Source organism: Homo sapiens, chromosome 2 (genome assembly GCF_000001405.40).
Source record: "Homo sapiens chromosome 2, GRCh38.p14 Primary Assembly".
In the NCBI taxonomy this organism is placed as follows: domain Eukaryota; kingdom Metazoa; phylum Chordata; class Mammalia; order Primates; family Hominidae; genus Homo; species Homo sapiens.
In genome coordinates, this window is record NC_000002.12 from 233,474,713 (window position 1) to 234,050,196 (window position 575,484).

The 575,484-nt window shown below is 42.1% G+C and overlaps 14 protein-coding genes, 8 pseudogenes and 1 further gene across 93 annotated transcripts, besides 16 other annotated features; 17 read left to right on the forward strand and 6 right to left on the reverse strand.

Annotated features, from left to right (window-relative positions):
• Positions 1 to 813: 813 nt before the first annotated feature.
• USP40 (ubiquitin specific peptidase 40) lies at positions 814 to 92,070 on the reverse strand. 29 transcript variants are annotated; one of them, NR_168052.1, is made up of 34 exons: positions 91,972 to 92,070; positions 90,644 to 90,861; positions 88,024 to 88,091; positions 85,099 to 85,212; positions 82,143 to 82,307; positions 79,668 to 79,814; positions 76,664 to 76,807; positions 74,389 to 74,517; positions 67,556 to 67,651; positions 65,950 to 66,057; positions 58,767 to 59,067; positions 54,719 to 54,800; positions 52,695 to 52,866; positions 50,766 to 50,850; positions 49,780 to 49,850; positions 48,458 to 48,777; positions 46,279 to 46,402; positions 44,902 to 44,959; positions 37,857 to 37,910; positions 36,997 to 37,085; positions 35,337 to 35,423; positions 32,074 to 32,171; positions 25,167 to 25,203; positions 23,836 to 23,900; positions 22,046 to 22,120; positions 18,713 to 18,839; positions 16,455 to 16,549; positions 16,320 to 16,359; positions 14,653 to 14,771; positions 13,527 to 13,592; positions 11,055 to 11,265; positions 10,819 to 10,914; positions 6,491 to 6,585; positions 814 to 2,791 (listed from the first exon to the last, which is right to left on the reverse strand). NR_168052.1 is itself a non-coding variant. In NM_001382296.1 (33 exons), the coding sequence occupies exons 2-33, from the start codon at positions 90,840 to 90,842 to the stop codon at positions 2,680 to 2,682; spliced, it is 3,771 nt and encodes a 1,256-aa protein (NP_001369225.1). In that variant the 5' UTR covers positions 90,843 to 90,861; positions 91,972 to 92,070; the 3' UTR covers positions 814 to 2,679. The 29 variants fall into 29 exon arrangements, 21 of the variants coding, with proteins under 21 accessions (NP_001369225.1, NP_001369224.1, NP_060688.2 ...); NR_168053.1 differs by lacking the exon at positions 50,766 to 50,850 and adding an exon at positions 67,739 to 67,832; NR_168049.1 differs by lacking the exon at positions 32,074 to 32,171 and adding an exon at positions 79,432 to 79,499.
• PPFIA1P1 (PPFIA1 pseudogene 1) lies at positions 70,770 to 72,230 on the forward strand (annotated as a pseudogene).
• Positions 108,336 to 108,926: an enhancer, noted in NCBI's record as "H3K27ac-H3K4me1 hESC enhancer chr2:234491694-234492284 (GRCh37/hg19 assembly coordinates)". NCBI's record gives its function as "activates a minimal SCP1, AML or CMV promoter by ChIP-STARR-seq in naive H9 embryonic stem cells {active_cell/tissue: H9 hESC(naive)}" and the evidence as "EXISTENCE:reporter gene assay evidence [ECO:0000049][PMID:30033119]".
• Positions 110,727 to 111,579, forward strand: UGT1A12P (UDP glucuronosyltransferase family 1 member A12, pseudogene; annotated as a pseudogene).
• On the forward strand, positions 110,727 to 298,587 carry UGT1A (UDP glucuronosyltransferase family 1 member A complex locus).
• Positions 118,551 to 118,600: an enhancer, noted in NCBI's record as "active region_17350". NCBI's record gives its function as "activates an Ori minimal core promoter by ATAC-STARR-seq in GM12878 lymphoblastoid cells {active_cell/tissue: GM12878}" and the evidence as "EXISTENCE:reporter gene assay evidence [ECO:0000049][PMID:35858748]".
• Positions 128,841 to 129,682, forward strand: UGT1A11P (UDP glucuronosyltransferase family 1 member A11, pseudogene; annotated as a pseudogene).
• UGT1A8 (UDP glucuronosyltransferase family 1 member A8) lies at positions 142,921 to 298,588 on the forward strand. Its single transcript, NM_019076.5, has 5 exons — positions 142,921 to 143,850; positions 292,322 to 292,453; positions 293,137 to 293,224; positions 293,508 to 293,727; positions 297,550 to 298,588. Exons 1-5 carry the CDS (start codon positions 142,996 to 142,998, stop codon positions 297,845 to 297,847), a joined length of 1,593 nt encoding a protein of 530 aa, NP_061949.3. The 5' UTR covers positions 142,921 to 142,995; the 3' UTR covers positions 297,848 to 298,588.
• On the forward strand, positions 161,736 to 298,588 carry UGT1A10 (UDP glucuronosyltransferase family 1 member A10). Its single transcript, NM_019075.4, has 5 exons — positions 161,736 to 162,665; positions 292,322 to 292,453; positions 293,137 to 293,224; positions 293,508 to 293,727; positions 297,550 to 298,588. Exons 1-5 carry the CDS (start codon positions 161,811 to 161,813, stop codon positions 297,845 to 297,847), a joined length of 1,593 nt encoding a protein of 530 aa, NP_061948.1. The 5' UTR covers positions 161,736 to 161,810; the 3' UTR covers positions 297,848 to 298,588.
• UGT1A13P (UDP glucuronosyltransferase family 1 member A13, pseudogene) lies at positions 173,217 to 174,314 on the forward strand (annotated as a pseudogene).
• UGT1A9 (UDP glucuronosyltransferase family 1 member A9) lies at positions 197,186 to 298,588 on the forward strand. The gene is made up of 5 exons (NM_021027.3): positions 197,186 to 198,077; positions 292,322 to 292,453; positions 293,137 to 293,224; positions 293,508 to 293,727; positions 297,550 to 298,588. The coding sequence occupies exons 1-5, from the start codon at positions 197,223 to 197,225 to the stop codon at positions 297,845 to 297,847; spliced, it is 1,593 nt and encodes a 530-aa protein (NP_066307.1). The 5' UTR covers positions 197,186 to 197,222; the 3' UTR covers positions 297,848 to 298,588.
• Positions 207,189 to 298,588, forward strand: UGT1A7 (UDP glucuronosyltransferase family 1 member A7). Its single transcript, NM_019077.3, has 5 exons — positions 207,189 to 208,080; positions 292,322 to 292,453; positions 293,137 to 293,224; positions 293,508 to 293,727; positions 297,550 to 298,588. Exons 1-5 carry the CDS (start codon positions 207,226 to 207,228, stop codon positions 297,845 to 297,847), a joined length of 1,593 nt encoding a protein of 530 aa, NP_061950.2. The 5' UTR covers positions 207,189 to 207,225; the 3' UTR covers positions 297,848 to 298,588.
• Positions 216,316 to 216,923: an enhancer, noted in NCBI's record as "NANOG-H3K4me1 hESC enhancer chr2:234599674-234600281 (GRCh37/hg19 assembly coordinates)". NCBI's record gives its function as "activates a minimal SCP1, AML or CMV promoter by ChIP-STARR-seq in naive H9 embryonic stem cells {active_cell/tissue: H9 hESC(naive)}" and the evidence as "EXISTENCE:reporter gene assay evidence [ECO:0000049][PMID:30033119]".
• Positions 216,924 to 217,530: an enhancer, noted in NCBI's record as "NANOG-H3K4me1 hESC enhancer chr2:234600282-234600888 (GRCh37/hg19 assembly coordinates)". NCBI's record gives its function as "activates a minimal SCP1, AML or CMV promoter by ChIP-STARR-seq in primed H9 embryonic stem cells {active_cell/tissue: H9 hESC(primed)}" and the evidence as "EXISTENCE:reporter gene assay evidence [ECO:0000049][PMID:30033119]".
• On the forward strand, positions 216,990 to 298,588 carry UGT1A6 (UDP glucuronosyltransferase family 1 member A6). 2 transcript variants are annotated; one of them, NM_205862.3, is made up of 6 exons: positions 216,990 to 217,108; positions 219,087 to 219,153; positions 292,322 to 292,453; positions 293,137 to 293,224; positions 293,508 to 293,727; positions 297,550 to 298,588. In NM_205862.3, the coding sequence occupies exons 2-6, from the start codon at positions 219,094 to 219,096 to the stop codon at positions 297,845 to 297,847; spliced, it is 798 nt and encodes a 265-aa protein (NP_995584.1). In that variant the 5' UTR covers positions 216,990 to 217,108; positions 219,087 to 219,093; the 3' UTR covers positions 297,848 to 298,588. The 2 variants fall into 2 exon arrangements, with proteins under 2 accessions (NP_995584.1, NP_001063.2); NM_001072.4 differs by lacking the exon at positions 216,990 to 217,108 and having other exon boundaries at positions 218,178 to 219,153.
• Positions 237,898 to 238,398: an enhancer, noted in NCBI's record as "H3K4me1 hESC enhancer chr2:234621256-234621756 (GRCh37/hg19 assembly coordinates)". NCBI's record gives its function as "activates a minimal SCP1, AML or CMV promoter by ChIP-STARR-seq in primed H9 embryonic stem cells {active_cell/tissue: H9 hESC(primed)}" and the evidence as "EXISTENCE:reporter gene assay evidence [ECO:0000049][PMID:30033119]".
• UGT1A5 (UDP glucuronosyltransferase family 1 member A5) lies at positions 238,195 to 298,588 on the forward strand. The gene is made up of 5 exons (NM_019078.2): positions 238,195 to 239,146; positions 292,322 to 292,453; positions 293,137 to 293,224; positions 293,508 to 293,727; positions 297,550 to 298,588. Exons 1-5 carry the CDS (start codon positions 238,280 to 238,282, stop codon positions 297,845 to 297,847), a joined length of 1,605 nt encoding a protein of 534 aa, NP_061951.1. The 5' UTR covers positions 238,195 to 238,279; the 3' UTR covers positions 297,848 to 298,588.
• Positions 238,399 to 238,899: an enhancer, noted in NCBI's record as "H3K4me1 hESC enhancer chr2:234621757-234622257 (GRCh37/hg19 assembly coordinates)". NCBI's record gives its function as "activates a minimal SCP1, AML or CMV promoter by ChIP-STARR-seq in primed H9 embryonic stem cells {active_cell/tissue: H9 hESC(primed)}" and the evidence as "EXISTENCE:reporter gene assay evidence [ECO:0000049][PMID:30033119]".
• Positions 244,024 to 298,588, forward strand: UGT1A4 (UDP glucuronosyltransferase family 1 member A4). The gene is made up of 5 exons (NM_007120.3): positions 244,024 to 244,975; positions 292,322 to 292,453; positions 293,137 to 293,224; positions 293,508 to 293,727; positions 297,550 to 298,588. The coding sequence occupies exons 1-5, from the start codon at positions 244,109 to 244,111 to the stop codon at positions 297,845 to 297,847; spliced, it is 1,605 nt and encodes a 534-aa protein (NP_009051.1). The 5' UTR covers positions 244,024 to 244,108; the 3' UTR covers positions 297,848 to 298,588.
• Positions 246,780 to 247,398, reverse strand: RPL17P11 (ribosomal protein L17 pseudogene 11; annotated as a pseudogene).
• Positions 254,330 to 298,588, forward strand: UGT1A3 (UDP glucuronosyltransferase family 1 member A3). Its single transcript, NM_019093.4, has 5 exons — positions 254,330 to 255,281; positions 292,322 to 292,453; positions 293,137 to 293,224; positions 293,508 to 293,727; positions 297,550 to 298,588. Exons 1-5 carry the CDS (start codon positions 254,415 to 254,417, stop codon positions 297,845 to 297,847), a joined length of 1,605 nt encoding a protein of 534 aa, NP_061966.1. The 5' UTR covers positions 254,330 to 254,414; the 3' UTR covers positions 297,848 to 298,588.
• DNAJB3 (DnaJ heat shock protein family (Hsp40) member B3) lies at positions 268,038 to 269,286 on the reverse strand (annotated as a pseudogene). The gene has a single exon (NR_172931.1). The product of NR_172931.1 is annotated as a DnaJ heat shock protein family (Hsp40) member B3 (transcript).
• On the forward strand, positions 272,427 to 273,828 carry UGT1A2P (UDP glucuronosyltransferase family 1 member A2, pseudogene; annotated as a pseudogene).
• On the reverse strand, positions 279,604 to 280,633 carry LOC100286922 (DnaJ heat shock protein family (Hsp40) member B3 pseudogene; annotated as a pseudogene). Of its 3 annotated transcripts, none has more exons than NR_037696.1 (2): positions 280,432 to 280,633; positions 279,604 to 280,079 (listed from the first exon to the last, which is right to left on the reverse strand). The product of NR_037696.1 is annotated as a DnaJ heat shock protein family (Hsp40) member B3 pseudogene, transcript variant 3 (transcript). The 3 variants fall into 3 exon arrangements; NR_037695.1 differs by having other exon boundaries at positions 280,295 to 280,633; NR_037694.1 differs by having other exon boundaries at positions 279,604 to 280,633.
• Positions 284,995 to 285,169: a silencer, noted in NCBI's record as "fragment chr2:234668353-234668527 (GRCh37/hg19 assembly coordinates)". NCBI's record gives its function as "represses an EF-1alpha promoter that drives an FKBP-Casp9 reporter gene in an ReSE screen in phorbol 12-myristate 13-acetate-treated (for megakaryocytic differentiation) K562 erythroleukemia cells {active_cell/tissue: K562(+PMA)}" and the evidence as "EXISTENCE:reporter gene assay evidence [ECO:0000049][PMID:32094911]".
• UGT1A1 (UDP glucuronosyltransferase family 1 member A1) lies at positions 285,558 to 298,588 on the forward strand. The gene is made up of 5 exons (NM_000463.3): positions 285,558 to 286,439; positions 292,322 to 292,453; positions 293,137 to 293,224; positions 293,508 to 293,727; positions 297,550 to 298,588. The coding sequence occupies exons 1-5, from the start codon at positions 285,576 to 285,578 to the stop codon at positions 297,845 to 297,847; spliced, it is 1,602 nt and encodes a 533-aa protein (NP_000454.1). The 5' UTR covers positions 285,558 to 285,575; the 3' UTR covers positions 297,848 to 298,588.
• Positions 301,012 to 358,706, forward strand: MROH2A (maestro heat like repeat family member 2A). 15 transcript variants are annotated; one of them, XM_024452842.2, is made up of 42 exons: positions 301,012 to 301,045; positions 304,633 to 304,740; positions 304,959 to 305,140; positions 314,785 to 314,916; positions 315,140 to 315,302; positions 318,084 to 318,182; positions 318,961 to 319,112; positions 319,651 to 319,794; positions 320,941 to 321,033; positions 321,255 to 321,333; positions 321,488 to 321,601; positions 324,062 to 324,138; positions 325,068 to 325,187; positions 325,493 to 325,603; positions 327,456 to 327,603; positions 328,736 to 328,776; positions 329,339 to 329,480; positions 329,783 to 329,835; positions 330,292 to 330,399; positions 332,711 to 332,830; positions 333,021 to 333,143; positions 334,414 to 334,611; positions 336,082 to 336,204; positions 337,168 to 337,247; positions 338,958 to 339,066; positions 339,870 to 339,965; positions 342,069 to 342,173; positions 343,290 to 343,413; positions 343,940 to 344,058; positions 344,605 to 344,757; positions 345,190 to 345,344; positions 347,412 to 347,571; positions 347,651 to 347,844; positions 348,169 to 348,306; positions 348,844 to 348,958; positions 353,918 to 354,067; positions 354,178 to 354,360; positions 354,908 to 355,063; positions 356,697 to 356,828; positions 357,465 to 357,567; positions 357,867 to 357,932; positions 358,426 to 358,706. In XM_024452842.2, the coding sequence occupies exons 2-42, from the start codon at positions 304,647 to 304,649 to the stop codon at positions 358,545 to 358,547; spliced, it is 5,076 nt and encodes a 1,691-aa protein (XP_024308610.1). In that variant the 5' UTR covers positions 301,012 to 301,045; positions 304,633 to 304,646; the 3' UTR covers positions 358,548 to 358,706. The 15 variants fall into 15 exon arrangements, with proteins under 15 accessions (XP_024308610.1, NP_001354436.1, XP_011509378.1 ...); NM_001367507.1 differs by having other exon boundaries at positions 334,414 to 334,566; XM_011511076.3 differs by lacking the exon at positions 301,012 to 301,045 and adding an exon at positions 303,505 to 303,769.
• Positions 348,119 to 348,619: an enhancer, noted in NCBI's record as "H3K4me1 hESC enhancer chr2:234731477-234731977 (GRCh37/hg19 assembly coordinates)". NCBI's record gives its function as "activates a minimal SCP1, AML or CMV promoter by ChIP-STARR-seq in primed H9 embryonic stem cells {active_cell/tissue: H9 hESC(primed)}" and the evidence as "EXISTENCE:reporter gene assay evidence [ECO:0000049][PMID:30033119]".
• Positions 361,990 to 379,823, reverse strand: HJURP (Holliday junction recognition protein). Of its 5 annotated transcripts, NM_018410.5 has the most exons (9): positions 379,672 to 379,823; positions 379,132 to 379,198; positions 377,853 to 377,908; positions 375,051 to 375,147; positions 372,685 to 372,749; positions 371,016 to 371,108; positions 369,493 to 369,571; positions 365,897 to 367,493; positions 361,990 to 362,940 (listed from the first exon to the last, which is right to left on the reverse strand). In NM_018410.5, the coding sequence occupies exons 1-9, from the start codon at positions 379,786 to 379,788 to the stop codon at positions 362,865 to 362,867; spliced, it is 2,247 nt and encodes a 748-aa protein (NP_060880.3). In that variant the 5' UTR covers positions 379,789 to 379,823; the 3' UTR covers positions 361,990 to 362,864. The 5 variants fall into 5 exon arrangements, with proteins under 5 accessions (NP_060880.3, NP_001269891.1, NP_001269892.1 ...); NM_001282962.2 differs by lacking the exons at positions 372,685 to 372,749; positions 375,051 to 375,147; NM_001282963.2 differs by lacking the exons at positions 371,016 to 371,108; positions 372,685 to 372,749; positions 375,051 to 375,147.
• Positions 375,680 to 376,180: an enhancer, noted in NCBI's record as "H3K4me1 hESC enhancer chr2:234759038-234759538 (GRCh37/hg19 assembly coordinates)". NCBI's record gives its function as "activates a minimal SCP1, AML or CMV promoter by ChIP-STARR-seq in naive H9 embryonic stem cells {active_cell/tissue: H9 hESC(naive)}" and the evidence as "EXISTENCE:reporter gene assay evidence [ECO:0000049][PMID:30033119]".
• Positions 379,705 to 380,697: an enhancer, noted in NCBI's record as "H3K27ac hESC enhancer chr2:234763063-234764055 (GRCh37/hg19 assembly coordinates)". NCBI's record gives its function as "activates a minimal SCP1, AML or CMV promoter by ChIP-STARR-seq in primed H9 embryonic stem cells {active_cell/tissue: H9 hESC(primed)}" and the evidence as "EXISTENCE:reporter gene assay evidence [ECO:0000049][PMID:30033119]".
• Positions 379,765 to 380,024: a silencer, noted in NCBI's record as "silent region_12472". NCBI's record gives its function as "represses an Ori minimal core promoter by ATAC-STARR-seq in GM12878 lymphoblastoid cells {active_cell/tissue: GM12878}" and the evidence as "EXISTENCE:reporter gene assay evidence [ECO:0000049][PMID:35858748]".
• On the reverse strand, positions 389,951 to 393,674 carry MSL3B (MSL complex subunit 3B). Its single transcript, NM_001425333.1, has 2 exons — positions 393,615 to 393,674; positions 389,951 to 392,638 (listed from the first exon to the last, which is right to left on the reverse strand). The coding sequence occupies exon 2, from the start codon at positions 392,481 to 392,483 to the stop codon at positions 391,413 to 391,415; it is 1,071 nt and encodes a 356-aa protein (NP_001412262.1). The 5' UTR covers positions 392,484 to 392,638; positions 393,615 to 393,674; the 3' UTR covers positions 389,951 to 391,412.
• Positions 393,675 to 442,660: 48,986 nt separating this feature from the next.
• TRPM8 (transient receptor potential cation channel subfamily M member 8) lies at positions 442,661 to 544,810 on the forward strand. 29 transcript variants are annotated; one of them, NM_024080.5, is made up of 26 exons: positions 442,661 to 442,720; positions 451,821 to 451,942; positions 455,956 to 456,029; positions 462,641 to 462,797; positions 464,286 to 464,463; positions 467,864 to 468,036; positions 471,144 to 471,318; positions 472,376 to 472,443; positions 475,237 to 475,434; positions 479,205 to 479,307; positions 480,420 to 480,538; positions 486,064 to 486,354; positions 488,570 to 488,665; positions 489,916 to 490,045; positions 491,898 to 492,043; positions 494,983 to 495,095; positions 495,498 to 495,714; positions 505,476 to 505,567; positions 507,062 to 507,203; positions 508,341 to 508,512; positions 510,976 to 511,153; positions 521,614 to 521,804; positions 532,141 to 532,240; positions 533,358 to 533,391; positions 539,850 to 539,942; positions 542,587 to 544,810. In NM_024080.5, the coding sequence occupies exons 2-25, from the start codon at positions 451,826 to 451,828 to the stop codon at positions 539,898 to 539,900; spliced, it is 3,315 nt and encodes a 1,104-aa protein (NP_076985.4). In that variant the 5' UTR covers positions 442,661 to 442,720; positions 451,821 to 451,825; the 3' UTR covers positions 539,901 to 539,942; positions 542,587 to 544,810. The 29 variants fall into 29 exon arrangements, with proteins under 29 accessions (NP_076985.4, XP_011510112.1, NP_001384537.1 ...); NM_001397611.1 differs by lacking the exons at positions 442,661 to 442,720; positions 451,821 to 451,942 and adding exons at positions 454,971 to 455,038; positions 461,461 to 461,570; XM_011511810.3 differs by lacking the exon at positions 539,850 to 539,942.
• Positions 499,637 to 500,836: an enhancer, noted in NCBI's record as "CDK7 strongly-dependent group 2 enhancer chr2:234882993-234884192 (GRCh37/hg19 assembly coordinates)". NCBI's record gives its function as "activates an origin of replication core promoter dependent on BRD2, BRD4, P300/CBP, MED14 and CDK7 cofactors, with strong dependence on CDK7, by STARR-seq in HCT116 cells {active_cell/tissue: HCT116}" and the evidence as "EXISTENCE:reporter gene assay evidence [ECO:0000049][PMID:35650434]".
• Positions 499,873 to 500,167: an enhancer, noted in NCBI's record as "tiled region #14260; K562 Activating non-DNase unmatched - State 10:DNaseD". NCBI's record gives its function as "activates a minimal TATA promoter and a strong SV40 promoter by Sharpr-MPRA in K562 cells {active_cell/tissue: K562}" and the evidence as "EXISTENCE:reporter gene assay evidence [ECO:0000049][PMID:27701403]".
• Positions 501,993 to 502,287: a silencer, noted in NCBI's record as "tiled region #7512; HepG2 Repressive non-DNase unmatched - State 8:EnhW". NCBI's record gives its function as "represses a minimal TATA promoter and a strong SV40 promoter by Sharpr-MPRA in HepG2 cells {active_cell/tissue: HepG2}" and the evidence as "EXISTENCE:reporter gene assay evidence [ECO:0000049][PMID:27701403]".
• Positions 515,815 to 515,864: an enhancer, noted in NCBI's record as "active region_17351". NCBI's record gives its function as "activates an Ori minimal core promoter by ATAC-STARR-seq in GM12878 lymphoblastoid cells {active_cell/tissue: GM12878}" and the evidence as "EXISTENCE:reporter gene assay evidence [ECO:0000049][PMID:35858748]".
• Positions 536,764 to 537,042: a silencer, noted in NCBI's record as "fragment chr2:234920120-234920398 (GRCh37/hg19 assembly coordinates)". NCBI's record gives its function as "represses an EF-1alpha promoter that drives an FKBP-Casp9 reporter gene in an ReSE screen in phorbol 12-myristate 13-acetate-treated (for megakaryocytic differentiation) K562 erythroleukemia cells {active_cell/tissue: K562(+PMA)}" and the evidence as "EXISTENCE:reporter gene assay evidence [ECO:0000049][PMID:32094911]".

Sequence of the window (575,484 nt, forward strand, 5' to 3'; positions counted from 1 at the left end):
ATGGATTTTATTGAACCCTGGTATGGCCATGCTTTGGGTGGGTGCGTTATCCAGAACAGAACAGAATGATGGACCTGTAGGGTGAAGGGGCTGTTGTAAGTTGGTCCCTCACTGTTAAGTCTGTTCTGCAGGTTAAACTCACATCGATGGCGCCAAAATGATTTGCAAGGGAATTCTTGCCCCTCCCTTTTTTGGCTAGAAAAAGTCACTGTTGAATAAGTATGTTTTCTGTGACGACACCACCATTACGTATTTCCATAGAAGGAAAATAAAACCAGATTGATTACATCCAGTTTCTTCCAGTGCATTTTTCCCATGAGTCTGAACTTTTTAAAACCAAAGCAAACTTGTTATTTCTAAAGCAGCACTGCTGCAGTATTTCTAAATATAAACTGTTTATTTAGCATCTGAAGCAGGCTTGGGAAAAAGGGCCACAAACGTTCCTTATTTTATTTATGTATTTTTTTTGAGACGGAGTCTCGCTCTGTCACCCAGGCTGGAGTGCAGTGGCACGATCTTGGCGCACTGCAACCTCTGCTTCCTGGGTTCAGACGATTCTCCTGCCTCAGCCTCCCGAGTGGCTGGGACTACAGGCGCCCGCCACCATGCCCAGATAATTTTTTGTACTTTTAGGAGAGACAGGGTTTCACCATGTCAGCCAGGCTGGTTTTACACTCCTGACCTCAAATGATCCACCCGCCTTGGCCTCCCAAAGTGCTGGGATTACAGGCGTGAGCCACCGCGCCCGGCCAAAAGTTCCTCTCTTAAGCAAGCTGGGCACGAAGTAGCCGGCAACCAAAAGCAGCTAAGGGCTACAACTTTAAAAAATGGTTTATTTTTTTCTTTAACAAAATCGTACAGCTTTCTCAATCCCCAAATTAAAAAAACAGAAAACAGGAAGAAAGGGAAGAAGGCAAAGGCCACACGCACAGGCCGGCCCGGCCGCACGCGCCTGCTGGACGGCACTTCAGGGCACAACCCACACGCGTCTTTGGACTTGCAGACATTCCGCGAGGCTTCTGGCCTCTCGAAGGCAAAGCTTTTCAGCGATTTCATTAATATTTCATTACGCTGAGATGAGATGAAGGCAGATGCTACAGAAATATGTCAGTTAAAGCCACAGAAACAGAACAGCTTAAGAAGGGCTGGGCGCCCAGCTCGTCACGACACTTACAGCTCTGGCGTCATCAGAAGCCTCTATCATCTCCCTCTGCAAAGACGCAGTCTACACCCAGTGCGAGTCTCCTGAGCGGGGTTAGTGTTTGGGAGTGGGAGGCAGCTGCTAGTCAGAGTTGGGTCCTTAGGGCGCAGTGCTTCACGGAAACGCACAGACGTCTATGGCAGACGCTCTCAGACACGTGTGCAGAAGCGACGTGGCTTCTGTCTGGTAGGGGTTTGGACTGTTGGGAGGAGTATGAGGGACAAAGCAGGCCGCTGGCTCAGCATCAGCTTGTTGGAAAAGGGTCACAGGCAGGGGAGCGCCTGACTCCAGCGGTGTCCTTTCTGCCCTCACACTTCAGTGCTGCTTCCCATCAGTGACGGGGCTGACGAGAAACCGTGAGGCCCAGGTGACAAGCAGGCTCAGGACATGCGACACCGTCTTCGGGATGCTGCTTTCCGCTAAGCTGCTGTCTGGGAAAGTCAACCGTCTATGTCCCAAATCAATCAACTCAGTGACACAGGTACTATTATTTCTCACAAATGCCAATTAAATCCTTTAAGTTGAATAGAAATCTGGGTTGGATTAAGTGGGAAAACCCTTCCTTAGTTTACATTTTCTTTTTCTCAGGTGTTTTCATTGAGGCTACTCAGGAAACCGGTCAGGCTGCCCAGGACACCTGGAACCTGGGCTATGCCAGGCCTGTCTGCCACAGCCCTGCCTGCCCCGCTTCCACACAGGAAGAGAGGCTGAGGCGCTGTGGACGGCAGCAGCTGCAGTCCTCGGGATCCAAGGACCTTCTGATCACAGAGCACCCAGGATAAGCTGGACCCTTGGCCTGCGGGCTGACGTGCAGCGGCTGCCCTTGCTTAGCAGAGCGACTCACCCTCGGAGGCCACCCTGTGTGGCTCCTCCTCGTGGAAAGAGCTCGCACTTTTCAGCATCGCAGTTTTAACTCAGACCAAAGGGCAGACGTGGAGCATGCGGGGCCGGAACGAGTGGGGGAAATGAAGTCCTGAAAGCAGACCCCACTTCTGCCCGCTTCTGCTCAGCACCAGCGCGGTGGCGCAGTGGCCTGAGACACTGTGAGAAGCCGGTCAGGGCGAACGAGAGTCATCTGAACACGGAGGAAAGTGGCTGGCCTGACCCCACACACCTCCCACAGCGGAGCAACGGCATGCCGCTGCCTCCATACCTGCGGTTCACGCACACGTTGTGCATTTTCTGGTTAAAAGAAAAAAAAAGGCAGCTGGGGCCGGGTGCTGTGTGAGAGAGCCCAGCACCTACTGGCAGCTGGGTGGGCGACATCCAGAGCTGCACCAGCCCCCGTGGCTGCCACGTGTTGCAGAGCTAAGTGACTACATGCACTGGCCAGGCCTCAGAGGAGCCGTCCCTGTGCTCAAAGGAAGCAGAGGATTTGGGATTGGAGGCGCCAGGCAGCCAGTCCCCATGCCCAGGAAACCCACGTTTGTGGCATCAGCCGGAGAGTTCATCGGGAGTAGAGCCGTGCAGCGGCGCGGTTATCTGAAGCTCCCCACGTGGATGGAGAGAGAAGTTTCCGGGGCTCGGGGCCGGGCAGGCGTCTCTGCACTGGAGAGGATGTAGCTGCTCTGCTCATGGAGGGCTTCTTGGCTGCAGAGACACAGACACTGTCATTGACTCATGGATGCAGTGGGTGTCAGGGTGAGGGGTTCACGAAGACCCCAAAATACACTCCAATTTTATAGGCCACAAGGACGTGCATTTGCAATTGCACAGACAGATCTCAGCCACCTGCCAGAGGGCCCCATTTTGCCCTGCCACCAGCCCTGTGCCAGGCCAGCTGCCTTCCCCTGCTTTGCACTGGCAGCACGGCATGGTTCAGGCTCTGGGGCTTTCTCAATCTGCTCAGTGAAAATGCCTCACAGCTGAGAAACCTTCCTTTCCGTACTTTTTAAACGGAAGAATAACATCCGGAGTGCACACACACCGCTGCACGACTCGTCACAATCACGCACACCTGTGTGACATGATGCAGAGGCTGCCTCTGCCCCTTCAGTCTTGCCCGGAGAGACAGGCCACTTGGCATCCCACTCAAGAGACTGGCTTTCGCTGTGACCCCCCCGGCCCATGGCACCGTGCGGCAGGTGCTCTGCGGCCGGGTGCTTTGGCCCAGCCTGATGTGTGTGGCCCACCCACGCTGCACAGTCCCCGACAGAAAGCCTCCGCGGCCCACCCGCCATCCCACTGCTGAGCAGCCTTTCCTTCAATACGGCCAGAATCTGGCCATGGTGAATGAAGCTGCCTTGTAATTTTGGGGATATCCTGGTAGGCACGCGTCCATGTTTTTGAGGAGTAGAAGGCTGGGTACCGGGAAGTGCCCAGCAGATGCAGCAGGAGGTACTGTCCTGAGTTCCAAAGTGTCTGTGCCAATTCCACACCCACACACAGGGGATGAGAGCCCCAGTGACTCTGCGTCCTCAACACACGAGTCTTTCCCACTTTAGTGTTGCCAATAGGCATGTGGCACTGTCTCGGAGTAGCTTGAATTTACACCTCTTTTATCATGAGTGAATGGCTGAGCATATTTTTATATGCTGGCAAGCGATTTGCAGTTCCTTTTCTATGAACTGTTCATACCCTTTACCTACATTTTTATTGGATTGGTTGTCTTTTTCTTATTTGCAGATAATGTTTACAGCCATACCCTCTGACCTAGCAATTCCATTGCAGAAATCTGTCCTACAGATATATCCACATCTGTACTGCAAAATGGTGAATATACAAGGTTATTCACTGTGATGGTGACAGATTGGCGACAGCCTGGAAGTGTGTGAGGTGGGCATAAGTCACCTAAGCTGTGGTCTACCCATGCATCAGGACACCACGCTCCCACCATGAGACGGGGCAGCTGAGTACACACTGGTACATGAAAACAGCAAGGTTACCAAGAAAGTTCTGGTCAAAAGAGAAAGGAAAGCTTCTCTGCCCCTATACACAGGTCTCTGAAAGGACATGCAGGTGACGGTCACGCTGGCCCATCTAGGAGAGGCTGTGTACCTGGGGAGGGAGGTGCAGAGATTTCTCAGTGAACCTCTTTGGTGGCTTTTGAAAGCACGTGACACTATTAACTCCAAAAAAAAATGAAAAACAATATAGTAAGTGGTTACATCACGGTGTTCAGAAGACACCAGTGGTCTACTGTTGTGCAAACAGCACGTGTGAGGCTTAAGATGAGGTTTTCAGTGACAGCACCATGAATTTTTAAAATGTGCTATCTCAAACAGCACAGATGACAATGGAGCTCCCAGGGCCTGGGGAACTATTGGATGTCTCCAAATAACAGCCCTGGTGACAACTAAGGCTTTGACAGAGAGGATGCTTGGAGAAGTCTGATGAAGTCAGTGGCATCACATTTAAATGTGGAAACAGAGCCAGGCGCGGTGGCTCACGCCTGTAATCCCAGTACTTTGGGAGGCCAAGGCGGGCTGATCACAAGGTCAAGAGATTGAGACCATCCTGGCCAACATGGTGAAACCTCGTCTCTACTAAAAATACAAAAATTAGCTGGGCATAGTGGTGCACGCCTGTAGTACCAGCTACTTGGGAGACTGAGGCAGGAGAATCGCTTGAACCCGGGAGGCGGAGGTTGAAGTGGGTTGAGATCGTGCCACTGCACTCCAGCCTGGCGACAAGGTGGGACTCCGTCGCAAAAAAAAAAAAAAATTTGGAAAACAGTATTTTAGTGTCTATGTATTAGACACGTATAGAATTTTACGTGTGTGTGTGTGTGTGTGTGTGTGTGTGTGTCTGACCTTTAAACAGGAAAACCCCCGAAGCAGCCAGCGCTGCAGCCCCTCTCCCATATCCCAGGTCTCTGAGGGCACCAGGACCTGAGGGCTGCAGAGCTGCGAATGGGGGTGAGGCCAGGCACAGGTCCTTTGCTATCCTGGGGCTCCCGGGGCCCTTAGGGAGTCAGCAAAGGCCACGGGACAGTGCTGTCCGGAAAGCAGCCCAGACCCCGGAGAGCAGAGAGGAAGGGGCCCTGGCCCAGGGGCCGTGCTGCTTGCGGAGCTCACACAGTCCCTACCCACCTCCATCTTCACTCAGGGAGTCTCCTCGCTCGGCTCCCTGATTCTACTTCTACCTCCTAGAATCCACTCACCACAAAGCAGCCAGTGATCATGTCAACGCGTCCCCCTTCACACCCTCCAGCAGCCTCTAACCACGCTCGAACCCCCACTTCTGCCATGGTCACGAGGTCACGCTCACCTGCCCTGCCACCTCCACCTGGGACCTCTCTTCCCCAGACGCCCCCAGTGGCAGAGGGCATGCAGTCCCTGGCACACGGGCAGCCAAGATACTGAGGGGCAGAAGAAGGGGATTAGGGTGAGCGGGGCCAGATCAGGCTCCTACAGTCATTTGGGCAGGGAAAGATGAAATCCACCAGGGCAGAAGCAGTCAGAATAGGACAAAAGGCAGATTTAGGAGAGACCCAGAGTCCGTGAGTCGGGGAGTGGGGGAGGATGAGGACGCCTGGGGGCCTCTGGTGAGGCCTGCATGGAGCTGATGCCACGGGCAGGTCCTGGGACTTGTGGTGGTGGTGAGCTGAGCAGTGCGAACTGAGCCTCACGCCCCAGTTCCGGGTGTGTGGCCTGGAGGCCTGAAGACAGCCGGCTGGGCACAGAGCCTGTGGCTTGGCCTGACTGCAAGCAGCACCTGCTTCCTCCAGTGGCAGTAAGTGCAGAGCCAGACAACGGCAGGCGGCGCCAGAGCTGGGAGGAGGGAGAGAGGCAAGGAGTCCTGAGCAGAGGTAGAAGATGGCCTGTGGCAGCGGAGTCCTGGCGGCCAGGGGTCAGGCAGTGTCCTGGAGGAAGTGGGGTAGCAGCCCTGAAGCCACAGCAGCGTCCCCTGGAGTGGCCAGGCTCTCGGGAACCTTGGAGAGAGCGGGAGAAGGACAGGGAGCCCGCAGCAGGGCTGAGGTGGCAGCAAGACGGGGTGGTTCTGGAGACCTGAGGGTGTGGGAACCTGAAGGGAAAGCCAAGAGCCAGGCAGAGGGTGAGGCTGCGGGTGAGGAGGAAGGAGGGGGACCGGGGGGCCATGGATCTGCGGGCTCCTCATCGTGCCTCTGCAGTTCACGTGGACTTCACCTGTTCCACAGAAAGCTCCAGGAGGAGGCACTCAAGGAGAGGAAAGAACGCAGGGGGCGGAGAAGGACCCGCCACACTGGTGTGCTTTGTGTGCACTCTGAATCAACAAGAGTTTCCGGTCCCTCTCAGTTTCCAAGCAGGAATAAGAGAGAGTCAGAGAGGGCTCTGTCAGCTGCACATCTGTGCAGACCCCAGCAATTACCTTTTCCTTCTCCCCAGGGCCCGTTGTTTCTGCTTTTCTTTTCCAGTGTCATCTCTGATTGTACTGAAATCATCATCGTCGTCAATCAGGAGATTCTACATTTCAAAAGAAGTAATGAGCAGTGTTTTCTGACATCTTTTTAGCCTACATTTAAAAGAGGCATGTCTAAAAAACTACCTATATTGACAAAAGAACAGATTCAAATTTACATAAACTAGGTGAATAACTGATTAAAAAAAATCCTCTTGCTCGATGAAAACAAACTCGGGGGTGGCAAGAAGAGCTCCACAAGGGAAATTAATTTCCAGCCATCTGACCTTTCCCTTCAGCTCCAGAAGCTTCCACTGCGAGTGGCCAAACAGGGGGACTTTAAAGGGCTACCAGGCAACATGAAGACAGAGATCATCCACATCAGCACACGGATCTCTCATCGCCGCGCCAGAAGCACAGCTGTTTACTTTATAGACACCGTCAGTCTGTTCTCGCCTCTGTATTTCTATAGCCAGCCCCAGCTTCTGAGAGGCATGAACTTGGCTTTACTTCCTTGGCATCTCCTGCAAGCCTTAACTGCAGGGTTTCACAAACACAGGCTGCTCCCTGCATTCCCGTGACTGGGCAAGCCTCCTCCCTTTCCCAGGACTCGCAGGTTGTTTTCCACACGCATGTTATTTCCGTAAATGCTGTCCACAGGGAGGACGCCTCAGGGGCGCACCCAGGAAGGGAAGTGCGTGTCAGGAAAGACACAGCGCAGGGTCTGCGGGGTTCGTGCTGGGGGTTGCCCAGGTCGCTGGCTGCATTCTCAGGTGTGGAGGTGGGGAGCTGGCTCTGGCTAGACATCACAGTTAAACTCTTCAATGACTGAGAGATTAACCAGGCTCTGCAGGAGGGTCTGGCTACTTCTCAGTGCCCCGCCTCTGCTAGGAACATGTCGTGTCAAGTATTATAATCTCTATTCTAATACACTCATATGATAAGCCAATATTATAATTTCTGTTCCAGTAAATTGCACATGACACAAGTTTTAAAAATTGTGGGGAGGCTGAGGCTGGGGAATGGGAGACTGAGGCAGAAGAGTCACTTGAACTCGGGAGGTGGAGGTTCCAGTGAGTCAAGATTGCGCCACTGTACTCCAGCCTGGGTGACAGAGTGAGACTCTGTCTCAAAAAAAAAAAAAAATCTGTCAATTTCTTTCCACTTCATTCTATTACCTGTAATGCTTCAGTGAGCATATCCATGTGTCTCCACACACCTATGGGCGAGTTATTCTAGGGAATACAGCTAGGAGTGGGACTCCTTGGTTGTATCGACGGGCATCTGTGTACTAAACTAACACCAAACTGCTCTCCAGAGTAGCTGTACCAACTTGTGTTCCCACTGGAGTTTTTTTTTTTTGTTTTTTTTTTTTTGACACACGGTCTGACTCTGCCACCCTGGCTGGAGTGCAGTGGCATGATCTCAGCTCACTACAACCTCCACCTCCTGGGGTCAAGTGATCCTCCTGCCTTAGCCACCCAAGAAGCTGGGTTTTGCCATGTTGCCCTGGCTGGTCTCAAACTCCCGAGTGCAAGTGATCTGCCTGCCTTGGCCTCCCAGAGCGTTGGGATTACAGGCGTGAGCCACTGCGCCTGGCCATGTGTGTGGGAGTTCCCACGGTCTCACTAGCAAGGGCAGCTTCCTGCTGGATTCTGCAGCTCCCTGCAATTGGCAAGCTGATTCTCTTTTCATGTGTTTCCTGGCCATTCTCTTCTCCTCTGTGAACTGCCAGTGATAACCTTGGCCCACTTCTCTATTGGGTTATTTTTTGATAACAGATTTGCAGAAGATCTGCTGTCTATGCTGGAGAATAACCCTCTGCTGTGTTACTGCGTATGTCGCTCCCCTGTTTGTGACTTCCCTTTTCACTGTTTTTTATGATTTCCTTTGACGAACAAAAGTTCTCACTTCTAATGTAATGAAATTTACTGATTCTTTCATGGTTTGCACTTTCTGTTTAAGAAATCCTTCTTGCCAGGCATGGTGGCTCACGCCTGTAATCCCAGCTCTTTGGGAGGCTGAGGCAGGTGAACTGCCTGAACTCTCCTGTTCAAGACCAGCCTGGGCAACACGGCATAACCCCGTCTCTACCAAAAATACAAAAAATTAGCCGGGCATAATGGCACGTGCCTGTGGTCCCAGCTACTTGGGAGGCTAACGTGGGAGGATCGCTTGAGCCCGTGAGGCAGAGGTTACAGTGAGTGGAAATCATGCTGCTGCACTCCAACCTGGGTGACGGAGTGAGACCCCATCTCAAAAAATAAAAAAAAGAAATCCTTAACTTGAAGTCAAAGATTTTCTTATGTCTTCTAAAGATTGAAAATGAGTGGTTTTCACATTTAAGTCTTCAACTGGATTGCCTGTTGACTATGGTGTGAGCAGAGGTAAGTACAGGTTTTATGGGGCCTGACGCTGACTCAAGTCAAGCATACCTAATCCAGAAATCCGAAACTCAATGGAGCATTTCAGATTTCAAATTTTTGGATTAGGGAGGCTCGACCGTTAAGTATAATGCAAATATTCCAAAACCCGAAAAAACCTGAAATCTGAGACAGTTCTGGTCCCAAGCATCTTGAATCATAGATACTCAACTTGTATAAAATTAATTTTAGGGTTATGAAAATTAATGAATATGATTTTCCTACATAGATAACTAATTTTCCAGCACCATTCATTGAATAACCCATTTTTTAATGTTGCCTCAAGTATCTGTCACATTTCCTCACGTGTGTGATTCTGTTTCTGGGCTTTCCACCCTGTCCATGAGCCTGTTTGTCTACCCGTGCCTCCATGCTGCACTGTCGCCACAGCTGTGATCAGTCAACACTTGGTGAGGCAAGGACCCTGTCCTTTTTCTTCTCGCAGTGAGCCAAGATCGTACCACTGCACTCCAGCCTGGGCAACAGAGCGAGATACTGTCTCAACAACAACAACAAAAGAAAATCTTAGCTCTTTGGCCCTTTGCTCTAGTGTACGAATTTATGCTATTAATTTTATTTAATCTAATCTATATGGATTTTCATTGGAATTTCACTGAATTTACAGACTTGGGAAGAACTGATACCTTTACTATTGTGAGGTTTGCCTTCCAAGAACATGACGTGGCTCTAACAGAAGCTTTCTTTAACACTGCTAAGTATGTTTTTGTATATTCTCCAGAAGGTTTTATACTGATCTTGGACCCTTTCGAACTCCTCTATCAGATCTAATCATTTATCTGTGTAGTCTTTTGAATCTCCTTTTTTTTTTTTTCTTTTTTTTTGGAGACAGGATCTCTGTTGCCTGGGCTGCAGTGCAGTGGCACGATCTTGGCTCACTGCAACATCCACCTCCCTAGCTCATCCCTAGCGATCCTCCTACCTCAGCCTCCTGAGTAGCTGGGACTACAGGTGTGTGCTACCACACCCGGCTAATTTTTGTATTTTTTTGTAGAGACCAGGTTTCACTATGTTGTCCAGGCTGGTCTCGAACTCCTGGGCTCAAGTGATCCACCCATCTCAGCCTCCCAAAGTGTTGGCATTACAGGCATGAGCCACCGTGCCCAGCCTTGAATCTCCTTTGTAAGAACGGTTTTATATTTTCCTTTTCAAATTTCTTTTACTGCTCTTTCAATTTTTATTTACTTTTCTTTTGGCAGTGAGGGAGGGAATTCATTGCCCGTGTTGTTTAGTACAGTGTTAAACAGAAGGGGCGGTTAGGGGAATCCTTACTTTGGGTCCCACTTTAATGAAAATGGAAGCTTTTGAAGCTGGCACAGTGTTGCTGCTAGAGGTTTTGGGTATATGTGCATCAGGTTAAGGCGTTTCCTTCTATTCCTAGTTTGCTCTAAGTTCTTTTTTAAAGTCATGAACACTGGGTTTTTAATAATAAGTTTTATTTTATGCTTTTTCTGCATCTCTTGAGTCTGGCAGGATTATTTCTTACATAATCTATTCTTCACGCTGCCCTCCTCACATTCCTTGGATAACCTACTGTGACGTCATGTCACACAGTAGTGTTTTTAAAAACATACTTGCTGGGCTGAACTTGCTAGTATTTTACTTAGAATTTTCCATGTATGGTCAGAAGTGAAACTGGTCTGTATTTTATTTTAGTGTCCTTGGCAGTTTGGATACTGAGGTTTCAGTGGCCTTGTAAAGTCAGTTGTCCAGTTTTCCCTCTTTTTTATCCATTCTCTGAAACAATTTGTATAAAATGGGATAATCTGTGTCTTGAAGATTCAATAAAACGTCTCTATAAAATCATGTGACCCTCGTGTCTTCTCAAAGTGGTAAATTTGCTGTTAAACAACTTACCTTAACACCAATAGTATCTCCGTCTTTCAAGTAATACGGTGCCCCTTGCAAATAATCTTGTTTTTTTTTCTTTTTCCTCTTGGTTATTTGTTGGTTCTATGGGAAAATCAAACATCTTAAATAAGCAAAACTCAACCTCAAGTTCTCACTAACTTCTCTATCACTGTGAAAAATTGCATAACCTCATTGCTATGCCGGTAAGCCCCAATTTCTCTGAGACAGCCCCACAACTTTACCCAGCTAGATATCGGAAGCCACTCGAACTTTTCGGGAAAGTATTTGGCAATTTCAATCTTCTCCACGGGAAGACGATAGAAATCGGCAACTCTCTGCCTCAGGGAGCCGGCAGTCCCACCCTGGGCCGCGTTCCACACCAGGTCCAGGGCAGGGGCATAGGTCCTCTCACCAGGGATGCGCACCTGTGTCCTCAGCAGCACGTCCTGGGGGCTGTACCAGAAAACCGTCAAGCGCCAGATCCAAACAAACAAACAAAACCACGTGGTAACTTGAGGCATAATGGGCAAAGCTTCTCCTCCAGCTTTTCTGGTTTTTATAAGGAGAGATTTTTCCCTAAATGCTGGATGCTAGTGGCAAACTCTTATTCCGCATTTCAATTTCCTTTAATCTTGGAATGAAGAGCGGAAGTGAAGATCCCATTCTCGGTACACAGCAGAGCCCCCCCAGACGTGGTAGGGAACTTCCTCAGTGCGGGAGAAAAGGAAAGAGGTGGCGGCCTGAGCAGGTACGATGTGGCAGAGAGGGACAGGGTGAGAGAGGCCTGGCTTGATAGCCCGGCAGCTGGCAGGAGGAGAGCGGGCTCGAGGTAGGCAGTTATGCCCTTGACTCTGGGGGCTGTAAATGTGAGCTGCCATGAGGTAGCCAGGGAGAAGAACCTGAGGGTTGGAATTGGGAAGAGAGACACAGGGCGGGTGAGACACAAGGCTGCAGCTGTGGGAGATGGGAAACCTTAGCAGGAGGAGCAGAAAGAACAACACTCAGCAAGGCAGGAGGAACAGGGACGTGCAGAGGTCAGCACAGGCCATGGAGGAAAAGCTATAGATAAGAACTGGAAGGCAGCAAGGGGAAATGAAGACTGGTTCTTAGGATGCTGAGACAATGAATGATTTTTAGATGTACTTCTATTAAGTGTTTTTACCATCAAAAGAGGTCACGCAATGAGAAATGAAATGACTGGAAGAAAGAGAGTTCACGGGAAGATGTGGGCCCATGGAATCAGGGGAGTGCAGAGTGCAAGAGCAGAGGCTGCACAGCCCCATGTCCCCATGGGGGAGGGGGCTGCTGGCCAGGGAGTGAGGCCAAGGCCTGGAGCCCAGCACAGTGCGGCCAGAGGACAGAAAGGGCATCGGCACAGATGCTGAAGTTGCCAAGGAGGGGACAGAGGCTGCTGGAGAGAAACAGGAGGGACTAGAGGCCTCCTTGAGAGCAGGAGTGCCCTGGAAGTTGGTCAAGGACAGAAAAGCCCATGGAAGGGGCCTGAGGAGGCACACAGCTGCTCTTCAAAAGGGCAAAAGGCACTGTGCCTATCAAAACCTGACACAGCTTACAACCATTGTGACAAAGGGTCAAAATCATAAAGAGCTCACACAAATTCCAAGAGAGCTTTTCCTTTAGACTTCATTACAGAAGCAGTCAAAATACACGAAATAACTCAATCATGCACTCACAAAATACAGTTTGCAAAAATGCCTGAACTTATTAGTCATCAAAGCACTGGAGAATATGAGAACAAGATAATCATCTTTCATTTATCAATTTAGGAAATACCTAGACGATGAAATAGTCAATGCTGGTTTGTGGGTGAGGTAAAATAAATACTCATATTCTGGAACAACTTGCCTGAAGAAATATTTAACTATTTTAAGAGGTTTAAAATGTCCACACCATTTGATCCTGGAATTCCCCTCCAGGAAACTATTTCTGGTTGTACAACTTGTATTAAGAATGTGTTTTTATAAAAACACTAAAATTAAATACATGTTAGACATGGTTGAAAGATAACTTTCTCATATAACAAGCAGACCACAAGAAGGATACTCATATCATAATAGGTAGAGCAAATCTTAATAGTTCATGATATTTACAAAAGGACTTGTAAAATATTTTCCTACAGCGAAAAAAGAACAAGATGGTTTGATTGTAGACAATTTTGGGTGTATCTTTATTTAATAAATAATTATTGACTATGACATGGGCACAATTACTATTCTAGGTATTAAGGATATAGCAATGAATAAACCAAGTACTTATATTCTAGTAGTGGGAGACAGATACTAACAAATAAATCAGTAAGTACAGATATGTCAGGTGATACTAGGATGAAGAAAGTAGAATAAGGGGGCAGAGCGACGGGAGCAATGATGAATCCGTTGGATGGCAGACTGTCCGAACACACTGACAACAGCTGCGGGTGGGCCTCTTGCTGACACTTCAGGGCCATCATGGGGTCAATATGCACCTGGTGATTACTGAAAAATTAATTCTCCCTTACTGTTTTTATGGGAGAATAAGTCCCAAGTTTTAGATGCCCAGACATACAAACATATTTCTAGCACACACTCTGTTTCAAGTTGCTAGGCTACTTAGAAGCAGTGAAAAAAATGCTACACTATGAAGTTGTTAAAGCTTCAAAAGGCAAACGAGGTTAAGATACGTGTGTGTCACTTCAGATGCACAGGAGAATTTCTTACCCCAAGTTTTCGCCTTTCTGAAGGGGCTCTAAGCAGATCTCAATTCTCCGTCCTAGTTTATATTCCCTGATAATAAGTGAAACAAGATAATATTGAGTGACATAACATTTAATTTTCTTGAATTTTTTTTCCCCCAATTTTAAGCTTTTTTCTTAAGCAAAGAATTGTTTTCTGAGTACTTATAAGAACACCCAAACTTTTGGAAAAGGGGAAAAAATGAGAATCCTTGCTGCGGTGATTATTTAGATACTTGAGTCATTTCTTACTAAACATGTAGGTCTGGCTCTGGGAAGATGGCCAAACTGCCAAAGAAATTTCCCTCTGTTCAGCCGGGGTTAAGATTCTCATGCCAGTCACTTTGGGGTGGTAATCAGAACCGATTAAAAGCAGCCTTGGCCAGGCACAGTGGCTCACGCCAGTAACCCAGCACTTTGGGAGGCCAAGGTGGAAGGATTGCTTGAGGCTAGGAGTTCGCGACCAGACTGGGCAACATAGGGAGACCTCGTCAAAACAAAAAATTAGCCTGGTGTCGTGGCACATGCCTGAGGTCCCAGCTACACAGGAGGCTGAGGTGGGAGGATCACTTGAGCCCAGGAGGTTGAGGCTGTAGTTGAGCCATGATCACGCCACTGCACTCCAGCCTGGGCGACAGAGCCAGACCCTGTCTATTAAGAAAAGAAAGAAAAGGAAAGAAAGGAAAGAAAGAAAAGAAAGAAACGAGAAAGAAAGAAACAAAAAGCCTCAAGGCTGCTTTTTGCAAAGGAAATGACCCAAACCTGCTCTTTAAGTTCAAAGTTTCAGGAGGAGGATCAGCTGAATCCAACATTTCTGAGTGAGAAACAGCCACTCCTACTTTCCATCTCACTCCAAATGCTTTTAAGTTATATAATGTCACAGTCACTGGAGCACAGAAAAAATATACAACACTACATTTATACTTAACATGGAAAACTGAAGGCCTGCTGGAGTTTATGATGAAAAGTGTCACCCAAGTCACAAGCGTGGCATGACCAGGAATGGGCTTTGTTGTCACTCAGCTCAGAAGACTGATTCCTCCTCCATCCCTCACACCAGCCAGTGCGTCAGCAGCAGAGAGGGACAGTGTTGCGTCCAGCAAGGAACCTACCTGAGTGGCTGCCGGTCAGTTCGTAAAAGCCTGCCTGGGCGCTTCCTCTCCACCGTCCAGGCTCTGAGGTGGGCTGGGGACGGGACACCGAACTCCAGGAAAGGAGGCAAGGTCATGGCCTAGAAAAAGAAACAGACATTTCTCCAACGGTTTTAAAAAGCACTCTTCAAAACATACTGTTTTAGAAAAAAAAAATGAAGCACTACACAGTGGCATCTCAAGGAAAGAGTATCTCAAGTAATGATAACATCATTTTAAAAGTCACAGGAATCTCTCTCTCTCTTAAATAACACTAACCCTGAGCGGTCTTCATATTCCTCTGCACTGAAATCACCTTGAGAAAGAAGTGAGTTCCCTCTCTCTAAATCTGAGTCAAAAGCTTCTTTTTAATCATCATGTTTAAAAAATGAAACTTTGGAATTAACTTCCATGGGAGTAGAATTCACCAGGGCAGAGCCCGCTCTAACAGTACAACAAGGGACACAACAGCAGCCTTCTTCCGTGCCCGCGCAATCCTCCACCAGTGTCTGCTCTGCCGATGAATCAGCTTTTGATTCTGAAGTATTTCAAAATCTTTGGCTGCAATCAGTAGGCCCAAACTGCTTGTTCTAATTCTGAAGGGATCACTTTAAGCCCCTACTGATATACTTAGGTTGGAGCCTCTAAAATTACCAATATTCATCCATTTTTTGACCTAAAAACAGCAATTTTATATCTTTCAACTTAATATGAGAAAAAAAAAGTATTTTCCCATTTGTTCTCATGAGAATAAGGCTGTCTGCTTTTTCTTTTCTCCTTTTTTTTTTTTTTTTTTTTTGAGACGGAGTCTCACTCTGTCACCCAGCCTGAAGTGCAGTGGCGCAATCTCAGCTCATTGCAACCTCCCTGTCCTGGGTTCAAGTGATTCTCCTGCCTCAGCCTCCGAGTAGCTGGGATTACAGGTGCCTGCCACCGTGCCAGGTGAATTTTTTTTTTTTTTGTACTTTTAGCAGAGACAGGGTTTTACCATGTTGGCCAGGTTGGTCCCAAACTCCTGACCTCAAGTGATCCGCCTGCCTCAGACTCCTAAAGTGCTGGGATTATAGGCATGAGCCACCACACCCAGCCAACATATGCTTTTTCTTGAGGAAGGGTATTTCATATACTGAGGGCGCACAAAAGCCAAACATCAACAACCACTAGTCATATATAGGCCCCACATTTTCTCCTCTAAGAGAAGAAAGGAATGCTCATTTCAGTCCAACAGTAGGCGGATGCTGCTTCAACACTGCATTGTGCTTAATCCAGCCCTTCCATTTGGATAAAACCCTCCTTCTCTGTGAACGTTAATGCATAAGAAACAACACAATACCTAGAATATCTAGTTTAGCATCCTAACATAAAAGCTGGAGTTCTAACCTCCTGGAAAACTGGTAACACAGCTTTTCATAACAACATTTAACATATGGGTCACAATGGTACACAAACAATGTAAATAAAGGGATAAAGTGAATGCTTTACAAATGTTCCAAGAAACCATGTTTCCCTAAAAAAATAAAAATGAACAAAAGCCGCAAGTCACTGAGGATAGATTGAAACAAAAGCACAGCATGCCTGTCAGAGGAGGGACCAGTGAGGCCACGAGGAGCCGTCTGCACCATGGGCGTGTATTGCCTGCGGGTACTTACCACTGAACATGGCATATGACAAATGCCATATCAGAACAGACTGTAATTGAGGGAAAAGGAGATAGAAGAATATATTAATATCTCACTGGAAGAAGCCACATTACCACTAAGTTATGGTGCAGGAAGAAGTCTGACCTGAGACTTCAGCTCCGCCAGCGTGGCATCTTCTGAGATCTCTATGTCTCCCAAGTAGAGGAGAGAAACTTGCGCAGGCTCGTTCCCAGAAGCACCTTCCAAAGGACAGAGCGGGATGTTTACAAGGAACTTGAAACTTATTTTGTGTTTCTGAAATACATTGCCATGTTTTGATATTGTAAATAGGTTATTAAAATTCCACTCAAGAGCCTCTGCATCCAAGTCTTATGAGGAGGCCCTGTCTGGCAGGTAAGCAGGCAGGGACATGTTGTCGGCAGACTCCCAAGAGGTCTGTGACACTTATGCCCCTACCTTGAATGTACTTTTCCACATTCTCTCCTTCCTCAAAGAGGACTTTTTGGGTAGGATATGCTGGCTGCATTCTGTATGTTAGCTTCCTGTTTCCTCATCATAACACTCATCCCAACCTGTTCCTCGTGTGTGTGTGTGTGTGTGTGTGTGTGTGTGTCTGTCTGTCTGTGTGCAGGCGTTTAATCTGCCTCCTCAAAACAACAGAATTTTCAAGAGGAGGCAGGCCATCTATCTTGTCTCCCCAGTTCCTGGTACAATGGGTGCCACATAGTAAATGCCCAATAAATGTTTATTTATAAGGAAATCTTGACAATAAGAAGGCCTTTCCAAGTTTGTTTAAAAAAAGGGAAAAACACAATGCTTTCTCATCAAAAACAATATAAAAGCTGGCAACTAAATTTAGACTGTCTTCACTTATTTTTGCCTTAACTGTCTTTACTGCTGAGCATGCCACTAATGCATAGCAAGAAATTACAGAGAGATTAGAAGTCAACTAAGTGCATGAGAAGTTCCTCTTGTGTCTTAAGGAAATTACAGGCTGACACTACCGGAAAGATAATTTTAGGAAATTCTAAAGAATGAAATATATAATCACCTGCTACATAATGATTTGGTCAAAGACCACACATGTGATGTGATCCTATAAGATTATAATACTGTATTTTCACTGTACCTTTTTCTGTTTAGATACACAAACACCTGCCACTGTGTTATGATTCGCCTTCAGTATTCAATACAGTAAGCTGCTGTACAGGTCTGTAGCCTATGAGCAAGAGGCTACACCACATAGCCTAGGTGTGTAGGAGGCTCTACCATCTAGGTTTGTGTAAATCACTCTACCGTGTTCACATAATGATGAAATCATCTGACGATGCATTTCTCAAAACATATTCATGTTGTTAAGTGACACATGAGTGCATTTCCCATGTGTTGTGTACAGATGTATTACCAAAAAAAGAACCTTTTATTTACTTTTCACGTAGAAACATACTGATTAAACATGCTTTTACAATCTATATCCAATTCTATATGTAACTAGAATTCTATCACCAAGGCATTTTTAGCATTAGTTAACATGAACTACTGTAACCCAACTAAAAAGTAACTTTATGCCAATTTTATAGCTCATTCAACATTACTCTCTCTATATAATCCTAACTTCAAAGAATAAGGAGATAAGAATTTGACTCATTTATATTAATTTTATTACTGAGGCTGAAAAGATTAAAAAGAAATATAAGTAATATACTTCAAGGCACTAGAAAAACTAAATAAGTAAAGCCTGATAAAAAGAAAAACATAGCTAAAGAGTTGGGCCTATTAAAAATATACTCGCTCCATTTCTTTATAATGAAGTGGAACTCCTCTTTGTACAAGGGCAACAGAACTCACTGATAGTGACTTCTGCCCATCGTGATGTGTGCGGCTGAGTGCTGAGTAAGACAACATGCTTGTACTTGTCTATGTTCCTTCTCAGAAGTCAGTGAGATGATATCAAATGCCCTAGAAGCAGTTCCTGAGGGTTTTGAGGCAGAAAGATTGGAAGACATGTAGGATGTGGACTCCTGGTCTCTGCCCCTGTGGGCTAAAATGACATCATTAGAATTGGATGAAGTCTCAATATTCTGGTACGTGGTGATAAATGGGGCCCCTGTTGCCCTGAGGATCTTGAGAGATGATACATAAAAGTCTTTGGAAAGTGTAATATATTGATATAATAATAAACAACAAGATATATAGTGCTTTACAGAGGTTACAGAGCACGTACAGAAATGGCACAGTGTTATTATTATGTGATGTCTGGAATGACTTATGAAATTAATAGGTCTTGATTTTCAAGATCTTACGTTTTAAAAATAAATATATCAATTGACTCTCAGAGCACAGGCAGTCAATTTACTTCTCTTTATGATGCACTGGCTGCTGAAATCCCATTCTGTTCTCACCTTGGCTGGAAGTGGCTCTCCAAACTCTGCCCCAAGACGAAGTACAGTTGGTCTGGTCCTGATGACTCTCCCAGTGTCCTGAGGGACCCTGAAGCTGGTACCACCAGATGGGCACCTTCAGGAAACCCTGAAGAATGGAGCATGTTTAACTGCTGTGATTACAAAGATTAAGTGAAACTCTACTTTTACTTCCATAGAAAGAAACACCTTGATGACCTAAGATGTTCTTGAACTTATCATTTTTCCTTTTAGATTTATTAACTGTCATAAATTATACTTGTTTTTACAATCAAAAATTTAAAATCATAAAAATCAGACTTTGGGGTGACTGGACTAAATATCCCTTGCTTAAAGGTATCTTAGTAGATAATATAAATGAGAAGCATAAACAAGAACAATGCATTTGCTTGAACACACTATACCAGCGTTTCCAGGCGCTGTCCAAGCACTGCTGGCCCAGGATACCAGTCCCAGCAGTGCAGTTTATCACACAGATGCAAGAGCCCATTGATCTAATGGGTTTCTGATACAAACTAAAGGAAATAAACCCATTGTCTTATACATACCCTGTAATTTCAGTTTTACTTATTTAGCTAGTTCTTCCCACCTCATTTTTTGTTAGTGAAGAATTTTAACAGGTTTATTAAGAGATAAAAGGTGCTATTGTTGCAGCACTTAATTTCCAACAATAGAAGATGAGAATAAAAATTAACCACCTAAAACATTTTAAATAGATAGTTCAAGAAATGTGCATTAGAATATTTTTCTGTTTATCAGATTAGTGAAGATTAACAAATATTTGACCTTCATTCGATTAAATAAATGTAAATCAGAACAACAAAATTCCATTTTTTTTTTTCACCTAGCAGACTGTCAAAAACCAGAAAATTATGTTGGTGAAAATATGGGTAAACTTGAACATTTGTAAGTTGGTAGCAGGAATATAAACTGCTGAGAAGTTTCTGTAGAATAATTTGCCTGTACCTGTCATATTTTAAAATGTGCAAGTCCTTTGACCCAGCCATTCCACGTTTAGGAATTTACATTCTGATATACTAGTGCATGCATAGAAAGCCACATATGCAAGAATATTCTTACAAATTGTTTATGGGACCAAAAACCATGAACCAACTTCAAGGACCCTCTTTAAAAGATTTTTGGCTGGGCTTGGTGGCTCACAGCTGTAATCCCAGTACTTTGGGGAGGCTGAGGTGGGAGGATCGATTAAGCCCAGGAGTTCAAGATCAGTGTGGGCAACAAAGCAAGACAAAAATAAAAAAATGTTTAAAAATTAGCCAGGCACAGTGTGCCTGTAGTCCCAGCCCAGGAGATCGAGCTTGCAGTGAGCTATGATCATGCCACTGTACTTCAGCCCGGGTGACAAGAGTCAGATCCTTTCTAAAAAAAAAAAAAAAAAACCAAAAAAAAAACTGTGCAATTTCAGTTCTAGGAATTTATCCTGTAGATATACTCATATACAAGCAAAATGGCATATATATATATATATATATATATATATATATATATATATTTATATATATATATATATATATATACACACACATAAAAAATAAATAAATAAATAAATATATAAAATAAATATATTTTTTACATTGTTACTTGTATCAACAAAAGACTGGAAATGACCTAAATATTCTTCAAAAAGAGACTGGTTAAATAAATTATAGTCCTCCAAACAATGGAGTATTATGAAGCTACTAAATTGAATGAGATAGCTTCACAGCATACACTAGGAGATAAAATATTAATGAAAAAAATCTAGGTACAGAATAGGTTGCCTAGCAAATAATCTTTTGTGCAAATAAAAAGGAATAAATCTGTGTATGTGTGGATATATATGCTATGTATATACACATTGAACTATGTATTTAAAATATTTTACATGGTTAGTCTTCACATTGTCATTGTCTATTGTTTGAAATTAAGTGTTGTAACAGTAACATCTTTTATCTCTCTTCTTGTTTTTTTTTTTACTTTTTAAATTTTTATTGAAAAGAGACAGGGTTTCACCATGTTGCCAAGGCTGGTCTTGAATTCCTGAGCTCAAGCGATTTGCCTGCATTGGCCTCCTAAAGTACTGGAATTACAGGCATCAGGCACCGTGCCTAGCCTACCTTTTATCTCTTAATAAACCTATTAAAATTCTTCAGTAACAAAAAATGAGGTGGGAAAAGCTAGCACACTTCAGTGTGTGCAAGTGTGTGTGTATATTAAAAAGCAAAGGCCTTTGGAAGGATGCAGAGAAAAGCAGCTGCCTGTCGGGGAGAGGACACTGGGTGGCTGGACCCAGAGACAGTAGGGACACTTGCTTTTCCTGGCCCAGCTTTTCATAACACCTGGAATTTTGTATTATGAGTATTGCCTATTCAAAAATTAACTTTAAAGATCATTGTACAAAATATAATAGAATTCTACAAAGTTACGAAAATGAATAAGGTAGGTGTGTATGTGCTGATATGAGGAGCTCCGCAAGATACAGTAAGTGAATAAAAGCAAACAAAACAAGTGTAAAACAATGTAGCGAATACATTAAAAAGGATATGCACATATTTGCCTTCAGCAAACAAATATGTGTAATGTTTTTCTTAGAAGGATACAGGAGGAAAAATCAGCTAACTGTGGCTCTCTCTGCAGAGAAAAGGTGTAGGAGTGATTTCTGCTTTTCATTTCAAGCTTTCTGTACTGTCTGACTTTTCTAATCATAAGCAAACAGTTATCTGAGTCTTGGAGTTTGGGGCCATTTGTTTCTCTTTTGGGTTCACTTTTACGTGCATCCTCAGTTTAAAAGAAACGATACTGGTTTTAGAAAGTAGTGCTATGCGATGCTTACGAAAGGGCAGTGAAATGAGCCCTCTCATATGCTACTGCATAGAACATCAAGGCTTTCAAGAGGTCACACCTTTGGACTTAGGAATTCCACATTTAGAACTATTTTCTGAAGGACTTATTTCAGTACTATTTATAAAAACAAAATGTTAAAAACACGGTAAGTTTCCAACAATGAGGATATAGATCAATTAAATTAGTAAAACATTACCTTGGATATGATGATTATTTTTGGATTTTATGAGAAGGTTAAAATGTCAAATATAAAAAGTAGGAAATAAAAATGTTACATATAATTGATTTTAATTTTGTGTGAGAATATTTACAAGTTAGGAAACATATCTGATTGATAGCATTTGGGGAAAGTTCTCCCTTCTCTTTATGACTGTCTGAATTTCCCCATTTTCCCTAAATGAGGCTGTATCATCTCTGTAATCAGATAACAATTATTACTTAAGAGTTGTCTATTCAGAAGTAAAATCTTACCAGAGGAGGAAGTTGTCCTTCAATTAAAAGCAAAGTATCTCCAGAACATATCAGAAGTTCTTTCAGTGTTGCATCCTGGGAAGACAAAAATGCTTTTTTGTCACTTATGACTTCTGAAAGGAGCAGATCATTGATCTTTTTAAAACCCCATGCCTCTATTATCTTTTCAAAAATTAAATGAATAATAAAGCAGATATGGAAGACACAGGAAATAAGCTAAGACTATAAAATCAGTACAGCATTATTTGTTAAATTGTGGGGCATAAGCTGTAAGTCTGACAGAAGAACTGAGGCAAGGGAGTTAGATGAGATGAGAAATGAGAAACTGATTTACAGAAGATGAAATTTTAATTAATCCTAAAAAGATGGGTTGGATTTGGAAAGCTAGAGAAAATAACAGAAGGAATTTCTCACGAAAAAAAGGACAAGGGCTAAGTTAAGGTTGATAGTAAATATGGCTTGTTTTGGTAAAGCGCTAAAGCCACACTGATTCGAGTGGAAAGTACCAGGAGGTCACACCGGACTGGAAGGGCAGGCACTAACCACAGGACATGGAATAGAAATAAAGGAGCCACACAAGATTTCTGAGGAGATTTTCCAGATCAATCTGGCTGCAATATGCATGACATTGAAGCAGGGAACGCCTGGGCCCAGGAAAGCCATAATAATTTAGGTGAGAGGCATACGAAGGCTTGGACCTGGAGCCAAGCATGGGAATGGTCAGGGAAGGGGTGGAAAAGCTGACAGTTTGGAGGCTGAGAGGAAACATGAAGAATGAAAGATAAGGAGGATATTTTACTCTTGAAGATTAGGATGGGAAAGATACCTGGCAAGGCTGGAACGAGAAGCCAGTTCCAAGGGTAATGAGTTGGCTTCTGGCTGAATTCTTTGATGCCAATTTGGGAATTAATAGAGAAGAAAATGCTGAAGCTATTTGGGTAAATATATTCTTCTGACATCCAAATTTTATGTCCTAAAGATGCTTTGAGGTCCACTTCTTACTCCAGGCAGTCAAACTCCTGCCCAGGCCCCAAGAGGGGCCTCTTGCTATTGACTTACTGACTGCTAAACAGCAAAGAGCATTCCAGGGCAAGGCCCCAGCATACCTCCCTAAATCAACCTTCTGCTGGCATTCAGTGCCCCTTCTTAAAGAACAGGAAGTAGGCAGGTGAAGACTGGGGAAAGGGCGGCTGACCACAGCTCCCTCAGACTCCCCACAGAGCTTTATTTTGGGTCTTCTTCTAAGGCTACGCATTTGAACTGGGAAATATCATGCTATTTGGACCAACAAGATGACCAACTAGATTCCAACTCTCCTGTGATAAAATTATTCCTAAGGCTACCCTAACAGTTTGGCTGGATCGAGAGTTTGGACCAAAGCCTAACTTAGGAATGGTTAGTAAGAAATTCTGCCACCATTACCTTACAGAGAAACTCTGAGATCAAAACATTCAGGGGCCAAAACTTCAGAGTGTATCTATAAAATTCCTTCATGAGCTCAAATGTCATTTGTTCTGTGAAGTTCTCTGCCTTCTCATGAACTGCTCCTCCTAGAGGCATACTCTCATGGCAAGGGGGTTTACCACAGATGTCAGAAATGTTCCCACTGCACTGTGACTTCCCCTTTATCAAAAAACTATAGTAAGAAAAAAGTAAAATAGACCCATTCATAGATATTTGTATCCTATAGAAAGTAATTAAAGCTTTCTCATGAGTGGAATGGGTACCTTGTACGAAAATATGACATAAATGTAATCATACGAAAGTACAATGTATAGAAATCATCTTACTTCTTCACATAAAGGCTCTCCAGCTTCATAGCACCAATCCATTTTTCGTAAATGCCAGGCATCTCCTATAAAGGAGTCAAAATTGGGATAAAAAAAATTCAAAGTTAGGTGAGACGTTGCGTGTAACTTCTAGAAGAATGTCTTGCACCCAGAGCACCTTAACTTCCTTTCCAGATAATAAAGCTATGGGCCTCCATGTTAATGAAGTCTGAGAACAGCAAAGTGTGCTACTGAAATCAGAATGAGGTCTCATCAAGCTCACTGACATGATCTCACCTGGAAAGTTGCTTCAGTTATCTTAGATTTATTTTTTTCATTCATTTTACATTCCGTCATCTATACCACAAAAATACTGACATGAAACAGAATGCACTGAAATTTGGAATCAATAAAATTGAAAGGAATCAGTGGAAGACCTGCGTGGCTCCAGGTGGTATACATCTTAGCGTTCTTTTTATTTTAAGTTCTGGGGTACATGTGCAGGATGTGCAGGCCTGTTACACAGGTAAACGTGTGCCATGGTGGTTTGCTGCACCTATCAACTCATCACCTAGGTATTAAGCCCAGAATGTATTAGCAATTTTTCCTGATGCTCTCCCTCCCCCACTCCCACCCCCCCATACACCAACAGGCCCCAATGTGTGTTATTCCCCTCCCTGTGTCCATGTGTTCTCATTGTTTGGCTCCCACTTATAAGTAAGAACATGTGGTGTCTAGTTTTCTGTTCCTGCATTAGTTTGCTGAGGATAATGACTTCCAGCTCCATCCATGACCCTGCAAAGGACATGATCTCATTCCTTTCTATGGCTGCACAGTATTCCATGGTATATATGTACCATATTTTCTTTATCCAGTCTATTACTGATGGGCATTTGGGTTGATTCCATGTCTTTGCTATTGTGAACAGTGCTGCAATGAACATACATGTGCATGTATCTTTATAATAGAATACTTTATATTCCTTTGGGTATATACCCAGTAATGGGATTGCTGGATCAATGGCATTTCTGGTTCTAGGTCTTTGAGGAGTTGCCACACTGTCTTCCACAATGGTTGACCTAATTTACATTCCCACCAACACTGTAAAACATTCCTACTTTGTACCTTTGCTGGATCCTATCTAAATTCTCTACTCAGAGCTATACCATTAGTTTTCTTTCAGCATGCCAACAAGAACCAGGAGAATTCATTATGTACATATGGAAGTGTAAACTACTTTTTATTTCTCCACACCCTATAAATTTTTTTTTCCTACAACCCTGGAGAAAAAAAAAGTCAAAAAAATTTTTATTAGGCTTTTAAGTAATATGTCATCATGGTAAGTAACTTACCTTGTAGGCCAGATTTCTTCAGCATTAACTTTAAACACTGTAAAGAAAAACAATGTCCAATGTTAGTTTTCTGTTTCTGAGTTACAGTTCTAGGACAAACACCCTTTTTGGACCCTAGGCCTATTTAAGTCTGACTATATTTAATGATTCTTGAATAGGCAAGGATAGACATAGTTAAGAAGATAATACACGAGTCAGCTTTCCTTTCTAAAGGCTAGATGGGGCCAATTCAGGAAGAGGAAAAAGCAGTTTCTGGTGTTTGCAAGCAGGACTTAGTTCAAAGTTTCATCCACCAACTCCCAGGTTTGAACCATGACTTTCTTCCTGTAAGGATTAACTGTGTGTCTTTGGCCAGATATGATTAATCAAGTTAATTTCATAGACATTAAACTCTGAATCCTATAAAAGGCGAGATTGATAGCATTTGGGGAAAGTTCTCCCTTCTCTCTTCTCTTTATGACTGTCTGAATTTCCCCGTTTTCCCTAAATATAAAAACTCACAAGAATTGTGCAAGCTGTGATGTCATGGCATAATGCAAAAATGAGACAATATTAACAAAAGTTTAAATAAAACAAAAATAGTAATTAAAACAATTTCTTGAGGGAAAAACATTGCTAATTAAATCTTGGACAAGCGAGCAAATACAATTTGATTTCTATTACACTAGAGCAAAAGAGAGCAAAAATAAGGAAGTCACTGCTGTACTGTTTGTAATAAAAGAAAAATGGCAAAAAAAACCCCACCAAAATACACATTAATGGGAGATTTTTTAAAAAGTAGGAAATGTCTTAAAGCAGTTCAAAGAAAAAAACAGATTCATATATATTGGTCTTAAAAGATCTTTAAAATATTTTAAGTGAAACAAAGTTCTAGTATAATACATGCAAAGTGATCCCATTTATAATTTAAAAGAAATCACAGAAGCAAAGCACACTCTTCATTTCTATATGTATGTATATAGACACATGCTGGTATAGGCACAGCAAAGGTCTGGAGGGACACATACTCTGCTGATGTGGATAAGATGATGTTATCTGATTGCAACAGTGACTTCTAGAGAAAGGACTAGAATAGAGTGGTAACCAAGGGGGATTGTTAATCCCCTAGAAGTTTAAAAAGTGAGAAGAAATCCATGATTACTTGTATGACAAAAAATAAGGCTTTAAAATATAATTATAGATTGTTTAGAAAATGATGATAAAAACACAGTATACTAAAATATGGTGGATGAATGAAAGCAAGCTTATATTCTAAGAAAACTTAAAGCCTTAAACATTGTATTTAAGAAAAACAATCAAACAATTGAGCAATCAACTTAATTGTGTTTTAGGAAGGGGAAATAGAGAGCATAAAAGCCTTATTTCAGAAACAGCAAGAAGGCCAGTGTGGCTGAAGCACAGTGAGTAAGAGGGGGAAATGGTTGGAGGTTTGAAAATATAACAAAAATGATACCAGAGAACCAGATCACATAGGCCCTTGTGCAGACATTCAAGACTTCACCTCTTACTCTGGGTAAAATGGGAAACCACAGGAGGGTTGTGAGTATAGGAGTGACTAATCTCTCTTACATTTTAAAGGATCACTCAACTTTTTATAAGAACAGACCCTGGGAAGTGCAAGGCTATAAGGAAGGAGATCAGTTAGGAAGCTGATGGATGAAATTCATTTCAGATGAAAAAGATGACAGGTTTGACAGGGTGGTAGTAATGAACAGAATGAGATGTGGTCAGATCCTAGATGCATTTTGATGGTAGAACCAAAAGATGTCCTTGTGAAACTGAATGTGAAGTAAGAAAGAGAAGAATCAAGGATGACTTCAAGGCTTTCAGCCTAAGCAAGTAAAAAATGGAGTTGCCATTAACTGAAAAAGAGAAAAATATGAGCGGGTTATGTTTCAGGGAGAATAAGAAGAGCTTTACTGTGAATATGTTCTAGGTTTGGATGATTGTTAGACAACCAAGTGGCAGCTGGATGTTCTGGGCCGAGGTCCAATCTAAGAACTGGGCAGCAGAATGCTCAAAGATAGAGAAGAGGAGGAGACAGCAAACTGAGAAGGGTAGGCCAGTGGGATATAAGGAAAACCTGGAGTTGTGGTCTTCTGGAGCCCAGTGACAAAAGTGTTTCAAAGAATAGAGTCATCAGGTACATCGAATGTTGGTGATAGAGCAAGTAACATGAAGAGTAAAAACTGCTCACTGGACATAGTAATGTGGAGGCCACTAATGACCCTGACATAAGCTGTTTCAGTGACATAGCAAGGAACAAGTCTGCCTGCAAGGGGTTCAACGGAGTACAGAAAGGAAGATACATCACTTTTGAAAAGTTTTGTGGTTTCTTTCCTTGAAATTAAAAAATGTAAAGTTAAAAAGGCCAGTAAAAAACTGGGAAAATACCTGCAGAAAATAGTAAAATGATCCTCAAATACCCATCACCCAGTCCCAATTACAGGTTGAGTATCCCTTATTTGAAATACTTAGGACTGGAAGTGTTGGATTTAAAAAAAATTTTTGGAATATCTGCATTATACTTACCAGCTAAGTAACCTCAATCCAAAAATCTAAATATGAAATGCTCCAATGAATATTTTCTTTGAGTGTCATGTCAAAGGGTCAAAAAGTGCTCAAAAAGTTTTGGATTTTGCAATCTGGCAGTGGCCCTGCCTCCCCAGAGAGAGCGCTGCACAGCTGCCTGACCCACACATGTTTGCACCCAGCCCAATAGCAAGTGTGGCAGTATCCCCCTCCCCAGAGAGACCAACACACAGCTATGCTCAGGTTGTGCTTGGTAGCAGCACAAACCAGCATCCTTTCCTCCACCAAACCATGTCACCTCTGTCACAAACACCCGTAACCTAGGAAATTGAGGCAACTGCACACATCATTAATGAGGATTACAGCTGAAGAACTGGCATAGGGATCATGCTACTGAGCCCACCAAGAACCAAAGCCAACAACACATCATTTCCAACAGACACCCTAGAATCCATCTATAGGAAAAAGCTCCTCCCTACAATAGCTACTCCATAAAATTGGAAAAAGTAAGTGTTCAAGTAAATGTGAAGATATCAACATAAGAAGACAAGAAATATGAAGGGCCAAGGAAAGATGATATTCTGAAAGGAACACAGTAAGTCTCCAGTAACAAACCCCGAAGAAAAGTATATTTATGAAATGCCTGAAGAGAAATTCAAAACAATGATCTTAAGGAAACTCATAAACAAGAGAATACAGACAATCCAAAATTCAACAAAATCAGAAAAATTCATTCATAATCTGAATCAGAAATTCATCAGAGAAAGAATTTCTGAACTTGAAGACAGGTCTTTTGAAATAACCCAGTCAGAAGAATAAAAAGAATTAACAATTTAAAAAGAATGAAGAAAGCCTACAGGACCAACAAGACACCATTAAATGAACAAGTTTTCTCATTGTAGAAGTGCCAGGGGGAGAATAAATGACAAAAGACACAGCGTATCTATTTAATTAAATAATAGGTGAAAAATTCCCAAGTCCAGGAGAGATATGGACATCCAGATCCAGAAAGCTCACAGGTTCCCCAATTAGATTCAACACAAAAAGATCCTCTTTGGGCACTTTATAATAAGACTCTCAAAAGTTAAAGACAAAAAGAGAATTCTGAAAGCTACAAGATAAAAGCATTAAGTCACATATAAGGAAATCCCCAGTAGACTATCAGTGGATTTCTTAGCAGAAACCTTGCAGGCCAGAAGAAAATGGGGGTAATATAGGAAAGAAAAAAACACTGTCAGCCAAGAATATCATATCCAGCAAAGCTATCCTTCAGAAATAAAGGCGAGATATAAATCTCAGATAAGCAAAAAGCTAAAGGAATTTATCACCACTAGACCAATCTTACAAGAAAATACTTAAGGGAGCACTACAACTGGAAACAAAAGGATGATAATTACTATCATGAAAACACATGAAAGTATAAAACTCACAAGTATAGGTAAATTCATAATCATACTTGGAATACCCCAGTGTCGCAATGGTGCTATATAAATTTATCAATCCTCTTCCATGAAGGTTTAAAGTCAAAATAGCCAAAAACAACAACAGTTACTATTAGTGGCTAAGGACACAATAAAGATGTAAATTAAGGCAACAAAAATATAAATTGTAGAGGGAAGGGAAAAAATTCTAGACTATTTTTATATGACCAAAGGTGAGTTGGATACAGCTTAAAATAGTCTATTATAAGTACAAGACTCTCTATCTTAGTGCAACAGTAACCACAAAGAAAGACATGACAGAAAATACACAAATAAGAAAAAGAAACAAAGCTTAGCACCATAGACAACCATCAAACCACAGAAGTAAACAACCAGAAAGGAAGAAAAAGATCTACAAAACAACCAGAAAACGATTAACAAAATGGCAGGAGTAAGTTCTTACTTATCAATAATAACCTTGATTAAATTCTTCAATTAAAAGATATAAAAGTGACTGAATGGGTTAAAAAAAAGAAGACCCAACTATATGTTGCCTAAAAAAGACTCACCTCACTGTTAAAGACAAACATAGACTGAAAGTGAAGGGATGGAAAAAGATAGTCCATGCAAATAGAAACCAAAAGTGAGCAAGAGTAGCCACATTTATGTCAGGTAAAATAGACTTTAACTCAAAAACTGTAAAAGGTCATTATAATTGATAATGGTCATTGTAGAAGAAGGTCATTATATAATAACTTGTTATATAATCACTATATATCATTATTATGTCATTTATAATGATATAAAGGGATTCAATGAGAGGATATAACAATTGTAAATATATATGCAAACACCACCAGAACACCCAAATATATAAAGCTAATATTATTAGACCTCTAGGGGAACAAGACTGCAATACAATAATAGTAGGGACTTCAACACCTCACTTTCAATAATGGAAAGATCATCGAGACAGAAAATCAACAAAGAAACATTAAACTTAAACTTCACCATAGACCAAACGGAGCTAACAGATATTTATAGAACAGTCCATCAACAACTGCAGGATACACATTCTTGTCAACTGCACAGAGAATATTATCCATGATAGAGCATACATTAGACCACAAAACAAGTCTTAATACATTTAACAAGACAGAGATCATATCAAGTATTTTTTCTAACCACGATAAAACTAGAAATCAAAAAGAAAAACTTTGAAAACCTTACAAATACATGGAAATTAAACACGCTTCCAAAGAACCAATAAGTCAATGAAGAAAGTAAGAGGGAAATTTTAAAATGCCTTGAGACTAAAATAGAAACATATTATACCAAAACCCATGGGATACAGCAAAAACAGTTCTAAGAGGGAAGTTCACAGCAATAGATGCCTAGATCAAAAATGAAGAAAGATTTCTACTAAACAACCTAACCATGAACCTCAAGGAACTAGAAACATAAGGACAAACTAAACCCAAAAGAAGCAGAAGGGAATAATAAAGCTCAGAGCAGAAATAAACAAAATAGGAACTAACAAAACAATTCAAAAGAGAAACAAAATTAAAAACTGGTTCTTTTAATAGATAAAATTGGCAAACCTTTAGCTAGACTAAGAAAAAAAGAGTGAAGACTCAAATAAAGTCAGAGATGAAAATCAGACATTACAATTGATACCACAGACATACAAAGGATCATAAGAGACTATTATGAACAACTACTTGCCAATAAATTTAAAAACATAGAAGAAATGGATAAATTCCTGGACATATACAATATACTAAGATTAAATGATGAAGAAATAGAAAATCTGAACAGGCCAACAAGTGAGAAAATGCTTTCAGTAATAAAGTCTTTCATCAAAGAAAAGCTGAGGACCTAATGGCTTCACTGCTGAATTCTACCAAACATTTAAAGAATATCAATTCTCCTCAAACTACTCCAGAAAATTGAAAAGTTGTGAATATTTCCAAACTCATTTTATGAGGCCAGCATTATCCTGATTCCAAGACCAGATGTAGATTCAACAACAAAAAAAGAAAACTATAGGCCAATATCCCTGATGAACATAGATGAAAAACTGTCAACAAGGTATTAGCAAACTGAATTTAACAAGCACGTTAAAAAGACCATTCATAATTATCAAGTGGTATTCATCCCAAGGATGAAAAAATTCATAAGGAACCACAAAAAAACCCAAATAGTCAAAGCAATTGTGAGCAAAAAGAACAGAGCTGGAGGCACCATACTGCCTTACTTCAAAATATACTACAAAGCAAAAGTAACCAAAACAGCAGGGTACTGGCAAAAAGTCTGACACATAGGCCAAAGCACCAGAATAAAGAGCCCAGAAATAAATTCACAAACTTAACAGCCAACTAATTTTTGATAGATGTGCCAAGAACACACATTGGGAAAATGATAGTCTCTTCAACAAATGGTTCTGGGAAAATTGGATCTCCACATGCAGAATAATGAGACTAGATTCCCTAACTCTCACTAAATACAAAAATCAACTCAAAATGGTTTAAATGCTTAAATGTAAAACCCAAAACAATGAAACTACTAAAGGAAAACATAGGGGGAACACTATGACACTGGATTAGGCAAGAATTTTTAAAATAAGCTTTGGTTGCCTCAAAAGCACAGGCAACAAAAGAACATAGACAAATGGGATTATAGCAAACTAAAAAGCTTTTGTACAGCAAAAGAAACAACAGAGTAAAGAGACAACCTACAGAATGGGAGAAAATGTTTGCAAAGTATAAATCTAACAAAGGGAGCTGGGCGGGGTTGCTCACGCCTGTAATACCAGCACTTTGGGAGGCCGAGATGGGCAGATCACTTGAGTTCAGTAGTTCAAGACCAGCCTGGGCAACATGGTGAGACACTGCCTCTACCGAAAATACAAAAAAAAAAAAAAAAAAAAAATAGCTGGGCATAGTAGCATATACCTGCGATCCCAGCTACTTCGGAGGCTGAGATGGAAGGATCACTTGAGCCCTGGGGGTGGAGGTTGCAGTGAGCTGAGATCACCCCACTGCATGCCAGCCTGGGTGACAGAGAAAGACTGTCTTAAAAAAAAAATCTAACAAAGAGTTAATATCCGGAATATATTATATAAGGAACTTAAACAATTCAACAGCAAAAAAAAAGTACCTGATATAAAAATTGGCAAAAGACTTTAGTAAACATTTCTCAAAAGACATACAAATGGCCAACAGGTACGCACACAAAAAATGCTCAACATCACAAATCATAAAGGAAATGTAAATCAAAACCACAATGAAGTACCATCTCACTCCAGTTAGAATGGCTACTATTAAAAAAACAAGAGAAAACATGTATTTACAAGAATGTGGTGAAAAGGGAACATTTATGCACTGTCGGTGAGACTGTAAATTAGTACGGCCATTATAGAAAACAGTACAGATGTTCCTCACAAAAATAAACATAGAACTATCATGTGATTCACCAATCCCATTACTGGGTATGTGTCCAAAGGGTATGAAATCAGTGTGTCAAAGAGATATCTGCACTCCCATGTTTAATGGAGCATTATTTACAATCGCCAAGATATCAAATCAACCTAAGCATCCAACAGTGGATGAATAGGTAAGGAAAATGTGGTATATATACACAACAGGGTACTATTCAGCCATAAAAAAGAATAAAATCCTGTTATTTGTGACAACATGGATGAACCTGGAAGACATCATGTTAAGTGAACGAAGCCAGGCACAGAAAGGCTGATCGGTAATATGACCTCACTCATATGTGGAATCTTAAAAAAAAAAAAAAAGAGTTGACATCGTAGAAGCAGAGAGTAAAACAGCAGTTACTAGTGACTGAGGGGGAGATGTAAGGGGAGGATGGGAGAGGGTGGTCAACAGGTACAAAGTTACAATCTAATAGAAGGAATAAGCTCTAGTGTTCTATTGTACAGTAGGGTGATGATAGTTAACAGTAAGGATTGTATATTAAAAAATAGTTAGAAAAGCTCTTGAATGTTCTCACCACCAAGAAATGCTAAGTGCATGAGGTAATGAGTATGCTAAATACCCTGATTTAATCATTATACAACACATATATGTACCAGAATATTAAAATGTACCCCATAAATACGTGTCAATTTAATTTTTTTTAAATAGTTTCAGATTTTGGAGCATTTTGGATTTTGGATTTTGGGATCAGGGATGCTCAACTCATATTGCCATGGCCAGTTTTATGTGTCAATAACCCACTTTCCCTGCCCTTGCCCAGAATTTTTTGAAGCAAATGCCAGATATATAATTTCATCTGTAAATATTTATTATGCATCTCTAAAAGATATTTTTAAAAACCTAAAATGATTATGACAGCTAAAAAATTAAGAATTTCTTAATACCAGCAAATATCCAACTAATGTTCACATTTCTCTACTTTCTCTTAAATTATTACTTAAGTTCCTTTGGCTTGAGTTAGGGTCCAAAGAAGTCCATACATTGCAACTGGTTGCTATGTCTTTTAAGCCTCTTTTGACCTATAGGTTGTCCTTGTCCCCTGCAATTTATCTTTTGTAGAAGAGTTTTCTGATCTACATTTGGCTAATTGCAGACCTGTGATGAATTTAACCTGTTCCTCTGCCTCCTGTATTTCCTATAAATTGGTAATTAGACCTAGAGGCTTATTCAGATTCAGGTCCAGTTGTTTGGTTTTTTGCAATAAGGGCATGGGTATTGTTCTGAATTTCTATGTTGTCTGAGTGTTGCTCTTTTTTGGGGCTAGCAATCTTTGAGGATCCTTGCCTAGGTTCATTAATTTATTAGGAGTTGAAAAAATGTAAAATTCTAAAATGCCTTCATTTATTAGTTGGAATATGTTTATAAATAAAACTTATCATTATCTGCTTAGCTACCCTGGGATATAGTTTGCAAGGGAAAAACAGGAAAAAAAATGCTTTATTTTTTACCTTTATGATTGCCTAGCATCCATTATAGGTAACTGCACATTTTTGTATAGGATCATTATGAACTCACAGATTTACAGATTTTATGTACTTGTTTCAATTAATTTTTATTATTTTTCTCAGTCAAGTTCAAATTGTCTCATCTTTGACTAGTGGGCTCCTCAATCTCTTTGATGATTCCAATGGTCTTGGATAGCGGCTTCACTGCTTTCTGTGATGGTAAGATGTTTCAGGCTCATCTTATTTCCTGACCTAGATATATAACCAGCCATTATTCTAAGATGCCCTGGTTCCTGTTTGTAGAAAATGGTATTTGGCAGCCATAATCTGGGTGCCAGGGGTACTCTGCTGCTACCAGGTTGGTCACTCTTTCCAACCTGTATCAGGGGACAGAGCTGGAAAAAAAATTTTTTAAGAAAAAATATATGAAGCTCATTCAGATTTTTCTATTTCAAATTCAGGAGAACAGGTTTTTTTAAACCACACTGATTTTATTTGTCTCTCTGTTTTCCAATACTAAAGGTCTCAGTTCTCAATAACAGCAATATAATTATTTACTTTATCACATACACACATATATACAAACATTCATACCACTGTGTGTGTATATAAATACTAGAAAAAATATGCCAAAATGTTAATATTGGTAGGATAAAGAATAATGATAGGTTTTCATTTTTTTCTTTTAATCAATTTCTGCACATTCAACATTTCTATAATAAAAAACTATTATTGATAGAAAGAAAAAAATTGTAATCTTATTTAAAATTTCCAGTTGAGGCCGAGTGGAATGGCTCATGCCTGTAATCCCAGCACTTTGGGAGGCCGAGGCGGGTGGATCACTCGAGGTCAGGAGTTTGAGACCAGCCTGGCTAACATGGAGAAACCCCATCTCTACTAAAAATACAAAAATTAGCTGGGTGTGGTAGTAGGTAACTGTAATCCCAGCTACTCAGGAGGCTGAGGCAGGAGAATCACTTGAACCCGGGAGGCAGAGGTTGCAGTGAGCTGAGATCATGCCACTGCACTCCAGCCTGGGTGACAGAGTTGAGACTCTCTAAAAAAAAAAAAAAAAAAAAAAAAATCCAGTTGGTTCACCAATTTTCAAGCTCCCAAAATAATTCCTCTAGTGAGTACATATAATTCTCTGAAGTACACCATATCAGGCCTAGTTTAGGACCTCCAAATCTTAACACAGGATACCACTGTTCCTCACAGCAAACATACAAACACACACAGCCTCTGAAAACAAAAGGTAAAATTACTTACATCTCTCACAGATATTGTTTCTTCTACTACGATTTCCATTTCTGTCCCAGGTTGAACGTCACTCCCCATTGCAAAAAACAGGAACAACTAATAACAAGACAGATGTGTAAATGCAATTTAATCTGAATTTAAAAATCCAATAAATGTATTATTTACTTTCAAAAATGTAAAGCCAAGGGCCCATGAAACTTTAACAAAAAATCTCAATTTATATGAAAATACGACTATGATTAATGTTACAATTTAAGCAATAATTATGCCTACCCAGAAGTATAAATTGCTTCATCATCAATGTTTTTTACTCCTAATAAATGTCTCCCACATACACTACTTCTTTTTCTTTCTTTTTTTTTTTTTTTTTTTTTTTTTTTGAGATGGAGTTTTGCTCTTGTTGCCCAGGCTGGAGTGCAGTGGAGCGATCTTGGCTCACTGCAACCTCTGCTTCCCAAGTTCAAGCGATTCTCCTACCTCAGCCTCCCATGTAGCTGGGATTCCAGGTGCATGCCACTACGCCTGGCTAATTTTTTGTATTTTTAGTAGAGGCAGGGTTTCACCATGTTGGCCAGGCTGGTGTTGAACTCCTGACTTCAGGTGATCCACCCGCCTCAGCCTCCCAAAGGGTTGGGATTACAGATGTGAGCCACCGCGCCCGGCCAACATACACTATTTCTTCTACTATGATCTCCATCTCTGTCTCGATCACTCCCAAAAGGAATTTGTAATTACTACACACAGTTAGCATTAGTATGTTTTTTCTGAGTCACTTGGTTATGATTTTATTTTCTGCCAAGGGTTTCAAATATTACAATTCTCAAGACTCCAAAGGAAAAATACAAATCTGATCTCTTATTCAGTTCCTCATAGCCCTGCTTTTCCTTTCTAACTCAACCTCACTTGTCATGTTTTCCCTCCTATCAGCTTGTCATGCACTACTATTTGCTACGGTTCAGGGGAAAGCAAGTTAAGGGGGAAGTGGTTGGGAAAGTAATGAAGTGAATTTGGGAACCATGGGCAACCTGATTTGAGTCCAGATTACCCTGCTACAGGGTATTCACAATAAGAATATCCTTATGATTTCTGCACTGTAATAAGCTGATTAGCTGGGTATGGCTTCTGGCAAAGGTCAAACCTGATGGTGTTTTATACTGAAAATGGACACTGTTAAAGACAAGGGGAAAGGGAGGCTGCTCTGAGACTATTAGTGCAGAGAGTAATTAAGTCTAAAATTAATAAACTGTGTTTCATTCAACCTAAAATGCTACTGAGTGTTAGACTTACTATTTTCTGTACCAGTGCCAGCTATAACTGCAGAACGTCCCTGACTGTAAGATGCAACCTAATCTCACAGATGTAAAAATGTGAGAAAAAGAAGGTGTATCTTAGAACTTAGGAAATATAGTGGTTGAAAGTGGTGGCCACTCAGCATCAAAGATTCCTTTTAACCACAAAATCTTCACAGAAAAAGAAACATAAATATGCTTTGGCATAATATTTTATATTTAAACATCTAGAACTATAAGGATATATTCCTAAAATAAAATGTATGATTTAAGAAAAAACTTTTAGAGAAAAACAATATTACTGGAGTAGCTAAGGTACTAGTTATAATTCTGGTTATGGAAGGGTTGATTTTGTTTTGAAACAGGTGACCTTATTTTACCTGAGACGAACTTGGTGCTTTTCCAAGACACAGTCCCAATGAACTTCCCATCTTCAATTCTGCTTCCTTCAAAGTATAGCTGTCCGGCACTTAAAAAAATTTTGATAATATGATGAAGGTTATTAATTCCTAGCTCTCTAAGAAAAATAAATGCTGAAATCAGTATTTCTTTGAAAATCAAGAATATCAAGAAAGAAGAAAAATGAGTTGCACTTCAGACAAAAGGATTACATGCACTAAGATTAGGTTTGATTTTCAATTTCCATACTCTTAAGATATTGTCTTCCTGTTTTCTATGTAACAATGCTAAATGGAAGCTATGAAAGTCTAGTTTCCTACTTAATAAAAATGACTTGTTCAAAGAGCTGTTGTTTATATAGATTAAAAGCCAGATAATCCAAATCAATCCATAAATGAAGAAGTAGCTTCTTCCAAGTTTAAAGTTGAGATTGTTATTACCATCAATAATTAGGCTCATCCATGACTAAATTAAATCTAATGGTAAGAGGTGATACAGAGATGAGAACTGAAGATTTTATTTCATAATTGGTATCGCAATAAAATTCACAAAAAAATGGAAAAATTTTGAAAATAAAGCTGGAAAAAATATAACTAGATCAAACCCGTGAGTAAAATGAGAATCGGATAATCAGAAAGAATGGTGTTTCATTTAGAAAACAGAAGTGTTTGTTTCTGGTTAAGGATTTCTGCAATATAAAGGTAAGATACCTGGAAGAAAATATGTCCTATAAATCAGTTTCCAAAAGGTAATTTTTAAATATTAGGTATTGGAGGCCACTATTTATCAAGAAAGACAGACGAGTATAAGCCACCTTTTGAAAGTTATCAAAAAGATTTACCTGGACAAAGAAGCTTCCCATTTCTATCAATAGGTCTCAAACAGCTGTTGTCAGCTATATATAAAAGGAATATTATTTTTCTTAGAGAGCTAGGAATTAATAACCTTCATCCTATTATCAAAATAAAAGGAAGCTGGTTACAGCATCAAACACAGAAAACAAAAGAGAGATGCTCTATTGTGTTAATTAGCAGAAAACTACAGAAAGCTAAAAACAAAAACAAACCAAAAACCCCCCAACAACCAAAGAAAAAACCCCCAAAATAAGTACAGGCAGTCTTTGTTTTGTGCAGTAGTGCAAGACTAAAAGTACCTGGTCAAACTGTGCAAAACAATATTAATAATCAATGGAAAAATTACAATCGTTCCATGACACTTAAAAATTTTTGTTGAAACATTTAAAACCCTCTTCGTTATTAATATTATACATGTATTGGGAAAGGAAAAAACAGTAAAACCAATATTTATACTATAATTTAAAATACTAGAATCTTTGAGAATTAAAATGTTTTCTGTCTTTGTAAATTACATATAAAGAGTCGTTTAAGCAGGGCTTGGTTTCTTCTCATTGCATAGCTTATAATATAGAGTGACATTTTTCCTGTCCTGTGGCAAACTGTCATACTCCTTTCTAAGTTTGGATCAGCTTCCAATATCTAGAGTCTCTTGAGTGACTGCAGGGTCAACATTCCCAGAGGTAGCTGCTGCTTCTATAACTCCATATACTTTTGTTTCTTTGTGTACTTTCTTCTCTGTTGGTCAATTCCCTCTTTTGATTATGTATTCTTGTAAAATGTCATGGTGGGTTTAGCACTACAACACAACTACATGCTTTGCTGTCTGTGTAATGAAGTGTACATGCAGTGACAAACCACCAGACTTGAAAGAAATGAAGTCAATGGTTACTGCTTGTGGTGCACATGTGTTATTTATGTGATGAATTGTGCCCTGAAGAGCTGGCAGTCAAGTGTGTACTTTATTCAGTTACAGTTAATATACCATATACCATGGTTGCTGAAATTTTAACCATCTTGCTGGGGGATTGATGTTATATAACTAAATGGTAGTAATGAAATTCGTGCATGTCAGAGCAGTACAAGCAGACTGCCTATATTTAAAATATGTTGGGTGATTTTATGCTTATTAAATCGGCCAGCATGTGCTATGTTTGAGGATACAGATTCTTGCTTTGGAAGAATATATTTCCTCAAGATCCCCTGGTGCTTGGAAGGGGCATACCAAGTTTTCAGTTCAAACAGAATTCTTAAAAAGTAGGACATAAATTGGAGGGGTGGGGGAAGGTTGAGTGTTCTGTATAGACAACAATAGTCTGAGCCTTAGAAGTTCTAACTTTATTAGACCACAGCAGAATCCCTTTCTGAGATTCCTGAGTTCAATATCTTGTATTACAGTAATATGAGGCTAGCATACAATTCTCACATAAATCTCTTGTCGACGGAAACAATTTACTTAAAGAGTTCCCCAACTTAAAAAGTGCTTTTAAAATACTGTCTCTTTAAAATCTGTTGGTTTTCACTGAACAGGTACTTACTGTGTATTGGCTACGTGCCAGGCACTGTGCTAGAAACTGGAAATACAGTGGTAAGCAAAGCAGTGTAAACTCAGTCCTCACAGAACCTTGTCTAATGGGGGAGGTGGATATTAAAAACACAAATAAAAGGGCAGCTACAGTGATAAATGCTATGAAGGAAAAGTACAGGGTGTTAGGAGAGTACATCAGCAAGATTAACTGGGACTGTGTGGTCAGGGATGAAAGGAGAAGGAACATCTCATATAAGACCAAATAAACAGCTGAAGTTAAAAGCAAAGGGAAGAGACTTGAAAGAGAGACTGAGCACTAAGAAGTCTTGGGGGTTAAAGAGAGCTTGTGCACTGAGAAACGCAGAAAAGTCAGCATGGGAAGTGAGTTGTGAGTACGCAGAAAAGCAGATCACAAGGTTACAGTTAAGCAGGGGTCAAATTATTCAGGTTCTTGTAGGCTAGGTTAAGGAATTAACCTAAGTGCAATGGAAAGCACTAAAGGGCTTTGTGCGGAGGAGTGACAGGATCTAATTCACACGTATTGACGATGATCAAATGGTTTGGAGAGGGGCAAGAGTGGAAGAAGGGAGACAAGTTTCATGGGATGACAGCAAACTATGCATTTAATAAACCAATGACTTTTAATGGACTTTACTGAGTTATAATTTTCTTATAATAAAATACATCTGGTTTAAATGTACAGTTAATAGTTTGATAAGTACCTAAACATCTGGTAACCACCAGCAAACTGAGGTATAGTTTGCATCATCCCCCCTAAAACTCCCTGTCAATTTGCAGCCAATCCCTCTTCCTCCCTCCCAATCCTGATCTGCCTTCTGTAACTACAGCTTAGATTTTATTTGTCTAAAGTGTCCTATGTATGGAACCACACAATGTGTACTCTTTTGCATCTACTTTCTTTCTCTTGGCATAATGACTTTGAGATGCATTCATGTGTTGTATGTGGTGGAACTAGCAGTGCCTTGCTCTTCAGTGACGAACAGTATCCATTGCTTAAATACACCATCATTTGTTCATCCATTCGCCTGCTCATGGGCTTTAGGATTGCTTCCAGTTTGGGGTTAGGAACATTTATGTCTTTATAAGGATATATGTTTTAACTCTTATTCAGTAAATACCTAGACGTAGAATTGGTAAGTGGATGTTTAAATTTATAAGAAATAAGCTAACTTTTCCAAAGTGGCTTACCCATTTTACCTTCCCATCAGCAATATATGGGAGTTCCAGTTGCTCCACATCCTTGCTAACACTTGGTTGACTTAACATTTTAAGTTTTATTTACTCCACTGGGTGCACAGTAGGGTGTCATTTGGTTTTAATTTGATTGCTAATGATTCTGAGCATTTTTTCCTGTACTTACTGGTCATTCATAGGTACGTCTTCTTTTGTAAAGTGTCTGTTCAAGATTCTAAACCTGGGTTAGGTTACAAGGGTTTTTTTTTTTCTTTAATATTCTGAATGTAAGTTGATTGTCAAATATGTGTTTCATAAATATTTTCTCCCAGTTTGTGGCTTGCCTTTTCAAATGCTTTTTGAAGAGTAGAAGTTTAAAATTTTAATGTAAATTAATTAGGCTTTTCTTCCATGGTTTGTGCTTTTTGAGTCCTATCTTTAATACAAAAACCTTTCCTTATGATAAAGTAACAAAGATTTCCTCATATGTTTTCTCCCAGAAATTTTGTAGTTTTAGGTTTTAACTTTTAGTTGTATGATCCATTTAATTTTTGCATCAGGCGAAGTAAAGCTTGAGGTTCATTTCTGCACATACAAATATCTAAATGGCCCAGCACTATTTGTTGAAAAAATGCTATCTCTCTGCATGAAAATACCTTGGCACCTTTGTTGAAAGTCAATGACTACGCACCTATTTCTAGATTCTCTGAGTTCCACTGTAAATATTTTAGGCTTCACGGGCCACATGTGATCTCTGTTGCACATGCTTCTTGTTTAAACAGCCCTTTACTAGTGCGAAAACCATTCTTTGCCCACTGGCTGAAAAAAAACAGGTTGTAGGCCATAGTTTGCTGACCTCCTCTCTATATGTCTACCTGTATGCCAATATACACTGTCTAGAGTAAGCCTTGAAATCAGATAGTGTAACTCTTCCAACTTTGTTCTCTTGTTTTCAAAAGTGTTATGGCCACTTTAAATTATTTGTATTTCCATGAAAATTGTAGAGTCAGCTTGTCAATTTCTTTAAAAAATGTTAAGATTCTGTGTAAGAATATATTAAATCTACACATCAAATGGGGAAGAATTATCCTCTTAAGAATACTGTATCATCTGGCCAGGTGCAGTGGCTCACACCTGTAATCCCAGCACTTTGGAAGGCCTAGGCGGGCGGATCACGAGGTCAGCAGATCAAGACCATCCTGGCTAACACGGTGAAACCCTGTCTCCACTAAAAATTAGCCGGGCCTGGTGGCGGGCACCTGTAGTCCCAGCTACTCGAGAGGCTGAGGCAGGAGAATGGCGTGAACCCGGGAAGCAAAGGTTGCAGTGGGCCAAGATCGCACCACTGCACTCTAGCCTGGGTGACAGAGCGAGACTCCATCTCAAAAAAAAAAAAAAAGAAAAATTAGCTGGACGTGGTGGCAGGTGCCTGTAACCCAGATATTCGGGAGGCTGAGGCAAGAGAATCGCTTGAACCCAGGAGACAGAGGTTGTAGTGAGCCAAGATTGCTGCCCTGTACTCCAGCCTTGGGGACAGAGCAAGACTCCGTCTCGAATTGAAAAAAAAAAAAAAAGAATATTGTGTTGTCTGATTTGTGAATGTTGTATATTGCTTTATTTATTCAGGTCTTCTTAAATATCTCACAGCAGTATTTTCTAGTTTTTAGTGTACAGGTCTTGCACATATTTTGTTCATTTATGTCTAAGTATCCCATAATATTTTATGCTATTATAAATGTTTTCTTAATTTTGATGTCGATTTTGTTGTTGTTGTTGCTGGTAGGTAAAAAGGCAATGAATTTCTGTATATGATTTTGAGTTCTTGCTAAATTTACATGCATTAAGATACTAATTCACATTCAGTAGAATGGCCATGTTGGTGTGGATATGGTGATTAGGGAACACTTCAACACTGCTGGTGGGAACATAAACTAGTACAGCCACTATGGAAAACAGTGTGGAGATTCCTTAAAGAACTAAAAGTAGAACTACCATTTGATCCAGCAATCCCACTACTGGGTATCTACCCAGAAGAAAAGAAGTCATTATACAAAAAAGATACTTGCACATGCATGGTTTTTTGTTTTTTTTTTTTTTTTGAGACGGAGTCTCGCTCTGTCACCCAGGCTGGAGAGCAGTGGCGCGATCTCGGCTCACTACAAGCTCTGCCTCCCGGGTTCACGCCATTCTCCAGCCTCAGCCTCCCCAGTAGCTGGAACTACAGGCGCACACCACCACGCCTGGCTAATTTTTGTTGTATTTTTCAGTAGAGACAGGGTTTCACCATGTTAGCCAGGATGGTCTTGATCTCCTGACCTTGTGGTCTCCCCGCCTCGGCCTCCCAAAGTGCTGGGATTACAGGCGTGAGCCACTGTGCCCGGCCTGCACATGCATGTTTATAGCAGCACAGTTTGCAATTGCAAAATCATGGAACCAACCCAAATGCCCATCAATCAATGAGTGGATAAAGAAACTGTGGTGTGTGTGTGTGTGTGTGTGTGTGTGTGTGTGTGTGTGTGTGTATGATGGAATACCACTCAGCCATAAAAAGGAATGAATTAATGGCATTTGCCGTGACCTAGATGAGATTGGAAACTATTATTATAAGTGAAGTAACTCAGGAATGGAAAACCAAACACCGTATGTTCTCACTGATACGTGGGAGCTAAGCTATGAGGACACAAAGGCACAAGAATGATATAGTGGACTTTGGGGACTTGGGGGGAAGGGTGGGAGGGGGATGAGGGATAAAAGACTACAAATAGGGTGTAGTGTATACTGCTCGTGTGATAGGTGCACCAAAATCTCACAAAGCACCACTAAAGAATTTACTCATGTAACCAAACACCACCTGTACCCCAATAACCTATGGAAAAAATAACAATAAAAAATGTGCTCAAAATATGTTTTTTTTTTTAAAAGTCAAAACCAAACCAGTAACAGATTCTAAAAAAAAAAAAAAAAAAAAAAAAAAAAAAGATGGCTGGGCTCAGTGTCTCATGCCTGTAATCCCAGCACTTTGGGAGGCCGAGGTGGGCAGATTACCTGAGGTCAGGAGTTTGAGACCAGCCTGGCCAACATGGTGAAACCCTGTCTCTACTAAAAACACAAAAATTAGCTGGGCGTGGTGGCACACGCCTGTAATCCCAGCTACTTGGGAGGCTGAGGCAGAAAAATTGCTTGAGCCTGGGAGACGGAGGTTGCAGTGAGCGGAGATCGTGTCACTGCACTCCAGCCTGGCTGACAGAGTGAGACTCTGTCTCAAAAAAAAAAAAAAAAAAAAGATAATCACAATTAATCACAGATTGACAAGGACATGTAGAAACTGCAACCCTGACACACTGCTAGTGGGAGTATAAATGGTTCAGTCACTTTGGATAATAGTGCGAGAGTTTCTTATAAAGTTAAACATAAATTTGCAAATGACCCAGCAATTCCAATCCGGTACATGTACCCAAGAGAAATGAAAACATATCTCCTCACCAAGACTTATGTGTAAAAGTTCATAGTGGCATTATTCATAAAAGCACAAAAGTAGAGACAATCCAAATGTCTATCAATTCATGTTTGTCCAGGATAAACAAAATGTGATACTATCCATATAATGGAATACTAGACTAGTCAGCAATGCAAAGGAACAAGCTATTGATACGTACTAAATCATGGACTAACCTCAAAAATGATATGCTATGTGAAAGAAGCCAGACACAAAAGACTATATGTTTTATGATTCCAATTACATTAAACATTAAGAAAATAAAGTCTATAGAGACAGAAAGCAGATTAGTGGTTGCCAGGGGCTTGGAATACAGATGGGTACAGGGATATTTTTGGAGTAATGGAAGTATTCTAAAACTGGATTGTGGTGATGGTTATAGAACTCTACACATTTACTGATGATTACTGAATTAAACACTTAAACTGAGTGAATTTTATGGTATGTAGATTATATCTTAATAAGGCTGTCACAGAAAGCCTAATGGTAAGTGAATAGTGAGTTTGCAGAATATACATTCAGTATAGTACAACATGAATACATGGACTAGATACACACCCACATCAGATATACTCATTGTATCTGGGGAAGGAGAGAAAGAATAGGTCTGAGGAGGAGAACACAGGGGACTTTAACTTCATTTATAATGTTTCAAACAAAAACAAACATATGACAAAATGTTAATATTTGTCCATTTTGGGTGGTAGGTATGTGAGTTCTCCCTAAACTGTTTTTTGTATTCTCCTATATTTTCTTCAATTCAAGACCAAAATTAAGCTAAACTAAGAACCGAAAAGAAAATGTAAATGATTACCTAGTTCCTTCATTAATTTTAATTCCTTTATGGCTTTAATTCGAATATCAAACACCATCTAAAACAGAGAAATAAAATAATGACTAAGTTGTAAAAAATGGGAGGAGATGAAAATGAGGATTGTCACTGTGTGCATAAACAAATTATTTGAGATATTAATTACCTGACATTTAGTAGTTTTTGCCCACTGGAAATTTTTCCATCCCTGAAATCCTTTTATAAGATCAAAAGCAAAAACTTAGGACTTCATAGTTAAGTTTTTACCAAATTGATGTTAATTGGAACAGAAAGGACACCTACAGAAAACTACAGAAACTGTAGAAAACTACAGAAACTAAAGAAACTAGCTGAAAGGCAATAAGCTGACAAACCAGTAACTTTTCTCATGAAAGCAAACAAAATAAACTGCAGGCAATCACATTTCTCTATGTCAGGAATGATGAATGTGGGGCCAGTAAGCATAAATAAAAATGTATACTATCAGCCCGAGTGCACTATTTAAAATTTCTGTTTAAATGACTTTATTTTAGATTCTTTCCCTTTTTCAGTTTAACCTAATTTCCTCTAGGATACAAAATCTTGTAAATTTAGGAGTAAAACCGATGTCAGACAATCTGTCCTCCCACAGCACCCCACATTGTGAAAAGAAGAAACAGAGTGAGTCATAAAGGACTTCACCAAAGTCTCTCACTTAGGGTCAAGGTACTAGATCTTCTGAACTTTAGTGTATTCATCATACAGTGTAAATATTAACACACTTTAAGAAATTATAATATTTATATAAAAGAAAACAACATTCTAGTAAGTTTCAACTTGTTATAGAAAAAAAACCCATAATGAATTGAGACTACATAAATATAAAAAGGTATTTCCTGAGATGGTGTTTAACGAAACTAGTCTTCAAATGGAGAACTGAAAGAGTTCCTTTTAAGAACACCTGGCTTTACAGAAAAACAGAGTATAATGTAAAACAATTTAAGATAAATTTAAAAAACAGAAGTCCACAACACAAAACCAAAACATATGTATACTTGGCTTAAAAAAAATACAGAAAAGACCCTTGAAAACAGCATTTTCAAGGAAGCCAAAGAATTTCATTTTGTGGGAGCCAGAGAATTCCATGAACTAACTAAATGAGTAACTCCCACATTCTAATTCTAGGCTTTGGAGGAAATTTTAAAAGGCACGTATTTTCTTGAAATATGCTAAGGGCTAACATAGGTAAACAAGCAATAATCAAATGTTAAATAAAAAGCTGACTTCCTAAGAGCTGAAGTCTATTGAGACAACTGTTCTGAAAGATTAAGGTATTGTTTTCTAAATAAAATTCTGTTAACTGAAAATCTATCAGCCAACCTTTAATTATATTCTACTCACTGTGTTAACAGTTGCTGATATTTTAACTTGCTTCTCTTCAGATTCTAACTGGCATAAATTTTTAACGTGGAGCCAGTCAATCTCATTCATACTAGTGACCCATTTCTCTTCCTTGGTCAACAAGCTGTAGGTAAAAAGAAAAGATCAGAAATTAATACCTTTCCTTAGGCATCACTTCCAAAACTCTGCATGTGTCACTTAATGTGACTAATTAGAGGTGACCAAGTTCTACTGAGTCGTCTCTATGATAAGTGGGCTACCTTTGCAGGGTAATGTTAGGCAGTAGTCTATAGAGTCTATATTCATGACTCCAAATATTCTTTGATTTACCTACATAATTTGTTGCCACATTTTTCACAGAGAACTTCTGTAAGTAAACAGTTGCTGGCTTCTGCCTGCACCCTGCAAATCACTAGGGGAGCTTTAAAAGAGCACCTATGCCAGGAGCCTACCCCACTGGATCTAGATTTCATTTAACAACAGGGCAGCCATGTGCAGTCTGTAGACTGACACTGCACAAAAGGGCCACATCTAAGGAGTGTCACACATGGCATATATATTGTATACTGCATTTCTACATAGAGTTTTGTTTTATAATTGCAGCCGGCAGTAGAGTATCTTGTTCTAACATTTTCCCACAGATAGTAGTAAAGGGTCCTGAAGAGGTGCCTTCTTTCTAATTCACACAGAAGCATTAATGGGCTTGCCGAAGTCCTCTTTGGGAATGTACATTAGAGCTCTGAAACATCATTCTACTCTTTATTGCAGTTATTCCATTCTGAGCTCCTACCTTAAGCTAGCAATCCCAAATAAAACAAAGTATGAAGCACAAGATGCTCCATGAAGACTACTTTAAAATAGTGAAAAACTGTATGATAATTATGACAATGACCGTAATATATTAACTAAAACATTTAGCACTTACTGTGTGTACTTTGTAAGCACTCAACTCTTTCAATCCTCTCAAGTCTATGAAGTTGGCACTAGTTATTATCCCTATTTGACAGACAAGAAGACTGAGCAGAGAAAGACGAAATACCTTGCCCAAGGTCCCACTACAGCCTACTGACTTGCCTAGGAGCACAGTTAGGCAAACTATAATGTCACATAGATTACTATGTAGCCATTCAAGGCAGTTTATAAAGAGTCTACAAATCTCAAGGTTGGGCAGGGGTAATGGAAAGCAGGATACAACTACTTATCTACAAAATAATCATTATTAGGTTTAAAAAGAAAGGCACCCAAATGCTAACAGTGATTAACACTGCATGCTGAGAAGACGGATACTGTTTTGGGTCCCTTCTGTCTTCACTTTTGTATTTCCCCAGTCCCAATAAATGCATACTGCCTTTTATAAAGGAAATACAGTTCTTATAAACAAGGTAGGGAATGTCTGCAAAACCCCTGTCCAAAAGAGTAATAGTGGTAAGTGTACTACGAAAGAAACGGTCCACAAGTGCTCTGCTTCTCTGCATCAAAGCCACTATAAATAATGATACAGACATCCTGCAATCTAAGTAAATCTGTAGCACTGAGAAAACAGGGAGCTTGAAGTCTTCAATATATGGAAATATTGCAGTTACAGTGTATGACACATTGACTACAGCAATGTACTGTCACAGACATAGATGACAAAGAGATGCAGCTTTAAATGTGACCACAGGATTCATGGGGGTAATTCGCCACGTAACTGCTCTATTTGGGCAACTGGGTTCTCAAGAGTCACAGAACGGATTATAAGGAAACAATGAGTTGTCTTATGGGTCTCCTGAAACAAAATATCCAGAAACAATTTAGCCATAATGTTAATACCTTCTTCAGGAAAATTTTCAGTTTTCTCTGTGAGAATTTCCTTCGGTTTTATAACTGGCACTAATCAGAATTCACTTGATAACTTTTGCATTACAGCCAACTAATTGATACTCTATACAGTCTAGAAAATCAGGGATACTTATATTATTTTCTCACCACATTTACCAAAAAGTCCCTTTACAAAAAATCATGTTTTTCTCTAAGTTACATAACCTAAAACATTCCTGTATGCAATATTTAGAACATAATGTCTAGAAATAAAGAAACATTCAACTCTTGTCACTAAAATAAAGCTTTAGAGTTCTGCTGGGTGGTACTGTAATTAAAATGACTTTTAGAAATCCTTTTTCTCTTGTTAGCGAGTTACCTGTTATCATCATGAGAATCCTGAATTAAAATTGAGCTTCCATTTCTGAGCCCTTGCTCCCTGAACGTCTTCCTCATGTCTTCCTTGGGGATGGCCGTCCAACCCTCCCCACCTGGACATCCAGCACTGTTGATGAAGATGACACCTGCTGGGATTGCTAAGGCTGTGAGGACAGTGCCCACTTCTGCATTAGCTGGAAAGACATGTGGAGATTCTATCACCTGACAACACTTTTCTCCATCACTGCTTGTGTCTAGATGAAGAACATTTAAAAGTAGAGGTTCGCAGTCAATACCAGTTTGAATGTGGACTCCACCAACCTGCAATCATACCAAGACAACCATTAGTACAGCTGATATTTGCCAACACCGTCAACATAACATGGTAAAAGATTACTCTTAGAGAACAACCCTCATTTTTTCCAAGTAAAATAAAATTTTCACAAATGTCTGTTAAGCATCAGAGGAACAACTTCAGATTTTTCTTTTGAAACTTTCTTATCTTTTATTTTTTTAGGAGAAATCTATGATAGACTGGAGATAGACATTTATGAGTTATCATGGGTGGTGATGAAGCCAGATTGGCCAAGGTCAGTTCACAGAGTGGCTGAAGTGCTCCTGGCCGCCTTCTAGAGATAGAAAATTCACTCTCTACCTCCAAACCACCCCCACTCCCCAACTCAGTATAGATTCTCACTCTTCTAAATTCCCACAGGCACTATGCACAGACCCCCTACTCCAGCACGTATGGTGCAGTTCTTCACACGACGAGGGCCTAAAAGGACACAGATCAACTGACTGGCCTTTGATCTAGCATCTGACGCACAACCTGGTATAACGGAGGCGCTCAAGAAATGTCTCCTTGGCGTACAACTAGCACTGATTGTCCCTAACATTTATCAAGCATTTCAGTAGTTTTCTAATATCTAATTGCCCTCACATAGGCTGAATAAAATTTCATTACAATGACTTTTTTTTTGAGATGGAGTCTTGCCCTGTCACCCAGGCTGGAGTGCAGTGGTGTAATCTCAGCTCACAGCAACCTCCACTTTCCGGGTTCAAGCGATTCGCCTGCCTCAGCCTCCCAAGTCACTGGGATTACAGGCATACGCTACCATGCCTAGCTAATTTTTGTATTTTTAATAGAGATGGGGCTTCACTATGATGGCCAGGCTGGTCTTGAATTCCTGACCTCAGGTGATCTGCCTGCCTCGCCCTCCCAAAGTGCTGGGATTACAGGCATGAGCCACCATGCCCGGCCATTACGATGACTTTTAAAACATCCAAAATTATCACGAATATTTCTTCAGTAATTTTTTTTACCTCCACCCCATTCCACACAAAGATGTCTTCCCCATCAGCAATTTCAGTTTCACACAGTGTCAGTTCATCCCCTAGAAAGAGATCACCAGTGAGACCATTCATCATGACCATCAGAAACAACTGAGCTAAAGAAAGAGCTGAGACAAATATTTGTTTGAAAAAGTATTTTCACTAAGGAAAATTTAAAAAGTAGTAATTATTTTTATTCTATTGACATTATTTCATTGTAATTTTTCTTTAAAACGTTGTGACAAAAGCTTGTGAGCATGGTGGCAGGACAAGAGAGATAATCCAAAGGTCAAGTGTACTTGAGGCACATGACATTGGAAACAGGAGTTAGGCTTAAGCATGGAATGGTCCCAACTCCACCGATATGTCCATAACACAAGCTGTATTGTGTGCTTCAAGTCTCTCAGCTTCAGTTTTCTCATTTATGAAATGGAGATAAAAGAATTTTATGAAAATCAAGTGAGATAATTAACATAAAACACCTATTACAGATTTTGGCCCAAATTAGATGTTACTGCCGCTACTGTTAATTCTCATTGTTTTCCTGCTATTTAAAGGAAGTAAATGCTTTCAAACTCTCAAAGTATTTCTTGTTTTACTACAAAATCTGAAGCTGAGAACTGGGCAGAAAATCAAGTCACATAAATATGATTCAGATGGTTTGAAACTATGTTGTTCAACAATATGTGTCAATATAAAAAATTCTAAAGCTTTTCAAGAAATTTTAGTAGAGGTAGCCTTAATTTCAGAAAAAATAAAATGTTTCCATGTTAGAAGAATTTCACACATTATATAAACTGGATACATTAAAACGTGGATATTTTATTTCTTTTGGAAAACTTACAGTGTGAAGATAATCTACTTAGTTAAGAAAGTAGTAGGTGGGGAAGGACTGACAAAGAGTAGAAAATCGCAGGTGAGCCGGACAAAAATGTAGATATATAGAGTGAGTTGCTATGTTTTCATATTTATCTTACCGCCAAGTGACTGGTAAATGTGAAGTCCTGCTGGTACAAGCTTTGCAACACTAAGAACCATGTCTCCTTCCCAAAATTCTAACAGCTGAAGAATATTAATGAAGGAAAAGAGAATGTTGAAAAGTGACATATACATATCACCTTTCCAGGTTACTGTGCCAACTCACATATGAAGATGACACAGAGAGCAAGCAAATGAATACTCTCACCCCCACCCAACACCGAAAACTTGAAAAGAAGGCATCACTTGTTAAATTAGTCAAAGCCAAAGACGGCTAATCTCCTCCATTCCTGAGTGAAGAATTCTGGCCTACACAAAGGGCACAACAACCATCTAAACAATTCTGCTTAATATATATGAAGAGCACTTTTCTCAGAAAGCAAGTTGATGAGCATGTCAGCCTAGGAATTTTTACTCAAAAGAGCAAGACTAATTTGCAGAATTAGCAATGTTGAGGGAAATGTAGCCCTGACTCTAGCACACACTCATCTTCTAGCTGCTTGAAAGGAATGTCTCCCATTGCAAATTTATAAAGGTGCATTACCAGTTTACTTAATAGATTACCATGGCTTTGCTCTTTAAGTTTCTAGATCTGAGAGTCTGAGCACTGTGGCAAGGTCACCAAAATAATATCACCATAAAAGTCATTCCTATCTAGTCATTCTCTACAATACCATAAGGTATTTTCTTAAAAAGAAACTTCTTATTTACAAGTGATTAGTTTGCTGTGAATTAAGTTTTCTAGCCTCTTGTCAGTGGCTTCCTTCTAAGAGAATAGTTAGTAGGCATATACACTTAAAACACCAAAACACACAGACTGGAGTGTACCTCACACTTACAAAGTGAATAAGATCCTTTCCATTTAAAATATCCCCCTAGACTAGGTTCAGATTCCCACATCTGCCTGTATCAACAGTGCCAGAATTGGCTCAGAAATAAATTTCTAATGAAAAAGTTCAGAAATATTAGACAACTTTAGAAATCCTGACACTGATCTAGTATTTAAAAAACTTCAAATCAACTAAGGTTAAAAGGGAAATTGCTTTGCTTTTCTTAGCAGAAGAAAATTGAAAGAAAGCTAATAGTTTTGGTAATAGGATTTTTCAGAAAATTCATTTAACTAATTTCTGGGAAAAAACACAAAAAAGCTAACATTTTCTATCTCCCTTTTCCTTGATCAGAAAGTAGTGTGGAGCAGGAGGGTGATTAGGAGAAAAAAACCCTAGATGAAGAGTAGGGAGAAGAGGGACAGAGTCCCAGCTCCATCAACTAGATTTAGGACCACAGGCAAGACATTGAGTCTCTTTAAATCACACTGCCTCAACTTCAAAATGGGGCTAATGTGTCTTCATGAGATTAAAGAACCAAATCACATGATTTATATGAAAGCAGTGTAAGTAAAATAAAGAACACTGCTGTTGCTATCATCATTAAAACATACCTAGAAAAATGACTTGGAGACTACAGCACTGTTTTTACTCTAGACTAGCAGATACTTTCCTTCACTTAAGAATATTATTAATAAATACTGTTCTATACTACAGGGTATAAAGTTAGTTGCGTTTATTTGTTCAGCAGTTCTCAGTTTTACACAACATGCTCATCTTTATCTTTTCACTCTCTTTGAAAGGCAATTTGCTTTCATTTATTTTCTAAAAAAGAGACAACTTTATACTCTTTCTTCCCCTCAAATAAAATGTACCAGGCCTGATTGTCTACCTGAAAAGCTGCTGGTAGGAGCTGTGGAGAAAAGCCTCTCTAAAAGACTTAGGAGAGAAGATTTGGGTCAACCCTCTATGAAGTGGCAGATGTCAGATCTTCCTAAGCAGCTTTGAAAAATAAAGTTGTATCCTAAACAGAATGAAATGGAGAGTCTAGCTGGAGATGGTGCTCGATGTCTGAATTAAGAGGAAGTAAGGCGATATTACCTGAAATATTGACTGCCGGAGATCTCCTAAAGTTTTTCTTTTATCAAAGGTCAAATCCCACACGCTTTCTGTTTGAGAGACTACTGGGTGCAGAGCCCCATTGAAGAAATGATACTGAGGGCCCAGGTGAAGATGCAATTCAAAAGTATTGTTTGCAGAATCACATTCTGCCCTTTAAAGAGGCACAAAAATACATAAATACTGTGTTTTTATAACAGACACTGTGTTTTATCTCAAACCAAAGATATCTGGCTTACAATAAAGTTCTCCATCCCACCAAAGTAACAATTTTTCTTCTATGTGCCACAATTAGTCACTTTAATTTTTCAGTCAATAGCAAAAATTCAGTTCTGTCACCATGAATTCCAAGAGAAAACTGTTTTAACATAGGCTGCAATGTTAACTCCATTTCTCTGAACAAAGGCTGACACTTGAAATCTTCTAATTCTGAGATTATATTATAGTTATGAACAAAATGCTAGAGACCTGCTTACATCATTATGTTAAGTAGCAGATTTACTTCCATGTCATCTATCATCCTTATTTCCACTAGATTTTGCACATTCTCCCATGATTTTTTTTTTTTTTTTGAGACAGAGTCTCACTCTGTCGCCAAGGCTGGAGTGCAGTGCTGCGATCTTGGCTCACTACAACCTCTACCTCCTAGGTTCAAGCGATTCTTCTGCCTCAGCCTCCTGAGTAGCTGGGATTACATGTGTGTGCCACCATGCCTGGCTAATTTTTGTATTTTTGGTAGAGATGGGGTTTCACCATGTTGACCAGGCTGGTCTTGAACTCCTGATCTCAGGTGATCCATTTGCCTCAGCCTCCTAAATTGCTGGGATTACAGACGTGAGCCACTGCGACCGGCCCCATGAAATATTTGAAGCCAGTAGCATGAACCTCCCGAGACCACATTATCCAGGCTAAAAGTCCTTGGCAGCAGCCTGGTGTTGGCTGCTCTTCTCTGAATCCACTTGGCTGACTCGAAGCCAGTGCGAAACACAGGTAGGGTCTGACCAATGTGGAGCTGGAATGAGGCTTATCACGCAACTCACGTACTTCAGGACACTTCAATGAACATGGTCAGAGAGCACAACCACACGAAAGACCTTAGTGCGGGTTGATGACAGCCCCTCAGGCTCTGCCTTTTATTTTTTTATTTTTATTTTTTTAAAATAACAACTGCTAGTCCAGACCACTTATGCAGGTTATTTTTTAGACTTAAGATATTTCGCTCTGTTAAGTTTTAATCTTTTTGGTATCTTGGTTTTTGTTGTTTCTTTGCTCGTGTCATTCACTGTACTTTTTTCCCCCAGCTCCAAGCCAATGATAAAAATGTCAAATACACCCTGTCACATAATCAGGCAGTTTGGTCCACAAGGAGATCACGGTAACATCCATTTTCCTAACCCAATACCCTATTGACCCTAACAGAGCACAAATAAAGAAGCAGTTCAGAGTCAAAGGTGAGGCCCCAAAAGAGAATGCTGAGATCATAAAGTTCTCACAAACCATCTCTTTAAGTAAGAATCCATCATAGGCTTTCCCCCAAGATCAGCATTGCATTCAATAGGTTATAGCATCCATATTTCCCTCCTTTTGAAAATCTGCCCACCACTGATCCTCTCTCACTACATGCCAGTTCGCTACAACTACTTACCTATGAGGGGTGATTTTCATGGCAGGCTCTCTTTGGACCCAAGGAAATAATCTGGCCAGGCCAGGATACAATTCATTCAGCCCAACTATGTGCTCACTGATTTCTCTACTCTTGTTAGGCTTCGATCCCTACTTAGCAATGGCTGTTTTATATGTCACCATTTAATTCACTCTCACACATAAGGGATAATTTCAGAGTTAAAGTTACCCTCACTATAAAAATTCAGCAGCCAAACAGACACTTGCATTAACAAGTTGACTATTTTTTTTCTTTTTAATTTTCATTACTGAATGCTTAAGGCCTAAATCAGATCTTTATTCTCCGGAATACTAGTCAAACTCTAAAAGCAATTTAAAATTACCTTTTGGTTTGCAGTTCAATGTTAGCTGCATCCATTTCATTCAGTAAATGACATGGAACCCCATATCTTGGATTAGCTCGAGCTGTGAACAAAATTTTTCATTAACTTGTGTTGGCTAAATGAAATCTGGTTGCTGGAAGAGGTAGCATGAAGACTAGGAAGGACTGTCCTAGGAGCTAGGAAAGCTGCTACTAATTAGCTGTGTGAATACGAATTTTCTCAGGATCTCAGTTTTCCCATCTGAAAAATGAAAAAGTTAGAACAAATGAAAAGTAAACATTTCTTTAAGACAAGCTAGAAGAATTCCATTTTTTCAACTCTTTTAAGTATACTTTTTAAAAAGAACACCCAGATTTTCATCTTTTTTTTTTCTTTTTCTTTTTCTTTTTTTTTTTGAGACGGAGTCTCACTTTGTCGCCCAGGCTGGAGTGCAGTGGCGCAATCTTAGCTCACTCTGCCTCCCAGGTTCAAGCAATTCTCGTGCCTCAGCCTCTGAGTAGCTGGGATTACAGGCTCCTGCCACCACGCCTGGCTAATTTTTGTATTTTTAGCAGAGACAGGGTTTCGCCATGTTGCCCAGGCTGGTTTTGAACTCCTGGCCTCAAGTGATCTGCCCGCCTCAGCCTCCCAAAGTGCTGAGATTAAAGGCATAAGCCACCACGCCTGGCCTCAGATTTTCATCTTGATTACAAATACAATAAATGACTACTGTAAAAATTCTGGAATTTTTTTAAGTGTAAAAGAAATAGATACTGCTCATAATTTCACTCCCAAGACACACACACACACACACACACACAGGCACACACACAAACACACACAATTTTAAAAACTGGGATAATATTCAACAAATCTATTTTCATTTCATACACTGTATTTTCCAAAGTCTTAAATAAATGATTACATAGTAGTCCATTCTATAAGGAGCATAATTAACCTAACCAATCTTTTTCTGTTAGACATTAAGGTGATTTCCAATTAATCACTATTTTAAAATAGTAGGAACAATAAACATCTTTGAGCATCAACATTCATATACAGCTCTGATTACTTTAAGACAAACTTGTGAAAGTAGAATTACTGGTTTAAACGGTATGACAGTTTCAAGGCTTTTAAATACACATACTCAAACTGATTGTATTCCATACCTACCAGCTCTGGAGGAAATGTCACCTGTTGAAACCCAAGAGTCACAGAAATAGTATCTGATTTGGTGGGGCATCTCACTAATGTTCATCTCATTGCCATTCTTCTTCTTCTTTTTGATTACAGGTTAAATTGAAAATTTTTTGAAACACAGGAATCTTCTTTTTGTAAATTGCTTATTTATATCATTTCCCCAATTTACTACTGAGCACAATGAAATATATGTAAGCGCACTCTACAGATAGGGGAAATTAATTTGTCATATATTTTACTGTTTTCCATTAGCTTGTCATTTGCCTTTTAATTCTGTTTTAAGGGTTATATCACTTTGCCCTAGTTTTTTCTTTCTTTGCTTTTATGCTTAGAAAGGTTTTCTTTACCTTAAGATCAAATATTTATATTTTACACATTTTACGATTCCTTTTTTACATAAATATTAAAGGAACTATAATTTCATTTAAGTGATTTGTATAACAAAGAAAAATGGCTTAGTTATTTCCCTAGCAAATAACCAACTTCCCAGTTGTATTTATTGAGTAATTCACTCCCTTCCTTCCCCAAAATATCTGAAGAGCTACCTTACCACGGATTAAAACACAAATATGCTTAGATCAACTCCTGGGTTTACTGCTCTTTTTCAATGATCTGTCTACCTTTTTGCATTACCACTACACTGTCTTCATTGCTATAACTTTATAAATATGTTTTTACTGATACAGCAAATTCTCCCTCAGTCTTCTCTTCTTCAGTTTTTATTACTTTATTTCTCCAGGTGAATTTTAGAATCATTTTATAAATTCTATCCCTTCATTCCCAAAAAAGTACACCTAGATTTTTTGTTGGATCTTTGTTCAATTCCTAAGCTAACAAGAAAACTGTCATTTACATATTCCAATTACGTACACACTAAAATTCAATTCTGTGAAAAAGACTAATACTCCATTTGAAGATATTCTTTTTCTGATAGTATATATTTCTATAACTGTGAATTCTGATACACAATATTTTTACCAGAACCATTTCCATATCTTTTTTTCCTCCCAGAAAAATACAAAGCCTTTTTCATTAACAGCATAGTTATGTAACTGTTTTAGATCTGGAAAGTTAATTTCCTTTGATTCACATGCAAATTAGTAACTGCTTTATTCTTATTCTTCATAAAAATGATGGTTATTCTCATTCTCTAAGAACAATATTCTCATCTCTAATAATAGATATGTCTCAATCTATAAAGCTTTTCTCACTGGGGTTTTTAACTTTTGAGCGGACTTTGAGAAGTGATCGAAAAATCTTACTAGGCCTCATGCCTGTAATCCCAGTGAGGCAGGAGAATAGGGTCTGGAGACAGGGAACCTAAGGCTGTTTCACACCGACTTCCTAGAACTAAATTGAAAGGAACACCCTAACTTTCCATTCCTAAGTAACACAAGGACCAGAGGCTACTTCCTTTGACCTTTTCTGCGCACACATAGGAAATTGGCTGACCCCAACGAATCAGACAGTGGGTGGAGTCTTCGTTTGCAACTCTGTAACCATTTCAGCCTCTGAATGGTTGCTGTTGGCAACAAATAAGACTGAGCAACAAATCAGACTGATTGCTGGTAGGGTCTTCGTTTGCATCTTTGCAACTTCACTCCAGCCTCTGAATGGGTGTTGCCTGCAGCCAATCAGACTGATTGCCAGCTATGTCTTCGTTTGCAAATAAGTGTAACGTTGTAACTTCAACCTAGCCTCTGATTGGTTGCTTTCTGCAACCAATCAGATGTTTGCACATGATAGTGACCTTTGTAACTTCACTTCAGCCTCTGGTTGGCTGCTTTCTGCAACCAATCAGACTGATGGCGGGCTCCCAATTCATTTACATGAGGTGAGCATGAAGTGGCCAATGGGAAACTTCTAGGGGATATTTGGACCGGAGAAGATTCTGTATCTGGGCCCTTGAGCTGCTGCTCAGGCTGCTTCCACACTGTGGAGTGTACTTTTGTTTTCCATACATCTCTGCTTTTGGTCTTTTGTTGCTTCATTCTTTGCTTTGCTGGGCGTTTTGTCTAATTCTTTGTTCGAAATGCCAAGAACCTGGACAACTTGCACTCATGACCCTCTACCGATGACACCAGCATTTTGGGAGGCTGAGGTGTGAGCATCATCTGAGGCCAGGAGTTCAAGACCAACCTGGGCAATACAGCGAGACCCTGTCTCTAAAAAAATGAAAAAATTAGCCAGGTGTGGCAGCATGTACTTGTAGGCCTAGCTACTAAGGGAAGAGAATCACTTGAGCCCAGGAATTAGAGGCTGCAGTGAACAATCATGCCACTGCACTCCAGCCTGGACGAGAGAGTGAGGCTGCATCTCTAAAAATAAATAAATGAATAAATAAACAAAAAGTCTTATTGAGAAACAGGAAAATAAAGGAGAAGATATGAAAAGATATAAATAAAGGATAAATAATAGAAATAAAAGATATAAATAAGCAGAAAATAAAGGAGAAGATATAAAAGAATCAGGAAAATAAAGGAGAAGATATAAAAATAAGACCAGGGCCACTTAAAATTCAAAGGCAACATATGGCTGAATGACAGAGCCAAGTCTGAGCATATGGCAATCGCACTCAAGTTTGCCAACACAAGAAGGTTTTATGCTATCCAAGGAAATCCAATTTTGAAAATGTAATGATGATCTTACATTATTACAGGGTAGAAAATTAAAGAGAAGTATATAATCTTTATAAAATGACAAATTGTTAGATTTCATTTGGCATAATATAGTTCTTGTTAGCTTTAAAATATTTAAAAATGTTCCAAGAGTAAACCTTTTTTTAAAAGAATAAAAATTCAAACAGCATTCCATGTTTATCTTCTAAAGCCATTAACTGAAACAAATAGGAACATTTTTCTTTCCATACCTTCAGGGGGTCTCTGCAACTGGGATTTCCGATAAAACAACATGTAGGCACTTTCTTTACCCTGAAATTGCTGTTCAATATCCTTTTCCCTGATTGGCTGGACTTTAGAATCATTTATATCAAACCAGTGGGGACAGGAGATGCTATTGTTTAAACCTGGGGATTCTGGAGGAAGCATCTTGAAAATTTGCTGGTCATTCCTTTGGAAATCAGACTCAGCCTGGAGAGAACTATTCTTCAAGAGACGAACTGTACTTTCATCTGAACTGAGTAGAAATATCTGAGAATGGAGCTGTAAGAACTACACAGAAACAAAAAAAAAAATGCTAAGTTAATTATTTAAACAAAAATTAGATGTGATTAAAAAATGTTTTCTTCCTTTCTGTGATTAGATCATTTAACTTCATCTTTATTTCTGACCTGGCCAGCTACGGGGGAAAATCCATCTAGGTATCATAAAACATTTAATAAAACCACAGTGCTCTGTTAAATAGTCTGATAGTGACATCCAGGGAGGAGGTCGCTATGCCACAATCTAAAAAGCATTTTGATTACACCTCACTAGTGCTGTTTAAAAAAGTATTTAACTGGAACAGATTAGGTAGAACAAACACTTTTGAAATATTTAAAAGCAATCTAAACAAGGCACAAAACAAAGGCAATCACACAGTGTACCACCATAAAAGATAATTTGAAAACCCAGACAGACTCTGTTGGGATAAGGTAGTAATTATCAACCTAAATTATCTTTTAACCTGGACTAAAGTGAATGTTGTCTGTTCTAAAAGCTGGCAGACAAGCTCAGAAAATCAAAGCATAGTAAGGGTTAAGTCACAATCCCAAAGTTCTTGCTAAAGGATTAAGAAGAAAAAAATTTCTTTCTCCATTGCCTGTCTCTACCTCCCCATCCACTACGCCCCTATCCTCTCACTCTTTAACCTCTGTCTGGCCTTGAGTCTCTTTCTTTTCTCTCAGCCTAATTTACTTTATATAGAAAATTACTTGGGAGTTAAATTTGACACTTGGGTACTTCATCAATCACCCTGGAAAGGTGATTTGCTAATTTTTCTCTTGGAAAGAAAGTAATTTGTGGTAATGTCAACTCTCTGAGAATCAAAAGTATTATTTTATCAACAAACAGAAGAGTGTAGGGCATAACCCAAAGACAACATTGTTAACATTGTGTATGAGAACAGAGGGTAAAACAGCCTTGCAGCTAGTTTGTTTAAGGTACAAAAAAGTATCAACAACTTGAAAGCTTTGAGTAATGAACTTTCTTTTCATTTTTTGTTCTTTGGGTTTTTAAGTAATGAACTTTCTATATAGCCACGTTTTTCTTTGTTTGATAGTTGAGAATTAACTCTTTTAAGCCTCAAACATCAGTGCAGTCTAGTCCCATTAATGACAAAGAAATTTTCTTAGACTAATCTTCCTAATAAAAATGATAAACTCTAGGCAAAAAAGGAAAACAACTGTTGGGAAAGGAACCCAAAGTAGGCATAAAGTGAAGATATAATACTTCAAAGAAGGGAAGCAAACCAGGTGAGTTCTGCACTCACCTACCTACTACCCAGTTTGTAGCAGTGCATGATGGAACAGATTTCAAGAAAAGGCAAGAGTCTTACTGGGATGAGGGGACAGAATCTGAGAATACCAGAGAGGCGAGATCCCACGAAGGAGCCCCAATTCTGTAACAAATCCCCCTAAATCCTTGGCTAACTCCTAAATGGTAGAATGGACAGCTCAAAGAGCCCAGCAGAGAGTATCAGTTAGGAGGTTCAATATCTGAGCAGGGCTGCCTGATGCCAAGAAGAAAGAACAAGGAGTTCAAGTCCTACCAAATTAGAAAGAGATAGCAAACTTTTTCTTAAAGAGCCAGATGGTAAATATTTTAGAAGCAAAACTGAGAACATTACTTAGTACTCACTTCACCTTTTAAAAAGTAACCATTTAAAAATGTAAGGCATGTTCTTAGCTCAAGACTATAAGAACAGGCAGCAGGCCACATTTTGCCCACAGGCCATAGTTAGCTGAGCCCTACTGTAAGAGGAAGGACCATGACCCAGGGCTAAGCTATTCCCTGGAACTAAAGCCAAAATTGTAACAGACCCACCCTAAAGCCCAAAATTTAACTTCCACAGAATCTAAAAGACTCAAAGGTAATTTGAGGGCTTGTTAGAATGCAATGCAAAGCTCTTCAGAGAAAAATAACATAATCTAGACTCTCCACAACACATCATCCACAATATGAGATTATATGGAGCAGGGGGGCAAGACATGGGGAGATGATGGTCAAAGGATACAAAGCCTCAATTCAATGGTAGGAATAAGTTGTTTTTCTTAAAAAATCTATTGCACAGTATGGTAAATACAGAAAATAATAACATACTGTACATTTCAAAATTGCTGAGAATAAACTTCACCACAAAAAATAAGTATTTGAGATGATGGATATGTTCATTAGATTTTTCTGTATTGTATTTGCAAATTAAAACATCAATCTGTACCCTTATAAATATATACAACTAAAATTTATCAATTTGTAATTAAAAAATAAAAATTTATATTGAAAAGATTATATGACATGCAAAGAAACAGGACAATGTTATTCATAATCAACAGATGGAATGGTCAATTCAAAAGAGAATAAAAGAGTCAACAGAATCAAATTCAGAATTAATCTAGCTACTATAATAGCAAACAGCTATTATAAATATGTTAAAGAATTTAAAGGAAAAGATGAATAGAATGGGTAAAGAGAAGGGGAATTTCAGCAAAGAAATGTACACTTTAAATAAGAGCTAAGTGGAAAGACTACAACTAAAAAGTATAATATCTGAAACGTATAGCTCATTTGTTGGTCTTAACAGAAGAGTGGCTCAGTGGAAGAAAAAATTAGCAAAGCTGAGGACAGATCTCTGGAAATTGTCCAAATTGAAGTAGGAAAAGAAAAAAATTAAAGAACAAAACACCAGTCTGGCCAACATGGCAAAACCCTCATCTCTACAAAAAAATACAAAGAATTAGCTGGGTATGGTGAAACATGCCAGTAATCTCAGCTACTCGGGAGGCTGAGGCTGGAGGACTGCTTGAGCCTGGGAGGCAGAGATTGCAGTGAGCTGAGATTGTGCCACTTCACTTCAGCCTGGGCAACAGAGTGAGATCCTGTCTCAAACAAAACAAAACAAAAGCCCCCAGAACATCCAAGACCTGAGAGGACATATCAAATGGTCGAATACATACAGTTGGTCCTCAGTATCTGCAGTTTCCAAATCCACAGATTCAACCAACCATGAATCAAAAACATTAAAATAAATAAACAACAGTATAATAGTGAAAAATAATAAAAACTTAAAAATACAGTACAACTATTTACATAGCATTTATATTGTATTAGGTTTTTTTGTTTCCTTTTTTTTCTTTTGGAGACAGGGTCTCATCCTGTTGCCCAGTCTGCAGTGCAGTGCATGATCATAGCTCACTGCAGCCTCAGACTCTTGGGCTTAAGCAATCCTCCACCCCAGCTTCCCAAATAGCTGGGATTACATGTGCGCACCACCGCATCCAGCTAATTTTTAAATTTTTTGTACAGATGGGGTCTTGCTATGTTGCCAGGACTGGTCTTAAACTCCTGGGCTCAAGCAATCCTCTTGCCTAGACCTCCCTTTTGCTGGGATTACAGGTGTGAGCCACCACGTCCAGGCTATGTTAGGTATTATACGTAATCTAGTGATAGTTTAAAGAATAGAGGAGGATGTGACTAGGCCATATGCAAATACTATGCCATTTCATGAAAGAGACTTGAGCATCTGCAGATGTGGGTGTCATCTGGGGATTCTAGAACCAATCCCCCATAGATATGGAAGGATATAGTTAGACTCCCAGAAAAAGAAAGAGAGATGAGGCAGAAAAAGAAATTGAAGAAATAATGGCCAAAATTTTTCCAAAATTTTAAAAAAGACTTTGGACCACAGATATTAAAAATACTTAGCAATAGAATGTAAATAAACACAAGGAACACAATACCTAAATACATTATTGTCAAACTGCTGAAAACCAAAGATAAAAAGAAAATCTTAAAAGTAGACCAAGAAAAAGAAACATTACATTCAAGAGAATGAAATAAAAAATGACAGTTGGCTTCTCATCCAACATACTGGAAGCCAGAACACAATGGGCCTCTTTAAAACACTGAGAAAAACACAAAAATGATTAACTTATAATTCTGTATCTATCAAAAATATCACTAAAAAATGGAGGTAAAATAAATATTTTCAGACAAAATCTGAAAGCATTTTTCACCTGCAATTCTGAACTTCAAGAAATGCTAAAGGAAACTCTCTAGGTTGAAGGGAAATGATATTAAATGCAAACCTGGATAAATAACGAGCAGTAAACTCCAGAAAAGATAAATACGAAACACTATTCTTTCCTTAATTTCTTTAAAAGTCACTAAAGTGTTTAAGCAGAAGTAGTAACATATAGTGTAATTTACATTACATGTAATGGTAAAATATAAGAAGGCAATAGTAGGAAAAATGGGAATGGGAAAATGAAATTATACTATTGTAAGCATCTTACAGTATACATAAAGTGGTATACTATTAATTTGTAATTTATCATGTTAATTTATATATAGTGTAATCGCTAGATGAAATTAAATAGATTAAAAAGCCAACAAAAGAGCTAAAAATGGGACACTAAAAATTTATTAATCCAAAAGAAGGCAGGAAAGGAAAAAGAAAATAAAGAATAGAGGAGAAATAGAAAACAAATAGCAAGATGAGAGATTCAAACACAGCCATATCAATTATATTAATGTAAATAACTAAACATTCTAATAAAAAGGAAGAGACTGTCAAACTCTCTGTCATTTGACAGAAAACAGAAGAGCAGAGAAAATCAACACAGGCAAAGTCGTTTTCTTGAAAAGTTTAATAAACTTGATAAACCCCAGCAATGAAAAAGAAAGCTAAAAAAAGACAAATTATCAATATCAGAAATGAAAAAGGAATCATAAGTTCATATTCTACAGTCACTAAACGGATAATAAGGTGAGATTTTAAACAACTTTATGCCAACAAATTTGACACCTCAGATAAATGAACAAATTCCTTAAAAACCATAATTTTCCAAAATAAACAAGATCCAACTTCATACTGAGACACACATGTATAAGAAAGCTTATATGGCTACATTAATACCAGACAAGGTAGATTTCAAGGCAAGGGATATTAGCAGAGATAAAGACAAGCATTTCTGGTGTGGTGGCTCATGCCTATAATCCCAGCACTTTGGGAGGCCAAGGTGGGAGGATCTCTTGAGCCCAGAAGTTCAAGACCAGCCTGGGCAACATACGGAGACACCATCTCTACAAAATGAAAAATAAAAAAAAGAACACATAGCCAGGTGTGGCCAGGTGTGCCTGTGGTCGCAACTACTCAGGAGGTTGAGCTAGGAGGATCACGTGGGCCCAGGAGGTCAAGGCTGCAGTGGGCTGTGACTGTGCTCCTACGCTTCAGTCTGAGTGACAGAGCAAAACTCTGTCTCAAAAAAAAGGCAAGCATTTCACGCCAGGAGGCAATAACAATCCTAAATGTGTATGTACCTAATAATATAGCTTCCAGAAGATACATGAAGCAAAAACTGTCAAAACTTTTTTTTAAAAAAATGAGACAAATCCACAATTATAGTTGGGAGATTTAAAAATTCCTCAGTAATTAATAGAAAAGGCAAAAAAAAAAATAAGAAGAATAGAGAAGAAACAAAGAACACAATCAATTTGACCTAGTTGTCACTTGTGAAATGCTACATCCAATAACTGCAGAAAACAACCTCTTTAGTGAACACAGAACATTGAGCAGGATAGACAACACTCTGAACCGTAAAACAAGTCCTAAGAAATTCAAAAGAACTGAACTCATATAGAGTATGTTCTCAAAGTACAATGAAATTAATTAGAAATCAATTTACTGACATAACAAAAAGATAACTAGAAACCCCCTAAATATTTGGAAATTGACCAACACACCTCCAAAGAACTCAAGAGCCAAAGAAAAAATAAGAGAAATTAGAAAATATTTCAAACTGAATGAAAATGAAAGCTTGTTGAATATAACTGACTATATTCAACAATATAACTATAATCAACAATATAATTTGTTGAATATAACTAGTGCTTGGAAGAAAATTTATAGCTTTAAAAGTATTAGAAGGTTTAAAAAAAAAACTGAGTTACCAACCCAAGTAGCTAGAAAAAGATGATCAAATTAAGTCCCAAGAAGTAGAAGAAAATACTTTAAAATAAGAACAGATATCAGTGAAATAGAAAATAGAAAAGCAATAGAGAAAATCAATAGCATTGCATCAAATTATATCTAAGGCAAAAGCTGGTTTCTTGAAAAGGAAAAAATTAACTTGATGGCCAGGCAGATCACTTGAGTCCAGGAGTTTGAGACCAGCCTGGGTGACATGGCAAAACCCTGTCTCTACAAAAATTAGCTAGGTGCAGTGTCACATGCCTGTAGTCCCAGCTACTCAGGAGGCTGAGGCAGGAGAATCACTGGAGCCTGGGAGGTGGAGGTTGCAGTGAGCTGAGGTCGTGCCGCTGCACTCCAGCCTGGGCGACAGAGTGGACCTCAACTCAAAAAAAAAAAAAAAACAAAAAACAAACCAAAAAAAAACTTGATAACCCCCAAGCAACACTGATGAAAAAAGGTGAGAAAATAAAAATTATTAATATCAGAAATGAAAATGGAACATAGCTTCAGGTTCTACAGACACTAAAAGGATAATGAGATATTTTGAACAAGTTTATGCCAATAAATTTGATACCATAGATAAAAAGGCAAATTCCCTTACTAGAATTTTGTGTAAAAAATCAAGTGAAATCTGGGTGAATACCTGAAGACATTTCTCTAAGTAAAATGATAAGCTTTAGGGGATGAACTCTGACATTTTTTAGGAGTCACTCCCCACTATTTTTGCTTACTTCTTGTTTCTATGATAAATAACTCAGTAAGTAATACTTAATAAGTAACTTAGTAGGATTCTAGCCATTATACAAATACGGTGATTTTATTTTCACCTATTTTAAATATCCTTCTGCAAAGGAATTCATGTTGTTGCGATCATAATGAAATTTCTTGGGACTAGGACTTCCCAAAACGATGCCATGTATTACCTTCCGCAGTGGTCCATGCTGTTTTCTGTACTTCTTGTTCCAAGATATTCCTATCTTTTTCAAAAGTTTCTGGCCCAGCTGATCAACAGGAATTAGATTATTCTCCTCCTTATGAGAGAAACACAGTCACTCAAGAAAATCTGATGAGAAATAATTGCATACTTAACAAATTCAAAGAGACCAACAGGATTATACCTAATTAAATATGCCTAGAACAGCAAACACGTAAGTTGATTCCATCATAATTATTTTATTATAAAAAGTTTTTTAAAAACTGGTTAAGCCTCAGTTGAGAAAACTTGGATTTTTGCCATTTTCCATGTGCCATCTTCCATTTGAAGAGCAATATCAAAAGTAGCTCAAGGTTTCGTAAATTCCCAACATTAAAAAGGAATTTTCCATTTAAATGTGTAAATTACTGATATTAAACAAGAATTTTGGAAGAGATACGTAAGTACAAAAACAAAGATGATTAATGTCTTATCTAAATGTTTTGAAGTATAAACAAGTTCTAAAAGGGGGTGAGATGTAGCGGTGACAGACTGAATTGTATCTCCCCAAAATTCATATGTTGAATTCCTAACCTACAATATTTCAGAATGTGACCACATTTGGAGATTAGACCTTTAAAGAGGTGATTAAGGTAAAACGAGGCTGTTTTCCATTTTAGAGTAGGCCCTAAGTAAATCTGATTGGCATTATCATAAGAAGACGAAGTTTGGACAAAGTGACACCAGGGAAGCACACACACAGAAGAAACACCATGTGAGGACACAGGAAGAAGACGGCCATCTGCAAGCCAAGGAGAGAGGCCTCAGAAGAAACCAAAACTGCCAACACCTTAATCTTGGACTTCCAGCCTTCAAAACTGTCAGAAAATACATTTCTATCATCTAAGCCATGCAGTCTGTGGCATTTTGTCATGGCAGCCCTAGTAAATTCATACAATAGTCATAGATCAATATAATTAAAGTACTCGACCCAGGTCCCTAGCAGGAATTATAACAAATCATTTATTAAGGATGAATGAATAAATGAAAGAAGACCTCACATCTTTAAAACAGCATATTAAACAAACTTTAAAAGTCATCTACTTGAGATATTATCAGTGAGTGCTAGGAATGAAAAAGGGGACACACTTTCAGGTCACATAGACATTAAAAGGATAATATGGAAATGCAATAAATTGCAAAACAGCATTTAGTAAAGCTCAATTTGGTTTAAAATGACAATAATAGCCAAAAAAGTCATAACCCAATTCCAATATACATATATAAACATAAAGAAAACAGAATGCAAAGAATATATATCAAAGTGTTAACAATAACTGTCAGTATCTGGCCTACTTATACTTTTTATCTTTTGTATATATTTTCTGTTTTTTTCTTGAATTTTCTACCATGAATATGTATTTCATTCATAACCAGAAAATCCCCACAAACATCATTAAAATATAGATACAGAGAATGTCCTTAAGGAAAGACTATGAATGGTAATAATATCACACCTAGCAATTAAACCGCATACATTCTTACATATATACACACATGCACACATACACACAATACATACCATACATACAAATACATACACACACATACTATACCTCTAATAAGATTGCTTTTAGAATCATCAGTGGATGATCAATCTCTTCTTCACTCTGGAGATCTTTCAGATTCACATCTGGTTTACTTTTTTCCTCCTAGGAAGGAAAACAGTATGAGTTTCTATCACTAACCCCTTAAAAAGTAACAAAATAGGAATGTTGGCCAGGCACAGTAGCTCACACCTGTAATCCCAGCAATTTGGGAGGCCGAGGCAGAGGGACTGCTTGAGCCAGGAGTTCAAGACCAGCCTGGGCAACATAGAGAGACCAGCACACTCTACAAAAAGATAAAAAAAATTAGCCAGGAGGTTGAGGCGGGAGGACTGCTTGAGCCCAGGAGGTCAAGGCTGCAGTAGGCCGTGATTGCGCCACTGCACTCCAGCATGGATGACACAGAGCAAGACGTTGTCAAAAAAAAAAAAGGTTTCAAGATGATGAAATGGTGGTAAAAACATCACAATAATCTGCATATGCTTGGAATGAGGCAGACCTGGCTTTGAATTCCAGCTCCTGGTTGAGCAATCCTGGACAATTTACTTCATCTCTCTGGCTTTAGTTGTAAATTGGGAATACGAAACAAGTAAACCTTCTAGCACAATACACACAGTGGGTTCCAATATTTTCCAGCTTAGCACTACTTTAGCTACATTTTACATAATTTGATATGTTGAGTTTTCATTAAAATTCAGTTCAAAGTATTTTCTGGTCTTCATCCCGTATGGTCTCATTCACTTGTGTTGACCTAAGGAAATTCTACTCATCTTTGCAGGCCAGGCTCAGATTAAATACTCCTTTCTATTTCCTGACCATCCAAGTTTTCACCCCATTTTATGAAGGTATTGGGGAACATGTCAAAATTCCCCGGTAAGTTATTTTCATTGCCTTTTATTTCCATACATGCCATCTTGCAGAAGTATTTTAAATGGACTTAAAACCAGAAATACAGATAGTCCTAAACAATGCAAGCCAAAAATAAATAATCAATAAGTGATGGAAAAATATGGCAGGCCAGATACAACCATCCTGCTACAAAATTACTAAAAATGCTAGATAAAGTAAAACCAAAACAAATAAAAACATCTTAAACACACCATGAGCTTGCAAGAACATCAGGGAAAACTCTTCTGAGGTCAAAAAAGTGAAATGGGAATGTGGGGAAGAAATCCAAAGATGAGGCCTCCAGATGTGCAACTGCTATGGCCAGAGTAGTTAGGTTCCCCCAAAATTCATACGTTGAAACCTAACCGCCAATGCAATAGTATTAAGAGGTGGGGTCTTCAGGAGATAATTAGGTCACAAAAGATGAGCCCTCATGAATGGGAGTAGTGCCTTTATAAAAAAGGCCTGAAGGAGTTTTGTGTGTCCTTTCTGCCATGTGAGGACACAGCAAGAAAGAGTCATCTATGAAGCAGAGCAAGTCCTCACAGACACAAAATCTGCTGGTGCCTTAATCTTGACTTCCCAGCCTCCAGAACTGTGAGCAATAAATTTCTGTTGTTTACAAATTACCCAGCCTAAGTGTTGTGATAGAGCAGCCTGAACCTGAATGGACTAAGACACCGATCTTGCTGACACTGAACTTCCATTTTGATGCCCATACAGGGCAGAGTTGGGGAGAGAAAGCCTAGGCCTACCCAAAGGAGGGAGTCGAGGGACTGGTCTTTCAAACAACAATCAATTCTCCAATTCTCTGACATCAACTAGGTGTCACACAATTGTATTCAATTCTGACACTATCAGGTGACAGCACAGACTCCATAAGTTGAGGACTCAGTCCCGTAAGACTGTTCCCTACTTCAAACACCAACTACATACGGAGTCCCTAGGGTACTCACACTTCTGCCTGGCTGATTACAAATTCTAGGGTTCCCATCACCCCAACTCAGGTTCATAATTTTCTGGAACAACAGTTAAGAACTCAGGAACTTATACTACACTTTATTACAAAGGATATAAATGAATAGCCAGATGGAGACAGACATAGGGCAAGGTCCAGAAGGGCCCAGAGTTCAGGAAACTCTGTTTCCGTGGAGTCGCGGTGGCCACCCTCCCAGCATGAAAATGTGTTCACCAACCCAGAAATGCCCCAAACCTAATTTTTCAAGAGGTTTCACTGAAGTTTCATTACAGAGGCATGACCGATTAAATAAATCACTCGTCACTGGTGACTGAACTCAATTTCCTGTCTCTCTCCCCTCCCCAAGGTCAGGGAAGCAGGGCTGAAAGTTTCAACCCTCTAATAATGGGACTGGCTTCTCTGGCAACCAGCCTCCATCCTGAGGCATCTAAGAGTGACTTCATTAACATCAACTCAGGTTTGGTGGAAAGGGGCCCATTATGAATAACAAAAGACACTCCTATCACTCAGGAAGTTCCAAGGAGCTCTGTGCTAGGAATGGGAACTGGAAAGGATGACCAAATATATACTTCTTAATATATCACAATGACAAAATCCGGCAAAAAGTTGGAATCCCTAAATGGCTATACCTTCAATATAACCACGACCTAGAAAAAAAATCCACCTTACAATAAAGGACAATGAGGAACTGGCTTGCCTTGACCTTGATACTGGATGAAGGGGGAAAAATGTCCTTTAATAATCACAAGTAGGTCCTCATGTGGGTTTGTGTCCCAAATTCATACTAGCTGTATTGCTCTAAAACCATCAATTTGATGTTGTTAAGGGCTGGTAGCGATCTCAGGCTTGTGTTAGAGACAAACACAAATCTTTCTTGGAAGAAGGCACTTTTAACTCAGTCCTCAAATTACTCCCGTAAATCAAGTTCTTAAAAAGCAAACAAACAAGCAAAGCAAGAAGCCTACAGTCCACAATACTAAAATCACAAGGAAATACAATCAGCAACATCAGAAGATATCCAAGTCAGACCTACAAAGTCTTCAGATGCTGCAATTATCAGAAAGAAAATAATAAAATAAGTATGTTTAAGGTGCTTGAAGAAATTTATGACAACGGGATAAGAGATTTAAAAATGACAGGAGGGAAGAGGCAAACCGGCAATGTAGAGATGATGCTTGAGCCTATGAGCCCAACATATGACAAGTTGATCCAGATGACATATAGGCTGGGCCCAGTCCTCCTCCACTCTGCCAGTGTCTGACCCTGGCCATGTTGGGACAGGCTGGTCCAGTCATAGAGCTGCCAATTGGGTGCTGTCATGGAGCCTTCTTTGCCCCACTTCCTCAAATGTGCAAGATGATGTTCCAAATGATGCCAACCATCTGTGAAGCCAAAGTCCCCCCAGGAAGCTGGTGGCATGGATCAGGCTCCTCTTTATAGCCAGATCTACATTCACATTTTGCAGTTAGTGGCCTCCATGCTAGAAGAAAGGGATCATCTTCCAGGCACACTAAGAGAGACTAAAATGTTGGCTTTAACCCAGAGAAAATTACACGAGATTGGTCCTGAAAACTACTCCTTACAGGCAGTACCTACTAAAGAACTCCATGTATGCAGGGCACAGCTCCTTCAAAGGGAAGAAGTAATTGCTGAACTGTAAGTGGAAAGAACACTACCTGGCTACGATTAGAATATTTGGGACCCTTTGTCTGTGGGCACAGGGGATCTGTCAGGATAATGGTAGTAAAGAGACAAGCACAGTGTCCACCAGATATATCTACTGCAGGTGAAATTCTTAAAGCACAAAATCATTATCTGAACACCATGAAGTTCTGGATGAAAAGCTAGTGATTCTTAAACAACAGAACAATAAGAAAAAAAAATAACAAATGGGATGCTTGATAGCCATTAACAAGAAAACATACCAAGCACAATATTCTATTGTTCTCTAAGTCCTGAGGAAGACCTTGCTAAGGTGTTAGAGCTTCAAAAATGGACAGGCAGTGCAGAGACTGAAGCCACATGAAGGAATGCCTGCCTGCCCTTTGAGTCATGTCACAGAACTGGGAAGAGATCCTGATGCTGCTAGAAAGAAGCTGATCAATTCTGAAGAAATGAGCACAAAACTCCAAAAGAGATGTCCAGGAAACCACAACCCAAAAGAAATTCAAGGAAGAGAGAAATCACTACTCTCAAAACATGCTGCCTCACCAGAGTGTGAAACTGCCTTTGTACATGACCTCAGTGATAAACCTGAAGATGAAATTGCAAACAGATATTTTATGCATCAAAAAACTGAGGATAAATATTGCCAGCTAGAAAAATACCTCAAATCTTCAAACTGGCTGAGCAAAAACTGTAGCAGGCATCAAGGAATGTAGGGGCATACTCCCTGAGGTGGAACCTGGGCTGGCACAGAGGCTGGGAGCACTTCCTAAGACTGAAGAGAGACACGGCAATATTGAAAAAGGTCACAAAAGGTGGAGGCACAACTGGAAGAAAAGAGCCACGAACTGCAATGGGAATGGGCAAGGCAAAAAAAATGAACACCATAATAAACACTTACCAGACATGGACAAGCTTCGATCAGAATCTAATGAAAGGCTTCATCTTAAAGAGAGAGCAAAATAAAGCCTATTTGATAAGATAAGGGGAGTTTAAGGCGGAGTGAGAAGGCCACTTTCTTAAGGATTCTCTACTGTGGGAAACTAAAAATACAAGAAGGTAGTTTGAGGGAAGGTATAACAACACGATAAGGATTGGCTCAAATTAAACATGGTAACAGTAAGGGCCGAAACACAGTAGATGAGGATAACAAGTGTTTAACTTCCTCTAATTGGGAAGGTGCCCGGCAAGCTGGTATCTTGGCAAATGTGACACAAGCATTTGAGAGCAATGCTTGTACAGCTTTCCCAAGCCAGAATGGGAGTTCCATTCACTGCAGTAAGCAAAAGAAATGGAAGGCAAAGGATTTGGACAGGTAAAACAAAACTGTCTTTTTCCATAGATGACTTCAACATGAGTGTTTAGCAAGATTATTGGTTGTTAGTGTATAAATTGTTTAATATTTTATATATTTTGGTATATAAAATCAACATACTAAAGAAAGTTACATTTCAATACATCAGCCACAAACACTCCAGAAAACACAAAATTTAGGCATAGATCATCTCCCTGGTAAACATGTTCCTGGTAGAACACAGTTTGACTTTTTTCATATCCAAACTTTACAGAACATGTATCTCTCAATACGTTCCAAATACAACTGATAGAATGTCAGAAATACAGACGAACACTTTGAAAAGCTGGCTGAGTGTCATCAAAGGGACTGTGCATCTTGGATACTGCTGGCACCACGAGATGCCGTATTACAAGTAAATGTGGAGCAAGTATTCGTCAACAACAGCATTAACTTTCTGATAACAGGAAGCTATGCTTTAAGCATTTTACATCCTAACATTACGGTTTGTGACTTACTTATAGACGTTTTACTGTGTCTGGGGTTGATGTGTAATAGATTATAATTTCTTGGGAACTAGACACCGGTTAGCACTTTCCCTCAGAACATCTGCAAATTCTTTTTTTGAGAAATATTATAAAACTTTTTAATAAGACATTAAAGGGACTTTAGAAAATGAAAATGTATATCTTGTGCACATATGAAGACAGGAAATCCCACTGAGTATGTGTGTGTATATGTGTATGTGCACACACATGTGTATCTGTGAGATTACTGACAAGGTGATTCTAGAAATGTACACAGAAGCATAAAAAATGAAGACAGGTCCCACACTCCTGAAGAATGACAGCATGTAGGGAGACTTGTCCTACCAGAGATCAAGACTTATTACAAAGCTATGGAAATTGACAATGTGGTATTTGCCCAGGAATAGAAAAAAATGAACAATGGAATAGAATAGAGAGCTGAAAAACAGACTCACACAAAAATGAAGAGTAGACATAACAGAACTGGCATAGTACATTGGTAGAGAAAAATTGATTACTCAATAAATAGAAATAGGTAATTTTTTCAAGTGGAAAAAAATCCTTCTTACACCTCTCATAGGAAACCATTCTAGGAAGATCAAAGTTTTAAATGTAATTCAATCAGTGGTTATTGAGCACTGTTTCAAAGAGCAACCATGAAAGACATGACTATGCATAATAAACAGGACAAAATTCACCCTGGTTTTAAATCCTATTGTGAAAGCTACAGACACGGGATTTATTGTTTTTATCACATGTTCACCTGCCATCTGCAGGATACAAAATTAATATTGTGTGTTATCTAAATCAATGCTCATTTTATTTTTCAGAAAAAATTCAATAATTGTCAGCTATAGGAATTGTGCTGTCTCTTTATGATAATGGAGTAACTGTATAGCTAAGGAATGGTTCCAGATTACAGGAGAGTTAGCTAACTAAATACCATGCTTGACACTGGATTTGACACTAGAGTGGGGGAAAAATTGCCATGAAGGATGTGAACTGGAAAACTGGTGGAATCTGAACATAACTATTAGACAACAGTATTATATCAATGTTAGAAGTTCCTTATTTTAATCAATGCTCACGTAAGATAACATCCTTGGTTTTAGAAGATAAACACTCAAGTATTCAGTGGTAAAGGGACCTGGTGTCTTCAACTTAATTTCAAACGGTTCGCACTAATAATGATAACGTTAATAATGTGTGTCTGTGTATGCACATGCACAAATGTGGCAAAATGTTAACAATTAGAGAATCTAGGTAAAGGGTATACAGGAGGTGTTTTTACTATTCTGGTAATTTTTCTGTATGTGTGAAATTATTTAGAAATAAAAATTTAAAACTTGTATCTGTATTAACTTTCAGTGCCTATCAAAGTTTTCTATAGAGTGGATATATAATAAATGGTAAACAAAATTTCCTCAACAAAATAATAGGAATAGAAAAGAAATTGCAAAGATATTTCTAAACGAATTTCTATACGTACTTGAAACTGCCAGTTTCCCAAATGATCAACATCTTTAATATATACATGGTAATGGCCTCCGTAGCAGCCACCTTTGTGTATAATAACTGAGAAGAGGTCATATATATATTCTAAGTCATCCAATTCACTCTAAAAGAAAAAAGAACAAAAATATTGATATAGTTTTCATAAAATGCTGATAATAATCAAAAGAAAAAATAATTTCAACTACTGAAATTAATAAGAAACTTCACTGTTTGTTATTTAAGAGTAAAGATGAATTCAAGTAATTGGCTTTAAATTTAAAATTTTTAAATTAATTGATCTAATGGCCAGTCACACTACACCAATCAAATTCTGCCTCTTAGTTGACCATGAACACAAGTACCTGAAAAATACGTTACTTTTATGTACTTTGGCTAAGATCATGTAAGCCAATAAAACAATGAAATATGTTACCCTATCAGTGAGTCTGTTGTAGAAATTTTTAGCAAGAGAAACCCATCTTCGTACAATACCTATTTACGCTGCTTTATAGATGCACTCTTCTTTTAAAATGCATCCCCTTTTTTTATTGATATATATCTAGTTGAAATTGTCCTCTATTTCAACTAGGTTGTCATGTGCCTCAAAGTCAAAGCCAGATCAACTATCACCCCTCCTGACACTACAGTCCTCTGTATAGAATAGGAACTTACTAATTATGACTATCAACTGTTTTTGTTTAGAGGCAGTTTAGTGGAAGAGGTTCTTTCTTGTTTTATTAATTCTATGATCAACATTTTCTATAATTAATATGCTCCATAATCATGAGTGATCAAACAGATGTACTCCCACACTAGCAATTAGAAACAAAATAAAATAAAAAGCTAATTTAGATTAAGAGATACTTTAAAGATGTTTATTTAAATTTCTGATGCAGAAGAAAAAAGAAGCCTTTTTCACATCTGAGGGCTCTAAAACTACATGATATAAGCTCTCTTCTGGCTTTGACGTCTAAACTCAAGTCAGTGCTCATCTGTGATGTTCAGATGTACATATGGTGGCCGCTTGATGGGTGTCAGTTATTTTAATAATTTATTTGCTTAAAATATTAAACTTTTTAAGTGGGCAGCATTTTAAAATGTCTAGTACAGGCAAAAGACAAGGTGTACACAAAGATGCCAAGTGACTTTTTTCCATTAATACAGAAATCCAAAAGTAAAATGAATGTGGACTTCCTATATAAGTGCTCAATTTCTTCAATTATTTCAGTTTTGTTACATCAAAGTATGTTAAAAATCATGTGACAAACTATCTTTTATAAAACAAGAAACAATTATATTAACTAACTCTGGGAAAATTATTTATTTGGTTACGTCAATAATAGCCTCAGGGGCAACAGAATATTAGAACCTTTGAGTGGTAATTCAAACAACAAAAAAAAAAACCCCAAAAAGCTCAGCAATTTGGCTTGAAGTAAAGGAAGGCCCATTTGTGAAGATCCCGAATTTAAGAATGTTTAGAAAAAGATTACTTTTTTTACACAGAAACTCAATAGCTAGCTAATAAATGTTCTATTCTGAATAAACATATAAGAATGATTTGTGATAAGAAATAATTACTCTTTTCACCCAGACCTTGGTATGTACAGCAATGTTATAAAAAACATTTTTAAATGGCTTACAAAGTAGGTTGATTTTGTAATTAATTTGTTTTCAAAACCTTTTCTTTCCCTATGTCTTAAGGATTACAGATTCTAGACTAGTGAATTTCCATTTGCCTCTTGACTTTCTAGATGCATAAATTCATCATTACATGTAAAATAAACTAAATCCAAATTAGTGGTACCAATTAATGGTGAGTTTTCTAAATGCAGGGTAAACTTCTAATTTTGTTCTTAAATTTTCATTCCAAATATTTTAAAGAAGGGTTTAATAAAAAGAACTGGGAATAAATCTATACTTTGGAAATTCAAAATGACTCTAAATAAATCAGTGGTTCTCAAACAGGGTCAATCTTGCCCACGCTGTCCTCGCAGGAGACATATTTGGCTTTGTCTGAAGACAGTTTTGGTTGTCACAACTGAGAGAGGGGGAGTGAGGCTGCTACTGTCATCCAGTAGGTAGAGGGCAGGGATGCTGCTAAACACCCTAATGCATGAGACAGTCTCCCACAACAAAGAATAGTTTAACTGAAAATGTCAATGGTGCCAAGGTTTAGAGATTCTCACAATAAACCAACTGAAAATCGGGTCAATAATAGATTCAATCTTGAGAGGGGAAAAGAAAGAATTTAAAAATAAAATAGTTCAAACCTGTTCACAAAAGGGCTTGAGATTAATCCGGAGAGGGAATGTATAACAGCTAGTTTCCTTGTAGCGTTCGCATTTCACAAAATCAAAATTAAATCTTAGTAATGAAACAGTAAGAAAAGGAGGCAGCTTACGTAATTTGGCCGACTGTTAAAAGAAAAATTTACAAAGCTTTTTAAAAACAGGGTTATATAAAAGGATACATAATGTTTCTTAAGGTCTGAAAAAACAACCTATGACACAGTTCTAAGAGAAATATTACATAAACTCATTACCATGGATTCAACATAACTCGATGTCAACTCATCTATTTTATGGGTCTAAAGGTGGAGCCACTCATTTGTGCTTACAATTAATAATTTACAACCCGGTTTTATCTTTAATGTTGATATCCTGAAATACTATTTGATGAGTGGTGCCTATTTCCTGCCCAATTTCTGGCCTTTCACCTTCATCCTTGGTGTCTCCACTTTACCTGGCAGGTCTACAGTTCTTTTTAATCAGTGAAGAACTGGAGCTCTTAACCTGGGACCTAGGAACCTGTTTTAAAGGATCTGAAATGATACAAAAATTATACATGCATATGTATTTTTCTGAGGAGAAGATTCATAGCTTTCATGAGACTTGCAAAAGGCCTCTAACTTCCCCAAGGGCTAAGATCTATTGATTGGGATTAAGCTGCTTTTTAAGAGTATCAGCTGTGCCCAACCTCTTGGATTATTGGTCTGTGAGGAGAAAAAAAATCCTCCTTGATATATAAAATTACCCATAATCATATATATCTAACAGTGCTAAAAATATATTTTAAAAAACAGTTTCACAAATCTAGTGGGTAAAAAAAAAAGTTGAATGAAAAAAAAAAAACAAAAAACCCCAGCAATATAACAACATGGTAGATTTTCAAACAAGCTCTAAAAATGCATCTAAAAAAACTGAGTAATTCAACTATAATGTGGCTGAGAAAAGACTGCTTAGGACAAGAAAATCTGCATTTATTTAGCAGTACAGCCAAACATAAACTTAGAATGCAACAAATCCAATGCATAGAATAGAATATAAATTTAGAAGTATCAAGACCAAAAAACTTCCACTGAAAAAGAATTAAAGAAATGTGATAAAAGGTATATTTAAAAACTGCATTTGTTTAGCAAAAGGTTCTTATTTTGTAATGTGAACATGAAGTCTAACCAAAAGCTGAATGTGTAGGTATCTTTCCAACACTGTTCCAAACTCTGAAGTTTATACACCAAAGTGAAATACAAAATAAATAAGCAAATGATAAACCTCTCTCTTTGGGTTTGATGAAGGGGCAAAAACTGGATGGAAATACATGTGAAACAGTATAAAATTCAATCTTCCCGTGAAAGCTACAGGCACAGGGTTTAAGGTTTTATTATAGTTTTATCTATAATCTCCAGGATACAAAATCAGTATTGTGTATTATCTAAATCAATGCTCATTTTATTTGCTGGAAAAATTCAATAATTGTCAGCTATAGGAATAGTGCTATCATAATGAAGTGACCGCATAAATATGTCTCTTGTGGTAGCTGTTTAAGACAATGTTCAGTAACCCACTGAGTGAACTGAGCTCAAGGTGATGATGTTTATGAAAAGCTCATCACATCACCCACAGCAGTGGGAACGTCACCACTGCAGATAATAACGACAGCAGCAGGGTTGATGCCATAGAAGCTGAGAAGGAAGGGACAGAGAAGGTTAGAGACAGCACATCCAGGCCACAGGAAATGGTATTAATATACATACATAGACATAGATACATTTATCTATAATAATCATTTTTATATTAATGTTAATGAATTACTAGTATTTAGCAATTAACTAGCATTGGTAATGCTTTTGGTGGAAATTAAGTGTGTGAAAAATACATTAAAGAACAATTCCATAGTGAGAAATCACAGAGAATTGTGAAAAGGAAATATAAATGAATGGCTGCTAGAAGATAAAATGGGAAAAAAACCCACAAAACATTTTTTAAAAATCTGTCCTCCAAAAAGAGTTATTCAGATGTCCATCTCCCTTAGAACAAATAGATATCCTGGACCCAAAGGGCTTGGACAGTAAAGCACAGAGACAGACCTCACATCAGTACTGGGATAAAACACCAATATGTGGCAGAGGGATTTTCAGAAATGCCAAAGTGCTGATATAATAAATCCCTGCCATATCAGAAAGGAGCTGGAATGTGCAAAACTTAAGATGCATGAAAATAACACCAGGGAGGTGTTCCACTAAGCTAAACAGTAGTTGCCTCTCATTTCTCCTCTTATCAAAGTATCTCTTCTTTCCTGGAATGGAAAATAACTATGAATTATACTACAGGAATGGCTACTGATATATGAATGTGATGAATAAATTTGAGAAATGTCAGAATTCTGTTTATTGGTTTGTTTTACTTTTCCCTCTTAGCTCTCACATGGCAAAAGATATCAGTTGCTTCAGTCCTGACTTTCTTTTGTCTTATATTTTGCTTGACTGTACAGAAAGAAAATCAGAAGTATTCTGTTAAATTCCTTAATTAGCAAGTTAAATACTCCCACCTGGGGGAGGAGGTAAGGCTATATTGGATTTGCCAGAGTGAGGAAGAACATATGTCAAGATTATAAAATAACTGTATATTAAGAAAATGAAGACAGCCATCTACTTTCATAGTAGTAAAGAAAGCAAAGCTCAACAAGCTTCTCAGTGACAGAAATAAAAATATATACAACTTTTTTCACAGCAGTAATTGCAAAAAGGAGGGATACTTACGAAACACTGAGGTACAATAAAGTTTTCCCCGGAGAAAAGGAAGTTGGGTGAACTGTTGGGTTGAAAGCCTTAAAAATTCATTATTGTAAAAAATTAAAATACAGAAAATGATGTAAATATCTTTTCAATCCTTAGTGTCAACAGCTTCAAGTATATCCTCGAGACTTTTTCATACAAGTTGACTTGTACTAACTACAAAGTGGGGACCCTGGGAAAAAGCAGTTATCTGTCTTTACCTTTGCTGCTTTAACCAGCCTGTCACAAGTTCCACAGTGGTACAAGTTGTCACAATCAAAAACTTCCTCTTCTACATACATGTTCCAGAGAGCATCTTCCAAACCGGATACATTTTTGACTGCTACTGTTAGATCTAAGAAGTCTTCCTGAAATAGACATGAATATAATATTGAAAAACAATTTCAGAGGTTTACAAACACATCATCAACTCACATATATATTGGGAATAATCAGATATATGTTTTCTAAAACATTACAAATAAAGATGTAGATCTCCTGATTAGATGTTGTGAAGTTCATAACACTAAATTATCCTTCTTTTGAAATTGAACTATAATTTAGCTTAAAATCTATCAGAAAAATATAAGAAAAGTTTATGAATTTACCAAAGATACAATAAAATCTGTTTTATGAGGAAATATAAACCACAATAAGACACGTATCTGAATTCAGAAGTGCATATATACAAGGTATACAGTACTGTTTTAGACTAGACTATAAGAGCAAGGGCAGGGTTGAATTTTCTAATGTAAACTCCATTTCTTTATTTTCTTTTGCTAGGGTTGCCTTAAGATATACTAAAGAAGTTATAAGAAAAAAAAATTATATGGCCAGCCTGGCCAATATGGTGAAACCCTATCTCTACTAAAAATACAAAAAAAATTAGCTGGGTGTGGTGGTGCATGCCTGTAGTCCCAGCTACTGGGGAGGCTGAGGCAGGAGAATTGCTTGAACCTGGGAGGCGGAGGTCGCAGTGAGCCGAGATTGCGCCACTGCACTCCAGCCTGGGCAACAGAGTGAGACTCCATCTCAAAAAAAAGAATTACGTTAAGCTAGGATAAGAAGGTCTTCCTATGAAAATCCAAGAGAATAGTCTGTAAAAAGAGGGTTTATGAAATCTGCTATAACTACATTTGAATCACAATATTTCTAGTAATAAGCACTTACAATTTGGCAAATTTAATTTATATTTATAGTTCTGTATGTGTGTGCAACAGCTTTATTTTAAGAGATTTTGGGGAATGAAAATAGGGCACTTGTTAACTCATGGTGAAGATTTCAAGTACCAAAAGTAACATTTATACAGTATATGGTTTATAATATATACGTGAAAAGTTAATGTCTTTAATTTATAATGGCCTTACATATGTTGTTTTGAAAATACTCTGATTTACTACATCATAGCTAAGTCAAGCATGTAGTAATTCAAAGACACACGCAACATCTTAATTATTTCCAAACTTAAAAAATCACTCTTTTTTTTTTTTTTTTTTGAGACGGAGCCTTGCTCTGCCACCAGGCTGGAGCACAGTGGCGCAATCTCAGGTCACTGCAACCTCCACCTCCCGGGTTCAAGCGATTCTCCTGCCTCAGCATCCTGAAAATCACATATTTTTATATACACATCTATTTTCAAGAAAGCAATTAACACCTTTGAAAATGCTAATTTTGGGCCAGGCGCGGTGGCTCATGCCTGTAATCCCAGCACTTTGGGAGGCCAAGGTGGGCAGATCATGAGGTCAGGAGATCGAGACCATCCTGGCTAACATGGTGAAACCCCGTCTCTACTAAAAAAATACAAAAAATTAGCCAGGCATGGTGGCGGGCACCTGTAGTCCCAGCTACTCGGGAGGCTAAGGCAGGAGAATGGCGTGAACCCGGGAGGTGGAACTTGCAGTGAGCTGAGATCGTGCCACTGCACTCCAGCCTGGGCGACAAAGCAAGACTCCATCTCAAAAAAAAAAAAAAAGAAAATGGTAATTTTGTCCTGATACAAATACACAAACTTCCTTGGCATAAATAACAAAAGCAGCCTTTTATTAAAGGATCAGTGATGAATTCAGTGATAATTGACTATATAAGATTTGTAGGGCAAACAGGATTACATTTACATGAGCAAATTTCCAATTTCTAATTTCCAATTAGATTAAATGGGCAATATGTGTCATTACAAAGAACTGAAGGTTATACTAATTAACATAGGATTACAATAGCTTTATATATAATATATAAACATAAGCACACATATATAAATGAACTTTCTGAAGAATATTAATAAACTAAATCCCATATTTAATTACAAATGTTTGTCAAATTAAACACTCCTTGGTCCTCAGTATTATCTATTTTTATTACCTCCCTAATTAACTTTCTTTACAATATTCCAACCATGATGACACTGGCTTCTCACATGAGGCCACAGTCTTCTATTTGTAAATATCCCCCAAATCTATTTTCCAAATATTAGGGTACTGAATAAAAGATTAAGTTTCAAGATATTTGCTTCTTTCAATCTACATGGAGAAATCTGGATTATAGGCTCATGATTTAGGTGTAGTTAGAAGAAAAAAAAACTCAATAAATTACTTTTAGTAATAAACACTTTAATCCTTGTGTGGTATATATCATACATTTAATTACATGGATTATAATTTACAACATAACTTATTACTAAAATACTCTGGCATATTTACCTGCCTCTCGCTAACGTTCTTACATTCTTTACAAACAATCTGGTTAACAATGGTTCCATGGTACAGACGATAGATGAGGTCATGACCGGAGGTCCCAACTAAAGAAGTTTCCAAAGCGCTGAAGAGGATTCGATTCAGTTCCTGCACATCATGTTGCCTCATTTCCTACAAAACAGGTAACTTTTAGATGTAATTCCGGGCTTCAGATTTTTTAAAACATTAAAAAAACAAACATTAGTCAATAAAAACTCAAGATTTATCAAGCAATCTGAAGATCAGATATAAGAATGACTCAGCAAAACAAGCTGAGCTGGTTAAGAGATTACCACCTATTTTTATTTATACTAAAAAATGAAAATATGAACAGGCTGGGTTCAGTGTGTACATGTAACTCAATTCCTTTGACACCCAGAATGTGCATTTATTCTTGTGGGAAACCACACACATGGCCATGCCACAGAAAGCAGAGAGGGATATACCAGGCACAGACCAGTGTCTAAGAGCTGGCAGTGTCTGCACAGGAACACCTCACTGAGATCAGAGCACATGTGAATAGTCCGAATTATCAACAATAGAAAAGAACTAGAATGTACTGCTTTGAAGTAAAAACAACTAAAACAAGACTAACACAGTGTTACTGAGAAAAAAATCCTGATGGAACTTGCTTTAATCCATTATGAGTCACGCAGTTGTGTGTGAACTTGTGCTTAAGAAAAATTTATAACCAAACCAAGGGGCACACCAAGACTGAGAAGTGGAGAAGAGGAGGAAGAGCAGCTGGGGGGAGGGCCAGGAGAGTGAGGCCCCAGGAAGCAGGAGGAGCTGAGGCTTTAAGGAGGGTGGTGAGTGCTGCTGAGAGCTCCTTCTGCTGAGAACAGAGAAGTGTCTTCTGGACTTGGCACAGGGATGTCACTGTTGACTTCAACCAAAAAAGTAGAAAGGAAGGAGAGGAACAAATGGAGAGTTCAGAAGCAGAGGCAATAAGGGAAGACAATTTCAAAAATAAGTTTCAACCAAGAGCAATAGCTCATGCCTAAAATCTCAGCTACCTGGGAGGCCGAGGCAGCAGGATGCCTTGAACCCAGGGCTGCAGTGAGCTATGATCATGCCATTGCACTCCAGGCTGGTGACAGTGAGACCTCATCTCAAAAAAAAAAAAAAAAAAAAAAAAGTTTTGTGTGAAGAGCAGCAGATAAAGTGGATGAAAGCTGGAGGACTTCTATCTTGCCTTTTAAAATACAAGACCCTCAAGGATGTAATTTATCTAATATCACTGGCTATGATGGGATAGAAAACTTGTGGAAGTTTTCAAGCTCTGTTCCTAAACAATCCTACACTTCGCAAAGGTACCACAGAGACCTTCTCCTACCACTGCAGGTCCAGTCCTAGAGGGTTTTCTGCAAGATCTTATTTAGACAAAAAACAAAAAAAATTTTCACAGCATTAAGAAGAAACCAGCAACTTAGTGAAGCTCATTATCAAAAACAAAGAAAAATCTATCAACCAATGACTAGATTAAAAAAAAAAAACAAAAAACATGTGGCATATCCATCTAATAGAATCTCATTTGGCAATAAAATGGAATGAAGTATCGACACATACTACAACATGAATGAACCCTGAGAACAGTACTTTAAGTGAAAGAAGACTGTTACGAGACCACCTATTGGATCACTCCATTTCTATGAAATGTCCAGAATAGGCAAATTCATAGAGACAGAAAGGAGGTCAGTGGTTGCCAGCGGCTGAGTTGAGGGGGATGGAAAGTTACTGCTAACGGGTATGGAGTTTCTTTTTGGGGTGGTAAAAATTTTCTAAAATTGATTGTAGTGATGGTTGAACAACTCTGTGAATATGCTAGAAAGCACCACTGAACTGTACCACTTAAAAGAGTGAATTCTGTGGCATGTAAATTACATCTCAATACAGTGTTTTTTTTGTTTGTTTGTTTTTGTTGTTAATCGGATTAACGCCAAATACCAGCCCTACACCAGAAATTTAACATACTTGTTTAGGGAATGTATTATACCCCATTTTGCTTGAAAGTCCATGCCTTACCTCCTTAATCACATAGTTAGTATCACCTAGTTAAGAAGTGTTCCTGGTTAGAAGACTACCCTTCAGAGTTTACCATTAAAGGCAATATAACAGTATTCCTATCGTTTGCTCTTTAACTTCTGTGACAGTTGCCTATACCTGTCTTTGCAGGATTACATCCATCTATTCCATATAAAAATGGTAGACTGGGATTTGTTTGGATTTGTATAGCTATAACAGCTCATCAATATGTGCAACAAGCACCTTTACTCATTGCTGACAAGTGTGTAGTGTTCGTATACAGTAGAATGCCTTTTAGAACTCAAACAGGAAAGTGAGAGAAAGCCCACATACAACAAGATTCATAAAGAAAATGGAGAAGGTCAGGAGAAAGTCAGGACAGGAATAAAAAGACCTGCCAAGAACCATTTCACTTTTTTGACTGAAGCAAACCTTCAAATCAGAACATGTGGATTCAAACACAAAGCACATAACAAACAAAGAATTTTTAAAAATTTACTTACAATGTAATTGATCCATTATTGTTGGTCAAAGACTAAAAAACTGATCAACAGTTTCCTATATAAATGGTAGGTAATCTCCATGTAATCGGTGTTGTATCTCAACTAGACTACATAAAGACTCTTAGGGTAGAAATTGTAAAAATCAGCTCTTGTACTTCTCCCCGTTTTTCCAATCTTCTCCCCAGCCCCAAATCACAGCCATTCATAAAATCCTGTATACAGCAAGTGTCTAAAAATATATATTTCTGGCTTGTAATTTTTTAATGTGAGAAGGAAACATTCAAACAATATGTTGAGACCCTAAGACAAAATTAAAGGAAGTTAGATAACATTAAACCAGCCTTATTCTTTCCTCTATTGCTGGTAACTCTTCCTTAAAGAGCTGATCCTCGTACCTCATTACTGGTCCACCCAAAGCTGTCAGTGAGGTCTGCTGTGGATGCAGCTTCCTGGTCTAAGAGCAGAAGCTGAGCAAACAAGCGCTGTAACTGTAAAGGGATGATTCGAACCTGAATGAGAAACAAACACATTTCTAAATGAATTCTTTAAGTGTTGACTAAGGCTTTTGAAAACAACTGCATACTAGCTTTTTTATATCTCCCAGTTCATTCAGGAGAAAGTTTATAAATATCCTATTATAAGGGAAAAACTAATTATGATTCAGTTCTTCTGTGAAAATTATAATGCAATCTAAAAAATAATAGTTATTTGGAGTTTTCTACCTTGATATGGTTCAGACAAACATTAAAACTCAAATAGGCCTTAATAAACCACTCAACTGATTACAGATTGACAGTAGTTTGAATCTCTTCTAATAGTCCATTATTTCTCTAAAATACCTCTGATACACACAATTTCCCCTCTGTAGAAATTTTCCAGGCACAATACTGTATCTCGCTCTGGAGTTCTCAGCACACCCTGCCTCACTTTCTCCTGGCTCCAAGTGAGTTCCTGCCTTACTTGATGTGGTGAGGGCTGGGGCAGACTGAGCAATGTTGCTCAGAGTCTGGTCTGTAGGCTAGACTTTAAGTATTTAAAGGAGAATAAGCATTTAGAAATTGTAATGGCAATTTGACATTCCCATGGCATTTTTATTATATACTAGAAAAGTGCTAATCTGCAACAGATTGGGAATAAAAAGAAATACACAAAAACAGGTCCTTTGCCACACAGGTAGCCTGAGAAGTACTGGGCTAGATCATGAAAGACTCCTAAGAAGTACAAATTTGAGCCTGAACATGGTAAGAAACTTTTGAGTTATGTTTAAGCAGGGAGGAACATGATTAGATATGCACTTTAAATATCACCACAATAACAAACAAAATAATTAACTCATTACTCAATTTATTTCCAGAGTACCAAATTGAAAGAATACTAGCCTCTATTTTTTTTTGTGTGGGGTGGAGAGGTCGGTATTGTTGCAAAAAAAGTGCTTTAAATAGACTTCTGGGGGAAGCTAATGTGGATGTTCTGCAAATATTTCCTTCACCAGAAGAAAGAATAAGCATAGTAAAGAGTGTTACATGTTTATAAAGCAGTAGCAGTATTGTACTTGGAAAACTGATTCTTTCTCGGAAGGCAAATTCCATTACCCATAGGGTATAGGCCAAGTCACTTTCTGGAAATAAAGAGCATATTTGATAATTAATAAAATTATTGCTTTGTGAACAAGCCACTTAATTCCTTCTTTAAAAAAAATTTTCTGAATACGCTAAAACACCCCAGTAAATCATAGATGTAATACCTTTGCATCGGGTTTATCCTTATCTTCAAACAAACCAAGCTCTTCTGGGCCAAGAGAAAATAAAGTTCATATGGAACCAAAAAAGAGCCCGCATCGCCAAGTCAATCCTAAGCCAAAAGAACAAAGCTGGAGGCATCACACTACCTGACTTCAAACTATACTACAAGGGTACAGTAACCAAAACAGCATGGTACTGGTACCAAAACAGAGATATAGATCAATGCAACAGAACAGAGCCCTCACAAATAATGCCACATATCTACAACTATCTGATCTTTGACAAACCTGAGAAAAACAAGCAATGGGGAAAGGATTCCCTATTTAATAAATGGTGCTGGGAAAACTGGCTAGCCATATGTAGAAAGCTGAAACTGGATCCCTTCCTTACACCTTATACAAAAATCAATTCAAGATGGATTAAAGACTTAAACGTTAGACCTAAAACCATAAAAACCCTAGAAGAAAACCTAGGCATTACCATTCAGGACATACGCATGGGTAAGGACTTCATGTCTAAAACACCAAAAGCAATGGCAACCAAAGACAAAATTGACAAATGGGATCTAATTAAACTAAAGAGCTTCTGCACAGCAAAAGAAACTACCATCAGAGTGAACAGGCAACCTACAAAATGGGAGAAAATTTTCGCAACCTACTCATCTGACAAAAGGGCTAATATCCAGAATCTACAATGAACTCAAACAAATTTACAAGAAAAAAACAAACAACCCCATCAAAAAGTGGGCGAAGGACATGAACAGACACTTCTCAAAAGAAGACATTTATGCAGCCAAAAAACACATGAAAAAATGCTCATCATCACTGGCCATCAGAGAAATGCAAATCAAAACCACAATGAGATACCACCTCACACCAGTTAGAATGGCAATCATTAAAAAGTCAGGAAACAACAGGTGCTGGAGAGGATGTGGAGAAATAGGAACACTTTTACACTGTTGGTGGGACTGTAGTTCAACCATTGTGGAAGTCAGTGTGGCGATTCCTCAGGGATCTAGAACTAGAAATACCATTTGACCCAGCCATCCCATTACTGGGTATATACCCAAAGGACTATAAATCATGCTGCTATAAAGACACATGCACACGTATGTTTATTGTGGCATTATTCACAATAGCAAAGACTTGGAACCAACCCAAATGTCCAACAATGATAGACTGGATTAAGAAACTGTGGCACATATACACCATGGAATACTATGCAGCCATAAAAAATGATGAGTTCATGTCCTTTGTAGGGACATGGATGAAATTGGAAATCATCATTCTCAGTAAACTATCGCAAGAACAAAAAACCAAACACCACATATTCTCACTCGTAGGTGGGAATTGAACAATGAGAACACATGGACACAGGAAGGGGAACATCACACTCTGGGGACTGTTGTGGGTTGGGGGGAGGGGGGAGGGATAGCATTGGGAGGTATACCTAATGCTAGATGATGAGTTAGTGGGTGCAGCGCACCAGCATGGCACATGTATACATATGTAACTAACCTGCACATTGTGCACATGTACCCTAAAACTTAAAGTATAATAATAATAATAATAAAAATACCTTTGCATCGGGTTTATCCTTATCTTCAAACAAACCAAGCTCTTCTGGGCCAAGAGAAAATAGAGCTTCTAAAGAAAAAGGTAGAATCAGAGATGCAAATGACATCATTTCATTTTAAAAAATTGTTTTAGAAAGCCAAGACCACCTTTAAGTAAAATCAAGTAGATTCAGAAATATGATTGTGGCAATATTTATACCTTACTCTATACACTTTACTTTCTTGTAACATTTTTAACCAGTGACTCTAAGAAAATAGTGTCATGCTAAGGCTTCAGCATTTCCTAATTCTAGGAAAGGAAAATAATCTTTATGCATAAAACTAAAAACAGTAACATCAGAAATCTTTCATGGCTTCCCACTGTCTATGGCATCAGGTCCCAAAAGCCCAAGAATCTCAGGAAATACAGTAGTGTTGCAGTTTTCCTGCCACATGTAAGGCTAACAAACATCCTTTCGTGGGAAGGATCCTCTTTTACTCTGAGATGCCCTTTTTTTTGGTGTGAAAATGTCTTTTCCGTGTTGAAGGTAATAACAGATGGCAGTGGTCTTATCTGGAAAAAGAAGTTGGCAACCCCATGCGAGTCTCCAGAATTTCTTTATCACCCAACATCTAGGTGATGTGCCACCCAATGGGGCATACCTGAATCTTTTGAGAAGTCTGTATCCGAGCCTAGGTAGGAACTCTTACTGGGAAACTCTGATATACTCTAGGGATACAAGGAATGGGATAAATGTGTCTCCCTATTGAAAAACTATTGCTACCCTAGTGCTTACTGTTAATGAATGTTATATTCTTTCTAAGTGCTGGGACTCGGCAAAAATGAACTACAAATCTACAAGTTAAAGCATAAAACCATACAAAAACTTTTATAATAATCTCCCAGTACTCTCAGCTACATTGTAATGGAGTACAATGGAACCCAATGTAGCCCTATTATTTAAAATACTATTCCAAAATTTCCCCCGCCAGTTCTCTGACAGTCCTTATTCTTTCCAAATTATACCTCCCTGTCAGTCACCATCAGGATTCAGGCTAAGCTATACAAGCAGTGCACATTGTGCACTAAGATGTCAAATCATATGCTTGGCCAGCAATCCCCTCTGCTGGAGAGGAAGTTGGCCTGGGACTCTCAGTACTACTCTTGCCTAATGGTACGCTCCATGACCCGCCCTACACTTCACCATCTTCCTCAGTCCCTTTGAGGCTACGTTTCTACTTCGAGTTGTCCTTTAACTTCAACTATATTAAAACCTGGAAAAGTGTTATCCCTATTAGAAATGTACTTATTAGTGCTGGCAATTTTTACTGGTGGAATTACTGATTGCATCAGGGAGATATTTTTATGGAGGGGATCGAGTCAAGGCTAAGAGGTACCACTTAAATCCCACATGCAATCCAACCCATTAAATTGCTCCTAGGAAGGTAACAGCGGTAAATATTTACTAAATCTCTGGAGGCAGCAAGTCTTTCTAAGCTTAGAAGCAACAGAAGAACCACAAAGATTTGATAAATGTGGTGGCAGTAGGGAAGAGGAACATGGCAAACCAGATAGGATGAGTCAGGCTGTCTGTCCTCCTAATATGGAGACACTGTGGAGAGCTGAGCTACAAAGCCATGTAGTGCTGGGGACCCCAGTCAGGGCCAGGTGAAGGCAAAGTAATGTTCACACTGAGCTCACGGGAACACAGCTCCTAGGACCCTTGTGGAGGAAGCTGGTTTGCAGAGATGGGGTATGGGAGAAATATATAGAGAGAAACAGGGGCAAGAAATCAAGGGTCCAGTAAGGTCAGGCTGGCTTCCTGCAGTTGATTTCTGAGATCCCCTATATTCTTACAATAACCCCCCTTTTAAATTTAGCTAATTTGGGTGGTGGGTCTGTTTCTTGCACACAATCCCTTACCTAAAATCTCTGGGTCTTTGGAATTCAGAATTTCCAGAGTTTATAAAGATAATATGAAAAAAGTGTTTTTTATATATATATAAAATGTTACATTCCCAGCAGGGTCTGGGCCAGCTTCCATTAATCAAGCAGATTAATATTCCTGTAATGAATGTATGAACATTCACCCACATGAGATAACTAAAAACTGTAAATAGCCTCACACCAGGTCTGGTTCTGAAGCCAAACAAGCTCAGGTGAGATCAGATGAGGGTGTGAGCTTTCCAGATTTCAGAAATGCGTATGAACAACTGTGCACCCATATAAATAATATGACACCCTTCCCCACTCCAAAAGGTAGATATAATTGGTTGGATAACTCTGGCTTAAGTGTTTGTTATTCTAGAGAAATCTTAAAACTCAAACAGTGTAACAATAATGAAGACTGATACTTATGACAATTGTCTTTACGTTGTACTTTAAATTACAGGAATTAAAAAAGAAATATATTGCTTTATTTTTTTACTAAACATTATTGTCATCACCCAGGATATATTTAAGATTAAGCTTCACATTTCTCTGCAGAGGGAATTACCAATTTATATCTTATATGTGCAACAATAAACACATACTGTAGAATATATCTTTAAGATAATTGGTCTATTTGTGATTTTGCATAATTAATTACATGTAAAGAAGATGGTACATATTGCTAGTTAAATGTACGTAACATAGCATACCTCTGAATTCAGGTGTGAAATGAAGAGTCTGAAGAAGGGAATTGAGGTAACAGGTTCCACCCTGATTTCTGATTCCGCTTAAATTGGTGAATTCTCTAGGAGCAGGTGGCTCCAAAGCTTTAGTCTTTAATTTCTTCCCTTTTCCATACTGATTATTAGACACAGTGGAATACTCCTCTTCAAACAGGTCCCCAAACATTGTGAAACTAAATACTACCCTTAAAAAAAGTGACATATAAATGCTTTTATTTTTAAAATAAATTTTCCCCAAATCCCCCTACCTTACACTTGGGAGTCGATTCTGTTGTTTCTTAGAACACAGGACTACTGTTTCTATGTACAGTAGTTGGGTTTTGGAGGCAGCAAGATCTAGATTTTTTTCATCCCTATCAGGACCCTAACTACCTGTGTGACCCTGGATATGTTAATCTGTTTTCTTATGTGTAAAATAGGATACCATCTGTCTCTTCGGGTCATTTAAACTATCCAATGACATAACGAAAGAAGGGCAGTTAGTGTACAGGGTTTGGCCCACAATAAGTAACAGCTGTTTTTAAAAAGGCACGTTCACATCACTAATTTTTTTAAAAAAGAAAACCTGTTGCCACAACTAATCCACTGCTGGGACGGCAAAGCCAACCCTAAATTCTGAGAATCAACTCTCTAAAATCTCTGCTTGTCACACCCTTCAGTACTATATACCAGATTATGACATTTAAATTAAACAGATCAAGTTAACTTTTTTTAGAGCACTTTAGTACAGTCCCGAAGCTGTTGGGCCGGAAGTCAGTTCACTGGGGAGGGAGGGGGGAAGGGGAGCGGAGGGCGGGGAAGACTGCCACTAAAATTATCAAGCCTAAAGGCCTTCCAGTATGTATCCACTAATCCCATCGTTAGCCCTGGGGGCCTAGGTGACTTCCCCAAGGTTTCACATCGAGTGTGGCGGAGGGTCACTTGGAGATGAGAAACGTAAAGCGCCTAGCATAGGTACCAAATGACAGGAAGCGCTGAAATGCAATTATTTTTCTTTTCCTCAGAAGAAAACTAAAAAAACACAACTCGAGAGTCTAGCCTCGAGCTCGTTGTCTGCATTCCTGAATTCCCAACTCCTACGGCCGGCCGAGGCCCTCCAAGCCACCACAGGCCCAGGGGCGCAAAAAGGCAGAGGTCCCCGTGGCCCGAAACCACTGCCCCGACTCCAGGAGAGCGCCGCGTCCTCAGGCAGGCCTGGGCAGCCTCTCGCCTCGCCCTCCTCAGACTGGGCCACCAACACTGTCCCTACGCTTCCCACGTCCCTCCCAGGATCCCCGGGCGCCAGCCGCACTTACTGCCTAAAGCCCAGACCCCCGCCCTGGCCAAAACGCGAAGCGAACGAACCCGCCCCAACTGGGCGCCGCCATGTTGGCGAGGGCGGGTCTCCAGAAAGTGATTTATGGATCGTGGACTATGCTTCCCAGGATGCCCCGCTGGAGCGCCGGCCCCTCGCACGGGGCCTTATGGGAAATGTAACTCTTCTGCTCCAAGAGTTTGGGAACTGGAGCGGGAGCGGGAGCGGGCAAGGTGAGCTCGCTTACAAGTCCGCTGGTGAGTTCGCGGGTCCACTCGGCCAGCGGACCACTCATTCGTTCACATTTATAAGATTATAGCTATATGATCTTATATAAGATTATAGCTATATGATCTTATATAAGATTATAGCTATATGATCTTATATAAGATTATAGCTATATGATCCTTATATAAGATTATAGCTATATGATCTTATATAAGATTATAGCTATATGATCTTATATAAGATTATAGCTATATGATCTTATATAAGATTATAGCTATATGATCTTATATAAGATTATAGCTATATGATCTTATATAAGATTATAGCTATATGATCTTATATAAGAGTATAGCTATATGATCTTATATAAGAGTATAGCTATATGATCTTATATAAGAGTATAGCTATATTATAGCTATATAACCTTATATAAGATTATAGCTATATAACCTTATATAAGATTATAGCTATATAACCTTATATAAGATTATAGCTATATAACCTTATATAAGATTATAGCTATATAACCTTATATAAGATTATAGCTATATAACCTTATATAAGATTATAGCTATATAACCTTATATAAGATTATAGCTATATAACCTTATATAAGATTATAGCTATATAACCTTATATAAGATTATAGCTATATAACCTTATATAAGATTATAGCTATATAACCTTATATAAGATTATAGCTATATAACCTTATATAAGATTATAGCTATATAACCTTATATAAGATTATAGCTATATAACCTTATATAAGATTATAGCTATATAACCTTATATAAGATTATAGTTATATAACCTTATATAAGATTATAGTTATATAACCTTATATAAGATTATAGTTATATAACCTTATATAAGATTAGTTATATAACCTTATATAAGATTATAGTTATATAACCTTATATAAGATTATAGTTATATAACCTTATATAAGATTATAGTTATATAACCTTATATAAGATTATAGTTATATAACCTTATATAAGATTATAGTTATATAACCTTATATAAGATTATAGTTATATAACCTTATATAAGATTATAGTTATATAACCTTATATAAGATTATAGTTATATAACCTTATATAAGATTATAGTTATATAACCTTATATAAGATTATAGTTATATAACCTTATATAAGATTATAGTTATATAACCTTATATAAGATTATAGTTATATAACCTTATATAAGATTATAGTTATATAACCTTATATAAGATTATAGTTATATAACCTTATATAAGATTATAGTTATATAACCTTATATAAGATTATAGTTATATAACCTTATATAAGATTATAGTTATATAACCTTATATAAGATTATAGTTATATAACCTTATATAAGATTATAGTTATATAACCTTATATAAGATTATAGTTATATAACCTTATATAAGATTATAGTTATATAACCTTATATAAGATTATAGTTATATAACCTTATATAAGATTATAGTTATATAACCTTATATAAGATTATAGTTATATAACCTTATATAAGATTATAGTTATATAACCTTATATAAGATTATAGTTATATAACCTTATATAAGATTATAGTTATATAATCTTATAAATATGAATGAATGAGTGGTCACATTTATAAAGATATAAGATTATATTTATATAATCTTATATCTTTGTCTTTCGTCTGTGAATCAAACTAATGGCATGTCAAAGTATTGTCTGGACAATCCTTTCATTCCATAGCTTCCTCTCCTCCTATCAGATCCCCATGAAATCTCACCTGCATTAGGATGATAGCCTTTTCAGTGGACTCCCGTTTTACACACCCCTTCCTGCACGTCACTATAAGATGCACTATCCATCTAAGGTGCACTTTGAGCTCAAACCTCTCTGCTAAAGAAGCTTCCACGATTTCTCAACATCCACTGTGGAAATTCTTTATTTTGATTCTTAGTTCGCTGATGGTCCCAACATTCTTTTCATACTGTATTTCTCACTACACACCTATTTACCAAAGTGCTTTCAAATGTGCCATCTATAAAGCTGCTAATCCCTGAGCCTTTAAGGGAAAAGATAAACACCAGCTGCAAGTCTTTTTGTTTTATGATAAAAAGCCCTGTACAACGAAAACACTTTTTCTGGTTTGGTTCCATGAAAACCAATGCTCTGTCCCTGAAGTCAGGAAGTACCTTGCCAGTAAGGGACTTCCTTTTAAATTGCTTTTGATATTGGACAATGTCCCTGGCCACCCAGAACCCCATAGATTCTGCAATGAGAGCACCAAAGTGGCCTCCTTGCCCCTAAACACAACATGTCTAATTCAGCCCTTAGATCAAGGGGTCATAAGGAACTTTAAGGCTCATTACGTACGGTTTTCTATGGAAAGGGGTGTCAACACTATGGAAGAGAATCTCAACAGGGAGAATATCGTGAAAGTCCAGAAGGATTACACCATTGAAGAAGCCCATGTTGTTACAGAAAAAGCTGTGAAAGCCATCAAGCCCCAAACAATACATTAGTGCTGAAGAAAACTGCGTCCAGATTCCAGATGTTGTGTGTGAGTTCACAGGATTTACAACAGCCTATCAAGGAAGTCATGGAAGAGATTGTGGATATGGCACCAAAAAAAAAAAAAAGAGGCATAAAGTGTTTGAAGATCTAGATCTTGGGGAAATTCAAGAGTTAATAGATACCACATCTGAGGAATTAACAGAAGATGACTTGATGGAGATGAGTGCTTTTGAATCAGTACCAGAGAATGAGGAAGAAGATATAGAAGAAGCACTGTCAGAAAATGAATTGACATTAGACAATCTTGCAGAAGGGTTCTGATTATTTAAGACTGCTTTTGACTTCTTTTACAACTTGGACCCTTCTATGATACGGGCATTGAAACTAAAGCAAATAGTAGAAGAAGGATTAGTACTGTATGCAAGCATTTTTATTTATTTATTTATTTTTATTTTATTTTTTTGAGACAGAGTCTTGCACTGTCACCTGGGCTGGAGTGCAGTGGTGCGATCTTGGCTTACTGCAACCTCTGCCTCCCAGGTTCAAGTGATTCTCCTGCCTCAGCCTCCTAAGTAGCTGGGATTACAGGTGCCCGCCACCACGCCCAGCTAATTTTTTGTAGTTTTAGTAGAGATGGGGTTTCACTGTGTTGACCAGGCTGGTCTCAAACACCTGACCTCATGATCCACCCACCTCAGCTTCCCAAAGTGCGGAGATTACAGGCGTGAGCCACTGCGCACAGCTCAGGCATTTTTAAAGAATTGAAAAAGCAAAACTATCAGACAGTAATTATGATGTATTTCCATAAAGTCAAACTGAGTGTGCCTGTCTCTCCTGCTTCCCCTTCCACCTCCTCCACCAATTCCCCCTCTGCCACTCCTGAAACAGCAAGACCAACTTCCCCCTACCCCCACCCCTCCTCAACAGCCCACTCAATGGGAGACAGTGAGCATGGAGACCTTTATGGTGATACACTTTCACTTAATGAATAGTAAAGATCTTTTCTTTTTCTTTTTTTCTTTCTTTTTTTTTTTTTTTGAGATGGAGTTTCACTCTTGTTGCCCAGGCTGGAGTGCAATGGCGTGATCTCGGCTCAGTGCAACCTCTGCCTCCCAGGTTCAAGCAGTTCTCCTGGCTCAGCCTCCCGAGTAGCTGGGATTACAGGCATGCAACACCACGCCCGGCTAATTTTTTGTATTTTTAGTAGAGACGGGGTTTCACCATGTTAAGGCTAGTCTCGAACTCCTGACCTCAGGTGATCTGCCCGCCTTGGCCTCCCAAAGTGCTGGGATTACAGGCCTGAGCCACCGCGCCTGGCAGTAAAGATCTTTTCTCTTCCTTATGAATTTTAACATTTTCTTTTCTCTAGCAGACTTTATTGTAAGAAAAATACAGCATATAATACATATATTACACAAAATATTTATTAATTGACTTTATGTTATTGGCAAGGCTTCCAGCAAACAGTAGGCTACTGTAGTTATGTTTTAGGGTAGTCAAAAGTTCTATGCTCATTTTTGACTGCACGAAGTTGGTGCCCCTAATCCTCGCTTTATTCAAGGGTCAGCTGTAGCAGCAATGAACAATTGAAAATTGGAATGAAAATACCACTCAAAATAGCATAAAAATATGAAATACTTAGGGCTAAATCTGACAAAAGATGTGAAAGACTGTACACTAAAAACTACAAAACTTTAATGAGTGACCTAAATACACAGTCATGTTCATGAATTGAAAAACTCAAAATTTTTAAGATGTCAGTTCTCCCAGTTCATCTATAAATTCAATACAATCCCAACCAAATCCCAGCAGGCTTTTTTTTTGTGCAAATTGGCAAACTGATTCTAAAATTCTTATGGAAATGTAACGGACCTACAATAGCAAAAACAACAATGGAAAACAAGAAAAAAAAGAGAGTGAACACTGACTCATTTCAAGACCTCCTACAAAGGATAGTAATCAAATATTTCATAAATATGTCAATGAAACAGAATAGAAAGTCCAGAAATACACAGTTGTATGAATAACCAAGTTTTTACAAAGGTGCAAAGGCAATTCAGTGGAGAGAAGAATAGTCTTTTCAGCAATTGGATATCCCATACCCAAGAAAGCAAGAAAAGACATTACATCTGTAGTCTTCTTTCCAAAAACCATAACCCCAGTCTATGATGAAAACATTAGACAAACTCAAACCGAGGAACGTTCTACAGAAAAAGTGACCAGAACTTCTCAAAACTGTCAAAGTCATCAAAAACAAGGAAAGTCTAAGAAACTGTCACAGGCTAGAGGAGGTGAAGGAGACATATGATTAAATGATTAAATGTCATGTGGTATCCTGGATGGGATCTCAGAAATGGAAAAAGACATTAGGTAAACATTAATGACATCTGAAGAAAACATAGACTTTAGTTCATCATAATGTATCAAATGTTGGTTAATGAGTTGTGATAAATATGCTACAGTAACATAACATTTAACGATAGGGGAAACCCGTACAGGATATTTGGGGATTTTCTGTGCTATTTGTTGCAAACTTGCTGTAAATCTAAATTTATTCCAAAGTAAAAAGTTGAATGGAAAAAAAATCCACAGACTGGGAAAAAATATTTGCAGTGCATGCATGTGGTAAAGAAGAAATATCCAAAATGTATAAAGAACCTTTAAAATTCAATGAAGAGAAATGAAAATAAACCAATTTTTTTTTAAAAATGTGCAAAGATTTGAACAGACATTTACCAAATAAGGTATACAGATGGGAAGCAGGCACATGTAAAGACATTCAACACCAGTAGTGATTAGAGAAATCAAATTAAAACCACAATTTACACACCCATTAGAATGGCTGAGAGGAAAAAGACTGACAATATCAAATTATACAGTTTAGATATTTGTCCCTTCCAAATCTCATGATGAAATTTAATCCCCAGTGTTGGAGGTCAGGCTTAGTGGGAGGTGTTTGGGTCATGGGGGTGAATCCTGCATTAATGTCTTGGTGCCTTCCTCTCGGTAATGGGTGAGTTCTCCCTCTATTACTTTCAGTAAGAGCTGATTGTTTAAAAGAGCCTGGCACCTCCCTTCTTTTTCTCTTGCTTCTCTCTCACCATGTGATCGGCACCTTCTGCCATGAGTGGAAGTAGCCCGAGTCTCTCACCAGATGCAGGTGCTAGCGCCATGTGTCTTATTCAGCCTCCAGGACCATGAGTCAAGGAACATGTTTTCTTTGTAGATTACCTAGCCTCAGATATTCCTTTATAGCAATACAAACAAACTAAGACACCAGGTGCTGGTGAGTGTGAAGAGATCCTGGTGGTGGGAGGGGACATGGGTCCAGCCACTTTGGAATATTATTTGGCAGATTCTTTAAAAGGTAAACATACACCAACCAGGCACAGTGGCTTATGCCTGTAATCCCAGCACTTTGGGAGGCCGAGGCAAGTGGATCATGAGGTCAAGAGATCGAGACCATCCTGGCCAACACGGTGAAACCCCATCTCTACTAAAAATACAAAAATTAGCTGGGTGTGGTGGCACATGCCTGTAGTCCCAGCTATTCGGGAGGCTGAGGCAGGAGAATCATTTCAACCCAGGAGGCAGAGGTTGCAGTGAGCCAAGATTCGTGCCACTGCACTCCAGCCTGGCGACAGAGCGAGACTCCATCTCAAAAAAAAAAAAAAAAAAAAAAAAGGTAAACATACACCTACCATAGAACACAGCTATTCCATTGCTAGGTATTTAGTCATGAGAAAAGAAAGCATACTTGCTATATTATTTGTATTTTTACATTTTCTGTATGTTGTAATGTTTCTGCGTCTTAAAGTCACTTTCTTACTGGGGATGCAGTGTCCCTCTGCAGGTCAGTTAATTCTTAGAGACAGCAAAGGGCCCACCCTTGTAGCTCAGAGCCCACTGAAATTATTCAAACTAGCCTGTCCTAAACTGTTTCTCCTGCCCTATCTGTGTTTCCTGCAGAAACTGCAATAGAGCTGTGGTCTAGACTCTACCCTTGCCCCTCTCCCTTCTGCCCCTTGTATTTCGAGTCAAGAATTGTACAAGGTGTTACTTTGCCACAGACCCTGCTTCCAGTCTATAGCAGTCAGGGTTTAGTGAGAGAAGCAGAGCCGCTATGCATATACATGGTGAGGGATTGGCCACAGGCATGGTGGGAGCTGGCTGGACGATCGCTGCAAATGGCCTTGGTGTCTGATGCTGGAGCTTAAGGACCCCAGGGTGGGTCTTCAGGAAGGGTAGACGGATGTAAAGTGGGGACAGCGAGGAGAATCCAGGACCCACAGAAGGGACTGGAACTTGGACAGTTCTCAATGCCTCCTACCTTGAAAATGTGGATGGCCTTCAGAAGAAGCTGGCACCCTTCCTCACAGAGCTAATCACATACCTGTCTCAGGTATGGGAGAAGCTGACAGAGGAGCATGAGAAAGGTGGAGCAGCTGTAGGTTCAGCTGCTGCCTTGTGCCTATGAGGGTCATGAAGCAGAGAGGTGACATGAGACAGGTGACCACATTTATGAGCTCCAAAAGGGCCTGTCCTGAACTTCCGCATTCAAAACAAAACAGAACAAGAATAGGCTGGGCATAGTGGCTCATGGGAGGCTGAGGCAGGAGGATCAATGGAGACCAGGAGTTACAGACCAGCATGGACATCATGGTGAGACCCCCTATCTACAAAAAAATTTAAAAATCAGCTGTACACGGTGTCATGTACCTGTAGTCCCAGCTACTTGCGAGGCTGAAGTGGGAGGATTGCTTGAGTTCAGAAGCCAAGGCTGCAGTGAGTTGTGATTGTGCTACTGCACTCTAGCCTGGGTGACAGAGTGAGACCCTGTCTTAAAAAAAAAAAAAAAAGAGAAAAGAAAAAGAAAAGCAAAAATGTAGAATGGATGTTGAATTTGATCAAACACTTTTCCTACGCCTACTGAGATGACTACATGGTTTTCTTTTCTGGTTTATTTATTTAGTGTCTTACATTGAATAATTTTTTGTTATATTTATGTATGTATGTATGTTTTTGAGACAGGGTCTTGCTCTGTCACCCAGGCTGGAGTACAGTGGGGCAATCATGGCTCACTGCAGTCTAGACCTCATGGGCTCAATCAATCCTCCCACCTCAGCTTCCCTAGTAGCTGGAATTACAGGCACACATCATCACACCCGGCTAATTTTTGTATTTTTTTGTAGAGATGGGGTTTCACCACATTCCCCAGGCTAGTCTTGAACTCCTGGACTCAAGCTATCCAAACACCTTGGCCTCCCAAAGTGTTGGGATTACAGGTGTGAGCCACCATGCCTGACCAATTATTACAAAAATTCTTTATCTTATCATTAATTGTGGTGAAATACACATAGCATAAAATTTATCATGTTAACCATTTTAAGTGCACAGTGCAGTATTGAGGACATTCGCATTGCTGTGCAACCGATATCACCATTTATCTCTAGAACTCTTTTCATCTTCCTAGACTGAAGCTTGGGGTCTATGAAACAATAATTCCTCATTCTCCCTCCTCCCAGCCCTTGGCAACTACCATTCCTCTCTTTGCTTCTGTGAATTTGACTATTTTAGGTGCCTTATACAAGTAGAATGATTAAACCAGTTGTCGTCTTGTGACTGGCTTATTTAACTTAGCACAAAGTTCCCAAGGTTTATCTATGTTGTAGGATGTGTCAGAATTTCCTTCTCTAAGACTGAATTTTATTCCATTGTTACCAGATTTTGCTTATGCACTCATATGGAGATGGGCACTTGGGTTGCATTCACCTCTTGGCTGTTGTGAGTTAAGCTGCTGTGAACATGACTGTACAACCTTGATTAATTTTCTAAAGTTAAAACCAGCTTTACATCCCAGGGATAACTCTCATTTGCTTGTGGTTTATGATTTTTTATGTATTACATATTTTAAAATATTATTTGTATTAGTCCATTTTCATGCTGCTTATAAAGACCTACCAGAGACTGGGCAATTTACAAAAGAAAGAAATTTAATGGACTTAACAGTTCCACATGGCTGGGAAGGCCTTACAATCATGGCAGAAGGCAAGGAGGAGCAAGTAACATGTTATGTGGATGGCAGCAGGAAAAGAAAGAGAGCTTGTTCAGGGAAACTCCTGTTTTAAAACCATCAGAACTTGTGAGACTTATTCACTATCAAGACAACAGCATGAGAAAGACCCACCCCCATGATTCAATTACCTCCCACCAGGATCCTCCCACAACATGTGGGAATTGTGGGAGTTATAATTCAAGATGAGATTTGGGCAGGGACACAGCCAAACCATATGATTCCACCCTGACCCCTCCCAAATCTCATGTCCTCACATTTCAAAACCAAGCATGCCCTAACAACAGTCCCGCAAAGTCTCATCATTAACTCAAAAGTCCACAGTTCAAAGTCTCATCTGAGACAAGGCAAGTCCCTTCCACCTATGGGCCTGTAAAGTCAAAAGCAAGTTAGTTACTTCGTAGGTACAGTGAGGGTACAGGCATTGGGCAAATACAGCCATTTCAACTTGGAGAAATTGGCCAAAATAATGGGACTACATTAAGTCCAAAATCCAGTGGGGCAGTCAAATCTTAAAACTCCAAAATGATCTCCTTTGACTCCATGTCTCACATCCAGGTCTTGCTGTTGCAACAGGTGGGTTCCCATGGTCTTAGGCAGCTCTGCCCCTGTGGCTTTGCAGGGTACAACCTCCCTCCTGGCTGCTTTTACAGACTGGCATTGAGTGTCTGTGGCTTTTCCAGGTGCACGGTGCAAACTACTAGTGGACTTAACATTCTGGGGTGGAGGGATGGTGGCCCTCTTCTCACAGTTTCATTAGGCAGTCCCCCAGTCGTTACTTTTTGTGGGGGCTTCAAACCCACATTTCCCTTCTGCACTGTCCTAGCAGAGGTTCTCTGTGAGGGTCCTGCCCCTGCAGCAAACTTCTTCCTGGACATCCAGGCATATCCATACAGCCTCTAAAATCTAGGGGGAGGTTCCCAAACCTCAATTCTTGACTTCTGTGCACCCACAGTCTCAACCCCACATGGAAGCTGCCAAGGCTTGGCACTTGCGCCTTCTGAAGCCATGGTGTGAGCTGTACTTTGGCTCCTTTTGGACACGGCTGGAGCAGTTGGGATGCAAGGCACCAAGTCCCTAGGCTGCACACAGCAGGGGGCCCTGGGCCTGGCACACAAAACCATTGTTTCCTCCTAGGCCTCCAGCCTGTGGTGGGGAGGGACTGCCATGAAGACCTCTGACATGCCCTGGAGACATTTTCCCCATGGTTTTGGGGATTAACATTTGGCTCCTCATTACTTATGGAAATTTTTGCAGCTGGCTTGGATTTCTCCTCAGAAAATGGGATTTTCTTTTCTATCACATAGTCAGACTGCAAATTTTCCAAGCTTTTATGCTCTGTTTCCCTTTTAAAACTGAATGCCTTTAGCAGTGCCTAAGTCACCTCTTGAATGCTTTGCTGCTTAGAAATTTCTCACACCAGATACGCTAAATCATCTCTCTAAGGTTCAAGTTCCACAAATCCCTAGGTCAGGGCAAAATGATGCCAGTCTCTTTGCTAAAGCATAACAAGAATCACATTTCCTCCAGTTCCCAACAAGTTCCTCATCTCCATCTGAAACTACCTCAGCCTGGACTTTTTTGTCCATATTGCTATCAGCATTTTGGGCAAAGCTATTCAACAAATCTCTAGGGAGTTCCAAACTTTCCCACATTTTCCTGTCTTCTTCTGAGCCCTCCAAACTGTGCCAACCTCTGCCTGTTACCCAGTTCTAAAGTTGCTTCCACGTTTTTAGGTATCTTTTCAGTAGCAATCCACTCTACTGGTACAAATTGACTGTATTAGTCTGTTTTCATGCTGCTGATAAAGACATGCCTGAGACTGGAGAATTTACAAAAGAAAGGAGTTTAATTGACTTAGAGTTCCACATGGCTGGGGAGGCCTCACAATCATGGCAGAAGGCAAGGAGGAGCAAGTCACATCTTAATGGATGGCAGCAGGCAAAGAAAGAGAGCTTGTGCAGGAAAACTTTTATTTTTAAAACCACCAGATCTCGTGAGACTTACTCACCGTCATGAGAACAGCATGGGAAAGACCCGTCCCCATGATTCAACTACTTCCCTCCAGGTTCCTCCCACGCCACGTGGGAATTGTGGGAGTTCCAATTCAAGATGAGCTTTGGGTGGGGACACAGCCAAACCATATCATTATTGAATTTGATTTGCTAAAATATTGTTTTACATTTTTGTATCTAAGGTCATGAGGGTCTGTAGTTTTTCTATATTGTCACATCTTTATCTTGTTTTGGTATTGTGGTAATGTTGGTCTCACAGAATGAATCAGGATATTTCGCATGCCTCTGTTTTTTTTTTTTTCCATCTGAATTATATTTTATTTTATTTTTTTATTTTATTTTTTATTATTGTTATTATACTTTAAGTTTTAGGGTACATGTGCACATTGTGCAGGTTAGTTACATATGTATACATGTGCCATGCTGGTGCGCTGCACCCACCAACTCGTCATCTAGCATTAGGTATACCTCCCAATGCTATCCCTCCCCCCTCCCCCCACCCCACAACTGTCCCCAGAGTGTGATGTTCCCCTTCCTGTGTCCATGTATTCTCATTGTTCAATTCCCACCTACAAGTGAGAATATGCGGTGTTTGGTTTTTTGTTCTTGCAATAGTTTACTGAGAATGATGATTTCCAATTTCATCCATGTCCCTACAAAGGACATGAACTCATCATTTTTTATGGCTGCATAGTATTCCATGGTGTATATGTGCCACATTTTCTTAATCCAGTCTATCATTGTTGGACATTTGGGTTGGTTCCAAGTCTTTGCTATTGTGAATAATGCCACAATAAACATACGTGTGCATGTGTCTTTATAGCAGCATGATTTATAGTCCTTTGGGTATATACCCAGTAATGGGATGGTTGGGTCAAATGGTATTTCTAGTTCTAGATCCCTGAGGAATCGCCACACTGACTTCCACAATGGTTGAACTACAGTCCCACCAACAGTGTAAAAGTGTTCCTATTTCTCCACATCCTCTCCAGCACCTGTTGTTTCCTGACTTTTTAATGATTGCCATTCTAACTGGTGTGAGGTGGTATCTCATTGTGGTTTTGATTTGCATTTCTCTGATGGCCAGTGATGATGAGCATTTTTTCATGTGTTTTTTGGCTGCATAAATGTCTTCTTTTGAGAAGTGTCTGTTCATGTCCTTCGCCCACTTTTTGATGGGGTTGTTTGTTTTTTTCTTGTAAATTTGTTTGAGTTCATTGTAGATTCTGGATATTAGCCCTTTTGTCAGATGAGTAGGTTGCGAAAATTTTCTCCCATTTTGTAGGTTGCCTGTTCACTCTGATGGTAGTTTCTTTTGCTGTGCAGAAGCTCTTTAGTTTAATTAGATCCCATTTGTCAATTTTGTCTTTGGTTGCCATTGCTTTTGGTGTTTTAGACATGAAGTCCTTACCCATGCCTATGTCCTGAATGGTAATGCCTAGGTTTTCTTCTAGGGTTTTTATGGTTTTAGGTCTAACGTTTAAGTCTTTAATCCATCTTGAATTGATTTTTGTATAAGGTGTAAGGAAGGGATCCAGTTTCAGCTTTCTACATATGGCTAGCCAGTTTTCCCAGCACCATTTATTAAATAGGGAATCCTTTCCCCATTGCTTGTTTTTCTCAGGTATGTCAAAGATCAGATAGTTGTAGATATGTGGCATTATTTGTGAGGGCTCTGTTCTGTTGCATTGATCTATATCTCTGTTTTGGTACCAGTACCATGCTGTTTTGGTTACTGTAGCCTTGTAGTATAGTTTGAAGTCAGGTAGTGTGATGCCTCCAGCTTTGTTCTTTTGGCTTAGGATTGACTTGGCGATGCGGGCTCTTTTTTGGTTCCATATGAACTTTAAAGTAGTTTTTTCCAGTTCTGTGAAGAAAGGCATTGGTAGCTTGATGGGGATGGCATTGAATCTGTAAATTACCTTGGGCAGTATGGCCATTTTCACGATATTGATTCTTCCTACCCATGAGCATGGAATGTTCTTCCATTTGTTTGTATCCTCTTTTATTTCATTGAGCAGTGGTTTGTAGTTCTCCTTGAAGAGGTCCTTCACATCCCTTGTAAGTTGGATTCCTAGGTATTTTATTCTCTTTGAAGCAATTGTGAATGGGAGTTCACTCATGATTTGGCTCTCTGTTTGTCTGTTGTTGGTGTATAAGAATGCTTGTGATTTTTGTACATTGATTTTGTATCCTGAGACTTTTCTGAAGTTGCTTATCAGCTTAAGGAGATTTTGGGCTGAGATGATGGGGTTTTCTAGATATACAATCATGTCATCTGCAAACAGGGACAATTTGACTTCCTCTTTTCCTAATTGAATACCCTTTATTTCCTTCTCCTGCCTAATTGCCCTGGCCAGAACTTCCAACACTATGTTGAATAGGAGTGGTGAGAGAGGGCATCCATGTCTTGTGCCAGTTTTCAAAGGGAATGCTTCCAGTTTTTGCCCATTCAGTATGATATTGGCTGTGGGTTTGTCATAGATAGCTCTTATTATTTTGAAATACGTCCCATCAATACCTAATTTATTGAGAGTTTTTAGCATGAAGGGTTGTTGAAATTTGTCAAAGGCTTTTTCTGCATCTATTGAGATAATCATGTGGTTTTTGTCTTTGGCTCTGTTTATATGCTGGATTACATTTATTGATTTGTGTATATTGAACCAGCCTTGCATCCCAGGGATGAAGCCCACTTGATCATGGTGGATAAGCTTTTTGATGTGCTGCTGGATTCGTTTTGCCAGTATTTTATTGAGGATTTTTGCATCAATGTTCATCAAGGATATTGGTCTAAAATTCTCTTTTTTTGTTGTGTCTCTGCCTGTCTTTGGTATCAGAATGATGCTGGCCTCATAAAATGAGTTAGGGAGGATTCCCTCTTTTTCTATTGATTGGAACAGTTTCAGAAGGAATGGTACCAGTTCCTCCTTGTACCTCTGGTAGAATTTGGCTGTGAATCCATCTGGTCCTGGACTCTTTTTGGTTGGTAAGCTATTGATTATTGCCACAATTTCAGATCCTGTTATTGGTCTATTCAGAGATTCAATTTCTTCCTGGTTTAGTCTTGGGAGAGTGTATGTGTCGAGGAATTTATCCATTTCTTCTAGATTTTCTAGTTTATTTGCGTAGAGGTGTTTGTAGTATTCTCTGATGGTAGCTTGTATTTCTGTGGGATCGGTGGTGATATCCCCTTTATCATTTTTTATTGCATCTATTTGATTCTTCTCTCTTTTTTTCTTTATTAGTCTTGCTAGCGGCCTATCAATTTTGTTGATCCTTTCAAAAAACCAGCTCCTGGATTCATTAATTTTTTGAAGGGTTTTTTGTGTCTCTATTTCCTTCAGTTCTGCTCTGATTTTAGTTATTTCTTGCCTTCTGCTAGCTTTTGAATGTGTTTGCTCTTGTTTTCTAGTTCTTTTAATTGTGATGTTAGGGTGTCAAGTTTGGATCTTTCCTGCTTTCTCTTGTGGGCATTTAGTGCTATAAATTTCCCTCTACACACTGCTTTGAGTGCATCCCAGAGATTCTGGTATGTTGTGTCTTTGTTCTCTTTGGTTTCAAAGAACATCTTTATTTCTGCCTTCATTTCGTTATGTACCCAGTAGTCATTCAGGAGCAGGTTGTTCAGTTTCCATGTAGTTGAGCGGTTTTGAGTGAGATTCTTAATCCTGAGTTCTAGTTTGATTGCACTGTGGTCTGAGAGATAGTTTGTTATAATTTCTGTTCTTTTACATTTGCTGAGGAGAGCTTTACTTCCAATTATGTGGTCAATTTTGGAATAGGTGTGGTGTGGTGCTGAAAAAAATGTATATTCTGTTGATTTGGGGTGGAGAGTTCTGTAGATGTCTATTAGGTCTGCTTGGTGCAGAGCTGAGTTCAATTCCTGGGTATCCTTGTTGACTTTCAGTCTCATTGATCTGTCTAATGTTGACAGTGGGGTGTTAAAGTCTCCCATTATTAATGTATGGGAGTCTAAGTCTCTTTGTAGGTCACTCAGGACTAGCTTTATGAATCTTGGTGTTCCTGTATTGGGTGCATATATATTTAGGATAGTTAGCTCTTCTTGTTGAATTGATCCCTTTACCATAATGTAATGGCCTTCTTTGTCTCTTTTGATCTTTGTTGGTTTAAAGTCTGTTTTATCAGAGACTAGGATTGCAACCCCTGCCTTTTTTTGTTTTCCATTTGCTTGGTAGATCTTCCTCCATCCTTTTATTTTGAGCCTATGTGTGTCTCTGCATGTGAGATGGGTTTCCTGAATACAGCACACTGATGGGTCTTGACTCTTTATCCAATTTGCCAGTCTGTGTCTTTTAATTGGGGCATTTAGTCCATTTACATGTAAAGTTAATATTGTTATGTGTGAATTTGATCCTGTCATTATGATGTTAGCTGGTTATTTTGCTCGTTAGTTGATGCAGTTTCTTCCTAGTCTTGATGGTCTTTACATTTTGGCATGATTTTGCAGCGGGTGGTACCGGTTGTTCCTTTCCATGTTTAGCACTTCCTTCAGGAGCTCTTTTAGGGCATGCCTGGTGGTGACAAAATCTCTCAGCATTTGCTTGTCTGTAAAGTATTTTATTTCTCCTTCACTTATGAAGCTTAGTTTGGCTGGATATGAAATTCTGGGTTGAAAATTCTTTTCTTTAAGAATGTTGAATATTGGCCCCCACTGTCTTCTGGCTTGTAGGGTTTCTGCCGAGAGATCCGCTGTTAGTCTGATGGGCTTCCCTTTGAGGGTAACCCGACCTTTCTGTCTGGCTGCCCTTAACATTTTTTCCTTCATTTCAACTTTGGTGAATCTGACAATTATGTGTCTTGGAGTTGCTCTTCTCGAGGAGTATCTTTGTGGCGTTCTCTGTATTTCCTGAATCTGAATGTTGGCCTGCCTTGCTAGATTGGGGAAGTTCTCCTGGATAATAGCCTGCAGACTGTTTTCCAACTTGGTTCCATTCTCCCCATCACTTTCAGGTAAACCAATCAGACGTAGATTTGGTCTTTTCACGTAGTCCCATATTTATTGGAGGCTTTGCTCATTTCTTTTTATTCTTTTTTCTCTAAACTTCCCTTCTCGCTTCATTTCATTCATTTCATCTTCCATTGCTGATACCCTTTCTTTCAGTTGATTGCATCGGCTCCTGAGGCTTCTGCATTCTTCACGTAGTTCTCGAGCCTTGGTTTTCAGCTCCATCAGCTCCTTTAAGCACTTCTCTGGATTGGTTATTCTAGTTATACATTCTTCTAAATTTTTTTCAAAGTTTTCAACTTCTTTGCCTTTGGTTTGAATGTCCTCCCGTAGCTTGGAGTAATTTGATCATCTGAAGCCTTCTTCTCTCAGCTTGTCAAAGTCATTCTCCCTCCAGCTTTGTTCCGTTGCTGGTGAGGAACTGCGTTCCTTTGGAGGAGGAGAGGTGCTCTGCTTTTTAGAATTTCCAGTTTTTCTATTCTGTTTTTTCCCCATCTTTGTGGTTTTATCTACTTTTGGTCTTTGATGATGGTGATGTACAGATGGGTTTTTGGTGTGAATGTCCTTTCTGTTTTTTAGTTTTCTTTCTAACAGACAGGACCCTCAGCTGCAGCTCTGTTGGAATACCCTGCTCTGTGAGGTGTCAGTGTGCCCCTGCTGGGGGGTGCCTCCCAGTTAGGCTGCTCGGGGGTCAGGGGTCAGGGACCCACTTGAGGAGGCAGTCTGTCCGTTCTCAGATCTCCAGCTGAGTGCTGGGAGAACCACTGCTCTCTTCAAAGCTGTCAGACAAGGACATTTAAGTCTGCAGAGGTCACTGCTGTCTTTTTGTTTGTCTGTGCCCTGCCCCCAGAGGTGGAGCCTACAGAGGCAGGCAGGCCTCCTTGAGCTGTGGTGGGCTCCACCCAGTTCAAGCTTCCCGGCTGCTTTGTTTACCTAATCAAGCCTGGGTAATGGCGGGCGCCCCTCCCCCAGCCTCGTTGCCGCCTTGCAGTTTGATCTCAGACTGCTGTGCTAGCAATCAGCGAGACTCCATGGGCGTAGGACCCTCCGAGCCAGGTGCGGGATGTAATCTCGTCGTGCGCCGTTTTTTAAGCCCGTCGGAAAAGCGCAGTATTAGGGTTGGAGTGACCCGATTTTCCAGGTGCCGTCCGTCACCCCTTTCTTTGACTCGGAAAGGGAACTCCCTGACCCCTTGTGCTTCCCGACTGAGGCAATGCCTCGCCCTGCTTCGGCTCGCGCACGGTGCGCGCACCCACTGACCTGCGCCCACTGTCTGGCATTCGCTAGTGAGATGAACCGGGTACCTCAGATGGAAATGCAGAAATCACCTGTCTTCTGCGTCGTTGCTCACGCTGGGAGCTGTAGACCTGAGCTGTTCCTATTCGGCCATCTTGGCTCCTCCCTCTGTTTTCTGGACTAGATTGTGAGAAACTGGTATTATTTCTTCCTTCAGTGTTTGGTAGAATTTATCAGTGAAGTCATCTGAACTTTACCTTTTTGTTTCTGGGAGCATTTGAATTCAAAATTCAATTTGAATTTAAAAGGTACAGATTATGTCATTTGTGTTATTAATTTCTTCTTGTGTAAAGTCTGACAGCTTGTGTCTTTTAAGAAATTTGTCCATTTCATATAAGCTGTAGATTTTATTGGCATGAATTTGTCCATATTCTCTTATCATTTTAATACCTGTAGAATCTATGGTGATACTACCTCTCCCATTCCCGGTATTGGTAATTTATATCTTCTGTCTTTTTTTTCCAATCAGCCTGGCTAGACATTGGTCAGGTTAATTGATCTGCCCCAAAAGTGAGCTTTGGTGTCATTGGTTTTCTCCATTGTTTTTCTATTTCCTATTTCATTGATTTCTACACTGAAGTTAGCCTCCAGGGAAGGTAGATCACTCACTGTCATGTTTGTTTTTCAAGGACAGTCATCTACCAGTGCGCCAGTCACCAAGGGACAGGTGACTAAACAATGTCTAGTACCCATTAATGTGTCCTGGAGGGAGCCATCTTGTGCTCCTACAAGAATTATGCCCTGAGGTTGGCTGCTGATTCCCTCACTAAATGTTCCTCAGGGTGTTACCTCACACACACTGCTGGGCTAATCCATGGAAATCTCCATGATGTAATTCAGCCCAATGCAACAAGAATTCCGTGAACTTCCTCTATGCCAAGTATAGCATGGGTGCTGTGGAAGGAGGATGAAAATAGGAAGAAGACATAACCTCTGTCTTCAAGGGGTGCTCAGGATACTGGGGGTGACCAATACATATTCCTGAAACAAGGCACCAGACCGATGGGGTGAGCCCACAGCAGAGGCCTACAGCTCTGTTTAGAATGAGGAAGCAGAGCAGGCTGAGAGAGGCAGCTCAGCAGAGTGCTTAGGCAAGCATAGGGCCACGACTCCCCACTGCAGGCAACATATCTGAGGAAAGCCATTTACAATAGGTGATGGTCACATTCCATCAAATCTCTGGAAGGGTTCATGGAGGTGGGGTTTTCAATCTTATTTCAGCCTTTCAAAGGCCTCTCAGGGTTTGGAAATGGAAGCAACAATGTCTGTGCATTGCAGAGACACAGGTGAGCCCCCATTTCCTGCCAGTTAGGAAGTCAGTGCTGAGGGCCTTACTGTATGTCCTTGGCACATGAGATGCCAGTTCCTTTCTGGGCAGAGAGCTTTTGGTTGTCTGAGGATAACATTGAAACTTTGCTTTGAAATGCATTTCAAAAATATGAACTTTATTCAAATTTACTTTCCTTTTTTCATTCTGAATTCTTAAGGTCCAAAAGCATTGCTGAATAATTCTGCTTCTAAACCCCCATTGCAGCACAGGGCATGAACTGTCCCCAGGGCAAAGAACATAAGGTAGTCTTGTGTGGAAAACATACAAGTAGGTATCTCAGCAAATGCTACCTACTGTATCACAGTAGCTTAGAATCACAGCTGCTCACTCTGGGCTGAAGTTCTCTGATGGCTTCTGCAGGGTGGACTGGCCTCCTTCCCCCTATATGTGTGTCTACGGCTGACCTGTGGCTTTGCCGAGGCTGGGAAGCTGCTGGTAGTGCCCATGGATGGGAGCCACTGGTTCACCATGTGGTCGGTGGTGGAGAAACTCATTCTCAGGGGGCATGAGGTGGTTGTAGTCAGGCCAGAGGTGAGTTGGCAACTGGGAAGATCACTGAATTGCACAGTGAAGACTTATTCAACCTTATACACCCTGGAGGATCTGGACCAGGAGTTCATGGCTTTTGCCAATGCTCAATGGGAAGCAGAAGTACGAAGCTTATTTTCTCTATTAATGAGTTCATCCAAATGTTTAGAATTTAATTTTTCACATTGCAGGAGTTTGTTTAATGACTGAAAATTAGTAGAATACTTAAAGGAGAGTTCTTTTGATGCGGTGTTTCTGGATCCTTTAGCTATGTGTGGCTTAATTGTTGCCAAATATTTCTCCCTCCCCTCTGTGGTCTTCACCAGAGGAATACTTTGTCATTATCTTGAAGAAGGTGCACAGAGCCCTGCTTCTCTTTCCTACAGCCCTAGATATGTCTCAGGATTTTCACATGCCATGACTTTTAAGGAGAGAGTATGGAACCACATCTTCTTCTTAAAGGAGCATTTATTTTGCCCATATTTTTTCAAAAATGCCTTAAAAGTAGCCTCTGAAGTTCTCCAAGCACCTGTCATGGCATATGATCTCTACAGCCACACATCAATTTGGTTGTTGTGAATGGACTTTGTTTTGGAGTATCCCAAACCTGTGATGCCCAATATGATCTTCATTGGTGGTATCAACTGCAATCAGGGAAAGCCAGTGCCTATGGTAAGTCGTTGCTCCTTTAGCACATTAAAAGTATTCTGGATTTGAATATTTAAAAAGATTTCTTACTGAACTGGGATTTGACATTTGTGTTTATTGCATCTAAAATTTCTTTTCTATGTAAAAAATTATTTTGTGCCTTCCACATGCTTGTTAGTTAGCAACTTTTATATAATGGCCTCATTAATATGTATGTCTATACAGTTGGTTGGTTAATTGTTCATAATTTCCACTGCATTTTTTTTTTTTTTTTTTTTTTAGAAACACGGTTTTGCTATGGTGCCCTGGCTAGACTCAAACTCCTGGGCTCAAGTGATCCCCCTATGTAAGCCTTCCAAGCAATTATGACCTTTTTAGTATTTTTGGAAAAATACTTAAAACCACAATAAGAAATGAAACTTTCATTTTAGCTAATCCTGTAATACCTGCTACAGTAAAATGCTCTTTGCAGTTTTGTATGCATGTGTTTCCATTTATTGAAATTACTTTATATATAAGCATATATGTAAATGTTTACACTTATTTTATTAAAATCAAATCTATCAGGCTGGACATGTTGTCTTTGCCATGATTTTTTACTTGCCAGTAAATCAGAGACAACTTTACAGATTTGATATGTTCTTTTAATAATTGATAAAAGTCTTTACTTTGGATGCAACATAGTTGCAAGCTTTCCCAGATGTTTTTCTGCTAAAGATTTGGCTAACTTCTTCAAAACAACAATAATAAACAGATGTTGTCTTTCTTTGACCCTGAAGAAAGTATAAAGCAAAATGCCTTTAGCCACCCAAAACAGTGTTACCATGACGTTTGGTCTCGTCCAGTCTGCTTTTGATTTGACTGGATCGCTTTCGTTTCTTGGTAGCCATTGCTTTGATTGTGCTTTGTCTTCAGGGTCTTACTGGTAAAGCTATGTTTCATCTCCTGTTACAATTCTTTGAAGAGATGCTTCAAGGTCTGGATCCCACTTGTTTATAATTTCCATTGAAGGGTCTGTTCTTGTCTGCAGATGATCTGGCTGTAACGGTTTTGGCACCCAACAAGTGGAAAATTTGTTCAACTGAAATTTTTGTCAGAATTGTTTAAACTGATCTGATTGAAATTTCTGTTGTGTTGGCTATTGTTTCTGCTGTTAATTGTCAGTCCTCTTCAGTTAGAGTATGAGCAAGATTAATTGTTTCCTTGTGAATTGATGTATGGATGGTCTGCTGGTGTGGGCTTCATCTTCACCATCATCTTGTCCCTTCTTAAAAGGAATTGCCCATTTGTAAACTGCTAATTTTTTGGAGCATTTTCCCCATTAACTTTCTGTAAAGCATCAGTGATTTCACCGTTCTTCCCTCATGTCTCAGCATAAATTTTAGGCTATTGCTTCAATTGTAGCAGAATTCATGTTGTTTTGATGGGGACTTCTTTCCAACTGATGTCTTATCCTTCTTAGTGCCTCAAACTAGATCCTACTCAGACATGTTTTAACAAGTTAGCATAAGTTTGTTTTGGTGCAAAGAAATTTGAAATCCATGCTTAAGTTTTTCATAATATGCATTTTCATTAATCGTGTGATGATCCCTCATCTATTACTTTTATAGGGATGGGCCACGCATTTTTGTTCATTGTTCTGGCTTCTTACAAGGTTCAGTAGACTTTGTAACACAGTTGTGTCTCTCACAGATTGGCAGATGTTTGGTAAAGGATTGACTTTTCAGCCAACTCATGGGAAAGTGAAATAATGTAAAAAACAGGAAGAATACAGTTTTAGGCCTTTCAAGTGAGGCATGGCTTTCAGCTCTTGGCAAGAACAGGCAAGGAGATGCAAGTTTTAGGACTCTAAGAGGCTAGGCTTTTCAAAGTGCTTCTCTCCCCTTCACCCTCCTTCAGTTACAGCACCAAGCACCACCGAGGTGTTACCTGCAGCCTCACTCTCTACCTGGTTGTGGGATCCTGCCACTTCCTTAACCCACACTGAGTTCCTTGTGGTTCACAGGGTCACACAGAGGGCTGTAGAGATACAAAAGATATATGTGATTTTATATCACCTATCATATGAAGATATATTTATAAAATAGGAAACATATTAACCACTTATCATTTTATATATTTATGGTTTTATGTGTCAAAAATATATTGTTTCATGTATGTATTAAAGGATAAGTATGTATAAGAGGTTTTATAGATGTGTAAAATTATATATTTATACGTATCTTTACAAATTTAAGAATAAAGGAAGGAAAATTCTCAAAGAGGAATTCAGATATCAAGCAGTGCCCTTTGACCAAGAGCCTTGGTTACAACATACCTACAAAAGTGAACTATCATTGAAAGACCTATGGACACTGGATTTCTCTTTCCTTATTTAGAAGGGCAGTCTGTGTCTTGGAAAAGCATACAGTTTGTTGTATCTTGCTGGACAACAGGAGTCATAGTCTGAAGTGTCTGATGAGAAGGAAGCATCACTTGATGCAGTGTGCATCTGTGCCCATGTATGTGCACGTGTGTTTGTGTGTGTGCATGCACACATGTGTCTGCATGCAGTGTCTCAGATCCTACATAGGGGTTTTTCCTGAAGGTCTCCAGTAGCAAAAACTCATTGAGTCTATCCAGGGGAATTACATCCAATGCCGTAATTAAATACTTTAATGAAGATGGCAGATCATCATTCAAGAGAACATCAGGATAATTTTAATTGAAAAAAAGAAAAAAGGAATCACTCCCAGGGTTTTTTAGTTTTTGGTGAGTTCCAGCAGAATTGATGACTAGGTCCAGTAGGAAGGAATTCAGGATTACTCTGTACCATCCAGGGTGAGTGTAGCTCTGAAGAACTGCGGGTGGGAAGTGACTTCACAGCAAGAAAAGATCTGGGCTTCCCCCATTGCTCTAAGATCTGGTTCCATTGTGAGATTCAAATTAAGAGTAAGCTGTTAATGGGCAAGCCCAAGGTCTCCCACCAAGATTATTCAATTCAACTTCTTTTTTTTTTTTAATCAAACATATGGCAAGGAGAGACTATAGTGTGATGAACACCTATATATCCATCTTTGTGTTACATAATTTTCAATATTTTATTATACTGATTCATGTATCTGCTCTTTTGTTTCTTTTTTAAAAAAACTTCTGGCTATAATTTTTTAATGGAAATGCTGTACATATCATTCTATCCCCAAATACTTCACTAAATATGAAAAATAAGGAAATTCTGTTACATAGCCACAATATCATTATCATTCCTCACAGAATCAATACCTCTTTAATATTGTCTCACTCATAATCTATAATGAAATTTCCCCTAATTGTCTCAAAAATGTCTTTTACATGCAGATCAGTAGAATGGAGTTGAGAATCCAGAAATAAACCCATACATCCTTGGCCAATTGATTTTTACTGTGGTGCCAAGACTGTTCAAATGGGAAAGAATAATCTCTTCAACAGAGGTCACTGCAACAGCTGCATATCCACATGCAAAATAATGAAGTTGCACCCTTATATGCAAAAACTAACTTGAAATGGATCAAATAGCTAAATAGAAAAGCTAGAAGTGTAAAAGTTTAGAAGGAAACATTTGGGCAAGTATTAATGACCTGGATTTCTGGGATGTGACACCAAAAGTATCAGAAACACCAACAAAAACAACACAGACATATTTGACATCAAAATAAAAAACTTTCGTGCATCAAGGGACACTATCACGAGAGTGAAAAGACAACTCACATGGCTTCCCTCGCTAAGATGTGCAAACAAACGTATACATGCTTGACATGGAGGCTCCTGGGAGGCGATCACAATCCTCAATGACCTGAAGTCCCAAAATCTTGAATGTTAAGATCCTGAAAGATCAATGTCCCACAAATATAATTCCAGAAAAAATAACTTTAAAAATTCTTTAAAAGATATCTGTTTACATTTTAAATGGGGATTTATTTGAAAAATATATAAAAACAGGACAGAACACTTCATAGGCCACTTTACACCCTAAAATATATAATAATAATACATATTTTTGCAAGCTTAAACCCTCAGGTGTACTAATGACTGTCACATAGGTGTATCACTTGTGAGCAGATGAATCATATTCATAGAATAACAGGTCAAAAAAAGAAAAGTATAAACATATATCATTGTGGTTGGTAATTGTGTGCACTCAGCTTTACAGCTCTGATCATCTGACATACCTTGAAAAATGAACAGAGACTTTTCATGAGGTCAGTCAAAAACCTCTATGGGTCACCACCACATACACAGTTGCTCAAAGTGCCCAAGTCTTGAGAGCCTCACCCTCACACGTAGCTGGGATTACAGGCATCCACCACCACACCTGGCAAATTTTTATAGTTTTAGTAGAATGGGGTTTAGCCATGTTGGCCAGCTTGGCCTTGAACTCCTGACCTCAGGTGATCCGCCCACCTCGGCCTCACAAAGTACTGTGATTACAGGCATGAGCCACCACGGCCGCCTGAGAAATTTTATCTTTCACAAATACAGATATACAAAAGGGACATCTCTTCATTTATTGAGGACGTTACAACGTTTTTACATACATGCCTAATGCTTACACACGGTTAACCCTTTGATAACGCACTTTCATGGAGTCAAATTTGTGACCATAAAATGAATTCGAATTCTCTAAAAGTCTCCACACACTTTCTGCCTTTGGTATTGGAAATGATGTGCAGATGAAATACATATAGCATAGCAAATTGCAAAAAGAATGCTGACAATGTAATCCTGTGAAAAAACCTAAAAAGAAGAAAAAGTAAAAGGAAAAAACTCCAAATTAACCTATGCTGTGATTGTGATTTTTGGGATTTTAGCTGTTAGAGAGTTTAGATTTTAGGGAGTTAGACCTTTGGGATTTGGATCCTTAGGGAATTGATATTTTGGAATTCAACATTCAGAATTATGGGTTTTGGGATTATGTCTTTCAGGATTATGATCCAAACCCTATAGCATCTTGTTTGTTAGCATAACGTGTACAAATTTTAGATACATCTCTGCACCCCAGCAGAGCATCACGAAATTGAGTAGTTTACAGCACAGCTTCTTAACCTATCTGTGACTAAGGAATAACACAAAAAGTTTTCTGCAATTCATTATAGATCCATGTTTTTCTGTAACATATAAAAAAAAAATGCTACAAAGTGAAATGAAATCAGACTATAAAATGCAAAACAACAGAGGATTGCTTGGCTGACAGCAACACCAATTGCTACAGGAATTTCTAAGTATTTCCTGCAGGGTCTGCACCCGTGCTGAGATGGGCGGGTAACACAATGAGCTGGAAACCATACCTTGAGCAGCACTGTTTTAGACCCAATCCAATGGTGCTATGTGAGTAGTGTTTAATCAGAAATAAGGCTGGGTGCAGTGGCTCACGCCTGTGAGCCTGAGGTCAGGAGTTTGAGATCAGCCTGGCCAACATGGTGAAACCCCGTCTCTAATAAAAATACAAAAATTTGCCAGGTGTGGTGGCAGTCACCTGTAATCCCAGCTACTCAGGAGGCTGAGGCAGGAGAATCACTTGCATCTGGGAGGCGGAGGTTGCAGTGAGCCGAGATCTCACCACTGCACTCCAGCCTGGGTGAGAGAGCGAGACTCTGACTCAATAAATAAATAAATAAATAAATAAAAATAAAAACTAAACAGAATACTTTCTGTTTTGTTAAGGTGCTAAATACATTGTCACAAACACTGAATAATTAGTGATCACCAGGGCAAAGTCTATCATCAGCTACCAGTTTTCCTTATAACCTTGTGTTTTGGGAACCTAGCAACCCTTCTGCCCACTAAAGTGATAACTCATGCAGGTTTGCCCAGAATATTCCCAGTTTAACACTGGAAGTCTCATGTCCCGGGAGACTCCTCGTTCCCCAAGGAGCAGGGACAGCAGGTCACTGTCACTGGAGCACTGGAAGCTGGCCACATCACTAGGAGATTCAGAAGGGGCACGACTTAAGGAGGCTCATGCTTCTCTTATCTTCTGCTTTCTGCTGTCATTTCCAATGGGTGACAAGTTCCTTCCACGCAGAAGCCAGGCCAGGAGATAAAGTCATCTTGTCCTAGAAAAACTGTTAAGAAAGAAGGGAAACTGTCTAGTGTGTTTCGCCAAAAGAGTTTCACAGACTCTTCTCTTATTGGGGATATGGGGGTGGATGATCACTGTCCTGGTCTCCCTGAAGCAAGGACACCTCTCTGGCCTCAGGGTGCCTGTCAGGCAAGTCTCTCCTGTCCCTGGAGGTTCACAGAGCCCCATCCCTGCAAGAGCAATGCTAAGTGGGGTTGGCTTTGAGCCCCAGCCATTCTCTTAACAATTCTTTTAGTTAAGTATCAGTTCCCTCATCCCCCCACTCCAGCATTTTTTGCCTCTTGCTATGATCAGTTTTCTCACTTTCACTTTTACACCTCTGATCACTGAAAAATTACAGAATTATAAGTTTGGAAAAGGAGTCTATATTTCTTGGAAAAGGTTACAACCTTCAAGGTGGCCATCTAGCTGGCTGGGAAGCATGACCTCTGGCAAATACCAGAGACAGGCCCTTGAAAGGAGAAGGGATGGGGTAGGAGCTTTATGCTGAACAAACTGGGTAAACATACATATTCACCAGGTTACAGAAGGAGCTATGAATATTTATGAAGGCCATCCTGACTCATGCGTATTGAACACACATGCATGTTACATATGACCCATGTTCACCCTGGGGTGGAGACATCATATTTAAATGGATTACAATTAGGCCCTATACATCAAAAGGTCTTTTCAGGGCACAAAGGCACTCAAATTCACAGTCTCTGTAAATTGGCCAGAACCAGTCTGTGATCACCAGTCACTGGTCTTCTTACCAGGAGAAAGTTACTGAAATCAGCCTCTTGTCCAACGAAAGCTGTATTTGTGGCTTATGGAACAAGGGATGGGCATCAGTTAGCATCTGGTGGAGCTGCACTTGTTTAACATTGTTTTTCTCTAGACCTGTGCTTATTTAGCTGCTAGAGAAAAAGAAAAACTCTGTGGCAGTCAGAACATAGTTGATTCTTTAAGTGTAGGCGCCCATGACTCAACTCTTGCTTGGCGTGGCTTGAGGTCTTGTGTGTAGTTTGGTATCTGATGGCCACAAAAAGTCCATTGTATCCGTCTCATCTCTATTTTAACATTAAAGCGGGTCAGTTGTGTTTATACCACAAAAGGGAGGGAGTGTGATGAGGCGTGTCCAGGCTTCTGTTCTGTCGTGGCTGTGACTCAGTTTTGGTTTCTCTGGGGTCTTTCTGGCCAGGAGGGGTCCATTCACTTGTTGTGGGAGACGGGCGGCACTTAGTATTTTCTTTTCCGTTTACACCTTCCTGGGCATCTGCATTAAGATGTGCAGATACACCAGCATGACACATGTATACATATGTAACTAACCTGCACATTGTGCACATGTACCCTAAAACTTGAAGTATAATAATTAAAAAAAGATGTGCAGATAAACACGCATATGCTTCATGTGGCAGCTCCCTTGGTTAAACATTTTTTTTTTCCTTTCCTATGAGACTTCCTGAACAAGTGAGCCCAGGTGGAACCTCTGCCTGTGTTAGGACCTAACCTTTCTGTGGCTTTCTGGAATCCCTGGTGTCAGAGGTCAAGTGTGGATTACTGCTGCTTCCCCTCACCATCTTCTCCTTTCCTTCAGTCTGTCCTGACAATGTGATACCCCACAGGATACACTGCCTCTTTGGCCCACTCAAGGGGGCATTTTGGTGATGCCCTGTGGCCTGCAGGCCCCCACCAGCTATCACGGTCCCCATCATCTTGCCTTCCCTGGCTCACAGGCTTTATTTTATGCCACTCTTCATCCCTCCTCTGTGCAGCTCCCGTTTTCCTTTTCTCTCCTTCTTCCTTTTCTCTATTTCCTTCCCCACCAATTTCTTTCCCTCTGTCACTTCCTCAGCGTGATCCCTGTTCCAGAGGTATAGGATGATATGGTTTGGCTGTTTCCCCACTCAAATCTCCTCTTGACTTCTAGCTCCCATAATTCCCACGTGTTGTAGGAGGGACCCAGTGGGAGATAATTGAATCATGGGGGCAGTTTTCCCCATACTGTTCTCATGGTAGTGAATTCATCTCATGAGATCTGAGAGTTTTATAAGGGATTTCCCCTTTCCCTTGGCTCTCATTCTCTCTCCTGCCTGCTGCCACGTAGACATGCCTTTCGCCTTCAGCCTTGATTGTGAGGCCTCCCCACCCAAGTGGAACTGTGAGTCCATTAAACCTCTTTTCAAAAATGTAATTTATCCGGTCTTGTATCTCTTTATCAGCAGTGTGAAAACAGACTAATACAGTAAATTGATCCCAGTAGAGTGGTGTGCTGCTCTAAAGATACCTGAAAATGTGGAAGCAACTTTGGAACTGGATAACAGGCAGAGGTTGGAAGGGTTTGGAGGGCTCAGAAGGAAACAGGAAAATGTGGGAAAGTTGGGAACTTTCTAGAGACTTGTTGAATGGCTTTGACCAAAATGCTGATAATGATATGGACAATGGGATGAGAAACTTGTTGTGAATTGGAGCAAAGGTGACTCTTGTTATGTTTTAGCAAAAAGATTGGCAGCATTTTGCCCCTGCCCCAGAGATTGGTGGGACTTTGAAATTGAGGGAGATGACTTAAGGTATCTGGCAGAAGAAATGTCCTTTTTTTTCTTTTTTTTTAAGATGGAGTGTCGCTGTGTCGCCCAGGCTGGAGTGCAGTGGTGCAATCTTGGCTCACTGTAACCTCCGCCTCCCAGGTTCAAGCAATTCTCCTGCCTCAGCCTCCTGAATAGCTGGGATTACAGGTGCACACCACCATGCCCAGCTAATTTTTGTATTTTTAGTAGAGATGGGTTTCACCATGTTGGTCAAGCTGGTCTCAAACTCCTGACCTCGTGATCTGCCTGCCTTGGCCTCCCAAAGTGCTGGGATTACAGGCATCAGCCACTGTGCCCGGCCAGCAGGAGAAATTTTTAAGCAGCAAGATATTCAAGAGGTGACTTGGGTACAGTTAAAGGCATTCAGTTTTAAAAGGGAAACAGACATAAAGGTTCAGAAAGTTTGTAGTCAAGCAGGCTGCAGAAATTTGCATAAGTAATAAGGAGCCAAATGTTAATCCCTAATACAATGGGGAAAATGTCTCTAGGGCACATCAGAGGTCTTCATGTCAGCCGCTCCCACCATAAGCCTAGATGCTCAGGAGGAAAAAATGGTTTCCTGGGCTGGGCCCAGGACACCCCTGGTGTGTGTAGCCTAGGGACTTAGTGCCCTGTGTCCCAGCCACTGGTGCATCTCAGTCCCTGGCTTCAGAGGGTGCAAGTCCCTGGCAGCTTCCACGTGGTGTTGAGCCTGCGGGTGCACAGAGGTTTGGTAAACTCTGCCTAGATTTCAGAGGATGTATGGAAACACCTGAAAGTCCAGGCAGAAGTTTGCTGCAGGGGCGGCCCCTCATGGAGAACCTCTGCTAGGGCAGTGCAGAAGCAAAATGTGGAGTTGAAGTCCCCACACAGAGTCCCCACTGGGGCAGTGCTTAGTGGAGCTGTGAGAAGAGGGCCACCATCTTGCAGACTCCAAAATTGGAGATCCAATGACTGCTTCCACCTGGAAAAGCTGTAGACACTTAACACCAGCTTGTGAAAGCAGCCGGGAGGGAGGCTGTACTCTGCAAAGCCACAGGGGCGGAGCTGCCCAAGACCATGGAAACCCACCTCTTGCATCAACATGACCTGGATGTGAGACATGGAGTCAAAGGAGATCATTATGGAGCTTTAAGGTTTAACGACTGCCCTATTGGATTTCTGACTTGCATGGGGCCTGTGGCCCCTTTGTTTTGGCCAATTTCTCCCATTTGGAATGGGAGCATTTACCCAATGCCTATACTCTCCTTGTATCCAGGAAATAACTAACTTGCTTTTGAGTTTACAGGCTCATAGGCAAAAGGGACTTGCCTTGTCTGGAATGAGACTTTGAACTGTGGCCTTTTGAGTTAGTGCTGAAATGAGTTAAGATTTAGGGGACTGTTGGGAAGGCATGATTTGTTTTCACATATGAGGACATGAGATTTGGGAGGAGCCAGAGGTGGAATGATATGGTTTGGCTGTGTCCCCACCCAAATCTCATCTTTAATTTGAGCTCCCTAATTCTCGTGTGTTGTGGGAGGGACCCAGTGGGAGATAATTTAATCAAGGGGGTGGTTTTCCCCATACTGTTCTCCTCGTAGTGAATAAGTCTCACGGGATCTGATTTTATAAGGGGTTTCCCCTTTCACTTGGCTCTCATTTTCTCTCTTGCCTGCCACCACATAAGATATGCCTTTTGCCTTCTGCCAGGATTGTGAGGCCTCCCCAGCCATGTGGAGCTGTGAGTATCTAAGCAGCAAAGTATTCAAGAGGTGACTTGGTGCTGTTAAAGGCATTCCGTTTTAAAAGGGAAGCAGACATAAAGGTTCAGAAAGTTTGCAGTCAAACAGGCTGCAGAATTTGCATAAGTAATAAGGAGCCAAATGTTAATCCCTAATACAATGGGGAAAATGTCTCCAGGGCACATCAGAGGTCTTCATGGGAGCCCCTCCCACCACTGGCTTAGAAGCTTAGGAGGAAAAAATGGTTTCCTGGGCTGGGCCCAGGACACATTAAATCTCTTTTTAAAAAATAATTTACCCGGCCTCAAGTATGTCTTTATTAGCAGTGTGAAAACGAACTAATACAGGAGTCATCAAGAAAGGTCAGCTTCTTCATCAAGGTTGGAGGCAGTGAAAACAACCCGAGTTCCAGTCCCTTCTGTGGGACCTAGCTTCTCCTCGCTGTCCCCACTTTACATCCATCTGCCCTGCCTGAAGACCCACCCTGGGGTCCTTAAGTTCCAGCATCAGACACCAAGGCAGTTTGCAGAGATCATCCAGTCAGCTACCACCATGCATCTGGCCAATCCCTCACCATGGGTATGCACAGCAGCTCTGCTTCTCTCACTGAACCCTGACTGCTATAGGTCGGAAGTAAGGGCTGTGGCACCGTGGCACCTTGTACACTTTTTGACTTGAAATGCAAGAGGCAGAAGGGACAGGAGCAAGAGGAGAGCCTAGACCATGGCCTATTACAGTTTTTGTGGGAAAGACAGGCAGGGCAGGAGAAAGAGTTTAGGACTGGCTGGTTTGGATAATCTCAGTGGGCTCTGAGCTATAAGGCTGGGCCCTTTGCTCTCTCTAATAATTGGCTGGCTTGGAAAGGGACTCCATTCTCAGCCAGAAAGGGATTTTAAGATGTGGAAACATCATAATATACAGAAAATTAACAAATACATGCAATACAGGAAGTATGCTCTTTTTTTTTCTCATGGATAAATACCTAGCAATAGAATAGCTGTGCTTTATGATAGGTATATGTTTACCTTTTTAAGAAACTGCCAAACAATATTCTCAAGTAGCTGTGCCATCCCACCACCAGGATATGAACGGACCAGCTCTTCCTGCTCACAAGCACCTGGTGTTTTAGTCTGTTTGTGTTACTATGAATGAATACCTGAGACTGGCTAATGTATAAAGAAGAGATGTTCAGCCTTCAGTTCTGCAGGCTGTACAAGAAGCATGGAACCAACATCTGCATAAGACAATAGAGTTAGCCTATCCCTTCCTGGCTTAAATCCTGGTGCCCACTTCTCTTCCTTACTAATAAATGTCCTTTGTGGCATTTTTTTTTCTAGATAGGGCACTTTTGCATGAATTAAAAACCAGTTTGGGCAGATATTCTTTCTCCTCGAAGCTTTTCCTCATGAATTCTGGGAACTCATCTGCTGCATATGGCTTCTGTTATCTTGACATTTTTAAAGCCAAACCTCTTCCTAAAACTAGCAAACCATTCTTTGCTGCCATTAAATTCTCCAGCTTCATATCCTTCACCTTTATTTAGCTTTGTGTTGTTATATAATGACTTTGTTTTTCTCAGGTCATAGTAGAGAATGTAGGTATGCCTTTCTTGTAACAAGCCTGTGCCCACATAAAAGCTGCATTTTTATAATAAAATTTTATTTAGATAAGCATGATACAGAATTAATCTTTGACAACTTATCTATGGATATAATGACTCTAGTTTCAGTCTTTTTCTTCTGAAATATGTGAGCTTTCCCCAACAATCTGGACTGTTTTCCTACCTTAATATTCTACTTTTGCTCTTGGATTTGTTGATAGGGTCCAGAGGACTTCCCATGGGGCTGTAAAGAACTTATTCCTCCGTGTGGACTGTGCACACCGTGGTGCTGTCATTACTGTTACCACCAAGAGACTCCTTAAACACTTAGGATATATGAGAGTCTTCACTTGGTTAAAAAAATCTGCCAGTTTCTCAGAAAGACCTTTCTCACTATTAATCTTTAACCCATGGATGGAATCCTAGATATTTTTATCCATTAACTCTTTGAATATCCTTGTTTCTACCTTGGCAGTGGAGTCTACTGAGATTGAAAAGCTGCATTTTTAATATGAGATAAAAAGGTATTTTGGAAAAAGTGCAAGGTTTGAAGCCTGCTGGCCTCACTGCAGTGATGGCTTAGTGAGTTTTCTTTTCTTTTTTTAACAATGGTCCTTATCTGGTTTCATTTTTTTTTTTTTAAATGATGGCCAACCACAGCTGCAGTCCTCAACCTATGGTACATGTCAAGCAATTCAACTTTCATTATAATATCATGAATTTCTTTGCTTCATGGGAGCACTTGAGGCATCACTAGTGACACTTTGTATGGGCACCATGGTATTATTTAGGGTTTCTGATATGCAGCAAACATGACAAACAATGCATGAGAACTGTGAGATCAGTGTTTACTATGATACACAATTTACTGGAGGGATGAACTGCACACATGGAGATGATCAGCCTCACGTGGCGTTCTGAGTGGATACTTACAACACTTGAACTCCCTGCAATAGCAACAGGGGGTGGCTATGAAATTATCGCAATAGTACAGTAGGCACAGTTAACTCTATGCACTTATGACTTAATGCTGCAACCTTACTTTTTTTACTTTTCTGTTGACTACAAATGGTGTCATGTATAGTCTGTGTTTGTGTGTATAAGTTTTGATAAATTTTAACTATTTAAAATAGATTTGTGTCCATATTATGGTAGTAAATGATAAAATAAACTAGTTACTGTATATATTTTATGCATTCCTGACACACTAAACTTTTTCTTAATTTTTTCACTATTGTAGGCTATGTGGTTTATCTGCAAGTCTTTTCAATTTGTTGCAAATCTCCATAACATTTTCTAATATATTTATTGCAACAAATCTGCCTATAAATGGACCAACACCATTGAAACTCTTGATGTTCATGAATAACTGTTTATAGAAATGAAATTAACTTTTACTTGTTGTATCCTGCAGCAACGCTAAACTTACTTATCTATTCTTGGAGGTTGTTGTAGTTTGTTGGAAATTCCACATAGATGATCACGTTGTCTGTGAATGAGATCTTTTTACTTTTTCTTTCAAATCTGGATATTTTAAATTTCTTTTTCTTGTTTGACTGCATTGAATAAAACAATGTTGAATAGAAGTAGTAACTAGCCCCCCATCCTTGGCATGTGTCTGATCTGAGGAGTGGAGCTTTCAGTCTTTCACCATTAAGGATGATGTTAGCTGTGGGTTTTTCTAAGATGCCCCTGAATAGTTTTGGAAACTTTCCCTCTTTTTCCTTCTTTTGCTGATAAATTTTTTTGTCAGATATGGATTTTGAACTTTGTCAAACACTTTTTCTGTACCTATTGAGATCATTACATGGTTATACTTTTTTAGTTTGTTTATATGGTATGTTACTTTGATTTATTTTTAAAGATTATTTATCATTCATTATGTTGAAATACGCATAGCGTACACTTATCATGTTCACCACTTTAGGTGCACAGTTCAATATTGAGTACATTCACATTGCTCTGCAACCAACACCACCATTCATCTGCAGAACTCTCTTCATCTTCCCAAACTGAAGCTTGGGACCCATTAAACAATAATTGCCCATTCCCCTCTCCTCCAAGCCCTTAGTGTAACCACCCAAGGGGTTCTCCTTGTCTGCTGCCTAGACAGAACTGATTTATCAAGACAGGGGAATTGCAACAGAGAAAGAGTAATTCATGTGGAGCTGGCTGTGCAGTAGATTGGAGTTTTATTATTACTCAAATCGATCTCCCTGAGCAATTCAGGGAGCAGAGTTTTTAAGGACTACTTGGTGGGTTGGGAGAAGCCAGTAAGCCAGGAGTGCTGATCGGTCAGGGATGAAATCTTAGGGAGTTGAATCTGTCTTCTTGTGCTGAGTCAGTTCCTGGGTGGTGGCCACAGATCAGATGAGCCAGTTTATCTATGTGGATGCTGCCAGCTGATCCATCAAGTGCTGGGTCTGCAAAATATCTCAAGCACTGATCTTAGGAGCAGTTTAGGGAGGGTCAGAATCTTGTAGCCTCCAGCTGCATCAATCCTAAACCATGATATCTAATCCTGTGGCTGATGTTAGTCCTACAAATGCAGTCTAGTCCCCAGGCAAGAAGGAGGTCTGCTTTGGGAAAGGGCTGTTACTGTCTTTGTTTTATAAAACTATAAACTAAGTTTCTCCCAAAGGTAGTTCAGCCTATGCCCAGGAATAACAAGCACAACTTGAAGGTTAGAGGCAAGATGGAGTCACTTAAGTTAGATCTCTTTCACTGTCTCAGTCATAATTTTGCAAATGTGGTTTCATTGGCAACCACCATTCCTCTTTTTGATTCTATCAATTTGTCTATTTTGGATACCTCATACAAGTAGAATGATATGGCAGTTGTCATTTAGTGACTGGCTTACTTTACTTAGCACAAAGTTCTCAAGGTTTATTCACGGTGTAGCACGTGTCAGAATTTCCTCCCTCTTTAAGGCTGAATTTTACTCCTTTGTTACCACATTTTGCTTATGCATTCATCTGCAGATGGGCACTTGGGGTGAGTTCACCTCTTGGCTGTTGTGAGTTACGCAGCTATGAACATGGTGGTACAACCTTGATTAATTTTCTAAAGTTAAGACCAGCCTTGCATCCCAGGGATAAACCCCGTGTGCTTGTAGTTTATGATCTTTTTATGTATTATATACTTAAAATATTATTGAATTTGATTTGCTAAAATATTGTTTTAAATTTTTGTTTCTAAGTTCATGAGGGTCTGTAGTTTTTCTATCTTATAGTGTCTTTATCTGGTTTTGATATTTTGGTAATGCTAGTCTTTTAAAATGAATTAGGAAATTCCATAGGCTTTTGGTTTCTGGACTAGACTGTGAGGATTTGGTATTATTTCTTCCTTTATTGTTTAGTAGAATACATTAGGGAAGTCATCTGAACTTCACTTTTTTGGTGGGAAAGTTTAAATTTCAAATTCAAATTCAATTTAAAAGATATTAGTTACTTCTATTTGGGTTATTTATTTCTTCTAGTGAGAAGATTGGGAGCTTGTGCCTTTAAAGAAATATGTTCATTTCATCTGTGTTTTAGACTTTATTGGCATAAACTTGTTCATGATATTCTGTTATCATTTTAATATTTGTAGAATATATGGTGATACCACCTCTCTCATTACTGATATTGATAATTTATTTCTTCTTTCTTTTTTTCTGATCAGTCTGCTAGATAGAGCTTTATCAAGATAATTGATCTTCTCAAAAAGCCAGCTTTGGTTTCTTTAATTTTGTCTATTGATTTTCTGTTTTCTATTTCATTGATTTCTGCTCTGAAGTAAGCCTCCAGGGAAGATAAATTACTCACTGTCATTTTTATTTTTCAAGGGCAGCCATCTGCAAGTGCCTCAGTTACCAAGTTAAAAGGTGACTGAGCAAATGTCTAGTATCAGTTAGGGTGTCCTGGAAGGAGACATTTTGTTCTCCTACAAGAACTATGCCCTGAGGTTTGCTGCAGAATCCCTCACTAAATGTTCTTCAGAGTGTAACCTGACATGCACTGCTGAGCTCACCCATGAAGGTGTTGAGAAAACCTGCAAGATGTGATTCAGCCCAATGCAACAAGTATTCCCATGGATTTCCTCTGTGCAAGGCATAGCATGGGTGCAGTGGAAGGAGGATGAAAACACAAGACATAACCTCAACATGAAGTACTACTCAGGAAACTGGGGCAGACCAATACATATATTCCCGAGGGAGGCACAAGGCCAGTGGAATAAGCCCACAGCAGAGGCCTACAGCTCTGTTCAGAATGTGGAAGCAGAGCAGGCAGAGAGAGGCAGCTCAGCAGAGTACTTGGGAAAGCATAGGGCCAGTGACTCCTCACTGCAGGCAACATATCTGAAGAAAGCCATTTACAATAGGTGACAATCACATTCTATAAAAATCCATGGAAGGGTCCATGGAAGCAGGGTTGTCAATCTCATTATAGCATTTCAGAAGCTAGGAATGGAAGATTAAAAGCAGCAATGCCTATGCATTGCAGAGATGCAGGTGAGTCACAATTTCCTGTCAGGTAGGAGGTCAATGCTAAGGACCTTACTGTCTTTCCTTGGGCCATGAAATGCCAATTCCTTTCTGGGCAGAGGGCATTTGGTTGTCTCAAGCTAAAATCCACATTTTGCTTTGCATCTGGGCAATTTACAAAAGAAGGAGGTTTATTGGACTTACAGTTCCACATGGCTGGGGAGGCCTCACAATCATGGTGGAAGGGAAGAAGGAGCAAGTCACATCTTACATGGACGGCACCACCCAAAGAGAGCTGTGTAGGGAAACTCCCCTCATAATACCATCAGATCTCATGAGATTTATTTGCTATCAGGAGAACAGCACGGGAAAGACCTGGCCCCATGATTCAATTACCTCCACCAGGTCCCTTTCACAATATGTGGGAATTCAAGGTGAGATTTGGGTGGGGACACAGCCAAACCATATCAGGGACAAATTCCAAAAACATTAGCTTTATTCAAATTTACTTTCCTTTTTACCTTTCTGAGTCGTCAAGTTCTAAAAGCACTGCTTAATTTTGTTTCTAAACTCACATTGCAGCACAGGGCATGATCTGCCCTCAAGACAAAGACCATAAGCTACTCTTTCCTGGAAAATGTACAAGTTGGTATCTCAGCAAATGCTACTCATGTTTCTTATCCTTATGAGTAAATCATTGGCAGTATGTGTGATTTTTTTTGGGGGGTCAACAGGAAAATAAACGGCCTCTTTTTGGGGGCAGGTTTTGCCTGTATTTCTCCTGCCTACAAATATTATAGGAGCTTAGAATTCCAGCTGCTGGCTCACTCTTGGCTGAAGTTCTCTGATGGCTCCTGCTGGGTGGAACGGCCCCCTTCACCTATGTGTGTGTCTGCTGCTGACCTGTGGCTTTGCCCAGGCAGGGAAGCTGCTGGTAGTGCCCATGGATGGGAGCCACTGGTTCACCATGAGGTCAGTGGTGGAGAAACTCATTCTCAGGGGCATGAGGTGGTCGTAGTCAGGCCAGAGGTGACTTGGCAACTGGGAAGATCACTGAACTGCACAGTGAAGACTTACTCAACCTCATACATTCTGGAGGATCTGGACCGAAGTTCATGGTTTTCGCTGATTCTCACTGGAAATCACAAGTACAAAGTCTATATCCTCTAGTGACATGTTCATCCAGTGGTATTTTGGACTTATTTTATTCAAATTGTAGAAGTTTGTTTAAGGACAAAAAATTAGTAGGATACTCAAACGAGAGTTCTTTTGATGCAGTATTTCTGGATCCTTTTAATGCCTGTGGCTTTATTGTTGCCAAATATTTCTCCCTCCCCTCTGTGGTCTTCGCTAGGGGAATATTTTGCCACTATCTTGAAGAAGGTGCACAGTGCCCTGCTCCTCTTTCCTATGTCCCCAGAGGTCTCTTAGGGTTCTCAGATGCCATGACTTTCAAGGAGAGAGTGCGGAACCACATCCTGCACTTTAAGGAACATTTATTTGGCCCCATTTTTTCAAAAATGCCCTAGAAATAGTCTCTGAAATTCTCCAAACACCTGTCACCGTATATGATCTTTACAGCCACACATCAATTTGGTTGTTGTGAACTGACTTTGTTTTGGACTATCCCAAAGCTGTGATGCCCAACACAGTCTTCATCAGTGGTACCAGCTGCCATCAGGGAAAGCCATTGCCTAAGGTAAGTCATCTCTCCTTTAGTGTAGTAAGAATAATCTGGCTTTGCATCATAAAAAAAGATTTTGCATTGTGTTAGGCCATTCTTGAATTGCTATAGAAAATACCTGAGACTGGATAATTTATAAAGAAAATGGGTTCAATTGGCTTATGATTTTGCAGGCTGTACTAGCATGGTGCCAGTATGTGCTTGTACAGCCTGCAGAACCATGAGCCAAGTAAACCTTCTGGGGGAGGGCTCAGGGAGCTTTTACTTGTGGTAGAAGGCAAAGTAGAAGCAGACATGTCACATAGCAAAAGCAAGAGCAAGAGAGAGTGAGAAGATGTGCCACGTACTTAAACAACCAAATCTTGTGAGTACTCACTATTACAAGGGCAGCATCAACTCATGAGAGATCTGCCCTCGTGACCCAAACACCTCCTACCAGGCCGCACCTCCAACACTGGGAACTACATTTCAACATGAGATTTGGACGGGACAAATATCCAAACTGTATCATTTCTCCCCTGCCTACTCCCCCAAATCTTATGTTCCTCTCATATTGCAAACTACAATAATGCCTTTCCAATAGTCCCCCAAAATCTAACTCATTACATCACTTGCTCAAAATTCCAAAGTCCAAAGTCTCATCAGAGACAAGGCAAGTCTCTTCCACCTATCAGCCTGTAATAAAAAACAGTTATTTACTTCCAAGTTACAATGGAGGTACAGGCATTGGGTGCTCCCATTCCAAAAGGGAGAAATCAGCCAAAAGAAAGGGGCTACAGGCCCCATGTGAGTTTGAAACCCAGCACGGCAGTCATTAAATCTTAAAGCTCCAAAATAATCTCCTTTGATTCCATGTCTCACATCCAGGACACACTGGTGCAAGGGGTGGGCTCCCATAGCCTTGGACAACTATGACCCTGTGGCTTTGCAGGATTCAGGCCTCATAGCTGCTCTCACAGATTGTTGAGTGCCTGCAGCTTTTCCAGGAGCAAGGTGCAAGCTGCCAGAAGGTATACCATTCTGGGGTCTGGAGGATGGTGGTCCTCTTTCTCATAGCTCCACTAAGTGATACCTTATTGTGGATTCTGTGTGGGGGTTCCAACCCCACATTTCCACTCTGCCCTAGTAGGGATTTGTTGTGAGGGCTCCACTCCTGTAGCAGGCTTTTTGCCTGCGCACCCAGGCTTTCCCATGCATCCTCTGAAATCTAGGTGGAGGGTGCCAAGCCTCCTTCACTCTTGCATTCTGCTCACCCACAGGCTTAACACCACATGGAAGCCATCAAGGCTTATGACTTGCACCATCTGAGGCAGCAGCCCAAGCTGTATCTGGGGCCCTTTGAGCTGAGGCTAGAGCTAGAGTGGCTGGGATGTGGGGAGCAGTGTCCTGAGGCTGCACAGGGTAGCAGGGCCCTGGGCCTGGCCCACAAAATCATTCAGTCCTCATAGACCTCAAGGCTTGTGATGGGAGGGGCTGCCTTGGAGATCTCTGATATGCTTTTGAGGCCTTAGCATTTGGCTCCTTTTTAGTTATGCACATCTCTCTAACAAGTGGTGGCTCCATGTCCTGCCTGAATTGCTCTCCTGAAAAAGCTTTTTCTTTCTCTGCCACATGACGAAGCTGCACATTTTCCAAACTTTTATGCACTGCTTCCCCTTTAAATATAATTTCCAACTTGAAGTCCTTTCTTTGTTCCTGCATCTAAGTGTAGGTTGTTACAAGAAGCCAGGCCACATCTTGAATGCTTTGCTGCTTAGAAATTTCTTCTGCCGGATACCCTAGGTCATCACTCTCAAGTTCAAACTTCCATAGGTCCCTAAGGCATGAACACAGTATAGCCAAGTTCTTTGTTAAGGCATAACAAGGGTGACCTTTACTCCAGTTTCCAATAACTTTCTCATTTTCACATGAGACCTCATCAACCTGGTGCTCATAGCCCATATTTTTATCAGCGTTTTGGTTACAATCATTTAACCAGTCTCTAAGAAGGTGCAAACTTTCCCTTCATCTTCCTGTCTTCTTCTGAGTCCTGTAAACTCTTCAAACCTCTGCCTGTTACCAAGTTCCAAAGTCACTTCCATATTTTCAGTATCTTTATAGCAATGTCCCACTCTCAGTACCAATTTTCTATTGGTACTATTTTCTGTTGGTACCAATTTTCTATTCTTCATTGTGTAGCCATGAAGAAATGCTTGAGACTGGGTAACTGGTAAATAAAAGAGGTTTAATTGATGCAAGATTTTGCAGGCTGCACAAGCACGGTGCTGGCATCTGTTCATATTGTGGGGAAGCCTCAGGGAGCACTTACTCATGGCAGAAGGTGAGGCAGGAGCACATCACATGACAAAAGCAGGAGAAAGAGAGAGTCGATGGGGGTGGTCTGCACACTTAAACAACCATATCTTGTGAATACTCACCGACTACTGCAAGGACAGCACCAAGCTGTGAGGGATCCACCGCTATGATCCAAACACCTCCCATCAGGCCCCACCTCCAACATTGTGTATTATATTTCAACATGAGATTTGGGTGGGGACAAATATCCAAACTATAACACTTACTGAACTGTGAGTTAACATTTTCATTTGTCACATTTGGAATTTTTTTCCAGTTATGTGAATCAGTTTGTGCCATTTCATGGACCTCTCAGCAATTTTTTATTTGTAGGTCATATCCAGTTGCACTTAAACATACTCTTTTTGGGAAAATACCAAAAACCACAGTGAGAAATGAAACTTCCCTTTATTGCTAATTCTATAGAAAATGCTCTTAGTAGTTTTGTGTGCATCATTTTCATTTTCTGAAATTATTTTATGTATATGCAGATATCTAATGTATATTCTCACACCTATTTTGTTAAAATAAATTCTAGTAGCAGGCTGAACATATTGTTCTTTACTTTGCATTTTTAATTTGCCAATAAATTATAGACATCTTTAGAGGCTGATGCAGACTGATTTGACAAGTTCTTTTAGTAATTGCATAAAAGTCTTTACTTTGGATTTAATGTAGTTTTTTCAACCAATTAATGTTGAGATAGATTTAGGCATTTTCCAAATTTGTCTTTGTGCACATTACTGTGTAAACACTCTTTAATACTTTCTTTACATTACTATATTTCCATATTCGTAGCCTCTGATGAATTCTTCATCATGTGGATCCCCAGCAGCTTTACTTCTCTCATTGAACCCTGACTGCTATAGAATGGAAGTAGTGGCTGTGGCAAAGTAGTACCTTGTACACTTTTTGACTTGAAATACAGGAGGCAGAAGCAATAGGAATGAGGGTAGAGGCTAGACCATAGCTCTACTGGAGTTTCTGCAGGAAAGGCAAGATAGGGCAGGAGAAACAGTTTAGCATTGGTTGGTTTGAATAATTTCAGTGGGCTCTGAGCTCTAAGGGCAGGCCTTTTGCTATCTGTAATAATTGGCTGACCCAGGGAGGTGCACTGCATCCCTACCAGATAGGGATTTTTAAGATGTGAAAATATCATAATATACAGAAAATTAAACAATACACACAATACAGGAAGTATTTTATTCTTATGGATAAATACCCAACAGTGGAATAGCTGTGACTTATGGTAGGTGTATGGTTACCTTTTTGAGAATTTGCCAGACAACATTTACAAGCGGCCAGACCAAGGTGCCCTCCCACCACAAGCATATGAGAGGTCCAGCTGTTCACACTCACCAACACTGGATGTCTTAGTCCGTTTGCATTGCGATAAAGGAATACCTGAGGTTGGTTAATTTAGGAAGAATACATGTTTATTTGGCTTGTGGTTCATTCAGGGTACAAGAAGTATGACACCAGCACCCACATCTGGCGAGAGACTCAGGCTGCTGCCACTCATGGCAGAAGGTGAGGGTGGAGGGTGCTGATCACATGGCTAGAGAGAAGCAAGAGAAAAAGGAGGCAGGTGCCAGGCTCTTTTTAATAATCAGGTCTTGCTGAAATGAATAGATGGGAAGTTCACTCCTTACTGGGAGGGGGCACTAGGTCATTCATCAGGGATCCACCCAAACACCTCCCACTAAGCCCCACTTTCAACATTAGAGATCAAATTTCAACACTTGATTTGGGAGGGACAGATAACTCAGCTATATCATCTGATATGGTCAGTCTTTTTCATTGCAACTATTTTAATGGGATATGGATTAAACCTCAGTTTTAGTTTGATTTCCCTAATCATTAATTATGTTGAACATCCTTACATGTGCCTGTTTGCCGTCTGTGTACCTTCTTTGGTTACTGTCTTTTGAAATCTTTGCTCATGAAAAAACATAGATGTCTTTTTAAAAATAGACTTTTTATTTTACAATAAATTTAGATTTAAAGCAACGGTGCAAAAAACAGCACTGAGAATTCCCATATATCCTTTGCCAGTTTCCCCTATTGATAAATCTTGGATTACTATGCACATTTATCACAACTCATTAACCAACACTGACATATTATGATGAACTAAGGTCTATGTTTTCTTCAGATGTCATTAATTTTCACCTAATGTCCTTGTTCTTTTCTGGGATCCCATCCAGGATACCACATGACATTTGCTCATCACATTTGTTTGATCTCCTCTAGCCTGTGACAGTTTTTCAGACTTTCCTTGGTTTTTTTTTTTTTTTTTTTTTTTTTGAGATGGAGTCTTGCTCTGTCGCCCAGGCTGGAGTGCAGTGGCGCAGTCTCGGCTCACTGCAAGTTCCGCCTCCTGGCTTCATGCCATTCTCTGGCCCAGCCTCCCGAGTAGCTGGGACTACAGGCGCCCGCCACTGCGCCCGGCTAATTTTTTTTGTATTTTTAGTAGAGACGGGGTTTCACCATGGTCTCGATCTCCTGACCTTGTGATCCGCCGGCCTCGGCCTCCCAAAGTGCTGGGATTACAGGCGTGAGCAACCGCTTCCAGCCTTCCTTAGTTTTGATAGCAGTTTGTTTACTGGCACTGCTTCTTCTATGGCTTCTTTAGTACCTGGTACAGATTCAAAAGCACCAATCTCCTTCAAGTCATCTTCTGCTGATTCCTCTGGTGTGGTGTCTATTCGTTCTTGAATTTTTCACAGATCCATATCTTGAAAGACCATATCCCCCAACTTTTGTTGCTGAATTAGAGATGTTGGGTTTGCAGGCAGGTAGACCACTTTGAAACCTTCAGTGTTGAACTCGTGGGTTCTGGGCGGCTAGGGGCATTGTCCAAAATCAAAAGAACTTTCAAAGACAGTCTCTTACTGGCAAGACAAAGCAATGTAGAACCAATCCAGAAGAAGTGTTCTTGTCGAGGCTTTCTTGTACAACAAAAAAGCTGGTAGTGGGTATTGATCTTTTCCCTTCAAGGTGTGGAGGCTAGCAGGTTTATAGATGCGGGCAGTCCTATTTGTAAATCCAATGGCATTTACACAAAGCAGTAGAGTTAGTTTATCCCTTCTTGCCCTGAATCCTTGTGTTTGCCTCTCTTCCTTAGATTAGGGTTACGGTTAGTAGCCTGCAGAAACAATCTTGAATAGAAGCGGTAACAGCCCCTCAGTCCTTGGCATGATCTGAGGAGTGAGCATTCAGTCTTTCACTATTAAAGATGATGTTAGCTGTGGGTTCCTCCAAGATGCCCTTCATTAGTTTAAGATACTTCCCTTTTTTTCCCCTAGTTTGTTGAGAATTTTTTTTTTATCAGAAATGGATTTTGGATTTTTGTCAAACACTTTTTCCATACCTATTGAGGTAATTATATGCTTATACATTTTTAGTTTATTTATATGGTATGTTACTTTAAATGATTTATAAAAATTATTTATTTTATCATTAATTGTGGTGAAATACACATAGCATAAGATATATCATCTTCACCACTTTAGGTGCACAGTTCAGTATTGAGTACATTCACGTTGCTGTGCAACCAACACCACCATTCATCTCCAGAACTCTCTTCATCTTCCCAAACTGAAACTTTGGACCCCTTAAAAAATAATTCTCTGCTCCCCCCACCTCTCAGCCCTTGTCAACAAGCATTCAACTCTTTTATTCTATGAATTTGACTATTTTAGATACCTCATATAAGTAGAATCATAAAGCATTTGTCGTTTTGTGACTAGCTTAGTTCACTCTGCACAATGTCCTTAAAGTTCATTCATGTTAGCATATGTCAGAATTTTCTTCCTTTCTAAGGCTAATAATATTGCATTCCGTATATATACACCACATTTTTGCTTGGGTTGTTTCCACTTACAGGCTGGGCTCTTGTGAGTTATGTTGCTATGAACATAGTGGTACCATGTCAAACCAGCCTTGCATTCCTAGGATAAACCCCATTTGGTTATGGTGTATAATTTTTTTTATGTAGTAACTATTTTAAAATATTACAGAATTTGACTTAATAATATTTTGTTTAAAATTTTTGAATCTAAGGCCATGAAGGTCTGTAATTTTTTTATCTCATAATATCTTTGTCTGGTTTTGGTACTGTGATAATGCTGGTCCCATAAAATGTATTAGGAAATCCCCTAGGCTTCAGTTTTTGGGACTAGTTTGTGAATAATTGGTATTATTTGTTCCTTCAATGTTTGCTGGATTCATTAGTGATGTCATCTGAGCTTCACTTTGTTTCGTGTGGGAAGGTTTGAATTACAAATACAAATTCAATTCGACAGATACAGGTTAGTTCTATTGGGGTTATGTATTTATTCTTGTGAATAGTCTAGCAGTTTGTCTCTTTAACAAAATGTGCCCATTTCATCTAAGTTGTAGATTTTTTGGGCATAAATTTGTTCATGATATTCTCTTAGCATTTTAATATCTGTAGAATCTATGGTGATACCACCTCTCTCATTCCTGATATTGATAATTTATTTCTTCTCTCTTTTTTTTTTCAGATCAAGGTGGCTAGAGCTTTACCAAATTAATTGATCTCAACAAACCAGCTTTGGTTTCATTAATTTTCTCAACAAACCAGCTTTGGTTTAATTAATTTTGCCATTTTTTAAACGCATTTTCCATTTCATTGATTTCTATTCTGAAGTAAGCCTCCAGGGAAGGTAGATCACTGACCGTCATGTTTATTTTTCAAGGACAGTCATCTGCAAGTGCCCCAGTCACCAAAAGAAAAGATGACTAAGCAAATGTCTAGTACCAGTTAGGGTGTCCTGAAAGGAGCCATCTTGTACTCCTACAAGGATTATACCCCGAGGTTGTTTGTGGAATCTCTCACTAAATGTTCTTTAAGGTGTTGCCTGACACACACTGCTTAGCTCGTCCATGAAGGTATCAAGAAAACCTGCAGAATATAATTCTGTCCAGTGCAACAAATATTACGGTTGATTTTCTTTGTGCAAGGCTGTATTTGTCTGTTTGGATTGCTGTAAAGGATACCTGAGGCTGGGTAATTTATAAAGAAAAAAGGTTTAATTGGCTCACAGTTTTGCAGCCTTTATACGAAACACAGTGCTAGCATCTGCTTCTGGTGAGGCCTCAGGAAGCTTACAATCATGACAGAAGGTGATGGGGAGCTGGTGTGTCACATGGCAAGAGCAGGAGCAAGAGAGAGACAGGAGAGATGGCACATACTTTCTTTTTAATTTTAATTTTTATTTCTGGGGTACATGTGGAAGATGTTCAGGTTTGTTACATAGGTAAACATATGCCCTGGTGCCACATGCATTTTTTTTTTCCTGCTCTTACACTTTTCTTTCTTTTTAAATGCTTTAAGTTCTGGGATATATGTGCAGAACATTGTTACACAGGTATACACGTGCCATGGTGGTTTGCTACACCCATCAACCTGACATCTACATTAGGTGTTTCTCCTAAGCTATCCCTCCCCTAGACCCCCCCACCCCCCGACAGGCCCTGGTGTGCGATGTTCCCCTCCCTGTGTCCATGCGTTCTCATTGTTCAACTCCAACTTATGTGTGAGAGCATGCGGTGTTTGGTTTTGTGTTCCTGTGTTAGTTTGCTGAGAATTATGGTTTCCAGCTTCATCCATGTTTCTGCAAAGGACATGAACTCATCCTTTTTTATGGCTGCATAGTATTCCATGTTGTATATGTGCCACATTTTCTTTATCCAGTCTATCATTGATGGGCATTTGAGTTGGTTCCACATCCTTGCTGTTGCGAATAGTGTTGCAATAAACACACGTGTGCATGCGTCTTTATAGTAGAATAATTTATAAGCCCTTTGGTATATACCCAGTAATGGGATTGCTGTGTCAAATGATATTTCTGGTTCTAGATCCTTGAGGAATCGCCACACTGTGTTCCACAATGGTTGAACTAATTTACACTCCTACCAACAGTGTAAAAGTGTTCCTATTTCTCCACATCCTCTCCAGCATCTGTTCTTTCCTGAGTTTTAATGATCGCCATTCTAACTGGCATGAGATGGTATCTCATTGTGGATTTGATTTGCATTTCTCTAATGACCAGTGATGATGAGCTGTTTTTGATATGTTTGCTGGTCATATAAATGTCTTCTTTTGTGAAGTGTCTGTTCATATCCTTTGCGCACTTTTTGATGGGGTTGTTTTTTTCTTGTAAATTGGTTTAAGTTCCTTTTAGATTCTGGATATTAGCCCTTTGTCAGATGGATAGGTTGCAAAACTTTTCTCCAATTCTTTAAGTTGCCTGTTCCATCTGATGATAGTTTCTTTTGCTGTGCAGAAGCTCTTTGGTTTAATTAGATCCCATTTGTCAATTTTGGCTTTTGGTTGCCATTGCTTTTGGTGTTTTAGTTATGAAGTCTTTGCCCATGCCTATGTCCTGAATGGTTATTGCCTAGGTTTTCTTCTAGGGTTTTCATGGTTTTAGGTCTTATGTTTAAGGCTTTAATCCATCTTGAGTTAATTTTTGTATAAGGTGTAAGGAAGGGGTCCAGATTCAGTTTTCTACAAATGGCTAGCCAGTTTTCCCAACACCATTTATTAAATAGGGAATCGTTTCCCCATTTCTTGTTTTTGTCAGGTTTGTCAAAGGTCAGATGGTTGTAGATGTGTGGCATAATTTCTGAGGCCTCTGTTCTGTTCCATTGGTCTATATATCTGTTTGGGTACAAGTACCATGCTGTTTTGGTTACTGTAGTCTTGTAGTATAGTTTGAAGTCAAGTAGCGTGATGCCTCCAGCTTTGTTCTTTTTGCTTAGGATTGTCTTGGCTATACTGGCTCTTTTTTAGTTCCATATGAACTTTAAAGTAGTTTTTTTCCAATTCTGTGAAGAAATTCAATGGTAGCTTGATGGGGATAGCATTGAATGTATAAATTACCTTGGACAGTATGACCATTTTCACGATATTGATTCTTCCTATCCATGAGCGTGGAATGTTTTTCCATTTGTTTGTGTCCTCCCTTATTTACTTGAGCAGTGGTTTGTAGTTTTCCTTGAAGAGGTCCTTCCCATCCCTTGTAAGTTGTATTCCTAGGTATTTTATTCTCTTTGTAGCAATTGTGAATGGGAGTTTACTCATGATTTGGCTCTGTTTTTCTGTTATTGGTGTATAGGAATGCCTGTGATTTTTGCACATTGATTTTTGTATCTTGAGACTTTTCTGAAGTTGCTTATCAGCTTAAGGAGATTTTGGGCTGAGATGATGGGGTTTTCTAAATATACAATCATGTCATCTGCAAACAGAGACAATTTGACTTCCTCTCTTCCTATTTGAATCCCTATATTGCTTTCTCTTGCCTGATTACCTTGGCCAGAACTTCCAATACTATGTTGAATAGGAGTGGTGAGAGAGGGCATCCTTATCTTGTGCCAGTTTTCAAAGGGAATGCTTCCAGCTTTTGCCCATTCAGTATGATATTGGCTGTGTGTTTGTCATAAAATACTCCTATTATTTTGAGATATGTTCAATCAATACCTGGTTTATTGAGAGGTTTTAGCATGAAGGGCTGTTGAATTTTGTTGAAGGTCTTTTCTGCATCTATGAGGATAATCATGTGTTTTTTGTCATTGGTTCTGTTTATGTAATGGATTACGTTTATTGATTTGCATATGTTGGACTAGCCTTGCATTCCAGAGATGAAGCCAACTTCATCATGGTGGATAAGCTTGTTGATGTGTTGCTGGATTTGGTTTGGCAGTATTTTATTGAGGATTTTCACCATTGATGTTCATCAGGGATAGTGGTCTGAACTTTTTTGTTGTTGTTGTTGTGTCTCTGCCAGGTTTTGGTATCAAGATGATGCTGGCCTCATAAAATGAGTTATGGAGGAGTCTCTGTTTTTCTATTGTTGGGAATAGTTTCAGAAGGAATGGAACCAGCTCCTTTTTGTACCTCTGGTAGAATTAGGCTGTGAATCCATCTGGTCCTGGGCTTTTTTTGGTTGGTAGGCTATTAATTACTGCCTCAATTTCAGAACCTGTTATTGGTTTAGTCAGGGATTCGACTTCTTCCTGGTTTAGCCTTGGGAGGGTGTATGAGTCCGGGAATTTATCCATTTCTCCAAGATTTTTTAGTTTATTTGCATAGAGGTGTTTATAGTATTCTCTGATGGTAGTTTGTATTTCTCTCGGATCAGTGGTGATCTCCCTTTTATCATTTTTTATTGTGTCTATTTGATTCTTCTCTCTTTTCTTCTGTATTAGTCTGGCTAGTGGTCTATCTATTTTGTTAATCTTTTCAAAAAACCAGCTCCTGGATTCATTGATTTTTTGAAAATATTTTGTGTCTCTATCTTCTTCAGTTCTGCTCTGATCTTAGTTTTTTCTTGTCTTCTGCTAGCTTTTGAATTTGTTTGCTCTTGCTTCTCTAGTTCTTTTAATTGTGATGTTAGGGTTTTGATTTTAGATCTTTCCTGCTTTCTCCTGTGGGCATTTAGTGCTATAAATTTCCCTCTAAACACTGCTTTAGCCATGTCCCAGAGATTCTGGTACGTTGTGTCTTTGTTCTCATTGGTTTCAAAGAGCTTATTTATTTCTGCCTTAATTTCATTATTTACCCAGTAGTTATTCAGGAGCAAGTTGCTCAGTTTCCATGCAGTTGTGTGGTTATGAGTGAGTTTCTTAATCCTGAGTTCTAATTTGATTGCTCTGTGGTCTGAGAGACTGTTTTACTTCCAATTATGTGGTCAATTTTAGAATAAGTGCAGTGTGGTGATGAGAAGAATGTATATTCTGTTGATTTGGGGTGGAGAATTCTGTAGATGTCTAGTAGGTCTGCTTGATCCAGAGCTGAGTTCAGGTCCTCAATATCCTTGCTACTTTTCTGTCTCATTGATCTATCTAATATTGACAGTGGGGTGTTAAAGTCTTCCACTGTTATTGTATGGGAGTCTAAGTCTCTTTGTAGGTCTGTAAGAACTTGCTTTATGAATCTGGGTGCTCCTGTATTGGGTGCATATGTACTTAGGATGGGTAGCACTTCTTGTTGCATTGATCTCTTTACCATTATGTAATGCCCTTCTTTGTCTTTTTTGATCTTTGTTCATTTAAAGTCTATTTTATCAGAGACTAGGATTGCAACCCCTGCTTTTTTTTTCTTTCCATTTGCTTGGTAAATATTCCTCCCTCCCTTTATTTTGAGCCTATGTGTGTCTTGCACGTGAGATGGGTCTCCTGAGTGCAGCACACCGATGGGTCTTGACTGTTTATCCAATTTGCCAGTCTGTGTCTTTTAATTGGGGCATTTAGCCCATTTACATTTAGGGTTAATATTGTTATGTGTGAATTTGATCCTGTCATTATGATGCTAGCTGGTTATATTGCCCACTAGTTGATGCAGTTTCTTTATAGTGTCAATTGTCCTTACAACTGGGTATGTTTTTGCAGTGGCTGGTACTCATTTTTCCTTTCCATATTTAGTGCTTCCTTCAGGAGCTCTTGTTTAAGGCAGGCCTGGTGGTGACAAAATCTCTCAGCATTTGCTGGTCTGTAAAGGATTTTATTTCTCCTTCACTTATGAAGCTTAGTTTGGCTGGATATGAAATTCTGGGTTGAAAATTCTTTTCTTTAAGAATGTTGAATATTGGCCCCCACTGTCTTCTGGCTTGTGGGGTTTCTGCAGAGATATCTGCTTTTAGTCTGATGGGTTACCTTTGTGGGTAACCAGACCTTTCTCTCTGGTTGCCCTTAACATTTTTTCCTTCATTTTAACCTTAATGAATCTGATGATTCTGTGTCTTGGGGTTGCTTTTCTCGAGGAGTGTCTTTGTGGTGTTCTCTGTTTTTCCTGAATTTGAATGTTGGCCTGTCTTGCTAGCCTGGAGAAGTTCTCCTGGATAATATCCTAAAGAGTGTTTTTGGTACATACGTTTAAACAACCAGATCTCCTGAGAAATCACTCACTATTGGGAGGACAGTGCCAAGCCATTCATGAGGGAACCATGCCCATGATCCAAACATCTCCCACCATGCTTCACCTTCAACTCTGGGGATTATATTTGACCATGATATATGGAGGGGACAAACATACAAATTATATCAAAGGCATAGCATGGCTACTGTGAAAGGAGGGTAAAAACACAAAGATGACATCACCACTGACCTCAGGGAGTGCCCAGTAGACTGAGGGAGACAAGTACATATTTTCCTGAAGGAGGGCACTGGATTGATGGCATGTTTAGAATGTGGAAGTAGAGCGGCCACAGAAAGGCAGCCCGGCAGAGTGCTCGCACAAAGACTGGGCTAGAGACTCCCCACTGCATGTGATGTATCTGAGGAAAGTCATTAAAATAGGTGATGGTCACTTTCCATCAAGTCCCTGGTATGGTCCATGGAGGCAGGGTTGTCAATGTCATTTCGGCATTTCAGAGGCCTCTCAGGGTTTGGATATGGCAGAAGACAACCAGCAATGATTATGCATTGCAGAGATGCAGGTGAGCCCCAATTTCTTGCCAGCTGGGAAGTCGGTGCTAAGGGGCCTTGCTGTCTTTCCTTGGAACATAGGATACCAATTTCTTTCTGGACAGAGAGTATTTGGTTGGCTAAAGTTAAAATCTAAATTTTGCTTTGGGATGAATTCCAAAAATATTAGCTTTATTCAAATTTACTTTCACTTTATCTTTCTGAATCTTCAAGGTCCTAAAGCATTGCTTAGTAATTTTGTTTCTAAACTCACGTTACAGCACTGGGCATGATCTGTCCAAGGCAGAGACTATAAGCTACTCTTATAGTACTCTTATGAGATACATACAAGTAGGTATCTCAAAAAATGATACTCATGTATTCCTGTTCTTATGAGTAAATCATTGGCAGTGAGTGTGATTTTTTTTTTTTTTATGACAGGATAAATACACGCCCTCTATTGGGGTCAGGTTTTGTGCCTGTAGTTCTTCCGCCTACTGTATCATAGCAGCTTAGAATCCCAGCTGCTGGCTCGGGCTGCAGTTCTCTCATGGCTCGCACAGGGTGGACCAGCCCCATTCCCCTATGTGTTTCTCTGCTGCTGACCTGTGGCTTTGCTGAGGCAGGGAAGCTGCTGGTAGTGCCCATGGATGGGAGTCACTGGTTCACCATGCAGTCGGTGGTGGAGAAACTTATCCTCAGGGGGCATGAGGTGGTTGTAGTCATGCCAGAGGTGAGTTGGCAACTGGGAAAATCACTGAATTGCACAGTGAAGACTTACTCAACCTCATACACTCTGGAGGATCTGGACCGGGAATTCATGGATTTCGCCGATGCTCAATGGAAAGCACAAGTACGAAGTTTGTTTTCTCTATTTCTGAGTTCATCCAATGGTTTTTTTAACTTATTTTTTTCGCATTGCAGGAGTTTGTTTAATGACCGAAAATTAGTAGAATACTTAAAGGAGAGTTCTTTTGATGCGGTGTTTCTTGATCCTTTTGATGCCTGTGGCTTAATTGTTGCCAAATATTTCTCCCTCCCCTCTGTGGTCTTCGCCAGGGGAATAGCTTGCCACTATCTTGAAGAAGGTGCACAGTGCCCTGCTCCTCTTTCCTATGTCCCCAGAATTCTCTTAGGGTTCTCAGATGCCATGACTTTCAAGGAGAGAGTACGGAACCACATCATGCACTTGGAGGAACATTTATTTTGCCAGTATTTTTCCAAAAATGCCCTAGAAATAGCCTCTGAAATTCTCCAAACACCTGTCACAGCATATGATCTCTACAGCCACACATCAATTTGGTTGTTGCGAACAGACTTTGTTTTGGACTATCCCAAACCCGTGATGCCCAATATGATCTTCATTGGTGGTATCAACTGCCATCAGGGAAAGCCATTGCCTATGGTAAGTCACCTCTCCTTTAGCACATTAGGAATAATCTGGCTTTGGAAATTAAAAAAAGATTCCTTACTGAATTGTGATTTGACATTTTCATTTGTTGCATTTCAAATTTCTTTCCAGTTTAACAGATTATTTTGTGCCAATTTATGTACTCATCAGTTATCAAATTTTATAAAACTGCCCTTCTTGAAGGTGTGTGTATATAATTTAAAAATTGTAGATCGTATTCAGCTTACATTTTTGAGTACCATGTTTAGAAAAGTACCAAAAACCACAGTAAGAAATTGAACTTTCCTTTTTTGCTAATTCTATGTGACCCCCTAGAGCAAATGCTCTTAGCAGTTTTGCATACATTCTTTTCATTAAAAAAAGTATTTTAGGTGTATATATTTAATTTAAAAATTATAGATCATATTTAGCCCACGTTTTTGAGTACCGTGTTTAGAAAAGTACCAAAAACCACAGCAAGAAATGAAACTCCCCTTTTTCCTAAGTTTTCTGACCCCTAGAGGAAATGCTCTTATCAGTTTTGTGTATATTCTTTTCAGTATAAAAAAAGTTTCATTTATATGCAATATCTAATGTAAATTCTCATACCTATTTTGTTAAAATAAACTTTTATGCTGTGCTGGACATATTCTTCTTTACCTTGCATTTTTTATTTGCCAATAAATTGTAGATTCCTTTATACACCAATACAGACAGATTTGACAAGTTCTTTTCATAATTGCATAAAAGTCTTTACTTTGGATGCTATGTAGTTTTTTAAACCAATTAATATTGATATATGTTTAGGCATTTTCCATTTTTGCTTTTATGAATAAGGCTGTGTAAACATTCTTTAATAATTTCCTTGTGTGAATATATTTCTATATTCTTGCTTTTATCTTAGTAGACTAGAGTCCTACATGTAGGGTTAGAGGGTTTTCCTGAATTGAGAAGATTGGCATCTTTTTGCTATTATATCTTCCTGTTCAGGAATATGTGTGTCTCACTATTTATTCAGGTCTTGTTTTATATACATAAATAAAAATTTTCACTATATAAGCATTTATGTTTGTTATTAACATTTATTCCTTGGCATTTTATGATTTTTGAAACTATTTTTTTACAGGGTAATTTTTCCATTTCTACAATTAACTGACTATTGGTAATTAAAGTTTTGGTTTTTGCGTATGTATCTTGTATCCAGCCACATTACTAACTTTTCTTATTATTTTGTAGTATGCATTAGATGTACAATATGCAATACCATCTGCAAGTAATTCCCTTCTCTGATATTTATACTGCTTCTTTTGCTTTGCTGGAGCATATACTTCCAAAACATTATTGAGTAATATTGTTAGAGTAGCCAGTTTAAATAGGGATTTGGTAGCTTGTGACTGAAAAATCCTTGAAAAATACCAGAATAAGATTCTTGGCAAACGCATAGTTGCTAAATCCAGATGAAACACCTGGTGTCTCATCTCATTATATTATTTTATTAGGGATGGAGTATACATTTTTGTCTATTGTTCTGGCTTCTTATAAGGTTCAGTAGACTTTGTAACAGTCATATCTGTCATTGGCAGATGGTTGGTGAAAGAGTGACCGTTCAGCCATCTCACAGGAAAGTGAAATAATGCTCTTTCTAAAAAGCAGGAAGACTACAGTTGTAGGCCTTTCAAAATTAGGCATGACTTTCAGCTCACGGCAAGATCAGGTGAAGAGATGCAAGTTGCAGGACTCTAAGAGGTTGGACGTATCAAAGCACTTTTCTCCTCATTATCCTCCATTAATTACAGTACCAAGCACCACCCATGTGTTGCCTGCACCCTACACCCTTTGGCCGAGTGTGAGGCTCTGCCACTTCCTGAACCCACACTGAGTTTATTGTGGCCCAAGGGGTCACCCAGAGGCCTTTAGAGATATAAAAAAGTATATATGATTTTATATCACCTACGATAGGGAGATATCCATAAAAAAAGGAAACATTAAACTCTACATGGTTTCAGTTATTTTGATTATAAATCTTTTATGAGATATGAAATAAATGTGTTTCTATATCTATTAAAGAATATATATGTATGAAAGTTTTTATACTTGCAGAAGGTTATGTGTATTAATGTATATATTTATGATTATATGCATAAAGCCAGCAGAATTCTCACAGAGGAATTCAGATCTGAAAGAGGGCTTTCTGTCAAAGAGCCTTGGATATGGCCCAACCACAAAAGTAAAAGTCAACTGTCATCGAAAGAAGGATGGACACTGCGTATTGCTCCTTCCTTGTTTCAGATGCCAGGATATGTCTGGGAAAAGCATGCAGTTGGTTACATCTTGCTGGGAAACAAGATTCAGAGTGTGAGTCTCATCTGCCTGATGAGAAGGAAGCATTACTTAGTGATAGAGTATGTGTTTGCACATGTATGTGTTTGTGTATGTGCAGGTGTGTTTGCGTGCAGTGTCCCAGACCCTGCACAGGGGATTTCTTGAAGATCTCCTGTAACAAAATCTCCTTGAGTCTATCCAGGAGAATTACATCCAGGGATGTAATTAAATACTTTAACAAAGATGGCAGATGGCCCCATCTCCAACGTCAGGGATCAAATTTCAACGTGAGATTTGGAGGGGATAAACTTTTAAACTTTATCTTTTGGTATGGTCATTGTTTTACATTTCAGTATTCCAATGTGTGTGTGTTGATTAAAGATGTGTAAATAATTCAGCAGAACAGCGAAATAGTTTTAATGAGAAAAAGAGGAAGTCACTCCTAGTCTCTTTGAATTTTTGGTGAGTTCCAACAGAATTGATGACTGGTTTTAGGTGAAAAGAATTCGGGCTTCGTCTATACCATCCATGGTAGGTTCAGCTCTGCAGACCTGGGGATGGAATATGGTTACAGAGCAAGAAAAGATCTGTGCTTCCCCCATTCCTCTAAGTTTCTGGCTCCAGTTTAAGATCCAAATTCAAAGTTAGCTTTTGGTGGACAAGACTAAGGCCTCCCACTAAAATTGTTTACTTCAAGTATTTATTTTCAAAGTTTTCCAACCTATACAAAGGAGAGACTTAGTGTCATGACCACCCATATATCAATCTTAGGTTAAATAATTTTCACTATTTTGCTGAACTGATTCATCTATCCCTTTTTTCTGTCTTTTTAAAGAAAACTTTTAAAGAGAAATTTGTGTCAATCTTTTTTTAAATTATACTTTAAGTTCTAGGGTACATGTGCACAACGTAAAGGTTTGTTACATAGGTACACATGTGTCATGTTGGTTTGCTGCACCCATCAACTGATCATTTACATTAGGTATTTCTCCTAATGCTATCCCTTCCTCAGCCCCCCACCCCATGACAGGCCCCAGTGTGCGATGTTCCCCTCCCTGTATCCATGAGTTCTCATTGTTCAACTCCTACTTACGAGTGAGAATATGCACTGTTTGATTTTCTGTCCTTGTGATAGTTTGCTGAGAACGATAGTTTCCAACTTCATCTATGTCCCTGCAAAGGACATGAACTCATCCTTTTTTATGGCTGCATAGTATTCCATGGTGTATATGTGCCACATTTTCTTAATCCAGTCTATCATTGATGAACATTTCGGTTGGTTCCAAGTCTTTGCTGTTGTGAATAGTGCTGCAATAAACATACGTGTGCATGTGTCTTTATAGTACCATGATTTATAATTCTTTGGGTATATACCCAGTAATGGGATCACTGGGTCAAATGGTATTTCTAGTTCTAGATCCTTGAGGAATTGCCACACTGTCTTCCACAATGGTTGAACTAATTTACACTCCCACCAACAGGGTAAAAGCGTTCCTATTTCTCCACATCCTCTCCAGCATCTGTTCTTTCCTGAGTTTTTAATGATCGCCATTCTAATTGGCATGAGATGATATCTCATTGTGGTTTTGATTTGCATTTCTGTGATGACCAGTGATGATGAGCATTTTTTCATATGTCTGTTGGCTGCATAAATGTCTTCTTTTGAGAAGTGCCTGTTCATATCCTTTGCCCACTTTTGATGGGGTTGTTTTATTCTTGTAAATTTTTTTGAGTTCTTTGTAGATTCTGGATATGAGCCCTTTGTCAGGTGGATAGATTGCAAAAATGTTCTCCCATTTCATAGGTTGCCTTTTCACTCTGATGATAGTTTCTTTTGCTGTGCAGAAGCTCTTTGGTTTAATTAGATCCCATTTGTCAATTTTGGCTTTTGTTGCCATTGCTTTTGGTGTTTTAGTCATGAAGTCTTTGCCCATGCCTATGTCCTGAATGGTATTGCCTAGGTTTTCTTCTAGGGTTTTTATGGTTTTAGGTCTTACATTTAAATCTTTAATCCATCTTGAGTTAATTTTTCTATAAGGTGTAAGAAGGGATCCAGTTTCAGCTTTCTACATATGGCTAGCCAGTTTTCCCAGCACCATTTATTAAATAAGGAATATTTTCCCCATTTCTTGTTTTTGTCAGGTTTGTCAAAGATCAGAAGGTTGTAGATATGTGGTGTTATTCCTGAGACCTCTGTTCTGTTCCATTGGTCTATATATCTGTCTGGGTACCAATACGATGCTGTTTTGGTTACTGTAGCCTTGTGATTTAGTTTGAAGTCAGGTAGCATGATGCCTCCAGCTTTGTTCTTTTTGCTTAGGATTGTCTTGGCTATATGGGCTCTTTTTTAGTTCCATATGAAATTTAAAGTAGTTTTTTCCAATTCTGTGAAGAAAGTCAATGGTGGCTTGATGGGGATAGCATTGAATCTATAAATTACCTTGGGCAGTATGGCCATTTTTGTGATATTGATTCTTCCTATCCATGAGCATGGAATGTTCTTCCATTTCTTTGTGTCCTCTTTTATTTTGTTGAACAGTGGTTTGTAGTTCTCCTTGAAGAGGTCTTCGCATCCTTTGTAAGTTGGATTCCTAGGTGTTTTATTCTCTTTGTAGTAATTGTGAATGCCATCTAGTCATTTTAAAAAGAAATTCTTGGCATGTCATTCCATCACCGAATACTTAATTAAATATAAAAAATAAGAAACATTTGTTACATAGCCACAATATCATTATCATATCTATGACAGTAAAAATTTTTTAATATTATCTCATTTCCAGTTCATAATTAAATTTCCCCCATTTTCTTGAACAACATCTTTCCATGTAGATCAATGGAATAGAATGGAGAATTCAGAAATAAACCCATACGTTCTTGGCCAATTGACAAGATGTCAAATTTTGATAAGGGTGTCAAGATCATTCAAATGGGAAAGAATAGTCTCTTCAACAGAAGACCCACCCTGGGGTCCTTAATCTCCAGCATCAGACTCCAAGACCATTTGCAGAGATCATCCAGACAGCTCCCATCATGCCTCTGATGAATCCTTCACCATGTGCATCCACAGGGGTCCTGCAAATATTTTCTCACAGTCCGTTGAGTGACTTTTCTTACAAATACTTTATTTTAGAATAAATAGAGGTTTATAGCAAGGTTGCAACAAATAGTTCAGAGAATTCTTATCTACCCTGTACCCGGTTTCCCCCATTGTTAAATGTTATGTTTCTATGGCACATCCATCACAACTCATTCACCAATATGACACATTATGATGAGCTAAAGTCTGTTTCCTTCAGATTTCATTGATTTTTACTTAATATCCCTGTTCTTTTATGGGATCCCATTGATACCACCTGAAATGTAGTCATCATGTCTCCTTAGTCTCCTCCAGCCTGTGACAGTTTCTCAGACTTTCCTTGTTTTTGGTGACTTGGGCAGTTTTGAGCAGTCCTGGTCAGGTGTCCTGTAGAATGTTCCTCTAGAATGTCAGTGTGTGTTTGCCTGACATTTTTATCATGGTTAAACTGGGGTTATAGGTTTTTAGTAGGAAGATGCGGAGGTCTTTTCTTGTTTTCTTGCATGTGAATATTCAACTGTAGAAAAGAGTGGCCTTTCCTCCAATGCACTTCTTGTACCTTTGTAAAAACTTGGCTGTTCATACATCTGTGCATGTATTTCTAGACTTTGTATTCTGCTCCATTGAAATATTTGTGAAATATTTGATTACTATAGCTGTGTAATAATCTTGAAATGAGGTAGTGTTACCTATTTTTTTCAAATTGTTTTTGCTATTGTAGGTCTGCTACATTACCACATGGATTTTAGAATAAGTTTGTTAGTTTGATTTTGATTGGGATTGTATTGAATTTATAGATCAACTGGGGAGAAACAACATCTTAGCAATTTTGAATTTTCCAATTCATTAACATATCTATGTTAAGTGCCTCATCAGTGTTCTGTAGTTTTCAGTGTACAGTCTTTCATAATTTTTGTCAGATATATTCCTAAGTATTTCATGTTTTTGATGCTATTTAAGTGATATTTTTATTCCAATTTTTAATTGTTCATTGCTAGTATAGTTGACCCCTGAACAATGTGGGAATGAAGGGGACCAACCCGTGTGAAGTAGAAAATCCACACAGATCTTTTGATTCTCGAAAAACATAACTACTAACAACCATTTACCAAAAGCCTTACCAATAGTATAAACAGTCAATTAACACATATTTTGGATGTTATTAGTATTATATCCTGTATTATTACAATAAAGCAAACTAGAGAAAGGAAAATGTTATTTAAAAACATAACATATGAAAAAATGCCCAACATCACTAATCATCAGAGAAATGAAAGTCAAAACCACAATGAGATATCATCTCACACCAGTTAGAATGGCTGTTATTAAAAAGTCAAGAAACAATAGATGCTTGTGAAGCTGCTGAGAAAAAGGACCACTTGTACACTGTTGGTGGTGGGAACGCAAATTAGATCATCCCCTGTGGGAAGTAGTTTGGAGATTTGACAAAGAAGTTAAAACAGAACTGTCATTCGACCCAGCAATCTCATTACATTACTGGATATATATATTAAAAAAATCATTTTACCAAGAAACACATGCACTGGTATGTTCATTGCAGCTCTATTCAGAATAGAAAAGGCATGAAATCAACCTAGGTGCCTGTCAATAGTGGATTGGATGAAGAAAATGTGGTACATATACACCATGGAATATGCAGTCATAAAAAAAGAATGAAATCATGTCCTTTGTAACAACATGGATGCAGCTGGAGGTCATTATCCTAAGGGAATATATACAGGCACAGAACACCAAATACCATGTGTTCTCACTTAGAAGTGGGAGCTAAATAGTGGGTACTCATGGGCATAAAGATGGCAACAATAGACACTATGGACTACTAAAGGGGAGAGGAAGGGATGCAGGAGTTGAAAAACTATTGGGTAATATGCTCAGTACTTGGGTGATGGGAGCAATCATGCCCCAAACATCAGCATCACACAATATACTCAGGTAACCTGCACATGTACTCCTGAATCTAAAATAAAAGTTGAGTATGTATAAGAGGAAGTCATTCATCATAAAGGTCTCCATCCTCATCATCTTCCATTGAGTGGGCTGTGGAGGAGGAGGAGTAGATGTTGGTCTTACTGTCTTAGGGTGGCAGAAGCAGAAGAGGTAGAGGAGGTGGAAGTGGAGGCAGGAGAGGCAGGTGCACTTGGTGTAAATTTATGGAAATACATCATAATTACTGTCTGTTTTTTTCTCTTTGATGTATTTAAAAATGCTTTTATACAGTACTAATCCTTCTTCCCCATTTGCTTTAGTTTCAGTGCCCATAAGGGTTCATGTTGTAATAGAAGTCAATAGCAGTCTTAAATAACTGGAAGCCTTTCCATGAGGCTTGTATTGTGTAAGGCCATTTTTTTTTTCTGGCACTGCTTCTTCTACATCTTCTTTCTCATCAAGTAGTGATTGGAAAGCACTAATCTCTATCAGGTCATCTATTAATTCCTCGAGTGTGGTGTCTATTGACTCTTGAATTTCTCCAAGATTCATATTTTGAAACACTTTATCCCCCACCTTATGTTGCTGTATCCATAATCCCTTTCATGACTTCCTTGATTGGCTCTGTCTTAAATCCTGTGAAGTCATTCGCAACATCTGGTCACAGTTTTCTCCAGAAGAAATGAATTGTTTGGGGCTTGGTGGCTTTCACAGCTCTGTCTATAACAACAATGGCATCTTCAATGGTGTAATCCTTCTGGACTTTCATGACATTCTCTATCCAGATTCTCTTTCCTAGTATTGACAATCTTTTCCATAGAAAACTGTGTGTAATGAGTTCTAAAGTTCCTTATGACCCCTGATTGAGAGACTGAATTAGAGATGTTGGGTTTGGAAGCAGGTAGACCACTTTGACACCTTCAGTGTTGAACTCATGGATTCTGGGTGGCTAGCATTGTCCAATATCAAAAGAATTTTAAAAGACAGTCCCTTACTGGCAATGCATTTTCTGCCTTCAGGGACAAAGCGTTGATGGAACCAATCCAGAAAAAGTGTTCTTGTTGTCTAGGCCTTCTTGTTGTACAACCAAAAAACTGTCAGTGGGTGTTGATCTTGTCCCCTCAAGGCTTAAGGTTTGGCAGTTCTACACATGAGGTCAGTCCTGAGTGTAAACTTGACTGCATTTACACAAAACAGTAGAGTTAGCCTATCCCTTCCTGCCTTGCATTCTGGTGCTTGGTTTACTTCCTTGCTAATAAATGTCTTTTGTGTCATCTTGTTTTTGTTTTTGTTTTTTTCCAGAATAGGGCACTGTCATCTGTATTAAAACCCTGTTCAGGCAGATATGCTTTCCCCTCAATAATTATCTTCATGGCATCTGGGAACTCATTTGTCTCCTTTTGCTTGGCAGAGGCTGCTTCTCCTGTTATCTTGACAATTTTAAAGCTGAACCCCTTTCTAAAACTAGCAAACCATCCTTTGCTGCCATTAAATTTTCCAGTTTTAGATTCTTCACCTCTCTTTTGCTTTAAGTTGTCATATAATGACTTTGCATTTTCTCAAATCACATTGGCATCTATAAATACGCCTTTCTTATAGCAATGCTACACCCACGTTAAAGCTGCATTTTCAATATGAGACAAAAACGTATTTCAGAAAAAAATGCAAGGTTTGGCTCCTGCTGGCATAGCTGCAGCAATGTCTTCATGAATCTCCCTTCCTTCCTTCCTTTCTTCCTTCCTTCCTTCCTTCCTTCCTTCCTTCCTTCCTTCCTTCCTTCCTTCCTTCTTTCTTTCTTTCTTTTCCACTGGTCCTTATCTAGCTTCATTTATTTTGAAATGGCAGGCATTCACCACGGTAGAGCTCAGCCTATGGTCCCAATCAAGCAATTCGACTTTTTTGGTTATGTCATGATTTCTTTTTGCTTCTTGGGAGTAATTCCAGCATCATTAGGGGCACTCTGTAGTCCCATGACTGTATTCAAGATTTACAATATTGCACCAAACATGATGAAAAATACAGTAGAGCCATGAGAGATCACTTTTTACTCTGACATGCAATTTATTGGAGAGATGAAATGCTCAAACAGAGAGTATAAATGTTATATCACATGCACTTAAGCCACACTTCAGCTCACTGGAATAGCAACAGGAGGTAGCTACAAAATTATTACAGTAGTGTAGTATATACTATAGGTAATTTTATGCAGTTAAGATTTAATGCTGCCTCTATATGTTTGTATTTCTTTCCTGTGCTAATGATGCAATGTACACTTTGGAAATGTTTGTGTGTGGTTTAATAAATTTTTTATTGATTTGTGCATATTTTAAAGTAATAAATAATAACATGGTATCTGCACATGGTTTCTGCAGTCATGGCATAGCTTTAAAAATTTTTAGATATTTCTAGTTTATGTGGTTTATATATATATTTTTTCAAACTGTTAGAAATTTCTTAAAATTTTTGCAATATATTTATTTTTAAAAATCTGCATATAAGTGGATCCACACAGCTCAAAACCCTACTGTTCAATGTCAACTGTATATAGAAAGAAGATTAGTTTTTAAGTATTGTATCTTGCAACCATGCTAAACTTACGTATTTGTTCTAGGAGATTTTTGTAGTTTGTTATTATTCCTACATAGATAAACTTATTGTCTGTGAATGAGACCTTTTTTATTTTTTCTTTACAATCTGGACACTTTTTACTTCTATTTCCTCCCTGACTGCACTGGCTGGAACCTGAAGAACAATGTTGAGTAGAAGTGGGGAGGGCCCCTGTCCTCGGCATGTGTTTGCCTTGAGGAGTGGAGCATTCAGTCTTTCACCATCAAGGATGATATTAACTGTGGGTGCCTCCAAGATGTCCTTCATTAGTTTAAGATACTTCCCTTTATTTTCCGAGTTTGTTGAGAATTTTTTATCACAAATCGATTTTGGATTTTTGTCAAACACTTTTTCCATACCTATTGAGATAATTATATGCTTATACTTTTTTAGTTTATTTATATGGTATGTTACTTTAATTGATTTATAAAATTATTTATTTAATCATTAATTGTGGTGAAAACACATAGCATAAAATATATCATCTTCATCACTTTAGGTGCACAGTTCAGTATTGAGTACGTTCACATTGCTGTGCAACCAACACCACCATTCATCTCTAGAACTCGCTTCATCTTCCCAAACTGAAACTTTGGACCCATTAAAAAAGAATACTCCATTCCCCCCTCCTCTCAGCCCTTGCCAACCAGCATTCCACTCTTTTATTCTACGTATCTGACTATTTTAGATACTTCATATAAGTAGAATCATACAGCATTTGTCATTTTGTGATTAGCTTAGTTCACTCTGCACAATGCCCTTAAGTTTCATTCATGTTAGCATATGTCAGAATTTTCTTCCTTTCTAAGGGTGAATAATATTTCATGCTGTATACATACACCACATTTTTGCTTGGGTTGTTTCCACTTCTTGTCTGTTGTGAGTTATGCTGCTATGAACATGGTGGCACAACCTTGATTAATTTTCTAATGTCAAACCAGCCTTGCATTCCTAGGATAAACCCCACTTGGTTATGGTGTCTAATCTTTTTGTGTAGTACCTATTTTAAAATATTACAGACTTTGACTTGCCAATATTTTGTTTAAAATTTTTGCATCTAAGCTCATGAGGGTCTGTAATTTTCCTATCTTTTAATGTCTTTTTCTGGTTTTGGTACTGTGATAATGCTGGTCTCATAAAATGAATTAGGAAATCCCCTAGGCTTCAGTTTTTGGGACTAGTTTGTGAATAATTGGTATTATTTATTCTTCAATGTTTGCTGGATTCATCAGTGTTGTCATCTGAGCTTCACTTTGTTTTGTGTGGGAAGGTTTGAATTACAAATACAAATTCAATTTAAAAGATACAGGTTACTTCTATTGGGGTTATGCATTTATTCTTGTGACAAGTCTGGCAGTTTGTGTCTTTAACAAAATGTGTCCATTCTATCTAAGTTGTAGACTTTTTTTTGGCATAAACTTGTTCATGTTATTCTCTTAACATTTTAACATCTGTAGAATCTATGGTGATACCACCTCTCTCATTCCTAATATTGATAATTTCTTTCTTCTCTCTTTTTTTTTCAGATCAAGGTGGCTAGAGCTTTACCAAATTAATTGATCTCAACAAATCAGCTTTGGTTTCATTAATTTTCTCAACAAACCAGCTTTGGTTTCATTAATTTTGCCTGTTTTTTAAATGCATTTTCCATTTCATTGATTTCTGTTCTGAAGTAAGCCTCCAGGGGAGGTAGATCACTGACCATCATGTTTATTTTTCAAGGACAGTCATCTGCAAGTGCCCCAGTCACCAAAAGAAAAGGTGACTAAGCAAATGTCTAGTACCAGTTAGGGTGTCCCGAAAGGAGCCATCTTGTGCTCCTACAAGGATTATACCCCGAGGTTGTCTGCAGAATCTCTCACTAAATGTTCCTTAAGGTGTTGCCTGACACACACTGCTTAGCTCATCCATGAAGGTATCAAGAAAACCTGCAGAATATAATTCTGTCCAGTGCAACAAATATTCTGGTTGATTTTCTTTGTGCAGGGCTGCATTTGTCTGTTTGGATTGCTGTAAAGGATACCTGAGGCTGGGTAATTTATAAAGAAAAGAGGTTTAATTGGCTCACAGTTTGGCAGACTTTATATGAAACATGGTGCTAGCATCTGCTTCTGGTGAGGCCTCAGGAAGCTTACAATCATGACAGAAGGTGATGGAGAGCTGGCATGTCACATGGCAAGAGCAGGAGCAAGAGAGAGACAGGGGAGATGGCACATACTTTTTTATTTTAATTTTTATTTTTATTTCTGGGGTACATGTGGAAGATGTTCAGGTTTGTTACATAGGTAAACATATGCCATGGTAGCACATACTTTTTTTTTTTTCCTGCTCTAAAACTCTTTTTTTTTTTTTATACTTTAAGTTCTAGGATACATGTGCAGAACATGCAGGTTTGTTACATAGGTATACACGTGCCATGGTGGTTTGCTGCACCCATCATTCCTTCATCTACATTAGGTATTTCTCCTAATGCTTTCCCTCCCCTAGGCCCTCACCCCCCGACAGGCCCTGGTGTGTGATGTTCCCCTCCCTGTGTCCATGTGTTCTCATTGTCCAACTCCTACTTGCAACTCCAACTCCAACATGCAGTGTTTTGTTCTCTGTTCTTGTGTTAGTTTGCTAAGAATGATAGTTTCCAGCTTCATCCATGTCCCTGCAAAAGACATGAATGCATCCTTTTTAATGGCTGCATAGTATTCCATGGTGTATATGTGCCACATTTTCTTTATCCAGGCTATCATTGATGGGCATTTGAGTTGGTTCCAAGTCTTTGCTATTGTGAATAGTGCTGCAATAAAATACATGTGCATGTGCTTTATAATAGAATGATTTATAATCCTTTGGGTATATACCTAGTAATGGGATTGCTGGGTCAAATGGTATTTCTGGTTCTAGATCCTTGATGAATCGCCACACTGTCTTCCACAATGGTTGAACTAATTTACACTCCCACCAACAGCATAAAAGCGTTCCTATTTCTCCACATCCTCTCCAGCATACGTTCTTTCCTGAGTTTTAATGATTGCCATTCTAACTGGCATGAGATGGTATCTCATTGTGGTTTTGATTTGCATTTCTCTAATGACCAGTGATGATCGGCTTTTTTTGATATGCTTGTTGGTTGTATAAATGTCTTCTTTTGTGAAGTGTCTGTTCATATCCTTCGACCGCTTTTTGATGGGGTTTTTTTTTCTTGTAAATTGGTTTAAGTTCCTTGTAGATTCAGGATATTAGCCCTTTGTCAGATGGATAGATTGCAAAATTTTTCTCCCATTCTGTAAGTTGCCTGTTCAGTCTGATGATAGTTTCTTTTGCTGTGCAGAAGCTGTTTAGTTTAATTAGATCCCATTTCTCAATTTTGGCTTTTGGTTGTCATTGCTTTTGGTGTTTTAGTTATGAAGTCTTTGCCCATGCCTATTTCCTGAATGGTATTGCCTAGGTTTTTTTCTAGAGTTTTCATGGTTTTAGGTCTTATGTTTAAGTCTTTAATCCATCTTGAGTTAATTTTTGTATAAGGTGTAAGGAAGGGGTCCAGATTCAGTTTTCTACATATGGCTAGCCAGTTTTCCCAACACCATTTATTACATAGGAAATCCTTGCCCCATTTCTTGTTTTTGTCAGGTTTGTCAAAGGTCAGATGGTTGTAGATGTGTGGCATAATTTCTGAGGCCTCTGTTCAGTTCCATTGGTCTATATATCTGTTTGGGTACAAGTACCATGCTGTTTTTGTTACTGTAGCCTTGTAGTATAATTTGAAGTCAGGTAGCATGATGCCTCCAGCTTTGTTCTTTTTGCTTAGGATTGTCTTGGATATACAGGCTATTTTTTAGCTCCGTATGAACTTTAAAGTAGTTTTTTCCTATTCTGTGAAGAAAGTCAATGGTAGCTTGATGTGGATAGCATTCAATCTATAAATTACCTTCAGCAGTACGGCCATTTTCACAATATTGATTCTTCCTATCCATGAGCATGGAATGATTTTCCATTTGTTTGTGTCCTCTCTTATTTACTTGAGCAGTGGTTTGTAGTTCTCCTTGAAGAGGTCTTTCCCATCCCTTGTAAGTTGTATTCCTAGGTATTTTATTCTTTTTGTAGCAATTGTGAATGGGAGTTTACAATTTGGCTCTCTGTTTTTCCATTATTGGTGTATAGGAATGCTTGTGATTTTTGCATATTGATTTTGTAACCTGAGACTTTTCTGAAGTTGCTTATCAGCTTAAGGAGTTTTTGGACTGAGATGATGGGGTTTTCTAAATATACAATCATGTCATCTGCAAACAGAGACAATTTGACTTTCTCTCTTCCTATTTGAATACCCTGTATTTCTTTCTCTTGCTTGATTGCCCTGGCCAGAACTTCCAATACTATGTTGAATAGGAGTGGTGAGAGAGGGCATCCTTATCTTGTGCCAGTTTTCAAAGGGAATGCTTCCAGCTTTTGCCCATTCAGTATGATATTGGCTGTCGGTTTGTCATAAATAACTTTTATTATTTTGAGATACGTTCCATCAATAACTAGTTCATCAAGAATTTTTGGCATGAAGTGCTGTTGAATTTTATTGATGTAATCATGTGGTTTTTGTCATTGGTTCTGTTTATGTGATGGATTATGTTTATTGATTTGTGTATGTTGGACCAGCCTTGCATCCCAGGGATGAAGCCGACTTGATCATGGTGGATAAGCTTTTTGATGTACTACTGGACTCAGTTTGCCAGTACTTTATTGAGGATATTTGCCATCGATGTTCATCAGAGATATTGGCCTGAAATTTTTTTGGTTGTTGTGTCTCTGCCACATCCTGGTATCAGGATGATGCTGGCCTCATAAAATGAGTTATGGAGGAGTCCCTCTTTTTCTATTGTTTGGAATAGTTTCAGAAGGAATGATACCAGGCCCTCTTTGTACCTCTGGTAGAGTTCGGCTGTGAACTCATCTGGTCCTGGGTGTTTTTGGTGGGTAGGCTATTAATTACTGCCTCAATTTCAAAACCTGTTATTGGTCTATTCAGGAATTCTGCTTCTTCCTGGTTTAGTCTTGGGAGGATATACGTGTCCAGGAATTTATCCATTTCTCCTAGAATGTCTAGTTTATTTGTGTAGAGGTGTTGATAGTATTCTCTGATGGTAGTTTGTATTTCTGTGGGCTCAGTGGTTATCTCCCCTTTATCATTTTTTATTGTGTCTATTGATTCTTCTCTCTTTTCTTCTTTATTAGTCTGGCTAGTGGTCTATCTATTTTGTTAATCTTTTCAAAAAACCAGCTCCTGGATTCATTGATTTTTTGAAGGGTTTTTTGTGTCTCTATCTCCTTCAGTTCTGCTCTGATCTTAGTTTTTTCTTGTCTTCTGCTAGCTTTTGAATTTGTTTGCTCTTGCTTCTCTAGTTCTTTTAATTGTGATGTTATGGTTTTGATTTTAGATCTTTCCTGCTTTCTCCTGTGGGCATTTAGTGCTATAAATTTCCCTCTGAACATAGATTTAGCTGTGTCCCAGAGATTCTGGTAGGTTGTGTCTTTGTTCTCATTGGTTTCAAAGAACTTATTTATTTCTGCCTTAATTTCATTATTTACCCAGTAGTAATGCATGAGCAGGTTGTTCAGTTTCCATGTAGTTGTGCAGTTTTGAGTGAGTTTCTTAATCCCGAGTTCTAATTTGATTGCACTGTGATCTAAGAGACTGTTTGTTATGATTTCTGTTCTTTTGCATTTTCTGAGGAGTGTTTTGCTTCCAATTATGTGGTCAATTTTAGAATAAGTGCAATGTGGTGCTGAGAAGAATATATATTCTGTTGATTTGGGTTGGAGAGTTCTATACATGTGTATTAGGTTTGCTTGGTCCAGAACTGAGTTCAAGTCCTGAATTTCCTTGTGAATTTTCTGTCTCGTTGATCTGTCTAATATTGACAATGGAGTGTTAAAGTCTCCCACTATTATTGTATGGGAGCCTAAGTCTCTTTGTAGGTCTCTAAGAACTTGCTTTATGGGTGCTCCTGTATTGGGCGCATATATATTTAGGATGGTTAGCTCTTCTTGTTACATTGATCCCTTTACCATTATATAATGCCCTTCTTTGTCTTTTTTGATCTCTGTTGATTTAAAGTCTGTTTTTATCAGAGACTAGATTGCAACCCCTGATTTTTTTTGCTTTCCATATGCTTGGTAAATATTCCTCTATCCCTTTATTTTGAGCCTATATGTCTTTACACGTGAAATGGGTCTTCTGAATGCAGCACACTGATGGGTCTTGACTGTTTATCCAATTTGCCAGTCTGTGTCTTTTAATTGGGGCATTTAGCCCATTTACATTTAAGATTAATATTGTTATGTGTGAACTTGATCCTGTCATTATGATGCTAGCTGTTTATTTTGCCTACTAGTTGATGCAGTTTCTTTATAGTGTCAATTGTCCTGACAATTGGGTATGTTTGTGCAGTGGCTGGTACCGGTTTTTTCTTTCCATATTTAGTGCTTCCTTCAGGAGCTCTTGTAAGGCAGGCCTGGTGGTGACAAAATCTCTCAGCATTTGCTTGTCTGTAAAGGATTTTATTTCTCTTTCACTTATGAAGCTTAGTTTGGCTGGATATGAAATTCTGGATTGAAAATTCTTTCCTTTAGGAATGTTGAGTTTTGGTCCCCACTGTCTTCTGGTTTGTTGGGTCTCTAAAGAGAGGTCTGCTGTTAGTCTGATGAACTTCTTTTCGTGTGTAACAGGACCTTTCTCTCTGGCTGCCCTTAACATTTTTCCTTCATTTCAACGTTGGTGAATCTGATGATTATGTGTCTTGGAGTTGCTTTTCTCGAGGAGTATCTTTATGGTGTTCTCTGTGTTTCCTGAATTTGAATGTTGGCCTGTCTTGCTAGGCTGGGGAAGTTCTCCTGAATAATATCCTGAAGAGGGTTTTTGGCATTTTTTAAAAAATTATACTTTAAGAGATCTGGGATACATGTACTGTCGTATACTTTTAAACAATCAAATCTCATGAGAAATCACTCACAATTGGGAGGGCAGTGCCAAGCCATTCATGAGGGATCCATGCCCATGACCCAAACACCTCCCACCATGCTTCATCTCCAACACTGGGGATTATATTTGACCATGATATATGGAGGGGACAAACATACAAACTACGTCAAAGGCAAAGCATGGCTACTGTGAAAGAAGGGTAAAAACACAGAGATGGCATCACCTCTGACTTCCAGGAGTCCTCAGCAGACTGAGGGAGACAAGTACATATTTTCCTGAAAGAGGTCACTGGAGTGATGGTGTGTTTAGAATATAGAAGTAGAGCAGTCACAGAGAGGCAGCCCAGCAGAGTGTTCGCACAAGGACTGGGCCAGCAACTCCCCACTGCATGCAACGTATCTGAGGAAAGTCATTAAAATAGGTGATGGTCACTTTCCATCAAGTCCCTGGTATGGTCCATGGAGGCAGGGTTGTCAATCTCATTTTGGCATTTCAGAGGCCTCTCAGGGTTTGGATATGGAAGAAGACAACCAGCAATGATTATGCATTGCAGAGATGCAGGTGAGCCCCAGTTTCTTGCCAGTTGGGAGGTCAGTGCTAAGAGCCTTGCTGTCTTTCCCTGGAACATGAGATGCCAATTTCTTTCTGGACAGAGAGTATTTGGTTGGCTAAAGTCAAAATCTAAATTTTGCTTTGGGATAAATTCCAAAAATATTAGCATTATTCAAATTTACTTTCACTTTATCTTTCCGAATCTTCAAGGTCCAAAAGCATTGCTGAATAATTCTGTTTCTAAACTCACTTGCAGCGTGCTCTCCCTCCAAGGCGAAGACCATAATCTACTCTTGTCTGGAAATCATACAAGTAGGTATCTCAGCAAATGATACTCGTGTGTTATCGTTCTTATGAGTAAATCATTGGCAGTGAGTGTGATTTTTTTTTTTTTATGAAAGGATAAATACACGCCCTCTATTGGGGTCAGGTTTTGTGCCTGTACTTCTTCCGCCTACTGTATCATAGCAGCTTAGAATCCCAGCTGCTGGCTCGGGCTGCAGTTCTCTCATGGCTCGCGCAGGGTGGACCAGCCCCGTTCCTTTATGTGTGTGTCTACTGCTGACCTGTGGCTTTGCCGAGGCAGGGAAGCTGCTGGTAGTGCCCATGGATGGGAGTCACTGGTTCACCATGCAGTCGGTGGTGGAGAAACTTATCCTCAGGGGGCATGAGGTGGTTGTAGTCATGCCAGAGGTGAGTTGGCAACTGGAAAGATCACTGAATTGCACAGTGAAGACTTACTCAACCTCGTACACTCTGGAAGATCAGAACCGGGAATTCATGGTTTTCGCCCATGCTCAATGGAAAGCACAGGCACAAAGTATATTTTCTCTATTAATGAGTTCATCCAGTGGTTTTCTTGACTTATTTTTTTCGCATTGCAGGAGTTTGTTTAATGACCGAAAATTAGTAGAATACTTAAAGGAGAGTTCTTTTGATGCAGTGTTTCTGGATCCTTTTGATACCTGTGGCTTAATTGTTGCTAAATATTTCTCCCTCCCCTCTGTGGTCTTCACCAGGGGAATATTTTGCCACCATCTTGAAGAAGGTGCACAGTGCCCTGCTCCTCTTTCCTATGTCCCCAATGATCTCTTAGGGTTCTCAGATGCCATGACTTTCAAGGAGAGAGTATGGAACCACATCGTGCACTTGGAGGACCATTTATTTTGCCAGTATCTTTTTAGAAATGCCCTAGAAATAGCCTCTGAAATTCTCCAAACCCCTGTCACGGCATATGATCTCTACAGTCACACATCAATTTGGTTGTTGCGAACGGACTTTGTTTTGGACTATCCCAAACCCGTGATGCCCAACATGATCTTCATTGGTGGTATCAACTGTCATCAGGGAAAGCCATTGCCTATGGTAAGTCACCTCTCCTTTAGCACATTAAGAATAATCTGGCTTTGGAAATTAAAAAAGGATTCCTTACTGAACTGTGATTTGACATTTTCGTTTGTTGCATTTCAAATTTCTTTCCAGTTTAACAAATTATTTTGTGCGAATTCATGTACTCATCAATTATCAAATTTTATAAAACTGCCCTTCTTGAAAGTATATGTAATAATTTAAAAATTATAGATCATATTCAGGCTACATTTTAAAATACGATGTTTAGAAAAGTACCAAAAACCACAGCAAGAAATGAAACTTCCGTTTTTTGTTAATTCTATGTGACCCCGTAGTTGAAATGCTCTTAAGTTTTGTGTACATTCTTTTCATTGAAAAAAAGTATTTTAGGCATATGCAATATCTCATGTAAGTTCCCATACCTATTTAGTAAAAATAAAATCTAGTATTGGGCTGAACATATTCTTCTTTATCTTGCATTTTTCACTTGCCAATAAATTATGGGTACCTTTATAGAGCAATACAGACAGATTTGACAAGTTCTTTTAATAATTGCATAAAATTCTTTACTTTGGATACAATGTAGTTTTTTAACCAATTAATATTGATATATATATAGCCATTTTCCACTCTTTCCTTTTGTGAATAAGGCTGTGTAAACACTCTTCAATACTTTCCTTGCGTGAATATATTTCTATATTCTTGCTTTTATCTTAGTAGACTAGAGTCCTACACGTAGGGTTACAGGGTTTTCCTGAATTGAGAAGACTGGCATCTTTTTGCTATTAAGTCTTCCTGTTCAGGAACATATATGTCTCACTATTTATTCAGATCTTGTTTTATATACATAAATAAAAATTTTCACTATATAAGCATTTTATGTTTGTTTTTAACATTTATTCCTTGGCATTTTATTACTTTAGAAACTATTTTGTACAGGGCAATGTTTCCATTTCTACATTTAACTGATTACTGGTAATTAAAATTTTGGTTTTTGCATATGTATCTTGTATCCAGCCACATCACTAACTTTTCTTATTATTTTGTAGTATGCATTAGATGTACAATATACAATACCATCTGCAAGTAATTCCCTTGTCTGATATTTGTACTGCTTCTTTTGCTTTGCTGGAGCATATACTTCCAAAATATTATTGAGTAATATTGTTAGAGTAGCCAGTTTAAATAGGGATTCGGTTGCTTGTGACTGAAAAATCCTTGAAAAATACCAGAATAAGATTCTTGGCAAACGCATAGTTGCTAAATCCAGATGAAACACCTGGTGTCTCATCTCATTATATTATTTTATTAGGGGTGGAGTACACATTTTTATGTATTGTTCTGGTTTCTTACAAGATTCAGTAGACTTTGTAACACAGTTATATCTGTCATTGGCAGATGGTTGGTGAAAGAGTGACCGTTCAGCCATCTCATAGGAAAGTGAAATAATGCTCTTTCTAAAAAGCAGGAAGACTACAGTTGTAGGCCTTTCAAAATTAGGCATGACTTTCAGCTCATGGCAAGACCAGGCGAGGAGATGCAAGTTGCAGGACTCTAAGAGGTTGGACTTATCAAAGCACTTTTCTCCTCGTTATCCTCCATTAATTACAGTACCAAGCACCACCCATGTGTTGCCTACACCCCACAGCCTTCGGCCGAGTTGAGGATCTGCCACTTCCTGAACCCACGCTGAGTTTATTGTGGCTCACAGGGTCACCTAGAGGCCTTTAAAGATATAAAAACCTATATATGATTTTATATCACCTGTGATAGAGGGATATCTATAAAAAATGAAACATTAAACTATATATGGTTTCATTTATTTTGATTGTAAATATCTTTTATGAGATATGAAATAAATGTGTTTCTATATCTATTAAAGAATATACACATGTATGAAAGTTTTTATAGTTTGCAGAGGGTTATGTATATTAATGTATATTTTTATGATTATACCTGTAAAGGCAGCAGAATTCTCACAGAGGAATTCGATCTCAAAGAGGGCTTTCTGTCAAAGAGCCTTGGATATGGCCCAACCACAAAAGTAAAAGTAAATTGTCATCAAAAGAACGATGAACACTGCATATTGCTCTTTCCTTGTTTCAGATGCCAGGATGTGTCTGGGAAAAGCATGCAGTTGGTTACATCTTGCTGGGAAACAGGATTCAGAGTCTGAGTCTCATCTGTCTGATGAGAAGGAAGCATTACTTGATGATAGAGTATGTGTTTGCACATGTATGTGTTTGTGTATGTGCAGGTGTGTTTGCGTGCAGTGTCCCAGACCCTGCACAGGGGATTTCTTGAAGATCTCCTGTAACAAAATCTCCTTGAGTCTATCCAGGAGAATTACAGCCAGGGATGTAATTAAATACTTTAACAATGATGGCAGATGGCCCCATCTCCAATTTCAACATGGGATTTGGAGGGGACAAACTTTTAAACTATATCAATTGGTATGGTCATTCTTTTACATTTCAGTATTCTAATGTGTGTGTGTTGATTAGTGATGTGTAAATAATTCAGCAGAACATTGAAATAGTTTTAATGAGAAAAAGAGGAAGTCACTCTTAGTCTCTTTGAATTTTTGGTGAGTTCCAACAGAATTGATGACTGGTTTTAGGGGAAAAGAATTCAGGCTTCATCTATACCATCCATGGTAGGTGCAGCTCTGCAGACCTGGGGATAGGATGTGGTTACAGAGCAAGAAAAGATCTGTGCTTTCCCCATTGCTCTAAGATTCTGGCTATAGTCCAAGATCCAAATTCAAAGTTAACTTTTGGTTGACAAGACTAAGGCCTCCCACTAAAATTGTTTACTTCAAGTATTTATTTTCAAAGTTTTCAAACATACAAAATGAAAAGACTATAGTGTAATGTGCACCTGTATATCAATCCTTAGGCTAAATAATTTTCAGTGTTTTGCTGTATTAATTCATCTATCCCCTTATTCTGACCTTTTAAAGAAACTTTTTGGCTGTCATTTTTTTAGTGGAAATTCTTGGCTTGTCATTCCATCATTGAATATTTTATTAAATATAAAAAATAAGTAAAATTTGTTACACGGCCACAATATCGTTATCACACCTAACACAATAATAATACTTTAATATTATCTCATTTCTAGCCCATAATTAATTTACCTCCAATTGCCTCATACAACATCTTTTTATGTTGATCTATGGAACAGAGAATTCAGAAATAAACCCATACATCCTTGGTCAATTGAGTAAGTTCCAAATTTTATGAGGGTGTCAAGACCATTCAAATGGGAGAGAACAGTCTCTTTTTTAGGCTGCAAATGCTGTTCTTCCATAGTCCAACAGTGACCCTCCCCAATTTAGGGGCCAACCCAGGGATCTAGGTCCATGTAACCTCCTGATAGGCCAACAATCTTAGGTAGGGCCAACTCTATACCCTTGGTCAGTAGGAAGCAGTTGGAAGATGAGACCTTCACTCACATGCCAAAGATTTGTCATTGTTGCTATGTCAGGGGGGAAATGTGGAGCCCTAATTAGGGAAAAAGAGCTAGGCTGGCAGGACCAGGGGAAAGCAAAAAAGAAAAAGCAGATGAACTATAAGTCTCCCTTTCTTCATGGTCTAGGACACATAGCCCTCCTGCAAAAATAACATAATCTTCCTGCACCCAGCGATCACCAGACCCTCAGCTGATAGAAAAATGCAAGTTATCTCACTGCAACCTTGGCATTATCAATACTGCATCTAGCTCTCTGCAGCACAAGCACCATCCTATAAAATCCTCAGCAAGCCTTTGTCTCCTTGCAGCCAGCTCTTCTCTTGCTGACTATCTTGCAACATATTTTCCTACTTTCTCTAATAAATCTGCCTTTCTTTACCTACAAGTATCTTGGTAAATTCTTTTTACCTCCCATGCCACACCAGTCTCAGAGAGTTGCCACCCATGACAGTTACCATAAGGCTTGCAAATACTATCTTATAAACCTTATTTTAACCTGATAACAACTTAACACTATTTGCATAAACAAACACACAGCAAGAAGAAAACTAATAGAAACTAGTCTTAACTTTGCTCCCTACTTTTTAACTCTTTGTGATTTTCATTTATATCTTGTTGTACTGCCTATATCTTAAAAAGTTGTTTAGTTATTATTTTTGATTTGTTCATTGTTTAGTCTTTATATGTAGGATAACAGTAGTTTGCACACACAGTTACAATGTTATAATATTCTGTGTATTTCTGTGTACTTACTATTACCAGTGAGTTTTGTACCTTCAGATGATTTCTTCTTGCTCATGAGCTTCCTTTTCTTTCTGATTGAAGTACTCCCTGTAGCATTTCTTGTAGGATCGGTCTGGAATTGATAAAATTCCTCAACTTTTGTCTTGGAAAGTCTTTATTTCTCCTTCCTGTTTGAAGGATATTTTCACCAGATATACTATTCTGGGGTAAAAGGTTTTTTTTTCTTCAGCACTTTAAATATGTCATGCCACTCTCTCCTGGCCTGTAAGGGTTCCACTGAAAAGGCTGCTGCCAGATGTATTGGAACTCCATTGTTTGTTATTTATCTCTTCTCTTGCTGCTTTTAGAATCTTTTCTTTATCCTTGACCTTTGGGAGTTTGATTATTAAATGCCTTGAGGTAGTTTTCTTTGGGTTAAATGTGCTTGGTGTTCTCTAGCCTTCTCATACTTGAATATAGGTATCTTTCTCTAGGTTTGGAAAGTTTTCTGTTATTATCCCTTTGAATAAACTTTCTACTCCTATCTCTTTCTCTACCTCCACTTTATGGGCAATAACTATTAGATTTGCCCCTTTGAGGCTATTTTCTAGATCCTATAAGCATGCTTCATTGTTGTTTATTCTTTTTTCTTTTGTCTCCTCTGACCATGTATTTTCAAATGGCCTGTCTTCAAGCTCAGTAATTATTTCTTGTGTTTGGTCCATTCTGCTATTAAAGGACTTTGATGCATTCTTCATTATGCCGATTGCATTTTTCAGCTCCAGAATTTCTGCTTGATTCTTTCTAATGATTTCAATCTCTTTGTTAAATTTATATGCTGGAATTCTGAATTCCTCCTCTGTGTTATTTGGAATTTCTTTGAGTTTCCTCAACACAGCTATTTTGAATTCTCTGTCTGAAAGGTCGCTTATATCTGTTTCTCCAGCGTTAGTCCCTGGCACCTTATTTAATTCATTTGATGAGGTCATGGTTTTCCTGAATGGCGTTGATGCTAGCAGACATTCTTCAGTGTCTGGGCATTGAAGAGTTAGGTGTTTATTGTAGTCTTCATTGTCTGGGCTTATTTGTAGCCGTCCTTCTTGGAAAGGCTTTCCAGATATTTGAAAGGACTTAGGTGTTGTAATCTAAGCTGTTTCTGCTTTAGGGGGCACCCCAAGCCTAGTAACGCTGTGGTTCTTGCAGACTTGTAGATGTATTGCCTTGATGGTCTTGGACAAGATCCAAGATACTTCTCTGGATTCCAGCACATACTCTTGCTTTCTTCCCTTACTTCCTCCCAAAAATACAGAGTCTCTCTCTCTCTCTCACTCTCTCTCTCTCTCTCTGTCTCTCTCTCTGTTCTGAGCCACCTCAAGCTGGGGGTGGAGTGACACAAGCATCCTTGTGGCCATCACCACTATGACTGTGCTGGATCAGACCTGAAACCAGCACAGCTCTGGGTCTCACCCAAGGCCTGCTGTAACCACCTCCTGGCTACTGCCTATGTTTGCTCAACGCCCTTGGGCTTTACAATCAGCAGGTGATACAGCCAGCCAGACCTGCATCCCTCCCTTCAGAATGGCAAGGTCCCCCAGGCCCTGGGTGGGTCCAGAAGTGCCATCTAGGAGTCAGGGACTAGAGTCAAAAACCTTAGCATTCCACCTGGTATTTTATTGTATTGCAGCTGAGCTGGCACTCAAACCACAAGATGCAGTCCTTCCCATTCTTCCCTCTTATTTGCAAAGACAGAGGAGCCTCACCTTGTAGCCACTGCCACCCCTGGCCATGGACAGTACTGCCAGACTTCTGCTGGTGTTCCCTTAAGGCCCAAGGTCTTAAGTCAACTTGTGGTGAATGCTGCCTGGCCTGAGACTTGCCCTTCAAGGCAGTGGGCTCCCCTCTATCCCAGGGGAGCTCCAGAAATGCTGTCCGAGTCAAGTCCTGGAATCAGGGACCCCAAAAGCCCTCTTGATGCTCTATCCCCCTGCAGCAGTGTTGGTACCTAAGTTATAAGGCAAAGTCCCCTTTACCTTTCCTTGTGCTTTCCTCAAGCAGAATGAGTTTTGCTCCATAGCCATCACAGCTGGGAATGTGCTGAATCTCACCTAGAGCCAGTAAGTCTCAGAGGCTCACCAAGGCCCTTGACGTAGTACGAGGTTTCACTGCTGGTATTCAGGTTCCAAGGTCTCTTCAGTTAGCAGGCGATGAACGCTGGCAGGACTGGGCCCTTTCTTTTAAGGCAGCAGGTTCCCTTCTAGCCCAGGGTGTGTTCAGAAATGTCATCTGGAAGCTAGGGCCTGGCACAGGGGCCTCATGATTCTGACCAGTGCCCTATCCTGCTGTGGCTGAGCTGGTCTCCTAAATGCAAGACAAAGTCCTCCCCACTTTTCCCTCTCCTCTCCTCAAGTAGAAGGAAAGGGTCTCTTTTGGAGCCGCAAGCTGTGCATCCTGGGATTAGGGGAGGAGTGATGTCGGTACTCCCTTGGCTGCTTCAGCTAGTGTTTCAGTATGTCATACTCCCCTTTACCCAGTTCACTGTCTCTGGGCCTAGTACAGCCCTAGAACTCACCTAAGAGTTGCAATCTTTATGGACTAGACTGCCTTTCAAGTTTACTTGAGGCCAAGACCATTTTGGCCCTCGGTGGTGAGGTCTGTGGGCATTCAAGTTCAGACCTCTGAGATCAGCAATTTCCCTCAGCCTAGGGCTGGTTTAAATGCTCCCTCAATGCTGGGCACGGTGGCTCATGCCTGTAATCCCAGCACTTAGGGAGGCTGAGGTGGGTGGATCACTTGAGGCCAGGAGTTTGAGACCAGCCTGGCCAACATGGCGAAACCCAATCTGTACTGAAAATACAAAAATTAGCCAGGTGTGGTGGTGCATGCCGGTAATCCCAGCTACTCAGGAAGCAGAGATTCGCTTGAACCTCGGAGGCAGAGGCTGCAGTGAGCCAAGATCATACCACTGCACTCCAGCCTAGATGACAGAGTGAGACTCCATCTCAAAAAATAAGAATAAATAAATAAATAAATAAATAAACGCTCTCTCAGTGGGTGGGTGTCAGCTGAGTTTGGTCTGGGTTTCCTTTCTGCTCTAACAGAATAGCACTGATTTCAGTGCCTCCCAATTGTCTCCCACCAGGGCTCAGGGATTCTCTTTATGCCACACCGCCACTGTGGGTTCAGGGGGTTGGGTGACATAGGAGATGCAGAACTTTTTTTTTTCTATTTCTTCAGTGTCTCTGAGTTATATAAAATGAAAACCAGGTACTATGAGTGCTCACCTGAGTTTTGGTTCTTATGAAGGTGGTTTTTCCTGTGTAGATAGTTGCTAACTTGGTGTCTTCTCTGTCCAGATTCTTTTCCAGTATTGACAATCCTTTACATAGAAAACTGTGTGTAATGAGTTCTAAAGGTTCTTATGACCCCTGATTGAGAAGCTGAATTAGAGATATTGGGTTTGGGAGCAGGTAGACCACTTTGACACCTTTAGGGTTCTGGGTGGCTAGGGACATTGTCCAATATCAAAAGAACTTTAAAAAACAATCCCTTACTGGCAATGCATTTTCTGCCTTCAGGGACAAAGCATCGATGAAAGCAATCCAGAAAAATTGTTCTTGTTGACTAGGCTTCTTGAGAGACTTATTCACTATCAAGAGAACAGCATGGGAAAGACCTGCCCCCATGATTCAATTTTCCCACCAGGATCCTCCCACAACAGTGGGAATTGTGGGAGTTACAATTCAAGATGAGATTTAGGTGGGGACACAGCCAAACCATATGATTCCACCCTGGTCCCTCCCAAATCTCATGTCCTCACATTTCAAAACCAATCATGCCCTCCCAACAGTCCCGCAAAGTCTCAGCATTAACTCAAAAGTCCACAGTTCAACGTCTCATCTGAGACAAGGCAAGTCCCTTCCACCTATGGGCCTGTAAAATCAAAAGCAAGTTAGTTACTTCCTAGACACAATGAGGGTACAGGTATTGGGTAAATACACCATTCCAACTGGGAAAAATTGGCCAATAAGGGGGCTACAGGCCCCATGCATGTCAGAAATCCGGCAGGGCAGTCAAATCTTAAAGCTCCAAAATGATCTCCTTTGACTCCATGTCTCACATCCAGGTCTTGCTGATGTAAGAGGTGAGTTCCCATGGTCTTAGGCAGCTCCACCCCTGTGGCTTTGCAGGGTACAGCCTCCCTTCCAGCTGCTTTCACAGAGTGGCATTGAGTGTCTGTGGCTTTTCCAGGTGCACAGTGCAAACTATTGGTGGACCTACCATTCTGAGGTGGAGGGATGGTGGCCCTCTTCTCACAGTTCCACTAGGCAGTCCCCCAGTTGTTGCTCTGTTTGGGGGCTTCAACCCCAAATTTCCCTTCTGCACTGTTCTAGCAGAGGTTCTCTGTGAGGGTCCTGCCCCTGCAGCAAACTTCTTTCTGGACATCCAGGCATATCCATACAGCCTCTGAAATCTAGGCAGAGGTTCCCAAACCTCAATTCTTGACTTCTGTGCACCCACAGTCTCAACCCCACATGGAAGCTGCCAAGGCTCGGCACTTGCACCTTCTGAAGCCATGGTGTGAGCTGTACTTTGGCTCCTTTTGGACACAGCTGGAGCAGTTGGGATGCAAGACACCAAGTCCCTAGGCTGCACACAGCAGGGGGCCCTGGGCCTGTCACACAAAACCATTGTTTCCTCCTAGGCCTCCAGGCCTGTGATGGGAGGGACTGCTGTGAAGACCTCTGACATGCCCTGGAGACATTTTCCCCATGGTTTTGGGGATTAACATTCGGCTCCTCATTACTTATGGAAATTTCTGCAGCCGGCTTAAATTTCTCCTCAGAAAATGGGATTTTCTTTTCTATCACATTTTCAGGCTGCAAATTTTCCAAACCTTTATGCTCTGTTTCCCTTTTAAAACTGAATGCCTTTAACAGCACCCAAATCACCTCTTGAATGCTTTGCTTTTTAAAAATTTCTCACACCAGTTACCCTAAATCATCTTTCTAAGGTTCAAAGTTCCACAAATCACTAGGTCAGGGGCAAAATGCTGCCAGTCTCTTTGCTAAAACATAACAAGAGTCACCTTTCCTCCAGTTCCCAACGAGTTCCTCATCTCCATTTGAAACCACCTCAGTCTGGACTTTATTGTCCATATTGCTATCAGCATTTTGGGCAAAGCTATTCAACAAATCTCTAGGGAGTTCCAAACTTTCCTACATTTTCCTGTCTTCTTCTGAGCCCTCCAAACTTTGCCAACCTCTGCCTGTTACCCAGTTCTAAAGTCCCTTCCACGTTTTCAGGTATCTTTTCAGTAGCAATCCACTCTACTGGTACCAATTGACTGTATTAGTCTGTTTTCATGCTGCTGATAAAGACATGCCTGAGACTAAGGAATTTACAAAAGACAGAGGTTTAATTGACTTAGAGTTCCACATGGCTGGGGAGGCCTCACAATCATGGCAAAAGTCAAGAAGGAGAAAGTCACATCCTCCATGGATGGCAGCAGGCAAAGAAAGAGAGCTTGTGCAGGAAAACTTCCATTTTTAAAACCACCAGATCTCGTGAGACTTACTTACTACTATGAGAACATCACGGGAAACGCCCAGCCCCATGATTCAATTATCTCCCTCCAGGTTCCTTCCATGACACGTGGAAATTGTGGGAGTTCCAATTCAAGATGAGCTTTGGGTGGGGACACAGCCAAACCATATCATTATTGAATTTGATTTGCTGAAATATTGTTTTACATTTTCGTATCTAAGGTCATGAGGATCTGTAGTTTTTGTATCTTGTCACATCTTTATCTGGTTTTGGTATTGTGGTAATGTTGGTCTCACAGAATGAATTAGGGCATTTCACATCCTTCTGTTTTCCGGACTAGATTGTGAGAAATTGGTATTATTTCTTCCTTCAGTGTTTGGTAGAATTTATCAGTGAAGTCATCAGAACTTTACCGTTTTGTTTGTGGGAACATTTGAAGTCAAAATTCAATTTGAATTTAAAAGGTACAGATTATGTCATTTGTGTTATTAATTTCTTCTTGTGTAAAGTCTGACAGCTTGTGTCTTTTAAGAAATTTGTCCATTCCATCTAAGTTGTAGATTTTATTGGCATGAACTTGTTCATGTTTCTTATTGTTTTAATACCTGTAGAATTTATGGTGATACTACTGCTCTCATTCCTGATATTGGTAATTTATATCTTCTGTCTTTTTTCCTAATCAGTCTGGGTAGAGATTTATCAAGTTAATTGATTTGCCCCAAAAGCTAGCTTTGGTGTCATTGGTTTTCTCCATTGTTTTTCTATTTCCTATTTCATTGATTTCTACACTGAAGTTAGCCTCCAGGGAAGGTAGATCACTCACTGCCCATGGATGGGAGCCACTGGTTCACCATGTGGTCGGTGGTGGAGAAACTCATTCTCAGGGGGCATGAGGTGGTTGTAGTCAGGCCAGAGGTGAGTTGGCAACTGGGAAGATCACTGAATTGCACAGTGAAGACTTCTTCAACCTTATACACCCTGGAGGATCTGGACCAGGAGTTCATGGCTTTTGCCAATGCTCAATGGGAAGCAGAAGTACGACGCTTATTTTCTCTATTAATGAGTTCATCCAAATGTTTAGAATTTAATTTTTCACATTGCAGGAGTTTGTTTAATGACTGAAAATTAGTAGAATACTTAAAGGAGAGTTCTTTTGATGCGGTGTTTCTGGATCCTTTAGATATGTGTGGCTTAATTGTTGCCAAATATTTCTCCCTCCTCTCGGTGGTCTTCGCCAGAGGAATACTTTGACATTACCTTGAAGAAGGTGCACAGTGCCCTGCTTCTCTTTCCTACAGTCCTAGATATGTCTCAGGGTTTTCGGATGCTGTGACTTTTTATTATTATTATTATTTTTATTTATTTATTTATTTTTGAGACGGAGTCTTGCTCTGTCACCCAGGCTGGAGTGCAGTGGCGTGATCTCGGCTCACTGCAAACTGCACCTCCCGGGTTCACGCCATTCCTCTGCCTCAGCCTCCCAAGTAGCTGGGACTACAGGTGCCTGCCACCACGCCTGGCTAATTTTTTTTTTGTATTTTTAGTGGAGACGGGGTTTCACCGTGTTAGCCAGGATGGTCTCGATCTCCTAACCTCGTGATCCGCCCGCCTTGGCCTCCCAAAGTGCTGGAATTACAGGGGTGAGCCACCACACCCAGCCTGGATGCCATGACTTTTAAGGAGAGAGTAAGGAACCACATCTTCTACTTAGAGGAGCATTTATTTTGCCCATATTTTTTCAAAAATGCCTTAAACATAGCCTCTGAAATTCTCCAAACACCTGTCATGGCATATGATCTCTACAGCCACACATCAATTTGGTTGCTGCGAATGGACTTTGTTTTGGAGTATCCCAAACCTGTGATGCCCAATATGATCTTCATTGGTGGTATCAACTGCAATCAGGGAAAGCCAGTGCCTATGGTAAGTCATTGCTCCTTTAGCACATTAAAAGTATTCTGGATTTGAATATTTAAAAAGATTCCTTACGGAACTGGGATTTGACATTTGTGTTTGTTGCATCTAAAATTTCTTTTCTGTGTAAAAAATTATTTTGTGCCATCCACGTGTTTGTTGGTTAGCAACTTTTATATAATGGCCTCGTTAATATGTATGTGTATACGATTGGTTAATTGCTCATAATTTCCACTGCATTTTTAAAATTTTGAAACAGAGTATTGCTATGGTGCCCTGGCTAGACTCAAACTCCTGGGCTCAAGTGATCCTCCTATCTAAGCCTTCCAAGCAATTATGACTTTTTTAGTATTTTTGGAAAAGTATTTAAAAGCACAATAAGAAATGAAAATTTCATTTTTAACTAACCTGTACTACCTGCTGCAGTAAAATGTTCTTTGCAGTTTTGTATGCATGTGTTTCCATCTGTTGAAATTATATATAAGCATATATGTAAATATTTATACTTATTTTATGAAAATCAAATCAACTATCAGGCTGGACATGTTGTTCTTTACTATGCGTTTTTACTTGCCAGTAAACCAGAGACATCTTCACAGATTTGACATGTTCTTTTAATAATTGCATAAAAGTCTTTACTTTGGATGCAACATAGACACAAGCTTTCCCAGGTGTTTTTCTGCTAAAGATTTGGCTAACTTCTTCAAAACAACAATGATAAGCAGATGTTATCTTTCTTTGACCCTGAAGAAAGTATAAAGCAGAATGCCCTTAGCCACCCAAAAAACTGTTACCATGATGTTTGGTCTTGTCCAGTCTGCTTTTGATTTGACTGGATCACTTTCATCTCTTGGTAGCCATTGCTTTGCTTGTGCTTTGTCTTCATTATCATACTGGTAAATCTATGTTTCATCTTCTGTTACAATCTTTGAAGAGATACTTCAAGGTTTTTTGTTTGTTTGTTTGTTTTGAGACAGAGTTTCACTCTTGTTGTCGAGGCTGGGGTGCAATGGTGCGATCTTGGCTCACCACAACCTCTGCCTCCTGGGTTCAAGCGATTCACCTGCCTCAGCCTCCTGAGTAGCTGGGATTATAGGCACATGCCACCACACCCAGCTAATTTTGTAATTTTAGTAGAGGCAGGGTTTCTCCATGTTGGTCAGGCTGGTCTCGAACTCCTGACCTCAGGTGATCTGCCTGCCTCGGCCTCCCAAAGTGCTGGGATTACAGGTGTGAGCCACCGTACCTGGCCAAGGTCTGGATCCCACTTGTTTATAATTTCCATTGAAGGGTTTGTTCTTGTCTGCAGCTGATCTGGCTGCAATGATTTTGGCACCCAACAAGTAGAAAATTTGTTCAACTGAAATTTTTGTCAGAATTGTGTAAACTGTCCTGACTGAGATATCTATTGTGTTGGCTATTGTTTCTGCTGTTAATTGTCAGTCTTCTTCAGTTAGAGCATGAGCAAGATGAATTGTTTCCTTGCAAATTGGTATGGATGGTCTGCTGGTGTAGGCTTTATTTGCAACCTTGTCCTGTCCCTTCTTAAAAGGAATTACTCATTTGTAAACTGCAAATTTCTTTTGACCATTTTTCCCATTAACTTTTTTTTAAAGCATCAGTGATTTCACCATTCTTCCACTCATATCTCAGCATAAATTTTATGCTATTGCTTCAATTGCTGCAGAATTCATGTTGTTTTGATGGGGGCTTTTTTCCAACTGATGTCCTATCCTTCTTAGTGCCTCAAACTAGATCCTATTCAGACATGTTTTAACAAGTTAGTAAAAGTTTGTTTGGCACAAAGAAATTTGAAATCCATGCTTAAGTTTTTCATAATATGAATTTTCATGAATTGTTTGATGATCCCTCATCTATTACTTTTTTAGCAATGGACCATGCAATTTTGGCTATGTTCTGGCTTCTTACAAGGTTCAGTAGACTTTGTAACACAGTTGTATGTCTCACACATCGGCAGCTGTTTGGTAAAGGATTGACTTTTAGCCAACTCATGGGAAAATGAAATAATGTAAAAAACAGGAAGACTACAGTTTTAGACCTTTCAAGTGAGGCATGGCTTTCAGCTCTTGGCAAGAACAGGCGAGGAGATGCAAGCCTCTACAAGGCTAGACTTTTCAAAGTGCTTCTCTCCCCTTTACCCTCCTTCAGTTACAGCACCAAGCACCACCCAGGTATTACCTGCAGCCTCACCCTCTACCCAGTTGTGGGATCCTGCCACTTCCTGAACCCACACTGAGTTCCTTGTGGCTCACAGGGTCACCCAGAGGGCTTCCGAGATACGGAAAGCTATGTGTGATTTTATATCACCTATCATGTTAAGATATGTATAAAATAGGAAACATATTGGCCATATATCATTTTATATATTTTTGGTTTTACATGTCTAAAAAATACATGTTTTTTTGTATGTATTAAAGGATAGGTATGTATAAGAGGTTTTATAGAAGTGGAAAGTTATATTTTTTGCATATCTTTATGAATTATAATAAAGGAAGGAAAATTCTCAAAGAGGAATTCAGATATCAAAGAGTGCCCTTTGACAAAGAGCCTTGGTTACAACATACCTACAAAAGTGAACTGTCATTGAAAGACCTATGGACACTGGATTTCTCTTTCCTTATTTAGAAGGGCAGGCTGTGTCTTGGAAAAGCATACAGTTTGTTGTATCTTGCTGGACAACAGGAGTCATAGTCTGAAGTGTCTGATGAGAAGGAAGCATCACTTGATGGAGTGTGCATCTGTGCCTGTGTGTGTCCACGCGTGTTTGTGTGTGTGCATGCACACATGTGTCAGCATGCAGTGTCTCAGATCCTACATAGGGGTTTTTCCTGAAGGTCTCCAGTAGCAAAAACTCATTGAGTCTATCCAGGGGAATTACATCCAATGCTGTAATTAAATACTTTAACCAAGATAGCAGATCATCATTCAAGAGAACATCAAGATAGTTTTAATTAAGAAAAAAAAAAGGAATCACTGCCAGGCTTTTTTAGTTTTTGGTGAGTTCCAGCAGAATTGATGACTAGGTCCAGTAGGAAGGAATTCAGGATTACTCTTTACCATCCAGGGTGAGTGTAGCTCTGGAGAACTGGGGATGGGAGGTGACTGCACAGCAAGAAAAGATCTGGGCTTCCCCCATTGCTCTAAGATCTGGTTCCATTGTGAGATTCAAATTAAGAGTAAGCTGTTAATGGGCAAGTCCAAGGCCTCTCACCAGGATTATTTATTTCAACTTTTTTTTGTCAAAGTTTTCAAATGTATAGCAAGGAGAGACTACAGTGTAATGAGCACCCATATATCCATCTTTGTGTTACATAATTTTCAATATTTTATTATACTGATTCATGTATCTGCTCTTTTGTTCTTTTTTTAAAAATAAATTTTGGCTATAATTTTTTAATGGAAATGCTGGAGATATCATTCTATCCCCAAATACTTCACTAAATGTAAGAAATAAGGAAAAAAGGAAAATTTGTTACATAGCCACAATATCATTATCATTCCTCACAAAATCAATAACTCTTTAATATTGTCTCACTCATAATGCATAATGAAATTTCCCCTAATTGTCTCAAAAATGTCTTGTACATGCAGATCAGTAGAACGGAGTTGAGAATCCAGATATAAACCCATACATCCTTGGCCAATTGATTTTTACTGTGGTGCCAAGACTGTTCAAATGGGAAAGAATAATCTCTTCAACAGAGGTCGCTGAGACAGCTGCATATCCACATGCAAAAGAATGAAGATGCACCCTTATATGCAAAAACTAACTTGAAATGGATCAAATAGCTAAATAGAAAAGCTAGAAGTGTAAAAGTTTAGAAGGAAACATTTGGGGAAGTATTTATGACCCAGATTTGGAAATGGTTTCTGTGATGTGACACACACATTGTTGTGTATGAGAAACAACAACAACAAAAAACACAGACATCAAAATAAAACACTTTTGTGTGTCAAGGACACTATCGAGAGAGTGAAAAGTGAACCCACATGGCCTCTCTAAGATGTGCAAGTAAACATGTACGTGCCTGACATGGAGGCTCCTGGGAGGCAACCACAGTCCCAAAAGACCTGAAATTTCAAAATCCTGAATGTTAAGAGCCTGAGAGATCAACGTCCTACAAATGTAATTCCAGAAAAAATAACTTTAAAAATTATTTATTTGAAAGATAATCTGTTTACGTTTTAAAAGGGGATTTATTTGAAAAACATATAAAAACACGACAGACCACTTCATAGGCCACTTTACACCATAAAATAGGTAATAATAACATACAGGTATCTTTGCAAGCGTAAACCCTCAGGTGTACTAATGACCTTCATATAGGTGTATCAATTGTGAGAAGATGAATCATATTCTTAAAGTAATAGGTTAAAAAAGGAAAAGTATCAATATTTATTACTGTGGTTGGTAATCTTGTGCACTCAGGTTTGCAGCTTTGATCATCTGAAATACCATGAAAAATGACCTGAGACTTATCATGAGGTCAGTCAGAAACCTCTATGGGTCACCACCGCATACACAGTTGCTTAAAGTGCCCAAGTCTTGAGAAATTTTGTTTTGTTTTGTTTTTTTGAGACAGAGTCTCGCTGTGTTGCCTATGCTGGAGTGCAGTGGTGCGATCTCAGCTTACTGCAACATCTGCTGCCCGAGTTCAAGCGATTCTCCTGCCTCAGCCTCCTGGGTAGCTGGAATTACAGATGCCCACCACCACAGTCAGCAAATTTTTGTATTTTTAGTAGACATGGGGTTTTGCCATGTTGGCCAGGTTGGTCTTGAACTCCTGACTTCAGATGATCTGCCCTTCTCAGCCTCCCAAAGTCCTGGGATTACAGGCATGGGCCACCACGCCCGGCCAAGAAATGTTATCTTTCACAGATGCAGATGTACAAAAGGGACATCTCTTCATTATTGAGGACATTTCAACATTTGTACGTACATGCCTAATGCTTACACACTTACTCTTGTGCTAATGCACTTCCATGGAGTCAAATTTGTGAGCATAAAATGAATTAGAATTCTCCATAAGTCTATACACAGTCTCTGCCTTCAGTATTGGAAATGATATGAAGATGAAATACATAGCATAGCAAATTGTAAAAATAATGCTGACAATTTAACCTTGTGAAAAAACCTAAAAAGAAGAAAAAGTAAAAGAAAAAAAGGAAAAAAACCTCCAAATTAACCTATTCTGTGATTGTGATTTTTGGGATTTTAGCTGTTAGAGAGTTTAGATTTCAGGGAGTTAGACCTTAGGGATTTGGATCCTTAGGGAATCAATATTTCAGAATTCAACCTTCAGGATTATGTGTTTTGGGGTTATGTCTTTCAGGATTGTGATCCAAACCCTATAGCATCTTGTTTCTTAGCATAACCTGTACTAATCGTAGATATATCTCTGTACTCCAGCAGAGCATCATAAAATTAAGTAGTTTACAGCAGAGAGTCTCAACCTATCAGTGATTAAGGAATAGAAAAAAACGTTTTCTGCAGTTGATTATATATTCATAATTGTTTGTAATATATAACAAAAATGAAAAGCTAGAAAGTGAAATGAAATAAACCACAGCCCTATAAAATGCAAAACTACTGATGATTGCTTGGCGACATAGCAACACCAATTGCTACAGGAATTTCTAAGCATTTCCTGCAGGGTCTGCACCCATGCTGAGGTGGTTAGGTAACACAACGAGCTGCAAACCACATCTTGAACAGACTGTTTTAGACCCAGTCCAGTGGCTCTATGTGAGTAGTGTTTAATCAGAAATAAGGCCCAGCACAGTGGCTCACGCCTGTAATCCCTGCACTTAGGGAAACTGAGGTGGGCGGATCACCTGAGGTCAGGAGTTCGAGATCAGTCTGGCCAACATGGCAAAACCCCGTCTCTACTAAAAATACAAAAATTAGCACAGTGTATGGCGGGCATCTGTAATCATAGCTACTCGAGTCTGAGGCAGAAGAATCACTTGAACCTGGAAGATGGAGGTTGCAGTGAGCCGAGATCATACCACTGCACTCCAGCCTGGGCAACAGAGCAAGATTCTCTCTCAAAAAAAAGAAAGAAAGAAAGAAAAAGTAAACAGAATACTAAAGAAAGAAAGAAAGAAAAAGTGAACAGAATACTTTCTGTTTTGTTAATGTGCTAATTACATGGTCACAAACAGTGACTAATTTGTGATCACCAGGGCAAAGTCTATTATCAGCTACCTGTTTTCCTTGTAACCTTGTGTTTTGGGAACCTAGCAACTCTACTCCCCACTAAGTGACAACCCATGCAGGTTTGCCCAGATTATTCCCAGTTTAACACTGGAAGTCTCACGTCCTGGGAGACTCTTCATTCCCCAAGGAGCAGGGACAGCAGGTCACTGTCACTGGAGCACTGGAAGCTGGCCACATCATTAGCAGATTCAGAAGGGGCACGACTTAAGGAGGCTCATGCTTCTCTTGTCTTCTGCCTTAGGCTGTCATTTCCAATGGGTGACAAGTTCCTTCCATGCAGAAGCCAGGCCAGGAGATAAAGTCATCTTGTCCTAGAAAAACTGTTAGAAAGAAGGGAAACTGTCTAGTGTGTTTCGCCAAAAGAGTTTCACAGACTCTTCTCTTGTAGGGGATATGGGGGTGGGTGATCACTGTCCTGGTCTCCCTGAAGCAAGGACGCCTCTCTGGCCTCAGGGTGCCTGTCAGGCAAGTCTCTCCTGTCCCTGGAGGTTCACAGAGCCCCATCCCTGCAAGAGCAATGCTAAGTGGGGTTGGCTTTGAGCCCCAGCCATTCTCTTAACAATTCTTTTAGTTAAGTATCAGTTCCCCCATCCCCTCACTCCAGCATTTTTTGCCTCTTGCTATGATCAGTTTTCTCACTTTCACTTTTACACCTCTGATCACTGAAAAATTACAGAATTATAAGTTTGGAAAAGGAGTCTATATTTCTTGGAAAAGGTTACAACCTTCAAGGTGGCCATCTAGCTGGCTGGGAAGCATGACCTCTGGCAAATACCAGAGACAGGCCCTTGAAAGGAGAAGGGATGGGGTAGGAGCTTTATGCTGAACAAACAGGGTAAACATACATATTCACCAGGTTACAGAAGGAGCTATGAATATTTATGAAGGCCATCCTGACTCATGCGTATTGAACACACATGCATGTTACATATGACCCGTGTTCACCCTGGGGTGGAGACATCATATTTAAATGGATTACAATTAGGCCCTATACATCAAAAGGTCTCTTCAGGGCACAAAGGCACTCAAATTCACAGTCTCCGTAAACTGGCCAGAACCAGTCTGTGATCACCAGTCACTGGTCTTCTTACCAGGAGAAAGTTACTGAAATCAGCCTCTTGTCCAATGAAAGCAGTATTTGTGGCTTATGGAACAAGGAATGGACGTCAGTTAGTCAGTGTCCGGTGGAGGTGCACTTGTTTAACATTGTTTTTCTCTAGACCTGTGCTTATTTAGCTGCTAGAGAAAAAGAAAAACTCTGTGGCAGTTGGAACATAGTTTATTCTTTAAGTGTAGGCGCCCATGACTCAACTCTTGCCTGGCGTGGTTTGAGGTCTTGTGTGTAGTTTTGTATCTGATTGCCACAAAAAGTCCACTGAGTCCATCTCATCTCTATTTTAACACTAAAGTGGGTCAGTTGTGTTTAAACCACAAAAGGGAGGGAGTGTGACGAGGCGTGTCCAGCCTTCTGTCCCGTCGTGGCTGTGACTCAGTTTTGAAGGTTTCTTTGGGGTCCCGCTGGCCAGGAGGGTTCGATTCACTTGTTGTGGGAGACGGGCGGCACTTAGTATTTTCTTTTCAGTTTACACGTTCCTGGGCATCCCTATTAAGATGTGCAGATAAACACGCACATGCTTCATGTGGCATCTCCCTTAGTTAAACATCTTTTTTTTTTTTCCTTTCCTGTGAGTCTTCCTGAAACAGGTGAGCCCAGGTGGAGCCTCCGCCTGCGTTAGGACCTAACCTTTCTACGTCTTTATGAAATCCCTGGTGTCAGTTACTGCTGCTTCCCCTCACCAGCTTCTTTCCTTTGGTCTACCCTAAGAATGTGATACCCAACACAATACACCGTCTCTTTGGCCCACTCAAGACATTCTGGTGATGCCCTGTGGCCTGCTGGCCCCCACTAGCTATCAAGGTCCCCCATCATCTCACCTTTCCTGGCTCATGGGCTTTATTTTATGCCACTCTTCATGCTCAGAAGCACCTGGCGGTTTAGTTTTTTTGTGTTGCTCTAAAGGAATACCTGGGGCTGGGTAATGTATAAGGAAGAGATAATATCTGGCCCTCAGTTCTGCAGGCTGTATAAGAATCATGGTACCAACATCTGTTTCTGGCAAAAGACTTGGGCTACTTCCACTCATGGCAGAAGGTGAATGTGGAAGGTGCTGATCACAAGGTGAGAAAGAAGCAAGAGAAAAAGGAGGGGTTGCCAGGATCTTTTTAACAATCAGTTCTTGCAGGAGCAATAGGACAGGAACTCACCCATTATCGGGAAAAACATACTAGGTCATTTGTGAGAGATCCATCCCTGTAACCCAGATACCTCCCACTAAGCCCCACCTCCAACATTAGGGATTAAATTTCAACACTTGACTTGAGGGAGTCAGATATCTAAACTATATCATTTGATATGGTCAGTCTTTTTGATTGCAGCTATTCTAATGGGTATGTAAATTAAATTGCAATTTTAATTTGATTTTCCTATTTAAATATGATGTTGAGCATCTTTATGTGTGACTGTTTGCCATCTGTATATGTTCTTTGGTAAATGTTCAGGTCTATGCCACTTTTTAAGAAATTGGGTTTTCTCTTCATTATTGAGGTTTAAAAGTTATTTATATATTCTGGATATTTATACTTTATCAGTTTCTGGGCTTTTTTCCATGAAACTTTTTATTTTAGAAGAAATTTAGATTTATGCAAGGTTGCAAGAACTAGCACAGAGAATTTTCATATCCTGTGCCTAGTTTCCTCCTCTTTTTTTTTTTTTTTTTTGAGACAAAGTGTCACTCTGTCACCCAGGCTGGAGTGCAGTGGGGCAATCTTGGCTCACTGCAACCTCTGCCTCCTGGGTTCAAATGATTCTTGTGCCTCAGCCTCCTGAGTAGCTGGGATTACAGGTGCACACCACCATGCCCAGCTAATTTTTGTATTTTTAGTAGACACAGGGTTTCACCATGTTGACCAGGCTGGCCTCAAACTCCTGACCTCAAGAGACCCACGGACCTTGGCCTCCCAAAGTGCTGGGATTACAGGTGTGAGCAATGGCACCCATCCTCCCCTATGGTTAAATGTTACGTTACTATAGCATATTATCACAACTCATTAACCAACATTTGATACATTATGATGAACTAAAGTCTGTGTTCTCTGCAGATGTCATTAATTTTTACCTAATGTCCTTTTTCATTTCTAGGATCCCATCCTGGATACCAAATGACATTTAGCCCATCACGCCCCCTTCATCTCCTGTACCGTGTGACAGTTTTTCAGACTTTCCTTGTTTTCGATGACTTTGACAGTTTTGAGCAGTTCTGGTCGGATGTTCTGTAGAATGTTTCTCAGTCTTGGTTTGTCTGATGTTTTGATCATGGTTAGACTGGGGTTATAGGTTTTAGGAAGTAAGACCACAAAGGTAATGTCTTTTCTTGCTTTCTTGACTATGGATAGCCAACTCTTGAAAAGAGTAGTCTTTTCTCCACTGAATTGTCTTTGCACTTTTGTAAAAACTTGGTTGTTCATACTGCTAAACATCTATTTCTGGACTTTCTACTCTGTTCCATTGATCCAGTTGTGAAATATGTGATAATTATAGCTTTGTAATGTCTTGAAATGAGTAGTATTAGCTCTCTAATTTTTTTCAAAGTTGTTTTTGCTATTGTAGGTTTTCTACATTTCTGTATGAATTTTAGAGTCAGTTTGCCAATTTGCACAAAAAAAAGCCTGTTGGGATTTTGGTTGAAATCATATTTAAGTTACAGTTCAACTGGGGAGAAACAGCATCCTAACAATTTTGAGTTTTCCAATTCTTGAACATATCTCTATATTCAGATCTCTCCTCAGTGTTTTAGTTTTCAGTGTAGTCTTTCACATCTTTGATCAGATTTATCCCTAAGTATTTCATGTTTTTGATGTTAAGTGGTATTTTCATTCAATTTGCAATTGTTCATTGCTAGTACAGTTGACCCTTGAACAATGTGGAGATTAGGGATACCAACCTCGCAGGTAGTCTAAAATCCACATATCATTTTGACCCCCATAACTTAACTATTAATAGCCTACTGTATAGCAGAAGCCTTACCAATAACGTAAATAGCCAATGAACACATATTTGATATGCTTTATGTGTTATATACTGTATTATTGTAATAAAGTCAGCTAGATAAAAGAAAATGTTATTAAGAAAATTTTAAGGTTTGAGAAAAAATTTTAGGGTTGAGAAAAAATGTATTAAGTATTCATTAAGTGGGAGTGGATCATCATAAAGATCTTCCTTTTGATTGTCCTCCACTGAGTAGGCTGAGGAGGAAGAGGAGGGGTTGGTCTTGCTTTTTCAGGGATGGCAGATGAGGAAGAGGTGGAGGAGGTGGAAAGGGAGGCAGGAGAGGCAGGCGCACTCGATTTAACTTAATGGAAATACATCATAATTACTGTCTGACATTTTTGCTCTTTCAGTTCTTTAAAAATGCTTGATATAGTATGAATTCTTCTTCACCATTTGCTTTAGTTTCAGTGCCCATATCATAGAAGGGTACAATTTGCAAAAGAAGTCAAAAGCAGTCTTCAATAATCGGAATCCTTCTGCGAGATTGTCTAATGTCAATTTATTTTCTGACACTGCTTCTTCTGTATCTTCTTCCTCATTGTCTGGTACTGATTCAAAAGCACTCATCTCATCAAGTCATCTTCTGTTAATTCCTCAGGTGTGGTGTCTATTAGCTTTTAAGTATCTCCAAGATCTCTGTCTTCAAACTCTTTATGCCCACCTTGTTTTTCTTGCCTGCCATATCCACAATTTCTTTCATGAGTCCCTTGATTGGCTCTGTTTTAAGTCCTGTGAAGTCACGCACAACATCTGGACACAGTTTTCTGCAGCGATAATGTATTGTTTAGGGCTTGATGGCTTTCACAGCTTTTTCTATACAACAAGGACATCTTCCACAGTGTAATCCTTCTAGATTTTCATGATGTTCGCCCCGCTGACATTCTCTTCCATAGTGTTGACAATCCTTTCCATAGAAAACCATGTGTAATGAGCCTTAAAGTGCCTTGTAACCCCTTGTTCTAATGGCTGAATTAGAGATGATGTTTGAGGACATGGAGACCACTTTGGCTCCTTTTGTGTTGAATTCATGGGGTTCTGGATGGCTAGAGGCATTGTCCAATATCAAAAGTAATTTAAAAGACAGTCCTTTAGTGGCAAGGTATTTCTGATTTCAGAGACAAAGCGTTGGTTTTCATGGAACCAGTTTGGAAAAAGTGTTTCTGTTGTACTGGCCTTCTTGTTCTACAACAAAAAGACTGGGAGCTGGCGTTTATTTTTTCCCTTAAAGGCTCAAGGATTAGCAGCTTTATAGATAAGGTTATTCTTAATCATAAATTGGACTGTATTTGCATAAGACGACAGAGTTAGTCTATCTCTTCCTGGCTTAAATCCTCGTGCCCGCTTCTCTTCCTTACTTATAAATGTCTTTTGTGGCATTTTTTTTCTCTAGAATAGGGCACTTTTGCATGAATTAAAAACTGGCTCAGGCAGATATTCATTCTCCTCAATGCTTCTCTTCATGGGGTCTGGGAAGTCACCTGCTACCTCTTGTTTGGCAGAAGTTGCTTCTGTTATCTTGAGATTTTTAAAGTCAAACCTCTTTCTAAAACTAGCAAACCATCCTTTGCTGCCATTAAATTCTCCAGCTTTATATCCTTCAGTTTTATTTAGCTTTATGTTGTCATATAATGACTTTGTTTTTCTCAGGTCATATTAGAGTATATAGGTATGCCTTTCTTATAACCATCCTACACCCACATAAAAGCTGCATTTTTTATAATAAAATTTTATGTAGATAATCATGATACAGAATTACTCTTTGACAAATTATCTATGGATGTAATGACTCTAGTTTCAGACTTTTTTTTTCTGAAATATGTGAGCGTTCCCCAACAGTCTGGTCTATTTTCCTACCTTAATTTTCTACTTTTGGTCTTGAATTTGTTGATAGGGCACAGAGGACTTCCCATGAGGCTGTAAAGAACTTATTTCTCTGTGTGGGCTGTGCACACCATGGTGCTGTCATTACCATTACCACCAGGAGACTCCTTAAACACTTAGGATATATGATAGTTTTCACTTGGTTAAAAAATCTGCCAGTTTCTCAGTAAGACCTTTCTCACTATTAATCTTTAACCCACAGATGGAATCCTAGTTCTTTTTATCCATTAACTCTTTGAATATCCTTCTTTCTACCTTGGCAGTGGAGTCCATTGAGATTGAAAAGCTGCATTTTTAATATGAGATAAAAAGATATTTTGGAAAAAGTGCAAGGTTTGAAGCCTGCTGGCATCACTGCAGTGAAGACTTACTGAATTTTCTTTCTTTCTTTCTTTCTTTCTTTCTTTCTTTCTTTCTTTCTTTCTTTCTTTCTTTTTAAACAAAGGTCCTTATCTGGATTCTTTTTTTTTTTTTTAATGATCGCCAACCACAGCTGCAGTCCTCAACCTATGGTACATATCAAGCAATTCAACTTTTCTTGTAATATCATGAATTTCTCTGCTTCATGGGAGCACTTGAGGCATCACTAGCGACACTTTGTATGGGTCCTATGGTATTATTTAGAGTTTCTGATATGCACCAAACATGACAAACAATGCATGAGAACTGTGAGATCAGTGTTTACTGTGATACACAATTTACTGGAGGGATGAACTGTACACATGGAGATGATCAGCCTCACACGGCGTACTGAGTGGATACTTGCAACACTTGAACTCCCTGCAATAGCAACAGGGGGTGGCTATGAAATTATCACAATAGTACAGTAGGCACAGTTAACTCTATGCAGTTATGACTTAATGCTGCAAACTTACCTTTGTTACTTTTCTCTTGACTACAAATGGTGTCATGTATAGTCTGTAAGTGTTTGTGTGCATAAGTTTTGATAAATTTTAACTATTTAAAATAGATTTGTGTCTATAATATGGTAGTAAATGATAAAATAGACTCGTTGCTATATATATTTTAGGCATTCCTGACATACTCAAGTTTTTCTTAATTTTTTCACTATTGTAGGCTATGTGGCTTATCTGCAAGTTTTTCAATTTGTTGCAAATCTCCATAACATTTTCTAATATATTTATTGCAACAAATCTGCCCATAAATGGACCAACACCGTTGAAACTCTTAATGTTCATGAGTAACCATTTATATAAATGAAATTAACTTTTACTTATTGTATCCTGCAACCATGCTAAACTTACTTATTTGTTCTTGGAGGTTGTTGTAGAGTTTGTTGGAATTTCCCCATAGATGATCATGTTGACTGTGAATGAGATCCTTTTACTTTTCAGATCTGGATATTTTAAATTTCTTTTTCTTGTTTGACTGCATTGAATAGAACAATGTTGAATGGAAGTAGTAATTAGCCCCCATTCTTGGCATGTGTCTGATCTGAGGAGTGGAGCATTCAGTCTTTCACCATTAAGGATGATGTTAGCTGTGGGTTTTTCCAAGATGCCCTTCATTAGCTTTGGAAACTTCTCTTCTTTTCCTAGTTTGCTGAGAGTTTTTTTTTTTTTTTGTCAGATATGAATTTTGGACTCTGTCAAACACTTTTTCTGTAACTATTAAGATTGCTACATGGTTATACAGTTTTAGTTTATTTATATGGTATGTTACTTAGATTTATTTTTAAAGCTTATTTATTTTATCATTAATTATGGTGAAATACACATAGCATAAACCTTGTCATCTTCACCACTTTAGGTGCACAGTTCAGTATCCAGTGTATTCACATTGCTGTGCAACCAACACCACCATTCATCTGCAGAACTCTCTTCATCTTCCCAAACTGAAGCTTGGGACCCATTAAACAATAATTGCCCATTCCCCTCTCCTCCAAGCCCTGGTGTAACCACCCGGGGGATTCACCTTGCCTGCTGCCTAGACAGAGTCAATATAACAAGACAGGGGAATTGCAATAGAGAAAGAGTAATTAATGCAGAACTAGCCGTGTGGTAGACCGGAGTTTTATTATTACTCAAATCAGTCTCCCCAAGCAATTTGGGGAACAGTTTTTAAGGAATACTTGGTGGGTTGGGGGAATCCAGTAATCCAGGAGTGCTGATTGGTCAGGGATGAAATCTTAGGCAGTTGAAGCTGTCTTCTTGCACTGAATCAGTTCCTGGGTGGGGGCCACAAGAGCAGATGAGCCAGTTTATTGATCTGGGTGGTGCCAGCTGATCCATCAAGGACAGGGTCTGCAAAATGTCTCAAGCACTGATCTTAGGAGTGGTTTAGGGAGGGTCAGAATCTCGTAACCTCCATCTGCATGAATCCTAAACCATAATTTCTAATCTTGTGGCTAATGCTAGTCCTACAAAGGGAATCTAGTCCCCTGGCAAGAAGGAGGTCTGCTTTGAGAAAGGGCTGTTATTGTCTTTGTTTTAAACAACTATAAAATAAGTTTCTCCCAAAGTTGGTTCAGTCTATGTCCAGGAATGAACAAGGACAGCTTGGAGGTTAGAAGCAAGATGGAGTCAGTTAAGTTAGATCTTTTTCACTGTCTCAGGCATAATTTTGCAAAGGCGGTTTCATTTGCAACCACCATTCCTCTTTTTGATTCTATGAATTTCTCTATTTTAGATACCTCATACAAGTAGAATGATATAACTTCCAACTTTAAGTCATTTCTTTGTCCTTGCATCTAAGTGTAGGTAGTTACAAGCAGCCAGGCCACATCTGGAATACTTTACTGCTTAGAAATTTCTTCTGCCAGATACCCTAGGTCATCACTCTCAAGTTTAAAGTTCCACAGATTCCTAGAGCATGGACTCAATGCAGCCAAGTTCTTTGTTAAGGCATAGCAAGGGTGACCTTTGCTCAAGTTCCAAATAACTTCCTCATTTTCACATGAGACCTCATTAGCCTGGCCCTCACTGCTGATTTTTCTATCAGTATTTTGGTCACAAGCATTTAACCAGTCTCTAAGAAGGTCCAAGCTTTCCTTCATCTTCCTGTCTTCTTCTGAGCCCTCCAAACTCTTCAAACGTCTGCCTGCTACCAAGTTCCAAAGTTGCTTCCAAATTTTCAGTATCTTTATAGCAACATCTCAGTACCAATTTTCTATTAGTACTATTTTCTGTTGGTACCAATTTTCTACCCTTCATTACGTTGCCATAAAGGAATGCCTGAGACTGGGTAATTTATAAATAAAAGAGGTTTAATTGGCTCAAGATTTTGCAGGCTGTACAAGCATGGCGCTGCCATCTGTTCATATTCTGGGGAAGCCTCAGGGAGTGTTTACTCATGGTAGAAGATGAAGCAGGAGCATGTCACATGACAAAAGCAGGATCAAGAGAGAGTTGGTGGGGGAGGTCCACACACTTGACCATATCTTGTGAATACTCACTGACTATTGCAAGGACAACACAAAGCCATGAGGGATCCACCCCCATGATCCAAACACCTCCCACCAGGCCCCACCTCCAACATTGGGTATCATATTTCAACATGAGATTTGGGTGGGGACAAATATCCAAGCTATAACACTGAACTGTGATTTGACATTTTCATTTGTCTCATTTGGAATTTTTTTCCAGTTTCATGAATCCTTTTGTGCCACTTCATGGACCTCTCAGTTAACAAATTTTATAATTGTAGATCATATCCAAGTTGCATTTAAAGATACTCTTTTTGGGAAAATACCAAAAACCACAGTGAGAAATGAAACTTCCCTTTTTTGCCAATTCTATAGAAAATGCTCTTAGTAGTTTTGTGTGCATCATTTTCATTTTTTGAAATTATTTTATGCATATGCAGATATCTAATGCATATTCTCACACCTATTTTGTTAAAATGTAGTACCAGGCTGGACATATTGTTCTTTACTTTGCATTTTTCATTTGCCAATAAATTATAGACATCTTTAGAGGCCAATACAGACTGATTTGACAAGTTCTTTCAGTAATGACATGAAAGTCTTTACTTTGGATTTAATGTAGTTTTTTCAACCAATTAATATTGATATAGATTTAGGCATTTTCCAAATTTGTCTTTTTGCACATTAGTATGTAAACACTCTTTAATACTTTCTTTACATTACTATATTTCCATATTCGTAGCCTCTGATGAATTCTTCATCATGTGCATCCCCAGCAGCTTTACTTCTCTCATTGAACCCTGACTGCTATAGAATGGAAGTAGTGGCTGTGGCAAAGTAGTGCCTTGTACACTTTTTGACTTGAAATACAGGAGGCAGAAGCAATAGGAATGAGGGTAGAGGCTAGACCATAGCTCTACTGGAGTTTCTGCAGGAAAGGCAAGGTAGGGCAGGAGAAACAGTTTAGCATTGGTTGGTTTGAATAATTTCAGTGGGCTCTGAGGTCTAAGGGCAGGCCCTTTGCTATCTGTAATAATTGGCTGACCCAGGGAGGTGCACTGCATCCCTACCAGATAGGGATTTTTAAGATGCAAAAATATAATAATATACAGAAAATTTAAAAATACACACAATACAGGAAGTATTTTATTCTTATGGATAAATACCCAACAGTGGAGTAGTTGTGATCTATGGTAGGTGTATGGTTACCTTTTTAAGAATTTGCCAGACAATATTTACAAGCGGCCAGACCAAGGTGCCCTCCCACCACCTGCATATGAGAGGTCCAGCTGTTCATACTCACCAACACTGGATGTCTTAGTCCGTTTGCATTGCGATAAAGGAATACCTGAGGTTGGTTAATTTATAAAGAAAACATGTTTATTTGGCTGGTGGTTCATTCAGGCGATACAAGAAGCATGGCACCAGCATCCGCATCTGGCGAGAGACTCAGGCTACTTCCACTCATGGCAGAAGGTGAGGGTGGAGGGTGCTGATCACATGGCTAGAGAGAAGCAAGAGAAAAAGGAGGCAGGTGCCAGGCTTTTTTTTAATAATCAGTTCTTGCTGAAACTAATAGATGGGAAGTTCACTCATTACTGGGAGGGGGCACTAGGTCATTCATCAGGGATCCACTCAAACACCTCCTGCTAAGCCCCACTTTCAACATTAGAGATCAAATTTCAACACTTGATTTGGGAGGGACAGATAATTCAGCTATATCATTTGATATGCTCAATCTTTTTCATTGCAGCTATTTTAACGGGATGTGGATTAAACCTCAGTTTTAGTTTGATTACCCTAATCATTAGTTATCTTGAACGTCTTTACATGTGCCTGTTTGCCATCTGTGTACCTTCTTGGGTTATTCTCTGTTCAAATCTTTGCTCATTAAAAAACATTTTTTAAAATTGAATTTTAAAGATTATTTATATTCTGGATATTTATCCTTTACCAGTCTGTAGATGTTTTTTTTAAAGTAAACTCTTTTTGTTTGTTTGTTTTTATTTTTTTATTTTTATTTTTTATTATTGTACTTTAAGTTTTAGAGTACATGTGCACAATGTGCAGGTTAGTTACATATGTATACATGTGCCATGTTGGTGTGCTGCACCCATTAACTCGTCATTTAACCTTAGGTATCTCTCCTAATGCTATCCCTCCCCCCTCCCCCAATCCCACAACAGGCCCTGGTGTGTGATGTTCACCTTCCTGTGTCCATGTGTTCTCATTGTTCAATTCCTACCTATGAGTGAGAACATGCGGTGTTTGGTTTCTTGTCCTTGTGGTAGTTTGCTGAGAATGATGGTTTCCAGCTTCATCAATGTCCCTACAATGGACATGAACTCATCATTTTTTATGGCTGCATAGTATTCCATGGTGTGTATGTGCCACATTTTCTTAATCCAGTCTATCATTGTTGGACATTTGGGTTGGTTCCAAGTCTTTGCTATTGTGAATAGTGCTGCAATAAACATACGTGTGCATGTGTCTTTATAGCAGCATGTTTTACAATCCTTTGGGTATATACCCAGTAATGGGATGGCTGGGTCAAATAGTATTTCTAGTTCTAGATCCCTGAGGAATAGCCACACTGACTTCCACAATGGTTGAACTAGTTTACAGTCCCACAAAAACAAGAAATGGGGAAAGGATTCCCTATTTAATAAATGGTGCTGGGAAAACTGGCTAGCCATTTGTAGAAAGCTGAAACTGGATCCCTTCCTTACACCTTATACAAAAATTAATTCAAGATGGATTAAAGACTTAAATGTTAGACCTTAAACCATAAAAACCCTAGAAGAAAACCTAGGCATTACCATTCAGGACATAGGCATGGGCAAGGACTTCATGTCTAAAACACCAAAAGCAGTGGCAACAAAAGCCAAAATTGACAAATGGGATCTCATTAAACTAAAGAGCTTCTGCACAGCAAAAGAAACTACCATCAGAGTGAACAGGCAACTTACAGAATGGGAGAAAATTTTGGAATCTACTCATCTGACAAAGGGCTAATATCCAGAATCTACAATGAACTCAGACAAATTTACAAGAAAAAATCAAACAGCCCCATCAAAAAGTGGGTGAAGGATATGAACAGACCCTTCTCAAAAGAAGACATTTATGCAGCCAAAAGACACATGAAAAAATGCTCATCATCACTGGCCATCTGAGAAATGCAAATCAAAACCACAATGAGATACCATCTCACACAAGTTAGAATGGCAATCATTAAAAAGTCAGGAAACAACAGGTGCTGTAGAGGATGTGGAGAAATAGGAACACTTTTACACTGTTGGTGGGACTGTAAACTTTTTATTTTACAATAAATTTAGATTTAAAGCAAGGGTGCAAAAAATTGCACTAAGAATTCCCATATATCTTTTGCCAGTTTCCCCTATTGCTAAATGTTAGTTTACTGTGCACATTTTTTTTTATTATACTTTAAGTTCTAGGGTACATGTGCACAACATGCAGGTTTGTTACATATGTATACATGTGCCGTGTTGGTTTGCTGCACCCATTAACTCGTCATTTACATTAGGTATTTTTCCTAATGCTATCCCTCCCCCATACCCCCACCTCTCGACAGGCCCCGGTGTGCGATATTCCCCGCCCTGTGTCCAAGTGTTCTCATTGTTTAAATCCCACCTATGAGTGAGAACATGCAATGTTTGGTTTTCCGTCCTTGCGATAGTTTGCTCAGAATGATGGTTTCCAGCTTCATCCATGTCGCTACAAAGGACATGAACTCATCCTTTTTTATGGCTGCATAGTATTCCATGGTGTATATGTGCCACATTTTCTTAATCCAGTCTACCACTGATGGACATTTGGGTTGCTTCCAAGTCTTTGCTTTTGTGAATAGTGCCCCAATAAACATACGTGTGCATGTGTCTTTATAGTACCATGATTTATAATCCTTTGGATACATACCCAGTAATGGGATGGCTGGGTCAAATGGTATTTCTAGTTCTAGATCCTTGAGGAATTGCCACACTGTCTTCCACAATGGTTGAACTAGTTTACACTCCCACCAACAGGGTAAAAGCGTTCCTATTTCTCCACATCTTCTCTAGCACCTATGTACATTTATCACAACTCATTAATCAACACTGACACATTATGTTGAACCAAAGTCTATGTTTTCTTTAGATGTCATTAATTTTTACCTAATGTCCTTGTTCTTTTCTGGGATCCCATCCAGGATACCGCATGACATTTACTCATCACATTTGTTTCATCTCCTCTAGCCTGTGACAGTTTTTCAGAGTTTCCTTGGTTTTGATTACTTTGTCAGTTTTGAGCAATTCTGGTGAGGTATTCTGTAGAATGTTCCTCAGTTTGAGTTTGTCTGATGTTTTGATTATGGTAACACAGGGGTTATAGGTTTTTAGGAGGAAGACCACAAGGTAATGTGTTTTCCCGCTTTCTTGCGAATGGATACCCAACTGTTGAAGAGTCATCTTTTCCCCACAGAATTGCCTGTGCACCTTTGAAAAAACTTGGTTGCTCATACTTCTATTTCTGGGTATTCTATTCTGTTCCAATGATCTTTTTGTGAAATATTTGATTACTATAGATTTGTAATAAGTCTTGAAATTAGGTAATAATTGCTCTCCATTTTTTTTTCTATTTTTTAAAAGTTATTTTTGCTATTGTAGGTCTTTTACATTTCCCTATGAATTTTAGAATCAGTTTGCCAATTTGTACAAAAAGATAGCCTGCTGGAATTTAGATTGGGGTTGTATTAAATTTATAGATCAACTAAGGAAAAATAACATTTTAACAATTTTGAGTTTTCTGATTCATGAACATATCTATTTATTCAGGTCTCTCACCAATGTTTTGTTGTTTTCAGTGTACAATCTTTCACATCTTTTGTCAGATTTATCTGTTAGTATTTTTTATTTTTGATGCTATTTAGGTGCTGTTTTCATTCCAATTTTCAATTGTTCATTGCTAGTACATTTGACCCTTGAAGAATGTGAGGATTGAGGTACCAACCCCCGAGCAGTAAAAAATTAGCATAGAAAGGTTTTGTGGGTTTCTTTTTGTTTTTTATTTTTGAGACAGAGTCGTGCTGTTTTGCCCGGGCTGGAGTATAATGGCGTGATCTCAGCTCAATGCAACCTCCGCTTCCCGGGTTCAAGTGATTCTCCTGCCTCAGCCTCCAGAGTAGCTGGGATTACAGGCATGCACCACCACCTGCAGCTAATTTTTTGCATTTTTAGTAGAGATAGGGTTTCACCATGTTGGCCAGGCTGGTCTCCAACTCCTGGCCTCCCGTGATACGCCCACCTTGACCTCCCAAAGTGCTGGGACTACAGGTGTGAGCCACCACGCCCAGCACACATAGAATTTTTGACTCCCTAAAAATTTAACTATTAATAGCCTACTGTGCACTAGAAGCCTTACCAATAACAGAAACAGTTGCTTAACACATATTTGGCATGTTATATGTGTTATATACTGTATTATCATAATGAAGTCAGCTAGAGAAAAGAAAATGTTATTAAGAAAATCTTAAGGAAGAGAAAATTAAGTATTCATTAAGTGGAAGTGGATCATGATAAAGGTCTTCCTCTTGATTGTCCTCCATTGAGTAGGCTGAGAAGGAGGAAGAGGTGGGTTGGTTTTGCTGTTTCAGGGGTGGCAGAGGGGGAAGAAGTGGAGGAAGAAGGAGGAGAGACAGGTACACTTGGTGTAACTTTACAGAATTACATCATAATTATTATTTGACTTTTTTGCCTTTGCAATTCTTTGAAAATGCTTTTTTACAGTACTAGTCCTTCTTCCCCATTTGCTTTAGTTTCAGTGCCCATTCATGGAAGGGTTTGTGTTGTAAAATAAGTCAAAAGTAGTCTTAATAATTGGAAGCCTTTGCCAAACTGTTTAATAGGAATTTGTTTTCTGGCATGGCTTCTTCTATGTCTTCTTTAGTATCTGGTACTGATTCAAAAGCACTCATCTCCATCAAGTCATCTTCTGTTGATTCCTCTGGTGTGGTGTCTATTCATTCTTGAATTTCTCACAGATTCATATCTTGAAAGACCATATCCCCCACCTTTTGTTGCTGAATTAGAGATGTTGGGTTTGCAGGCAAGTAGACCACTTTGACACCTTCAGTGTTGAACTCATGGGTTCTGGGTGGCTAGGGGCATTGTCCAAAAATCAAAAGAACTTTGAAAGACCGTCTCTTACTGGCAAGATATTACCTGACTTCAGGGACAAAGTAATGATAGAACCAATCCAGAAAAAGTGTTCTTGCCGAGGCCTTCTTGTACAACAAAAAAACTGGCAGTGGGTATTGATCTTTTCCCTTTAAGGCTTGGAGGCTAGCAGGCTTATGGATGGGGGCAGTCCTATTTGTAAACCCAAACATACAAACATACAAACTATGTCAAAGGCATAGCATGGGTACTGTGAAAGGAGGGTGAAAACACAAAGTTGACATCACCTCTGACCTCAAGGAGTGCTCAGCAGACTGAGAGAGACAAGTACATATTTTCCTGAAGGAGGGCACTGGAGTGATGGCGTGTTTAGAATGTGCAAGTTGAGCGGTCACTGAGAGGCAGCTCAGCAGAGTGCTCTCGCAAGGATTGGGCGGGCAACTTCCCACTGCGTGCGATGTATCTTAGGAAAGCCATTTAAAATAGGAGACGGTTACTTTCCATCAAGTCCCTGGTATGGTCCATGGAAGCAGGGTTGTCAGTCTCATTTCAGCATTTTAGAGGCTTCTCAGGGTTTGGAAATGGAAGAAGAGAAGCAGCAATATGTATGCATTGCAGAGACACAGGCGAGCCCCAATTTAGGAGGTTAGGAGGTCAGTGCTAAGGGCCTTGTTTTCTTTGCTTAGAGCATGAGTTGCCATCTTCTCTGGACAGAGAGTATTTGGTTGCCTAAAGGTAAAATCTAAATTTTGCTCTGGGACAAATTCCAAAAAAAATTAGCTTTAATCAAATTTACTTTTACTTTATCTTTCTGAACCTTCAAGGTCCAAAAGCATTGGTTAATAATTCTGCTTCTAAACTTAACATTGCAGCACAGGGCATGTTCTGCCCCCAAGGCAAAGACCATAAGCTACTGTTGTCTGGAAAACATACAAATAGATATCTCAGCAAAAGCTACTCATATATTCTTGTTCTTTTGGGTAAATCATTGTCAGTGACTGATTTTTTTTTTATGAAAGGATAAAAACACGCCCTCTATTGGGGTCAGGTTTTGTGCTGGTATTTCTCCCACCTACTGTATCATAGGAGCTTAGATTCCCAGCTGCTTGCTCTCAGCTGCAGTTCTCTGATGGCTTGCACAGGGTGGACCAGCCCCCTTCCTCTATGTGTGTGTCTGCTGCTGACCTGTGGCTTTGCCGAGGCAGGGAAGCTACTGGTAGTGCCCATGGATGGGAGCCACTGGTTCACCATGAGGTCGGTGGTGGAGAAACTCATTCTCAGGGGGCATGAGGTGGTTGTAGTCATGCCAGAGGTGAGTTGGCAACTGGGAAGATCACTGAATTGCACAGTGAAGACTTATTCAACTTCATATACCCTGGAGGATCTGGACCGGGAGTTCAAGGCTTTTGCCCATGCTCAATGGAAAGCACAAGTACGAAGTATATATTCTCTATTAATGGGTTCATACAATGACATTTTTGACTTATTTTTTTCAAATTGCAGGAGTTTGTTTAAAGACAAAAAATTAGTAGAATACTTAAAGGAGAGTTCTTTTGATGCAGTGTTTCTCGATCCTTTTGATAACTGTGGCTTAATTGTTGCCAAATATTTCTCCCTCCCCTCCGTGGTCTTCGCCAGGGGAATACTTTGCCACTATCTTGAAGAAGGTGCACAGTGCCCTGCTCCTCTTTCCTATGTCCCCAGAATTCTCTTAGGGTTCTCAGATGCCATGACTTTCAAGGAGAGAGTACGGAACCACATCATGCACTTGGAGGAACATTTATTATGCCACCGTTTTTTCAAAAATGCCCTAGAAATAGCCTCTGAAATTCTCCAAACACCTGTTACGGAGTATGATCTCTACAGCCACACATCAATTTGGTTGTTGCGAACGGACTTTGTTTTGGACTATCCCAAACCCGTGATGCCCAACATGATCTTCATTGGTGGTATCAACTGCCATCAGGGAAAGCCGTTGCCTATGGTAAGTTATCTCTCCTTTAGCACCTTAAGAATACTTCACCTTTGGAAATTAAAAAAGGATTCTTTACTGAACTGTGATTTGACATTTTCATTTGTTTCATTTCAAATTTCTTTCCAGTTTAACAAATTATTTTGTGCCAATGCGTGTACTCGTCAGTAGCAAATTTTATAAAACTGCCCTTCTTGAAGATATGTATTTATAACTTATAAAATTGTGGAACATATTCAGCCTACATTTTTAAGTACCATGTTTAGAAAAGTACCAAAAACCACAGTAAGAAATGAAACTTCCCTTTTTTGTTAATTCTATATGCCCGCCCCAGAGGAAATGGTCTTAGTTTTGTGAACATTCTTTTAATGTTTTTAAAAAAGTACTTTAGGTATATACAATATCTAATGTAAATTCTCACACCTATTTTGTTAAAATAAAATCTAGTATTGGGCTGGACATATTCTTCTTTTCTTTGCATTTTTCACTTGCCAATAAATTATAAATACCTTTATAGACCAATACAGACAGATTTGACAAGTTCTATTAATAATTGCATAAAATACTTTACTTTGGATGCAATGTAGTTTTTAACCAATTAATATTGATATAGATTTAGGCATTTTGCATTTTTTGTCTTTATGAATAGGGCCGTGTAAACACTCTTTAATACTTTCCTTACATGAATATATTTCCATATTCTTGCTTTTATCTTAGTTGACTAGAGCCCTACATGTAGGGTTACAGGATTTCCATGAATTGAGAAGGATTGGCATTTTTTTGCTATTGTGTCTTCCTGTTCAGGAATATGTATGTCTCACTATTTATTCAGATCTTGTTTTATATACATAAATAAAATTTTTCACTATATAAGCATTTTCTGTTTCTTATTAACATTTATTCCTCAGCATTTCATTATTTTTGAAACTATTGGGTACAGGACAATTTTTCCATTTCTACATGTAACTGACTATGGGTAATTAAGGTTTTGTTTTTTGCATATGTATCTTGTATCCAGCCACATTACTAACTTATCTTATTATTTTGTAGTATACAGTAGATGTACAATATACAATGTCAACTGCAAAGAATTCCCTTCTCTGATATTTATACCACTTATTTTGCTTTGCTGGAGCTTATACTTCCAAAGCACTATTGAGTAATATTGTGAGAGTAGCCAGTTTAAATTTTAAATAGGGATTCAATCACTTGTGATTGAAAAGTCCATGACAAATACCAGAATAACATTCTTAGCAAATGTGTAGTTGGCTGAATCCAGATTAAACACCTAATGTCTAATCTCAGTATATTATTTTGGAGGGATGGAGTATACAATTTATCTATTGTTCTGGCTCCTTACAAGGTTCAGTAGACTTGGTAACACAGTCATATTCTCTCACATATTGGCAGATGTTTGGTGAAAGAGTGACTGTTCAGCCAACTCATGGGAAAGTGAAATAATGCTCTTTCTAAAAAGCAGGAGGACTACAGTTGTAGGCCTTTCAAAATTAGGCATGACTTTCGGATCTTCACAAGACTAGGCTAGGAGATGCAAATGGCAGAAATCTAAGAGGTTAGACTTGTCTAAGCACTTTTCTCCCCTTTACCCTCCATAAATTATAGTATCCTCCATTAATTGTAGTAACAGGCACCACTTATGTGTTGCCTGCACCCCACAACCTTTGGCTGAGGGTAAGGCCCTGCCACTTCCTGAACCCACACTGAATTTATTGTGCCTCACAGCGTCACCCAGAGGCCTTTAGAGATATAAAAACCTATATATGATTTTATATCACCTATGATAGAGGGTTATCTATAAAATATGAAACATCAAACTATATATGGTTTCATTTATTTTGATTATAAATATCTTTTATGAGATATGAAATAAATGTGTTTATGTGTCTATTAAAGAATATGGATGTATGAAAGTTTTTATACTTGTGGAAGATTACATATATTAATGTATGTATTTATGACTATACGTGTAAAGCCAGCGGAGTTCTCACAGAGGAATTCAGAACTCAAAGAAGGCTTTCCGGCAAAGAGCCTTGGATATGGCCCAACCACAGAAGTAAATTGTCATTGACAGAAGGATGGACACTTCATATTGCTCCTTCCTTGTTTCAGATGCCAGGATGTGTCTGGGAAAAGCATGCAGTTGGTTACATCTTGCTGGGAAACAGGATTCAGAGTCTGTGTCTTATCTGTCTGATGAGAAGGAAGCATTACTTGATGATGGAGTATGTGTTTGCACATGTATGTGTTTGTGTATGTGCAGGTGTGTTTGTGTGCAGTGTCCCAGACCCTGCATAGGGGATTTTCTTGAAGGTCTCCTGTAACAAAATCTCCTTGAGGCTATCCAGGGGAATTACATCCAGGGATGTAATTAAATACTTTAACAAGGATGGCAGATGGCCCCGTCTTCAATGTCAGGGATCAAATTTCAACGTGAGATTTGGAGGGGACAAACTTCTAAACTATATCATTCCGTGTGGTCATTCTTTTACATTCCAGCGTTCTAATGTGTGTGTGTTGATTAATGATGTGTAAATAATTCAGCAGAACATTGAAATAGTTTTAATGGCAAAAAGAGGAGGTCCCTAGTCTTTTTGAATTTTTGATGAGTTCCAACAGAATTAATGACTGGTTTTAGGTGAAAAGAATTCAGGCTTTGTCTATACCATCCATGGCAGGTGCGGCTCTGGGGGTGGGATATGGTTACAGATAAATAAGAGATCTGTGCTTCCCCCCTTGCTGTAAGATTCTGGCTATAGTCCAAGATCCAAATTCAAAGTTAGCTTTTGGTGGACAAGACTAAGGCCTCCCACTAAAATTATTTACTTCAAGTTTTTATTTTCAAAGTTTTCAAACATACACAATGGAGAGACTCAGTGTAATGAGCACCCACTTATCCATTCTTAGGTTAAATAATTTTCACTATTTTGCTCTACTAATTCATCTATCCCTTTATTCTATCTTTTTAAAGAAAACTTTTAAAAATAAATTTGTATGTTTTTAAAAAGAAATTCTTGGCATGTCATTCCATCACTGAACAATTCATTTAATATAAAAAATAAGAAAAATTTGTTACATAGCCACAATATCATTATCATATCTAAGACAATAAAAATTCTTTAATATTATCTCATTTACAGTCCATAATAAAATTTCCCCGGATTGTCTCACACAACATCTTTCCATACAGATCAATGGAATAGAATGGAGAATTCAGAAATAAACCCATACATATACATCCTTGGCCAATTGACTAGGTGCCAAAGTTTGACAAGTGTGTCAAGATCATTCAAATGGGAAAGAATAGTCTTTTCAACAGAAGACCCACCCTGGGGTCCTTGAGCTCCAGCGTCAGACTCCAAAACCATTTGTGGAAATCATCCAGCCACCTCCCACCATGCCTCTGATGAATCCTTCACCGATGGATTCATCAGAAGCATGGTTGATGATGAATTCACTGATGAATCACCCCTGTGTGCATCCACAGGGGTCCTGCAAATATTTTCTCACAGTCTGTTGAGTGACTTTTCTTACAAATACTTCATTGTAGAATAAATATAGGATTATAGCAAGGTTACAACAAATAGTTTAGAGAATTTTCATCTACCCTGTGTCCAGTTTCCACCATTGTTAAATCTCATGTTTCTATGGCACATCCATCACAACTCATTCACCAATATTGACGCATAATGATGAGCTAAAAGCTAAAGTCTGTTTCCTTCAGATTTCATTAATTTTTACTTAATTTCCCTGTTCTTTTATGGGATCCCAGTGATACCACCTGAAATGTAGTCATCATGTCTCCTTTGTCTCCTCCAGCCTGTGACGGTTTCTCAGACTCTCCTTGTTTTTAGTGACTTGGGCAGTTTCGAGCAGTCCTAGTCAGGTGTCCTGTAGAATGTTCCTCTAGAATGTCAGTGTGTGTTTTGCCTGATGTTTTCATCGTGGTAAAACTGGGTTTATAGACTTTTGGTAGGAAGACACAGAGGTCTTTTCTTGTTTTCTTGCGTGTGAATATTCAACTGTAGAAAAACAGAACCTTTTCTCCACTGCATTGCCTTTGTACCTTTGTAAAAACTTGGTTGTTCATACATCTGTGCACGTATTTCTAGACTTTGTATTCTGTTCTGTTGATCTATTTGTGAAATATTTGATTACTATAGCTGTGTAATAATCTATAAATGAGGTAGTGTTACCTCTAATTTTTTTTTTCAAATTGCTTTTGCTATTGGAGGTCTTTTGCATTACCATATGCATTTTAAAATAAGTTCATTAATGTGTGCAAAAATCCTGCTAGGATTTTGATTGGGATTGTATTTTATTTATAGATCAACTGGGGAGAAACAACATCTTAGCAATTTTGAGTTTTCCAATTCATTAACATATCTTTTTATTTAGGTCCGTCATCAGTGCTCTGTAGTTTTCAATGTACAGTCTTTCACATCCTTTGTCAGATATATCCCTAAGTATATCATGTTTTTGATGCTATTTAAGTGGTATTTTTAATCCAGTTTTCAAGTGTTCATTGCTAGTATAGTTGACCCCTGAACAATGTGGGAATGAAGGGGACCAACCCGTGTGTAGTAGAAAATCCGCATAGAACTTTTGATTCTCCAAAAACTTAACTACTAATAGCCAACTGTTTACCAAAAGCCTTGCCAATACCATAAACAGTCAATTAACACATAGTTTGTATGTTATTAGTATTATATCCTGTATTATGACAATGCAGCTAGCTAGAGAAAAGAAAATGTTATTAAAAAACGTAACATATGAAAAAATGCTCAACATCACTAGTTACCAGAAAAATGAAGATGAAAACCACAATAAGATATCATCTCACACCAGTTAGAATGGCTGTTATTAAAAAGTCAAGAAATAATAGATGCTGGTGAGGCTGCTGAGAAAAGGGAACACTTGTACCCTCTTGGTGGGAATGCAAATTAGTTCATCCCCTGTGGGAAGTAGTTTGGAGATTTTGCAAAGAACTTAAAACAGAACTGTCATTCGACCCAGCAATCCCATTACTAGATATATGTAAAAAAAATCGTTTTACCAAGAAACACATGCACTGGTATGTTCATTGCAGCTCTATTCAGAATAGAAAAGACATGAAATCAACCTAGGTGCCCGTCAACAGTGGCTTAGATGAAGAAAATGTGGAACACATACTCCATGGAATATGCAGCCATAAAAAAAGAATGAAATCATGTCCTTTGTAACAACATGGATGCAGCTGGAGGTCATTACCCTAAGGGAATATATACAGGCACAGAACACCAAATACCATTGTTTTCACTTAGAAATGGGAGCTAAATAGTGGGTACTTTTGGGCATAAAGATGGCAACAATAGACACTATGGACTCCTAAAAGGGAGAGGAAAGGCTGCAAGAGTTGAAAAACTATTGGGTACTATGCTCAGTACTTGGGTGATGGGAGCAATCATGCCCCAAACATCAGCATCACACAATATACTCAGGTAACCTGCACATGTACTCCTGAATCTAAAATAAAAGTTGAGTATGTATAAGAGGAAGTCATTCATCATAAAGGTCTCCATCCTCATCATCTTCCATTGAGTGGGCTGTGGAGGAGGAGGAGTAGATGTTGATTTTGCTGTCTCAGGGTGGCAGAGGCAGAAGAGGTAGAGGAGGTGGAAGTGGAGGCAGGAGAGGCAGGTGCACTTGGTGTAACCTTATGGAAATACATCATAATTACTGTCTGTTTTTTTCTCTTTGATGTATTTAAAAATGCTTTTATACAGTACTAATCCTTCTTCCCCATTTGCTTTAGTTTCAGTGCCCATAAGGGTTCATGTCTTAATAGAAGTCAATAGCAGTCTTAAATAATTGGAAGCATTTCTATGAGGCTTGTATTGTGTAAGGCCAATTTTTTTTCTGGCACTGCTTCTTCTACATCTTCTTTCTCATCAAGTACTGATTGGAAAGCACTCATCTCTATCAGGTCATCTATTGATTCCCTGAGTGTGGCATCTATTGGCTCTTGAATTTCTCCAAGAGTCATATTTTGAAATACCTTATCCCCAACATTTTGTTGCTGTATCCATAATCCCTTCATGACTTCCTTGATTGGCTCTGTCATAAATCCTGTGAAGTCATGTGCAACATCTGGTCACAGTTTTCTCCAGAAGAAATGTACTGTTTGGGGCTTGGTGGCTTTCAAAGCTCTTTCTATAATAACAGTGGCATCTTCAGTGGTGTAATCCTTCTGGACTTTCATGACATTCTCTATCCAGATTCTCTTCCATAGTATTGACAACCTTTTCCATAGAAAACTGTGTGTAATGAGTTCTAAATTTCCTTAAGACACCTGATTGAGAGACTGAATTAGAGATGTTGGGTTTGGAAGCACGTAGACCATTTTGACACCTTCAGTGTTGAACTTGTGGGTTCTGGGTGGCTAGGGAATGGTCCAATATCGAAAGAACTTTAAAAGACAGTCCCTTGCTGGCAATGCATTTTCTGCCTTCACGGACAAAGCCTTGATGGAACCAATCCAGAAAACGCGTTCTTATTGTTGAGTCCTTCTTTTTGTACAACAATAAAACTGTCAGTGAGTGTTGATCTTTTCCTTTCAAGGCTTGAGGTTTGGCAGTTCTACTGATGAGGGCAGTCCTGACTGTAAACTTGACTGCATTTACACAAAACAGTAGAGTTAGCCTATCCCTTCCTGCCTTACATTCTGGTGCTTGGTTTTCTTCCTTGCCAATAAATGTCTTTTGTGTCATCTTTTTTTTTGTTTGTTTGTTTTTGTTTTTTCCAGAATAGGGCACTGTCATCTGTATTAAAACCCTGTTCAGGCAGATATCCTTTGTCCTCAATGCTTTTCTTCATGGCATCTGGGAACTCATCTGCCTCCTTTTGCTTGGCAGAGGCTGGTTCTCCTGTTATCTGGACAATTTTAAAGCCAAACCTCTTTGTAAAACTAGCAAACCATCCTTTGTTGCCATTAAATTCTCCAGTTTTAGATTCTTCACCTCTCTTTTGCTTTAAGTTGTCATAAAATGACTTTAATTTTTCTCAAATCACATTGGCATCTATAAATAAGCCTTTCTTATAGCAATCCTACACCCACATTAAAGTTGCATTTTCAATATGAGACAAAAATGTATTTCACAAAAAGATGCGAGGTTTGGCTCCTGCTGGCATAGCTGCAGCAATGTCTTCATGAATCTTTTCTTCTCTTTTCTTTCTTTCTCTCTCTCTCTTTTTTCTTTTTCTCTTTCTTTCTTTTGCAATGGTCCTTATCTATCTTCATTGATTTTGAAATGGCAGGCAATCATAGCGGCAGAGCTCAATCTACGGTACCTATCAAGTAATTCAAGTTTTTTTGGTAATGTCATGATTTTTCTTTGCTTCTTGGGAGTACTTGCAGCATCATTAGTTGCACTTTATAGTCCCATGGTGGTATTCAAGGTTTAAAAAATTACACTAAACATGATGAAAAATACAGTAGAACCATAAGAGATCATTTTTTACTCTGACATGCAATTTACTAGAGAGAAGAAACGCGCAGAGGGTATAAACGTCATATCACATGCATTTAGGCCACACTTTAGCTCCCTGCAATAGCAACAGGAGGTAGCAACAAAATTATTATAGTAGTGTAGTATGTACTAGAGGAAAGTGACTAAGCAAATGTCTAGTACCAGTTAGGGTGTCCTGGAAGGAACCATCTTGTGCTTCTACAAGAATTATGCCCTGAGGTTGGCTGTTGAATCCCTCACGAAATGCTCCTCAGTGTGTTGCCTAACACACACTGCTGAGCTCACCCATTAAAATCTGCATGATGGAATTCAGCCCAATGCAATGAGAATTCCCATGGACTTCCTCTGTGCAAGGCAAAGCATGGGTGCTGTGGAAGGAGGATGAAAACAGGTAGAAGATGTAATCTCATCCTCAAGGGGTGCTCGGTAGAATGGAGGAAACAATACATAGATTCCTGAAGATGAGCACCAAAGTGATTGGGGTGGGCCCATAGCAAAGGCCTGCAGCTCTGTTCAGAATGCAGAAGCAGAGTGGGCAGAGAGAGACAGCTCATTAGAGTGCTTGGGCAAGCATAGGGACGGCGACTCACCACTGCAGACAATGTATCTGAGGAAAGCCATTTAAAATAGGTGACAGTCACATTCCATCAAATTTCTGGAAGGGTCCATGGAGGCAGGGTTGTCAATCTCATTACAGCATTTCAGAGGCCTCAGAAGATTTGGAAATGAAAAAAGACAAGCAGCACTTGTGGCTCACCTGTGTCACAATTGTGGCTCACCTGTGTCTCTGCAATGCGCAAGTGAGCTGTGTATTGCAGAGACACAGGTGAGCCGCAATTTCCTCCCAGTTAGGAGGTCAACGCTAAGACCCTTGCTCTCTTTCCGTCGAACATGAGATGCCAATTTCTTTCTGGGCAGAGGACAAAATAAAAATTGTCTATAAACTTTGGCCAGGTGTAGTGGCTCACGCCTGTAATCCCAGCATTTTGGGAGGCCGAGATGGGCAGATTGCCTGAGCTCAGGAGTTCGAGACCAGCCTGGGCAACATGGTGAAACCCCGTCTCCACTAAAATACAAAAAGTTAGCTGGGCATGGCAGCGTGCGCCTGTAATCCCAGCTACTGAGGCTGAGGCAGGAGAATCGTTTGAACCCAGGAAGTGGAGGTTGCAGTGAGCCTAGATCTTACCACTGCACTCCAGCCTGGATGACACAGTGAGACTCCATCTCAAAAAAAAAAAAAAAAAAAAAAAATTGCAAATTTTTCTTTGTGACAAATTCCAAAATTATTAGCTTCGTTCAAATTTACTTTCCTTTTTATCTTTCAATGTCGTCAAGGCCAAAAGCATTGCTTAATAATTTTGTTTCTAAACTCATATTGCAGCACAGGGCATGATCTGTCCCCAAGGCAAAGATGATGAGTTACTCTTTTCTTGAAAACATATAAGCAGGTATCTCAGCAAAGGCTACTCATGTATTATTATGAGTAAATCATTGGCAGTGAATGTGAATTTTTTTTTAAATGAATGAATAAGTACACGCCTTCTTTTGAGGGCAGGTTCTATCTGTACTTCTTCCACTTACTATATTATAGGAGCTTAGAATCCCAGCTGCTGGCTCTGGGCTGAAGTTCTCTGATGGCTCGTGCAGGGTGGACTGGCCTCCTTCCCCTATATGTGTGTCTACTGCTGACCTGTGGCTTTGCCAAGGCAGGGAAGCTGCTGGTAGTGCCCATGGATGGGAGCCACTGGTTCACCATGCAGTCGGTGGTGGAGAAACTCATCCTCAGGGGGCATGAGGTGGTCGTAGTCATGCCAGAGGTGAGTTGGCAACTGGGAAGATCACTGAATTGCACAGTGAAGACTTACTCAACCTCATACACTCTGGAGGATCAGGACCGGGAGTTCATGGTTTTTGCCGATGCTCGCTGGACGGCACCATTGCGAAGTGCATTTTCTCTATTAACAAGTTCATCCAATGGTATTTTTGACTTATTTTTTTCAAATTGCAGGAGTTTGTTTAATGACCGAAAATTAGTAGAATACTTAAAGGAGAGTTGTTTTGATGCAGTGTTTCTCGATCCTTTTGATGCCTGTGGCTTAATTGTTGCCAAATATTTCTCCCTCCCCTCTGTGGTCTTCGCCAGGGGAATATTTTGCCACTATCTTGAAGAAGGTGCACAGTGCCCTGCTCCTCTTTCCTATGTCCCCAGACTTCTCTTAGGGTTCTCAGACGCCATGACTTTCAAGGAGAGAGTATGGAACCACATCATGCACTTGGAGGAACATTTATTTTGCCCCTATTTTTTCAAAAATGTCTTAGAAATAGCCTCTGAAATTCTCCAAACCCCTGTCACGGCATATGATCTCTACAGCCACACATCAATTTGGTTGTTGCGAACTGACTTTGTTTTGGAGTATCCCAAACCCGTGATGCCCAATATGATCTTCATTGGTGGTATCAACTGTCATCAGGGAAAGCCAGTGCCTATGGTAAGTTATCTCCCCTTTAGCACATTAAGAATAATCTGGCTTTGGAAATTAAAAGATTTCTTACAGAATCATAATTTATCATTTACATTTGTCCCATTTGGAATTTCTTTCTGGTTTAAGGAATTCTTTTGTACCAATTCACTTAATTGTTGGGTAGCAAATTGTATAAAGCAGCTCTTGTTGATATGTAAGTGTATACAATTGATATAATTGTAGATCATATCTAGGCTGCAATCTAAATGCTATTTTTGGAAAAATACAAAAAAACCACAGTAAGAAATGAAACTTCCCTTTTTTTGCTAATTCTACACTACCCCCAGAGGAAAATATTCTTAGCAGTTTTGTGTGAATTGTTTTCAATTTTTTTGAAATTATACTATGTATATGCATATATTTAGGGTAAATTGTCACTTCTATTTTATCAATATAAAATCTACTATCATGCTGGCTATGTTTTTTTATGTTAGATTTTTCTCTTGTCAATAAGTTAAAGATATCTTTACAGGTCAATGCATACAGATTTGACATGTTCTTTTAATAATTGCATGGTAGTCTTTACTTTGGATGCAATGTAGTTTTCCAACCAATTAAGATTGATAGAGATTTAAGTGTTTTCCACTTTTGGGGTTTATGAGCAATAATAAGAATTCTTGTATACTTTCTTTACATTATATATATTTTCATATTTTTGCTTTTATCTCAGTAGGGTATCATCCTATGAGTATGGTTGCTTGGTTTTCACTAAATGAGTGAGATTGGCCTTCTTTTGCTATTACATCTTCCTACTCAAGAATATGAATCCCTCATTATTTATTCGGATTCTGTTTTATTTCCATAAATAAAATTTTGCACTTTATAAAAGTATTTCATCTTTCTTATTAACCTTTATTCCTCTGCATTTCATTATTTTTGAAACCATTATGTGCAAGGCAATTTTCCCATTTCTCTTTTGAATTCACTATGCATAATTAATGTACTGCTTTGAGTTTTACACATTTATCTTGTATGTAGTCATATTACTAAACTCTCGTATTAGTATGTAAGGTGTATTAAGTATGCAATATCATCTGCAAATTATTCCCTCCCCTGGTATTTATACCTCTTATTTTGGCGGAGCATATAGTTCCAAAATATTATTAATATTGTTGGTCTAGCCAGCTTAAATTAGGATTTGGTCACTTGCAATTGAAAAAGTCGTGACAAATACAAGAGTAAGATTCTTGGCAAATGCATAGTTGCTAAATCCAGGTGAAACACCTGGTGTCTGATCTAAGTATATTATTTTGTTAGGGATGGAGTATACATTTTTATCTATTGTTCTGGCTTCTTACAAAGTTCAGTAGACTTTGTAACACAGTCACATTCTCTCTCATATTGGCAGATGTTTGGTGAAAGAGTGACTGTTCAACCAACTCATGGGAAAATGCAACCAAGCGCTTTCTAAAAATCAGGGAGACTACAGTTGTAGGCCTTTCAAATGAAACATGACTTTCAGCTCTTGGCAAGACCAGGCGAGGAGATGCAAGTTGTAGGACGCTAAGAGGATAGACTTGTCAAAGTGTCTCTCCCCTGTTTACCCTCCATCAATTACAGCACCAGCCATCACTCAGGTATTGCCTGCAGCCTCACCCTCTAGCCAAGTGTGTGGCCTGCCACTTTCTGAACCCATGCTGAGTTTGTTGTGGCTCAAAGGGTCACCCAAAGGGATTTAGAGATGTAGAAATTATATATGATTCTATACCACCTATAATGGTATATGATAGAGAGATCTATAAAATATGAAACATTGAGCCATATATAGTTTTACATATTTTGGTTATTTGTATATCTTCAGTGGTGTATAAAATATATGCATTTATATGCCTTTAAGGAATATACATATGATAGGATTTATAGATGTGGAAGGTTATGTATTAATGTATATATTTATAAATAGAAAATAAATATAATTATCAAAGAAGAATTCAGATCATAAAGAGTGCCCTTTGGCAAAGAGCCCTGGATATGGCTCAACCACAAAAGTAAATTGTCATAGAAAAATTTATGGACACTGTATAGTGTTCCTTTCTTGTTTCATATGGGCAGGGTGTGTCTTGGAAAAGTATACAGTTTTTTGTACCTTGTTAGACAACAGGATTCATAGTCTGCATTTCATCTGTCTGATGAAAAGAAAGCATTGCTTGATGATGCAGTGTGTGTGTATGTGGTGTTTGTGCACGTATGTGTCTGTATGTGCAGGTGTGTTTGTGTGCAATGTCTTAAGCTCTGCACAGGAGATTTTTTTTCTGAAAGGTTTCCTATAACAAAATCTTATTGAGTCTATCCAGGTGAATTACATCCAGGGATGTAATTAAATACTTTAACAAGGATGGTAGATCATCATTCAGGAGAACATTAAAACGGTTTTGTTTTGTATTTTTAATAGAGACGGGGTTTCACCATGTTGGCCAGGCTGGTCTCTGACTCCTGACCTCAAGTGATCCGCCCGCCTCCGCCTTTCAAAGTGTTGAGATTACAGGTGTGAACCACCACACCCGGACTTAAAGTGGTTTTAATGAGAAAAAAAGAAAATCACTTCCACTTTTCTTGACTTGTTGGTGAATTACAGCAGAATTGATGGTTGAATCCAGTTATAAAGAATTCGAGCTGAATCTACACCATCTAGGGCCAGTGCAGCTCTGGAGAACTGGGACTGGGATGTGGTTACAGCAAGAAAAGATCTATGCTTTCCCCATTGCTCTCGCATTCTGTTTTTGATCCAAATTCAAATTTACCTGTTACTGGGCAAGCCCAAGGCCTCCCTCCAAGATTATTTATTTCAACTTTTTATCATCAAAGTTTTCGAACATATACCAAGGAGAGGCTATGGCATAATGTGTACCCATATAGCCATTCTTAAGTTAAATAATTTTCAATATCTTGCTGTACTGCTTCGTCTTTCTCCATTTTTTCTTCCATTTTAAAGAAAAATTTTGACTTTTTGTTTTAAAGAAAATCTTGGCATGTTGTCTCATCACGAAATACTTCACTAAATATAAAAAATAAGGAAAATTTGTTTCATAGACACAATACCTAAGACAATCAATAATTCTTTAATATTATCTCATTTTCAATCCATCATTAAATTTATCCTGATTGTCTCAAAAAAGTCTTTTATATGTAGATCAATGGAATAGAATTTAAAGTCCAGAAATAATCCTGTACATCCTTTGCCTTGATTTTCATCATGGTGCCAAGAGCATTGAAATGGCAAAGAATAGTGTCTTCAGCAGAGGGTTCTGGGACAACTGCATATCCAAGTCCAAGAGAATGAAGTTGCACCCTTACCTTGTATCATATATAAAAATTAACTTGAAATGGATCAAAGACCTAAATAGAAAATCTAAAACTGTAAAACTCTTAGAAGAAAAAATTAGAAAAATATTTGTGACCTTGGATTTGGAAATGGTTTCTGAGATTTTTTTTTTTCTTGTACCAAAAGTACAAGAAACTAAAACAAGAAAAACAAGAGATAAATCTGACTTTATCAAAATGTTTTTATACAAAAGCTTTTGTATATCAAAGGATACTATCAAGAGAATGAAAAGACAACTCGTGTGGGCGCCCTTATTAAGGTGTGCAGATAAACACACGCATGCTTGACATGGAGGCTCTCCCATGAAACATCCTATTTTTTCCTTTCCTATGAAACTTTCTGAACAGGTGAGCCCAGGTGGAGCCTCCACCTGCGTTAGAACCTAACCTTTCCGTGGCTTTCTGAAATCCCTGGTTTCAGAAGTTAGTGTGGATTACTGCTGCTTTCTTTGACTGTCTCTCTCTCTCCTTCAATCTATCTTGATAATGTGATATCAAACATGATACACTACCTCTTTGGCCCACTCAGGATATTCTGGTGGTGCCCTCTGGCCTGCACCCTCCCACCGGCTATGAAGGTCAACCTCTTGCCTTCCCTAGCCTCACTGGCTTTATTTTATGCAACACTCCAACTCTCCTCTTTCCACCTCCCCTGTTACTTTTCCCTACCTATTTTATTCCTCTTTTCTATCTCCTTCCCCACCTATGTCTTTCCTTTCTGTCACTTTTTCTGCATGATTCCTGCCCCAGAGGGGTCAACAAGAAAGGGCATCCCACTGGCTGACTCATGCAGGGAAGCTGTCAGTAATTAATTAGCAAGGCAGGGAAGTTGTACCCCAAGTCTTGGTTTCAACACTAGAGGACTTTAGGAGGTGGTTCAATGTAGTGTTTGAGCACGCGGACCCTGGAGTCCTCCAAGCCTGATTTCATAAGTACTTCAGCTGTGACACTTGCGTAAACTTGGGTAAAAACTCAGCGTTATCTAGATTAAATATGATAATACATGCAGATGACTGGCATGTGGATATGAATCAGCAATACCCGTAATTGGGTGGGTGATATGCATTTTCCAGCACAATTATCTCCAACCTCCACAAGATTAATGATCTTAACCATGCATTCAGACTCTCTTCAGAACAACATGGTGAGATATCAATGTTGTCTTCTTGATGCAAGTTTCCCTTGAATGATTTAAACTTCAGATGGGTGGACTGTCTCCTTAGGGAGAATTTGCAAATTAAATATAATAAAAGCTAACATATATTGGAGGCTTACCGTGTACCAGGTGCTACCCTAAGTATTTACATGGAAGCTGGCATTATTGGCAGACCTATTTTTCAGATGATGAAACTGAGGCACAGAGGGGTTGAGTGACTTGCCCAAGGTTATGCCTCAAGTAAGTGGGGGAGCCAGAATTCAAGACCATACATTCTTTGTAAAAAAAAAAAAAAAAAAAAAAAAGGAAAGAAAAAAAGGCTGAGTGTGGTGGCTCACACATGTAATCACAGCACTTTAGGAGGCCAAGGCAGGAAGATCACTTAAGCCCAGGAGTTTGAGACCAGCCTGGACAACATAGGGAGACACTGTCTCTACAAAAAATGTTTTAAAAATTAGCTGGGCCTGGTGGCATATGCCTGTGGTCCCAGCTACTCAGGAGGCTGAGGTGGGAGGATCTCCTGTAAACCCAGGAGGTTAAGGCTGCAGTAAGCCATGACTATTCCACTCCACTCCAGCCTGGGTGATAGACTAAGACCTTGTCTCAAAATAAATAAATCAATAAATACATGAATAAATAAAATTTAAAAATTGATATGTAATTCATGTATCGTAAAATTCAGTGGTTTTCTGTGTGCTCCCAGATACAATCAACCATCACCAATATCTAATTCCAGATCATTTTCCTCACTCCAAAAAGAAACCCCATGCCCACTGGCAGTCACTCCTTATTTCTCCCCCTTCTTCTACCCCTCAGCACTAATTTACTTTCTGTCTGTATGGATTTGCCTATTCTGGGCATTTCATGGAAATGGAAGCCTTTATGACCGGCTTCTTTCACTTAGTTTTGTGGCTTATCCATGTTGTAGCATGAATCAGTATTTCATTCCTTTACATGGCCGAATATTCCATTGTATGGATTTACCGCATTTTTTTTATCCATTCATCAGTTGGTGGACATTTGGGTTGTTTCCCATTTTCAGCCATGAAAAATAATGTTGTTGTGAACATTTGTATACGATAAACCCTGATGTTCTAATTTTCGAGCCCATGTGCCTAACCTCTATACCTGACTGCCTCCCTGTGTTGACAGGAAACTTCTTGGGAAATGTCCTATCTCCATCCTTTTGGGAATGTCACATGCAGTGAAATGCGCCTAGAGTGGGTTTGACTTACATCACATGGTCTCTAATCCCTCAGCAAACATGAGTTCATCTTGTTTTGGTTGGTGTTACAGAATAACACCCTCAGCAAACATGAGTTCGTCTTGTTTTTGTTGGTGTTACAGAATAACATGCAGCTGGCTCTTTTTTAAAAAATTTAATATTAAACGTCCTTCATTGAACAAATATCTGTTGAGAGTCTTTGAGTGACTGGGATATGGCCATAATCAAATGAACATGGCTTTGCCATTCTAATGGAGAGGAAGGCATTGATTAGCTACAAACTGTGAAACATACTTTGAAAGAAAAGGATGTAAAGAGAGCTGATCATAGGGGGCCTTGCAGGATAAGGAGTGGCAATCTTGGGAGAAGTTGGGGGGATGGTGTGCCAAGCAGGGAAGATGGCAGGTGCAGCATGAAGCCAAATGTTTGGAATCATAGCATGTTCTTTCCCTTCATCCCTATGTCCCAGGGTCTCTTTACTTCATAAACATGGCCAAGTGGAAATCCTACTTTATGTCTCTTCTGTATAATCCCTTTGTCATGGCTTAACTTAGTGGCCTGTGCCCCTCCCCACTGCTCCTGGAACCACAACCCACATTGTTACAAGCCCCTGAAGGAAGTTATAAACACCTTATCTTCTACTAGGACAGGTGCCCCTGGAACTGTCTGGCTGGGCAAGCCATACTTACCTGCACTTCCCTATTCCATCTGTGAGTGATTCAGACTTGACTATTGTTATCATACTAAACTAAACTGGGGTTCACTCACCCAGCACAGTAAGACCAAACATCTACACTGAGATTTGCAATGGGAGAAAGGAAGGCATTTATGTGCAGGGCACAAAGCAAGGAGTGTTAGGAGGCTTATACTTGAGACCCAATCTCTCTAATGGCTTGCAAGTAAAGGTTTTTAAGAGCAAGGATACATTTTAGGAAAACAGAAGTTACAAGAAGAAATCGCAAATCAATACGCAGAGGTTACACATTGGTTTGGTCATGAGAAGTGAGGGCTTGCAGGTCATAGGTGAATTCAGAGATTTTCTGATTTGCAATTAGCTAAGGAAGAGAAGCTTGGTTTAAAATTCGGGGTTAGCAGAAAAGAATGTTTGCTCTTGCTCATGAGTGTGACTTCCTCCAAGAACAAAGAATGGCTGTCAGAGTTCAGTCGTTATTTCCCCTTATCTGAGGTCTGCCTGCCAAAGAATCCATTTGGTGGGAGTCCAGGTTTCTGAAAAACAACTCGGGGACATATGTTATGATGTGATCTGTAGTTTCTATAGGAAACCAAACATCTCTGGACTCTAACTTTCTTGGATATTGTTTTAGGCTACTATTACCTTCTTGCTTATCAAGTGCCTTATTTATTTCTCAGGGCCAGGTAGGTGCCTGGAATTTCCTTCGAAAGAACCCAAGATTTTCCTTTATTTCCATGCTTGGAGGAACCCACAGGCCCCTAAAAGGGATTCTCACTTCATCTCACCATTTTGGACCTTCCTCAAGATCTGGGCCCAGAGCATTCTGACTTCTGCAGCCCCACCTCACAGCCTATCAAATAGATTAAATTGCTCCTGCATCTTATGTCACATATGTCTTTGTAACTTGGTGAGCTAATCTGTAGTGGATTCATTGACATGTAGTTATGTTTTTATAGCCATTTCATAAAATATTCATAAATTCAATGTTTGCCATTTTAGTATTCTAGATTCAGCAAATTTCTTATTTTAAGTCTCAAACATTTTGCAGGTCCTTTGAAATCTTGCAGGTGGGTCCTGGCTCCATTACTTATGGGTCGTAGGTCATACAAGGGTCTGAAAGAGTTAGCACCTTAGAAGCAAACCTCTCCATAGGGTCCACGTTTCCAGACCTTCCTATTCCCAACATGAAATTACCTTCATGCACATCTTTGGGTCTCTCCTCTATTCAAAATGCCAGCTATCCTCCATTTACTTTTTGGGAAATCTGCTCTTGCCAACAGAGATTTGTTTTATCTTAGGATCTACTTCTTTCACCCCACTGGAATATGTCCCAAGCCTGAGTCATTCAGCCTGCAGCAATCCCTGAGAAAAAAAAAAAATCGGCCTTTGCCTGGACACTCAAGTGATACCTGAGGACACCTTGACTCCTACAGCACCAACCAGGGCAGGCCTGGGTCTCCAGCGGAGCTACTCTTTAGGGATCGTCATTATGACGAACAGACATGCCAGATTCCTCTGGCTAGTGTCCAGTGCAGACATACACACACACACACATACACACACACACACACACACACACCATTCTTAGTACAGTCAAAGCTCACAGGAGAAAGAAAAATGTTTTCTAATACCTTCTTAATTTGCAAGAAGGTGTTAGGAATTCAAGGGATGGTATGCATAGTGATGTTAGTTTCATTTCTTCAGCTCCTTCCTCCAACTCATGTTCTGTAGGGACTTCTGGGACTAAGAACAGGACCCACATATGAGCAACAGGATTTTCAGAGCAAGGCTGTGGTTGGAAGGGCTCAGACCAACGTCCACAGCAGAGTGGAGGTCTAGTATAAAGAATGTGAAGTTTGTAGCATCTCTTGATCCCGCTATTCCTACATGCTTGCTTAAGCCATTCTTCCTCTAGATGAACTGTTCTTTGAAGGAAACCTGCCTAATGTCTGCCTGCTCAAGAAGGTGGACCTGAGCTCTGTTCCCTTTGCAACCTTCCTGGAGTCTTATTGCTATCTAGATGAACTCAAAGCAAGATGCTGCCGCCCCCATGACTTTGATCATTGTAAGCTGCCAATCCTCTTGGGAGGCTGCTCCCAGCTTGGACTGAGCTGAGTCTTCGCATGCCTTGAACAATGAATTTGCATCCTGGTTATGTTCCCCATGGGGGCCAGCCCTGTCCTTGGAGTGGCCCCTCTAATCATGTTGCTCAGGCTTCTTCTCCCTTCCTGGGCCCCAGAACACCTCCGGTGCCAAACTTGTGGGTGGGAACAGGAACTCGCGTGCCAGCCAGGTGTGCATGACTAGCTCTGGGCAAGTCTGTTCTAGTAATTCAAGGTACCACCTCTCACTGGGACAGCCTAGTTTCTACACAGGTCTTGCTCTGGGACCGCCCTCAGCAGTGTGGTTAGCAGGCAGGGCCAGTGTGACCCTCCCTTTCTGGGCCTCAGTTGAGAAACCTGAAGCTCAGGAGAGGAGTCACTCCCCTGGCAGATGGGTGGCTGGGCCAGAAGCAGATACCAGGCTTTCTGACTCCTGCTCTAGGATTCTCACCACGTACTGGCTAGACTTATACTTCTCAAATCTTAATTTCCTAAAGGCAAGTAACAGTTTGAATGTTGTTATATTGTGATGTATAATAAGAAATATATGTTTGTCTTTGTTTCCTGGACACAGCTCCTGAAACCATAAGTGGTGGGAGCGATAAACGTGAACAAAGAATCTTTTGTTATTCAAAACAGATCCCTTTCGATCACACCTAAGTTTATGTAAAGGAGATGTAAAGTCTCTAAGGATGAGGGCTAGTTGCCAGGGAACAAAACCCTTGCGATTAGAGGGAAGAAAGGAGAGAGAGATTGAAGATTGATTTGATCACCGATGGGCAACAATCTAATCAATCATGCCTACTATGTATGGAAGCCTACATAAAAACTCAGAAGGGCAGGGTTCAGAGAGCTTTCAGGTTGCTGAAGGTGTGGAGGGTGGGGCACCCAGAGATGGCAGATGGGGCTCCATGGCCATACCCCCATATCTTGTTCTTTGTACTTTTTCCTCTGGCTATTCATCCGTATTGTTTGCAATATCCTTTGTAATAAACCAAACCTAGTAAATAAACTGTTTTCTTCAGTTCTGTGAGCCATTCTAGCAAATGATTGACTCCAAGAAAGAGGGTGTGTGAACCTCTGATTTTTGCCAAGTCAGACAGAAGTTGTGGGTAACCTGGGGACCTACTACTTGCAATTGGTGTCTGAAGTGAGGGCAGTCTTGTAGGACTGAGCCCTTAACCTGTGGGGTCCGTGCTAACTCAGAATTCAGTTCAGAATGGAATTGAATTGTAGGATACCCAGCTGGTGTTAGAGAATAGGTCCGTGTGCAAGAAAAATTCCCGCACATCATGGACATAACAGACAACGTCAATGATGAGGAATCCAGCAAGTTCGGGATAGAGAATTGGCAGGGGGTCCTCAGGGGTCTCTCCAAGTCATCTTCAAAGTGTTGCTATAACTTTTCAGAGAGGGAGAAGCAGACTTGTGGAGCTGAAGAGAAACACCCAGAAGCTCAGGTGAAAGCTGACACGGCCATAGTTGGTTCATATTAACCATGTGATTAAAATGGTTAAATATTAATTTGGGTTCTTACATATCAAAGGGTAAAATTCAGAGCAAGGGAGAGGTAGACAGGACCTGTGAAAAGCAGTGGTTAGTTTAGGGAAAATACCTAGGAGCCCTGTGATTTGGAGAGTGAAAACTCTTTATTACCGTTGTTACTTTAACTCTTTCCAGGATGGCCTGCCTCCTTCGCTCATTTCAGAGAATTTCTGCAGGGGTTTTCTTCTTAGCACTTTGGGGCATGGTTGTAGGTGACAAGCTGCTGGTGGTCCCTCAGGACGGAAGCCACTGGCTTAGTATGAAGGATATAGTTGAGGTTCTCAGTGACCGGGGTCATGAGATTGTAGTGGTGGTGCCTGAAGTTAATTTGCTTTTGAAAGAATCCAAATACTACACAAGAAAAATCTATCCAGTGCCGTATGACCAAGAAGAGCTGAAGAACCGTTACCAATCATTTGGAAACAATCACTTTGCTGAGCGATCATTCCTAACTGCTCCTCAGACAGAGTACAGGAATAACATGATTGTTATTGGCCTGTACTTCATCAACTGCCAGAGCCTCCTGCAGGACAGGGACACCCTGAACTTCTTTAAGGAGAGCAAGTTTGATGCTCTTTTCACAGACCCAGCCTTACCCTGTGGGGTGATCCTGGCTGAGTATTTGGGCCTACCATCTGTGTACCTCTTCAGGGGTTTTCCGTGTTCCCTGGAGCATACATTCAGCAGAAGCCCAGACCCTGTGTCCTACATTCCCAGGTGCTACACAAAGTTTTCAGACCACATGACTTTTTCCCAACGAGTGGCCAACTTCCTTGTTAATTTGTTGGAGCCCTATCTATTTTATTGTCTGTTTTCAAAGTATGAAGAACTCGCATCAGCTGTCCTCAAGAGAGATGTGGATATAATCACCTTATATCAGAAGGTCTCTGTTTGGCTGTTAAGATATGACTTTGTGCTTGAATATCCTAGGCCGGTCATGCCCAACATGGTCTTCATTGGAGGTATCAACTGTAAGAAGAGGAAAGACTTGTCTCAGGTTGGTGGGTTTATTTCTTTTGGACTGCCTTGTTTCTTCCAGGCTCTGTCCTCCCTCACTCATTTGGCTCCTTGAGCCGACTGTCCCTTGGAGGATTTCCTGGAGAAACGGTGGGGGGAAGTGATACCCGGCTCGGAGCAGCGGGAACACATAGGAGACCTGAGGCTGAAGTGATACAGAGGCATTCGGATGAAGACAGGGCTCATGCTTGGCAAGAGTAGGAGATTTGCTTAGTTGGATAATCTGGGACAGTCACATACTCATTGAATGAGCCTTAGAAATGTCCCAGTTCAAACAGAGGTGAAGGCTTGACTAAGGGAACAGGTCCAGGTTAAAATCCATTTTCCCAACTCTGTCCCATGCTTTGTCTCTGGACCTTGAGCCAGGGACCAGCGAACTACAGCCTGTGAGCCCAATCTGCCCAAAGGCCTGTTTTTTGTTTTTTTTTTTCCTTTTATGTTGAGACCTGTTTTTATATGGCCCAGAGCTAAGAATGGTTTTTGTAGTTTTAAAACAATTTAACAATGAAGAATATGTGCCACAGAAGTATTTGGTCTGCAAAGCCTACACATTTACTGACTGGCCTTTTCAGCAAAAGGGGTATGGCCTCTGACCTAAGACAAGTGTTTACAGATGCCCTCCTGACATGTAGGAAAAGGGCCCAGAGTTACTTTGGAAAATAAAAATCTGTGAGTTTTAAATTTCAATGTAAATATTTACAACTTTGAAGGGCTTCAGGCAACTCCCTCTATCTTTTATGCCTCAATTTTCTTTTCCAGTTCCTTTTTTATCAGAGAGAAAGCCTCAAACAGGTCCCAAAGACCCTTACCTCTCTTCTTTACACCTGCTGATTTCTCTGTTAACAATTTGAACAGTTGGCAGTAGCCACTGTGAAAAGGCAAGGGTGAGGGGATGGGGATAACTGAAATGGTTCCAGGGATTCTGGGGCATGAAATAAAAACATAGAATGTCAGGATTCTTTTAATTGGGACATAATATAGTTGTACACATTTGGGGGGTTCATGTGATATTTTGATACACGTATACAATGTGCGATGATCAAATCAGGGTAATTGAGATATCCATCACCTTGAACATTTATTCCTTCCTTATGTTGGGAACATTCCCATTCTTCATTTCTAGCTATTTTGAACTGCAGTATACATTCTTGTTAACCATAGTCACCCTACTGTGCTATCGCACTTTGGACTTACTCATTCTATCTAATGGTGTTTTTGTGCCCATTAACCAACCCTTTTCTTTTCTTTTTTTTTTTTTTGAGACAGAGTCTCACTCTGTCATCAGGCTGGAGTGCAGTGGTGCGATCTCAGCCCACTGCAACCTCCACCTCCTGGGTTCAAGCGATTCTCCTGCCTCAGCCTCCTGAGTAGCTGGGACTATAGGCATGTGCCACCATTCCCAGCTAATTTTTGCATTTTTAGTAGAGGCGGGGTTTCACCACGTTGGCCAGGATGGTCTCAATCTCTTGACCTCGTGGTCCGCCCACCCCAGCCTCCCAAAGTGCTGGGATTACAGGCGTGAGCTACCGCGCCCGGCCTTCTTCTTCTTCTTTTTTTTTTGATCAACGTGCTTTATTGGCCCTTTAGATGTTTTTCTCTTTTCTATCAAAGTTTTTGGAGTATTACAAATTTTATTTCTTTTTTCTTTTTCTTTTTTAAATTTTAACCAACCATTTTCACCCCCCCTTCCCTACTTACCCTTTCCACCTTCTGGTAATTACCAATGAACTCTCTACCTCCATGAGACCCACTTTTTTAGCTCCACATATAAATGAGAACATGTGGTATTTGTCTTTCTGTGCCTAGATTATTTCACCTAACATAATGACTTCCAGTTACATTTATGTTGCTGCACATGACAGGTCTTCATCCTTTTTTATGGCTGAATAATTTTCCATTCTGTATATGTACTATCTGTGAGTGGAAAACAAAACCAACAAAAAACTCAAAGGGTTTTTCCTGTTTTCTCACTCAACAACAAACAACGCAGAAAACTTCAGTGAACAAATGTGTGGGGTTTTTTTTCTCCACACACCAAGCAAGCAGGCAATTCTGCCAGATACCAGCTGGGTGTCCTCTAATTCAGTTCTGAAGATGTCCACCTGAAGATAGCATCAGGTCCCACAGACATGGGGCTCAGTCCCTAATTTACATTTGAAGAATGTAAATTAGTACAGCCACTATGAAGAACAGTATGGAGAGTCTTCAAAACAAAACAAAACAAAAAGAACTAGAACTGCCCCAATATATCCCATTGCTGGGTATATATCCAAAAGAAAAAAATATATATTGAAGAGCTATCTGCACTCCCATGTTTATTATAGCACTATTCACAGTAGCCAAAATATGGAATCAACCTAAGCACACATCAGTGAATGAATGGATAAAGAAAACGTAGGACTGTAATATCGTGAAATATATATTTGGTCTTCATCCTCATTTCCTTATACAGATCTTTCACTTCCTTCCTTAAATTTATTCCTAGGTATTATATATTCTTTGTACGTTTTGTAAATGGGGTTGATTTCCTTTTCAGTTTTTTCTCTGTTGGCATTTATAAATGCTACTGATTTTTGTAAGTTGATCTTGTATACTGCAACTTTACCGAATTTGCTTGTCAGTTCTAACAGCTTTTGGGTGGAATGTTTAAATTTTTCTGAATATATTATGTCATCTGAGAACAAGAATAATTTGACTTCTTCCTTTCCAACTTGGATGCCCTTTCTTTCTTTCTTTCTCTTGCTTAATTGCTTTGGATAGGACTTCCAGTACTATGAAGAATAACAGTGCTGACAGTCAGCATCTTTGTCTTATTCCAGATTTTAGAGGAACAGTTTTCAGTTTTACCCTTTTCAGTATGATGTTAGCTGTGGATTTATCATATATGGATTTTATTGTTTTGAGGTATGTTCCTTCTGTAGCCAGTTTATTGAGAGTGTGTATCATAAAGGGACGTTGAATTTTGTTGAATGTTTTTTCAGCATCTACAACATATGAGTTCTGTCCTAAATTCTGTCAATGTATTCATATCAATATATCAATAAATGCATCAGGATTAATTATCTTTTTAACATATTATTGGATTTGGTTTGCTGGTGTTTCGTTGAGATTTTTGCATCTATGTTCGTCAGAGATATGGGCCCGCAGTTTTCTTTTTTTTTGTTGTGTCCTTGTCTGGTTTTGGTATCAGGGTAACACTGGTCTCACAGGATGAGTTTGGAAGTATTCTCTCCTCTTCATTTTTCTGTAATAGTTTGAGTGGAACTGGTATTAATTCTTTTAAAAATGGTTGGTAGAATTCAGCAGTGAATCCATCTGGTCCTGGGCTTTTCTTTGATGAGAGACTTTTTATTACTGCTTCAATCTTGTTACTTATATTGGTTTGTTGAGGTTTTCTATTTCTTCTTCATTCAATCTTGGTAGATTGTTTGTGTTTGGAAATGTATCCATTTCCTCTAGGTTTTCTAATTTGTTGGCATATAGAGTTCACAATAATCGCTAATGATCCTTTGTATTTCTGTGGTGTCAGTTGCTGTGTTTCCTTTTTCATTTCTGATTTTATCTGAGTGTTTTCTCTTTTTCTTAGTCTAGCTCAAGGTTTGCCAATTTTGTTTATCTTTTTTTTTTTTTAAAAAACTTTTTGTTTCATTGGTCTTTGCATTGTTTATTTAGCCTCAATTTAATTTATTTTTTCCCTGATCTTTATTATTTCTTTCCTTCTACAAAGTTTGAGTTTGGTTTACTTTTGCTTTTTTAGTTCCTTGAGGTGCATTCTTAGGTTGTTTATTCAAAATATTTCTGCTTTTTGGATGTAGGCATTTATTGTTAAAAACTTCTCTCTTAGTTCTGGTTTTGCTATAGCCCATAGATTTTGATACATTGTGTTTCCATTTTCATTCGTTTCAAGTAATTTTTAAATTTTCTTTTTAATTTCAAGAAAATCTAATTAAGAAGTTAGTAAGCAAAAGTTATGCATTTATTTAATGATTTCTTACCATTGATTGAATCAAATCTATTGACTCCTTCTCCTAGAAGTCTAGGGTATTGGAAAAAAGTAAATGAAAGCTATTTATTCTTATTACAAAGAAATATTTGGTGTAAGAAGGAAAAAATATCATTTCTGCACATTGGTACCAATTATCTTATTTTTTCAAAAAGTTGTACTCAGTTATATTGAGAAACTGGGCTCTAATGAATGTACTTTTTGAGCCCTGTGACCCTGTATCTGGTGCTTGACCTTGTTTGTGTCTCAACTGTATTCCCAGCATGTCGTCCTAGAGAACATTCTGTATTATGATATGTAATTATCAACATGCACTTTTAATTATTAGGAATTAAATTAAAGTGATCAAAATAGAATTTCTTTTGTCCAATAATCAAACCATTTCAACACTATGAAAAAAAATGTGTCTTTGGACAGATGGAAATGTCTGGAACCAGATAGAGGTGTCAGTTGCAAAACATGAATGTGCTGAATGCCATGAAATTGTTCACTTTAGCGTGGTGAATTTTATGTGACTTCATCGCAATAAATTATTTAAGAAAAGAAGATATATCACAGATCATAGAAAATGAAGCCCTGATTTATAGCTTAAAAATGCAGTCCTCATTAGGCAAATCACATAATCGGCAATACATAAAGTAAACAGAACACGAGTGGCCAACAAAACTTTAAGAACATGTTTAATTTCAGAAATAATCCAAGAAATTCGGATTAATAAACAGTGGAATTCAATTTTGCCTAACAGGTTAGTAAGCATGCTTTATAGGTAACTATTGGCCCAACTATAAAACAAATACATTTCTAAAAAAAATGTGCAAAGCCTTTTGAAAACCATAGCTTGGTGACCATTTTTTACATAATGCTATGATTCAGAAAGAAAGAGTATCCTTTCTCATGGTAACCTCTGGGCTCCCAGCCTCGCCTTGTGGAAGAGTAAGGCAGGATCACTTCCCTCTTATTCCCATGTTGGTGTGACTTTGCGACTTTGACCAAAGCCTTACCTGCCTCCTCTGCCCAAGGAGGGACGTGGCCGTCTCAGAGGGCTGCTTGGTTTCTGTCCAAGCTGGCCCTTGGGGAAGCCCTTTGGCCACCCAGGTGGTGATTCCTGCTGTAAGAACATGAGAGGCTGAGCCACCAGGCAGTCCCAGATGTCCTGAAACAACTTATCCCAGCCCTGCCCAGGGCCTTCTCTCTAGCCCTGTGCACCTCATCACCTGCCCCAAAACAGTTCTACTTATGTCAGATTCTCATGGGTGCCTTGCAACCTTTCTGTCTGTCTCTCTGATCCTCACTTCTTCTTCAGAATCTCATGCTGTTGCATGAAAAAAAAACAAAAACGAACTTTTGTTTTTAGGCCCCTTTCCTCTTCCTATAGGGGCTTGAATCCAGGCCAGATGCTGGGACACTCTTATGCTGTCCTTTTTGCTATTTTGTTGAGTTTCATCCACCCTAGGGCTAACCTCTTTTCTTATTGGTATGGCTAGATTTCAAATATCTCAATTTTAGAAGAGAATTTAGCTTTGCATTTCATTATTAGAAGGGTCATTGGAGTGTTTTCCTTAGAACAAAGGAGGTCAGAAGTAAATCCTAGTCTCTTCTACTTGTAATACAAAGAACTGTTCAAGCCTTCCGAAGGACAGGGCCATTCACATCATAGAGCCAGGTCATGGCCAGAGCTCTGGCTCTAGGACATCCTTTCTTCCCAGCCTGGTCTATAGAAAGGAATAGAATGCAAGCTCAGGCCTAGAGCCTAGCTAGGCCTGAATACAGGCTGAAACTTTCTCGCTGAGAGGTGATAAAAACAATGAATGTGGTTTTCTTGCAGCATTTTTTACGGAGCGTTTTCCCAGAAAACTAGACCCCAGTTCCTCAGGACTAGTTCTGTTCCCAAGTTTCCTCCTCTCATATTCTGGAGTCATCTAAATAGTAGTTCTCAAATAGAACTAATTTTTCCCCTAGGACAGATATGTCTGAAGACATTTTTGGTGTTGCAATTGGAGAGGCGAAATAGTCAGTAGGATATACGTAGAGGCCAAGGATGCTGTTGAAAGTTGTACAATGTGTGAAAAATACCCGTCCCCCAACTCCCAACAAAGAATTACTCTGGCTCAAAATGTCACGAGTGCTGAAATTGAGAAACTCTGATCTAAATCAATTCCAAGTGAATCCAGTGGTGTCTACCCAGCAAGGCCCCCAGCCTGGAGGTGTGGAGGGCAGCAAGGATCCTGTGCCCACCCTCTGAGCTGTTTGTCTCCCTATAGGGGTCTTTACAAGGAATGCTCATTCAGGCTGAAATCTCAGCCTTTGTTGGCTGAGCTGTGGGTTCATTCTAGGCAACTCAGTAGAACAAAAGCCCCAAAATGCCAAGTCATTCTTAATAGGCACTTTTTAAAATACGTGACTTAGGCCAATGTCTACAATGCCTTTAAAATTCTGCCTCTCTTTCAAAACCCTGTGCTTATCTTTATGGCTGATTATCTGGGGCATTTCCAGGCATGTGGAACATTTTGGCAGCAGTGTTTCTGTTAATAGATAATTATCTAAAGAGTAGCTGAATGCTAGAATGATTCAGCTAAAAAAAGTATTCAACATGAGTACATAAAAGCCTAGAAACTTGACTGTCTAGTAATTTAGATAACTCTAGGAGAATGAGAATAAGGGGTTATAAAAATATAACTTTATTATGATGCAATTTATTATGATACAATTCACTCTTTTTTTGGGGGGGTTCCAGTAAGATTTAATGACTTTAAGTGTTTACATATTTCTACTTTTCAGCACAAATTCGTGATAATATATAAACTACACTTTGAATGTTTTTTTCTTTTTTTAAAAATTTTATTATTATTATACTTTAAGTTTTAGGGTACATGTGCACAACGTACAGGTTTGTTACATATGTATACATGTGCCATGTTGGTGTGCTGCACCCATTAACTCGTCATTTAGCATTAGGTATATCTCCTAATGCTATCCCTCCCTCCTCCCCCCACCCCACAACAGTCCCCGGTGTGTGACGTTCCTCTTCCTGTGTCTGTGTGTGATTGTTCAATTCCCACCTATGAGTGAGAACATGCGGTGTTTGATTTTTTGTCCTTGCGATAGTTTGCTGAGAATGATGGTTTCCAGTTTCATCCATGTCCCTACAAAGGACATGAACTCATAATTTTTTATGGCTGCATAGTATTCCATGGTGTATATGTGCCACATTTTCTTAATCCAGTCTATCATTGAGGGACATTTAGGTTGGTTCCAAGTCTTTGCTATTGTGAATAGTGCCGTTATAAACATACATGTGCATGTGTCTTTATAGCAGCATTATTTATAATCCTTTGGGTATATACCCAGTAATGAGATGGCTGGGTCAAATGGTATTTCTAGTTCTAGATCCTTGAGGAATCGCCACACTGTCTTCCACAATGGTTGAACTAGTTTACAGTCCCACCAACAGTGTAAAAGTTCTTAGAGATCTACAAAGAGACTTAGACTCCCACACAATAATAGTGGGAGACTTTAACACCCCACTGTCAACATTAGACAGATCAACGAGACAGAAAGTTAACAAGGATACCCAGGAATTGAACTCAGCTCTGCACCAAGCGGACCTAATAGACATCTACAGAACTCTCCACCCCAAATCAACAGAATATACATTCTTTTCAGCACCACACCACACCTACTCCAAAATTGACCACATAGTTGGAAGTAAAGCACTCCTCAGCAAACGTAAAAGAACAGAAATTATAGCAAACTGTCTCTCAGACCACAGTGCAATCAAACTAGAACTCAGAATTAAGAAAATCACTCAAAACCGCTCAACTACATGGAAACTGAACAACCTGCTCCTGAATAACTACTGGGTACATAACGAAATGAAGGCAGAAATAAAGGTGTTCTTTGAAATCAACGAGAACAAAGACACAACATACCAGAATCTCTGGGACACATTCAAAGCAGTGTGTAGAGGGAAATTTATAGCACTAAATGCCCACAAGAGAAAGCAGAAAAGATCTAAAATTGACACCCTAACATCACAATTAAAAGAACTAGAAAAGCAAGAGCAAACACATTCAAAAGCTAGTAAAAGGCAAGAAATAACTAAGATCAGAGCAGAACTGAAGGAAATAGAGACACAAAAAAAAACCCTTCAAAAAATTAACAATTCACTAATTTTAATGGTTTTTGGTATAGTCACAGATTTGTACAACCATCACCATAGTCAACCTTAGAACATTTTCAGTCACTCCCAAAGATACCTTATATCTATTATCAGTCACTCTTCTTTCTCTCCTTCCTCCAGCCCCTGGCAGCCATTAATCAACTTTCTGTCCTTATGAATTTGCCTATTTCTATGGATTCCATTCACAAAATACATGAATAGCTTTTTCCCTTTAGCATAAAGAGTTTTGTATATTGATCTTGTACTTCAACATTTCTGAACTTGTTTATTTGTTCTAATAGTTTTTTTTTAGTGGATTTCGTAGGATTTTCTACATTCCAGATCATGTTATCTACAAATAGAGATAGCGTTACTTCTTCCTTTCTAATAAGGATAACATTTATTTCTTTTGCTTATCTAATTGCCCTGGCTTGAACCTCTAGTACCGTGTTGAATAGAAGTGGAAAGAGGAGATTCTTATCTTGTTCCTGATCTTAGGTGGGGAAGTATTCAGTCTTTTAGCAGATTAGGTCTTAACTGGAGATTTTTTGAGTAGATGCCCCCCACATTATGAGATTGAGGAAATTTTCATCTATTCCTAGCTCGTTGAGTATTCTTATCATACCTGAGGTGTTTGGTTTTGTCAAATGCTTTTTCTGTGTCTATTGAAATGAACATGGTTTTCTTTTTGGTCCCCTATTCTAGTGATATGTGTTAATTGATTTGCAGGTGTAAACGAACCTTGTATTCCTAGAATAATCCCACTTGATTGTGTTGTATAATCCTTTTACATGTTACTGAATTTGGTTTGACAGCATTTTATTGAGGACTTTTGCATCATATCCATAAGAGATATTGGAAGTCTTATTTTCTTGCGGAGCCTTGGTCTGTGTTTGCTATCTGAATATTACTGGCCTTGTAGAAGAAACTGGGGAATGTTCTCTTCTATTTTTTGGGAACAGTCTGTCAAGAATTGGTATTCATTCTTTACATATTTGATAGAATTCACTAGTGAAGCTGTCTGGGCCTAGGCTTTTCTTGCAGGAGGTTTTAAAATTACTAATTTAATCTTTTTACCTGTTATGGCTTTATTTAGATTTTGTATTTCTTCTTGATTCAATTTCAGTAGTTTGTTTCTTTCTAGGAATTTGTCAATTTTATCTAAGTTATCTAATTCCTTGGCATAAAATGGCCCAGAGTGTTCCCTTATAATACTTTCTGTTTCTGTAAGGTTGGTAGTAACATTCCCTCTTTCATTTCATATTTTTAGCAATTTTGAGTCTTCTCTCTTTTTTCTTTGTTAATCTAACTTTAGGTTTATCAATTTTGTCTATATTTTCAAATAAACAATTTTGGTTTTGTTTATTTTTCTCTATTGCTTCTCTATTTCTATGTCGTTAATTTCCCCTCTATTCTTTATTATTTTCTGCCTTCTTGCTTTGTGTTTAGTTTAGCTTCCTGGTGGAGTGACACTTATCATTACACAATTTCCCACTTTATTGCTAGTAATATTTTTTGTTTTAAGGTCTATATTATCTTGCTTCATGATACTGTGTCATTAAAAAAGTCTATTTTATCTGATATTAGTATAACCAATCTGCATTTCTTTTGGTTGCTGTTTCATGATATATTTTTTTTCCACCATTTAACTTTGTAAAATTTAAGTTTTAAATATAAACTTTTTTTTGTTTTTAAATCTCAAATGTATCTTCTGCAGACAAGATATTATTAGTCCTTGTTTTTAATGCAGTCTGATAATCTCTGTCTTTTAATTGAGTTGTTTAATCCATTCACATTTAATACTATTATTGATGTAGATGGAATTATGTCTACCATCATTTTTTTCTTTTCTTTTTTTTTTGAGACAAAATCTCATTCTGTTACCCAGACTGGAGTGCAGTGGTGTGATCTTGGCCCACTGCAACCTCCGCCTCCTGGGTTCAAGCAGTTCTCCCACCTCAGCCGCCCGAGCAGCTGGAACTACAGGTGTGCACCAACATGCCTGGCTAATTTTTGTATTTTTTATAGAGACAGAGTTTTGCCATGTTGGTCAGTCTGGTCTCAAACTCCTTACCTCAAGTGATCCACCCGCCTCAGCCTTTCAAAGTACTGGGATTACAGGTGTGAGCCACTGTGCCTGGCCCCATTTTACTTTTTATGCTCTATATCTCTCATGTATTTATTTGTTCCTCTGTTCTGCCTTTATTGCTTTTTTTTTTTTTTTGCATTGAGTGAATATTTTCTAGTGCAACATGTAAAATCCTTTAATGTTTTTCTTTCCACTATTTAAAAAGTTGTGTTCTGAGCGGTTGTTCTAGGGCTTAGCACATCGATTTTAACTTACCAGTATCTACTTCAGATTTATACCAACTTAATTCCAGTTAAATATTGAAATGTCATTCCTATATAGCTCTATTTCCTTTCTCCCCTTTTTATGATATTATTGTTATACGTGGTACATCTATATATGTTACAAACTAAACAATACATGGTGATAATATTACTTTATATAAATACACATGCTTTCAAGAATCAGAGAGAAGAAAGAAGAGCAAGTATGTATTTATAGAGTTTGTTATATTAACCTTTTTGCTTATCATTTTTGGTTCTTTTCCTTTGTTCTTATGGATCTGAGTTACCTTATGGTATCATTTCTTAGCCCAATTTGCCTTTGCTCCCAACTGCCTCCCTTGTGCTATTATTGTCAAATATATTACGCTTCCATATGTTATAGTCCCAACAATATAATTATATATATGTATATTGCTTTTTAGGATTGCTTTTAAAATCAGTTAAGAGAATAGGGCCGGGCACGGTGGCTCACTCCTGTAATCCCAGCACTTTGGAAGGCTGAGGCAGGTGGATCACCTGAGACCAGCCTAGATCAAGACCAGCCTGGCCAACATGGTGAAACCCCATCTCTACTTAAAATACAGAAATTAGCCGGGTATGGTGGCAGGCGCCTGTAATCCCAGCTACTCGGGAGGCTGAGGCAGGAGAATTGCTTGAACCCGGGAGGCGGAGGTTGCAGAGAGCCAAGATCGTGCCATTGCACGCCAGCCTGGGGGACAAGAGCGAGACTTCGTCTGAAAAAAAAAAAAAGAGAGAGAGAGAGAGAATAAAGGGGAAGTATGCATTGGTACTGCCTTTTATAACTACATGATTACTATTATCAGTGCTTTTTTTCTGTATGAATTCAGATTATTCTATGGGGTCACTTGCTTTCAACCTGAAGAACTTCCTTTAGTATTTCTTGTAAGTTGAGTTTTTCAGCAACACATTCTCTCAATTTTTGTCTTATTACATGGGGTTTTGCTTTTATTTTGTTTGTGCCTTTAAAATGATACTCATCAGAGACTTGTCTTCAGAGGTGGCTCATAACTTATCCTTCAGAATTGCACATATTTTTTAGCAGACACACATGAGGCAAATTTAATGATAATAAATACCTTTTTAAGAATCAGGGTGGGGAGATTACCTTCAGCTGTGAAGAGCAGCTGGTGATATTGCTTGTGGCAAGGGATAGAAATGGTTTATGGATCTGGGAAAGGCTCTGAAGAGAGAAGAAACTGAGTTGACAGTTCTAGGAAGTTGAAGGTCTTCTCATAAATTATAGTTGTGAGATAATATTCACAACGACTGGTATAAAAATTCACCAGTATATTGTTATCTTTTAATACCCTGAGCAGGTAGGTCGGTAACAGATCAGCTGCATACTTTGAGTGTCTTAGTGCAAAATGCCCCTTGTTCAAAAATTATTAAGAATTTCAGGCCGAGCACAGTGGCTGGAGCTGAAGTGGGAAGCTGAGGCAGGCAGATCACTTGAGGCCAGGAGTTCAAGACTGCCCTGGCCAAAATAGTGAAACTCCTTCTCTACTAAAAAGACAAAAAATTAGCTGGGTGTGGAGGTGCATGCCTGTGGTTCCGGCTACTCAGGAGGCTGAGGTGTGAGAATCACTTGCACTTGGACCTGGGAGGCAGAGGTTGCAGTGAGCCGAGATCACGCCACTGCATGCCAGCCTGGGTGACAGAGCTAGATTCTGTCTTAAAAAAAAACCAAGAATTTCAGGACACTGACAGCAAAGTATTAAACAAAGCATGAGAACCTTCTAAATGTGGAATGTGGTGTGTCTGCCCAGGCTGCTCCTCCACAAAGCTGGCCCAGGCAGGGGCAAATGTGCAGCTGGGAGAGTGAGAGAACCAGGGCAGCTGGATTGCCCAACCTCAGGGGTGGGGCCCAGTGCCAGGTACTATGTAGATAGTGCCTTTTGGAACTATTCAAGCTGGTGACCCTGAAAAAACATTCTTCCAATTTAGGCCATTGTACAAAAGCAGAGGCCAAGTACATTTACCACTCAAACTTCACGTGGTCTTTCAGCCACAGACTTGGTCAAAGCAAATGACCATTGAGGTTTCACCATAGGCTGGGTACATGAGGGTGTCCAGGCTGGTGTGATGCTGAGGATTTTACAGCGGCTTAGAAACACAGCTTTTTTTCTAGGTGTTTCTCAAACCTTAGGGTAAGAGTGGAGATGGGAGGTGGACCTAAGTATGTGATAAGAAGACTAGAGAAATGAGTGTTTCTACTGTGTCTGTGCCCCATCACTGTAGGTCTGATTTCTACTCCCCACCCCACTCCTTCTTGTCACTGAAAAGTCATGGAATTCTGGAATCTCAGGGTTGACAGTGACTGTGAAGCAGAGTGCCGTACACTGGTATCCATCTCTGGGAGAGAAATACCATGCACCAATTAGGTTGGGTTGCCAATCCCAGGGCAGGACTCTAAACACCTCAGCAGTCTTTACTAAGATTCCTAGACCTGGCACTTCCCAGCTCTGGTTGGAGGCATTTTACAATCCTAGCTGCCAGAGTATGAGTCTGGTGAGATGGAATGCTTGTGCAAGTCAGGCAAAGAAACTTGATTCTTCACAGATAGGCAGTAAGAATCAACAGGAACCTAGGATCCATGGTCAGCCAGCCCCCAAGGTAGAGGAAGCTGCTCAGGTGGACAGAGTCCCATCTGCATGTGCTCCACTTTGCATGGCAGCTGAGGGACCCCCAAAATACTCTGCATTAGGCTTTCTATCCCGGAGGTCACTGCAGTTTATCAGCACCCAGACATCCATCCTGGGTGCCTGCCCTCCGTTCTATTCCCTTTCCATCTTTTCTCTGACTTTTGTGATGATTATTTCTCTTGTGTTTTTCTTCATCAGCATTTATTTTAAGTTCCAGGGCACACATGCAGGATGTGCAGGTTTGTTACATAGCTAAACATGTGCCATGGTGGTTTGCTGCCCAGATCAACCCATCACCTAGGTATTAAGCTCAGCATCCATGAGCTATTCTTTTTGATGTTCTCTCTCCCTCGACTATTTCTTTGCTTTTCTTTACAATTTTGCCACCTAAATTTGCATCTGTAAATAATACAGATGATTTTACCTGTTTCGGTACTTAACATAAATAGAATTTTACTGTTTTTCTTTGTCTTGCCTTTTTTTTTTTTTTGGTTCAACCTTATGTTTGAGAGATTCATGATGTGTGTTTTTACAAGTTGTAGTTTGTGGATTGTCAGTACTGAATATATCCCATTGTATGAATACACCACAATTTTATTTATCCATTCTACTGTTGATGGGCTTTGGGTTGTATCTAGCTTTTCACTACTGTGAACAATGTTACAACGAACATTCTTTTACATTCTGAAACACATGTGAGTGGGTTTTTAGAGTATATACCTAGGGGTGGAGCTGCTGCGTTGGAGGGCGTGCATATCATTAATTTAATAAGATGTAACTATTTTTCAGAGTGGTTGTACATATCCCTGATTGCTAAGGCATTAGTTATGTACATGACTGATTATATTGAGGGTTTTAAAATATACTTATCAGTCATTTGGATTTCCTCTTTTGCCCATTCAAGTCTATTGCCCACTGGGTTGTCTACTCGAATTATGTATGCATTCTGGATACTAGTTCTTTGGCAGTTATAGATATTGCAAATATCTTCCCCCACTCTGCATCTTGCTTTTTACTTTTATTCAAACGAATTAGAATAAACATCTTAGTATATGACTCACTGTGCTCCTGTGTGGGAGTTTCCACAGGGGAGTTGCCGGAAAATGGACTTACTGTGTCGTGCACATTTTAAATGTCATTAGGCATTAACAATTTATTCTTCCCTTAGCAATGTATAAGTGTACACTTTCCTTCATATCCTTGCCACATGTATTATCATCAAATGCTTTCAGTTTTTGACAATCCAATAGGTAAAAAATATCTCAAGGTTATTTGAATTTTCATTTCCCTTATTAATTCTTCATTTAAACGTCTTTTGTGTGTGTGTGTTTACTTTCATCAAGTTGTTTCACCAGTGAAGATAAGAACTGGTATTTACCTTCTGCATTTAATAGAATTGATGCAACTGGCTGAGCGTGGTGGCTCATGCTTATAATCCCAGCACTTTGCGGGGCCGAAGCAGGAGGATAGCTTGAGCCCAGGAGTTTGAGACCAGCCTAGGCAGCATAGTGAGATTCCTTCACTACAGAAAGTAAAAACCTAGCTGGACATGGTAGCGTGTGCCTGTAGACCTAACTACTCGGAAGGCTGAGGTGGGAGGATTATTTGAGCCCAGGAGTTCAAGGTTCCAGTGAGCTATGTTTGCATCATTGCACCTCAGCCTGGGCAACAGAGCAAGACCCTGACCAACTCCCCACCCCCCCCCAAATCAATGCAACCTGTGATCACTTTATTTGGGCAACTTCCCCAAATTCTTGACTCAGTGAATTTGTTGCAGGGCTTTTCTTTTTTAATCTCTTTTATTGGTTCACATACTAGAACAATCTCAGGGGCTATCTGGTTAGGTATTGCTTGCTACAGAGCCAAACTATGTCACCAGAACCCATTTATATGTTTCCATTTCTTGTCTCTGTTTCCTCGGCCGTGGCATCCTTCTCAGTGTCATAATACCCAAGCAGCAGGGGCTTCAGCCTGAGTTCTTTTCCCAGGATTCCTAGTTAAAGTTCTTCTGCCTCATTGGCTCTAATGAAGTCACATGCCCATCTCTGAACTAATCATGGTGGCCAAGGGGATGAGACGTGCTGATTGGTTGAGGCCTAGGTCACATGTTCTATCCTGAGCTGGGAGTGGATCCTCACCAGAAGTACATTTGAGAGTTTGGGGGAGGGGTGGCCGCTGGGATGAGATAGGAAATAACTTGTCCACGCTGTGAATTACCCTTCAATTAATGATATTTTCTATTTAGATGTCAGATTTTTTGTTACTAGTTTGTCATATAAACCTATTACTATATAGATTTTTCTGTGTCCTAATCTAAATTTCTTTTAATAATCTATGGGTGAACACTCAATAAGAATGTCCTCCAGAAAGGATGACCTGCCGACTTTTAAAGCAATCATTTTGGGGCTTATAAGTATTTAGTATTTGAAGTCTCTGCCTCTTGCTCTCTTTTAGGAATTCTTTTTCCTACTGTGATATATGTAAGTACTTATAAATTTAAACTTAAAATTCAAAAAATATACCAGGATGTGAAAGAAACATTATTAAATATAGGTGTTTTGCTGTGAGTGTTTCTTGGAATAGGTAGGGCTTTGTATAGTAGGTTTTGGTCTTTTGGTCAGCTTGGGAAAATTTTGTTCTTTTTTAATTGAATGATATGTTTTCAATTGATACTACTAAAATAAACATTATTGGAGTATTATTTACATGCAATAAAGTGCACCGTTTTAATGATACATTTCTGAGTTGTAATGATTTTATTTAGCTGTGCAGCCATCACCACATTCAAGACACGGAGCACTCCATTACCCAGTAACTTCCCTTCTGTCCTATCTCAGTCACCTAATACCTCCCCTCACCTTAGGCAACCCTGGATGGTTTCTGTTGCTGGATAACAGAATTGTCTTTTCTAGAGTTTCATCTGAATGGAATCATACAATTATGAATGAAAAACACACAGGTATACTGTTTTGTGTCTGGCCTCTTTGGCTCGGCATAATGTCTCTTCAGATCCTTTCACATTGTTGCATGTATCAATATTTCATTCGTTTCTATTTCCGAGTAGCATTTCATTGTATAGATATATCATCATTTGCTTATGCATTTATTTATTGATGGACATGTGGATAGTTTCCAGTTGTTGGCTATTATGAATAAAGCTGCTATGACTATTCGAGTACGAGTGTTTCTGAGATTTCATTTTTCTTGGGTAAATACTTAAAAGTGGGATTGTTGGGTTGCATGGTAGGTGTATGTATGACTTCATAAGAAACAGTCGAACTGTTTCCAAAGCAGTTATACAATTTTACATTCCTAACAGCAACGCATTAGAGTTCTGGCTGCTCTGTATTTGTGCTAAGACTTGCTATTTTTAGTCTTTTACATTTTAGCCATCCTAATGGGTGTGTAGTAGAATTTCATTGGGTTTGAATTTGCATTCCTCTTATGACTGATGATAATCTTTTCATGTGCTTATTGATCATATGCCTGTTTTCTTTTAAAAGGTGCCCTTTCAAAATCTTCCGCACACCTTTATTGGTTTGTTTGTCTTCTTATATTTGAGTAGTGAGTTCTTTACATATTCTGGATACAAGTGCTATGTCAGATAGTTGTGTTTCTGTTTACTTCTGGTGTGTGGTGTCCTTTGTTTCATTTTTTAAAAAACAACGTCTTTCAAGGAGCAAAAGTTGCAAGTTTTGATTAAGTCAATTTTAGCAAACGTTTTGTGTTTTGTACCCCTCGTGCCCTATCTAAGGAATCTTTGTCTACCAAAAGGTGGGAGGATTTGTTTCTATGTTTTTTAAAAAAGTTAAACAGTTTAAGTTTGTAGGTTTGGGTGGAAAGAGGTCTTTAGACCACTTAGTCTTTGTTTAGGTCTTTGTTTATGTCTCTGAGATTGGCAGAGGGGAATATACAATCATTCAGATCAGGCTATTGGATGCCTTTTTCTATCTCTGAATTTTTCTGGGGTGACCTCACTGACACCCATGGCTTCAATCACCACTTATGCTGATGGCTCCAAGTCTATCTGTGCAGCCCAGACCCCTCCTCATCTCCAGACCCTGGAAGCTGATGCCTTGGGCTGCTCCTCCTATTTCCTGGGCACCAGGAATATGAGCTACTCCCTCCCCACAGTCCTGCTCTCCCCAGTGCTCCCATGTCGCTGAAGGCACCACCATCTTCCAAGATACATGGGCCTCCCCAGGGTCTAGGAGTCCTAGACGTGGGAGTAGAAATTAGATGACATTGGTGTCTAAACAAAACACCACTGCATGGAGATAGAACAGGGGAGCCCCCTGAATGTGGTGAGAGCACCCTCCCAGGTGTGTTCCACCCTCACCCCGGGCTCATCAGGAGGGTGCTTAGGATGCATACAGTTTTAAGGGGGTTGGAGGAATAGTTCAGAGGCTGAGATGTTGCACCCACAGCTGAGAATCCCTTTCTAGCGCTCTGTGTCCTCACAACTCCCCGGGAATCATCCTCCCCTGGAGAGTTCCCAAAGCCCTTGCAGGCCTGCCTTCTCTGTGCCTTCCTGCCTGCGCCCTCTGGTGGACAGCTCCATTCGCTGCCTGTCCCATGGGTTCTGTCCAAAGGTGGAATCTATTATCAATGTGGATTTCTAATGGGGGTAACTTCCTCCCTAAGGGAAGCCTCAGCTTCACCAGCAATGGCAGACACGGCCAGGCATGTAGACACAGAGGAAGTGAGATAGAAAGTGTGCACAGCCCAGAGAGCCTGCCCACATCATCCTGGGGCGACCAGGACAAGGAGGCGTCAGCAATCTTGCCAAGCACAAGTATGAGTGACTTTCTGGAGCAGGACGAGTCTCATGGGCGTGAGACCATTGTGAGTGCTCAGGGTCTCTCCATTAGAAAGGCACACGTTTAATTCTCCATTTTGAAATTTGAACTAGAGCCCCCACAAATTATTCTGTTCTGGAGGAACCATTCTTATCAGAACTTGGTGCTGGATTGACTTGGAAAAAAGCCTGACCATAATCTTCAGGATGAAATAAAGGCCTGGATGAATGGACACTTCAGTCTCTAAGCAGACTTGCAGAAGACTGGAGCCTTCAGCATTCAGAAGAGGAATTCAGACTGTGCAAGATCTGAGGCCAGGCTCCAGCTCCCCCGGTCCCTTGGTGAGCAGGAGCTCCCTGAACCCACCATGGGTCTTTGCTAGGGTTGTCTTGCACATGTGTGCTTTAGACAGCAGCACCTCTTCTTCCATGGTGTAGATGGAGAATCCTCAACAAAGCCTTTCCAAGAATCTGATCATCACATCTTGAGCTCAGCCTCCCTGCAGCTTTTTTTATATTGACAGCCACTTCAGAGAGAGTCCTCTTTGAGCTTTACAAGAAATATCCTGGTGTGAAAAACGACCAAAACCAGATAGCCAGCCTCCCCACTCCCTGTTTAAAGAAAGCTGGCTTAGCAATGTTGTCTGCATTTTGGATGTGCTGTGTTACCCATATGTGGGAAGAAAGAGTATTAAGAGTTAGCAAATAGGGTCACATCCAGCAGAGACCATATGGTTGGGGACTAGGGCAATGGTGACTCCTCAGACCTCAGCTGCAGCCTGATAAACGTGGTTAAGAGAGAAGTAGGAGACAGTGACATGAAATGGGGGTTCACAGCCTTGTGTTGGGAATTGAATGAGAAACAAGAGCTTGAACTTGGATGTTCCCCAGAGCGAGCGCAAGGTCAGATGAGTTTTTCAAGATAGGAGTGATCGGTCTTTCCCAGGGTGGGGCCCATAATGCAAGACAATTATAGATTAACGGGTAATAAGTAACTGGAGGAGGGCACTCTGTCTTCAATTACATGTTGATTTGCTAGGTGTCTCAGTGACAAGGTAATTAAGACGAAGGAAACAATTCTAGGAGGCACAACGTGGGGTGGACAGTCAGCTGTCGGTGGCTTCTGCTGAGATGGCCACAGGACTCCAGGTTCCCCTGCCGCAGCTGGCCACAGGACTGCTGCTTCTCCTCAGTGTCCAGCCCTGGGCTGAGAGTGGGAAGGTGCTGGTGGTGCCCACTGATGGCAGCCACTGGCTCAGCATGCGGGAGGCCTTGCGGGACCTCCATGCGAGAGGCCACCAGGTGGTGGTCCTCACCCTGGAGGTGAATATGTACATCAAAGAAGAGAACTTTTTCACCCTGACAACGTATGCCATTTCATGGACCCAGGACGAATTTGATCGCCTTTTGCTGGGTCACACTCAATCGTTCTTTGAAACAGAACATCTTCTGATGAAATTTTCTAGAAGAATGGCAATTATGAACAATATGTCTTTGATCATACATAGGTCTTGTGTGGAGCTACTGCATAATGAGGCCCTGATCAGGCACCTGCATGCTACTTCCTTTGATGTGGTTCTAACAGACCCCTTTCACCTCTGCGCGGCGGTGCTGGCTAAGTACCTGTCGATTCCTGCTGTGTTTTTCTTGAGGAACATTCCATGTGATTTAGACTTTAAGGGCACACAGTGTCCAAACCCTTCCTCCTATATTCCTAGATTACTAACGACCAATTCAGACCACATGACATTCCTGCAAAGGGTCAAGAACATGCTCTACCCTCTGGCCCTGTCCTACCTTTGCCATGCTGTTTCTGCTCCTTATGCAAGCCTTGCCTCTGAGCTTTTTCAGAGAGAGGTGTCAGTGGTGGATCTTGTCAGCCATGCATCTGTGTGGCTGTTCCGAGGGGACTTTGTGATGGATTACCCCAGGCCGATCATGCCCAACATGGTCTTCATTGGGGGCATCAACTGTGCCAACGGGAAGCCACTATCTCAGGTCTGTATTGGTGCCTTTATCCAATCAATGTTCCAGGCAAAACACTTTTTAAAAAATGTATTTACTTACAAGTGCTTCCATATCTACTTATCTTTCCAAAGATTTCATTTCTGCTTCTCATTGTTGTAATAGTCTTCAGTGAGATAAACTTTTAAAGGGTCAATGGTAGTGCAGTTCAGGGTTTCAATGGCCACTGAGAGGAAGGAGAGGCAGGGACGAGGATCTGTCAAAGGATGGGCAAGAGTGGTGTGACTCACGGAGACTGTTCGTTTGTAAAAGCACCATCTTCATGGCTGTGGATGTGCTTCAGCTGGGCAGGAGCAGGGACACTACACTGAGAACTGATCCATCCAATCTTGCTGGCAAGATTTTCAGTAGAAAGGAGGAAGGAATAGAAATTTACAATTGTTGACGTGACAATTTTTAGTGGTCCCATCTTGCAAAAGATAGAGAGGTGACCACAGGAGACCTAAGCACTCAGAGGAAGTAGAGGTTTCAAAGAAGTTGACTCAGTTCAGTGGAATTGGGCCAATGTAGGTGCAATGGATGTCTGTGATCAGAGAATGAAACACAGAGTTCAGTTTCCAGAGAGGGAGTGTTGGATTGTAATAGGAGAATGTTTCTTGTGAAGACACTACTTAAAAAAAATTCTTACTAGGTTAACTTCATGGTCTAATACCGAAGTGTCCAATAGAAATATCATGTAAACCACATACATAATTTAAACTTTTCTAGTGGGCATGTTAAACACCAGCAAAAAGAAACCACTAAAATTAATGTGAATAATGCATTTTATTTAACCAGATGTATCCCAAATATTATCCTTTCAACATGTGAACTGTTTAACGTAGCTTTTTTTGTTGTTAAGTCTTCAAAATCTAGCATATATTTGACACTTACAGTATATCTCAATTTGGAATAGCCACATTTCAAGTGCTCAATATTCATATGTAGTTAGTGACAACAATATGGTGAATGTTTATAAATATTCCATGGATAAAACTAAAATTCTATCTTTTAAATTTTTCTATCTTTTGAGATGGAGTCTTGCTCTGTCACCCAGTCTGGAGTGCAGTGGTGGGATCTTGGCTCATTGCAACCTCCACCTCCCAGGTTCAACTGATTCTCCTGCCTCAGCCTCCCAAGTAGCTGGAACTACAGGCGCATGGCACCACATCCAGCTAATTTTCTTTTTTTTTGTATTTTTTATGGAGATGGAGTTTCATCATATTGGCCAGGCTGATCTCAAATGCCTGATCTCAAGTGATTCACTCACCTCAGCCTGCCAAAGTGCTGGAATTACAGGCGCGAGCCACCACACCTAGGCAATTTTTCTATCTTTTAAAAGACCCTCTACTGAATCTGCCCAATTCTGTGAAGGATGTCTTTTAAAAAATCCCCTTACATAACAAATTCTCCTCCAGTTATATTTTGGCTCTTGAATAGGTTTTGCTTTATACATAGTGATTAGATTGGTGCATGTAGGTTTGAGGTTTGAGACTTATATTTTCTTCACAGTTTGCTGTTATCATTAAATAATAATCCTTAAAATACATTTTATCTGATATCAGTAATGTGACTCCTATGTTATTTTTTGAATTCCCCATCTCTTTTAATTTGAAAATGATTTGTGTGCAAGTGGGTAGCTCACACCTGTAATTTCAGCCCTTTGGGAGACCGAGGGAGGAGGATTGCTTGAGCCCAGGAGTCTGAGAGCAGCCTGGGCAACATGCTGAGACTCCATCTCTACAAAAAATTAAAAAATTATCCAGGTGTGATGGTGCACACCTGTGGTCCCAGCTACTCGGGAGGCTGAGGCAGGAGGATCACTTGATCCCAGGAGGTGGAGGCTGCAGTGTGCCATGTTCACGCCACCTCACTCCAGCCTGAGTGACAGAGCGAGGACCCATCTCAAAAAAATAAAAATTTATTTGGAATGTGAAAATCTTGTTTTAAAGTTAGAAAACATTTTTTTAAAACTCCAATATGAAAAGCTGGGTGCAGTAGCTTGTGCCTGTGGCCCCAGCTACTTGGGAGGCTCAGGTGGGAGGATCATTGAGCTCAGGAGTTTCAGCTCTTGTGGTTTGTTGACTGACTGACTGATTGACTGATTGATTGATTTAAAACACAACAAAACCCAAAATGACTTTAATCTGATAGTTTCTTTTGATGTCAGCATTCTGATTCTGTCCATTCTTAGTTGTATTCTTTCCACTGAGTGTAAGCTCATTCCTTTAACAGAAATTTAGTTTTTCCATCTTAGTTTTGGAATTCCATGGCCCTTTTCCATTTCCATGGAGATGCAGTGCAGCATCTTCAAGTCTCTAATTCTTACATCTGTCTCTTTCACTTGCAAGAGCCCTTGTGATTACATTGTCCTGCCCGGACATCCAGCATAATCTCCCCATGTCAAAACCCTTAATATAATCACATCTATAAAGTCTCTTCCACCTGTAATGGAATATATTCCCAGGTTTGCGCAACTACAATGTAGATACTTTGTGGGGCTGTGATTCTGCCTACCACAGACACTAAGCTTAAAGTGAAACCCACATCTTATTCAAAACTTGGAGGTTTTCCTTCATTTGGCCATTTAAATTTAATTTTTGTTTCTGTCCTCCGTAGTCTTCTATTCTCCAGGCTTCAGAGCTCTCAGCTTACCATTCAATTATCTCCTTTCTCTCCTTATATTCCTTTTTTCATTTTTTAAAAACAATACTTTCAAAGAGCAAAAATTTTAGAATTTGATGAGGTTTATTCTAGTGAAGTTTTTATCGTTTGTACTTTTTGTACCCTAAGGAAGCTTTGTTTACCCCAAGATATAGTTTCTACATTCTCTTAAAAACACTAAAGAGTTCCAGTTTATATGTTTAGCTCTGTGAGATTGGGAGAGGGGAGCTAGATCACTCAGGTCAGGCTTTCGGGATGCCTTTTTCTGTCTCTGGACGTTGCTGGGGTGACCTCACTGACACCCATGGCTTCAGCTACCACATATGCTGATGGCTCCAAGTCTATCTGTGCAGCCCAGACCCCTCCTCATCTCCAGACCCTGGAAGCTGATGCCTTGGGCAGCTCCTCCTATTTCCCAGGCACCAGGAATGTGAGCTTCTCCCTCCCCACAGTCCTGCTGTCCTCAGGGCCCCTATGTCTCTGAAGGCACCACCATCTTCCAAGATACATGGGCCTCCGCAGGGTCTAGGAGTGCCAGACACGTAACCAGAAATCAGATGACATCACTATCTAAATAAAACACCACTACATGGAAATAGAACACCACTACATGGAAATAGAACATGGGAGCCCCTTGAATGTGGCAAGAGCACCCTCCCAGGCATGTTCCACCCTCACCCCGGGCTCATCAGGAGGGTTCTTAAGATGCAGACAGTTTTAAGGGGGTTGGAGGAATAGTTGAGAAGCTGAGATGTTGCACCCACAGCTGAGAATCCCTTTCTAGCACTCTGTGTCCTCACAAATCCCCAGAAATCGTCCTCCCCTGGGGAGTTCTCAAGCCCTTACAGACCTGCCCTCTCTGTGCCATCCTGCATATGCCTCCCTTGAGCTGGGTGTCCCTCTGATGGACGCATCCATTCACTGCCTGTCCCATGGGTTGTGTCCAAAGGTGGAATCTGTTATCAATGTGGATTTCTAATGGGAGTAACTTCCTCCATAAGGGAAGCCTCAGCCTCACCAGCAATGGCAGACATGGCCAGGCATGTAGACACAGAGGTAGTGAGATGGAAAGTGGGCACAGCCCAGAGAGCCTGCCCACCTCATCCTGGGGCGACCAGGACAAGGAAGCATCAGCAATCTTGCGAGCACATGTAGGAGTGACTTTCTGGAGCAGGACGAGCCTCATGGGCATGAGACCATTGTGAGTGCTCAGGGTCTCCCCCTAGAAAGGCACACATTTAATTCTCCATTTTGAAATTTGAAGTAGTGCCCCCACAAATTATGCAGCCCGTTCTGTTCTGGAGGAACCATTCTTATCAGAACTTGGTGCTGGATTGACTTGGAGAAAAGCCTGGCCATAATCTTCAGGATGAAATAAAGGCCTGGATGAATGGATACTTCAGTCTCTATGCAGACTTGCAGAAGACTGGAGCCTTTGGCATTCAGAAGAGGAATTCAGACTGTGCAAGATCTGAGGCCAGGCTCCAGCTCCCCAGGTCCTTTGGTGAGCAGGAGCTCCCTGAACCCACCGTGGGTCCTTGCTAGGGTTGTCTTGCCCATGTGTGCTTTAGACAGCAGCACCTCTTATTCCATGGTGTAGATGGAGAATCCTCAATAAAGCCTTCCCAAGAATATGATCATCACATCTTGAGCTCAGCCTCCCCGGAGCTTTTTTTTATATTGACAGCCACTTCAGAGAGAGTCCTCTTTGAGCTTTACAAGAAATATCCTGGTGTGAAAAAAGACCAAAACCAGATAGCCAGCCTGAACACTCTCTGTTTAGAGAAAGCTGGCTTAGCAATGTTGTATGTCTTTTGGATGTGCTGTGTTATTCACATATGAGAAGAAAGAGTTTCAAGGGTTAGCAAATAGCGTCACATTCAGCAGAGAACATGTGGTTGGGGACTAGGGCAATGGTGACTCCTCAGACCTCAGCTGCAGCCTGATAAATATGGTTAACAGAGTAGAAGGCAGTGACATGAAATGGGTGTCCACAGCCTTGTGTTGGGAATTGAATGAGAAAGAAGAGCTTGAACTTGGATGTTCCCCAGAGGCAGCACAGGGTCAGATGAGCTTTTCAAGATAGGCGTGATTGGTCTTTCCCAGGGTTGGGCCCATAACGAAAGGCAGTTATAGATTAATGGGTAATAAGTAACTGGAGGAGGGCACTTTGTCTTCCAATTACATGCTGATTTGCTAGGTGGCTCAATGACAAGGTAATTAAGGCGAAGGAAACAAATGTAGCAGGCACAGCGTGGGGTGGACAGTCAGCTGTCGGTGGCTTCTGCTGAGATGGCCAGAGGACTCCAGGTTCCCCTGCCGCGGCTGGCCACAGGACTGCTGCTCCTCCTCAGTGTCCAGCCCTGGGCTGAGAGTGGAAAGGTGTTGGTGGTGCCCACTGATGGCAGCCCCTGGCTCAGCATGCGGGAGGCCTTGCGGGAGCTCCATGCCAGAGGCCACCAGGCGGTGGTCCTCACCCCAGAGGTGAATATGCACATCAAAGAAGAGAAATTTTTCACCCTGACAGCCTATGCTGTTCCATGGACCCAGAAGGAATTTGATCGCGTTACGCTGGGCTACACTCAAGGGTTCTTTGAAACAGAACATCTTCTGAAGAGATATTCTAGAAGTATGGCAATTATGAACAATGTATCTTTGGCCCTTCATAGGTGTTGTGTGGAGCTACTGCATAATGAGGCCCTGATCAGGCACCTGAATGCTACTTCCTTTGATGTGGTTTTAACAGACCCCGTTAACCTCTGTGGGGCGGTGCTGGCTAAGTACCTGTCGATTCCTGCTGTGTTTTTTTGGAGGTACATTCCATGTGACTTAGACTTTAAGGGCACACAGTGTCCAAATCCTTCCTCCTATATTCCTAAGTTACTAACGACCAATTCAGACCACATGACATTCCTGCAAAGGGTCAAGAACATGCTCTACCCTCTGGCCCTGTCCTACATTTGCCATACTTTTTCTGCCCCTTATGCAAGTCTTGCCTCTGAGCTTTTTCAGAGAGAGGTGTCAGTGGTGGATCTTGTCAGCTATGCATCCGTGTGGCTGTTCCGAGGGGACTTTGTGATGGACTACCCCAGGCCGATCATGCCCAACATGGTCTTCATTGGGGGCATCAACTGTGCCAACGGGAAGCCACTATCTCAGGTCTGTATTGGTGCCTTCATCCAATCAATGTTCCAGGCAAAACACTTTTTAAAAAATGTATTTACTTACAAGTGCTTCCATATCTACTTATCTTTCCAAAGATTTTATTTTGGCTTCTTTATAACAGATAAACTGTTGAGGGGCCTAGTGTATTTCAAGTTTTCAGTGGTCACTGAGAGGAAGAAGAGGCACGGATGAGGGTCTGTCAGAGGATGGACAAGGACTGCTGTGACTCACGGACAGTGTTTGTAAAGGCACCATCTTCATGGTTGTGCATGTCCTTCAGCTCGGCAGGATCAGGGACACTACATTCAGAACTGATCCATCCTGGGGTTTTTGCTTGCCTGATTTTCAGCTGAACGGTGATGCAACAGTAAATTAGAATTGTGGACATGATAATTTTTAGTGGTCCCATCTTGCGAAAGATACAGAGGTGACCACAGGAGACCTAGGCACTCACAGGAAGTAGAAGTGTCAAAGAGGTTGACTCAGTTGAGTGGAAGTGGGGCTGTGAAGGTGGGATGGATGCATGTGATCAGAGAATGAAACATGGAGTTCAGTTTCCAGAGAGGGATCTGTCCTGAGAAAAGTTTTTCTGACCAGGAGTTGGGGGTCTGGTGTATGATGTGGGGACATCGTAGAGTTTGGAAGGTATGGTGATGGTTGCATGTCAAAAGGGTCTTCTACTTGGAATGCTGAAATTATCAAGAGTGGGTGGAAGGGACTAGGGAGGAGATAAGACCGTGAATCTATAAGCCCAGTGAAGCTGGGACCAGTGATGAATGGACATGTGTCCAAGAAGGGAAGTGTTTCTCAGGTGAAGCTGATCATATCACCAAACTCACCCTATCCCACTCCAAGTTTCTATAGTGGGATCTATTCTTTTTCCAAAAATTTCAGAGGTGACTTTCATTAATACAGAATATTTGGGTTTCATTGAAATAGTACTCTGGGATGTGAAAAACCAAATTCACACACCAATGAATTTGGTTTCTAAATCCATTAAGGGAGCCATCCTTTTTTTTTTTTTTTTCTTGAGACTGAGCCTCGTTCTGTCGCCCAGGCTGGAGGGCAGTGGCCGGATCTCCGCTCACTGCAACCTTCACCTCCCGGGTTTAAGAAATTCTCCCACCTCAGTCTCCTGAGTAACTGGGACTGCAGGCATGTGCCACTGCTCCTGGCAATTTTTTTTTTTTTTTTTTTAGTAGAGATGAGGTTTCGCAATGTTAGCCAGGCTGGTCTTGAACTCCTGACCTCATGTGATCTGCCCGCCTCGGCCTCCCAAAGTGCTGGGATTACAGGCAAGAGCCACCAAGCCCAGTGAGGGAGCCATCTTTCTTGTGAGAGAATTGAGCCCTTTTTTGTCATATTCACTGAATTTATATGAACTTCCATGAGTTTAGGTCCTTTGTATTCTTATTTCTGTACTTCTTTTTATTAGTGTAGGTATTATTGCAAAGGACACTAAACTTTATTTTTGTTTTTGATCAAACCACAAGATATTTGTTCTACTGGTTTTCTTTTCCCCTTATGCAATGTAGTTACTGAATTGTAAAAAATATATATGTTCTTTAGCTTTGTAAAAATGTGGAAAATTAGGAAGGCATTTGAATAGTGATTGTGGCTCTTTTCTTGTGGTTTTTCACTATGAATATATTCTTTAGACTGAACTGCACTGGCTCAAATCTTCACTCTCATTTTTCTAGCTATGTGACCTAGGACAGGTACCCTAAGCATTGTGGTTTTAATGTTGTTATAGTGAGCACCCAATAAATATTATCTGTTATCATTCTTATTATTTTAGTTTAATTGCATTTATTTTATGCTGAATTTCTTCCAGAGCCATAGGTAAATTTTTTCTTCAGTTTCTTCTGGGATATCTTTTTCTTCTGTGCAACCTCATCCTCAGGTTTAGGAACAATTTGTTCCTTATCAGTAAAGATCATCTTGAATGTGGCAGTGGGGGGTCATGTAAGGGTTAATCCAATAATGAGCTCTGCAAGACGCATGGCTCATCTTGGATGCTTTGTTTACTTGGATAAGCTTAATGATGAGAGAATCTACATCTAAATTGTTATATTTAGCATTATTCTCTGCATTTTAAAGCACATGCAGCAAAAATCCAGCACCCTATTTGGGCCACCGACCTTGTGTCCAGCCCCACTGCTCGGCCCTGGGCACACTTGCCAGCCCCTCCATTGCAATATCGAAATGGTGCACACTGCTTCCATAAAGTGACATCCTTCAGACACTTGGTGGCTCTTTGTATATGCATACATTGATGGCCTGGGTAGTTTCACGAATGTCCTTTAAGTGAACAGGAAAACTGAAACCTCTTGAATTGCATGATTTTGTGGTGTTTCTGGGTCAAGTGAATAAAGAAGAATTTTCACAGATCACCTTAGGCCTCTTAGAGGAAGAGCTATCATCATCATTAGTAGAGTTTAAGACTCCTGCAGGACAAGATGTGTCACCTGGAGACCTTTGCCATGTTCGTGCCAATTTACTGAGTGCATGAAAGATCATTTACACCAAAATCTTTATCATGTATTATCTGTGACAGACACGCCATTATCATTTTTATTACATTGATTTCCTTTGTTATTTTGTCACCCTTACTTACTTGGTTTGGTTGACCCTTAGATTTGAAATTTTTCTACAAATATACAAGACTAAAGTTGAAATCTTACGTTTCTTCTCCCTCTCTTTCTCCTTGATTTAAAGTTTATGGATAGGTTGAATTATTTGATTGGTCTTCTCAAAGAAATAACTGTGGAATTTGTATATTCTTTTCACTGTTTCATTTTCCGTTTCGTTAATTGCAGCTTATTTTTGCCTTAATGATTTCATCCTAGTTTCTTTTGGTTGATTTGTAGCTGCTTTTGCAACTTCGTTAGAGGACTATTACACTTCTTTACATTTGATTTTTCTTAATGAAGCATTGAGGGCTCGAGTAAAAGATTTCTTTTACTTAGGTTTTGGTAAAAATTGCTGTTCTTTTCATTGCTTTTAGATAATTTAAATATCAGTTTTTAAATTTCTCCTTTGATGCAGTGACTGTCTATAAGGCTGTTACCTAATTCTGATATTGTTAATAATTTTGTAGTCATCTCCCTCTTATTTTTTCAAGTTATTTTGTATTATAATAAGAATGTTTCTTTTTTTTTTTTTTGAAGGAAAAAATAAATTTATTGCTCATTAAGTGGAAGTGGATCATCATAAAGGTCTTCATCCTCATTGTCTCCATGCTGAGTGGGCTGAGGAGGAGGAGGAAGGGGAGGGATTGGTCCTGCTGTCTCAGCGTGGCAGAGGCAGAAGAGGATGAGAAGGTGGAAGGGCCAGCGGGAGAGGCAGGCACACTCGGTGTAACTTTATGGAAATATATCATCATTTTTGTTTGACTTTTTTCCTTTCTCATTTCTCTGAAAATGTTTCTGTACAGTACCAATTCTTCTTCCACCATTTGCTTTAGTTTCAGTGCCCAAACCATAGAAGGGTCCATGTGGTAAAAAAAGTCAAAACTGACTTTTTTTTTTTTTTTTGAGTTGGAGTCCTGCTGTCACCCAGGCTGGAGTGCAATGGCACGATGTTGGCTCACTGCAACCTCTGCCTCCCAGGTTCAAGCAATTCTCCTGTCTCAGCCTCACAAGTAGCTAGGACTACAGGCACACGTCACCACACCTGGCTAATTTTTGTACTTTTAGTAGAGATGGGGTTTCACCATACTGGTCAGGCTGGTCTCGAACTCCTGACCTCAGGTGATCCACCCGCCTCAGCCTCCCAAAGTGCTAGGATTCCAGGTGTGAGCCACTGCACCTGGTCAACAATCTTTTTTTTTTTTTTTTTTTTAATTTATTTTTTTATTGATAATTCTTGGGTGTTTCTCACAGAGGGGGATTTGGCAGGGTCATGGGACAATAGTGGAGGGAAGGTCAGCAGATAAACAAGTGAACAAAGGTCTCTGGTTTTCCCAGGCAGAGGACCCTGCGGCCTTCCGCAGTGTTTGTGTCCCTGATTACTTGAGATTAGGGATTGGTGATGACTCTTAACGAGCATGCTGCCTTCAAGCATCTGTTTAACAAAGCACATCTTGCACCGCCCTTAATCCATTTAACCCTGAGTGGACACAGCACATGTTTCAGAGAGCACAGGGTTGGGGGTAAGGTCACAGATCAACAGGATCCCAAGGCAGAGGAATTTTTCTTAGTGCAGAACAAAATGAAAAGTCTCCCATGTCTACTTCTTTCTACACAGACACGGCAACCATCCGATTTCTCAATCTTTTCCCCACCTTTCCCGCCTTTCTATTCCACAAAGCCGCCATTGTCATCCTGGCCCGTTCTCAATGAGCTGTTGGGCACACCTCCCAGACGGGGTGGTGGCCGGGCAGAGGGGCTCCTCACTTCCCAGTAGGGGCGGCCGGGCAGAGGCGCCCCTCACCTCCCGGACGGGGCGGCTGGCCGGGTGGGGGGGCTGACCCCCCCATCTCCCTCCCGGACGGGGTGGCTGGCCGGGCTGAGGGGCTCCTCACTTCCCAGTAGGGGCGGCCGGGCAGAGGCGCCCCTCACCTCCCGGACGGGGCGGCTGGCCGGGCGGGGGGCTGACCCCCCCACCTCCCTCCCGGACGGGGCGGCTGGCCAGGCGGGGGGCTGACCCCCCCCACCTCCCTCCCGGACGGGGTGGCTGCCGGGCGGAGACGCTCCTCACTTCCCAGATGGGGTGGCTGCCGGGCGGAGAGGCTCCTCACTTCTCAGACAGGGCAGCTGCCGGGCGGAGGGGCTCCTCACTTCTCAGACGGGGCGGCCGGGCAGAGACGCTCCTCACCTCCCAGATGGGGTCTCGCCGGGCAGAGGCGCTCCTCACATCCCAGATGGGGCGGCGGGGCAGAGGCGCTCCCCACATCTCAGACGATGGGCGGCCGGGCAGAGACGCTCCTCACTTCCTAGATGTGATGGCGGCTGGGAAGAGGCGCTCCTCACTTCCTAGATGGGATGGCGGCCGGGTGAAGACGCTCCTCGCTTTCCAGACTGGGCAGCCAGGCAGAGGGGCTCCTCACATCCCAGACGATGGGCGGCCAGGCAGAGACACTCCTCACTTCCCAGACGGGGTGGCGGCCGGGCAGAGGCTGCAATCTCGGCACTTTGGGAGGCCAAGGCAGGCGGCTGGGAGGTGTAGGTTGTAGTGAGCGGAGATCACGCCACTGCACTCCAGCCTGGGCACCATTGAGCACTGAGTGAACGAGACTCCGTCTGCAATCCCGGCACCTCGGGAGGCCGAGGTTGGCGGATCACTCGCGGTTAGGGGCTGGAGACCGGCCCGGCCAAACAGCAAAACCCGGTCTCCACCAAAACCAGTCAGGCGTGGCGGCGCGCGCCTGCAATCGCAGGCACTCGGCAGGCTGAGGCAGGAGAATCAGGCAGGGAGGTTGCAGTGAGCCGAGATGGCAGCAGTACAGTCCAGCTTCGGCTCTGCATGAGAGGGAGACCGTGGGGAGAGGCAGAGGCAGAGGCAGAGGCAGAGGCAGAGGCAGAGGAGGCAGAGGCAGAGGAGGCAGAGGCAGAGGAGGCAGAGGCAGAGGAGGCAGAGGCAGAGGCAGAGGCAGAGGCAGAGGCAGAGGCAGAGGCAGAGGCGCCTGGTCAACAATCTTAAGTCCAATAAGAATGTTTCTTATGAAGACACTACTTAAAAAATTCTTAATAGGTTACCTTGATGGTCTAATACAGAATTGTCCAATAGAAATATAATGTAAGCCACATACATAATTTAAACTTTTCTAGTGGGCATGTTAGAAACCAGCAAAAAGAAACCACTGAAATTAATTTTACTAAGGCATTGTTTAACCAGACATATCACAAATATTATCCTTTCAACATATATTCGATATAAGATTATGACTTAACTATTTGACATAGTTTTTTCTTGCTAAGTCTTCAAAATCTAGCATATATCTGACATTTACAGCATATCTCAATTTGGAATAGTCACATTTCAAGTGCTCAATAGTCATATGTAGTTAGTGACTACCATATGGTCAATGTTTACAAATGTAAACATTGTAAGAGACTTACATTTTCTTCACATAGTTTGTTGTTATCATTAAATAATAATCCTTAAAATCCATTTTATTGGATACCAGTATTGCTACTCCTATGTTATTTTTTCAATTCCCCATCTCTTTTAATTTGAAAATGATTTGTAGGCAGGTGGGTGGCTCACACCTGCAATTTCAGCCCTTTGGGAGACTGATGCAGGAGGATTGTTTGAGCCCAGGAGTCTGAGAGCAGCCTGGGAAACGTGCTGAGACTGCATCTCTACAAAAAATCAAAAAATTATCCAGGTGTGATGGCGCACACCTGTGGTCCCAGCTACTCAGGAGGCTGAGGCAGGAGGATTACTTGATCCGAGGAGGTGGAGGCTGCAGTGTGCCATGTTCACACCACCTCACTCCAGCCCGAGTGACAGAGTGAGGCCCCATTTCAAAAAAATAAAAATTTCTTTGGCATATGGAAATCTTGTTTAAAAAGTTTAGAAAACATTTTTTAAAACTCCAATATGAAAAGCTGGGTGCAGTGGCATGCGCCTATGGTCCCAGGTACTTGGGAGGCTCAGGTGGGAGGATCATTGAGCTCAGGAGTTTCAGCACCTGTGGTTTTTTGATTTATTTATTTAAAACACAACAAAAACCAAAATTGCTTCCATCTCATAGTCTTTTGATGTCAGCATTCTGATTCTGTCCACTCTTAATCTTATTCTTTCCACTGAATGTAAGCTCATTTCTTTAACAGAAATTTCCTTTTTCCTTATTAATTTTGGAATTTCATGGTACTTTTCCACTTTTAGGGAGATGCAGTGCAGCGTCTTCAAGTCTCCCACTCTTACGCCTGTCTCCTTCACTTGTAAGAGCCCTTGTGATTACACTGTCCTGCCCAGATACCCAGGACAATCTCCCCATCTTAAAACTCTTAATTTAATCATATCTGTGAAGTCTCTTCCACCTGTAACGGAACATATTCCCAGGTTTGAGGAAGTACAATGTAGATACTTTTGTGGGGCTGTGATTCTGCCTACCACAGACACTAAGCTTAAAGTGAAACCCACATCTTATTCAAGGCTTGGAGGTTTTCCTCTATTCGACCATTTAAATTTAATTTTTGTTCCTTTTCTCCATAGTCTTCTATTCTCCAGGCTTCAGAGCTATCAGCTTACCATTCAATTATCTCCTTTTTTCCTGATCTTCCTTTTTTCATTTTTAAAAAACAATACCTTTCAAAGAGCAAAAGTTTTAGATTTTGATGAGGTTCTTTCTAGCAAAGTTTTATCATTTGTTGTTTTTGTACCCTAAGGAATCTTTACCCCAAGATGTGAAGATTAGTTTCTGTGTTCTCTTACAAACATTAAAGAATTCCAGTTTGTGTGTTTAGGTCTGTGAGATTGGCAGAGGGGAACAAGACCACACAGGTCAGTCTTTCAGGATGCTTTTTTCTGTCTCTGGACTTTGCTGGGGTGACCTCACTGACACCCATGGCTTCCACATATGCGGATGGCTCCAAGTCTATCTGTGCAGCCCAGACCCCTCCTCATCTCCAGACCCTGGAAGCTGATGACTTGGGCAGCTCCTTCTGTTTCCCAGGCACCAGGAGCTCCTCCCTCCCCATAGTTCTGCTATCCTTAGGGCCCCTAGGTCTCTGGAGTACCACCGTCTTCCAAGATACATGGGCCTCCTCAGGGTCTGGGAGTCCCAGACATGTGACAAGAAATCAGATGACTTCACTGTCTAAATAAAACACTACTACTTGGAGGTAGAACATGGGAGCCCATGAATGTGGGAAGAGCACACTACCAGGCGTGTTCCACCCGTCACCTGGGCTCATCATGAGGGTGCTTAGGAAGCATATAGTTTTAAGGGGGTTGGAGGAATAGTTCAGAGGCTGAGAGGTTGCACCCACAGCTGAGAATCCCTTTCTAGTGCTCTATGTCCTTACAAATTCCCAGGAATCATCCTCTACTGGACAGTTCCCAAAGCCCTTGCAGACCTTCCTTTTCTGTGCCATCCTGCGTGTGCTGCCCTTGAGCTGGGTGTCCCCCAGTAGACGCTTCCATTCACTGCCTGTCCCATGGGTTCTGTCCAAAGGTGGAATCTGTTATCAATGTGGAGTAATTTCCTCCCTAAGGGAAGCCTCAGCCTCACCAGCAATGGCAGACACGGCCAGGCAAGAAGACACAGGGGCAGTGAGATAGAAAGTGCACACCCCAGACAGCCTGCCCACATCATCCTGAGGTGACCAGGACAAGGTGGCATCAGCAATCTTGTGAGCACAGCACATGTGGGAGTGACTTTCTGGAGTAGGATAAGCCTCATTGGGCTTGAGGCCCTTGTGAGTGCTCAGGGTCTCTCCTTTAGAAAGGCACATATTTAATTCTCCATCTTGAAATTTGGACTAGGGCCCCCACAAATTGTGCAGCCCATTCTGTTCTGGAGGAACCATTCTTATCAGAACTTGGTGCTGGATTGACTTGGAGAAGAGCCTGACCATAATCTTCAGGATGAAATAAAGGCCTGGATGACTGAAATAAAGACTGGAGCCTTCGGCATTCAGAAGAGGAATTCAGACTGTGCAAGATCTGAGGCCAGGCTCCAGCTCCCCCAGTCCCTTGGTGAGCAGGAGCTCCCTGAACCCACCATGGGTCTTTGCTAGGGTTGTCTTGCCCATGTGTGCTTTAGATAGCAGCACCTCTTCTTCCATGGTGTATATGGAGAATCCTCAACAAAGTCTTCCCAAGAATCTGATCATCACATCTTGAGCTCAGCCTCCCTGCAGCTTTTTCTATATTGACAGCCACTTCAGAGAGAGTCCTCTCTGATCCTTACAAGAAATATCCTGGTGCGAAAAACGACCAAAACCACATAGCCAGCCTCCACGCTGTTCAGAGAAAGCTGGCTTAGCAATGTTGTATGGTTTTTGGATGCGCTGCGTTACTCATACATGAGAAGAAAGTTTCAAGGGTTAGCAAATAGGGTCACATCCAGCAGAGAGCATATGACTGGGGGCTAGGGCAATGGTGACTCCTCAGACCTCAGCTGCTGCCTGATAAACATGGTTAACAGAGAAGTAGGAGACAGTGACATGAAATGGGTGTTCACAGCCTTGTGTTGGGAATTGGATGAGAAACAAGAGCTTGAACTTGGATGTTCCCCAGAGTGAGCACAGGGTCAGACGTGTTTTTCAAGATAGTCATGATCGGTCTTTTCCAGGGTGGGGCCCACAGTGAAAAACAGTGATAGATTAATGGTTAATAATTAACTAGAGGAGGGCACTCTGTCTTCCAATTACACGTTGATTTGCTAAGTGGCTCAGTGACAAGGTAATTAAGATGAAGAAAGCAAATGTAGCAGGCACAGCGTGGGGTGGACAGTCAGCTGTCCGTGTCTTCTGCTGAGATGGCCACAGGACTCCAGGTTCCCCTGCCGTGGCTGGCCACAGGACTGCTGCTTCTCCTCAGTGTCCAGCCCTGGGCTGAGAGTGGAAAGGTGTTGGTGGTGCCCATTGATGGCAGCCACTGGCTCAGCATGCGGGAGGTCTTGCGGGAGCTCCATGCCAGAGGCCACCAGGCAGTGGTCCTCACCCCAGAGGTGAATATGCACATCAAAGAAGAGAACTTTTTCACCCTGACAACCTATGCCATTTCGTGGACCCAGGATGAATTTGATCGCCATGTGCTGGGCCACACTCAACTGTACTTTGAAACAGAACATTTTCTGAAGAAATTTTTCAGAAGTATGGCAATGTTGAACAATATGTCTTTGGTCTATCATAGGTCTTGTGTGGAGCTACTACATAATGAGGCCCTGATCAGGCACCTGAATGCTACTTCCTTTGATGTGGTTTTAACAGACCCCGTTAACCTCTGCGCGGCAGTGCTGGCTAAGTACCTGTCGATTCCTACTGTGTTTTTTTTGAGGAACATTCCATGTGATTTAGACTTTAAGGGCACACAGTGTCCAAACCCTTCCTCCTATATTCCTAGATTACTAACAACCAATTCAGACCACATGACATTCATGCAAAGGGTCAAGAACATGCTCTACCCTCTGGCCCTGTCCTACATTTGCCATGCTTTTTCTGCTCCTTATGCAAGCCTTGCCTCTGAGCTTTTTCAGAGAGAGGTGTCAGTGGTGGATATTCTCAGTCATGCATCTGTGTGGCTGTTCCGAGGGGACTTTGTGATGGACTACCCCAGGCCAATCATGCCCAACATGGTCTTCATTGGGGGCATCAACTGTGCCAACAGGAAGCCACTATCTCAGGTCTGTATTGGTGCCTTCATCCAATCAATGTTCCAGGCAAAACACTTTTTAAAAAAATGTATTTATTTAAAATTGCTTCCATATTTACTTATCTTTCCAAATATTTCATTTCTGCTTCTCCTTGTCATAATAGCCTTCAGTGAGATAAACTGTTAAGGGGTCTCTAGTAGCGTATTTCAGGTTTTAAATGGTCACTGAGAGGAAGAGGAAGTAGACACGAATGTTTGTAAAAGGATGGACAAGGACTGGTGTGACTCATAGAGACTGTTGGTTTGTAAAGGCACCATCTTCATGGTTGTGCATGTCCTTCAGCTTGGCAGGAACAGGGACACTACGTTTGGAACTGATCCATCCTGGATTTTTTGCTAGCATGATTTTCAGGGGAAAGATGATGCAACAGTAAATTACAATTGTTGACATGATAATTTTTAGTTGTCCCATCTTGCAAATGATAGACAGGTGACCACAGGAGACCTAGGCACTCACATGAAATAGAAGTGTCAGAGAGGTTGACTCAGTGGAAGTGGGGCAATGAAGTTGGGATGGATGTCTGTGATTAGAGAATGACACACGAAGTTCAGTTTCCAGACAGGGATCTGTGCTGTCAAGAGATTTTCTGGTCAGGATTTGGGGTCTGGTGCATGATGTGGGGACATCTCAGAGTTCGGAAGGCAAAGTAATGGTTGCATCTCAAATGATTCTTCTACTTGGAATGCTGAAATTATCAAGAAATGGCGGAAGGGGCTAGGGAGGAGATAAGACTGTGAATCTATAAGCCCAGTGAAGCTGGGGACAGTGATGAATGGACATGCGTCCAAGAAGGGAAGCATTTCTCAGGAGAGGCTCATCACATCACCAAACCCACCCTACTGCACTCCAGGTTTCTATAGTGGGATCTACTCCTTTACCAAAAATTTCAGAGGCAGCTTTCATTAATCCAGAATATTTGGGTTTCGTTGAAATGGTACTCTGGGACCTGAATATTGTTTCTTATTCCTTGCTGTGCCATGTACATCGTGAGAGAATCAGCCTTTTTATGTCATATTCACCGAATGTGTATGAACTTCCATGATTTAGATCCTTTTGTATTCTTATTTCTGTGCCTTTTTTATAAATGTAGGTATTATTGCAAAAGACTCTAAGCTTCATTTTTCTTTTTGATCAAACGACATGATTTTTTTATGCAATGTAATTATTCAATTATAAAATACGTGTTTATTTAGATTTGTAAAAATGTTGAAAAGTGGGATGGCATTTAAATAGTGACTGTTGCCCTTCCAGTTTTTCTTTCTTTTTTTTTTTTTTATTATACTTTAAGTTCTAGGGTACATGTGCACAAATTGCAGGTTTGATACATAGGTATACATGTGCCATGTTGGTTTCCTGCACCCACCAACTCGTCATTTACATTAGGTATTTTTCCTAATGCCATCCCTCCCCCAGTCCCCCACCCCACAACAGGCCCTGGCGTGTGATGTTCCCTGGCCTGTGTCCAGTGTTCTTGCTGTTCAGTTCCCACCTATGAGTGAGAACATGCGGTGTTTGGTTTTCTGTCCATGTGATAGTTTGCTGAGAATGATGGTTTACAGCTTTGTCCATCTCCCTGCAAAGGACATGAACTCATCCTTTTTTATGGCTGCATAGTATTCCATGGTGTATATGTGCCACATTTTCTTAATCCAGTCTATCATTGATGGACATTTGGATTGGTTCCAGGTCTTTGCTATTGTGAATAGTGCCACAATAAACATACGTGTGCATGTGTCCTTAGAGTAGTATCATTTATAATCGTTTGGGTATATACCCAGTAATGGTATGGCTGTGTCAAATGGTATTTCTAGTTCTAGGTCCTTGAGGAATCGCCACACTGTCTTCCACAATGGTTGAACTAATTTACACTCCCACCAATGGTGTAAAAGTGTTCCTATTTCTCCACATCCTCTCCAACATCTGTTGTTTCCTGACTTTTTAATGGTCACCATTCTAACTGGCGTGAGATGGTATCTCATTGTGGTTTTGATTTGCATTTCTCTGATGACCAGTGATGATGAGCATTTATTCATGTGTCTGTTGGCTGCATAAATGTCTTCTTTTGAGAAGTGTCTGTTCATATCCTTTGCCCACTTTTTGATGAGGTTGTTTGTTTGTTTTTTTTCTTGTAAATTTGTTTGAGTTCTTTGTAGATTCTGGATATTAGCCCTTTGTCAGATGGGTAGATTGCAAAAATTTTCTCCCATTCTGTAGGTTGCCTGTTCACTCTGATGGTAGTTTCTTTTGCTGTGGAGAAGCTCTTTAGTTTAATTAGATCCCATTTGTCTATTTTGGCTTTTGTTGCCATTGCTTTTGGTGTTTTAGTCATGAAGTCCTGGCCCATGCCTATGTCTTCTAGGCCATGCCTATGCCTAAATGATATTGCCTAGGTTTTCTTCTAGGATTTTTATGGTTTTAGGTCTAACATTTGAGTCTTTAATCCATCTGGAATTAATTTTTGTATAAGGCGTAAGGAAGGGATCCTGTTCCAGCTTTCTACATATGGCCAGTTTTCCCAGCACCATTTATTAAATAAGGAATCCTTTCCCCATTGCTTGTTTTTGTCAGGTTTGTCAAAGATCAAATGGTTGTAGATGTGTGGTGTTATTTCTGAGACCACTGTTCTGCTCCATTGGTCTATATATCTGTTTTGGTACCAGCACCCATGCTGTTTTGTTACTGTAGCCTTGTAGTACAGTTTGAAGTCAGGTAGCATGATGCCACCAGCTTTGTTTTTTTTTTTTTTTTGCTTAGGATTGTCTTGGCAATGCAGGCTCTTTTTTGATTCCATATGAACTTTAAAGTAGTTTTTTCCAATTTTGTGAAGTCATTGGTAGCTTGATGGGTTTGGCATTGAATCTATAAATTACCTTGGGCAGTATGGCCATTTTCACGATATTGATTCTTCCTATCCATGAGCATGGAATGTTCTTCCATTTGTTTGTGTCTTCTTTTATTTCGTTGAGCAGTGGTTTGTAGTTCTCCTTGAAGAGGTCCTTCACATCCCTTTTAAGTTGGATTCCTAGGTATTTTATTCTCTTTGTAGCAATTGTGAATGGGAGTTCACTCATGGTTTGGCTCTGTTTGTCTGTTATTGGTGTATAGGAATGCTTGTGATTTTTGCACATTGATTTTGTATCCTGGGACTTTGCTGAAGTTGCTTATCAGCTTAAGGAGACTTTGGGCTGAGACAATGGGGTTTTCTAAATATACAATCATGTCATCTGCAAACAGGGACTATTTGACTTCCTCTTTTCCTAATTGAATGCTCTTTATTTCTTTCTCTTGCCTGATTGCCCTGGCCAGAACTTCCAACAGTATGTTGAGTAGGAGTGGTGAGAGAGGTCATCCTTGTTTTGTGCCAGTTTTCAAAGGGAATGCTTCCAGTTTTCGCCTACTCAGTATGATATTGGCTGCGGGTTTGTCATAAATAGCTCTTATTATTTTGAGATACTTCCATCAATACCTAGTTTATTGCCAGTTTTAGGCATGAAGGGATGTTTAATTTTGTTGAAGGCCTTTTCTGCATCTGTTGAAATAATCATGTGGTTTGTCATTGGTTCTGTTTATGTGATGGATTACATTTATTGATTTGCATATGTTGAACCAGCCTTGCATCCCAAGGATGAAGCCGACTTGATCGATGTGGATAAACTTTTTGATGTGCTGCTGGATTTGGTTTGCAGAATTTTACTGAGGATTTTTGCATCGATGTTCATCAGGGATATTTGTCTAAAATTTTCTTTTTTTGTTGTGTCCCTGCCAACCTTTGGTATCAGGATGATGCTGGCCTCATAAAATGAGTTAGGGAGGATTCCCTCTTTTTCTATTGATTGGAATAGTTTCAGAAGGAATGGTACCAGCTCCTGTTTGTACCTCTCTGGTAGAATTCGGCTGTGAGGAAGGGGAACATCACATACTGGGGCCTGTTGTGGGGTAGGGGGAGCGGGGAGGGATAGCATTAGGAGATATACCTAATGTTAAATGACGAGTTAATGGGTGCAGCACACCAACATGGCACATGTATACATATGTAACAAACCTGCACATTGTGCACATGCACCCTAAAACTTAAAGTATAATAATAATAATAATAATAAAAAGAATTTGGCTGTGAATCCATCTGGTCCTGGACTTTTTTTGGTTGGTAGGCTATTAATTATTGCCTCAATTTCAGAGCCTGTTGTTGGTCTATTCAGAGATTCAACTTCTTCCTGCTTTAGTCTTGGGAGGGTGTATGTGTCCAGGAATTTATCCATTTCTTCTAGATTTTCTAGTTTATTTGTGTAGACGTATTTATAGTATTCTCTGATGGTAGTTTGTATTTCTGTGGGATCGGTGGTGATATTGCCTTTACTATTTTTTATTGCGTCTATTTGATTCTTCTCTCTTTTCTTCTTTATTAGTCTTGCCAGAGGTCTATCAATTTTCAAAATCCATCTCCTGGATTCATTGATTTTTTTGAAGGTTTTTTTGTGTCTCTATCTCTTTCAGTTCTGCTCTGATCTTAGTTATTTCTTCCCTTCTGCTAGCTTTTGAATTTGTTTGCTCTTGCTTATCTAGTTCTTTTATTTGTGATGTTAGTGTGTTGATTTTAGATCTTTCCTGCTTTCTCCTGTGGGGATTTAATGCTATAAATTTCCCTCTACACACTGATTTAAATGTGTCCCAGAGATTCTGGTATGTTGTGTCTTTGTTCTCGTCGGTTTCAAAGAACATCTTTATTTCTGCCTTCACTTCGTTATTTACCCAGTAGTCATTCAGGAGCAGGTTGTTCAGTTTCCATGTAGTTGTGCGATTTTGAGTGAGTTTCTTAATCCAGAGTTCTAATTTGACTGCACTATGGTCTGAGAGACAGTTTGTTGTGATTTCTATTCTTTTACATTTGCTAAGGAGTGCTTTACTTACAATCATATGGTCAGTTTTAGAATAAGTGTGATGTGGTGCTGAGAAGAATGTATATTCTCTTGACTTAGGGTGGAGAGTTCTGTAGATGTCTATTAGGTCTGCTTGGTGCAGAGCTGAGTTCAGGTCCTGGATATCCTTGTTAACCTTTGGTCTTGTTGAACTGTCTAATATCGACAGTGGGATGTTAAAGTCTCTCATTATTATTGTGTGGGAGTCTAAGTCTCTGTGTAGGTCTCTAAGAACTTGCTTTATGAATCTAGGTGCTCCTGTATTGGGTGCATATATATTTAGGATAGTTAGCTCTTGTTGTTGAATTGCTCCCTTTACCATTATGTAATGGCCTTCTTTGTCTCTTTTGATTTTTGTTAAAGTCTGTTTTATCAGAGACTAGGATTGCAACCCCTGCTTTTTTTTTGCTTTCCATTTGTTTGGTAGATCTTCCTCCATCCCTTTATTTTGAGCCTATGTGTGTCTCTGCATGTGAGATAGGCCTCCTGAATACAGCATACCGATGGGCCTTGACTCTTTATCCAATTTGCCAGTCTGTGTTTTTTAATTGCAGCATTTAGCCCATTTACATTTAAGGTAAATATTGTTATGAGTGAATTTGATCCTGTCATTATGGTGTTATCGGGTTATTTTGCCCGTTAATTGATGCAGTTTCTTCACAGCATCGATAGTCTTTACAATTTGGCATGTTTTTGCAGTGGCTGGTACTGGTGTTTCTTTCCATGTTTAGTGCTTCCTTTAGGAGCTCTTGTAAGGCAGGCCTGGTGGTGACAAAATCTCTCAGCATTTGCTTGTCTATAAAGGATTTTATTTCTCCTTCACTTATGAAGCTTACTTTGGCTGCATATGAATTTCTGGGTTGAAAATTCTTTTCTTTAAGAATGTTGAATATTGGCCCCCACTCTCTTCTGTCTTGTAGGGTTTCTGCAGAGAGATCTGCTGTTAGTCTGATGGGCTTCCCTTTGTGGGTAACCCGACCTTTCTCTGTGGCTGCCCTTAACATTTTTTCCTTCATTTCAACTTTGGTGAATCTGACAATTATGTGTCTTGGAGTTGTTCTTCTCGAGGAGTATCTTTGTGGTGTTCTCTGTATTTCCTGAATTTGAATGTTGGCCTGCCTTGCTAGGTTTGGGAAGTTCTCCTGGATAATATCCTGAAGAGTGTTTTCCAACTTGTTTCCATTCTCCGCATCACTTTCAGGTACACCAGTCAAACGTAGATTTGGTCTTTCCACATAGTCCCATATTTCTTCAAGGCTTTCCTTGTTTCTTTTTACTCTTTTTTCTCTAACCTTGTCTTCTCACTTTATTTCATTAATTTGATCTTCAGTCACTGATACCCTTTCTTCCAGTTGCTCTAATCAGCTATTGAATTTTGTGCATGTGTTATGAAGTTCTTGTGCCATGGTTTTCAGCTCCATCAGGTCATTTAAGGTCTTCTCTACAGTGTTTATTCTAGTTAGGCATTCATCTAACCTTTTTTCAAGGTTCAACCTTCCTTGCAATAGGTTCGAACATGCACTTTTAGCTTGGAGAGGTTTGTTACTACCAAACTTCTGAAGCCTACTTCTGTCAACTCGTCAAAGTCATTCTCTTTCCAGCTTTGCTCCATTGCTAGCAAGGAGCTGTGATCCTTTGGAGGAGATGTGCTTATGCGCTATGGTTTTTAGAATTTTCAGCTTTTCTGCTCTAGTTTCCCCCCATCTTTGTGGTTTTATGTACCTTAGGTCTTTGATGTTGGTGACCTACAGATGGGGTTTTGGTGTAGATGTCCTTTTTGTTGATGTTTATGCTGTTCCTTTCTGTTTGTTAGTTTTCCTTCTAACAGTCAGATCCCTCAGCTGCAGGTCTGTTGGAGTTTGCTGGAGGTCCACTCCAGATGCTCTTTGCTTTGGTATCACCAGTGGAGGCTGCAGAACAGCAAATATTGCAGAACAGCAAATATTGCTGCCTGATCCTTCCTCTGGAAGCTTCATACCAGAGGCGCACCCACCTATATGAGGTGTCTGTTGGCCCCTACTGGGAGGTGTTTCCCAGTCAAGATACACAGAGGTCAGGGACCCGCTTGAGGAGGCAGTCTGTCCATTCTCAGAGCTCAAATGCCATACTAGGAGAACGAGTGCTCTCTTCAGAGCTGTCAGACAGGGATGTTTAAGTCTGCTGTTCCCCACATGTTCAGAAGTTGTCTGCTGCCTTTTGTTCAGATATGCCCTGCCCACAGAGGTGGAGTCTATAGCGGCAGTAGCCCTTGCTGAGCTGCGGTGGACTCTGTTCAGTTCCAGCTTCCTGGATGCTTTGTTTACCTACTCAAGCCTCAGCAATGGCGGACACCCCTCACCCAGCCAGGCTGCCGCCTCACAGTTCAATCTCAGACTGCTGCACTAGCAGTGAGCAAGGCTCCGTGGGCATGGGAGCTGCTAAGCCAGGCAGGGGAGAGAATCTCCTTGTCTGCCAGTTTATAAGACCTTGGGAAAAGCACAGTATTTGGGTGGGAGTGTCCCGTTTTTCCAGGTACAGTCTGTCATGGCTCCCCTTGTCTAGGAAAGGGAAATCCCTCACCCTCTTGCACTTCCTAGGTGAGGCGACGCCCTGCCCTGCTTCGGCTTGCCCTCAGTGGGATGCACCCACTATCCAACCAGTCCCAATGAGATGAACCAGGTACCTCAGTTGGAAATGCAGAAATCATCCATCTTCTGCGTCGATCATGCTGGGAGCTGCAGATCGGAGCTGTTCCTATTTGGCCATTGGTGCTGAAGCTTCCGTTCTCCTCTCCAACACCTCCTTTTTTTTTCCTTTTCTCTTCCAGTTTTTCAATGTGAACATATTCTCTAGAGTTAACTACATTGGCTCAAATCTTCACTATCATCTCAGTGGAGCAGAACAAATTGGGAACTGTGGCACAGGTCACTCTTGCTATGCCCCTTAAGAATTCCACATTAACAAAGCTAATTTTCGAGTGTGGTAAAGAACAGGCTAGTGTATTTAGTAGTGAGTCCATTGACTGTTTCCCAACATGAGGTCACACTAGATTTAATATGGTTTGGCTCTGTGTCCCCCACCAAATCTCATCTTGAATTGTAATCCCCATAATCCCCACGTGTTGAGGACAGGACATGGTGGGAGGTCCCCACCTCCTAATCTCATCATAGTGAGTGAGTTCTTATGAGATCTGATGGTTTTATAAGGGGCCCTTATCCCTTCACTTGCAAGCTATTCCTCTTTCTCTCTTTCATGTAAGACGTGTCTTTGCCTCTCTCTCACTTTCTGCCAGGATTATAAGTTTCCTGAGGCCCCTCCAGCCACATGGAACTGGAGTCAATTAAAGCTCTTTCCTTTATAAATTACCCAGTCTTGGGTATGTCTTTATAGCAGTGTGTGAATGGACTAATACAGTAAATTGGTGTCATGGAGAGTGGGGTACTGCTATAAAACTACTTGAAAATGTGGAAGTGACTTGGAACTGGGTAACAGGCAGAGGCTGGAACAGTTTGGAGAGCTCAGAAGACAGGAAGATGTGGGAAAGTTTGGAACTTCCTGGAGACTTGTTGAACGGTTTTGACCAAAATGCTGATAATGTTGTGGACAATGAAGTCCAGGCTGAGTCTCAGATAGAGATGAGGAATCTGTTGAGAACTGGAGCAAAGGTCACTCTTGCTAAGCTTTAGCAAAGAAACTCGTGGCATTTTTGCCCCTGCCCTAGAGCTCTTTGGAACTACGAACTTGAGAGAGATGATCTGAAATTGGAACTTATGTTTAAAAGGGAAGCAGAGCATAAAAGTTTGGAAAATTTGCAGCCTGACCATGTGGTAGAAAAGAAAAACCCATTTTATGGGGAGAAATTCAAGCCAGATGCAGAAATACTAGCTAAAGAAATTTGAATAAATAAGGAGGAACCAAATGTTAATCACCAAGACAATGGGGAAAATGGCTCCAGGGCATGTCAGAGACCTTTGCAGCAGACCCTCCCATCACAGGCCTGGAGGCCTAGGAAGGAAAAATGGTGTTTTAGGCTGGGTCCAGGCCCCCACTGCTGTGTGCAGCCTCAGGACTTGGTGCCCTGTGTCCCAGTGGCTCCAGCCATGGCTAAAAGGGGCCAAGGTAGAGCTCAGGCCATTGCTTCAGAGGGTGCAAACCTCAAGCCTTGGCAGCATCGATGTGGTGTTGGGCCTGCGGGTACACAGAAGATAAGAATTTAGGTTTGGGAACCTCCACATAAATTTTAGAGGATGTAAGGAAATGCTTGGATGTCCAGGCAGACGTTTGCTGCATGGATAGAGTCCTTATAGAGAACCTCTGCTAGAGAAGGGTGGTAAAGAAATGTGAGGTTGGAGCCCCCACACAGAGTCTCCACTGGGGCACTGCCTAGTGGAGTTGTGAGAAGAAGGCCACAGTCCTTCAGAACCCAGAAGGGCAGATCCAATAGCTTGCACTGTGTGCCTGGAAGAGCCACAGACATCAATGCCACCCTCTGAAAGCAGCCAGGACGAGGGCTTTACCCTGCAAAGCCACAGGGTTGGAGCTGCCTGAGACCGTGGGAGCCCATTTCTGGCATCACCTTGATCTAGATGTGAGACATGAAGTCAAGGGAGATTATTTTGGAGCTTTAAGATTTAATGACTGCCCTGCCTGGTTTTGGACTTGCATGGGGCCTATAGCCCCTTTGTTTTGGCCAGTTTCTCCCATTTGAAATGGGAACATTTACCCAATTTCTGTACCCCCATTGTGTCTTGGAAGTTACTAACTTGTTTTTGATTTTACAGGCTCATGGGGGAAGGGACTTGACTTGTCTCAGATGAGACCTTGGACTATGGACTTTTGAGCTAGTGCTGAAATGAGTTAAGACTTTGGAGGACAGTTGGGAAGGCATGATTGGTTTTTAAATGTGAAAAGACATGAGATTTGGGATGGGCCAGAGGGCAGAATGATATGATTTGACTGTGTGTTTCCACCCAAATCTCATCTCATATTGTAATTTCCATAATCCCCATGTGTTAAGGTTGGTACCTGGTGGGAGCTGATTGAATCATATCGGCAGTTTTCCCCATGCTGTTCTTGTCATACTAAGTGAGTTCTCATGAGAGCTGATGGTTTTATAAGGGACTCTTTCTCCTTTACTCACAAGCTTTTCCTCTCTGTCTCTCGCCTGCTGCCATGTGAGACATGCCTTTGCTTATCTCTCACCTTCTGTCATGATTGTAAGTTTCCTGAGGCCTCCCCAGTCATGTGGAACTGTGAGTCAATTAAACCTCTTTCTTTTATAAATTACCCAGTCTCAGCTGCGTCTTTATAGCAGGCTGAGAATAGACTAATACAAGATTGGTGGTGATTGAAGTTATACTGAAAGGGTTTAAAGGAGAGTCTGAGAAAAGGAAATGAATCTGCATTTATTGAGAAAGTTGATGAGAAAGTGGAATTAGAAATTCCTAGAAAGGTAAGTTGTTGTGTGAATTATTTCCCAAAATGGGGAAGTCTCTCTACCTGTTTGGAGACAGAAAGTGGAATCAGAGGAGAAGAAGATGATGGACAGAAAGGATCATTCCCTCTTCCAGATGCTTTCCAGTGTGTGATGTAAGCTGAACTAAAATCAGCTGTGTTGAACTCCAGCCAGAAAAAATGTCCGGCATTTTGTTTTTTGGGACCCTAATGAAATGGTTACAGGTCTCCAGGTCTCTTGGGGCTCACAGGGTCATGCCTTTCCTTGCCCAGTGTACTTGGTGAGAAGGTACAGGTGTTTCCATGGAGGGTGTTCATTTTAGGGATTTCAAGAGGGTCATCTTTGCACCACAGGAAATGCCCCCTTTTACACTCTGAAAACCTTATCAAACCGTTGTATAAAAGATGAATACCCACATAACAGGCTCTAGCACTGTTCTGTTTTTGAGCTGAGACATTTTAAAAGGAGATTTTTCAATTCTAAAAATTCTTTAAATAAAATGCTCTTGCAGGGACAACATAGTAGGTCAACATTGTTCCCATCTCCACAAAAAGTTTTTTTTTTAATTAGCTAGGTGTGGTAGCATTTCTGTAGTCCTAGCTACTGGGAATGCTGAGGAGGAAGGATCACTTGAGCCCAGGAATTCGTGGTTACAGTAAGCTATGATCTTGCCTAGGTAACAGCTACAGAGCGAGACCCTGTCTTTAAAACAAACAAGCAAACAGACAATCAAGCTTTACACTTCTATAAAAGCAACACTTTCCATTTATGACAGCACTAATCCAGGATATATCAAAACTGAACTTGTGTTTGCTTTCAACTGTTAAAACTAGCCAGAGTTGTTACAGACCCACTACCTCTGAGTGACACTGGTATGCCACTCTTTGCTGACCACTGAACAATGGGATTTATGTACCCAATTGTGTAGATACACACCAACTCATTCTACTCTACCCAGAGTAGTGATTTCCAACACACAAAACCACAATGAAACTGCCCATGCCTTTCTACCACTTTGAAACTCCTTTCATCCCTGAACTGCTCCAAAAGCAAACCTACTCAGCAAACTACTCAGTGAGTATCTTCACACATGTAAGTTCCCTCGTCTGATGTACAAAAAACTGAACTCATTTTTCAAAAGCCTTAACAGTCTGTCTTATTCTGATACTTCTTTTATGGTTATTGTATGAGAATCAACTACCCAGGCACCTCGGAGCATGTTGATTTCAGAGTTCAGTGTCAGACCCCATGAGCCCCTGTGGGATGGTGCCAGCTGACTGCCATGTTCCTGCTGTTTATTGCTTGGGTGCCATTACATGCAGAGTGGACTCTGAGGGTTCTAGAGCATATCCAAACCCATATCACACTCTTTGTTGGTTAATGATGTGTTCAGGCCATGATTTTTCTGTAAAAAATTACCAGCATGCTGCTCTTAATTTTTTTCAGCCTATCCAGTTCAGTTGCCTTTTGCTCTCATGCCTTATGCAAACCTTTCCTCAGAGGTGACCCTAGAAGAAGGGACCCTTTGTGATGGAAAAGGTCTTCATTTGGGGCATAACCTGTGCCAACAGAAAGGTACTTTCTTGTTGTGTTTATGGTGCCTCACCCAAAAAATATTACAGATACACTTGGCTTTCATCAACCTAATTTGATATGTCCCAAGCATAGCAATAGGATAGTTCTGTGTGGCCTTATGGAGATCCTTTTTTTACATTTCCAGGACCCACTGCCAAGACCAGCTTGGTCGTGGAGACCCTAACCCAGCAGCGCTAGACGAATTAAAGACACACACACAGAAATATAGAGTGTGGAGTGGGAAATCAGGGGACTCACAGCCTTCAGGGCTGAGAGCCCCAAACAGAGATTTACCCACATATTTATTGACAGCAAGCCTGTGATAAGCATCATTTCTATAGATTATAGATTAACTAAAAGTATTCCTTACGGGAAACAAAGGGATGGGCTCTGGCTAATTATCTGCAGCAGAAACATGTCCTTAAGGCACAGATGGCTCATGTTATTATTTGTAGTTTAGGAACACCTTAAGCGGTTTTCCTCCCTGGGTGGGCCAGGTGTTCCTTGCCCTTATTCCAGTAAACTCACAACCTTCAGCATAGGCATCATGGCTATCATGAACACGTCACAGTGCTGCAGAGATTTTGTTTATGGCCAGTTTAGGGGCCAGCTTCTGGCCGGAATTGGGGGCTTATCCCCAGCAACCTACCATAGTTGGAGAACCACGTTCAGGCTGAAGACAGTCCTAGTATACCACCGACCAACCATGTAACCCCAAGGTTTGTCCTCAGCCTTCAGAGGGAACATGCTTCCACCGATTTCAGCTCAGTGATATGGGATTCAAATGTCTGACCTCCAAAATATTAAGATAATAAATGCATGTTGTTTTGAACCATCATTAAATTAAGCCAGAAGTATTGATATTATTTGTAGATTTCACCACTACACACTAAACAATAAAGTCAAATGATTTAGAGCAAACCACCTGGCTCACACTTTCCCAACGGAAAAAGGTAATGCTCAAAGTGCTGAACTGAACATTCTGTCCTACCACTAGCAAATAATCATTGTCTGCCTCAGGCTTAAGTTTAATAAATAGCAAATTGCATACAGATATTTTACAACGATTGAAAGACAAACAGAGGTCCTATCCGTGTAGTCCCAACGATAAGAACAGGTGTTGGCATGAAGTGTTTATAAATTCTTGGGTACAGCTGTTCTGAAAGTAAAGTTCACTTTCAATCCTAAAAAAAGTCCGCTATTCCTCCAGATGTGCTTAAAGTCAAATGTGGACTGGAATTACTTGGTGTCAATGCGGAGTAACTGCTCTTTGCTATTTATTATGAAGGACTTTAACTCAACTCTCCATCTTCCTCCACTTCCACCCTTTCTTGGCCATTCTCAATGATTCTCTTGGTGGTGATTTTTTTACCATCAACTATTTCAGTGGAAGTCGACATGGACTTGAAGCTGCCTGTCCCATCACTACCGTAGGACATGCAGAAGGAAGAAAGGCCCCCACTTCCCAGGGAGCCAAAGGAACGAAATCCTGTATCAAAAGAAGAAAAAACACCCCCAAAAGCTGGAAATTCACTGAAGGCAGAGAAAAGGGGTGCAGACGCTCTGCTTCTGCTTCCCCAGCAGTTCCTCTGACCCCCCCAAAATATTCTCCAGCGGGTTTCCCAAGAGGTCAAAGGAGAATGGGTCCTGGCCGCCGAAGAACTCCCTGAAGACGTCGGCTGGGTCGCGGAAGCTGAAGACGTACTCGAAGGGGTCCTCGAAGGGCCTGCCGCCTGTGCAGCCGCCCTCCGCCCCCGCCTCGCCATAGCGGTCATAGATATCGCGTTTCTTGGCGTCCGACAACACCTCGTAGGCCTCGGCCACCTGCTTGAATCTCCTCTCCGCTTCCTCCTTGTTCTCAGGGTTTTTGTCGGGGTGCCACTTGAGCGCCAGCTTGCGGTACGCCTTCTTGATGGCCTCGGATGAGGCCTGCCGGGGCACGTCCAGCACCTCGTAGTAGTCCACCATGCTGGATGGCCAGAACGGCCCACCAGGCACTGGCACAGCGAGCGGCAAGGCTGCCAGCACCCAGGCGCAGGCCCGAGTGCTCGGAGACCTGGGCCGCCTGGAGAGACGCCCCTTATGACGCAGCCACATCTCATTGGTCGAGGCCTATGAGCGCCTCGCATCCCAAGATGCAGTGCTTCTGGGACTGGCCCTGCTCTCTGTGAGGCTCTGTGAGGCCCTGTGATGCTCCAAGACCAGGCCCCGCCCACTCCGGCCTCCAACCAGCCATGGTCTCCAAAAAGGATGGGAAAAAGAGGTTGGGGAAAAGAGAGGGCCTTGACTTTGGCTGCCTGAAGAACTGTTTTTCTTAAAGTAGGCTTTATATCAGTCTTTTTCCTCGGCCACAGGAGGGAAGAGGGTGGTGGGAGTGAGTTTAGTCTGACTGGGGCTGAAGACATCCTGTTGTTTAGGACTGCAGTTCTCCAACGTTCCAGCCCCGGTGCCCATTTGCTTTTGTTCATGTGGATTATATCTATCATACGTACTGCATTAGAGATTAAAACAGAATTAAAAAGACATATTAATTGGGCAATTTAGTAAGAATAAACCCATGACACAATAGCAAATCTTATTTTTATGTAAATTTTATTAAGACAAAATGTAGTGAGAAGAGTGGCATCGTTTTACAGTTTTTGCATCTCTCTTTAGTACTTGGCTCTATAGAGAGGTGGATTCTCATGTCAGCTTCTGTATTCAATCTACTGTGATATTACACATCACCCATGTAGCTTCTGGAAAACTCCACTGTACACTTGTGAGAGAATGACGGTGAAAAAATCAAGTAGCATTATTATGGAAATAGTTTTAACTTTGCAAAATTCTCCTGAAAAATTCTTGGGGATCCCTAGGATTTCCTGGCTCATACTTTGAGAATCGCTAGTCTAGCAGAGTAGTCCTTGGTATTCTGAAGGGATTAGTTTAGGACAACCCTCCTCTCCATACCAAAATCTAGATGCTCAAGCTCCTTTTATAAAATGACACAGTATTTGTATATAACCTACCAATATCCTTCTTTAAGCCTCTAGTCATCTCTTGATTACTTTTACCTAATAAATGTAAATGCTATGTAAATAGTTGTTTTACAGTATTGGTTTTTTATTTGTATTATTTGTATTGTTTTTTCATTGCTCTTCCCCCCAAATATTTTTAATCTGCTGTTGGCTGAATCTGCAGATGTGAAGCCCAAGTATATGGAGGGTCAAATGTGCATGTTATTCACTTTTCTTGACTGCTAAAACAACCAGGGAGATCCTCTCAGACAAAAGGAAATACAGCACTATTTACTGTATCGAAACCATTAAGACTTGCAGGCCGTGTGTATAGCACTGGGGATAAACGTGGGATGCAGTGATTATTTCCACTAGAACTGCTATATCATGACCATGAATTTTGGGGGAATTTTTTTGAGATCTGAGTTCTCTTCACCTCCTTATTCTCTTTTTGACACTGGATTCTTTTCTTTGATAAATTGTGAGGCAATACACTAGTAAAGGTCACTCAGTTCTAAGGGGAAAATGATTAACCAAAGAACATTCTAAGATTTCCTATAGGGTATTAGGTCTAATGGGGATGTGTTATGTCACCAGAACAAACTTCTAAGTTTATATAGCCTCTAGTGACATAACCTGAGACCCGGACTTGGCACTTGGTAAGCACACAATGAACAGTCATAGAAAGCTGGCCGAGGGTAGAGTTCAGTGTGAACAAAGCAATTTGGGAACATCAAAGCAAGTTTGGAGAACAACAAGTGATCCAGAATGGCTGGAGGGTAAGAGGCAGAGGGAGGGGGCAAGCAGAAGGGGTGGAGAGGAGGAATGAGCTTAGACAGGGGGGCTGGGGTCTATCCCAGAGTTTTGAGAGCAAGGCAGAGGACTCTGAATTTTCTTCTGTGCCCAGGAAGCTGCTGACCAAGGTTCCAGAAGTGTTGGTGGGGTGGCGTTTTTCAGGGAGCAGCTGAGGCAGTGATTCAGAAGGGACAGCTGGGGGTTGGGCAACTGGGGGACAGGGGCCCTGAAATGGGACCATGACAGCTGGGTCTGAGAGACAGTGGTAGAAACATCCAGATTCAGCACTTACTTGCTGGCTTGGATGCAGGGTCTAGAACGAAAAGAGAAGAGGAGTCACTTCTATACAGAAACATGTCCAGAGTGCTTACTGTCTGCAAAACTGTGGACTGGCACCTGAGTGATAGCATGATTCCAAAGCCAAAATCTTGCCTGTAAGGAATATATGTATAGGATATAGCTATACTCTAATAGCAAGGACAGATATGCAAACTGCTAAAAGATACAAGGCAGAACAGAACAAAACGCTGTGGGGATTCAAGGAAGGTGGCTTTGTTTCCCTTGGAGGGCCCTGTAGATGATCTACAGGGCAATGGACATGTTTATGTTGCTCCTTTAGTAACAAGTCCCTTCATTCTGATTTGATGAAAGGAGCTGGGAGTGTGTCCAATGGTGACCTATTAACTTATGTCTTCAGCTTAAAAAGAAAGTACCTTCAAAAGGGTTCCAGAAACACTTTCCATGGACATGTCACTCTTTAGTAGCCCCCAAAGCAAGACCATCATATTGCTGCCCTGCTGTGTGACTTCTTAGCCCCTAGAGCACCACACCCTGTAATTGCCTAGTTGTGAGTTTGTCTCTGTTCACCTGACCCCTCCTTTCAGGCAAGGACCATTTCTAACTTGGCTTTCTGTCCCGAGTTCCTAGCATAGTAGGTAGGGCTCACACATTCCATAAATATTTGGTGGATAAGGGAATTAGCAATGGATTCTGCTTTGGTTCCAAAGCAGAGATTAATTGGATTGCTTAGTAGTGGTTTTCTGTTGTAATTCATGAGCGTGAATGTGGATTGCCTACTATTGCCTACCACTGTTGGGGACCTCTCAGACCTCAGCTGCAGCCTGATAAACGTGGTTAACAGAGAAGTAGGAGGCTGTGACATGAAATGGGTTTCCACAGGCCTTTGTTGGGAATTGGATGAGAAACAAGAGCTTGAACTTGGATGTTCCCCAGAGCGAGCGCAGGGTCAGATGAGTTTTTCAAGTAGGAGTGATCGGTCTTTCCCGAAGTGGGACCCATAATGAAAGACAATGATTGGTTAATCGGTAATAATTAACTAGGAGGAGAGCACTCTATCTTCCAATTACATGATGATTTGCTAAGTGGCTCAGTGACAAGGTAATTAAGATGAAGAAAACAAATGTAGGAGGCACAGCGTGGGGTGGACAGTCAGCTGTCCGTGTCTTCTGCTGAGATGGCCACAGGACCCCAGGTTCCCCTGCTGTGGCTGGCCACAGGAGTGCTACTCCTTCTCAGTGCCCAGCCCTGGGCTGAGAGTGGGAAGGTGCTGGTGGTACCCATTGATGGCAGCCACTGGCTCGCATGCGGGAGGCCGTGCGGGAGCTCCATGCCAGAGGCCACCAGGCGGTGGTCCTCACCCCAGAGGTGAATATGCACATCAAACAAGAGAAATTTTTCACCCTGACAACCTATGCCATTTCATGGACCCAGGATGAATTTGATCGCCTTGTGCTGGGCCACACTCAACTGTACTTTGAAACAGAACATTTTCTGAAGACATTTTCTAAAAGTATGGCAATTTTGAAAAATTCATCTTTGGTCTTTCATAGGTCTTGTGTGGAGCTACTGCATAATGAGGCCCTGATCAGGCACCTGAATGCTACTTCCTTCGATGTGGTTTTAATAGACCCAATTTACCTCTGTGGGGCAGTGCTGGCTAAGTACCTATCAATTCCTGCTGTGTTTTTTTTGAGGAACATTCCATGTGATTTAGACTTTAAGGGCACACAGTGTCCAAATCCTTCCTCCTATATTCCTAAGTTACTAACGACCAATTCAGACCACATGACATTCCTGCAAAGGGTCAAGAACATGCTCTACCCTCTGGCCCTGTCCTACCTTTGCCATGCTCTTTCTGCTCCTTATGCAAGCCTTGCCTCTGAGCTTTTTCAGAGGGAGGTGTCAGTGGTGGATCTTCTCAGCCATGCATCTGTGTGGCTGTTCCGAGGGGACTTTGTGATGGATTACCCCAGGCCGATCATGCCCAACATGGTCTTCATTGGGGGCATCAACTGTGCCAACAGGAAGCCACTATCTCAGGTCGGTGTTCGTGCCTTCATCCAATCAATGTTCCAGGCAAAACAGTTTTTAAAAATTGTATTTACTTACAATTGCTTCCATATCTACTTATCTTTCTGGTGCTTTTATTTCTGCTTGTCGTAATAGCCTTCAGTGAGATAAACTGTTAAGGGGTCTCTAGTAGCGTATTTCAGGTTTTAAATGGTCAATGAGAGGAAGAAGAGGCAGACATGAATGTTTATCAAAGGATGGACTAGGACTGATGTGACTCATGGAGACTGTTCGTTTGTAAAGGCACCATCTTCATGGTTGTGCATGTCCTTCATTGGGAAGGAGCAGGGACACTACATTGAGACTTGACCCATCTGGATTTTTTGTTTGCACAATTTTCAGGGGAAAGATGATGCAACAGCAAATTACAATTGTTAATGTGATAATTTTTAGTGGTCCTGTCTTGCGAATGATAGAGAGGTGACCACAGGAGACCTAAGCACTCGCAGGAAGTAGAAGTGTTAAAGAGGTTGACTCAGTTCAGTGGAAGTAGAGCAACGAACGTGGGATATATGTCTGTGATTATAGAATTACACACTGAGTTCAGTTTCCAGAGAGGGATCTGTGCTGACAAAAGATTTTTCTGGTCAGGATTTGGGGTCTGGTGCATGATGTGGGGACATCTCAGAGTTCGGAAGGCATAGTTTTGGTTGCAGGTCAATTGGGTCTTCTACTTGGAATGCTGAAATTATCAAGAAATTGTGGAAGGGTCTAGGGAGGAGATAAAACTGTGAGCGTATAAGCCCAGTTAAGCTGGGGACGGTGATGAATGGACATGTGTCCAAGAAGGGAAGTGTTTCTCAGGTGAAGCTGAACATATCACCAAACCCACCCTATCCCACTCCAAGTTTCTATAGTGGGATCTACTTCTTTACCAACAATTTCAAAGGCAGCTTTCTTTAATCCAGAATATTTGGGGTTCATTGATGTGGTACTCTGGGACCTGAATATTGTTTCTTATTCCTTGGTGTGCCATGTATTTCATGAGAGAATTCAGCCTTTTTATGTCATATTCACTGAATGCATATGAACTTCCATGACTTGATCCTTTTGTATTTTTATTTCTGTACTTCTTTTTATTAACATAGGTATTATTGCCAAACACTCTAAGCTTCATTTTTTAAAATCAAACCACATGATTTTTTTATTGGTGATTTTCTCCCTTATGCAGTGTAGTTATTCAATTATAAAATATGTGTTTATTAGATTTGTAACAATGTTGAAAAGTGGGATGGAATTTAAATAGTGACTCTTGCCCTTTTCTTCCAGTTTTTCAATGTGAACATATTCTCTAGTGTTAACTACATTGCTCAAAACTTCACTGTCATCTCAGTGGAGCAGAACGAATTGGGAACTGTGGCACAGATCACTCTTGCTATGCCCCTTAGAGAATTAGAGAACACTAGCAAGGCTAATTTTCGAGTGTGGTAAAGAACAGGCTAATGTATTCAATAGTGAGGCCACTGACTCTGTCTCAACATGAAGTCACACTAGATTTATCATGATTTGGCTCTGTATCCCCCACCAAATCTCATCTTGAATTGTAATCCCCATAATCCCCACGTGTCAAGGACAGGATCTGGTGGGAGGTGATTGGATCATGGGGGCAGTTTCGCACCTGCTGGTCTCATCATAGTGAGTGAGTTCTTATGAGATCTGATGGTTTTATAAGGGGCCATTGTCCCTTCACTTGCAAGCTCTTCCTCTTTCTCTCTTTCATGTAAGACGTGTCTTTGCCTCTCTCTCACTTTCTGCCAGGATTATAAGTTTCCTGAGGCTCCCCCCTCCAGCCACCTGGAACTGTGAGTCAATTAAAGCTCTTTCCTTTATGAATTACCGAGTCTTGGGTATGTCTTTATAGCAGTGTGAGAATGGACTAATATATTAAATTGGTGCCATGGAGAGTGGAGTACTGCTATAAAGATACTTGAAAATGTGGAAGTGACTTTGGAACTGGGTAACAGGCAGAGGTTGGAACAGTTTGGAGAGCTCAGAAGAAGACAGGAAGATGTGGGAAAGTTTGGAACTTCCTAGAGACTTGTTGAATGGTTTTGACCAAAATGCTGATAATGTTGTGGACAATGAAGTCCAGGCTGAGTCTCAGATGGAGATGAGGAACTTATTGGGAACTGGAACAAAGGTCACCCTTGCTATGCTTTAGCAAAGAGACTGGTGGCATTTTGCCCCTGCCCTAGAGATCTGTGGAACTTTGAACTTCAGAGAGATGATCTGAAATTGGAACTTATGTTTAAAAGGGAAGCAGAGCATAAAAGTTTGGAAAATTTGCAGCCTGACCATGTGGTAGAAAAGAAAAACCCATTTTATGGGGAGAAATTCAAACCAGCTACAGAAATACTGGCTATAGAAATTTGCATAAGTAAGGAGGAGCCAAATGTTAATTGCCAAGACAATGGGGAAAATGGCTTCAGTGCACATCAGAGACCTTTGCAGCAGACCCTCCCATCACAGGCCTGGAGGCCTAGGAAGGAAAAATTGTTTTGTGGGCTGGGTCCATGCTCCCCCTGCTGTGTGCAGCCTCAGGACTTGGTGCCCTGTGTCCCAGTGGCTCCAGCCATGGCTAAAAGAGGCCAAGGTAGAGCTCAGGCCATTGCTTCAGAGGGTGCAAACCTCAAGCCTTGGCAGCATCGATGTGGTGTTGGGCCTGTGGGTACACAGAAGATAAGAATTTAGGTTTGGGAACCTCCACATAAATTTGAGAGGATGTAAGGAAATGCTTGGATGTCCAGGCAGAAGTTTGCTGCATGGATGGAGCCCTTATAGAGAACCTCTGCTAGAGAAGGGTGGTAAAGAAATGTGAGGTTGGAGCCCCCACACAGAGTCTCCACTGGGGCACTGCCTAGTGGAGTTGTGAGAAGGCGGCCACCATCCTCCAGAATCCCAAATAGTAGATCCAATAGCTTGCACTGTGTGCCTGGAAAAGACACAGACACTCAATGCCAGCCTCTGAAGGCAGCCAGGAGGAGGGCTTTGCCCTGCAAGCCACAGTGTCCAAGTTGCCTGAGACTGTGGGAGCCCACTTCTGGCATCAGCATGACCTAGATATGAGACATGAAGTTAAAGGTGATAATTTTGGAGCTTTAAGATTTAATGACTGCCCTGCCTGGTTTTGGACTTGCATGGGGCCTGTAGCCCCCTTTTTTTGGCCAGTTTCTCCCATTTGGAATGGGAATATTTACCCAATTTCTGTACCCCCATTGTGTCTTGGAAGTTACTTTTGATTTTACAGGCTCATGGGGGAAGGGACTTGCCTTGTCTCAGATAAGACTTTGGACTATGGACTTTTGAGCTAGTGCTGAAATGAGTTAAGACTTTGGAAGATTGTTGGGAAGGCACGATTGGTTTTGAAATGTGAAAAGACATGAGATTTGGGAGGGGCCAGAGGGCAGAATGATATGGTTTGACTCTGTGTTTCCACCCAAATCTCATCTCAAATTGTAATCTCCATAATTCCCATGTGTTAAGGATGGGACCTGGTGGGAGGTGATTGGATCATGTGTGCAGTTTCCCCCTTGCTGTTCTCATCCTACTGAGTGAGTTCTAATGAGAGCTGATGGTTTTATAAGGGGCTCTTCCTCCTTCACTCACAAGTGAACTCTTCCTCTCTGTTTCTCTCTTGCTTGCTGCCATGTGAGACATGACTTTGCTTATCTCTCACCTTCTGTCATGATTGTAAGTTTCCTGAGGCCTCCCCAGCCATGTGGAACTGAGTCATTTAAACCTTTGTCTTTTATAAATTACCCCGTCTTGGGTATGTCTTTATAGCAGTGTGAGAACAGACTAATACAAGATTGGTGGTGATTGAAGTTATACTGAAAGGGTTTAAAGGAGAGTCTGAGAAAAGGAAATGAATCTGCATTTATTGAGAAAGTTGATGAGAAAGTGGAATTAGAAATTCCTAGAAAGGTAAGCTGTTGTGTGAATGATTTCCCGAGATGGGGAAGTCTCTCTACCTGTTTGGAGACAGAAAGTAGAATCAGAGGAGAAGAAGATGATGGACAGAAAGGATCATTCCCTCTTCTAGATGCTTTCTAGTGTGTGATGTAAGCTGAATTAAAATCAGCTGTGTTGAACTCCAGCCAGAAAAAATATCTGGCATTTTGGTTTTTTGGACCCTACTGTGATGGTCACAGGACTCCAGGTCTCTTGGGGCTCACAGGGTCATGCCTTTCCTTGCCCGGTGTGCTTGGTGAGAAGGAACAAGTGTTTCCATGGAGGAAATTCATTTTAGGGGTCTCAAGAGGGTCATCTTTGCAACAGAGGAAATGCCCCTTTTTCCATTCTGAAAACCTGATTTATCGAACCCTTTTATAAAAGATGAATACCCACATATAGGCCTCTAGCAGTGTTATGTTTTTGAGATGAGACATTTTAAAAAGCGATTTTTCAATTCTAAAAATTCTTTAAATAAAATGCTCTTGCTGGGACAACATAGTGGGTCAACATCATTCCCATCTCTACAAGATTTTTTTTAAAAAAACATTAGCTAGGTGTGGTAGCTGTTGTCTTAGTTACTGGGAATGCTGAGGAGGAAGGATCACTTGAGCCCAGAAATTCATGTTTACTAGTGGGGTATGATCTTGCCTAGGCAACAGCTACAGAGAGAGACCCTGTCTCTAAAACAAACAAACAAACAAACAAACAATAACCAAACAAGCTTTACACTTCTGTAGAAGGAACACTTCCCATTTATGACATCAGTAATCTAGGATATATCAAAATTTGAACTTTGTGTTAGCTTTCAACTGTTAAAACTAGCCAGCGTTGTTACAGATCCACCTCTGAGTGACACTGGTATGCCACTCTTTGCTGACCACTGAACAATGGGATTTATGTAACCAATTGTGTAGATACAAACCCACTCATTCTATCCTACCCAGAGTGGTGATTTACAACACAAAAAACTACCATGAAACTGTTCCCATGCCTTCCTCCCACCTCAAAACTCCTTTTATTCCTGAACGGCTCCATAAGCAAACCCATCCCCAGCAAACTACTCAGTGAGTATCTTCACACATGTAAGTTCCCTTATCCGGATCACTAAAAAATGAACTCATTTTTCAAAAGCCCTGACAGTCTGTCTTATTTTGATACTTCTTGTATAGTTATTATTTAAGAAGCAACTACCCAGGCACCTTGGAGCATGTTGATTTCAGAGTTCAGTGTGAGACCCCGTGTGCCCCTGTGGGATGGTGCCAGCTGACTGCCATTTTCCTGCTGTTTATTACTTGGGTGCCATTCCATGCAGATTGGACTCTGAGGGTACTAGAGCATATCCAAACCCATTGTCACAGTATTTGTTGGTTAATGATGTGTTCAGGCCATGATTTTTCTGTAAAAAATTACCAGCATGCTGCTCTTAATTTTTTTCAGCCTGTCTAGTTGTTGCCCTTTTGCTCTCATGCAAACTTTTCCTCAGAGGTGACCCTAGAAGATGGGACCCTTTGTGATGGACTACCCCAAGGCAATATGCCCCAAAAGGTCTTCATTTGGGGCATAACCCGTGCCAACACAAAGGTACTTTCTCAATTGTGTGTATGGTGCCTCACCCAAACAATATTACAGATGCACTTGGCTTTCATCAACCTAATTTGATATGCCCCAAGCACAGCAATAGGACAGTTTTGCGTGGCCCTTTGGAAACGCTTTTCTTTACATTTCCAGGACCTACCATAGTTGGAGAACCACGTTAGGGCTGAAGACAGTCCTAGTATATCATTGACCAACCACATAACCCCAAGGTCTGTCCTCAGCCTTCAGAAGGAACATGCTTCTTACACCGATTTCAGCTCAGTGATATGGGATTCAAATGTATGACCTCCAAAATATTAAGAGAATAACGTGTGTTGTTTTAAGCCACCAAGTTTGGGTAATTTGTTACAGCCATGATAGGAAACGAATGCATCCACTTTGCCAGGTTTACCTGCTTTTATAAAGCCTGGGTTTAACCTTTTATCTAAATAATGGTCAACTCTTCCTACATCACGAGCATTTATGTGCAATTAAAAGCCATCATTAAATTAAGCCAGAGTATTAATATATTCATAGATTTCACCACCACACAGTAAAACATTGAAGTCAAATGATTTAGAGCAAACCACCTGGCTCACACTTTCCCAACGGAAAAAGGTAAGGCTCAAAGTGCTGAGATGAACATTCTGTCCTAGCACTAGGAAATAATCATTGTCTGCCTCAGGCTTAAGTTTAATAAATAGCAAATTGCATACAGATATTTACAATGATCGAAAGACAAACAGAGGTCCTATCCGTGCAGTCCCAACAATAAAGACAGGCATTGGCATAAAGTGTTTATAAATTCTTGGGTACAGCTGTTCTGAAAGTAAAGTTCACTTTCAATCCTAAAAAAAGTCCGCTATTCCTCCAGATGTGCTTAAAGGCAAATGTGGACTGGAATTACTTGGTGTCAATGGGGAGCAACTGCTCTATGCCGTTTATTATGAAGGACTTTAACTCAACTCTCCATCTTCCTCCACTTCCACCCTTTCTTGGCCATTCTCAATGATTCTCTTGGTGGTGATTTTTTTACCATCAACTATTTCAGTGGAAGTCGACATGGACTTGAAGCTGCCTGTCCCATCACTACCGTAGGACATGCAGAAGGAAGAAAGGCCCCCACTTCCCAGGGAGCCAAAGGAACGAAATCCTGTATCAAAAGAAGAAAAACCACCCTCAAAAGCTGGAAATTCACTGAAGGCAGAGAAAAGGGGTGCAGACCCTCTGCTTCTGCTTCCCAGGGAGTTCCTCTGACCCCCCAAAATATTCTCCAGCGGGTTTCCCAAGAGGTCAAAGGAGAATGGGTCCCGGCCGCCAAAGAACTCCCTGAAGACCTCGGCGGGGTCACGGAAGCTGAAGACCTACTCGAAGGGGTCCTTGAAGGGCCTGCCGCCTGCGCAGCCGCCCTCCGCCCTCGCCTCGCCATAGCGGTCATAGATATCGCGTTTCTACGCGTCCGACAACACCTCGTAGGCCTCAGCCACCTGCTTGAATCTTCTCACCGCTTCCTCCCTGTCCTCGGGGTTTTTGTCGGGGTGCCACTTGAGCGCCAGCTTGCGGTACGCCTTCTTGATACCCTCGGACGAGGCCTACCGGGGTACTCCCAGCACCTCGTAGTAGTCCACTATGCTGGACTGCCAAAGAGCCTGCGGGGCACTGGCACAGCGAGCGGCAAGGCTGCCAGCACCCGCGCACAGGTCAGAGGCTTGGCGACCTGGGCCGCCTGGAGGGCCGCCCCTTATGACGCAGCCACATCTCATTGGCCGAGGCCTGTGAGCGCCTCGCATCCCAAGATGCAGTGCTCCTGGGACTGGCCCTGCTCTCTGTGAGGCTCTGTGAGGCCCTGTGATGCTCCAAGACCAGGCCCCGCCCACTCCGGCCTCCAACCAGCCATGGTCTCCAAAAAGGATGGGAAAAAGAGGTTGGGGAAAAGAGAGGGCCTTGACTTTGGCTGCCTGAAGAACTGTTTTTCTTAAAGTAGGCTTTATATCAGTCTTTTTCCTCGGCCACAGGAGGGAAGAGGGTGGTGGGAGTGAGTTTAGTCTGACCGGGGCTGAAGACATCCTGTTGTTTAGGACTGCGGTTCTCCAACGTTCCAGCCCCGGTGCCCATTTGCTTTTGTTCATCTGGATTATGCCTATCATATGTACTGCATTAGAGATTAAAACAGAATTAAAAAGACATATTCATTGGGCAATTTAAGAAGAATAAACCCATGACACACTAACAAACCTTTTTATGTAACTTTTTTTGAGACAAAATGTAGTGAGAAGAGTGGCATCGTTTTACAGTTTTTGCATCTCTCTCTTTAGTACTTGGCTCTATAGAGAGGTGGATTCTCATGTCAGCTTCTGCATTCTATCTATTGTGATATTACACATCCCCCATGTAGCTTCTGGAAAACTCCACTGTACACTTGTGGGAGAATGACAATGAGAAAATCAAGTAACATTATTACGGAAATAGTTTTGACTTTGTAAAATTCTCCTGAAAAATTACTGGGGATCCCTAGGATTTCCTGGCTCATACTTTGAGAATCGCTAGTCTAGCAGAGTAGTCCCTGGTATTCTGAAGGGATTAGTTTAGGACAACCCTCCTTCCCCATACCAAAATCTAGATGCTCAAGCTCCTTTTATAAAATGACACAGTATTTGTATATAACCTACCCATATCCTCCTTTAAACCTCTAGTCATCTCTTGATTACTTTTACCTAATAAATGTAAATGCTATGTAAATAGTTGTTTTACAGTATTGGTTTTTTATTTGTATTATTTGTACTGTTTTTTTTTCATTGTTGTTCCCCCCAAATATTTTCAATCTGCTGTTGGCTGAATCTGCAGATGTGAAGCCCAAGTATATGGAGGGTCAAATGTGCATGTTATTCACTTTTCTTGACTGCTAAAACAACCAGGGAGATCCTCTCAGACAAAAGGAAATACAGCACTATTTACTGTATCGAAACCATTAAGACTTGCAGGCCGTGTGTATAGCACTGGGGATAAACATGGGATGCAGTGATTATTTCCGCTAGAACTGCTATATAATGACGATGAATTTTGGGGGGACTTTTTTTGAGATCTGAGTTCTCTTCACCTCCTCCTTATTCTCTTTTTGACACTGGATTCTTTGCTTTGATAAATTGTGGGGCAATACACTAGTAAAGGTCACTCAATTCCAAGGGGAAAATGATTAACCAAAGAACATTCTAACGGTTCATAAAGGGTATTAGGTGTAATGAGGATGTGTTATCTCACCAGAACAAACTTCTGAGTTTATATAACCTCTAGTTACATAACCTGAAACCCGGACTTGGCACTTGGTAAGCACGCAATGAACAGTCATAGTAAGCTGGCCAAGGGTAGAGTTCAGTTTGAACAAAGCAATTTGAGAACATCAAAGGAAGTTTGGGGAACAGCAAGGGATCCAGAATGGCTAGAGGGTAAGAGGCAGAGGGAGGGGGCAAGCAGAAGGGCTAGAGAGGAGGAATGAGCTTGGACAGGTGGGCTGGGGTCTATCCCAGAGTTTTGAGAGCAAGGCAGAGGACTCTGAATTTTCTGTGCCCAGGAAGCTGCTGACCAAGGTTCCAGAAGTGGTGGTGAGGTGGGGTTATTCAGGTGGCAGCCGATGCAATGATTCAGAAGGGACAGCTGGGGGTTGGGGGACAGGGGGGCTGGGGCCCTGAAATGGGACCATGACAGCTGGGTCTGAGAGACAGTGGTAGAAACATCCAGATTCAGCACTTACTTGCTGGCTTGGATGCAGGGTCTAGAACGAAAAGAGAAGAAAAGTCACTTCTATACAGAAACATGTCCAGAGCGCTTACTGTCTCCAAAACCATGGACTGGCACCTGAGTGATAGCATGATTCCAAAGCCAAAATCTTGCCTGTAAGGAATATATATATATATATATATATATATGTATATATGATATAGCTATAGTCTAATAGCAAGGACAGATATGCAAACTGCTAAAAGATACAAGGCAGAACAGAACAAAATGCTGTTTTTCTGGGATTTTGGAAATTCAAGGAATTCAAGGGATTCAAGGAAGGTGGCTTTGCTTCCCGGGAGGGTCCTGTAGATGATCTACAGGGCACTGGACATGTTTATGTTGCTCCTTTAGTAATAAGCCTGTCATTCTGATTTGATGAAAGGAGATGAAAGGAGCTGGTAGTGTGTCTGATGGTGGCCTACTAACTTATGTCTTCAGCTTAAAAAGAAAGTAGCTTCAAAAGGGTTCCAGAAACACTTTCCATGGACGTGTCACTCTTTAGCAGCCCCCAAAGCAAGACCATCATATTGCTGCCCTGCTGTGTGATTTCTCAGCCCCTAGAGCACCATCCCCTGTAATTGCCTGGTCATGAGTTTGTCTCTGTCTACCTGACCCCTCCTTTCAGGCAAGGACCATTTCTAACTTGACTTTCTGGGCCTAGTTCCTAGCATAGTGACTGCCATCCAGTAGGGCTCACACGTTCCATAAATATTTGGCAGATGAGGGAATTAGCAATGGGTTCTGCTTTGGTTTCAGAGCAGATATTAATTGGATTGCTTAGTAGTGGTTCTCTGTTGTAATTCATGAGCATGAATGTGGATTGCCCACTATTCAGATTAGTAAGTATTTCTTGGTCAAGGGCAGAGCTGTGGCCACAAACCATCCAGGTACACAGCAGAAGCAGCCTCAAAAAGCTTGGAAGCTCTGCATGATGCAGGAAAGTCATAAAATCATTACAGTGGTGACTTATGTGTTTATAGCCCCTTTACTGTCTATAATCTGCAAATGAACTCACACAGCATTGGGACTTTGGAAGAATTATCACCCTTAAGGTTTAAATTAAACTGTGAATTTCAGAATTTCTAATAAGGACACAACAAAGAGTGAAAGCATTGCTATGTCTATTCTGCTTGCCCAGAATCTTGGTCCTAAAAAATGAAGAGTGTTTGGGTGTGGGGAGGAGCTTCAGTGTGCATGTGCATGCAAAGTACCTACTCTAAGGAGAAGAATGAGAGGGTACCCTAATTACCTGTTAATATGTCCCATAGGACACCAAAACTCTAGTTAGCTGTTTCTCTATGATCCTCTAAGCACATCCCCAAGTATGGCTGGCCAGTGATGTGTATGGTTCAAATGTTGGGATCTGTGCAGTTATCTTGGAATTGTATAGTACAGCAGTATATCCCCCCCAAAAAGAGTGTAATACTTCCAATTCTGGCTGCACAATACTTGCCCCATAGTCCATGGTCAATAAATACAAATTTGAGTTGTTTTTGCTCATCTTTCCCTTTTGACTTCAAATCAGTCATCAGAATTTCCCCAAATGCCTTTCCCCTGGATCTTGGGCCAGTGGAATGAGTACAATTTAACTTAATTGAATTTGCTTATCTATTTGGTTTCCTGTTGTGAACAAAAGTTCTCTGAAAAGGAATTTGGAAGAAAGAGACTTTGTTCTAGTGAACAGTTTGCAAACCAGGGAGTTACAGCCTCTGGTACGCAATGAAGGTGAGTTCCACAGAACACAAGGCAGGCAGGTTTCACGGCAAAAAGTTCCTTCCCAGGTTCCCAATCAGGTCCATTTATGCAAATGAAGGATGGAAACTTGCTTAGTTCTTATTGGTCACTGCAGCTGCATTCTGATTGGTTGATGAAGCTGAGCCCTGAGTGGCTGAGGTGGGTGAGCTTTAATTGGTTGGTTCAGGTGAGCGCTGAAAATCTCAACTATAAAAAGGTACAGGTTTTCAGGATACTCAGAGTAACCGTGTGACCTGTAGTAAGCAAAGGGCCAGTTGGCTCTATTTTAAATCCAGGCCCAGTTAGCCACTCAAGATCTATCTTACAGGACTGGCTCTTTCAGGTTCACACTAATAAAGGCCTGTCCTTGGGGAAGACTTCTGTTCACATGCGCTCCAGTGAATTTCCCTTTCTGGTCATTCTCTACCCCAGCACGCCCCCCACCCCCGACCCGCCCCACCCACCCACCTGTTCATTTCCTTCTTAGCATGCTTCACGATTTCTAAGTTCCTGCTCATGTGTTTAAATTGTGAGTCTGGCTCACCTCATGGCGCGTGCTCGTGTGGTGGGCTCTGCTGCAGCCTCAAGACCCCACACTGTGCTGGACTCAATAAATATTGTTGGACGAAGGAATGAAACACATGATACAAGTGAGCAGGCAGTACCGGGGGAGCTGTGGAGTGGGCACTCTTACAGGTTTCCATGGCGAAAGCGGGGGTACAGTTGTGTTCTTTTCTTTCTAAAAGGCTTTCTAAAAAGCCTTCTGTTTAATTTCTGGAAAAGAAGCCTAACTTGTTCACTACATAGTCGTCCTTCTTCCTCTCTGGTAACACTTGTTGGTCTGTGGAAATACTAATTTAATGGATCCTGAGGTTCTGGAAGTACTTTGCTGTGTTCACTCAAGAATGTGATTTGAGTATGAAATTCCAGCCAGTTCAACTGTTGTTGCCTATTAAGAAACCTAATAAAGCTCCACCTTCTTTATCTCTGAAAGTGAACTCCCTGCTACCTTTGTGGACTGACAGCTTTTTATAGTCACGTGACACAGTCAAACATTAACTTGGTGTATCGATTGGTTTTTGCCATATATATATATATAAGTAGGAGAGGGCGAACCTCTGGCAGGAGCAAAGGCGCCATGGCTGTGGAGTCCCAGGGCGGACGCCCACTTGTCCTGGGCCTGCTGCTGTGTGTGCTGGGCCCAGTGGTGTCCCATGCTGGGAAGATACTGTTGATCCCAGTGGATGGCAGCCACTGGCTGAGCATGCTTGGGGCCATCCAGCAGCTGCAGCAGAGGGGACATGAAATAGTTGTCCTAGCACCTGACGCCTCGTTGTACATCAGAGACGGAGCATTTTACACCTTGAAGACGTACCCTGTGCCATTCCAAAGGGAGGATGTGAAAGAGTCTTTTGTTAGTCTCGGGCATAATGTTTTTGAGAATGATTCTTTCCTGCAGCGTGTGATCAAAACATACAAGAAAATAAAAAAGGACTCTGCTATGCTTTTGTCTGGCTGTTCCCACTTACTGCACAACAAGGAGCTCATGGCCTCCCTGGCAGAAAGCAGCTTTGATGTCATGCTGACGGACCCTTTCCTTCCTTGCAGCCCCATCGTGGCCCAGTACCTGTCTCTGCCCACTGTATTCTTCTTGCATGCACTGCCATGCAGCCTGGAATTTGAGGCTACCCAGTGCCCCAACCCATTCTCCTACGTGCCCAGGCCTCTCTCCTCTCATTCAGATCACATGACCTTCCTGCAGCGGGTGAAGAACATGCTCATTGCCTTTTCACAGAACTTTCTGTGCGACGTGGTTTATTCCCCGTATGCAACCCTTGCCTCAGAATTCCTTCAGAGAGAGGTGACTGTCCAGGACCTATTGAGCTCTGCATCTGTCTGGCTGTTTAGAAGTGACTTTGTGAAGGATTACCCTAGGCCCATCATGCCCAATATGGTTTTTGTTGGTGGAATCAACTGCCTTCACCAAAATCCACTATCCCAGGTGTGTATTGGAGTGGGACTTTTACATGCGTATATTCTTTCAGATGTATTACTTTGGATCGATTAACTAGCCCCAGATATATGCTGAGCAAGCATTCTGAGATAATTTAAAATGCCCTCTTTTGTTAATTTTTGACTCCTAGGTTTGAGTCTGTCTTTGGCATCATCTTCTGGATGATTTCTTGGTATCTGAGATTTCGGGAAAGCATTCCTTGGACATTTTACTCTGTGTGCTCCAGTGGATAGTAATCAATTAGAAACAACAAGCTGTTAAATGCCATAGGCACAGAATGCTGGGTTTGGGGCACCCTGCAGAAAACTCAGTTGAAGCCTGCACCTTGCCCTGGATTCAGTCAGGCAGGCAATGTTCAGGACTGATGAAATCATTCTTTGATGATGATAGATCCTGGAAATGAAAGTTGCCTTTGTGACCCTGGTTAAAGCTCCAGTTTCTAAATATTCTGATAAGAAGCTAAATCCTGCAGTCCGTTCTCTTCTAATGAGTGAATCACCAGACAGTCAGGTTCTGACATGATACAGAAAGGTTGTAGGTTTCATTCTCAAGCTATTAGGTTTATTTTTCCCCTACAGAGTTTGAAGTATGCAAAAAGTAGCATTCACATCCTCATCGAAATCTCAGCAGAGGATAGAAAAGAACAGGAGAGGCTCCTTCAGATGGAGCGTTAGGGAATTACTCTTTGAGGAGGTGACATTTCAGAGAGCGTTCATTCACTTATCCTGCAAAGATTGGCTGAGGATCTACTGGCAGCCCAGGCACTTCCCAGGTGCTGCGTCTGGCTCCCATTAAGGGGACTGATATCACCTTCGGAGGTGACCTTATTTCCACTATACCTCCAATGTGATTTGTATTTTATTTTTTTTAATTTTCTGTGCATTTTCCTTCATAGCACATCAAATATGGCAGCCATTTCACTTAGATAGTTGTTGATTGTCCGCTTCACATCATGAGCCATGTGGGGACCTGTGTGACTTTGCATTAATCACATCCACTGTATGCGGCGTCCTCAACACCTGCCAATGGGTCTGCATGTATTTGGCGCCCCATAAATCTCAGCACCTAAGGCACAGAATAGGCACCCACCGAATATGTGTTACATTAATGAATGAGAAGAAAGGTGCCAACCGAGGTCTAGTTAATGGGTCGAGAGTAATCCACAATAGCTCTTTTTAGTTCTTTGTACTCCAGCTATTACATACCAATATGTATATAGAAACATATGTAAAATTTTTTGGTTGCTTTTTCTACAAAATAGAGTAACAGTGTATTCCCACTGCCCACTTACCGATAATGTCATGGATATCACTCCAGTTTTAAATGCTATTACTTTTTAAACTATGAAATAGTATTTCATGGTACTTGTGTACCACAGTGTATTCTGCTGGAGATCTAGTCTAGTTCCCCACAGAGGAACATTACAATTTGTATTCCAGGAGTTTTGTTGTTGTGACCTCAAACACTTCCTTTAAAAAGATAAGCTATTTTGTAGTTTAAAAAACATTTGTTCTGTTTCTTTCTCATTCATCTTTTCTTAAGTATTTTACACGGTTTTTTTTTTTTGGTCACTACTGTGAATGTGTTATTTTTTTGCATTTCTATCTCTAGCTGATTATCTACTCATTACTCAGCTATCTCATCAAAATATTGATTTTCATAATAAAAAATAATAGGCAGTCATTTGCTGATAAAGAAATTTTGGTTTCTTCTCTTATAAATTCCATGCCAAATATCAGGGCTATTGAATTTATTAGAATCTCTAAAAACAGTTGAATAATTCTGGCAATAGGAAAGATGCCCGTCTTGCTGCTATTTTAGTGGAAATTGATTATCATTTCATTATTTTGCATTATGTTAGCCATTGTTTTCTGAACAGGCTTTATTGATTTAGATAATTTCCTTCTTTGCGTGAGGATGTTTGTAGGAGAGGCACCGAACTTTATCAGCTGCCTTTCTGGCATTTATTGATATAACCATAAAAGTCTAAGTGGTGAACTGTGTTGACTACATATTTGTTGTTGCCTTGTTTGGTGCAGTCAGGCTTAGGTGTGAAAATATGTTTTTAAATTGTACCTTTTAGTAACCTGTTTTGTCTTGTTGCATGTTTTAATCTGAAATTCCACTTTTTGGATATTAATATTACCACTTCTGTATTATTTTTGTTTACATTTCCCTAGCACATCTTTAGTACTCCTTTGTCTTCAAGCTTTCTTCCTTTTTAAACAACATGGCACTGGTATTTTTAATCCAGTCAGGCAGTTGCTTTAATAAGTGCATTTTGCCTATTTGAATCTAACAATTAATAGATTTGATTGTAACTCTCTCAGTTTACTTTATGTTTAGTTGACTTTGCCATTCTCCTTTTTCCGGATTTCTACTGGTTGGTCAAGTTACTGTTCTTATTTTCTCTTTCTTCCTTTGTTAACTAAAAATGCCACTCTGCACTACCATTCCTCTTGTGTTGATGGTCCTATTCTCAATACTCTTGATAAAACTCCTGAACTTTAAGAATAAAGATAAAACTTTTATTGCACAAAGAAGTCCATAGAGAAAGCACAACCTGGCATTGGCGTGTCTTTGGTGTGTCTGAAGGAAAAGAGATAGTGGAACAACATTGGGAGAAAAGGAATGAAACTCAAGAATTCCAAGATGTTCCTCCCCTGCCAGGGTAAGATAGCAGTGGTTCACAGACAATCGCAATGCTGGGTCTGAGAAAAATAACTAAACAGAAGATTAGTGAGGACCAAGGCTTCGAGATGGCCAGGAGAGGAAAGCTTGGGAGCAGGGAAGGTTGAGATATATGTGGGTTACTGGGAATGCGTGATGGTGAAGTCACAGATGACCCACATGGTGTCTAAGTGCTAAAGAAGAATTCTGGGAAAATGAAATGCATTTGGGAAGGGAAAATCTAATTAAAAGCCTAAACTAAAAATACAAAATTCTTGGTAAAGTTTAGGAGTTATGTTAAATGTCTCATTTTGGCTGGTGAAGTCTCATCAGAACAGGGAAATTCTCTCATTCAGGGGCATCTCATCTTTTCTTTGAAGGGAATCAATGGTGGGGGATTGGAGTGTTATTTTCAGTTAATATGTTGCTTCACTCTTTGGTCATTCCGGTAACTGTGAAGTCAGGGTGAAGTTTAAGGGAAGCTTTGCCAAGTAGGGGATGGACTTCACCTTTATTGAGCCTCATAGTAGCTGGCTCAGGTAGGAGTTGGCCGTGATGACAACTTCTCTGCAGTTTGCCCTGCGTGAATCTCCAGATGAACTTTTGTGCCATTTAAACTTTCGTGATCTCCTGCTATTTAACTTCGAATGTTTATGGACCTGTGGGTTCAATTTTGTGTGAATCACATCCTGCTGATTGCTGAGTGGGCGTGTGGGAGGGTGTGCCTGGAGGAGAACTTAGACTCGGCCTTTTCCAGATGAGCTTCAGTGTAAGAGTGGGTTTCATGAAGAGCAAAGGTCCTAGGAAATTTAAGTAAGCCATTTACCAACGCTCAGAAGAAAGAACTTGAAGAGCACTTGGAAATGAGCTGTGTCTCCCCAAGAAAGAGGGAGAGAAAGAGGGGAGAGATGTGGTGCAGACCCTAGGGAGGAAGGAGTTCAGAAAAACCATCCTCAGGGTGTTCTTGCTACAAACCAAAAAATGCAGCATGGTGGTGGGGAGGATGACTCTGTCCTCCCTGACTTTTAGATGAGCCCAAGGGAAAAGGCAAAGACAAAGCCCTTAAGAGCCAGAGGACTCACGAGGGCCTGGGGCTGGTGAGAGTGGCGGGGAGAGAGGGCTCACCTTGGGAGAAGGATGGTCAGTGTCTGGGGCTTTCCTGGTCATGTTCCAAATCAGGCTTGGCAGGAGTCCTGCTGTGCAAATTGCGTTTGCTGAGCCCTGTCAGAGGTCTCCTGTGTCTCACATCTAGGGTGACCAGCATCCTGGCTTCCTCAGGACTGTTCAGGTTTTAGCACTGAACATCACATGTCCTAGGGAACCCCTCAGTTTGGGCAAGCCCTGCCACATCACACAATCATATTAGTGCCCTCAGTATTCTTTGCAAACATAAAACCATAGACTCAGTAATCCCATTACTGGGTATATACCCAAAGAAATATAAATTATTCTACTATAAAGACACATGCACATATTTGTTTATTGCAGCACTATTCACAATAACAAAGTCATGGAACCAACCCAGATGCCCATCAATGGTAGATTGGATAAAGAAAATGTGGTACATATACACCATGGAATACTATGCAGCCATAACAAGGAATGAGATCATATTCTTTGCAAGGACATGGATGAAGCTGGAAGCCATCATCCTCCACAAACTAACACAGGAACAGAAAATCAAACACCGCATGTTCTCACTCATAAGTGGGAGTTGAACAGTGAGAATGCGTAGACGCAGGGAGGGGAACAACACACACCAGGGCTTGTGGCGGGGTGAGGGGTGAGGGGAGGAACTTAGAGGATAGGTCAATAGGTGCAGCAAACCACCATGGCATATGTATCCCAGAACTTCAAGTAAATAATAATAATAATAATTAATAATAATAATAATAATAAATAAACCCATAAAGCCATTTGAGAGATTCTTGGGGGATTCATTGGACCACTGAAAATCTACAGTGAGAAAAGAATTGCCATGTTGATGAAACAGGAAAACTTTCCTTGTCCCCCTCACAGAGCATGTGACAGCGGGAGGGGCTCACTTTCTCAGTGCGCCACTGCTCAAACCTCTAGGGGAGCATACAGACGGGCAGGTTGTGGGGCTCTGACCTCACCGGCAGTGTCTAGAGGTGGATGTTTACAGCTCCTGAAGCTCCAGTGGGCGTGGGTTATGGCCTTCTTTTAGTTTTGCCCTCTATAGTCAGCTTGTGTTAACCAGCTCAATTACACCCTCTACCTTGTCGCAAGGACAGAGGGCTTTCTGTATCCTGGGGGCTTGCCTTGGTGTACCAGAAGAATCGAATCCCACCTGGGCTTGGAGAATGAGTGCAAGGATTTATTGAGTGGATGTAGCTCTCAGCAGATGGGGGAAGCCAGAAGGGGATGGAATGGGAAGGGTTTCCCCTGGAGTCAGACCGCTCAGTGGCCCGGGCTCGGTGGCCCGGGCTCGGTGGCCTGGGCTCTCCTCCGACTGCCTCAGCCAAACTCCGCGTTGTTCTGCTGGTCAGTGGCCTGCCGGTGCCTGTTGGTGAGTTCTTCTCAATGTCCAGCTGTCCTTGCGTCCCTCCGCTGATGTGCTCCTCCCGATGTCCAGCTACCTGTGTGTCTGCCTGCTAGGGTCTTGGGGTTTTTATAGGCACATGATGGGGGCGTGGCAGGCCAGGGTGGTTTTGGGAAATGAAACATTTAGGCAGGAAAACAAAAATGCCTGTCCTCACCTAGGTCCATGGGCACAGGTCTGGGGGTGGAGCCCTCGCCAGGGACCACACCCTCTTCTACCCAGCACTTCCCTTCCCTACTTCCATATCATTTAAAGGGACCACGCCCTTCCCAGCTCTTCCCTTCTGTATCACTGATGCCTTGCTCTGTGTTCTCTAAGTGGAATTATCACTGTGTGTATGTACAGGTGTGTGCATGTGTGTGCATGTACCTGTGCTTTTCTTTTGGAAAACTAGCACATTACCTGGATTTTGCATCTCAAGGATAATTCTGTAAGCAGGAACCCTTCCTCCTTTAGAAGGAAGTAAAGGAGAGGAAAATGCTGTAAAACTTACATATTAATAATTTTTTACTCTATCTCAAACACGCATGCCTTTAATCATAGTCTTAAGAGGAAGATATCTAATTCATAACTTACTGTATGTAGTCATCAAAGAATATGAGAAAAAATTAACTGAAAATTTTTCTTCTGGCTCTAGGAATTTGAAGCCTACATTAATGCTTCTGGAGAACATGGAATTGTGGTTTTCTCTTTGGGATCAATGGTCTCAGAAATTCCAGAGAAGAAAGCTATGGCAATTGCTGATGCTTTGGGCAAAATCCCTCAGACAGTAAGAAGATTCTATACCATGGCCTCATATCTATTTTCACAGGAGCGCTAATCCCAGACTTCCAGCTTCCAGATTAATTCTCTTAATTGGAACCTTAGATTTGGCTTTTCCCTGCCACTTCCCAACTATTAATCCAAAGGTTTTTTTTGTTGTTGTGGTTGTTGTCATTGTTTTCAATTTGACTCTCAAATACTCTATTAAACTATGATCCACCACACTCAGAAGTATCATTTTCTCTAAGAGACTCAAAAGTGTATTAGGGAGAATTTATTTAAAAATAAAATAAATGGGATATTGTTTCTTCATATTAAATAGAAGTATTTCTCCAAAAAGCTGTTGGTTAGAACACTGAATTTATGTCTTACATTTCTGCTCTTATAGTTCTGCATCCACTTGTTTCATTAAGCAAACTTTCCCTTAAAGTGCAGGAAAGTGAAAAAATCCTAAGTGCACAGCTTGATAAATTATCACAAATTCACGTAGTGCATACACCCTTGTAACTAAACCTCCAAAACAAGATGCCGGAAGTTGCCAGTCCTCAGAAGCCTTCACAGTTACTGATCCTCCCACTCTGTTAAAGACTGTTCCTTCAGAGGACCCCTGTTTTCTAGTTAGTATAGCAGATTTGTTTTCTAATCATATTATGTTCTTTCTTTACGTTCTGCTCTTTTTGCCCCTCCCAGGTCCTGTGGCGGTACACTGGAACCCGACCATCGAATCTTGCGAACAACACGATACTTGTTAAGTGGCTACCCCAAAACGATCTGCTTGGTATGTTGGGCGGATTGGATGTATAGGTCAAACCAGGGTCAAATTAAGAAAATGGCTTAAGCACAGCTATTCTAAAGGATTGTTGAGCTTGAAAATATTATGGCCAACATATCCTACATTGCTTTTTATCTAGTGGGGTATCTCAACCCACATTTTCTTCTGCAAATTTCTGCAAGGGCATGTGAGTAACACTGAGTCTTTGGAGTGTTTTCAGAACCTAGATGTGTCCAGCTGTGAAACTCAGAGATGTAACTGCTGACATCCTCCCTATTTTGCATCTCAGGTCACCCGATGACCCGTGCCTTTATCACCCATGCTGGTTCCCATGGTGTTTATGAAAGCATATGCAATGGCGTTCCCATGGTGATGATGCCCTTGTTTGGTGATCAGATGGACAATGCAAAGCGCATGGAGACTAAGGGAGCTGGAGTGACCCTGAATGTTCTGGAAATGACTTCTGAAGATTTAGAAAATGCTCTAAAAGCAGTCATCAATGACAAAAGGTAAGAAAGAAGATACAGAAGAATACTTTGGTCATGGCATTCATGATAAAATTGTTTCAAATATGAAAACATTTACGTAGCATTTAATAGCGTTGTTTCAAATATAAAAACAAATACATAAAAATCTGGATTTTTATTTCTTCTTTTTTTTTTTTTTTTTTTTTTGAGATGGAGTCTTGCTCTGTCACCTAGGCTGGAGTGCAGTGGTGCAATCTTGGCTTACTGCAACCTCCACCTCCCACGTTCAAGCAGTTCTGCCTCAGCCTCCGTGTAGCTGGGATTACAGGTGTCCACCACCACGCCCGGTTAATTTTTGTATTTTTTAGTAGAGAAAGGGTTTCACCATGTTTGTCAGGCTGGTCTTGAACTCCTGACTTCAGGTGATCCACCTGCCTCGGCCTGCCAAAGTGCTGAGATTACAGGCATGAGCCAGCGCGTCTGACCTGGATTTATAAATAAGATAATTTAGAGGTTATTATTCACTTTATAAAAGGATTCTTTAGTTTCTATATAATTTATCATATAATTTATTTAGAATTTTATTTCCCCCATTAGATTTAAAACTCCAATTTACATAAAAAGTTGCCATAATAGACATCTGATCCATAAGTTTCCTGCACAGAAAGAAATACTCCATTATAAGAAGCATAGTATCTTTAAGAGAAAAACAACTCAAATGCTTAGAAGTACAGCTTTTTGCAGCACTGGAACCTGTGAGAAATTTTGTCCATGGAGTTTATGAATGAAGGAGCTATAAGATATCACAGACAAAGTCTTAGAATAAGAGCAAAGGAAAATTTGCTCAAATGTGGCCCTGAAAACGATTCAAAGGGCAAATGATTTCTGGATTAAAGTTAGTATATTACTGTCAAGCTCACTGGTAATAGGCTTATTAGAACCTTATGGGAAGAAGTGGTGGCCAGTGGTAGATTTCATCCGACAATAGATACTGTGTGCATATGTGCGTGTGCGTTTGTGCATGTGGCTGTGCTCATGTGTGGGTGCACACGTGTGCATTCATATGCGTGTGTGTGTGTGTGCGTGTGTTTATGAGAGTGTCCATTGCTTTCTCCCATGGTTACCTCCTTTAGAAAGAAGCAGCAGTCAGGAAGACAGATGTGAAGAGCTGGAGCATGTTCAGATGAGAGGAGACGGAACACGGGGACACACCAGCTTGAGCAAGGGACAACAGGGGAGGACTGATGACTGACTTCCCACCTTTGAGGTGCTAATGTGTGTGTGGTGGCACTGGATAAAAGATCAATGTTGGCTAGGCACCATGGCACACGCCTGTAGTCCCAGCCACTCTGGAGGCTAAGGCGGGAGGATTGCTTGAGCCCAGAAGTTGGAGGCTGCTATGAGCCGTGATCATGCCACTGCACTCCAGCAACCTGGGCAACAGAGTGAGACCCTGTCTCAAAAAAAAAAAAAAAAATGAAAAGTCCACATAACCTGAGCATCATGTGCCCAGAGCGTTGGGTGGTGTGGTCCCATTCCTTCCTTCCAGCGGCTTCTTCTGGCCACCTCAATGTCAGGATGTCCTGCTCACATATCAATACCATTAAAACCTGACTTCTTTCCCTGCACTGTTGAAGCTCCTTCTTGAGGCTCACATTATGGATATAATTTTGATTCTTTCTTCAGTGGTATAGATAACTACTTGTAACCTAAGAACAACTTGGTGAAAGTCCTCTAATACATTATTTTTTAAAAAAACACAAATCAATGAGCTCAACTTATTAACTAACTTTCATCTATTCATTTTTGAGCCATCCCTGTCTGATTGTGAATCTCCATGATTCCAACACTCTGAGCTGGGGATAGTGCCTACACAAAATAAAAAGAAGTGGAAAATTTTCAAACATCAGTTTATGCTGACAACCAGGCCATAATAGGTGCTCAATTACTATTGAATGAATGAATGAAAGTTCTGGCCAGGTACGGTGGCTCATGCCTGTAGTCCCAACACTTTGGGAGGCCGAGGCAGGTGGATCACTTGAGGTTAGGAGTTCGAAACCAACCTGACCAACATGAAGAAACCTTATCTCTACCAAAAAAATATAAAAAAATTACCCAGGCATGGTGGTGTATGCCTGTAATCCCAGCTATTTGGGAGGCTGAGGCAGGAAAATCACTTGAACCTGAGAGGCGGAGGTTGCAGTGAGCTGAGATTGTGCCACTCCACTCCAGCCTGGGCGACAGAGTGAGACTCCGTCTTACTTAAAAAAAAAAAAAAGAAGGTTCCAAGAAAATTCATCTTAAGGTTTATGTAAAAGGAAGATGATATTTAACATGATTCATGGCCAAGTACTAATATTACATTATAATAATGTTTCCAAATAACATTATAGATATGTTTAAAGACAGTGTATTAGGCTGTTCTTGCATTGCTGTAAAGAAATACCCAAGACTGGGTAATTTATAAAGAAAAGAGGTTTCATTGGCTCGTGTTTCTGCAGGCTGTACAGGAAGCTTAGTGCTGACATCACTTGGCTGCCGGGGGAACCTCAGGGAGCTTTTACTCATGGCAGAAGGCAATGCGGGAGCTTGCATGTCACATGGCAAAAGCAGGAGCGAGAGAGAGTTGGGGGGGAAGGTGCCACACACTTTTTAATGACCGGCTCTCACAATAACTCATGAAAACTCACTATCAGGAAGACAGCACTAAAGCACAAGGGATCCGACCCCATGATCCAAACACCTCCCACCAGGCCCCATCTCCAGCACTGGGGATTACAATTCAACATGAGATCTGAGTGTGGACAAATATCCAAACTGTATCAGTCAACAGCGATCATAATTAGTCCTGAATAGGAGTGCCTTTTTTTTTCTTTCTTCTCCCTTTTCTTTTCTACTTCCTCCTCCTTTTCCCTCTCCTCTTCAATCTCCTCTTCATTCCTGTAGCACCAAGGGTTGAAGCACCTAACCCGTTTTGGATTGAGATGTTCTGATTGGGCAATGAACACTGTCCAGAATAAACAGAAATCCATTTTGCACTAAGTGGCTGCACAGACCCTGCCTCATGCTAAATCTAGCACCCAGATAGTTTAATGTTTCAATGACTGAATTACAAATATATCATCACCTTGGATTTGGCACTTACAAATGGCTGTTAATTTGGCCAGAGGTGGTTGTTTACAACTTCAAATAGGAGACTATTCATAATTTCTGACGTGACATTTTCCTTTCTTTATTTTACTGTATGAAAATATAATGAAATTTCTCACAAAATATCACTAAAAAGAAAAGAAGAAGAGTAGGAAGCAAGGTTAAAATATTTCTAAAATATAATTTTGGTCTTTCTTTTTCTCCCTTCCTTCCTCCGTCCCTCTCTCCTTTCCTCTCTCCCTCCCTCCCTCCCTCCCTTCCTCCTTTCCTTGCTTCCTTCCCTCCTTCTCTTCCTTCTTTTTCAAGAGATCAATAACATTTATTAAGAATAAGTTTCTTAATTATAACCTTTCAGGTGATAATAGTAACACAGCCTGGGCAACACAATAAGACCTTGTTTCTACAAAAAATTTAAAAATTGGCCAGACATAGTGGTGCATGACTAATTCCAGCTACTCTGGAGGCTGAGGCAGGAGGATGGCTTGAGCCCAGGAGTTGGAGGCTGCAGTTAGCCATGCTTGTGCCACTACACTCCAGCCCGGGCAACAGGGCAAGACTCTGTATCTAAAAACAACAACAACAACAATAATAGAAACAGGTTTCCTTTCCCAAGTTTGGAAAATCTGGTAGTCTTCTTAAGCAGCCATGAGCATAAAGAGAGGATTGTTCATACCACAGGTGTTCCAGGCATAACGAAACTGTCTTTGTGTTTAGTTACAAGGAGAACATCATGCGCCTCTCCAGCCTTCACAAGGACCGCCCGGTGGAGCCGCTGGACCTGGCCGTGTTCTGGGTGGAGTTTGTGATGAGGCACAAGGGCGCGCCACACCTGCGCCCCGCAGCCCACGACCTCACCTGGTACCAGTACCATTCCTTGGACGTGATTGGTTTCCTCTTGGCCGTCGTGCTGACAGTGGCCTTCATCACCTTTAAATGTTGTGCTTATGGCTACCGGAAATGCTTGGGGAAAAAAGGGCGAGTTAAGAAAGCCCACAAATCCAAGACCCATTGAGAAGTGGGTGGGAAATAAGGTAAAATTTTGAACCATTCCCTAGTCATTTCCAAACTTGAAAACAGAATCAGTGTTAAATTCATTTTATTCTTATTAAGGAAATACTTTGCATAAATTAATCAGCCCCAGAGTGCTTTAAAAAATTCTCTTAAATAAAAATAATAGACTCGCTAGTCAGTAAAGATATTTGAATATGTATCGTGCCCCCTCTGGTGTCTTTGATCAGGATGACATGTGCCATTTTTCAGAGGACGTGCAGACAGGCTGGCATTCTAGATTACTTTTCTTACTCTGAAACATGGCCTGTTTGGGAGTGCGGGATTCAAAGGTGGTCCCACGGCTGCCCCTACTGCAAATGGCAGTTTTAATCTTATCTTTTGGCTTCTGCAGATGGTTGCAATTGATCCTTAACCAATAATGGTCAGTCCTCATCTCTGTCGTGCTTCATAGGTGCCACCTTGTGTGTTTAAAGAAGGGAAGCTTTGTACCTTTAGAGTGTAGGTGAAATGAATGAATGGCTTGGAGTGCACTGAGAACAGCATATGATTTCTTGCTTTGGGGAAAAAGAATGATGCTATGAAATTGGTGGGTGGTGTATTTGAGAAGATAATCATTGCTTATGTCAAATGGAGCTGAATTTGATAAAAACCCAAAATACAGCTATGAAGTGCTGGGCAAGTTTACTTTTTTTCTGATGTTTCCTACAACTAAAAATAAATTAATAAATTTATATAAATTCTATTTAAGTGTTTTCACTGGTGTCGCATTTATTTCTTGTTAAGTTGCATTTTCTAATTACAAAAGTAATGCATGATTATGACAGAAAGTTTGGAAAATATAGAGGTTCACACACACACGCCTTCATTGCGTGTGCATGCATAAATGCATGAGAAAAGAAAAATAACCAGTAATCACATCGCCCAGAAATAACCCCAGTTACAATTGTGGCAAATACACATACTTATAAATATTGCAGATATATTAAGTATACCTAGTATTTGCTAACACTCTTTCTTCTACTCTGTCATGAAGATTCTCCCAAGGTGTTTTTGTATAATATTTAATTCATTTTCAGTGGCCAAGCAGTATTCTACTTCATGGATATACCAGGATTTATTTAACCATAACTTCTGGTTGGATTCACTCTTATTATTTTGTTTAATTAAAAAAAAAAGACCTCGGCTGGGCACAGTGGCTCATGCCTGTAATCCCAGCACTTTGGGAGGCCGAGGTGGGTGGATCACCTAAGATCGGGAGTTTGAGACCAGCCTGGCCAACATGGCAAAACCCCGTCTCTACTAAAAATACAGAAAATTAGCCGGGTGTGGTTGCCAGCACCTGTAATTCCAGCTAATTGGGAGGCTGAGGCAGGAGAATTGCTTGAACCGGGGTCAGGGGGTTCGGAGGTCGGAGGTTGCAGTGAGTCCGGATCATGCCACTGCATTCCAGCCTGGGTGACACAGCCAGACTCTGTCTCAAAAACAACAACAACAACAAAACAACAACAACAACAACAACAAAAATCTCACTGGACATCCTAGTAGCTAAGGCTTTCCACATATTCATGATTACTTCTGTTGGAAAGTGCTTTACAACAAATTGCTAGTTGTCTCAGTCTGGGTTCCCCTGAGATGAGGATTCAAGGGCCAGGAGTTTATTTAGGAAGTAAAGGAAACACTGATAGAGGAGTGGCAGAGTGAGAAGGGGTGATGGTCATCCACAGCTGGCTCTCTTGTGGTCAATCGGAGCTTAATCCTGCTGGGTGACTCTGGGAGCCAGTGGAGAAAAGACACCCCAGACTTATCCCAATGAGGAACACGGCTGTTGGGTGCCTGAGTACTTGCCTCGTCAGGGATTGAAACGTACTCCCAGGTAGTAGTAATTTCTCTGCCCTTCCATTAGGCCACAAAGGGGGCTCTGACAGAGAGAGCTGACGAGAAAAAACACACGCCCTTGTCACTGAAGAGGTACACAGGGGATCTGTGTGGGGCACCACCTGCACTGCTACCCTGGACAAATAGCTTAAGAAATCCCCACACTGCATCCCCAAACTTACTATCAGCGTGTGAGGGAGACAGGTTCCCACACCCTCATTAGCACAAAGTACTATCTTGAAAAAGAAAGCCTGTCAGTTTGATAGGAGAAAAGCAGGATCTTGTTTACAATGTGCTTTTATTATTGTTATTATTAGAGATTGTATTTCTTTTCAAGCTGATGAGCCGTCTGTGTTTATTTTTTGGAGGATACCCTTTGCCCACTTTCCTATTGGAGTGTATTACCCTGAGGATTTGGTAAGAGTGCTTATTGCATTCACCAGAATGTCCTTTTTGTCATTTACTGTATTTTCTCTACTTTTTTTTTTTTGCCTTGTTTTACTTTTTTTGTTTTGTATTACAAGCAGAAGTTTTAAATTTGTAAGCTTCAAATTGGAGCTGGGGTGGTGCAGAGCGAAGATTTCAGCTGGTTCCCTGACCCCAGCTCCATCTCCTTCCCTAGGCAGTGGCTGGAACACATTCTGTCCACTATTTCCCTCTCTACATCCTTGAGGCTGTGCAGTCACCCCTCAACTACGTTCACCCTCCTTCAAAGCCCTTCCTGGTCCACCCGGGGACCATCTCCCGGCCTCACTGCCCCTAGCTCCTTGACGCCCCAACCTCTCTCAGGGACCCCAAGTTGCCATGACCTCCAGCCAGCTCATGTTCATTTGCACCTTCGTGTCTGCAGCACTGAGGCACTCTTGTTTACAAGTGAGAGAACCCAACTCGGGATACCTTAAGCATAAACAGTATTTTTGTAAGGAGACAGGCTTCTGACGACGCGAGGCTCATAGCCAGGCCTGCGCTGGGTGGAGCCTCCCCTTCTCACTCCTGTCCCTGTTGGGTCAGAGTGCCAGCTTTCCTCTTCCCTCTCCTCCGGGTCTTTTCGGCCCCTCAGTCCCCATATTCCTCTGCCCTAGCTCCCAAGATCCCACAAGAGACAGACTGGATTCTCTCTGGCCTGGAGTGCCACCTTCCTGAAAGTCAGAATCTGATTGGTCCAGCTGGATCAGGTGTCCTCTCCCTGTCCAATCATCAATGCCGAGAGGGATTACGGAGAGAAAAACATGGCTCCCACCATCCCATTGCTGTGGCTGCTTGGGCCACGGGAGAGGGAACCTTGTGAGCCGGGCAGAATCCACCCTGTAGAGACTGCCTCTGGGTGAGTCATATGGTTTGGCTGTGTCCCCACCCAAATCTCATCTTGAATTGTAATTCCCATTACCCCCATGTGTCATTAGAGGGACCTGGTGGGAAGTGATTTGAATTATGGGGGCAGTTATCTCCATGCTATTTGTGTGATAGTGAGTTCTCACAAGATCTGATGGTTTTATAGGGGGCTTTTCCCCCTCTTGCTCATACTTCCTCTTGCCTGCCACCATGTAAGATGTGCCCTTGCTCCTCCTTCACCTTCTGCCATGATTGTGAGGCCTCCCCAGCCATGTGGAACTGTGAGTCCATGAAACCTCTTTTTCTTTATAAATTACCCAGTCCTGGGTATTTCTTCATAGCAGTATGAAAATGGACTAATACAGTCAGCTTCTGCACAATATTTCCATTTTCCCACATTATGTCTTGGGCCTTTTGTGTATTTAAGCTCACAGGATGCTACGAATAAAGCGTTTTCTTATTTCCTGGGTAGTTCCCATAGAAGTAGTGGTGCAACGTGCCATAGAGTGACAGCACCTAAGAGAAGCTGATTTTGTGAGTGGATTGTGAGTTCAATATTGTTGTCATAATCAGAAAAAAATGTATTTACTTTTTTTTTTTTTTTTTTTGAGACGGAGTCTCACTCTGTTGCCCAGGCTGGAGTGCAGTGGTGTGATCTTGGCTCACTGCAACCTCCGCCTCCTGGGTTCAAGTGATTCTTCCTACCTCACCCTCCTGAGTAGCTGGGATTACAGGCACATGCCACCCCACCACACCCGGCTAATTTTTGTATTTTTTAGTAGAGACAGCGTTTCCCCATGAAAAAAAGTATTTTCAATTTGGAAAGCCAAGCAGAGCCCCCTTCTTCCTCCTTGGTCTCACTGTCTTCATGTCCTCTGTAGATAACATGCTCAGGGGCCTCTTACTTTTGGCCATGGCTTACACACTCGACCTGTGTGTAATTTAAAAATGACCCCTTTCTCCACTCCTCCTGATTGCCATATCCTTCACAATGTGACTTTGCAACTCTTCTCATGAAAAGGAGGAATCTATTTCTCCAGCCTGTGGGTCCTGGCTGGCCTGTGACCTGCCCTGGCTGACAGAGTGTGGCAGGTGATGAGCACTGGTTTCAAGTCTAGGCCTCAAGAAGCCTTCATATTCCCGCTCACTGTCTCAGAACCCTGTCCAGCTGCTATGAGAACAGCCTGGGTGAGCCCTGCTGCACAATGTCCCCATCACCCTAGTCATTTCAGCCAATAGCGAGCCAATGGCCAGCCCTCTAGCTGTCTGAGATACATGGGTGAGACTCTAGTTGTGCTTGGCTGGACAGAGCACAGATCCACAGACCCACGCAGGTGACTCATACACTTGTGAACTATAATAATCGGTTGTTTTCAGTCATTAAGTTTTGAGGTGGTTTGTTACACAGCAATTGCTGACACATTCACTTCTGGCTCTAAATGTATCACTTTTCATGTGTTGAGTCTGAAGACCTTCAGAGGACAGAGATGTGTTCCACCTACCCTATATCCACTGCAGCATGGAAAGCCATGCTTAGCTGCACACAGTAGGCGTGCAGTCTGGGCCTGTGGAATGGACTTGGCAACCACATCACCTCAGTGATCTTTCAAACGGAAAAGAAGGCTCAGTGGGGAGTGGGAGGAGGTAGTGCAGAGGGGCAGTCCTGTGAAAGAAGGGGCATGGGATAGCTGCTTGTGTCTATTTCATGTTGATCAATGTATCTCCAAGTGCAGAACAAGGAATAACGCAGGAATTTTATGAGGAAGAAATGTTGGGCATGATAAGAAAGCTCATTTTCTAACCATCTGAATTCCATGAAGTAGAAAGAGGCTGGTCCTGAGAGTAATGAGCTCCCTCGTATTGGAGGTGTCCAAGCACAGGCTGAGGAACTCCCATTTGGCTGGATGGGCAAACTTGGAGTGGAAATTCCACTTAAGCAACCTTGGCCCTAGATGTCTCTGAGTTTTGTTCCTGTTGTCTTGCAGTGCATAGAAAGATTTCCCAAAGGCCAATATTTCATTGTTGTACCTATGATCTGGATCATCTCTCCTAGCTATAAATGACAGGGAAATCCTTTGGGCTCCACTTTTGGTTTAGGAAATCAGGGTGCCTCCTCTCCTACCTGTCTTTGATGTTCTTTATCTTGTAAGTATTGTGCTAGTGGAAATCCAATTTCTTATCCTGCAAGTCATCCAGTCCCCGGGAAGGAGGAGTGCTCTCCCCAGGGCCTCTCAGTCTGCCCCTCCTCTCCTCTCCAACTGTCCTGACCACACCTCCCCACCCAGGGCTCACATGACTGTGTTCCCCTGGGACTTGGTTGTAAGCCATCCCCACTTCTACCATCTCCCTTTCCCAAACAGGCCCCTGTACTTCAGCACACACATGTGAATAACAGAAATGTTGAATGACAACATGATGTGGAGTTTTCACCCCAGAGCCCTGTGCACTCTTCAAAGACCTGGGTTGATAGAGACTCAGGGAGGCAGTTGGATCTCAAAGTTCCGAGGGTCTGGGATCTAACGGTGATAGTTCTAGTGAAACCCTCCCACCCTTCCAGGAGACCCATTCCTATAAGAAATATGACTGAAGAGCCCAGCTGTCTCACTTTGATAACCAATTCTTCCATTTGCATTTCCATTGATGTGTATTGGGCCAAGAGCAGAGCTTTTTCTTGTGGTTAATATCTGTTTAATCCAGAAGAAGACCCTAAGGAAAGGTCAGTATTTAGGTCCCAGAGTAGCTCTTTAAAATCCTTTAAAGGAAAAGAGAGTATGGGATAGTAAAGGGCCATGGGATGGATCTTTGAGGATCAAGGAACTTGGGACAGGAGGAGAAAGGATCTGAGAGCCTTTCTTCCACCATCTCGACATCTATGTTGGTGTTTCTCAATTTTTAAGAAGCTGTGGATGTTGAGAGAACCCCTTAAAGGAGTTATGAGAGATACTGATATGAATTTCTCATTAGCCATTAATTATCAGTGTGTAGAAGAGAGGGCGAGAGGGCTCTATTAAACTAAGGATATTATCTATTGCTGTGTAACAAATTATCATAAACTCAGTGGCTTAAAAGAACATCCATTGATTATCTCACGGTTCCACTGGCCAGGAGTCTAGGCATGGCTTTCCTTGGTCCTTTGTTTAGGGTCTCAGAGACTGCAGTCCTTTCTGGAGTTCAGCTTCCTCTTCCAAGCTCATGTGCTTATTGGAGAATTCAGTTTCTTATGGTTGTAGGACTGAGGCCCTCAGTTCCTTGCTACGTGGCCCTCACCACAGGCAGTTTGCATCATGGCTGTTTACTTTTCAAGGCCAGTAGAATGTTTCTGTTCAATCTGATAAGAGGGAATCTCATGTGGCATAGTGTGATCATGGGAATGACATCCCACCATCTTTGCCATATGATGTAATCCACTCGAGAGAGGGTCACCCATCACCTTTGCCATATTCTGTTGATTAGAAGGAAGTCACAGGTTCCACCCACACACCCTCAAGGGGATGGCTTTATGGAAGGGTGTGGGTCGTTGGGGTCATCTTAAGGTGTGTGTCACACCCCGTATTTTACAAATTCTGTTGATCTCAAAAGAGCTTGAGGAAGAGATGACTGAAGCCATTACAGAAGCAGCAGTAGCCTCAAGTGAGGAGGTGTCAGAGGAAAGAGACGACCTGGGGCCTCTTGAATTACATGACAGTGGTAAGAATGTCATCCACATTTCTGCTTTCCTGCCCCATCTCAGACACTAACTCTTTGACTGCAGCCCCAGCCTAGGTCTCCCTTTCTCCATCTGCACAGTGGACATCATACCACACATGAAGCTGGAGCTGCGCAGGTGGAGGCAAGGCCAGGGACACAAGGGCACCTCCTGTCATGGTCATTTCCACACTGCACCTGGGTGGCGTTTGTTTTCATAGGTACCTTTCAACAAGTCGTGAACCTTCTGGACATCATTGACAGCGAGTCAGCAAAGACGGACACAACAGGGGCAGGCCTTGACATGCGGAAGACCCTGGCCTCGGTGATAATCATGGAGAAGGCCACCACTGAGCCTTCTGTAGTGATAAACACTCTCATCCGCTGCCTGCAGGTGCCAGAGGTAGGGCCATCTTACCCACTGGGCTCAGCCACCTTTAGCTCTGTGTGCATCCATCCACCACCCAGCACATAGTTACTGACTATCAGAGATGTGATGTGTGGTACTGGGATACAGAGATGGGCAAGACTGTGAGGTGCTTACTCCCTGAGGACCAATTGGGACCTGAGATGTTCATAATTTTTAAAAGTTCCCTTGTCTTCTGACACAGTGGGTTTGGGAGCCATTGTCCTACAGCACATGAGCTGAGTTGCAAAGATGTTGAGCCAGTGGGCATGGGAGAGTAAAGATACACCAGACACAGTGTGCAGGGATGTTTGGCTAGTGGGGAGATGCCTAGCTGGGTTAAGGGGCTGGGGTAGAGGATGTTGGAGGGAGTGATACAAAGTGCAACCAGGGGACCTGGTGGGCTTGTACAGACAAGGTTTGCATCACGTGGTACCAGACAAGGTTTTGGACTAGACAAGGGTTTGGAACAGAGCTGATCCAAACCTTGCTGGGCACCACCCCCAGAGTTTCTGATTCAGTAAGTCTGGGGTGGAGCCTGAGAATCAGCATTTCTAACAAGTTCCCAGGTGATGCCAAGGCTGATCTGGAGAGCCTACTTTGAGAACTGTTGGATTTTAGACTACCCTTTTGTCTTGGAGTGGGTAGCAAAGGGGTGCTATGAGCAGAGGAGCTTATTTATAAAAAGTTTTATTATTTTTGTTGGATTTGGATTTGCATTTGCGTTTTCCCCCTTTTATTTTTAGTTGACACATAACAATTGTACATATTTATAGAATACAAAGTGATATTTCAAAACATATATACAATGTGTAATGACCGAATCAGGGTAATTAGTATATCCAACACTGCAAACATTTATCATTTCTTTGTGTTGCAAGCATTCAAAACTGTTTCTTCTAGTTTTTTGAAAATATACAATCAATCATTGTTGACTATATTCACAACCTACAGTGCTATAGAACACAAGAGCTTATTCCTTCTCTCCAGCTGTAATTTTGTATCTTTTAATCAACTTCTCCCTATCCTCCCCTGCCCTTACCTTTCCCATACCCTAATACCGAAATTCTACTCTTGACTTCTATGAGCTCACCATTTTTATAGCTCCCATATATGAGTGAGAACATGTGGTATTTATCTATCTGTGCCTGACTCATTTCACTTGACATAATGTCCTCCAGTTTTATTCATGTTACGGTAAATGACAGGGTTTCTTTTTTTTATGGTTGAATAATATTCCGTTGTCTGTGTATACCACATTTTCTTTATCCCTTCATACATTGATGGGTACTTACGTTGATTCCATATCTTGGCTATTGTGAATAGTACTGCAATAAACATGAAAATGCAGCTATCTCTTAGATATATTGACTTCCTTTCTTTTGGATACACACCCAGTAGTAGAATTGCTGGATCATACGGTAAATCTAGTTTTACTTTTTTTGAGAAACCTCCATAGAGTTTTCCATAATGGCTGTACTAATTTATAGTCTTACCAACAATGTGTGAGGTTTCCCCTTTCTCCACATCCTTGCTAGCATCTGTTATTTTCTATATTTTGGATAAAAGTCTTTTTAACTGGAGTGAGATAATATCTCATTGTGGTTTTGATTTGCATTTCTCTGATGATTAGTGAGGTTGAGCATTTTTTTATATCCCTGTTGGCCACTTGTATGCCTTCTTTTGAGAAATGTCTGTTCAGATCTTTTGCCCATTTTTAAATTTGATTTTTTTGCTATTGAGTTGTTTGAGCTCCTTGTGTATTCTGGTTATTAATCCCTTGTAGGATGGAGAGATATTCTCCTATTCTGTGGGTTGTCTCTTCGCTTTGTTCACTGTTTCCTTTGCTGTGCATAAGTTTTTTGCTTGACATAATCCCATTTGTCTATTTTTGCTTTTGTTGCCTGTGCTTTTGAGGTCTCACACAAAAAATCTTTGCACAAACCAATTTCCTGGAGCATTTCCCCAATGATTATTTTCTAGTAGTTTCATAGTTTCAGGTCTTGGATTTAAGTCTTTAATCCATTTTGATTTGATTTTTGCATATGGTGAGAGATAGGGGTTTAGTTTCATTCTTCTGCATATGGTTATCCAGTTTTCCCAGCACCATTTATTGAAGAGACTGTCCTTTCACCATTATATGTGCCTAGCACCTTTGTCAAAAATGAGTTGACTGTAAATGCATGGATTGACATCTGGGCTCTCTATTCTGTTCCATTGGTCTATGTGCATGTTTTTATGCCAGTACCATGCTATTTTGGTTACTATGGCTTTAAAGTATATTTTGAAATCAGGTAGTATGATGCCTCCAGCTTTACTCTTTTTGCTCAGGATTGGTTTGTCTGTTTGGAGTCTTATGGTTCCATGTAAAAATTGTCTGTAAAGAATGTCATTGGTATTTTGATAGAGATTTCAATGAATCTCTAAATTGCTTCTGGTAGTATTTTGATAATATTAATTTTTCTATCAGTGAGCATGAAATAGCTTTCCATTTTTTGGTGTCTTCTTCAATTCTTTTCATCAGTGTTTTATAGTTTCCCTTGCATAGATCTTTCACTTCTTTGGTTAAATTTATTCCTAGGTATTTTATATTTTTGTGGCTATTGTAAATGAAATGGATTTCTTGGTTTCTTTTTCAAAATGGGTGAAGTGTTCTGTTGTTTGCCATTTGGCATATACTAATGTTACTGATTTTTGTATGTTAATTTTGTAATCTGCAACTTAACTAAATTTATTTATCAGTTCTAACAGTTTTTGGATGGAGTCTTTGTATTTTTCTAGTATGAGATCGTGTCATCTGTGAACAAGGATAATTTGACTTCTTCCTTTCTATTTTGTATGCCCTTTGTTTCTTTCTCTTGCCTAACTGCTCTGGCCAGGACTTCCAGTATTATGTTGAAGAGCAGTGGTAAAAGTGGGCATTTTTATCTTGTTCCAGATTTTAGGAACAAGGCTTTCGATTTCTTCCATCTGGTACAATGTTAGCTGTGGGTTTGTCATATATGGCTTTTATTATCGTGAGGTATGCTCTTTCTATGCCCAGCTTGTTGAGTTTTTAAAAAATCATAAAGGGCTGCTGAATTTATCAAATACTTTTTTTAGCATATATTGAAATGATCATATGATTGTTGTTCTTGGCTCTGTTAATGTGATGTATCACATTTATTGATTTGTGTGTATTGGACCATCCTTACATCCTTGGGATGAATCCCACTTGATCACGGTGAATGATCTTTTTATTGTGTTGTTGAACTCAGTTTGCTAATATTTTGTTGTGGATTTCTGCATCTATGTTCATCACAGATATTGGCCTGTAGTTTTCTTTTTTTGTTGTGTTCTTGTCTGGTTTTTCTATCAGGGTAATGCTGGCCTTGTAGTATGAGTTTGGCAGTATTCCCTCCTTATCCATCTCTTTTTTTGAATAGTTTGGGTAGAATTGGTATTTGCTTTTATTTAATGTTTGGTAGAATTCAGCAGTGAATCCATCCGGTCCTGGGCTTTTCTTTGATAAGAAACTTTTTATTACTGTCAATCTCATTATTCGATACTGGTTCATCGGAGTTTTCTATTTCTTCGTTGTTCAATCTTGGTAGTCTGTATATGTCCAAGAATTTATCTGTTTCCTATAGGTTTTCAAATTTGTTGGCATGTAGTTGTTTGTAACTCTAATAACTCTAATAATTCTTTGTATTTATTTATTTATTTTGGTGACAAGAGTCTCACACTGTTGCCCAGGCTGGAGTGAAGTGGCACAATCTTGGCTCACTGCAACCTCTGCCTCCCGGGTTCAAGCGATTCTCCTGCCTCAGCCTCCCAAGTAGCTGGGATTACAGGCACGCACCACCATGCCCGGCTAATTTTTGTATTTTTGGTAGAGACGGGCCATGTTGGCCAGGCTGGTCTCAAACTCCTGACCTCAAGTGATCTGCCCACTTCGGCCGCCCAAAGTGCTGGGGTTACAGACGTGAGTGCCGGGATTACAGACATAAGCCAATGTGCCCAGCCAGTTCTTTGTATTTCTGCCAGTCTCAGTTATGCATCCTTTCATTTCTGATTTTATTTATTTGGGTCTTCACTCTTTTTTTTTTATTTATTTACTCTAGCTAAATATTTATCAATTTTGTTTGTTTTTTCAAAAACTCAACTTTTCTTTTGTTCTCCTGTATTGTTTTATTACTCTTGATTTTGTTTATGTCTGCACTGATCTCTTGCCCTTCTTTAAATTTTGGGTTGGGTATATTCTTGCTTTTTTTAGTTCCTTAATGTGTATCATTAGGTTGCTTATTTGAATTCTTTCTACTTTTTTGAGATAGGCTTTTATTGTCGTAAACTTCCCTGTTATACTGCTTTTGCTGTATCCAATAGATTTTTGTATGTTATATTTCTATTTCCATTCATTTCAGTAAAATTTTAAATTTCCTTCTTAATTTCTTTATTGAACCAGTGGTCATCCAGCAATATATTACATAATTTCTATGTGTTTGTGTATTTTCCAAAGTTTTTTTGTGGTTGATTTCTAGTTTTATTCCATTGTGGTCAGAAAAAATAATGTGATTTATAGTTTTATGAATTTGTTGAGACTTGTTTTGTGGCCCAAAATATGGTATATTCTGGAGAATATTCCATGTGCTGATGAGAAACTAATGACGTTGAAATGTGACCTCAGAGTTGGAGGTGAGGCCTGGAGGGAGGTGTTCGGGTCATGGGGGAAGATCCCTCATGAATGTCTTGGTGCCCTCCCTGTGGTAATGAGTTCACATGAGAGCTGGCTGTTTAAAGGAGCCTGGCGCCTCCTCTGTCTCGCCTTCTCCCTCATCACATGATGCACTGGCTCCCCTTTTGCCTTCCACCATGGGTAGGCCTTACTAGAAGCAGAGGCCGGCAGCATACTTGCTGTGTGGTCTGCAGAACCATGAACCAAAATAAACCACTTTTCTTTATAAATTATCTAGCCTCAGGTATTCCTTTATAGCAATGCAAGAACAGACTAACACGGGCTTTTAAAAAATGTAGGCCAGGCGCAGTGGCTCATGCCACTTTGGGAGCACTTTGGGAGCCAAGGCGGGCGGATCACGAGGTCAGGAGTTCGAGAGCAGCCTGACCAATGTGGTAAAACCCCATCTCTGCTAAAAATACAAAAATTAGCCAGGCGTGGTGGTGCACGCCTGTAATCCCAGCTACCCGGGAGGCTGAGGCAAGAGAATTGCTTGAACCCGGGAGGTGGAGGTTGCAGTGAGCTGAGATCGTGCCACTGCACTCCAGCCTGGATGAAAGAGCGAGACTCCATCTCAAAAAAAAAAAAATGTAGGCTTTGTTTTTATTCAGCTATGATGAGACCAACAGCTCAGGAGACACTTGCTCTTGAAAGGACAGTTTATTGGCTGGGTATGGTGGCTCATGCCAGGAGTGCAAGACCAGCCTGGGTAACATAGCAAGACCACATCTCTAAAAAAATTAATTAATTGGGTATGGTGGCACCTGTCTGTAGTCCCAGCTACTTGGCAGGCCGAGATGGGAGCATTGTTTGAGCCCAGCATTTTTGAGTCAAGGCTGCAGTGAGCCATTTTGCACCACTGTACTCTAGCCTGGGTGACAGAGCGAGACTTTGTCTCAAAAAAAAAAAAAAAAAAGGAGAAAAGACAGTTTGTTACATTCCCAAGAGAGGGGGCCAACCATGCCATGCAGGGTCACACAGGGGAAGCACTAGGGTCTGTGAGGAGGCAGAGGGAGTCAGGGGAAATTATAGGCAACAGGCTTTATTGTGGTTTCTGTAGAAAGAAACTGGTGAGGTAGGGTAAGAAGGCTTAGAATTAGCTAATTTGAATATTCTCAGTGGACTCTGGGGCAAAGTAGCTGTCCCTGGCTGTTTGATACCTCCCCTGTGTGATTAGGACAGGTGGATAGTGGCCCAGAGTGTGAGAGCCCAATAAAGGAGGTGATTGGGAGAGGGGCTCTGTGTTGGTTGGAATACTGTGTTCAGGATGCCCTAATGGAGTACTATAGTATGGGTGGCTTAGAAAACAGAAATTTATTTTCTCACAATTCTGGAAGCTGGAAGTCCCTGATTGAGGTGCGATATGGTTTGGCTGTGTCCCCACCCAAATCTCACCTTGAATTATAGCTCCCATAATTCCCACATGTTGTGGGACGGAACAATTGGGAGATAATTGAATCATGGGGTGGTTTCCCTCATACTGTTCTCATAGTAGTGAATAAGTCTCACGAGATCTGATGGTTTTATAAGGGGTTTCCCCTTTCTCTTGGCTCTCATTCTCTCTTGCTTGCTGCCATGTAGAACATGACTGTGTTCCCCCTTTGTCTCCTACCATGATTGTGAAGCCTCCCAACCACGTGGAACTATGAGTCCATTAAACCTCTTTTTCTTTATAAATTACCCAGTCTCAGGTATGTTTGCATTAGCAATGCGAGAACAGACTAATACAAGGTGCCAGCAAATTTGGTTTCTGTAAAGCCTTGCTTCCTTGCTGGCTTTCTTGTGTGACTGCCCTCTCACTGTGTCCTCACGTGGCTCTCCTGTGCATGCGCACAGTGGGAGAAAGCACTCTTGTGTCTTCTGCTTCTTTTATAAGGGCACCAATCCCATGAGATTAGGGTCCCACCCTTGTGACTTCATTCAACCCTAATTACCTTTCGAAGGGCTCATCTCCAAATACTATCCCACTGGGGGTTAGGGCTTCAACATAGGAATTTTTAGGGTACATTATTCAATCTGTAACAGTTGTTTTGTACTTAAAAAGCATGCTGATGGACAACTTGTTACTATCTCTAGGAACTGGCTAGCTCTGGGAGGAGTAGTCTCTCTAGGGTCAGCAAGGACCCAGGTGCCAAAGCATCAGGAAATGAAGAAAATAAGAAACCATGATTAACACACAGGTCTTAATCAGTCATCAGTGGCAATAAACAGACAATAAACAAATAGGCACATTTTAAAATTAACATGCATCAAAGATTTTATTTTCTCCTTAACTAGTTAAGGAACTAGTAAGATGTTAAAAGCTGTTCAAATGAGAATTTTACCTGTGCTTTACCAGACAAAATCCATTTGCACTGCCATGAACAGGAATCATTTTCATTCCTATGTAGGAAACACGTGCATTGTTATCAGTTTTCTAGGATTTAACTTTTTTCCCTACAGAGATGTAAAGTAGCCTTGGCAATCACAGATGCACACTCTACAGAATCCAGTAATTCCACAGCATCTGCCAGACAGAACCAAGCTCTGCTCTGGAAGGCCACTCAGTGATCGCTTTTGTTATTTCCAAGTCTTTGACAGTTTTTCTCTTGTGACTATAAATATTCTCCGAAGATTATTCTTGATCACAAAAAAGGCTGATCTTCTTATAATTTGCCTGGCTATTTGTACAGGGTGCAGTAAGAGTGTTAATTAAGCATATTGGCCTCCTTGAGTTTACTGTGAAAATCTAGAGCTTGCATTCTCAATGGGGTGATATTGCCCCCCAGTTAAGTAAAACTAGTTCTTGGGGGACAAAGAAAATTTTACTTTTTCATTATAAAGCATGGATATGTATAACACACACACACACACACACACACATATGTATATACATATACATATATATTATATATATATACACATATACATATATAATATATATACATATACATATATATTATATATACATATATATTACATATATCATATATACATATATATTATATATACATATATATTATATATATCATATATACATATATATATTATATATTATATATATCATATATACATATATATTATATATATTATATATATCATATATACATATATATTATATATATTATATATACATATATATTATATATATCATATAAACATATATATTATATATATCATATATACATATATATTATATATATTATATATATCATATATACATATATATTATATATATCATATATAATATATATTATATATATTATATATAATATATATTATATATACATATATATTATATATACATATATATTATATATACATATATATTATATATACATATATATTATATATACATATATATTATATATATACATATATATTATATATACATATATATTATATATACATATATTATATATACATATATATTATATATACATATATTATATATATACATATATATTATATATACATATATTATATATATACATATATATTATATATACATATATTATATATATACATATATATTATATATACATATATTATATATACATATATATTATATATACATATATATTTTATATATATATAATATATATTTTATATATACATATACATATATTATATATATACACACACATATACATATATATGGCATTAAAGTCTCGTTGGGGTGTGATTAGGAAAAAAGTCTAAATGTCCTTGGGAGTAATAATAATAATAATAATAATAATAATAATAATAATAAAGATTGAGAAACACTGGTCTTGAGCCACACAGCACTGAGCAGCTACTAAGGCCACATCATTAATTTCTGGGAGCTGTCATAGGGATTTCTGATTGGAGTTTTACAAATCCCTATTATTTGCTATCCCAAAAGTAGGAAACCAAGACCAAGACTCCCTGTACTGGATTTCACCAGTAGAACTTACACATTTGGGTGAATTCCTCTCTTCTTAAGGTCCCCAAATTTGCTAAGGATTCTGGACTGTTGGGAGTGACCTCCCTACCACCAGAGGAGGAAGGACATTTTTTCCTGAGGGCTTTGCAGGCAGTGGCTCCACCTAGAAAGTAACCCTCATTCCTTAAGAGTGGCTTGTCAGCCGGGCGTGGTGGCTCACGCCTGTAATCCCAGCACTTTGGGAGGCCGAGGCCGGCAGATCACGAGGTCAGGAGATGGAGACCATCTTGGCTAACACGGTGAAACCCCGTCTCTACTAAAAATACAAAAAAAATTAGCCGGGCGTGGTGGCGGGCGCCTGTAGTCCCAGCTACTCGGGAGGCTGAGGCAGGAGAATGGCGTGAACCCGGGAGGCAGAGCTTGCAGTGAGGCGAAATCGCGCCACTGCACTCCAGCCCGGGCGGCAGAGCGAGACTCCGTCTCAAAAAAAAAAAAAAAAAAAAAAAAAAAAAAAGAGTAACTTGTCATGCCTGATTAAAAGTATTCTCAAATACGACCCTCCAGGTGTGATCTGGGATGTGCAATCTATCTGCCCAATCCCATCCTAAACCAGGTCATTTTCAGTGGTGATAAGCGCTATCATGCAGGAATTGGAAGAGAGTAAGAGGCAATTTTCCTGGGCCCACAGACTCCCTCAATAGGGCAAAGGCAAGGTGAGCCTGCCTTCTTTGGGCTTTCAAGATGGCCAATGCCCCATGCATAGAGAACCTTGTGTGTTGATCACTTAACACCTGCCTTGCCAGATATTTACTGAAATCGGGCAGGAATACAGATACGCAAGTCATATTGACAGGGCCAGTGGGATGAGAAGGGCAGGAGAAGCGAAGCAGGAGGATTTAGAAATGGAGGAATGGGGATCTAAGATTTGTGTGTTTGGAGGCTGGTGGTTTGGGTGTAGGGAAGGAGGACAGTGGGAGAGAGAGGTGGACTTGTGCTGGGGGCAGGGTGAGGTCCATTCCACCCACCATACTTGTTTCCCAGATTTCCACCCAGCGCAAGGTCAACATTTACAACATCCTCCAGGACATCATCCAGCAGGAGGGGGAGCTGGAGGAGCAGTGCGTGCAGAGGCTGGTGGCCATTGCCTCCAAGGAGATGAGGGAGATCCCAGAGGTAGGACCCCAAGCTCCATCGGTGCCTTCCCTCTGCCAGCCCAGGAGCTGGGCCACGGGGGGCCTGGCCCAGGATGCCCACAGCCCTGTGCAGTTACCTCTCAGAGCAGGGGTAAGGCTGAGCCCAAGGGAACCAGGAGGGGTGGAGAGAGCCTGGGGTAGGAAGGTTTTCCTGGAGGCCCGGCTGGTGGTGGTGCCATATGTCCCTCTTCTGTCTCCTGCAGATGGAGGGCTATATGAAGGCAGAGGTGGCCAGCGACACACTGGTGGCTCTGTCCCGAAACCACTTCAGCTTGGTCATGTACGAGCTGCAGCACCACCTCAAGCCCCTCAACCTCACTGATGAATTTGTCATCATCACACTGGCCAAGCTGGCCAACGGCAATGGTAGGGGCTTGAGGGCCCTCAGCCGGGCCCAGTGTGCCCTTCTGGTCTCTGCCTCTCTCTGCCCCTCCCATCTATCCCTATGTTCACCTCTTCCTCTTACCTTTCATTTCTCTCTTTTTCCCTCTAAAATTGATTCATTTTGTGTCTGCAGTCCTTTTGTCTCTTAGCTGTTAAGATTCTGTGTGTTCTGTCTCTCATCCTTCTTCCCCCTCTCTCCTGCTCCCCTCCACCTGCATTGTTCTGTCTTTCCATCTCTCTTTCTTTTTTAATTTCCTTCCTTCCTTCCTTCCTTCCTCTTTCGTTTCCTTTTTTATTGCCTGCCTTACTTACTCCTTCCTCTCCCTCCCCCTTTTTCTCCTTCTTCCCTCCCTTCCTCCCTTCCTCCATCCCACCCTTCCTTCCTCCCCTTTTCTTCTCTCCTTCCTTCCTCCCTCCCCCCCTTCCTTCCTCCCTCCCTCCTTCCTTCCTCCCTCCCTCCTTCCTTCCTTTCCTTTTTAATTGCCTGCCTTACTTACTCTTTCCCCTCCCTCCCCCTTTCTTTTTCTCCTTCCTTCCTTCCTTCCTCCCTCCCCTCCCCTTTCCCTCACCTCCCCTCCCTCCCTCCCCTCCCCTCCCCTCCCCTCCCCTCCCCTCCCCTCCCCTCCCCTCCCTCCCTCCCTCCCTTCCTTCCTTCCTTCCTTCCTTCCTTCTCCATCCTCCCTCCCTTCCTTTCATCCCAGAAGCATGCGCTGAGCTCCTACTCCATGCAGGCCTTGTGGCAGGTACCTGGCCACTACAATACATAAGACACACATGGCTCCGGTGCTCAGAAAGGACCAACAGGCAAACAAGGAAATAGACGTTTATAACAGGAGGTGACGGGTATGAAGAGAGCAGCCAAATGGGCGTTTGAGATCTGGCTAAGGGAGGGGACCTCATCTCTGCAGCCCTTGTTGAGGTAGCGATATTTCAGCTAAGACCTGAAGGCAGAGAGGAGGATGTCTGTGTGAAGCATAGGACCGGGAGAGCATTCCACACGGAGAGAACATTGCAGAGGCTCTGGGGCAGAGAAGAGCTTGGAATCTCTGAAGAGTTGAGAAGTGGCTGTGGCTGGAGTTAAGGAGTGAGAGAGAGATGAGGGGGAGCGTCAGGCAGGGCCTTGGGGACGTCACCTCGGGCACTAGGAAGCTATCGAAGGACATTAAGCTGCAGGGTCGCCTGGTGAATGCAGGTTGTGGGAAGGCCTTTCTGACTGCTGCCTGGATGGAGAGTACTAGGAGGTGGGTACTTGTGATGGTGGCTGGGCTGGGAAGCATGTGGTGAGGGGTGACAGGTGGGAAGGGGCTCTGAGACGGGACCTGCTGAGGACGGGGGAAGGAGCAGAGGTAGCAAGCCACTGGGAGCGTGTTGGCCTCCTTTCCCGAGCTAGAAGCACTGAGAGTTGGGAGCTCAAGTGAAGAACTTCATGCTGTGTGTGGAGCTCATGTTGCCTGTGGGAGCCCCCAGGGGAGAGGTGAAGGGGGCAGTTGATTTGTGGCGCGGAGTTCAGAGGGCAGGTCTGGGCTTGGCTTTGGTTCTTGGTGACCTCAGAGTGCAGGTGATGTTCAAAGCCATTGATATCCGGGAGTGAAAGTAGAGAGAGGACCCAGCCCGGAGGGGTCCTGGCATTGGCAAGGCTCGGGAGGAGTCGTAAGAGACAGCGTGGAATGTGAGGCCTGGCACAGGGAGAACAATCTCAAGGGGTGCAGGCCCCCGTGATGCCCATCCTGCCAAGGGGTCCAGTGAGATAAGGCTGGAGAAGGCGGGAGGTGGAAGAGCTTCACGGCTTGCTGGGGATAAAGGCCTGGATGGAGTGGGAGGGGAGGAAGGGAAGGCAGGCCTGGAAAGAGGACAAGGGACAGCAGCGAGGGGGATTATTATGAAGTCTGAAGATGGGGGTGCACTCAGGGTGGGTGAAGTGGAGGGGCCTGCCTCCTGTTGCAGGGTGGCCTGTTACGGCTCCCTTCCTTCATCCGTCTGCTCTTTTTCTCTGCTGGCCTCGTGCCTTCTCTCAGTTCCTTGCTCTCACCTGCTGTCTCCCTGCTTCTGTGTTCGCCCAAGAACGTTTGTGGGACCCCTGAAGGAGGCTGGCCTGTGTCCGGGAGGATGGACGCACTCTGGGGGCTGCTTCTTTCTGCTTCTTGCCCCTCCTTCCCTGGGGCTCCTCTGTCCTCTCTTCCCTCCCTCTCTCGGACCTCCTCTTCCTTCTCCTGGTCCTCTCTCTTCTTCCCTTTCCTCCCCTTTTGCCTGGCTTTCTTCCTGTGTCACCTGCTTCTAGCTCACTTTTTTTTTTTTTTTGAGATGGAGTCATGCTCTGTCGCCCAGGCTGGAGTGCAGTGGCGCGATCTCGGCTCACTGCAAGCTCCGCCTCCCGGGTTCACGCCATTCTCCTGCCTCTGCCTCCCGAGTGGTTGAGACTACAGGCGCCTGCCAACACGCCCGGCCAATTTTTTGTATTTTTAGTAGAGACGGGGTTTCAACCGTGTTAGCCAGGATGACCTCGATCTCCTGACCTCGTGATCCGCCCACCTTGGCCTCCCAAAGTGCTGGGATTACAGGCGTGAGACACCGTGCCCTTCTAGCTCACTTTTTAATGCTTTTCTGACTCCTGGACTATTTCCTGGGCCCCAGCCAGGACAGAGGGCTAAGCCAGCTCTGGACTGTTAGGGGTTGGAGGTGGAGGGCAGCAGGGTTGTCCTCTCTGCCTTCTCTCTGCTCACCCCCAGCCCCAACTTCCTGTAATCATCCCTCACAACCTCACAGTGTTTGAGTTCATGCCATACATGGGCATCACCCTGGCTACCATATTCACCATGCTGAGACTTGCCAATGAAGCCAAGATACGCCAGGCGATCTGCAGTGGTGAGTGTCCCACTTGAGCCTGCAGGTCTGGCTCGATCAGGGCGCCGGAGGGAGACTGCTGGGTAAGGAGCAGATGGAGGGGTTGTTGAAAAAGAGGTGCACTGTTCACTTGTTCTCCAAAGGAGTTTGCTTAATCTTTTACTTCGTGTGGCCTCTGATTGGCTGCCTGGGGCACAAGAGGCTGAGACATGGTGGGGGCCTTTTAGAAGATCCCGGCTTAGAGGGAAGAAGCTGCAACGGTGACTCCATTTAGCTTGCTTTGTAATTAAGCACTTCAGTTCATGAGACCACAGAACAGCAATGAGCATTCACAGGAGAGGGAGACCGGGGAAAACGGCTCCATGTGGAGCTTGACGGGGACTGGTCTTAGATGCTATTTCAATCTGATCACCTTGCCCCAGATTTTGATTACTTAATGTTCTTGTGGGCTTATAAAAAGCCCTAGTGCCTGAGAAAAAGAGGGCCACATGTGTTCACTGTTCACTGCCCTCTGACCTGGAATCCCCAGGATGTGGGCAGGGTCATACTCCAGGCCTCGCCCTTGACCCCGTCTCTGTCCTTGAAGGAGAGGGACCCAGACACCCCCGAGTGCTCAGTTCTCACACACACAGGCACGCAGAGTAAAAATGAAGGTGCTGTGGGGGGTTGGAAGGGCAGGGTGCAGCCTGCTCGCTACGGCAAGGCATGAGCACTTCCACTCGGGAAGCTGGGCTGGGAAGGCTTGGTTCTGCTTCCAGCCCCTCTGGCGCCAAGTGCATTCCCCTGTTGCTGTTGGTAGCCATGGAGACCTTCTGTGAGACGGTGCAGTTTTATCTGAAGCACCTGGAGGAGAGCGTGTACCCCGTGATGACTGAGGAGGAGTTTGCCCTGAAGGTGTTCCCCATGTATCGCTACTTCGTGACAGTGTGGCTGAGGCACTACAACCCCGAGGTGAGATGCACCCCTCTTAGGAGGGCCTGGTGGTCCCCAGGCCACAGCTCCCCAGCCTGTGGGGCCGGGAGGTGCTGAGGGACCGTCGGGTCCACACTTACTCCCAGGACCCTAGAGGGCAGTGACCTGACTCATGGCAGAGCCGGGGAACTCATGGATGCTGAACAGCTGGGACCTAGGAGCCTCATCCACGAGGCCAGGCTTGATGAAGGTTGGTGATAATCCTGAGAGCACTTGTTACATGCTGGGCACTCTACCAGCGTCTTACCCATGGGAGCTATTTTCACACCCACTCTGTGATATAGGACTAGTTGACAAATGAGGAAACTCAGGCACAGAGGGGTTAAGTACCTGCTCAAGGTCATGTGGCTGCTAAGTGGGAGGGACTCAAACCCGGCCGCCTGTGCAGGAAAGACCTTGCTCTGCTTCTGAGGCGCCTTCTGTCCTGTGTCCTTGGATTCTGTGGCTGGGGCTGAGGTCACTGGCCTTGCTGGAGGGTGGTGAGACAATGCGTCCCAGAGCTGGTTTCTGGTGGCAGGTGAAGCTGGGGGTGATCAAGTCCCTGAAGCCCATGCTCGGCCTCCTTCTGCCCAACGATGACCTGCGGGAGCAGGTCTACGACTACATCCCCCTGCTGCTGGCGGAGTACCAGGGCAGTCTGGAGGTGCTCTTCGTCACGCAGGCGAGTGGCCAGGCAGCCACGGCTCTGGGCAGGAGGCTTAGGGAATTGGGGGCTCCCAAGTGTTTAAAGGGGATGAGTGGGAGCCGGGGGGATGTCAGATATTTTGACACTGTGTCAGGAACCCGACATCTGTGCCCTGCGAGGGAGGGGCGTGGAGCCTGGCACCCGTGGGACTCATGGGAATGAACACTGCCCTTCCGGGTGGAAGGGACCAGGTGCTGGTCCCTCGGAGGCTGCAGTGAGGCTGTGGCCTTTGCATTAGTTTGTTAGGGTTGCTGTAACAAAGAACCACACATGCGTAGCTTGAAGCAACAGAGATGTATTCTCTGTACGTCCTGGAGGTCAGGAGTCCAAACTCAGGGTGTCGGCAGGGCTGTGCTCCTTCTGAAGGCTCTAAGGAAGCAAGCTCTCTTGCCTCTTCCAGCTTCTGGTGGCCCCACATGTTCTGTGACTGTGGCAGCATCACTCCAATTTCTCCCTTCCTCATTGCGTGGCCTTTCCCTGTGTGTCCCTCTGTGTCCTCTTCTTACAAGGACACCTACCCAAAATCCAGGATGATCTCACTTCGAAATCCTGAACTAATTCCATCACAAAGACCCTATTTCCAAATAAGGTCACATTATCAGATTCTGGGCGAGCCTGAATTTTGGAAGGACACCGGTCAACTCAAGGCAGCCTTGGTAGAGGGGTGAGATGTGTGAGATGGAGCCGTTGCAGTGTTCCGCGTGGAGCTGTGGATGGGGCTGGTGCCCATGTAAAGGGATCACTCATCTATAAGGAGGGTGTGGGTCTCAGCTCTTAAAGCAAGGAGTGGAAAGGGATGTGACTGATTTAGGAGCCATCTGTAGATCATTCTGGCTAAATAATGGGATTCACTTTTAAGTGAAGGAGGCCTTGAATGCCACACTCAGGGGCCTAGCGCAGCACTTCCCAAGCCTTGCTGTGGTTAGGAACAACCTGGGGGCTGGGTGAAATGCAGGCTTGGATTCAGCAGGACTGGGGTAGGGCCTGAGAGTCTGCATTTCTAATCAGCTCCCAGGGAATGCTGGTGCTCAGTGGGTCAGTGGGCCCCTGAGTAGCGAGGGTCTAGAGTTTGACCTTGAGTTGGTAGAAGGTCACCTGCCACCATTTGCCAATCCACTGCAGGTCTTGAGGCAGATCCTGGAACTGTCAGTCACCACCAACACCCCTGTCCCCCAAATGCAGCTACACACCATTTTCACAGAACTGCACGTCCAGGTGAGGCCAGCAAGCTCAGCTGGACAAGGGCATTCTCTGGGTGGATCAGCAGGAAGCTGGCGGCGGGAGGTGGCCTGGCCCACAACTCACTCGCGTGCTTCCTTTATCCTGATGGGGTATGAGGCTGTGGTGCCCATGCAGCCCCAGGTATGGTCAGCTGGGCTGCCCCTGCACCTGTGTCCCTGTGATCTCCTCCAGCCTCACTGCACGTCCCTCACCAGGTGTGCAACAAGGCCCCGGCCCAGCATCAGTACAGCAGCCAGAATCTGATGGAGATGGTGCACTGCTTCGTAGCCCTTGGTGAGGCTCTGCGGCAGGGTGCTCCCTGCCTGCCCCGAGGCCTGCAGGAGGCCTGTAGGAGTCCCGGCCCCTCTGAGCGCTGGGCCTGGGACTGCCTTGCTGGGCCTGCTCTGGACCCGGTGAGCATGACTAAAGCTGTCCTTCCACCCTGCAGCTCGCTCCTACCCCAAGGAGCTGATGAAGTTCTTCTTCAGCCAGATGGAGACAAACAAGGAGGCCGTCCGCGTGGGGACTCTGAATCTGATTAGGGCTATAGTGAGCGCAGATGGTGAGCAAGGCAGGGTGGGTGGGGTGGGCGGGGAGGGTGGGGTAGGCAGGGTGGAGAACAAGGGAGGCAAGTTTCATTCATGTTCGGGCATTGCCACTTCCTAGACACTACTGGGTGGGCCAAGAAAGCCAAGGTTCTTGGCTGCTTTGCATTTTCTAAGCTTTAACCTAATCAGCACTGTGGCTTACCCTCCCCACACCCAACCCTCTGAGTCCGAATTGTTAACCCGAATCCTCCTGCTAACCTCCAAAGCTCAATCAGAGGCTGGATATAAGGCCAAACTACACCACATAGGCATAACTCTGAAGCCCCGTGGACTCAATGCTCAACCATAGTCTACACATCTGATTCCAATTCCTAAGCCCAAACTCTAAACCTAGCCCTGAGATTTAAAGAGAACCCCTGTCCCTAACCAAGGCACTAGCTCACACTCTGCCTTTGTGTGAATTTGAAGAAGGCCCCTGTTGACAGCATGCAGCCCTACAGGTACATAATGGTTAGAAGAGCATGGGCAGCTCCCGCTCAGCCCTAAAGTTGGGTAGCTTTGTTCAGTGCACAAATTGGGCAACTGTATGTAAAGGGCCTTGTGCTGCCATTAAACCTTTCTCTTGAAGAAATGCACATTTAAGCAACAATGAAATCCTTTTTACCTATTCAATGAATAGAGATGATAATGGCTAGAGTTCACCTGGTCATTTTTCTGTGAAAGGCCAGAGAGTAAAAATATTTTTGGCTTTGCAGGCCATATAGTGTCTTTGACAATTACTCAGCTCTACCATTGCAGACCAAAAACAGCTGTGGACTCCTGAGCATGGCTGGTTTTGTAAACTTTATTTACAGAAACAGGCTGTGGGTTATACTTTGCTTATTGCTAGTCTAGGGTGACAAGAAACCACCTGTGATACTTCAGTGACAGAGATGTAAATCAATAAATGATTTTGGGTGCTCAATTGGATACGGACCAACATTTGCACTCAACAATCCAACTTTTTGTCAACCATCCAAAGGACATAATTTCCCAAAAGTAATTGGACAAAGGTGCTCATTAAAACATTGTATTAAAAGCAAAGCATGAGAAACAGCCTAAATGTTTTTCTGTAGGGAATTTGTGGAATAAACAATATATCTGCATAATGGAATATTATGCAGCTATTAAAAAGTGTGTAGTCAATCCACTTTTTGTGGAAAAGCTGCCCTCTTTCTATTGAGTGTATTAAGTGTAGCAATACAACGTGGGGCAGTATTTATAGCATGACCTTAGTGATGTGGAAGAAATCTATGTTCATTTATGCATAAACAGGTCTGAAGGACAAAATCTATTAAAAAGTGGTTATTTTTTATTTTAATTTTGCAATGAACATATGCTATTTTTTCTTTCATTCAGGGAAATTAGTATTTGCCCTAATGCTCTCCCTCCCCTTTCCCCCAACCCTCTAGCAGGCCCCTGTGTGTGATGTTCCCCTCCCTATGTCCATGTGTTCTCACTGTTCAACTCCCACTTATGAGTGAGAACATGCACTGTTTGGTTTTCTGTTCCTGGGCTAATTTGCTGAAGATGATGGTTTCCAGCTTAGACTGGATAAAGAAAATGTGGCACTTATACACCTTGGAATACTATGCAGCCATATACTATTTTTATAATCAGAAACAGTTTGCATCTTCAAGATGAAAACTCTCAATTGTCTCATGCTCACTTGGTGCCTGACTGCCACCTTGTACCTGCTCTCATTTCCTTTTTCCTACTCTGGGGTTGACTTAGTAACACCTAGCCTTGAGTGCAGTATCATCCTGGATGTCTAACTCTACCTCCATCCACACCAGCCCTCTCCAGAACTTTCTCATGGCTCTTTCTTGCCCCTCTTAAGCTTCCTGCTTTAGTTGGGTGTGCTGTCATCAGTTGTACAACTAGCAAACACTTGCCCAGCCCTTACGGTGTGCCAGACTCTGTGTTAACTCTGTGAGAGAGGCACTGTCATTATCCACACTTTACAGGCGAGGAAACTGAGGCGCAGAGGGGCTACGTAATTCACTTTACGTCCCACAGCTGGGATGTGGTGGAGCCAGGATTTGAACCCAGGGAAGGCCTGGTGTCAGGACCCATGCTCTTCACGGTGGTGCTTTGCAACCTCTGTGTGCCCACTGCATGCCCACTTCATGCCCAGTGCTCTGTGCCCAGCTGCAGGACACTAAAGAGCTCGTAGGCAGAGATCTTGCCCTCAAGGCGAGTTCACCTGGGTTCAAATGAGATACACACAAAGCAGTGGCCAAGGGAACGAGGCGTGGAAACAACAGAGGGGAGGGAGATGGCCAGGGAGAGCATGGCCAGGGAGGCTCCTAAGAAAGTGCCCCTGAGCTTGGAGAATGTGGGAGGAGACAGAACGTGAGGCCCTGATGTGGGACGAGCCACCTGACCTCTCCCTGAGCCACAGCCCTCCAGCCCACCCAGTTTTCCTCTTTCAGAGCCCAGGATGAGTATCAGGGCCATCTACCTGGCTATCCGGGTAGTCAAGAACACCATCTCTGATACCCGGTCCAAGGTAACAGGGCAGAGACCTGGAAATGGGGGGCACTCAGGGGACCCTGCCAGGGAGGCAAAGGGAAGTCTGGGCTCTGGGAGGCAGAGGCTTTTGATGGAAAACCCGGCTTTCCATCGGGTCTCGACTGGGGCTGCAGAATGGTGAGGCCAGTGAAAGCTGAGGTTCCACTCTCGAGACCTCATTCTCTCCATGGATCTAGAGTTTTTGAGTGGTGTGTCTCAGGCACCACCTTGGACCCAACAGAGGCCGAGTAAATCCAGCTGCAGCTAGAGTCACTTGGCTGTCAAGGGTTTTGTGAGGTCTTTATCGCATGTGAAAAAAGCAACTAAGGGGTACTCCTCTACCCATCCTCAAAAGGCTGAAAACCACAGTCCCAGGCTCCATGGCAGCCACATCCACCTTGGAGTGGAGCTTGGTTCTGGCCATGGGCTGGGGAAGGGAGGTCCGGCATAGTGAGGGGTCTGCACAGCAGTTTTGAGGAACATCAGAGAGGGAATGGAGGAGAATGGGGGCTAGAGATTTAGGCAGAGCTGTCTTCAGTCCCTGGAGGCTGTGGAGGGAAGCGAGAAGAGGCTCGTTCTGCATCTCCTTCACATAGTGATTCTCATCAATGGAGCAAGCCCCAGGGGGTCCAGGATAACAGATGGGCTCCCCACGGCAAGGGCTGCTAGAATGGAGCAGCCGAGGTTGGAAGGGAGGGAGGGAGCTTTGTGTCTCTCCAAGGCTCAATTAGGCTCCCAGGTGGGCATGCTGCAGAGTGGGACCCCTGGATGAGGCAGGGGGAGGTGGACAGAGTGGGCAGTAATCAGGTAGTCCCTGAGGCCCCTTCTAGCCCAGAGCACCCCCAATTCCTAGCTCTCTATGTCACAGGATTGGGTGCCTTGGAGCCCACCCCAACCCCCAGCATGTCCACGGTCCTGTCCCCTCAGGTGAGGATGGCTATTCTCCACATCATTGGGCAGTTGGCTCTCTGTGGCTACCAGGAGAGAATCAAAGGCTGGGGCCTGAAGTACCTGTCTGTGCAGCTGACCTTATCCACCTACAAACTGGTGAGTGGCCCTGATACGCAGACCGCAGAGCAGCTGGACTTGGAAATGGTTTCCACAGTGCTGAGGGGAGAATGCCACTCAGCGTACCTGTGTTCAAACCTGCGTATCCATTCATGACAGGAGTTCATAGACACAGTGAACCTGCAGGTGACAATGTGTGGGGTCCTAGATATATGCACAGCTCTGAGCATTCTGTAGACTCAGTATCTGGGCATGGAGCCCCTGGGGAGTGAGGAGACCACACCTGAGACCACGACAAACCTCTGCTAGGCCACAGGTGGGAATCCCTTGGTTCTTTCTTCCAGACAAATCGCCGGGAGAAGTTTTATCAGAGGGACTTGGAGGAGAGGATGGTCCACAAAGTCACCATGGACACTGTGAAGATCATTACCTCTTCTGTCAGTGGGATGACCACCGTGAGTGGGCCCTGCCCCACCCGCACAGTGGGTCACCACGCCAGGCTGGGGGTGAACCACACATGCCCAGAATTCCACATCTTTGCTTCTTCCGTTCCTGCTGTCTGGAGTGTTGAGGGGCCTTCCTCTTCCAGTTGCCTGGAATTACTCAAAACCCAGTTCCAAAGCCAGGTCCTTGATGAGAACTTACTCTTCATCTCTGTACCCCTAGAGGCTGGGCAGTGCACGACCTCAGCATGGCTGGCAGTATCAGTCTGTATCATTTGAGCAAGTACCTGAAATGTGTCCATTACTTTAAGGCCCGTGTGTGTGTGTATGTGTGTGTGTGTGTGTGTGTGTGTGTCTGTGTGTAGACCAATGATTTTCATGGTTTAATTTTGTAAACATTCATTGAGTTCTAACTCTGTGAAAGACAGGACAGAGGAGTGTGCACTAGGAGGACTCAGTATGACGGGAAGGAGTGGAAGGAGTTCACAGACTATGGGAGAAACAAATGTGTCAACTTTTAATTGCAACAAAATGTGACGTAGCAATAAGAGGAAAAATGTACCATGAGAACATCAAGGAGGGAATGATTACTCACTGAGGCTGCAGGCTAGATGATCCCTGTCCAGCGACAGCTTTTTTTAATTGCAGAAATAATAATAATCATCATCATCATCATAGCTACAGTCCATGTGGCACCCACATATAGCAGGTATACTGTACTAGGTGTGCAACCTGTGCAATCTTGTTTAATTATCCCAGCAACTACCTGCATAGAGGGTAGTTATTATCCTGATTTTGTAGATGAAGAAACAGACCCAGAGGGATTCATTAATTTGCTCAAGGCCTCATATCTGGTAAACAATAGATCCAGGATTGAAATTCCCTTGGAATTCACCATGCTGTCTTTATGGGGAAGCCCAGGAACTGGGAGATTCTAGTCCTGGTGGCTACAACAGGTTAAGCCATTGCACTTGATGGTTGGTAGCACAAGAGCCTCACCTTCAACTCCTAGGGGTGGGGGTGGGGTGGAGAGGGATTATAATTAGTCGGGGGTGTTGAACGGTCACCCAGGGAGAGAGGAGATGGTGGGGTGAAGTTGGAAACACAGCTCCAAGAATCCATATCAGTCAGGGTTCTCCAGAGAAACAGAACCAGTAGAAGACATATATAGCCTGGTTTATTTTAAGGAAGTGACTCATGCAGTTGTGGGGGCTGGCAAGTCTGACACCTGTGTGGCAGGCCAGCAGGCTGGAGACTAGCAGGGGCGGATGCTGCAGCCTTGTGGCTGAATATCTTCTTCCTCAGAGAAATCCCAGCGTTTCACTCTTAAGGCGTTTCACCCACCTATGTTATTGAGGATAATCTCTTTTATGGATTATGCACTTTCGTCACACCTACAAGCTACCTTCACAACAACACCTAGATTGGTGTTTGACTGAATGACTAGGTACAGTCGCCTAGCCAAGTTGACACACAAAACTGACCGTCATACCAGGCATGCACAACTGGATCATCTGCCCGGGGTGCCCCTCTAGAGGACTTGGGATCAGAGGGAGGGCCCTGGATGAGAAGGGTTTGATGAGTGTGGGTTTGTATGAGGCTGGCAGTGATAGGAGTTGGGCAACAGGGATGCTGGCCCCAGCAGGGACTAGCAGACTCTCTTGCCACATCAGGGTGGGTGACACTTAAATGCCCCTGACAAAGACTGGATTTGGCGGTGGAGCCAGTTCAGGGCTGAGACTGTCAGGGGACATCTCTGGGGAAGCAGGGATGGGATGGCACCATGGCAGAGCCTGACTGTTCTCCTTAGAAGCCCAGGGCTTGGGCTAATTCTGAGCCCCTTTCTCTCCCACCCCTACCCCAGGAGTTTTGGGTGAGGCTGCTGTGCTACATCATGGAGACAGACTACGTGGAAGCTTTGACTCCTATCTGTATCAGCCTCACAAACCTGGCAGAACACCAGCTCCATGGCCAGGATGTGGATGTCAGCGTGGCTGGCAAGAGCAGGCAAGGTGGGCAAAGTTCCTGTCCAGCTGATTGGATTGGGCAGGTGGGCTGGCTCCTTGTCTGGGAATGCCCACCCCTCTCCACATTCCTCCCACCCTCATTCCCCCTTCTCCTGGAAACATCCAAGTCCAAATTAATACTATTAATGCCTACCTGGATATTAATGCCTACCTGATCATATCTAGGTCATGTTAGAATTGTGTAAACTTCCTTTGGATAGCTCACTCCTCATGTCCTGTCCCCCCAGCCCACAGCCCTGGTCCAGATCCCATCCTTGGGAGCTCCTGGCCCAGCCTTTCCCATGCATGACCTTACTGGGCCTCTGCTCTGCCTGGCTTCTCTGAGCCAGCTAGAGTAACTATAGGCATCCCATCCTCTGTAGACTACCCTCACTGTGGTCCACTCAGAGTGGGCACTGTTAACACCAGGCTCTCAAAACAACTATGCCCACCTACCATGCTTGCTCCTGTCCCCTTCCCTCCAACTCTGGCCCCAAGGGCATCGCTGGTGATGTAGGTGATTGATGGGGTCCTTTAGGATCCAGGGCTAGCAAAGGGCAGAGCCTGCTCTCTGACTTTGATCTAAACAAGCTGGCCAGTCAATCCTCTGAGGTCTTCCTCATGCCCCTCTCACTCTTGACTCTGGTTGAGTCCTCTCCAGGTCCCCTGCACTGGCATCTTCTCAGCAGGCCTGGCCGTGCCCTTGTCCATTTGTTTGTGCGCTGTTGGTTTGCTTTTCCTGGGCTCATTGGCTCCCAAAGCCTGTGGAGAGAGTCAGGAGTGGGTAGAATGGCAGTGTCTAATTACTTTTGGCTCAACAGAGGATGGGGTTCACAGTAGGAGACAAAACACTGTCATGGAAAGTCTTGGTGTCCACTACAAAATGCGCATGGCCTGAAAAGAGCATCTTCTAAACCTCAACCCATTAGCACGATTCTCCCCTCTTCCCAGGATAAGTGAAATGTAATGATGTTCTTAGGAAATTCCCTGTGCCAACCCATTCTCCATTCTGGGGGTTTGGGGAACAAGATCATGTTGGGGAGGAACCTTCTAGGGTAAAGTTCCTAGATGGGGACATAGGAGCATGTCCTGGTACAAGCCAGGAAGGCTCAGCTGGGGTTGCATTTCCTTCAATCAGTGGACCTGCCTGCACCTCAGAAGCTGCTGGCCCGTCTCCTGGTGAGTGGCTGACCTGCACCATGCCCTGGCCTGGCAAGGCCATGCCCTGTGGCACCTCTTCTTTAAACTCCTAATTCCCAGAGCCCCAGGGGTATGAGGAAGCTGAGGTGCAATGAGGGAGTTTGATGCTTGGCAGGACAGATCATTCCATGTCCCTGAAATTCCTCTCGAGTTTGGTAGAAGCAGTGCACTTGTAATAACTGGGGAGCTGACCTGGACCTGCTTTTAGATTCCTCTGCCCAAAGCATCCCCACTACACTGCCAATGCCTGCCTACCCCTGGGGGTTGGCTCAGTCCAGGACCCATGAGTTCTTCTCTTTATGTTAACTGTGGACACTCATCCATGTTGCACTGAAGCCTGGGGTGGGGAGGGAGCCCAGGTCTAGCCCCCATCCCCCATCCTTCCTGTAGTGTCCTCTGCAGGTGCACTCTCTATTTGAAATCCCTATTTGAAAACCACCGATCTTGTCCAGCTCCTCCCTTTAAAAATGAGGACAAAGAGCTCCAAGACAAGGAGCAAGGTGCTCAGGTGCTACTTCACTGGAGCCTTGGTGCCCTCCAGGTGCTGATGTCATCACCTTACAAGGGGGAGGGTCGTGGGATAGCCATGCTCAACCTCTTGAGGACCCTGAGCCAGAGCATCGCACCCTCCATGGCCGACATGTGGGAGCTGGAGATTGCGCTACTGGTCCGGTACCTGGAAGGTGAGGTTCCTGGGGAGCCCATCCCAAGCCAACCCTCCAATCCGTGTATGTGCTGGGGTTCTAATCACATGACTTGAATAACGAGAGCTGAGGCTCACAGTTGACCCACACAGCCAGCCCACTTTTGTCCTGAGAACTGGTTGAGCAGCTTGGGAAGGTGAGGAGTGCAATGCAACGTGTGATGTGTTCATCCATGGAGGGCCTCAAATGCCACGCTAAGGAGGCATAGAGGGCCTTGAATACCAGGCTTAGGGGAGCAGTGGAAGAAAGTGGCATGTGTGACCATACATGTGTTCCTGCAGAACATACTGAGTTCACTTGGGATCAGAAAGCCTGGGAAGACAAGCTGATTCAGGTAAACGGGTAACAAGTTTGCTGAGGCCTGGGAGGAGGAGAAAGATGGGAGCAGATGGAAAGGCATTTGGTGGGCTGGGCACATGAGGAGTTTAGAAGCCCCTAAAGGACATGTTCTCCTTCTGTCAGAGAAGACTTGGGAGTTACAAAGTCTATAGCTGTGTCCATCCCCAGGGGAGAACTGAGAGAACCTTCCATCCCGAGAGCCAGGTGGCCAGGAGGGCAGCAGGGAGTGACACCCCTTCTGCTAGCCGCCAGAGCCACAGCCATTCCTCAGACCCACAGATCATTATTAGCACTGGATCAGGGATCTATGGACTTAGTGATCTGGAGATGTGGGCAAGGGAAGCGAGAGAGGGCAAGTCAGTACTCAAGGTCCCGTAGCATTCCCAGAGCCCAGGCAAGAACAAGGATGAAGGCCTTTGGCCCTTCTCACCAACGTCTTGTGCCTCCCCAGTTTCTGCGAAACTCCCTCAAGAAGACCCGGGGGTCTAGCTGGAGCCTGCGCTTGAGTAAAGAGCTGAACAACCAGATTGCGAGCTTTGACAGCCCCTCTCTGGAGAAGGTTTGTCTTCATAGGGACAGGAGAGTTTGGACAAGGAGTAGACTCCAGGGGTGAGGGAGTGGAGAGGATAACACCGTGTGTGTGAGATCAGCTGGACCTGTGGCTGTTTACAGGGTCCTGGGAGGAGAGGAGCGTGGTCTGGATTGGTGGTTTTAGTTTTGTTTTGGTTTATTTTTTTGCTTTGTTTTGTTGATCCTCCAGATTCTGGCTAGCAATCACATGTGTGTATTTCTTTGTAAACACAAAACTATACCACATTGCTACAAAATTCTAAAACATTTTTGAAAGAAATCAGTGAGGGTCTCAATAAATAGAAAGCACCCCATGTTCATGGATTGAAAGATGCTATAGTTCAAATGGTGATACTCTCCAAATTTATCTTCAGTTTTAGCATGACACCTATCACAATCCAAGCTAGTTCTTTTTTTTGATCCTAAAATTGATCCTAAAATTTATATGGAAATACCAGAGGCTCTGAATAGCCAACAAAATTATGAGAAGAAGAATAAAGTTGGAGGACTCAAACTTCTCAATTTCAACTTCTTACACAACTGCAGTAAAACTCCTTACACAATTGCAGTAAACAAGACAGTGAGATACTGGCATAAGGATAGATTGATAAAATAGAAGTGAGAGTCCAGAAATAAACTCTCACATTTATGGGTAATTTATTTTCAAGAAGGGTGCCAAGACAATTCAGTGGGGAAAGAATAGTTTTTTTCAACAAATGGGGCTAGGGTAACTAGAAATCCACATGCAAAAGAATGAAATTGGATATCTTCCTCACACCACACATAAAGCTGAATCAAAACGAATCACAGACCTAAATAAAAGAACTAAAATTATAAAATTCTAGAAAAACACAGGATAAATCTTGTGACCTTGGGTTAGGCAAAGCCTTCTTAGAGATGACACCAAAAAGCACAAGTGACAAAAAGAAATAAATTGGACATCATGAAAATTAAAACCTCTTGTGCTAAAAATAATACAATAGAGAAAGTGAAAAAGAAGCACATTAAGGAAGAACATGTTCTTCCATAACAGATCAAAGACTTAAGTGTACAAAATAAAATAGAACCATGGAACAACTAGAAGAATATATTGATGAATATTTTTATAATGTTAACATGGAATAGCCTTTATATGCTTGCAAAGAAACCAAGAAAGACGAGGGAAAAGAGGTAAATTTTATAGATATTAACATTTTTTGTGTGCTTCTACTACTTCCTGTTTGTTTTCTCATCTCCAAAAACAATAATATTTACCTTATGGAGTCGTGGTGAGGATTTAATGAAATATGGATGGTTGCTCTTATTATGTCTCCAAATATAAAACAAAATTCTTACAAATAACAAAGAAAAAGCCCACCAAAAAATGGGAAAAAGAATATAGCCAGAAATTCAAAGAATTAAAACGGATCATGAGAATATGAAAAGATGATCAGCACAACTAAAAATCAAAGAAACACATCACAGTGAGAATGTTCCACTTCTCACTGATCATGACGTATGTTGGGGAGTAGGTGGAGAAATTGGTGCGCTTAGGTTTGTTGGAGGGAGTGTAAATTGGTTCAACTTACACAGAAGTTGAACAAACTTACCCCTCCCCCTTTAACACGTATAACATGCCTGCCCTTATGTAGTCTGACCTCCCAGAATAACCTGAACACTTATTTTATTTATTTTTTTGAAATTTTTTATTTCCATAGGTTTTTGGGGAACTGGTGGTCTTCGGTTACATGAATAAATGGGAATTTGCAAGATTTTGGTGCACCCATCGCCCAAGCAGTATACGCTGCACCCAATTTGTAGTCTTTTATCCCCCACCCCTTTCCTACCCTTTCCCCCTGAGTCCGCAAAGTCCATTGTATCATTCTTATGCCTTAGCATCCTCATAGCTTAGCTCCCACTTATGAGTGAGAACATACGACGTTTGGTTTTCCATTCCTAAGTTACTTAGAATAATAGTCTCCAATCTCATCCAGGTTACTGCAAATGCCAGTAATTCATTCTTTTTTGTGGCTGAGTAGTATTCCATTATATATATATATAATATGAACTGATATATGTATATATAAACTGATATATGTATGTATGTATATATCAGTTTCTTTATCCACTCATTGATTGATGGGCATTTGGGCTGCTTCCACATTTTTGCACTTGTGAATTGTGCTGCTGTAAACGTGTGTGCAAGTATCTTCTGCACATTAAAATAAATTGAAAAATACGTAGAAAACTCTCTACAACAGCACCCCCTGAAGGCTGGCTGTAGGGAGGCCTGAGCTCCTTCCTCCCTTCTGCCTCTCCAGGGCTTTCTGTACCGGGCCTTGGGCTTCACCTTGGCCACAGGCCTGGAGGCCAGCAAGGTGGAGGTCCTGCTGTTGGAGCTGCTGTACAAGACGGACTACAGCAATGACTTTGACAGCGAGGTGAGGGTGCCTGCAGCCTCCTCCTGTCCACCAGATGCCTCTGGACCCTCGGGGACATGTGTGTTCATGTGGCTGCATGCGTTTTGTGTGTGTGTGTGTACATGTGTGTGTGCCTTGCACGTGTGTGTGTGGGATCCTCCTCTGCCCACTGGCCCCTGCCCTCACCCTGGCTGGCTGGGTCTCCCTGCAGGGTGTGATTATGTGCTTTGGCCTGTGTGCCCGGGGCCAGGTAAAAACGGTGCTGAATGTGCTTCATGACTTCGAGGAGAGGATCCAGGAGTCAGAGCAGTCCTGGCAGATCAGTGCTTGGCGGGTAAGCCACCTTCCCTCCACAACTGGGTCTTGGGATCTCTTAGCACAGTGCTCTGGGCACTGACACAAAGTCCTTTCTAGATCTCAGTAGGAAACTTGCCTCACACGGAGTCTCCTGTCATCAAAATGGCTGAGACATTGTCTTACTCTGAGACCTCCTGGACAGAGCTTTTGCTATTGGATCATCTTAAAAATGCAGGGTGGGCCTTTCCAGGACCCAGATACTGTCACGGAGTCCCAGCCCCTTGCTACTCATGGTGGGGTTCTCAGACTGGCAGTGGGGGCTCCCTGGGTGCTGATTGGAAATGTAGAGTCCCAGGCCCCACACAGACCCACAGGATTTGAAGAAGCTGTTCAGGTAGTGCTCAGTGGGTGCTTGACACTAGGAGCTCTGCCTCAGTGGATGGACGGTGCTGGGATTGAGGGGCTCTAGCCACTGTTGCAGGGTGAGAACACTGAAGCTTGTCCATTGGCGTGCGGCTGGTTCCCTGGTGAAGCCAGTATTTGGACCCAGACAGCCCATGGCCCTATCCTCTGGAGGCTGCCCCTCCCTGCCACAGGAGATGGTCCCACCAGCTGGCTGAGCTCCTAGTGGGAAACCATCTGAAACCATCACCCATGCCTCAGGCTTTGCCCTTGACCTGGAACACTTGCCCTGGGGTCTGGTTGTTTGGATGAAGAAAATCGAGAGAGTCCCAGGCTTTCTTCCAGCTTTTCTGCAAAGAGGACCCGACACCTAGATTTCTACTCAGTCTGGCAGGGCACTGGGGCCCCTGCTCCCCATCCACAGTGGGTTTGGTGGCCTCCAACATCTCCTCCCACTCAGAGATTGTTCTGAGGGTGTGAGCACCGTGAGGGCAAAGTGGAGGCTGTCGGTTCCTGCTGGCTCTCCAGCCTCATGTGTGCCTGACCCATAGCCGGTGCCTGGTAGGTGAAGGTATGAGGTGTGCAAGCAGCCTCTGTTTAGGGGTGTTCACTTGAGCACCTCCCCCCACAGGTGATGGGTGGTCTGGGCGTCTATAGCCCTAGTCTGTCTTGCTCATTACTGCATGCCCAGTGCCTGGTGTCTAGTAGATGCTCAGTAAAGATGCACTGAGTGAATGAATGCATGCATGAAAATACGATGAACATTTCAGGCACCCAGAAAACAGTCAGGTGAAGCACCGCCAGCTGACTCAATGGATCCTTTGGTTGTGTGGCCAGAGACCATCACCTGCATCTGGAGCAGCCCCTGCTGCCCCCAGTGGTTCTTTTTCTCTTTGGCCTCGTAGAAGGACCATCCCTGGAGGCGGGAGACAGTGAAAAGTGCCCTCATGGTGATGTATAGCTGCGTGGCCTCCTACTGCCACCCCCAGTTGCTCCTCAACCTCGTGGACAGCCCCATCACCGCTAAGATCATTCACCATTATGTCAGCAGCTGCCAGGTAGCCCCATCTGCTGCCTGGGGGGATGTCTTCTGGACCAGGCTGGTGGGTAGTAGCCTTCTGGCACTCTCTGGGCTCCTGCATCCCTACCCAGGGGACATCCAGGCATCTTACCTGATGCCCAGCACGTGGGAAGCCCATTGCCCAAATGTGCTGTTCTCTGTGCTTTGGTGTCATGCAGAGGGGCTGGGGGGCGGGTTGAGGATAGCCCCTCTTCCAGAGTGCTGGGTGGGGTCTCCAGAAGCCACAAGATGAGCCCCACCTCTTCCCAGCCTTACCCACTCCCTCTGCCCTTGCCTCTGGCCCTCTCTGACACTGACCCAGACCCTTTCATAAGGAACAAGAGGTGGGGTTGTCTTCATAGACATGCAAAGGAACTGGCTATTTTCTTGGAATGGCAAGGAGGGGAAAACACAGAGAATAAAGCAAAAACTGTTTTTATTTTTTAAAACTATGGCAAAATACACCTAACATAAAGTTTATCATCATAACCATTTTTAAGTATATATATATAGTTCAGTGGCATGAGGTACATTCACGTTATTGTGCAACTGTCACTGCCATCTGTCTCCAGAATTCTTCATTTTACAAAACCAAAATCCTATATCCATTCAACACCAACTCTCCATTCCCTTCTCCTCCCAGCCCTGGCAACCACCTTTACTCTTCCTGTCTGTGTGGCTTTGACTAGTCCAGGTACCTCATCTAAGTGCAATCATATGATAGTTGTCCTTGTGTGTCTGGCTTATTTCATTTATCATAATGTTCTCAAGGTTCATCCATGTAAAAGCAATCATTTTCTCAATAACCTCTCCTGCCTCTATGGTAACACATAGGGCTCGGGGCCCCTGGTCACTGAAGGCGGCCCCTGAGCTGCTTTGCTGCCCTCAGGAGGCTTGGGAAGGTGGCATCTTCCGTGGTGTATTAGTTCGTGTTAACGCTGCTGCTAAAGGCATACCTGAAACTGGGAACAAAAAGAGGTTTACTTGGACTTAGAGTTCCACATGACTAGGGTGGCCTCAGAATCATGGCGGGAGACAAAAGGCACTTCTTACATGGTGGCAGCAAGAGAAAAATGAGGAAGAAGCAAAAGTGGAAACCCCTGATAAACCCATCAGATCTTGTGAGACTTATTCACTGTCATGAGAATAGCATGGGAGAGACTGGCCCCCATGATTCAATTACCACCCGCTGGGTCCCTCCCACAACACATGGGAATTCTGAGAGTTACAATTCAAGTTGAGATTTGAATGGGGACACAGCCAAACTATATCACGTGTGGACCCAGGTGCTGCACCTCACCTCGTATCCCCGCCATGTGCCTGTGGCCCTGCCATGTGGCAGGTGCTCCATTCATGTGGTCGAAGGACAGAGTGAGGCTGGCCATCTCTCAGAGCATTCAACATTAAACGCTTTCTTCAGAGCAGAGGGAGTCCAGGAGCAGAAGCTGCAGCTTGGATTCTTCTGGGGCTGCTCACAAACATTCTCTCCCTCCTTTTCCCCTTCTGGGCTCAGGACATCTGTCTCAAAATGGCCTTCATGAAGAGTGTTGTGCAGGTTACCAAGGCCATCAACAACATCAAGGACCTGGAGGACTTTCACTTTGCCCAGAAGACGACTCTTACCAGCATTATAGTGGTAAGCTGGGTGGGGCACCTCCTTGGTCCTGTTCCTGGTTTTGGGGTCTAACTCCCTGCGGTGAGAGGTTTTCAAAGTTCCTGAGGGCATCTGCAGAGCTCTCTGAAGTCCTTCCCTGTCTTGGCTCTGCTTTGTCCTAACTGTAGGAGTTCTGAGAATGATTTTTGTATCTGATAAAGAGTTTCACAGCCAGTCAACTGTTTGGAAACCAGGGTGGGAGATTCTGGCTGTCCTGGGTCCTGCAGTGCCCAGGGCAGCTGGTTAAGGCCTGATAGACAGAGATTCCCTGGGCCGGCTTGGCTGTAGCTTCCCTGTCTCTCCGTGGGAGGGCCTTAGGGGCAGGGATCTGCTGGAAGCAGGACTTAGAGTGAAGCCCTGAAGGATGCACAGAAGGATGTAAGACAAAGAAAACGTCCACTGTCCAAAGGCTGATGGAACCTGTGGGGCCGCCAATGTCCTTAATCCCCAGGCCTCCCCACTCATGTCATTGCCAGTGCCTTGGCCTCTCAAAGCTGCTTGGGTTGTGCTGGAAGTGGCCCTTAAGGGACATGAGATTGGGTGGAACAGAAGGCAATGAGGAGGAAATGGGATTTATTTGGCTCTCACTGGCCAGGAGCTTTGAACCTGTACTTTCACGCTAGCCTGGAGCAGCCCTGTAAAATGGGTCTCCAGGTCTTGTTTTACAGAGAAGGGGACTTGGGCTCAGGCAGAGGAAGTGCTGGCCCAGGGGCACACAGCAAGTAGATGAGCAGCGCGAGCTGGGAGCCCAGGCCCACTTTGGGCCCTGCTCCCACTCTGCTGCCTCCCCTAAGATGCCAAAAGCCAAATGGCCCTAAAAAGAATGAAAGAGATGTGGGGTGTTAGACACTTTGGGAAGTGCCAGGTCTTCCTCATGCTAACACTGGGGAGTGCTGCCGCCATCATGGTCACCAAAAGCCACCACCCCCTGCTTGTGTTGGACAGGCGGTCATCAAGGCAGAACCGACTGACAACCTGGTTTCTCCAGTGCGAGCCTTGGCGATGGAGGCCCTCTCGCACCTGAGGTGAGCTGGGTTCCCACCCTCACCCCATCCCAAGGGGTAGGGAAAAGTTCAAGACCATTCCTCGGTGCTCCTTCAGGGGTTGTGCCTCCTTTTTCCTCTCCTCCCTCTGTAGCAGGGGTCTCACTTGGAGGCTCCCCAGGGCAATGGGCCAGCCTAGATGATGGGGGTCGGCCTCAGCCACTCTTTTCTATAATTCTCAGCCAGATTTCAAGTTGGGTGCTTCTCCTTGGATTTATGGCACATGGGTGGGCTGCTCTTCCATTGATTGGGGATATTTTGAGCAAAATAACAGTGATAACACTGAAGAGCATTGCAAGCATCCTTCAAGATGAGTCAGGCTCAGTGAGTGAGTTGAAGGGCTTAGTCAACTATTTGTTGATACCACTGGTACAAAATGATCTAAAGCCCAAGACTTACCTTCCTGGAGATGCCAATCCATTGGTGGGGAGGGGGAAAGGGGAAGAAGTTATGGATTTATAAAATTAGTATTTAAAGAGTTTGGGTCATCTCTAAGAATACCTCCCCTATAGGGGAAGATTCATTACTTAGGCGCATAGCAGAACTATCTGTTACTTTAAGCTGCATCAAACAGGCAGATTTTAAAATAAATGTCATGAACATCAACTAAGCACAATGATATGCTGAGTACTGAAGGGACACAGAGATACATAAGACCTAGTCCCAGCCTTTTAAGGACTTAGAGATAAGACAGACACATACAAACAGGATTATAGGTCAAAGCTGACTAACAGGACTGTGTTTACAGGTAAACCCACACACACATCAGCAAAAAAATATCTGAGAACAAAAAAAAAGGGGCTACTAACAAAAGCAACTCGGTTTATACAAAAGGAGCTATCAAGAGGCTTGGTGCAAAGTTGGCATTTGGCTTTTGACCTGGGCTTAGGCAGAACGACTGGACTTGGCGCTTCCTAGGAGAGTGTAATACAAGACACTTTGGGGGAGCAGGAGTTTAAAGCAGGATGGTGGCTCTCAACTCTAGGGGCACAATAGAACTCATGGGGAACTTTTAACAGTATGGATATCCAGGTCCCACCCCAGATCCTGGGGCTTGGACGTGGTCCCTGGGGGTCCTTAAAAAATCCTCGAGGTATCTTTAATATGCATCAAGCTTGAGAATTGTTGATGAAGGAGCTAGAAGAAGAATGAGCTAGCATGCACCAATCACTAGCAACTTCCTCTGGAGGGCTTATCAAAACACAGATGGCTGCAGTCCACCCCCAGAATTTTTGATTCAGCAGGTCTTGGCTGGGGCCATAGAATTTGTGTTTCTCATAAATTCCAAGGTGAAGCTGCTGCTGCTGCTGCTGCTGGTGATGGTGGTCCAAGCATTACCCTTGAAAGCCCCTGGACTAGCACCAGCCAGGGAGGGCAGATTCCATAGTTGCAGTCGGCAAGGAGCAATGGAATGTTTCTGAGCAGATTAACAGGTTCAGAGTAGACAACAGCAGATAGGAGAGATGGCCTTGGACCCCTGCATCTCCCCTTCAATCACAAGCAAGAGTCACTGGACACTGGTTACTGGTCAGAGCCAGGGCCCCTGGGGAGGGATGCTTGCCAGAGCCTCCAACTGGAGAAGTAGGCCTCTTCCTCTTCTAGGATGTGTTTCCGTGCCCAGATTGGGCAGTGGGGCAGCAGAAGCTCAACTCCCCAATGACTGTTCCTCTCTTGTCACTGCTTCTTCTCCAGCAAGCTGAAGCCTTTCTACTCCACAGAGGAAAACAGTGAGCTGATGGATATCAGCATACATTCTGTAATTTCTCTCCAACTCCCAGGAGAGGACAATGAGTCCATTAAGGTAGGTCCCTCTGGGATGCCTCATTTGCTGGGTCAGGACCTGGGAGTTAACATTAACATGGGCCATGCTGAGAGTCCACCTTCCTGAACCACCTTTGAGTGTTTAGAGGCAGCGGAGTGTAGCAAGCTCTATCAGTAAATGTAAGGTAATGCTAGCTGTTGAAACATAAACCCTGAAATCTCAGTGGATTAACAACATAAAAGTTTATTTATCACCCAAGTCAAGTCAAGCCCAGCTGTCAATGGGAGTGGAAATGGAGCTGCTTTGTGCAATTATTCAGGAACCCAGGCTGGTGGAGTCCTCCTGCCCATCCTCAGTGCATGAATCCCAAGATCCCAATCAATGGGTATTGATACCCAGCATAGATAGAAGAAAGAGAAAGTCTAGGGAAGACTTGAGAGTCATTTTGCCCTCCTTCTATTGGCTGAAACACAGTCACATGGCTCCACCCATGCAAGGAGTCCTGGGAAATGTAGTCCCTGATGAGATGGCTGTTTCCCTGACAACACTGTGGAAGAGGAGAAGGAATCTTTTGTGGACAGGTAGCCATCCCTGCCTCCAGGGCTTGGCCCTGGATGAAGAATCAGAACTGGGCTCCAGGAGTTCAGTATCCTGCTTTGTAAAGTGAATCCCTCTTAAATGGTTGTCTTGTACTTCACTTGAGAAAATAAGTGTCAAGAGCTCAGACTGAACAGAAGTTAGTGGATGACTGCCAGACCCCTCCCTGGCATGAACTCCCTGCAGGGAGGGGGGTTGTGGGTGCCCCTCATTGCCGCCTATCTCTCTCTCCCTCTTGGCTGTAGACCCTGTATGCAAATGCCCTGAGCTCCCTGGAGCAGCTGATGGAGAGCCTCCTGCAGAGGCAGCTGGACCCCAAGGGGCTGCAGGAGATGGTGCAGGTGAGTTGCCTGGTGGCGGGCCAGAGCCAGGGATGGCCACTCCTCCCCAGAAGCTGGACTGAGGGCCAGACTCTGGGGAACAGGGGAGTGCATGCAACATTGTTTTAGTGATTTCATTGTTATAAAATTCCAGATCTGCTAAAAATTTGCAAGGATAGTGCAAAGATACTCTTCATGCAGATTCACAGTTCTTAATACTTTGTCACATTTTCTTTCTCGGTTTTCTTCTGCCTCTGTCCTTCCACACACACACATCTTTTGAACCACGGATAGCTGCAGACATCCAGAGTAACAGTACTCTCTTATATAACAACAGTACCATGATCAAATTCAGGACATTTAATGTTGACACGATGCATGTATTAAAACTGATGGCCCATATTCAAATTTCATGAATTGCCCCAGTAATGTCCTTTAGAGCTGTTTTCTCCTCGATCCAGGATATAATCCAGATTAGGCAGTGCATCTACCTGTCAGGTCTCTTTGTTCTCCTTTCATCTGGAACAGCTTCACAGTCCTTCTTTGTCTTTCATAACCTTGGCACTTTTGAAGGGTGCTGGTTAGGTTTTTAAAAATTGGGTTGTTTGCTTTCTTTTTATAGAACCTTTTACAGGTTTTACATATTCTGGATACAACCCATCAGATATGTGATTTGCAAATATTTTCTTCTAGTCTGTGGCCTTTTTATTGATTTCCCAATATCTTTTAATGAGCAGAAGTTTTTGGTTTTGACGAAGTCGAATTTATCTTTTTTTCTTTTATGGATCATGCTTTTGGTGTCAAATCTAAGAAACCGTCCAAAGATTTTCTCCTATGTTTTCTTCCAGAAGTTTTGTATTTTCAGATTTTATGATTAGGTCTATGATATATTTTGAGTTAATTTTTGTATGGTCTGAGGTACGGGTCAAAGTTTATTTTAATTTTTTGCACATGGATAGCCAATTGTTTCAGCACCCTTTGTTGAAAAGACTGCCCTTTTTCTGTTCAATTATCTTTGCACCTTTGTTGAAAATCAAAGGCTATGTACGTGTGGGTGTATTTCTGGACACTTATTTGGCTCTGTTGATGTGTTTGCCTATGGTACACCAATACTGCACTGTCTCGATTACTGTTATATTATAATAAGCCTTGAAATCAGGATCAGATAATGTAAGTCCTTAGATTTTGCTTTTTTTTTTTTTTTTTTTGCTGCATCTCACAGATCCTGATACGTTGCGTTTTAATTTTATTTCGGTTCGAAACATTTTAAATTTCCCTTATGATTTCTTCTTTGACCTGAAAGTTATTTAGAGATTTTCAAATATTTGGGAGTTTCCGAGAATCTTTCTGGTTTGGATTCCTAATTTAACTGCATTGTTCTCTGATGACATACTTAAATTCCGTATTTTAAATCCTTTTAAATTGACTGAGATTTATTTTGTTGCCCAGATACCATCTATCTTGGTAAATATTTCATGTGTATTTGAAAAATATTCTGCTGTTGTTAAGTGTAGTGTTTCAAAATGTCTATTAGGCCAAGTTGGTTAATAGTATTTTTCAGGTTTTCTGTCTCCTTTTTGATGTTCTGTCTTTTTGTTCTATCAATTATTGAGAAAAAGGCACTGAAATCTCTGACTAATAGTGTGAACTTGTTTATTTCTCCTTTTGGCTCTTTCATTTTTTGCTTCATGTATTATTTAGCTATGTTATTAGGTGCATAAACATTTAGGATTGTTATGTCTGGTTGATGAACTGACCCTTATTGTGATGACATGACCCTGTTTATCTATGGTAATGTCATTTGCTCTAAAATGAACTTTTATATCAGAACGGCCTCTGGGGCCATCTGGAGTGCAGGGTGGGCTGTGCTCCTGGCCCTTCATTACAGGCAGACATTTGGAGCCAGGCCAAATGCAACAGCCAAGCACCATCCTGGTGAGAATGCTGGGGATGCTCTTTCCCTGCCTACAGCCTCATCTCCCTTCATGATGGGGCCTGTCTAGAACCACAAGGAAGCATTGAAAGTCGATCTGAGTAGGAGGGTGAGGTGGGCAAAAGCTGGCCAGGAAAGGGCTGGCCCCAGGATTTTAACACCCACTTTGGTGTTCTGGGCTCTACCCATAGCTCCTGGAAAAGTGGATCTTGTCGGAGAAAGAATGGGAGCGGGAAAAGGCCGTGAGCCTCCATCTCTATCTCATGTGGATTTATGTCCACAGCACTGCTGTCTGTGTGAGTCCAGGAGTCCCCAGCCCCCAGCCTGCTGCTCTGACATGCACAGAAAAATTCCTGTGTCTATCTGGAAGATGAGGGAACACTTATGAAATCAAGTTCTGTCCCCAGAGGGCCCCTTGGGAGAGGCTGCAGTGACCTAGTGCCCTGGGCTGGGTCAGGGAGGGAGAGGGTGGGATTGTGGTTGGCAGAGCTCCAGGCTTTGTGGGGCCTGTGGCTTCTGTAGCGGTGAGAGCCCTTTTTAAGAAAAAAGATACATAGTTATGAACCCCACATTGGCTAGGAAAATGAATATTTACTTTGAGAAAATCAAGTGCTGCAAAATCATAAATTTTGCAAAGCTTGACAAGTACCGCAACCCTTAAAATGTCTAGAACGACGTAGTGTTTTTACTGATTGACCATCTGACACAGCCTGATGAGACTTAATTGTCTACACTTTTTGGCTCCATGCTGTTTGACTGTCTTGTCCTCAGGATGGCTGTGGCAGGAGGATGATGGAGTCAGGGTCTGGGGCGCAGGGATGGGCGTCTGGTGCAGGGAGAGAAGTGGGCTGGGCAGGAGGACCCTGGTCCTGGGCACCTGGATGGAGGTGGGGATGAAGGCTCAGCAAAATGAGGCAGGGGCCAAGTCCAACACTCAGTAACATGTGAGGCCAGAGGCTGTGTGGAAGGCTTCACCTGGGCTCTCATGACATTCCCTGCAAGAGGAGGTGCCATCATCATCTCCACTGTGCAGACAGGAAACATGAGACTGAGAGGCAGAGTACCCTGCCTGGACTGCTCAGCTAGTGAGCAGGAAGCTCTGATTTGATCCCCAGGGTTCGTTACAGGAACAACTGGGCCCAAGTTCAGAGCTGTGAACTGAGCAGAGCTGAGTCAGAGGGAGTCCTGATCCAGGGCCCACAGATCCAGGCTGCTCAGCCTCCAGGGGCCCAGCTGTGGGCAGGGGAGGCTGATGCTTGGACAGGGGACAGACAGTGGCACCCTCCCCTTCCCCAAATGGGTGTTTCAGAGCAGGGTTTGCCCTATCAAGTTGTCCTTTACACTGCCCCTGGGCAGCCCCAGGTGTGCATGAGAGCACAGAGGTGTGAGCCCCACGGTCTCCTGTCCCTCAGATCCACCTAAAGCTGGGGCAGTTTGGCACAATGGTCGGACTCATTGCCCCGTGCACCTGTGATGCCCATCAAAGAACCCGCATGGCCTCAATGAATGTCCTGTCCAGCCTGCTAGATCTTCACGGTATGAGAGGGCAGGACATGAGGACCAGCTCCTCTGGGAGGGAGAGAGGGCTGACTCCAGGAGTATGGGCTGCGGCCTGCCCTGGAGGGAAGGATGGCCTCTGTGCAGGCAGGCATGGAGACAAACACAGGTGACCATCAGAGGGAGCAGTGAGGGGAGAGTTCACCAACAGGCCATGGAAGCTTCCAGAAGGAGAGGTTCATTAGCCCAGATTGACCCATGGAGGGCATGTGCTGGGCACTGAGGGCCTGGCTGGGAGAAAGTCAGCTCCCAGATGCCAAGCATGTGACAGAGCTGGCCAGAGCTGAGTTCAAGGGAGAGCAGGCCTCTGAGCTGGGCGGAGAGGTGGTGCGGGCAGAGGCCGCCACAGGGAAGGACCAGTGAGAGCAAAGGTCAGAACGCCTGGGACGTTCACATGCTGGAGGGTGGCTCAGGCCTGCAAAGCCAGGGCAGGAGGTAGCCACGAAGGGGGGGTGGCTGGGCCTTTTGTCCCTGCTGGTCATTTCTGAAGTTGTATTCCCGACAGCAAGCCAGACCTGCTCCTTGTGGGGCCCTTCCAAGCAGAAGGAGCTTGAGAAATGTAAGGGGGACCTCCAGAGCACAGATGTGGAGAAGATCTTCTGTGCATCCTCCAGAATCGCCAAGGTGACAGCCGGGGAGCCTGCCTGGGCTGCCAGGCTGGTCTCAGGGCCCTTGGCCGTCTCTCAGGGAGGGAGGCCTTCCTGGGCTGGCCTCACAGCCCAAGTTTTCTGGGGTCTCAGCTTCCACGGCCTTTGGCCCAACTGCTGCCCTCTGTGTTGAAAGGGCCTGCAGTATGTCATGTCCCTACTTTGTCTCTGGCACGCAGTAGGTGCTTAATCTGCTTTGCTGTCTTCTCCCTGTCCCTGTGATGTGCCACACTGAGTGCTGAAAGGGCCATGGGAATGATCTGGACAGGCCCTGCACGTGGTGTGGGCACGTGGGCAGGCTCATGGCACAGTGATGAATGGAAGTGCCTGGAGCCACCCAAACAGGGGCTGGGGACTTCAGGAGACCAGCCCCTTCTGGCTCAGCCCAGGAGGAGGCCATGGCCATGGTCTGAGAGAGGATAGGAGCCTGGAGTGGGGCCATGGGGTGGGACAGGGGAGGAGAGAGTGTCAGCAGTCATGGAGTGGCAGGGGAGGGCAGGGGAGTCACCCGCTCTGCTCCTAGGTGGTCTGCATGGAGTTTAGCTGCGATGAGGTGGTCTCGCTCATCCAGAAGCTCTGCGAGAACACTGGGGCCATGAACCTGCAGCATGACAAGGCCTCTGTCACCTGGATAGCCTTCTTCCTCCAGATGCGGGCCAAGGAGCTGGAGGACAAGGTGGCAGAGCCGCGGCAGGGCCACCAGAGAGAGGGGCTGGGGCTGCCTGGTGTGCCCAGATGAGAGGGAAGGACGAGGGCCTCACCAGCACTCGCTGAGAATGCCTCCCCCAACCCCTGGCTGCTAAAGAGGAGGAGGAAACAGAGTTCTAGAGCTAGAAAGAAGCGTGTTGAAGGTAGCCTCGTTAGTTAAGTGCACGCTGACCTGGAGATCAAGGTTCTCCTCCCCAGAGCACACCACCTCCTGCACTGAAAGCCTGGGAAAATGAGTTTGAGGCAGAGACCAGAGGATGCACTAGAGAGGGTGCTGGGCGCTTAACCTCCCCATTGTCCAACTGGGCCAGAGCCCTTAGAGCAGGGGCATGTCATGGGGTTAGTGCAGGAGGCCATAGGGGCCTGGGCTGCCCCCCGGTGATGCCCCATCCCTACCTAGGTGGCCGAGATCCTGAGTGCCATCCTGGTGCACCTGCCGGTGGTGGACCACCCAGAGGTGCGGCGCCTTCTCATTGACGGCATCCTGCTGCTGGCGCACCACCACCAGGAGACCATCCTCACATCGCTCCTGAGGCAGCCACTGCCCATGGAGAGGTGGGTGCCCTGGAGGAGGTGGCCCCGGCCTCCTGTGCCATTTGACCATGCCCAACTCACCACCCCGATGTGTCCCAGAAGCCTGGAGCCTTGGGCAGTACCCTGCCCCACCCTGAAGGAGGTCGAAGCCCTCTTCCTGTACCTCCTGCAGGAGGTGCCAGCCTCCGACGAGCCACTGACAGAGCCCAGGCTTGTAGAACTTCGCCACATGGAGCTGGAATCTGGACCCGTAGCTCCCCACATGCCCGGGACAGTGTCTGTGGAGTTCATTCTCTCCCAGAGTAGCCCTTTCCTTCCCTGTGAACAGAGCTCCAGCAGATGGGCTGCAGGGTGCGGCTCCAAGGCATGAGCAAGCCCTGGATATATTCCAGGCTGTCCCTATTTCTTTCAAAATGTGTCCTAAGAGGGGAAGCGACTTGTCCCAGTCTCCAAGGGGAGAATGGCCCAACCTCCAGCCCCAGAGGTGGCCATGAGTGATGCAGAGCCACCCCATCTTTATTGGTGTTTCTCTGCAGACAGTGCAGAGCTCCTGTGTGTGCTACAGCATGATGGCACAGGCAGCTGGGCATGGTCTCCCCACATGTGGGGAGTCTGTTTGGGGTGGTACCAGAATTCATCTGGGAGGAGCCAGAAAGAGCTAGACAGTCATCCCCAGAGCAGTGGAGCCTGTGCTGGTGCAGGGACGTGAGGAGATGTCAGGCTAAGTAAGAGGCTTGGAACAGAGAAAAGAGTTTTAAAAATAGGCCCCGGCTCCAGAGCCACAAGGGCTGACCTGCCCGAAATGCAGGCATGACTCCCCTGTGGAGCTGCTTCTCATAAGGGCAGCCCTGCCGTGGGTCCAGCTGGGAGGGTGGTGCAGGTGTCATGATTTAATGAGGCTCAGTGGCTCATGAGGCAGTGCTGGGTGGGGGTAAGGGGGATGTGCGGTGCAGCCCTGGGTCAGGCTGGCGTACTTGGTGGCCACGTCACACTGGCTTTCACTTAGTTTGCCAAAATCTGTATTGGTTTGCTATTGCTGAATAACAAATTATCACCCACTTAGAAGCTTCTAACAACATCCATGGATTAGCTCACAATTTCCATGGTTCAGGAGTCAAGGCATGGGTTAGCTGGGCTTTCTGTTCAGGGTCTCACAAGCCTGTGATGAGGGTGTCAGCTGGGCTGCATTCCAGAGCCTGGGGTTGTCTTCCAGGATTGTGTCATTGTTCGTAGTTGCTTCTTGCCATTGTAGGACTGAGGTGCCCCTTCTTGTTTCCTTGCGCCCCATGGCTTCTTTACAGAGGGTGCTGATGAGTGCACTCTGCCCCCTCTCCATTTACTCCTGCCCCCAGGCCCCCAGGCACATCTCCCTTCAGACCCAAACTCACCACCCTGCTCTTGTGCATTGGTTTTGTGGGTTCCAATAGTCAGTTTACACATCTCTTTGTTCAACTTGACCTTGTTAAATTACATTTAGACTTGTTAGACTCACATTAGCCTTTTAGAACCTCCCAGATGCCCCGCTCTCTGTGCCTCTGTACCTATCCTGGGGGACATCCCTTCTCAGCAGGGCCATGGGCTTGGACTTGGAAACCAGGAAGGCCCTTTTCCAACTGTAGTTTGGCAGGTGGCCTGACTGCTGCAAGCCTCACTTCCCTCTTCTGTGGAATAGGGAGACAAAATACCTTCCTCAAAGATGTGTTGGGAGGGTTAGGTGATATAATATCAGAAAGCTACCGACAACCAACCTGATGCAAATTGGGCACTAGGAGGTATTGTGGGACATGTCCGTACAGTCATCAAACAGGTGGGGGTCTCTGTGGTCATCTAGCAGTGGAGGTGGGGCTTCCGTGGGGGCCATGGCTTTCCCAAAGGTACCGTGAGCCCGTGCAGAGAAAGGGGGTTGAGTATAGTGTCAGGGGCCTGGGTTCTAAGCACGCAAATTTTGGCGGCTCCCTCCGCCTCCCTGAGATTCAGTCCCCAGAGTCCAACCCCTACTTAGGGGGCTGCCAAGGGTTTGAAAGGGATTCTTACCTGCCAGGGCACATGCCAGGAAACTCACAGTCCTTGTGCCCTGACTTTGGTTAGCCACCTGGCAGAGGTGTGGCTGGCAGTGTCGGAGAACGTGCCCTTCGCCCGGACCATGCTCCACAGCCTGATGGGCCGGCTGCAGTCACGGCTCAGCCCCAGAATCAGTGCCACCTCCAAGGCTGACATCTGGCGCCTGGCTGCGGTGGACCCCCTGATGGTGAGTTGCAGGCGCAGGCCCCAAGGCTCCTCAGGGGTCTCTGGGTAGGAGCCCGATGCCCTGGACCTTCTCTCTGCAGACCCTGTGCACCATCCACCTTCTCATTCAGAAGCTGGATGAGAATGACAAGCTCCCGGACTTCCTCCCTGACCTCATCTACACCCTCCTGCTGCAGCTTGGAAGCAGCCACCGACCAGAGGCCGCCCCGCCGGTCTTGAAGATGTGGAAGCTGGTCCACACCACTCCTCTGCCGGAGGAGATGAACCTGCAAAGGTGCTCTCGAGGGCGGTGGGTGCAAGGCAGCAGGCCTGGGCTGGCTGTAGCCACGGGCTGCCCCTTAGTTGCCAGTGGACTCCAGTGAGGGGCCCTCTGTCTCCTCCTGGTGGGATCTGATCTTACTCAAAATGCCGTTCTCATGTGTGTCAAGCACGGTGTGGTTTTCAGAGCTTGCAGATCCACTCCCTCCCTGGACCTTTCCCTCAGTCCCTTGGGCTGGGCCCGGCAGGCACTGGGGCCCCACTTCACAGATTGCAGCAGCCTCCCCAGGCCATGCGCTCCCAGCAGGGCAGCGCATCACAAGCTCCCACCTCCCTTCAGGGTCACTATCAAGTCCATGCAGCTCTTGTTCAAGAGAGTCAAGAGCCAGCACCTGGCACATACCCTGGACGAGCAGGCAGTGTGGGACCTCCTGCAGGACGGCGGGACATTCCTGGAGGGTGTGAGCCTGCTGGCCAGGTGGGCCCTGGCTCCCACAGGGTGGCAGGGGGACCTGCAGAGGCACCTCCTTGCTGGATGGAAGGGCTCCTTGTGAGGACATGGTCCAGTCATGGCTGAAGGCCTTCTTTCTGGGGGAACTGCCACGCCAACCTGTGACTCTAGGATGGCAGTGGTGTGCAAGAGAATGAGAACCTTTTATTCGAACCCTTCCTGCTCAGAGCAGATATGAGGGCAGAAAGAGGAGGGGCTCGCCCCCAGGGCCACACAGGGTCTAGAGTAGGCCAGGGATGGGAGTTACTTCTGGGGTCCTAGTCACTCCGGAGCCGCCCTCACTCTAGTCCCCTTTGTAAAAAGGAGATAGACATTGACTGATTCACTGACAACCTCAACCAAGTCCCCAGGAAGAGGAGGGAGAAACCCAGAGATGTTACGACATCTTTCCGGGGTTATCTTGCCACCAGGGTCCAGGCACCGATGTGGCCCTGCCCAGCTCTTGGCAAACGTCAGGCAGGGGTGGGGCCGCCTCCACGACCTGGCACTGTCTCTCCTCTGCAGGCTGTGCATGCAGCACGTGGAGGGCCACAGGCAGAGGCTGGCCGAGCTGGTGCTCAGGGGCATGGACTCAGAAGTCCTGAGCTGCCGCATCAGCAGCACAGCGGTCTGCGTGGAAATGAGGCACCGGGTGTGGGCGGGGTGCAAGCGGAGGGGATGGGGTCCCTGGATTCTTCTGGGGATGGCTTGTCTCCAAGGCATGGGAGTCGGGGGGACAGGCGAGCGCCCCTCCTCTGAGTGCTCATTCTCTCATCTGCTCCTTCATTCATTCATCACATGAGTAGTGCAGGGCAGGCCCTGCTGGAAAGACAGGCTGAGCCCTGCAGCATTGCAGTTAACTGATGTGTGACCCAGGCAAGTACAGTGACCCAGGGGACCCAGGGAGGGCACCTGGGTTCTCGCTGGGGCAGGCTTCCTGCAGGAGGACTCAGAGAGGCCGAGGGGCTTTGCTAGGTGGGAAGGCAGGGCCCAGCGACCCTATCTCAGAGTGAGTGTTGGAGCGTCCTGAGGGCAATGATGCCCAATGCACCCTAGGAACCAACCACAGCCCAGGCCAGAGGCCGGCCAGTGTTTTCTGTAAAGGACTGCAGAGTAAATTTTTGGCTTTGTGGCCAACTAAGCTGTAGCAGGAAAACAGCCACAGCCAATAAGTCAACCAGTGGGCATGACGGTGTCAACAAAACCTTATTGATGGACACTGGAATTTAAACTTCATGGAATTTTCATGTGCCATAGAATTTTCTTTTCTATATTTCTTTTCCCCAACACTTAAAAATGGGAAAATGAGTTTTGGCAGTGGGCTGTACAAAAGCTCCTGGAAGTACAAGACCAGTCTGGGAGGTACTCACCAAGCTTTTATAGGTTCTTCAGGCCCCTCCCTGTGTTCAGGCCTCTGTAAATCTTCAAAATGAGGATGGGAAGGAGAAGTGCTCCCTCGTTGTCTCACCCAGGACCTGTCCTTTGATGTGCCTGAGTTTGGAATTTTCAGCGGCTGGAAGCCACACAGGGCCAGGCGCAGGTGCTGGAATCCGAGGGCCTGGTTAAGAGCCTCCGCTCAGTTGCTGATTGGCTGGAGATGAAGTTACTTAGCGTCTCTGAGCTTCAAGCTCTCCATCTGCCCAACTGGGGAAAGCAGTGCCTTCTTTTCAGGGCTTTGGTGAGAGCTAAATGAGATAGACCGTGTATGCATTGCTTGCTTGGGAGGTAAGTGCTCATTAAATGCTAGCTAATTATGGCAGTTTAAAAATTAGGTTCAGCTTTTTTGGTTCCATATGAATTTTAAAATAATTTTTTTCTAATTCTGTGAAGAATGTCAATGGTAGTTTAATGGGAATAGCATTGAATCTATACATTACTTTGGGCAGTATGGTCATTTGCATGATACTGATTCTTCCTATCCATGAGCATGGAATATTTTTCCATTTGTTTGTGTACTCTCTGGTTTCTTTGAGCAGAGGTTTGTAGTTCTCCTTTGAAGAGGCCCCTCACTTCCCTTGTTAACTATATTCCTAGGTATTTTATTCTCTTTGTAGCAATTGTGAATGGGAGTTCATGATTTGGCTCTCTGCTTGCCTGTTGTTAGTGTGTAGGAATGCTTGTGACTTCTGCAGATTGATTTTGTATCCTGAGACTTTGTTGAAGTTGTTTATCAGCTTAAGAAGTTTTTGGGCTGAGACAATGGGGTTTTCTAGATATAGGATCATGTCATCTGCAAACAAAGACATTTTTACTTCCTCCCTTCCTATTTGAATACGCTTTATTTCTTTCTCTTGCCTGATTGCCCTGGCCGGAACTTCCAATACTATGTTGAGTAGGAGTGGTGAGAGAGGGCATCCTTGTCTTGTGCCGATTTTCAAAGGGAATGCTTCCGGCTTTTGCCCATTCAGTATGATATTGGTTGTGGGTTTGTCATAAATGGCTCTTATTATTTTGAGGTACTTCAATACCTAGTTTGTTGGGAGTTTTTAACATGAAGGGATGTTGAATTTTATTGAAGGCCTTTTCTGCACCTATTGAGATAATCATGTGGTTTTGTCTTTAGGTCTGTTTATGTGATGAATTACGTTTATTGATTTACATATGTTGAACTAGCCTTGCATCCTGGGAATGAAGGCTACTTGATCGTGGTGGATGAGCTTTTTGATATGCTGCTGGATTCAGTTTGCCAGTATTTTATTGAGAATTTTTGCATCGATGTTCATCAGGGATATTGGCCTGAAGTTTTCTTTTTTTTGTTGTATCTCTGCCTGGTTTTGGTATCAGGATGATGCTGACCTCATAGAATGAGTTAGGGAGGTGTCCTTCCTTTTCAATGGTTTGGAATAGTTTCAGAAGAAATGGTATAAACACCTCTTTGTGTTTCTTTTTCCTTTTTTTTTTTTTTTTTTTTTTGAGACAGGGTCTTGCTCTGTCGCCAGGCTGGAGTGCAATGGCGTGATCTCAGCTCACTGCAACCTCCACCTCCCGGGTTCAAGCAATTCTCCTGCCTCAGCCTTTCGAGTAGCTGGGACTGTAGGCATGTGCCACCACACCCAGCTAATTTTTGTATTTTTAGTAGAGATAGGGTTTCACCATGTTGGCCAGGATGGTCTCGATCTCTTGACCTTGTGATTTGCCCGCCTCGGCCTCCCAAAGTGCTGGGATTACAGGCGTGAGCCACCACGCCCGACCACCTCTTTGTATTTCTTGTAGAATTCAGCCTGTATAGCCAAGACAATTCTAAGCAAAAAGAACAAAGCTGGAGGCATCACCCTACTGGACTTCAAACTATACTATAAGGCTACAGTAACCAAAACAGCATGGTACTGGTACAAAAACAGATACACAGACCAATGGAACAGAATAGAGAACTCAGAAATAAGATGGCACATCTACAGGCAACTGATCTTGGACAAACCTGACAAAAACAAGCAATGGGGAAAGGATTCCATATTTAAAAAATAGTGCTGGGAGAACTGGCTATCCATTTGCAGAAAATTGAAACTGGACCCCTTTCTCACACATTATGCAAAAATTAACTCAAGATGGATTAAAGACTTAAATGTAAAACCCAAAACTATAAAAACCCTAGAAGAAAATCTAGGCAATACCATTCAGGACATGGGCATGGACAAACATTTCATGATAAAATCACCAACAGCAATTGCAACAAAAGCAAAAATTGACAATTGGGATCTAATTAAACTAAGGAGCTTCTGCACAGCAAAAGAGACTATCATCAGAGTGAACAGGCAACCTACAGAGTTGAAGAAAATCTTTGCAATTTATCCATTCAAAAAAGGTCTAATATCCAGAATCTACAAGGAACTCAAACAAATTTACAAGAAAAAAACAAACAATCCTATTAGAAAGTGGGCAAAGGACATGAACAGACCCTTCTCAAAGAAGACACTCATGCAGCGAATAAACATATGAAAAAAAGCTAAATATCACTGATCATTAGGTAAATGCAAATCAAAACCACAAGGAGATACCATATCATGCCAGTCAGAATGGCCATTATTAAAAAGTCAAGAAACAACAGATGCTGGCAAGGTTGCAGAGAAATAGGAACACTTTTACACTGTTGGTGGGAATGTAAATTAGTTCAACCATTGTGGAAGACGGTGTGGTGATTCCTCAAAGATCTAGAACCAAAAATACCATCTGACCCAGCAATCCCATTACTGGGCATATACCCAAAGGAATATAATCATTCTATTACAAAGATATATGCATGTGTATGTTCATTGTAGCACTATTCACAATAACAAAGACATGGAATCAACCCAAATGCCCATCAATGATACACTGGATAAAGAAAATGAGGTACATATACACCATGGAATACTATGCAGCCATAAAAAGGAATGAGATCATGTCCTTTGCAGGGACATGGATGAAGCTGGAAGTCATTATCCTCAGCAAACTAATACAGGAACAGAAACCAAACACCACATGTTCTCACTTATAAGTGGGAGCTGAACAATGAGATCACATGGACACAGGGAGAGGACCAACACACACTGGGCCTGTTGGGAGTGGGGTGGGGGAAGAGAGAGTATTAGGAAAAACAGCTAATGCATGCTGGGCTTAATAACTCGGTGATGGGTCGATAGGTGCAGCAAACCACTATGACACACGTCTACCTATGTAACAAGCTTGCACTTCCTGCACATGTACCCCAGAACTAAAAATAAAAATTAAAAAAAAAATTAGGTTCAGGTTTAAGAAGCAAGCTATTTAAATTCTTCAAATTTGATAGGGATGGATTATAAATGATTTTTTTTTAATGCTTGCTGACAATAGTGTGGGGGCTTTACTCTTCAGGAATTTTCCCTGAAGAGCATTTAAAATAGGTTGTGATCGTTGTATTCACTGCTCTACCTGGCCCTGAATAGGTGCTCAGTATATGTTTAAATGAATGGAAGTGCTGTAGGAAGCTCCTGTGATTGCTGATGTTGGTGTCTGGGACAGGCTGGAGGTGGACTGAGGTGGAGACAAAACATTTGGAAGCTTAGAGCAACTGCGCCTAATGGGGGTTTAAGGAACTAGATGTGGGGATAGTCAATAGATGCTCATTTCTCCTGTCCCTGGACTCACCAATTTGGTGTTTAGTTTTCAGGCCTCTTTCAAACATACTCAGGTACTTGCATGCACACATGTACACACATGTACACACATGCATGCACCCACACGCATACCAGTGAGGTTTTGGCACTCAGAATACTAGGCCATTAGTAATTCTCCTGAAAGTGAAATTCATGTTTTTTGTGCCTTTCTGTTCAGATGCAGGTGGGCGTGGCTCTTGCATTTGGCAGTGGCTGTTATGTTACCTGAAAAAATAAATGACGAATTTATATATATACGTAACACTTATCTAGCATTCCCCCCATATTTCCTTATTAAATCCCCACACAGACCCTGAGGCAGGTACTAGCATCACCCGCTTTTTATAGAGAGGAAACGGAGGCTCTCAGAGCCCCTCCCCTCCTGTCCACAGAGCCACCAATCTGCATTACCTCTCCTCCCACGTCCCACCTTGCTGCTGAGAAATGAGCCCGCCCTGGGGATAACTGCCCAATGTCCTCCCTTCCAGTTCATGAGCGGCCCAGTTCTGTACCAGGAGAAGCTGCTGAAGCCGGCAGCTTTGCTGCTGGAGAAGGGTGCCGACCAGGAGGAAGACGAGGCCCTGCGGGTGCTGTCCCTGCGCGCCCTCGGCAACATGGCCCTGGGCGCCCCCAAGAAGGTACTGTGCCTGGCCCTGGGCCCAGGTCCCGGGAGCTGAGGGTGCAGGCCGGGTGCCCTGGTCAGCCTGGGAGGGAGGGTGCAGGCTGAGGGCTGCCCATGCCCCTCCAGGTGAAGCAGTACCGGAAGGTCTTGCTGGAGAAGTGCCTGGGCCCCCTGAGGGAGCCCGTGAGCAACAGCGTGACTGCCGAGGGCATGGAGGCCCTGACCAAGATCCTGGCTGAGCTCCGGGAAGGGGATGTGGGGTCCTCTTTCGACGCCATGTCTGAGCAGTGCAGGATCTTCTTCGACAACGTGAGTCCGATGAGAGCCTCCCTGAGCTTGCTCAGTGAAGGAGGGGCACTTCTCAGACCCTAAGGAAGAGATGGGCTCTAGAGCAGAAAAGAGCCGAGGCTCCTGCTGGGTGTCAGTTTAGCGACTGGCTGATCACGGGATCTTGTGAAGTAAAAGGTATTCTTCTAAGTTCCAGAGAATCAGTGCTGTCAAGTGACGGCTCCTGGGCCTCTGCAGCCCTGCTAGGAGGGAAGGGTCTCCCCCTTTTATTCCTTGCAGCTACAAATACCCCCAGGGCACCTGTGTCACCCTGGGCCTCTGCTAGGCAGGGCTGTGCACTCAGATCCTGCACAAGCCCTCACCCAGGGAAGAGGCGGGCACAAAGACCAGAGCAATGCCCAGCCCCTTGAGGGCTACGTGATCCCTGCCAAAGGAGAGACTACACCCTGACGGAATGATCCAGAAGGCTCTGCAGGGACCAAGGCATTGGGTATTCCTTGGAGAATGGCTGGGGTTTTGCTGGGCTTCCTGCTGCCTGCATGTCAGCCTGTGTCCATCCTGGCCACAGGAGAGCGAGCTGCTGCGTCTGAAAGCCTTCATCCTCTTTGGAAAGCTGGCAAGGGTGGTCGGGATGTCCAAGAAGCATTTCTTCAAAGGGGAGGTGAAGAAGGCCTGGATCCCCCTCATGCTGCACTCCCAGGACCCCTGCTCCAATGCAGCCCAAGTAAGATACATCCTGGGCTTTGTGTCCCAGTCTGGGGCCCGCTGTTCCCCGAGGAAACAGGTCCTTGGGTCTGCTGGCTCGGTGAGCTGCAAGCTTTTCTCTGCCTCAGTTGGTTTTCTCTGAGATCCCAGAGGCCACAGCCTGCTCCCTGCTGTCCTCCATCCCTCACACAGGCTGAGGAGAGAGGCCATCCGAGATGACCTGCAAAGCCACCTCACTAAGCAGTCTCAGCCCCGTGTCGGGGGACATGGTGTGGTGGCTGCCTATAGCCCTCCTCTGCCCAAACCCTTTCTTCTAGCAGATTCTGTAACTGGCAGGTCACTTTTGAGTATTAGGACTCAAAATACCCCAAAGTGGTCTTGTCCACTGCCTGCAGGCCCATGTTGGGATGGGAGCGGGCCTGGCTTCTCCCTCTCCACAGCCCAGCTCCTCTGTTGCTTTGGGGCAGGAGGAGAGGGAGAGACAGATTTGTTAGTAAATGTGCCTTCTCATTTGAGTTGCTGCCTCTCAGGCTAACCCCGGCTGGCTGGGGACCTCAGGATCCTCACTCCCTGCATGGCCCATGACCTTGACCGCCCTCTTCTCTCCCTAGTCTCTGCTTACAGACTTGGGGGGTGGGGTCAGGAAGTGGGGAGGTGGCTGATTTGGGGAGGTTCTGCCCCCGCCTAGTAAGCCTTGGGACGCAGCTGGCCTAACATGAAAGAAATGCAATGGTCATTTTCAGCAGGTGCCTTGGACTCCAGCTCTGGGGTCACAGGACAAGTACTGTCACTATGAGGGCAGCAGTTTCCAGGTGGGGTGGAGCGGGTGGCCCAGATGGCCTGGGTGGCCCAGGTGGGATGGCCCAGGTGGCCCAGGTGGGATGGCCCTGGTGGCCCAGGTGGGATGGCCCAGGTGGCCCTTACAGGCAGTGAGGGGGATTGAGATGCACACTCCCTAGACCTGGGCTTTGCACTCACCACCCCAGCTTCTGGACTTTGCCACATCCCTCTGCCACACCATCCCTGGCCACCCTGGGCACAAGGTGTCACTGCCCAGAGGCTCCTTTTCCTTGCCAGTCCTCACCACCCTCTGTCTTCAGCCCACACTGTTCTTCCATGTTTTATCGACAACTGTCCAGTGGGGTGGGGGGGCTTCAGGGAAGGAACCAGGGTGCACCCAGCAATGGTGACCGAGAGTGAGGAAAGGGCTACCGAGACAGAAGCATTTTGTCTTCCTGCCCTGCCGTCTCCAGAAGCTGTGGCCAGCAGGCTTGGTCACAGGCAGATGCTGGTGGACTGGGCCTGGGAGGTGAGGACACGTGCCCAGTCTTGCCTGCTCAAGCCCGGCTCCCGCCTCTGATCCCATGGAGGGCTGGGTCCCAGGCAGGGCTGCTGAGGGCACGAAGGTGCTGGCTGAGGGGGCGGGTGGGGCTGCATCTGCCCCCAAGGGGCTTTCTATAAATGTACCTGCAGCCATGTTCAAGCTGGCAGGGGCCCAGGTCCCAGGTGGCCTCCCAGGAGCCACCAGCCCTGCCTTTCTTTGGCTTGGTGAGGCTTTTCTGGGGCTGCCCTCTGGCTTCCTGCCAGCCTCACCCCTCTGGGGAACCACGTGGCCTGGCTGATGGCTCTGCTGCCGTCCTGTGTCCCTGCAGGCCTGTATGGCTACCATGTTTCAGTGTGTGCACTTCTGGGGCTGGAAGTCCCTGGAGCATCCCTCAGGGCCAAGTGATACCGCTACTGATGACAAGATGACCGTTTTCCAGACAACCATGTGCTCCATCCTGGTGAGGAAGCCAAAGGGGGAACCAGCCCGTCCCAGGTGGCCACACGCTGGCTTGGAGCTGGGGGGTCGAGATTGCCACAGCTCTTTCTTGGGGCCCTATGTTTACCTTCCACACATGCCATGTCGAGACCGGCACTGTGCAGCAGAAATAGAAGGCAAGTCATGTGCCTATTTCAGCTGTCTGATGTTTCTTTTAGTAGGCACATCCAGAAAAGTGCAGAGGTGAAACTAATTTTCATGTATTTTATTTCACTCAAATAACTAAAACATGATCATTTCAACATGTAATCAGTATAAAAACTATTATTGTGATATTTTACAATTTTTGGGGTACCATCTTAAAACCCAGGGGGCACTTTACCTTAATTCAGACCAGCCACACTTGAAGTGCTGCAGGGTTACACATGGCTTGTGGCTACCATGTTGGACAGCACAGGTTCTCTGGTCAGATGGGATATGAAAAATATAACTGGTGGCCAGTGGTCCTTCACTTGCCAGCTACTCACCTGCTGTGTGACGCTGGGATGGGCGCTTGCCCTCTCTGATGCATCTTGGTGATGGGAACACGCTTGATGAATGACAGCCCATTGTCAGGGTCTCATCCTCCAAAGCTGTGTGTATCACTTACTTTTTGCAGACTCGGAAAAAGCCGGCTGTTCTCTACCGCTTCTTGCTAGAAACAATGGCCTATGTTAAAAATAACTTGTCAAGAATCAGAATCGCTGCTTGCAACTTGGCAGGTGAGCAGAGAGACGTCTCCTGACTCAAGATAGACTTTGAAGGCCCTCTAGTCCACCCCGGCACTCGGGGGAAGGGTGGATCATGAGTGGGAGGCATGTGGCAAGCTGAGACCAGAGCTCAGGTCTAAGCCCTGCACTGTGCTTTCTATCCCGTTTTGATTTTGGCTTCCTCCCTGCCAACGTGGGCTCAACAAAATCTTTCATCAATGCTCTCATAACGTAAAGTAAGTAAACCACAGGACGACTTGCCTGCTGACCTAATACTCGCGTGATGAGCATTTCTTTGGCTATTGTTTTAGGAATTATTATGAAGCAGATGTCTACACATTATCTGAAAAAGCTGGACTTCCCAGCATTACGGAATTGTGAGTAGTGGAGAGTGTTAGATGTTGAGTCCACGACTCACCAACTCACTAGGGGAGCTTAGAGAAACTGCTTCAAGGGAAGAGCCAGAGGACCCTTTGCTGTGGGGTTTCGGGGGGGTGGGAGTGCAACCAGGGCAGAGAGATGCACCTGGGGAGGCCTTTCCAGGACGACAGCTATTGATGGGTGGAGTCCCTTTCATTCCCTGGGCTGTTTCTCCCATTCATAGCTTCTTATGAAATGCTTTTGGCCTGATGCTGCTATCAGGTTCTGTGGGTGATTTCTGTCCCTGTTAGGGTGGTTACTGAAGCCCTGAGAGCTATGATGTGTGTTGAAACAGCTCCACCTGCAGTCCTCTGCTTTCCCACACAGGAGTTTCCCCGTCTGCCCCTGCCCACCTTCTGCGGCCCTTGCCTGCCATCACTGCCCAGGGCATGCAGCATGTGGTCCTGACTGGGCGGGGCCTGAACCTTCCCTCTTTGTGTTCTCTCTCAGCCCTCCAGGAACTACAGCTGGACCCGGATCCCGGGGTCAGGAGGGCAGCCCTGGAGACGCTCACAGTCTTGGATAGCTGTAGTCAGCATGGGTTTCTGGCTTCACCCCAAGGAATGTCCTAGGTGGTCCAAACATAAGACGTAAACTGTCTTCTTAGTGCCAAATGCAAGCCCTTTTTAATTTAGTTTGTAAGAAGTTTAGTTTGTAGGAAAAACACTATTGTAAAATAACTAGTATCCTTTTGTTTCCTTCCGTTGAAATAAACCTCCACTGTCGTTGGAGTAGACTTGTGACTGTAAGGTGGTGACAGCCCAGAACCAAGACAATGAGGCAAAGGGAACTTTGGCCTTAATGAGCCACTTCATTTCCGATTTCCCCCCAAGTACGTTTGTCTGACAGCCCACTGGCCCAAAGGGTCGGAAACTAGCTTTGTGTCTTCACTCGGAGTTCATCCACACGCATGCTGACAGCGTGCCTAAGGCCAGGCACTGTGCCAAGCGGTGAGGGGAGGCCTAGAGTGTCCCATCTGTCTCCAGGGACTCTTCTTTTTTTTTTTTTTTTTTTTTTGAGATGGAGTCTTGCCCTGTCGCCCAGGCTGGAGTGTAGTGGCGCAATCTCGGCTCATTGCAACCTCCACCTCCTGGGTTCAAGTGATTCTCCTGCCTCAGCCCAGGTGCGCAGCACCACGCCCAGCTAATTTTTGTATTTTTAGTAGAGATGGGGTTTCACCATGTTGGCCAGGCTGGTCTCAAACTCCTGACCTCGTGATCCACCCACCTTGGCCTTCCAAAGTGTTGGGATTACAGGCGTGAGCCACCGTGCCAGGCCAGGACACTTCTTAAAGGGAAAGGCACCTAACCACAACACACATCAGAGGGAGGACTGCAGCCAGGGTGCAAGTGCTACAGTGGCACAGGAGGGTGGGTGTGCAAGTCTGGAGACAATCCAGAAAGGCCGCATGGAGGAACTGACATTTATTCCAGGCCCTTCCCTTTGCGACTTAAAGTTACCAAAGTTAAGTTTGGACTGTTGCAACTGGAGCCCAGTGAGGCCTGGAACAGAATTTGGCTGCTGGTCAAAAAGGAGAAATTAGCCCCATGTCTAAGAACATGTAGGGGAAGAGAGGGGCAGTGTGGGGAAGGCTTTTGCTATGCTCAGGCCATCAGAATAGTCTAGGTGTCCCCAGAGCAGGTAAACCAGGACTTCCAAACTGTTCCCAGTCCAACTGCCAAAGGAATTCACCATCCGGGGTCCCATCAACAGGAGAGAGCTGCTATGCTGTCCAAAATCCAACCCGTGCTAAAGCCTTCTCTGGAACAGTGGTCTTCAAACTGTTTTGTGGAGCAAATGGTGACTTGATTTCCTGCCCAGTGATAAAGAGTATTGCTGCTAAACAAGCTTGAACACCACTGATGCAGTGGGGAGAGTGCACCATTCGATAGAGTACAAGGAGGCAGCTGTACATCTGTACAATTGGCTCTCCTTCCATGCCTGTGCAGAAACATTTCCAGATGGTTTATAGACCTAAATGGAGAGAGCAAAATTTAAGACAGTACAGTATTTTTTTTATCCTGAGAGTATGGTAGTTTTTCTTTTAAAAGTAACAGCAGAAGCCAGAAAAAAGGAGGAAGTTATCTGCCTTAGTATGTTTAGCGTTGCTAAAACAGAATACCCAAGGCTGGGTAATTTATACAGAAAAGGTTTGTTTAGCTCCTAATTCTGGTGGCTGGAAAGTCCAAGAGCATGATGTTGGCATCTGCTTGGTTTCTGGTGAGGGCCTTGTGCTATCTCGAGACACAGTGGAAAAGCAGAAAGGTGAGTGGGCAGGTGCAAAGGCAACCCGCTCTCACAGAGAGTGAGAACTCACTCCTTCAAGAGGGCATTCATCTATTCATGGGGTGTCCACTCCCATGACCCAAAAACCTGCCACTAGGCCCCCACCCCCTAACAATTACATGTGCAATTAAATTTCAAGACAAATGGCATCCGAACCATAGCATTGTGTTAAAATGTAACTTCCATACAATAAAATAACACAAAGTTAAATGACAAATGATAGATGATAGAAGTTAAAAACTGGATTGTTTCATATCATTGGATCCAGAATACATCCAAATCAGGAAGAGGCAAATATAAAACCAGTGTCCTGAGGACATTTAAAAAACCAGGACTCCCAGGAAGACATGCTCAACAAGTCATCAAGAGAAAGCAAACTGTGAAGCAACACATCTTACACCTGCCAGAGCTCAGACTGGCAGCAACTGGCAGCGATAATGTGGGGAAAAGGTACCTCTTATATTGTGGGACATTGGGCAAACTGGGGCAGCCATTTGGGAGAGCAATTTGGCAATAACTATGGAAGTTCAAGGCACACCCATCCGTGACCTGTAATTTGCCTCTAGGTGTGTGTGTGCCACAGATAGTTGACAGTTATGCACAAGGATCACGGGTGGATTTTGCACCCGTCCGCAGACATCCAGGACAATAAACCACCTAGAGAACTCAAAGTGAGATGCCCACATCTATCAGCTCTTGTCATATTCAGTCTCTTGATGAAACAAAACTGTAGCATATGTACAGTATTAATTTACTCATATAGTTTGAAACAGAGAGACTATACCATATATAGTTTATGGGGCCCTTATTGGCAGATCTGTAAGTTGGCAAGACCCATGCCCAGATCCTTCCACCTCACCTTCCTCCACTGGATGACAGAACACCGGCCTTTCTGGCAGCCAGGCCTGGCCCGGGCAGCAAGGTTTCAGCTGTCTGCTGGGTGTGGGGGAAGGAGAGGCACAAGCAGTTCTGGGTTGCAGTGATGGTTTTCCTGAAGAGGAAAGGGTGGGTCGCGTTGTCCTTTAGGAAGCAGCAGGCCTGAGGGAAGGCTCTAGATCTGTAGGGGCCATTCTGGCCCTGGCTGAGCCTGAGCCAGCATTACACTGCCGGCCTGTTCTTTGAGGAAATGAGCCGTCTGTGAGGTCTGCAGCACCTGGCGAGGTTCTCGGCTCTCAGCAGCGTGCACCCTCCTTACTGACTCACAGGCTATGGATTGAATTATGATTAAGTCCTAGCCCCTGGCATGATGGTATTGGAGATGGGGCTTTCTGGAGGTGATTAGGTTTAGATGAGGTCATGAGTGAGGGGCCCTTATGATGGGATTAGTGCCCTCCTAAGATACCAGAGACCTTGCTCTCTCCAGCATGTGGGGACACAGCAAGAAGACAGCTTTCTGCAAGCCAGGAAGAGTCCTCACCGGAGCCCAACCATGCTGGCTCCCTTGTCTTAAACTTCTAGTCTTCAAAAACTGTGAGAAAATAAACTTCTACTGTTTAAGCCACCTGGTCTCCAGCATTGTTATGGCAGCCTGAGCATGCAGGTGCGCACGCACACACACACATAACATGGTCCCAATGTAAGACGCAGGGGGGAAGAGATATGGGGCAGGGTATGGGGGTGATACCTGACATCAGGAGAGCAATCGCCTGGGGCGGCAGGCGGGAATGAAAAATGTGTAATTTAATCTCATTTTAAATCTTTCATAAAAAAAAAAAACCCAAACTCATATGGCCATATATTAACTATTTACTCCAGCATGAGTTTCACCAATGTATTCTGAATATGTGAAATATTTCATTACAAAAACGTCACCATGATATCCTGTCATCAACAGCTTCAGTAAGAATCATGAGGAGTCACAGGCGCTGTGGCTGCAGGAGCGTCTGGGACCACCAGGACTGTTTATTTTCCTTCAAGGGTCATTGCATGCAGGGCTCGAACTTACGTCTCACAAGCAAACAATATTCTCGAATGAAATGGGAAACAGGAGAGAGGATTCTCTGGACATATCTAAATTTAAAAAAGAACACACGGCTGGGAGCAGTGGCTCACGCCTATAATCCCAGCACTTTGGGAGGCCGAGGCAGATGGATCACGAGGCCAGGAGCTCGAGACCAGCCTGGTCAATATGGTGAAACCCCGTCTCTACTAAAACTACAAAAATTAGCCAGGCGTGGTGGCGCGCGCCTGTAATCCCAGCTACTCGGGAGGCTGAGGCAGAAGAATCGCTTGAACCCGGGAGGCGGAAGTTGCAGTGAGCCAAGATTGTGCCACCGCACTCCAGCCTGGGCGATAGAGAGAGACTGTCTCAAAAACAAACAAACAAACAAACAAACAAACAAATAACCCCCCCCCAAAAAAAACACACACATCAGAAAAACAGGCCTATCAAAGAGAACCCTAAAAATTCTAATTGAGCAACTTTATTCACATAATTTCTACACCAAGAACTCGAGGTTATCTCTGATGGAACCAATTTCACTAATATTTACTTTAAGGGCAGAGAAGTCAACCAAGTCCTCACAGTCTCAAGAATCAAAAACAAAACAAAAATACAAACAGAGAGCAAGTGGGAAGATAAATAACACTCCGAAATAACCTAGCTACACACTTTTAGTTTCCAATTTTTCTAGCATGAAATCACTTTTCTCTTCCATCCTGTAAGACGTGTTCTCTCCTCTAGGAAAAAAAAAAGACAAAGAAAATGATGTTAGCAAAATTCTAGAATTCCCAATGCCAGCCACTAAAAGGTTAACTGTTTTCTACTTATTCCATTGCATGTATAAAAATACTTATAGAAAGTGGCATTACGTTAAATAAGTAAGTTATGTTAAAGAAACAACAAAAATATAATGGCAACCCCCCGACCCTGCTCCCCACACTCCCCCAGGGAGCACAAGCTGGTGGGGAAGTCCACATCCCACACCCTGGCCCAGCTAGCGCTGCTGCACGAGTGAATTTAGGAGTTCTAAGACTTAAGCTACTTTTCCATATCTATTAAAAGGAGAGACAGCCTGCCTATTGGACAGAATCGATCTAATCAAGGGGTTCTGGTGGGGATGAAAGAAGATAAGACGTAAAAACGGTTCAGCATGGCCTGGCACACAGAGAGCACTCAGACGTTAGGCATGAAAACTCCATATGTAGTTGCAGCTCATGAAGAATTGGTCTCTTTCCTCAAGAAATCTATCATTTAAGCGGGAAAAGCAGAAAAACATAGGAAACCAGTTAAACATGTTTATATTGTGGTTTAAAATGAAACCTGGGGTGTTCATGATTTGACTTGCTATCAAATTCCAGGGTAGCTGGGAGGGCCCTGCGGGGCCACCAAGGGCTGAGTCCTCAGGATGGTCCCACAATAATGCAACCTCACACCATTCTCTACAAGGCCGAGGTCCCTCCTGTGTGGCTGGGCCAGAAGAAAGCCCTTTAGACTGAGCAGGTGAAAAAGCAAGGCAGGAGCCTCTGCACGGAGCACTGGGGCAGATGTCACTCATGGAAAGGGGTCTGCAGGCGACTGGCACGGTGCCAGATCATGGAACAAGGTGGGAAAAGGCACGAGACAAAATCCCAGGGGCAGGATGATGGTAAAAGGAAGAGCTGGGGCACTATCTGAGAAAAAGCAGTTAGGTTTAGACAAGCAGGACGAGCAGAGCAGAGGAGCTCTGATGTGTGGGAGACCAGGAGAAACCTCAGATCTCTCTCTGGGCCGGACAGTTGTTTTTGGTGAAATTCTCCCCTTTCAACTGAGAAGGAGACTCTTGAGAGGTCATCTGTTAAACAGAACGCATAAACTTTGCCTCAAAGCAGCCTCCATGAAGTGTCTGCCATGAAGATGTAGCTGAGATTCTTGAAGGCTTCACTAACTGTGGCTGAAAGTCACCCGGCTGGTGGTTTGGTCTGAAAAAGCCCCAAGTGGGCACAGGAGTGGGCATCAGGCACACAGTTGGAGACCAAGACCCGAGGGAAAGACTGCTGTTAGCCGTGCACTGCCAGGGGAGGAGCTCCGAGGGCCCTGCCCACACAGTGCCCCTGACCCTAGCTGGGGCCCTGCAGAGAAAAACCTTTCCCATCACCTGAACACTTACGTATGTCCATCCTCAACTGGGAAGACAGATGACAACCAAGGCTTGTTTCATCTGCTTCTGGTTAGCTCACACAGTATGACTTTATACACGAAAATAACTTTGAAAACCAAAACATCCAACAAAACCTGGGAGCTTCTAGAACTGAGCCAAGGAGCCTGAGCCGCTAACCCATGAGACTGGTCTGTGTCCAGACAGCTCCCCACTGCAGCACCCACCATGTGCAGCCCCTGGGAGGGTGGGGGTTACCTGCACGGAGCAGGCAGCTGAGCGGTGGGTGGAGTCTAGGGAGGATGTCCGAGGATGCAATAGCAAAGAACTGGGGAGTAGGGGGAGAATGCCAGTGAAAGTTCCCTGGAAGGGAAGGGCTGTCCTACGGCAGACCCTGGAGCAGGTGGCCCTGAGCAGTCCAAGGGCATTGGGAAGACAGAGTGACAGTGAGAAAGGCCCCAGGGGGCTCAAGCCACAGGAGGCCGCTGGCGGTCTGAGAGTGTGGTCTCTGCCATGCACAGGCGGGACTGCAGGCTTCGAAGGCAGGCACCACAGAAGGAACAAGGCATACCAGACCTTGGTTCTGAGCTGGACGCACGGCAGGAGCCAGTGGCTGAGAAGGGCTCGCAGGCCAGGCGGGTCCAGGTGGGAGAAACAGAAAATGGGACACTTATGGCAGGCAGGGTCCACCCAAATGACCTCAGAGAAGAGGCACATCGCCAGGCTAGGGCACAAGGGAAGAGGATACTGGAGACACGGCCTCACCTGCTGGAACCACAAACACACAAAACCCAAAGGAACCGGCCAAATCAAACCCACAGTCAAGTCCCGTCCACCTGTGGGTTAAGAAAGTCGCATCCTCCAGATCCTGACTGTGGACACACAGAGAAGCTGTGCTGGGGAATCCAACCTTTAATGCCAACAAAGGTACTCACTCCCACTGACCCACCCCACCCCACTGTCTCTAGAGAAAAGGGCACACGCAGACTAAAACTCTAGCTGACATGATTCGCACAAATTAAGCTGCAGAACAAGGTGCAGAAGTTTTAACACTGAGCACTGAGATATCTGCAGGGCACCCCTCGCACCTGTGAGAATACTGTGCTCGTGGCTCTCCCAGGCCACTCTTGCTCTTTCCCTACCAGGAATCCAGAAATAGGAAGTCATTCGCTTTAGATCACTTTCGCCTTACAACAGCTATTTTCTGAGTGTCAGATGAAGAGGTTAGAAATGAAGGTTTGACAAAGACGAATAAAGCGTAGTAAGTGAGGATTTGCAGGAAAAAAGCCTCTGAATGCATTCTAATGGAAAGTGTGAAACTTCTGCAAGAGCACTTTCTGCTTTACCTCGATGCATCTTACACAGGGACACATTCTTGATAGAGACGCTGACTTTACAGGAAGGAAAAGCATTTGGGAGAAAGCTCAGAAAATGATCACGTATGTAAGAATTCGGCTGAGATTCACTAAACGTGGCGCAAAGATTCCTACCATAAAAAGCCTCTGTCCAAAGAGCAGTCACTCACATAAACCACATTCAACCAACAGAAACACACCTACCTCTCTTCTGAGTTGGGCTGTGAAGAGCTGCCCTGGTCTCCCGGTCTGACGGTGTTGTCCACCCCATCTGAGGCACCCAGGGAATTGCCCTGGCGTCCGGAGCCCTGGGGTTCTGATAGCCTGGGTCTTTTTGCAGGGAACTGATGGTCCCTCGTGCCATCCCTCGTGATGGCACGAGCAACACATGTAGATGAAGGAGCCTCAATTGCAGTTGAGCCCAGTAGACTTTTTCTGCACCCCAGGGGTGATGATGGCAACTTCTGGAAACCCTGGAAGTGAGGGTCTGGATTTAATTTTCCTAAGAAGCCTTCTGTTTGATATCGAACTTCCATACTTGCTTTATCTGTAGACACTCCAATACATAAAGGCACTGTCATCTGCCCAGGAGATTTGAGGCAATACTTTTGATGAAGCTTGTCAAATTCTTCTTTAATTTCATCGTAACGATTCCTTCCGTGGCCTGGCACTTCTTTATCTGGGACTGAAAGAGTTTTGCTGGGTGACACTGACTTTCTAAATATTCCAGAACTATTTCCCTGAACGTGAAGGTCAGATGTCTGCTGCGGGCGAGTTGCGCTGTGTGTGGGGTTGGTCTTTGGAAGTGATGAAGATGAATCGCTCTTGGGCAGGCACCTACCTGCTTCCAGAGATCTTTTGCCTAGGTTTTCAAAAGCCTCACTTAAACTTTTTGCTTTTGCTTTGCTGGAAGGTAAACTCAGCCTGCGGGTTTCTAAGCCCTGAAGGCCACCAGGACTCGCAGGACCCCCTCTGTACATGTTCATGGCCCAGGAGTCCGGGAGGCACATCCGGCGAGGCTGGTTCCTGGGACTCAGGCAATATTCCCGATGAAGCTGATCAAATCGGATTTCAATCTCCCTCTGACGGTTCTCTCCATGGCCCTGTCGTATTGTTGGTCTGGAAACTATTTTTACAGGAGAAATTAACCATTTTAATGTCCTAAATCTATTTTCCTCATCAAGATTATATGTTGCACTGGAGTCGAAGTAAATCAAGGAAGAATACTTCGAGGGTGTCACTTTGCGCTCCTTCCAACTTGGATCTAACTTATGGATTTGGGGTCTGTTGACTTCAAGAAAAGCTTTTTCCAATTTTAAACCTGTCTTACGGCAAGAAACATCTAATACGTTCTTGCAATCTCTTAATGCCCCTGTCCCTTTCACAGGCTCAGAGCAGGGTATGAAGTTCTCCTTGGAGCTCCTCTGAGAACGTCTGGCTCCTTTGCAATATGTTTTGTTCATCCTGCTCTTATATCTGTGCCTCCTCCTGGAGTTCCAGTTTTGCATGATGAACGTTTTGGTGGAGATGATGCTTGATGGCTTTGTGCTCAACAGCCGGCTCATGGAGTGCAGCATCCCTGCGTACAGGTCACTGATGGTCACATTGCAAATGTCATCATCTTCAAAGGGCTGGCTGCTTAAGAAGCTGCTGCTACTGGTCTCTTGTAGGGAGAGGCTGTCATTTCTAGGTACTAAGGCCATGTCTGTGGAGGAAGGATGCAAAGGATCCCATTCTCTGGGAGATGAAGCTGGTTTCGCTGGGTCACCAGGACTCTTTCTGGAGATACGACTGCAGTATCCTGGGAGAAAAGATACACATAAAGTAAAGGTGTGTTACCATTCTAAACCATCCATGTGCACAGATGACAGAACTTAAGATTGGATCAGGACTATGTTTTTTTAAGCAATAGCAAAAACAAAAACACCACAAATGTGTAGGAGTAGACTCTTCTCAGAGATATTTTTTGGTATCAAAATTTGATTTCTACTCTCCATCGTACATTTCCCAAAGGTGTCTTCCTTTCCCTCTAGGCTGTTTAGAAGATGGATGCCTTTTCAAAAGCTAATTAGAAACTGAAAAATGACAACACTGTTTACCTACATGGATGGGAAGGGGTGTAAGACTTCTAAACAAACCTCTTCATATAGCTTTGACTTTTGCATCATGTAAATGTTTCCTATATTTAAAAAAAAAAAACCAACAGTGATGGGAAAAAACCATAAAATTGAACACAAACAAAAAAAAAATCTGTATGTTAAATTGATAAAGAGAAAAAAAAAGAGTCCAAATACTCTGAGTGTCTGCCTCTTAAAGAGATATTGTCTAAGGATAAAAAGAGCTGCTTGGAAATTTTCAAGCTTATTTAGTAGATGGTTGTGAAGAGTGGTAGCAGGTGCTGCAATGCTAGAGTTATTTTATGCTGTACAATTGACCAGATGAGCACGTGTTAACTCACTGCGGCTGGTGAGAACTGGGAGAGGCAGATATGGCATCAGGGCAGGGGTGAAGAAGTGCTCAAAAACGCATGTCGTTGCACTACACGACACAAAAGCCAGCCTGAAAGGGGCTCCCTGACAGCTAAATCTGGGGTTACTTGAGCGTCAAATTGCATACCGGCAATGGATTATAACATGTGAATCAAAGAACAAAAAGACTCCATGAATTCCTACTGATCCTAAAAAATAAAAATAAAATAAATCAAAGCATGAGAGGGAACTACAGGAAGCAAAAAAAAGAACCAGAGGGGAGATAGCTCTTTTGAGCAGAATAATGCCAACTGACGTGTGCCAAGGAACGGCAGAGACAGAAACAACCTGGGCGGGGACCTCCACCCAGGCGATCCGCATTGCTGGCTTCTAAGTCACTGGGTGAGAAGCTTTTAGAGAAAAGGTTCCTAGGAGATCTCAAAGAATCACACATAGATGACTCCAGGGAAAAAGGGCCTGTCGCAATGAGAAACATCGAAGTAAGGTCTTACCTTAACTCAATGACCAGCCTAAAAGTCACCAAGAATGGGACAGACTGACCAAATGTTCTGAGAGGACACGTCATCCCTGTAGTAATTTTGCCAAAAATGTTTAACGTGAACCTAACCACGAGGAAGCAATCAGGTCCAAATTCAGGGACATTCTGCAAAATTACTGGCCTGTGCTATTCAAGAAAGGCAATAATATGAAAGGTGACCATGAGGGAGAAAATGCCAAGGAGCCGCTCTTGATGGAGGGAGACTAAACGCAACGGTGGTACCAGCCTGAGTGGGTCCGGAAACGATCAGGCAAACCAGAAAGGCTGCAAAGGACGTCACTGGCACAATGGGTAGAACAGTACCGCATCAATGTTCAATTTCTGGCCTGTGTTAAGCGTACTGTAGTCATAAAGGAGAATTAGCCGATTTTTGGAGGTATGTGTGAGGCATTTAGGGATAAATGCATACACAAATGCAAATAAATACACACTGTGTGTGCACGTGTGTGGCAGGGGGTGATAACGCAGATATGACAACATGTTAATTGTGAAACAAGTGAAGGGTGTTCACTGTACTAGTCCTGTGCTTCTGGAGATGCAAAACTTTTCAAGCTAGTAAACTGGAATAAAGAGCAGACGTGGAGGAGAAAACAGCTCATTTTGAAACATCTTAATCTTCCAGTGAAATCCAAGTATATCTCTAACAAGTTATGTTGATGAAACACACCAGGAAATGATGGCGTGGCCAGTATGAGCAGCTCTGAGGGGCCACGCAGCTCCAACAAAAGTGAAGGAAACACGCACTGTTCATACAGTTTCTATGTCACACTCACCGGGGGCAGGCACGGCAGGTGAGGCCAGTGAAGGCAGCGGAGTCACACGTACATCCCTTCCAGCTCTGTTACCTGCACACTGAAATCAGAGCCAGTGGTTACAAGAAAAAAGTTGCCAGGTGTCAACTGGGTGCAAGGAGCTGGGTTCTCCCCTGACGATGCGGACTGTGCATCTTAGCACAGCCATGTCGACAAGCGTGTGAATGTGGTGACAGTGGCCAGCTAGGCTTCGGGCAGTGGGAAGAAAATATGTCCTACTAAGATCTGGACAGTTGATGTGGTCTCCAGGATAGCTTCCAGCCACAGTCACCACTCACCTGCCAGTAACTTCTTACCCCAGGGGCGCTGGTAGCTTTCTTTGTCTAGCATTATACTCAGACCACAAGAACACCTAGGGGCCAACCGGACGGTGGACAAAGAAGACCCAGTAGATCCGTTCGTTCCTAACCCTAATCTGTTCCCTGGATCAACACAGCAACCAAGAGGACACCACTTGCTGCCTTGGGTTAAAGGAAAAAGCATTTCAGGTACATCCACTAAGTCGGTGGTCCACAAATACAGGCTTTCCGCTGGTCAGCAGCACAGTAAGAAAACACATACACCCCTGTGAGATTGCTGCCTTTTTCTGGAGATGAATTCTTATTCTGCAATGTGTACTTCCTAAGTATTTGGTGTTGCAATGTCCTTTATTCTATGGCAGAGGGCACTGACCTTAAGAGAGGGGTTGGCAGGTGAGTGTGCCCACCTCTCATGCCATCACATCCCCCCCCTCCCAACATGACCTCTCAGCAGGCGGGACAGGTGCCAAGGGTCAGCCTCCTCACCTTGCAGCTGATTCTAGCCTGATCGCACCAGGGAATGTGGGGACTATTGCTTCCCTAACTATGCAGCTTCAAATCCTGGTCCAGAGGTCAGGGCTGCTCTTAAGAGTCCCGTGTGTGGCCCCAATAGATTTTTTTTTTTTTGAGATAGAGTCTTGCTCTATCACCCTGGCTGGAGCACAGTGGCACAATCTCAGCTCACTGCAACCTCCGCCTCCTGGGTTCAAGCGATTATCCTGCCTTAGCCTCCCAAGTAGCTGGGATTACAAGCACGCACCACCACACCCAGCTAATTTTTCTATTTTTAGTAGAGATGAGATTTCACCATGTTGGCCAGGCTGGTCTCAAACTCCTGACCTCAAGTGACCCACCTGCCTTGGCCTCTCAAAGTGCTGGGATTACAGACATGAGCCACTGTGCCTGGCTGCCCCACTAGATTTTTCTGTGAGTTGCCCCAGAACAGTGGGCAGAGCACCCCTGCCAGGGCTCCCACCTTCCTGATGGCGCTGCCCTGGGGGACCTGGAGTGTTTATTCAAGAAGAGCAAGTATGTCAGCATGTGAATAAAACAATTTGGAAATCATTACTTCAAATGCTCTTTATGGGTTCTGTAGAAAAAACAAAAAGCATAATAACACTGTACCTCAATGTATTTAGTTTATGATCTAATTATATAAAAACAAACAACTGGGAAACAGATTACCTCAAAATACTCTGCACCTTGTAGCAGTATATCCACTTGGGTCAAGTATTTCCTTCTTAATTCATTTTTCAAAGGGCTTTGAGGCACTGCAGGCTGATCAAAAAAGAGAAGTCAGAATTTTTAAGAGCTTCTGAGTATAGCTGACCTTTTGGCTTCTGGAACAAACTGGCAAGCTCATTAATGTACAAATCTTTACATGATCCTACTCAAAGTCACTTTCACCTCCATGATGTTATTCAAAGTCACTTTTTCACTTCCTGCTATGTTAATAATCCAAAAGAATGTAAAAAGACACACACACACAAAAAAACCATGTCTAGAGAAGTTTATGACAGCATTGCTAGACCAGGAAAAAAAAAATCTGAATATTCATAGGTGAGTTCAGGACTCAACTACTGGTAATAACTTCAAACTGGTAAGTTTATAAGAAATTCAGTGCTCCTGGCTGGGTGTGATGGGTCATGCCTGTAATCCCAGCACTTTAGGAGGCTGAGGCAGGTGGATCACTTGAGGCCAGGAGTTCGAGACCAGCCTGGCCAACATGGTGAAAGTCCATCTCTACTACAATACAAAAATTAGCTGGGCATGGTGGTGGGCGCCTGTAGTCCCAGCTACTTGGGAGGCTGAGGCAGGAGAATCGCTTGAACCCAGGAAGTAGAGGTTGCAGTGAGCTGAGATTGCCCCACCGCACTCCAGCCTGGGTGACAGAGTGAAACTCCATCTCAAAAGAACCAAAAACAAAAACAGAAATTCAGTGCTCCAGCTCAGGAGGCTCTCCTACCCCTCCCCTGCTAGACACTGGAAATAGAGGGCGTCACCCTCTATCCTCTGCTGAGTGGGGCTGGCACTTTGGTTCTTGACTCTTGGTACCACCCACTTCCCCTTTGTTCCAATCCCTACACAATCTCTCAGTGAGCATCCACTTTCTTCCCCAGGACCACGGCCTTTTTCTTAGTCACTGAAAGTCACACATGGGTGCGTGGGAAACCCTCTGCACAAAAGTAGCAATTTTAGAGGAAAACCATGCATCAGGTATTCTGGCAGGCAACAGAGTGTGACACGGGGGCCAGGAAAGATGCTGGAGCTGGTTAAGCTCTGTGTAAATTCGCATCTATCCCAACCAAGGAGGATAAGAAGCACATCCCATAAGAAAACGGGTGGTTTCTGTGACCCAGGGGGCACTCTGGGAAACAGACATATAGATGACACTTACTGTTTGGGTTAGTGACGGCTGCCCAATGAGGCGACCTTGTGACTTGGGGCATTTGAGGACAGACCTGGAAATACTCCCTAGAACACCTCTCTTTTTACCCTGCCCCTGTAGGGGAGACTGACCGAGAGCCCAGCTTTCCTGTCGTGTGCTCATCCAGGCAGATGGCGCCCTGCCAACCACACTGACAGCTTTATCTGCAGAGTGAAAATCATCGTGAATCAGGCTTGCACTGGGGGTAGAACTGGCTGCCAGGTGCTAGACTGAGAGGAGGGCCTTACCGCTGAAGGGAATCGACACGAGGAAATCCGAGACTTGGAAGTAGCAAAAGCCAGCCTCAGGAGAGGACTTCCAGAAAAGTGCAGGCAGCGCTGCCCGCCTCAGGCCACATGGGCTTTGATGGACCCCTGAGCCCCCAAGCGCCCCCTCTGTCCATTCATTACTAAAGGCAGCACTTACTGCTAAGGCCCAAGCAACTGACTCTTCCTGGTCTGACGTGGCATCGACCTCACCGCTTTTTGAATCTAAAAGTCAAACAAGTAAATCTCAATCAGGATTTTCAGGAAGGAGTGCATTTTCCTCTCAAGGATGGTTTTGGCATCACTTCGAGTAAGTTGTACAGTAAAAATCCCCATTGCTTCAAGGGTGCACCCACTGGAGCCATCTACGGCTGCCCGTGGTTCTTAGTAACCCAGAGAACCCCTAGAATGGGAAACTGCCTGGGGCCATGGAGTGAGGAAAGGCAGATTCTGCACCACCTCCAGCTTTCCATGGCCTCTGAGCCTGGAAGTTGAGACGCTCAAGCCCAGCACTGCTCGACAGAACTTCCGGTGACCATGGAAAGTTCTCTGCCTGCTGTCCTAGGCCAGCCACTAGCCACACCGGGCTACTGAACAGCTGGGATGTGGCCAGTAAGGCTGAGGAAATGGATTTTAAATTTTATTTCACTTTCAACTAATTTAAATATCATCCAGAGAGGGCTGGTGGGTGCCATACTGGGCAGTACATCTATCAAATAACTATTTCCTGTGATTTCAAGCGGTTGGGGAAATTCATGGACCTAAGGATTTATAGTTAAAATCTGGATTAATAGCAGTAAACACATAGCACCACAGGTAAATATCCTCATGAAGAGCTTTCCAATTCTACTCTGAAAGACCACCAGCTTCCCTTTAGCGACTCAACACCCATCACTAACTATTGGTGTAGGCAAGGTGCCAGGAAAGGGACTGGGCAGAGGGGGACAGAGGCTGCGGAAGGCCAGTGTCCAGGAGAGACAGGTGTTTAAAGGCTAGTGACAAAACTGTTTCGCAAGCAGAGGAACCCAGGTCTAAAGAGCTCAGATAAGAGTGGGGGTCTGTTCCAGCCTGGGGATCACAGGGGCTTCCCGGGGGCAGCAAGGAGGCCATGCGGTCAGGCAGGACTTCAGGCCCCATTCTGGGTTCTGGCCTTTTACCCCAAAAGCAATGGGAAGCCACGTGTTGCATCAGAGAAGCGGCTTGACCACATTCACAGGGGCGTCAGTGGGGCGGAGGGAGCCCGGGTGGGGTTGGAGGCTGGTGCTCAGCGGGGACATGAGAGCTAACGAAGCACAAGGCACAGGACAGGGATGCCTTGGCCATGAGGAATGAGGCAGAGGCTGAGATGAAGATCCTGGGTTTCTGGCTAACGCTAGAGGGAAGACGGCAGGGGCCTGTACTGAGGCGCAGAGCAGAAGATGGGGAGCCTGTCTGTCGGGCTGAGTCTTAGCTGTGCCAAGTCTGGACATGAAGTATTGAAGCAGAGGGGCTGCTGGGCAGTAAAACGCCCCCAGTTGAGTTCTGGCTGGAGGTTACAGTCAGCACACAGAGAAGCCATGGCTCCACCTGGGGGAAGGGCAAAGGCAGCTCAAACAAACCCTCTAGAAAGGGCATCCAGCAGGGACGGGAGGCGAGCAGACTGCAGGCTTGGAAGGACGAAGACAGAAGGAGGAAAACTGGAGGAGCATGGGGCCGAGGAGCAGGGGGCCACAGAGGCCCAGGCCAGAACTTCTGGAAGGTTTAAATGCAATGGAGAGCGCAAAACCCAAAGAATAAAACCCAAAGAATGCTAACAGGATTTAGCAATGGGGTTGTGAGAAACCTCACCCAGAGTTGGGCTTTAGAGATGGAGCCGAAAGGAGTCGGGAGAGGAGGAACACACGGGGTTGGTGGGGTAGGGAATCCATGGCACCAAACGGAGCAGGTTATTTCACTCTGGTGGTAAAGGGAACTGGGCAAAGGGATGTGGCAAGGAAGGGGCCCAGGACAGGGGAGAGCCACGAAGGGTCTGATGTATCTAACGTGAGTCTGAGCGCATCTAAATACCGACGGATGGATCCAGGGGACAGAGACTGAAGACAGAAGGAAGGGGTGAGGGACAGATTCCCTAGAAAAGAGGACAGGATGGGGGTGGGCAGTGAGACTGGCCTGGGGAAAAGGAAGGAGCCTCCTAGGAGGACGAAGTGGGAAGCTGCCCTATAGAAGTGAGGGTTCACAACACCACCCTGTAGGGGCAAATCTTAAGTCTTACTAAATCTGGATATTAACTTTTCACATGGAGGGGCATGTTTATTTACTCAAAAAACACCTGAGTACCATTCATATGTCAGGCACCGGATGTAACTGTGGGCAAGGCAGAGCTCAGAAGGAATCAACAGGGTACTTTAACATGATTTTAGTTTTTAAGATATACCTTAGAAAAAATAAAAACTTCACTACTGAGGAATCTAGGCTTTAAGCTGTTGTAACAGGTGCGTCAGACCTGGTCCCTCCTGACTTCAGTTCTCTGACGAAGGCAACACTCACCGGCTCCCAGGACTGTGCGGTGCGAGGGAAGCTCAGGACCCCAGGCTGCAGCTTGCACGGAGCCATCTGTCCTGTCCGCGGGCTTCATGGAGGAGTCCTCCAAGTGCAGAAGCCAATAAAAACATGGTTGTTTGAGTGACAGCACATTTCAAAGTCACCGCAAAATAATAAAACTGCAATCCTTCTGTTAACACAGGAGACAGCAAGAGCCTGCCACAAGGCTTCTCTTCTCCCTGCATGTCCACTTTATAAGAGGCCTCAAGAGCGTAGGAAGGAGCTGAGGCTCCCCTGGGTTGCAGCGGGGGCTGCTACTTAAAAAGCCACTTGGAAGGAGCAGGGAAAGTCAGGGGCCCAGGCACGAGCAGATAAGCTCACACCTCCTAACAGTGGCCCAGGGATGACAGGGACTGGGGCAAACAAAAAGCCAAATTGAAACAGAACAAAATTGTCCTGAGGTCATCAGCGAGAACAGAGAAATAGGCAAGTGGCCCCTGGGCAACTTCCTGTGATCTTTAAAGAATATGCTGGAGTATTTAAGGCGGGGAGGAGCCAGTTTAAGCCCAAGCTAACGCACAGAGGCAGCTGCTTGTCCTGACCAGGAGCTCATACCTGGTGGGCAGAGGTGGTCGGGCGGCCACACTCCTGGTCAGGCCTGCTTCAGCTCTCCAGAGCCTGCTCTATAGCAGGCCCCACGAATAATCCCAGAGCATGGCATCGGTGGGTTCTCAGTAATGAAATTCAAGCATTCAGGATACCAGATTGGCTGAAATATTAATATTTTAGGAACCACCCAGCCTTATAAAAACAGGGCGTGAGAAGGTGGCGAGGCCTATACCGTTAGGGATGGTCCTCAGGTGTCAACTCTGAGGGTTCAGAGGACTTGGGGCTACCCAGGAGCACTACAGGGTAACTGAAGCCCACTTCCAGAATATCAGAACCTTTGCTTCCAGTGAAACCGTCACGTAAGGTGGAGTTTACAGGGTTGTTTTGTGGCTGTGTCTGAGGCAGAACCTGGTTTGAGAATCACAGAGAAGCAGACGATCTACACCAACCCCAAACTATGTGGTAGCTCTGGTAGCTACAAACAGAACCCAGGCATTGTGTTATAACCAACCCAGCACAGGTCAACACCCGGCCTGCCAGGGCCCACAGCCTCCCCCAGCCTCCAGGGCGGCAGGAGCACCAAGTCGTCTGGGAAAAGGTGAAGGCGGATCTGGACACTGTCACCAATAGCAATTACAGTGAAGTCAGAGATGTCCCCGCTGAAATCTCAGGCTACGCCCAGTTTCCTAATCCCAAGAAAGGGTCTGAAGATTCTGGAGACCCAGGTAGGGTTCCTCCTACATTTTAAGCAAAAACCTTAAATAAATCTTTAAATGAAAACTTTTTGCTACCAGGACCATATTAAGCACTGGTCTAATGAGTGGACATCTGTATTATGCATAATTCAAAGAGTATATATACTTTAACCCGATAATCCCACTTCTCAGCATTTATCGAAAAGGGGGACTATCAGTATTGGGAAGAGACAAGGACCGGGATTTTCTCTGAAAACCATTTCTAACAGAGGCTTTATAAATAAAGTTTTATTGGAACACTGCCACGTACACTCATTTACATATTATTTTCGGCCACTTTCCTCCTGCAACACAGAGCTGAGTAGTTACAACAGAGACCATAGAGCCAGCAAAGCCTAAAATATGTATCATCCGGCCCTTTGTGGAAAAAGTGTGCTGACCCTTATTTATTAATAAAGGAAGCCACAAATAGCTAATTGCCTATCAACAGGAGAGCAGTTAAAAAAACATGATTTTTTAAATAATTATATAATTTTATAATTATACAACAGTTGATGAAGAGAAGAGTTTGCCAGATGTATTAACCGGAAAAGTGAGGGAGAAAAAAATGCATTTATAAAGATATGTATTATAGGGAATCACATTGTACTAAAATAGCATTAGTGACCATCTTTGCAGAGAGGAATCAGCTCATTTATGTAGTTGTATGTACTTTTAACATTTTTATGACTAGAATAATTAATCAAGAAGATTTGATTTCAAATTTGCTGTTAATATCGTCACATTGATCTTGATGTTTTTCATTCTTTCATACAGGTTCCTTGACCTGTGACCACAGAGAGGAACCATGTGGCATCTGAGAGGCAGTGATTAACTGAATACCAGATAACCTGGCAAAAGCCACTGTGGCAAAAGGGCTCCTGGATGCCCCCGTAGAAAGGCCAACAGCACCTTCCACTAAAATAACGGGTCTCAGAGCGACAACACCCTCGGATCAACTAGGCAGGGAAGCCAGGGTCTTCCGAAGGTAGAAAAATGCAGAAGGAAAGATGTGTGATCCTCCAGGCTGCACCTCTCCTCATCTCTCTTCCTCCCCTTTCAAAACAGGAAGAGAGACATTCTTCTTCCCTAGAAGGAACTGGATTTGGTATTTTCTGTAAGGACCCAAACAAAGTGAGTGCCTCGCTGGGCTGGCACGTGACCTTGGGGAGGGTTACCCAACTGGCCCAGCCTCTGCACATGTATTATCAGAGCCCCTCAGCCTGTGACACAGGAAACACAGGGTGATGAAAAAGGCCAAATATTACACAGTGACTCCTTGCACTTGACAAGCTACAGAAGAAATGCTTCTAAATCCTTAAAAACAGAAAGAGTATAATCATGAGAAAAAGTGCCCCGTGGTGGCCTCTGCGTAAGCTCAGAGGTTGGGCATACCCACACCTTTATTCATATGAATACTCCTCCACAGCAAGGTTATTTGGCAATAAAATTTGACACTAAATACCTGGATCTCTCCTTCGTTTCTTTCCTTTATTAGTCTTCCACCCCAAATTCTCAATCCTGAAGAAAAGAAACAAAAATGACCATTTACATAATCCTGAACGCTGAACTTCTGCTCAATCTGTGTTCACCAGATGCCAAAGTGACAGGCAAAAAAAAGGTACAATATTAAAACCAAGCCAGGTTTCTGATACCCTGCGATTGTTCCTCTTTGTAAAGTTTCAGGTTTTTAAGGCAAATTCGTCATTCATGGAAATCTCTCCTACCTACTAGAAAACGGCTCATCAAATTACATCATTAGCCCAAAAAGTTAAATGAAAACAAGGAACATATGACAGCGACTGTCCTTAAAATATATAGAGGGCAATCTATATACCATATAGAGGGAGTAAGCACTTTTCGCAGGCAATCTCTACATCCCATATACTGAATGAATGCTTTCTAAGGGCAATCTACATGTTATACAGAGACCAAAGGGTAGCAGACCTGCCACTGGAATATTTTAGTTTCTGCCTGTGTAAACTTTTCACCCAAGATGTGTCTGGATTGGCTATAAAGGCAGAAAGGTAGGATTTCTTTTAACTCAAGGAGCAGATCTTGTGAACCTTCTGTGTCCGTTTAATGCAACATAGAACTTGCTCTGAGGTTTGTTTTCATTAAGTGATACTGAGTTAGTTATAAAGCTATATGGGAGGAATTGACCCCAGCCAGTGCAAAGTGTCACCAGCTATTTACCAAAAAGAATCCACAAGATTTCAGTCCGTTTACATTAACTATTAAACGGAATGCCTTCTCCTCCCTATTCAAGTACTTGGAGCCTCAAGGAAGACAGTTACTACTCCAAGTTAAACAGGGCAAACAATAGTCAATGTGAGTATTCACAGTGCGGGGCGGGGTACTGTTCACAGTTTCATAGGGATTGTACGTGACTGTTACAACACCCACGCCCAGGAGACATTATTGTCATCATCCTTCCCATTTCACAGATGAAGACACTGAGACCAGTCCAGCTAAGCAACTGCCCCACGCTGCCATGGTGGGGAGGTGGCCAGCGGGGATGCCAACCCGGTAAGCCGGAGGCATGTGAGCCAGGAGGCACCTATGTCTCTTCAGGAATTGTTCTAATAAGTAATTCAAGTAATTTACAGGTTTAAGGGCACCAATGTTTTGGTTCCTATTAGTTAGGTGAACAATGTTTACTTCTTAAGAGAGCAGGGACAGCATTTCAACTACTCCATTCACACTCTTCACCCGAATACTCAGAAGGTGGGGAAGACCCTTACCCTGTGGCGTCTCGTAGGTCAGCGTGGCCATTTGCACCACCGGGGTGTCCTCGAAGGGCTGGTTGTACTGCGGAGGAGGAAGGGGCTTCCTGTCAGGTTCCAGGGCCACGAGGGGCCCCAGACCCGGGAGGAGGCGGCGCCAGCCCGTGAGAGGCCGTTAGTCTGGCCTGGGGCGCCCCAAACGCGGTCTCTGCAGCGGAGCCCCCAACTCCGCCTCTCTCGTCCCACTCAGGAGCACCCCCAGCCCCACCAAACCCTCCTCTCTGCACCCGAGCCCCAGGCCTGCTTCCCCACTCCCCGTTCCGGAGGCCCCAGTCTTTCCTCCCCGTCCCCGCACCGAAGCCTTCGGCGCTGCCTCCTTTTTCCCTCTCCGGAGCCCCCAGCTCCGCCTCCACCTTCTCTCCGCATCCAAGCCCCAGTCCCGCTTCCCCAACCCCCGCTCCGAGTCCTCAGAGCCCCTTCCCTTCCCGTCCTACGTCCCCTCCCAGCCTCACTCCGACACGCAGGCCTCCCCTCCCGGCGGACCGGCGGGGGCCGCACCTTCTCTATCAGCCGCTGCATGCGCCTCTGGAAGCGGCGGCGACTGGCCCTGAGCTTCTGCAGCAGCTGGTCGTCTTCCACGTCCTCGCCCTCCATGGCGCGCAGCGTACCCAGCATCGGACCCAGCCAGTACCCAAGCGCCAACCCGGACTGCAGGGCCTCGCGCGCCACAAACTCAAATAGGAGACTCCGCCCTCCCTGCCTTCCTCTCGGTTTTCTATTGGCTAGAGCGGAGAAGCCGGGCACTGATTGGGCCTTTCAAACAAATTTGCGTCCCACCTTCCGGCCAATCCACTCCCGAGTTTCCAGCCACGCCCCAATGTCCGGCGGAAGGGAGGGAGGGTCTCCGGCCGCCACGGCCGGTGGTAGTTGTACAAACAGCTGTGTGCTTATTCATCAGCGGTGCTGTGCGAGATCCGGTGGGATGCGTGTCATCTCCCGCGCTGTGCACCGGAGATAAGTGCGGCCTGGAGATTTCTGCGTGACTTGCTCTGGGTGTCGCCGCTGGGCGAGGTCCGCCTTCCTCACCCCTCCGCCTGGGATCCCGGCGCAGTTTCCAGGGCAGGGGCCTAAGAAAGACAACCCCAAATTACCAACCCAAAAGGAGGCAGGATAGCGAATATTCATCTAGAAGGAAAAAATAAGTCTCAACGAATGACACATTTAAAGATGCTGACAAATGCGATACACATCACAAAATCCAGGAAAATACTTCTATTAACCCAGCTTTTTCCCTATGTATTTCTGATTGCATATTCTGCTTCTTCATTGATATTAATCTTGTAATATTTTCTCCAGAGAGAAGAGCAAGATAAATCAGTCTTTAGTATGGTTGATGGAATTTATGATTGACATCTTAGGAAAGTTTCATTCAGCTTCATCACTTAACCACATTTGTGTGCTTGTGCTGATATGATTACCATAGTATGTGATTGAAAATAAAAGCATTACTGAGCACCAGGAGGTCCCTTAGAGGGGGCTCTTCACCTCCTTTCAGCCTGCACGGCAATTCTATCATGATGTCCTGCGGAAATTTAGGTGGGAGTGGGTGGAGGGTAAGAACTTCAGGGCTCATGTAGTGTGTGTGTCCACAAAACGTGTTGCGTTGTGCTGGACACAGAGATGTGCTGGCCTGATTCCCCTTAAGATGCCACAGCTGCTAGGAGGGCAGTTGGCAGGGGCCTTCAGTTGTCAGCCTATTCTGGGATGATTCAGTTGCAGAGAACTCCCTCACCCAAGGTCCTGCTGCCCCAGGGTGGCCCAGCACCAGTGACTGATCCAGGTGGGAACAGGAAGGCTGTATCATTTCAGTCTGATGGAAGAAAACCCTGGGCCACTTTATCTTCCGAGCTCTCAATTCCACGGAATTGGATGGGGTAACCTACCAATCCTGTTTCTTTCCTTCCCTTCCTCCCTATATAAACATCCTCTCTGAGTCTTCTCCAGTTGCAGGATCTACACATTTAACTTGTACCTTTTCCAATTTTCACAAACAGACCGAGGTGTCTTCCTCCTCCTTCCTTAGGAGTGTTCAGAAACTTAACATGCTCTTCCTTGGACTCTGTGCTTCCCACACATAATTTACTTTTCAAACATCTAACTGGGCCCATTTAGAGACTTGAGACCTTGAATAAGATTTTCTTTTTTCTTTTTGAGTTTTGGATGATTGACTCTTCCATTGTTACCAGATAGAGTTGTCCAGGTTCTTGGTGTGTTGAACAAAGAATTGAACAAAACACACAAAGTAACAAAGGAATGAAGCAACGAAAAACAAAGCAACAGGAGAACGGAGTAAGGAAAGCACAGATTCATTGAAGACAATTCACAGAGTGCGAGCGGACTGGAGCCCGCAGCTCAAGAGCCTCTTCAATTAGGGTTTTTATAAAGCCAAAAGAACTTGGCAACACCCCTGGGTACCCTTTAGAGGCCTCCAATTGGTTACACCCTATGAAGGATTGGCCTGTGACCAATCAGAGCCTAAAGTGGAAACTTGGCCTGCAGTCATTCAGGGGCTGAAGTGGAAACTTCTTTCTTGTTATCACGGGAGTGAAGATGTAGCCTATGTCCTGCCCAATCTTGCTTAAAACTGGCTGCACCTGCTGTTCTCTTGCTTATGCGAACTGGCTGCATCTGCTGTTCCTTTGCTTATGCCTCAACCCTTTGCTACCCCAGTTCCCTATTCTCCTGCCTCACCATGACTCTCTAACAAGCACGATAGTACCAGTTTTCAAAACTGGCGTCTCCCAGGGCTTATTCTCTATTCCTGGGAAACCATTCCAAGATTTCCTTTGCTGGCTTCACTGACAATCCAAGCATCTGCCTCTGTCCTAGGAGTTTGGGGGCAGCTTCAGTGGAAAGATTTCTCAATCTCAAGTTCAAGTCTTTAATTGAAGTCCAAAACATACTTGCTTTAGCCAAACTCCTTCTGAGCCAGCCAAAGTCCATGCATTAACCCTTATTGTTCTGGCCTGGTGGTCTTCCAGTCGTCTCTGACTGGCTTTCCCCATCCCATGGTCTAAAGTGGTGCTCCAGCTAAAGAAAGAAGAACCCTGTATCATGCTTCTCATGTGATGCTGTAGCAGGACAAGCCGCAGACAAAACCCCTCAGACACCGAGTTAAAGAAGGAAGGGCTTTATTCAGCTGGGAGCTTCGGCAAGACTCACGTCTCCAACAACCGAGCTCTCCCGAGTGAGCAATTCCTGTCCCTTTTAAGGGCTCACAACTCTAAGGAGGTCCATGTGAGAGGGTCGTGATCGATTGAGCAAGCAGGGGGTAAGTGACTGGGGGCTGCATGCATCAGTAATTAGAATGGAACAGAACGGGACAGGGATTTTCACAGTGCTTTTCTATACAATGTCTGTAATCTATAGATAACATAACCGAGTAGGTCAGGGGTCGATCTTTAACTACCAGGCCCAGGGTGTGGCGCCAGGCTGTCTGCTTGTGGATTTCATTCCTGCCTTTTAGTTTTTACTTCTTTCTTTAGAGGCAGAAATTGAGCATAAGGCAATATGAGGAGTGGTCTCCTCCCTTAATGCCATTCTCTGTAACACCTCACCCTACCACCCTTGGCAGCCTAACCATATTACTCCAGACCTGCTAAGCAAACTCCTTTGCCACCACTTTCCACTCCCACATAACAGGGAAGGATCACAAGTCAGCTCCTTCCCCAGCAGCAGGTTTCTGGGTGCAGCATCTTGGAATCTCACAGGGTTTCCAGAGATGACGGCGGGTGGCTCCGGCTGCCCCTGCACAGTGCCCTCTACTGGCCGGGCTGGGATTTCCAACCCTCCAAGTGCTGTTTAAATGCCTAGGAAATAGTTCTCTTTAAAGTTATATTACGGCTGCTCTTATAAAATGTGCCTGAATTTTGCTTCAAATAAAAGAGATGGAGACTTATTCTGCATGGAGTTGTCATGTAAATATGTTTCTGTTGGAAAGGTGTGGAAATGTTACCACCAGTCTGTGGTTGGAGAAGCGCAGCTTTTGGCTGGTCCCAGCATTGACACAGAAACTGCTGTGTAACGGTGAGAATGTCAGTCTAAGATAAATTATCGCAAACATCAGACCCCACCTATTAGGCTGCTAAGAAAAGGGTTTGCTTTTTTCTGTTGCCCTAGAGCTGATGCAAACACAGAGGCTGTGAAATAGGCAACAAGCTGACTTTCCACGAGATGTCAGCCAAAGCTCACAAAATGTGTTGTTTGATTGAATGAGTCTCACATCTAACTGAAGTAATTAAGGATGCTGGCAAGAATTTAGCTGGAGGATCTTTCGTGAAGCAGTTTATAAAGTCCAATACTAGAAGGATGGCAAAATAAATGATGATAGATACTTGTGTTCTATTGGCAAGAATTTTGAAGAAGTGTAATTATTGATATCAAAATTCTATATGATCTGTTTAATACAAAAAGGTTATAAACCTGTATTATGTGTGCATTTAAAAAGTATATATTATATAATATAAAGTATGATTATACATGTTTTAAAAGTGTGAGTATATACGTCTCAGAATGTTTCCAGGGCCGTCTCTGGATGATGGTGTGATGAATTATTTTTAATATTAGTTTTCCATAGCTGCATTTTCTAGAATGAGCGTTTGCTGTGCAATTATGAGTTTGCATTACTGATGTAATTAGAAAACACAGGGGGCCAATTATCTTAGTTCATTTTGTGCTGCTATAATAAAACCTGAGAGTAATGAACCTGTAATTTATAATGAACAGAAATTTATTTCTCACAGATCTGAAGACTGGTGAGTCCCAGCCAGACTGAGTGATTGGCCTGTGGTGAGGGTCTGAGTGATTGGCCTCTGGCGATGGTCTTCTTGCTGTGCCATCTCATGGTGTAAAGTAGGAGAACAAGAGAGGGCAAGAGAGAGCAAAAGGGAGCCAAACTCATTCTTTTTTTTTTTTTTTGAGACAGTCTTGCCCTGTGACCCAGGTGGAGTACAATGGCATGATCTCAGCTCACTGCAACCTCTGCCTCCTGGGTTCAAGTGATTCTCCTGCCTCAGCCTCCTGAGTAGCTGAGATTACTGGTGCGTGCCACCACACCTAGCTAATTTTTTGTATTTTTAGTAGAGATGGGTTTGGCCAGGCTGGTCTCAAACTCCTGACCTCAAGTAATCCACCCACCTCAGCCTCACAAAGTGCTGGGATTACAGCCACTGTGCCCAGCCTTCAAACTCATTCTTTTATGAGAAACCCACTCCTGTGATCATTTCCATAATAATGGCATTAGTCCATTCCCTCTGCCATATGGCCTAATCACCTCTCATTAGGCCTCACCTCCCAACTCTGTTGCATTGGAGATTAAATTTCCAATACATGTTTCTGGGGGACACATTTAAACCACAGCACCCCTCATGTGTTTTTACCTTGGCTTTGCAAAATCAGGGGCCATTTATCCAAATAAGACAATGGCCCCAAACATTCTAAAGCTGCTATTGTACAGCAGGTACAACACATAGTTGGTAGCAATATATTCAGCTTTGTCTTTTCAGTTCAGATATTAAGGGTGGTCTTATCATTCTACGGCAAATCCAAAGTTTCTACTGAGGTCGTTTCAAGGACTCTCCCTTAGAAGCATTCTAGGGCATTCTCAGGCCAACAGGTATACTCACTGGGCCTCTTTGCCAAACTCCATTTATCCTTCATATCTGCTGCCAGGTAAGCCAGCCTCAACACTGAGTTCTTGATAGTTTCATTGAGCTTTCATTGCTGAATTTGTTACCCTAGGATTTATAATCAAAGTAATTAGATCTAGGTATTTCTATAAGATCATTAGACCTTATGGTTTGGGGATAAAAGATTTAGTAAATACCTTTGCTTATTCTCCTGCTGCTTGCTGTGTGTGTGTGTGTGTGTGTGTGTGTGTGTGTGTAGGCAGTCTTATTTCAACTGTCTTTGTTTTGTCCTGGATTATCTTGTGTTTATTGATCGCATAAGGGAGTGTTCCACGAAAGACAGATGCATATATGTTGATTATTTTCTGCTTCAATCTAATCCAGTCTTGAAGACAAATGGTTAGAGGTTCCTTAGACCTGTGACAATTATGTGAAAAGGCAATTAGTCGAACTTAGCCTTGGGCACCCTACAAAACCTTCATAATGACATTTATACTTTTGTCAACTTGTGGAAGAAGACCTCTTTGCTCAGTCTATATTTTAGGTCAAACAATTGTTGGGTCATTGGCAGCCTCGTTGATTTCTAGCTTCTGCTTGGTCTAACTTCTGACACCACTCATGAGCGCGCACTGTAGCACAGTCGACTGTAGTGACCCATCTTCCTTACGTGGATTTGTCTGTATCAAATTTTCAAACTCCTGCAGAAATTCTTCTTTCTATCTATAGTCTCATTATGATCCTTACTCTTGCATTCTTTTAGGTAAAAGGCAAAAGATGGCAAAAAAGATGGCCATTTTAAGGAAAGTTTGCTGTGTCAAAATCAAATCATATTTTAGGAGGCACTCTAGAAAAACTGGGAGGCAAACACACCAATCTTTCAATAGTCAGCTTCTTTATTTGGTGTGGTGGAGCTGAAAACACAAGTTGTCCAAGGACACTAACCTTCTGAAACCCACCCTGTTTGGATCTAAGCAACTTTTAACTTGTACCCCTTCTAGTCTTTTTATTCCTTCCTCCAATCTTCTAAATGAGTTAGTATTGCCTTGGGATTTCTCAGGAAAGGAACATTCATGTAAATGTGCAAGATCAGAAGGCAGATATATAGACATTGAATTTAAAACCTAATTTAGAGCTGAGTCAAAGACAATCTGTACAGGCTGCTATTAACAGGATACCATAGACTAACCAGCTTATAAACAATAGAAATTTATTTCTTACAGTTCTGGAGGCTGGGAAGTCCAAGATCAAGGTGCTAGCAAGGTAGGTTTCATTCTGAAGCCTCTTGTCTTGGCTTGCAGGTGGCCATGTGCTCACATGACCTCTTTTTTGTGCATGTGGGGAGACACTGTGTGAGAGAGAGCAAGCCCTCTGGTATCTCTTCTTATAAGGACACTAACCCTATTGGATCAGAGCTCCATCCTTATGACCTTATTTTACATTAATTATATACTTAAAGGCCCTACTTCCAAATATAGTCACTTGTGCGTTAGGGCTTCAACATATAAATTTTGGGGGGACACAATTCAGTCCATAGCAATGCTATAAATATTTTCTTATACTTCAGGAAGATGGACAGATATGTGCAATAGGATCTTTGTTATGTACTATTTTCATGAATGACTAGATGTGTACAGACTAGTTCACTTCATTTTAGCCCCTCAAATGGGGAAAGTAGTTGAAAACAAGGGGTTAGGAAAAAGATTTAAATAATCCATCTGAAAATTAAAAAATAATTAATTCTTAGAGACAAAAAGAAGGAAGCTCATTAAACACATTTTAGAAATCTGTCTCTTAAAAAGTAAATTGGACAAAGATGAAAATTTTCATAAAATAAACACTAGATTTAAAAATTGGATTCCAGGAATCTTTTGAACATTATTCTAGGGTAGGATCAACAGCTGAAAATGGACTCTGATTTTAATTAGGAGCCATAAATGAAAATATATATATAGAAAATCATGAATTTAGAAGGTAACATTTTCTGATAAGTAACTGAGCCATAGGAAAAAAAGAAGCTAGAAATAAAAATAAATATACAGCTCTATAAATGAAACAACTGGTCCCCCAAATAAAAACAAGACTCTAAGAGCCTCTGTAGTCTCTAAGAATCATGAGGTTATAAATAAGGACACCTGTAGATTTTGAGGAGAAAGACATTGGAAAAGCCAATGCCGTCTACTGAGGGTGCTACTCTTGGGGAGCTATTAGCACCCCCAAGTTCCTTGTCCTTTCTCTAATCTTCTGAGGAGAATTGTTTACAGATGGACAATGACATAGTTCCTCTTTTGATATGCATGGCCCTGTATCTACAATAAATCCTACTTCCATAGAACATCACCCCTTCAGAATCAAATTTTAAAGTTGTCTGAAAAGAATAAGGAAGGCACATTGACCAAAAGCAAGAAGAGAAAAATGAGAAATTTGGTTTTAAACTAAAAATGTCTTATTGTGCCAGATTGTCAAAGAGACAAACTTGAGGTATGCAATAAATTGTAGAAGCCTTGAGGGCAAATAAACTTTGTCTGTCTCGACTTACTAAAACCATCCAGGTAGTGGAAATTTCTAACAATCCTAAGCCCTTTCCTAAATTCCAACATGGTGTCTTCATCAGATGAATACTTTTTTTTTTTCTTTAGGGAACAATCTCTACATATCAGCCAGAGTTCTCTAGAGAAACAAAACCAATATGATATAGATAGATAGAAGATAGATAGATAGATAGATAGATAGATAGAAAGACATTTATTTTGAGGGATGGGTTCATGTGTTTATGGAGGCCAAGAAGTCCCATCATCTGCCGTCTGCAAGCTGGAGGTCCAGGAAAGGTGGTGGTGTGGTTCCGTTCAAGAACCAGGACCTCTGATGTCTGAAGGCAGAAGATGGATATCCCAGCTCAAGAAGAAAGCAAACTCACTCTTCCTCTACCTTTTTGTCCTATTCAGGGGTTCTCAACAGATTAGGCCATGCCCCCCCCACATTGGTGAGGGTGATTTTCTTTCCTTGGCCTGCCTATTCAAATGCTAATCTGTTCTGCTGACAGTAGGTGGAGTTTTGAAGAGTGTGGCGTTCAGGATTCGTGGAGTTTCAGTGGTGTCAGGGGCTGGTGCAGTCTGTGTAAGTGTGGGTACTCATGTGAGACTGCTGAGTCCTTGGAGAGGTCCATGGAACCCTTTTTCTTCTCAGTCTCCTCTTTTTGTCCTCATTCAGCCAAAGTTACAAGAAAGAATCAAAAAAATTATTCACCTCTTTACCACTATAAATGATTCTTTCTGAAGAGGAGGTTTCATTTGCAAAGATCGTATTTTCAGTTTGAACATTGATCAGCAGAATTTCATTCTTATTTCATCTTTGAATATTTCATTGAATCATCTGTCAGGACAGTAGCTGCACAAAATCATTTAAGACTCTAACAACAGATCTCAAACAATTGTGAGATTAAAAAAAAAAAACATATAGGCTGGGCGTGGTGGCTCACGCCTGTAATTCCAACACTTTGGGAGGCCAAGATGGGTGGATCATTTGAGGTCAGGAGTTCAAGACCAGCCAGGCCAACATGGTGACCCCATCTCCATTAGAAATACAAAAAAATTAGCTGGGCGTGGTGGCACACACCTGTAATCCCAGCCATTGGGGAAGGCTGAGGCAGGAGAATTGCTTGAACCTGGGAGATGGAGGTTGCAGTGAGCTGAGAACACACTACTGCACTCCAACCTGGGCAACAGTGTGAGACTCCATCTCAAAACAAACAAACAAACAAAACAAACAAACTTAGGAATATTATTTTAAGAAGGGATTGGGAGATTTCCTAAGAAAAGAATTTTCAACAACTTGGTGAGAAGCTCACCTTGCCTTTCTTTTAGCTTTGACATAGATTGGACCAAGTCACATAGAATTACTCTAGATACAGGAAGTATTATACAGGAAGTATTATAGAATTACTCCAGATAGCAGGAAGTATTATTAGCGACAGCCTAGACTCTCTCTTAATTGGCCCAAATAAAATCCAAGCTGGCCGGGCGCGGTGGCTCATGCCTGTAATCCCAGCACTTCGGGAGGCTGAGGTGGGTGAATCACGAAGTCAGGAGATCGAGACCATCCTGGCTAGCATGGTGAAACCCCGTCTCTACTAAAAATACAAAAAATTAGCTGGGCGCGGTGGCGGGCGCCTGTAGTCCCAGCTACTGGGGAGGCTGAGGCAGGAGAATGGCGTGAACCCAGGAGGCAGAGCTTGTAGTGAGCGGAGATGGCACCACTGCACTCCACCCTGGGCAACAGAGCGAGACTCCTTCTCAAAAAAAAAAAAAAAAAAAAAATCCAAGCTTATTCTATTATGCATAGCTACTATTTGGGCTGAGGAATTTAAACTGGCTTTATGTAGCTTGATTAAATTCACATTAGTAGCCTTAATTATAGAAATGGCTATTATTTGGGTCTTTCTAAGAGTTGGGAAGGCAACTCATCCTTAAGTTCACTTCAAATTGTCCTTCAAATTGGCTGCACAAGCAAAAGCTTAGGAGAGTTGTATTATAAAATTCAGCTCTCTAGTAAAGCCTAGTATTGGGCAAGAAAAGTAATTATCACCTAGACTTCCTGGTATCATCTCTTTTTATTCATTTTTAAGATAACATGAAAAAACCATTAAATTGGGATTTTGTTTTAGACTATCCAAAGATTGGTTATGGGCATAGATACTTTTTGAGTGAATGGAACACAAGTACGAGCTTCTCCTTCATTGGATAAGAGTAACAGAAGGCTGCCAGACTGAGTGTGTACATAGGAATATGGTAATATGTGAGGGAAAGAGTAACAATCAAATTAGTAAACGGCAGAAAAAATGTTGGGTGGTTTCTATTAACAGTAGGGATTTGCTGCATATATTAACATCAGATTTAAAGGTAATCCTAGTACAAGACCAAAAGATGCTTTGACTAATTTAGTAGAGGCCTGTAACTGCTTGGATACATGAAGCTAAGCCTTGGATATTGGATCAAAGAATAGCTAAAAAAGACCATGAGTTTTTGACATATGCCATGCCATAGAGGTAATACTTTTAAGAGCATCACTGTCCATTAAAAATATGTGAGACACATTGGTCATTTTAAGTTTTTAAAATATTAACATTTTTTAAAAGTAAAAAGAAATAGGTGAAGTTATTTTAAAAACATTTTATTTAACCCAATGTATCTAAAATATTGTCAGTTCGACATTTAACCAATGCTGAAAATTATTAATGAGATATGTTACATTTATTTTTACATATTAAGTCTTCAAACTCCAGTGCTCTAACCTCACACTTAGAGCACGTCTCAATTTGGACTAGCACAGTTCAAGCTCTTAGCCTTGTGACATACCTTATCCTTTCATGGACATGCAAGAGAATTATGATAATCTAGGAAGAATCCATCTGGACACTTACGGGTTTTGCTCAAATTAACTAACCAAAAATACATCCAGCTTTGTCTTTGTACTTCAGATATTGTGGGTGGCACGTCATTCTCTCACAGTATTATCACTTTCCTATTTGATGCTACTGAAGCCACAGTGGGAAGATATGTCTCTGTGGGCTTTCTATTAGGATCACAGAAAGTGAAATCTTTTCTGTTTTCTCTTATGTAGCAATTTGTGGGCTAGCACCTAAGGAATTTCTGACTCTAAAGACTAAATCTTATGTGGTCTAAAATTTACATTAAAATGTCAGCATAGTGTGCAATAAATATGTGGGTTAGTTTTAATTTCTACCTTTGGGGCTGTCAGGTGCCACAATGAGGAATACCTACTTTTTCAGGGGGAGCCAGTTTATATAATATATATTTTCCTAAGTAATCATTTTTGTCAAGACTTTCAAATTTACTGGTTTAAATGAATACGTAGCATTCTCTTATATTCCAATCGTCATTATATCTGTAGTTATGACTCCAAGTTAATTTTTTTTTCAAACAAGAGAGGCTTTATTTAGATCACCAAAAAGAACATTTTACAGAAAGGGAACCGTAACATTACACAAAAAAGTATAGCTGTAAAATTGCAAACAAGAAAGGCAATGCTTTCTTTAGATCACCAAAAATAATGTTTCACAGAGAAGGAACCGTCAGAAGCAAATTATAGCTGCAAATTTTCTTTTGCCATCAATATGGATTCCCTCTAAAATACTTTGAGACTACTTTGCAGTTTTCAAGTACAAACTAAACCTTGTTGGACAGTTGCTCAGCTTCATCAAGAGAATGAAACCAATTTGCAAAAAAAATTTTGTTTAATGCTAACAAATAACGAAACAATGTGGTTCTTGCTGACTAACTGCAATGTCTGCTGAAATGGCCTAACCTATGTACACTTCCATGAACATTTCACTGTGAACAGTTGCTTTTTACCTGCCATCACAGATGGCCTACAAAGTAGCAAGTGTCATGTCAGAACACTTTCAGGCACCTAGGAAATAATTCTAAACAGAGTAACTACAGTACATGGGGAACTCAAACAACAGGGCACACCTCTGTCAAAGCCCCCTGGTGGGCACTTTGTTTTGTGCTCTGGATAAAAACCCACCACCTTGTTAATTTTTTACCTGGAACTCAGAACACCATGCTAGATGGAGCAGTTGTTCTTACAGAACCATCAACACTTATTGACTGCCTGGGGGTTCCTGGTGCTGTAATGCACCTCAGAGGCAGCGACGTAAGCTGACTCTGGGAAGAAGTCATCGTGGTATTCTGCTAAAAACCTCACAAAGAGATCAAAGTGCTTCAATAAAGCCTTCAGATTCTTCTCAGTAAAGGACATTTTTCCAAGAATTTCTGGAAGTTTGACAAACAATCGCAGCAAATGTTGCGCCCCGTAAATGTAAGAGGGTGGAGGTGGCTGGTCACCTGGTGGGTAATTGTCAGGTACGAGCTTCCAGGAGAGGACCTCATTTATTTCATTAGTTCTTCTCCCTTCAAAGCCAGCAAACACAGGACTCCCTTCCTGGCTAGGAGTCAGAGTAGGTGAAGATGATCTGCTATGCACAGGTGTCTTCTTTTCCAGGTGCAGGAACAGCTTGGGCACACTGGTGGACATGTCCTGCTGCCAGCGCTTGGGCTGAGGTGAGGTGCTGCTCTTAGAAAGCCTGTCACAGTTGGCGGTGTGGGGCGAGGACCGCCTCAGAGACTGCACTGCTTGCGGCTCGGCTTTGCGCCTTTTAGGGGTGGCTGGTTCACCGCTGGTCGACTGACTCTCTGTAGACTGCGGCCTGGATGGATTCAACAAACGTAAGCTGGGAGAGAGCTTCTCCTGGCTCCTATTAGTATTTGTGGCACTTTCCTTAATTGCAAGAAAAACCTTAGATGCAGTCACCTTTTTATACTGAGCTTGTTCATAGGGATAGAGTAAAACCAACGGGAGAGTGTAATCAAAGGTTATTCTTAATCCATCCACCATCTCCTTACAAAGGTCAATATTCTTTTCTGCTGGGATATAAGGCACGTTCATGCTGGCATGTGGCATAGCGTGATGGTGACGAGGCCTCTCATTGGCTGAAAAGGCTGCACTGATAGCAAAATGCTTCACATAGGATTCCAAAATCGTTATGATGTTGGTGTGGCATGGAAGTTGCACTAACCGTTTCCTCCGATTAATGTAGTAACAATCATCCTCCAGCTGCCTCTTCAGAACTTCAGGGATTTCTAGAGTTACTGTTCTTTCTTCCATTTCCCTTTTTGTTTGAAGCTCCGGTTCTTCTTTCACTTCAGTCTTTTCTTCAATATCACATTCTTCACTTATTTTTTCATCCTTGTCTTCACTACTGTCAGAGGAACTGCTTAATGAGTTTTCATCATTTTCATTTTTTTCTTCGATGGAGAGGCCTTTTAAAAAAAGACAGAGTCAGCACCAAGCAACCTGGAGCGGCTGCTTCTTTCTCTCTTGCTCCTCAGGTGAGCTACAGCATTTCTTGCCAATTTATGCTGTAATCTACGAATTTCTTTCTTTCTTTCTTTCTTTTTTTTGTGACAAGAGTTTCGGTATTGTTGCCCAGGATGGAGTGCGGTGGCGCGGTCTCAGCACACTGCAACCTCCGCCTCCCGGGTTCAAGTGATTCTCCTGCCTCAGCCTCCAGAGTAGCTGGGATTATAGGCGCCCACCACCATGTCCTGCTAATTGTTTTGTATTTTTAGCAGAGACGGGGTTTCACCATGTTGGCCAGGCGGGTCTCAAACTCCTGACCTCAAGTGATCCGCCCACCTCGGCCTCCTAAAGTGCTGGGATTACAGGAGTGAGCCACCGCGCCCAGACCCTAATCTACGATTTTTTTTTTTTTTTTTTTTTGAGACAGAGTCTCACCCTGCCGCCCAGGCTAGAGTGCAATGGCGATCTCGGCTCACTGCAACCTCCGCCTCCCGGGTTGAAACGATTCTCCTGCCTCAGCCTCACAAATAGCTGGGATTACAGGCGCCCGCCACCACGCCCAACCACTTTTTGTATTTTTAGTAGAGACAGAGTTTCGCCATGTTGGCCAGGCTGGTCTCAAACTCCTGACCTCGTGATCCACCCGCCTCCGCCTCCCAAAATGCTGGGAAACAGGCGTGAGGCACCGCACCTGGCCAATCTACGATTTTCACTGGGCTCACGAAGCACATGATCTTCGGCTACCCATCTATCCCAGCTTCAGTTCCAACCGTTACAACGGATCAGCTATTCTGGGATCTTTCTGCCTTTTTCGCCTTTCCCAACAATAACATTAACAATCTAGGTCGGACGGCGTCCGACGGGAGCGTCCCACGGGAGCCTACGCGGCACCAGGCTGCACGGCAGGGGAGATTTAACGCGAAGAGAGAAACCCACCGTAGTTAAAAGGCCTCCTCCGTCGGCGGCTTGCGTCCGCGTCCCGGGCGCACACGTAGCGCCGGCTGCGCGACAGGGCGCGCGCGACGCTGCCGACGGCGCATGCGCGGTCCGGCATGCCGGGCGGAAGCCCCATTTGATTTCTAATGCTATTTATTTATGTATCCCTTGTCTCTCTTTAATTAATTATGTTGTTGAACTTTATCTGTTTTACTGGTCTTTTAAAGGAACCAGCGCTTAATGTTTCTTGATCACGTTTTTGTTTTTATTTTCTTTAATTTCTTGACTGTATTATTTTGTTCCTTTTAACTTAGGTTAAACTGTTCTAAAATCGTTTCTTGAATTGAAAGCATAATGAATTTACTTCCATTTACTTTTGTTTGCTAATAAATGCATTTAAGGCTGTCTATTCTCTGAGTACCAGTTCGTGATTTTCCTTTTGTTTCCTTCTTTGATACAAGCATTATTTAGAAGTTTTTATTACTATTTCTACTTGCAAGATAAATTTAATATTATTCCCTACTTTAAAAATCCTAAGTATACTACCAAGAGATATTGAATATTAAAATAATTAAAATTTATAGTCCTAACATTTTGCTTAATGATAAATACTAGAAGCATTTCATTTGTCAAGAAAAAAATCATTTTATATTTAATTTTAAAATTAAATATGCAATACATACAAAACCTTTTGTGGCATGCATAACATATAAAGAATAACAATAAAATGTCACTCATGTTGGTGTTTGAGTTCTTATGCTCTTGCCAACACTTAGTATTGTGTTTTTGCTAATATTCCCAGTGCAAAATTGAAGTAAAATTTGTATTTTTCTCCTTTATGATAGGCACTTTTGGTGTCTTATTTAAGAAATCATTTTATGTTCCGTGGTTATAAAACTTACCTCTCACGTTTAAACTTTTAATCCACTGGAACTGATTTTTGTATTTGCTTTAAGGTAGAAGGCCAATTCTCTTTTCCTTAATGTGGATAACAAATTGTCTTAGTAACATTTATTGAATAATTTATCCTTTCCTCACTGTTCTATAATGCCACCCCTGAACTGTATCTCTTCTATGTGTACATTGGCCTGTCTCTAGATTCTATATTGTATTTCACTGGTCCTTTTTTTTCTACCTTTGCACCTAATCACAGTGTTATAATAACTATCTAGCTGGGTAACTCTTCTCTCCTTGTTCGTTTTCCTTAGCTGTGTTATGGCTATGGTTGACCTTTGATTTTTCCATATACATCTTATTACCAGTTTGTTAGTTTTACAGAAACTCTTTTGGCATTTTCATTAGAATTACTTTGAATCTATAGATCAATTAGGGGGAATAATTGATATATTTATGCTATTGGATCTTCTAATCTGTTAACATGGAATATCCCTCCTGTGATTTAGGTCCTCTTTAATATCTTTCAAAAGATGGAATAAATTATAGTTTTCTTTATAGTTATAATTTTAGCAGTATATATTTTATGAATTATAATTTTATCAGATACATTTTGTTGGATTTTTAGAAGTCTTTTGTAAATTATATGATTTAAAGTTCCATTTTTCTACTGTTGATGTATGAAAATGCAATTGACATTTTAAAATTAGAATTTAATGAAATAATTACAGATTCACATGTAGTTGTAAGAAATAATTCAAGATGCCTCTTTTATACTTTAAATAGTTTCTCTGAAGGTAACATTTTGCTTGTGTTGGCTTTATTTTGCTCTTCTTTTTCTAATTTTTTGAGCTAGGAATATAAGTTGTTGATTTATAGCATTTAGTGCTATAAATTTCCCTCACATAATTGCTTTAGCTGCATCCCATATACTTCGATTATGTTTTCATTTTCATTCAATTCTATGTATTTTTAAAAGTTTCCTTTTATACTTCTTCTTTGATCCATGGCTTATTCAGAAGTACGTTGTTCAATTTTTACGTGTTTAGAGATTTTCTTGTTGTCTTCCTGTTATTGATTTCTAGTTTGATTCTATTATCATCAAAAGACATAATCTATATTATTTCAATACTTTTAAACTTGTTGAGACTTGTTTCATGGCCCAGAATACTGCCTATTTTGGTGTACGTTCCATGGGTGCTTGAAAAAATGCATATCCTGCTCTTGTTGGGTGGAGTAAAAGACTCCACAAGTCACTGAATGCTGTCAGTGGTATCCTTTGACTGAGATATTATTTGGCAAATAAAAATGAAGAGTTTGGATGTCTTGTCCTATATATAGTAGCAAGATGGTTCTCCAAATAAAACAGATGAAGATTCAGTTGAATATTTGCTTCTATTGTAAAAAATGTATAATCAATGACAAATTAAACAACTGAAATATTGAGAAATATAGTTATATTTGAAAGTTAAATGAGATCTTTCTTAATCTTTAAAAAAGTGAGATCAAAGTGAAGGGAATTACTATGGGGTTAATCAAGAAACTTACATAATTTAAAAATAACTCTCAATGTTTCATCTTTGTGGCAGACATATAAGGATAGGATTAAGGATGCTGATTTGGAAACATGTTATGCTAATTTAGGTTTTATTAAAAATTATGTGGTGATTACATTCAAAGATCTGTATAATCATGTGAGATCAGATCAGGTTGGGCAAATTAACCTCAGCATTAACCCACATTTCTAGGAGGAATTAGTTGCGCTACTAAACAATGACTTAGAGGTCAAACTTGACTTAATCTAATTACAGAAACTTTTTATTCTAGTTAAGAATTTCATGTCTACTGTGTAGCATAAGTAGCTTATTATAGCATTTTTGGCTACACAGTCAGGTGGAAAGGGTTCAGAGCAATAATTCAGTTACTGCAAAATATTGCTCATATATAAAAGAACAGATTTGAGACTTGGGAGAGATGAAACGCAGGGATCTTACTAAGTTTTATTAATGAAAGTTGTTTTAAGACATTTAATACTATTTCCAATCTACATACTAGAAATAACTAGAACAGTTTTGTAATATAATGAGAAGTTTTTATCGTGAAAATTAAATGCTGAAATAATGTACTTTTGGATTGCTGGTTCAAATCCACTGTACAGCTTTGAAACAACTGCCCAGTGACCTACAGTAGAACTTTTCTGTGTCCTCTTGGGTTCTGAGTTCTTTTTCCAGGCTGTTCTCCGTGCCTATCACCTGTTAAAGGATATGGCTCTGAGATCTTTCTATTACAAATGCTTTGCATTTGGTAAGATTTCAAGCCTGTGCCATTGTTATTACCCCATACGATGACCTAAATAATTTGCACAAATATAAAGCTTCCTAATATTTTCAACTTTAACACTCTGTAATTTGCCTTGTCATCTTATTCTTCTTTCAATTAAAATTATTTCCCCTTTTTCGTATCTTCACATAAATATGATCTACCATTACTAAACACTAACTTTAACTTCTTGTGTTTATTAGTACTTCAAATTTTTGGTTCTAGTGTTTATTAGTACTTCGTTCATTTTTCTGTATCTTTTATACAGAATGGCTTTTAATTTTCTTTCATGATTTTTTATAGCAGCTGAGCTTAAATATTTACTTTCATGATCATTTCAATATTGCAAGGGGGTCAGGAAAGTCTTTCTAAGAATGACATCAAAGGCAAGAAATAGAAAGAAAATATGTTTAAAAAATGTGAATACATAGAAATGAAACATTTCTTTATGACAAAATAAGACACATTTAATAAACAACAAAATGGAAAAAATAGTTGCATTCTATATTACAAAGGTTTAATAGGAAGAACGTATAAATAAGAACATGAAGACTCCAAAAAGAGAAAGGACAAAGTTCATAAATTGGCATTGTTAAAAGAAAAACTTCAGCTGAATTAAATTTAATGGAGTTTAATTGAGCAATGAACGATTCATGAATTGGGTAGCTCCCAGAATCACAGCAGATTCAGAGACTCCAGCACAGCCACATGGTGGAAGATTTATAGACAAAAAAAGGGAAGTGAGGTAGAGAAACAACTGGGTTGGTTACAGCTCAGCATTTGCTTTCTTTGAACGCAGTCTGAACACTCAGAAGTGTATGAGTGATTGAAGTATGGCTGCTGGGATTGGCCAAGACTCAATTATTGTTACAGTCACATACTCCTAAGTTAGGTTTTCAATCTTGTCTACCTATTAAGTTAGGTTGCAGTTTGTCCACAAGGACTCAAATATAGAAGTATGGAGTCCTTCTCAGGCAAAGTTTAGTTTGGTTTAAAAGCATCAACCAACATGGAATACAATGGCTCATAAATGTGTGAAACTTTCTGCCCCCCGAACTAAATTAAAAACCGTGAATCATCATTTGAAACCTATCAAATTAGTAACACAAAGAACAATAACAAATATTAGCGAGGGTGTGAAGAAGTGAATATTTTCTTATGCTTTGCATTAATTTGTATAAACTTTCCAGAGGTCAATTTAGTGCTATGTGTGAAGATCTTTTAAAACATGTCTGTTCTTTGATTTAACGAAGTCTACTTCTTGAAATGTATTCACGGTAATTGTGGATGTTGATGAGGATTTAGCTGGAGGACCTTTAGTGAAACACTGTTGATAATGTCCTATACTACAGGGATGGCTGAGTAAATGGTGATAGATACTGATTTGTGTTCCACTAACAACGCTTTTGAAGAACTGTATTTATTGGCATCTAAAATGTATTTAAAATTTTTAGTACAAAAGGAGATTCCAAACATATGTATTACATACATGCATTTAAAAAATATACATTATTTGTTTTAAAAGTTTGAGTGTGTATATATTAAGAAGTTTCCAGGGTTATCTCTGGATAATGGTGTGATGGGTTATTTCTAATATTAGTTGTTCTTAGCTGCATTTTCTAGAATGAGCATGCATTATGCAATCACGAGAGTGCATTACTTATATAATTAAAAAACACAGAAGACTGATTATGTGTTTTTCGCCTTGGCTTGACAAAATTAGAGCCCTTTTAGCCAAATAAGACACACATAGCTCCAAACCTTCTAAAACCGCTGGCGTACAGTTGGAGGGTGTTTTATCATCATTATCCCTCGCCTCCCAGCTCTTACCCAGAAATTGTTTTTCCTGGGAAAAGTAGGGCCACAGCTGTCTTTGGTGATGTTCCTGCCCCAGTTTCATGTGGTGGGGAATTGATTTTTATTTCTCACCGTATGCTTTTTGCAATACAAGCACACTTTTAGGGTCACGATTAATGTATTTTAATGGGCTATCCATCTTAAAAATCAATGAAAAGAATTTACATTAAAAATAGAAGGCAATTAGACTGATTTGGATGACCTATTTTTAATCAACCCCATTATTTACGGATCTGAAAACTCTCAGAACATCTTTCTCTGGAGCATTCAAGGATCGGTCCTCTGTTATGATGTGTGAATAATTTTAAAACAGGAGGCATGAGGTTGATTGATAACTTGTGAAATCTTTTTAAATTACCCACCTTAGAAATGCTCCAGGAGGCCCCCTTCCTCTTTCATCGGCCCTTTGCTGTTCTTTTTACCTCCCATGGTTTACTGGGATAAGTTTGACAGGTACAGAAGACATTGTGTTCTGTTTCTTGAAAAGTTTTGGGGCATCTACTCCTTACTTAGAATTAACTTTTAAGTCAGTAGTGTTACATCTTCTCTCAGCTATCTTCATCCCTTTATGTTCAACTGTTTTCACCATTGCATCTAATGTTCTTATTTCTTGCAAGAAACAAGAATTATTTATGTCACTCTCTTTTATCAAAATTATTTCTCAATTGTTATAAAATGCACAGAATTTAGGCTCTTTAGAAATTTTTGCTTTCTTAGCTTCTATATTTAAATTTTTAGCTTATACCCCAGATTTTTTTTGTATTGCTGAAGGGGATATGTATTTTAGAACTCTTGATGAATTTTCCTAATTTTACAGTTTTGGAAGTACTTGACAGAAAGCAAGTAACAACTGCCATTTCCATTCCTACTCATTTCTCTTGTTTCTAAGTAGTATTTTTACCACATTCTTGGATTTAGTATGAAAATGTTATGCTCTCCATTTGCAGCCACTCCTCAGAAATTAATATAATTTGCTAGTGTTCTGAGGAGAAGTTACAGAAACCAGTTGTAATGGTTAATGTGGAGTGTCATCTTGATTGGATTGAAGGATGCAAAGTGTTGTTTCTGGGTGTGTCTGTGAGGGTGTTGCCAAAGGGGACTAACATTTGAGTCAGTGAACTGGGAGAGGCAGACCCACCCTCAGTCTGGGTGGGCACCACCTAATCGGCTGCCAGCGTGGCCAGAATAAAGCAGGCAGAAGAATGTGGAAGGACTTGACTGGTTTAGTCTTCCAGTCTACATTTTCCTCCTGTGCTGGATGCTTCCTGCCCTCAAACATTGGACTCCAAGTTCTTCAGCTTTGGGGCTCTTGGACCTTTGACCACAGACTGAAGGCTGCACTGTCTGTCAGCTTTCCTACTTTTGAGGTTTTGGGACTTGGACTGGCTTCCTTGCTCCTCAGCTTGCACACAGCCTATTGTGGGACCTGCCCTTGTGATTGTGTGAGTCAGTACTCCTTAATAAACTCATATATATATACACACACACACACACACACACACACATATATACATATATATACACATATATGTGTGTGTATATATATATATATCCTATTAGTTCTGTCCCTCTAGAGAACCCTAATACACCAATGAACAACGTCTCCTGTCCCCGGAGCAGTGAGTAGTGGTTTGCTGTAAGTACCATTGAGTCTGATAGTCTCTGAAGGAACCATGGCCTTTTTCTAGTCAGGAGAGTCCTGAGTTTAAGTTAGTGTGCTTGAGAACATGTACTTGTAAATTAAGACTAAGCCAATGCCAACCATGAAGTGGTGATGGCCATAGCTTTTCCCTTCCCACTAATGTTTACTGCAGGCTTACAGTTCACCAGGCTGGCATATCATGTACATCATGCTGCTTCATCCCCATCACAGTTCTGTGAGGTCAACACTTATTATCCACATTTTACAGAATGGAGACTGAGGCTGGGGGAAGTGGGGTTGTGGAGAGGTAGCTTGTCCAGGGTCACCAAATAACTAGTGCAGCTGGAATTTGAAACCAAATAGAATAAGAAAGTTGGCCAAAGATCAGGCAGGACTCTTCTTCTTGTCAGGCCCTGAGTCAATTTTTTAATAGATTGCATTTATTATTTTTTAATTTAATTTTTAAAATTTTTATTTTACTTTAAGTTCTGGGATACAGAACGTGCAGGTTTGTTACATAGGTATATATGTGCCATGGTGGTTTGCTGCACCTATCAACCCGTCATCTAGGTTTTAAGCCCCACATGCATTAGGTATTTCTCCTAATGCTCTCCCTCCCCTTTCCCCCCACCCCCTGACAGGCCCCGGTGTGTGATGTTCCCCTCCCTGTTTCCATGTATTCTCATTGTTCAACTCCCACTTATGAGTGAGAACATAAGTGGTGTTTGGTTTTCTGTTTCTGTGTTAGTTTGCTGAGAATGATGGTTTTCAGCTTTATCCATGTCCCTGCAAAGGACGTGAACTCATTCTTTTTTATGGCTGCATAGTATTCCATGGTGTATGTGTGCCACATTTTCTTTATCCAGTCTATCATTGATGGGCATTTGGGTTGGTTCCAAGTCTTTGCTATTGTAAGTAGTGCTGCAATAGATTGCATTTTTTAGAGCAATTTTTGGGTTACAGCAAAAATAAGCAGAAAGTATAGAGATTTTCCATAAGGCCCCTGTCCCCACACATGCACAGCCTCCATTATCAACATCCCCAAGAAGGTACATTTGTTGCAAGCGATGAACCTACATGACACATCATTATCACTCGATGTCCATAGTTTACATTAGGGTTCACTAATGGTGTTGTACATTCTGTGGGTTTGGACACGTTTATAATGACGTGTGTCTACCATCGTAGTATCATATAGAGTAGTTTTACTGCCCTAAAAATGTTATGTGCTCCAGCTATTCATCCCTCTGTTCTCCTCAATCCCTGCCAACCACTGATCTCTTTACTGTCTTCATAGATTTGCCTTCTCCAGAATGTCACATAAATGGAATCATATAGCATGTAGCCTTTTTAGATTGGCTTCTGTCACAACTAATTTCACAAGTAATGTGCATTTAAGTTTCCCCTGTGTCTTCTCATGGCTTGATAGTTCATTTCTTTTGAGCTCTGAATAATATTGCATTGCCTGGATGTACCACAGTCTATCCATTCACCTACTGAAGGATATCTTAAGTTGCTTCCAAGTTTTGGCAATTATAGATAAAACTGCTGTAAACCTCTGTGTGCAGGTTTTTGTGTGGACATAAGTTTTCAACTTCTTTGGATATATGACAAGGAGTGGAATTCCTGGATTGTATCGTAAGAGTATGCTTAGTTTTGTAAGAAACTGCCAAACTATCTTCCAAAGTGGCTGTACCATTGTACATTTTCACCAGCAATGAATGAGAGATCCTTTGGCTCCGCACTAATTTTTTTTCAACATTGAAAGATTTAGAATTGTAAGAAGTAGCCATTCATCAAATGATCTTTATGAACAAAGTTATATCTATTTTCTGTTCAATATATTACTCGAGATTCAGGTATTGCCTGTACTAGTTTCTCAGGCCTCAGCCAGTGAGCAGAGTTTTATTTGTCTCAAAATCCACACAACAAAGACCGCTTTTTGTGGAAGGAAGAGCATAGAGAGCTTTGTTTATTGGGATCAGTCTCCGAGGCATCATCTGGTTTACTTCCAGGATGGGAGAGACCTATGATTTGTTTTTTTTTCCCCCATATTTTAATTGAAGCTGTTTATTGATGAAACAAAAGGGAAAAGCATGCTTCAGATTACCAAGCAAAAACACTTTATTAAATATAAAGGTTAGTTTTCAACAATTCTGGAAATTTCAATCAAGAAAGGGTGGATATTTTCCAAAATGGCGTTGAAAATTGTGTTCATTGTATACCCTCATGATCTAAGGAGCTGGGTTCTCTGTGCCCCTGACATTGTCTTTCCCTGTGTGCTCCTTGGGTGGTTCCTGTGTCCCTTGACAGCCCCTCAAGTTCCTCCTCTCCAGTATCCTGTGTTCATTCCTGCTCACTAGCAGCATGGCCTGCAGGGCTCATGCCACACGCCTTAGAGCATGGTGCTCCCTGGGGTCCTTCCTGGGCTCTTCTCTTTGAGATGGAGTAAACATCCTCCTCACTCAAAGAATTTAAAGTCCATACTTTATTCAGTTATCCTTAGATTTTACCTACCGTTCTTTTTCTATCTCTGGATTCCTCATCTAAGATATCACATTAGTTGGGTATCAATTTACTTCTCATGTCTCTTTAGGCTCCTCTTGGCTGTGACAGTTTTTCTGATTTCCCTTGTTTTTGATGATCTTGATCGTTTTGAACAGTGCTGGTTAGATATTTTGTAGAACGTTCCTTAATTAAGGTTTGTCTGATGTTTTTCTCACAATTAGACTTGGGTTGTGACCTTTTGAGAGGAGGACCACAGGGGTAAATGGCCATTTTCATCACGTCACATCAAGGGTACACACTATCAACCTAATTAATCACTCACTATTGGTGTAGACTTTGATCACCTGGTTAAGGTAGTGTTTGTCAAGTTCCTCTGCTGTGAAAGTACTCTTTTCCCCCCCTCCCTTTTCTTACTCTACCCTTTGGAAGGACATTCCTATGCATAGCCTACACTTCAGGAAGTGGGGAGTTATCCTTCACTTTCTCGAGGGTGGGGTATTCACATAAATTCTTTGGAGTTCTTCTGCACGGGAGATTTGCTGTTCAACCCCATTTATTTAGTTAGTTGATCATATATTTATATCAGTATGGACTCATGGATACTTGTTTCATACTTTGAGTTATAGTCCAACTTTATTTGTTGCTCACAGTTTTCCAGTGTTGGCCCCTGGGAGCTCTGTCAGTGGGCTCCTGTGTTCCTTTGTCATACCTCCCCATCCACAGGTTTTGTTTTTGAACACTTCCTAACTTTCTGGCACTTCAAGATGTTTAGTCCCATTGTGTATATTTCCTGCCCCAGTCTTAGAATCAACCATTTCTCCAAGGAGTTCTGGCTACTTTTATTGCATAATGGCATTAGAAATCAAGATCTGGGCATTAGATGTGCTTGTTGCTGTTGGGATGTCATTCTTGTAGGGCCTCTCAAACAATACAGCAATGAAATATATGTGTATATGTATTGTAGATATGTATATATATCTATGAATATCTATATTTGTACATATTTATATATGTAGCCATCTGTTTCTATATTAAGCATGAGTTCTTACTGATGTCTCCAATTCTAATCCATTACCACATGGCTCATTCTAGCTTCTTCCCTTTGCTGATCTGTAAATTCCCACTTCAATAATAAGAAACCTGGCTCCCAGCACCCATCCTCTGCCTACTTAATTGTTCAGTTCTGGTATACACATATAGTAGAATAAGAATTATTAATCTATACCTCCATAGAAAAAATGTGATCAACTAGAATACAATGCTGATGTACAGCTCCTTTTGCCTTTAGTCTTAAAGATGCCACTCTTGACCTCGTGATCACGCCACCGCACTCCAGCCTGGGCGACAGAGTGAGACTGTCTCACAAAAAAAAAAAAAAAAGAAAAAAGAAAAAACAAGATGCCAGTCGTTTACAAAGTTATTTAGGTTAGCACTTTCTCCTCTATCCCTTTCAGTGAGGCTCTTTCATACATTTTTAATAGTGGGATTGTTTTGTTGTGTTATCCATTCTATCCAGGTGTTCTCCAACTTCTTAATTTTTTTTCCATATTTGCATACACTAGGATTCATTCGTTGTGCTATAAAGTTCTATGGGTTTTAACAAATGCTTATTGTCATGTTTTCATCATTTTAGCATCATACAGAAGAGTGTCATTGCCCTAAACAATTCATTTCCCTTTGTTTCACTTTACTGTTTTCAGCTCCTGCTAAACTCCTGGCATCCACGGATTTTTTTTTAAGCCATCTCTATAGTTTTGTCTATGACTTAACATAAAGAATATTGACTCCCAAAAAATAAAAATATAACTTTTTAAAACTGGGGTTTGGAGAGGTTGGTTGCCTCTTTTTCTTCATAGAATATTATAAGTGATCCGCTTGCATGGTTCTTAGAGTATACAAGGTGGAGGTTTTTCAGGAAAGCTCAAGCTTTGGTATTCTTCCTTCATTGGAGCACAGTCATTACCCACTGGCAATGAGAAGGCCCGGAACATTGGTACGTGTTTCCCAGTGACAGTTTATCTTGCCCATTTTTTCCAAATGAAAGGATTGTCATATGGCAAATGGCCTGCCAAGCAGGATTTCTAGAGGTCTCCTGGCATAGACTCTAGCTAATTATCCTAGACACCTGCTTTCTTAGGTATTGCCTCAGGGGATGACAACCATACACCACGAAAGGGACAGTCCTGATTTCAAATAATCTAACTTCCACACAGGATATTTTTGTCTTAACTTTGAAAAATTCTGAATGTGCAGAATAATACTAAAGATCAGAAAGAAAATACTGACGCCCAACATGCTGTATTTTAATTTGGAAGTTTTCTTTAGTTTTTCTATTTATTTTAATTTTTTTATATAAAATATTATGATATCCCATTTTACTTAATATTTCAAGAGCTTATCCTTTTTTATTTATTTAGTCAGGTGTATTTATGTATAATTTATATATAATGGCATTGTCCATTTGGTGTATAGTTCTATGAATTTTGACAGATGCATTGAGTCATGTAATCATGCTCATAATTAAGACATGGAATAGGCCAAGGACAGTGGCTCATGGCTGTAATCCCTGCACTTTGGGAGGTGGAGACGGGCAGATCATTTGAGGTCAGGAGTTCAAGACCAGCCTGGCCAGCATGATGAAACCCCATCTCTACTAAAAATACAAAAATTGGCCCGGTGCAGTGGCTCACACCTGTAATCCCTGCATTTTGGGAGGCTGAGTCAGGCGGATCAGGAGGTCAGGAGATCGAGACCATCCTGGCCAACATGGTGAAACCCCGTCTCTACTAAAAATACAAAAATTAGCTGGGCATGGTGGTTCATGCCTGTAGTTACAGCTAGTCGGGAGGCCAAGGCAGGAAAATCGCTTGAACCCGGGAGGCAGAGGTTGCAGTGAGCCGAGATCGTACCACTGCACTCCAGCCTGGCAACAGAGCGAGACTCCATCTCCAAAAAACAAAAACAAAAACAAAAACAAAAAACCGTACAAAAATTAGCTGAGGGTGGTGGGGCATGCCTGTAATCCCAGTTACTCCAGAGGCTGGAGAATTGCTTGAACCTGGGAGGTGGAGGTGAGCTGAGATTACGCCACTGCACTCCAGCCCGGGCAACGGAGCAAGACTCTGTCAAAAAAAAAAAAAAAAAAAAAAAAAAAAAAGACATTGAGTAATTTCATTACCCCCCAAAATTCCCTTGTACCTTTTGTCAAACCCTTCCTCATCCCCATGGCTTGGCAAATATGCTATAGTTATTGATTTCAAGCTCAATTCTGTTACAATCAGAGAACATCCTTTGTGTGATTTCAGTTTTTTTTTAATTTGTGGAGGATCTTAAAATGATCCAAATATGGTCAATATTGGTGACTGTGCACTTGAAAAGAATGTATACGCTCCCATTGTTTGTGTGTCAAGTTCTTTGACAGTGTTGTTCAGTTCTTCCATATCCTTACTACTTTCTACTTGATTTATATGTTATATCTTTTTGGTGAAGTGACCACTTCATCATTTTGTAATGTCCTTCTTTATCACTGATAAAATTCCTCATTCTGAAGTCTAAGGTGTCTGTTATTAATAGAGCCATTTCATCTCAGGTTTTTTTTTTTTTTGATGGAGTTTCCCTCTTGTTGACCAGGCTGGAGTTCAATGGCACAATCTTGGCTCACCGCAACCTCTGCCTCCCGGGTTCAAGCAATTCTCCCGCCTCAGCCTCCCAAGTAGCTGGGATTACAGGCACCTGCCACCATGCCCAGCTAATTTTTGTACTTTTAGTAGAGACAGGGTCTTGCCATGTTGGCCAGGCTGGTCTTGAACTTCTGACCTTGGGTGATCCGCCCACCTCGGCCTCCCAAAGTGCTGAGATTACAGGTGTGAGCCACTGTGCCCAGCCCTTCATCTCAGTTTTGATTAGTGTTTGAATGGTATATCCTATTCAATCATTTTCTTTTTAACTTATTTATGTCTTTATGTTTAAAGCGGATTTCTTATACACAGCATGTAGTTGAGTACTGCTTTTCAGAAAATCCAGTTTGGTATCTCTGTCTTTTTATTTGGTGAATTTAGGCCATTTAATGTAATTATTGATAGGGTTGAAATATTATCTACCTTCTTTCTAGCCGTTTTCTGTTGTTTCATTTATTCTTTGTTTTCTTTTTCTCTATTTTGATCTACTCTTAGATTATTTTTTATGATTTAAATCTTATTTCCACTATTGGCTTGAATTTTTAAAGTCATTTTCCTATTGTTTACAATATATGCTTTTGATTTATCACTGTCCACCTTCCAATGATATTATACAACTTGAAATATAGTATTAAAGCCTCATACCTGTATATTTTCAATTCCTCCACTTCATTCTTTGTGCTATTATTGTCATACATTTTACTCTTACATATGTTATAGATCCCATGATACATTATTTCTGTTTTTGTTTTAAACGGTCAATTATCTCTTCCAGCACTTAAAATAGAAAAAGTTTTTTTATATGTATCTTGATTTTTACCATTTCTGGAGATCTTCAATTTTGTCTGTTATCATATTCCTTCTTCCTGAAGAATTTCCTTAGACATTTCTTGTAGTATGTCTGCTGGAAGTAAATTTTCTTAACTTTTTCTTTTTGTCCGAAAAAGTTTTTATTTGGTCTTCAATTTAAAAAAATGTTTTTGACAATTATGACATTTTGCAGTTCTCTTTTGCTGCACTGCTTTAAATGTCATTCCATTATCTTCTGTGTTGTATGGTTTATGATGAGATATCTGCCATGATTCTTATTTTTTTCCTTTGTATATTATGTATCTTTTTCTGTCTGCTGTCCAGATTTTTTCTTTGGGTTTTAGAAGTTTGCTGTGATGTGTCTAGGGGTGTGTGTATTTATGTACTCCTGCTTATGGTTCTTTGTTCTCCTTAGATACATGGTTTGATGCCTTGTATTCCTTTTTAAAAATTCTCATTCTTCTTATGCTTATTTTGCCCCCTTCCCTATGTAGTCTTGTTTTGGGACTCCAATTATACAGATGTTAGACCATCTTGTATTGTTTCTCAGTTCTTGGATCTTCTGTTCTTCAGACCTATCTTCAGTTTTACTGATTCTTCTTCAGCTGTGCCAAAGATATGGATGAACTCATTAATAGAATCCTTTATGCTTGATATCATGTTTTTTTTATTTCTAACATTTCCATTTGACCTTTTCTTATCATTTTTGCCTCTGTGCTTAAATTCTTCATCTGTTCATGCATGTTGTCCAACTTTTTCACGACAATCTTTAACATATTAATTATAGTTATTTTAAAATTCATATCTAACAGTTTCAACATCTTGGCCATCTCTGAGTTGGTTGATTTATCTGTTAATAATAGGTTGGCTTTTTTTTTGTTTTTGTTTTATTGAATTTAGAACATCATGTGTAAAAGAAGCTGAGGTGAATAGTTTGTTTTCTTGGAAATGTGCATCATAATTCTTCTCTAAGGCCATTAGTGAAGGGAGCTGGTCAGTCTAGTCAGCTGACTATCTGGGTTGGGGTTTTGTTGTGGCTTTGGATACATTCATTGACCCATACACTTCATATTTCCCAATGGTGAGATGCTTTTGCCTGTGTTCAAGGTGATAGATGTGTTGTCATGAATTTTTTTTAATGTTCCTGCTCCACCCTCAGTTTTCTGGTATTCCTGAATGCCTGTGTCACATTGTGTTTGTGTGTGTGTGTGTGTGTGTGTGTGTGTGTGTGTGTGTGTGTAATCTTATTCTATGCTCTAGCTCTTCTTCCAGGACTTCTGGAACAGTATACAACTATTGTTTGTTACTCTCTGCCAATTTTGCACTGAGAATTCTTTGTTGTGGGTCAGTTCTAGTTTTAGGGAGCAAACTAGTTGAACTGAACACTTTTTATGCATTTATTAGTCCTTGGTGTCTGCTGCAGTCTTAGGGTTTTTCCTATTCATTTATATATTTTTATATTTAATGCATCTATCTTTGTCATATTGTTGCAGGTATCTCTCCCATCTTGTGTTTCTTTTAAATTGCTTGCAATTTTTTAAATGGGCAAAAAACTTAAATAATACAGAAACTCTGTCAATCTTTTTATTTGTAATATTGCTTATTGCTTTTAAGTCTAGAAAATCTCTCCATTTCTTGTCCAAGATGCATCACTTACATGTTTTCTAAAAAATAATTTGATTTTCCCCTTAACTCGTTGATTTGTCTGGAATGCATGTCTATGTTGACAGGTAAGATTTAGAAGTGAGTTTTGTTTTTCCACTCAGACCTAAACAATTAGGCTAACATTATTTCTTAAATAGAAACAGTAGCCAAAGACTGATTTACTGTGAAACTGACAAAGCTCAAACTTCAGAGACTCCTTTGCACAGGCTTCTGCATAGTACATTGACTTGGTCATAATTTTTATGACAACTCTATCAGTAAGATATCTTAACTGTAATCAATTAGGACATCCATCTCTTTCCATTCCAAATTCCCCTCTGTCATAACTCTCTGTGTGTTGATTGAATTCAGGGTGGCCATGGCAATTTTTGGGGGTCTGACTAAAGGAAAATAGAGTTGAGAATGGGATATGTTATGTGGTTGCATTGTTAGCCACCTTGGTGTAGGAATGTTTTCCAAGAATATTCCCACTACCCACTGCCTGATTCACTCAGGGGCATGGGCCAAAACTGAAGGAACAGAGATTGTATTAATCCTAGTACCTGAGTATGTGGGCAGGAAAGAAGAAATATGGTTTTGTAATTAGTCTATGGAAAATTTTTCTGATTATGAGACATAAAATTGAACATTGAGAATTTAATTCTCCTCCATACCTTGTCAAAATAGGCATTTCTTTCCTGTCAGGAATATACTAGATGAGGCAACATATTCCATTATAAACATATCATACTTGTTTTATTTACTTATTTATTTATTTATTGAGATGGAGTCTTGCTCTGTCGTCCAGGCTGGAGTGCAGTGGTGCAATCTTGGCTCACTGCAAACTTCACTTCTTGGGTTCAAGCTATTCTCCTGCCTCAGTAGCTGGGATTATAGGAGCCTGCCACCACGCCTGGCTAACTTTTTGTATTTATAGTAGAGATGGGGTTTCAGCATGTTGGCCAAGCTGGTCTTGAAATCCTGACCTCAAGCAATTCCACCTGCCTCAGCCTCCCAAAGTGCTGGGATTACAGGCATGAACCATGGCGCCTGGTCCTATTTATTTATGTTTTGATGAGAACTGTGCAAAATATCATAGTGCCAAGATTGAGAAACTGTTCTAGTGAACGTTCACTATTATATCTGACTTTATAGTTTTATAAGCTTCAGACCCCATGTAACCTGAATAGAATGTAGCATAATGGCTAAGGGCTCTCAACTATTTAACCTCTTTCAGCCTCTGTATTCTCATCTGTAAAATGGGAACAATCATACGTACTCCTGAGGTTTCTGTGTGGATTTACATCATTGAGTATGTTTATTTAGACGTCTCTTCTATTTTAGTGTCTGTTGTGGAAACACTAGCCAGTATCTTGCTTTCTCTCAAGGTTATCTCTGCCTTAGGTGTCACAGCTGTGCTCATACCAGGAAGGAGAAGGGGTTAGTGCCAGTCTGTGTCAGGTTTCAAACGTTATGCTCTCTTCGTTTATTTTTCTTGGTTAGGTTATCTAGTGGTTTATATTTTCTTTGTATCTTTTTCAAAGCACCAGCTTTTAGATTTATTTATTAGGCTTTCATGTTTTATATCTTCTACAATTTGTGACTGATTTTCTTTCACATTTTACATGGAATCCATTCTTTCTGCGTTACATTTTCCTTTGCTATGTAACTTGTTGATGTGATTGCCTCCTTCATTATTTTCCCTCTTTCTTATTTCAGGATGGAAATGTTTAAGACTGAAGTGGTCCTGAGCAGCTGCAGCACAGTGTAGCGTGTGTGAGCACGACTCTCGGCTGGGATGCCTGGGTTCCAAGGCTGCTTCCGCCAAGTTCTGGTCGTGTAAACCTGGGGAAGCATCTAACCTTTTTCTGCTTCTGCTTTCTCATCTGTGGATAAGACGACTAACGTCCTTTTCATAGGGTTGTGATGAGGATGCTTAGTAGCTAGTAAATAGTGAGTAGGATTTAAGCATTTGTTAAATAAATTAATTCCTTATTAGTTGCTGAGTATGCCATTGCATGCATATACCACTCTTTCTTTCTTTCTTTTTTTTTTTTTTTAGACAGCGTCTTGCTTTGTCGCCAGGCTGGAGTGCAGTGGCACGATCTCGGCTCAATGCAAGCTCCGCCTCCCGGGTTCACGCCATTCTCCTGCCTCAGCCTCCGGAGTAGCTGGGACTACAGGCGCCCGCCACCCTGCCTGGCTAATTTTTTTGTATTTTTTAGTAGACACGGGGTTTCACCGTGTTAGCCAGGATGGTCTCGATCTCTTGACCTCGTGATCCGCCCACCTCGGCTTCCCAAAGTGCTGGGATTACAGGCGTGAGCCACCGCACCCGGGCCCTCTTTCTTTAACTGACTCCTTACTGATGAGTAGATGGTTCTCATCTCTCATCTCTGACAGTTGAAGAAAAATGTGTGTCCTCAGTGTCCCTGTGTATGCACACAACAGGAATAGGTGAGTAGGATTAATTCAGAGATAGAAAATTGTGGCGTTAAAGGGTATATCCCCACAGTATTTGATAGACGTTGCCAAACTGCTCACCTTGAGGATTTGGGAACCTGAAGTTTGGGAACATCATTGTTGTGCAGCTTCATCTTTGAAGGGCACTCAGCGCTTATGATTATAGGGGAACCTGAATGGATGATCATTCCTTCTTCCTGCTTATTGAGGGGGACAGAACAATGGCCAGCACTACCACAGAAAGGATAGTGACAATAGTAGTGACAATAAATATACTTTTATTTGGTTAAATCTTTCCCCTGTTTAATGCAAGATTTATCATTAAAGAGGACTACACAAAACATTAAGAGAACTCCGAGATGGAGTTTAACAAAGGTTGTTAAACCAATTTACAGTCCTGTAAGCAATGTTCTCATGTTATCGCAATCTTTGATCTTTGCTAATCTGATACGTAAACTCTTATATCATTTTAGTTTTCCTTATCATCTTGAGCATATTTTTATAGGTTTAATGGCCATTATTTTTCTTTTTTCTGTAAAATATCCTTTTTTGTCCTTTGACTGTTACATGCTCTTCTCAGGGTATTAATGGGCCTTATGGATGCCCTTGATTGAACAACTCTGTCTTGGGTAATGTAATGGAATTGGGAGCTGAATCCCAGGGTAATCCACTTCCTGCAACAGGTAATAAAATAGGTAATAACAAAAACCCCATTTACTGAGCAGGGACTGTGCTTAGTAGTTTACATACATTGTATCCCTCCATGAAAGGAGGGAGACAACCTGTGTTGAAGTCCCAATTCTGCAATTTGTAACCAAGTCTACATTGGGCAATATATCTGAGCCTCAGTTATGTCATCTGTAAAATGGGGATAATACCTCCCTCATAGAGTTATGGAGATTAAATAAAATAAACTAGGTAAAAACACCTGGTGCCATGCTTGGCATAAGTATAATGGGTGCTAAGGAATGTTGATTTCCTAACCATGCTGGCATGAGGCTGAAGAAAAGACAAAAGAGAAGGGCTACTTCCAAATCACATTGCAATGATGTGAGTAGGAGTGACAGATGTCCTCCTGGATATGTTGGTAGGAAAGAAAGCTGGGTGACAACAGCAACATTTTTCAATTAACATCCCAAATCTCATAGTTTCTCTGAGGTCTGGAAGAAAACTATTAACTTATTTCAGAGCATGACTCTTGGATCTATAATAGCTTTATAGTTTTAAAAGGCCAAATGAAAACCAAATAAGTATTAATGCAAATATGAGGGCAGAGATTTCTAAATGGCTCTGGAACAGACTTTAGCTAAATGACTTTCCTTCTCTTCTTTTTGGAGGGCAATGCTTTTGCATTTTCCAGGTGCCTGCTTAGTTGTCTCTTGGCTTTCACAGCATACCTAACATGTTGTGGATGGAGCCTAATGGGCCATTCTGCCTCAGAAGGGTCTAATAATATCACACTTCTTTGAAATGGCCCTGAACTTGGAATATTGCCTTTAGGGTTGTGGCTTTCCTCTTTACCGTACTGTGAGGCTTTTACTAACCTTTCTGATAAGTTTGAGGATTATGGCAAGGAACCTTCTATACCACTCTGTTTTCTTGGGTTGAATTCCCTAAGGCAGCTTATCTGTTGAAGAGTTGAAGTTCAGCTCTAAGTCCCATTTATGTCAGGGGTTATACATTCATTTCAAGGTGTACTTGTTCTTTAATTGAATACAAGTCTTAGGGAAGGGAGCATGTCTATCAGAGTCACAGGGAGGGTCACTTGATGTGAAACTAACATCCTGAAAGTTGGGCTTATATATCCTATTGCTGGGAAGAGCAGGTAACGGATTACCTCATTTCATCATTAATGCAAGAAATTAGACCTGTTGCAGGTTCAGAGGGGAGCCAGTGACTTGGCTTGACCACCTGCAACAACCCTCACCACTATTTACCCACATTAATCTTATCTACAATTCCATTATATTGGGAAATGTGGATGAGAAAGTTGAGAACACCATTGTTGTGTGGCTGCATCTTTGAATGGCACTCAGAGTTTATGATTATAGGGAAGCCTGAATGGATGATCATTCCTTCTTCCTGCTTATTGAGGGGGACAGAACAATGGCCAGCACTACCACAGAAATGATAGTGACTATAGTGGTGACAATAAATATTTTGGTTAAATATTTTCCCTCTTTAATGCAAGATTTATCATTAAAGAGGACTACACAAAACATTAAGAGAACTCTGAGCTGGAGTTTAACACAGGATGTTTATTTGGGGATGCACTTGGGATCAAACCTTGAGGAAGAGGATGAAAATGGGAGTAGGCAGAAGGAGAAGTCAGGCTGGGATGGAGACCCAGTGACAGCCTCGGACAACAGGGAACTCTGAGGTTAGATGGTTCTTCAGAGCTCCTTGCATTGGACCAAGAAGGTCAGGCCTTTCGATGCTTCCATTGGTCAGTTACTGGCTGTGGGACACTCTGTGAAGGGGCACACCTTAGGCCAGGGGTCCCTTCAGCTGAAGCAATCCCTGAAGGGGCTCCCTCTGGCAGCATCTACACTCTCAGCAGCTGGACAGCTGCTTCACATCCAGATGGGCTTCCCATCGCCAAAGGAGGCAGGGTTGAGGCTGATGATACTTTTAGAGGTCATGAAATATTTTAATTTCTTTTGGAATCAGAAGAAAAAAATGGATGTAGCCCCACCTGGATTATATTAGTCTTTATACAATGCAGGGATAAAATGATAATTTTCTATGTATTTGTATTTCTTCATGGAGTTAGGGGCCCATGAAGGCAAAAGTACCCAGGGCTCATGGAAGTCCTAAGGCAGCCCTGATGAGTCCTTTGTTGCTTTGTTGAAGGACAGCATCCTTCACGATCACTGGGTGTGGCATTTGCTTTGGGACCAGACTGTTATTTTTATCGTATTAAGACATTTCCTTTTTCTCTTCCTGGTTCATGAAACACTTTGATCTTTAATTTTATCAACTGCCATTGTGGCATTTGTCAATACGATGATATTGTTTTTCACCTTTGCTCGTCTGGTATTACGAATTATCTTCGTGAATTTCACAGTGCTAAACAATCTTGGAATATGCTCCACTTGGTCAAAGAGCTTCATTCCTTTTCCTGCTACTGGATTTTATTTTCATTGCTCATTTGAAGTGAGGCTGATTCATGATTTTCTTTCTTTGCCTTATCCTGTTCAGGTTTTCATTGTCTTAGCAACTGCTTGGTTGGTACAGTGAATTGGAAACCTTCCCATGTATTTTGTGTGTATGTGTGTTTTGAAACAGTTTCAATATCATTAAAATAATTTGTTTAGCAAATGGACAAAAGTTTCTGATAAAGCATCAGTGAAATTTGAGACATATTTATCATGTAATCAATGCTTCCCAGCTTGTCCTTCAAAGTTTGTAAGTCCACTTCAGCATTTCCCAAACTCTGATTCATGGAAAACATTTTTGCAAGATTTTTTAAAAAAAGTTTCCCTGATCGAAAAGTCTGGTTTAAACTAAGTTAAATCACTTTCTTTACATGACTCTCAGAGCATTTGTATGCTAATAACCTCTTCAAAAAGGACTAACATATTTATATCACTTAAGCTTTGTAAGAGCCTGGTGTCCTACAGAATGCAATCTAAAGAATATTATAAAATATTCATTTTTCTGTCTCTTTCTTAGCTATCGTGTTATAATTTCACTTCTTCTTATTGTCAACATGCTGACTTCCACCTCAAAATTTTAATTTGCAACTTTTTTTTGGTGAGCTGGAAACCATATAACAATATTTGTTAGAAGTGTGTAAAAAATAATCACACATAGTGTCTTTACAATCTCCATGAAAGCTGAGGGTTTTTTTTCAGGAGTAAGGTGGGTTCTATATGTACATATTGCAATTCTCATTTAGGCTACTGAGAGATCACTTTTGCCTCCTCCTAGGTTCTCAGCCATGTTCTAGACCTGAGCTGTCTGATACTATTGCCAATAGCCATGATATCATTAAAATTAAAGTCAACTAAAATTAAATACAATTAAAATTTCAGTTACTTGGTCACACCAGCCACATTTCAAATGCTCAGTAGCCAAATGTGGCCAGTGGCTACCATATTGGAAGGAGAAGATAGGAAACAAATCATTGTTATAGAAAGTTCTACTGGACAGCTTTATTCTAGACTGTTGTTTGCAACAGGAAACAGAGAAATCTACATTTTAAACCAGAAGGTTATCTATTTTTTTTACTGGACAGTACTGTTCTAGACAGTTGTTTGTGACATGTAGCAGAGGAATCTGTATGTTAAGCCAGAAAGTTATCTTGGAAGTTTACCTGTTAATGATCTTACATTATAACGAATATTTCTGCCTTACTTATTGACATGTGCTGAAGTGAGAACTCCAGGTAGAAGCAGGCAGTATTGCTTATCCAGCAACGGATGATGTGCTTTTGAATTTCGTAACAATGTTGGATGTGGATGGATTCAGCCTCAGTAAGAATTTGTTTTCTAAATGCATCAGGGGTGTGAACTTTATCTTCCCATGAGACTGTGAGTGCTTTAAGGACAGGGGCCGTGTCTCTGCCCCATGGTTGTAACCCCAGGGCTACACATGTACTAGAAACATAATTGGTGCCCTAATAATTAGTTTTCAGGATATTGGAGTTCAGAAATAGGGTCATCTCATTTGAACCAGAGACAACAGAACTTCAAACAATAATATGAATGCACAAATGGCAGGCTCTGTTGATGTACCTTGACCCAAGCCATCATTATCAGCATCAGAACATGGTATAGCTCATTGCTTGAATGACAAAAAATCCAAAATCTTTAACATGGCCTCAGAGATAGTGTGTGATGTGGATCTGCTCACATCCTGTCTCATCTTGCAACGCTCTCTTCTCTTTCTAGACCAAGCATGTCCAACTTACAGCCTGCGGGCCACATGCAGTCCAGAATGGCTTTGATTGTGGCCCAATACAAATTTGTAAACTTTCTTAAAATATTATGATTTTTTTTGCAATTTTCTTTTCTCCTTCTTTTTCTTTTTTTTTTTTTTAATTTTATTTGTTTATTGTTTAGCTCATCAGCTATCATTAGTGGTAGTGTGTTTCACATGTGGCCTAAGACAATTCTTCCAATGTGGCCCAAGGAACCTGAAAGATTGGACACTCCTGTTCTAGACTATCCCAGCCACACTGCCCTTCTTCCAGTTTCTTGAATGTCTGACTGCTTCCCCTGGTTCCAGGGGACAGGCTCAGCATTCCTTCCTTTTAAAGAAAGAAATGTCATTCTGATGGGGCTTTCAATTATGTGGCCACACCTCCTCTGCCAAAGGTGAGGGTGTGACCTAAGATGGGTCAATGAGACTCTTTCCAGGGATTTTATGTAAAGATGCTGGGAGAGAGAAGCCCTCTTTCTTCTGAAGGTGCCAGCCCCAAAGACAAAAGCTTCAAGCTGTTTGTGGCTCACATGACCCCAGGTCTCTCTCTCTATGGCATCTAGAAAATCACGTGCAGTAGGGGAGAAGGAGGGTATTACTCAGAGAGAAGCAAAGCTGGGTGACACAGGGGAGGTAGAGGGCAGAAGGATTTCTTAAACCAGGCATAAAAACATTACCCATAAAAAGAAATTGATAAGTTTGAGACATTAAAAATTAAGAACTATCCTTAAAGATACCATAAGGTAAAACAACAACAACAACAACAAACAGAGAGAGTCAGGAAAGACGTTTGCAACTTCCAGACCAATATGAATCAATCGATAAGAATATGACAGATAACACAAAAGAAAAATGGGGCAATTATTTGAACACACCCTTCTCAACAGCGGAACTCTAAGTGAACAAGAAACATGTGACAAAATGTTCTACATCATTAATAGGCAGGGAAATATACATAAAACAATTATGTGCCCTTGGGTTGGCAAAAATTTGAACGTCTGGTAATAACACCAAGTATTGACAAGGACATGGGACAATTGGAATTTGAATACCCTGCTGAAGATAATGTAAATTAGTTCAATTACTTTGGAAACACTTGAGCAATATCTAATAAAGTGGCTCAGCCACAAACTTTTAGCCAACCACTTACTCCTATTTAAGAAGTATATACCCCAGAGATTCTGATGTACCAGAGAAAAGTGTTTGAACACGGATACTAACATGGGTATCAACATATGAGGATGTTAATAGCAGCCCCAAACCAGAATCAGACTTTATTAGTTTGCCGGGGCCGCCATAACAAAGTACCCCAGACTGGAGATATTTATTATCTCACAGTCCTAGAGGCTGGAAGTCTGAGATCCAGGTGTCAGCAGGATTGGTTTCTTCCAAGTCCTCTCTCCTTGGCTTGCAGATGGCCGTCTTCTCCCTGTGTCCTCACGTGGTCTTCCATCTGTGTGTGTCTGTGTTCTAATGTCCTTCTTATAAGGACACCAGTCATACTGGATTAAGGCCCACTCCAGTGACCTCATTTTAACCAATTACCTCTTCAAAGATCCTATCTCCAAATACAGTCATGTTCTGAGGTACAAATGGAAACAAATTTTCTTAGAGGGGGAGGAGGAACACAGTTCAGCTCATAACACAAACCAAATGTTAATCAACAGGAGAATGGTTAAATACATTATATGTTTAAATAAATTCATACAATGGAAATCTATTGCAGTGCAAACACCTGAACTATAGGTACTGCAAGGACATGAATGAATCTGACAGAAACAGTACTGAGCCAAGGAAGCTGTGTTGGGCACCAATGTGCCGCTCAGATTCCTCTTCAAGGAAGGGCTCCATTGCAGCAGCTGCTGGGAGTGCTGTTGGCAGCTGCCATCAGCTGTCTGCCCCTCCAGGGATTGCTTTGGTTACAGAAAGCTGCCTCACCCAAGGTCACACTCATACTCTGGTGGCTCACACCCATGACTCATCACTGTGTCCATCTTGGTCCAAGTGAGGGCAATTCTGGAGGGTGCCATAGATCAACCGAGGCTCTGGTTGGACCTGAATTGCAGCTCAGCCTTTCCTGTTGCCCACTCCTTCTTTCTCCTACCCTTCTCCTTCCCCTCCTCTCCAGCTTCCGCAGGTGTTTGTCCCAGGGGTGTCCTTCATAAATATCCTGTCCTCTAAACTTCACCTCAGAGTCTGGATCCTTAGTGAACCCATCTTTGGATAGTTGGTTCTGGAAGTGGTTCTAAAACGGAGGTTGCATTAGGTTCCTCAGGCTGCTGTAACAAATTGCCACACACAGCGTGGCTTAAAACAAGATAAATTGATCTCTTACAGTTCTGGTGGCCAGAAGACTATAATCAAGGTGTCAGCAAGGTAAGCTCCTTCTGCAGACTCTGAGGGAGAATCTGTCCCATGTCTGTCTCCTATCTTCTGGTAACAGTGGGCAATTTGTGGTGTTCCCTTGCCTGTAGACACATCGCTCTAATCTCTGCATCCATGTTCACATAGCCTTCTCCTCTGTGTCGTCTCCCCTTCTCTTTTCTTATAAGGACACCAGTAATTGGATTGAGAGCCTACCCTAATCCAGGAAGATCTCATCTTGAGATCTTTAATTACACCTGCAGCGACTATTTTTCTAAATAAGGTTATTTACAGGCTCTTGGAGACATATCTTTTGGCGGGGGGGGCTACCATTCAACTCACTGCACAGATGATAAGATGGGGTTTTGAAGCTGAATCACCTATGTCCTGGCTGGCAGTGAGGACCCTGTCCTGAACCAGGCATGAAGTGGAGGTCCAGTTGTTGCCAGTTGTCTGGTAGGGAATGGATGGATGGCAGAGCGGTGGAAGGGAGTGCATTAACTGGTCAATGTTTCGGGCAGTTGTGAAATATGGGGGAAGTAGTAGCTCTAAGGACAATTGAATTGGGTGACTTATGCTAAGCTTGATTGATGCTCCAGGACATAGGAAATAAAAATATGAGGACAGAGCATAGAAAGCATGGAAAGAGCTTCATCTTCTGCAGGAGGAAGGCAGAGAGGCCTGAGGACAGGCCCAGGACCGAATGCTCAGCATGGCTGAGCTCCTGAGAAGAAGGATTCCAAACAAAGCAGATCTTTTATGCCAAGTTCAGGGTATTTATTGGGAAAGAATGGGACTCTGACACATGAGATGAGGATGGCTAGATTGGTATCTCCAGCAACCTGGGGTTCCCAGAACCTTCAGCAATAGCCCATTCCTCCTTAGGAGTTAGCATCGCTTCCTGCACCCCACTTGGGGATGATACAGAGACTTCAGAAACAAAATAACACACGTTCCCCACAGCATCTGCTCCCACCCACAGCTTGCTGCTTGACTGTAGATAGGGATACGTCTCTGGTCTCCTCCTTTGTCCATTTCTCCACTGGCCAGCTTGCCTATCATTACTGATTCATAAAAATTCTTTATATATTAAAGCTGAAAACCCTTTTCACAAAGAGACACAAACACACATACACACACAAAGTTACCTTAGGGGTGTTTCAACTTATCCCTATCTACAGCCAAGCAGCCAGCAGTGGGTGGGGGGGGACAGTGCACTGGGCCTGCTGCACACCCACGACACCAAGGCAGCGTGCTCCAGCAGGAGCCCAGAGCAGTCAGTTGTGATGACAAAATAAAAGGGGCCTTTCTATTTAGGGAACGAGACAAGGATGTATCTTAATAACACTCTAACTCGACATTATCCTCAGAGCGGCCCAGTGTCCTAAGTGTCTAAGAAGAAAAGAGTTTAAACTTCAGAAAGAATACACAGAGGATCTGCAGATTGTCTACTGAGAAAACTCAAGAGAATAAATCAACTGAGAAACATTTATAATTAATAAAGGAATTTTATTAGGTGGCTGAATTGAAAAAATTAAATATATAAATCAAACCTTCTAGTATTCCCACCTATCAAAAGTGACTATAATAAGCAGTGGAAAAATAGAAACATAGGAATACAAATAAGAAGAAATATAGACAGCGTATATAATTGTAACTACAAACTTTTTTCTTGGGGAAGAAAAAGATTTGAAAAATAGAGAGCTATATCATGTTTCTGAATGGCAAGACAAAATATAGTATTGCAAAAAGGCTAATTCAAGATTACCGAATTAATTGGGCAATGAAATATTTAACTATAGCCTTTGGTTTTTAATAACTGAGTCACTAATTGTAAAAAATCAGTCAAGTAATGTAGAAAAAATGCAAAGAAAAATGAAATGACAATATGAATTGTACCACTTAGAAATGACTATACCCTTCGGGGTAAGTCTGTCTGGAAATAACACACATAGATCTATGTTCACAAGTTTACATTAAGGGAATAATGCTAAACTTCATGTGTCAGAACTTATATTTTTCATTTAATCAAATATCTGGGCATTTTCCAGGTCAAATAAATATATACACATCCTCATAGAGCATCCACCTGGGACGTGCCAATACTTACATAACTGATCCCCATTGTTACATAACATGTCCCAACCCTGGGATACTGTTGTCCTTCTTCTCCGTTATTAAAACAGCTGCAAACATCCTGAACAGTTTCTACATTTAACATAATCCAAATACATTTTCTAACAGATTTTTTTTCATTTACACCTTATTCCTGCAAGAATGGCCATAATGAAAAGATAAAAAAATAAAAAATGTTAGTGTGGATGTGGTGAAAAGCGAGCACTTTTACACTGTTGGTGGGAATGTAAACTAGTACAACCACTATGGAAAACAGTGTGGAGATTCCTTGAAGAACTAGAAGTAGAACTACCAAATGGCAGCATCCATCCCACTAGCAATCCCACTATTAGGTATCTACCCCGGGGAAAAGACATCATTATATGAAAAAGATACTAGCACACACATGTTTATAGCAGCACAATTCGCAATTGCAAAAATATGGAACCAGCCCAAATGCCCATCCATCAATCAACGAGTGGATAAAGAAGTTGTGGTTATATATATATATATATATATATATATATATATATATTTATATGTGTGTATATATATATATATATACAAATTGTGTATATATATATATATATATATATATATACACACACACACACCATAATCACACCATAATTTGGTGTGTGTGTGTGTGTATGTGTGTGTGTGTATATATATATGTATATATACATATATATATATATACACACATATATATGTAATGGAATATCACTCAGCCATAAAAGAGGACAAAATAATGGCATTCACAGCAACCTGGATGGATTTGGAGACCATTATTCTAAGTGAAGTAACTCAGGAATGGAAAACCAAACATTGTATGTTCTCACTCACAAGTGGGAGTGAGAGTAAGTGAAGTAATCCCTCCCACTCATCAGTAGGAGTGATTCTAAGTGAAGTAACTCAGGAAAGGAAAACCAAACATTGTACGTTCTCACTCATAAGTGGGAGCTAAGCTGTGAGGACCAGCAGCTAAGCTATGAGGACAAAGGCATAAGAATGATATAATGGACTTTGGGGACTCGGGGCAAAGTGTGGGAGTGGGGTGAGGGATAAAAGACTATACACTGGGTAGAGTGTACATTGCTCCAGTGATGGGTGCACCAAAATCTCAGAAATCACCACTAAAGAACTTATTAACTCCTGGCCGACATTGTGAAACCCCATCTTTACTAAAAATAAAAAAATTAGCCGGGCCTGGTGGCCGGTGCCTATAGTCCTAGCTACTTGGGAGGCTGAGGCAGGAGAACCGCTTTAACCCAGGAGGCAGAGGTTGCAGTGAGCCGAGATCGCGCCATTGCACTCCAGCCTGGGTGACAGTGAGAGACTGTGTCTCAAAAAAAAAAAGGAAAGAAAAGAAAAAAAACCACACACAAAAAACTTATTCATGTAATCAAACACCACCAGTTCCCCAAAAACCTACTGAAATTAAAAAAACTTAAAAAAAGGAATTCTAAAGTGCATCTGGAAGTATAAATATATGAAATTAGGCGGTAAATTTTTGAAAGAGAAGAACAATGTGAGATATTTGTCCTATGAGATGTCAAAATACTTTACGAAGCTGTAATGACTAGAAAATGAATAGACCAAGTTTCAAAAACAAAGCAATATAACTAGAAAAAAAGTGAAGTAGATTCCAATCTCTCATTATAAGCAAAAGATAAATTTCAAATTAAGTAGATAATTAATTTGTGAATGTAAAATGTATTAGGACAAATTATAGGTGACCATTAATATAATTTTGGGGTGTGAAACACTTTCTAAGCCTGACACTGAAGGCCAAAAGTATAAAGAAAACATTAGATAGATTTTACTTTACTAAAAGAAATTGAGAACTTACACATACAAAACATTATAATTTTATAATACAGAAAAGTACTGTTTAATAGAAATATGATGTGTGAAATAAATGGGAGCCACATATGTAATTACATTTTTATAAATGCATTAAAAAACTGAAAATTATAATTCATGAAATCAATTTCAGCAATGTTTTATTTAATTAAATGCATCAAAAACATTATCATTTCAACATAAAATCAATACTAACAATTATTAATGGGATGTTTTACATTCTTTGTTCTCATGCTAAGTCTTTGGAATCTCATGTGCATTTTATTTATTACTGCTCATCTCAAGTAAGATCAGCCATATTTCAAGTCTCAGTAGCCACATGTGGCTAGAGGTGCTGTCTTAGCACAGATATAGACAATCAAAAATAAAAGGCAAATGAAAACTTGAATAGATAAAGTGTTTACTTTGTGTGTGTATGTGTATCTGTGTCTCTTCGTGAAGAGGTTTGTAGCTTTAATATATAAAGAATTTTTATGAATCAATAATGATAGGCAAGCTTGCCAGCAGAGAAAGGGGCACAGGAGGAGACCAGGCAATTCACAAAAGAATCAATAAACATATAAATATGTCCAGGTGTTAATTATCAAATAATGAACATTAAAATATAAGAAAATAGATAGTTTCACTTATTAAACTATGAAATGTTATGAAACAAATCCTGAATTCTTGTGTTAGTAAGAGTATGATGAAATGAATACTTGTATATACTGCTACTGGGAATGTAGACAGGTACAACCCTGGTGGATGGAAATATGTATCAAAAGGTTTAGTACATGTTTCCCTTTGAAGTAGAAATTTTACTTGCAGGATTTTACCTTAGGGGCTGTATTAGTTTGCTAGAACTGCTGTAACAAAACACCACAAATGTGGTGGCTTAAACAACAGAAATTTACTGGCCTTTAGTTCTGGAGGCCAGAAGTCCAAGATCAAGATGTCAATAGAGTCGGTTCCTTTTGTGGGCTTTGAGGATGAATCCATTCCCCTGCCTCTCCCTTAGCTTCTGGTGGTTTGCTCACAGTCTTTGGTGTTCCATGGCTTGTAGAAGCATCATTTAATCTCTGCCTTCATCTGTGCAAGACGTTTTCCCTGTGTATTTGTCTGTCTCCAAATTTCCCCTTTTTGTAAGTTTACCAGTCATATTGGATCAGGGCCCACCTTACTCTAGTGTACCCCAATTTTAACTAATTACATCTGCAACAACCTTATTTCCAAATAAGATCACATTCTAAGGTACTAGGGGTTAAGACTTTAACATGTGGGTTTTGGGAGACAGAATTCAATGCATAACAGGAAGTAATAAAAGATGTGAACAGAGATTTGGTTACAAGAACCACTTCTCACCACCTGTCCTTTCCATCCTTGGCTGAGCCACCATCATTCTCACTTGGATTCCACCAGGCAGGCTGAAGGGAGTGTGCCAGGTGGGTTGGAATTGAGCATTCTGAGCCAGCCTGGCAAATAGTTTTCCCAATTAGTGGGTCCATGCAATTTAGCTCATCTTGAAGTTAAAGCAATTTTTGCTAATGTTGCTAAGGCTACTACTTCTGTCATTGAGCCATCTTCATCATTTTTTTACAGTTCTTCTTCCTTGACACTTAGGAAGTTTTCATTCTGTGTAGAGCAGTCACCTTTGTTTTCATTAAAGACTCAAGAACAGAAAACTGCACACAAGTAAAAAGAGAATAAAACAGCGGTATGTTAGCTGTCACCAGCTGGATCTGAGTGTTGAGTTCATGTTGCCTAGAAACTGAAGACCCTCCACATGCTTTTGTGACCAGATGTCATGAAGAAACCTGGAAAGGGTCTGATCTTATAATTGTGGGTATGGCTAGGACACCCAGGAGGTCGTCTAATCAGGAATATGCAGATATCTGAGTCAGGACAATTCCTAAGTATCTATCATTTTCAACCATCAAGAATGTTCTTAAGAATAGCATCATCTATGGAACTGGAGAAGCTACTGGCGAAAAAGAAAGTTGTAAAAATTCTCACCATAACTTTAAGGGTGGGGGAAATTGCTTCATTTTAAGGATTGGATTGATTTTGATCTCAACTGCTTATTCTTTCTTTCCATGTAAGTCACAGGAGAAAAAAAAATCTTGAAATGGAATCTATAATCTGTCCCTTTAAAGAACACATTTGAGCACCCAGTCCTAAGTGGTTTTAAGCACACAACATCACAGGACTCGATAAATAATTGATATAAATTAATGGCTGATGAAAGAAACATATCCACACTGATCTATAATTACTGGAAGCCACCTCATATATTTTTCATAACAGTGACGTTTCATTGCAGGTTTTTTTTTTCTCTAAAATTCAGTGTATTTAGAATTTAAATTGCTTTCAATAATTGCTTTTAACTGCTTTCAGTGGAAGAACTTCTCTGTCAATATGGGCATCTGAGAAGCTTGGGATTCAGTGCTTCTTTTATATCTTCTGGTTCTGCCTGACTTTATAACCTTAAATGGTGACACCAAAGAAGAAGATTGGGATGACCAGGAACACTCATAGGGACACTTCAGCTGCCTCCTGTTCTGAACGTGGCTTCCACAGAGCCTCAGCAGAATGTCCTTGCTTCTGAAGCTTGCAGGAGCAGAAGCTGGGTCCAGATTGGCAGGAGAGTGAGTTTACAGCCAAAACCACCTACGGTGCCATTGGGTACACTGTAGACATATGATGCCACAAGGAAATGAACTCTGTAAGCAAGGACGGAGATTTCAGCTAGTATTCTGAATTCACTTCCCCAAAACAATCATTCAGACAAATGACAGGAATAAACAAATCATCAATGACAGCAGCCACTGCCATCCCCTGGTCCTAATCAGGAACTTGACTTTTGTTACTAAGAGCATGGGTTGTGGAGTGTCAGATAAACTGTGGCACCATTTTTGGCTCTGACACTTGCTAGCAAGCTGAAACTTGGGCAAGTTACTTTATATTTTTGAGCCTCAGTTTCCTCATCTGTGAAACAGAATAATGATACTAACTCTATAGGGTGATTTAGAGAATTAAGTGAACTGAAGTCTAGAGCTTTTGGTACAATTACTAACAGCATTTGAAAATTAATTGGAACAATCTAAGTTGATAAGAGAAGAGAGCTGGCTCCAAGGTGTGTGTGTGCCCTTTGGTTCATATGTGTTGTATGGGGAGAGTAGTAAAGAAGGAAAGCTCTCTGGAAAGCTTAGGAAATCATCGGGAGAGTATGGAAGCTTTGAACATTACACATACCAATGAAGAACTAATTCATATAGTGTTTTCTTTCAATGCATTTTGGAATATACAAATTGCCTATTTTCTGTTAAATGTTGTACATTGGCAAGTTCTACTTTATTATTATTATTATATTATTTTTTATTTTTATTTTTTTTTGAGATGGAGTTTCACTCTGTTCCCCAGGCTAGCGTGCCGTGGAAAGATCTCAGCTCACTGCAACCTCTGCCTTCCGGGTTCAAGCAATTTTCTTGCCTCAACCTCCCAAGTAGCTGGAGTTACAGGTGTGCACCACCATGTCTGGCTAATTTTTTGTATTTTTAGTAGAGACGGGGTTTCACCATGTTGGCCAGGCTGGTCTTGAACTCCTGACCTCAGGTGATCCACCTGCCCCGGCTTCCCAAAGTGCTGGGATTACAGGCATGAGCCACTGTGCCCGGCCTTCTATTTCCTGTAAGTAAAAATGATTCCTTATAATTAAAGACACGTCATAAGCAACATCCAATATTATAACTTTAGCCTGGAGATTTGGCTAATACAAATGTAAACAAGAATTCCAGAAAACACGTGGTTGTGGAACAAACTCACTTCTACTTCTTTTTCTCATGGCCTTTCCTTTTCCTTCTCTTCTTCTCTTCTTTCCCTTCTTTTTCTTCATGATTGGCCTGAAAAACTGAACTCTTTGTATCTTAGAATGAAAAAGGGAAATTTTCCTTATTTTGATTTTTCCATGAAGCGCATTAAATGTCATATCAAGCCCCCCAGAATAAAGGTGTGGAGGCTGTAATCAAAGGTGAATAAAGCCCTTCCTTTGTCTTATAGCTTCAGGTAGAGACTGGGTCGTTGTTCGTGAACCTCATTTTCTTTTCTTCCTGGTCACACAGCCAGATATTTCCCAGTCACTCTTCAAGGTAGGTGTGGCCACGGGGCTGAGTTCTGGCCAGTGCAATGTAGTTGGAAGTAACAGCTGTCACTTCCAGCCCCAGCTCTCAGCCTCTCACTCTTTTCCCTTCTCTGCTGGACTCAACAGATGATCTCACAGGGGTTTCTAAGGTCCAGGGGATACCAGAAATACAGCATGGAGCAGACTGGGCCCTTGAATCCCAAGTGAATAGCTGCCTGCTGAACGCCCACATTCAACTGGGCATGAGCAAGAAATAGACTGTTTTTGCATTAATTCTCAGAGATAAGGGTTGTTTGTCAGAGTCCAGCCTGCCCTCTTACAGATACAGCCTTCAGGCACTTGCATGGGCACATGATCCTTTTTATTTTCACTGGGTCCTTCTGAGGCACAGAGATTTGCCCAAGTCCTATGGTTGATGTTTGATTAAGCTGGAACCAATCCTCCAGTCCCATAGAATCTCTGACAGAGAGTTTTTTTTTGGAGGCGGGGTTTTTCTCTGTCTTCCAGGCTGGAGTGCAGTGGTGTGATTACAGCCCACTACAGCCTGGGCTCAAGTGATCCTCTCACCTCAGCCTCCTGAGTAGCTGGGATGACGGGTGTGAGTCATTGCACCTGACGCCGTGATCAGTAGATTAATGAGTATAATTCTATAAGCACCTTTGCATGAGCTCTGTGTGTGCAGGTACTATGCTAGATACTGGCAACACAGAGGTAATTGATCCCCAAAGATCATTTAGTTCAGCTGCACAGAATTCTTAAGTTATATCTGTAATAGTGTGCAAAATTAAATACTTTCCCGAACCAGGCAGTAATATCAATGTGTAAATTAGGCTGAGCATGGAGTAGGAGGGTCTTCAAGAAACTGAAGAGTGGAGACATCAGCCAAAGGTGTTTAAATAAAAAATCTCAAAACACCATGCTGGCTTAGCAAAGCACATCTTTGGGTTGGATTCAGTGCACTGGCTCTCAGTTTGTGATCCCTGCTCTGCAGCACCTCTGGAGTGGTCCTGTGGTCATTGAGTTACATGCCATTATAACAGCAACTGCTTAGAGTAGACCTGTGATCTCAGGCCAATTGGAAACCTCAAGATTCAATTCCAAGACTTTTGTTTGTACCGTCTGAAAAGTGGACAATCTTTTCCCCATTTTTGTTGCATGTGAGATGATGGTAGTTCTGGCTGCTGTGACCATCTTGCAACCATGAGTGGAGGCAAGATCCTTATGTTTGAGAGTAAAGTCCAGAGGGAGAAGGCTGAAACCAAGAAGCACAGAGACAGAAGCCAAGTCTTGGTGGTGTCACCTGAGCCCTTGATCAAGCTGCTGCTGAATACAATATGCCCCTACTATTTTAAACTTCCTGAACCGATAAATCCCTTATTTACTTAAGCAAACTTGGGTTGGGTTAGGTTTTTGTTTACTTGCAAACTGGTACACTGTTCTCTTTAAAAGGGGAGCTGGTGAATAAAATTTCTCCGACTCCTTAAACACAACAGATGTGCTACAGAGTGGGGCGAAGATCTAGCAACTTCCAAGTCTGAGTATCCGTGGTGGGACTCAGTGGTTACACTAGAATTACAAAATCTTTTCACATTACTGAAAGAGAAGGTAGCCTGTTGTGAAGAAAAGTCCTCCTACACATTTCTGTTTCATCTCTGCAGCATGAAAAGGACGGGACCTGTTGTGTGTCCAGATTTAATGACTTTCTGTTACTTGATCCTAGAAATAGAGTTGTTTTCAGACAAGAGTCTCCCAATAAAGGAGATTTCTTACCTTCAAAAGAGGGCAAGAAAGGAGCCCAAGATCTAGGATGGTGGCAGCACAGGCAGAAAATCTGTATTTGATTTTAGGTCCACGTCACCATCTGCCGCGTGGCCGGTGAAGTAACCCTGGTGCTGTGCTACTCATCAATCCACCAATATTTACTGGGCACTGGCTGTATCAGGAACCATGGGAGGCATGGGGATATTGCAGATTATACCCATCTCCAAGGCTGTTGGGCCCCAGAGACACAGGTTGTTTACTCCTGAGATACAGCATTACACGGGAACTAATTTTCCATTTGTTTATAGCTTATGGGAAACTGAACAAGAAAGTAATGAATATATTAGAGCCTGGATTATGCATCCTATTCCAGGATTAAGCAAAAGGTACCCAAGGCAACAAAAGTAAAAACACACACGAATGCAGCCACGGTTCCCAGGACTCCATGCTGATGTGTGTCCAGTCTTGGTTGTCATAAGAGTTGTAACTTTTGTGTATGTGTAAGGGCTAAAGATGTATAAATTGGGGCTAATCCTTAATCCACAGTCTGTGATTGATCAAAGATGATATGTTCAAAACAAAGCTCAAAGCTTTCTTCTACTGTATTTTGTGCTCTAGGTGCTTGGATTCCTTGGCCTTTGTGACAGTCTACTTACAACATGCCTATTTGTGGTCAAATACTATCTTTTATACCCTCTGAGGGAAGAGTAGTTTCATTTATTGTTGTAACTTCCACTGTGCCTAACATCAGGAAGGAAAGACGAAAGGAAGTAAGGAAGAAAGGAAGAAAGAATGGAGGGAGAAAGACAAGGGTTTTGAGAACATTTAAATAAATATTCTTGCCATTAATGAAGCGGCTATCCATTTCCTTACTTTTTACATTCAGAATTCAAATAAAAGAAAATTCTCATCTTGCATTTGTCCACGTTTTGATCCGTAGAGGTGGCTTTCAGTGTGAGAACATCACTCAAGATAGGAGAGGCAACGTAGGGCAGAGGAAGGGCCCTACACAGGACCAGAACTTAATCCCTGCTCCAGCACATCATTGATGAGAGGTTTTGAGCAAGTACCTTAATTTCTCTGAGCCTTAATTTCTTCATTTATAAAATGGGGGCCATAAAACCTGCCTCACAGCATTGCAGAACCAAGTTAGCTAGCATATGTGAAATTGCTTCATAAATGGTAAAATAAAGTCCCCCATAATCATAAAACTGATTTAACACAAACTTCTTATCTTCCAATTCTGTACTTCAGGAGTTCAGCACAGGTCTCATTGGGCTAAAATCAAGGTGTTGGCGGGGCTGCGTTCCTTCTGCAGGCTCTAAGGGGAAATCAATTTCCTTGCTTTTTCCAACATCTAGAGGCTGCCCATATTCCTTGGCTTATGGCCTCTTCCTCTGTCCTCAAAGCCAGCCGTGTTGCATCTGTCTGATTCTGCTTCCATTTCTTTCTCTGATACTGAGTCTCCTGTCTCCCTTTTGCATTGTGATGCCACTGGACCTACCCAGATAGTCCAAAATAATCTCCCTGTTTTAAGATCTGCTGGTTAGCAACCTTAGTGCCGTCTGCAACCTTAGTGTGGTCTGCATCTGCCGTCTGCAACCTTAATTCCCCTTTCCATGTGACTTGACATATTCACAGGTTCTAGGAATTAGGATGCAGACGTCTTTTGGGGGCCATTATTCTGTCTACTACAGTTTTTTTTTTTAGACGGAGTCTCGTTCTGTCTCCCAGCCTGGAGGGCAGTGGCACGATCTCTGCTCACTGCAAGCTCCGCCTCCGCCTCCCAGGTTCACGCCATTCTCCTGCCTCAGCCTCCTGAGTAGCTGGGACTACAGATGCCCACCACCATGCCCAGCTAATTTTTTTTTTGTATTTTTTAGTAGAGATGGGGTTTCACTATGTTAGCCAGGATGGTCTCAATCTCCTGACCTTGTGATCCACCCGCCTCAGTCTCCCAAATTGCTGGGATTACAGGCTTGAGTCAGTGCGCCCGGCCTTCTCAAGAGTCTAACTTTTTTGATGCTCCTCAAAGAAACTGACTACTGGTTCTGATGGTGTTGGTAAGAGTTTCTACTGCAATTACAGTGAGCGCAGTGATAGTGAGTCAGAAGGAATTGCAACCAGTCTCCCAAGACAGAACTAGAAAGCTTGGCTAATTCTTCCTTTTCTTTCATATCCTATGTCAATCAATCATCCAGGCCTCCTAATGTTTAAAAAAATCATCCCTTCTCTCCATCATCATTATCACTCTCCTCACCTCTTGTTGGGACCATATTGTTCCTTTGTTTCCATTCTTGACTTGACCACCAGAGAGACACGGGGCGATCTCCTAAATCCCAAATCTGGCATTGATCTTGTGATAAGCCTGTTCAGTACTTACGTGTTGCTTGCAAGATAAGTTCCAAAGTCCTCTACCAGGCCATAGAAGTCCCCCTGCCCACCTACTCAATCTCCTGTCCTCCACATACACCCCACCCTTTACTCCAAGCTCTAGCCACACCCATCGATTTGCTGATCCTCACCCTGTGTTTTGGTTCATGCTCCTTCAGGAACATGGTGGAGGGGCAGTCTTTTCTCATTCCCCTGGGCCATGTTGCTGTCCCTTTTGGGGACTCCTATAGAAACAATGCCTACATCCATCAGTAAACCCACTGCGTTTTAATTCTCCATTTCTGTATCTTCCTCCTTGGCTATATTGTAACTCCTTTCAAGTAGGCACCGATTCGTATGAATCTTTATAACTTCAGTGCTCTGCATTAGGCCCGTACATAGTTGGCACTAAATCACTGCTAGGTTAATGAATGAATTGAGTAATAAACTAAAGAATAAATCAATGAGTAAAAGGAGAAGGTAAATATGAGAGGGTGTGTCTGAGCACATGAGCCAAGGGAGAATTGCCATTGAGGTCCATGCTCTATGCAGACAGCTGCTTGAGCAGCAGCAACTTGAGAACAGCAAAATGCACTTAGGGAAAAATCACTGAGACCTTCCATTAAGGTTTGATGTGCAATGATGGTTGGCCATGAACTTGCATAGCAGAACAACAATCCCAGGGAACAGAGTCCTCATGCAAACAGAGCCTTTCCACACATGAAAAATGTGACGCTTGTTCATCTGACTTTTATTGAGTCCCACCATGTTCCAGTCTCTGCTTCTGGCACTGGGGACACACTGGTGAAAAGGCTAGAAGGGGAGAGAGACCATCAATGATGTGTAACACTGCACTGAAGATACTAATGTCAAGTAGTGCTCAATGCAATAATGAAAAACAAGGCAAGCTGATATGACAGAGTGGCTAGGGTGGGGGATGAGCAAGGGCCTCTGGATGATAGAATGGCTGAACAGACACCTGGAAGAAGATAATAATAATCAGAATATAATAATGATGATGATGGGGCGGGCGCAGTGGTTCATGCCTGTAATCCCAGCACTTTGGGAGGCCAAGGCAGGCGGATCACCTGAGGTCAGGATTTCAAGACCAACCTGGCCAACATGGAGAAACCCCGTCTCTACCAAAAATACAATAAAGTAACCAGGTGTGGTGGCACATGCCTGTAATCTCAGCTACTCGGGGGGCTGAGGCAGGAGAATCCCTTGAACCCGGGAGGAGGAGGTTGCGGTGAGCCGAGATCACGCCATTGCACTCCAGCCTGGGCAACAAGAACGAAACTCCGTCTCAAAAAAAAAAAAAAAAAAAAAAAAGATGAGCACTTCAGAATGCTTGCTGTGTGCCACGCACTATTTTGAGTGCTTTATTTGTATTAACTAATTAAATATCTCTGAGGATGATGTAAATTTCCATTTGTTACATTTACATTTGCCAAATTGCTACTTAACAAAGAAGAAAACTCTATTTTCTATTTGCACAGAGAGGTTACCAAGTTCACATAGCCAATGATGAGCAGCGGTCTGACTCTTCAAAGTCCAAACTCAAATCATAATTTATTTGCTGTTAATAATCATATTGATAATATTAATAGTTATAATCACAATGGTGAACAGTTCTTAAGAAAAATATTGCTTTGTGTGCTTTACATGGGGTTGACTCATTTAGTTTTCACAAGAACTCTGGGTAGATACTATTATTATTTTCATTGTTTTCTAGATGAAGAAATAAGCTCAGAGAAGTTACAAAAGTTGCTCAAGATTACACAGGTAAAATGGTGAATTTGGAATTTTCACCCAGGCAGTCCTCTTTTGAAGCCTGAGCTCTTAACCTCTGCCTTATACATTTTTAGGCAGCCAGGTACTAGAAGATCTGGGGGAAGGAGTTGTGATATAAAATGAAAGCACTAAGAGCCCAAGAAGGAATCAAGGGAGAGAGCATAGGGAGACAAGGTCATAGGTTGTTTTAGACAGGGTCATAGGTTGTTGTAGATCATCATTTGGAGTGGATTGTTGTAGATCATCATAGGGAGTGGGCTGTTGTAGAACATCATAGGGAGTGGGTTACTCTAGATCATCATTTGGAGTAGGTTGTTTTAGACCATCATAAGGAGTGGGTTGCTGTAGACCGTCATTTGAGTGGGTTGTTGTAAACCACCATAGGGAGTGGGTTGTTGCAGAACATCATTTGAAGTGCGTTGTTGGAGATCATCATAGGGAGTGGGTTGTCATAGACCATCATCTGAGGGGGTTGTTGTAGACCATCATCCGAGTGGGTTTTTGTAGACCATCATAAGGAGTGGGTTGTTGTAGACCATCACCTGAGTGGGTTTTTGTAGACCATCATAGGGAGTGGGTTGTTGTAGACCATCATCTGAGTGGGTTGTTGTAGACCATCACCTGAGTGGGTTTTTGTAGACCATCATAAGGAGTGGGTTGTTGTAGATCATCATTTGAGTGGGTTGTTGGAGACCATCATTTGAGTGGGTTGTTGTAGACCATCACGTGCAGTGGGTTGTTGGAGACCATCATGTGCAGTGGGTTGCTGTAGACCATCATTTGGAGTGGTTGTTGTAGACCATCGTATGAAGTGGGTTGTGCTGACTACAATGGGAAGCCACCTGTCAGTCTGAAAAGGGGACTGATATAATCCAAGAAGTATTTTGAAAGGATGACTTTGGAAGAGGGTGTGGAGAATGGATCCTGTGAACAAACTGGAAGCCAACAGACTAGCTAGGAGCTGTCGCCAACTTCTAGAAAAGAGATGGTGGCACCTTGAATGAAGGAGGTCAGCAGCAGTGACCAGAGAAATGGTCAGATTTGGAATACACTGAATCAGATTTGGAGGCAGAAATGACAAGTTACTGGTGGACTGGGCCAGGGAAAAAGAGAAGAACCAAAGATGACTCCGGGATACTGGTCTGAGCAATTAGTTGGCCAATAGTGTAATGAGCTGATGTGGGGAAGAGATGCAGGTTTGGATTGGGGGTGTGGCTTGGAATCAAACACTCTGGGACCTATTAAGTCAGAGGTGCTTATTAGACACAAGAATGGAGACATTAAAGATAATCCTTGGAGATTTCTTAAAACATGACTTCTCCCACCTTAAGCTTAAGGTATAGCTTAAGAAGGCAGCTGGAACAGCCTCAACTTCTCTTTGAGCTTCATCTGGGCCAACCTGTCTCCCTGTACCTCTTACTCTGAGTGACTCTGAGTACGTGCATGTGTGTATGTGTGTGTGCATGTGCACACGTGCGCCTCGTGAGGTTCAGCAAAGAGGTTAAGCAAAAAGACCCTGGAACCAGATGGTCTGGATTTCAAGCCTGCCTCCACCACTCGCCGGTTATGTAACCATGGGTAAATTACTTAATCTGTTTGTGCCTCAGTTGTAAAATGAGGTTGATGATACCAGTAGTACCAACTCACAGGTTTCTTGGGAGCTTCAGTGAGTCAGTACAGGTAAAACACTTAGAAATGTGCTGACATACACCAAGTACTCAACAAATGTTAGCTAACGTCACAGGGGAGTGTGCACCCGTGCACATAAATGTAGAGAGTGTTTGTGACTGGAGAAATGTTAAAAATAGAAATTCTTTATTGGATAAATGGTTTAACACCTTCCTGCTTGAGATAGCACTATTAGAGTATGGATATAAGGGGCAAAAGCTGAACAGATCCTTGCTTGTTGGATACCGCATCAAAACAGACTCGAACCTCCTAATAATAGGTACCTGTTTCTTCCTTACCTAACAGTCTCAATTTTTACAAGACTGAATTCCTTGCATGTGGAGTTTTGCCTTAATCATGTCTGAATTTGCAGCCCCCAGCCCAGAGGCTGGCAGCCAGCTGATACCGGACAGGGTTCACAGGGGCCAGCGCTCTGTGGAGCCCATTCTTCCTCTGGAAAATGTCTTTCCCATCAGGTTACTTTGGGGGCAAATATTCAATTATCTGGGGCTGCTTGGCTGTTTTTGTCTCTGGCATTTGAACCCATCTCCACTCAGAGACCACTCTGTGGGATGGTAATATTTCTAATAATCCTAATTGTTCATTGCTTTTCATGTTCCCTTTTCCATTACACCTCACTGCCCATAGCCTTCATGCTTTTAAGTAGCATTCGGCATCTTCCCTGTCTTGGGATGGGTTTCTCGTCCCCTAGATCAGAAGGAAGATGGAGCAGTTCTGCTAACCCGAGTGGTCCTGGAATGTGTTTTTCTTCCCATGCCGTTACCACATAAAAGTGGTCAGAAATCACTCAGATCTTATTTTGTCTTCTCAATCCAAGTTTCGGTAATTCAGATAAAAGGTAAGAAATGGGTTCTTAGTGCCCGGAGCTGTAAACTGGGATAGAGGTCATGTAGGCCAAGGTCATATAGGCCAAATGGATGACTATGTGAATTTTTAATATAGAAAATAGTTTCATTTTCTCCCACACTCAAAAGCTGAAGCACCCTTGGGCTGCAGTCAGGGCAAAAATATTTCCTCAAAAGCCCAGTTCCCCTAACCTCATTTGCTTTGTCTAGTACTTGAATGCAGATATTTAAATGCAGTTTCCTCTGAGCCTCTTTGAAATTATCTACTTTACATTTCATCTCCTCTTTCTAATTCCTTGCTTATCGACATCATTGACAAGCTTGAGTCAAGGAACTTGTCTGACAGTCGAGGGATGTTAACACATTGCTGTTAAAACACAGTCTTGTATAAGGAGTTTACCTCTGTCTCAGCAGTGGTTCACATTTACTGATTCTTTACTCTTTAGGATGCCCATGCTTTACAGATCTCTGCAGGCAGTGTTATTGTCAGAGGTGAAGACACTAGGCTTATAGACATTGCCCTGGAACCTGGGCTTTAATACAGGCTGGTTTGCCTCTGGAGACGGAACACTTAATGACTATGGCATTCTGCTTTACGCTGAAAGATTTAGTATAAAGGCATGGGGAAAATTGTCATTATTCACATTTATGTAGGTGGACATCAAATACTTTGGTCTTGGAGTCTGCATTATTCTTGGTCCTTGTTAATTGGCATCTCCATTCTCTCTCTCCATCCCTAACTCCATCTACACCTCCACTCTCATCTCCATCTCTGTCTCTGACTCCATTTCTGTCTCCATCTCTATTTCTGTCTGTATCATCTACTGTTCGTTCTTGTTCCAAGTTCTAGTGTGGGTTCTCGCATGCGAAGCAACTTGGATACCTGATAGAAAGTTCACTGAAAAGCTTCATGTGGCCCCTTGCACCTGGGATGACTGAGGAAAGCTCCTCATGACCATGAAAGAGTTGAAAGCTCCTGCTTTGTCCCCTGGGTGTCTTGACTCAGCTCTGCCTTTCTTGTTGCTCTCTTCTAGGCCTCCTGAGCTGAATGACATACCATCCCCCACGAGTCATCCACGTGTCCTTCTCCAACTCATCAGCAAATTGTGCCGGCTCTTTACCATCACAACCACCCTAAATCTGATGACATTTCATCACCTCCATGGCCCCACCCTAGGAAGTCCAAGCCACACTCATCTCTAGTCTGGACCACTGGGCAACACAGAACTCCACCTGTCCCCCAGTCACCTCCCAGTCACCTGTGTGTGCTGCAGCCAGAAGGATGGTTTCAAAGACTCACAAAATCACTCCTTTCCCTGCTTAAAACTCCCGGAGGCTTCCCATGATATGCAGAATAAAAGCCAAAATCTGTATAAGGGCCTACAAAGTCCTATATAATCTGACTCCTGGCTATTTTCCCACTCATTCTTTCCTCTCTCCACCTCCTTCACTCGGTCCTGGCAAGCCACTCCAAACTTTCGCCTCTCCTGTCTGCCTGGGCTGCATTTCTCCCCACCAGGTCCTCTTTTCTGGCTCTCTTGTTTCACTCAGGTCCCCCTGCCCACTTCTTACCTCTGCAGAAAGACTTCTTCAGAACGTCGATCTGAAAAAACCATCCTGCCGCTGTCTATTCCTTTCCCCTGTCTTAGTTTTTATATTACTTGGCACTATCTGGCATTTTTGTTTGTTGTCTGTCTGTCCCCCTGTCTGGGATGTGGGCTCCCTGGGGGAAGGGGTGTGATCTGCCATGTTCATTACTGTAGTACCATGCCTGAAACAGTGTCACAAAAGCTGTGACAGCAGAAGGACTCATCAACATAAAGCCTGGTAACTTACTTTATACAACACATCAGAGAGAGCCAAAACTCTGCCCTGGTTCCATCAATGACCCACTAAGATGCCAATTGCTTAATCCTTTGAGCAATATGTTAATTATTAAAGACAGCTGTCATTGGGATACACACCTTAACATTCACCACAATTGAGTCTGTTCTGTGCAGTTTCCTTAATATGCTTAAGTACAAAAATTGTATGTCCCCTGAATGTCTTCTGGATAACTGAGAAATGAGGTGTTTTTCCTACAGTAACTAATCATATCAGAATAGAAACTGAGATCTGTGGTTATTACTGCAAGGCCCCATTCATTCTCTCATGTTCCATTCTCTTCCTTGGAAAAAGAAGACAGTGGGCAAGAGAAGATCAGCTTTCTTTCACATTTCATGAAGGGATGAAAATAATTTCCTTAAGATAGAGTTCAGAATGGGAACTATATCAGGTTAAAAAGAAAGAACAATGATGTTAAAGACATTTATGTAAATACAATAGTAGGATTCATTTATAGTTAGAAAAGAGTAAATCACATTGGTTGACATCAAACAAGAGAATAGGAATTGGGATGATCTTATAAAAACCCTCACTTGAATAAAGCAAATTGTGAAAAACTCATTAAAATTACAGCTATTGTAATAGAATAAAAGCATCTGTCCTTTTCATATACCCATTAAAATGTCATGTTTTATTATTCAGGCTCATGGAGAGTTTTTTGATTTTATAGCATTGGTAGAAGGATAGTTCTCTGGGGGTGGTACTGATATTTTGACATTCCCAAATTATTCAATACAAACTTAATCTCTAAAGAGGCATGGAGCTCCATAGATGCCTGGTGAGGTCACCCACAATGGACCTGGGAAGATGTGAAGCTTAAATAAGGGGCCCAGGGCAATCTAGCCTGAGGCCAATGGCCGTCTGGCCATTGAACCTTGAACTCAGGACTGGAGAAAGAGCTTCTTGCTTGAGGCCAGAAGAGACAGAGAGAGACCAGAGTCTGAAGGAGCTGGCTAGACCTGATTCCATCAGGGAGGGGAGAGTTCCAGGGACTGGGGAGACTTATGAAGGGCACCAAATCTAGAGGGACCTCTTATCCCCTAGGCACAGAAAGCCCTGGGTTTGCCTGGTGGGCATTCTCTGGACCACTCTTCCGGTTCTTGCCTTTCTCCGTGTTGCTGGCCTTGGAGCTGACCGTGGTGCTGACAGGAGTCTGGCGCCTCCTGCGCCCTTGCTATCATTGTGTGTACTGTGGACCCGCAGCATCGGCTCACCTGGTAAGAGCTTGTCAGACATGGAGAGTCGTAGGTCCCACCTTGTATCTGCTGAACCAGAATCTGCATTCAACTAGATTCCCAGATGATTCATATGTACATGAAAGTTTGAGAAGCATTATTTATCACTTTTTATTATTCTACTGCAGAATTACTGGGGATGTGAAATGGAGGGCTGAAGGCAGAAGGGGATTGTTGAAGGTGGGTAGAGTTGCATAGATTTGGTTTATAATGGGATTGATCACTTGAGTGGCTGAGAAGGATTCCATGGTTGTTTGCAAGTGTGGGCTATGCATGTTGGAAGCACACTTTATGCTAGGAGCTTCCCATCAGGTCATTGCTTCTGGGACCTATAAATGCATTATTTGTACTGTTCATTTGTAAGCTAGAGGGTCCTATGGATCTCTATGTTAACTTGCACTATATCAGCTAGAAACTTGTCCAGACTCAAAATTATATCAGAGAAGTTGAGGTACAGGCCACAGTTTCTATGGAACCGTGTGTTCTTGATGGATGAGTTGCCTAAGTCATAAGCAATGTTGAGTTGGTGAGGTAGTGAAGCAGCCATGCTGTTGACATAGGAAGTGTAGCCAAGGATCTGCCTTCCTTTTGACTGTCAGTGTATAGGTCACAGAATATTAAAGAGAACAGAGATGGTGAACTGAAGGCTGTAGTCTGAGAGCAAGGTAATTTTTGAAGACAGCCAGGAAAAGGGTTGGAGCTGCAGTTATGGGACTAAAACAAACAAACAGTGAGGGAGGCCTGGGCCACTGAGAGGCCTAGAGGGTGTTGTGGCATGGGAGGGAGTAGCTCAGAGGCTGGATACAAGGGCTGTGCACATGTACTGGAGAACTCAAGGGCTTTGTGTGGATGAGGTGCCACAAGCCTCCTCCTGGGCCATGGCTATGCTTTGGGACCTGCCTGTGTTGCTCATGAAAGCAATGTTCTAGCACTGTGTGCAGGCTTCCTCAGCCAGTCCACTGTGGTGGAGCAGATGCCCTATACTTACTGCCCTCAGAGCTTTCTTAGCATTCGATATGCCAGGAGCTGGCGTGGTCAGCCCATGGTGTTAGGCTGAATACACTCACTGGGAAGGACCAGGGTCTTGGCAACAGATTCATTGCATATTTGCGCCTCTGGTGCCATGGTAACCTTTCTTCTTCCTGATGACCTACACCTATATTAAAGTTTATAAAACAGTGGCTGGATGGTTGGAGGATGCAGGTGGACAGAAGACGTGGAGCCTGCAGAAGTAAAGGGTAAGTTGTTAATTCTCCTGGAAAAGGTGAGATCTTGTGTCTCTTACCAGGAGAGGCCAAGAGACAGGGTTATGGGTAGCACCCACTGCACCCTTTGCACAATGGGAGGAAGGATGTATGACTTGATGTGCCTCCCAGTTGTGTGTTCATCAGCTGCAATCTGCTCTTCTCAGGAGTTAGTGTCAGGGAGTGTCTGTGCCTCCTGTACAAGGCTTATTGTAAAAGACACCTGATGTCCTTGAGTGACCAGAGTTCTAACTTGGGAGTATGTGCCCACCTCCATCAGTTGCTACCAGTGTGTCAAATTCTCTTCTACACTTGGCTAGGGCTAAGATTTAGTGAGAGGAGCAGAATGAGCCCTGCCGGTCCTCCTTTTTCTAGTAGTAGGAAGCAGCCTCTTCTTTGCAGTGTGAGCCAGTGGCCCCTGGACCCTCAACTAGTACCTGAGGCTTCTCTCCTCATCAAGGCCTCAGGGGGAGGCCTGAGCTCCTGCCAAGAAGGTAAGATCAGGACCCAACCAGAACTCCAGCTTCCTGCATACAGTCAAGAGAGGGAGGCAGGCTCATGGGTGGCTGCGGTGCAGCCTCCACAGGACTCTTCATGGGGGAAGACTCTTCATGGAATGCCTGGGGTGGGAGGCCTTCCACACTGACCAGAGAGCCTTGTCCCTTCCACCAGCTCCAGTACAGCAAACTCAGCCAGAGAGTGCAGTGCAGAGTCAGTGGCATCAATGCATTCACATTGCTCTGTAACCATCATCATCATCCACCTACAGTTTGTTCAGTTTTAATGTTTTCTCATGGCACAAAAAATAGGGAAGCCAAGCTGAGAGTCTGAGTCTGCATATCTAGCTGGAAGTATGCAGAATGGCTCTGCTTATCTTAGTGGGGGAGGAAGGTGTTCAGGGACAAGCAGGGACAGTGCTGTTAATTCACCTTTGAAACCTGCTTTGAGGAGTAAGTGGCTGAAAAACGTCTGTGTGTGACTGAGGTTGCTCAGGGCAGCCACCTTCTGGCATTAAAAGATAGTTCAACAATCCAGCATCTTAAAAAAAAAACCAAAACAATTTCTATCTATCTTGCTAGATGAATTGGGCATTTTGTTGCGTCTTGGATGAAATGGTAAATATTTACATTATATATGTACACCTCTACTTATATCTCTCTATCTCCATCTCTCTCGCTCCCATTTCATGAGGATGCTTACTTACAGCAAGGATCCATTCACGTATGATTTTAAGGACTTGCTAAAGATATTTGAATACAACTTGTTCAGGCCAGATCATACATTATCTGCTGTGGATAAAACAAGTTTGGATTTACAATGAAAATTGAGATAGAACAAAAGACTTGCTTAATAACCAGAAAATGAATGAGAGAAGTCCACATGAGCTTAATTAATTGGCTCAATATTTCTCTCTCTCTCTCTCTCTCTCTCTCTCTCTCTCTCTCTCTTTTCTTGAGACAGAATCTCACTCTGTCACCCAGGTTGGAGTGCAGTGGCATGATCTCGGCTCACTGCAACCTCCACCTCCCAGGTTCAAGGGATTCTCATGTCTCAGCCTCCTGAGTAGCTGGGATTACAGGCACGTGCCACCACACCTGGCTAATTTTTGTATTTTTAGTAGAGACAGGGTTTTGCCATGTTGCCCAGGCTGGTCTTGAACCCCTGACATCAAGCAATCGGCCCGCCTCAGCCTCCCAAAGTGCTGGGATTACAGGCATGAGCCACTGCACCCAGCTGGCTCAATATTTCTAACAGCTAAAAAGCTCATTTTGCTGCTCCGCTCCTCAGATGGACTTGCTCCCCTGTGCAGTGCTATATATGTGCTTGGGGACCATGCTGGGTATGGGAGTTTTTAGTCCTAGGACCCATATTTAGAGTAATTCTGAGATTTCTCTGATTCTCTCTCTCTATTTCTAGCTGGATCTCTTCTCTCACGGGTCCTCATTCAAATCTATCATTTCCAGTTTTCCACAGCCCCCACCCTTCCCTACTTACTACCTAACACTTGGCTGCTCCCTTCATCTTTATGACCTGTCTGAGCCTTGGAATATTTGAGTTTGAGACCTCTGTCTGGAGTCTTTTGTCTCTCTTTGTTAAGGGGGTTTTCTTCTTGAATTGAACATGCTTTCTGCAGGAGTTATCACTACAACCCTATCCTTCCTTTCAGACCTTGCTCAAATCTCTCTGCCTTTGCAAAAAACCCCTTCACACTCCTTCTCTTTCATCTCTAACCTTTTTGCAAGTGTATGTCTTGTGCAATCAGTTCCTGAAATACACTATCCTATTTGTATTTCTCTATGACATATGCTTCATATGAAAATAAAATAGAAATAATGGCCAAAACAGAGGAACATTAGTTATAATATAACTGTTATGTTTGTGGCACGTGATTTAAGTAAAATGACCGAAAGTTGCCCACTGACAATTGTTACTTATTTCTTCGAGGAGAGCTCTTCCAAAGTGTAGTTTAAAGGGGACAGGAAATAGCTGTAAATTAATGAAGCTGGATTTGCTCACCTCCATGATGCCCTCTTGCCTGGCCCAATACTGCATTTAGTTGGTATGAGGAAAGTTCACAAAATCTGCAAAAAAGCAATGTTGGTTAAATTTCCTCTATTTAATAATTTTTTTCCTAATCTTAATTAAGAGCTTTTAATTTATTAATTAATCTTGTCATCACTTTCTATAATGAGCATTTCCCATTTTATTTGTGGTTTTTAAAATGTGCCATTAATTGCAGAAATTAAGTATTAGTATGATTTCATACTATGGTGTTATTGTCAAGCTAAGAGCAGGAATTTGGTATCATTTCTTTATTAGCATTTAAAATACCATGTTCACTAATTATCCATTCCCTACTCGTATTCCACTGCTAAATTGCTGCTATGCTTGGAGGCTTTAGGAGTCTTCTTGCAATTTCAGCGGCTTAAGTTTTTTGTTCCTCTGCTTAAAAGAACCTCAGAGAAGAAGGCGGGGCTAAGAAGATTCCAGTTATAAAAGCTTTCCTCCTCCTGTGGGGAGAGACCAGCAGGATCCTTGGGTGAAAGAAAATCCTGCTTGACAAAAACCGTCACTTAGGGTATGTCATCAACTTTTGCTTTTTGCTTCTCCTTAAATGTTGCCATTGCTGTAACTTGTAGAATAGTACGAGTTTGTGTCTCTGGGAGGGGCATCATTTAGTTTTTCTATGAAGATTTGAAACTAAAGGAAGACAAAAATTTAAATTCCTCAAAGTGTTGTGGGCATAAGCAAATGCGGGTTCACAGATATATCTAATCCTCACTTAGATTTATTTAGAAATGTAGAATTATTTGCTGAATTTTTGAATGACTTTAAATATAATTACAGTTTTCTGTTTCTGATTGAAGGAGTTAGAAACTCCCTAAATGAGCTTTAATGAAAAATTCACTGGCATCTGAACTCTGCAACTGACTATCTGAAGCAATCCTATTGGGAACATAATAAAACAAGTTTTTTCTTGAATCAAGACTATGGTGAAATGTAAATTAACATCAAGAAATAATGCATTCAAATAGTAAATATTCTTTGATAATGAAAGGAGCGGGTATATTTAGCTTGTTTTTACATACTGTGTTTCCTTCCGTTCTTCCAGCCTGTTGAAACAGGCTCATCATTTGTATTATTTATAAGCAAGAGAGAAACACTGAAGGGCTGGATGAATAATTAAAGGTTTTATTTCCATTTAATTTTCAATCCATTATTGCCAGTGCTGACTTTTTCAGTGTTAGGATTCTTGAGCTGAACATAAGGAAATGGTTATTCCTTAAGACTATTCTATATGTGCTAATACAAAGATACTGATCATGAGAGAAGTTTTAGCTTGTCAAAATCTTGACAGTGCAAAGGACTTACTTCCAAGGTTGTGACTTTGGATGCATATTTATTTATAATTTGGAAAAAAGCTGTTTATTATTATTTATTAATAAGATATTTATAATTATATTACAAATAATATAATTGTTATAGAAATAATATAATTACATTATAAATTATAATTACATTACAATTTATAATAATAATTATCACTATCTTTGTTTTGCCTAAGAACTGATATCATTCTTGGCACCTGTGAAGACAGTAGGGGTCCAGGCTGCATAGGGACCCCTGCTTTTCCTCTTATTCTAAGAGGGTCTCAGCAAATAGCATCTTGGAGCATCACCTGCTGCCTGTATCTACCTCCTGTTTCTCACTTCTACTTTTTGGAGCAGGATACCTTGGGGTCAATGACTTCGGGAGCCTCCACTGGCTTTTGCTATTTTCCTAGTTTTCATCCATCTATTCAAACTGAAAAAAATTTGGCTGATAGAGGCAATTAGAAAAACAGGATAATGCCTACAACAAAATAAATCTCAGCTCTCTCCTGGTGGTGACTGAGACATGGAGGCACAGATGCCTAGTGACCTTTTCAGGTATTGTAACCCTTGTATGCACCCCTGCCATGCCCCTGCCAAAATAAGAGTGGAGGAGATCTCTCTGGATGGTGTCATTTATATTTGAAGCTTCTGCAAGTGTTATACTCACCATTTTCATGAATAATTGATGGCTCAAAGAGTGGAGATGGCTGGGGTTTGGTGTGGGGCCCTTTGGAGCATTTTCCTTAGAGTATGAACAAGTTTTTCCTCTCTCATTCAGTGTGCAAAGGAAAACATCTTGTTTCTCCCCCCACCCCATTTTTTTTTTAATCAGAAAGAGACTTAGAACTAGACAATCCTGATTGAAAATGACACTTTAGGACTGATTTGACCATGGTGATAGGTGAGCTAAAAAGCAACTTATAAAACATGCCAGAAGCCTTTTTTTATTAGGATAATAAGAGCACACTAATATTTTTTTTGTATTGAGTTCAAAGGATGCATGAATATTCTGTTGTTCATGAGTGACTTCTAGACTATTTAAAATTATTCATGACCATTGATAATAAAAATAGTACCACGGCCAACCTCTCCCCTCAGCAAACAACATGAGGTTTGTAACCCTTTGTTTAAATTTTGGCAGTGTACTAATGTTGTTAAGATGACAATCTATTTCTTCTCAAAGCTGTATTAAAGTGGCACAAATTAGCTTAATGTTTAAGATTGGGTCTCAGGCCAGCCTGCTTGATTTTGAATTCTGCATCCTCTACTTATTAGCTGTGTGACTTTGGGAAAGTTACCTAACCTCTCTGTGCCTTGGTTTGTCATCCATCTAAAGGAGAAAATAATAATCCATATAACTCATGGGGAGATGGATCCATGTAAATACTCTTTAACGTATCCATGTAAAGAGTATTTACATGGATCCATCTTGCCATGTGTTATATGGATTATTATTTTATTACAAGTACAGTGCCTGGCACATAATAGACATGACACAATACATAACAGTTATTTATTACTGACATTTGGATGGTGTTCCTGGTCTGATGGAGATGTATGTTTCATGTGCAAGCAGGACAAATTGTAATGTTCAGACATTCAAGTTGTGACTACACAAGAACACAAAGCCAAAATTAACATGATATTGCCGCTTGAACATCCAATCAGTTACCTGCATGTGTTTTGAAAAGATTTGATTATATGCTCTGGAAACATTTTATTGCACTTTAAGGACAAGGGGGTCCTTGGTGTGATCTGTGGGCCAGTGGTCCTCTGAAGGTGGTCCTGAGGCCACCTCATTAGCACCTGGGAACTTGCTAGAGATGCAGAATCTGGGGCTCACTGCAGATGTCTCATGCTCTTGAGGTGGGGCCCAGCACTCTGAGTTTTAATAAGTCCAGTGAGTCAGCCTGCAGGATGACGTATAGTTTCCTGTGTGAGAAACTGTAGGAACTGTTGGTCCTTAGTTTGTAACTGCCATCTCTCCTGATAGGTATGGTAGGTCTATCGTGAAGTTTTGAAAAAAATGTGAACGGTATTTCAAGAGTCCATCTTGATTTTAATTTTTACTGAGGTTATCTCTATGGTGGTCATTAAGATTCCATTAAATTCATCAGGCCCATTTGAAATTTTTGAGAGTAAAGACCATGAATAGAAATAATTGAGATTATTGATTAAAAACATGAAAGCAAAGATTGACATAGTTAAACAAGTAAATCCTAGAACTGGACAAATCCTTAGCTATCTCTCTGTGAAGGTCCCTTCCTTTGGGCCTGCCATGGAGATAATTCCATTGAATTTTACTTTCATGGCATAGCTTCAACTTGCATTCAGGACATTCTAAGAAATAGCCAGGCTAAGTTTAGTGCTGTAAGTCTTGCATGGCTGTGCAGGGATATTTACCACTATGTGGCCCAGTGTGCTTTTGGCATAGGCATTTTTCTTTTAACTTATTATTTTGAGATAATTATAGCTTCACAGGAAGTGGAAGAGGAAAAAGCATAGAGAGGGTCTGTGTACTCTTCACCCAGTTCCCCTCAATGGTGACACCTCATGTAACTATCATACAAGATTAATACCAGAGAATTGGCATTGGCACAATGCAAAGGCTTTATCAGATTTCACCATTTTTTTTTTTTTTTTTTGAGATGGAGTTTAGTTCTTGTTGCCCAGGCTGGAGTGCAATGGTGTGATCTTGGCTCACCGCAACCTCCGCCTCCTGGATTCAAGTGATTCTCCTGCCTCAACCTCCTGAGCAGCTGGGATTACAGGTGCCCTTCACCATGCCTGGCTAATTTTTTGGTATTTTTTTAATAGAGATGGGGTTTCACCATGTTGGCCAGGCTGGTCTCGAACTCCTGACCTCAGGCGATCCACCCGCCTTGGCCTCCCAAAGTGCTCGGATTACAGGCATGAACTACCACGCCCGGCCCCAGATTTCACCACTTGGACATGCATTCATTCATGTGTGTATAGTTTAATGCAATTTTATCACGTCAGTAGATTCGTATAACTACTGCCACAACCGAATTTTGGAACTGTTCCATCACTAGAAAAGCCCCTTCACTCTGCCCCTTTACAATCACCCCATCCTCCTCATCCTACCTGTCCCCAAATGTAGGAGTTCTTTTCACCCTGGCCTCTGTATCAGGGAATGTGGGTTTGAAGTTAGTTTATGGATGCCTTGAAGCTTGTAATTGACTATGTTCATCCTGTCAACCTAAAATAATCAAAAGGCTCAGGATCCAATTAAAAGAGTTTATTCAAGTGCAAAGATGAGGGCCGCCATCCAGACAGCAGAATGACAGCAAAGGATGGTGATCACTGCACCTGGGATGGGGAAAAGGGAGAATCATTTATACAGGCAAAGCCAGAGGTGCCGAACAGAAACACATTTTCTTTTTTCTTTTCTTTTTTTTCTTTTTCTTTTTTCTTTTTCTTTTCTTTTCTTTTTTTTTTTTTTTTTGAGATGGAGTCTTACTCTGTCACCCAGGCTGGAGTGCAGGGGCGTGATCTCGGATCACTGCAACCTCCCAGGTTCAAGGGATTCTGGTGACTCAGCCTCCCAAGTACCTGGGATTACAGGTGCCCGCCACCACACCCAGCTAATATTTTTGTATTTTTAGTAGAGATGGGATTTCGCCATGTTGGCCAGGCTGGTCTCAAACTCCTGACCTCAAGTGATCCCCCTGCCTTGGCCTCCCAAAGTGCTGGGATTACAGGCGTGAGCCACCATGCCCGGCCAGAAACACATTTTCTGTATGAAGGCTACTGTACAAATGTAAGATTTGATTGACTACTACTGTTTATACTCTAAGGGGGTTGCTTAACAGTCTATTGTAAAGAGGTTACAGTCGCAAGGGTCTCTGTCTCCAACATCAATTAAGTCTAGGTTAGAATGAAGGATAGGGAGTCCGGTTAAGGTAGAACATCTCCATCTGGTTTTGCACAACCCTTGCAAAAGTCAGTCAGCAAGGGTTGTGCAAAAATAGCTGTGCTATGTGACTCTGTTTTCAGAGCTTCACTTTTCCCCTTGGCATAATCAACCTGGAAGGTCCTAAAATTTTATTTTCTTTTTACAATCCCTTTGCTTTGGCCATTGGTAAGTTTAGGGCATGATTTCTAGTGCCCCCTGAGGACCTTGGAACAGGCTTCCCCTGTGGCTGGATAAGCTCCTCACTTAACCAGTCTCTTTCTCTTATTTTATCCTCAGCTCATTTATTTCTCTTTGGTTCCTTTGCTTTACATAATATTTTAGTAAGTTTCTTCAACTCTTTCTGCATTGAGATAAAATATAAACATTTAAACTGAAAAAAAACCTCTACCACGTCATCTCTACTTATTATTTATATCTGACATTTTCCCTCCAGCCTCCCTGTCTCCCTTTCCAGAGCTGCCTAAAGTTATGTGAGTGTTTGCCTTCCTTGTTCCCCATTCCTGAGTGTGTCTTTCTACTGCCCTCACAGCTGAATTGACTCAGGATACAATTCCTAGATCACAATCTTTTCCCTCTTAAAAAAATGTAAACACTGTTCCATTTTCTTCTAGTTTATAGTGTTGAAGAAGAGAAGTTTTATACCAGCCTGGTTTTTCTCCTTTAGTAATTTTTTTCTGCTATATTGCTTGTATGTTTTTATGTTTATTCTTTTTTCTTTTTTGAAACAGAGTCTCGCTCTGTCACCCAGGCTGCAGTGCAGTGGCACGATCTCGGCTCACTTCAAGCTCCGCCTCCCAGGTTCACGCATTCTCCTGCCTCAGCCTCCTGAGTAGCTGGGACTACAGGCACCCGCCACCACGCCTGGCTAATTTTTTTTGTTGTTGTTGTTAGAGATGGGTTTCACTGTGTTAACCAGGATGGTCTCGATCTCCTGGCCTCGTGATCCGCCTGCCTCAGCCTCCCAAAGTGCTGAGATTACAGGTGTGAGCCACCGTGCCCGGCCATTTTTATGTTTATTCTTATACTTAAATGATTTCATCTGGATACCTCTGGCCCTATTAATTTTGCTTGGCAGCAGACCCAGTGAGGTTTTTATTGTGAAGACTCAAATCTTTCTTTATCTTGGGGAAGATTTATTCTGTTGATTTTCTGATGACTGTCTCTTGTAAGTAGAACATTCTTTTCTTTGGAAAGGCCTGTTACTGACATGACAAATCTCCAGTGTTCTCCATGGCTCCTCTAGCAATGGCCACAGCTAGGTGTGGTGCAGCTGTACCAAGGTTTTCCCTCCTTGGTGGGGTGGGCTAAAGTGGAGGGACACAGCCCCATGTCCCCTGCTGCCGTGCTCTGCCTGCCCAATGCTGCCGGCACCAGGTTACCACGCAGGGCTCCATGGGCCGGCATCCACTGCACATCTCGAGCACATCCTCTGGTTTGACATGGGGTCACACGGTGCTGCCAGTCTTTGCCACACTTGATTAGGGTGCCAGCTTCATTAGAAGTAAGGACGACTGTCAATTAAGCATTTCACTCATGGGTCTTGAGACTTCTAGTCTCAGCTTCTGTCGTGCCTGGGGAAGCACCTCACTCTCTCTTCTGCCTGGGGAGGCTGTAACTAGAAAACAATAAAACAACAACAACAACAACAAACTGTCCAGAGCTGGAAAAAAACAAAAACAGCCAAAATTGAGTTTGCATGTAAAGAGGCTTACAATCAATGTGAAAATTTCGGACCAATATCTGGTTAGAATCAGTAAACCATCAGGACTTCAGAATAAGGGGAACATGCTGGGCAGAAAGAAGAGCAGGGAGGCTGCAGTCAGGATTTTCTTTACCAGATCAAAACTCTAATAAAAACAACTACTTTTACAGTGTTGGGGGGAAAGTGTTGAATGCAATAAGAAGACATCCCCATGGATGATAAGCTTCTCACAAGTTCCTCCTAGGCTTTGGTGTGCTCAGATCATCCCCAGGGACCTTCTCCTGACACTGACAGATAAGTCCAAGGTGGGCAAGTCAGGAGCGGAAGGACTCATGCTGGGCATGGACATCCCAGCCCTTTGCCCATTGTTTCCAGGGAATTTTGGATCGCTGGATCTGGCGGTGTGATTTTGTTACTTCTCCCTGGCGCATGACGCACCAAGGGATCGGCTTTCTCCCCCTGCCTTTCCCGTTCTATCTCTTTCAGGGGCATCTCCTTTTCCACAGACCCCTCCTCTCACTCTCCAGGGACCCAGCTGCTCTCTTCCCATATCGCTTCTCTTGGACCTCAGGCCTTAAGTTCCTTCTTCCAATGCTTCTTTTACTTCTGAGCCTGAAGTCCTGCAACAATGTGTCTAGAAGATCAACAAACCTGCAGTACTGGGATAGCTGCTATCTAAGACTGTATGCCAAGACCCAGTCAACCAACTTGAATATCAACTGGTCTCAGAGAACCAGTTGAGACTACCAGCTGCTGAGAAAGGCATTCGGAATGTCAGAGGAGGGCTATTTGCTGCATCTCTTAAATGGCTTCCCAATGTTTTCTTTGATAGAAATGTGATTTGAAGGCAAAAATACCCCTTTTCTGTTGCAGCGAAATAAACAGTTTTTCATTTCAAGGCAAATGAAGTCACTTCCTAAGCCTTGGTGCCCTACTTAGAAGCAGTTTGCTGTAAGGGAATCATAGTGAATACCTTGCAGGATTGATCTGTGGTTTTGCAATGATGTATGTAAAGTGCCAATTAATACTCTCAGCTTCTCTTTGAAATGCCTGGGGAGAGAAGTAAAAGAAGCGCTTGTTGTTTTAAACAGTCTAGACCAACCATTTGGAGTGCATTTTAAAGCAGTGCCAGTCTCTGAGGTGTGGGAGGCCTGTGGCTGGCCTGGGAGGGGCGATCTGGATGGAGGAGTCATGGCCCCCTGGGCTGAGGGTCTGAGAGCAGAGTGTGGCTGAGTGGTGGGTCTGCTCTGTGTCTTAGACATTTCTGCATTCGGGAGTTATAACAGGTGACGTGGAAATAGTTAGCAAACCGAAGGAGGATTTGCAAGGGAGTATTGATTCAATCAAACTATTCATCCAATAAATAAATATGCAGATCTCCTTTATGCACTGTGCCAGGCCCTGGAAGTCTAGTGGTGAACAAGATACAGTCCTTGGCCTCAGCAAGTTAACAGGGGTCAAACAGATCATTAAACAAATCATGATGCCCACAGCTTGGTGCAGGTTGAAGGGGCTACACAGGCAGGTGAGCACTTGCTCAGCCTGGGCATTGTGGGGCATCTCCCTGAAGAAATGATGAGTGAGCTGAGCCTGGAGGATGAGCAGGAGATGACAGCTGGAGGGGTATGGGGAAGAGGGCTCTGGACAGAAGGTGGGACCCCAGCTAGGAAAGCCAGGTCCAGAGAGAGAGGGAGGTGGGCACAGTCAGGCCGGGGAGGTGGAGACCAGCAGGGCCGAGCGCAGAGACAACGCGAGAGCCTTGGAAGGGGTGAGGAGGAAGGACTGCTGCTGGGATGTGGTGGGACAGACAGGGAGGAGCTTGGAGCCAGGAGGAGGGGACTCAGGGAGACACGGTATGCAGGAAGGACAGTGCTTTCATTTACTGTGTCAGCAGGACAACCCCAGAGGTTGAGTAGGCATTGACGGGTTTTGTCTCGAGCTTCGGATGTGGGTCTGAGTTAGACTTTGGGAGACGAGGGGAGAGGGGCCTCCTGAAGTATGGGATGGGGGCATATTAGAGTGAGAAAAACAGAGCAGGGACCCCGGGAAGCATTGCATGACAGATAAGGTTTTGCAATGCCCAGGCTAGCAGCCTGCTCCAGAGCCCTAGAGGGAAGTCTTGGGCGTTAGAGTCTCAGGATGACCTGGGACAGACTGACCCCCAAGCCCTACCCACCACCCTTCAGGGGCAGGGGTCTTCTTTTCTGCCTGAGGTGCAAGTCCTCTGGCCAATGCAGGCTGCTAGCCATAGTCTGCTCTGTAAATTCCCTTCATCCTCAATTCATTACTTAGCAAGTAGCTACTGCAAGCCCCTCAGATGGAGTGCACTGTGATGCATGTGCTACAGACTGCCCTTTCAGAGCTTGCAGTCTGGTGGGGCCATGCACTTGGCCACTGCAAAGAGGGGGTGCCCAGGAGGGGATCCTGACTCAGGGGTGAGGGGCCAGGGAGGATGGGCTGAGGGGTGGAAATGCCATCTGGGTCTTGGAGGGTAAAGAGGAATTAGGGGCAGAGGCACAATGACCATGGTGGGCCGAATGGAGCATGGGACATTGCACGTGGCAAAGGGGAGAGGGTGGAGGGAAAACGGCATTGGGGTGAAGCTTTGAAGGAAGCCCTGTTACTGTTTGTAACCCAAACTTATCCCCTCCAACCATCGTCACAGAAAAGATGTCCTTTCGGGCAGCCAGGCTCAGCATGAGGAACAGAAGGAATGACACTCTGGACAGCACCCGGACCCTGTACTCCAGCGCGTCTCGGAGCACAGACTTGTCTTACAGTGAAAGCGTAAGTCATGCGCATCACCTGTTTGAAAGGTTATCATTGTAACCTTCGTAAGCCGTCAAATCCTGCATTTGCACATTGACTTTTAGAACATTTTAAATGCCATGTCTTTAAAATTCCTTTCACTACTTAATGCTCAGTGCTCTTGTTTCCGGTCTGAGCCTTGAATCACAGTCCCTTCTCCAGCTCTATGGCCAGGGTCTCAGTTTGGGTCCATCTGCATTTGTTCTTGTAATGGCCTCCTAGCTGCACTCCTTCACACTGTCTCTCCTGGTTCCAGGCCAGCTTCTACGCTGCCTTCAGGACACAGACGTGCCCAATCATGGCTTCTTGGGTGAGCTGGAGTCGGGGTTGGGTGCCAGCGGGAGGTGTGTCCTTAGCACCTCTCTACCTCTTCCTGCCTGGCTTTGCTGACACTGGGCTGAGTTCCCTCCTGCAGGTTTTCCACCCACTCTCAGATCCTGTCCAACACTCTCATATCCTGTCCAACACTCTCATTTGTCAAGAAATTAAGACAACATTCCAGCCTGACATCCAGTTCTCATGGACTACAGTGTTAAAAGTCGGGATAGCGGCTAGCTTTGGAAAGTAGGAATTGGTGGTGGGAGGCAGTTCTGGGGTGTTGCTTAGGATTTTGATCTCACTGGTGGGTTCCATGGGGGCTGACTTTGTGATCTATCATTGAGCTGTAAGAACACGCACACACAAACAAATACGCAAAAACCTGCTCTCCCCCAGTTTGGGTCTACCTCCCAGGGCCCGGGCTAGGCAAGTGAGGCACCCCTGATGCAAAAGTTAAGGAGGTGCCAGCCCTCAGGGGCTGCCCCTGCACTTGCATGCCTTGGGGGACTGAGCACCTCCTTGCACTTGCTCCCCAGTCACACCTCAGTCCTGGCCACAGGAGAAGCAAACAGTGGGCCAAGGGTGGTGGTAGCTTTTCCAGCGTTTACCCCCTTGCTCTCTTCCTTCAACCCCAGTGACGAAGCACCTCTGGGAGGGCCCTTCTGGAGGGGTCCACCTGGCCTCAGCATCAGAGCCCTGGAAGACAGAGTCTGTCTCTTTCTTTCTTTCTTTCTTTCTTTCTTTCTTTCTTTCTTTCTTTCTTTCTTTCTTTCTTTCTTTCTTTCTTTCTTTCTTTCTTTTCTTTCCTTCCTTCCTTCCTTCCTTCCTTCCTTCCTTCCTTCCTTCCTTCCTTCCTTCCTTTCTTTCTCTTTCTTTCTTTCTTTCTTTCTTTCTTTCTTTCTTTCTTTCTTTCTTTCTCTCTCTCTCTCTTTCTCTCTCTCTCTCTCTCTCTCTCTCTCTCTCTCTCTTTCTTTCTTTCTTTCTTTTTTTTTTTGAGACGGAGTCTCGCTGTATCGCCCAGGCTGGAGTGCAGTGGCGAGATCTCGGCTCACTGCAAACTCCACCTCCCAGGTTCATGCCATTCTCCTGCCTCAGCCTCCTAAGTAGCTGGGACTACAGGCTCCCGCCACTATGCCTGGCTAATTTTTTGTATTTTTAGTAGAGACGGGGTTTCACTGTGTTAGCCAGGATGGTCTCGATCTCCTGACCTCGTGAGCCGCCCACCTCGGCCTCCCAAAGTGCTGGGATCACAGGCGTGACCCACTGCGCCTGGCCGAGGCTGACTCTTTCTTGAGCCTGCCACTGTGACCTCCTGCTGGATGGGTCTCCTCTCCTCAGCCCCTGCGGGTGACCCCCTCCCAGATGCAGGCATCCCTATGGGTAGAACTGCTGAGACCATGCAAGAGCATCTCAGTTCTGGGGGGTTCCTTTTTGCCCCCTAAGCACATGCACACCTCTGCAAAGTGCATTTTCAGAGGGTTTTTTAAGCAACAAAGCAGTTTTAAAAAATCATCACCCTTCTTCCTTGATCATTGATTACACAGATTACACAGCTGTTTTCTTCCTGCCTGTTAAGTAGACTTGAAATTAGTTAAGTGGATGAAAAAATTACAAGTAAAAATGGGCATCACAGACTTTCAAAACTGTACAGGTGAGCACTGAAGCTATTTTTGCTTTCAAAATGTTTGTGTTGAAAGATACAAAGAAAAGAATGTATACAGGTGAATTTCCAGCTTAAAAAGAATATTGAAAAGAATGCTCTTGTGCCCACCACCAGCTTGAGAAATAGCATATCGCCCCCATGTGGCCGCCCCGTTGGCTTTCCTCTTTCCTGTCAGAGGTTATAACCACTATCCTGAATTTTTTGTTACCCATTCCTTGCTTTTATTTATAATTTTATGACTTGAGTATATGTATCTCTCTAAACAATACATTGTTTAGTTTTGTTCTGTTTTGAACATTCATGGAATTGTACTATGAGTATTTTTTTGTGAGTTTCTTTTCTTTTTTTTTTTATTTTTTTGCTCAAAACTGTTTTTGAGATTCATCCACGGTGAGACGTGTAACCATTGTTGATTTATTTCATGGCTATGCTGTGTCCTACTGTGTGCTTATGTTTGTTCAGCCTAAGGGGGATGGTATGTGGATTTCTGGTCTTTGCTATGAACAACAATACCACTTGTAACATTCTTAGATGTGGAAGTCATGACTAACTGGAAAATATTATTTGAGTTGAGGCTTGGTGGGTGAAGGTAAACATCCCTCTTTCATGGGGTCTGGGTTTAAGACATACGACCTATGGGGAAACTTATGTTCAAAGGATTGGGAAGATAAGGCACGTGGTCACCCTTCTCTGATACCACAGGACTTGCAGGGGCAGAAGGTGAGAAGGGAAGGGGGCACATTGTGAACTTCATTCCAGGAGAAGGGACATCCCCCTTTGCAGTGCATGGCTGGTGGTAGCCTTGCTGCAGGGCATAAGAAGTCAGGGCTGGCTCTGGTGCCAGTGGCCTGTCTTATGAGGCCAACTGTGTGTAAAGTTGTCTGAGAACTCCAGCTGCCAGTATCTGGTGACCTGTGGGAAGTGGCACTGGATTGCTGGGGAGAGGAAGTTCCTAGCAGCCCCACCTCCCCAGGGAAAGGCAGCCCTCTGAGGCTGAATATTTATCGCCAGGCAGCTTTGCCAGGCATTCTGGGTGTGCAAGTCATTCATGGGGCAATTCTGCCTTTCTCCACCAGAGACTCTTCCTCAGGGAGGTAACTTTACTGGCAATAGTGGACAATATTCAGGAACGGTTGTATCTGTTTACTGCTCTCCCCTTCGACTATGCTGGGTGTTTATTGCCTTTGATATTTTTACTAACCTGGTGGGTGTGAAATGGGATCTCACTGTGGTTTTCCTTTGCATTTGCTCATTCTGAATGAGGTTGAGCTTCCTTTCATATGTTTATGGGTTATTCTCTTTCAATGAATGCTTACTCTTGTCTTTGGCCATTTTTTTCCCATCGGATTGTCTGTCTCATTCTTACTGATGTACAGTGCTTATATATTCTGGCTATCAATCTTATGATGTTTCATACATGATGCAAATACCTTCTTCCACTTTGAGGAGTGTAGGTATTTTTAAAGGAGTTTTTCCTTTGTTTCCAAATAGTTTGCTTCTGCTAACTTAAGGGAAGCTTTTGGTTTATAAAGGCTTTTGGTTTTTTGTCAGAATTAGGTCCCAGATGTGCCTAACTACCTCTCCCATGGAGGGATAAATACATTTATGAACGGTTTTTGGAATATGTCTTCTTTTAAACAGCAAGGATAAGAGGAATGGGAATCTGCATTGATATATTATTTATGAAAAACTATCATCCAATGCCTATATTCTCCCTGGTAGCCTTAGAGGTGGAAAAACATAATTTGTATGTATATAATACTGTTTATAAATAAGATAAGTCCAAATCACTTCTAGAAAAATTTTCCATTTAGTTATAAAAATTTTAAAGTTTGCATCTTTAAAAAAAATTTTGTATACTCTAAAGGCATGAACAAATGCTGGATGCTATGAATATGTGGTAAATTCTTAAAGCCTTTGAAGTGGGGTTACATCATATTTAGTATTCATCAATATCAGCAAGGGGTGAGAATAAATTAGTAATGTGTTATTCAATGTTCTCTCTCCAAAGGACTTGGTGAATTTTATTCAAGCAAATTTTAAGAAACGAGAATGTGTCTTCTTTACCAAAGATTCCAAGGCCACGTAAGCTACTATTTTCCCTCCAGTTTTGCTTTCCAAGTTCAAAAAAATTATCAGCCACCCTTACAACAAACAAATGCTCCCTAGTTCATTATTAAAGATGTCTTCGTCTTATAATTCTCAGAAACACTGTTTGCGCAGGAAGGATCTGGCAAGGAGCTTATAGTTGTTACTCAGAGCTATACAATTTTGTTTGGTATTTTCAGCTTTGGCCATAGTTGGAAAAGTCGTTGAGGGAGGCTGTCACTCTCTTCAGTATTCCCATGAGATTGGGAACCCACCTGAGTGACCTTGGTAATGAAAGTTGTTTTACAGCTGTTGGCTGGCAATACCATGCATGTGTACATATGTCCATCTTACTGGCTCCTCCGTCAGGCTTTTCTTCCCTGCTGTTGACTTTAGGTCTTTCCTTCTAATTGAGTGTTCATCTGCTCTAAGTCTCATGTGTTTTGGAACATTAAGGCTGGGTTACAAAAGCAGGCTTCACCAGCTCAGCCTACAGGAGTTCTTCAATAACTGTTGATGAGCAAGTGAGTGAGTGAATGGGTCGACTAGTGCTCACCCTTTGTGTAGAAGATGCATTTGAATCTAATTAAACAATTTTCGTCCTACCTCCCACTCTCCTTATTCCTCTCTGCCCCTTCCTTTCTGTTGGCTGGCAATGCAAGAAAGAGTCTAGCTATTAATTGCAAGTTGCTGCTGTAGTTTATAATGAAAAGACTCTCTGTTGAACAGGGTCAATGAACAGAGGAAGGATATAGAAATAAGGAAAAAAGCTTTAGAACCAGCTTTGGTTTCAACCTTGACTTGGCTGACTCCTCACTGTGTGGCCTTGAGCCAATTATTCTCTTTTCTAAAGCTAATTCTCTTATCCTAAAAATCTAGCAAAAGTATACCTCATGGGTTGTGGTATTCAAGACGCAGCATATAAAATACCTACCATAATGCTTCAGAGCATAATTCTTACTTCATGTGAATTAGAAAATGAACACCAGAAAAACTAAGAGATCTCTGCCTTGTCACTGGTAAAAACATACGCATCATGAGTCATTCTGACAAAGTGTAAGCTTTGTAAGACCACTATTTATCCCCTGTATGTTTCATGAATGGGACTTACATACTGGATTGCTAATATTATCAACCTCCTTGCAAGGAAGCTGTTGCTACCTTTAAGGCAAGTGAGGCCCAGAGAAGTTCAGTATTTTACCCATGGTCACATGTGCAGTGGAAGATGGATGAGAGACTTGAGCCCGGGCTTTCTGATTCCAAGGCTGTGCCTTCTCTATACCGTCAGTTGCCTCCCTTTCTAAGAATGGCGTTGCTTTGGGCAGAACAAATTCCTCAACACGTTCTCAGTTACATATGTTCAATCTAACTGGCATAAGTGGAAGCTGGAGCAGGGATTCTGTGGGGTGTGATAATGGGATCTTGTGGCTGAAAAGCACAGCCAGATCCAGGGCTTCAACAACGTCGCCGAGACTCTGTCTCTTTCCACCTGTTGTTCCTGCCCTTCTCTGATGGATGGGCTCTTCACTATTGGAGGCAAAATGGTCATTGTTGGTTGTGCGTTATCAGCTTTCCATTTGCCAGTTAGAGCAAAGAGGGCCTTGCTCCTAGCAATTCCATCAAAAGTCCTGGGCTGATGTTTATGGCTCTTAATGGTCTTGCTTGGAGCATGTGCCTATCTCTAAACTAATCCCTGGGGCTGGAGGATGGAAGTTGAGGGACAGTGGAATATGTTGATTGGCAAGGCTTGGGAGATGTGTCCAGGTGAACTCAATGCAGAAAGGCATGATTCCTCAAGGAAAATCAGGGCGCACTTACTAGTGGAAGGGGAAGTAGATGCAGGTTAGGGAAACCTGTGGCTGTTCACCTTACAGTGCTTGATTACAGCTCAAGTCTGGGTCAAAATGAAGGGAGATGTGGTGGGCAGCCGCAGCCCTCAGCAACACAAGCGGAGCACAGGAACACCTCAGGGTCTTCCAGTTCCCATCTCAGAAGGTATGCAAGGATGCAGGATTCTATAATCTTTGAATCCCCCATGTTTATTATTTCTCTCTCTCCACAGGTAGTGGGATCACTCCATGTAATCTAAGTTACCCATCAGACAAGGGCATCAAATGAAGTGATGATTAATTTTATTGATACCCTGGTTTTGCTGTTACTTGCCACACTAGATGACCTAAGCTGCCAAAGTCTCCCCTGAGAGTTCTCAGGGTTGCCACCCTAGTGCTAAGCCCAACCCACCCTTGCCTCTCTACTCTAACTTCTTGTGGACGCTACTGCAAGATGGTGCCGCACTTTTGCCCCTGCTGCTGTGTCCTCTGAAATGTGCTGCCAGCTTAGGAGCCACCTTCTGGCACACTATGGGTAGTAAGCTCCTAGGTCTGGTTTTGCTCTAGTCACTTCTCACTTCCTTGGCCATGCTGGGTTCCAGGTAGAAACAGAAAGAATGCTACCTTCACAACAGCAGCACTGTGCAACAGAACTTTCTTCCCTGGTGGAAATATTCTATGTCCGCACCATCCAATACGGTAGCCACTAGCCACATCTGGCTATTGATCATTTGAAATGTGGCTAGGACAACGAAGGAATGTTTTTAATTTATTTAATTTCACTTAACTTAAATATAAAATTAAATAACCACGTGAGGTCAGTGGCTACCATATTGGACGGTGTAGTTCTACAGGATTCAGATTTGGTCCAAGGGGGTAGAACTAGGGTCCTGATGTTTTCCTGTCCTCTTCATTTCTCCTGTCTGTCATCCTTATTCCTCCTTCAGGTATCTGCACTCCTAATGTCTTCCTGGCAATTTCTTTTCTCCATTTATAAACCAGTTCATACAAATTGGTGCTTAGAGGGCTACCAGCCCATAGACCAGAGCTGCCAGGCAGCTCTCTTGGTCAAGGTCACCTGTGACACACCCCTACCCTTAGCAGGGAAAAGGGCCCAACAGTTTGTTTTCAGTTATAGCAAGAACAGATGGGGCGGGGAATTCTCTCCCCCATCCTCCAATAAGCTTGGGTGGGTGGACAGATCCCAAAGGATGGTGGGACAGTGGAAGCTATGGAGAGAGAAGAGGAACATCAGGAAGTAGCCTGGGCTCAGGAAGTGCCCTAACACTTAGGAAGAGAGAGGGCTAAGAACATTGTGCTGAATTCTGGTTGACATATCTTGGCCACACTGAGTGATGCCCTGGGAACTGTTCCAAAACAGAGGTGAGTTTGCTGCTGGAGGGTGATTTTGGATCCAGTCTCTAGCTCAATCGTTATAGCTTTAGAAAATATTAAATGCCTTGAGAAATATTTGGAATAGGAATCATTTCCATACTGTGTGGTAATTAAGACTTTTGGTTACAAGGAGCTCAACTACCTAAACTTAAAGAGGGGATTTACTATAAGGAAAAAGAAATGCCACCTAAGATCAGGGAGTGGCCAGGCCTCTGGAGTGGTTAGAAACGGTGACTGATGAGGGGGTACTCAGCAGGTCCCCTCTGCCCGTTCCTGCCTCCACCTCTCCCTGCACACCTGTTCTCTTCTTTCTCAGAGTAGCTATGATTGTGCTGTGGTGCCTGATCTTCCATGTCACAGGCCTAGACCTACAGAGAGACGGGAGCAGCTCTTTTGGTCCTAATTTCAAATTCTTAAGAAAGGGATGCCTATGTCAATCCTGGATTAACTTCCCATCCTTGAGCCTGTCAATTATGAACATTTCCACAATTCAGTTATATGAACAGGCTCATCTTGATCCTACTGTGTAGATGAGGTTGGAGAGAAGAGACAGTCTCACTGCAGTCCACGTCAATGCACCATCTCTAGCAGGGACCTGCCTCCATGTATCTCCAGCAGCATCCCCAACCCCCAGGAGAGCAAGCTGCTCATGAGGATTGCTGCTGAGAAGCATTTGTTCCTCATTATAGAATTTCCTTGTTGAGTGGCTTTGGTAGTTACCCTGGGCTTCCAGCACTTCAAGAAGATCACTATCAGCAGAGCAACTCCAGTTGAAGCCAATTGCTTTCAGGCAGCAGAAACTTGGCCACAGTTTGGCTGGGAATCCATCTGCTTCTGGACTGGTCATAAAATTTGCCCATAAAGCAACTCATTTCTGCTCCTATTGTGTTTTTAGAAAAGTCATAGAAATGCATATCACTATTACCATCTTGTAAATGAAAATGTGACCTCCTGCCACAGAGTGCTTTTAGAATGAATCCTACATTTTGCCATATGTTAAATAAGGTGAACAGTAAAGAAGATCTTGAAAACACAGCCTTTCTCTGGCCATGAACAGCTATGTATACTTAAGCTTGTATTCTGGAAGGAAAACATATCTACTTTACAAAAATCATTGAGGATACAAACCATTTAAAAGAAGACCAATCAATGTATTTATTTGCTCATTTGTTCATTCATTCAAAGGACATTTGCTAAATGCCCTGATGTGCCAGAAACATGGGGACAGAGAATATAAGATAAAGAGTCCAGCTGGAAGCAAATGCTAACAGGATTTCCTCAGTTTGTATATCTTTATTTGGTTCAGCCTGTGCAGGGGATCCTTGCTCCAGAGTCACCATGTATGGTTGCTGGGCTGTGCACTGCACAAGGATGCTGGGGTGAGTGGGGCTGAATCTTGTTATCTGACCCTGCATCCTGGTGCTGACCCACATCTGCCAGAGGGGGATGCCTTTTCTGGTAGGTTAGTGGTGAATGGCTGACCACAAACTTTATTGTGGGGTCTAGAACACGGATAAGAGTGATGGAGGCACTGATCTTACCAGGACTTTGGCAACAGGTGTAAACTGAGACTATTCTGGGCAAATCAGAACATTGAGTCACCCACTGATAAAAGGAGAGCTGTGCCCTTAGGGCCTGTTTCAGTGACCAAACATGTCTCCCACTTTGCTATTCTCTAGCCTTCTCAGGACAGAACTCTCTGTTCTCCTTCTCCACTGGCCATGGCCCCCTTGAATTCCTAGCACCCTTGGATCTTGCCCTAAGATTGGTCAGAGAGACAGCAGGGAGGGATGCAGAACCAAGTGGGTGGGGCAGGCAGAAGGAAGCTGGGAGGAGGGTGAACAGTGCCTCACTGAGTGGGAGTTGTTTTTGGCTAAATGGGAATCTTGGTGGTTGTTGTTCCTGTCTTTGGAGACCACATCTCTCAGGATGCCCTGGATAGAGAGGTCAAATAGTCATAGAATGTGTTTTTAGATTTTTTTTAACTGCATTTTTGCTTCTTTTCTGTTGTCACTGCCCTCATTAATCATTGATTTGCATGTAAGGCACCACAATAGCCTAAGTCACCTTGATGGAGCAGGTGCCACATTCCAGGCCCAGCGAAACACTGTGCATCATTTCCAACCCTCATGGCAAGCCTGACAGGGGAGGGGCTGTGCGAGAGTAAAAGGAGGTGTTTTGTTTGTTTCTCTGCACTTTGCCAGGTGTCATGCTTAGCTATTCCTAAGAGACCAACTTAAAGGCAGGAAGGACATCCCGCTCATCTTGGGCTGCTGTGAAGCTCAGCCCAGGGCTGACTCAGAGTGGATTTTCGGTCAGTATCTGTTGAATGAAGGTGGTATGTTGGCAAAGGCACAAGGGAAGAGGATTTACCACTGACTGCGTTTCTTTTTATCCTCTTCCAATTTCCTGTTATGCCTCTGTGTCACCTAATGGATGAATTTAGTTCCATTGCATTTTTAACGAGAAGATCTCGTGTTCATTTACCGCACAGTTTGTCCTCATCTACCCCAAATTATTGGAAGTCTCTCTAGCAGCTAATGTCCAATAAGGAAAGGATGATCTCTCCAGAGTCTGGAACATTTTGGGTCTCTGCCAAGGGAATGCATCTTCCCAGTGAGTTCAGCCCATGGGAAGGATGTCTCACCTCACTTCAGAATAGCCTTACTGGCTGGGCAAACTGGCAGGGTTGGTGCTGAGGCACTGAGGCCAACTCAGGGCTCCTGTGTGTTATGAACTGTTTGAGAAGCTGAATAAAGTTTCCAGATTTCTGAAACTCAGTCTCATAACAGCCCCATGGACAGAAGATCGATTCCATGACAGCAGGGCTTTGTTCTGTCCTATCAGCACAGAGCCAGCTTGTTCATGAAGGGACAATAAACACCAGGGATAAAACATCAAACTAGTTTCTTTCTTTCTTTCCTTTTTTTTTTTTTTTTTTTTTTTGAGAGGGAGTCTTGCTCTGTCACCCAGGTTGGAGTGCAGTGGCGCGATCTCAGCTCACTGCAACCTCCACCTCCTGGGTTCAGGCCATTCTCTTGCCTCAGCCTCCAGAGTAGCTGGGATTACAGGTGCCTGCCAACATGCCCAGCTGAGTTTTGTATTTTAGCAGAGATGGGGTTTCACCATGTTGCCTAGCCTGGTCTTGAAATCCTGACCTCAAGTTATCCGCCCACCTCACTCTCCCAAAGTGCTGAGATTACAGGCGTGAGCCACCGCACCCGTCCACATCAAACTAGTTTCTACACAACCAAGATGATGAAAACAGTCTGAAAATAAGACTTGAAGGTATCCTTTGTGTGTCTATTTAAGCTAACAATACCAGTTTCCATAAGCAGGCTCAATGAAATCCTTCCTTCCTGTCCACACCATCGTGCTTATCAGGGAGAATGTGTGCAAGTGTGGCTATGCCCAGAGCCAGCACATGGAAGGCACCCAGATCAACCAAAGTGAGAAATGGAACTACAAGAAACACACCAAGGAATTTCCTACCGACGCCTTTGGGGATATTCAGTTTGAGACACTGGGGAAGAAAGGGAAGGTAAGCAATGGTTTTCTACTTTGGCAGCTAATTCATAGGCCAAAGTGACCTGGGCTACCTTGATTTACTTGGAATTGTCTAATAGGATGGAGGCAGGAGAGATGGGTAGTAAACACCAAAAACGATTGCAGAAAAAGATACATCTTGTAAAAGCCAAAAAGCAGTTATTAGGCTATGCTCAACAGGAAAACTCAACAGGTTAAGGACTGGATTATCACCTAGCCTCCTGTGTCCACACGCAAGGCAGGCATCCACGTCACATCCACCTTGAGCCCTACTGCTACTGAGGGCCCCATGAATGCTTTTGTGAACCCTACTGCTTAGCTCTGCGTACTCCTGAGGTACATATGGCCCTGAATATGCATTCCCTTCATACTCACTGTGCAAGCTCTCCAGCAAGGTTTCACAAAGGTGTTTAATGATCAGAAATAGCCTTTCCTACATCCTCCGTGCTCCCAGTCTCAATGAGAGCACCGTCCACAGGCTGTTCCTGCAGGGCCTGGGCCTCTCATCTCCCAAACCCCCATGGCATTCCTGGTAGGTGACCCAGCCCATGGCATCCCTGGGAGGTGACCCAGCCCCATCCACTGCTGACTCCCCCAGGGCCTCTGCCCTGGAATGGGCCGGCACACTCTCTTGCTGCCCGCAGCTCTGCCCACCTCCCTGTGGCCTCAGCATGGCCGCTGGAGGACTCCCTAAATGTAAAGCCCACCCTGTTCCTACCCGGCTTCAAACGCCTCAAGTCACCCCTCTGCCTTCAGGACAAAGTCCCAGGTTCTCCACCTCGCCTGTGGGGCTTTTCAGGGCCCGTGCAGCACCCCCACTCCCCCCAGTCTGCTTTCCTTCTGTGAACCCTGAATATCTGAGACAGGTCTCAGTTAATTTAGAAAGTTTATCTTGCCAAGGTTGAGGAGGGATGCCCGTGGCACAGCCTTAAGAGGTTCTGACAACGTGTGCCCAAGATGGTCAGAGCACGGTTTGGTTTCATACATTTTAGGGAGACATGAGACATTAATCAACATATGTAAGATGAACGCTGGTTCCTTCTGGAAAGGTGGGACAACTCACGAAGCAAAGGCGGGACAACTCGAAACGAGAGGGGGCTTCCAGGTCATAAGTAGATAAGAGACAAATAGTAGCATTCTTTTGAGTTTCTGATTAGCCTTTCCAAAGGAGGCAATCAGATGTGCATTTATCTCGGTGAGCAGAGGGGTGACTTTGAATACGGTGGGAGGCAGGTTTGCCCTAAGCAGTTCCTAGCTTGAATTTTCGGGCCCCAAGATTTATTTTCCTTTCACACTTCCACTTCCTCATGGGGCCTTGGCACGGCGCCCGCCTGGGACCCCCAATGCCGCGATCCCTGCTGCCCCCACCCCGCCCCTCTTCTAGAAGCAGGCAAGCGTGGGCTTGGAAGTTGGGAGGGAATGCTAAACCCCGACCTCAGGAGAACACAGGCCTATCCTGATACTTCTGCTTCTCTCCCCATAGTATATACGTCTGTCCTGCGACACGGACGCGGAAATCCTTTACGAGCTGCTGACCCAGCACTGGCACCTGAAAACACCCAACCTGGTCATTTCTGTGACCGGGGGCGCCAAGAACTTCGCCCTGAAGCCGCGCATGCGCAAGATCTTCAGCCGGCTCATCTACATCGCGCAGTCCAAAGGTGAGGGTGGGAGCAGCGACCGCGGGTTCTTCCATTCGGGCTGCACCAAGTTTGGGGAGCAGAGAAGGCAGTTCCCGTGTGCAATTCCGGAGAATCCGGGTGCTGCTAGAAGCATCTGATTAATCGTTATCTTATTGAAAGCCATATCCTCAAATGAATGGACACGGAGCTCTGGCAGATAGCGGGGGAGCTTCACACAGTAACTCTAAATCAGCGTTAAGGTGCTTCCTTAGGGGAATTTTTTTTAATCTTGTAAGATTTTCATTTTGTTATTAACACACGTAAAGTTTTACCCAGAATTTCGGTTCAGGGGAATTGGAAAGGACAGTTGTAATTCGCTTGTTCTGTAATTGTGAGATCGGTGATGCACTTTTGAAAGTAGTGACAGTGCCTGAGAAATTGTGAGCACCACAGAAGTGTCTGATTGAGGTCAAAGCAACTAAGCCTTTGTTACTTGAAACACTTAGCATTTTCTTTTCAACTTTATATTTTAAAAAATTTTGAATCTACAAAATGTTGCAAGAATAATGCAATGAACATCTGTACATTCTTCACCTAGATTCACCAATTGTTAACATTTCCCCACGTTTGTCTCAACTTGTTCCATAAATATCTACGTATGACTTTGGGGGGAACCGTTGAAAGCAGGTTGCAGGAATCATGATCCTTAACCCCCTAAGCACATGAGCATGCCCCTCCTGTGAGAGGGGGTTTTCTCACATAACCCAGTACAATTTTCAAACCCGAACAGTTACCATGGACCAGTACTGCTATCTAACGGTTCATACTCGAATTTTGCTAATTATCTCAACAAGGTCCTTTAGAGTAAACATTCTTTTTTCTCAGTTTGTATTCCAAATCGATTTAGCTTTGTTTTTTTTTTTTTTCCTTACATTTGGAACTGGTTCTTAGCCTTTCCTTGTCTTTCATTACGTTTTTTGAAAAGTGTAGGCCAATTGCTTAGTAGACTGTCTCTCATTGTGGATTTGGTTGATGTTTTCTCGTGATTAGATTCAGTTTGTCTAACCTTAACATTTAAAAAACTTCTTTTACGCAGAATTAATATTGACCGGTAGAACTAAGGAAACGTGTCGTAATCTAGACATGGGTTTTTTTTTTTTTTAATATCAAGAAGAAACTGAGATGTTTTGTTTTGTTTTTCCCATTTATTTTTCTCAGTTTCCTTACCAACCAGAGGGAACACTGTGGGTTGTCACTTTGTTACAAAATTGAGCAACTCAGCTTCCTTGCTACTAAATCCTGAATACACCTTATTCGTTCATTAAACATACACTTATTGGATGCCTATTATGTACCAGAAATTGTTTTATGTGCTATGAATACAGCAGAACAAAACGGACAAAAAGTCCCTGGGCTGGGGCGCCTCTTTCTATGCAGATGAAGTGAAGTGATTGAGGAAGTTGAATAGTTTCATTGTTGCTAGTTGTCCACTTGGAGTGCTACCTTCACTTCCCATTGTCTCATTTTAAAAGGGAACGTTAATGGCTGAAGTAGATATGAAGCCATACCCGCTGTACGTGCATGCAGTAAGTCAATCACTGCAAGCATGGGTTTTGCAAAAGAGAAAAGATTTATTCACAGGGTTGCCCAGTGAGAAGATGGGAGAATGGTTGTCAAATCTGCTTCCTTAAAGATAAGGATTAGGGATATTTAAGGAGTAAAGAGGCAGGTGTTCTATGGCGTGGGGAAAGGTGATAGGAAGTGGAGAAGGAATGAGGTAATTGGTGGTTTTTGCAGGTGTAGTCAGGGTTCATGGCTCGTCATAGGACACCTGTCCAGAAAATGGCAGGTGTTAGCATGATCTGAGGGAGGAGTTTTGGCCCTCTGACCTCGAAAGGTCATCTCTTGGGCATTTGTGCACGCCCTGTTGAAGAGTCAATGGTCTCAGCTGTTTTGAACTGGATCAGAGCAGCTCCCTAGTTCCTGAAAAACAACTTTAAGCAACTATTATCATAGTGACGTATATGTCAGAGATGTTATCTATAAGGAAACTAGTGGTGATTTAGTTATATATTGTTTGGCTACATGACTTTTAGCTATACGGATTTTAAAATCAACTAGAAGGAAGCAATTAAAAGCAAGCAAGGCAGGTGAAGTTTGGCAGGCTTAATTAGGTTAGCTCTCAGTTTCAAAATCTGTCTAGAGGAAGGAGACTGGGTGCTGAGAGGCTGGATTTATGCCCCGTGAGAGCTGGTTAAAAGAAGCAGGTGTAAAACTTCTAAGGATCACATCGTACTTACCTGAAAATATTAGAATGACTTTGATATGGTGATGACTAAAATTGTTCCTCATTTCTGAGGCCGTAGTAAAATTAGAGAATGGAGATAGTCAGCAAAGGGGCTTTCTAACGATTGGAGGAGGGGGCTGCCTCTCAGCTCCTGACGCTTCTCTTACAAGAGCTAATCCAAAGAGGCCAGTGACCTCTCTGAGGGTAGATTCCTACATGGGCAACATATTACACTAGGGTCATTTCCAACTTTAGATTCAGTTTTATGCTAAAAAATATTTTTTAGGTATTGTATTTGTTGTACTTTGCTGCCCCCCGCCGCAATAAAACCCTGTATAACCCTTAGCATTGAGAAGATAATCAGATCTAAACCCTAAAAAGGCCAGTGTACAAAATTGTGTTTTATAAAGCAAAGTTATTGACACAAAAGCCATCCAAGGAAGATTCACTTGAATCCAACCAATATGGGGGTCCAGGAGCAGAGTGCCCGACTTACCATGGTGGCATTGCCTAACTTGCTTAGAGGCTCTGGTTAGACATTCATTGTCCATAAGAGTCCTCTAGAGGCTGGTTAAAGATACAGACAGATTCCCTCGACCCACCTCCCAGAGAGCCTGATGAGGCAGATCTGGAATAGGGTCAAGAATCTTTTTTTTTTTTTTTTTTTTCTTTTTGAGATGGAGTCTCACTCTGTTGCCCAGGCTGGAGTGCAGTGGCATGATCTCGGCTCACTGCAACCTCTGCCTCCCGGGTTCAAGAAATTCTCCTGCCTCAGCCTCCCAAGTAGCTGGGATTACAGGCGGCCATCACCACGCCTGGCTAATTTTTGTATTTTTAGTAGAGATGGGGTTTCACCATCTTGGCCAGGCTGGTCATGAACTCCTGACCTCGTGATCCACTCGCCTTGGCCTCCCAAAGTGCTGGGATTATAGGCAAGAGCCACTGCGCCTGGCCAAGGATCTGTATTTTTAAGTGAACACCTCTCAGGAGAACTGTCTGAGGTCCCCTCTCCTTCCTTGCCATACGACATAGCTGCCAGTGCTGTGTCCTGATGCCTACAGGGATGGGGCCTTTATTTTAGGGGTCTGTGAGCCCAGAATGGAAACTTTGCCCAGTGCCACTTGACCATTTACTCTTCCTATTTGTTGACAGGTGCTTGGATTCTCACGGGAGGCACCCATTATGGCCTGATGAAGTACATCGGGGAGGTGGTGAGAGATAACACCATCAGCAGGAGTTCAGAGGAGAATATTGTGGCCATTGGCATAGCAGCTTGGGGCATGGTCTCCAACCGGGACACCCTCATCAGGAATTGCGATGCTGAGGTACCGGTGGGACAGGAGGAGGTCTGCTAGGTCACATGGAAGAAAGACCATGGCATGGGCCTGTGGCCTGAACCCTGGGGCTCTGTGATGGAGCCAGCCAGATCATGGGGAAGTCTGCCTTTCAAGGAGTGCCTTTGGGACCTTAAAGGAATTGAAAACAAGGATGACGTACCTAATTAACTGCTGGGAAAGAGTTAACAATGAATGTTTTGTTCATTAAAATGTGTTCTCAGCAATCTCATATCACAGTCAGGTTCTTTATTCTTCATAACTATGGCTTACATCCATCTCAGGCGGGCTCAAAGCCAACTGCAGTATCTTTTTTTTTTTTTTTTTTTTACACCCACTAGGATGGCTATGTTTTTTTTTTTATTATTATACTTTAAGTTTTAGGGTACTTGTGCATAACGTGCAGGTTTGTTGCATATGTATACATGTGCCATGTTGGTGTGCTGCACCCATTAACTCATCATTTAACATTAGGTATATCTCCTAATGCTATCCCTCCCCACTCCCCCCACTCCCCAACAGACCCTGGTGTGTGATGTTCCCCTTCCTGGGAACCAACCCAAATGTCCAACAGTGATAGGCTGGATTAAGAAAATGTGGCACATATACACCATGGAATACTATGCAGCCACAAAAAATGATGAGTTCATGTCCTTTGTAGGGACATGGATGAAGCTGGAAACCATCATTCTCAGCAAACTATTGCAAGGACAAAAAACCAAACACTGCATGTTCTCACTCATAGGTGGGAATTGAACAATGAGAACTGCAATATCTTGATTGCTTGGCTACACTCACAGAAATTCAAATCAATGGATATTGTCCTTGGTTAAATGGGCATTAAGAAGGCTGTGAGACAACCACCCCCCGCCCCCTGCAAATGTTTCCTGTGAACATTTTTAGAGAGTAATGAGCATTTCATGCTAAAAATACAAGGTAGACATATGGGGTTTTGTATCAAGTGTAGAATTTTGAAAACAACATTTCTAGTAGTTGAGGAACTTCTTGAGCAACAGGTGTTCTCTGCCCAGAAGCATTGGACCAAATGTTCAGAAATCCACATTTAAGCTACACCTTCTCCCATCTGGGCTCCTTAGAAGCGGCAAATGTTAAGGATTTTTGGAATTGCTGTGATTCTTCTTTTAGAATTATTTTATTTTTGTGTCTTGGTTACCATTTTTGAGATATATAAGGGGCAGGGGAGAGTGGGAGGTGTTTTTTTTTGTGCATCTTCAAGGAGGAAGCATGGTAGAGGGGGAGGAGGAGGCGTTTTGAAGACAGAGAAGTTGGGGTTGGAGTAACCATTCCTTTTCTAGCTGCATAGTCTGGAGCCAGTTCCCTTCTTCAAGCTTTTATAATAATAACCTGTATTGTTATGGGACTGATTTATCTAATTGTGCAGAGTGAATGGTAGCTTCTATTATTATTACTAGATGCCCAACAGGAGATGGCAAAATGATTTCACATCAAATGCCAACTTCAGGGATGAGAGTGGCCTAGAGCAGGCTTTTGAGGACAATGGCAGGCTAAATGGGAAAGAATACCATTATCTATTAGCAATATTTGTAATGGGCATAGGAGTCAATGTAGTGTTGTATAATTATCCCCACGGTAGATGCAGTGCATATGTTAATTCACAGACTCACAAAAAACCTTGAAAATGTGGGTATTTTTACCTCTGAATGGGAATGAGAAAAGACTTCAAAGTCTCCCTAGAGGCTGTTTACAGAGCCCATTTCCTGGCAACAAGTAAAACTTGAAATGAATATGTAAAGATTAAAGAATGTGCCAATCATTTGGAAATTAAGAAACAACCAACCACCCAACCATCTGCTAAACAAATGTTGGATCTAGAATGATCTTTCAAAAATATAATCATAGATAACTTAGAAAGCAATGCAAATAAAAACATTACATATTAAGAATATATGTCAATATGTCAGTATGGCCAAAGCTGCACTCAAAGTGAAATGCATAGCCATATACCTTTATTAGTAAAAATAAAAGTAATAAATAATTCTTTAATCATAATAACAAAACCTAACATTTATATAATAGCACTTACTATGTACTAGGTTCTATTCTAAGTGTATTACATATATTAACTCATTTGATGTTCATAACAAAACTATGAGGTAAGTACTACTATTCCCCCCTCATTATAAACGAGAAAAGTGAGGCATACAGAAAGTAAGAAACTTTCTTAATGCACATATCTAGTTAGTGGCAGGTTCATGGTGCACAATCTTTTAACCACTATAGTATTCAGATTAATAAATTTAAAAAATAGTATCACCAGCAAAACTCTGAATTCTTTCTGAATGCTATTTTTTCCTTCTGTTCTCCTTGAATTTTGGTGGTGATATTATTGTTCAAACTTATTAAATTCTATGTTTGGAGTTAAGATTGAAACACCTTTTAATGCAACGCTGATACTTTAAAACCTAAATGCCTTTGAATGGAGCTTGAGAGTGAGGAACCTTTTTGGTAAGGATTCCTTTCTTTATGTTCCTGAAGCAGTTTTTTATTCTCTGGTATTTTGGGAACAAAGTATCCATTTAATTACTTCTTTTTGTGGTCCTGTTGCTATGCGCTTCTCAAGTGCAAAGACTGTTTCATTCATTTTCTAATCCCTAGATCCTGGCATGGGTCACGGCATATGATAGATTCCAGACAGCTATGTATGTGTGCATTTCAATGTCTGCTTCTACCTGTATCCAGACACACACAAATACACACACACACACATTTGCACATACATGGTTTCCTGAATGCTGAATTTGAATTTCGTTGAATTTATGCAAAAGAGCACAGGGCAATGAACCAAGAATGGGACTGGGAATCTGATCCTTACACTGTCACTGGCCATTTATGAGAAAATGAGCACATGGCACAACCATTTTGAACTTCCATTTCCTCATATTTAAAAGGAAGTCTGTACTATAAGATCGCTAAGACCCCTCTGGATTTAGGAATCTGGGAGGAGGCATAATGTGATTGAACCCAAAGTATTAGCTTTCATATGAATATAGAAAAATATCATCATGTATCTTGACTGATAATACAATCTCAAAGACAAGTTTCCCTGTACTTTTCAGGGCTATTTTTTAGCCCAGTACCTTATGGATGACTTCACAAGAGATCCACTGTATATCCTGGACAACAACCACACACATTTGCTGCTCGTGGACAATGGCTGTCATGGACATCCCACTGTCGAAGCAAAGCTCCGGAATCAGCTAGAGAAGTATATCTCTGAGCGCACTATTCAAGGTCAGTGGTTAGGAGGTAGGACACTAGAAGTGTACAATAACCACAGCAGCCACAGCATCAACAACAATCACTACCAACTATTGAGTGATGCGTGAGAAACACACCTGATCAGGTATTTTTATTGCCAAAGAACTGTTATTTCTCTTAATTTTTCCAACACATCAGGAATGCTTCTGCCAGGGTCAATGTGGTATGTACCCTTTAACATGCTAAAGGCAATGATAAATACGGCCATCTTCCATTGTGGTTTGTTAGTATCAAAAGCTGGCTGTCTTCTTCTGGTAGATACCATTTAAGAACAAATACGATCTACAATGACAAATATGAGTTTATGAAACAACGCAATTAGCTAGGATAGAAAAGATAAAAACCAACCTGCTAGTTTAACAATGGTATGGTTTACTTTTTTGAATCTTGGCTACTTCTGAGTAACAGAAAACAGTGGTCTCAAGAGAAGAATGCAACAGTTGAGTGAAAGCCATTATTTGCCGTGGTTGAGTGACATGTACTCTCTCTCTTCCTGTGGACAGGGTATTGAGATGTGTCCTGCTGTGGAACAAGATTACCTTGTGATTTAATGATAGACATAATGACAGGAACTTGTTGGAAATGTTGTCAATTATTTTCCTTTCACAATTGGACATACATGAAAGAAGAAACTATATATGCAATAAACTGTTGAAAGACCACTAGTTATGCAAAGTTCTCACTCAAGCAAGCATAGGATTATAGGAAAGCATCATTATTATAAGGATAAACTTAAACCTAGTTTAATTTATAGGTGCAATGGTAAATCATGCACAGGCTTTCAGTATTCAAATATGTATTTTAAATATCAATGACAAATTGCAACATGACCCATGTCATGCTATTACTAGTGTGGAGCAAAAAGACTCATCCGTCTTTAATGAGTGGATAATGTTCAAGTCCGTGAGATGTGAAGCTATCTCTCCACACCCTAGGCTCACAGGGCAGAAGCTCTTGGTCCAACTTTTCACAGAGGTAGGTGAGTATTTCTAATGAGCTCAAAATATGCTTTACTTTTTATATTTTACAGATTCCAACTATGGTGGCAAGATCCCCATTGTGTGTTTTGCCCAAGGAGGTGGAAAAGAGACTTTGAAAGTGAGTCCTGATTTAGTTTTCTAGAAGGTTGGCTAATAAGCCTATCCAACAAATTTGTATTTTCAAGGATTTGGGCTCATCTAATCTAACCTAATTGATTTTACTGCAGCAAGTAGGTAGTGTTTTCCCTCCACATACTGTTCCCCTAACAGACTCCGGTTATTCCTCAGTCAAGAAGATTTGGGAGGAGAATTTCAGTGACATGAATAACCTGTGTACTTAGTGTTGGCCTTGACAGTCAACCTGCCAAAGAGAAGAGTTGACATTAATTCGGGAGACTTAAAGATTGTAACCGGCATATATATTAGAAAGCTATGGCCAACCTATCTGCATTGAGATGAGCTGTGATCATACACACACAGATTGCCCCCAAACCAGATGTTTCCAGACCACCTAAGGCCCATTTATATGCCACCTGGGGATGCAGGTATGTTGCATGATGGAATTCCAAACCCTAAGTGATTCTGAGATCATGGAAACTTCTTGAATGGTTCTGCACCTGCAACACTGAGCAACTGAGCAAGAATTTGACTTCCCAGCCAATCTGTATGGACTCATTACTGAGTTCATCTTGCCTGCAGTCAGGCTTCTGTTTGACGTTTTTTTGTTTTTGTTTGATAATCCACTTGAATCAAAACCTTTTATTTATTTATTTGTTTTTAACTTTTAGGGTCAGGGGTATATGTGTAGGTTTTATGTATAGGTAAATTGTATGTCACAGGGGTTTTGCATACAGATTATTTTATCACCCAGGTAATAAGCATAGTACCCCATAGGTAGTTTAAAAAAAGTTAGTGTGACTACATTTTAGTAAGTATTGTAAACAATTTTCAAGAGCTCATTTTTCTAGGAATAGCACATTACAAGAAAGTCATTTTTAACTCATCTTTTTCATGAATTTCCGCAATGATTTGCATATTCCTCCTTTTACCCATCCTATTTTACCTCTAAGACAGGGAATAGATTAAAGATACCTGGAGCTAAAAGTAAGTGCTGGCAAAGTTATCTGGAATCATCATCTAGTACTTCTCATTATTCTTTTATGTAACAATGGCTGTTTTCTTCATCCATTCAACAGATATTTATTGAGTACCCGCTATGAAATTTACAATTGAGATCATGGTTAAATAAAAATATTCAGGGAAACATTAAAATAGAGATTTTTTTTCAGTGTGTGATTGTCAGTGTATTAAAACCTTTTTATGCCTAGTGTTCCATTATTGGAACACTAAGCATGTGGGAGTTATTTATATCCTACTGCTCAAGGTCATCACCAAGGTGATCGCCAAAAATTCAAAAAATTGCAAGCTCCAGCATAAATGGCTCAAATCTGCAAAAGCAGCCACATCAAAGAGGAAGAGGGGTGGAGAAAAAGTCATTGAAATATGGTTACATTTATTATCTTACCAGATCAAATATTAGATTTGGAATGAAGATTTCTTGGCCTAGGGGGTAGGGGGAGACTGGAGAGCTGCTGCTGGTCTAGGGAACTGCATTTCTATGGCATTTTCCACTGCCGTCTGCTCAGCCAATTAACAACCCACAGTAGTGGGGGTAGGAGAGGTGAGGTGAACTAGGAGAAAATACCCAGCCAGGGCCGGGCACAGTGGCTCACGCCTGCAATCCCTGCACTTTGGGAGGCCAAGGAGGGTGGATCACCTGAGGTCAGGAGTTCGAGACCAGCCTGGCCAACATGGCAAAACCCTGTCTCTACTAAAAAATACAAAAATTAGCTGGGCGCAGTGGCAGGTGCCTGTAATCCCAACTATTCAGGAGGCTAAGGCAGGAGAATCGCTTGAACCCAGAAGCTGGAGGTTGCAGTGAGCCGAGATTGCGCCATTGCACTCCAGCCTGGGAGACAGAGCAAGACTTTGTCTCAAAAAAACAAAGAAAGAAAAAGAAAAGAAAATACCCAGTTGGTGCCTCTGCATCCCTTCCTGGTTTAACTCCCCATCGACACACCCACGACCACCTGTGGTGCAGACACTTGAGGCACACAGAGGGATCCCGGCCTGCTCTGTGACTCTCACCCTCTGTGGGCTTCAATCATGGCACCACACATCTGGCTTCCTGGGTGATGTCTTCTCTAAGGAAAGCACTCAGACCTAAAAACAAGTGCTTTTCAATTTTTTTTGTACCTCCAGGTAGATCACTATATCTTGCTGTCCAGTGATTAAAATCCTTAAAATATGATCCCCCTCTGCTGTCCTCTGCAGTTGTTACAAAGGTCATAAAAGTGTGCTAGGTGTTTATCCAGGAAGAAAATATATTTTTATTCTTTTTTAATAACAGGAGCAGGGGAAATTATTTGAGGAGGGAAATATGTGAGTAAACATCACATAAAACATGTGGCTGCTGTTTTAAAGTTATTTTCACACCTCAAAAGTATGAGTATTGGTTACTACTAACCTGTTTCAGATAAGCTATCAACAATAATGCTGAATACAGTCTTAATACATGTCACTCAAATCTATTATGTCAGTACTTGGAATGATCAATTTTGTGTACAGGGATATTTTAAAGCACTTATCTATAGAAAACTTAAGCTAGTCATAATGTGTTCTTATTATGGAATTTGTTGTGGGGACAAGATTTCATAAAGCAGATTACATTTCTCATTCATAAAGCAATTGACAATATTTGATTTGCTTCTGATTTAAAATAAAAGCCCCAAAGGAAAACGTGTAGGGATGTGTCCGTGTGTTTCCTCCAGCTTGGCTCAGAACCTTAGTCCAGAGCTGGGTTCTGTGGACCAAGGTCTCTGATCTGTCTGACTCTGTCTCCTTCCTCCAGGCCATCAATACCTCCATCAAAAATAAAATTCCTTGTGTGGTGGTGGAAGGCTCGGGCCAGATCGCTGATGTGATCGCTAGCCTGGTGGAGGTGGAGGATGCCCTGACATCTTCTGCCGTCAAGGAGAAGCTGGTGCGCTTTTTACCCCGCACGGTGTCCCGGCTGCCTGAGGAGGAGACTGAGAGTTGGATCAAATGGGTAAGTTGTCGGGACCATGTCTGAGGGCTGAGAAAATAAGACAAGTTGGTGAGAAGGGAGAATGCCTTAAACGCCCAACTCCACCAGCAGCTGCACGTGTTTGGTATTTTCTCCGTGCCTTTGAGGCTCAACAGGTGTCTTGCTGGAAACTGAAGTTCAGTAAGATACGTGACTCACCAAGTGTGATATTTGTACTTGAGATATTGCATTTTTCAGAGTTTACTAAAAAAGGGAAAACTGATGGTTTTATATCAATGTTCTTACTGGGATGTTGTAATATCTTATTCAAGTCCAGGAGAGAGAGAGACACAAGAATCTGACAAAAAGAGATAAACATATCAGCCTTACTGATGATGAAGGCAAAGTTGAAAGAGGTGGCTTGAGGTGCAGAACATTGCGACTGCATATGCTAAGTCTCAGAATAAAACAGATAAGCCCACCCTGACACAGGCAGCGCCGGACACCTGCTGACCTCCCTGCTGGGCTAGACGTGGCAGCTGCAGACCAGGGCACTAGTGCTTTGCAAGGTGCAAAGCCCAGTGAGAGGAGAAGGAGAGGGCTGGCTGGGCAAGGCCAATATTGCTCCCCAACCCTGAGTAGGGCTAAGTGAAAGAGTGGAGATTGACCAGGTGCCTAATTCTGATGAGGCTCCTCCCCATGGAATTCTGTTGGTTGGGAAAAGCAGCACTCCCTTTCCAAAGTGCTTATACATTTTTGATTCTCTAAACATTCATACCTAACTACTTCGAGTCAGTTCTGAACATATAAACAGGGCTGGGTGCAATGACTCATGTCTGTAATCCCAACCCTTTGGGAGGCCAAGGCAAGAAGATCGCTTGAGGCCAGGAGTTCAAGACCTGCCTGGACAATGTAGTGAGACCCCGTCCCTACAAACAAACAAACAAACAAACAAACAAACAAACAAAAATTACCCAGGCATGCTGACATATGACTATAGCACTAGTACCAGCTACTTGGTAGGTTGAGGTGGGAGAATCATTTGAGCTAGGGAGTTTGAGGCTGTAGTGAGCTGCGATGGAGCCATTGCACTCTAGTTTGGGTGACATAGTAAGATCCCATCTCAGCAAAAAAACAAAAACAAACAATCAAAAAAAGCATATAAGCAGGCCTTTTCCAACGTATACATATCAAAGTAAGACACTGCATATTGATTGCATATTGACTGCCACTCTCAACGTCATTTCCTGTGATGGATGGAATAAATTCAGTGGTCAGTTCAGGGATCCCCATAGAGGAAGAAACGGATGACTCTTAATTTATTCACCAAAGATGGCCCCAGGTCCACTTCAGTGACCTTCCTCTTACTCCTTGTACAAGTTGGCTTGCCAGGTCTTGACCAGGCCATGTCCAACGAATAGAGGCCATCTGAAGGGCTACCACACCCTTTATAAGGGATTTTGATTTCTGCTTCATGAAAACTGTTACAGGCAACTCATCTGAAATAGGCTAAAAGGCACATTCTACCTTCTTTGATTATATTATCCTTTCTGCAATTCATAGCTAATTCATATTCATACTGAATATGCTAATGATATATTATAATTACAATCACATCAATCAGAAAACATGCATCAATAATAAAAATTAGTCTGGAATTTTAATTAGGCACTCATACAGGGTTTTGCAGTTGGTACAGATTTCCCAAAAGACCAAGCTCAAGAGTGGGATTATTAATTAATGAATGTATACATTCAGGCAAATATTAATTAGACAACCTTCCAGGGCAGTCCTGGGTGACCTCGCTGACTATGTGGACAAGCAGCCCCAAAACCTGGACTCCCAGTTTCTTGACCACTCTAAGCGATGCATTATACCTCTCCCACTGGGCTCACACCTTCCTCTCCTAAAAGCCGTCATGGTTATTCCCCCATGCCTATTCCTCAACTTCTCGAGAACTTGACTCTCCATAGTCTTCCAGTCTATCAACCAATCTAGATATCATTCGTGTATTCATCTTTAACTCTCATTTATTAATTTATTCAGTAGATATTTGTTGAGCACATACTGCGTGCCGGGTTCTGAAATAGGCACTTCAGAAAGAATTGCGTACACGACAGAAACAGTCTGTGTCCTCTTAGACAAAACAGAATTTGAAAAAAGGTTTAGGTTGAGTGATGACAGTACAGTGCATTGTGTAATTGCAAGTCGAAATGGGTGTTTGGAAGAAAGGTAACATGGATACAAAAAGGCAGGTGCCGAGGGAGCCTGGCCTGGTGTGGGGCTTTCTGGAAGGCTTCCCGGAGGAAGTGATGTGGGAGCCAAGATCTGAAGGATGGAGAGAGTTAACGAGGTGGGGGCTGGGGTTGTGGTGGTGGTGGGAACAGCATGTGCAAAGGTCCTGAGGTGGGAGGCACGCCTGAGGAGTGAAAGACAGCCGTGAGGGTGGGAATGGTGAGTGGGAGCTCAAGAACTTGTGAGGGACCAGCCCAGGAGGCTCCCTGAGCCCCGTTTGGTCTTGTTCAAGTGTAATGGGATATCATTAAAAGGTTTCAAGCAGGGAAAAAACGAGATGGAAGTTGTGTTCAGGACAGCTCACTCTGGCAGCAGTGGGGCAGAGGATGGAGGAGGCAGGAGTATGCAGGATGGAGTCCCAGCTAGGAGGGACTCCTGTGGCCGTCTCTGGGGTCCATCGGTTTACTTGCTATCCATATTCATTTCCTTCTTCTTCCTTTTTATTTCAAAGGAAAATAAAAATAACCCCTTGGTACTGCCCACCTTCACTTGTGCCGTAGAATTTTGGGACCTTCACCCCTCCTCCCCGCCTGTCAGTTCTAGCTGGACCCCTATTCTTCAGTCTGAACAAAGGCTGCAGACAGATGAAGAGAGCCTTTCCTTCATGCTATCATCCCCACCCACCCTCTCCTTCAAAATCTCCATGTTTTGTCTTTGCCTGCAGTTTTCATTCATTTCCTCATCACCTACCTGGGTGCTTTGAACTAAGACCTCCATCACCACCTTTCCCAGGCAGCTGCAGCCTCAAAAGCTCACCTTCTAATTTCCAAATCCAAGGGCTCTTTTTGCCACCTTCAAACAGCCAGACCCTGAGACTTCGTCTCCCACCCAGCGGAGCCTCTGCAGTTCCAGATCCTTATTTCCAAACGTTGCCAGGGAAACCCATCATTGCCTCAAACTCAGTCTAATGGAAACCAGACTTGCTCCCTTGGCTAGAAGGGGCCCTTCTCACCAAGCTCCAGCTGGGCTCGCCAGTGCTTGTAACCTTGAAATTACAGGGTTATTTACTTTTTAAAACGTCTTAAAATTAAACATTACAGAAAAATAACAAAGGACAATATAGAAAATTCTTTATCTGTTTCTCCAGTTTCCAAGCCTTCTTTCTTGTTTGCATTTGAGCTTTTATTTCCTATTGTTTAAATCTTTATGGGCACACTTGGATGGTGTCTACAGTCTTCTATTGTCCCTTCTTTATTTACTTGGTCATTTAATAACTGAGCATCTGCCATGTGCCAGGCTTTGTGACACACACACACACACACAGCACCTGCACGCAGATGCACACATCTCTAGTCAAATGAGGCTCTCAGCTTTTTGATAGGGGCTTTTTGATACGTGTATAACCAATACTTTATTCTCACTGTAGTCAAGGACTCATTGCAATTCAGAAATGAGAAGCTGATCCGGAACTCCACTACAGGTGGTCTTTTTAAAAAGATCTCTCACAAAAAGAAAGAAGTTTATGCTCCTCATGCCTAAAATCTGTTGGCTGACACTTTGTTCTTTAATTTCGCCAGCTCAAAGAAATTCTCGAATGTTCTCACCTATTAACAGTTATTAAAATGGAAGAAGCTGGGGATGAAATTGTGAGCAATGCCATCTCCTACGCTCTATACAAAGGTGAGTAAAAATAGCTCCTTTTGAAGTGTCAGCTTTGTGTTGCCTTCTGTGGCTTTTCATGACTTACATTTCTTTTATAAAACAGCTTTATTGAAAGGCAAGCTTGTACTTAATTTTGATGATCCTAGATTGGAAGCTAGAATAACTACGCTTGTCCTGGTGAGGTGAATCTCCTTGGTTGTATGTATTTGATAGAATAATAATTTTTATGTCATTAAAATACTGGTCAAACAAAATCGCAGTAGTCTCCAAAGAGCTATTTCTAACAGTGGTTGAAAATAATTTTTTTATTGGGCCTCAGATTCCTTTGAGAATATGGCAAAACTATGGATCTTTGTCCTAGCATTCTACATATTTGTACACATATGCACACATACTTCACACCTAAGTAACTTTGCATTTAATTTCAGGGGTTTACAAATTTCCTGAGGCTTATGAATGAACCTCAGGTTAAAAAATTCTCATTCATGATCTTTGCTGCTTTAGAATTCCGTAAAGTGGATGTTACCCATAGTAAATAGATCCTTGGTTGTCTAGACTTGAATTGTGTGACTGATAAATATAAATTAGCTAGAGTAGAGCCAGGCACGTTGGAAGTGCATTTAAAGCATCAGCAATTTATTAGAATCATTCTTATTGTACTTGCCAGACATTTGGTTATAAAGGTATTTATTAAAATGGAATTATATCTGCACAGATACATAGATGCATAAAATATTAGCTCTGGAAAAGACAAGAATGACATTGTTGTAAGGTGGCTTATTGTTTCGTAGATTTAGATGTAGCATAAGTCAGATATGGCCTTGAAATATAATACTATGGAATCTGAATCTATGGAAAAAACCTTTACTATACCATTATTACACTGCTAGGATATGCAATGGAAAAACATTACTGTAGCCTGAGTTGATCCCCATTATAAACTTTGGGACATACAGAATGTGGTTAAGAATGAGTGAAGATAGAGTGAATGACAGTTTGAGTGTCTGAATGTAAGAGAACATGATCAGCATTACCTGTGATAAACAGCTCTGATAATTGGCCACACTGAATGGTTCTCACTCTTATTTCTGAGCCTTTGGTGAGTTGAGTCTTTTCCTGCCCTCTCACAGCCTTCAGCACCAGTGAGCAAGACAAGGATAACTGGAATGGGCAGCTGAAGCTTCTGCTGGAGTGGAACCAGCTGGACTTAGCCAATGATGAGATTTTCACCAATGACCGCCGATGGGAGGTAAGCACGAAGCTCTCCTGGGTTATTCCAGTGTTGGGTCTGGACAGTGGTCTGGGCAATGTCTGATCCATTTCCAACAAGGTCTTCAATACCAAATCTCTTAAAGGATTGTTCTGTTCCAGAATATCAGGATTGCTGAGGCTTAATTTCCTTGTTTGCAGCATGGAATCATAACATTGACTTAGTAGGTTTGTTGTGAAGAGATAATAAAAATAAATGGTATAAAATAACATCAACTCCACATTGCCTTCAGCTGCAAAGTGAGGGTGATTCTCCATCTGGGTGTAGAGATGCAGATCTCCTTCTGGATGTGTGTGGGCAGAAGTATGGGAAAAATATATGCTAGATGATTGAAAGTAGCTCAACTATAAATCCAGACGGCAGCACTCTTTTTGCTCCCTGCCCCCACCTGCCTAGCCAAATTCTGATTAGAGAACCGTCCGTAGTGAGATACATAAGAGACAAATAGAACAACTTGACTGACGCTCCCCAGTGAACGTCTTAGAGCAGGGGTGCCGGTCCATGGCCTGTTAGGAACAACAGGAAGTGAGCAGTGGGCGAGCAAGTGAAACTTCATCTGTATTTACACCAGCTCCCCATTGCTCACATTACCGCCTGAGCTCCGCCTTCAGTCCGATCAGTGGCGGTATTCGATTCCTATAGGAGCGTGAACCCTGTTGTGGACTGTGCATGTGAGGGATCTAGGTTGTGTGCTCCTTATGAGAACCTAATGCCTGATGATCTGACACTGCCACCCATCACCCCCAGATGAGACTGTCCAGTTGCAGGAAAACAAGCTTGGGGTTCCCACTGGTTCTACATTATGGAGAGTAGTATAATTATCTAATTATATATTACAATGTAATAATAATAGAAATAAAGTGCACAATAAATGGAATGCTCTTGAATCATCCCAAGACCATCCCCCCAGCCTGGTCGATGGTAAAATTCTCTTCCAGGAAACCAGCCCCTTGTGCCAAAAAGATTGGTGACTGCTGTTTTAGAGCCAGAAACTCAGGACTTCCCCTAGCCACATGAGTACCTTCAATATGGAAGTTGCACATGCAATAAAAAGTGTTTTTTTTCTTTCTAGCAAACTGCATTTTCTCACTTTTCAATGTGATTAGTGTTTTAGGATTGCATTTTCCAGCAGTATCCTCCCGTGTACAACTAAAGTGCAGTCAGCCCTAGGAGCCTTGTTCAATGAAAATTATTATAAACCATCACACTCAGTTTTATAAGGCTGCTTCTTTGTTTTCAGCTTTTCCAAGTTAATTTCAGTCATTAGGGGGCCGTGATAATATATGTAATTTTATACATGTATGTATAGATTTGAAGGTGCATATATTTCATAACTTTCATTCTTGGCAGACAGGGTCAGAAAACACTTTCAGGCCTATTGTTGTATAATCAAAGACTAAGACTCGATTTATATTAACATGCGATCAGTTTTAATGAGAGCAGCATAAATAAAGTAATGGCTTATGAATTTTTAAATTATTCATTCCCTTAGCAAACATTATCTTGTGTGTGGTGTTTGCAGCACAATGAACCCCGCTGCACATTGCAAGGCTTTAATTAGTGGAGGGAAAGTGGAACTATAAGTAGGTCCAGTCAATTGATTCATAAATGAATTACTGTGTGTGAAATGTTCTATTTAAGTGAGGTCAGATGGTACAAATAAACTTAGGCACATCGTGAATGGTACATTTAATTTTACTAACTCAGCTAAAGATGGTTAAGGGTTAAGGGCACAATGGCTAAGGAAATGGACTCTGGAGCCAGCCCATCTGCATGACTTTGGGCAAATTACTTAACCTCCCTATGCCTCAGTTTCCTCCTCCAGTGGCATGTTAGAGCCAGCTTGTATTGGCTTGCAAGAGCCAACTGCTAAATTTTTAGAGATTTTCTGAGTTGGTTGTTAAATACAGTCATTATTAATCAGTTATATTTGGCTGGTCATAGAGGCTCATGTCTGTAATCCCAGCACTTTGAGAGGCCAAGGCGAGAGGATTGCTTGAGTCCAAGAGTTTGAGATCAGTCTGGACAACATGGCAAAACCCCACCTCTGCCCCCCCCAAAAAAAAAATTAGCTGGGCATGGTGGCACATACCCGTAGTCCAGGCTACTTAGGTGGCTGAGGTGGGAGGATGGCTTGAGCCCAGGAGGTGGAGGTTGCAATGAGCTGAGATCACACCACTGCACTCCAGCCTGGACAACAAAGCCAGATCTTGTCTCAAAACAAACAAACACACACAAAAAAAACCCAAAAAACAAAAAAACAAAAAAATTAAATTATTCAAACTTAGAATTACATAGATTTTATAGAATATAGAATATAGAATTACAAAGGTAATCAATAATCAAAAGATATCATTTTTTAATTATTTGTCTACATTTACTACTACCTTTGCTCTGAAGGCCAATTGTGTATATTGTATCTGGAAGCTGGAGATGCTATACAATGGTGAGCCACTCCACATCTCTTCCCGATTCCATATTTAGTGATGTCACATTGGTAGCTGAAACTTGGCGACAATGGGAGTATTTACACCATAGGAATCAGCAAACACTACAAATTAGGACTTCTGTTTTCTTTGAGAGAACCAATGGTTCAGTGTTTACCGTTACCCAACTGATCATCCGAAAATGGAGATGACGATAATAGCAGTACTTATCTCCTTGGGCTGTTATGATGATTAAATCAGATAATATTTCTAAAGTGCTTAGAACATTGGCACATATGAAGCATTATTTGTTTAAAAATAAAAATATCTGGAATGCTGATAATATTTCTGTGACCTTTTACAGTGCCCAAGCAGTTTCTCTGTGTGTGTTTACTTGCCTGTCATACCAGTCCACAACATGGATGATCCCCTTTGTGGTTATTAAATCAGGGCTCCATCGGTATCATGGCAGGGGGAGTTGCTGATAGTTTTTTGAGGGCCTGGTCTGAACTTGAATCTCTGAGAGGAATTTGACCTGTGTTAGCTTATTTCATCCTCGCAACCATCTATTTCTTAGAAGAGCAAACCGAGGCTCAGAGACACAATAATCCAGGTCACATGGCTGGAAAATGGTAGAATCAAGGTTGAGAGCAAAGATGTGACTGACGGCAAAGCCTCTTCTCATATGCTGGTGGTTCTCAAGGTGTGGGTCCTGGACTGGTGGCGGCCTGGGAATAACCTTGGCACTTGTTACCTTGGAAATCACCAGGCTCCACCTCAGATTTGCAGAAATTCCAATACTGACTCCCAGCATTCTGCATTTACCAGGCCCTCTACATGATTCTGATTAAAGTTTGAGAACCACTGCCCTATGCTAGCAAGTGTGTGACCAGTGGAAAGGCCATTGGATTTAGAAAGAAAAGGGAAATGCTGGACATGAGGAACACTTCCTTTAAGGACAGAGGAGAAATCATAGCTGCCATCTTTCCAGAGGTAGCCCCCTCTTCCCCTGCTGAGCTCTGCTGCATCCACAATGTGGGGACTCAAGGGACCCTTGACAACTCCTTCTCTAGGCAATGTGTGATCCCCATGAGACCAACATTAGGCAGGAACAAAACTAATTAATGCTGCTGTGGGCAGAAGACATCCACCTAGACCAGGGATCAGGCACACAATGTAAGAGAGTAAGTGGGCCGGTGGGTCCCAGGGAGGAGTGGTGGGGACTGTGGGGAGTTGGAGAGCCAAGGCTCCGGGAAGCAGCTGCCCCTTGGCTCCCACTGATGGTTCCCATGTTGATGTTGTTGGAGCTGCTGGTTTTTACTCTTTTCTTGGGGGGCGGGGGCGGGAGACAGAGTTTTGCTCTTGTCGTCCAGGCTGGAGTGCAATGGCATGATCTCAGCTCACTGCAACCTCCGCCTCCCAGGTTCAAGCGATTCTCCTGCCTCAGCCTCCGGAGTAGCTGGGATTACAGGCGTGCGCCACCACGCCCAGCTAATTTTTGTGTTATTAGTAGAGACGAGGTTTTACCATGTTGACGAGGCTGGTCTCGAACTCCTGACCTCAGGTGATCCACCCGCTTCAGCCTCCCAAAGTGCTGGGATTACAGGTGTGAGCCACCTCGCCCAGCCTTTTTTTTTTTTTTTTTTTGAGATGGAGTCTCACTCTGTCACCCAAGCTGGAGTGCAGAGGTGCAATCTTGGCTCACTGCAACCTCTGCCTCCCAGGTTCAAGCGATTCTGGGATTAGAGGCACCTGCCACCACACCTGGCTAACTTTTTTATTTTTAGTAGAGATGTAGAGATGAGGTTTCACCATGTTGGCCAGGCTGATCTCAAACTCCTGACCTCAATTGATCTGCCCACCTCGGCCTCCCAAAGTGCTGGGATTACAGGTGTGAGCCACTGTGCCTGGCAGCTTTTACTGTTAACTCGAGATTTTAATGCTGGAAATGTAGATTTTGATGAACTTTCTAATTTTTAAATGTTGGCAATGGAATAAAATTGTAAGAAATGCTATAGAGGGCACACAGAACATGACTGAGAGCTGGAGTGGCCTGTAGTCCACTGGGTTGTGTCTGAAGTAAACATCGATGATCTTTTCTTGAGATGGAGTCTTGCTCTGTCACCCAGGCTGGAGTGCAGTGGTGTGATCTTGGCTCACTGCAACTTCTGCCTCCTGGGTTCAAGTGATTCTCGTGCCTCAGCCTCCCAAGTAGCTGGGACTGCAGGTGCGTGCCACCACACCTAATTTTTTTTTTTTTTTTTTAGTAGAGATGGGGTTTCACCCTATTGGCCAGGCTGGTCTCAAACTCCTGACCTCAAGTGATTTTCCCATCTTGGCCTCCCAAAATGCTGGTGATCTTTCTTAAGATTATCCGTAAGTTCCTATGGGCTAAGTTTTATCAGAAGCCCAGAATGTAGAGCTAGAGATAGACAACAATCAAGTATTATTGTCAAATGTTCCAGTGACTTATTGGTATGTAACAAGAGCAGACATTGGTTTGGTGGCATGTGGTTTGCATATAGTTTGATGCATTCTATTTTAACACCTGTATTTGAGAATGCAGTCACCATAATAGAAGGTTCCTGGGCATCTGTGAAGGGCAGCAGATCCCACAGTGCAGCGTAGAGACAGCACTGGTGGCTGGGTCATAATTGGTATCTGCTGTCAACTTCAAAGAGGTGGTTCCAGCTCTACTACTACCTCCACACCCCCACCCCCGATTGAGTATTTCCTCTATGTCTCATACTGGGGAAAATTTTTGACCAACATTATCTCTACATGGGTGTATTTATCTCCATTTTAGCAAGGGGCCAAGTCACATCCAAATTCACATCTGGCTGATGACAAAGATTTCACCATGCCATTCTCCTGTTTAGAGGTTTGAACTGTAATCCTCTGTTGTGTTAAAACGGAAAAAAGATAAACTTCATTCTCAAGACAGGATTGAAAGAGAAGTTGAAGATATTATTACTCTGTGGCTGGAAATACAGTGCTACTGAGGAAGAAAAATGCCTAGTGCTTTCCTTACCATATTTTTATAGTATTGTTAGTACTGTCTCTGTTCTTTCTCCTTAGTCTGCTGACCTTCAAGAAGTCATGTTTACGGCTCTCATAAAGGACAGACCCAAGTTTGTCCGCCTCTTTCTGGAGAATGGCTTGAACCTACGGAAGTTTCTCACCCATGATGTCCTCACTGAACTCTTCTCCAACCACTTCAGCACGCTTGTGTACCGGAATCTGCAGATCGCCAAGAATTCCTATAATGATGCCCTCCTCACGTTTGTCTGGAAACTGGTTGCGAACTTCCGAAGAGGCTTCCGGAAGGAAGACAGAAATGGCCGGGACGAGATGGACATAGAACTCCACGTAGGTACTGGGAGAGTTGCCTGCTTGAGTTCTCGGATATTTTGAGGCTTCCCTCATAAGATATCTCCATTTTCCCTACTCCCTATCTTATTGCCATAAAATACTTAACACACTGACAATGTTAATTTTTTTAACTCCCTTTATTTAAGATAAGGTGTCTGTCTATAGGGTGAGTCTCTGCTATTTCTAATATCTTGCTTTATGATCTATATGATACCATATTTCAGACTAGTTGCAGTTTTCCTTTTTTTGTTTTTGAGATGGAGTCTCGCTCTGTCACCAAGGCTAGAGTGCAGTGGCCGAATCTCAGCTCATTGCAATCTCTGCCTCCTGGGTTCAAGCAATTCTTCTGCCTCAGTCTCCTGAGTAGCTGGGACTACAGGCACCTGCCACCACGTGTGGCTAATTTTTGTATTTTTAGTAGATATGGGGTTTCACCATGTTGGCCAGGCTGGTCTCAAACTCCTCTCCGCGTGATCTGTCCACCTCGGCCTCCCAAAGTGCTGGGATTACAGGCATAAGCCACCGTGCCCGGCCTCTTTTTTCTTCTTTTCTTTTCTTTTCTTTTTTTTTTTTTTTTTGAGACAGAGTCCCACTCTGTTGCCAAGGCTGGAGTGCAGTGGCCTGATCTGAGCTCACTGCAACCTCCACTTCCCAGATTCAAGCGATTCTTCTGCCTCAGCTTCCCGAGTAGCTGGGATTACAGGCGTCAGCCACCATACCTGGCTAATTTTTGTATTTTTAGTAGACACGGGGTTTCACCATGTTGGCCAGGCTGGTCTCGAACTCCTGACCTCAGGTGATTTGCCTGCCTCGGCCTCCCAAGTGTTGGGATTACAGGCGTGAACCACCGTGTCCGGCCTCAGGTTTTCTTAATTGCAGAGCTTAGTGTGGTATACTTTCTGAAGGTATCTAACAGGGAATAGGGGCAAACAAATAGCTGCATGCTCCTGTCATAGTCCACCAGCTATGATCTGCTTAAAACAGCTGCCTGCTGCCCATGCGTGTGAAGGACTGAAGAATGGACACGTGTTCTTTTGTGAGTAAAAGGGGAAGTGGATATTTTCAAAGGGATAAATCTGGATATTCACTTGAGACAATTTTGTGGCTGTAACACCTATAATCCTGCAGAACTTCTCATTTTAAGTATAGGAAGGCCCAGTTTCCAATTGCCAGCACCTGTAACTCTTTGCCGAAAGTTTGTCCTGATCAGAGCCCAGTAGCGTACAAATACCCCCACTTGAAGGAGCTGACTTTAAGGTTTGTGCTCTACTCTGGCTCCTAGAGTTGGCTAGTGGGGCTAATCTCTAGTTATCCACCAAGAGAATTGACTTGATAATGCACTTTTTATGGGGTTCCCTTTTGTTCTGGTATCATTTCCTCAGTTCTCCATTGGTTTCCTTGAGATCGTGTCCAAAATAAACGACTTGCCTCAAATCCTTGTCTCAGATTTCTTCTGGGGAAACCCAAACTAGGTCATTATCCTTTGTAATTATGGAATTTTTAGAGTGCGTGTATGTGTGTTGCAAAAATCTAAATGCATTAGGTATTTGCAGGAATTGGAAGTGTTTAGGGAGCCTCTGTTCGACTATATTCATGTGAAATTTCTCTGCAATATGCATAATATGCCTCGTGCATTTTATACATTGGTAAAACCTGTAAAGAAGTTGAAAAGGAATATATTATATATATCCATTTAGTTGTTTTCTACCTGAAAAGTTTCCCTTGAAAGGTACAGAATGGTGAATAGGAGCTGGGATTCTAATTGATAGGTTAGGCATCGAATCTTTGAATAACAGTCCAAAGAAATAAGCCACAGTTTTATGTTGGGATAATTGAACTTAAGCCATAGGAAAGTTGGAATCTAGTTTGAAGAATTTTTTTCTAGAAGAGAAACAGAGTTATATGATGAGAAGGAATTGCCTTCTGTCAGCCTGTCAGGAGTCATTCAGTTTTCAAATTGCTCTCAAGGCTTTTTTCACCCTTTATACCTTTTCATCTAGTTGTACTTTGTCTTTTATGACAGATGAAAGATTTGGTGTCAAAATTAGACCACCCAATGAGTTGCAGAGATGAAAATCCCATCACTGTACTGTGAGAATGGAGTCATGCACAAAGCCACAGAGCCCTCCAAACATGGGCTACTCTCCTAGGGCTTCCTGATCCCAGAACAGTTTCCATTTGCACATGCTGACCACATGCTCTAACCCCCCAGGACGTGTCTCCTATTACTCGGCACCCCCTGCAAGCTCTCTTCATCTGGGCCATTCTTCAGAATAAGAAGGAACTCTCCAAAGTCATTTGGGAGCAGGTAAGTGCCCAAGCCCACATCAGATTTACACCAAATATATGCTTTGTTATAACAGTTCTGATCCTCTCAAAATTCGCATGCCTAATATAAAACATCATCAGTGAAATGGGATGTCTGAGTTCAGATGAACATGGTCTCTGTTCCATGTTGGTGAAGGAGTGCTTGGGAGGGACCGTCCCCGGAAAGTAGTCAGGCTTGGGGGGCAGTCCAGTAGGCACCTGCTTCTCAGGTGTGTGTGGGTGTGTGATTGTTTTCCAAGTGGAAAAGGTATTCACATTTGATTTTAAAAATTAATTTCCAGCTTTATCGCATTATGGACGGGAGGTAGGGCCTGTAAAAAATTCCGCTTTGGAAAGTTTATGGAGAATTTTCCTTGTGATTTAGCATGTAAGGACTTTTGTAAATGGTTTATGGACACTCACATTACTTTATTTTGAGAGATAAGCTTAGATATTGAATATTGAATTCACACACTCAGTCTTAAAGTTACATTGTTCAGGTCTTCTGTGTTCTTACCCAGGCCCCACTCAACCTTTGAGCTATTCCAGTATGAGAGTGAATTAGACCTCCCACTATCACGGTCTTACTGTCATTTCTCATGGCATTAGTCTTAATATTTTTTATATGGTAATTCTATGTTCAAGACTGTGAACATATTCAGGTTCCAAGTTATTTTGTGTTCATTAAAAATTTTACTTTGAATCATTATGAATAGTTCCTAGGTTGAGCTTCGGGCTCCCTGACCCCAGAGCAGTTTCCATTTGCACGTGTTGACCATATTCTCTAACCCGTCCCATAAAATTGATTCTACTATTTCCTGCTTTTGCCATGAATGTTCTTGTTGGACATTAATGTTGACTTGACCACTTCAAGGGATTAAGACTTAACCTTAGGCTGGGCTTGGTGGCTCACACCTGTAATCCCAGCACTTTGGGAGGCTGAGGCTGGTGGATCACCTGAGGTCAGGAGTTCAAGACCAGCCTGACCAACATGGCGAAACCCCGTCTCTACTAAAAATACAAAAATTAGCTGGGCATGGTGGTGGGTGCCTATAATCCCAACTACTCGGGAGGCTGAGGCAGTAGAATCACTTGAACCCGGGAGGTGGAGGTTGCAGTGAGCCAAGATCGTGCCACAGCACTCCAGCCTGGGTCACAGAGTGAGACTCCGTCTCAAAAAAAAAAAAAAAAAAAAAAAAAAGAAAAGGAAAAAAAAGAATTAACCTTAAAATTCTTCACCCCCCTAAAAAGACCAGGGGCTGCACTCTGGCAGCCCTGGGAGCCAGCAAGCTTCTGAAGACTCTGGCCAAAGTGAAGAACGACATCAATGCTGCTGGGGAGTCCGAGGAGCTGGCTAATGAGTACGAGACCCGGGCTGTTGGTGAGTCCACAGTGTGGAATGCTGTGGTGGGCGCGGATCTGCCATGTGGCACAGACATTGCCAGCGGCACTCATAGACCAGATGGTGGAGGTCCGTGGCATGTCCAAGCTCCCCAGTCTGATTGAGGGCTGCAGACCACAAGGTCTGGATGCGACAATCTCCTTGGTCCTGGCACATATGGAATTTTCCAAGAATGAATGTGGGAAATCTTGGGCTCTCTGATCCCATGGCCACCCAGGGCCATACCCAGGCCCAGTTCTAAGCAACTCAGGGAGCACTGGACTACTTTTTTTTGTGGGGGGGGGGGGTGTTTCTGGATGCCGTTACAACATTGTGACAGGGCTGAGATTTTACCTGACTTGTGCCCTAACCAGTTAGCCTGCCAGTTTCATATGCACACACTGCCAGAGGACCCAGCCCCTGGGCCTGCGACACTCATGGTTTCTTACTCATGGCAAAAGCAGCAGCCTGAGTAGCATCTGGGATGCTTCCCCTTGCCTCGGTTCCCAAGGGGTAACTCGAATAACAGTTGCCCTGCAGCTCCCTGAAGTTAGGACATGCTGAGCTTCTATCAGGGCTGCAGCTGAGATTACTTATTGCCTGGAGTGGACGATACTGCACTAAGCATTGCTCTCCTGGCATGTCTCAGGACGCCTGACTGCTGTTTGCTATTCAGTCCTCGAACAAAGCTTGCCAGTGCCCTTTGCACAGAGGCCTCGATCATTCAGGAAGGTGAGAAATCCAGAACCGATTACCTCTAAACAGCATTTTAAATGAGAATTTCAGGCCTGCTCAGTTTTTTCCATTTTCACTTGAGTTTTAAGTTTGCAACGAGGTATTTGCATCCAGGTTTGTCTAGTGTCTTATCAAATGTAAACATGCTCATGAGTTTAGCTTGTCCATGTTGGAAAAAAGATGTCTAATTATTTCTTTTAATTTATTAAAATTTCAAAGCAGTTTATTTCTGGATAATTAGGCAATGGCTCCTAATAGTTTTACTGTAAAAAAATTTCCCTGAGGATCTACACTGCAATTTCTTTGTCATTAGGTGATGAAATGTAAGCACACACTAATGCAATAGATCAGTGTTTCTTTTTTTTTTTTTTTTGAGGTGGAGTTTCGCTCTTGTTGCCCAGGCCGGAGAACAATGGTGTGATCTCAGCTCACTGCAAGCTCCGCCTCCTGGGTTCAAGCGATTCTCCTGCTTCAGCCTCCTGAGTAGCTGGGATTACAGGCGCATGCCACCACACCCGGCTAATTCTTTGTATTTTTAGTAGAGACGGGGTTTTGCCATGTTGGGCAGACTAGTCTCGAACTCCTGACCTCAGGTGATCCACACTCCTCGGCCTCCCAAAGTGCTGGGATTACAGGTGTGAGCCACTGCGCCCAACCTTTTTTTTCCTCTGTGCCTTATCTGCCAAACAACCTTGCCAAGAAGGCGTAGAGTTCAAATGAGATGGAGGAAGGGCTGCTCTGATTACGGGGGGGTCGGGGGGCGGCGGTGGGGAGGTGCAGAAGGTTAGATCCCTTCTCAGTGGCTGAGGCTCTTCTGCCTGAGCCCAGATGGAAGCCCATCAAAGAGAGGGGCTCCCTCTGTCCAATGCAGCTCAATCCAGTGAGCAGTTATTGTCACCTGCTGCCATCAGGAGCTCTGCTGGGTTTGTCTTGCCTTCAGAAAATTCTGCTATTCAGTAACAAATTGTGTTGTGATGGCATTTTCTATGCCTTTTGTAAGAATGGACTCACGCACAGGCTATTTTTGGATTCAGGGGTTGGCTGGGGGTGGAAGCAGGACAGTTTCGGTCATGTGCAGCTCTTACACCAGCTTCTCTCTGTGCTGATGTCGCTGTAGAGCTGTTCACTGAGTGTTACAGCAGCGATGAAGACTTGGCAGAACAGCTGCTGGTCTATTCCTGTGAAGCTTGGGGTGGAAGCAACTGTCTGGAGCTGGCGGTGGAGGCCACAGACCAGCATTTCATCGCCCAGCCTGGGGTCCAGGTAAACCATACTCAGCCACCAGACCACACGGCCAGAAATGGGGCTTTTATGTCAGATGCTACTAGCAGCATTAAACAATAGTAAAAACAAACCTTATTCTCCAATATAAAAGCCATAGAAGGAGTGGTTTGGTGATGATGTGGGAGATGGCCAAGTATAGGCATTGGTCGAAATCCATGCTTTAAGAGATGGTGCAGGACAAAGAATATTCTTTGAGTTTCCACTAAGCAAACAACACAGCATCATAATTATGAGCTGTGTCTCTGGATCCCACTGCCTGGGTCTCCATCCGCTGTACCCCTAATGAAGTGTGTGATGATGGGCCAAGTTACATGAGCTCTCCGAGTATTAGTTTCCTCATCTACAAAATGGGGATAGCAGCAGATAAAGGGTTATTGTGAAGATTTAAGGAGATAATATGTGAAAGGTGTTGGTCCTTTATTTAGCTATTGCTATTGCAGTTATTATTAGTAGTGATAGCAGTAGGGAAACTATTGTGAAATGGGTAAAAGCTGTCTAGAGGCTTTCTGCACTGAAGTGAATGAATCGTAGTTTGCACCTGGTGTCTTAGGCTGCAGAGCAGAGCTTTTCACCCACAGTTCCAGTTGTAGAAATGTGGGTGTGAGAAGGGGAGGGGAAAAGGAAGAGATGGAGAGACCAACGCTTGTCAGCCACAGCTGCTATACACTAGGCCACATTTCATCTTCACAGCACCTGTGGGGATGGGTGCCATCCCATTTCACTGAGGAGGATGCAGGAGCTCAGAGAGGTTCTGGAATGTCCTTCCAGCTTGCACTGCTGTGAAGTAGCAGCACTAGGATTGGCTCTCATGTTGATTGCCTGCAACTTTCATGTCCTAGACTTTCCATGATATCATACAGCCAGATGTTTACGAACAAAACCCATTTACTACTGCAACTAAGCTAGACTAAATGAGAGCATTGATCCATGACAAGGAGCATGCGGAGAGCGTCTTGCTATTGCTCAGTTTTAGCCTCTGCTGCAGTGTAGTGGGTAGAAGTAAGGCTGGTGCTGGAGTCGGGGTGTGCCTGGGAGGCTGGGGTGGCTTCCCAGGTGGGTCACACTCTACTTATGTCTTCCTGGGCCCCAAACCCTATCTCGCTTGTGTCCCAGAACTTGGGGCCCTGGGGAGTCTGGCTTTTACTCCTGTCCAGGTTCACAGATCCTGAGGTTTCAATCAGATGCCAGGTCATTCATTTCACTGAAAATCTTACTACCAGGCCACAGGATCACCCAGTGGGCCTGGCCAGGGAGTTTTCTTTCTATAGTCAGGGTGCTGTGTGGGGTCAGAATGCTGCCAGTGACCATGGAACCCAACCCAGTGCTGTAATTTCCGTGACTGGGGCCTGACGGTGATGCTCAGTGATGGCCTGGCGTCTGCATCACCCCAGCAGAATAGGAGAGTGAGGAAGACTAAGCACTGCCTGTCTCCGTTGCCCGCCACCCCCGCACCCCCTCCCAAGAAGCAAACCCCAAAGTGAGGATGTCAATACAAGGAGTTTATTCTGGAGGTGAACCTGGGAAGCACAGGAGGCACCAGTGAGACAGGGAAGGGACAGGGACAGACAAGATGTGCTGATGAGGAGGTTGCCACTGTGGGCACCCGGGGCTCAGCCTGCCAGGGACCTCTGGGAAACTGTAGAACCAGCTTCAGTGTTGCCCGGCCCAGTGCAAAGCAGTCGGCCATTTACCCACCAACTGCAATTGGTTGTTTGTGGAAAGCTGACACCTTATTCCAGGACACTAGTCCTCATGGGTCAAGCACGCACCTGGCTGGAGTAGCCCTAGGCAGGGGCCCTCAGAAGCAGCCATCCTCCTCCAAGGGCAGGGCAGGTGCCCAGGGCCAGAGGGGTGCATGTCAGTCCCAGCCCTCCTAGCTAGCACTGAGAAGGCCCTGGGTTTCCCTTTTCCTCTGTTCCTGAGACACACCAAACTCCTTCTGCTTGACGGGCTATTTTTTGAGAGATGTGGGTCCTTTGATGTGGTCGAGTCTATGCTCCCCTGCTAACTCTCAGAGCTACTGTGAGTTTTCTAATTTCCACCTTTGTGAAAGTCCCTTCTGTCCCAACGTCAAGGGTTGATACAGTCTGGGGAGAGCTTTTACATGCATTTCAGCCTGAATTGATGTCAAGACATCAACAGTCTCTCCCTTCCGAACTTCCTTTTAGTTTCCTGACAAAAGCATCACCTGTCTTTCTCCAGAAATGAATCGTTGGGGACCCTACAGGTAGTACTGGCTGTGCCTGTGAATTTGTGATCATTGAAGACAAAGGAGCCAGAAAGATACTTGTTTAAACTTACCTAATAAAAATGAGAGTTGGATAAAAATTCCTAGGTTTATTGAATTTGAACGTACACAACTATTACTTTAAAGTGCACATAATGCAACTCAGAAAAAGACTTAAAATAAAACCAAGTTTGGCCAGGCATGGTGGCTCACACCTGTAATCCCAGCACTTTGGGAGGCCGAGGCGGTGGATCACCTGAGGTCGGGAGTTTGTGACCAGCCTGACCAACATGGAGAAATCCCGTCACTACCAAAAATACAAAAAAAAAAAAAATTAGACAGGAATGGTGGCACATTCCTGTAATCCCAGCTACTCGGGAGGCTGAGGCAGGAGAATCGCTTGAACCTGGGAGGTGGAGGTTGTGGTGAGCTGAGATTGCACCATTGCACTCCAGCCTGGGCAGCAAGCGTGAAACTCCGTCTCAAGAAAAAAAACAAAAAACCAAGTTTTAAATTGTTTTTTTTAACACTGCCCCTTAGAATCCAGGCAACTGGTATAAAAGAATAATGACATTAATTCAAAGAGCTGTGTATTTTGGGGAAAGTGTGGGGCGGGGAAGAAAGTTTGCATGGCATCCTGCATACAATTGTGTTAATAAGGACCTTGTTCTCTGTCTTTGTTTCCCTGTAGAATTTTCTTTCTAAGCAATGGTATGGAGAGATTTCCCGAGACACCAAGAACTGGAAGATTATCCTGTGTCTGTTTATTATACCCTTGGTGGGCTGTGGCTTTGTATCATTTAGGTACAAACCAAGGCACATAATCGTGTGTGAGTGTGTGTGCCAGTGTGTGTACATGCATCCACATATGTGTGCTCTCATGTAAATGATTAAAAAGCCTGGAACTTATGATGTTTACATTGTTGCCTATGAATTTGGTCTTGTTTCTCCCCTGACTTTTCCTGGGTTTCCTCTTAAATGGGTAGGGGTGGGGTTGTGTCTTTAATATCTGGGGCAGAATGTGGATTTGTTAATTGCAAAATGCCAAGGATTTAATTGGGGTTGGTTCCATCTTAGGACACGGTTTTGCTCCCGTCTCTTCCTCCTGGCTATGGGTCTGTATTTATCTATGTTTGGAAGGAGGGGAGGGCTGTGCCCGTCCCATGCTTGCAAGGATGCTGACGATGCCCTTATCTCTGGGTCCAGGAAGAAACCTGTCGACAAGCACAAGAAGCTGCTTTGGTACTATGTGGCGTTCTTCACCTCCCCCTTCGTGGTCTTCTCCTGGAATGTGGTCTTCTACATCGCCTTCCTCCTGCTGTTTGCCTACGTGCTGCTCATGGATTTCCATTCGGTGCCACACCCCCCCGAGCTGGTCCTGTACTCGCTGGTCTTTGTCCTCTTCTGTGATGAAGTGAGACAGGTAGGGCTGCCATGACAGCAGGAACCCCCTCGCTTCCTCGGTGGGAGGCATCTTTCTAAAGCCAAGAGGAATAGAAGTTGCTTCTGAAGTTCAAAAGTCACTATTTTCCCAAAATAAATGTTCTCTTTGGGTGCTAGTCCATGAGTGTGAAGGTGCATTTTCATACCCTTAGTAATTCAGTAAGGTCTCCTAGTACCAAGTTTATTCTTTGCTCTCTAATGAATGTTAATTGATGGAGATGAATTAGTCAGGAATGGGGGAGTGTTCAAAGAGAAGAGAGACCCTGGATGATAAACCCACTGCTGTCATCAGGAGTGGTTTGTGTTCCTGCCATTACCGTGGCATGATAAGTGGCAGGGAGCTGGCAGGACTTTTGAGCTAAGAGCATCTTAATGCCCAGCATGTCAGATTGACAATGTTTTAAAGTTGTGTAAGTCCCTGTGGGTCTCAGGGAGCTGGTGTGAATTATTCATGGTGCTTTTCTGCAGTTTCTTGGGACCTTCATTTTTTGGCGTCGTCTCTCTACCGTTGAACCCAGAAGTCTAGCTCAGGACTCATGTGTAGCAGGCACTTGATTAGTAATGGTTGAAAAAATAAATATTGATGGTGAAAGTGGTGTTATCCCTAAACCATTATGAAAAGTCATCCCAGAAAATCTTTTCACACTTAGCAGTTTACAAATTGTTTGACAACTACTGTTGTTGTCGTCACTGTTGTCCCCTCTGAACCTAAATGCAAAAATACATCAATTCAGCAAGTGTGTGCTAGGCACTTACAGTTTCCGAGGTACAATGCCGTGTGCTATGATAGATCTGGAGGGGGCAAAGAGTGCTGTTCTTGCCCTTACAGAGTCACTGACTCGTGTAAGAATCCTAAGTTGGCTTAAAGTTTCATGCCAACTCTGACAGACTTTTTTTAGTGACTTCTAGCCGTCCTGGGTTGAGAAAGATTCCAAGGGTCTGTCTGTTCTCAGCGGGAGAGCATTTTGATCGATTAGTGATGTCTGCCATGGGTATGACCTGGGGGAAGAGTCCTGACACCAGTGCCCTGTGTCTGACTTTCCTTGCCTAGTAGGTCTGAGGTGCAGATGGGGAATGGAGCTGGGATGGAGGTGGAGGAAGTGTGTCTGGAATTGGTGGGTTCTTGGTCTCACTAACTTCAAGAATGAAGCCGCGGACCCTTGCGGTGAGTGTTACAGCTCTTAAGGTGGTGCGTCTGGAGTTTGTTCCTTCTGATGTTCGGATGTGTTCGGAGTTTCTTCCTTCTGGTGGGTTCGTGGTCTCGCTGGCTCAGGAGTGAAGCTGCAGACCTTTGCGGTGAGTGTTACAGCTCATAAAAGCAGTGTGGACCCAGAATGAGCAGTAGCAAGATTTATTGCATAGAGCGAAAGAACAAAGCTTCCACACTGTGGAAGGGGACCCCAGCAGGTTGCCACTGCTGGCTCGCGCAGCCTGCTTTTATTCTCTTATCTGGCCCCACCCACATCCTGCTGATTGGTAGAGCTGAGTGGTCTGTTTTGACAGGGCGCTGATTGGTGCGTTTACAATCCCTGAGCTAGACACCAAGGTTCTCCAGGTCCCCACTAGATTAACTAGATACAGAGTGTCCACACAAAGGTTCTCCAAGGCCCCACCAGAGTAGCTAGATACAGAGTGTTGATTGGTGCATTCACAAACCCTGAGCTAGACACAGGGTGCTGATTGGTGTGTTTACAAACCTTGAGCTAGATACAGAGTGACGATTGGTGTATTTACAATCCCTGAGCTAGACATAAAGGTTTTCCAAGGCCCCACCAGAGCAGCTAGATACAGAGTGTCGACTGGTGCATTCACAAACCCTGAGCTAGACACAGGGTGCTGATTGGTGTGTTTACAAACCTTGAGCTAGATACAGAGTGACGATTGGTGTATTTACAATCCTTGGGCTAGACATAAAGTTTCTCCACGTCCCCACCAGACTCAGGAGCCCAGCTGGCTTCACCCAGTGGATCCCGCACCGCGGCTGCAGGTGGAGCTGCCTGCCAGTCCTGCGCTGTGCGCCCGCACTCCTCAGCCCTTGGGTGGTCGATGGGACTGGGCGCCATGGAGCAGGGGGTGGCGCTCGTGGAGGAGGCTCGGGCAGCACAGGAGCCCACTGAGGGGGTGGGAGGCTCAGGCATGGTGGGCTGCAGGTCCCGAGCCCTGCCCCACGGGAAGGCAGCTACGGCCCGGTGAGAAATTGAGTGCAGCGCCGGTGGGCCGGCACTGCTGGGGGACCCAGTACACTCTCCGCAGCCACTGGCCCGGGTGCTAAACCTCTCATTGCCCGGGCGGGCAGGGCCGGCCGGCTGCTCCCAGTGCGGGGCCCGCCAAGCCCACGCCCACCCGGAACTCCATCTGGCCCGCAAGCTCCACACGCAGCCCCGGTTCCCGCTCACGCCACTCCTTCCACACTTCCCTGCAAGCTGAGGGTGCCAGCTCTGGCCTTGGCCAGCCCAGAAAGGGGCTCCCACAGTGCAGCGGTGGGCTGAAGGGCTCCTCAAGTGCCGCCAAAGTGGGAGCCCAGGCAGAGGAGGTGCCGAGAGCAAGCGAGGGCTGTGAGGACTGCCAGCACGCTGTCACCTCTCAGAAGCGTAAGGTAAATGACTCATGTCAGTGTTGAACAGCAGGATTATCAGGCTTCACCTACCAGCAATTCTTGCCCCAGGACGGGGCCCTGCTATGTGCAGGGAATTTCCCCAACTTTGGATCAGCCCCATGGGAGTCCCATGCACTGCCCTGGGAAGTCACAGCTCTGCCCAGGCCATGCCCTCGGTATTAGTCTGTAGGGCTGCCAAGATGAAGCACCATAGACCTCATGGCTTTAATAACAGAAGTTCATTGCCTTATGGTTCTAGAGGCCAGAAGTCTGAGATCAAGCTGTCAGCAGGGCTGACTCCCTCTGGAGGCTGTGCGGGAGACTCTGTCCTAGCCTCTCCTCTAGCTTTTGGCGGCCAGCTGGCAAGCTTCACCATTCCTTGGCTTGTCGATGCATCCCTCTGATCCCTGTCCTCATGGGTGACTCCTGCATGAGTGATTGTGTCCAAATCTCCGCTCTCCCTGGGGACATTCGTCGTACTGGATCAGGGGTCACCCTACTTCAGCATGACTTCCTCTTTACTTAATTAGTTATATCTGCAATGCCCCTGTTTCCAAACAATGTCACATGCCAAGGTACTGGGGGCTAGGACTTCCATGTTTGAATCTTTGGAGACACAATTTAACCTGTAACACCTAAAACGAGTCTCTTTCTCTTAGCTGCCATCCTACTTCCTAGCTCTGTGTTGTGCCTTGCTATGTATGTGTCAGCAGCAGCGAGGGAATGGGAATAGTCTGTTTGAGGGAAGCAGAGAAAGACTGAAGGAGATTCATCATTTAAAACAGGGTGGGCCCAGACCAGAGTGAGGAAGTGAGAGAAGCAGCCCTCATCCAGCTAGGAGCCCTGGAGCCACGGTGCGGGAGCTCACTCTGGGTGAGGCCCTGCGTTTTCCCTTCTCCCGACCTGGCGTGGTTTCCTCCACTCTCACTTGTAGTTGACCATGACAAAGACCCTTTTCAAAGGCATTTCAGGGACAAAAAGACAGCATTCCCAGCTTAGCTTTTGCAAGAGGGAGGGGCTGAAAGGGTGAGATTGGGGGTTTTGTAGCACTGGAGGGGGAAGTGTCCCAACACCCCCTACCTCTCATTCCCTCTGAGGGACTGGCTGATGTCTTATCACGGACTGGGAACAACTGGGACAGTGTCTGCCCCACAAGTGGGGTAAGTGCCAAATTTTTTTTGTTTTTTAGTTTTTTTGTTGTTTTTTTTTGAGACTGTATCTTGCTCTGTTGCCCGGGCTGGAGTGCAATGGCGTGATCTTGGCTCACTGCAACCTCCACCTCCCAGGTTCAAGTGATTCTCGTGCCTCAGCCTCCTGAGTATCTGGGACTACAGGCACGCACCACCATGCCCAGCTAATTTTTGTATTTTTAGTAGAGACGGGGTTTCACCATGTTGGCCAGGATGGTCTCAATCTCTTGACCTTGTGATCCACCCACCTCGGCCTCCCAAAGTGCCGGGATTATAGGTGTGAGCCACTGCGCTCGGCCACCAAAAGGTTTTGACTGGTCTGTGGAAATTTTTAACCTTGGAGGGCAGCCCGCTGGTTCCTGGCAGGCCTTTTCTGGCACAGCTTCCTGGAGAGGCAGCTGGACCACCTGGGAGGTCACACAGGCCTCCAACCCTTGGTGGTGACTCATAGGCAGGATCTTGAGCTCTGTGGGGGCAGCAGAGTTTGCTGGAAGAGGCACGGCATCTGTAGGAACTGGAGCAGCACACTGCATGACTCAGGCGACCAGCCTGACATCTCAAAGGTAGCCATTGAGTAGAATCAAGTGACACTGGATTCATAGCCTGGTGGGGAAATGAGTCATGAGCACAAATTAGCAGAGAGAGAGAGAGAGACAGAGAGAGAGAGAGGCAGAGGAGAGAAATGTGGAGGTGGGGAGGGAGAAAAAACCATCTGGAATTGCAAATGGCTGGTACAATAGTAACTTACTGAATTTTTTTTGACCTGCAAGAGGTTATTTAGAGAATAAGAGGATGGGCGTCTGGCATGGTGCCCTAGTGCATCTCTTCTTGCATCAACCCCACTGGGAGGTCCTTTGAGCTTTTCCAGTTCCTAACACATACTCTGTTGTTGCTCAGAATTGCGTGGCATGGGAATGATTTGATTTAGATGTTTATTTCTTATTCACATTTGGTCCTCGGGCTAGCACAGGTGTTGGCACCGACACGTTTCTGACAAGCATGTGTGTTTTTAGTAAATGCATTGATGAAGCACGGTCTTCATAATTCAACTCAAGGGCTGTGTGCCCTGGAGTGGCCATGGTAACACTCAGGAGACCAGCGCTGGGGAGCTGGAGAGGAACCCTGCCCACAGCCCCACAGCCAGGAGCTCAAGGGTGTTCTCTAGGGCAGAGGGCGCTTTGGTGGCCTCTTCTCAGAATGGTTGATGAAAAGTCAAAAGTCTTTTTTCTGCTACTTTTCACCCCTCAGGCTCCCAAACATTTCTCTACCTGTCCCTGACCCTGCCTCCCTTGCTGCATTAAGGCTTGGAAGCTGCTGTGCAAGTCCAGACGTTGTTTGACTCCTTTAGGCATCTAAAGAAACCAGAGGCTGGGCACGGTGGCTCCCGCCTGCAATCCCAGCACTGTGGGAGGCCAAGGCGGGCGGATCACCTGAGCTCAGGAGTTCGAGACCAGCCTGGCCAACATGGCAAAATCCCGTCTCTACTAAAAAGTACAAAAATTAGCCGGGCATGGTGGCGCGTGCCTGTAATCCCAGCTACTCAGGAGGCTGAGGCAGTAGAATCGCTTGAACCCTGGAGGCAGAGGTTGCAGTGAGCTGAGATTGCACCACTGCACTCCAGCCTGGGTGACAGAGTGAGACTCCACCTCAAACAAAACAAAACAAAACAAAAACAAATGAACAAACAAACAAAAAACACACACACAAAAACCCAGGAATCTGAGAGAGAGGACTTGTTCTGGGTTGCTTTGGAAGGCAGACCTTGGCCTGGATGGAAGCTGCAGGGAGATTTGTCTTGGCTTCATCCAAATATTTCATTCATGCATTCTTCCTTTCAACAAATACTTCACACCCCTACTTTGTGCCAGGCACTGTTCTAGACAGCAATGGACCAAACAGACGAAGATCTCTTCCCCTATGGAGCATTCTACCAGTTCCTGATGATTTCCAGGAGCTTTCGAGGAGAGGAGATGAGCATCGGCAAGCAGCACTAAGTGGGCGAGTCTTACACTTACTGGGAGGTTGGCCCAGAGGACTTGCAACAGTAAAATCCGAAGTCTGTAAATCACAGACAACTCTGTGCCAATTTCCTGTGTGCATTTAGCTACTAAGTCACCTGTTTGGGTCATGCAGGAGGAGACTCAGGAGAGGTACATTTTCCTTGGAGAAAGGCCCTGGGCAGGGTTAGCATGAGGTGTTTTTGCTCAGGGAGGACACAGGGCAGGGACATGGGGTGGGAGTAGACAGGGGCAGGTGCGCAGGAGAACTGAGGAAGGACAACGTGCTGTGAGTAATTCCCAGGGGCTGCGGGAGGAAGGGTGGGGGTCTGGCTGACCCCTACCTATTCTGTCTGCTTTCATTGTGGGTGATGCTGGCTATGGGGGGATGCTTACTAAGTATCTCTTCTTGTTATTTTTAAGAACGATCTTTGAGTGGGCCACTTTTAACTCAGCAATCCTGGGTATGAAAGCAACAGTATGGGAAGCACCCTGTGCTTAGGGTCAGCAGTGTGTGTTCCAGGTGGCTCTGCCATCCGAGGGCTTTTCTGGCCTTACAACTCTGATTCTGGTACATGAACAGGTCTGTAGAACATAGCCATGGAGATTCTTATCGTTAAAATAATCCGACACTTGGGGTCACTGTTTCTCTTCTGGTCTGCAGACTCATGCATTTGACATCCTAAATGGGATTGCTTTCCTCTAAGAAATAGTTCTGCTGGCCTGGTGCTGTCTTAATTAACCTAGTTTACACTTGTTAGGGGAAAAAAAGAAAAAAGAACCCAAGCAGGGTGTGACCTGATTTAGATTGTGTCTGATTTAGATTGTGTCAAAAAGTCATGCTCTTCCGTGTGTACCTGTGTCCCTTTGCCTGAATGCAGATGTCGAAATGCTGATTTGGAATTTTGAAACGAGGCAGTCAATAAGTGCAAATACAGTTGCTAAATAATCCTTGGGTCTGTTAAACAGACATTGGGGATGTTTATTTAAAATGGATGAGTCCCATCATGCCTTCACGGAGGGCACCATTCAATTTTGAGGCACGTTGAATCTCCAAATCCTGACAGATATGATGAAATAGTGTCCTGGGATTTTATGAATACAGCTTATCCCAGGCATTCTGCTCAGAGAAGAGGCCTCTTTTCCTTTAAAAACACATTATCTCCCTGCGATGGTAACTTGGAGCCTCAGGATTGACCTATTTCCGACGTCGCTCTTCATGTAGGTCAGGCTTCTGCAAGTCTCCCGGGCTGAGGTTGGGCTGGGGCAGTGCCTACCTGCCTCCCAGAGCAGGGCATTAAGCGGGGAGCTAGCAGCAGGGAGGGCCTTTCCCAATCCCCCTTATCTTACCAGGCACCAGAAGAGCAAATGGTTGTTGGTGAGGGGTCCCTGGGGCTGCTAGCACCAGCAAAGCGGACAGTTCCTGTGGCCTCCCCCGAGGAGCCTGCCTTGGTTTCTGAGCCTAGGCAGAATGTTTGAACTGAGTGAATAGGGTGACAAGAATGTTGACAATACATTAGCAGATCTCTTGTCCTTCATTATGGTCCTGATAATAATGGTTATTGGCAGAGACAACTGTAGCACAAATGAAAATATCAAATATATTTTAGCTATATGGCAAGATGTATCTGTTTCCCCTCGATTTTTGTCCATTTTTATTTTATTTAGTTGTATAAAATCACAAAGTAATAATGCTTATCACAAGTGGGACTACATAAAGAATAATCCTGCCCAATCTAGAGTATAATCTTCCACGACCTTCTTCATGCCCATAAAGATATGAATGTATGCAGGTGTTTTGTTTGTTTTTATCCAAATGGAATCCTACTGTGTTCATCACCTTACAATTTGCTTTTTTTTTTTTTTAGAATTTCTCATGGGCATTCCTGCAAGTTAATCTTAGACATAGATCTTGTTTTCAGCCTAGTTTCTTGTGAACACACGTATTTCACAGAAATGGAATATTATAGTGTGTGTGTGTGTGTGTGTGTGTGTGTGTGTGTGTACTTTTTAAGTTGAGCCTTTTTTTCCTTCTTTGTTAGTCTCCCTACGGACTTTCTCAACCTTTACTCTAAAGACAAGGCCTCTCAAGCTATGTTAATAAACTGCTGTGTCTCTTTCTGCTTTTATTTGGTCCATGTGCTATGTACACACACTGTATTACATCAAACCTGAGATGTCATTTTTTTCACTTTTTAACATCTCTGAAACTGCAATTTCTTACAATCTGAGGTTTAATGAAATAGGGTAGGCATATGTATGTTTGGGGGCTTTTTTCTTCGTTCCTGGTTTTACAAAAACAATATTCTGTTTCCCATACTTTTCTGCATTTTGCTTTCTCTTTTACTTTGTGGAAATCTCTTCAAGACAAATGACATCACTCTGTTCCTTTTTAAAAACATGATTGTAGTATATTCAATATTCCTTGAATGATGGACCACATCTTTTTCCTAGATTATGCTTTTCCCTGCAACAAAAATGCTGCAATAAACATCCTATTTACTGAATAAAAAAGAGAGAGAGTTTAGCCTTCACACAGTGACTGGACTGTTGACACACCCCACGGTGCTGCCCCAACCTGGGGGATTTTAACATTTCCTGGGTGCTTGATTTCATAGTGCCCTCACCCCCTTGGCCCACTCAAGTTGCTATTCGAATTTATAAATGAAGGAAAGGAAATGCTTCTTGAGAAATTAATGATGTGTCTTGAATCCCTTCCACATCTGAGACTGTAGGACCTCTGTGGGATCTGAAGAAGCAGAGTGATGTGGGGAGAAGCAACTGACTCGGGCTCAGAATCATGAGGTCTGCCACTTGCTGAGCGAGTTCCTTAGCCTCTCTAGGCTGTGATTTTGGCAGCAAAGTAGGAAATATAATATCTAAATATCAGATGGACTCCTATTGGTGAGTTCATTTAGTAACATTAAGAAGTGCCCTCTTGCTTTGGTGACATTTCTTTGATGTTATTTCCCCGCCTTGCACAAGTGTTGGTTTCCATATGTGAATTCACGTAGGGCCTCGGTCTCATCCTCATACCGATCTTCGTGTCGTTTCTTTTCAACATGTTTAACATCTGTCTTTCCCACCAAACAGTAGATTCCTTGAGAATTAGCATTGCACCTAATCCAGTGTTTCTGTGTGCCGGGAGCCTGGCACAGGTGTTTGGAATTCCATGTGCTCTCTGTAAATATATTTGAATGGATGGACAAATGAAAGGATTAGCTGGTCACTCTGGAATTACCCAAATCCAGTTTATGGATTGATTTAGGAGTCATCCAGATGTGGTCTTCTCCTTTCCCTCTTCGGGAAAATGCGAAAAGAGAAAGGATACTCTCTGTTTATTTCAGTGTTTTCCTGACATACTTTCTTCCAAAGAATCATGACCAATACATACACGTCGGTCCCTGAGGCACACTGTTCCTGTCAGTCCTTTCTGCGACCACATCTGTCCTCACAGAAGTTATATACAGCACTTATGTGCACATTTTTTTTAAAAAAAGATTTCTTTTAATCAAGATGTTTTACTGCCATGTGGCAGAAAATTTTTACAGTAATGACACAAATCTATGATGACAACAATATGAGTAATACCCTCTAGGACTGTGTAGTGCACAGCCTGTACCACTGTACATGGTGGCTGGACAGTCTACATCTGCCTACGGAGGGTGTACTCACCCTCTGCAGGTTCCTCTTGAAAAAATGGTGAGGATACATCCATCCTTTTTCCTGACTTTGCCAGCAGACATGAAGAGCAGAACAGCCAGTGTGCTACCTACTTTCCAATCCTCCTGGATTAGCGTGGGGCACGTGGTAGGGCTCACTTGGCATATGAAAGAATAAACAAACACGTCATTGGCTCAAAAAGGACCTGGAAGAAAATGAGTGGACATTTAAAAATCTGGAAATGGTTGATATTTCCAAGCTGCTGATGTCCCTCTCTGTCCCTTTCTGTACGCAGTGGTACGTAAATGGGGTGAATTATTTTACTGACCTGTGGAATGTGATGGACACGCTGGGGCTTTTTTACTTCATAGCAGGAATTGTATTTCGGTAAGTAGTCTCATCACTTTTCCTAATTTTCTGTGTTTTGACTACAAAAGTGGAGAAAAGCTCTGCAGACATTTCAAACCCAAGGGAAGTCTATTACTCATTAGAGATTATTACACAAGACCATGGTGTCTGCTTTATAGAGATACACCTTGGTTGTCGTGAAGTTGAGTCCCCTCTCTTCCCCCTCCCACTGATGTGTAATTTAAAAGGGGTCCTGCATGATTTTTCTCTTTGTTCTTAAAGACTTTGGGGAGAATTATTTTTTTTAAGTAGAGATGAGGTTTCATCATGTTGTCCAGGCTGGTCTCAAATGCCAGGGCTCAAGGGATCCACCTGCCTCAGCCTCCCAAAGTGTTGGGATCACAGACATGAGCCTCTGCCCCTGATCATGGGGAGAAATAAATAGAAATTGAGAACTTTGATTTGAATGCTGGCTGTGGAGTCTGCCCTTCCAGTTACAAGCGTATTTCCTCAATGGCACAGCCAGAGTGTGGGATTAGAAAAACCAACCACAAATTACCACCACAAAAACAATGTGTATTCCACATCGTAGAGAGATTAGGGTATGCCCCAAACCATGGTTTGCATTGCCTAGCCTGCATCCTAACTGGCCTGTCGTCCCCAAATAGCTTTTAAGATAAAGCTAGCAACTGGGCATGGTGGCTCACACCTGTAATCCCAACACTTTGGGAGGATGAGGTGGGAGGATCACTTGAGCCCAGGAGTTTGAGACCAGCCTGAGCAACATAGTGAGACCCTGTTTCAATTTTTTAAAAAATATAAGGCTAGCAATTATATATGAGTAGTACTTTCAAATGATGTCATTTTGTAAAGAATCTTAACCATTCATATTTACACTTATACAGAATGAGATGGTTTACAATGAGTGTTCGCCCTCCAATTTGAATGGGGTAAAAACATCAATTTCCTCTTCAGATAGCCTCCCTTTCTGGTTGGGTTTAAGGTTTCAGCATTTGAGCCACAGTTGGTTGGATATGATTCTAGATCACTCCAGTTAGAAAGCACAGATGGCTTTCAATGAGCACATTAGCAGGTGGTTAGATAATCAAATGATCTGGTGCAAATGAGGTAAGTTTCATTAGGGGAAAGCTGGCAGGGTGAAGTCCCAAGTGGTTATGGGGGTGGGCTGGGGGTTGGCATCGTTATAGAAGCCTTGTGAGCCAGGGAAGTTAGCAATAGCACGGTTAGGTTCCTGCTGTAGTGTGTGAGGATGGCGGGCTAAAGAGACAGGAACCTCCGAGAGCTCAGTTTGGTGAGATGTCTTTGCTTTTCATGTCTTTTCATGTCCTTGACTCTACTTGAGGCCATGAAAGCGGAAGATCATGGCCTCTGCTGGGTGGTGTTTCTGGCCTATTTTCACTCACTCAACCTTCCAGCTCTTGCCTGTTTCTTGAAATTGGGTTATTTTTAGAAACAAAACTTTGGAATGTTTTGTCAATATCTCATGAATTCTGTTCCTTCTTTTCCCCCTAGGCTCCACTCTTCTAATAAAAGCTCTTTGTATTCTGGACGAGTCATTTTCTGTCTGGACTACATTATTTTCACTCTAAGATTGATCCACATTTTTACTGTAAGCAGAAACTTAGGACCCAAGATTATAATGCTGCAGAGGATGGTAAGAGTCAAGAATATTTGTAGTCATCATTTTTCTTGCGGGGCCCAGAGTTCTTTTAATGGTCGATAGGAGGATTTTGTCCTTAGAACGACTGTTGCATTTCACCATCAGTAACATTCGCTTTCTTTGATGTATTTCATCAGGGGCCTCTCCCAGGTTAAAATTTAATGAAAGATGGTTGTGAGGGCAAACAGTGTCATTTAGTGCATTGTTAACAAATAACCTCATACTTACTTAGATTTTATACTTCACAAGTTACTTTCATTTGAGTCTTGACAGTTTGCTAAGAGTGTAGGCAGGGGAGGGACTTTTATGCCAATTTGATACCTGGGGACAGTTGAGTCCAAGGAGGAGTGTTTGTCTAGAGACAAGCAGTGAGCTAGACGCATAGTGAGGATTGGAACCTGAATCATGTAACTGTGTAATATAGATACAGGGAAAGGCTATAGCAGTCTCGTTATATACACGCAATAGAAAGAATTACACATGGATGGTGTTGCTTTCCTAAACTTGTTTTCCAGATGACCCAAACCTCCCCTGTTTCTGTCTTTAAATCAGACGAGCATTGAGATGAGCTCATCTGGAAGCTCCATTCCAACACTGAGGTTCTTTGAGTTTGTGGTTTTAATTCAAAGCATTTCTGGGACATCCAGTCATCATGAAGTCATGCTATGTGTGCACAAAATTAAAAAAAAATTAAACGGTCCATTCTTGTCTAATAAGGATAGCTTTTGTTTTCCAAACAAGCAAATAAACCAACAAACTACAAAAATAATTTTGGGGTTAAAAGTGTATCAAAATCATGAGGTACAGGGACAGAGAGGTCCTCCAAAACTTAGATTCCTCCTTTGCTCTAGAGCTGGGCTCCCACTCAGAAAGCTGCTGTTGCTGGGCTGGTTTGGACATCAGCAAGCAAAAATGCATCAAACCGGTTTTAACTCTGGAAGATAGATGTCTTAAGATCCAAAGATGATGATGACCGCTTTTGTCAATTAGTCAGTGAACTCTGGGTGACTTAGATGCTCTGAGCCCTGGAACCGCTGCTCTTCTCCATGGTCCACTGAGGACGGCCGGGCCGGGGGGACTTGCCAACTGTGGGCACGGTCCTGACTCCGCTCTCCTGTCCTCCCCTGACAGCTGATCGATGTGTTCTTCTTCCTGTTCCTCTTTGCGGTGTGGATGGTGGCCTTTGGCGTGGCCAGGCAAGGGATCCTTAGGCAGAATGAGCAGCGCTGGAGGTGGATATTCCGTTCGGTCATCTACGAGCCCTACCTGGCCATGTTCGGCCAGGTGCCCAGTGACGTGGATGGTAAGCCTGACTTGGCTCAGATGGAAACAGCTTGGAGGAGGCATTTGCTCCCTGAACCAACCCCCAGGGCTGCCCCGGAGACCGCACTTCAGAAGCACGCGCGTGAAACGGAGTCCAACATAACAGAGTAAAAACTCACTCCTCAAAACCTCTTCTTTGCTCTTAAGCAAGATTTTACATCAGCCTTGCAGATGGTGCCCAACATTTCAATTTTTAAACCTTTTTAAAAATAGTGATTCTGGTATTTTCAATTAACAATGTGGCAATTGAAGGCAACAAGACTTACTAGTTTAGAAACCAGGGTTGTGAGTTGTACTCATCGATGTAACAGAGTGGCTGGGCTCCCATTTCTTTCAAAAAGAGCAACATTGGAAAATCCACATTGGAACCTGGAATTTAGACTTCTGGCGTGCGTTAGCCCACTGCCAACTGGTTTTTGGAGGCAGGCTGATGGTGGCACAGATGGTTTTAATTTGCCCACACCCGATTTACAGAAGGAAAGTGAGGGGCTATGTAAATTGTGTGTTTTGGATGGACGGGCTGAAGCATCTTTAGGATGCTGACAATAGCCTTGGCTTGTCATTTCCTACCCTACCACGATAAAACCATCCTGATGGTTTCCCTGAGCCAGAGCCTGCTCCTCCTGGTCACAGTTCTTTGTTCCTGTTGTTTTCTCTGTTATCCTCCTGGCCTTGTAAGTCTCTCTGGCCCCATCTGCTAAAGCCTCTTCCAAGACCTTAGAAACAGCTCTTTTCCCCTGCAGTGGTGGAAAGGCACCTTGGTGTTGTCACTCCCAGTCTGCACACTGTGCCTGCCGCTTTACAGAAGCAGACGCATTTCATCCTCATAACAACCCTCCACGTCCGTCATTTTAGCTCCATGAGGATCTAAAGAGGAATTGGCAGGCGGGGTTCAGATCCAGGGTAGCCACTCATGTGCTGTGTGCCCCCGGGAAGTGACTCCATTTTGCTGTCTCTGTTTCATGGGCACAACTGGTAAAGCACCATCTTCTCTACAGGGCCTCTCACTGGCCGGTGTGACCCCACACATGCTCAGATGAGGATCTCTGGCACGGAGCAGCTCTCAGAGGCCAGACGTTTGTACCCACTGCCCCCTCCTCTGAGATTTCTCAGACGCACCTTGGCACATCCTAATAAAAGGGTCTTGATGCCCACTTCCAGACCCAAACTTCCCCCGATGCCCTCCTGTGAAGGTCTGCTGCCACCGTCCACACAGTTGTGTGAACAGAGCTGTCAGAAGCCTCATTGTTGTCCTTAACACCTTCTCAGATTTCATTCCCCTCTATTCAATTCATCCACTAGTTTTGTTGATTTTTATCTCCTAAATGTTTTTTTGAAATCTGTTTTTTCCATCACCACTGCCGCCCCGTGAGCCATCCTCGTCGCTTGCCTGCCTGAGTCTTAGGCACAACCTCCTCACCTTCCTTCCCCTCGAGCCCCTTCTGATCTGTGCTTCTGCCAGAGCGATTCTTTGGAAAAGGGAATCTGATGTGTCATTCCTCTGCTTAAAACAGCCTTGTGGCTTCCCATCACTTCAGTGTAAAGATTTTAAAAATAGGCCGGGGATGGTGGCTTATGCCTGTAATCCCAGCACTTTGGGAGGCCGAGGCAGACGGATCACCTAAGGACAAGAGTTCAAGACCAGCCTGGTCAACATGGTGAAACCCTGTCTCTACTAAAAATACAAAAATTAGCTGGGCATGGTGGCATGCGCCTATAGTCCCAGCTACTCGGGAGGCTGAGGCAGGAGAATCACTTGAACCTGGGAGGTAGAGGTTGCAGTGAGCCGAGATAGTGCCACTGCACTCCAGCCTCGGCATCAGAGTGAGATTCTGTCTGAAAAAAAAAAAAAGATGTAAAAAATTAATATGTCTGCTCCGTGCACATCTTATTCTCCCATTTCCACTGATGTTTACAACCCCCACCACGGGGCCTTTGCCCATGCTGTTGCCTCTGTGGGGTGCTCTAGGCTCCCAACCTCCCCATTAGTTCATGTTCCTGCTGCTCAGCCTCTGCTCTCAGTTCTGAGACCCTTCCTTCTTGGGAAGCTGCTCCTGGATGAGTTGTCTCAGTTTATGCTTCTCAGAGCACTGTGCGTGTCCTTCTTAGCACTTTACATGGACTGAGACTTTAAATGTGTGTGGTTGATTATCTGCCTATCCAAAGAGGCTGGAACGTTCTTGAGGGCAAAGAACATGTTCACTTGGCCCTTCCTTTTATCTTGATCTTAACAAAGCCCCTTGTTCTTAGTAGCTGCTCAGTAAATATGCATTGAGTGGATGAACAGGTGATTCTAAGGACTATGACTTGTTTGGACAAAGTGCCTTAGACGAAGGCCTAAGACATTTCATGACCACTGACATGTTCTTGTGGCCCTGGGAATGCCATCGCTCTCACCCCTCCAGAGGGTCCTCACTTTGCCTGTTGGTTTCTACATCCTCAGGTACCACGTATGACTTTGCCCACTGCACCTTCACTGGGAATGAGTCCAAGCCACTGTGTGTGGAGCTGGATGAGCACAACCTGCCCCGGTTCCCCGAGTGGATCACCATCCCCCTGGTGTGCATCTACATGTTATCCACCAACATCCTGCTGGTCAACCTGCTGGTCGCCATGTTTGGGTATGTGTTCAGTCACATGTTCACTGATGTCCACCCTGGGCCAAGCCCCATGCCAGGCTGGAGGTGCTGGGAGCATCGCAAAGGTCCCACCCTTGAGGAACATACTTTAGAGATCTTTTGGGGGATTGGTGGACTGGAGGGAGTGGGGCCTTTTTAAAGGGACCATATTAAAAATATAAGCTGTGCCTTGAGTTTATTTGACACTGAAGACAAGCACCTGTGACAATCTTCATCAAATCCAGACTGCATATTTGGCATCCATTTAGCAAGCTCTTTGGAGCTCCATGAGGTTGGTACCAATATCACCCATTGGTGACGGAAATGTAGTTTAACTCATCTCCAAAGTGCCTTATATGTTATGGGGCTCAGTGGTATGGATTCTAGGATTACAGGACTCAGACTTTAGTTAATTACTGTTTTAAATTTTTCAGTTTAAATCAGAATACAAAGAGCAGAGACTGGAGAGTGACTCTCCTTTAGGGCTCATGCCTGATGAGGTTGGAGGGAATAATATTGGTAATTCTCCTTTATATATTTAGAAAATGATGTTTTTCATTTCCTCTCCATCTTTCTTAGGAGGGTTTCAAAGAGCCCCAGTGGTAGTTTCAGTGGGAGAGCCTTGGTTTTATATTGTTCCTTCAAGGTATATCAGCATTTTAAGTGCACAAATCCCATCATGGTCAGAAAGAAAATTAACCAACACATATGCACATTTAATACATTATCTGTTAAACCTTTGGGTGGAAGGGAACTCTTTATTCAAAACCAGAAACCTAGAAACTCTGAATGAGAAGATAAACATATTTGATTATATAAAACAGTTTTATATAATTGATAAATTAGGGAAAATGTTTGCAATGCATATAATGAACAAAGGCTTTTATCTCCTAATATAGAAAGAGCTCCTGTGAATTTATAAGAGAAAGACAACTCATAGAAAACTTGTCAGAGAAAATAAATAATTCAGAGAAAGAAAAGTCCAATGGCCAATAAGCACATAAAAAAGGACTTAATCTTGTGGATAGGAAAGTTCAGGTGGAAACAATGAAACGCTGTTTTAAACCCAGCAGATGAACGAAAGTTAAAGGGAGTCTCTGGTGTTGGGATGATGCTGGGAAATGGACATTGCTACTGGGAACCTGACTCACTTCCCATTCTTAGGAAAGTACTTCAAAAATAGTTATTAAAGGAAAAACATGCAAACCTCTGTCGGAACTCTCTCACATCTGGGAATCTATCCTAAAGGTGTATGTACAAAGATGTTTATTAGATCACTATTTGATGTCTATCACTAGGGAGAGGCTAAAGAAAGTGTGCTGTATCCACACTGTGGAATATTATGCCGCTCTTAAAAGACAAAGTTTGATCTATATCTGTTAACTTGAAAGAATGGTATTTTTTAAATATAAAAAACAAATTGCAAATTAATTTTATGGCATAATATTGTTTTCTAAAAATAAAAACATGGACTTTAAAAATCAAATATATACTTCTCTGGTTACAATGATCACACATTACATTCATAATTTAGAAAAGAATATAAGGAAAAGACAATTGTCAAATAGAGCCCTGAGATTCCAAGATGCTCAAGGACTACAGATGAGGGTCACCTGCCTCATTTGTCCAGTGGCCTCCCCCTGAGCAGGGCTGTGTGGAAGCACATACCTCTGGGGACATCACATAGCAAAGGGGCTGAGCAGTGTGTGGCCATCTGGTCTCCCAGTGTCCAGAGATGTCCTTCTCCAGTCCACTCCAGTCTTCTTTACACTGTGACCAAAAGTGATGTTTCTAAAACATCACCGATGTAGTTTGGCTGTGTCCCCACCCAAATCTCATCTTGAATGGTAGCTCCCATAATTCCCTCAAGTTGTGGGAGGGACCCAGTGGGAGATAATCGAATCATGGGAGCGGTTTCCCCCATACTGTTCTCATGGTAGTGAATATGTCTCACGAGATTTGATGGTTTTATAAGGGGAAACCCCTTTTACTTGGCTCTCATTCTGTTTGCCTGCTGCCATCCACGTAAGACGTGACTTGCTCCTCCTTGCCTTCCATCATGATTGTGAGGCCTCCCCAGCCACGTGGAACTGTGAGTCCATTAAACCTCTTTTTTTTTTTTTTTCTGTAAATTGCCCAGTTTTGGGTATGTCTTTATCATCAGTGTGAAAATGGACTAACACAGTCATTGTTCTGCTTAAAATTCTGGAAGGATTTCAATATTTCCCTACAGCATTCAGGATAAATTTCAGTCTTCTCAGCTTCCCCACCATGCTCATCCCCTGCTCTCTGTCCCCCGGCAGGCCTCCCATATGCTCCTCTTTAAACAGGGTGAACTGCTATGCCTGATGCTTTGCACATACTTGTCCTCTGTCTGGATTGCCTGTTCCATCCCGAACTTCTCTTCCTGCCCAGTTTCTGCTTGCCCTTTACAGAGCCAGGAATCATCTTTTGCCAGGGTGGTACCTGATGGCCTCCCCACTTCACACAGAGACTCTTTGAGCCCCTATGGCACTCTTTTACTTGCATGGTAACAACCTTCTCTCCTTGAGAATGGCGAACTCTGGAGGGTGAAGATTGTGCCCGCCATCTCAGCACCTGTCACTTTGTGGGTTTATTCAATGAATGAAAAAAATGGGTTCTTACCCATGTTTAGTTCATTATTTAGTTATTAGGAGCTTAGCTTCCTGGTGTATTATATACTGAGAAGCACCAATGGTGAGTAACAAATCAGCAAGAGAATCATCATGTAAAGGTTTAACATCTGCTCTGTGCCAGGTGCCTGGGCCATGAAGATTATGTGGCTGCTAGTTCCACATGGCCCTAAGAAGGGAAGGGGAAACTCTCCCTCACCACCTAGCTGGTGGCAGGGAGGGACTTGAGGATCCAGAAGCCTGTCTGACTCACAGGCAGCCAGCCAATGTCATGATGTCCAAATAGTGTCCAAAAGTCAGAGGGGCCAACATCTGAGCTGCAGAGAGAAGCAGCAGGTTATGGGTGATTATGTCTCCACAAGAGAGGGAGCAAAACAGACCAATCCCAAAACCTGAAGCAAAGGCGAGGGCGAAGTGGGATGGCTTCAGGCTTTTCTTTACAGTGATAAGATGTCATAGCTACACTGGATAGTCCTGTAAGAACTCACCACTAACTATATTTACAGACATTAAACAAAAAGACCAACAGCTCCTAAAACCATGGCCTTTGAGTTATGCTAACTTGGTAAATCTCAACGAGGCACATGGTAAAATATTTAGAGCTTTTTTGAATCTATGCACATGAGCTGTCTGAAGGAGCCATTCATGAGAACCGGGCACTTTTGTAATCCATTACCTGCATTTTGATAATGAAATGATTGAATTTGGAGCTGAGAAAGATGGGAGCCTCGTCTGTCACTTTCAGGTGAAGGAGATGAAGTCCCAGCAGCTCAGCGTCTGTGGTCCTGGCCGCGCGTTATCTGGCTTAACTCAGGTCTCTTCCCCACGAGGCCAGAGCCACTGCATCACATCCTACTGTTGCCCCAGTCAGTGCTTAAGTGTGACAGCTTGCAACATCCCTGTCCTTGGGGAACCTCCTCGATTAGCTCCGGCTTAAACCAGAGGCCTTTTCCTGGCTAATACCTGTCTGGGGACACCAGAACAGCGAGAGACGCCGTGTTGTTATCCTTAGGTTAAATCCTTGGAACACTGTTTCTGATCATTTTTAAAGTTGTTCAGGGCTTACTCTGTGAGCAGATGGCCCCAGGATGTGACCCTTCCCTGGCACCACATCAAAATACTCATTTAAAAGCTTAACCATACACAATGGCAACCTTATTAACTGCAATGCAAATGTACCTTTGGGAATTCTGAAGGAGTATTGGAGTGCTCTCTAGATGGTATTCAACAGAGAAAGGAAATGGATGTGAACATCTGTGATTATTCTACATTAAAATTATCGATCACAGGGCCTGTGTGGCTTATCAGCGGCAGGAAGTGAATTTAAAGTCAGTAAATGACTCCAGGTCGACTTACCAGGAGCTAGGGCATTTATAAGCATTGTGCCCTGAAGATAAGTTCACCCCAGGCAGTTCTGAAAAGGACTCGTCAAACATGTCCTGCTGTAGAATAATTTCTAAAAATGTTTTTCAGATCTTAGGAGTAATATAAACATGCAGAAAAGTAGAAGGAAGAAAATAATGACCTGATACAAACTAAAGGTTTGAGTGCTGTGTGAACAGTCTAAGGGAGGTTATTGAATTGGGGTGAAAAGAATAGAAAGAAGAGCGCAGATAATTGTAATAGTAACAATAGCTAATATTTATTGAAGCTTTCCCATGCTGGGCACAGGTTCAAGTGCTTTACAGGGGTCGCCTCATTTAATTATTACTCATTTCTGTGTAGGTGTGTAGCCGGTGGGCTAGTTCAGGTTCTTGACTTTGGGACAGAAAATAATTTGAAAGTGAGTCAAAAGCAAAAGCAAGCAAGAGAGTTGACTGCAAAGCCAAAGTACACTCTAGCAGCCGGTCAGAACGGGCCACTCAAAGGCAAGACAGCTCTGTCTAATACTGGGGGATCTCCCTTTATGGGAAATTTGCATGATTATTCATGAAGGGGTGGTAAGGGGTGTTGCTATTAAGCATGTTAGGAGTGGTTTCTTAGGTCCACATGTGCAGTGGCTGTACATGCTAGTACATCCATCGCATGTCTTATAAGCATTTTAAATCTCCACCTGGGGGTGTGTTTTTTACTATTATAATGAGCACAGGTCAGCCCAAGGACACTAATCACGGGTTTCTGTGCTTGTACAAATGTGGGGATTTTTCTCTTCTGCTCCTGCCTTTTTGCTGTAGGGTGTTCTAACCACGAGCTCAGGATGCGGTCTGTGCACTGTTAGGTGGTTTGTTCTCTTCATCAATTTGACAAGTTTCTTGTTTCCTGTCAAGGGAGGCTCTGACCACCTCATCTAACCTGCCTCAGGTGCAGCCTTATTGCCATTTTACACGTAAGGAGTGGGAGGCAGAGAAAGGTTAAGTCCCTGATATTAAGGGAAGAGATGACATGGAAACATATGAATATAATATATATAATATAATGTAATACAAACAGCATGGAGAGGCTATTTGCAGAGGAGGGAGTTATTAATTGTGAGATTGTTGGCTGGGGGAGCCTAGGATCTGCAGCAGCAGCTAGGTGGAGGTGATGTTTGCTTGAAAGATCATGTACCCAGAGCCCCAAGTGTTGGTAGGAGAGGTAGAAGCAGGGGAGATAATGTTAGTCTAGGGAGGAATCAGCAGCCGGGGAGGGTGGAAATGTAGGCAGGGGCTAGGTTATGGAGAGTCTTTTATAGTATATTAAAGAATTTGGACTTTTTCCTGAAGTTGAAGAGAAATGTCATGGGTCTTCGTGCAAGTATATGGCACAGTCTTAGTTGGTTATTCTGTTAGCAATATACTAACCTGAATTATCAATTCCAAAATCAGTGTGATCCAATCGCTTGTCATCTCTTACTGCTGGCTGTTGTTGGCTTTGTACCTGCTTTTTTGATGTTGCAGAATGAGAGGGGAACCAGGATGTGTTACACAGTTTAACATACACACCAGCGCATCAGAGAGAGCGAAAAGTCACTGTCACCACGGGCCATGGGGCAGTACTGGCTAGATACTGCCTGTGTGCTGGGGAAGGAGCGACAAAGGAAAATCCATGAAATCTACGCAAAGTTTGGAGGAGGTGTCCATCTGATAGGGAATTAGCTGACAAGTTTCTTGTATTTCAGTGTATTTGAAAATTCTGCCATTGTTTTAGCATCTACTTTTTCCTTGTGAATTTTTTGCAGACTTTGCATTCTGTTCTGTGGATCTGTCTTTGTATTTTGGTTTTTACTACCAAATGGCTTTGATTACTGAAGTATTTTTTTCTTTTAGGCGTTCTAACATCTGTTGTACAAGTTTCCCTCATTATTCTTATTCAAAACTTTTCTGGCATTTCTTGTATATTTAATTGTACAGAGGAGCCTAAGGCTTATCTTGTGGATTCTTTCTTCTTTCTCCTTCCCCCAAAAATTCTTGTGAATATTATTATGATGATGTTAGGTTTGTAGAATCATTTAAGGGAATTTGGCATCTTACTATTGAGAAGAAATGCTATGATTTTCATTTATTCAAACATATATAATTTCCCAGTAAAGTTTTATGGTCTTTTTCATATGGATCTGGCAGATTCCTTGTTAATTTGTTTCCAGCCACTTATGGTAGGGGGAAAAAAGTAAGGTACTTTTTCTATTATGTTTTTTCAGTGACTACGTTTTGGTACGTAAGAAGGTTATTAAAGTTTTCCTTATTTATTCTGGAATGAGTCTCCTTACTAAATTACTTTTCTTTTTTTTTCTTTTTATCATGTCATGGAAAGTTCCTCCTCTTTTTTGTTTATTAAGCTCCTTTCTCTTTCTCTTCCTAATCAGAAAAGGATGTTATATGTTGCCAGAAGATTTCTAGCAGTTATTGAAATGCTATTTTTCCCTTTGATCTAGTATTATGATGCATTGTACAAAAGATGAATGACATAAATGTTCTTAATATTTAGTCATCCTATTCCATGGTCATGGTGTGTTATTCTTTTAAGGTACTTCTGGACTTCATTTATGTACAAAGTGATCTGAATTCTAAACGTCTGTTCCCTCTTGGTACCATTTCCACTCTCAGTGAGTTTCTGAACTGCTGTCCCTCTGCATGGCCTCTCCTTCCTCCTCCTCTCCTGCTCAGCTGGTTTCAGGAGATGGACCTCAGCTGTCACTGCATGTCTCCAGCCAGCTAGGTGTTTGCCAGGGACAGGACGCCAAGGGCACAAGATATCGCTGGAGATGCACAAAGGGAAAATTGCAGAATTCTCTCAGGGACAACACCAGATGGCCACTGGTTGTCAAGGAGACTTTAAGAACCATCTCAGATGGGGCGGGTGAGACCCTGGGCATGAGAGATGGTCTCTAAGCTGCTACAATGCTTGCTTTGCTGAGGGGGTGTGCACGTGCTGGCCCAGAAAATCCTTTTCTGCAGAGTTCAGTCTCCCCTTTACAGAATTTGAAAACAATGTCTACAGAATATAAACATTGTTTTAGGAAAGCAGGTGGAAGCATCGCTCCATTAGGAGCCCCCCTCTGGAGAACCCTCATGTCTATTTGGCTGAGTCCTGGACTGACTTGAGAGAAAAAGAACATTTTGGAAGCTGCTGCCATATGGGTCAGCTGTACCTCGGTGTATAAATAAATCTCAGCCTAGCCAATCCTGAATATGCATTATTTATGCAAAACGGCTTTTGGGTATTAATGTCCAGTTATCAGCTGGTTCATTCACACCCCCTGGGATGCCCATAAGAGTTCTTGCTATTTGTCTGGGAAAGCATTGCTGCTCACTGGATCCACCTTTGCCCTTGAGGTACAGAGGAAGCTACTCTTCCAGCAGGAGGGGCCGTGCAGTCAACCCAGTTGTCCTGAGGAACAAATGATTGGTGACCTATGAGGCAGAGCTCTTTAAAAGTAGGGAATGATACAAACACAAAGCCTTATTCATGGGCACTGGCCTACGTGCACTGTAGCTCAGGGATCACAGACTTTCTCTGTAAGGGCCAGCTAGGGTCATTGGTCAGATGTGTCAAAAGAAGCAGTATTCAGTGATGCTGTACCCACCTGCACCTCCCTGCTTTGTAAAAGCCATTCTTAGCTCATGGACTGTACAAAAACAGGTGGGGGGCTTGGCTTGGTCCCAAGTTGCAGTTTTCCAATCCCTATTTTAGATGATCTAGAAGACATGTTTTTCCCTGACTCCAAGTGGCCACTTAAGCCATGGTGCAATAAATCTCTTCCTACTTGGACTCTTGTGGGCTGCGTTTCCACTCTGAGCTCTCTGAGGAAGATGGGGGGCCCACTTGCCAGAGAGAATGCTTTCCCCTGCTCTGAGCATCCTGGAAGTTTCTCTTTTCAATAGGACTTATTGCTTCCTTTGGAATAATACCTCAGAAAACAACATCAATGCACAAAAATGGATGCAGTTGTTTTGATTTTTTCTTTGGTGTTAGAGTTTTGGGAAGTCAGTATAATCCATTTTTTGACTAGATATATAGTCAAAGATTTCTATTTCCTTTTTTGAAATAGAGCATCTATTTCTTTTTTGGAAATACAACATTGCTTAAAGTATTTTCACATTCATCTCTTCTTATTTTTAGGTTAAATTCCCCAAACTCGAATATTTCAAGTTACTTCTAGGGACAATAATTTGAATGGTAATAGTTGTTCTGGCCCAAGTAGTAAACTGATTTCTGGCAAGTTCTTAGCCTGAACTTCCCTAATCGGGGGCTGCTGCATGCACACGTGTCTCGTTGCAGCCGCAGAAACATGCAGTGCATTTTGTAGGCAACAGAACCAGCTGTGGACTAGAAAGGGTGGATGATGATGCTTGCTATTAGCCTCAAAGCAGCCTGACCTACATTTGGAAGAAACGCCAGGCTGGCTGCTAGATTTGACTGGCTGCACTATAATACATCCCAGTCCTGGCTGTTTTTCACCTAAGTAATCTACCACTCAGGGTTGATGTGAGGATCAGTCAACCAACCAATTTACAGGCATAGCATAGGAGCTTACATGGAGGAGATGTTTAATAAACAGAAATCCTTTTCTTTTAAGGATCTCACCCTGTTCAAGAGGCACCTGCTACAAGTCTGCCTTACACGGGATCCAGGCCCTAGTGTAGATTGCAGAGGTGTTCCATTCGTCATTAAACACCAAGATAAACAAAGCTAAACTTTAAGCAAAGCCAATAACCATTGTCTGTGTTGGTCAGTGTTTTGCGTAGGTATCCGACATTTTTTTTTGCTTAAGATATTTAAGTCTAATGTAATGTACTAAGGTGCAAGAATGAGGTCTCGTAACATATGTAATCGATTTTTCTGCCTGACTTTATTGAGGATGTTCCCCAGAATTTGGATAATTTAATGCTTCCCCCATCAGGATTTGCCTTCAAACAGTTCATTGCACCTCTTTGGCTCTTGAAGGGATGATTTGATATTAGCAATAAAAATGTCTTGGATGGTTGAACTTTGCAAATTGTAATATGCTTTGTAGTTATCTAAAATGCTAAGCTAGCAAGTGGCCCAGTAAAATCCTTTTGAAATGAAGCATATCTCAAACCCATTTTTTGAAATAGAGCATTGCTTAAAACATTTCCTGCTCCCCTCTGTGAGGTGGTATCATGTAGCAGCGAAACAAATAGACGTGGGGCTGGATTGCGGGGTCCAAATCCCGAATTCAACACTTCCTAACTGGAGGACTCAGACAATTCACTTACCTTTGTTGTGCCTCCATTTCCTGATCTGTTCATTGTAGATGATAATAGACATCATAGATAATAGACATACATCAGAGAGTTGTTTGTAGATTAAGCCAGTTAATTTAAGCAGACTGCTGGAACAGTGTCTGGTTTATAATAAGTGTTAGCTATTTTATAGTTTTGGTTTAATTTGTAACAGAGAAATCCTTGGCATTATCAGTTTTGGAGTAAGACACAAAATGAACATTTTAATCATTATGGAAGTAATTCATACTCATTGCCTCATGCTGGAAAGCAAATGGAAAAGAGACTAAACAGCACTCAAAACATGATGCCCAAGGTGACTGCCATTTGTGGTTGATCTATTTCTCTTTGTGAATTGAGATCTGCATAACAAAACCGTATTGTAAGTACAAGTTTGAGCCTAATTATTTTCACTTAACATATATGATAAGCATTTCCCCATAATAAAACAATTATTCATAACTTTAATGGCTGCATAATGTAATCATATTGATTAATCGTAATGTGTGACACATTTTCTTAGTGATGAACATTTAGTTTCTTTCTTTCTCTTTGAGTAGGGGGTGGGGGCAGCTGTTACATATGGTGCTGGTGGCCAACAGTCATGCATATATATTCATTTACATATATATTTTTTCTTAGTATTTCCTTATTCTTAGGGTAGATTCCCAGAAGTAAAGTCATTGGGTCAAAGGGATGAACATTTTTAAGGCTCTTGATAAACACTAACAAGCTGTTTTCTTCTCAGGCTGTTTACACTTAGACATGGATGAGGGCCACCATGCTAGTCCCAAGGGTGTTGACATCTTGGACCACTTTGTATCTAACATCATAAGAAATGAATAAAAAAAGAGAATCATTGAAAGATCTTGAAATAAAATAATTTTAAAGTTTGTTGAGCATTTTTTTGTGATTAAAAAAAAAAAAAAACCACCAAAAGCCAGACACACTTTTGACCCAGCATGAATTGAAGGTCACTTTCACTTCCTGCTGAGTTATTTTGGCTCGTGTATCACTCTGGATTCTTCTCTCCTGTCTGTACTTAAGCTATTGCAGTAATAGCTTAATACCACTATTACCATACTAGGCAGTTTAGCGATGAGGCATGCGCAATGCTAAGTCTTGGCCTTCTCTCTTCCCTCACCAGCTACACGGTGGGCACCGTCCAGGAGAACAATGACCAGGTCTGGAAGTTCCAGAGGTACTTCCTGGTGCAGGAGTACTGCAGCCGCCTCAATATCCCCTTCCCCTTCATCGTCTTCGCTTACTTCTACATGGTGGTGAAGAAGTGCTTCAAGTGTTGCTGCAAGGAGAAAAACATGGAGTCTTCTGTCTGCTGTGAGTGGTTTATCCATGTGTACTTGGGATCAGAAGCAGCGATTAATTTCAGGGAAGGATGCCTGGTGTGTATCTCAACAGGAAGGAATTATTCACAGATCTTTCACTGTTCACATCTGTACATCTGTAAAGATCAGGCCTCAGGCCAACCAATGAATTACTCTAGAGAAATGTAGCTGAAGAAAGCACTGTAGATCTGCCGGGATAGCCTGCTCTGTGGGGAATGAATGACTTTTGGACAGATCGTGTAATAATAATGTAAATAGTATGTTGAACGGGCAGAATTCATGGGATAGTGTCCAATCATGACTTTGTTTTTGCTTTTCATTGTTCCCGTGAAATTTATTCTCTAGGAACCTTTAAATCTGACTCCAGCACGGTTTGTGACTCTTCTTAGGAGAATAGAAAATCTTAACAATTGTCATATTTGAGAAAACATCATCTCAGTTTAGAAATAGGAATGTGTGGCCAGGCGTGGTGGCTCACGCCTGTAATCCCAACACTTTGGGAGGCCTAGGCGGGCGGATTGCCTGAGCTCAGGAGTTTGTGACCAGCCTGGGCAACACGGTGAAACCCCATCTCTACTAAAATACAAAAAAATTAGCCGGGTGTGGTGGTGTGTGCCTGTAGTCCTGTAGTCCCAGCTACTCGGGAGGCTGAGGCAGGAGAATTGCTTGAACCCAGGAGGTGGAGGATGCAGTGAGCCGAGATCTCACCACTGCACTCCAGCCTGGGCGACAGAGTGAGACTCCGTCTCAAAAAAAAAGAAAGAAAGAAATAGGAACGTGCAGTTCAATATATTAGCCAGCCTATTAATTGCTATTCAGAGGTGAGACTCCTCCTCCCTGCCCCATTCCCAGCTGATGGAGCCGTCAGGGAGGGTCGGCAGTGGGCTGTTCCCTCTCTTTGCTCCCATTCACCAGCTGTGGGGACTGACCCTCCACAGCTGGAGCACAGAGGGACAGGATGGGAAGGGGAGCTGAAAGCCTTTTCTTAGTGATGCTGTTCTGGGCTGCTTCGTGCCCTCTGGCCTGGCAGATGTTTGAAACTGATCCTTGATTGTGTGGGCACTCAGGGGGTCCTTCAGAGAGTCCCTGGCTGTCACCTCTGACCCCAACTCCTAAGACTTGGCCATGATTTCTCTGGTGGCTCCCCCCTACCCCAGCCTCTGGTTTCCAGGGGTCCACCACACACTCCACACACTAATGTCTTCAGGAAGGCAGCCATCAACCCAACGCATCCACACATCAGACTGTGGATCATTCTCTCTCTCATGTGGTCACCTAGCCCTTACAAACTGGGGTGCAGGCTGCTCCCCACCCAGCCACCACTCCCTACCCCTGAAGTGGTAGCAGCTGTCAGCCACATGTCCTTTGAATGCAGGGAGCCAGCATCCAGCTCTCTTCCTGGCCCTGTAGGAAACCACATCAGGCTTGAGTTTCTCCCAGAGCCACTAAGCCAGACAATCTTCCTAGCCCCCAGTTATGCCTCAACCAGATTAAGCATGCAGGGAGGAAGGGGCCTGTTTTTATTTGTTTGGAGGTTTGGACACAAAAGAAAAGATAGAAAGGGCACCCCTGGCCTTTTTCCTCATCCCTTAACCTCAGACCTAAGCCAAAGATCCATCTCTGGGATGGGGATGTAGCTGTGGGGCCAACTCCTCCATCAGGCACAGTGCCAGGGCCCACAGGACCTCAGGGGCTCCTGAACATCTTTACATTTTCTTTCAAAACCAGAAGAAAAAAATGAGCTTTTAGATTAAAGAAAGTGTTCTCATATATATTAATGTATTTGTTTTACACCAACTAAGTCATACAATATTTTTAATATATTTTTTCTGAAGGAAGGGACTCAGAATGGCAAATGTGCCTAGGGCCTAGGGTGACCATCTCGTTGTAGTTTGCCCAGGACTTCCCCATCTTAGTACTGAGAGTCCTGCATCCTGGGAATCCAGTTAGGGTGAGCAGCCTGCGCCCAACCAGTTAGGGTGCCAGCAGCCTGCGCCCAACCAGTTAGGGTGAGCAGATTGTACCCAGCTAGTTAGGGTGAGCTGCTTGTGCCCATCCAGTTAGGGTGCCAGCTTGTGCCCATCCAGTTAGAGTGAGCCGCTTGTGCCCATCCAGTTAGGGTGAGCCGCCTGTGCCCATCCAGTTAGGGTGAGCAGCCTGTGCCCATCCAGTTAGGGTGAGCCGCCTGTGCCCATCCAGTTAGAGTGCCAGCTTGTGCCCATCCAGTTAGGGTGCCAGCTTGTGCCCATCCTGTTAAGGTGAGCAGATTCTACCCATTCAGTTAGAGTGAGCAGCTTGTGCCCATTTGCCCAGGACTATCCCAATTGTAACATGGGCATTTTTGCCTTCTGGGAACCTCCTTGGTTTCAGGGACTGCTGATCACCCTTCTAGTCTTAACAGCCCTGTGTGCTGACAAGGGATGTAGAGTTAATGACTCGGGTTGGACCACGCTTTGGTACCTTCAGGATTTTCATTTTCAGTTTCCTTCTTGTGAAAAAAATAAAGGAGGGTCATTTTACGTCTCTAAGTGGATCAGTTATATATAATTATGTAACAAGTCACCCCGAAACTTGGTTTCCTGAAAGCATTTATTTGCCCATGATTCTGTGGGTCCCTCCTGGGGCAGGGCAGGGCAGGGCAGGGCAGAGCTGGGCTGGGCTGGCTGCCTCTGTTCCTTGAAGCATCCAGTGATTGGAAGCTGGACCCCAGGCTGGCTGGTCTGGACATCCACACGCATTCTCACATGCAGTGCCGGCTGGCCAGCAGCAGGGAGTCTCAGTGTCACCACACATAGCAGCTGGGTTCCTGCAAAAAGCAGGTACTGCAAGGCCCCTGAGGCTGTGGCTCAGAAAGTCAGATGACGTCACTTCTGCTGCGTTCTATTGGTCCAAGCAAGTCACAGGCCCACCCAGACAGAACGGGTAGAGAATGTGACTCTGCTTCTGGGTGGGAAGGACAGCCTGCCCGGTGGGTGGAAGAATCCGTGGCCCTGTTTGGCCATCGTGGCCCTGTTTGGCCACCTACCACTCTAGGCATCACTGAGCTGAATGCGCCGGTCCTCTGAGAATGCCTCCCCCACCCAATGCTGGTTTATCAAAAGAAGGGGAGCTTCTCACTGCCCGTCCTACTCCCAAATTCACAGCAGAAATGCGTGGCGCCCTTGGAGCAAGGTGCATGGGGGCTTACCTCTCATTAACTCACCTACCATACTAGACTTGGATAGTTCGAGCAGTCCCACGTTATCTTTGATGCCTCGAACAATTTAGAACACAATTTTCTATGCCCTGACATCTGCAGCTGCATTCACCCCTGGAAAATGCTGAGTATACGGGCTGAACCCGGGGAGACTTTCCTGATCCTCACCATGCCCAGGCAGTTGCAGCAGATCTTTAAGAAAGAGCCTCTTTAGCATACTCTGCACTTAGCTGATTTTCTGTTACTACTGTTCCAAAATTGATATATTTTCACAAGTAATTTGAAGATCGTGTATGTTTTCCATCCTTGGAAAAAACCTTTCCTGAGCACATTCTTTCTGAGCAGCATCTGTGATCAATGTGGATGATTTATTTATTTATTTATTTATTTATTTATTTATTTATTTTTGAGACAGAGTCTCTCTGTGTTGCCCAGGCTGGAGTGCAGTGGCATGATCTCGGCTCACTGCAACCTCCGCCTCCTGGGTTCAAGTGATTCTCCTGCCTCAGCCTCCCAAGTAGCTGGGACTACAGGCACCCGCCACCACACCTGGCTAATTTTTGTATTTTTAGTAGAGATGGGGTTTCACTATGTTGGCCAGGCTCGTCTTGAACTCCTGACTTTGTGATCTGCCTGCCTTGGCCTCCCAAAGTGCTGGGATTACAGGCATGAGCCACTGCGCCCTGGCCCTGTGTGGATGTTTTAAAAATGCATGAACTTGGCTCTAGAAAATGACCTTTGGCAATTTGGCATTGAAAAGGCTTCCTTGATATTTATAAATTATTCAGTTATCTTGTTACAGTCAGGGAGGAAAAATATCTTTTCCTCTACCTGTCTTAGGCTCATGGCTGAGATCCCTACAACAAAAGACAGAGTAACAAGAGGAAAGCATAGAAATTTAATATAAGTTTTATGTGACATAGGAGCCTTCATAAGGAAAGGAAGATCCAAAGAAACAACCTTTTTTTTTTTTTCGGAAATGGTGTCTCGCTCTGTCCCCCAGGCTGGAGTGCAGTGGCGCAGTCTCGGCTCTCTGAAACCTCCACCTCCCGAGTTCAAGCAATTCCCCTGCCTCAGGATCCCGAGTAGCTGGGATTACAGGCGTGCACCACCACGCCAGGCTGGTTTTTGTATTTTTAGTAGGGACAGGTTTCGCCATGTTGGCCAGAATGGTCTCGAACTCCTGGCTTCAAGTGATCCGCCCACCTCAGCCTCCTAAAGTTCCCGGATTATAGGCGTTAGCTACTGTTCTCAGCCAAACTTGAACATTTTTAATAGTAGGTTTAATGAAGAGTGGAAGGTTGTGGAGAAATAGGATAGGGCAAACAGAGTATGATCCCATGGTAATAAACTGGGAAACCTAGCAAGGCCTATGCATTCACATTTCTCTCTGCATCCCTGTGTCTTTGGAGATGAGGACACTGTTTTCCCCTAGGTATAAGGAGTGTGCCTCTCACATGAGGGTCCTATGACCTGCTGTAGGGGAAGGTCAGAAAATCCTTCCTAGGTGATATGACCTGCTTCTGGGGAGAGGGGCAGGAAAAGTCAGATCAGAGAGACCTTCCTGATTGTGTGGTTTTTCTTCAATTCTTTCAGTTTAAAATATTCAATATGCCGTGGTGCCATATTTTGAGGTACTGTGTCCTAAACCCTATCATCACTTATATTCCGGACGGCCCCCAGAAACCAATGAAAAAAGTGCTCATAAAATGTCTAAGTAGGGGAACAAAAGTTAGAAAGGAACATCATTGAGTTCTGATAAATTTCAGAAGCAAGAGTCTACCAACCTCATTTCCTGCCACAGTCCACTTTGGCAGAGTTCTGTAAAACGCACACCACACTACCCACAGATCTAAATTGGAAAATTGAGTGAGCACAAGGATGGGTGGAAATTGTGCATAGGCAAGAAAAGCACAGCATGAAAAGGAGCACCCCCCCTTAGCACCTATAAAAATAAATAGTGTAAAAGCAGTCCTCTTGCAGGAGGGGGTCAGTCCTGCACAAACATGAAGTCTCAGTTCTGGGGCTGCAGCCATGAACAAAGGCACATGGGCTGGGCCTGGAGGCCATCACTTGGTGGGAGCTGGACCAGAGGTGACGTAGATAATTTCGCGGAGAGCCTGCGATGCAGTGAGTGAGGGGGACTGGGAGAGCTGATTCAACAAATATGTGCCAAGAGCCTACCACATGATAGTGGGCCCTGGGGATTTGGTGCTAAATAAGCTAGAAGCTATCTGTGCCCTCGAGCAGGGCTCATCATCTGGGGGAGTGGGGAGCAGAGAATGAAAATGGAAAAGCCTTAATTAAAAAGTGTGGGAAACACTAATTTTAGGGAATGTGCAGGGGGTTGTGATGGCCACAGAGAGGACATTTAAACCCTTGACTAGAGTGCATCAGGGAAGATTTATGGAGGAAGGGAATATTCAAGCTGAGACCCAGAAGATGAATTGGAATTAGCCAAGCAAAGAGGCAGAGGCTGAAATGGCGCCACAGAGCGAGGAGTGGGCAGAGGGAGGAGGGAGTTAAGAGAGGTAGGAGGACAGGGGAGAGAAGACCTCAGGACTGAGGGTTGCAGGAGACGAGAGTAAGGCTTGGACTGTATCCTACAGTCACATTTTAGCTCCATACGGTCCCCTTTCCCCTGCCCTCAGCCCACCAAGTCACAGTGAATCCCAGAGGAAGGAAAAACTGTAGACAGGAGACACTACAGTGCAAGAAATGGTGACATGAACCATGAAACATACATCATGACACCTCTTTGATGACTGGACTTGTTTCCCTCAAGGCAGAAATGAGCAAAGATACTCCCAGGGCTGGTGTGGGGAGACCCACAGATCACCACATGGAATTAGGCTTCTCAGATCCTGATGCTCACTCCTGTGATTTGGGGAATATGTTGGCGGAGGGGAGGGTCGTGAGATGCCTCCCCACCTCCACCTGGAACACTACTGAAAAAAGAAAAGTCGCTGTTAGATAGGAAATTTGGAGTTAAGGGCAATTTGGAAGTGGGAAATATAGGGGAGAATCCAGTACATGTGACTAAAGGAATAGGGTTAGGTGGTCCTTCTCTCTGCTTTTTTTTAAAATCCTCATTCTACTGTTCACAGGTGTTGTGTCTTTCAGTGGCTGCTGGACAGCTGTTCCCTTCTGTTTTTTTCCTAAGGGTATTTGATAAAATGGTCACTGACTGCCACCACTGGATTCATGTTCCATAGAGGGCTGATTATGCCTGTGCCTTTAGTGTAATCTCAAATATTTTGAAGATTCAGAAAGTAAAAATATAAATTTTGCTAACCTAGACATGGTAATTGGTGGCAATTAAGAAAAATTTAACTTGCCAAGAAGCATCGTTTTTTGTGGGGTTCTTGAACTACTTAGAAAAGGAGACAAAGTACTCATAAATATTACTTTAAATATTGATCATAACATATTTCTGTGCTCTCCCTATAGCTGTGAGCCCCTGAAGTCTGGCTTTCAGAATATAAATGTATTCACGACCCCGAACTCGTGTCATGCCTTAAAGAATCATCATAGTCAACTCTTTTAACAGCATTATTTTAAAATGTTAAATGTCACTTTGGGGATGTCATTAACGATCACACATATGTAATTGCTGTTCTTAATGAAGAAAGTGTTTTGACAATTTGGATAAGTTGCGTCTTTCTTTCCATCGTTTTGCCTTGAAAGACAAAGTGAGTCAATTCTGACTAAAAGCACAAAAAGTCTTTATATCAGGGAGAGGATTTGGAAGTTCAGATCTGGAATTTGACTCAAACATGGCACCCAGATACTAGAAGCACTTAATGACATGCCTCAGGACTCTCATTGGTTCTGTCTTGAAGCCATGTCACGGCTGGTGGCTATAGGACCTGGGAGAAGTCTTAGGGGGCCATTCTGTGCCTTCAGGTAACAGAAAACCTACAAGCATCATACTTCTTTCTGAATGATTCAGGGGAGAAAACAAACAATGGATAAAAGTGAGGAAGATTTTGATTCAGTACAAAGAACAATGTCTAACAGTGTGGGCTATCTGGAAATGAGATTAATTGTTCTGTGGAGGTAGTGAACTGCTCATCGCTAGTGGGATTCAGGTTGAGGATGTGTGGGAGGAGGGGCTGCATGGGATAAAGGTCCATTCTCCAAAGATACATTGTACTCAGTCCCAGGATCAGGGGAATTAGGAAATTCAGTGCCTAAATAAGGACAAATCAGTACTCCAGATTAGGGGTGAGGTTGAGAAGGCAGGACGAAATTCATTACATTCCCCTAAAACTTAATTAATGATTAAGCACAATATGACTATAAAATGGAAACAAATCCCCCAATTTGGCCAGCAAATGAAAAGGGGCTTCAGCACAAGGAAGCCACCAGATAAGTCAGACATGAAAGAGTGAATTTGGACCTGTCTCCCAAGTGGGCCCCTGGGAGAGTGGCGATCTCATAATAACCAGAGAAATGGTGTGTTTAACTGTTGACATGATCCCTCTTCAGATAGTTTATATTCTCGGAAGAAACAAAGAAACACTGAGAATAGGAGACAACAGAAGGACAGGATCTTTCTCCACCCTCGGGTGGTGTGGCAGTAATGGGACAGAGAGAGCCAAGAGCCCCACTTTCTGACTGCAGACTCCCCAGGGTGCCTGGTCACTGCCTGCTCATTTGCTTCTCCTCCTTGGAGATGACTAATGCCTGAAACCGCAGCACTTGGCGGCTGCCAGGGCCTCTAGCTGGCAATTCGTTTCCTACATGTATTTTGCTTTGCCTCCAAATGGTGGTGACGTCATGGGTTTAATTCTGAAATTGTTCTTCTTTGGAGAAAAATGCGAGATTTTTCAAATGACTTTCAGAGCAGTGGAATCCAAAGTTTCACTTTTGGTACTTTTTTTGGTGACATCTTCAAGTAATAAAAATGTATGCTACACAGTAATTGCTTTTTCATAAAATGTATTATTTTGCATGATTCGGAAAGCAATCCATATTCATTATAGGACATTTGAAAAATATAGAAAAGCACAAATAAAGATGAAGAGCACATGTAACCCACCATCCAGAGGTAAATATTGTCAACACACTGGTGTTTATTCTGTTATTTTTGTGTGGGTGTATAGTAATTGGATTGCTCTACACACACACATTCATAATCTAACTTGCTCATTTAACTAATAATACATCGCAAAATTTTTCCATATCCACAAATAACCATCTAATCTACATGACAATCTTCAATCGTGGAGTAGTATTCCAGCCTATGGATGCACCATAATTAATCAGTTCCTTGTTAAACATGTAGATTGTTTTGATGCTTTTGCTAGCATATAATGCTATGTTAAAGAGTTCTATGCATTCGTTTCTGAGCACATGAATACTTTTTTCCTTTGAGTTATTTCTAAAGAGAAATTTCTAAATAAAGGGTATGCACCTCTTAAGTCTTTGTATATTGGCTGTCCCCCCTCCTCCACCTTCTGGTCCCCCATTACCCTAAGGCAGTAACAATTGACAGATTTGCCCCCTCGTATGGGAGACCTATTTCTCCACATTCTTGCCAACATGGGATATAGTCATTATTTTACTGCTAATTTTCCAGCATGGTTAGTGAAAATGCGATGTCATCATTTCAATCAGCATTTCTTTGACTGTTACAGAGGTTGGTCATTTTTTATTTTTATTTTTTGGTCATTTGTCATCCTTGCTCTCTGGCTGTCTGTGTCCAGGAGTGTCTACCCTTTCCATGCTGATTTTTAAGCACTCCTGTTGGACTCTCTCATTGATTTTGTTTGAAGAAAAGACATTGAAACTTCTTTGTTGGGAAAAATACAATTCAAAAAATTAGTTAAGAATTATTTTGTAAAGTGAATAACCACACTTAAAAATAAATACATATTTGCTATGTGGAATTTGCTTAAATCGAGGCTGGGCACAGTGTCTCAAGCCTGTAATCCCAGAACTTTGGGAGGCCGAGGCAGGTAAACCACTTGAGGTCAGGAGTTTGAGACCAGCCTGGCCAACGTGATGAAACCCCATCTCTACTAAAAATATAAAAATTAGCTGGGTTTGGTGGTATGCGCTTGTAGTCCCAGCTGCTTGGGAGGCTGAGGCAGGAGAATCGCTTGAACCTAGGAGGCTGAGGTTGCAGGGAGGCAGAGGTTGCAGTGAGCCGAGATTGCACCACTGCACTCCAGCCTGGGTGACAAGAGCGAAACGTCATCTACACACACACACACACACACACACACACACACACACACACAGAATTTGCTTAAATCCAGCCATGTGCATATTGGTTCTGTCTTTGACCCCCAATTAATTCTTTTTAAATCCAGAGAAATCTTATAATTATTCCTAAACTCTAACATGTTGATGAATACATTTAAATGGTAACTCAAAAGTTAAAAACAACATAATTTTATTCCAAATGGACACCTGTGTGAGCATATGTGCTCTCTTGTCCCCGTGAATTTGTGTGGAGGTTTGACGTCCATTGCATTCGTACCTGAAATATAGGTGACATGTGGATCTGTCCTTTTGTTTTCCTGTCTTCTGAAAGGCTCAGGCACCATAAGGAATTGAACTAAAAATCTTACTGGAATATGTCCCAGAACAATCTTACGGCATGCCCTATCTTAGGTGAATTTTCTTTGAGGTCCACAGCTCATGTTTCAGAAGGACAGAAACAATGCCTCGGGCTTATTTTCCTCTCCTCCAGAGCTCCTACCCCAGTTTTAGGTTGAGAGTAAGTACACAATTCATCAGCAATTATCCAGCTGAATTGTTTAGCATTTTTATGTCATCAAAATGGAAGAAGAGCACATATCAAATGTGAGAACTAAATTCATTAGTGGAATGATTTTGCGAAGTCACAAAACACACAGATAGGATTTAGATCGATTATTTAGAATAAAGATTGCATTCCTATTTCACACAGGCAGCTCCAATTCTTCATTGTTAGGAGAAAGCCATTACTATTCCATCACTCTGATGCTGTCACTAGGAAGTAACATCAGTCAAACCAGCCTGTGCAGGACGAATCTCATTCTTAGTTCTAGAGTCTCACAAAATGCCTTAGAAGATCTTAATTTAGGAAGCAAGGGGCAAATGAAACAATTTGAATGTTTTCTTTTTCTCATTATTCAAGGTTTCAAAAATGAAGACAATGAGACTCTGGCATGGGAGGGTGTCATGAAGGAAAACTACCTTGTCAAGATCAACACAAAAGCCAACGACACCTCAGAGGAGTATGTCAGACATCCCTTTCTGCTTTGCAAGGCTCCCTCTGTAGACATAAGCCCATAGAACGTAGGCAGCTTATTTGAGCAAACTCAGTAAAGAGCATTTTCAACAGAGAATAATACCACCACAAAGATATTACCCGGGCAATTGAAGATGACAAACGCGTAAGTGTGTGCCAGCCTTTGGAGAAGGAGAAAAAACACCCACCTACTATCCCAATTGCCCTTCAAGGCCCTGGGAGAGAGAGAGGTATTTGGAGCCTGCAGTGCAGGGCCATGGAACTAGGTAACAAGAGGGTGGGTCCCCTGCTGCGGCCGCAGAGGTGGGTTCTGGCAAGACTCACAGGTCATGGGCCATTGGCATTATCTTGCAAGTGCCACACACCTATTTATCTTTGTGGTGAAGAAGTACAGATATTAGAAGATAGAAAAACCATTTTGTTGATCTGTTACAGGCTGTCCATGAAAAATCCTGAATTCATTTATGAATCGCATGAAGCTGTTATAAAATCCATGTGATTAAGAAATACGTTGATTAAACATCTTATAGAAATAGATAAGTCATAGCTAAGTCTGTAGGTGGCCCAGAAGTAATGTGTTGTGAAGTCTATAGAGCGTGCTCTTATTGTAAATGTTAACGTTCTTCACTGACAGCTGTCACTCTTCCTGAGGGTTCAAAACACACCTCAAGTTTCACTCTAACAAAATATGAGTATATATAAGCACAACTAATACCTTTGCTGGGTTCAATACAGCTGTTGAAAGAAGCATGGGATGCTCGTTCTAACAACAGAGATGATGTCATAAGCTCTCCTCCATCCCTAGACTCTGAGATCTAGGTTTTGCAAGGGACACACAGACTTACAAGTCCTTTTCCACCGCCCTGTCAACAGCAATAGCATTTATGTGCTGCACTTCTAATTGTGATGAGATAAAATTCTGCTTTGTTAGGGTACTAGGAAGAAAATCAGAAAGGTAAATGCAGCTGATTCTTGATTTAGCTAAGAGTGAAAATGACTTGTATTCTGTACTTTAATTTAAAAGACTGCAAAATGGAGCCTAATAGCCCTCTCTCAATCTGTTTTTCTCTTGTTCACTTTCTTTTTCATTAACTTCTTTGCAGAATGAGGCATCGATTTAGACAACTGGATACAAAGGTATGGTTCTGTTAATAGTTTGGATTTTTTTTTTTTTTTGGTCACTAATACTTTGAGCTTTCAGCTAGAGGCCAGTAGTTGTGATAATAAAAGAAGTTATATTCAGCTTTCTTAATTCACTGTCTAAGAGCAGGGTGCTGGAATGGTATTGCTTCTCATGCTCTAAGCATCTCCCAGGGAAGAGTCTTGAAGTCCCACTTCCATGATGTCCAAAATCTTTTCTGTCTTATCCAACTCAGGGCCCCCTCTTCTCTTTCTTTCAGCTGTGGAGGCAGGTGAAGATGCTTACAATTATAGGGAACATAAGGAAGGCTCAAAAGAGCTTTTTGGGAGCCAGTGTGCCTTGATGCTAGTCTTTGCTGCCACTCTGATTCGTTGCCTGTTTTATTTGGAGGGCATTGGAAATGCGTGAGTACGCATATGAACACCAGGCATAGACAGAGTGTGTCTGCCCTCACTCTGAGCTGGGTAGCTGAAATTATAATCAGGTTCAAATCACAATCGATTCGTATATGCTAGATCCCTGCTAGGCTCTGAAGAGGAGATGATATTTGGTATTCTATCACGTTAGTTTGAGAATGGCATCCCGGATGATGACATTCATAGACCTCCCAGTGTTGTGGCTGTTCGGTGGGTAGACAGGACCCCATCTGGTTTGGCAAAATCTCCACCACCCAGTACCTTGACCATAGTAGAGCCTTAATAAATGTTTATTGAATGAATAAATGAACAAAAGGGGTCCCTTGCAGAGCTCTCATATAAGAATTTATCTGTTTACAGTTTCTTGTTTATTTATTTGTGTTATTTACCCTCAACATTTAAAAAATCTAGGCAGTAGTTGGCAGCTGTGAAGGCCCTAAGTCTAGAGAACGATGGGTTGTTGTAAGCAGCTGAAATGAGGGGCAGCATGAACCAGAAGAGAGCCCAGTGGGAAGAAGTGGGGGAGTCTGGGTTATTCTGCCTGGGAACTTGCTTGCCTCTTTACAGAGCTGGATTTTATTCCCATGCAAGGGAAGGCTCGGGGAGTTTTAAAACCCAAGAGGGACCTATCTGGAATCCTCCTTTCACAGTGCTCTCTGAGTGATCAGAATGGTTGTGGAGGAGAGGCTCCAGCAATCTGGTTGGGGAGTTAGATGCGCTGGGAACTCTTCTACGTGGTGTGTTTGTAGAGAAAACAGTCTATTTTAGTTTGTTTTGTTTTTTACTCGAGTTTATTTGGAGTGACTTCGGAGGGAGCTAATGGAAAGCCATCTTAGGGTTTGGGCAAAAGCTTCCCCAAGCCACACCTTGGTCCTGATCCTGCTGTGGGACATGCAGAGAGTGGACAGAGGAGGGCAGCAACAGTGGATGCAGGAAGAGAGGGACAGGGTGCGAGCCTTGGCCCCAGCCTGGGCCCTGGGTCAGAGGAGAGGCGGTAGAATTGTGGATACAGGACCAGCTGACCTGACTCCTAGGGTCCAGGAAGTTCGTCAGCCTGGATCCCCACTGCACAGCGCAGAGCCTCGGCCATCACTCAGGAGGTCCCACCGCCTCCCTCCCCTTCTCCCTTTCCCCTTGCTCTGTCTCTTTTTTTAAAATTTCCCCCTCTGTCCTCTTACTTCCCCTTCTGAACAACCAAAAATCCCTCCTTCTTTTTACTCACAGAGAATTTTAGGGATAATCTTTTGTTTCTCAAGAAAGCTTCTGGAGTCTTTTAAATTTATTTTTAAACAGCTTTATTGAGATATCATTGACATATAAAATTATATATATTTAAAATGTACAATTTGATGCTTTGATGCATGTATACATTGCAAAATGATCACTACAACCGAGCCCAGCTAATTAACATCGTATTACTTCTACATATTTACCATCTGTGAGTGTTGTATGTATGTGTGAGGGAATTAGATTAATTTAAAATCTCTCCTCCTGGCAAATTTCGTGGGTACAATGTTGTTAACTATTGTCACCATGCTGTACAGTTGATCTCTAGAATTTATTTATCTTGCATAACAGAAACTTTCTGCCCTTTGACCAATATCACCTGATTTGCCCCTCCTTCTTAGCCCCAGCGACCACCGTGCTACTCTCTGACTTGATGAGTTTGACTCTTTTAGATTTCACATATAAGTGAGATAGTGCATTATTTCTCTTTCTGTGTCTGGCTAATTTTGTTTAGCATAATGTCCTCCAGCTCCACTTACGCTGTGGAAAATGGCAGCATTTCTTTCCCCATTTTAAGGGTGAAAAATATTCCATTATAGGTATGTACCACATTTTCTTTATCCATTGATCTCTTGATGGACATTAGGTAGTTTCCATATTTTGGCTATTGTGAATCATGCTGCAGTGAATGTGAGAATGCAGATATCTCTTTGTGATCCTGATTTCAATTCTTTTGGACCTAAACCCAGAGGTGGGATTGCTGGATCATATGATAATTGTATTTTTGTTTTTTTTGAGGAACTTCTATACTGTTTTCCATAATAGCTATATCAACTTACCTTCCCACCAATAGTGTACAAGAGTTCGCCTTTTCCCACCTCCTTGCCAACACTTATCATCTGCCTTTTTGATAATAAGCGTCGTAACAGGTGTGAGGTATGGTCTCATTGTGGTTTTGATTTGTATTTCCCTGATGATTAAGTGTTGAGCACCTTTTCATATACCTGTTTGACATTTGAATTTTTTCTTTTGAGAAGTGTCTAAGTTTTTACCCACTTTTTAATCAGTTTATTTGTATTTTTGGTATTGAGTTGTATGAGTTCCCTATGTATTGTGGATATTAGGTGCTTACTGATAAATGGTTTGTAAATCTCTTTTTCCCACTTCATAGGTTGCCCTTTTATTTAATTTATTGCTTCCTTTGTTGTGAAGAAGGTTTTGTTTTACATAATCCCACTTGTTTGTTTTTGCTTTTCTTGTCCTTGCTTTTGGAGTCATATCCAAAAAAATCATTGCCACGACCAGAGTCAAGAAGGTTTTCCCCTATGCTTTCTTCTGGGAGTTTTACAGTTTCAAGTCTTATGTTTAAGCCTTTGATCCATTTTGAGTTGATTTTTGTGTATAGTCTGAGATAGGGGTCCAATGTTATTCTTTTACATGTGGATATCCAGTTTTTTCAACACCATTTATTGAAGACTTTCCTTTCCCCACTGATGCCTTTGGAGAAATCAGTTGGCTATAAATATGTGAATTTATTTCTGGGCCCTTTATTCTATTCCATTGGTCTATAGTCTGTTTTTATGTCAGTACCGTACTGTTTTGATTACTTTAGCTTTGTAATATAATTTGAAGTCAGGAAGTGTGATGCTTCCAGCTTAGTTCTTTTTGCTCAAGATTGCTTTGGCTATTCAGAATCTTCTGTGGTTTTATATAATTTTAGGATTGTTTTCTCTATTTCTTTAAAAAAAAAGCTCATGGAATTTTGATAGGGATTGCATTGAATCTGTAGACTTCTTTGAGTAGAATGGATATTTTGGCAATATTCATTTTTTCAATCCATGAACATGGGATGTTTTTCCATTTATTTGTGTCTTTTAAAATTTCCTGGCCGGGCGCAGTGGTTCATGCCTGTAATCCCAGCACTTTGGGAGGCCGAGGCAGGTGGATCACAAGGTCAGGAGATCGAGACCATCCTGGCTAACACAGGGAAACCCCGTCTCTACTAAAAACAGAAAAATTAGCCGGGTGTGGTGGCAGGCACCTGTAGTCCCAGCTACTCTGGAGGCTAAGGCAGGAGAATGGCGTGAACCTGGGAGGCAGAGCTTGCAGTGAACCGAGATCGCGCCACTGCACTCCAGCCTGGGAGACAGAGCGAGACTGTCTCAAAAAAAAAAAAAAAAAAAAAGATTTCCTTTATCAATGTTTTATAATTTCCAGTGTACCAGTCTTTTACTTCTTTGTTAAATTTGTAAGAATTTTATTCTTTTTGTTACTTATATTAATGGATTGTTTTCATAATTTCCCTTCTAGATAGCTCTTTGTTGGTGTATAGAAATGCCATTAATTTTTATGTGTTGACTTTGTATCCTGCAAATATACTGAATTTATTTATGAGTTCTAACAGTTTTTTTTTTTTTTTGAGACAGAGTCTCTGTCACCCAGGCTGGAGTGCAGTGGTGCAATCTCAGCCCACTGCAACCTCTGCCTCCTGGGTTCAAGCGATTCTCCTGCTTCAGCCTCCTGAGTAGCTGGGATTACAGGCGTGCACCACCATGCCCGGCTAATTTTTGTATTTTTAGTAGAGATGGGGTTTCACCATGTTGAGCAGGATGGTCTCCATCTCCTGACCTTGTGATCTGCCTGCCTTGGACTCCCAAAGTGCTAGGATTACAGGCATGAGCCACCACGCCCAGCAGTCCTAACAGTTTTTTTTTGTGTGTGTGAGAGTGTGTGTGTGTGTGTGTGTGAGTGTGTGTAGTCTTTAGGATTTTCTTCATATAAGATTATGTTATATGCAAATAGAGATAATTTTACTTTCTTCTTTGTTATTTAGATGCCTTTTCTTTTCTTTTTTTCTTGTCTGATTTCTCTGGCTAGAACTTGTCATGCTATGTTAAATAGCAGTGGTGAGAATGGGCATCCTTGCCTTATTCTTGATCTTAGAGAAAAAGCTTTCAATTTTACCCCATTAAATATGATTTTAGTTGTGGGTTTTTTCATATATGGCCTTTATTGTGTTGTAGTAAGTTCCTTCTATATCGATTTTGTTGAGAGTCTTTTTTTTTCTTTTATCATGAAAAGGCCTTGAATTTTGTCAACTACTTTTTCTGTATCTATTGAGATGATCATGTGGTTTTTGTCTTTCATTCTGTTAATGTAGTGTATCACACTGATGAATCTTCATATTTTGAACCACCCTTGCATCCCAGGGCTAAATACCCCTGGGTGGTGGTGTCTTCACGGATCCTTTTAATATGCTCTGAAATTCAGTTTGCTAGTATTTTATTGAGATTTCTGTATCTATGTTCCTCAGGAACATTGGCCTATAGTTTTCTTTTCTTGTGTTATCTTTTTCCGGCTTTGGTAAAAGAACAATGCTGGCCTCACACAATGAATTTGTACTTGTTCCCTTTTCTATTTTTTGGAAGAGTCTAAGGTTTGGCATTTGTTCTTCTTTGACTGTCTGCTAGAATTTACCAGTAAGCCATCTGATTTCCCAGTAAGCCATCCTGGGCTTTTCTTTGTTGAAAGCTTTTTGATTGCTGATTTTCATTTTCTTCATTTGTTGTTTGTCTGTTCAGGCTTTGTATTTCTTCTTGATTCAGGTCTTTGTAAGTTGTACATTTCTGGGATATTTCCATTTCTTCTAGGTTGTCCACCTTGTTTGCATATAATTGTTCATACTAGCCCCTTCTGATCCCTTTCATTTCTATGCCCTCTGTTGTAAGGTTGTCTTTCTCATTTCTGACTGTATTTATTTGTATCTTCTTCCTTTTCTTAAAAGGTTTGTTGATTTTGTTTATCTTTTCAAAAAACCAACTCTTACTTTCAATGATTTTTTTTCCCATTGTTTTTCAACTCTCTTTTTTAAAAATGTATTTTGCTCTTGGAGTTTTTGCTCTACTTTAAACAGCTTACTAAAGTCATTTTACTATTAACAAATACAAGGCTCTTTCAAAAGCTCCTATAGGGAATACAAAATTTCCCCATCTCCTTATACCAGAAAACAAAGTTATTTACAATTCATCTTAAGTCTGTAAGTATGGATCTTACTATGCCTTATTTATTTTAGGAAGCCGTTAGCACTTATAGTTTCATTTTTTTCTTTTATTTTTAAACAGTTAAAGTAAAAGGTTACTACTGGAATTAAGCTCAACTTAAATACAGATTTTTTTCTTGAGTGAGTGATAAAGCAAATTAGAAACCAAACTGTACAGAAATTGCTTTTAGCAAATGTAGTAATATGACATGTAATTTAAAATGACTTCATGTATCTTTTGTAATAAATTTGTGAAACATGCATGGATCAAGATTAATTTCATTATGCCTCTTACTTAAATTGTCTGCTGTTTTTGTGTGTGTGGGGAAATCTTTTATTTGCAAAAATTTGATTTCTTAGTATCACATTATTTTTATTAGTATTATACTTTTACCAAAGCAAAACTTAATTAGTATCTTATACTTTTATTAATGTTAGTTACATAGAACATTATTCTTTTTACATATTACTTGTTTGTATTATTGCAATCTATTATTTCTGTTTGGGAGCACTAATGATTTGGATCTGAGTAAAGTTAATATTAATTGGTTTACTAATTGGTTACTAATTGCTAGTGATATGATTTCAGAAAGTAAGCAATGATCAGGATCTGAAATATCACATGCCACTCTCATTCTGCCTTATTTTAGATGTGCCATGCTTGCTATTTAGTAGACATGTCTGTTTCTTAGAAAAGGCACAGAGCGATAATTTAAAAATGAAAGTTGGAAAATTTATCTTAAGATGAGTTCTATTTTTTTCTCTTTCCAAGCTTAATGATCTCAAGGGTCTTCTGAAAGAGATTGCTAATAAAATCAAATAAAACTGTATGAACTCTAATGGAGAAAAATCTAATTATAGCAAGGTGAGTCATTCTAATAGCTTTTTACTTTGCTCTGAAGATTTGCATCTTTTAAGACTAATTTAAGATCATGATTTTTTCCTCAGTTATTTTATTTCCATAAATTACCAAATTTGAAAATAATGCATTGTGCAAAAAAAAAAAATACAGAGATAGAGAAAGAACAAGTTGAAGTTCCTCCTCACATTACCTTCCCTACCAATTTTGCTGCCCACACCAGGGATTAGCATTGCTACGAGCAGGGTGTAAGTATCTTGTCCTGTAGGACCTTTTAAAACACTTGCAACCTATGCAGCTATTTTGGCATGAATTGAAACAAGGTCACACTGTTCCAAGTTCTGTTATTTTTTGATCTTCCTTAATTCTGTATCATGAATGTATTTACAGATCAGCACCCAAAGATGTCTTATTCTCATGATATTATATTTATTACTATGAATATACAAATATGTTAATCATCTTTTTACTAACAAAAAATGTTTTGGTGAGGCATTCAAGGTTTTTAACAATAGCTCTTTTGCACAATAAAAATGCAATTCAATTAACTGACAAAATTTAACCCAAGGCTTTGCTCCATGGTCTTACTGTTTGCTTTTATTATGTTTTCTCATTACCTGTCCAAATCTTGAAACCAAATGTTAGGAATGTTTTATGGACACGTCGAGTTAGGAAAAAAACAGCAATGGGCATTCCACTGGATTAGAATTTTTTTTTTTTTTGAGAAAGCAAATTGCAAGGAATGGAAACATAATTAAGAATTCTCTTCTTTCTCCTTCCTCTCTTCCCTTCCTTCCATGAGTATTTATTGAGTACCTGCTCAGTGCTCAGAACTGTGCTGGCCCTGGCACTGACCTCATACACTGACCACTGTCTATGCATTAAGTACTTAAGCTGCAGAAATTCCTATTCATGGGGTGATTGTGCTATAGGGGAAATCATGTTGCATTAGGTTCCTTTCAATCTTTCTGGTCTCAGAGTTCTTTTCCTTGGGTTCTGACAGTTATAGCTCATATTAAAAAGCACTGTATTATGGAGGGCTTTGTTAGAGCAAGACTGATGCACATTTGATGTAATCTGAAAGGGAGGTACAGCCTTCTGACGTGCTCAAGAAAATAAGCCTTGCATATTAAGGGAGAACTTATTTCAACTTTTTCATAATCGTATTTAATGAAAACACTATTAAACCTTATAATAAATTACAATTTGGGTTTTGAAACACATGCCATCTTGTTTAGTTTATCTGCTGAAATATAGAAACAAAATCAGCAACAGATAGAACAACTAAAATGATACAAATCTAAAGGTGATTAAAGAGTTGTAATAATCAGAAGAGAGTCAGATTCAGACACGCACATCCCCCTCCTAAATATCCAGTCTTCTCATCTCTCATTCTTTCTCAAATGTGCTGACTGTGAGTAAAACGGGCAGACAGACTGATTTCCTATCAACTCGCCCTTTCTTTAACCTTAAACTTTTATTAACATATTGAGAATTAAGTAACTGATGAATGAAAAGGAACTAAGAGAAGGACATCACTTATTTTGTGTGTGTGTGTGGGTGTAGACATTTGCATCTACACAGAAAAAAAAAGAGGAGCAAAAGAGCCCATGAGAAAACAGGTGTCCCCAAAATTCAGAACCACTGGTGGCCTCAGAGACAACAAATTTGGCATGTCCAACTTTTTGTATGCTTTTTACTTCTAGATATAAGATCATTTTTTTGAATGTTGTGTTTGTCATATCCTTAAGAACATCACTGAAAATATAACTTTATAGGCAATCAGCTAGGTATGCTCTGCCAGTGTCTCCTTAGGCTTCTTTCTCTAGAGGGGTGAGGGTAATCCTTCCCTGGGGTAGTGGCCAGGGAAGACAGTGTCAGTCTCTTGTGGGAGTGAACTGGAAACCGTTTGACCTAGGCGAGGAGCTGACCCTGGGGGCAAGCCTGTACCAATTCCCCCATCTCCATCCTTGAATCAACCTTTGATCCCGGAACTTGGGATGAAATAAACAGATAATTGTCTATTTTTTTTCCTTCTCTTACACCAAAGTTGAAAGGAAGTAAGAATCCAGGGTGAGAGCAAGCCATTTGTTTTCTCCTATTTTTATACTTCAGCAGTGGGCACCCTCCCTGAAGACTATGGGAATAGACCTTACTTTAAGGAAGGTCCCTGGAAGTTGTTCATTTCCTGCATAATAGTCCGTTGATTCTTGCATTTGCTGCACTTACGTTCTAGTTCATTAAAAGAATCTAGGCTGTTCCTTGGGGGACTCATCAAAAACCCACATTTTTATGTTATTTCAGTTTTAATTCAGTTTTTAAAAATTTATGCAGAAACCACTGAGCAAATAAAATGCTCAGAAACATTCTGGGTTTTAACCTAGATTGAATGAGTTTGAATGAGTTGAGCCTTGATCATTCAACCTTAGTCACGCAGCTCACACCGATAAACTGGTCAGAATACACATCTTTAAGAGAAAAAAACATTCTCAGAGCTGCTTCTATAAAAAAAAAAATCTCTCAACTTTGGTGGTATATTTGGATCTATTCCCAGTATATTCCCAGTATATTTTGAAGCAAACCATATCCTGCCTGAGAATGGAAGTGGGAAATCTATTCTTAACACAGTGTTCTTTCTTTGTTTTTACAGATCATATTAAGGAATGCTGATGAACAATTTTGCTATCGACTACTAAATGAGAGATTTTCAGACCCCTGGGTACATGGTGGATGATTTTAAATCACCCTAGTGTGCTGAGACCTTGAGAATAAAGTGTGTGATTGGTTTCATACTTGAAGACGGATATAAAGGAAGAATATTTCCTTTATGTGTTTCTCCAGAATGGTGCCTGTTTCTCTCTGTGTCTCAATGCCTGGGACTGGAGGTTGATAGTTTAAGTGTGTTCTTACCGCCTCCTTTTTCCTTTAATCTTATTTTTGATGAACACATATATAGGAGAACATCTATCCTATGAATAAGAACCTGGTCATGCTTTACTCCTGTATTGTTATTTTGTTCATTTCCAATTGATTCTCTACTTTTCCCTTTTTTGTATTATGTGACTAATTAGTTGGCATATTGTTAAAAGTCTCTCAAATTAGGCCAGATTCTAAAACATGCTGCAGCAAGAGGACCCCGCTCTCTTCAGGAAAAGTGTTTTCATTTCTCAGGATGCTTCTTACCTGTCAGAGGAGGTGACAAGGCAGTCTCTTGCTCTCTTGGACTCACCAGGCTCCTATTGAAGGAACCACCCCCATTCCTAAATATGTGAAAAGTCGCCCAAAATGCAACCTTGAAAGGCACTACTGACTTTGTTCTTATTGGATACTCCTCTTATTATTTTTCCATTAAAAATAATAGCTGGCTATTATAGAAAATTTAGACCATACAGAGATGTAGAAAGAACATAAATTGTCCCCATTACCTTAAGGTAATCACTGCTAACAATTTCTGGATGGTTTTTCAAGTCTATTTTTTTTCTATGTATGTCTCAATTCTCTTTCAAAATTTTACAGAATGTTATCATACTACATATATACTTTTTATGTAAGCTTTTTCACTTAGTATTTTATCAAATATGTTTTTATTATATTCATAGCCTTCTTAAACATTATATCAATAATTGCATAATAGGCAACCTCTAGCGATTACCATAATTTTGCTCATTGAAGGCTATCTCCAGTTGATCATTGGGATGAGCATCTTTGTGCATGAATCCTATTGCTGTATTTGGGAAAATTTTCCAAGGTTAGATTCCAATAAATATCTATTTATTATTAAATATTAAAATATCTATTTATTATTAAAACCATTTATAAGGCTTTTTCATAAATGTATAGCAAATAGGAATTATTAACTTGAGCATAAGATATGAGATACATGAACCTGAACTATTAAAATAAAATATTATATTTAACCCTTAGTTTAAGAAGAAGTCAATATGCTTATTTAAATATTATGGATGGTGGGCAGATCACTTGAGGTCAGGAGTTCGAGACCAGCCTGGCCAACATGGCAAAACCACATCTCTACTAAAAATAAAAAAATTAGCTGGGTGTGGTGGTGCACTCCTGTAATCCCAGCTACTCAGAAGGCTGAGGTACAAGAATTGCTGGAACCTGGGAGGCGGAGGTTGCAGTGAACCAAGATTGCACCACTGCACTCCAGCCGGGGTGACAGAGTGAGACTCCGACTGAAAATAAATAAATAAATAAATAAATAAATAAATAAATATTATGGATGGTGAAGGGAATGGTATAGAATTGGAGAGATTATCTTACTGAACACCTGTAGTCCCAGCTTTCTCTGGAAGTGGTCGTATTTGAGCAGGATGTGCACAAGGCAATTGAAATGCCCATAATTAGTTTCTCAGCTTTGAATACACTATAAACTCACTGGCTGAAGGAGGAAATTTTAGAAGGAAGCTACTAAAAGATCTAATTTGAAAAACTACAAAAGCATTAACTAAAAAAGTTTATTTTCCTTTTGTCTGGGCAGTAGTGAAAATAACTACTCACAACATTCACTATGTTTGCAAGGAATTAACACAAATAAAAGATGCCTTTTTACTTAAACACCAAGACAGAAAACTTGCCCAATACTGAGAAGCAACTTGCATTAGAGAGGGAACTGTTAAATGTTTTCAACCCAGTTCATCTGGTGGATGTTTTTGCAGGTTACTCTGAGAATTTTGCTTATGAAAAATCATTATTTTTAGTGTAGTTCACAATAATGTATTGAACATACTTCTAATCAAAGGTGCTATGTCCTTGTGTATGGTACTAAATGTGTCCTGTGTACTTTTGCACAACTGAGAATCCTGCAGCTTGGTTTAATGAGTGTGTTCATGAAATAAATAATGGAGGAATTGTCATGTGTTGCTTTTGTCATTTTATTGAGAGTGACAAAATAAAATTCCTTAATTCGGTCAGATTCACTTCTATAGGGATTTGGTTCCCAGAGTTACATGAACTGACTTCTCTAAGCAGATGACTAGAGCATTCTGATTAAATGCAAGCAAATGAATTCCCCCCTCTGGTTCTGGTTCTTGTCAACATGGCCAGATCTGAATTCTGTGGCCCACTTTTTGGTTTCCCCCAAGTCAGGCATCCATCTGTAGCCCCGGGGACTCCAGATTCATTGACTCAGAGCCACCCCAATGTGTCATGGGGCTTTTTTGAGGCCTCATGTGGGCTCACAAACAGGTGCTCCTGCTCTATGTTGGGGTCAACACGAATGTTGATTGTCCACAAACCACTTGACAATGGAGCTTCGGGCCCAGCAAAGGACATGATTCCCTTGTTGTAGGCATTGTCTCCAGAGTGTTCCTGGGCCCTCCTGCTCCAAACACACATTCATTCCAGGAAGAATCTGGGAAATGTCTCTTTTCCCATGCTGCTGCTGCTTGGTCCACCTGGGGACTGAAGTGTGTTGTTGTCATGGATACAGTTGCTGGCGCAGCCTCAGTCTCAAAATAAAAGGCTTGAAAGTCAGGGTTGAGCTGGTGCTGGATACGGGGAGCACACATCCCACTGACCTTCCCAACCCGAACTCAGGTATGAGCAGGTGAGCCTTTATTCCCCTGAAGATAGAAATCTTTATGGGAAAAGTGACAGTAGCTGGCCTACCTCATTTGTTTATCAGACCCAAACAGGCATCTCTGAACCACAATTAATTTAGTGGAATCAGTTGGGGCTTAGGGTACTACACATACACATTTATAGCATCAAATTTTTAAAATCAGTTTGTTCCCTACAAAAATCTTATCTGACAAGAAGAAATTTCCCTTCTTCTTTTATATGTGTAACATGTAACATGTTGTTACTAAATGTTGACTTTGGGCACTTCTTTGGCTATAAGAATGGTTCAAAATAAGTGAAAGGGATTGGTAGCCTGCGCCTTCCATCATTTTACAATCTGTTTGAATAGTTGAGGTTAATTTAAGCAATGAAATTAACACTACAAGGCAGAATTCCAAGTGCGTGTGTATCTTTATTCTGCAGATCCACATACAGAATAAGGAGATTCTCCTGTGTGGGGTAGAGGATGAGGGAAGTGCCTGGGGACACTCATCTTTGCTTGTGAAATAAGACAGAGAACATTGGCTTCTCCTGAATTCCTCCCAAGGAGACCAGTCTTGTATTTGTAGAGCAGAACTGCCCCAAGAAACTCCTCAAGGTAGAGGGCAAGACACAGGTGGCTGCACGTGGTCACTAACGGCGGTGCATTAGTCAAGTGGGATGCATTTGAAGTTGCTGGGAAAATATTGAGGAGGATTCAGGGAGACTAAGAACAGCAAAAAGGGGCAGGCTAGAGGAATGTGTTAGGGGGAGTGTGTTTTGAGGACCCTTTCCCTGGGATGGTACAAATCTTCAGAAAATAAATACACAAATTAAAGCACTTGTATCATCAGAACACCCGTGACCTTCTAGAACATGGAGCATGGCATGCCTGCGAGCCCCCCACAGCCCCCCATCATGCTAGATTGCAGCAAGATCCTTCCATCCAAGTTCTCACCTCTCCCATTGATTCTCAACACTGCTCTGGGGGTATCTTTCTGAAATGCAAGATGGAGCCAACCATTCCCTGCTCACAAGTCTTCAGAGATTCCCTATGTACTAACTCCTGCCTAACTTCTAATATGGGGCTCATGGACAGCAGCGGCCTGGCCCTTACCTCTGCAGATGCATCCTAGAGTCCTCCCTGCCTAGATCCCAAACTTCGAAGACAGCCGTCTGGGCACAGACTTCATGCCAACTGCCAGTGTGGCCCTCCTGTCCTGAGCTGAGTGGCATGTTCCCCTTTGACACTTCCCACCACCTACTGCCCAGCACTCTTTGCCAGGGGAAAACCAAACCACTTGTGTTGGCCACTCTTCCCCATGGCTTTCCCCTATCCTTTGTTTTATTCCTCTAGGGGTTTCCTAAAAGGAGGCAGCATAGTGCTATAACTCAGAACTGCATCATTGTTCGAAAGCTCTGCGACTTTGAAAAGGTTATATGAGTTTTCTGTGCCTTGGTTTATGCATCTGTAAAATGACCCTTCTTCCTCAGAGGACTGAGAGGATTCCATGAGATAAGTTGAGAAGTCCCTAGATCCAGGGCTGGCCCTTTATAACTGCTCAGTGAATGTTAGCTGTCCCCATCACCACCATTTTCAGCTGTTCTCTCTGGCTAATGTCTCTTCCACCTGTCTCTTTGGCAAACTCTTATTTTACCGTCAGGGCCCAACTTGAGAATCACCTCTTCCTGCAAGCCTGCCTTGATCCTCTGCTCCCAGAGCAACCTCTGGTAGCTTTGTCCTATGAGGGCTTCCTGGCTCTTCCACTCATGGCACGTGTAGAAAATAGAACCTGTAGGTCACCTGGTGCTGGACAAGGACTTCTCTTAGTCACAGGCCCTGGCTGGACCCTACTTAGTGGCTAAGTGCCTTGACACCCCTGTAGTCAATTCATGGTCAGGCAGCTGTGATGATCAACTCCCATCATGATCTGTTTATGTGTCTCCTCCCTTCACTGGACTGGGAAGTTCTTGAGGGAAGAGACTTTTACTGGTTTGTTTAACTCGTTACACCCAGACAGTGCCTGGTCTGTTGCAGGAGTTGGATGGGATATTTATGTGGTTGAACTGAGCTCTTCTTCACCATTCTCCAAAGTGCTGTATAATTTCTTTATTCATGTTCCTTCTTCTCTCTTGCCTAGTTGAAATATTATTTGTAATTAAGCACCTTTGCACCCTTTCCTTGCAATCCCAGGCAGAGGTCACAAGTCCTGCCCCATGTGAGGACAGACCCCTATTTACAAACTTGACTTCAGCCCTTGCTGGTCATTGTATAGGGGACTCCAGATAAACAGAAACAATACATTTATTATGAGGAACTGGCTCACATGATGATGGAGGCTGTGAAATCCCACAGTCTGTCATCTGCAAGCTGGAGACCCAGGAAAGCTGGTAGTGTGTAATTCCAGTCTGAGTCCAAAGGCCTGAGAACCACAAGCATTGATGGCGCAAGTCCCAGTCCAAAGGCAGAAGAACAATGTCTCAGCTCAAAGTCAGGCAGAAATAGAGAATTCAGCCTTCCTCAACCCTTTTGTTCCATTCAGGTCCTCCATGGATTGAGTGATACCCATCCACACTGGGGAGGGAAATCTGCTTTATTGAGTCCACCAATCCAAATGCTAATCTCATTCTGAAACACCTCCACAGACACACCCAGAAATAAAGCTTAACGACATATCTGGGCACCCCATGACCCAGTCAAGTTGACACATGAAGTTAACCATCACAGCTCTGTCTCCCCAACTCCCCTGATTAGGAGCTCTTGTGGGACAAAGCCCTGGACATTTGTACCAGTTCACACACGTATGCATTTAGACACATAAACTGTGTGCCATAATGTGCTTAGCTATAACCTAAACCTATTCTCATGGAATTACAATCCACATGGAAAGCCAGGTCCAAGCTAGTTGCAGGCATGAGCCATGAACTGTGATGGGGGCTTGAGTGCAAGGACTTTAGGGGAGCAGGTAGGAGGGGGTCACAACCTCGCTATGGGAGAAAAGGCAGGAAGGCATCCCAGTGTGTCCAGAATTGGTGGGTTCTTGGTCTCACTGACTTCAAGAATGAAGCCACAAACCCTCGCAGTGAGTGTTACTGTTCTTAAAGGCAGCATGCCCAGAGTTTGTTGCTTCTGATGTTTAGATGTGCTTGGAGTTTCTTCCCTCTGGTGGGTTCATGGTCTCGCTGGCTCAGCGGTGAAGTTACAGACTTTTGCGGTGAGTGTTATAGCTCTTAAGGTGGCGAGTCTGGAGTTGTTCGTCTCTCCCGGTGGGTTCGTGGTCTCGCTAGCTTCAGGAGTGAAGCTGCAAACCTTCGCAGTGAGTGTTAACAGCACATAAAGGCAGTGTGGACCCAAAAAGTGAGCAGCAGCAAGATTTACTGCAAAGAGTGAAAAAACAAAGCCTCTACAGCATGGAAGGCAACTAAGCGGATCGTCCCTGCTGACCGGGGCAGCCTGCTTTTATTTCCTTATCTGGCCCCACCCACATCCTGCTGATTGGTCCACTTTACAGAGAGCCGATTGGTCTGTTTCACAGAGAGCTGATTGGTCCGTTTTGACAGGGTGCTGATTGGTGCATTTACAATCCCTGAGCTAGACACAAAAGTTCTCCACCTCCCCACTAGATTAGCTAGATACAGAGTGTCCATTGGTGTATTTACAAACCCTGGCTAGACACAGAGTGCTGATTGGTGCATTTACAAACCTTGAGCTAGATACAGAGTGCCAATTGGTGCATTCACAATCCTTTAGCTAGACATAAAGATTCTCCAAGTCCCCACCAGATTAACTAGATAGAGTGCTGATTGGTGCATCCACAAACCCTGAGCTAGACACAGGGTGCTGATTGGTGTGTTGTTTACAAACCTTCAGCTAGATAAAGAGTGCTGATTGGTGTGTTTACAAACCTTGAGCTAGATATAGAGTGCTGATTGGTGTATTTACAATCCCTTAGCTAAACATAAAGATTCTCCAAGTCCCACTAGACTCAGGATCCCAGCTGGCTCCACCCAGTGGATCTCACACCAGGGCCACAGGTGGAGCTGCCTGCCAGTCCTGCGCCGTTCGCCTGCACTCCTCAGCCCTTGGGCGGTGGATGGGATTTGGCGCCGTGGAGTGAAGGGGGCGGCACTCATCGGGGAGACTCAGGCCGGGCAGGAGCCCACGGCGGGCGAGGGGGCAGACTCAGGCAAGGCGGGCTGCAGGTCTCGAGCCCTGCCTGGTGCGGAGGCAGCTAAGGCCCAGCGACAAATCAAGCGCGCGGGCTGGTGGACCAGCACTGCTGGGGGACCCAGTGCACCCTCTGCAGCTGCTGGCCTGGGTGCTAAGCTCCTCACTGCCTGGGCCGCAGGGCCGGCTGGCCGCTCCGAGTGCAGGGCCCACCAAGCCCACGCCCACCCGGAACTCTAGTTGGCCCGCAAGCGCTGTGCGCAGCCCCGGTTCCTGCCCGTGCCTCTCCCTCCACACCTCCCCGCAAGCCAAGGGAGCCGGCTCCGGCCTCGGCCAGCCCAGAGAAGGGCTCCCACAGTGCAGCGGCAGGCTGAAGGGCTCCTCAAGCACGGCCAGAATGGGCGCCGAGGCCGAGGAGACACCGAGAGCGAGCGAGTGAGGGCTGTGAGGGCTACCAGCACGCTGTTACCTCTCCCCAGGACCCAGCTAAGGGATAAATAGCACTTATCACGGAGGAGTGTTTGAAGCAAATGGAACACATATGGGCTAGTGGTGGAGAGCACAGGTTTGAACTGGCTCGCCTGGGCTCAAATCCCGCCTCTGAAATATGTTGGGACCCTTGCCTGGCATGCAGTCCGTACTCATAAAATGTTAGCTCTTGTAGCTACATGTCACTTACCAACTTTTAAAATCTGTGTTTTGGGCAAAATGTTTCACAGTTATCCTGTGAAATTTGCCTTCACATGTCAGGAATGATTTTGCCTGAGAAAAATGAAAACAAGCCAATTGCCTTCAGGGAGCTGCACCTGTGGGGTAAAGACCCCAGGGAGGCTTCCTACAGGGACACAGGAGACCCCTGCATAGGGTGTGGGTATTAAAGTGCATCTGCCACCCTCAACCCCAAAGTGGATTTTCCACCCAGTATAGTGCTTTTTTTCCACACACACACACACACACATGCCCCCCCCCCCAAAAAAAACAAAACCCAACAACAAAGCTGCAGGTCTCCAAATGAAGAGCTTTAGCAGCACTTTTTTTTTCCTTTTAAGTTATGAGATGGGAAAATAGCATTTGCAGTAATTTTGTGTGGCTATAACTGAAATTCCATGTGCGTGTTTTGCCTTATCGCTTTTAAGTAAGTACAAAGGGACAGATAATGCTTCCAAATGCATGCTGTCTCTATTATGACTATGGTAACTCCCAATCACTTGACTGTAAATAGTGCGGGGTTTCTGTCCCTGTTTCACATGCCTTTCACCCTACCTTTGAGCTTCCTCCTTCGCACCACCCGCCCCCCACCCCCCCCTCCACCGCGTCTCTTGCTTTCATTTCTGCACTGGCAAATGGCTATGATGTTTGGTTCCTTTTTTTCAGAGATGAGTGAAGAATTCAAGAGAAACTGCCCTCTGGGTTGATGGCGAGAGTTTTTGCCTTCAGCTTCACCTCTCACGTCCTCTGGATAGACCTCCCAATGGGGGCAAAACCACCGCAAAATGAAAATCCCCTCCTCCCCATTGAATCTGCTCTGCTGAAGCTGCAACACTCTCGGATTATTCCAGAAATGGATGTCCTTTCAAGCCCCGCTGTCAGTTTCTTTCCGATGCATAAGGCGATTTATGGATGCTTTATTCTAAGCCATGTGCCTTCAGTGACCCAGAACTGACAAGACTTGAGTTCCTGGCCCCCTGCAGGTTTCTCCACAGTCCATTCCCTAGCAGCCCCCTCCCCAGGGACAGCCTGAGGACACCAACACCAAGCAATAGCTCTGTCCCCTGCAGAACCTCCCATCCTTCTCCCTCCACAGCCCCCTCCTACTCCCCAGCTCCCCCACCCTCCAGCCCCTTCAAAACCCATCAAAGCCCCAGGACTTTGAGCACTGCTATCCTTCGGAGTGTCAGGCAACCACAATACTCTCATTCCAAGGGAGGGTCATTTCCAGGTCAGGAGAATCATTTTCCTTCCACTGCTGAGAGCTCCAGAATCCTGGATTTAGGTTCCTTTGTTATGAGGTTTCCTCTTCTGATCCTTCCACAATTAAGTGACACAATTTCTCTCCCCATTAAAAGGCAGGAGGCTTTCATTTTCAGACTTGAAGAGCATTTGACTTGAATGGAAGCACTTTTGAGTTCAGAGAGGGAAGATAAGTTCATTTTCATTGAGCACCACGGCTCACCTCTTCATATGATTTGCTCAGATTAATTCTCCAGTATTTCACATTCTCAAAGAATGTGAAAACCCCACTGATGAGACGGATCATGAAGCTTCCCTGGGCTTCAGTTCCCTCATTAGAAAAAGGAATGATTTGAACCAAATAATTATGCAGGCTCTCCCTGCTTTGAAATACTGACATTTTGTCACTGCTAGAATAAATGGAAGGAGAGCACATGGCTTTGGTCAAAACAAACAACAACAAACCTTCTTGACCATTTTGGTTGCTTTTACGTGATTTCTGTAAATGTGGCAGGGCAGAAAGGACAGGTGTTAAATGATGAGTGTTCACACCTTCCCTCTCCTCTCACAGCCTTCGGAAGGGTGGAGTTTCCTGCTTGGTTCACCAGGCAGTCTTTGGTTGTGGGAATGAACCTGGTGGTAGAAAAATGAGGAAACAGGAAGGTTCCAGGGAGGCAAGTGGAAAGGAAGAAGGGGGCCCGCCCGGCTGCATTCGAGAGAATTTACCGAGTGTGGAGAGGAGGAGTAGCAGGATTTTGGGCCCTGCCTCGCTTGTGTGCGTGTGTGTGCGTGTAAGCGTGTGCTCTGTCTGAAGCTCTCCTTCTACCCACTCCCTACTCTCTGTCATGGCCATTTCAGACCTCCATTATCCTCAAAGGCTTTGGTTCCTCTTGTTCCCCAATCTCCTTCTGTAGTCTTGGCAAATAGTCTGACTTTCTACTTTTCCATTCCAATAGCAATTCTCTCAATCTCTCTCTTCCAAGTTACAGACCTTCATCCACCTGGACCAGAACGTTAGGGTTCTTTTCTACTGCAGTGGAGGAGTGTTCTTTTGTTTTCTCTAAGGTCAGCTGTCTCCTCCTGTGCTTTGGATGCCATCCCCTCCATTCTTGTCAGGAACCTTGTAGCAGTGATTACCCCTCCTCTCGCCTTCCCTTAACCTCTTCCTCTCTCAACTGGAAACTTCCATCAGAAGTATTTCAATTTGCTCAAGCCTTTCCCATTTTCACTATATAAAGCCTATGCCCTCCCTCTTCCCATTGCCCTTTCTGTCTCCTTTCTTTCGTAGTCTGAGTTTTCAGAAATGTCCCTATACTCATTGTCTCCATTGCTTTCCCTCTCTTTCTCTGCTTAGCCTTCTCCAGTCCACTACAGCCTTCATTCCCCCATGAAGCTCCTCCTTCTAAGCTGGCCAGTGATCTCAATGTCTTTATACCCAATGACATTTTTCAGTTTTCCCATTACCTCATTGCCCAGCAGATTTGACATTGTTGACAACTTCCTTCTTCCTGAACTCTTTCTTCTGTTGATTTTCTGGAAACCACAGTCTGCAGGTTTTCTTCATACCATTGACTGCTACTTCTTAGTCCCCTCTGACTGCAATTCATCCTACTCTGACCACTGAATCTTGGCCTTCCTTCCTTCTCTGTCTTAGGCTCTCTCCTGGACCACCCGGGGTCAGCTCATTCACACCCATTGCTTCAGTTATGGTCTAGATTCTGTTGATTCCTAGATTTATAATTCCAGCCCAGGTTTCCTATCTGAGCCCCTCTCTGCTTATCCAACTGACATCTTGATATACACTCTTTAATGGTTTTTAATTTTTTAATTTTTTTTTTTTGAGATAGGGTCTCACTCTGTCACCCAGACCAGAATGCAGTGGTGCGATCTAGGCTCACTGCAACCTCCTCCTCCCAGGCTCAAGCGATTCTCTTGCCTTAGCCTCCAAAGTAGCTGAGATTACAGGTGTGCACCACTGCGGCCAAGCTAACTTTTGTATTTTTGGTAGATTCAGGGTTTCGCCATGTTGGCCAGGCTGGTTTTGAACTCCTGGGATTACAGGCGTGAGCCACCATGCCCTGCCACTCTTTAATGTTTCCACCAGGCAGAAATCTTGGAGTCATTTTTGGCACCCTCTTACTTTTCTTTTCATATCCTGTTGATTGTATCCTCTAAACATCTCTGCAATCTAAACACTTCTTTCCTTCCCTACCGCTGCATCTTTGTCCAGCTTAGACTTGGACTGTTATCTTTGCCTGAAGCACAGTAATAGACTTCGACACTTCCTTGTGCACCTACTTATTCCTGCCCTCCTCTAACTCTTCTCCAACTCTAGACCAAAGTGATCTCTTCAAAATGAAACTCTGATCATGCAGTATTTAAAACCCTTACATAGCTTCCGCTTGCTCTTGGATTAACGAACAAGATTGTTACTGGGGGCTATAAGGCTCAAAATGCTCTGGTCTGGCTGGGCGCGGTGGCTCACGCCTGTAATCCCAGCATTTTGGGAGGCTGAGGCAGGCGGATCACGAGGTCAGGAAATCGAGACCATCCTAGCCAACACAGTAAAACCCCGTCTCTACTAAAAATACAAAAAAAAAAAAAAATTAGCCAGGCATGGTGGCGGGTGCCTGTAGTCCCAGCTACTTAGGAGGCTGAGGTAGGAGAATCTCTCGAACTCGGGAGGCAGAGCTTGCAGTGAGCCGAGATCATGCCATTGCACTCCAGCCTGGGTGACAGAGTGAGACTCTGTCTCAAAAAAAAAAAAAAATCTCTAGTCCTACTTACCTTTCTAGCCTTATCTGATACATATTCTCCCTCTCTGATCTCTATCTCAATTTCTCAAGGACACTATGGAGAGGGAAAGAGATGCTGTTAATAGTTAGTCTTGGACAACAGGCATAAAATATGACCACACTGAGCAAACTGTATGATGCCCTCACTCAGGAATGACATTCTCCTTCCTACTGCAGGCCCTTTTCTTGCTCTATTCCATCTGCCTTGGAACCTCTGGCCTCTCTTCTTCGCCTCATTAATTCTGATTTGCCTTTCAGGTCTCAAGATCCACTTTTTCAGGAAAGCCTTTCTTGACTCCCTACCTCAAATACTCCTGTGATGTACTTTTGCAACACTTCCTACGGAGCCCCTCCTGAGTGCCATTGACCTCTTTTGAGATTCCTCATCACTGTTGCCACTTTGTGTGCATTTATGAGATTATTTGATTAATATTTAATCTTCTCCACTGAAGTGTAAACTCTCTGAAGCCAGGAATCATATCGAGGTTCGCTCACTATTGTATCCCCCACATTCAGCTCAGTGCATGACACATAATGACTAAGTATTATTTAATAGGTGAATCAGCAAAGAAATCAGCTCATTATTGGGGGGTAACTATCCATTGGTTTCTTATGTTTGTGCACATGTTATGAATAGAGATACTGACTACTTTTGTTTCTGACTATCTGTCTATTCAAGCATTTTGAGTAATGAACAGCCTTGGAAGATACAGATGAAGTCCCCCTTCAGAACAGAGGACAGACATGCTAGCTTCCCAATATAATAAAGATAATGTCTTCCTCTAAAGAAAAGGGCAGGTGTGCTTCCTGCCCATAATAAGTGATTCCATTTCTCTCAGATCAGTGTTCTGCTGGAAATATAATTGACTGCATATGCAGGTATAATATGGCTATTTTCGTGTTGCTTTGTGGGAATTGTAGCTCAAGTAACCAATGCAAAAAATATTGAAACCCTGGCACCTGCTGTAAGTAATAAACTGTCTTTCATCTCTAACAAATAATCTTGTGTCTTCTTTTAGCACTCATGCTAGTTGCGTGTTTGGTGAAATCTCAGACCCTTCACAGTTTTTGACATTAATTAATTATATTTTATTCATTCTGTATATTTCTTAGACTTTAGTATCGAGATGTGCAGAAATAAAACATGTGAATGTCTTGAGTATAAGTCCCTGTTTTTCCTTATGCATTGACAAACTACATTCCTGAGATCACCCCTACATGATAATCCGAAATAAGCAAAGGTTTTATTGACCATCTCTCTTACTTATTCACTTTTTAATGTTCCCTTTTTCTCCTAATTTTGTCATTTTTTTCCTCCTATGTTCTTTTTTTTATTAGTACTGGTTTATTGCAGAAAATTTAGAAATATTAATATGTCCTCCTATGTTCTTAATCTATGGTCTATTTCCTTTCAAATGGTTACATTAATTTCTCCCAGGGTGTTAGCTGATCTTTATAGGGGACTCTTAAAGAGGAAAAACATCCAGAGTTTAGCGAAGTATAGTAGAAAAAGCCCTGAATCAGAAATTAGGAGACATAACTTTTACATATGTACAGGCATAACTAGTTATGTGAAATTGGGCAGGTCACAAAGCTCCAGTTTCCTCTTCTGAACGCAGTCATTCCTTTATGCATTTATTTATTCATTCAACAATCATTTATTGAATTATTTGCAATAAATGACTTAACTGCTGCCTTCAAAAAACCCACAGTCTAGTGAGAGAGAAAGACAAACTCAAGATATTAACACAGTGTGAAAGGCATGATAATAGAGGAAATCCCAGGGAGCTGCTGTAGGACCCATGGGATTAGAGCGGAGACAGAGAGCATGGGATTAAACTGTGCAAGGGAGGTGGAGTCTGAGCTGAGTCTGGTTGGGCAAAATAACTTGGCCATGGAGAAGGTGAGGTAGGGAGTTGTAGTCAAAAGCAAGAGAAAGTCCCTTGCAATGCTTGTTGAAGCTTTTCCCTCTTCTCCCTACTTAGGCTTTGCCTTGGCTCCCAATCCCTCCAAACCTATAGTGGTGTCCCTAAGGGAGAGTCTTATCACCCCTGTGGCCATGGCAAGTGGCCTAGTAGAAGGTAGTGTAACAACCCAGCAGAGAGCTCAGGCACCTGCCTCCACCACTAACCCTGCAATCTGGGCACCATATTCCTGTCTGCAAAAAGGGAGTCACATTTGGTTTCTCCTGCTGGGTTACCGTGGGGATGTGAGTGCTCAGCATAGTCCTTAGCCCATGAAAACTATCCAAGTGGTTGCATCAAAATTGGGGAATACTTTGGAAATTATTCATCTCATTTCTTTTTTGTCTCTTTGAGAACATGACATCACCTCTAGTTGGCCCAGGACCTCCATCTGCCTGAGGGTGGGAGAATGGAGCAGAGATTAGAAGTGTCTCAAAGTCACACAGGGAGGCCAACATAATTTTCAGTTTCTAACGTGCAAAATAGGATTAGGCAGCAGGAGGTTAGCTTTGAAATACAGAATATTCTCTTGAGGTGAAATTACAAGTTTTTTTATTTCCCTGTCTTGAGTATTCTCCCACCAACACCTTCGTGACAGTCTTCAGAAGAAAGATAAAGGCAATTGAGTGCATCTGATGAGAAGAAGCAAGGCAGTCATCATTATTTACATCTACGTGAGACAAATAAAAAGAGTTTAATGATTTCAGTCACTAAGGGCTAGGGGCCTCATTCAGAAGACAGTGGTTTTTGACCCCAAGACCTGCCCTTGTCACTATATTTTTCAATAGCACATGTTTGGAAAATGACTGCTTTAAAAATGTATATATCCTCCCAGGTTGAAAATAACTTCATGCTTCTTAGTAATTTTGGAGAGGTACAAAGCAATCCCAATAATTTGAAAGCATCACAGACTCTTTTAGAGAAGTTTTTGGAGTGCTTTCAATGGTTGAGCCCATAAACATGTCCACTGATTTACATTTTAAAAATGAAAGAGTGTTGTATTAAAATATTTGGATTCTGGTCACATAGTAAGGCTATTGTGCTTCCAGGGGTTAGCACAGGATCAGACTTGGTTACTGGAAGTATCAAAATTTGCAAATTATCCTTCAAATGAAAATTATTCAGTTCTTCAGGTTTTTTGCTTATGACTGGTGCATGTTTGCTGGTTGTGAAAGTGGAAACAGATACAGGATTTGCTCCCAGTCTGAGCATCTGGAGTTGAGTGGCAGGGAAGCTAATAAGGCATCTCACTGCATTCTTCCCTTTTCTTCCTGGATGGATGACATGTGTTAATGTTCATGTAAATCCTTGCCCCACTTCACTCTAAGAGCTGAAGCAACCACTTAAAAGTCTTTTGTCTGTTTGTTTTTCTTTTTTCTTTTCCTATTTCTAAGTAATAGACTCATACTGCTAGTTTTGATTGTTTAGCATTTGTGACTTCCTATGGTGAAAGAATAAAGACTTAGTCATTTCATGCCCTGTTCCCAACCCCACCTTCATCCTCCCAAGAGAGTCATATTATAGTTTTTGTTATTGTTCAGTGTTTGTATTATCATGACCAGAAGTATTTTTCACAGCAATACCGCATTTCCTTTTGTGGTTGTCATTAGTGCTCACTGACAGATATTTTGTTCTTAACTTTTAAGGTACATAGCAGGACTTGCTTTCCTGCTCCCTTTGAATTAGGTAAAGTCATGTGACTAGGTCTAGCCAATGAGCTCCAGGCCAGAGCATGTAATTACTGGTGTGAAACTTACCAGAGCTCTCTTTCTGTCTGGTATTGCTAACTACCAATATTCAAGAAATTTATGAGTGATGCTAGCATAATGGTGGATTGGAAGATCCAGACCCTCCTTTTACCCATGCACACACTGATTTAATAATAATACATGGGGCAACTTCCTTTCTGAGAAGCCCAGAAACAAATAACAAGAAGTTCCTGCATCTGAGATGGGCATGAGACCAGCTGCATAAAAGTCAGTAGGAACATTCAGGGCACTTTTCTTGGCCTTGTTCTTCCCTTCAGTACAGCACAAAACAAATGGGTAAAAAAACCCAAAACTCCTGGCTTCTTCCTTAGGAGGTAAGGAATTGAAGCGTGTGTCTAAAGGTCCAGCTTTCTGAGTGGCTGCCTGAGGGACTGGTTTCTGTTTGCCTGAATGTAAGCACTGGCAGGAAGAAGCACGAGGCTGGTAGGGACACTGAAAATAAAGGCAACAGTTTGGACTAGTATATACTCATTTACAATAGCCCCTCCTCCTGGCTCAGCAGAGAATGAGTGGGTGAAAACTCTCAAATGGTAATTTCTCCCTGGGGAAAGAAATTGTTGGAGCACGGCATTTTGCAGAGCTGCCTGAAGTACTGATTTCTGTCTCATCCAATTCAGGGTGCTGATGGGACCTAACATACTCTAGATTCCTGGTGACTACTGAAAAAAAAAAAAGCTGGAGCACATGCTGCTGCTACAGAAGACCCAGAGTACAGCAGGTAGACACCAGAGGAAGTAAGAGATTATGAGCATATGAAGATAGAAACAAGCAAATTCTTCTAATTAGAAATTTACACACACTCGCCAAGAGAAAATACATCCATAGAAAATTTGAGAGACCTCCAGATTTTCTACCTGTGCTAATTGGCGAAGGTCTTTCCCTGCATGAAGCCAGTCTGTGAATAATGGGAAAGGTGCCTGTTCCTTTGGATTTGCAGATATCAACTCCAAGCTACAGAAACATAAAGAAACTGGAAAATATAGCCTAATCAAAGAAACAGAATAAATCTACAGAAATTGGCCCTAAATAAGTGTAGGTATACAAAACACCAAACAAAGAATTCAAAATAACCATCATAATAATATTCAGTGAGCTCAAGAAAACAGTGTTTGAACAAAATTTGGATCTCAACAAATAAATAAAAAATATGAGAAACAAACAGAAATTTTGGAGCTAAAGAATGTAAGTGAACTAAAAAATTCATTAGAGAAGTTCAACAGTAGACGTCATCAAGCCGAAGAATAAGCTAACTCAAAGACAGATCATTTGAAATTACCCAGTCAGAGGAGCAAGAAGAAAAAAAGAATACAAAAGAGTAAAGAAAGTCTAAGGGACTTATGGAACACCATCAAGTAAACAAGGCTATGCATTATGTGAGTCTCAGAAGAGAAGGAAAAATGAGCACAAGGCTTATTTAAAAAAATAGTGGCCAGAACTTTTTAAAAATTGAGAAGGAAAAGGCACATCCAGATTTAAGAAGCCCAGTGGTCTCCAAATAGGATAAATTAAAAGAAGTCCATACAGAGTAATATAATAATCAAATGATCAAAAGTCAGAGACAAAGAGGGAGTTCTGAAGGCCTCAAGAGAATGCATAAAAGAAAACTCCATAAGATATCAGGGGATTGGGATGTACATTCAAAGTGCTGAAAGTAAAAATTTGCCAACTAAAAATACTATATCTGGCTTAATGGTTCTTCAAAAATGAAGGAAAGATAAAACTTTTCCAGATAAACAAAGCCAAGGGAGGCCATCACAACTAGACCAGCCTTACAAGAAATGATAAAGGAGGTCCTTCAAATTAAAATGAAAGATTGAATGGCAGCACAAAAGCATATGAAAGTATAAAGTTTGCTGATAAAATTGAATATATAGATAAATACAGAATACTATGATACTGCAATGATGGTGCATAAATCATTTTAAATGCAGGTATAGGAGTTAAAACAAAGTATTCAAAATAACTATATAAAATATGTTAATGGATACAAAGTATAAAGAAATGTGACATCATCAACATAGAGTTTGAGGAGGACCTTCAAGATAGCCAACTGGCAGCATCTGACACTTGCCTCCTCCATGAAAAATCAAAATAACAAGTAGACAGTCACACTTTGAATAGAGCATCTGAGAGAGAACACTGGAATTTAGCAGAGAAGTGACAGAAAACACCACAGGCATGGAAGGAGAGAGAAGCAAGGCAGTCAGTTCACTGGGATTGGCTGGGAGCCTGGAGAGGCTCCCCAGTCTAAAGAAAGGGTAAAAGATCCCCAGCTGTGCACATTCCCACCATGAACTTCTGCAACCCTAGCCATGGGAGAACCCTTCAATCCTTGTGGGGCCTACGATAGCATAGGGAGCTGCCTGAAGACCATTCCAGAAAGGAGCCTCACACTGGGTTCCTCATCCAGCCCCCTTTCCCCATTCCTAAGTAGCTGTAGCTTGGCACCATTTTGAGAGCTCAGTCCTTACCAGACTGCATCCCGCCCTGGGACCCAACAGCCCCTACATTTACACATTTCTAGGGACACACTAACATTCCCACTGCATTCACGAAGAGGACTGCATCAGCACAATGCCAGCTGGACTCAGTGGAGCAGCAGCGTCCCCAGCATTCTAGCACACACAGTGTCTTGCACCTGAGGGAATGGACAGTGGAGGACACTATGGAGGCTGCCCATGGGACAAAGAGAGCCAAAGCCTGTGCTTCCTAAAGCCTGAGAACTGCCTACATAGGGTGGCTACCACAGACAGCAACTCCAGCCTCCTCTAGCATTAGGGCTGCTGTACACACACCCTGAGAACAGACTCAGCCACCATCCATTACAGCCACTTCTGCTGCCCGTGGAGGCTGAAGTGCATGCCACTGACATTAACCCTGCTTCCTCAGCAGCAGAGCTACAGTTCTCAGGAGGCCTGAGACCTGCTTACCTGCAGCTGCAGCCACTGTCAGCAGCCATGCTTCCTCCAGCAACAGGGCCGTAGTGCACTTGCACATGCCCCAAGGACAGGCTCCCTGCAACCACTACTCTCACTGCTGTAGGCAGCCAAGCACTCTGCTGAGGAGGGCCTGGGGATCAGCCCACCCTGCCTGCCATAGCCAGCACCCAAGCACACCACCAGGAGCCCTTAGGCCAGACCTACCTGGCCTGGCAATGCACATGTACCCCCAACATCCCAGTACCCAAGCACATCCCTGAGGGCCCTGGAATTACCCTGCCCTGTCCATCACATCTAGTTTCTGTGCACTTCTCCTGGGGGCCTGAGGAAAGACCCATCCAGCTAACCACTGCCACCAGTGGGGCCCAAAGACTGGTCCACTTGGTGTCCTTGTTACCAGCAAAACCTCACAATAGCCTCCACTAATAACTGCAGCTCAAGCCACTGAAGAAATCAGACACCACTATTGCTGGTTATAGCCAAAGAAATCATATAAGACTATACTTCTGCACACACCCAGAATAAAAGCTAAAATGTCCTATCCAACAAACACCATAGATTCATCTTCAGGAGAAGGTCTTTCCCTATAAAAGCCAATTTTAAAAGTTCGAAGAAGTGACCATTGTAACAGATGCACAGCTATCAATTTAAAAATGTAAGAAACAGGAACAAACATGGAAATATGAAACCTCTGAAGGAACACAATAATTCTTTAGCAACATATTTCAATGAAAAGAAATTTATAAAATGCCAGGAAAAGTATTCAAAATAATGACATTTAAAAAGCTTAGTGAGATAAAAGAGAACACAGATGAACAATGCAAAGAGATCAGGAAAACCATTCAGGATATAAACAAGAAATTCACCAATATCATAAACAAAATAAAACAAAAAAACAGAAATTTTGGAACTAAAGAATTAAATGAGAGAAAATATTTGTTCAAGAGCATCAATAATAGACTAGAGCAAGTAGAAGAGTCTCAGAACTTGAAGACAGGTCTTTAAAGATAACCCAGTCAGGCCAAAAAGAAAAAAAAAGAGGAAGAAGAAGAAAAGAAAAAAGAATGAATAAAGCAGATGTGACATATGGACACCACATAGAGACCCAATATGTGAATTTTGGGTGTTCTAGAAGGTGAAGAGATGGCCAAAGGCATAGAAAACTTTCTTAACAAAACAATAGCTAAAAACTTCCCAAGTCTAGCAAGAGGTTTAGATATCCAGATCCAGGAAACTCAGGGATCCTCAAATGGATACAATCCAAAAAGTCTCCACAGCATGTTATATCAAACTGTGAAAAGTCAAAGACAGAGAATTGTAGAAACAGCAAAGGAGTCTGGCCACATATAAGGGAATCCCCATTGGACTAAAAGAGGATTTCTCAGTAGAAACCTTTCAGCCCGGGACAGAATGGGATGATATATTCAAAGTGCTAAAAGAAAAAAATCGCCATCCAAGAATAGTATACCTAAAAAAATAATCCTTCACAAATGAGGGAGAAATAAAGTCTTTCCCAATAAAGCAAAAACTGAAGGAGCTCATCACCAATAGACTGGTCCTACAAGAAATGCTTAAGGGAGTCCCAAACCTGGAATACAAAGGATAATATCGACCTTCATGAAAACACATGAAAGTATAAAACTCACTGGCAGAGCAAATACACATATGAGGAAGAGAAAAGACTCAAATGTTACCACTGTAGAAGCTGCAAAACTGCAATGATAAACAATAAGAGAGAAAGAAAGGATCAAAAGATATACAAAGCATCCAGAAAACAATAAACACAATGACAGGAATAAATCCTCACATATCAATAATAAACTTGAATATAAATGAGTTGCATTTTCCACTTAAAAGATATAGACTGGCTGAATGAATTTTAAAAAATGGCCTAACTGTATGCTGCCTGTAAGAAATTTGTTTCATCAGTAAAGACACTTACGGACTGAAAATAAAGAGATAGCAAAATATATTCCACAAAAACAGAAATGAAAAGCAAGAAGGATTAGTTATAGTTAAGTCATATAAAATGGACTTTAAGTCCAAAACAGTAATAAGAGACACAGAAAGTCATATAATGATAAAGGGATCAATCAATTCAGCAAGAAGATATAACAATTCTAAATGTATAAGCATCCAACACCTGAGTACCCAGATTATATATCTGGGTATATAGTAATTATAACAAGTATATAGTAATAATATATATATATATAAAACATATATATATATAACAAGTATATAGTAATAATAACAAGTAATTATTATTAGATCTAGAGGAAAAGATAGACTCCAGTATAATAATGTTAAATAGTTAAGGACTTCAACACCCCACTCTTAGCATTATACAGATCATGTAGACAGCAAATCAACAAAGAAACATTGAATTTAAACTGCACTTTAGACCAAATTCTTCTAACAGACATCTACAGAACATTTATCCAACAGCTGCAGGATACACATTCTTCTCGTCAGCACATGGAACATTGTCCAGGATAGATCATATGTTAGACCACAAAATGTCTCCACAAATTTTTTTAAAAATGAAATCATACCAAGTATCTTCTCAGACCACAGTGGAATAAAACTGAAAATTAATAACAAAAGGAACTTTGGAAACTGTTCAAATACATGGAAATTATACAATGTGCTCTTGAAAGACCACTGGATCAATGAAGAAATGTAGGAGAAAATTAAAAAAAAAAATCCTTGAAACAAATGAAGATAGAAACACAGCATGCCAAAAACCCATGGGATACAGCAAAAGGAGTTCTACAAGGGAAGTTTATAGCAATAAGTGCTTACATCGAAAAAGAGAAAGATTTCAAATAAACAATCTGATGATGCAACTTAAGGAATTACAAAAGCAAGAACAAACCAAACCAAAAAGTAGTAGAAGGAAACAAATTATAAAGATCAGAGCAGAACTATATAAAATAGAGACTATAAAAACACAAAGGACAAACAAAATGAAAATTTGGTTATCTGAAAAGATAGAATTGATAAATCACTAACTAGACTAAGCAAGAAAAAAAGAGAGAAGATCCAAATAAACCTAATCAGAAATAAAAAAATGAGACATAACAACTGATACCACAGAAATTCAAAAGATCATCAGAAACTGTTATGAACAACTATATATTAACAAACTGGAAAACCTATGGGAAATGGGTAAGTTCCTGGACACATAATCTCTGCCAATATTGAACCATAAATAAATATAAAACCTGAACAGACTAATAACAAGTAAAACAATTGAATCAGCCTCTTAAGAAGGATCACTTGAGTAGCGATTCCTCAAGGATCTAGAACTAGAAATACTATTTGACCCAGCCATCCCATTACTGGGTATATACACAAAGGATTATAAATCATGCTGCTATAAAGACACATGCACACGCATGTTTATTGCAGCACTATTCACAATAGCAAAGACTTGGAACCAACCCAAATGTCCAACAATGATAGACTGGATTAAGAAAATGTGGCACATATACACCATGGAGTACTATGCAGCCATAAAAAGGATGAGTTCATGTTCTTTGTAGGGACATGGATGAAGCTGGAAACCATCATTCTCAGTAAACTATCGCAGGGACAAAAAACCAAACACCGCGTGTTCTCACTCATAGGTGGGAATTGAACAATGAGAACATTTGGACATAGGAAGGGGAACATCACACACCGGGGCCTGTTGTGGGGTGGGGGGAGGGGAGAGGGATAGCATTAGGAGATATACCTAATGTAAATGACGAGTTAATGGGCGCAGCACACCAACATGGCACATGTAGACATATGTAACAAACTTGCACGTTGTGCACATGTACCCTAGAACTTAAAGTATAATGAAAAGAAAAAAAAAGAAGGATCACTTGAGCCCAGGAGTTTGAGGCTGTAGTGAGCTATCCTTTTATTTCAGTTAGAATAGCTATTATATAAAAGACAAAAAAAATAGCCAATGCTGGCAAGGATGTGGAGAAAAGAGAACTGTTATCCATTGTTGGTGAGAATGTAAATTAGTATAGCCATTATGGAAAACAGCATGAAAATTTATCAAAAAACTAATAATAGTACTACCATAAAATCCAGCAATCCCACTACTGGGTATTTATTGAAAGGAAAGAAAATCAGTACATCCAAGGGAAACCTGGACCCCCGTGTTTATTATGGCACTATTCACAATAGCAAAGATATGAAATCAACCTAAGTGTACACCGAGATTTGAATGAATAAAGAAAATGTGGTGCGTATAACCAAAGGAATACTACTTGGCCATTGAAACAGAATGAAATTCTCCATCTGCAGCAACATATGTGGAACTGGAGGTCATTATGTTAGGTAAAATAAGCCAAGAATAGAAGGACAAACATTATATGTTCTCACTCATATGTGGGAGCTAAAAGAATTGATCTCATGGAGGTAGATAATAGAATGACAGTTACCAGAGAATGGGAAGGGTTTGTGTGTGTGAGGGGTGAAATGAAATGAGGTTGTTTAATGGGTACAAACATACAGTTAGATAGAAGAAATAAGTTCCGTCATTAGATAGCAGAGTAAGGTGACTACAGTTAACAACAATATATTGTGTATTTCAAAATAGCTAGAAGAGAGGGCTTAAAAAGTCTCTAACACTTATAAATGATAAGTCCATTCAGGTGGATCCCCTGAACACCCTGACTTGAGCATTAGACATTCTATGCACGTATCAAAATACCACATGTACCCTCGCAAAAATGTACAAATATTGTATATCAATAAAAATTAAAATAAATCTAAGCATGCTTCTTTAATAAATAATAATATAAAGTATTTCATGGAGAAATCAAAGTGTAGAGCTTTTGTGTGCAATTGAAATTAAGTTGCTATGAGCTTAAAATAGATTGTTAAAAGATGTCTTATGAAAGCCTTGTGGTGACTACAAAGAAAATACCTACAGAAGATATACCAAAAAATTTAGAAATTTAAAACATGTCACTACAAAAAAATCAATAAAACAAAGAAAGACAACAAGAAAAGAGGGATGAAATCACTACAAAAAATACAAAAATCAATTAAATATTGGCTATAGTAACTCCTTTATCAATAATTACTTTAAATGTAAATGGATTAAACATCTCAATCAAAAGCTATCGAGTGGGGAATATACTTAGAAAAAACAAGATCCAACTGTACACTGTATACAAAATGCTGCCTTTAGAATTAAGGACACATGTAGGCTGAAAGTTAAAGGATGGAAACATATTCCATGAAAATGGTAACCAAAAGAGAGCATGGGTGGCAATTCTTATATCAATGAAAATAGATATGAAGTCAAAACTGTCACAAGAGACAAAGAAGGACATTATATCATGATAAAAAAGTCAATTCACTAGGAAGATAAATATAAATATAAATATGAATATAAATATATATGCACCCAACATCAGAGCACCAAAATATGTAAAGCAAATATTGACAGAATAGAAAGGGGGAAATAGCCAGCAACATAATAATAGTAAGATATTTCAATACTCTACTTTCAATAATGGATAGAAAATCCAGATAAAATATCAATAAGGAAGCAGAGGACTTGTACAACACTATAGAATGAATGGTCCTAATGGACATATACAGAACATCCCACCCAAGAGCAGAAGAATACATGTTTTTCTCAAACACACAGAATATTCTTTAAGACAGAACTCATGTTAGGTCACAAAACAAGTCTTAATAGATTTAAAACGATTGAAATCACAGCAAGTATCTTGTTCAACCACAGTGGAATAAAACTAGAAATCAATAGCAGATGGAAAACCAGTATTTGCAAATATGTAGAAATTAAATGACATCTTCCTAAACACCTAATGGGACAAAGAGGAAGCAAAAGGGAAATTAGAAAATACTGATACAAGTGAGAACAAATAATATGCCAAAACTTACTTGATACAAAAAACACAGTACTAAGAGGGAAGTGATAAATGCTTGCACTAAAAAAAAGAAAGATCCCAAATAAACAGCCTAAACGTACACCTCAAGGAGCTAGAATAAAGAACAATAAACTAAGCCTACAGTTAGCAGAATGAATAAAACTATATAGATTCTAACAGAAATAAAATGGATAGAAAAACAATAGCCAAAGTAACAGTTTATTTTTGAAAAAGATCAATAAAATTGACAAATTTTTAACTAGACTGAAAAGATTCAAATAAATAAAATAAGAAATAAAAGAGGAGGCATTACAACTAATGCCAAAGAAATAGGAAGAATTCTAAGAGACGGCTATGAACAATTACACGCCAATGCATTGGAAAACCCAGGTTTTTCTGGTAAATAACACATAATGAGAGATCTTCTCTCTTAAATTTTAAGTATACACACAACCTGTAAATACCTATAATGAAGAAATAGAAAATCTGAACAGATGTATAAGTAAGGAGATTAAATAGTAATCAAAAACTTCCCAACAGAGAAAAGCCCAGGACCAGATGACGTCGCTGCTGAATTCTACCAAACATTTAAAGAATTGATGCCAATCTGTAAACTCTTCAAAAAAAATTGAAAAGAAGGAACATTTTCAAACTCATTATATACGACCAGAGTTACACAGAAATAGAAACTATAAGAAAATAAAATTATGGGCTAATGTCCCTGATGAATATAGGTGCAAACATCCTTAACAAAACAGTAGCCAAATAAATTCAACAGCACATTAGCAGAATCATACACCATGACTAAGTGGATTCATTTCTGGGATTCAAGAATGGTTGAACATACAGAAATCCATCAATGTGATATAGCACATTAACAGAACAAAGTATAAGAATCACACAATTATCTCAATATACGCAGGAAAAGCATTTAAGAAAATTAACACCTTTTCATGATAAAAACACTCAGCAAAGTAGGAAGAGAAGGAAATTACCTCAACATAATAAAGGCTGTATATATAAAGCCCATAGCTAACATCATACTGTTAGTTGTACCTCATACATCAATGGTGAAAAACTGAAAACTTTTCCTCTAAGATCAAGAAGAAAGCAAGGATGTCCACATTCCCACTTCTATTCAGCATTGTACTGGAAGTTCTAGTCAGAGTAATAGGCAAGAAAAAGAAATAACAGGCATCCAAATTGAAAAAGAAGCAGTAAAATTATCTCTGTTCACAGATGATATGATGTTATATGTAGAAAATCTGAAAGATTTCACAAAATCCTGTTAGAACTAATAAATGAATTCAGCAAAGTTGCAGGATACAAAATCAACACACAAAAATCAGTTGCATTTCTATACACTAACAACAAACAATCCAAAAAAGAAATTAAGAAAACAATTTATTTATAATAGCATCAAGATGAATTAAATACCTAGAAATAAATTTAACCAAAGATGCAAAAGACTTGTATATTGAAAACTACAAAACATTGTGGAAAGAAGTCAAAGAAGACACAGATAAATAAAAAGGCAACTTATGTTTTATGAATTGCAAGAAATACTATTGTTAAAATGTTCATGCTACCCAAAGAAATCTAAAGATTCAATGCAATTTCTACCAAAATTCTAATGGCATTTTAATTGAAATAGAAAAGAAAGAAATTCTATAATTTATATGGAACCACAGAAGACCACAAATCAATCTTCAGAAAGAACAAAACTGGAGGTGTTACACTATTTGATTTCAAAATATAGCTATAGTAATGAAAACACTGTGGTTCTTGCCTAACGATAGACATATAGACAAATAGAACAGAATAGAGAGCCCAGAAATTAATCTATACAAAAAGTGATCAATTGCTCTTTGCCAAGGGAGCCCAGAGTAAACAGTGGGGAAACATTAGTGTCTTCAATGAATGGTATTGGAAAAACTGGATATCCATGTGTAAAAGAGATTGGATCCTAATCTTGCGCCATACACAAAAATCAACTCAAAATGGATTAAAAAGTTAAACATAAGACTTAAAACTGTAAAACTCCTAGAAGAAAACATATGGGAAAATCTTCATGACATTGGTCTTGGCAGTGATTTCTTGGACATGACACCAAAAGCACAGGCAACTAAAACAAGAATAGACAAGTAGGATTAATTAAACTGAAAGACTTCTGCACAGTGGAGTAAACAACCAATAGTGTGAAAAGGAAACCTACAAAATGGCAGAAAATATTTGCAAATTGTGCATCTGATAAGGGATTAATGTCTGAAATATATAAGGAACTTCTATAACATAATGGCCAAAAGCCACAAATAACCCAATGAAAAAATTGGCAAAAGATTTGAATAGACATTTCCCCAAAGAAGACATATAAATGGCTAACCAGTATATGAAAAGATGCTCAACATCACTAGTCATCAGAGAAATGCAAATCAAAATCACAATGATATGTCACCTCACACTTGTTAGAATGGTCATTATCCAAAAGCCAGAAAATAACAAGTGTTGGTGAACATGTGTAGCAGTTGGAAGTCTTGAACACTGTTTATGTGAATGTAAAATGGTGCAGCTGCTGTAGAAAACAGTAAGGTGATTCTTCAAAAACTTAAAAATAACTACCGTATGATTCACAATCCCACTTCTGGGAATTTATCCAAAAGAACTGAAGTCATGTTTTTGAAGAGATATTTGCACTCTTATGTTTATTGTAGCATTGTTCACAAAGGCCAAGAGGTGGAAATAGCCTAAATGTTCATTGATGGATGAATGGATAAGGAAAATGTGGTATGTACATAGAATGGAATATTATTTAGCTAGAAAAATAAGCCTATCATATGCTATGACATGGATGAACATTGTGCTAGGACATTACACTAAGTTAAATAAGCCAGTCACAAAAGGACAAATACTGCATGATTCCATTTATATGAGGTTTTTAAAGTAACCAAACTCATAGAAACAGAAAATATAACAGTGATTGCTAGAGAATAGGGGTTTGGGGAAGGAGGAAAGGGAGTTGTTCAATGGGTGTAGTGTTTCAGTCATGCAAGATGTAAAGGTTCAAGGGATCTGCTTTGTGACATTGTACTCATAGTTGTCAATACTGCATTGTATACCTAACGTTTGTTAAGAGAGCAGATCTCCTGCTATGTGTTATTTACCATAATAATAATAATAAATGGTTGCTTCATTGCCTTGCATCCATTTGTGACTATTATGAAGATAACCCCCCTTTCAACCTGTGGTGGATATGTAGTATAAGCAAAAAATGAAACCTTATTGTTACCAGCTACTGCAACTTTGGAAATGTTTGTTACCACACTATAACTAAGACATTCCCAACTGATAAACATTTCTTGAATAAATGTTTATTTTTTCCTGAAAATAACAACACCTCATTGAAAAAATTTGCTTTATCTTCTCTGTACTTATCAGAAATGAAACTCTAAAACTCTCCATCAGAAATATAAATCTCTTCTGAATATTGTTTATCAAGGACTCTATTAATTTCATCTTTTCTTTGGGACTTTCCAACCAAGGATTGCTCTCTAGCCTCCTGCACAACTGTCTTCCTGGAGATACCCTTCATCTCTATACTATGCAGCATAAATTCCCTGGTTTCTACAACTCAAGTTTGCAAAGTCTTGCTTACTACTCCACCATCTATCCTCTCAGTTAGCAGATTACATTTCCTACTGTTCCTCACAGTAGTTTAGCTCTGTAACGTATTTCTGGCCAATGAGATGCAAATATTAATGTTGTGTGTGACCTTTGGGAAGTGTCCTTAAAGGGGTGGGGCTCACTCTTCTTTGTCCTTTCCTATACCAGGGTTTTTCAACTTTGGCACTATTCATATTTTGAACCAGATAATTCTTTCTTGTGGGCATCTGTCCTGTGCATTATATTAATCATGTTCAGTAGTATCTCTAGCTACTACCTACTAGATGTCAGTAGAACCCTCTCCTGCAGTTGTGGCAATTGGTAGTGACTTCAAACATTGCCAAGTGCCCCCAAATGGGCAAAAATCATCCCTTTTGAGAACCATTGCTCTGTACCAGTGAATCTCAGACTTGACTGTAAGTCACAATAATGCGGAAACTGGTACACGTATAGATGGCTGGATCTTCTTCCTAGAGTTCCTGATTTAGCAGGTCTGGGATAGGGCTTGGGAATTTGCAAGTTCCTAGGAGGTGCTGAAGCTGCTGGTCTGGGACTGCACTGTGAGAACTGCTGATCTGTACTACTTTGCTTAGCAGATAAACCTGTGGTTCCTACCGAATAAATATAACAATAGCATTGAACATGGAAGGGTTGTGAACCATAGGCCGTCAAGGTAAATCTTGATAGTGGAGTTCAGGAATTTAGAAATCATGCTATTACATGAAATTGGAAGGCAGCACCAAAAACTATGGTTTATGCATTAGATAAAGATTTTGTTTACATTTGCTCTAAATGCAGTGATTTTTCTCAAATAACAGAGATGATCAAGATGAAAAGAAACAATCTCAAAAGAAATAATAAAGATGATAGCAATGAATCTTATTAGTCTATAATGTGCATGCCCACCCATCTTAATTCTATAGGTTTCCAATTGCTGTTGTCAAGCTTTCTGTGGTAAATTTTATATAACTTTCCAGAGGCTATGTTAAAAAAAGCTATTATACACAACTCTTTTCACTTAGTGCCACATAATTTTTAATACCTTATCTAAATAATTTGTGTTGGAGCAGCACAAAACTGGGGGGCATTAATGCTGTACACATTTATGCAGATGGGAGAAAGACTAATAAAAGAAATCATTATGGCCTGAAATTTAATAGATGTCTTGTGTTTAATCTCCTAGGTTTACTAGACATGACAGAAGTCTGCAGAGGCATTTTTAGATCATCATTTTTTAGCACTAATCTGTGCCTGCCCTGCATGTCTGGTGCCAACGTTTAATTGTAGCCTAGAGAATCTGAGAAATGAAAGAATCTCTCCCCACACCAATGTGCTGGCAACATTATTTTACTGTTGTCTCCTTAATCTCCTCTACTCTTTTGCAATTAGTTTTATTACTACTGCTCATTTAATGAGACCATGGAGTTTGGTGCCAGATGGTGCCATTAGTTAAATCTGGAAGACTCTAATGGAATTGAGCTCAAAGCAGGTTAAAAGTAATAGAATTACAAATTTTAATGGTCATCACCTCATAGCGCACCGCTCTGTGTACCTGTTACATACCAGAAATTAGTGCCGGTTTCAAACAGAAAGGCTTGGAGTAAAGTTCAGAGAGACCAAGTGTGCTCATTCACTCACTCATTCATTCAGCTAATATTTAATCATATTCCTATCTGGGTGCTTCGGGATACCATAAATAAGACAGTCATGGTTTCTGCCTCATGGAGCTTAGAGTCTACTAGAGGAGAAAGACAACATCAAGCAAACCAGCAAGATCATTATGCATTTGTGGTAAGTGCTAGGAATGGGGGAAGCAGGGAACTGGCATGGAGGGTTAGAGGATAGAGTGGTTTAGGTCAGGGCTTGATCAAGGGAAGCTCTCTGAGGAGGTGCTCTTTTAGCTGAGACTTGAGTGGTAGAGAGAAGCTGATTGGGGGCATGCAAGAAGAATGTCATTATTGTCTGATGCAGTGAATAGCATATGGAAAGGCCTTGGGATGGAAGTCATTTGGTGTCCCCAAGGAACTCAAGGACACCTAGTGGGGAAGGGAGGATGGCTCAAGATGAGGCTGGAGAGTGGCCAGAAACTGCTGGACCCAGTGTTGTGCATGAGTGAGATGAATGAGCATTTAGAACCTGAGATTATCCAGGGATTTTAAATATGCCTGTGCCAAAGTGCTGATGAGTAAGACTTGCAGCAAGAACATCTTTTGGTCAAGGCAGTAAATACTCATGAGAGCATCATGACCTGGTCAGTATGTAAAGTCATCAGAAGCATACTTTTGTCCCTTGGTGAAGAGGGCAGGCAAAACTGAGGCAGTACTTTGATTCATAAAGTTGCTTTATATAACAGTAGCAGTAATTGAAACTTGGCATCCCTGCCTTCCTACAGGGTACATCTATTGTGTTTAGGTCTCCTCATCTTCCTGGTTGGTAACAGTGCCTGGCCTGCCTTTAAAGAATATCCCTGCTCCCCACCACATCCCTTGGCAAATGACTGCTGTCTCATTCCCAGTGTTGCCTTTTCTGGTCTTTTGTCCTGGGCTGAGGCTCCTTCTCTCCTGTTGAATGAGTTTGCATCCATCAAGGCCAAGGTCAAAGAGACACATGATCTCCTGGGCACTGAGCTTGAGAGAAGAACACAAACTGCTAATGTTTCCATCATCTCCAAGAAGTCTTTCTTCAGCTTCTCTCTGAATTCCTCCAGGGATTTGTATTACCTGTGTTGGCACCCACATTTGCATTGTTTATGAAGGATAGGCTGGATTATTAGTTCATTTCAGATATTCTCTGGACCTGTTGCCTTACACGTAGCAGATACTAAAAGTATCTATTGAATTGAATTCTTACTAGTGGTTACCAATTGTTGAGCAATTAATTGCCAAGTACTCTTCTGAGAGCTTGTTATTTAATCTGTATATGATGACTAATATAATGTGTCAACTTGGCTAGGCCACGGTACTCAGACATTTTGTCAAACACTATTTTAGACGTTTCTGGGAAGGTATGTTTAAAAATGAGATTAACATTTAAATTAATAGACTTCGTGCAAAGTAGGTTACCCTCCATTATGTGGGTGGGCCTCATCCAATCAGTCAAAGGCCTGAATAGAAAAAGACTGATGTCCCCCGAGCAGGAAGATATTCTGCCAGTCAATTGCCTTTGGCTGAAACGCAACTCTTCACTGGGGCTCAAGCCTCCCAGCCTACACCACACACTTTGGACTTGCCAGCTTCCACAATTGTGTGAGCAAACACCTTAAAATCTCTTTCTTGTAAACTTGTTTAAGCTCTTTGTAGATTCTAGGTATTGGCCCTTTGTCAGATGGATAGATCGCAAAAATTTTCTCCCATTCTGTAGGTTGCTTGTTCACTCTGATGATAGTTTCTTTTGCTCTGCAGAAGTTCTTTAGTTTAATTAGAGCCCATTTGTCTATTTTGGCTTTTGTTGCCATTGCTTTTGGTATTTTAGTCATGAAGTCTTTGCCCATGCCTATGTCCTGAATGGTATTGCTTAGGTTTTCTTCTAGGGTTTTTATGGTTTTAGGTTTTACGTTTAAGTCTGTAATCCATCTTGAGTTAATTTTTGTATAAGGTGTAAGGAAGGGATCTAGTTTCATCTTTCTGCATATGGCTAGCCACAAGGAAAAAACAACCAACCCCATTAAAAAGTGAGCAAAGGATATGAACCGACACTTCTCAAAAGAAAACATTTATGCAGCCAACACTCACATGAAAAAATGCTCATCATCATTGGTGATTAGAGAAATGCAAATCAAAACCACAATGAGATATCATCTCACGCCAGTTAGAATGGCGATCCTTAAAAAGTCAGGAAACAACAGATGCTGGAGAGGATGTGGAGAAATAGTAACACTTTTACACTGTTGGTGGGAGTGTGAATTAGTTCAACCATTGTGGAAGACAGTGTGGCAATTCCTCAAGGATCTAGAACTAGAAATACCATTTGACCCAGCAATCCCATTACTGGGTATGTACACAAAGGATTATAAATCATTCTACTATAAAGACACATGCACAGGTATGTTTATTGTGGCACTGTTCACAATAGCAAAGACTTGGAACCAACCCAAATACCTGTCAATGATAGACTGGATAAAGAAAATGTGGCACATATACACCATGGAATACTAAGCAGCCATAAAAAGGGATGAGTTCATGTCCTTTGTAGGGACGTGGATGAAGCTGGAAACCATCAATCTCAGCAAACTAACACAAGAACAGAAAACCAAACACCACATGTTCTCACTCATAAGTGGGAGTTGAACAATGAGAACAAATGGACACAGGGAGAGGAACATCACACACCGGGGCCTGTTGGGGGGTGGGGGGCTGGGGGAGGGATAGTATTAGGAGAAATACCTAATGTAGATGATGGGTTGATGGGTGCAGCAAACAACCATGGCACATGTATACCTATGTAACAAACCTGAAGGTTCTGCACATGTGCCCCAGAACTTAAAGTATATATTTAAAAAATCTCTCTTTTTCTTTCCCTCTATATTTTGGTTCTCCTTTCTGGAGAACCCTGACTAAGAACACACCTGACCTCTAACCATTTATGCCTATTTTATAGATGAGAAAATTGAGGTTCAGAGGTGTTGAGTGCCATGCCCAAGGGGATACTCCTGGTACATGGTAGAGCCAAGATCTCAGTCCAGGTCTTTCTGAGACAAAACACAGCTTCTTATGCGTGAAATCCACAAATAAGAACACAATGACCTACATACAACACAAACTGTACTTCCAATTAAGTAGTTCTCCTTTTTAATCATTCAAAAACTACCTTGGGATCTTACAGTGCATGGGAATCATCAA

Coding starts and splice junctions, on each gene's coding strand:
- USP40 (NM_001382296.1), bottom strand. CDS start 90,842: ATGTTTGGGGACCTGTTTGAAGAGGAGTATTCCACTGTGTCTAATAAT. Junction 74,518..76,663: donor TCAAGCCCTTTTGTGAACAG/GTTTGAACTATT, acceptor TTTTTCTTTTAG/AGTGAATTGGATGACTTAGA. Junction 22,932..23,835: donor GAGAGCCTTTATGTGAAGAA/GTAAGATGATTT, acceptor TTGGCATCAAAG/AATTCAGCCAGAAGCCAACT.
- UGT1A8 (NM_019076.5), top strand. CDS start 142,996: ATGGCTCGCACAGGGTGGACCAGCCCCATTCCCCTATGTGTTTCTCTG. Junction 143,851..292,321: donor AGGGAAAGCCATTGCCTATG/GTAAGTCACCTC, acceptor TTCTGGCTCTAG/GAATTTGAAGCCTACATTAA. Junction 292,454..293,136: donor TGGGCAAAATCCCTCAGACA/GTAAGAAGATTC, acceptor TGCCCCTCCCAG/GTCCTGTGGCGGTACACTGG.
- UGT1A10 (NM_019075.4), top strand. CDS start 161,811: ATGGCTCGCGCAGGGTGGACCAGCCCCGTTCCTTTATGTGTGTGTCTA. Junction 292,454..293,136: donor TGGGCAAAATCCCTCAGACA/GTAAGAAGATTC, acceptor TGCCCCTCCCAG/GTCCTGTGGCGGTACACTGG. Junction 293,728..297,549: donor GCAGTCATCAATGACAAAAG/GTAAGAAAGAAG, acceptor CTTTGTGTTTAG/TTACAAGGAGAACATCATGC.
- UGT1A9 (NM_021027.3), top strand. CDS start 197,223: ATGGCTTGCACAGGGTGGACCAGCCCCCTTCCTCTATGTGTGTGTCTG. Junction 198,078..292,321: donor AGGGAAAGCCGTTGCCTATG/GTAAGTTATCTC, acceptor TTCTGGCTCTAG/GAATTTGAAGCCTACATTAA. Junction 293,728..297,549: donor GCAGTCATCAATGACAAAAG/GTAAGAAAGAAG, acceptor CTTTGTGTTTAG/TTACAAGGAGAACATCATGC.
- UGT1A7 (NM_019077.3), top strand. CDS start 207,226: ATGGCTCGTGCAGGGTGGACTGGCCTCCTTCCCCTATATGTGTGTCTA. Junction 293,225..293,507: donor ACCCCAAAACGATCTGCTTG/GTATGTTGGGCG, acceptor TTTGCATCTCAG/GTCACCCGATGACCCGTGCC. Junction 293,728..297,549: donor GCAGTCATCAATGACAAAAG/GTAAGAAAGAAG, acceptor CTTTGTGTTTAG/TTACAAGGAGAACATCATGC.
- UGT1A6 (NM_001072.4), top strand. CDS start 218,293: ATGGCCTGCCTCCTTCGCTCATTTCAGAGAATTTCTGCAGGGGTTTTC. Junction 293,225..293,507: donor ACCCCAAAACGATCTGCTTG/GTATGTTGGGCG, acceptor TTTGCATCTCAG/GTCACCCGATGACCCGTGCC. Junction 293,728..297,549: donor GCAGTCATCAATGACAAAAG/GTAAGAAAGAAG, acceptor CTTTGTGTTTAG/TTACAAGGAGAACATCATGC.
- UGT1A5 (NM_019078.2), top strand. CDS start 238,280: ATGGCCACAGGACTCCAGGTTCCCCTGCCGCAGCTGGCCACAGGACTG. Junction 239,147..292,321: donor ACGGGAAGCCACTATCTCAG/GTCTGTATTGGT, acceptor TTCTGGCTCTAG/GAATTTGAAGCCTACATTAA. Junction 292,454..293,136: donor TGGGCAAAATCCCTCAGACA/GTAAGAAGATTC, acceptor TGCCCCTCCCAG/GTCCTGTGGCGGTACACTGG.
- UGT1A4 (NM_007120.3), top strand. CDS start 244,109: ATGGCCAGAGGACTCCAGGTTCCCCTGCCGCGGCTGGCCACAGGACTG. Junction 244,976..292,321: donor ACGGGAAGCCACTATCTCAG/GTCTGTATTGGT, acceptor TTCTGGCTCTAG/GAATTTGAAGCCTACATTAA. Junction 292,454..293,136: donor TGGGCAAAATCCCTCAGACA/GTAAGAAGATTC, acceptor TGCCCCTCCCAG/GTCCTGTGGCGGTACACTGG.
- UGT1A3 (NM_019093.4), top strand. CDS start 254,415: ATGGCCACAGGACTCCAGGTTCCCCTGCCGTGGCTGGCCACAGGACTG. Junction 292,454..293,136: donor TGGGCAAAATCCCTCAGACA/GTAAGAAGATTC, acceptor TGCCCCTCCCAG/GTCCTGTGGCGGTACACTGG. Junction 293,225..293,507: donor ACCCCAAAACGATCTGCTTG/GTATGTTGGGCG, acceptor TTTGCATCTCAG/GTCACCCGATGACCCGTGCC.
- UGT1A1 (NM_000463.3), top strand. CDS start 285,576: ATGGCTGTGGAGTCCCAGGGCGGACGCCCACTTGTCCTGGGCCTGCTG. Junction 293,225..293,507: donor ACCCCAAAACGATCTGCTTG/GTATGTTGGGCG, acceptor TTTGCATCTCAG/GTCACCCGATGACCCGTGCC. Junction 293,728..297,549: donor GCAGTCATCAATGACAAAAG/GTAAGAAAGAAG, acceptor CTTTGTGTTTAG/TTACAAGGAGAACATCATGC.
- MROH2A (XM_011511076.3), top strand. CDS start 303,694: ATGTGTATTGGGCCAAGAGCAGAGCTTTTTCTTGTGGTTAATATCTGT. Junction 325,604..327,455: donor CTGTCAGTGGGATGACCACC/GTGAGTGGGCCC, acceptor CCCCTACCCCAG/GAGTTTTGGGTGAGGCTGCT. Junction 355,064..356,696: donor CCTGCTCCAATGCAGCCCAA/GTAAGATACATC, acceptor GTGTCCCTGCAG/GCCTGTATGGCTACCATGTT.
- HJURP (NM_018410.5), bottom strand. CDS start 379,788: ATGCTGGGTACGCTGCGCGCCATGGAGGGCGAGGACGTGGAAGACGAC. Junction 372,750..375,050: donor CCGCACAGTCCTGGGAGCCG/GTGAGTGTTGCC, acceptor TTTGACTTTTAG/ATTCAAAAAGCGGTGAGGTC. Junction 371,109..372,684: donor CAGTTGCTTGGGCCTTAGCA/GTAAGTGCTGCC, acceptor TTTTTTGATCAG/CCTGCAGTGCCTCAAAGCCC.
- MSL3B (NM_001425333.1), bottom strand. CDS start 392,483: ATGGAAGAAAGAACAGTAACTCTAGAAATCCCTGAAGTTCTGAAGAGG.
- TRPM8 (XM_011511810.3), top strand. CDS start 451,826: ATGTCCTTTCGGGCAGCCAGGCTCAGCATGAGGAACAGAAGGAATGAC. Junction 475,435..479,204: donor CTGAGAGTTGGATCAAATGG/GTAAGTTGTCGG, acceptor TAATTTCGCCAG/CTCAAAGAAATTCTCGAATG. Junction 480,539..486,063: donor CCAATGACCGCCGATGGGAG/GTAAGCACGAAG, acceptor CTTTCTCCTTAG/TCTGCTGACCTTCAAGAAGT.